The sequence below is a fragment of the Giraffa tippelskirchi genome, chromosome 12 (genome assembly GCF_054371585.1).
Source record: "Giraffa tippelskirchi isolate mGirTip1 chromosome 12, T2T-mGirTip1v1.2.pri, whole genome shotgun sequence".
In the NCBI taxonomy this organism is placed as follows: Eukaryota; Metazoa; Chordata; class Mammalia; order Artiodactyla; family Giraffidae; genus Giraffa; species Giraffa tippelskirchi.
The window spans coordinates 115,357,550-115,934,265 of NC_137286.1; the positions used below are offsets into that span (position 1 = coordinate 115,357,550).

The 576,716-nt window shown below is 38.4% G+C and overlaps 5 protein-coding genes, 4 non-coding genes and 1 pseudogene across 31 annotated transcripts; 7 read left to right on the plus strand and 3 right to left on the minus strand.

Moving 5' to 3' along the window:
- Positions 1–37,828: 37,828 nt before the first annotated feature.
- Positions 37,829–40,696, plus strand: LOC145530099 (small ribosomal subunit protein uS19 pseudogene; annotated as a pseudogene). Its single transcript, XR_014071446.1, has one exon. The product of XR_014071446.1 is annotated as a small ribosomal subunit protein uS19 pseudogene (transcript).
- Positions 40,697–78,224: 37,528 nt separating this feature from the next.
- Positions 78,225–92,839, minus strand: MZT1 (mitotic spindle organizing protein 1). The gene is made up of 3 exons (XM_081550936.1): positions 92,757–92,839; positions 87,179–87,324; positions 78,225–80,082 (listed from the first exon to the last, which is right to left on the minus strand). Exons 1-3 carry the CDS (start codon positions 92,827–92,829, stop codon positions 80,059–80,061), a joined length of 243 nt encoding a protein of 80 aa, XP_081407062.1. The 5' UTR covers positions 92,830–92,839; the 3' UTR covers positions 78,225–80,058.
- BORA (BORA aurora kinase A activator) lies at positions 92,563–118,685 on the plus strand. Of its 4 annotated transcripts, none has more exons than XM_081550934.1 (13): positions 92,563–93,240; positions 94,506–94,673; positions 96,786–96,892; positions 99,005–99,050; positions 102,289–102,370; positions 107,329–107,394; positions 107,948–108,004; positions 108,417–108,643; positions 109,201–109,257; positions 109,560–109,692; positions 112,239–112,849; positions 116,941–117,072; positions 118,377–118,685. In XM_081550934.1, exons 2-13 carry the CDS (start codon positions 94,521–94,523, stop codon positions 118,440–118,442), a joined length of 1,737 nt encoding a protein of 578 aa, XP_081407060.1. In that variant the 5' UTR covers positions 92,563–93,240; positions 94,506–94,520; the 3' UTR covers positions 118,443–118,685. The 4 variants fall into 4 exon arrangements, with proteins under 4 accessions (XP_081407060.1, XP_081407058.1, XP_081407061.1 ...); XM_081550932.1 differs by having other exon boundaries at positions 92,563–92,730; XM_081550935.1 differs by lacking the exon at positions 109,201–109,257.
- Positions 118,686–121,546: 2,861 nt separating this feature from the next.
- DIS3 (DIS3 exosome endoribonuclease and 3'-5' exoribonuclease) lies at positions 121,547–146,190 on the minus strand. Of its 7 annotated transcripts, none has more exons than XM_081550917.1 (22): positions 145,930–146,190; positions 145,590–145,656; positions 145,175–145,332; positions 142,750–142,943; positions 142,264–142,337; positions 138,541–138,708; positions 136,853–137,017; positions 135,586–135,699; positions 135,325–135,462; positions 134,610–134,756; positions 134,133–134,249; positions 133,772–133,873; positions 132,474–132,538; positions 132,301–132,385; positions 130,701–130,828; positions 128,121–128,207; positions 125,775–125,931; positions 123,903–124,117; positions 123,622–123,790; positions 123,328–123,486; positions 122,504–122,626; positions 121,547–121,840 (listed from the first exon to the last, which is right to left on the minus strand). In XM_081550917.1, the coding sequence occupies exons 3-22, from the start codon at positions 145,225–145,227 to the stop codon at positions 121,757–121,759; spliced, it is 2,544 nt and encodes an 847-aa protein (XP_081407043.1). In that variant the 5' UTR covers positions 145,228–145,332; positions 145,590–145,656; positions 145,930–146,190; the 3' UTR covers positions 121,547–121,756. The 7 variants fall into 7 exon arrangements, with proteins under 7 accessions (XP_081407043.1, XP_081407044.1, XP_081407039.1 ...); XM_081550918.1 differs by having other exon boundaries at positions 145,773–145,999; XM_081550913.1 differs by lacking the exon at positions 145,590–145,656.
- Positions 140,666–140,737, minus strand: TRNAY-AUA (transfer RNA tyrosine (anticodon AUA)). The gene has a single exon. It is a non-coding gene; the product is annotated as a tRNA-Tyr (tRNA).
- Positions 146,191–146,464: 274 nt separating the features above from the next.
- On the plus strand, positions 146,465–352,266 carry PIBF1 (progesterone immunomodulatory binding factor 1). 10 transcript variants are annotated; one of them, XM_081550927.1, is made up of 18 exons: positions 146,465–146,770; positions 147,756–148,055; positions 155,828–155,928; positions 160,417–160,615; positions 163,434–163,553; positions 186,489–186,622; positions 190,597–190,705; positions 191,178–191,359; positions 192,822–192,947; positions 217,959–218,057; positions 258,330–258,495; positions 264,031–264,181; positions 273,694–273,784; positions 287,295–287,397; positions 311,007–311,137; positions 317,532–317,616; positions 339,583–339,756; positions 352,003–352,266. In XM_081550927.1, exons 2-18 carry the CDS (start codon positions 147,804–147,806, stop codon positions 352,051–352,053), a joined length of 2,274 nt encoding a protein of 757 aa, XP_081407053.1. In that variant the 5' UTR covers positions 146,465–146,770; positions 147,756–147,803; the 3' UTR covers positions 352,054–352,266. The 10 variants fall into 10 exon arrangements, with proteins under 10 accessions (XP_081407053.1, XP_081407052.1, XP_081407054.1 ...); XM_081550926.1 differs by having other exon boundaries at positions 146,465–146,649; XM_081550928.1 differs by having other exon boundaries at positions 146,465–146,626.
- On the plus strand, positions 310,423–310,494 carry TRNAF-GAA (transfer RNA phenylalanine (anticodon GAA)). Its single transcript has one exon. It is a non-coding gene; the product is annotated as a tRNA-Phe (tRNA).
- Positions 352,267–382,300: 30,034 nt separating the features above from the next.
- KLF5 (KLF transcription factor 5) lies at positions 382,301–405,344 on the plus strand. 4 transcript variants are annotated; one of them, XM_081550938.1, is made up of 5 exons: positions 386,390–386,816; positions 386,898–386,951; positions 389,258–390,131; positions 391,141–391,200; positions 403,519–405,344. In XM_081550938.1, exons 1-5 carry the CDS (start codon positions 386,700–386,702, stop codon positions 403,695–403,697), a joined length of 1,284 nt encoding a protein of 427 aa, XP_081407064.1. In that variant the 5' UTR covers positions 386,390–386,699; the 3' UTR covers positions 403,698–405,344. The 4 variants fall into 4 exon arrangements, with proteins under 4 accessions (XP_081407065.1, XP_081407064.1, XP_081407063.1 ...); XM_081550939.1 differs by lacking the exons at positions 386,390–386,816; positions 386,898–386,951 and adding an exon at positions 382,301–382,467; XM_081550937.1 differs by having other exon boundaries at positions 386,390–386,951.
- Positions 405,345–416,660: 11,316 nt separating this feature from the next.
- On the plus strand, positions 416,661–416,733 carry TRNAG-CCC (transfer RNA glycine (anticodon CCC)). The gene has a single exon. It is a non-coding gene; the product is annotated as a tRNA-Gly (tRNA).
- A 145,747-nt stretch (positions 416,734–562,480) lies between these two features.
- On the plus strand, positions 562,481–562,552 carry TRNAC-ACA (transfer RNA cysteine (anticodon ACA)). The gene has a single exon. It is a non-coding gene; the product is annotated as a tRNA-Cys (tRNA).
- The last annotated feature ends 14,164 nt before the right edge of the window (positions 562,553–576,716 follow it).

The following is a 576,716-nucleotide window of genomic DNA, read 5'->3' on the forward strand; positions in this document are numbered from 1 at the left end:
GTCTTTCCTCAGCCTGTCTTAGTTGTTTCCATTGCACCACAGATTAGGGCAGACCAGGTCTGGAAACTAAAGCGATGTGCTTCCCCATTTCACAAAATGTCCACTTTGGACTCCCTGCCTTTTCTTCCCTAATTTAATTTCAACCATTAGGTGGTGAACTCACTCTCTCTTAAATGAACAGAAGCACCAGGCTTGGGGTTCAAACCTCAGTTCCTGGCATGAGCTTTGACTTTTTCCTCTCCATCCTGATATACATACACACCATGACTTGTTCATAAAAGATCTGCAGCAAAGTTGAATAATATGTAAATTTTATGTTGTAATGAATTAGGTCCTAAGATCTTTAAAGGTCAGACACCTGGTATAATACATCACATTCTTTAATATCAACTACAAAATAACTGTAATAAATTTTTCCAACACCACATCCTCACACGCTGCTACCCACAAGGAAGCACCAAAGGAAATGTGTCATTTGTCAAAACATGCAAAAAAACTGGCATGTGTACAAGTCACTTTAAAAATAATTCTCAGGTTAGAAATAGCTTTCCAAATGAATATTTTGTGGTTAAACAAAGAAAAACACATTAGTGCTTGACTGAAACCATCTCCTGATATGTTAAAAGAATGAGGAGAAAGAAACAACTAACATTCTAGGATATATGATCAAATCATTTTAATTAGTTACAGGATAAATGTACAATTTATAGGCAAAGAGCCTTATTTGATTATCTTTAAGGAAAAATTCAACAAGCATGGAAATTTAAGTATGGATGAGTGAGTGGTCTATTATAAAAATGTATAGCTTCTTGAGTTATTGAAATTTTATAGTTGCTATTAAAATTAAAATATTTATTTCTTTTATAATGCTATTTGCAAGCTTCAATTACAAGTCTCTATTATAGGAACATATCTCTTAGCAAGGGAAGGAAAAGAGATTTGCTCACAGGAAGGGCAGACTTTAGAGATTCTTTTTAAAGTGCAAACCCACATGAATACTTGCTCTCATTGCCACTCACTGCATGTCCCTATACTCAAATAGTGCATTTTATTGACTTAAGGTACAGTGAAATGCACATATAAGCAGAAATGTTCATCTTTAGAATTTCTAGTGTGATTCCAGGTAGGTGTCTGATATGTATTTGTAACACTGTTGAAGGTATGCCCTTAGAAATATACATTGGTGGGACTTTCCTGGTGGTCCAATGGTTAAGAATCCACCTTGCAATGCAGGGGACGTGGATTCCATCCCTGGTTGGGGAACTAAGATCCCACATGCCGAGGAATAACTAAGCACGTGGGCAGTGAAAGATCCTGAATGATGCAACAAAGATCCAGCATGCCATGACTAAGACCTGATGCAGCTAAATAAATAAGTTAAAAACTTTTGCAAAAAAAAAAATATATATATATATATGTAAATAAACATTATTTTAAAATACATACATATATATATATATACACACACATACACAAAGTGGTTATTTCATATACCTCACCACTACCACAAATTTGGTGAATTTTCAATAGGAATTGAAACTGTATTTGAGAAATAATTGAAGGGTTTATTAATTTAAATAGGATTCATGTTTTAAAACTGCATAGGCTTACCAAAACACTGTGGTCACCTGAAACACCATGTTATTTCTTTCAACCTATTCTAGAATGGTCCTGTTCACATGTATATATGGCATCAGCCAATAGTTAAAAAGTGAAGTGGAAATTTTGTCTAGATCATTAAGAAGTACCCTATAAAAAAGAATTGAACCCAGTGTAGTTTTAGTGTATGAAAGTTCTGGAAAACTGCCCAAATCCCACCCTTTTTAATATATATGCATAAAGTTAATCAAAATATTCATACCCTTTATAGCCAGATATAAAATGGATTTTCTAGGCTGGGAAGAATGAACTCCGCCCCCACAAGCAGCTGAACACCTGTGTTCTTGCTCCCTGTGAGTCAAACATAGAACTCCTTAGACAAACTGAAGGGACTAAGGAACTCTAGAATGAAACTTTCTGGGTTTTAATTAATTTGTTCAAAGTGGGAAGAGGATGTAAAGAAATAATTTAAAGAAAAAGAAACGCACAGTAATCAAAGAAAAGCAATTTACAGTAAATTGATTAAAATAAAATTTTAGGCCATTAACACATAACGGTCATGAGGCGTTATAAGAAATGCATGTTCATCCTCTGCTGGTGGAAGTGTAAATTTCCTTAGCTTTCTGAAAAATACTTCCAGAGAGTAAGAATTTGGTAAACAATTTGGCAGTATGACCTGTTCATTCAACAAATGTTTATTGAATGTTTAGTTTGTGGCTAACAGTAAGCAAACACAAAAATTTCTATGCTTTGTTAGAACTGATATTCTGGTGCAGGAGACAAACAATAAGCAAGCAAATGATTAAATAGTCAGCATGTCAGATGTTGGTAAGAGTGATGGAGAAATTGTTTTAATTGGCAGGGAAAGAAGCAGAGATGTGTGGCTATTTTAAGTAGATTGGTCAAGGGTAGCTTCCCTGAGAAGGTGGCATTTGAGCAAAGACCAGAAAGAAGAGAGGGTTATTGAGGGAGGAGTCCCAGGCATGGTTGACCTCTGAATCCTACCTAGACTCAGCTCCATGCCATCAGATTGGTTTATTGCCAGTCATGGGGTGGGGGACCACCCCTCTCAGCATGCTGTCTGCTGTGGTGACCCAGCGGCAGACCCACCACCTGAATATCCCTGTATTGGAGAACCCACCCATCTAAGCCAGTGAGATGCTGGCACCCTGCACACAGGATGCCCAGGCCCTCGGGAACCATCTTCAGAGTTCACAAGCAGCTGGGCCCTGGTGCTGCAATAGGCAGCAGGACAGAACTAGCCCCTTGTAAGCCTCTGAGCAGGTAGGGGGGTTGGGGGGGGCACTAAGCTCACTATGCTTATTCCCATAAGCACTCACCTTGGCTTTCCCCTTCCTGTCCTGGCTGTGAGTTTTCTCTGAAGGAACTCACATTGGTGTGTCTCATTTCTCCTAGGGAAATAAGCAGAAGTCAAAACTAAATATGGGCTTCCCTAGTGGCTCAGACGGTAAAGAATCTGCCTGCAAGGCAGGAAACCAGAGTTCAATCCCTGGGTTGGGAAGATTCTGTGGAGAAGGGAATGGCTACCTACTCCAGTATTCTTGCCTGGAGAATCCCATGGACAGAAGAGCCTGGCAGTCACAGAGTTGGACACGACTGAGCAACTGTCACTTTTCACAAAACCAAATCTCTACATAAATTCTTCATCAGTTATTTACAATAAAAATATTCAGACAATAGAAATATACAGTGAAAAGGAGCACTACAACTTATATTTACAATGATTTAAACATCGATATTCCTGGAGAAAGACAGAAAACAAGTTCACTAATGTGTCAGGTTATAATTTATAGCCTGTGATAAAGCAGGTTAGCAAACTATGGCCCAAGGTAGCAAATCTGACCCAAAGCTTGTTTTTTCTTTTCTTTTTTTTCCCAAGTTTTCTTAAATACATCCCTGCCCATTCATGTAGCTGCCTTTGTAATAAGACAATAAAGCTGAGTGGTCACCACAGAGACCACATAACCTACAACACTAAAATATTGACCATCTGACCCTGATGGTTTGCTAGTCCTTGATCTACAGAGTTCGGTCACAGATATTTTCATTTCTTCCTTGTGTCTCTGTATTTCTATATTCTTTACAGGTAAAAATATATGATATTTATAGTCAGAAAAGAAAGATAAAAAAACAGTCTTGTTCTTTTCTATTGTCTGGGAATATTTTCATACCATAAAATGATAGGCCCCTCTTTATCAGATCCAGCTTGGTCCTCAGCCATAGTTAAATAGTTTCTTGAAACTATTTGAAAGTAAATACTAAAACTTTCTTGAAAGTATTAGTCACTAAGATATGTCCGAGTCTTTGTGGCCTCAAGGACTGTAGCCCACCAGGCTCCTCTGTCCATGAAATTCTCCAGGGAAGAATACCGGAGTGGGTTGCCATTCCCTTCTCCAGGCATCTTCCTGACCCAGGGATCGAACCCAGGTCTCCTGCATTCCAGGTGGATTCTTTACTATCAGAGCCACCAAGGAAGCCCTTCAAACAGCTTTGTAATGAGGACTATAAAGTTACTATTTATATCCCAAAATCTGTAGCTCACAGTTACTACATTTCAGGCATTTAAGTGCTTTGCAACTATTAACTCTCTATGAGATAGAAATGATTATTATTTCCTTTTACAGATGAGGAAACTAAAAAACAAAGGAGTTAGATGATTCACCCCACATGTCACGTTCGTACACAGGAGCCAGGATTCAAATCCAAGCAGGCTGGAGCCAAGATATATACTCTAAATCCTGTACTGTGCTGCCTCCTTGTGACTCTTTAATTCTTGTACTGTCTTCTCACAGGAAACAAGTATTTTGTTCAGGGTAAAAATTAGTCATCTCAAGTTAATACTTGAGGTCCAAAAACTTCTGCAAAAGCTGAAAGGGGAAAAGAGATGGATGGGGAGAGAAGAAAGAGGGAATAGATGTGGAAGTTTGACTTTTCATAGTCCTGACTGTTTTATCAAAAGTAGGTCATGGAAAGTAGTTTGATGTATTTATTACTCAAGGTTTTCCAAAGAAACAGAACCAACAGAATGTGTGTGTATATATAGAGAGATTTAATTTTTAAAAATTGGCTCTCATAAGTGTGGGAACTGGCAAGTCTGAATTCTATGGGCTGGCCAGCAGGCTGGAGACCCAGGGAAGCTGTAATGTTGAGCTTGAGTCTAAAGGCCATCTGGAGGCAGAATTCCTTCTTTCTTGGAGAATCTCATTCTTTTTCTCTTAAGGTCTTCAACTGATTGGACAAGGACCACCCAACAAAATGAAGAGTAATCTTCATTACTCAAAGTCTACTGATTTAAATGTTAATCTCATGTAAAAAAAAAACAACATACCTTCACAGCAACATCTGCACTGACACTTGACCAAATATCTGGGTACAATGACTTAACCGAGTTGATACATAAAATTAACCATCATTTCTGAATTATGATACAGGAGAAGACTCTTAAGAGTCCCTTGGATTGCAAGGAAATCAAACCAGTCAATCTTAAAAGAAATCAACCCTGAATATTCATAGGAAGGACTGATGTTGAAGCTGAAGCTCCAATACTTTGGCCACCTGATGCAAAGAGCCAACTCATTGGAAGAGACCTTGATGCTGGAAAAGATTGAAGGCCAAAGGAGAAGAGGGTTGCAGAGGATGAGATGGTTAGATAGCATCACCGACTCAATGGACGTGAGTTTGAGCAAACTCCGAGAGACAGAGGAGGACAGAGGAGCCTGGCCTGCCGCAGTCCACGGGGTAGCAAAGAGTCGAACATGACTTAGCAACCAAACAGCAACAACTGAGTAAACAAATGAGAAGAAGGAAAAAAATAGAAAGGGAGAGAACGAAGGGCCACAGCTACAGTAGGATTTGGGGTTCTAGAAAGGACCACACATTTCTCTTCCCTCAAGAGTTTCCAATCTATCAAGAGAAACAGACAAGCCAATGGAAAAGTCACGGTGGTAGACAGGCTGGTGCCTTGACTCCAAACAAGGATTTTGACCCATCTAAGCAAAAGTGGTCAGTGGGGAGGACAAGCAGCCCAGGAAGCAGGCTGGACAATCAGCCTTAGGGTTTAGCTTGGAGGGGCAGGTAATCTTGGCCAAGGAGGATTGTGGGCGGGATAGGCATTAGAACGGACAGCCAGGAGTCTAATATCTTATCCTGTGTCCTATGCTGCAAGTAAAAGCAGAAAAACTTTTCTTCATAAGACAGTCTGTGATCCTCAGGAACACCAACCCTGCGGCCTTGGTCAATTGGAAAGCATATATTGAAAATGGAGCAATACCACCTGGCTTCAGCTTCCTTGTGATGAGGGCTTCAAGGACCCTCTTCACCACTTTTATCCTTCTAGGATTTACAGCTTGGGTAGGGTAGATGTCCTTTTCATCACAAGGGACTGAAACACAAAAGTAGGAAGTCAAAAGATGCCTGGAGTAACAGGCAAATTTGGCCTTGGAGTACAAAATGAAGTAGGTCAAAGAGTTTTGCCAAGAGAACGCACTGGTCATAGCAAACACCCTCTTCCAACAACACAGGGGAAGACCCTACACATGGACATCACCAAACGGTCAATACCAAAATCAGATTGATTATATTCTTTGTGGCTGAAGCTAGAGAAGTTTTATACAGTCAGCAAAAACAAGACCAGGAGCTGACTGTGGCTCAGATCATGAACTCCTTACTGCCAAATTCAGATTTAAACTGAAGAAAGTAGGGAAAACCAGTAGACCATTCAGGTATGGCCTAAATCAATTCCCTTATGATTATACAGTGGAAGTGACAAATAGATTCAACGGATTTGATCTGATAGACAGAGTGCCTGAAGAACCATGGATGGAGGTTCGTGACATTGTACAGCAAGCAGGGATCAAGACCATCCCCAAGAAAAAGAAATGTAAAAAAGGCAAAATGGTTATCTCAGGAGGCCTTGCAAATAGCTGACAAAAGAAGAGAAGCTAAAGGCAAAGGAGAAAAGGAAAAATATACCCATTTGAATGCAGAGTTCCAAAGAACAGCACAGAGAGATAAGAAAGCGTTCCTCAGTGATCAATGCAAAGAAATAGAGGAAAAAAATGGAATGGGAAAGACTAGAGGTCTCTTCAAGAAAATTAGAGATACCAATGGGACATTTCATGCAAAGATGGATACAGTAAAGGACAGAAATGGTATGGACCTAACAGAAGCAGGAAATATTAAGAAGAGATGGCAAGAATACACAGAAGAACTATACAAAAAATATCTTCATGACCCAGATAACCACGATGGTGTGATCACTCACCTAGAGCCAAACATTCTGGAATGTGAAGTCAAGTGGGTTTTAGGAAGCTTCACTATGAACAAAGCTAGTGGAGGTGAAGGAATTCCAGTTGAGCTATTTCAAACCCTAAAAGATGATGCGTTAAAGTGCTACACTCAATATGCCAGCAAATCTGGAAAACTCAGCAGTGGCCACAGGACTGGAAAAGGTCAGTTTTCATTCAAGTCCCAAAGAAGAGCAATGACAAAGAATGTTCAAACTACCACACAATTGCACTCATCTCACAGGCTAGTGAAAGTGAAAGTGTTAGTCGCTCAGTTGTGTCCAGCTCTTTGCAACCCCATGGACTACTGTAGCCTGCCAGGCTTCTCTGTCCATGGAATTCTCCAGGCAAGAATACTGGAGTGGGTTGCTGTTCCTTTCTCCAGGGCATCTTCCCAACCCAGGGATCAAGTCGGGTCTCCTGAATTACAGGCAGATTCTTTACTATCTGAACCACCAGGGAAGCCTGCTGAAAATTCTCTAAGCCAGTGTTCAACAGTATGTGAACTGTGAACTTCCAGATTCAGGCTGGATTTAGAAAAGGCAGAGGAACCAGAGATCAAATTGCCAACATCCACTGGCTCACAGAAAAAGCAAGAGAATTCCAGAAAAACATCTACTTCTGCTTCAAGAGATGGGAATAACAGAAAATTCTTACCTGTGTCCTGAGAAACCTGTATGCAGGTCAAGAAGCAACAGTTAGAACCAGACATGTAACAACGGTTTGGTTACAAATTGGGAAAGGAGTACTTCAAGGCTGTATATTGTAACCCTACTTATTTAATATATATGCAGCATACATCATGAGAAATGCTAGGCTGGGTGAAGCACAAGCTAGAATCAAGATTGCCAGGAGAAATATCAATAACCTCAGATACGCAGATAACACCATTCTTATGGCAGAAAGTGAAGAGGAACTGAAGAGCCTCTTGATGAAAATGAAAGAGGAGAGTGAAAAAGCTGGCTTAAAACTCAACATTGAAAAAACTAAGATCATGGCATCCAGTCCCATCACTTCATGGCAAATAGATGGGGAAACAATGGAAACAATGACAGACTTTATTTTCTTGGGCTCCAAAATCACTGCAGATGGTGACTGCAGCCATGAAATTGAAAGACTCTTGCCCCTTGGAAGAAAAGTTATGACCAACCTAGGCAGCATATTAAAAAGCAGAGACATTACTTTGCCAACAAAGGCGTGTCTAGTCAAGGCTATGGTTTTTCCAGTGGTCATGTATGGATATGAGAGTTGGACCATAAAGAAAGCTGAGCACCAAAGAATTGATGCTTTTGAACTGTAGTGCTGGAGAAAACTCTTGAGAGCCCCTTGGACTGCAAGATCAAACCAGTCAATCCTGAATGAAATCAGTCCTGAATATTCATTGGAAGGGTTGATGCTGAAGCTAAAGCTCCAATACTTTGGCCACCTGATGCAAAGAACTGACTGATTCTGGGAAAGATGGAAGGCAGGAGGATAAGGGGATGACAGGGAATGAGATGGTTGGATGGCATCACCGACTCGGTGGACATGAGTTTGAGCAAGCTCCGGAAGTTGGTGATGGACAGCGAAGCCTGGCGTGCTACAGTCCATGGGGTCTCAGAGAGTTGGACATGACTGGGCAGTTGAACTGACTGACTGAGGGTAGTGCTACCAGGGAGCAGTACTTTGCCTCTCCAAGGGGTGTGGTAGGACCACAGCCAAATATCAGAAGAGTTGCAGAGCCACAGACATTTGTGAGGCCAGATGGGAGATCACCATATGTAAGCAGATGTCAGACAGACTCAGAGACACTTCTGGATACTGGTGAGCCTGTGCTTGGGGTTACAAGGACTTAGGGTTGAATTAACACTACTCTTACCTAATGAGAGTTGTGCACATAGGCTGAGGAGCTTTGGATGACAGTAGTGTATGATGTTTGTTTTGATGGACAGAAGAACAGAGTGACACTGAGCAGGAAGGCTCAAGAGATCTGTGGAGTTCGAGCCGTTGTGCATAATTCCAAGTAAAGTGAACATGAAATATATGTGGGCCTGAAGGTCGAAGTGGGAATTACAGCTTCTTTGACTCCATAGACTTTTTCAGATTAAGGCTTTTCCAGATGGAAAGCTATGGAGTCATTCAACCACAATGATTCTTCTTTCCATTTCCCTCCACCCATTACCCTCCCCAGCCCCTACTCCCATCCCTTCACTGAAAATTCATTTTCTTTACTGTGCACTCTCCCTCAGAAGAAAAGCTTCATGTTCCTTTGCAGACCAAAGGAAATCCTAATTTGTTGGGCTGGGGGAAAAAAAGCAGAATGTAAACTCCATCAAGACAGGAGTTTTATTTTGGTTGTTCCCTATTTTATCCCTGGTGCTTGAAAGAGAGTTGACAGATAAGACATATTGCTAAGAAAAAAAGTCAACTCAGTTTCCTTTTATTTTGGAGATCATAACAACTTGTGATACTAAAGGGAAGCCCAGGAAGAGGTCAAATTGTTTAGCAGGGTACCAGCTATATAAGTTATTGTTGTTGCTTAGTCACTAACTCGTGTCCAGCACTTTTGTGACCCCCATGGACTATAGCCTTCAGGCTCCTCTGTGTTAGTGATCAGCAAATGTCAACTGCTATTATTTACATAATGAAAAACGAAAAGAACAAAAATTTCTTTTCCACTGAAATATTAAGTAGCTAGACATATAAGGGCCTGGTTGAGGTGCTCATATTGCCATGCCATATTGAGGTGCTCAAGTTTTATTTGAAAGCAAGGTTTTCAGAGAATTTTAAGCATAGCAGTAAATGGTAAGGGTTCCATTTTAGAAAGACTTCTTTTGTGGCAGTGTGAAGAATGAAATGGGATGGAATTTTGAAAAAGCAGAATGGAAAAGAGGTGAGAGATTGGAAAGGTATTTGGGAGGTAAACTTAGCAAGAATTGTTAAGTAGTTCAAGAAAAGGAACGGGAAAAGCTAAGAAAAAATGCAGTAAGAGTACTTTGGGCTCAAGAGAGCATATCTTACAAATATGTTTGTAAGTGGCTTACCAAGAAAGATCATACAATCTGCTTTTCTGGGGGTCTTTAAAAATGAGATTGAGCTATCTGTGTTTGGTAGCTGAAACCTTGGACTTGGTCAGAAGTTGGCCCAAGCTTTTGATGTTACAATTTCAACAGAGAGCCAAAAAACAGACATTTTGGTATATAGAAATAATATATATTTGAAAGGTTTGAATCATACACATATCTTATCTTCACATCTTCTTGTTTTTATTTACCTACAGAATTTTTTCCCATTCACTTTTAAATATGCTATCATTCTCTGCCCATGATTTTTTCCAATCATGTTCTCATTATGTCCCATCATTTTATGACAGTGACATTGCTGCCTAGTGACTTCATTACTGTAAAGAAACAATATGAGTTTATACCTGAAAAAAGCATAATTAAAAGTGTAAATTATGGCTGCTGTCAGGACAACAGACATTAACACTGAAACTCAGAACATAATGCTGAAATAGGTTACGCTTATGCTACCTGAAATCACTGTGAACCTTGAGTGTTTTCTCTACAAATAATCCACCCAAAAGTTATGACATTTTTTAAAACTAGGAAACTAGGTGAATCATCCTATATTGCCTCTTTTTCAGGTCTTTTTTTTCTTGATACATGCCATGCTGATATTAAAAGGTGTTATGAGACTATATTAAAGGCTGCTGAAAAAGATATTAGTATAAAGTGATGTCATAAAAAAAACCAACAAAGTTATGAATATAAGCACTAACAGAAATCTTTAATCTTGTACAAAGGTCCAGGAAACTTAGCCAACATCTAAGAAATGTGATGTTTCAACTACCATCTGCTAAGTAAAACCACAGCTGTGTCAATTTTCTCCTACTCTGAGATGGAGAGGTACCCCTGCTTTCACTTACACATCACCCTCTTGAATCATATTGAGGTTCAGAAGGCCACCCCTCACTGCCAGTATGCTTTCCGACTACAAAGTAGAGACCAAAATTTCAACATAGGCATTCAAGAACCCTGCTTAGAGAAGAGAAACATGGTAGAATTTTGGTCCTGGGAAACCTTGACAAACATGTTTTTGCCTGGAATGATAAGCCTCATAAACAGAGATCCACAACAAAGGCCTGTGTACACATAGAGGGTACTTGACTACTTTATTTGGGGTGTTGCAGTGGGAATCCATGATTATTTTGAGGGGCTAGAATGGCTGAGGTCTAGTGTCAACTAGACCTCAAGGGCTCCCCAGGCGCTAGTCGTAAAGAACCCACCTGCCAACGCAGAAGACATAAGAGATGCTGGTTCAATCCCTGGGTTGGGAAGATCCCCTGGAGAAGGGCATGGCAACTGACTCCAGTATTCTTGCCGGGAGAATCCCATGGACAGAGGAACCTGGTGGGCTGTGGTCCATGGGGTTGCACAGAGTTGGACATGACTAGAGCAACTTAGCGTGTAGTATCAACTACCACTGTGTCTTCAAATGTAAAGAAACACATACACACACGCTGAAAATTTTGGCACTTCAGAATAACAAACAACCTTTCTCTAAAAACTTCAGTGTTTTCCTTTGTGTATGTGTGAGTATCTTTATCTATTTATCCATATGAATATATAATAGATATAGGGGGTTTCCCAGGTGACCCAGTGGTAAAGAATCTGCCTGCCAGTGATGGAGCTGTGGGTTCAATCCCTGGGTCAAGAAGATCCTCTGGAGGAGGAAATGGCAACCCACTCCAGTATTCTTACCTGGAAAATCCCATGGACAGAGGAGCCTGGTGGGCTATAGTCCATGGGGTCACAAAGAGTCGAAAACTATTGAGCGACTAAGCACACACACACAAACACACAATAGGCAAAAGGAGAAGGCGGCAGCAGAGGATGAGATGATTAGGTAGCATCACCGACTCAACGGACATGAATTTGAGCAAACTCTGGGAGACAGCGAAGAACAAACAAACCTGGCCGGCAACAGTCCATGGGGTAACAAAGAGTCAAACACGACTTAGGAACTGAACAACAAAAATAGCCACAACATATATATAGATATATATATACATACATATATATATATCTTTATGATTTCTAGATTCTTGAGTATTTTATTTTATATATTTATATGTGGAAATAGACTTCCTGGTGGCTCAGATGGTAAAGAATCTACCTGCAATTCAGGAAACCTGGGTTCAATTCATGGGTCAGGAAGATCCCCTGGAGAACGGAATGGCTAGCCACTCCAGTATTCATATGTATAAATAGGTATATAGACACGTAAAATAAAAATATGCACCCTGATTCACCAGTGGATTTGAGCGTGTATATATATATGATCCTATAGAAATAATAAAATGGTGTATCTTATCACAAAGAAGAAGAAGAAGAATAGATAAGAAGATACGGAACTTTTGGATATGATGAATAAATATATGGCCTAGATAGTGGTGATGGCTTGATAAATATATGCTTATCCCCAAACTCAAGTGTATACACTAAACATGTATAGCTTTTTGTAGGTCAAAAAAAAATGCTTTTAAAGAAACAAAGTATTGTTTTACATGCTACATTTTACATGAAATCTCAGATGTTTACATGAAAATCTCTAATTTTGGTCAAAATATTTTTAAATTAGTATATGATACACTGAAGGGAGCAATTTAAATTTGTTCAAACCTTCTAAAAAGCAATTTGGCAATGTATTATATAAGATTTTTTAAAAGTTCATGCAATTTGATCCAATAAAGTTATTCATAATAATATTCTAAGGCAAAATAAATATAAGACAAACACATAGATATGAGTATTTTCTTTACAGTATTATTTACGAAATGGAAATGGAGGCAACGATAGAGCAGTATGAAATATTAGGCAGCCATTATAAAATTAATATAAAACCCAGAAAATAATATAAAGAAAATGTATCTAATAGTTTGAATTCCTAAATATATGAGAAAATTCTTGTCTTATCTACTCTCAGGCCTTGAGAACTGCAAATAGGAAAATGCCCCAGTGTGATTATAATATAAGGAAATACTAGGTTATATATTATGTATTTTCAGAAATATTTTCCATTGTTTTTATTTTTGTTTGTATATAGTAAAGTCCTGCATAGATCCTAACTATTGAAGATTTTTGCAGACAAGAAGCTAAAAGGATTATTCCGAGTGAAACAAAGACATATTTTCCCAATAGTGAATAGCAGATTATTTATTCCTGAAATTCACTATTTCCCCACTAAAGAATCTGTATTTGTGATAAACAAGTAGATTTCTTGAGGAGCGATTTGCCATGTTTACCAAAATGTGAGGTCTAGTTTCTGTTAAAATATTTTTCAGTATTTTTAATGAATTTTAATAAAGGTTTATCAGGCGTTTGTTATGGTGCAGAACTTTTATTAAATTCTGTGATCCATAAAATGTTTTTTTTTTTTGAATGACACATAGTTTAGTTTTTCATTTAGAGGCTATAAAAGTGTTCACAAAAGTTATGTTGAAAAAAAAGTGATTGAAAGTGCTAAAACACTGTACAGAATATAAAATTCTTTCATAGACTTTTTATGACACATGAAACATGAGTCTTAAAGGTTTAATGTTACTGACTTTTATACAAGGCTTTTTAATTCTTGATTCCAGTTATGGTTCTGCAAATGAACTGTGACATTAAAAGGAATCAGGCTGGAACTGCCGGGGCTCACTTTCTAGATGAGTTCCCACTGGCCAGAAGAGGTTCTTTCTAGGACCCACCCCACCCACAGCTGATTAACACACTCGCTTTCCAGGAACCAAGGAGGGAGTACGCTTGACAGTTCCCTCCTCCCTGAATTCAGTATGAATATTGGGGAGGGCACCAGACTACTTTTAGTAAACATGAAGTGTTAAGGGTGACTACGCATTCCTCCTTGCTTCCTTAATGTCCTACACCATTTACAGCTCTAATTGTGGTGTTGTCTTGGCCAATCTACAGAACCAACATTATTGTCTGTTCCATTAACATCATGGATAGAAATTCCCCGTGGCTTTACTTTTAGGGAATTTTGCATCAAGGTACAGGCTTGAATCCAGTAGAGAAGACAAATTCACTCTCCTTTTGCTAATTTCTAGTATTTAGGGTTAACCATACAAAGTTGCTATTTTGGTAACAAACACCGAAACCTTCAATTTTTTTATGGCTCATCTTAGCCTTCCAAGAATGTCCAAAAATTAGTGAAAGTCACTGTGGCTTTTAAAAGCCAGCCACAGTGGTGATTTAGGATAAAGAGGAGAACAGAGTAATATGGATGAGTTGGGTCAATGTAAGAAGCCAATTTGTGGCATCAGATTAGAGTTTGGAGTGACTTGTTTAGCTTAAATGATCTTGAGTAGTGCCTGAACATCACACAGTTATTTTGTAAGTGTAGACATTGTTCTTTTGTTGGTTAATTTCCTAGAGAACTCAAAGTTCCAGTTTCCATGTGTTGATACTGCACTTTGAAAACTGCACACAAAAATGCTTGTGTTTATAGAAGAGAATGGAAAAAGTGTGATATTAAATAGCTATTCCAGATATCCTCGTGCTGCTTTAGGAGTCATCAATGGTACACTTCAAAAGGCTGAAATAAAATACCTGTGCCATATACAATATTCATGATTCATCTGTTTGTTTTAATAAAAAGTATCTTTCTAATTTCAAAAGTATTTTAATATGAAAGGGACTAGACACTGGATTTCTCGAAATGAGTCATAACTTAATATCCTGAATGTAACCAAAAGAATGATCAAATATAATGAAAATGTCTGCTTCACTGTAATCTGTGATGTTTCTAATTCAAAGCATGTGAGTCTAATTCAGCGAAAATTATAAAATAGTTTCTTTCTTTATATTCTTCAGCACTACATATTTTAAACCAAAAGCTCACAAATTTTACAATAATTTTAGTGTACTTTAGAAATTATTGAAAGACATATTTTTGATATATTACTATATAGTGCTTTAAAGACTTTGCAAATTGTAATTTTTTCTCAAACCTCCATGATTCATGTATTATCCATTTGTAGCTTAGTTTATTGTAAGTACTGTGTCTGTAAGATATTAAAACTGCAGTTCAGCTAGAATATCCTGTGTGAAGACTATTCTTTAAGACAGATTTGCCTTTCTCTCACATATCCTAAATTAGTAAATTTTTACTGAATTGCCAAATGGTTTCTGCACTTTCTGACCTTTGAATATTATTTACCTATCTATTACTCTAGAGATGAGCAACACAAAATTCACAATACTTAATTCATTATAGTCAAGAGCTAATAAGCAAAAATTCTGCCTGAAACTCAAAAAAAAAACAATGAAAAATCTGTCTAAAGAGAGAAGTGTCTGAGGTACATGGATGGAAATCTGAGTGAGCAGAGAGAAGGAAAAGGCCATTGTCAGCTTTATGAATATTAAAGATACTTTTAGAACTATCAAACATTGCTAATTTTAAAAAGAGAGAGGCAGTAAGTTAAGAAAGTATAAGCAAATCTAACTTTTTGAAAAACAAACTTTCCCAAGAGGCAATATTCTCTAAAAATCATATTTTAATCCTTTTCAGGAGGTATTACATATAGATTTTTGTTTTTTAGGACATAGTTATATGTCTCCTGCTTGTTGTGTCAGTGGATTTTAAAATTATAAGCACGATAGAATGGAGACACCTGCATTACTTCCACTTGTAGGCAATATGATCAGGTGTGAGACCCCCAAGCTGTCATCCCCCCTCAGAAGTCACGGTTGACTTGGCAGAGCCACAGAATGGAAGAGCCCTGCATCCTGGGATCGCTGAGCAGAGAGGAGCTACTCTGGAGCATCACCTGACCTGCATCGTAACTTGCAAGAGGAAGAAATAAACCTTGTCGTGTTCAGTCACTAATATTTCAGGATTTATTTGTTACTGTAGCAAAGCCTAACCTATCTTTTATTTTAATGTTGTTTATTGTAGTGAAATCACATAATATAAATACTATATTAATCATATTTGACAGTACAGCTCAGCAGCACTAAGTACATTCACAATGTTGTACAACTCTCACCGTTATCCATTTCCAATTTTTCACCTTCCTAAACTGAAACTCTGTCCCCATTAAACACTAAATCCCCATTCCCCTCTCCACCCCACCCCTGGCCCCTGGCATCTACCAGTGTACATTCTGACTCTAGGAGTTTCAGTATTCTAGGTACCTCATATAAGTGGAATCAAACAGTATTTGTCTACACCTAATATATATTGTGGAGAAGGCACTGGCAACCCACTCCAGTACTCTTGCCTGGAGAATCCCATGGATGGAGGAACCTGGTAGGCTGCAGTCCGTGGGGTCGCTAAGAGTCAGACATGACTGAGCGACTTCGCCTTCACTTTTCCCTTTCATGCACTGGAGAAGGAAATGGCAACCCACTCCAGTGTTCTTGCCTGGAGAATCCCAGGGACAGGGGAGCCTGGTGGGCTGCTGTCTACAGGGTCGCACAGAGTCGGACACGACTGAAGCGACTTAGCAGCAATATATATTGGGGGTTTCCAGGTGGTGCTAGTGGTAAAAAACCCACCTGCCAATGCAGGTAGACGTAAGAGACCAGGGTTCAATCCCTGAGTCAGGAAGATTCCCTGGAGAAGGAAATGGCTACCCACTCCAGTATTCTTGCCTAGAGAATCCCACAGACAGAGGAGCCTGGCAGGCTGCAGCCCATAAGATTGCAGAGTTGAACATGACTAAAGTGACTTAGCACACAATATATATTAGACTGCATTTTTAGGGTTACCTTACTATATGTCCTACAAAAAGATTGTACCTTCTATTTTTCTCCCCTGCACTGTACAGTAGGTTCTCCTTGGTTATCTATTTTAAACATAGCAGTGTATATACTTCATATCCCAATCTCTGAGTCTTGAGAGCACTCTTTCTTGTAAGCTAGAAAATTCAAAGCCATCCTCAATCTCTGCCTCTTGTCTCCTTGCAACATCAAATCAGTTCACACATGAATTTAGCCTGTAACTACCATCTTATTACTATTCCACCAAATTCTACCTTGTTCTAAGCACCAAGAGGACAAAAATAAATAAGGTAGAAGCTTACATTTTTGTGGGTGAGACAAAAAATATGACAAACTATTTGAACCCAGTGAGACTATATGCAGTAACAGAAGTTGGTACAGTGGAGGCACGAAATGAGAGCTCTTACTTTCCAAAAATCAGGTGAGGCTTCCCAGAGCAGAAAACATTAAAGCACTGTCTGAAAGGATGAATAAAAACTCATCTTACCCCAAGTGCCTGCTTAGCCTGGCCTTCTCTTAATCTTAGACTATTAGCATAGCCTCCTCATAGGTCTCCCTGCCTTCAGACTTCTACTCTAAGCATCAGTTCTCCCAAATGCCAACTAGGTTATCTTTTCTGAAACTCAATGTTAAGCAGGCCATTCACCTGCAAGAAAGCACCCTACAGCTGACCTCTCCATCTCATTGGCTACCGCACCTTCCTTGTGCTCACTGCAGTGTGTATGGGCATGTGCTCAGTAGTGTCCAACTCTTTTGGATCCTATGGACTGGAGCCCACTAGGCTCCTCTGTCCATGGAATTTCTCAGGCAAGAATACTGAAGTGGGTGGCCATTCCCTTCTCCAAGGGATCTTCCCAGCCTAGGGATTGAACCCACATCTCCTGTGTCTCCTGCATTGGCAGGTGGATTCTTTACCAGCTGAGCCACTGGGGAAGCCTATGCTCACCACATATAACTCCTCATCTTTCTGTGAACACTCCCAGCTTTTCACACATCAGTGCTGTCTCTAGCTCCCTCTGACTTGATGGCCAGACCTCTCCTTCCCCTTCTCTGCTTTGGCAAATTCCTATAATAAAGCATCAGTAATTCATAGATCCCTTGCTCAGATGGTAAAGAGTCTGCTTGCAATGCAGGAGACCCGGGTTCAATCCTTGGGTTGGGCAGATTACCTGGAGAAGGAAATGGTAGCCCACTCCAGTATTCTTGCCTGGAGAATCCCATGGACGGAGGAGCCTGGGGGGCTACAATACATGGGGTTGCAAAAAGTTGGACACGACTGAGTGACTAACATACTTTGTAAGAAAGCACTTTCTAGCACAAATCTGGAGAATACATCCTACCTTTTGCTTGTGCTCTGCAAATCTACCCCTTGTAATAATAATAACTAATGTTTATTGAGAACTTCCTTTTTGTCAGGCACTTAAGCATTTTCTGCAGAGATTATTCCCTTCAGTTCTCACAAAAGACCTAGGTGGTAGCCATTATTATGTCCCTTTTACAAAGGAGGAAACTAAGGCTTGAATTAGGTAGCCAGCATACATTTATATACAGGCAGTAAGGGATAGAACTTCCCTGGTGGCTTAGATGGTAAAGAATCTTCTTGCAATGCAGAAGACCCTGGGTTGGGAGGATTTTCTGGAGAAGGGAATGGCCACACACAGAGAAGCCTGGTGGGCTACAGTCCATGGGATCACAAATAGTCGGACACAACTGAGTGACTAACACTTTCACTTTTCACTTTTAAGCGCTAGAACCAGCATGAGAACCTATCACAGTTGGACAGTTGGATTCCAGACTTGTACACTTTACCACTATGCCTCTCAGTCCCCATTCAAGTTAAAAATCCCCTGGTGTGCACTCTGCCTTGACCTCACTTCTTTTCCTGTTTTTCCCACATATACCCCAAAACATATACCCCACATATACCCCATATTTCCCTCATCTTGAAAGACATTTTCTCATTGTATTTGTCCAGTTTACTCCTGCCTCTTTCCATTCATCAGCCTTGGCATCCTCTCTTCTCACATCGCTATGTGAATGTCTACGTGGTGCCTTAACCATTGGTCTTTCTCTCAATTTCTCTCTCTCTCTTTGTTCCATTCCCAAAATGTGCTTGAGGGCCTCTTACTGCAGCACTTAGCTAAGTGTCTGGCATACAGTAAGTGCTCAACAAATGTTTTTCAGAGAATGAATGAATGATGTAGGTTTTCCTCTTTGCGTTTTACCACTATTAAAAATGTAGTCCTCAAATGATTAACCTTTTATTTTGGAATGAAGGACATTTTGTCCCTTCTTAATAACTTCCTAATGAAAGATTCAATTTGTGAATTATGCGACCCCATTCATATTCTATTTCTTAATTCATTATTTATTTCTCTCTTATATGTATGAGCAGATATATATTATAGAAAATTAAAGCTCCAAAGTGAAAGTGGTATTTTCTCCTAAACTTTTTATTTCAAAACTTAAATTTTCAAACTTAACCTTAAAATACATGTTTCCAGTCTTTCTTTTTTCTCTTGTAGTTTCCTAAAGGGTTCAAAAGTTACCTGAGCAAGCAATAATAATAATGGTTAAAAAGTATTAAACTCATTGTATGTGACAGTCTCTGTTTTATATAAAATAGCTCATACATTCCTCACATCAACTTTATGATATTAGTATTATCTCCAATTGACAGATGAGGAAACTGAGGCCCTTTGTGATTAAGGAACTTATTTAAAGTCACACAGCTAGTGAAAACAAAAGATGAAGACTGCTTTTAAACTCAGAGTCATCTGATAGCAGAGTATTTTGAAGGAGATGATGTTTTACATGTTGATACCTATATTTCTGAATAAACTAATAAGAATAAGAAGAATAAAAGTAACCTATGTTGGTAATAAAAGCCATATATGATAAACCCACAGCAAACATTATTCTCAATGGAGAAAAATTGGAAGCATTTCCCCTACAGTCAGGAACAAGACAAGGGTGCCCACTCTCACCACTACTATTCAACATAGTTTTGGAAGTTTTAGCCACAGCAATCAGAGAAGAAAAAGAAAAAAAGGAATCCAGATTAGAAAAGAAGAAGTAAAAACCTCATTGTTTGCAGATGACATGATCCTCTACATAGAAAACCCTAAAGACACCACCAGAAAATTAGTAGAGCCAATCAATGACTATAGTAAAGTTTCAGGATATAAAATTAATACACAGAAATCCCTTGCATTCCTATAGACTAACAATGAGAAAACAGAAAGAGAAATCAAGGAAACAATTCCATTCACCATTGCGACAAAAAGAATAAATACTTAGGAATAAATCTACCTAAAGAAACAAAAGACCTGTATATAGAAAACTATAAAACACTGATGAAAGAAATCAAAGATAACACAAATAGATGGAGAACTGTATACCACGTTCATGGATCGGAAGAATCAATATAGTGAAAATGAGTATACTACCCAAAGCAATCTATAGATTCAATGCAATCCCTATCAAGCTACCAATGGTATTTTTCACAGAACTGGAACAAATAATTTCACAATTTGTACGGAAATACAAAAAACCTCGAATAGCCAAAGCAATCTTGAGAAAGAAGAGTGGAACTGGAGGAATCAACTTGCCTGAATTCAGATTATACTACAAAGCTACAGTCATCAAGACAGTATGGTACTGGCACAAAGACAGAAATATAGATTAATGGAACAAAATAGAAAGCCCAGAGATAAATCCATGCACCTATGGACACCTTATCTTTGACAAAGGAGGCAAGAATATACACTGGGGGAAAGACATCCTCTTTAACAAGTGGTGCTGGGAAAACTGGTCAACCACCTGTAAAAGAATCAAACTAGAACACTTTCTAACACCATACACAAAAATAAACTCAAAATGCATTAAAGATCTAAATGTAAGACCAGAAACTATAAAACTCCTAGAGGAAAACATAGGCAAAACACTCTTTGACATAAATCACAGCAAGATCCTCTATGACCCACCTACCAGAGTAATGGAAATAAAAGCAAAAATAAACAAATGGGACCTAATTAAACTTAAAAGTTTTTGCACAACGAAGGAAACTATAAGCAAGGTGTAAAAACAGCCTTCAGAATGGGAGAAAATAATAACAAACAAAGCAACTGACAAAGAATTAATCTCAAAAATATACAAGCAGCTCATGCAGCTCAACACCAGAAAAATAAATGACCCAATAAAAAAATGGGCCAAAGACCTAAACAGACATTTCTCCAAAGAAGACATATAGATGGCTAACAAACACATGAAATGATGCTCAACGTCACTCATTATCAGAGAAATGCAAATCAAAACCACAATGAGGTACCATCTCACCCTGGTCAGAATGGCTGCTATCAAAAAGTCTACAAACAGTAAATGCTGGAGAGGGTGTGGAGAAAAGGGATCCCTCTTACACTGTTGGTGGGAATGCAAACTAGCACAGCCACTGTGGAGAACAGTGTGAAGATTCCTCAAAAACCTGGAAATAGAACTTCCATACAACCCAACAATCCCACTGCTGGGCATACACACTGAGGAAACCAGAATTGAAAGAGACACGTGTACTCCAGTGTTCATCACAGCACTGTTTACAATAGCCAGAACATGGAAGCAACCTAGATGTCCATCAGCAGACGAATGGATAAGAAAGCTGTGGTACATATATACAATGGACTATTACTCAGCTATTAAAAAGAACAGATTTGAATCAGTTCTAATGAGGTGGATGAAACTGGAGCCTGTTATATATTAACACATATATATGGAATTTAGAAAGATAGTAATGATGACCCTATATGTAAGAGAGCAAAAGAGACACAGATATAAAGAACAGACTTTTCGACTCTGTAGGAGAAGGTGAGGGTGGGATGATTTGAGAGAACAGCATTGAAACATGTATATCACCATATGTGAAATAGATTACCAGTCCAAGTTCGATGCATGAAACAGGGCACTCAAAGTCAGTGCACTGGGACAATCCTCAGGGATGGGATGGGGAAGGAGGTGGGAGGGGGGTTCAGGATGGGGGACACATGTACACCCACTACTTATTCATGTCAGTGTATGGCAAAAACCACCACAATATTGTAAAGTAATTAGCCTCCAATTAAAATAAATAAATTTTAAAAATTAAAATTAAAAAAAAAGTAACCTATGTTGGGGCCATGAGAATATTATGGGGAGATGAAAAGTTCTCACACATTGCACGAGACGCTGATTGTGGATCTCTACGATGCCTTGGCAAAGTGTAGTATTGTTAATCAACTACCCCATCCTCCAATCTGGGTGTGAAAAGCTAGGTTTGTAAAGTGATTTCTTTTTTACTCCTGCCTCAATATTGTTGTGTTTAAGCCTTTCACTAACTGACTTGATAGTTTGTATAGAGAGATTCAGGAGGACCAAGACCTCATGATCAAGTTCATTATTTTGTTGATCACTTATCTATGGCAATTCACTGATCATACACATAACCAGTACTGTCTCTGATCTTGTCCTCAAAGACAAGACCTTATAATCCAACAGGCGAAATAAATAACTGGAACGTAAGACAAGAAAATGGACATACGATAGAGATACAGACAATACCTAAACAGGCTTGCAAGGTGGCACTGCTGCTGCTGCTGCTGCTGCTGCTGCTGCTGCTGCTGCTGCTGCTAAGTCACTTCAGTCGTGTCCGACTCTGCGACCCCATAGGCGGCAGCCCACCAGGCTCCGCAGTCCCTAGGATTCTCCAGGCAAGAATACTGGAGCAGGTTGCCATTTCCTTCTCCAGTGCATGAAAGGGAAAAGTGAAAGTGAAGTCACTCAGTCATGTCCAACTCAGCGACCCCATGGACTGTAGCCTACCAGGCTCCTCTGTCCATGGGATTTTCCAGGCAAGAGCACTGGAGTGGGGTGCCATTGCCTTCTCCCCCACGTGGCACTAGTGGTAAAGAATTCAGGTGGCACTAGTGGTAAAGAATTCACCTGCCAATGCAGGAGACACAAGAAATGATCCCTGGGTTGGGAAGATCCCCGGAGTAGGAAGTAGAAACCACTCCAGTATTCTTGCCTGGAATATTCCATTGGCAAAGCAGCCTGGCAGGCTATAGTCCAGGGGGTCACAAAGTCAGATGCAACCAAGCACACACATAATAGCTAAATGCAACTGGGAGAGGGAGACAGGATTTCTACTCTGTGGAACACATAGAATTTGAGATGGAACTTGAAATTGGAGAAGAATTTCAGCAAGTGATAATAAAGGAAATGCAAATATAAACAAGGGCAAAGTATAGAGGAGAGAAGCATGAGGCCTACTGAAGAAACAGAAAGCAGTTCAGATGGCTGGTGAATGGAGTGTCTGCCGAGGAGGACTGGGAAGCAAGAGGAGATTTTCTTTGAAACCCATTCATGAGGTCTTGAGTAACAAGCTAAGATGTGGAATAAGATTCTTCAGGATTTGAGAAATCAATGAAGGTTTCAAGAAGATATTTTCTGGCAATGGTGTCTAACAGGGAGAAGGGAGAGGTCTAAGCTCAAACATTTTGAGGATACAGCAATACTTCTAGTTGACAGATAATAAGGATTTAAAAGGAACAAGATGAGAGACAAATTCAGGAGATCATATGAAAGTGGAAGCTACAGGACTTATAATTCTCACGATGTTGTCAGAGAACACTCACGGTTTCATCTCTTATTGATCTTGGGACTGTTGATGGCTTTAGGCATCAATAGTAGGAAACATAACAGCAGAATAAATAAATCTCAATGGGAATGATGGCTTTCACATCTGGACACGTTGCACTCTGTGAAGTAGGAACAGTCCAGGGGAGATGCCTAGCAGACAGGATTTCAGAAGAGTTGGCCCTTGGACATATGCATTTCTCAGTACTCAGAAAGGAGTGCCTTGAAACCACGAGATGTGGACAGATACCCAAAAGAGAAAAGATGACTGATAGAAGGTGGACATTAAGAAAGAGGCAAAAAAGGAAGAAGAAAGAAAAAGAGCAGGCAAAGAAGAGATGATCACCCTGGGGAGAGCAGAATTATGGAAAACAAGAAGATAGAAAGTATGGGCAGAGGTGTCAAATGTTGCAAAAACATCTCTGAGAATTACAATTAAGATGAGAGTGAGATGAGGCGCTGACTAATGGGACATGAGGAGAAGACAAAATCTGGGACTGTGGTCACCCTAGTAATAATTAAAGAAGTAATTGGTAAATTTCAAGAGATTTTCTGCTCAACTAAATCAAGTGAGGTATTTCATAGCAGAGCTTATTACCTAGACTCTATCACAGTGTTCTTTTCCATTACATGTCCCTGAAAGAAGACAAACATACAGAAACAGGAGAAAATGACTTAAGACTAAGAAATTGACATGAAGTACTTTTTTAAAAAAAGAAATGAAAAAAATTATTCTTCAGCAAGTATTTGTTGAGCAGTTAGTGCGGGAGAACTGGGTTTGATTCCTGGGTTGGGAAGATCCCCTGGAGGAGGAAAAAGCTACCCACTCCAGTATTCTGGCCTCAAGAATTCCATGGATTGTATAGTCTATGGGGTTGCAAAGAGTTAGACACAACTGAGTGACTTTCAGTTTCACTTTTAGTGTATGTGAGACTTAGATGATAGAAATTGATATAAAAATTTATTTCTAGGTATTTTATTTCTTTAAATACCATTGTAAATGGGATTTCTTGATTTTGATAGTTCATTTTTAATGTTTAGAGATGCAACTGAGTTTTGTATGTTGATCTTGTATCTTATAACTTTATCGAATTCCTTTATCTGTTCTAATTATCTTTCTGTGGAGTCTTTATGGTTTTCTACATAAAAGATCTTGCCATATCCAAAGAGAGATAATTTTACTTAGTCATTTCCAATTTGGCTTCCCTAGTGGCTCAGACAATAAAGAATTTGCCTGCAATGCAGGAGACCCAGGTTCAATCCCTGGTTTGGGAAGATGCCCTGGAGAAGGGAATGACTATCCACTCCAGTATTTTTGCCTGGAGAATTCCATAGACAGAGGAGCCTGGCAGGCTACAGTCCTTGGGGTCACAAAGAGTTGACATGACTGAGCAACTAACATATTTTTACTTCTTTTCCTTGCCTAACTTGCTCAAGAAGATTTCCAATACTATATTAAAGAGAAGTGGCAAGAGTAGGCATTCTTATCTTGTTTTAAATTTTACAGGAATGCTTTTAGTTTTCACTACTGAGTATGAAATTAGTTGTGAGCTTTTCATATTTACCTTTGCTATATTGAGGTAAGTTTCTTCAGGATCTAATTTGTTGAGAACTTTTATCATGAAAGGTTGTTGAAGTCTTTTAAATGCTTTTTCTACATCAATTGATCACATGATTTTTATATTTCATTTTATTAACATGGTGTATCACTTTGATTTTTTGTGTTGAACCATCCATGCATCCCAAGAATAAATCCTCTTGGTCATGGTTTATGATCCTTTAATGTGCTATTGAATTCTGTTTGCTAATATTTTGTTAAGGATTTTGGCATCTATGTTCATTAAGGATACTGGCCTATAATTTTTTTTTTCTGATGGTGCTTTTGTCTGGATTTTGCCAAAGATGTAAAAGCGTGTCCACTGAAAAATATAAAAGAGCATGAAAGAAATCTTAAAAGACACACCTAAATAGAAAAACATCTCATGTTCATGAATTAGAAGAATTAATAATTGTTCAAATGTTCGTATTACCCAAAGAAATCTACAGATTCAGTGCAATCTCTATCAAAATCCAATGTCATGTTTTATTGAAACAGAAAAAAACAATTCTAAAATTCATAGAGGACCACAAAAGATGCTGAATAGCCAAAGGAATTCTGAGCAAGAAGAACAAAGCAGAGGTATCAGATGTCCTGATTTCAAAATATGTTATAAAACTATAGTAATCAAAATAATATGGTACTAGTGTAAAAATACACACAGACCAATAGATCCAGAAATATACCCTCATGTATATGACCAACAGATTTTCAACAAGGGTGTCAAGAATAAACAATGAGAAAAAGATTCTCTCTTTAATAAATGGTGTTGCAAAAGAATGAAATCCCTTATTTTACACCATGCTCAAAAATCAATTCAAAATTGTTAAAATTGATAAAAGACTTAAATGCAAGATCTGAAATTATCAAACTCCTAGAAGAAAGCATAGAAAAACTTTTTGTTAGCTTGACATTGGCCTTGACAATGATTTATTGAAAAGCACAGACTGCAAGAGGAAAAATAGACAAATGGCACTTGTCCATTAAAAAGTTTCTGCACAGCAAAGAAATCAATCAACAAAATAAAAAGGCAACCTACAGAATGGGAGAAAATATTTGCAAACCATATATCTGATAAAGAGTTAATATCCAAAATATACAAGGAACTTCTGCAACTCAATGGCAAAATAATAATAATAACAAACCAACTAAAAAACATAGAACCTGAATAGATACATCTCCAAAGAAGACATATAAATGGCCAATAGGTACATGAAAAGGTGCTCAACATTAATAACTATCAGAGAAATCCAAATCAAAACCACAATAAGCTATCACTTCATACCTTTCAGAGTGCCTATTATCAAAAAGACAAGAAATTAACAGTGTTGGTGAGGATGTGGAGAAAAGGAGACCCTTATACACCTTATCACTGTATTAGCCTAAATATTACCATTAAATAAAAGCGATGCACGATATGGCAGAATACTACTTTTGTGGTTTGCACTAACATATAAATGTATTCTTTATGGCTTGACATAAGCTTGTAACGTTCATTGGAACATAGGGAAAGCAAAGGAAAACATCTACTTCTGCTTCATTGACTACACTAAAGCCTTTAACCATGTGGATCACAACAAACTGTGGAAAATTCTTAACGAGATGGGAATACCAGACTATCTCACCTGTCTCCTGAGAAACCTGTATGTGAGTCAAGATGCAACAGTTAGAACTGGACATGGAACAGCTGAATGGTTCAAAATTGGGAAAGAAGTATGTCAAGGCTGTATATTGTCACCTTGCTTATTTAACTTACATGCAAAGAGTGTGTGTGTGTGTGTGTATGTGTGTGTGTGTGCAGGCTGAGTTGTTCAGTCATGCCCCACTCTTTGTAACCCCACAGACTGTAGCTCACCAGGTTCTTCTGTCCATGGAGTTTTCCAGGCAAGAATACCGGAGTGGGTTGCCATTTTCTCTTCTAGGTGATCTTCCAAGACCAGGGATCAAACCCACATCTACTGCGGCTCTTGTATTGGCAGGTGAACTGTTTACCACTAAGCCAACTGGGAAACATGTGCAGAGTTCAGTTCAGTTCAGTCCAGTCTCTCAGTCGTCTCTGACTCTTTGTGACCCCATGAATCGCAGCACACCAGGCCTCCCTGTCCATCACCAACTCCCGGAGTTTACTCAAACTCATGTCCATTGCATCAGTGATGCCATCCAACCATCTCATCCTCTGTTGGCCCCTTCTCCTCCTGCCTTCAATCCTTCCCAGCATCAGGGTCTTTTCCAGTGAGTCAGCTCTTCACATCAGGTGGCCATAGTATTGGAGTTTCAGCTTCAACATCAGTCCTTCCAATGAATATTCAGGACTGATTTCCTTTAGGATGGACGGGTTGGATCTCCTTGCAGTCCAAGGGACTCCCAAGAGTCTTCTCCAACACCACAGTTCAAAAGCATCAATTCTTCAGTGCTCAGTTTTCTTTATAGTCTAACTCTCACATCCATACATAACCACAGGAAAAAACATAGCCTTGACTAGACACATCTTTGTTGACAAAGTAATGTTTCTGCTTTTTAATATGCTGTCTAGGTTGGTCATAACTTCTCTTCCAAAGAGTAAACGTCTTTTTATTTCATGGCTGCAGTCACCATCTGCAGTGATTTTGGAGCCCCCAAAAATAAAGTCTGTCACTGTTTCCACTGTTTCCCCATCTATTTCCCATGAAGTGATGGGACTGGATGCCATGATCTTTGTTTTCTGACTATTGAGCTTTAAGCCAACTTTTTCACTCTCCTCTTTCACTTTCATCAAGAGACTCTTTAGTTCTTCCCTTTCTGCCATAAAGGTGGTGTCATCTGCATATCTGAGGTTATTGATATTTCTCCCGGCAATCTTGATTCCAGCTTGTGCAGAGTACATCATGCTAAATGCTAGGCTGACTGAATCATAAGCTGGAATCAAGATTGCTGGGATTATCAACATATCAACAACCTCATATATGCAGATAATACCACTCTAATGGTAGAAAGCAAAGAGGAACTAAAGACTCTCCTGATGAGGGTGAAAGGTGTGAGTGAAAAACCTGGCTTGATACTCAGCATTAAAATCATCACATCCAGTCCCATTACCTAATGGCAGTTAGAAGGGGAAAAAGTGGAAGCAGTGACAGATTTTATTTTCTTGGACTCCAAAATCACTGCAGATGGTGATTGCAGCAAAGAAATTAAAAGATGCTTGCTGCTTGAAAGGAAAGCTATGACAAAATAGCAGAGATATCACTTTGTCGACAAAGGTCCATATAGTCAAAGGTATGATTTTTCCATAGTAATGCATGGATGTGAGATTTGAACTATACAGAAGGCTGAGTGCCAAAGAATTGATAATTTTGAACTGGGGTGCTGGAGAAGACTCTTGAGAGTCCCTTGGACAGCAAAAAGATCAAACCAGTCAAACCTAAAGGAAATCAACCCTGAATATTCATTGGAAGGACTGATGCTGAAGCTGAACTCCAATACTTTGGCCACCTGATGCAAAGAGCTGACTCACTGGAAAAGATCCTGATGCTGGGAAAGACTGAAGGCAAAAGAAGATGGGGGCAGCAGAGGATGAGATGCTTAGATAGCATCACTGATTCAATGGACATGAGTTTGACCTAACTTTGGGAGACAGTGAAGAACAGGGAAGCCTGGTGTGCTGCAGTCTGTGGGGTCACAAAGAGTCAGACAGAACTTAGTGACTGAACTACAACAAATACATTGTTAGTGGTAATGCAAAGTGATTTGGCTACTATGGTAAACATTATGAATATTCCTCAAAAAATTGAAAAAAGAACCACCATTTTGCAGTCCATGGGGTCACAAAGAGTTGGACTTGACTGAGCAACTGAACAACAGCAAGTTTATGATCCATTGATCTCACTTCTGGTTACATAGCCAAAGGAATTGAAATCAGGATCTTAAAGATACATATCATGAATATTGCCATGTTCATTGCACTATTCACAATAGCCAAGACACAGGGAAGCAACTCAAAGGTTCATTGAGAATGAATGGATAAAAAAACTATGTTATTTACATACAATGGAGTATTAACATGTACATATAATGAAACATAATATTATAATAAAGAAGAAAAGCTTGTCATTTGCAGAAACAGATGAATCTGGAGGACATAATGCTATGTGAATAAGCCAGACATAGGACAAATACTATGAGTCCACTTACATGAGGTATCTGAACTAGTCAAACTCATGAAAGAGAGTAGAATGGTGGTTACCAACAATTGGAGGCATGAAGAGGAATGGGGAGGTGTTGGTACAAAGGTACAAGCTTTGGAAGGTGAGGAAGTTCTAGAGGTCTATGTACATCACAGTGCCTAGAGTTAACAATACCATAGTGTATCCTTAAAACATTTGCTTAGAGGGTAGGTATTATGTTTAGTATTCATATTTTTACCACAAAAGTAAAGATGGTAGGAAGAAACTTTAGATGTGATGGATATGTTTATGGGGTTGATTGCTGTGATGGTTTCACACTTCTAAACTCAGCATCACCTTGAACTTCTAAACTCCTTCTTCTAAACTCAGCAACACTACCAATGAAGCTAGTGGAGGTGATGGAATTCCAGTTGAGCTATTTCAAATACTAAAAGATGATGCTGTGAAAGTGCTGCACTCAATATGCCAGCAAATCTGGAAAACTCAGCAGTGGCCACAGGACTGGAAAAGGTCAGTTTTCATTCCAATCCCAAAGAAAGGCCATGCCAAAGAATGTTCAAACTACCACACAATTGCACTCATCTCACAAGCTAGGAAAGTAATGCTCAAAATTCTCCAAGCCAGGCTTTAACAGAACATGGACCGTGACCTTTCAGATATTCAAGCCGGTTTTAGAAAAGGCAGAGGAACCAGAGTTCAAATTGCCAACATCCACTGGATGATCAAAAAAGCAAGAGAGTTCTAGTAAAATATTGACTTTTGCTTTATTGACTACGCTAAAGCCTTTGACTGTGCTGCTCACAACAAACTATGGAAAATTCTTAAAGAGTTGGGAATACCTGACCACCTTACCTGCCTCCTGAGAAATCTGTGTACAGGTCAAGAAGCAACAGATAGAACTGGACATGGAACAACAGACTGGTTCCAAATTGGGAAAGGAGGGCGTCAAGGCTGTATATTGTCACCTTGCTTATTTAACTTATATGCAGGGTACATCATGCAAAATGCTGGGCTGGATGAAGCACAAGCTGAAATCAAGATCGCCAGGAGAAATATCAATAGCCTTGGATGTGCAGATGACACCACCCTTATGGCAGAAAGTGAAGAGGAACTGAAGAGCCTCTTGATGAAAGTGAAAGAGGAGAGTGAAAAAGCTGGCTAACAACTCAACATTCAGAAAACTAAGATCATGGCATCCAGCCCCATCACTTCATGGCAAATACACGGGGAAACAATGGAAACAGTGACAGACTTTATTTTTTTGGGCTCCAAAATCACTGCAGATGGTGACTGCAGCCATGAAATTAAACGATGTTTGCTCCTTGGAAGAAAAGCTATGATCAACGTAGACAGCATATTAAAAGGCAGAGACATTACTTTAACAACAAAGGTCTGTCTAGTCAAAGCTATAGTTTTTCCAGTAGTCATGTATGGATGTGAGAGATGAACTATAAAGAAAGCTGAGTGCCAAAGAATCAATGCTTTTGAACTGCAGTGTTAGAGAAGACTCTTGAGAGTCCCTTGGACTGCAAGGAGATCCAACCACTCCATCCTAAAGGAAATCAGTCCTGAATATTCATTGGAAGGACTGATGCTGAAGCTGAAACTCCAATACTTTGGCCACCTGATGCAAAGAACTGACTCATTGGAAAAGACCCTGATGCTGGGAAAGATTGAAGGCAGGAGGAGAAGGGGATGACAGAAGATGAGATGGTTGGATGGCATCACCGATGCAATGGACATGAGTTTGAGTACACTCCAGGAGTTGGTGATGGCCAAGGAAGCCTGGTGTACTGCAGTCTATGGGGTCACAAAGAGTCGGACACGACTGAGTGACTAAACTGAACTGAAAACTCAGCAAGCTGTATACATTAAATATGTACAGTTTTCTGTATGTCAATCATACCTCAATAAAATTTTTTTAAGTAGAATAAAAAGTGGTCTCTACCCTTGGGGAACTTATTATGTAATTAGGAAAGAATGTGTTAAATCAAGCTCATAGATACAGAGAATAGATTAGTGGTTGTTAGAGGTGAGGAGGAAGTGGGTAAAATGGGTGGAAATGAGTCAAAACTGAAAACCTTCCAGTTATAGAATAAGTATATCATGGAGATATAATGTCACAGAATGGCGACTATAGTTAGTAAACTATATTGCATATTTGCAAGTTTCTAAGAGAGTAGTAATCGTAAAAGTTCTCTGTACCTATTCATGGTCACAAATGTTAACTACACTTATTGTGGAAATCATTTTATAATATATACAGTATCAAATCATTGTTGTATACCTGAAACTAACATTTGTTGTTGTTTAGTCGCTAAGTTGTGTCTCTGACTCTTTTGCAATACCATGGATTGTAGCCCACCAGACTCCTCTGTCCATGGGATTTCCCAGGCAAAAATACTAGAGTGGGTTGCCATTTCCTTCTCCAGGGGATCTTCTTGACTCAGGCATGTAACCCACATCTTCTGCGTTGGCAGGCAAATTCTTTACCACTGCCACCAGAGAAGCCCTAAACTAATATAATGTATGGCAATTATACTGAAGTAATTAAAAGTGTTTGTAATTAGAAATGTGAGAACCCTTTAAATAAGATTCAGAAACTTTGAATTGATAGAGGAAATGAGTCAAAAAAAAAAGAATATTTTTAAATATTATTATTCAAGCAGGATTAAAGAACACATCTGAGATAAAGATGAGAGTAGGCCCCTTAAAAGGGAAAATGGTTACTTAAGCAAGGTAAGACACACAAAGGAATTTTAAAGAATGTTTATGCTACATTAGCTTGAGTTAACATGTTCTCATATTTTCATCATTAACAGCAAAAACAATATCATGAGCACCTAGTCTCTTGAGAGCACTTGATATCTGTGACATAGGAACTAATTAATTAATTGACCACTGAGTTGCATAGCATTGTTAAACCTAAAATGTGATTTGCGAATGTTACGATCTCTATACTTAAAGTACAGTCTTCTGCCAATGATTTAAATACCCTAAGAGCTGGTAATGATTGTTCATATCACACAATTGACTAGCTTTTAGAATGTATCAACTGTCTCATACATCCATGGAAAGCAAAAAGTAACAACCCCTGAACTTCTAGGAATCTCTAGTGAAAAAAAAATGTAATGGTATTAAAATAAGTTAAGTAGCAAAAAAACACTTCAAATTCTCCAGACGTATTTTTGGAAAGGGTGAGCAAATGAATTAAATTGTAGGTAAATACATCTGAGATGCAAAGTAGTAATGCAGATAACAATCCATTTTTTATAATTAAAGCTTAGCTAAACTATCATTTGGCCACAATGATAATTTTGTATCAAACTATAAATAACAACAGGAGATCTGTAGAGAAAAATTGCCTTGCAGCATTTTTGGAAAAATTAATGTATATCCAATATTGATCTTGGTTTGTGCATGTTAAACTGTTCCTCGAGTAAAGTATTCTTGAAGTCAATACTATGCCATAATCTCATATGACACTAATAAAATAACGCAAATGACTATTCATTTTTGTTAACTTGTCTATGACTTAATGGATGGATAAATTTTGTTAAAAGAGGAAGCAAGAACTTAATGCATAGTAGGCATATCTGTAAAACAATTTTGAGTGATTATTTTTTTGGGGGGATCACTTTCCTAAGAGAGAAAGTGAAGCAATCAATCTCTTGAAATTTTTCCCAAAAAGTGTTTTTATAGCTGTTGATACGAACTTCAGAAAACCAAAGCCACGTACATTAGGTTGTTTGTTTTGTTCACTAAGAATGTAACAGAGTAATGGTGTTGCCAGTAAAGTCCAAGGAAGCTAAAAATATGCAAAACAGCAGCATTAGAATGATTTTATATATACTACTTCCTTAGTGGCTCAGTTGGTAAAGAATCTGCCTGCAATGCAGGAGACCCAAGTTCCATCCCTGGGTCAGGAAAATCCACGGGAGAAGAGAATGGCAATCCACTCCAGAATTCTTCCCTGGAGAATTCCATGGACAGAGGAGCCTGGCAGGCTACAGTCCATGGGGTCGCCAAGAGTAGGACACGACTGACGACTAACACACATACTAATTTTATTACTCAAAATTGTTGAAATTAGTAACACTAAAGTTGTTTTCTTGTACCCAAGGGACACTAGTAAGGGAAAAGAATAGCTGAGCAGTAAGAGGGCAAGGCAAAGTCTTAGATTCAAGGAAAAATACAGAGCAAGGAAGAATTACTTTCCATCCAATCCAGTTTTCCTGTGCATTCATTATGAGAAAGCAATGAACTAAAGACTTGTGTTTGCACAGTACACCAACTAAATTTGCAGGAGAAAATACAAACAGTGTAACTTAAGAAAATAAATTTACGTTTGAGTCTCCCTGGTTATTTCCTAGCCATCATTTAAACTCTTGAAAATGTACCTTAACTCTTTCAAGGCACTTACCATCCATTTAGGCAGAGGCAGATACTTTACAGGGAGAGCTAAGGTACCATTTAATCCAAACTTTATAACCCAGGAGTGCTATGGGCAATGACAATTCCTCTGAGGTATGCTTTCGTTGGAGAAAATACTGTTTGACCACAGTGTGAGTTTGGTCATGATGTATACAGAACTGGAATGTTAAACAGAATGATAACTTAGGTAAAAGGTCATTTATTGGAAAAAAAAAAATTTAGCTCAACTCTGTAACACTAGGGCTTAAAAATAAGAAGAATGTCCTGCCCTTTCTTGCCTTACTGGGTCTCACAGACAAAAGGGAAAATTCAAATTAGTAAATTAGTTATCCAAATTAGTAAATCTTTTTGCCGTATAAAATATGTTACTCAAAATGAATCATAGACCTAAATGTGAAAAATAAAACTATAAAATTTCCAAAGGAAAATTTAGGAGCAAAAATCTTTGTGACTTTGGGTTAGACAAAGATTTCTTAGATGTAACACCCAAAACATGATTTATAGAAGAAAAAAATGGACTTTATCAGAAGCAAAATCTGCTCTTTAAAAAGACAGTCTTAAGTGAAGGAAAAGACAAATCAGATCTGAACAAAAAGTTGCAAGATATATATTTGATGAAGAACTTGCATATCTATAATACATAAAGAACTCTTAAAACAATAATAAAACAACTTAATTTTTTAAATGGACAAAAGATTTGAACAGACACTTCACTAGAGGAGATTGCAATACTGATTGCAAATAAACTCGTCAAAAAGTGCTAAACATTAGCTGCAAACAAAAGCTGCAATGAGATACTACTACATACCTCTTAAAATGTGTAAATTTTTTAATTTTTAAAAGCTAACCTTGGCAAGCATTGACAAGAATATGGGGTAATTGGAATTTCATATACTGCTGATATTTTCTGTGTGCTTAGTTGCTCAGTCGTGTTTGACTCTGCAACCCCATGGACTATAGCCAGGCCCTTCTGTCAATGGGATTTTCCAGCAAGAATACTGGAGTAGGTTGCCATTTCCTCCTCCAATGGATTTTCCCAACACAGGATCGAATCTGCATCTCCTGCATTGGCAGGCATATTCTTTTACCACTGAGCCACCTGGGAAGCCCACAGTACTGGTGGGCATGTAAATTGGTATCGTTACTTTGGAAAACAGTTTGACAGTTTCTTAAAATGCCACATGATCCAGCCATCCTAATCCTAGATATTTACCCAAGAGAAATGGAAAGTACAAATCTATACAAAAACTTATACAGGCTACTAGGAATCACAGTCTGGGGAACAGGAAATGTCCATCAAGTATAATTAGGTGAAGAGGACTTAGTAGAGGTTTATGTAGAATGCTACTGGGTCCAGAAGAAAGCAAGTTACTCAGGAAAGGGGATAATGATCAAGGAAAGCCTCAGATCATTCTTAAAAGACAAAGTCTTGCAAGACAACAAAAATTAGAAAGAATGTTTCAGAGTGTGTAAAACTGAACTCAAACCCCCCCAAACTAAACCCCCATTTTTCCCAAAATCTGCTGTACCAGGAGCTGTCCCTGTGTCAAACAATAGCAACTCCATCTTTCCAGTTGCTCAGAAGAGAAAACTTTGAGTCATTCTTGAATCCTCTCTTTCTCTCGTATCTCTACCCAACCCATTAGGAAAGACTGCTGTCTCTGCTTTCAAAATATTAATATATCCACAGTCTGTCAACATTTCACCATCTTTGCTGTTCCCAGCTATCATCATCTCTCACCTGCCATGGACTCCTACCTAGTCTTGCTGCTTCTAAATTGGCCACCATCTATAGTCCGTTCTCAACACAGCATCCAGAATTATCATTTTAAAATGTAAATCAAATCATGAGAGTCCTCTGCAATGGCCTCCCAATCCATTCAAAGTAAAACTAAGGTCTTACAATGGTCTAAAAGGCCTTCACAAGTTAGCCCCTCAGTCTCTCTCACTCCCTTTCCCAGCACTATTCTCTCTGTGACTCCTTGCCTTTCCTCACTTTTCTATTCCTCGCCCCTTCCCAGCCTCACTGATTCTCTTGCTGCTTCTACAACAGGACAGGCAGATTTCTATGTTAGAGTTTTTGCACTGGCTGTTCCTTGTGCTGGAACTCTTTTCTTCCACATCTCCAGGTGGCTAATTCTCATACCTTCCGCAAGTCTTACTCAAATGTCACCTGCCTGAAATACTCTATATGAAATTGCATCTCGCCTTTCCTCCCAAACTACCACCTCACTTTCTCAGTTCCCCTGTTGAGTCGCTCAGTCATTTGTAACTCTTTGTGACCCCATGCTCTGCAGTGCCCCAGGCTTCCCTCTGTCCGTGGGGATGTCCCAGAGGAGCCTGGTGGGCTGCATTTCCCAGGCAAGATACTGAAGTGAGTTACCATTTCCTTTTCCAGGGGATCTTCCCAACCCATGGATCAAACCTGCATCTCTTGCACGTCTTCTGCACTGCAGGTGGATTCTTTACTGTTGAGCCACCAGGGAAGTCTTCAATTCCCCTTTCCTTGCCCTGACCTTTTCCCCATAAAACTTACCACCTGCTAACATACTGTACTTATTTATGATGCTCATTGCTAGTTGGTCTTTCTCCACTGGAATGCAAGCCCCATGTTCTCTTAATTGATGTATCCCTAGATACACTGCCTATTGCATAATAAATGTTTAATTTTTGTGTGTTCAGTAAATGTAAGGTTCATGAAAATGAGAAAAATAATCATTCCGATGACTGCAAATAGTCAGTGTCACTAGAGTGTTAAGAGCCCATGAGATAAATGCACATGAGAAGGTAAAATTGGAGTTGTAGAAGATCTTTCCATCCTCTGCAGAGTACCAGCAAGTGGGGAACCACTGACAAGATTTACACATGGAATTAACATGATTATATTTACATATTAGATCACTCTTGCAGCACTGTGAATCTGACATCTCCAACTTTTCAAGGTCACAAAATAAAATTTTAGAATAGCTCTTTTATGTTGTCATAAACTTGACCCTTCCTGAGTGCTATAGAATCATAATTTTTACAGAACAGATTCTGGAACAGACTGCCTGGATTTACATTCCTTTTCTACCAGTAGCCCTAGGATTTAGCAAGTTACTCAGCCTCTCTTTTCTTTATCTGTAAAATAAGTAATTATTTTTAAAATGTCGTTGTGGTCTTTTAAGAGTTATAATAAATAAGACAGTTCATGCTTGAACATGGTAAGCACTATAAACGTGTTTTATATTTTTAATACTAAAAGAAAAAAACACATTTCATAGACGCTTTATTTAATGGCAAACTATTGCTTCATCTCTCCTCCAATAGTTTTGCATTTTCTAAATTAAGCAAGCCTTTCATACATAAATATTGGCAGTATTTTCATATATTTTAAGTTAGTAAAACTTAGAGATGTGATCATTGAAACGAACTTCAAAGAATAAGCGTTCTGTTGTGTTTTGACTTTAAACGACTCCTGTCTCATATTTCCTCAAATTCCAATCTAGATGAGCAATATTCATTAAAATACCCACCGCTTGTTTTATTATTTATAGTTTATATGTCTTTCCATTGAAACAAAGAGACAGATTGTCTTCTAGCTGAGACACCTGGAAGGTGCTTGAAGTACAAAGGCCATGATTCAAAAGTCTGCAGTGCAGTCAACAAGCAATTACTTTTGCATGTGATAGGAGACTGTCAGCTTCAAACACAGGACATTCTTTGGGAAGATTAGTCCAAATTACATTTTATTACATTGGCCCACTTGAATGGCCTAAACTTCATATACTTCTTATTCTAATGGAATTCCAACTGAGGCATTAATATATTGTTTATGACATGTTTGGAGTTCTTGTGTTATCAGCATGCATTCATGAGAGAAGCTTCAAACAGTATCAGATAACAGTGAGCTGGATGTTGGCTGTTGTACAGCATAGGGGATTTTATCATCTTGTTGAACCAGTGGCAGTGATTAAATTAAACTGTCTGAACAAAGCTTTTGCATGTCAGACTGTTGAATGGCAAAATGAAAGAGTGACACACTTCAAAGATCAGAGGAAAGGAGACAGGGCTAGAAAAACACAGTTATATAACTGTTTATTTACAACATTCAGAGACAAAATCAACAGTTTAAAACTGTTGGTTTTCATTTTACTTCATCTTTAAACTTTTCAGTATCATTTTATACATTTTCTAGGCATATTTCCCCACATTCTTTTTCACGTTACTTACTTAATTTAACTTGGAATGTTGATTGAACGATTAGGTAGTTAGAGGAGGACTTTTTTGTTCTGTTTCTTTGTGCATGGATGATTTTTAATTTGGTTTAATTTCTAATTTTTCTCTTATTATTCCTAATGAGATATTTTAGACAAAAAAATGTCCAGTAAACTAAGATGGTTCCATAATTTTTATCTAGGGAGAGAAACACAGGGCTTTTATTTTTCCACTTCAAGAGACAAATCAAAATTTTAAAGGAGAAGTTTAATACAGTAGAACTAAACTGAAATTATTTTTATAAGCTGAAACATTATAATATATGAGTTCTCTGAAGGAGTTTATGAGTAAAAAAGTTTTACGAATGTAAATGTATCTGAGATACAAAGTTAGCTTCAGAGGAATCCACATGTTTTCTATCCAATGAGATTTGTAAAGCAACAGACTATTCTGACACTTATTTATAATATTATTTTTGTTAGCAAAAAAAAAAAAAAATAGTTTTGTTAGTCTTGAGAAAATGTTATTTCCTCTCGCACAAAATAAAACTGGGAAAAAATCCAGGAAAAGCAAATTGAGTTTTAGTGCTGTTTCCATTACAAAGTCTACATAGTTTTAGATCATTGTTTAGACTGGTGACTTCCTTTTTATTTAAAGACTCTAAGCCAACCATTTGGAAACATTTAAGAAACTTCACATGTCTCAAGTTAGTTAGAGAAGATAGGTATTCAGATGATACTAACCCTTGTACATTAGTTCCTTCAATTTTGATTTACACAATTTCCAGAGCTTTAAGATAATGCTCATTTTGAAATAAATGCTGGTTCTTAATAATGCATCTTCACATTTTGTTTTTCATTTTCATTTATCATCGAAGGTGATAGATTTTCAGAGAGATTCTAAGTACTCAGTGACATCCACTAACATTTTAAAGTACAAAACACTTTAAATCCAATTCCTCTTGAGACACTTAGTGATAAGGGGAGAAATCACAGAAAAAATGAAAACAAAGTCAACGTGTCCTTTTAGAATATTTCACCACAAATAACCACACCAGCATGCATCCTTTACAAACTTACTTCTTCAACCCACCAAATATTTAGGACATGCTGAGTGCACTGAAATACAAGGAAACCAACAGAGGACAATCAGGATTATCTACAGATACAAAAAAAGATGAATTTTTACTTAGTTATGTGGCATACTTTTGGAATTGGGTTAGAAACATTCTCAATTAGAAATGTGTAAAGACAGCAAAACAATTCCTAAATTCATAGATTTCAAAATCCTGAAATTTATATGAAATCTATATGATTATAAACTTATACAGAGTTTCATTTATAAATTGTATTTTCATAGTCTATATTTTTGATTAAAATATAATTAGGAAGAAGTTATTTTTGGCATTTTCTATTATACAGAATGATAATATTTATGTTTATTCAAAGTATTTTCGAAATTTTCTGTTCACTCAAAGTCTACTATGATCTAAAAAAATTGAGAATTTAAATATTGTAAGTAACGAATTGTTACTGAATCAATATAATACAGTGTCAATTATCTTCAACTAAAAAAAAATTATTATATAACATCAATATTTATACTCTAAAAACAAAAGTAAACTTTTCAATTTCTCACTGCACTTTATAAATATTATTCATGAATTAAACAATGAAGTAAACCTCTGTGAAGTCATAAAAACAGAAAAATGTTCATGGTTGAATGTTACATTACCTGGTAAAAATACAATAAAAAATTAGAAATGAATAGCAAAATTTACATAAACACTCAAGAGGTTGGAAATTTTAAAACACTCCCTAAGTAAATTTTGCCTCAAATAAGGTATTATGAGAACAACATGAGTCAAAACTCATGAGATATCTTCAAAGGTTTTTCAACAGAAAGTCATACTCCTGGATGTTTATATCATACAAGAAAGGAAAATGAGAACATATATTAAATGAGCATTCAGCTAAAGAATTTAAAAGAAAAGCAAAAATATCTTTTAAAATATAAAATGAAATTAAGGACTTAAGTTTAGAAATTAATAAACAAAAAAAAACTTTGGAATTGATAACTTCATCTATAAACTGATATTTCGAAAAGAAAGACAATTCCTTAACAAATCTATTCAAGAAAAATAAGGAAAAAGCAGATACAATGTTAAAAATCAAAATGGATCTATACCAATTAAATTTTCAAATTATAAGGGAGTATTATTAACACACAACTCAGAAGCCAAGAAAAGAGAGAGTATTGTTGATGTTACTACATCAAAACGTAAACATTTTGTTTGGCAAAAGACATCCTCAGCAAATGTATAAGACAAATTACAAAATTACAATCTGGGAGAAAAGTTTGCAACCTACGTGAAAGATGAAATAAGTGAAATAAGAATAAACACAACCTTTCTGAAGAACCGGCAAGATGGCGGAAGTGGAACAGAAGAAGAAGCCGACCTTCCGCAAGTTCACCTACCGCAGCGTAGACCTCGACCAGCTGCTGGACACGTCCTATGAGCAACTGACGCAGCGATCCAGTGCGCGCTGGCGACGGCGGCTGAACCGCGGCCTGCGAGGCAAGCAGCACTCGCTGCTGAAGCGGCTGAGCAAGGCCAAGAAAGACGTGCCGCCCATGGAGAAGCCCGAGGTGGTGAAGACGCACCTGCGCGACACGACCATTCTGCCTGAGATGGTGGGCAACATGGTGGGCGTCTACAACGGCAAGACCTTCAACAAGATGGAAATCAAGCCTGAGATGATCGGCCACTACCTAGGCGAGTTCTCCATCACCTACAAGCCCGTGAAGCATGGCCGGCCCGGTATCGGGGCCACCCATTCCTCCCGCTTCATCCCCCTCAAGTAACCTGCTGGCCAATAAAAGCAGAGACTTATCTAGTAAAAAAAAAAAAAAGAAAAAAAGAATAAACACAGTTCAGAAGAAATAAATGTGGCTACAAAGCTCTAAAAACATCACTCTTCTTTAATCTAGCAGTTCTATTTTTAGTAATTTATCCTGTAAAAAATGTTTCAGAAGATACAATCAGACATTGCATTTAATTTAAAATAAAGAAAAATGAGAAACAACTATATTGGTGAAAAAATCACAATACACACAAAGAAATAATATGCAGTCATTAAAGGAGTTCAGTTCAGTTCAGTTCAGTCACTTAGTCGTGTCTGACTCTTTGACACCCCATGGACTGCAGCACCCCAGGCCTCCCTGTCCATTGTCAACTTCCGGAGTTTACTCAAACTCATGTCCATTAAGTCGGTGAGGCCATCCAACCTTCTCATCCTCTGTTGTCCCCTTCTCCTCCTGCCTTCAATCTTTCCCAGCATCAGGGTCTTTTCCAAGGAGACAGTTCTTTGCATCTGGTAGCCAAAGTATTGGAGTTTCAGCTTCAACATCAATCCTTCCAATGAATATTCAGAACTGATTTCCTTTAGGATGGACTGGTTGGACCTCCTTGCAGTCCAAGGGACTCTCAAGAGTCTTTTTCAACATCACAGTTCAAAAGCATCAATTCTTTGGCACTCAGCTTTCTTTATAGTCCAGCTCTCACATCCATACGTGACCACTGGAAAAAACTATCTTTGACTAGAAGGAGCTTTGTTGGCAAAGTAATGTCTCTGCTTTTTAATATGCTGCCTAGATTGGTCGTGACTTTTCTTCCAAGGAGCAAGTATCTTTTAATTTCATGGCTGCAATCACCATCCACAGTGATTTTGGAGCCCAAAAAAATGGTTTGTCACTGTTTCCGCTGTCTCCCCATCTATTTGCCACGAAGTGATGGGACCAGATGCCATGATCTTAGTTTTCTGAATGTTGAGCCTCAGCCAACTTTTTCACTCTCCTCTTTCACTTTCATCAAGAGGCTCTTTAGTTCTTCCTCGCTTTCTGCCTTAAGTGTGGTGTCATCTGCATATCTGAGGTTATTGATATTTCTCCCAGCAATCTTGATTCCAGCTTGTGCTTTATCCAGCCCAGAGTTCAGAAACAGATAAATAAAAACATCTCCAAATCTATTGTTTAATGAGAACTAAGAGGGAGGCAGCTTACAGAACAGTATGCAGAGCATGATCAAAATTAGGATTTTATAAAAATGAGGTGGGAGAGGGGTTACAAATGCCTAAGCAGGCCTGGAAGACTACACACCAATCCAGTAACTATGATCTTCTCTGGGAACTGGCATTATGATTATGCAGGTTCAGTTTCCTTCCATCTAGAGCAGTCTCCCTTTGTTTCTATACACTGATTGAAGAGATCTGAGCCACTTAGGGCTGAGAATGTCCCACCTCAGGACTTCCCTGGCAGTCCAGTAGTCAAGACTCTGCATTTCCAATGCAGGGGGTGTGGGTTCAATCTCTGGTTAGTCAACTAAGATCCCACATGCCATGCAACATGGCCAAAAAGATTAAAAAAAAAAAAAAGAATATCCCTAGATCCAGGGTATACTTCTGATCAACTTGTTGTTATATGACTGTTCCATCTCTCCTCCCTGGTGTTTTCTGTAACTAGAAGCTAGGTCTGCAATCTTGATTAAACATTTAAATTAGACATTTTTGGCAAAATATAAGCAGTTTACTTTGGGGACTAGGATTACAGTGAAGGCACAGAGAATATGTTTACTTTCTACAATACATATTTCAACATTATCTCAATTTTTGCAATAAAGTACACGAGCAACTTTAAAAAATAGAGACATTTGCACTGACACAGGAGAAATCTAAATAGTATACCGATCAAATATTTAAAACGGAAAAGGAAGACACAAAATAAGATCTTTCTTTTTTTAAAAAAAAAAAAGGATTGTGTATGTGTGTGTGTGTTTCTGTATATACACACATGTATCCATTCAGGCATTTATCAAGAAAGAAGTAAAAAATGTGTCAAAGGTTACTTTTGAGGGTGGGGTTATTGATTTTCTATAGTGCCTTATTTTATGCTTTTGCTTAATTCTTTTTTCTTCCATAAGAACAAAATGAGGTTGTGAAGGGATGAAATTTGTAATTATTTAATGAAATTAATTATTTTAAATGTAAAAAATAACAACTTCTAACAATGAGGAGGAAGAAAGAACAAATGGAAGAAGTATATACAGGAACTCAAAAACAGCAATGTTTGAAGCAACGGCCTGATTTTCCAAGGAAATACCAAATTATATTCAACATAAGTGACTCTTATTTTCCAAAACTGTGCATTCCCAGAAAATGCATTCCTAAACATGTCTTCACTAAGCAGGTCATATTTCATAATATCTTCATTGCAATTGTATTTGGGAACAGGAAGCAGGGTAATATATTTATTCCATGGAACTTTGCTGACCAAGTTTCAATAGAATCATAGCAGTAATCATGAACTGTTAAAATAATTTAAAATATAAATTATATTCCAAATAGTAAAAAAAAAAAATGAATGTATTGCTTATCAGGTCACAAGAGTCATAGAAGAAGATAAATTAACACATAAATATGTTTTAAGTTATAAACAACCTTTTAACCTTTATTTTGTAATTTATCGTTACAAAAATTTTCATAAACATCTTTCTATACCAAGGAGTGGTGTTCAAATCATTCTGACTTAAGCTGGCATTGAGATCATTCTTGTAAGTATTGACTAGGCATTGCAATGGAATCTTTTAAGTGTTCTTTTAAAATTTGAAGATATGAAGTCTTGGGAAAAATGAATAGGTAAATCTTTTCTACTTGTTCTTCTTTTCTTGATCTTTCCTACCCTTAACAATGTATGTGTGCTCAGTTGCTGAGGCAAGCCAGATTCTTTGTGACCCTGTGGACTGTAACCCACTAGGCTCCTCTGTCCATGGAATTTCTCAAGCAAGAATACTGGAGAGGGTAGCAGTTCCCTTCGCCAGAGGATCTTCCCAACCCAGGGATTGAACTCAAGTCTCCTGCATTGCAGGCAGATTCTTTACCATCTGAGCCACCAGGGAAGCCCAAAAGTGAAAGTGAAAGTTGCTCAGTTGTGTCTGACTCTTTGCAGCCCATGGACTATATATACAGTCCATGGAATTCTTCAGGCAAGAATACTGGAGTGGGTAGCCTTTCCCTTCTCCAGGGGATCTTCCCAACCCAGGGATCAAACCCAGGTCTCCTGCAATGCAGGTGGATTCTTTACCAGCTGAGCCACCAGGGAAGCCCAAGGAAACCCAAATTATCCCCAAAACACTGGAGCTGAAAATAACAGACACCTATTGTCTCACAGTTTCTGCGGACTAGAAATCTTGGAGCATTTGATTTGGGTGATTCGAGCACAGAACAGGCTTCCCAGGTGGCACTAGTGGTAAAGAATCCACCTGCCAATGCAGAAGACTCAAAAGACATGGATTCAATCCCTGAGTTGGGAAGATCCCTTGTGGGAGGAAATGGCAACCCGTTTCAGTATTCTTGCTTGGAAAATTCCATGAATAAAGGAACCTGGTGGACTATAGTCCACTTTCACCTTCACTTATCAAGTTAAAGGGGGAGAGGGGTGATTTTTTTAAAACCCAGAATTAATGTAAGGATAACAGTCAATTTCTGCCTTTTAATTCTATTTCATAAGGTTTCCTATCTGCAAACCATTTTCTGCTTGTCCAGTGTTCTTGTTCTTCAGTTTTTTCTGGCAGCATTTTGAACCAATTTCCTAGAGACAATAAAAGCTTTTCAATTTAAAGTATTTTTTAAAAAGAACTACTTCCTGCTAAATGGCACTATGCCATGCTTTAGTTGACATCCCAATTTCAACTGATTCATCAGACCTGAACTTTTGTGCGTGTGGAAATTGCTCAGTCATCTCCAACTCTTTGCGACCCCATGGACTATATAGTCCATGGAATTCTCCAGGACAGAATACTGGAGTGGGTAACCGTTCCCTTCTCCAGGAGATCTTCCCAATCCAGGGATTCAAACCAGGTCTCCTGCATTGCAGGCAGATTCTTTATCATCTGAGTCACCAGGGAAGCCCAAGAATACTGGAGAAGGCTATCCCTTCTCCAGCAGAACTTCTTGATCCAGAACTGAACCTACTATTAAGTAATTCTTCATGACTCACTTACGTGTCCCCAAGGATCATTGGCTCAGCCTGTAGTTGCATCTTAGAACTTGCCACTTGTGTTGCAAAAACATAAGTGCTGAAGAACCAGTCCAGCACTGAAGAAGAGAGTTTTTGCTGTTGCTGTTGTTTTACTTTACACAAAAGTGACACTATCTTCTTCCAGTTGTGTCTGATCCTTTGCGACCCCGTGGACTGTAGCCTTCCAGACTCCTCTGTCCATGGAATTCTCCAGGCAGGAATACTGGAATGGGTTGCCATTTCCTCCTCAAGGGGATCTTCCCCACCCAGGGATTGAACCCTCATCTCCTGAGTCTCCTGCATTGGCAGGCAGATTCACTATCCTCTTCAGAGCCAAATATTTCACTAGTTACATGAGATAATTCTTGTGAAAAATGAATTAACTGGTACCACACTTATGATTTATTCAAGAAATAAATATGATACTAATAGTAACCCTTAAAGATTGGTACCCCAGGCAGCTACCCAACCAGCTGATCACTTGGCCCATTCTCAGTGTTTGAGAGAGGAAAGTGCAGAGACCAGAGAAAAGGCTGCAAGGAGAAGTCTGAGATAGTGCCCACTATGCATAAGAAACCATGAGATGGAGAAAAGAGCCAGCCAGTTGATTAATTAGTTGCTGCAAAAGTGAAGCAGAGTGTTGTTACCTCAACAAAATGATTAATACTAGAGGAGGAGGCAGAACGAATCCATTGCCCAGGGAACATCCACTAGGCCCATGGACTATCGAGTCACTGAGGCTGTGACTGGATGATCAAGACCAATGCTGAGTCCTGAATGACTTTGCAACATCCACAGAGTTGTTCTCCTTCTCCATGTAACTTTAAAACAAGAGCCTAAAACCTGGCAGAAGTTAAGCGTGTCTCTGTTACTTACACCTGTAATGAAATCAACCAATGCAAAAGCTTTAGATATTGTCAGATATTGAAAATTATGAATATATTTTCACTTCAGTTTGAGGAGAAGATTATTTTCAAATATCAAAAACAAAGACTATTTTCAAGCCTAGATAAGCCAGCGTTGACTAACGCTTTATGGTTTATAAACCACTTCCATGATCCTGCTGCCATGTAACCTTCAGAGAGTAATAATGTTGCCCTAATTATCTCTACTTTACAGATGCAGAAACAAGCACAGTGTATATTGGAGGGGGGAAGAAGCAAGGGATGGATGAGTATGGTACACTTTACACAGGATTTTTAGAAATTTCTATACCAGTTGAGAAAACTAAGATCATGGCATCCAGTCCCATCACTTCATGGCAGTGGCTGACTTTATTTTGGGGGGGCTCCAAAATCACTGCAGATGGTGATTACAGCCATGAAATAAAAAGACGCTTACTCCTTGGAAGGAAGGTTATGACCAACCTAGATAGCATATTAAAAAGCAGAGACATTACTTTGCCAACAAAGGTCCGTCTAGTCGAGGCTATGGTTTTTCCAGTGATCATGTATGGATGTGAGAGTTGGACTATGAAAAAAGCTGAGCACAGAAGAATTGATGCTTTTGAACTGTGGTGTTGGAGAAGACTCTTGAGAGTCCTTTGGACTGCAAGGAGATCCAACTAGTCCATCCTAAAGGAGATCAGTCCTGGGTTTTCATTGGAAGGACTGATGCTGAAGTTAAAACTCCAATACTTTGGCCATCGGATGTAAAGAACTGATTCATTAGAAAAGACCCTGATGCTTGGAAAGATTGAAGGCAGGAGGAGAAGGGGACGACAGAGGATGAGATGGTTGGATGACATCACCGACTCAATGGACATGGGTCTGGGTGGACTCCAGGAGTTGGTGATGGACAGGGAGGCCTGGCGTGCTGCAGTTCATGGGGTCACAAAGAGTCAGACATGACTGAGTGACTGAACTGAACTGAACTGAACTGATACCAGTTGAAATATATCTTATGCAAATATTTTTGTAAGAGTTTCGTAATAGCTAGATGTATAATATTTTTAGTAAGCAGTTTCCATTACTCCAGACCAAGTTGAGATAAATGAACATCTAGTAAGTTATGAGTGATACATATGCATAAACCATTCAGGAGAGATTTTTTAATCATTTTGACTACAGCAAGAAATTTACAATATTATTAGTGATTATTATTAGGGCCATAATAACAAATAAACAGAAGTTTTCATCTTTCCAAGGATTTTCAAAAACAGTTAATATATAATCCTCTCTGGGTCTATTGGAGGTTACTCTTTTTATTTGATGTTTTTATCAACATAATATTTTATCAAGATACTACTCTTTAAAATTGTCTTTAATGGCTTTTCTGGACAAGAGTTTCAGTGTGGTGCTTAAAAGCATAGATTTTGATTCAGAATGCTTGGGTTTCAATCCCAACACAAACAATTACCTTAGGCAAATCATTTTATTTCTCTGCGTCAACTTCCTCATTCATAATGTGGGAGGGATTATAATGGTATAAACCTAATAAGATTTTCATAAGGATTAAATGATTTGATACTCACAAACTCTTAAAATAATATTAATACCTTGCACAGAGTGGTCCCTCAGTATTTGTCAGACATTATTAGTATAGTTATTGTGTACTTATTTGACTTATGAGGAAGTTCAACATAAGCATGTTTAACTTGAGAGCAGAGCAGTTTTCCATAAGTTTGTGGACAAATTAGAAGGCATCGCCCCAAATAAATGGTATTGCCCGACGAGAATAGGAATCCAGGGAAACCTACAAATGTCCCTTTTGTCAATGATGAGGTTGAGATTGTAGGGTACTTTTGAGCTCTGCACTCCCTGAGCCCCTCTAAGTTCTAGGAGCAAGTTACAAAGTATGATGGGAAATGTGGGTGTCACCAGACACTTTGGGGACCACCAAGGGGTCATGGAGAAGATGGAGGTGGGGGCTGTGAGGGCAACAGGTCTCCAACAAAGGATATAGGAGAACTCTTCCTTCTGACGCTTGAAGAAGGCTAACGATCCAAGACTCCAAGGGCTTCAGTTGTAAGAAAAGACTCCAGATTGCCGGTAGAGTAGCATGCGTATGTGTGTGCGTGGGAAGTCGCTTCTGTCGTGTCAGACTCTTTGTGACCCTGTATATGGACTATAGCCTGCCAGGCTCCTCTGTCCGTGGGATTCTCCAGGCAAGAATACTGGAGTGGGTTGCCGTGCCCTCCTCTAGGGGATCTTCACCACCCAGGGATCAAAGCCACGTCTCTTATGTCTCCTGCATTGACAGACGGGTTCTTTACCACTAGCACCAACTGGGAGGCCCACAGTAGCATATTCAATGATTTTTAGAGGTAATTTACTGAACTATCTGCTGCTAGCATTATAATTTTCAAGATGTCAAAAGGAAATACCAAAAGGTCCCTGAAGAATTACTTTTGATTTTTATTAAAAGGTAGGTTTGCACAAGATGGGGGGGAGGAGCATGTTTTCTCTTGGCAACAACTCTTAAAACAGGGTTATGAATGGAAGAAAAAAGAGAGAAATTTCGATAAATTTCTGGATTTGGCACTTTGTCTCCTTACATCACGTCCCAGTTGGCCTAATGGTAAAGGATCTACCTGCCAATGCAGAAGACTCAGGAGACACAGTTTCAATCCCTGAGTGGGGAAGATCCCCTGGAGGAGGAAATGGCAACACACTCCAGTATCTTGCCTGGAAAATTCCATGGATAAAGGGAACTGGCGGGCTACAGTCCAAGGGGTCATGAAGAGTCGGACACAACTGAACACACACACTCCTTAATCACAAGTTGATATGTCCTGGGCATAGTACTGTTTGTCATGCTTTTGTCTCCTCCATTTTTCTCAGACCTTTTAGGAAAGAACCTTGACAGACCAGAAGGACATATAGTGCAGCATGGAAGTAATAAAGGGTCTGGGCTTTTGCACCTGCTGTCTCCTCTGCCTGGATACATTTTTCAAACCAAACCTCTCTCTCTCTCTCTCTCTACCTATCTATATATGTATATGTGTATATATATATATATGGGCTTTGGGTCTTATTTAGAAATCCCTGGTTCCAGAAAACAACTTTGCAGATCCCTCCAAACTAGCATGTGTTTCCTCCACTATGGCAGTTGTGCGCTGAGTTGGAATGTCTTGTTTGTTGGTCTTTTGTGAGCTCCTGCGAATAGAGACAATGTTCTACTCACCTTTCTGTCTGCAGTACCATGTGTCATGACTTTCATAGGAGGGACTCAATAAATCCTGGCTATCTCAGTGAAGGAAAGCGGGAATCTCAAGGAGGTGGAAAGATGGATTCCTCAGACCTTTCTTGTTCTCCTTCCTTTGTTTTGAGTTGGAACCGAGTGTACCCAGATCCTTTTCACCTATAAAGTGGAGCTAATAGACGGTCCAGAGAAAAAGGATGCAAGAAACGGGTGCTAAGGGCCAGTTCTGATCCAGGCTCTAAAGAGGAAGGATAAAGAGAGGATCATGGATTCTGCAATATCCAGACAAACTGACTAGAGTATGAAATTGGAATTGTCAGAGCAAAATCACTGCCTGGGAAAGAGCTGATACCCAGTTACAGTAACCTCTGCTTTCTGTGTCTTTAAGGAATGCCAGCTTAGAACCAGGCAGATGAACAGACATTGATCAAATGGAGGAATGAAAACCTCAACAGTGGACACTCAAAGCTCACTTCTGCAGAGGAGGGATCTGTCTTCCACTGACACGCCAGGAGGGAGAAACTTAGTTATAGAAAGAATGCTGGGTGTTCTGGGTAAGTCCTCTCCTCACCTGCAAGGTGGACCATCTGGGAGACCTGCTTGTGGAAATATGAAAGTTATTCTTCTTACTGCTGCTAAAACAGCTTTAGGTAGTTCAGCATATTAATGGAAGGAGCTGGTCTCAGAATTAGAAATAAGCAAACGCCGCTGTATTCCAATTATGGAAATCAGAGCTGTGAAGTTAAATGCCACTCAAAGAGATGATTTGCTAGCTCAATAGAACTAAGGAATTCTTAGCTTTTAAACTCGGTTGTATCAGATGGAAGGAAGTATTATTGGAGAAGTGGGAGATTCAATGTCAAGACTAAAGGCATATCTACATACAGCAAGCATATCAGCCAAAGTGAAGTGAATCCGGTATACTTCGTTGCCTCCATGATGAAGCTGGGCAGTGATCAACCATGTCAACTGTGCTGTGATCTAATTCAGACTGTTAGAAATAATCCTATCAGCTCTAAGCAAGCTAGTGACTTTGATTATGATTTTAAATTGAGAGTCTCTGGTATTCCTTTAAAATCTCAGAGAAACAATTTAGTCAAAATAGTCAAATCTTTCCTCAAATATTAAAAAAAAAAGTATTTAAAATGTAGGATTTCTGCAAACCACACATGCATTCTAGAAAAGATTGCTTAGCTAAACGTATTCATTATAGTTTATATTTTCATTTTAATCACTGTTATTTCCCCATGTTACACAGTTATTTCTTCAAGTATAAGTTTTATCACATTTGCCAAATTGCCTGATGAGCAAGATATTGGGTTTTGGCTACATTTTATCTATTATTTTACATAACATGATTTACATACTGTTCTCACACATAGCATAACAATAGAAGCAAATGTGTAACAACTAACAATAACATGGGTGACCATAACTGGGAACTGACTATTTAGATAAATACAAACAATCCACTCCTTATACCTTTCTTAAGAATTTAGAATTTAGATTAATCTTACTGCCTTTGATGTGAAGCCTTAATTTTCTCTCCAGTTCTCATCACTTAGCTCTTGCAACTTTCTTACTTCCCTGTACACATTCAAAAGAAGTTTAAATAGATGGGAAAAAAGTGGAAACAGTGTCAGATTTCATTTTCTTGGGCTCCAAAGTTAATGCAAATAGTGACTGCAGGCACAAAGTTAAAAAATGCTTGCACCTTGGAAGGAAAGTTATCACAAAGTTAGACAGCATATTAAAAATCAGAGACATCACTTTGCCAACAAAAGTCTGTATAGTCAGAGCTGTGGTTTTCCCAGTAGTCATGTATGGATGTGAGAGCTGGACCATAAAGGAGGCTGAGCACCAAAGAATTGTTGCTTTCAAACTGTGATGCTGGAGAAGACTCTTGAGAGTCCTTTGGACAGCAAGGAGATCAAATCAGTCAATCCTGAAGGAAATCAGTCCTGAATATTCATTGGAAGGACTGGTGTTGAAGCTCCAATATTTTGGCCACCTGATGTGAAAAGCTGACACATTGGAAAAGACCCTGATGCTGGGAAAGATTGAGGGCAAGAGAAGAAGGGGGTGACAGATGATGAGATGGTTGGATGGCATCACTGACTCAATGGTCATGAGTTTGAGCAAACTCAGGGAGATATGAAGGACAGATATGAAGCCTGATGTGCTGTAGTTCATGGGGTCACAAAGAGTTGAACAGCAACAGGAAGAAACACGAGCAAAATTACCTCTCTCCCTCTGCCGTGTGAGGATACAGTAAACAGGCATCAACTTACAAACCAGGAAAAGGGTCTTTACTAGGAGATGACTGATCTTGTAGTTCTCAGTCTCTAGAACTGTGAGCGATTTGTTCCATGCCAAGACATTTGTTGTGCAGCGTTATTGAGATAGTGTAGATGTTAAGTTGCAGCAGTAGGATTCACATCCATATCTGTAGGTACCAACACTGAAGCTCACTTCTTACTCAACATTGCCTATCTGTGAAGTGAGAGACTAGTAAATGGATCACAAGATATATGGCTCCAAAGTCTGAGGATTACAGACTGAAGAATTTAGAAAGGCAATGGGAAAGGAAGCTAAGATAATGAATAGGGAAGCTGTGGGCCTTAAAAGTACTTAAGGGGAGGAGATAATCTATGTGACCTAAGTCCTCTTCCTCCTTATGCTCAGTCCCCAAACCCACACCTCCTCTTTTACCCTCCTGCCCCAATTCTCACTTCTGGATACTGCAGAGAAGATAGAACCAATATATGTGCCAGTGCAAAGAAATCAAACTGCTCCAGAAAAATCCTGAAGTGTCTGTTTTATATATATCTCCTTCATCTTTCATTTTAAAAGATTAAAGAATACTTCTACCCATATTTCCACTGATTGCAAGGATCCAGAAAACCACTTATGAGTCAGTATTTCACAAATGTTCAAATATAAGTGGATTCTTTTTGATAGCAATATCACTTTCTGATGAGATGGAGACCCAGAAATTCACAATAGCGGTTTTCGTTAAAGAGCATCCTTGGCACTTTTTATGGCAAAAATTATTAGCAATTGTCTTTTGGCAAAATTCCAAGCCAAGAAATTATATTATACCTGTTCATACTCTTCCCATGATTTCAAATGTCATTCTTCTTGCTTTCTTCCTTGAAATGATGTGATGTTACTGTGAATGTCTAATTCAATTCCAGAAGTCAGTGAGCCATGGTTTCTCTTTTCTTAATACCAGGACTTTTAGAATTTAATTACCTAATTGTTATGAAATTATCATATGAAAGAAAATATGGTATTTATAACATTGATATCAACAATATTTGATATAAAATTTGATATAATATTCCTAATATTTAAAGCCAATAAGACAATACTGCTGCTGCTGCTAAGTTGCTTCAGTTGTGACCATAGAGAGAGATAAATTAGAAAACCTCCTAGATCTTTCACTCCTAATATCTATGATATTTGAGATCATTCTTGCCAGATTTGAGGTCTCTCTAGCAATACTTACCACTTAACCCATATTTCAGGTTCACTTGCTAAAAGGTAGACCACTTTAGGGTAAGTATAAGTGAGACTAGATTTTATTTTACTTTGGAATTCTAAATATATTATTATTCTTAACCTGGGATTTACTACAGTGCCTCATATCATGCCCTCCTACAGGTTGAAAATGCTTCTCTAACTCGTATTATTCAGGATTCTCCAGAGAAACACATCTATAGAATGTGTATGTATGTGTGTATGTGTTTACATTCTTTGTATTGATAACAGTTATTTTGTAGTCATTTTTAAAATTATTTCATCTTATATACATAGCAGACACATTATAGTCTTATAGGTTATAGACATAGATATCAGTTCACTCAATTCAGTTGCTCAGCCATGTCTGACTCTTTGCCACCCCACAGACTGCAGCACGCCAGGCTTCCCTAGTCCTTCACCATCTCCCAGAGTTTGATCAAACTAATGTCCATTGAGTCAGTGATGCCACCCAACCATCTTATCCTCTGTCGTTCCCTTCTCCTCCTGCCTTCAATCTTTCCCAGCATCAGGGTCTTTTCTAATGAATCAGTTCTTTGCATCAGGTGGCCAAAGTATTGGAGCTTCAGCTTCAGCATCACTCCTTCCAATGAATATTCAGGACTGATTTCCTTTAGAACTGACTGTTTGATCTCCTTCCTGTCCAAAGGACTCTCGAGAGTCTTCTCCAGCACCACAGTTCAAAAACGTCAATTCTTTGGCATTCAGCTTTCTTTATAGTCCAACTCTCACATCCATACATGACTACTGGAAAAACCATAGCCTTGACTAGACGGACCTTTGTTGGCAAAGTAATGTCTCTGCTTTTTAATATGCTATCTAGGTTGGTCATAACTTTTCTTCCAAGGAGTAAGCATCTTTTAATCTCATGGCTGCAGTCATCATCTGCAGTGATTTTGGAGCCCAAGAAAATAAAGTCTGTCATTGTTTCCATTGTTTCTCCATCTATATAAATATATCAATAGATAGAGGACATATTGATTGATTTTAAGGAATTGGCTCACATGATTGTGAGCCAATGTGGCTCACAATGTGGAAGCTGTGAAGTCTGAAACCCTAAGGGCAGGCCACCAGCCTGGAAATTTCAGCAGGAGTTGATGTTGAAGTCTTGAGTCAAGGACAGTCTGGAGATAGAATTCCTTCCTTTTCCAGGGACCTTAGTCTTTTCTCTTCAGGCCTTCAACCAATTGGATAAGACCCATTTACATGACAGAGGATAATCTGCCTTACTCAAAGTTCACTGGTTTAAATGTTAATCACGTTTAAAAAATACCTTATCAACAATATCTAGACTGACATTTGACCAGATAACCGGATACCATTAACCTGGCTAAGCGGACACATAAGGTTAACCATCATACTCACTGATCATTAAAGTGGGATGACTGTATTCCAGGAGCTGCTCTAGATGATCAAGTGGTATAAGGGAATAAAAAATAGAACTTCTTCTTATCTTTATTTTGATGAGGAAAAAATGTATCCTTATCAGTAGTTAATGCACAGATTGACAGCAGCACCATTCTCAGGCCATATAAGAGATGTTTTATGCCATGACTTTGGTTCAAGGTGTCCTGGGGGAAGGAGAGGGAGGTCTGGGGCACAGAGCACAGAACATTGACACAGGTCACTTGTAGCACAGGCTACATTCTCAGGTTTACCTGAGCCACTGTGGTAGATGGAATAGCCCTCTGGAATATATCCATGTCCTTATCCTGGGAACCTGTGAATATTCACTTTTCATGACAAAAAGAACTTTGCCTGTGTGAACAAGATAAGGATCTGAGATGGAGAGTTTATCCTGGCTTATTTCAGTGGGCCCAACATAATCACAATTCCTTATAAGAGAGACACAGGAAGAGCCAGAATCAGAAAAAAGGTGATGTGACAACAGAAACAGACACTGGAGTGATACCCTTTTAAGACAGAGGAAGAGGCTACAAGCGTAGGAATACAAGTGGCCTCTAGAAGCTTCAAAAGGCGGGGGAACAGATTCTCTCCTAGTTTCCAGAAGGGATGCAGCTGTGCCAGTCCCTTGATTTGGTCCAGTTGGCAAAAGCAATATACTAACAGCAGAAAAGGGAGAAATTTCTTGTTAATTTCAATGAAAACCTCTACATCCTTTTTGAATGGGATTTTAAAATGTACATCATGATTTTTAATTAGTACTGCACTTCTGCAAGTATAGCTAGTATCTTCATAAGTTATTTCACCTACAGTGTTTATTAAACTTTGTATCCAAAACCCTTAGAATCAGATCTTATTTAACTACAAAGGGGGTAAATCGAGATTTGAAAAGTAATGTTGCATATTCATCCGCATTGAGAGCCTAAGACACCACAAATCCATTGCTGATGACTGTAGCTTGACACCACCCCAGTAGCCAACTCCACTGGTCAGTATTTCACCTTTGAACTCATAGGCAAAATCAGCATTAGGGGGAGGTAGTCTCCTCAGCTAGAGCTCCAGCAGTTTTAGGATTGTGAAGGGGGAAGAATAGAGGATGAAAGCCCAAGAGCATCTGGTCAATGCACACCTGCAGATCACTGACCCTGGGCACCAGAGGTCCAGCCTGTGGCTGCGCATTTCTAGGGTGAATGAGCAAGTAGTGATTATATCAAGGCCACCTGAAAGAGAAAAAAGAGAAAAAGTAAACCAACACCCTCAGCATCCCTCCTAAAAGGCCACACATCTGTTAAGACCATTAAGACCATCCTCTACCACTGGTAAGAATGCCTCTAGTGATTTACCCCTTTTTAGGACCCTCATATTCCCACCTCTAAACTGTTTCCCAGTTTACTTCTATATCAAGGACATCAGCTTGAATTCTTCCAAGTTCTCTGTCTTCCATCCGGATATGTTTGCTTTCGTTTGAAACAAGAGGAAAGAAGGAAGTGTCCCTTCTCTTTTTGAAGGCTAGCCCTTCCTTCTTTTCCTGTGACCTTGCTGCACCCACAACTCCTTCTCTTTCTTCCAGATCCGCTCATTCCTTTCTACTGGGTCGTCTTCTTTCCCAAGCATAGAAAGGCACCACTCACTCTTAAATACAAGTCACATCCTTAATTTTGTTACAACCACAAGCCAACACGTTCCCTTATTCTTTCTTCTGATGTTGAATTTCAGAATAATGATGTCTTCAGTCAACTCCACTTCCTCTCCACCCCTTCACTCCTTCACCCTAGTGGAGAAGGAAGGTCTTTGACTGTTTCCTAATATACAAACCAAAGTATTTTCCCACTTTTTCTATGATCCAGTTAAAGATTTGAGACTCACTCCTTGTGAGTTCCTTCTTCCTTAATTATATCACCCAGACTTACTTGCTACCTTTTTGTCATCTTGATTTTTTTCTTATCATTCCTTACCCCCTGAAGCATGGGGTCTTAAATTTTAATGTTGGGACTTCCCTGCTGGTCCCGTGGTTAAGACTCCAAGCTTCCCAGCTTTATAGCAAAAGGAACTTAGCTTGGTTCTCTGGGATGACCTAGATGGGTGGGATGGAGGGTGCTGGGAGGAAGGCTCAAGAGGGAGGGGATATATATATATATATATATATATATATATATATATACACTTATAGCTGATTCATGTTGTTGTACAGCAGAAACTAGCATGACATTGTAGAGCAATTATCCTCCAATTAAAAATAAATGTTTTAAAAATATGTTACAAGAAAACAAAGACTCTGCGCTTCTAACATAGGGGGCACAGTTTCAACCCCTGGTCAGGGAACAAAGATCCCGCAATTTGGTGAAACAAAAACAAAAACAAAATTTAATGTTTGTTAGATAAATGTTGATAACTTGTTAAAAATATAGAGTCCTTAATGTTATCCTCACATTCCGATTGGGTAAGAATGAATGGAGTCTAGGAATCTGTATTCAATAAGCCTTTCCCATTGTGGTCCTAAGGCCTCCCTCCTACCCAAGTGAAATACTCTGTGATCCTGTCTATGCACCAGGCCTCAGCTAATTCTGTATCTCTTGGTTTTCATCCTCATTAGAGCTCTAAACTTGCATGCCCAACCAGATGTAAACCTCTCTTTCTCTAATTTTAATTTTAATTTTAACCTTACGTAACATTAGAAACAAACCCATCACCTTCCCCCCCAGCCCTGTTTCTGCTTCCATCTTCCTTGTCTTAACTAACCACCATTTTTCCAATTATGTGGGCTCTGAAACCTCAGGAAACCTCAGTCATCAGCAAGCACTTATTGTCCCATGAAAATGTTCATGATCATCCTCTCCTTGGAGTTCCCAGGGGATGATAATACCACCTTTCAGCTGATCTTGCCAGCATCCTAACTGGTCTTTATTCTCCAAATAACCCAACCTGCTGCTGCCATATTAATCTTCCTTAGGAACAGTTCTGTTTCTAGAAAACTTTAACGACACTTTCTTTTCAGTCAAATTTAATTCGAACACTTTAACTTGCAATCAGCATCTTCTTCCGAGGCTCTGAAATTCCTCTCCTAAAGGTGTCACATGTGTACATCCTCCTCCCGGTTGTCCTAGATGCAGGATATTAATCCTTTGTCAACTGAAGGTGTCACAAGTATTTTTTCACTTGTTTTGTTGCCTGTAGATTTTTATGGTATTTTTGTGTTTGTCTGAAAGTTTGAATTTCTATGTCACCAAACTTGTCTACCTTTACTGTTTCTTTTTTTAATTTATTTTTTAATTGAAGGATAATTGTTTTACAGAATTTTGTTGTTTTCTGTCAAACATCAACAAGAATCAGCCATAGATACACCCATGTCCCCTGCCTCCCAAGCCTCGCTCCCATCTCCCTCCCCATCCCACCCTTCTAGATTGTCACAGAGCCCCTGTTTGAGTTCCCTGAGTCATATAGCAAATCCCATTGGCTATCTACTTTACAAATGGTATTGTAAGTTTCCATGTTACTCTCTCCATACGTCTCACCCTCTCCCTCCTCGCCTCCCCCCATGTCCATAGGTCTGTTCTTGACGTCTGTTTCTTACTTTGCTTCAAGTGGCTTTTTTGTTCCAGGTTTTTGCAAGTCACTCTAAGATGAACTCTGCCTTGTTTCATGTTACTCTTGTACCTGTCTTCTCTTAGAACTTAAATTGTAAATTCCCTAAAGGTAATATGTTATCTTCTTTATAGAGGTAATGAGCATATTAATGAACACCTATTTTGAGCTATTATTATTATTTTTAGTCCCTGATAAGTATGAATAGATTTAATCCTCATTTCAACCCTATGAGGTAGGTACTACTATTGGGCCTTTTATATTGATGTGGAGCCTTAGGTAATTTGTCCTAGGTCAAATAACTATCACATAACAAGGTCACACAGCTAGTAATCATGGTGGAACCAGGTTTAGAATCTAAGTAGTTTGACTCTGAAAACTGATTGGAACTACTACTTTAAGCTGAGTTCCCATATGTGGAAATGTTAGTCCCTCAGTCACGTCCAACTTTTTGTGACCCTTTGAATTGTAGCCCACCAGGCTCCTCTGTCCATGGAACTCTCCAGACAAGAACACTGGAGTGGGTAGCCATTCCCTTCTCCAGGGGATCTACCTGATCCAGGGATTGAACCCAGGTCTTCTGCATTGCAGCCAGATTCTTTAACATTTGAGTCACCAGGGAAGCAGAAGATGGGGGTTCAATCCCTGGATCATGAAGATCCCCTGGAGAAGGAAATGACTACCCACTCCAGTATTCTTGCCTGGAGAATTCCATGGATAGAGGAGCCTGAGGGGGCTACAGTCCATGGGGTTGCAAAGGGTCGGACATGACTGAGTGACTAACACTTTCACTTTCACATGTGGAAAAAAATAATGGGTATTCTATGAGTACTTGCTGAATGAATAAAATTTAATATGTAGGCTGGGTGTGTATTTCTAGGCTATACATAGTTTCTTAGAAGACCTCATGAGAGCTTGAGAGGTCGTGAGAAATGGTTGAGCAGCCATAATGTGAAATGCCAAAGGACCCAGAATTGAAATTCCAAGTTATGAGGCTTTTAGAGCACCAGTCTGCACGCACCCGATGGCTAAGAGGGAAATCCGATGATGAATGGGAGGAGCAGAGAAAACGTGGAATCCAACGCAATGGGCAGTTTTCCACATCATTATAGCAGTATTTTGTAACAATTTCTTTGGCAACTGACAGCAGGCATTTAAATCAGCTATTTCCTCCTCAGAATTCCTCTCCAAAGAATAATAATAGCCTGTGTGACTCTGAAGGAAATGTAGCCCCTATTCGGATACAATCTTATCTGGGAAATTGCCATGGCATTCGTCACAGCTGTCACCGCGCTGAGCCCATTAGAGATGTGCTGAATGGAGATCTACAGGGTTGTGAGCTCTGAGTGCCCGCTCCACAATCTTCCTGGGTTTCAGCAGGAAAACAAACACCACCCAACCTTTTGGGGACAGAGTCTCCTCAGAGTGGGGTCAGCATGAGAGCCATTCATACAGTTCTAAGCCCATAGAAGTTACACTATGGCTTGGGTTGTAGATTTACAGGGACATTTGCAGTGATAGGGCTTCCCTGGTGAGCAGAACATGAGAAAGAGTTTATGGAGAAAGCCCAGATTTCTGCTTCTTTAATTGGAGAGCATGAGGGGAGCTAAAGAACTAAGAAGTTGGGGTATTTGGGGTCAGAGGTTGGCACTGGGACCTTGGACCCAGTTCTTTTTGGTTTGTTTCGGTGAAAAAGTAAGCTGTTTACAGTTCTTATTCTTCTCATGCAGAGAGTGTTAGAGCAGAAAGTATAACTCTGGATGATACATAACTTCAGAAACTCAGGCCCAGAGATGTCCAGTGACTGGGCAGGGTCCCATATGCAGCAGGTGGCAGGACCCACGATGCCTGGATTTGGGCCAGGTGGGACTTATTAAAATTTGGTTCTGTGAGGGGGATACTCCTAAAAACCTAACGTAAGTTTTCTTCATTAAGAAATAAGGACTAGGGACTTCCTAGTGGTTCAGTGGGTACAGCTTGGTGCTCCCAAGGAAGGGGGCCCAGGTTTAATCCTTGGCCAGGGAGCTAGATCTCACATGCTGCAACTAAGACCCAGTGCAGCCAAATTAAAAGAAATACATAATTAAAAAAAAAAAAATTAGGACTCCAAATTCAATTCTCTTTTTTTTTCAAATCAATTTTGTTTTTAACCCACAGTTGGCTTTACAAAGAAACAGACGTAAAAAGTCTTCTATTCAATAGACTGAGACAATTTACTCCAAAATTGCACTGTCTTAGAGACTAACTTACTGCACCATGGGATTTGCTTAGTCTCAGGAAGTTGTTTACCCATTTTGACTCAAAACAAGGTCTTTGCCATACACAGCACAGCCTGGGATTTTCTAAATTAGAGACTGGGTATCACTTACCTTGCAGAGAAGCAAGTTACTGGGGTGGGTGGATGGGGAGGAGACACTGCCTAATGGGCAGGAGGAGACACCTTGGCCCTCTCCTTCTACCTAAAGACCCCCCTGAGGTTCCTGAAGACCGTGGGCCTTACCAGCAGGCTCCACTTTCCTTTTGTTTTTATTTAGTAAAGACGTGAGTTTCCCCAGTGGCTCATCTGGTAAAGAATTCGTCTGCAGTACAGGAGACAAAGGAGACACCTGTTTGATCCCTGGGTCGGGAAGATCTCCCAGAGGAGGAAACGGCTACCCACTCCAGCATTCTTGCCTGAAAAATCCCATGGACAGAGGAACCTTGCAGGCTACAGTCCATGGGGTGGAAAAGAGTCAGACACCACTGAACAACTAAGCACAGCAAAGAGGCAGTCAGCAAAGGCAGAGAGAGGTGAGGTAGCTGAACGACACCATGGCAACTGTTCCATTATCTCATCAGTTCTCATATTTCTTCCCATTTGCTCACCTAACATCTCCCCTCTTCTAGTACTTGTTCTCATTTTGAGCAAAGAAGCCACATTTCCATCTCTACCCCACTGCTTGACGGAGAACAAGCACTCAGCCAACCGTTTGTGGATTACACCAGTGACCTGACTTCTTTCCATCACTTCCCATTTTCCATCCTTTCTTTTTTTCTCCCCTTTTGCTGATGGTCTCAGTCTTTAACTTTTTGAGAACCAGTTGTAAGGTAAACAATAGCAAAAACAATGACTGAAACATGGACAAAAGTTTCTTTGAACCAGTTTTTATTTTCTAATTTGCTGTTACATTTTCAAATGATGTCTGTGTTTCCCAATGCATTCTTTTGTAGAACTCACTTCTTAACCATTTTGCTCTTTGCACGTCGATAGAATAATTTTTTCTTTCATGGTAGATGAACTAGAGCAAGGGTACAACTGTTTGTGTAACTCTTCTCAAGTGCTTTGTAAAGTGTTCTGATGACAAATATCCCTGAAGTATTATTATTGATAAATGGTAACATGACACATGAAATCAGATTGAAAAAATAAGAGCCACACTGAAATTATTAACATAGAAAGAAAAAGATATACCATGCTTAACTTGTGTGCCACATTTACCTAGATCACATAGTTTTAATTCTCTTTCTTTATTAAAAAAGCATTTTGAGTTTATAACCATGAATGTATCATCAACATTTTTAATAATATTACTAAGATTATCTTCAATGTATCATAATTAAGTATAGTTCAATCGTACACCTAATTATATCCAAATACATTTTAAAAGTTTCTGTACAAGTTTAAAAGTATATATAAATACTATCTTTAATAAAATAAAAGTTAAAAAAAAAGTGAAAAAATAAAAATTTGTATTAAAAAAGCTTGGCAGTATTCTAAAGCCAGTGAAATTCCATCATGTATATCTTAATTGAGTTGTGTGGACATATATGTACATATATAACCACAAACTAATTTAAACTTTTCTCTTTAATTTTAAGCTTAATATGATTAAATTAGTTGTAAAATAATCAGTTGTCTTATAATCATATTCTACCATTCAAACTAAAATGAAATATATCTCCCTTTATTAAAAAAAAAAGTCTACAGAACTGATTAAAGAGATGACAATGTAATTTTCATTACAAGTGCTTTTTCTGCCATCTAGTGGAAAAATGAAATCTATGAAGGGTCACAATTACAGTTTTAATTCTATTGTCTCAAATTATTAAACAAGGGCTTATTTGAAATCTCAAGAAAAGAATAGAATGTGTTCTCTCCCTGGTTCTGGTTTGATCTGCAGGTGGACCAAATGTGGGTAATCCTGAACATTCTTCATATTGCCAAAGCGACTACAAACAAAAATGTAAGGGGTGCTTTGGACTTTCTATAAAAATCATGGAAGCCATGGATTCCGAACAAGGAACTAGCACCCACTATATTATGTAATTGGATCATTGTTCATTGTCAAGGTGATGAAAGATGCCTCTTATGTTTCCATCCCTTTCTGTTCATGTCTCACTGCTCTAGTCCTATAAACTGCAGGAGAAAGTTTAGAGTAGAGAGATGGTTTGTTGAGCACTGTCTAGATCAGCAGCTCTCAAGCATTTTTAAACTGCAATTCATACTAAAATGTGTATTTGACATTGCAACCCAGTGTGTGTACATAAAATAGAAGACAAATTTCAAAAAGTAATAACCTTTAAATGAGTGATCACTATGATATTTCACATTCTGCTCTGCCTTATTCTATTTCACTTTTTGGTATTTTTTTAAATAATATTTTTAATTGATTTCATGATCTCAATGGTTCCGAAGATTGAAAAATCACTGGTAAGAATTTCCTGAAAGTGAAAGTGGCTTAGTTGTGTCGGACTCTTGTAACCCCATGGACTATACAGTCTCCAGGCCAGAATACTGGAGTGGGTAGCCTTTCCCTTGTCCAGGGGATCTTCCCAATCCAGGGATTGAACTGAGGTCTTCCCACATTGCAGGTGGATTCTTTACCAGCGGAGCCACACCTGAGAAGTCCTAAATGTTTACTTCCCCTGCCTTAAAAATATATGATTGTACATCTGAAAAAAGTTGACAAAATAAAAAGTTAAATGAAAAAAAGATGACAGAGATTGGTTAGTTACTACAAAGACCTTTGAGTTATTCTCAAAGGTATCTTATTTGGTGAATGTTCTCTATTATACCACTAGCATCATCCTCTCTGTCACTCAGAATAGAAGGCTTGGCTTCATTTTCAGAGCCACCTCTCTCATTGAATAAACCTTCAAATTCTGTGTATTATATCATCACAATGTGTCTAATATCTTTGTTCCTCTTTTCATCTGGTTTAGAAGCCTTCCCATTTGCTGCTCGATGGTCACAGAAGCTTCCATACTGCTCTTCCTGACTCCATCACTCAACCCTCTGGACCATCCTTCACACAGCTGCCAAGACTGACCCTCCTCCTTACAGGTCAGATGACATCATTTGCTGAATTCTGTAACTAATGAAGGATGGCATTAAAAACCCTCCTTGCTTAGTGCTTTGTTGGAATTTAATATTTTAGATTAGATTATTGTTCTCTCCGTTGCATTCTGAACTAGGACTGTATCTGTATCTCTTTTTGAAAGCATTATATTTGCCCCAGCAGATACTTAATATGTATACATAAAAGGCACTGGACAAAACAAAACAAAAACCAGCAAAATAAAAAGAACAACAAAAACAAAAGAACATGATGAAACAGGACTGTTCAGTTTCCTTTATTAGTATATTAGGTTTTTTAAATTTTATTTTCTTTTTTAATTGAAGTATAGTTGATGTAAGGGTTTCCGTGGTGGCTCAGTGGTAAAGAATTTGCCTTCCAATGCAGGAAATGTGGGTTCAGTCCTTGGGTCAGGAAAATCCCCTGGAGAAGGAAATGACAACTCACTCCAATATTCTTGGCTAGGAAATCCCATGAACAAAGGAGCCTGCTGGGCTACAGTCCGTGGGATCACAAGAGAGTCAGACACAACTTAGTGACAAAAGAACAATAGTTGATGTATAATACTGTATGTCACATGTGTATACTATAGCAATTCACATCTTTTAAAGGTTATACTCCATTTATAGTTATTATAAAATATTGGCTATAGTCCCCATGTGGTACAATATATCTTGTAACTTATTTTACATATAACCTCTTAATTTCCTACCCCAGTATTGCCCCTCCCCACTTCCTCTTCCCGCTGGTAACCAGTAGTTTGAACTGTATATCTGTGAGTCTACTCTTTTGTTATCTTCACTAGTTTGTTGTAATTTTTACATTCCACAAAAAAAGTGATATCATAAAATATTTATCTTTCTCTGTCTGATTTCTTGCATTTAACATGATGTCCTCTAAGTCCATCCATGCTGCTGCAAATGGCAAGATTTTATTCCTTTTTGTGGCTGAGTAGTATTCCATTTTATATATACATTCCACATCTTTATCTATTCACCTGTGAACAGACATTTAGATTGCTTCCATGTATTGGCTACTGTAAATGGTGCTGCTATGAACATTAGGGTGAATGCATCTTCTTGAATTAGAGGTTTCATCTTTTCCAGATATATGCCCAGGAGTTGCTAGATCATTATATTGCTAGATCATATGGTAGTTCTATTTTTAGTTTTTTAAGGAATGTTCATACTCTTCTGCATAGTGGATGCACCAGTTTCCTTTCCCAGCAACAGTGTAGGAGGGTTTACTTTTCTCTACATCCTCTCCAGCATGTATTATTTGTAGACTTTCTGATGTTGCTTATTTTAAAGAATATGCATATGCTCAAGCTTTTTCTTGGACTGCCTTACTTTCTATGTTCTGCCTACAGAAAGCCTTGTCACCTTTTAAATACCAGTTCAAATATCATCCCTTGCAAGAAACTCTCTTGTTCCCCAGCAGACTGAACACCCACAGTCTAATAGTAACTTCAGTATGTATTCAATGCTTAACTTCATTGTGACGAATTTAAGATTTGTGTGTGTGTTTGTGTATGTATCTATCTCAAGTGACTGTGAACATCTTGAGGACATGGAGTATGCCTTGTGCATTTTTCTAGCCCTTAGGGCTATTCCATGTGTCGAATGTTTGTTCATTTACTTGAACACACTTGTTATGTGTATCTTTTTAAATAGGAACTGGAGACTGCTGATAATGATGTTTATGTAGGCCAGCCATGTCTCAGATGGGCTATTTTAAGTTTCAGAAAAGGGTTTGACCAACTTTTCAGTTTGAATTATTGGTCCACCCACCAATAGTCATTTTTTTTAGTATTTACTAAGCACTATATAGGGCTTCCCAGGTGGCTGTAGTGGTAAAGAACCCACCTGCTAATGCAGGAGACATAAGAGACACAGGTGTGATCCCTGAGTCAGGAAGATTGCCTGGAGGAGGGCAGGGCAACCCGCTCCAGTATTCTTGCCTGGAGAACCCCAAAGACAGAAGAGCCTGGTGGACTGCAGTCCATAGTGCTACAAAGAGCCAGACACACCTGAAGTGACTTAGCACACACACAAGCACTATATGCTTCTGAGAAAACAAACAAACAAACAGAAAATTGCAGAGCCATCTCCCAATGCCCCGTTGAATGGCTCTTCTCCGTGTTGCCAGAATAACCTATATTTTCTTCTGTCACTGAACTTCCTCCCTGCACTGTATAATGATCTGTTTCCATGAGATCCTTGACGGTAGGGAAGCTCTCATTCATTTGTATACTCAGAAACCAATGAACCACTTGGACCTAGCCGATGTGTGTTCATCGCTCGGTCATGTCCAACTCTTTGCAACCCCATGAACGGTAGCCTGCCAGGCTCCTCTGTCCATGGAATTCTCCAAGCAAGAATGCTGGAGTGAGTAGCCATTCCCTTCTCCAGGGGTTCTTCCCTAGCAGATGGTCAATCAATATTTGTTGAAGGACAGAACAAGAGACACAAAAAATTATAATGGATAAAAATAAAGTATTAGATATTATGTCCATCGTCAAGGAGCTGATGCACCACTTAGGGAAGTAACTGCCTAAATATTCTGACCATCATGTCCTACAGTTAATAGACATTTAATACATTTTAATGGATTACAATTAATAAAATGAGAGTCAATTTCTATGTGCAGGAAAAATGCGAAACACTCATTAAGAAGTACAAGTGCTGTCTGTGTCCTCTAGGAGAGCATAATCAAGTGTGAGGTAATAAAAATGTTCACAACACATTACTCAGGTTGGTTTCCTGCCAAATATATTTTGGAGATATCACTGTAAGCTGGAGTGGTTAGATAAGACTTCCCAAAGGAAGAAGGTCTTTGTCAAGAACTGTGGAAAGTTTGAGATGTTAGCCTATTTGCAAACTGAAAAGTTAGTCTGCCACATTTTTATAGATGCTGCCAGAGACCACAAAACTCCTGGGTCAGAGCAACGGCCTCTGTTTCTCTGAGTACAGCTGGCAGCAGGAGCTTTGTGTCTGCACTGGTTCTCTTTATCCTCCATGGCCCAAGGAGGTGTTAAAGGAGGATGCTGTACATGCCATGGATTTGCATCACAGCTGATGGACCCTGAGCTAAGGAAACCTCAATCTTCTATAAAGAGCCAGCTAGCAAACTTGTTCAATCTTTGTCCTGGAGGGACACATTATCCCTACCTTCCTGGTCGGAAAACAAATCTGTTTTCTTTCAGAGGGAGATTCTATCTTTGTGTCCCAAGGCTTTTTGCTATACAAACATCCTTGAAAAAAAATGGTCCAGAGCAAAAGCTGTCAATGCCTTTCCTCAGAAAATAGACAGAAACACAAGAGAACCATGGAGAATGTTTTTTCAACATTCTTAAATTGATTCTTGAAGGTCAGGTGTGATTTGATCAAGTAATAGGAAGAGAATAAATATTTTGGGAGAACAAAGAATTTCATGTGCACATATTTATTTGATGACAGACATCTCCAGGCCTTAGTTTCTCTACATCTATAATTGGAATAATACCTACTTCACAAGATTGTTGTAATGACACGAGGTTATGTGTGATTACATGTAACATCCAGCCTGGTAACTGACACATAACAGGTACCAAACTGTTAGTTCTTTTCCATTTTCTCCAAGAATATATAGGTTGAGACTCTGTACACTGCCATGACATTAAGAAAGGGAGAAAGAAAGGCTTTTAACCAGTAAATCTGCAGACTTTTCATTGCACATCTACTGTGTTTCAAGCACCTGGCTAGATACCATGCCTGTCCTCTTAAAGTTTACCTTCTACTTCGCGGAGGAACTAAAAGAGAATAGAATTATCTTGCTCCCATCAACTAAACTCCTTAAAGGTATACCTTCAAAGTTTTATGGCAATGTCATCTGACCAGGAAGCCAGGGAATTTGAGACAGAGTAGCAGCATTAACATAAAATAAGAACAGAGAAATGTCAAGAGTTCAATGAGAGCATACACCAGTCAACAGTGGCTTTTCCGGATGATGTTGAAAGAAGGATATTAACAATCACAGCAGGAAGATTTCATGTGAACATTATCAACACCTATGTATGATTGTTAAATCATTCATTTAACAAATGTTTATTGAACATTCACTACATGTTATGCTATGTTTAGTAACAGGTACTAGAATTCCAGGATCAAGTGCGTGGATCCCATTGAGGGTGAGATGACCTCCAGGAAACAAGGGATTAATTTTTCGTAAGTGGGGGTCAGTGTTCATCTATATATGGATGGAGAGAGAATTGTGAGAATCTTGGAGATACTATGAACAAGATGTTCAATGCAAGGATGATTAGATTATTGAATCATTGGACAATCTTGAATTAGGACTTGATTTAGGAGAAAAGGGAATTGTTAAAATTTCTGTCTTTATTGATGGAAAAGACAAACAATTATTTGTCATATCATAGACCATATAGAATTGGTATAGAGTTTAAAGACTCAAGAGACAGTTTTCTATAACAGTTTAACCTGGGGTATCCTCTAATGCACATTAATGAAGTCTCCTTTATGTGCAGTTGGGAAGGTCCCCTGGAGGAGGAAATGGCAACCCACTCCAGTATTTTTGCCTAGAGAATTCCATGGACAGAGGAGCCTGGCGGGCTACAGTCCATGGGGTCGCAAAAAGTCAGACACAACTGAGCGACTAATACTAATACTAGACCATATATGGGCTTCCCAGGTGGCTCAGTGATAAAGAATCTGCCTGCCAATGCAGGAGATGCAGGAGATGTGGGTTTGATCCCCAAGTTGGGAAGATTTCCTGGAGTAGGAAATGGAAATCAGCTCCAGGATTCTTGCCTGGAAAATCCCAAGGACAGAGGAGGCTGGCGGTCTACAAACCATGGGGTCACAAAGAATCGGACATGACTTAGCAACTGAGCATGCATGCACGCAGACCATATTTATGCCTGAACTATTTAATAGTAATAAAATAACAATTTTGAGATAAAAAAAAAGGGAGTTTTAAAGACCATCTCTATTTGGGAGTGGAATGGGTCTTGATAATGTAACCACAATGTTAAGCCTGCTTGATGTAGAATAGTATATGAAAAAGCATTTCCAGTTGACTTTTCTGGAAGAACAACTGTAACAGTAGTTTTTTTCCTATTTTGTTTCCAAAGTGAAGCAGACTAGATTTCAGTTATTTGTCAAGAAACTACCCAAGGGGCTAGATTGTGAGAGATGGCATGTGCTGTTTGACAGCTGAGTGATGGGGGCTAACCAAGAGGAGAAGTGAATTACGTTTGAAATGAGAAGCTAAGACAAGGGTATACAAGCCAAGCCAAAGGGAGCAGCATTCCATCTTCACTTTCTATTACTCGTGGATCATGAGATGAGCTTCAGCTGACACTGAGTTGGTCTTACATTAGATGGCTTCAGAGAGTTTTGGGTCTAGCTGTCAAGTGATTCAAAGGACCTTAAAACTCTCCATGAGCCAGTCTCATCGCCTCCCCTACTGCCTTGTACAGCTAGCTGGCTGCTAGCTGAGTGCTTCTGCTAGGACTTGGCCTTCCCCAGAGAGGGGAGATGCGTTATCAGTAACATCCTAGTTTGAATTCTTCTGCTCTGACCTGAGTTTGTGAGGGAAAACAAGAAATCTTGGCATAAAATCCTGAAAAGGAGAACAGAAAAGAGCTGAAAAATCCAGGGTGTGAAAGCATCTTCTCTTTTCCACACATTATTTTCCCTAGGGACTCCCTTGTTAACCAGATTTACTGCTAAATCCCAACACACATTCTAATACCTCTCCGAACTGATGAAAGTGACAGTGCAGAAGTCATAATAATCCATCACAACAGCTCGCTTCCTTTCTAAGTCATGCTTGTGGCTGCTACCTTGAAAGGTCAAGTCCACACCAGTTTTTCCTAAGGCTACGGAACCCCCAAGGTCTTTGTGCAATATCATTTGAAGGTAAGAACACTTCAGGTTACAGAGTGCCATTTTTGTGAAATGGAAGCACTTTTGTCTTTGTTCCACATAAAATGCTTTCCTCTCACTCTTTCTGAACGTGGCCCTTTCCATTTCTATCAGGTAAAGATAGGTAAAAGCAGGAACTGTTTATCCATGGCTGAAATGAAACCTTACAGACCTCCCTCTCCCCGACAATTTTCTGTTAGTAGACTTCCAAGGAAGCTTCTATCTAGCCAGCTGTTTGCTCCTGTTTTACATGATGATTGTCAGTGTTCACCAGGAACAAAGATCACTGATATTCCCACTGGGTTTTTCAGAAGCAACTGAACGGTGAGCTCTTTTTATGTTGAAAATAGAGATTTAAACATTATTCATAAACTTTCTCCTAACACATTCTCATCCTCATGGGCTTCTTTCACTAATTAGCTATGTAAGTCTTTGCACTAAAATTTAGGTACCTATTAGTCCTTGATTTTCCCTGCTATACAAACACAGTAAATGTTTACATATAAATATATTTTGTCTATGTTTCCAAAAAAAGAGTATATAGAAGCAGGAGTTTATAAAAACATTAGGTCTGACTTCACTGGTGAGAAAAAAAATGCACTTTGAATTTGTGTATTCAGAAACACTGAGCCATTCTGTAATACAGAGGAACAAATCTGACTCCATATAATATCTGTATAATATCTGTTTCTTTTACTGTAACCTTTGTGTTCTATTGATTTTGCTTCTAGTAAAGAATGTACAGTCCAAAGGGTTGCAAAGAGTCGGACATGACTAAGCGACTGAACACACACAGGGAAGAATGTTGCCTATGGCTTCAATGTTGCCTATACAGAATAGCCCATTCTCAAGGCTCTGACCTTTAAAGGTATAACACTTTCCCATTCCATACAGAGATAAAAAGTTGCAGGACAGAGCATAACACTTGTCTTGTTGGAGATTTACAGGAACATCATGACCTGAGATCAAGAAGTTTGCAACAACCAACCACACGCCCTACCCTTTTATTATGCTGTACTCAGTCCTGTCTGATTCTTGGCAGCCCCATGGATTTCACCCGGCTCCTCTGTCCATGGAATTCTCCAGGCAAGAATACTGGAGTGGGCTCCGTTTCCTACTCCAGGGAGCCTTCCCGACCCAGAGATTGAACCCACGTCTCTTGCATCTCCTGCATTGGCGGGTGGATTGTTTACCACTATTGCCACCTGGGAAACCACACTGTTAGTATGAAAGAAGCAAAATTCTGATTTCGATAAGATGGTTCTCTAGGATATTAGTCTACCATCTTCTTGGTCTGTTGACTTTTTGAATAAAGTTATTATTCCTGGTTCCAACACCTTGTCTCTCAACTTATTGGCCTGTCCTGCACCAGGTAGGACTCAGTAACAGCTCCTGAGATAAAAAGTTGCAGGACAGAGCATAGATAAGTCCAATTAATGTAAAATGTAACATGAAGATTAATTTTTATGAAACTCCTACTATGTGCCAGGTGGTATGCTATGGGTTTTATGTATGCCCATTTAATCTTCATAACACTGTGAACTGTATATTATTATCCTTATCCTATAGATAAGGAAACCGAAGGTTGAATAATGCATATGGAACTCATGCCTGTCTAACCCCAAAGCTTGAGCTTTCTGATAAACTATGATTAGAGCCAAAAGGAATCTTGGGGATTACCTAGGATAGTGGCTTTCCAAAATGTAGGATGGGTGTCAAAGGGGGTGGTACATGGGGGAGTACGTTTCAAATGCAATATGTGCCATAGTGAAGAACATTTTTTTCAACTCTTTTCATCTTTTTAATAACTCAGTTCTCTGTCTCTAAAACTTGTTTATCTTCTTTTCTTTCACAGAAAGATTAGGTCTCAGTACCACTGCTTTTAAGAATACCCAACTAAGATGTAAGTCTATGTTTATTTTTCATTATAGCTATTTTTATAGCTGCTTTCTAGCTAGGGCAAATGAGGCTGCTTTTCCTTTTTGTAGTCATGTAAATTTTTATTTTAAAAGTCAACATATGTAGATTATTTTAAGCTAGGCTACTTAAAGAAAAAAAGCTATAAATAATAGTTCAGTGGTGTATACTTGTGGTAAAAATCATGAAGATGCCCTAGGACAGCAATGCCCAACTTTTTGGTGCCGGGAATTGGTTTTCTCAGACAATTTTTCCAGACAGGGATGGTGCGTTATGTTTATTACATTGCTGCTGATCTGACAGGAGGCGGAGCTTAGGCAGTAATGTGAGCGATGGGGAGTGGCTGTAAATACAGATGAAGCTTCACTCAGTCACCTACCACTTACCTCCTGCTGTGTGACCCAGTTCCTAACAGGCTATGGATGGTACTGGTCTTGGGAATTCCTTCCCTAGGAAATCTAGACTTTGGGGGCATGGCTTTGGGGATTCTAGGCTAAAATTCATATGATACAATTGAAATTCATTTAGGCCCAGAGAGTCTTAATGACCCAGATAACCACAATGGTGTGGTCACTCACGGAGAGCCAGACATCTTAGAGTGTGAAGTCAAGTTGGCCATAGGAAGCACCACTACGAACAAAGCTAGTGGAGGTGATGGAATTCCAGCTGAGCTATTTAAATCCTAAAGATGAGGCTGTTAAGTGTTGCATTCAATATGTCAGCAAGTTTGGAAAACTCAGCAGCAGCCACAGGACTGGAAGAGGTCAGTTTTCATTCTGACTGCAAAAAAAAAAAGCAATGCCAAAGAATGTTCAAACTACCATACAGTTACACTCTTTTCTCATACTAGTAAGGTTATGCTCAAAATCCTTCAAGCTAGGTTTCAGTAGTACGTGAACCGAGAACTTCCAGATGTACAATCTAGATTTAGAAAAAGCAGAAGAACCAGAAATCAAATTGCCAATATTCGTTGGATCATAGGGAAAGCAAGGGAATTCCAAAAAAACATCTACTTCTGCTTCATTGACTACACTAAAGCCTTTGACGGTGTGGATCACAATAAAGTGTGGAAAATTCTTAAAGAGATGGGAATACCAGACCACCTGACCTGTCTCCTGATAAACCAATATGCAGGTCAAGAAGCAGCAGTTAGAGCCAGACGTGAAACAACAAACTGGTTCAAAATTTGGAAAGGAGTACAACAAAGCTGTATATTGTCACACTGCTTATTTAACTTATATGCAAAGTACATCATGCAAAATGCTGGACTGGATGAATCACAAGCTGGAATCCAGATTGCCGAGAGAAAGATCAGTAACCTCGGATATGCAGATGATACCACTCTAATGGCAGAAAATGAAGAGGAACTAAAGAGTCTCTTGATGAGGATGAAAGAGGAGAGTGAAAAACTGGCTTGAAACTCATCATTCAAAAAACTAAGATCATAGCATCTGGTCTCATTACTTCATGGCAAATAGAAGAGGAAAAAGTGGAAGCAGTGACAAATTTTATCTTCTTGGGTTCCAAAATTACTGCTGATGATGACTGCAGCCATGAAATTAAAAGATGCTTGCTCCATGGAAGGAAAGTTGTGACAAACCTAGACAGCATATTAAAAAGCAGAGGCATCACTTTGCCAACAAAGGTTCATTTAGTCAAAGCTATAATTTTTCCAGTAGTCATGTATTGATGTGACAGTTGGACCATAAAAAAAGCTGAGCACGGAAGAACTGATGCTTGTGAATTGTGGTGCTGGAGAAGGGCGTCTGTTAAGAGTCCTGAGTCCGTTGGACTGCAAGGAAATCAAACCTGTAAATTCTAAAGGAAATCAACCCTGAATATTTATTGGAAGGATGTATCCTGAAGCTCCAATATTTTGGCCACCTGATGCCAAGAGCCAACTCATTGGAAAAGACTCTGATGCTGGGAAAGATTGAAGGAAAAACGAGAAGAGGCAGAGGATGAGATGGCATTGCCAACTCAATGGACATGAATTTGAGCAAAATCTGGGAGATTGTGAAGGACAGGGAAGCCTGGTGTGCTACAGTCCATGGGCTCGCAAAGAGTCAGACATAACTTAGTGATTGAACAAAAACAATAACAGGCCAAAAGAGATGTAATTGTGTCTATAACTTACCAGTTTATTGAATTACTGAACATGATCATTTACCTTTTTTTAAAAAATTTTGGGTTTTTTGCTTACTCAAGTGTAGTTGATTTACATTGTTTCAGGTGTACGAAGTGGTTCAGTTTTATATATATATTTATATATATGTATTCTTTTTCAGATTCATTTCCATTATAGGTTATTACAACATATTGAATGTAGTTCCCTGTGCTATACCATTTATCCTTGTTGGATCATTTTAAAACATACAATGATCTCCCCACCAGCAGGTCAATTTCCGCTGTTGTTTTCCTGGTGGGGCTTCAGACATCTTTTGACTACACATACAAACTAGAATGAAAGAAAACAGAAATTGTTTCCTTCTGGAGCAGTCACATAATTTCAGTTTTCTTCTGGTGCTAAAAGGGTGTGAAATAGGAGTGCTGCTGCTGCTGCTGCTGCTAAGTCACTTCAGTCGTGTCCGACTCTGTGCGACCCCATAGACGGCAGCCCATCAGGCTCTGCCGTCCCTGGGATTCTCCAGGCAAGAACACTGGAGTGGGTTGTCATTTCCTTCTCGGAGTGAGTGGTATTTAAATTATTTGGACAACTGGGACTTTCAGCTTCAATGAGAATTAGATATTTCATATTTGTTTTTAAAAAATGTACATCAGTTTATTTAGGTATTTCAACATATATCGATAAGCGTATCCAAGTATAAGCTGTAGCTGTTACAACAAAAAGGACTTTTACTGGTAGGAGAGCAAGTAGATTGTCTAAAATATTTAACATGTGAAATAGTTTTCTAACATTTGCTCTTGAAAACAGAATTATCAGAACAATCTCTTCAGAGGGTTGGATGTAACTTTACAAGTGTGCATCTGGCGATCTATTGCTTTCAGTAGCTGGAGGTGATAATGTGACCACTTCTGATGTAACACACCTGAATTTCCACTCAGTTCCTGGGGACCCACAAGAGACCCCAGTTTTCTGCTCTACTCTAACAGACAAAGCATTATTAGATAAGAGGTAGACTTCCTGAGGCTTCTATTTAGGGCTGTCAAATGTACCTTTTCTTTTTTTTTTACACACTTAAAATACCTGTTGTATATAAGCTCAATAGTGAAATTCCTAAGAGATTTTTGTTGTTGTTACTGTTAAAAATGGGATTTCCAAGGACAGTATTTCTGAAAAAAGGAATGTTTTTAACCTGTTATTGAAAGGCAATAATGTAGATCTGGAGAGATGTCACAAAAGTTCACAAGCCCATTAGCATCATCCATAGCACGTTGCTTAGGAAAAGAACCCTGGAGAAGGTAAGCAACTATCATTAGTCTTTTGTTATATTCTCAGCATCTGCTTCGCGTTTCAGCTAATAGTCAGGCATCCATCCGATTTCCAGCCTCTTTCAGCTCCTCCCGTGTTGTCTCTTCACCCAAGATGGTGACGGACAGTGAGAGGCACACGGTGTGTGGGCTCTGTAGTCATTTCACCTGGCTTGTAATCCTGGCTCTGCCACTTTCCCGATTAAGCTATTTCTTTACCATCTGTGCCTCAGTTTCCTTACCTGCGATGATGTAGTGGTGGTGGTTTAGTTGCCAAGTCGTGTCCAACTTTTATGACTCCATGGACTGTAACCCACCAAGCTCCTCTGTCCTTGGTGATTCTGCAGACAAGAATACTGGAGTGGGTTGTCATTTCCTCCAGGGGATCTTCCCGACCCAGGGATTGAACCTGTGTCTATTAGGTCTCCTGCACTGGCAGGCGGGTTCTTTACAACTAGCGCCATCTGGAAAGCCCCTACCTGCAATGATGGGATGATGCAATCTCCTACAGTAACAATTTGAGACAAGTCAAGCATCAAACAATGTTTTACATGGAACAAGTTCTCCATGTGTGTTAGTCATTATTTTTCAAGTGGTTTCTTGGGTGCCGAGTCTACCAATGCTTTCGGCTAACACGTTTATTGAGCACTTACTATGTACCAGTTCAAGATGCTTGACATATATCACTGAACAGGACCTCCCAAATCCCTGCCCTTGTGGAGCTTCTTTAGGTAGAAGACAGAGTAGTCAGTAAATATTATAACTGAGTAAGTTGCATTAGAGTGATAAACGCTATAGGAAAAAAAAGGTATCAGTATGGGGATTGGGAGGTAGACAAGGATGAGATTTCATACTTATGTTCAATACGATATTCCTAAAATAAAACTCATTTTTCTGGAAAAATTAGATTCCTTCTCTGATTTTCATTTATTGACAAATCATTCTCTTTGCTGCTCAGGTTAAAAACTCAAGTCACTGGGAATTCCCTGGTGGTCCAGGGGTTAAAACTCTGCATTTCCACTGCAGTGGGCACGGGTTCGATCCCTGGGTGGGTGATAGGGGAGAATTCAGTCCCTTTAGTTTCTTTTCTATATTCCTCCTAATGTGCCACTAAATTTCATGTGTCTTTCTTTATTGTCTCTTCAATCTACTGATTTGAGCCTTAGGCCTGTGTTACTGTCTCCTGTCACAGCCTCCTAACCAGTGCCTGCTTCTGGTCTCATCCTGCACTTCACTTGCAAATTCCTTAACAGTTCACCCTGTCTCTTCCTTTCTCTGATGCCTATGGAATGAAGATGGAAGTTGTTCAGGGATGTAAATTCAGGGATGTTCATAATCTGGTTCATCCTGTCTTTCCAGTCCACTCCCACCCCGCCTAGATATAACTTTCCATTTCAGTAAGAATTATCTATTTCTATGGATTCACCCTCTGTGCCTACACACCACACTAGGTTCTTTTCTAACACTCTATTGTTGAGTGTTTGCTTTCTCTTTGAACAAGTATTAGGAATTTCATTAAATTTAAAATTCCATAGAAACTTCGTATAGTTTGACTTATCAACGTATCCCAAGACAGACATCCCCATGAGGGAAGTGGTGTGGACCTGACCTCAGCAAGGTGGATGTGCTGATGGAGGGGCTCACGGTTTTCTGGAAACTCCTCAAGCTTTTGATAGCTTTATACTCAGCTTACTCAAGATTACCAGCTAACTAGTTTACGCCAAAAATGTACAAATAAGATCTTTTTCTAGACTACCTGCATTCTCCCCTGGCTTACAGATCCTGTTCTCTATCTCAATGATTTCCTCATCTGAGCAATTTATGTAAAAATAGTATCTGCTTTTTGAAATGTGTTAGTCAGTGTGTCAGACTCTTTTTGATCCTCTGGACTGTAGCCTGGCAGACTCCTATGTCCGTGGAATTTTCTAGGCAAGAATATGGGAGTGGGTTGCTATTTCCTATTCCAGGGGATCTTCCAGACTCAGGGATTGAACGCAGATCTCCTGCACTGCAGGCAGACTGTTTACCATCTGAGCCACCAGGGAAATACATACAGAAATTACTTTACATTTTAAAATGTTTCAGGCTTCCCTGGTAGCTCAACTGGTAAAGAATCCACCTGCAATGCAAGAGACCCCAGTTCGATTCCTGGGTTGGTAAGATCCCTTGGAGAAGGGATAGGCTACCCACTCCAGTATTCTTGGGCTTCCCTGGTGGCTCAGACATTAAAGAATCCACTTGCAATGCGGTATGTAGACCTGGGTTCCATCCCCGGGTTGGGAAGATCCCCTGGAGCAAGGCACGGCAACCCACTGCAGTATTCTTGCCTGGAGAATCCCCATGGACAGAGGAGCCTGGCGGGCTCCCATCCATAGGGTCACAAAGAGTTGGACATGACTGAGTGACTAAGCACAGCAGTGATTCAAGTGATGAAGTCTTTAGAAAAGCAAATCCATCTTCTACTTTTGTTATGCAAATAGAATCCATTTGGATGGACCTTGTGTAAATATACACTTTCCACTGGTAAATATCAAAGCACTTTTATTACTCTATTTTCTTCTGCGAGGTCCTAATCCAGTGAGTTACCATCTTGGTTTCTCAGCAATACTGTCCACTTGAGACTTCAAGCTGCCTGCATGTAAATGGTTCAACAATTTCTATTCCTTTATATGGGTCTCAGTACTAGTGAAATACACATTTGTCTCATAAAGCCCTTTCCCAAAGATTCCTCTTAATTTAAATGATAATACTAAATTGTACCAGTCTTTAAAACCACAGGGACTATGTACCGGGAACTATCACCAACCAAAACTATTCTTTCAGATTCAGGTTTCTCAAATGGCTGGCTATTTTCAGCTGAGTTCCTAAGCAGGACTAAATACAGGGTTCCTCTTCACCAACATGGGATAAGGCAGCCATCAAGGCTTTGCTCTAAAAAAAAATAAAAAGCCTATTTCATCTTCCCAGTTTGTTTAGCTTTGCTTTAGATTGACTACAATGGTTTGTCGATAACAGGCACTTTATATTTGTTCATTAGTCTGTTACAGTTGCCATAAAAAAGTACTACCGATCGGGTGGCTTAAACAGACATTTTCTCACAGCTCTGAAGACTGCAAGTTCAAGTTGTCGGGTGGCTTGTTGTCTTAAGCCCCTTTCCTCGGCTGGTACACGGCTGCCTTCTTGATGTGTCCTCACAGGGTTTCTTCCGTGCACACGCAGCCCTGGTGTCAGTGTGTCCATACAGGAGAGCAGTCAGCTTGGGTTAGTTCTCACCCTAAAGACCCGTGTTTAACTTACTCACCTCTTTCAAGGCCCTACCCTAAATACAATCACACTCTAGAGTAGCCAGAGGTTACTGTTTCAACATAGGATTTAGGGAAACACAATTCAGCCCAAAGTTTCCTAACAGAGATCCCAACTGTCACTTAAACCATGACGAAAAAGATTTGGGCTCTATTGTTGAGGAAGGTGTTAAAAAGTGAATATTCTTAATGTCCCTGAACTGTACAAATGGTTAAAATGCGGTTTTATGTTGTGTACATTGTACTACAACAAAAAATGTGGCTAGTGTGAGACAGTAAACTTTTAATTAGTTTAAATATGTTTAAAAACATAGAGTATGTTTGAAACATGTAAGTTTCATATTGTGCACTACGGAAAGCTCTTATTTCAAATACAGAAAAACATAATCTCACTTTGTTGAAACGCCAGCTTTGTTTTCAAGCCTGGGTAAATGTTATAGCTATTGCCTTTTACTACCAGGGGACAAGTATTTCATTTTACTACCTCAAGCCTAATTTTAAACTGTAAATTATAAAGCCTACCTTTAAACAGTCTTCAACTACACATAACTAAAAAGCATCCTCTGTCCCTGGGATTCTCCAGGCAAGAATTCTGGAGTGGGTTGCCACTTCCTTCTCCAATGCATGCATGAATGCTAAGTCGCTTCAGTTGTGTCCGACTCTGTGTGACCCTATGGACAGCAGCCCACCAGGCTCCTCTGTCCACAGGATTCTCTAGACAAAAATATTGGAGTGGGTTGCCACGTCCTTCTCCAAAAAAGCATCTAAATATTTACCAGATACTTATAGAAACACAAGTTGAATTCGCAGAAACATACTTTAAATCAGAAGTACAAGCTGATGTCACCAAAATGGTTTTATTTCGGACACTGACAACATGCGCAACAATGCAACTGTATCATTACTTTGTTTGGTTTCCTTAAGTATTACTTAAGTATGCATTAAAAATACATGTTTACATTTAAGAAATGTAACACATTAAAGTCCTCTGTAAACAGAACTCCTTCTCAATATATTTTCCTGCTTTGTTTCATACATAAATAACATAATCTACAAAGTTATAAATAAAACTATTAACTCTTATGACCTAAAAGTATATACAAATTTTGGAGCTTGACAAGAGTGTTTTCTTTCTGATTTTATATAAGTAACAACATGCAGTATTTGCAATGTTTTTTAATCATATAGATAACTTATAATCAAAACCTTTATTGTCTCACAACCTGTTCTACCTATAACAGACGTTCAGCGTACTCGGTAAAGATGCCACCATTCAAAAGTCAACTTGGTCAAAAGACTAGATTTTTAAAATAGAACAGAAGGTTGCCATGAAATATTATTAAGCCTTATTAAAATCACTTTAGCTTGTTTGAAGAACAAAACATGCTACCAAAGAGTATATGCTTGTACTATCATTTAACTGGAAAGCTAATACAATCTTAAAAAATCAGATTAAATTTGTAGTAGTCTTGGGAAAAAACAGTTCATGGAGATTCTGTCAGAGGAACAGAAATCATATTATCCTAAGTTTTCTAAACTTTATTTTGAACCATCACTTCAATTAGTTAAAACTTACAGGGTAAAAATAATGACGCACAAAAATGATCTTAGAAAGGCATATTCAGAATTCCTGATGCAGAAAACGTGATTATTTAGTTTTTGTTTAATGACTGGAAATCTTTATTCCTTCAGAAAATAGTAACTTTATTTACTGAATGTCACCACCTGTTTGGTGATTTACTAGATAGCCACTCAAGGTATTTTATTAAGTAAGCACTCAAATTATTTTTATTTAACAAAAGTAAAAAGACTTTTCATGTTGGAATTGTTTCATTATGAATTAAAAACTTAGATAAACATTTTCAATTAATATCATCCCTAAATTTAAATGAATCAAATGACAAACAATACTAAGCTAAGCACTGTCATTACTTTTAAAATCTAAGTTTTCTAAAAGTTTTACTTTTCAATCAATATTAATATGATCTGGGTCACACTATTAACTGCCACTCAAACTTGTTTTTTTTTTTAGTTAGTTTATTTTCTATTTTTTAACTTTACAATATTGTATTTGTTTTGCAAGAAATATTCTTTGTTAAAGAGCAGATTAATAACACGTTTTCCATGTTCTTATAAAAAACAAGATCCTGATATGCATAATGAATCTAAATCAAAAATCCACACATGGTAGCGGAAATTCTGTCAACTTTCAGCCTAATACAACATAAATCCACAGTTATTTTGCATAAACAATTCAAAATTTAAGTTTATAATGGAAATGTCAACAAGTCTTAACTACAACATTACTGCTGATGGGCTCCACTATAGTTCACCCAGGCACAGCAGATGTGCACATCTGATAGACAGACTGCGTAGAAAATTAAAGCTATCAGAGCTACAAATTAGGAATACATAAATATGAACCCAGCAATGCCAAAGCATTAGAGCGGTTAAAGAAAAAAAAAAAAAAGATGTGATGTAAACACAGCTGATAGTTTTCTCTGTAAGCCACTTTCCACTGATTTATAAAGCTATGGTTTTATAATTCTTTTAAAAAGGACAATGCTTCCACATTGCTACATGCAGTGATTTCACTGTATGTTCTTGACTACAATGCAACATTCAATCTTCTTACACAGCTTCATATAGCCCATCAGGATTTCTTCAGAAAGTCAGCTTGTCATATTTTCAGTAGCCTAGAACAAGAAAGTATGATTCAGTATAACAAAATCATGGGGAAAAAAAAACACCATGGAAATAAATTTGTCAATATTGCACTGTCATTAACAAACAACTCTCCCCCCACATTTAGCAAAGCACTTTTATCGGATGACGCAGTAGTTTTCACTTTTTGCAGTACATTATTAGAACTACCATTTAGACTGACTGCTAGGCTAACAGTATTGTGTTTGTGCTCAGTCACTCAGTTGTGTCCAACTTTTTGTGACCCCATGGACTGCAGCCCACCAAGCTCCTCTGTCCATGGAAGTTTCCGGGCAAGAGCACTGGAGTGGGTTGCCATTTCCCACTCCAGGGGATCTCCTCAACCCAGGGATTGAACCCGCGTCTCCTGTGTCTCCTGCATTGGCAGGTGAAGTTTTTACCACTGCACCATGTGGGAAGTCCAAATTGCTATATAGTTTGGTAAATAACAGTTAATGTAAAAATATAGCAAGCGCTACTTGAAAAATTAACTTATAGAAGTCCTCATCCAGTCTTTATTAGTTTGTTTCTGTATGTTTCGTTACAGTGCGAAAAGGGAATTAAGAATGAAAAAGACCTTTCTGTTATGCTGTAACGCAAAGGAAAAAAAGGCAAAAGAGGAATAATGCTAATACAACTTTACCTAAACCACCATCTGTTACCCTTTCCCTGATTATTCTGTAGAAATTTCCAGACACCATTATCATTCATCAGAAAATTATTTTATATGCATTTCTAAAAGATAGGATTTAAACAAGCAATTTCTCAAGGCCAAATATAGAAATGTTGAATTTAAATAAGTTTAATCTTGGAAGTACATGGTAAACTCAATTCATTTACATTTCAAACTCCTAATTAAAACTTGTTTTTTAATATTCAGTCTAAGTACAGAGGTCCTTCAAGGAAATTCCTTAAGATACTGGGAAAGCTGTAGATAACTAAATATGCAATGTTCTTGTCAACAGAACCTCCCTTGTTTTTCTATATAGCTGGTTGTTCACCTTTCTCTTCTTGGGTTTACTATTCACAAGAATTAGAACCTAGTTTGAACAAAAACTGCCCCTTTTTCAAAAAGGTTTCTTACTTCTTTCCACCGTAATAGGTTCTTATGACCCTTTAAGCAGTCTTCTCCCTGATCCCATTTTCATACTAATTTTAGAGGTTCCCCTCCAAGATACAATGCAACATGTCTTTCCATTAGAATTAGGCAAGCTGTCAACCTTGTAGAACATTCATGTTAAAATGTGTGCAGAACTACTTTCCACTTGAAAGGAAGACAGCAATGGCATCCTAGAAACTCATAGTTTCCAGACAGCCATTAAAGACTCCAAAAGTGTATACACAGCGGTCCTGGGGAAAAGCCACATTAGAGGTCTTCTCTCCAAACTTTCCACTGCCCAAGTTTATTCCCTCCTTTGTGAGGATGGGTGGGGACACGGGACTTACTTCATCCCTCATTTCTCTGCCAACTACAGATTCTACAGCGCCAATGTCCTCATGCTGCAGTGAGGAGATACATCACATACTCTAAGATAACAGTGATAGTACAGGACAGCTTCAAAAGAAAGCACAAGGCTTAGTGTGTCTGAAGTCACCGATAGTGTATAATTTAAGGCACCATGGCAAGAAAGTAGAAAATATGGGAAAACGAGTTTTGCCCACAATTTCTGAAATCAGAATCTATAAATGACTGCCAACACATAAATACTAGCATTGAGGAGACAACACAAAAATTCAGTGTTGATAAAAGTAACATTCATAAAAACAAAGTCTATTTTTAAAAGAAATACACATGATTAACAATTCTATTTATGCTGTGGCAAATAAACATAAGGCAATCTATCTACCACTGTTAAGAAATTTATCTATCTGGGTGACACGCAACTAGCTGCTTTTACTATAATACACACACACACACACACATACAGACACATATAAAATACAACACCTATACACAAATCTAAAAGATTTGAAAGAGAAAAACAAAATAATTAATAAAATTGTTATAATTTTCTTCATATTTAAGAACAGAAGAAACTATGTTTCAGATCAACAATCCCTTGCAACATTTCATCACATCCTTGATTTATATTGTACATGGTCTAAAACAGAGATGAGTACCATACAATTAAATTATAATCACTAGGATTTCTAGGTAAAGATGATACAATGAAGCAAGAAGAGTTTCTCCTTACTTTATTTACCACACTAAGAGAAATAAACAAAAAATATGAGGAAAAAAATTCATGAGCAGCAACCACACAAAAGAGAGAACCTATGCATATTAAGGCAGCAAGGCTGGGGCACAGTAAGGCGGTCAAGAGAAGACAAGTGTGGCTAAGCGCAATTCTGAACCAACCAGCTCCCAACCCAGACCCAGCAGGAGCAGTTGGGAGAGAACAGACTTTGATCTGGAGAGAATCAACCTGAGGAAGTTTATTCATTTTTAATTCAATGAGATTAACTATAATATTTTTGTTTTCAAAGTAGCATGAGACCAGCTAGGATGATGTTAACCAAATATTATCAGTGGTTATCCACTGGTGATCTTGAATGATTTTTGTTTCCTTCTTTGTATTTTCTGATCTAAATATTTTAAAATTACCAACATGTATTACTTTTATATAACTTAAATAGATTTCAAACATTACTTTCAAGAAAAAGTTCTAATGAACATTTCTTCTTTACTGGAAACTTTTCACAATCTCTTCCCCTACCTAGTTTTAGAAAGATTCTGGTATACCAACTTTAGATTATGGGAGAAATGTGTTTTAAGAGGCTTTGTGTGTGTGAGAGACTGATTTTCCATTCAAATGGGCAACACTTTCTGATTTGTGTTCAACTTTATTATAGTAAGTCCCCTACATGCAAATGAGTTCTTTTCTGAGAGTGTCCATTTTGTTTATAAGTCCAACAAAGTGAGCCTAGGTACCCAACCAATACAATATAGTACTGTACTATAGGTTTATACTAGTATTATAACTGTATAACTGTATTTTAGGTTTATAATACTTTTCACACAAATAATACATAAAAAACAAACACAAAAAATAAAGAAACATTTTGAATCTAACAGTGCAGTACCTTGGAAATTACAGGACAATAGCTGGCATATAGGGAATGGCATCGAGTGAACAGGCAAGAAGAGTTACTGATGGAGGAGGGAGAGGATGTGGGAGATGGGAGAGCTGAAGGATGGTCAGCAATAGGAAGCAGAGGGCAAGCTGCAGTTTCACTCACATCTGATGTTCGCAACTTGAAAGTTTGCTATGTAGGGAAGTTACTGCATTGACTTTGCCTTCAGAGTTCATTATGATCCACTGGATGTGGAATAACCAGTACGTCAAAGCTGAAAAAATTATGTTAAACAGGCACTTCTGAATCTTGGTTTTTATTCTAAGAAGCTATGTTGTCTTCCCTCTACCTTTCCAGCCAAGTTACTTGTCTCCAGTTCCTTCACATCAGTCAATCTGCGTTAATACAAAAATCTCTTGCTATTCTGCCTCCCTATTCTCTTTCAAACTCCAGCAGAGCTGAATAAAAATTTTTGTGGTTGTGGAAGATGTATATTAAATAAATCCTCTTCCACTGAAATTTCAAAAATTTATTAATAAAAGGCTATGATATCTCTTATTTTTAAAAACAGGCTTATGAGACAGTATTAAGCCAGGGAAGGTACTTGGGCTCCAGTCCACTGGTTTGGTTCTAATCATTTCAGGCTTTTTTTAAATAGCAGGCTCAGATATTTTTTAGAACTTACTGTAGGCAGAAACTTAGCAGTTAACAACTTTGATGTCAGAGGGTCTGAGCTCAAATCCTAGCTCAACCACTTAACTGTAAGTCTTGGGAGAAGTAAGTTAGCCACCACAGCTTCAGTTTCCCTAGGGGTAAACTATTACTAGTAGTCGCAGTAAACATCCTTGCAGTGACTATAAAGGAAACAATGCAGGGAGAGTCCTTAGTGCAGAGTTCAGCAAAAGTACAGTAAATACTAGCTATTCTTACTGCATTATGTAGTTATTTTTCTTTCTCGCATATGGAAGCAACAGTTGTTGAGTTAAAAAAGAAACAGAAGTTGCTAGACAACATAGGGAGCTCAACTTGGTGCTCTGTGATGGGGTGGGAGGTGGGCGGGTGGTTCAAGAGGGAGGGACTTGTGTGTATTTGTGGCTGATTTGAGCTTTGTATGGCAGAGGCCAACACAACTGTAAACTGTGTTTACAACACAATTGTAAAGCACTTATCTTCCAATTAAAAATACATTTAAAAAAAGAAATAGAAAACTTGAATAGTTTTCATAATTACTTAAAAATTCTGATTAGAAGCCTTACATGTATATTTGACAAAAGTTCATTTCCAAAATATTTAAACAAAGACTACCTACAAAGAAGAAAAGGACAGATAACCCAGAAAAATGGGCAAACTAATGAAAAGATATTTCACAAAAGAAAATGGCCAAAAAAAAAAATTCATTTGATCTCACTGGTACTGATAGAAATGCTAATACACAAGGAGAAATCCAAACACACCTACCAGAATGACTAAAATTAAAGACACTCACAATAATAAGTACAGACAAAGATGGGAAGCAAGGGAAATTCATTTGCTGCTGGTGGCAATACAAATTCATATAACCACTGTAGTAAAGTCTGGCCTTAATTCTTCAAGTTGAAGATACACATAAGCTATGATTCAGCAATTCTAGTTCTAGATACACACTCAACAGAAAGGCCCATATACATGTATCAGAAGACACAGACAACTAAGCTCAGAGCAGCATGTTTATGACAGCTCTGGACAGAGAGCAACCTAATATCCATTCATAGTAGAAAGGATAAATAAATACTATATCTGTATAATGAAACATGATTATTACAGTGAAAAGGAATGCACTACAGCCACTATAACAGAAATGAACCTCACAAAAATAATGTCAAATGAAAAAACTCAGTGGAAAAAAAAACTGTGCTGTAAAATCTCACTTACAGCAAGTTAAAAATTTTTTTACAAAATTAAACTGGTATTTAGAGATCCATGCTTAGTCAGCGAAAATGTTAAAATCTCTATCATAAAAATTAGGACAGTAGTTATTGGAATGGGGAGCAGGAAAGAGAGGTTAGTGATAGGGGAGCATAAGGGAACTTCTAGGGTGCTGACAATGAGAATTGTACAGATACTGTATTTATGATACATTTTTGCTCTGTAAATGTGCCTTGTTCACCTTTTGGTGTTAGATTTAATAATAAAGAAAAAATTTTTTTAAGCACAAAACCAATGACCCAGATTATTGGAACTTATCAGAGAGTACCTTAAACTGAGATGAGTAAACTGCATGTCTCCTCAAAGGAAAGACAAAAGGGTAGAGGAAAAGTCACTTCATCCTTGGACAAGTTTCAAGAGGGACTAACTTCAGTGTTCATATGAGTGCTATATAAATATGGAAATAAAATCATGTGAGATTTTAAATCAGAGTGTGTGCAAGAAAGGGAACACAACACCTTTCCTGTTTGCAATCTCAGCAATTAAAAGGTGGTGAATGTGAATTTGAAAAAAGGTGGTCCTCTGGGTCCACACTGGCAACACAGCCCAACTGGCCTCAGTAGCTCCTGGCCTCTGGGCTACCCTTCCCTTTCCTTCAAGGATGTACACACATTAACAGCTCCATCAGCCGCCTACAGAAGCCCCGAAGTACGACAGCCTTTCTTCATCTCTTTAAGTTCAAGTTGGCCTAGTTTTGTACTGAGATGTTCATTGCATCTGAGTCACACAACCTAATCTCTTTACCAAAAGGTTATCTAGCTACACTCTCGGCCTTCTTTCCAGACATCTATTTGGGTAGGCTGAGAGATTCCCAAAATGAGTGCTGGTTTTTTACTTATTCCTTCCTCAATTTCCCATCCCCCCTTACATTTTACCATAAGCAGCAAGGAGAAATCAGGCCTCACTTTCCATGCTTTGGAAATTTCCTTAGCTAAATAGCCTAGTCACTGCTTACAAGTTTTATTTTCCTTCCAACAGTAGAATATAATTCAGCTGAGTGCTCTTTATACCGAGGATGGTGTTTCCTCCAGGGTCCATCACCTGAGGTTGTTCATTTCTGTCTGAGACCTCACAGAGGCATCTTTCACGTTCATATTTCTAACAACATTCTAATCATGATGATAGACGTATTCTCTGAGATGACTGATACTCTTTTCTCTTCTTTCTGAGCTCTTACTAGAATCACCTTTAATGTCTATCATTCTATCAAGTCTTTAAAGCCATCTAGGCTTTTACTATCAAGCATCCTAAAACTTTTCAGCCTCTATCTATTACCCAATTCCAAAGTAACATCCATATCTTTATGTATTTCTTACAGCAGCACTTCACTTTCCAGTAGTAAATCTAAATTAGATTTCTAGGGTTGCCATAACCAAGTACCATCAATTGGGTAGCTTACAACAAAAGAAAATTATTCTAATAATTCTGGAGGCAGAAGTCCAAAATCAAGGTGTCTGCAGGACCGTCCTTCCCTCTGAAGGCTCCAGTAGAGTATCCTTCCTTGCCTCTTACCTTCTGGTGGCTGCCAACAATCCTTGGCCTTCTTTGTCTTGTAAACACCATCACTCCAATCTCTGCCTCTGTCATCACACAGCGTCCCCCCTGCATCCTCACATGGTGTGTGCTTTGTGTATCTGTGTCCAAATTTCCCTTGTCTTTATAAGGACATTGGTCATTAACCCATTATGATCTCATGTCAATTTGATCATACCTACAGATACACTATTTCCAAACATGGTATATTCGCAGATACTGCACACTTAAGCATATCTTTTGTGGGGGGGTGGTGGTGGTGCAGAAACAATATCACCCACAACACAAGCAGAATTCTAAACATAATCAGAGACTTTTACAAAAAGACAACATGGCTCAGATAGGGAATTTTGTGACCTGAACATACACTACTGAGATCCTGGCCCTCAGAATCTCTCCTGATGATGACAGATGTCAGTTTAACCTTGTTTAGAATCATTCACACAAAATTTCAGCATTAATTGTTTTCTACAACAAGCATCTTCATTCAGAGTGAGTGAACATATGAATCTCTACCTTTAAGGCTTCTGTGGCCTTGCGAAGTTCCTTAATAACTGATGATAAAGCTTCTGGGTTAATTCCTTGTTCACAAAGCCGCACACATATAGACAGAGTTTCCATATCTAATCCAGTATTCAAAATTCTTGAAATCTCAAGTAGGACTGGAAAAAGACAAGAAAATTTTAAGAATAAAATCTTATAACATTTTAAAAATGCACATGAATACTTCTGTTTTTAATTCATATATTGCATAACACCAAAGAACAGCATAGCATTCCTAGATTTGGAAACTGGCATGTAATACTGGAAAACCGGCATGTAGTACTGCCCTTACTTAGCTCTAGAAACTTATAAATAAATTTACAACCCCCCTCCACATAACTTTTCTATATCTTGGTTTATATTCTACTACGCACTTATTATCTATCTAAAATTTACATATCATAGTCAAGATTATTCTGAACATTTTCCCACTTTTTAGCATTCTCTTACAATGTATTTTAATCATTCATGTAATATTTCATTTTAAGGAAATAACATACGTTACTTAACTGCTCTGCTATTTTATGTGGGTCTCATGTTTCCCTGATGAAAATAATACTGTGACAAATATCTGTACATAGGAACTTAATTTTATCAGAATAAATTCCTAGAAGTGGAACTGCTTAGTCAGTAATACACCACTTGGATTTTGATATGAACTGTATGAAAATGACACTTTATTTTGGGATGAACAAATGAACAATACTAAGCCATCCTTTAATTTTAGTCTAAGTCCTTCTGAAAACTTTCATAATATTCATGATTTTCGTGATATGGGCCTGTTCCATTTTTTCATACTTAATATTCACTTTCATCTTGGGAAGTTCAATTTGTTTTAAAAAACCTGTCTTCCATTCCGCTACTTAACCTTCTGAACACACGGAGTACTGTTCTAATGTTTTCATCTGCTAATCTTAACATCTGTATCAACTGTGGGTCAGTTCTAACAGATTAAAATTTATTATCATCGGTCACACTCTTCTGTTTTGCATACCTAACAACTTCTGACTGGATGTCAGATATTGTGAATTTTACTGTGCTGGGTGTTCGACAGTTTTGTATTTCTATACATATTCTCAAGCTTTGTAATGAGATAGTTACCTAGAAACAGTTTGACCCTTTGGTGTCTTTTGGGGGGCACTTTCCTTGCACGCTGATCAATGCCATGCTCAATATCTGAGGGAGAACCTTCCATGGACCTCCAGAATTCTCTCCAGGTGCAGCCTGTCTTAAAAACTCTGCCTGCCTTGGTTTCCCTGGACCCTCAACTCCTGCTCAACTCAAGGTGTCTGCTGGGTTTTGCCTGAGTTACTCCCATCCTGCCACTGCACTGCAGTGTTGAAGGCAAAATCTTAAAAAAAGAATATCTGATCTTGTCACATTCCTGTTTTAAATATAGTAGCTTCCCAGAGTTCTCAAATCTTCAATAGGGCCTTAGTATATGCTCATGTCTGCCTCACCTCATATTTCACAACCATTTATCCCCCTTAATTACACTGTCTTTACATAAGCCTTTCAGTCTCATTTACCAAGTTCTTCCCAGTGTTAAGACCTGGGGAGAAGGAGTCCAGATAAGTTATTGCAATTATGGAGAGACTGGTAGGTGCCATGGACAGGAGAGATTACTACAAATGGTCAAATCTGAGATGACTGAAGAAGTGAATCAGCTTAGTGAAGGAGAGGGGTAGAGGAGGCCTCACATGAGTGAGCAAAGGGATCGATGGTGGGAGCATGGGCTATATGTTTGCTTCACTGACACTGTCTTGCACACTGTGGATTCTCTTCACTCCTTTTGCTAGTTTACAACTCGATACAAGTCAACTGTGGATTGAAAATATTTGGGGAAAAAAAAAATTCCAGAAAGTTCGCAAAAGCAAAACTTGAGTTTGGCATGTATGCGCAGGCAACTATTAACACAGCATTCACATTTATTAGGAATTATAAATAACCAAAAGATGATTTAAAGTATACAAGAGGATGCTGCTGCTGTTGCTATTTAGTTGCTCAGTCGTCTCCAACTCTCTGCGACACCATGAACTGTAGCCTGCCAGGCTCCTGTTCATGGGATTTCCTAGGCAACAATACTGGAACAGGCTACCATTTCTTTCTCCAGGTGATCTTCCCGACCCAGGGATCGTACCCGAGTCTCCGGCTTGGCAGGCAGATTCTTTTACCACTGAGTGACCTGTGAAGCCCCCATACAAAGAGGATGAATGTAGGTTATACGCAAACACTTCGCCATTTTATATGACAGACTTGAGCACCCACAGATTGTGGAATGGGTGGGTGGGTGAGGGTGTCTTGGACCCAATTTCCCTGCAAATACTGATGAACAGCTCTATCACATTGAAGCCTCTAGTAGGGAAGAAGTACATTTTAATCACCATTGCCAAAAACGTAATTTGTTCTTACTATCGCTAAGGCTGTCATGTCTTACTCTTTTGCAACCCCATGGACTGTAGCCTGCCAGGCTCCTCTGTCCATGGGATTTCCCAGGCAAGAATACTGGAGTGGGTTGCCATTTCCTTCTCCAGGGATCCTCCTGACCCAGGGATCGAACCCATGTCTCCTGCATTGGCAGGTGGGTTCTTTACCACTGAGCCACCAGGGAAGCCCCTTAGGCAACAGACCCTATACTAAATCTGGCCAGGATCAATCAGGTTTCTTTCAGTGATCTGTGCAGATAAATAACAAAGTCCACCACCTCCTTCCCTGTCTAAAGTATCTTTATCAAAATGCTTTCATTTTCACAATAAAATTACAAACGTTCATAGCTCAATTTTATAATCCTTGCAAATCATCTGACATTAATTAAAAGATTAAATCAGTTAGCTGACTCTAATACTGATGGAAGGGAGGGAGGAAGAGGATGAGGAGAAATATACTAGATATTGAAGCAGTGTTGTCAGACTCAAAAGGTTTTGAACACTTCAGTTTGTGTCTCATGGATAGATTTAAATACAGGGAAACTCCACGTTAACAGAATTTCAAAAAATACCGGTGCTTGGGTATGTCGGCCCAGTCCCTTGGGCAAGTTAAAGTTCTATTTCTGGGAATGAGAGTGGAGGAAGGTGGGATTATTAAACGACTGCATTGTGGACTTTCTCAGTTAAGTATATGGTCAATTCTTAACATTGCAAGTGTCACTATGTTTCCCTTTGTGCCTCAATCATTATAGGCAGCCTGGAAAATATTTTCATTAACTTTGCAAAACTTCACATTTTGACTGACTGTTTCGGACTCAATTATAATTGATTCAGGAGATGCCAGGTTGATCCCTGGGTTGGGAAGATCCCCTGGAGGAGGAAATGGCAACCCACCTCATTATCCTTGCCTGGGAAATCCCACGGATAGAGAAGCCTGGAAGGCTACAGTCCATGGAATGGCCAAGAGTCGGACATGCCTAAGTGACTGAGCACGCATGCATGGCATGATAGCAGCGAGTTCCAATGGACACGACAGAACCTAACTGCCACATTTAACAGATGTTGATACACTGCCAACCTGGGGCCTTCCTTTTTACCTTCTGACTAGGGGACACACTGTGTACAGAGGAGCAGTGTTCTCTAATTCGCACTCTCTCTCCTCCAGTGTTGGTTGAGAAAAAATAATCCGGTCTTTCTTCACTTTTTCATATTCTAACACTATAATCTTCAGTTCTCTCATTGAAAACCTTGTGATGCAGCCAATAAGAACGATCAGTTCTCATTTCTGTATCAGTAGTTCTACCAGAGAGAAAATGTGGGCTTTCTATTCAAATGGAATCCTGTGCCCATATAATAAGGAACAGTTACTATAAGAAAATTGACTAGAAGTCAGGCCTCAAATACACTTGGTACTGTTCAGAAACCACATCGGCTTCCAAGCAAAGATGTAAGACAATAATGGTATACACTAGTTTCTATGTACACAAATCCACTTAGAAAATAAAACTAATAAGCTCTGCTATTTCAAGAAGGATGGGAAAATAGGCTGAATATGGTATAAACAAAATTCCATTTTTCAGAAAAAGAGAAAAGCAGATACTGAGTAAAAAATTAGATGCAAAGGCTCTATTAATAAGAAAAAATTCTTTGCAAAGCGGAGCAGCAGCGAGTGTAAAGAAAGTCATAAGCCTTATCACAAGTCCCCATGAAGAAGGGGCTCTAAAAGGAAGTGGAGCCTACAGTGAAGGAGCCAAAGATAGGACATGAAGGCTGACACTGCTTAATGAGAATTTCATGGTTTCAAAGAGACCTTTGGACCGTTATCCCTTGGAAAACAAAAAAAGCAAAATTTAACGTCTATCAAGCACACATATACAGATGTAGGCAAATAACATGGGGACAACAAAAGGGGTAGTGGGATGATGTTTACACACAAAAACAGTGGAGGAACTACCTGTTAATGGTCACCTTCGAGATGCCTTTATCAGGTTATCTTATTTAAATGTTTACAGTAATCCTAGTAGGTAGTATGGGGCTTCCCTGGCGGCTCAGACGGTAAAGAATCTGCCTGCAATGCAGGCGACCTGGGTCCTGGCAACCCAACCCACTCCAGTATCTCGAGCAAAGAATCCCCCGGGCAGATGAGCCTGGAGGGCTACGGTCCATGGTGTCGCAAAGAATCGGACATAACTGAAGCGACTTAGCACTCACGCAGCACGAGGTAGCAATCTTGTTTTATGGGGGTTAAAAAAAAAAAAAGCAGGCTCAAAGATGTTTAAATGACTTGTCCAAGCCTACACCAAGGCTATAAAGTGGCAGAGCTGGCAACAGAAAGGAGAGAGAGTATAACTCCAAGGCACTTTTTCCCTCTATTACTTGCGGGCACTTTTTTCCTGCGCGCTCCCCGCTGCAAAACAGGTAAATACGCCCACGGTCTCCGGACACCGGCATCACCGGCTCCAGAACTAAACCGGGGCACCTCTGATTAAAGCACACCTTGTTTCTTCACGGGGTAGGTATTTAACACGCTCCTGCTGCAGCACAAGGTACAAGGAGGGATGGAGCGGTGACCAAACACAGGAAGCCACTGTCTGCAAGAAGCTCACAGTCTGGGGCGCTTCGGAGGCGCTCCCCTCACTGGAAGCGGCGCGCGGGGTGGGCGGGGCGCGCGAGGCCGGCGCAGGAGAAGGGATGCGGGGAACCTGCGCGGAGGGGGCGTGGTGCGGGGCCAAGGCGTGGCATGAGCTCGCGCGAGGATGGTTGCGGGGACTGGGCGCGGGAGGGGGCGCGTGATGAGCACTCGGGAGAACGCACTCGAGGCGGGAGCGGGATGTGCGCGCGGGAAACGGGCGGCGCGCGGGGTCTGGTGCGGGAGGGACCAGGCGCGCGCCGGGCTGACGTGGGGCCGCAACGCCGTGCGCGCGACAAACTACGCAGGAACGGAGAGACGACTCTCAAAGGATGGGACCGTCAGCTCTGGGGCCCTGGAGGGTCCTTTGGGAGGATCTCCAACGATGCCGATCGGGGCTGGAAGTGGACCTGAAGTCCTCGTGGGCCCAGCCCCGCCCCAGGGCCTTGGCTCTGGGGAACAGAGGCAAGGTAAAGGGGGCGAAACGGGCACTCACTGTCCATGGTCTCCCTCACCGCATTCAGATTCGCCGCCGCTGCCGCCGACCCGGCGCCACTGCTGCTCGCCATGGCGGAGGCCGAGGGAGGCGGGCGAAGGGCCTGACCCGGAACTGGAGCGCCTTCCTTTCTCCTGGGCAATCACACCGCGCGTCCCCGGCTCACGCCGGGCAGGCTCCGCCCCTCGCGCTGGTCGCCAGCGTGAGGCTGCGTTGATTTGAATTTGGAGCCGCGATACTCTGGGCGGAACGCGAAGCTAGGAGTTGCCATTCGAATTTACTACGCGGCCTCGCTGCGATTGGCTGGTTCGCGGACAGCGGTACGACGCGATTGGCCAGTCGCGCACAAGTGTCCTGGTTGGCCTGAGACAGCGCGGAAGCGGGGAGTTAAAGAGTCTGTCCCTGTCGTGTGAGCTTGCCCGGCACCGTCGGGAGCGCCCTGGAGTCGCTTTGGGGGGGGCTTCCTTTTTATGCACACAACTAGGTATGTTCTTTGTGGTTCCTGGCCTTTCCTCCTGTCTCGAGTTGGAGAACTCCCTTTGTCTGGCTCTGGACCAGCTGCACGCTCGCCTTGGGATGAATGAGAGCTGCCGGGGAGTGGGTGCGGAAAAGGGAGGCCCAGAAAAGAGTGATTGAGTAGGGATGGGAATGACACCGGCGTCAGTGTCCTCCTTTGCCCGTCACCCGAGGAGGCTAGCTACACGTCAGCCTTCCTTGGAGTGGGTTCTTTTCTCTAGTTGTAGCCCCCCTCCCCTTAACGGGAAATAATGTTGTCTCGCTTCCATCGTGGGGGGCTGGGGGTCTTAGCCTTTGGCCAAGGGTGTTTGAGAGGAGGCAACCCAAAGCGGTTAATTTCGTAGCCCTAATCAGTCATTTCTTTTCGGATGGGGGCTAAAGTGCAAGACAGGCACCTATGCACAAAGAGACCAGAGATTTCCTGGTCTCTTATTTGCTGCTGTTGTTCAGTCGCTCAGGCTTGTCCGACCCTTTGGGACCCCCGTGGATTACAGCACGCCAGGCTTCCCTGTCTTTCATCATCTCCTGCAGTTTGCTCAAACTCATGTCATTGAGTTGGTGATGCTATAAATAATTGTTTAGTAACTGCAATTTGTTGGGTAATTGCTGGGCTATTATGTACAAAGCGTTTGTTTAGAGACTTGAGATAATGAATGAAAAGCTGTAGGTCTACTGTTCTTTAGCAGGAAAAGGTTTTGTGCCTATTAGGACGTTTAGTTGTCCCTAAGGGGTACCTCAACTCATTCACATTCGGTTGAGTGCTACTTACAAACCAGTTGACTTCTCAGAGCTTGTTAATTCTGCAAAATTCTGTCACTAATACTTTACCCTTCTAGCTTTCAAGGTTATTTAGACCATCACACTTGTGTAAACTACAAAAAAGCCCCAGGAGCTTAGGTTTTGAGTTAATTCTTTTTTGTGAAATGTGTGTTCGGTAATGGGGCTTCACTGGTGGGTCAGCAGTAAAGAATCCGCCTGCCAATGGCAAGAGTCGAGCGTTCGATCCCTAGATGGGGGAGATCCCCTGGAGAAGGAAATGGCAACCCACTCCAGCATTCTTGCCTGGGAAATCTAGTGGACAGAGGAGCCTGGTGGGCTCTACTCCATGGGGTCGCAAAAAAGTTGGACTCCACTTGGAGACTAAACAACCTTTGTTGAATACATTTTAGTTGTCAAAATGAATGTCTGTGGAACTTTGTACTTTTATTATGTATATTTATGATTTCTTTTTAGTTTTTCCTCTGTGCTATGGGAGATGTCAAAGAATCAAAAATGCAAATAACACCTGAAACTCCAGGAAGGATTCCTGTTTTAAATCCTTTCGAAAGTCCTGGTGATTATTCTAATCTCCATGAACAAACTGTCTCTAGTCCTTCTGTTTTTAAATCGACAAAATTACCAGTAAGTTAGTCTTGACTACTTTTTCCAAATAACTTTAAATGTCAGTCTTTCTTTACAAGTGGTAGACTGGAGTGCACTTTTTAATTCTAATGGTCATTGGTTATTATAACATAGTGATTGTAATATAGTTATTATCATATAGTGAATATAGTAAAAATGACTTAGCTAGTTATACAAATATATACTAGCTATACTAATATTATATATACTAGCTATACTAATATTACATTTACTAGCCATACTAATACTCTTTTGGATTTTTGCCACCCATTCTTAGCAACTTGCTTTTTTTTAGTTAGCATTTCTTTTTTATTCATTAGTTAACATGTTTCTCACAGCTGTGGGTACCGCTCTGGTTACTATGTTGATGGTCTAAGTACTAATACCATAATAGAGAAGAAACTATTACATCTAATTATTTTCAGGTATTCAGCAAATTTTATTTGAATGCTATGTGTCAGGTACAGTTCTTGACTACAGAGGTTACATCTTGAACAAGTCAGAGTCATAAAACACTAATTCTCAGAGAGCTTGTACTCTGTACCAGGGGTCAGCAAACTTTTTCTGTTAAGGGCCAGATAGTAAATATTTTAGGCTTTGCAGATCATCTGGTTGCTATTACAGTTACTCATCTCTGCCTTGTATTATAGAAGCAGCCATTGATAGTATGTTAACAGTAAATGTGGCTGTGTTGCAGTAAAGCTTTATTTATGGGCACTGAAATTTGAATTTCATTTAATCTTCACATGTCGTGAAATGCTAATATTCTTTTGGGGTTTTGTTACCCATTCTTAGCTTGCAGATTGTTTGAAAAGAAGTCAACCTCTACTCTGAGATAGACAAGGCTAAATTGGCAACCTCAAGAGAGTATGTTATGTGCTATAACAGAAGGCTGATATGGAGGGGAACAGTCTCTTTAACAGATTAGAGAAGGCTTCCTCTCTTTAGCTTCTTTTTACTGTTATTGACTACAATGGAGAAGTTCTTTTGAAGTCTGATTGTCTGACTTAGCAAATTATCTAGAAAACTGCAGACTGTGTGGCTTTTGATGCTAGCTACACGTGCATATCTATGTGAAGCTAGTTATGCGCTAGAGGAAAGTTTTACAGTTATACACTTTATATTGAGTCATGTGACCTCATGATTTTAAATTGAATGGTATTCAATTTTAGTTAATCTTAATAAAAATAACAAAATGACTGCAACTTAATCCTCAAAGCAAGAATGCATGACAGACATCTTGGATTTTTAAGCCTGATTTTTCAAAAATATATTCCGAATTTACAAATTAGAATTTGGTTTAATTAGAATTTGGTTTACAAATTCTAATTGTAGAATTAGAATTACAAAAATAAACTTTTGGTTTATTGGATAGTTGAATACAGAAAAGCAGCACTGGTTACCACTCATAATTATTTATTGTGTATTTTACGAGCTTTTGCAGATATTTTTGTAGTTCTGCTGCTGCTGCTAAGTCGCTTCAGTCGTGTCCGACTCTGTGCGACCCCATAGACGGCGGCCCACCAGGCTCCCCCGTCCCTGGGACTCTCCAGGCAAGAACACTGGAGTGGGTTACCAGTTCCTTCTCCAATGCATGAAAATGAAAAGTGAAAGTGAAGCCGCTCAGTTGTGTCAGACTCTTAGCGACCCTATGGACTGCAGCCTACTAGGCTCCTCCGTCCATGGGATTTTCCAGGCAAGAGTACTGGAGTGGGTTGCCATTGCCGTCTCCATTTTTGTAGTTAGGACTTTGTATAATTTCAATTCATTCCTGGTGAAAATAAAGGCTTTTGATAACTCTAAGAGATTTTTAGTTTTATTTGGGTGTGTTTCATCACTGATGAGAGTTATGTGTGCAATTTCTATACCTTTAATATGCTGCGATTTTTCTATTATTATGTAATTTCAGCAGTTACCCAGATGGAATGTCAAGTCAATTGATTTAGTGTGATCTGCTTACCATTTGCCTTTTAATTTAGTGGTAAAGTCAAATATCTGTAAGATATTTTTATATTATAGCTGTTCACATTATTTTTGAAGCTGACATTTGAAGTTAGCATTTTGAAGCACTGTTATACACTTTTGCTCATAAGATCACTTTCTTTTGTTAAGACTCCAGGGGAATTTAGATGGTCTATTGATCAACTAGCTGTAATAAATCCTGTAGAAATAGACCCAGAGGACATTCATCGTCAAGCTTTATACCTAAGTCGTTCTCGGTAAGTTTTCCTTTCTTGCTCTTAAGTGTAATAACATGTGTTATCAGTCCATGAATAATTCTTTTCCCTTTAATTTTAGAATTTAATCACACAAAGATGTACACGTGTTGAGATGCTCTTGCAAATATTTGTCTGGCTGTTGTACCCCTTCTTCTCTTGACTTGGTAGCTTGATGACCATCCCCTTGTAATTAATGCTCATCCAAAGTGCTAAAGACAGGGACTAGAATGGGGATAGAGTGTAAAAGGATTTTTACTTAACGCTAGATGATACCTTTGATAGGGAAAGTGAAAAGTATATCAAAAAGCAAATGTGTCACAAATGAGACAAATTTTTTGTGTTACACAAACCGTATGTCTTATTTTGCCTCCTCTCTTCAGTATATTGAAATGTGAACAGCTAAGAGAAGTTTATTGAGCACTGTAGGGGACCCTGATGCAGTACAGAAAGTTATTCCTGCCCTTTAGACTCAACAAATTGTGAAACAACATTTCTATACTAGTAAACCAGGTGTTATCTCAGCAGGTTTATGAAAAGACTCTTGGTGTATTTCAGTAAATAGACCTGTAACACAGAAGAGGGGAAGAGACCCTGATTTTAATTTAACTCATGTAATTCAGTAGATGGTTATGGTTTCTACCAAGGATAGTGAGTATACTCTTAAAACATGTTGATTCATTCTTAAAAATAAGCGCAGGCTTCCAGTGACTCTTCCTCACTAACCCAAGTTCCCTATTTCAGAGCTTCCCACTTTTTTCATGCCATGCTACATAGAAAAATGAGAACTGCAAGGTATCCTGGTGTAAACAAATGAGTCTGTCCATACTGGAGGTGAACAGTCCCCAAATCCCATCCCTGCCTTGCCTGCCAAGGGTCCATTTGGGGCACAGCCATCATACTGAACAGTGTATGCGTTATGCTGGTGTTCTGTGGTGTACTGGTCAGGACACCCTGCCCTGTATGACTTCTTAGACCCTTCGTCATCTAGCTCTTACAACATTTGGCCAAACTGATTTTCACTGCTTCCAGCCATCACCTGAATATCCCAGGTTGTTGAAGTCCTCTAATGAAGCAGGAGTAGGTTTCTGAATTAAATATTGCTAGAGCAGCAGCAGATCAGAGCTTACTAATATTGTACACTGTTTTTATGCACTGTGATCTCGATGATGTCCACGATAAGAGAAAGAGCACTGAGTTACAAGTCTCATAATGGCTGTTCAAGTGGAAATATGTGGATTCTAACTGTAGTCTATTTTCTCACAATTCCTTTATTTATAAATCCACTTGATTTTAATTTTTAATACATGTACATTATTATAAGCTTTGTTAAGCTACAAATTAGATTAAAAAAATTTGGAGAGAAAAAGGTGTCTTACGGAGTTATTCCTGGTAGCAAATACTCTCTCTGGGAAAAGATTAGGGAAGTGATCCTTCAAGGCTAACTGCTGAGTCCTTGGCAAGTATATGCCTTGTCCTTGAGACCTGACAATATTAAATCTTGTAAGTAATAAATTTGTGGTGCTATAATTGCATATTCCATCAAAGTGGGAAAAAAGAATTCGTTTGGACAAAGTTTTATATTTCAAATTTTATAGAGTTGATATTTAATTTCAGAATTAATAATTTTGCCTATTTAGAACTGTAAGGATGATAGTCTTTTTTTCATTTATGTCAAGAGTAAGAATTGATTCCAGAATTACAACTATGATAAACTTGCAATAATAGAAGAAAAAGAATTTGGACAGTTTTTAGATTTCTGTGGAATGACATACTTCTTAAATTATGATTAAAGGACACAGTTTATTCAAATTACTTTATTTCTGTTGTTAACAGTAATTTAAAAATTGTATCCAGGTAAGCCTTTTACTAGAAAATATTCCATTCAAACTGTGAATGGAAAAGGGGGGCAGATAAGCCTAATAGCACAAGGCTGACTCTCCAAATACTGTCATTTACGAAATGTGGTAAGATCCCAATTTTTCTTTTAAAATGAGTTTAACATTTGCCAGTTTCTAACGTGGAAGAAAACTATTTCTTTGAAAGGTTATTATTTTAAATGTTCAGTCTGCTGAAGTAATGGTATGGTTATTTTTCTTTTTTATCTCTGCATAGAATAGATAAAGATGTGGAAGACAAAAGACAAAAAGCCATTGAAGAGGTAACTTGAAACTGTTACTGATGGTGAAGCGAGTTAAGCATCAATTCTGCATGCCCAGCACCTCTAAGAGAGGCAGACTTCCTTCACATCCTTTCCTGTCCCGACTTCCCCAAGCCTGTCTGTGCCCAGTATCCTTCGGAGCTCCCCTAAGACTAGTGTTTTTAAGCTGATCCAATGCCTTTCATTGTAATAATCGGTTTAATGCTTTTCTCCCCCAAGACTGAATTCTTTTCTGGTCAAAATTCATCTTTTCCTTCTCAGGACCTAGCATAGTTTGTCTTTTGTGCCTTTGATGAACACGAACCATTGTCTCAAGTTGGAGTTTATGTAGAGAAAGCTGGATATTTTCAAGCCTTGAAAATCTAGCCTGGCCTCAGAAATGGTTTTATCTTTTGTTCTTGTTAATTCTTTGAATTTTTAAGACATTGAATATATTTCATGAAATACAGTACACTGCTAAATAGAAAAAGTATATCACAAAGGTAGGGTTTTTTGTTTTTTTATAAAGCTAATAAACTAAGTGTTTCACTTTTTGCTTTCCTTTTTTGCTAAAATCCTTTAGAGTGTAAAGGTTGTCTGTCTTAGTTATTTTTCAGAAAGTCTTCAGGCCATGGCAGCATTTTTTGTCCTTCCTTTTCCCCTTACTAGTCTTCCTCTGCTCTCTTCTATTCGTTAGCTATGCTTGGTTCTTCTGCCCAAAAGACTTGAGCTGTGGCATGTTCAGAGATTCAGTGAGCGCCCGCATTTCAGGTATAGCCTGTTTCTTAGGAAACAGTTTCATAAGCTTTACTCCTGCTAAATATTATCTACTTGTTAATCTATCTCATAACTTCAACATTTTCATTCTAATCCAGTCACCTGATTCCTCCCCAGTTGAATATTCTCAGACTCTTACCCATTTCCCAACATTTTGGGAAATATGCTTCCTCTTTCAAATTCTCAACTTAATTTTAAAGGGAAATTTAAGAAAAAACTTAAGAAAATGAATTCAGAGTGAAGACTATGGTTAATGTAGCAGAAGTTAATGTATCAGTAGCAAATTAAATTCATGTTTATAAATGTGAAATTCAGTAAGTACATGCACATAGTAAAAAGAGAAAAATCCAAACTGCAAAGAAAAAAACTTAAAATGAAAACAAAGAGCCTCTCATTCCCTGTCTTACTCCTTGAAAGTAATTGCTATAACATTTAAGTATACTCTCAGATTCATTTTGTGTGTGTAATAGCTCATGTCCTTCAAATATTTGCACCATAAATAGGATCCTCATTCTGATACTCTTTTGCCTCTTTCTTTTTCTGCTTAATAATCTCTTAGATTTTATTTTTGATTATCAGCACATAGCGATTTTTAGTAAATGGCATAGTATTCCATTGTATGAATGGATCATAATCAAATCCAGCCCCTGTTGACAGATGTGTAGGTTGTGTTCAGTGTTTTTCTGCAGTGAACACACTTGTACATATATCTTTATGGACTTGCTAAATCAGAGAGTTTGTGTTTTCAATTTTGGTATATTTTGCCATATTGCCTTCCCTAAAGGTTGTACCAATTTGTTCTCCAGGCCATTTTCCGATACTGCCTATATTCTCATATCTGCAATACTGGCTGTTAGCAAACTGCTTAAATAATGCTATTCTTACTACTTGAAAATTTTTATCTTGTTTTTGGATTTCCATCTCTTTCATTTTGAGTGAACTTATGCTTTGCTTCATGAGTTTGTGGGTCTTTTATATTCCTTTTTTTTCTGAGAACTCTCTGTATCTCTGCTCCCCACCTCCATTTTTTTAACGTCTTTTCTTTATGTATTCATAGGTAGTTTAGTCAGGAAGTTAGTTTTTTGTCATAAGTATAGTAAAACATAAAGAAAATGTGTGTTACCTTCAAAACATAGAGATGGGAGGGGCAAATACTGTATTACTTACTGTATTAGAGCATTTGTATAAAAGTCTTTCCTCTTTCATTCCGACATAAAGTGAATTAAGCCTAATACAGTAATACAGCTTTTATCCAAATGCTCTGTCTCCACTTTTTAGAATACACTGACCAGTGGTGTGCTGATAAATGTATAACAACTGGCCCTCTGACTGTGGGGGACATGTGAGTTTTAGTGATCTGCTGTCCATAGCACAAATACTCCAGCCATGGCCAGTTTCAATTTAGTGATTAAGACATTGCTGAATGGGGAAAGAAATGTATGTGGTCCACCATTATATGCAGGCATGCTGCCACACAAATACCAAAGACGTACAGTAAGTCCGCTACATTCGAACCTTCAAGATGCAAACCAGAACCCGTGCCATCAGCGTCAGGCGTGAGTGAAATTGCAGCTTGACCTCCGTCTCCTGTTGTTGACAGTCCTTCAGCTCTACCATCTCCCCCCTCCTCTCCCTCCTCCATCAGTAACTCTTCTTGCCTTTTCACTTGATGTCCGCTCCTGTATGGCAGCTCTTGTACTACTGTACTTTACAAGGTACTGTCCTGTAAGATTCAAAATATTTTAATTTTTTTATTTGCATTTTCTGTGTTATTTGTGTGAAAAGTATAAATCTATGGCAACACAGTATTATGTGTTAGTTGACTGTGTTAGTTGGGTACCTAGGCCAACTGTGTTGGACTTAGGAACAAATTGGATTTAGGAACTTGCTCTTGAAACAGAACTCATTCGTATGTAGGAGACTCTCTGTAAATAACCTCAGAAGCATAGATATTGTTACATGTAGTAAAGTAATTAGCAAGCAGTGATTTGGGTTTTTATTTTATTTTTTAATACAATTTATTTACGTTTACATAATTTTAATATTGGCTTTGTTTGACAACTGATCCACAGGATTCCTGAAAATTTAATAATCAGATTTTGAGAGTCAGCACAAGGTAGCTCCAGCACACCTCCTCTTGGTTTACACATATATGTCTGTCTTCCTTTATTCCTTACCTCTTCATCCTCCCTTTTGTGAACCTCATCCTTCCCTCCAAAAAATTGGGGGAGAAATGAAACATATTTTATGAATAATACCCTTAGCTTGATTTGCAAATTTCAAATGTAAGTGGTTGATTTGAAGCTTTAAACTTTCTCTTTATGTATACTTTAAATTTTTCCATTTCACCTTTGCTCACTTGGGCTTTAAGTATTAAATTTTTAAATATAATAAGTCAGTATGTAGCATGTTTGATGGCTATTTAGCACAACTACCTTTTCCTATTTCATATGCCTAATTGAAGGACTTTTAATTCTCCTAGTTTTTCACTAAGGATGTCATCGTACCCTCTCCTTGGACTGATCATGAAGGGAAGCAGCTTTCAGAGTATCATTCCAGTAAATGTGAGTGTATTAAAAATTGTATGAATAAAACTCATAAAAAAAAGCGGTGAATGTAAAACAACATATAGTGAAGTATCAGTTTATCTGCTTTGGTAGGAAGCTTGTTATAAAATTAAATTTCTGGGATACCAGGTTTAACTATTTGAAAGTTAGGATTCAAAATTTGACTAAAGTTTACAAAATTTTTTTTTTTAGCCATTTTCTTCTGAATTTAAGTTTTTCTTCATGATCATTGTGAATATCAAGTTATAATGATGGTTATAGAGACCCATAGACGCAGAAATAGTATTGGATATAGATCTGAGTTGTTAATGATTTTTGCAATGATTTTGAAGGTTAATTTTTTAAATGAAATCCTTAAATTGCTTTGTTTTTTGCTAGTTTGCTGGTTTCTTACAGTAGTAGAGAAGTGATGGGCATTTATATGACCTCTGGGGTGGTGTAATACAGCCAATTATCTGCCAAGTTAACAAGGAAATTGAAGGTCAAGCCAACAATCTTTCAAATATTTTCCTACCTCCAGGAAATAGTTAGCTTATTATTTGCTCTCACTGTCCTCTGAGTTGTGAGCAGTGTTCAAGTATTGCTTTTATATACACATCCCTCATTTCAGTGGAATTGCAACTCTTCAGAATAGCACACATTAATAGGACACAGTATAAGAGGGAATATTTGTCCTGTTCGTTATCAAAACACAACAGTATTGGAAAGATGGGTCGATCACTTTTTATGTGCCCAGTGTTCACTTTTCATGTGCCCAGTGTTCAGTGCTTTCAGTATTCTTGCAACAGCTTGTATGAAGTAGGTGCTGTTATTGACCTCATTTTATAAGTGAGAAAACCTAGTTTTCGAAAGGTTAGAGCACCTGTCCAGGGTTACAGAAATAAGGTGTCAGAACCTGGCTTTAAAGTGAAGCATTTCTCAGTTCAGATTCTGTACTCAGTTCAGATTCATTACAAACTAAAGGTGGCGTGCAATTGCCAGTGGAGACCTGGGTTGTAGACCTTCTGTATTATAAACCGGAAGGAGTGATCTTGATCAACTTTTTCAGTGCCTTTAGGCCTCAGTTTTTTATTTCTAAAATCAAGGGGTTAAACAAGATGGTTATATGTTAACATCCCTCCCAGCTCTGAAATTCTGTATCCAAGGTAACATCTTCATAGATACTAGGTTCCCCGCCCCCAATTTTTTAATATTGGATTTTCGAACAGGCGAATCAACCTTCTTATGTGATCTTATTTTTAAACATCATTTTATACTTAAAGCATCCTGTTTTAAAGTGATGTAAATCAGGAAGATGCTAGAAATACCACATATAGCCTCTTTGGTATGCTCATCAAGCCCATGATGATAGAGTGTTGTGGCTGATCAGGGGAGCTATGCTGTCCAAGATGGTGTTGGAAGACAGTTCAGTTCTCCGTGGGTCTCTCATTTCTATATGTCTCATGAAGGGTGGCATGGACAGGTTTTGTTCCAAACTATCTTTTCAAGGATGTTTGTATTGTGAACATCCTTGGAGAATAGAGATAGAGCATCCTTCTGGAGCAGAAGGTAGGTTTGTGTTGATGTCTAATATAATAGTGGTACTGTCTCCCTCTGGAGCAGGTTGGGTTGCAGCTTATAAGAATGGAATTTTCCTAAGCTCAGGGTTCCTTGGTGGGGACACGGACCCTCTGTGTGTGCTGCATCCGCCAGGGCTGTTTCATATCACTTCCTTAGGATTGATGGTCAAAGGGAACTGATGTGAACATGAAGCTCATGCTGCCTGCTATGCTGAGAATAATGAAGTCCTTTGTCTTTGACCTGAAGCCTTAGGTCTTCAGCCAGTGTTCATGGAACGTTGACATGCTAACTTGTCAGACCCTTCATAGTTCTTGACATATAGTAGCTATTAGCCACATGTGGCTATTTAAATTTGAATAAACTAAAATTTAAAGTTTGGTTTCCTGGTCATACATTCACATTTCAGGTGCCCAGTAGCCACACCTAGTGGCGACTGTGTTGGCCTCAGATACAGAACTTTCCCATCATCACAGAAAAAGCTCTCCTGGAAAATGTGACCTTAGAATAGAGGATGGCTACCTTTATCTGTAAAGGATCAATTATTAAATATTCTAGGCTTTTCAGACCATGCTGTTTCTATTGCAACCACTCAGCTCTACTGTACCGTGAGAGCAACACTGGTAATACATAATGAATGAGTGTGGATGTGTTCCAGTAAAACTTTATTTACAAAAAAAGGTAACAAGACAGATTTGGCCCATGGACAATCATTTGCTGACCCTTTCTTGAGAGTAATACTGTCTGAGTTTGAGCCGTGCTGTATAGCAGTATAGTTTAGAGGCTGTGTGACTTTACGTGAGTTACTTAGCTTTTCTGTGCCTCACTCTCCTTACCTATGAAATGATCGTTTTTGGGAAGATTAAATGAGATGATACCTCCAAGATTGCGTACTTAGCACGTGGTAAGTGCTCAGTGTTATTTACCTAAAGAATAATAAAGGAAATTGTGAGTCACGGGGCAAAATGACTTTGTTTGTACATGTGGGCTTTATGCTGTCAACTTTTACTATTACCAGTATTTATGTAGCAGGATGCTTCATGAGTGTACTCATTGTGTTTTATTTATGGACTTACATGAGAATTTTTTAGCAAAGTATACACAGGCTGAGAATTTCTGAGCTAAAGACAATGTGTTTATCTGACTTGATTGTGCAGAGCTAAAGTGCTCTCCAGAATGACCACACAGTTGGCGTGCCCACCCGCAATGGTTAGGGTTCCTGTGTCTCTACATCCCTGCCAACACTTGGCTTTCAGATTTGTGCCAATCTAATATGTTGGGGCTTACCTGGTGGCTCAGTGGTAAAGAAGCCACCTGCCAAAGCATGAGACCCAGGAGATGTGTTTGATCCCTGGGTTGCTGGAGAAGGAAATGGCAACCCACTCCAGGATTCTTGCCTGAAAATTGCATGGACAGAGGAGCCTGGCAGGCTACAGTCCACGGTGTTACAGAAGAGACATGACTTAACAACAACAACAGTGGTTTGTTTGACATTCTAAATGATTGTTTTAATTTTCATTTCTCATATGCTGGCAGCTTTTTTATTTCCTTTTGTAAGATCCCTATTTATAAATCATTCTTATTGGAGTTGTCTTTTTCTTTTTCCTTTTAATTGCTAAGATAATTTGTGTAGTTACGTTAGTTCTAAACATTTCACATGTCATTTCCTATCACATGTGTTACTTTTGTTTTGATGTCTTTGGTTGTGCAGGAATTCTTATTTTGTTGTAATCAAATCCATCTATGTTTCCTCATTTGATTGTGGTCTTAAAGTTATGAAGTCCTTTTGGAGGAAACAACTGAGGCGACGATTGCAATACAGTTGAACAGTGTTGCGATAATGCCAGACTCTGGGAATTGGGAAGAACAGTCAGGAAAGAGTTTTAGAAATACCTAGAGGTAAGAAAGAGAGCCTGTTTGTTTTTTAAGTTACTCAAATCATGTTTGGTTGGAGGAAAACTGCTAGGTTTGGAAGGGCTTTATTTACGCCATTTAAATATTTGGTGAAAAAGTGTGAAAGTGTCAGTCACTCAGTCATGTCTGACTCTTCTGTAAGAGCTGTGGATGGTAGCCTGCCAAGCTCCTCTGTCCATGGGATTTTCCAGGCAAGAATACAGGAGTAGGTAGCCATTCCCTCCTCCAGGAGATCTTCCTGAACCAAGGATTGCAGTTTCTTTACCGTCTGAGCTACCAGGGAAGCTCCTTAAGGTGTTTGAACTCCAGGCTAGAGACCAAGGATGTTATAGGGTTTTTGCAGCAAAGCGCCTTTATTACATTTGCCTTATAGAAGGTCACACTGCCTACAGCAAAGAAGGCATTTGAATCTTGTATTTTATTTATTTTATTTTTTACCCATTCTGATAGTAGACATTTAATAAGAGACTTTATCCACCCACTCACTCATTCACCCATTTATTTACTACCTGGTGATTTTTCAATTTAAGAAGCTTAATACTAGTCATTACCTTTATATTTTTAAAAAAATTATGTGCACCCATATCTTTGACTCTTGTCTTGAGGGGAGGAAAAAACTGAGTGCAGTTTTACTGATCAGATTGCAGTTTCTGTCAAAATGGCCTGGCATTTTAATTCCAATAATTTATACCCATTTAAAAAAATATTTATGGCTGCTCTTGGTCTTTGTTGCTGTGTGTGGACTTTCTCTGGTTGCAGCGAGTAGGGGCTATTCTCTAGTTGCAGTGTGAGGGCTTCTCATTGTGGTGGCTTCTCTAAGCACAGGCTGTAGGGCTTGTAGGCTCAAGTAGTTGTGGCTCGCAGGCTCAGTAGTTGTGGTGCACAGGCTTAGTTGCCCCACAGTTTGTGGAATCTTCCTGGACCAGAAATCGAACCGGTATTCCCTACCTTGGTAGGCAGATTCTTAACCACTGGCTCACCAGGGATGTCCTGTCCATACCTATTTTGAAAAAGCATCTAGCTGCTGAGGATCTGCTTGAGGACATTGACATTAGCTAACATGTGTCCCCAACCTTTTAAGGTTGACATAGAAACCAACCCTGCTCACCTTAAAAAGGATCTTTTGGTACCTCCTTACTTGCTATGGTAATCCTTGAGTTTTAGCCTTGTGGGGCTTCCCTGGTGGCTCAAATGGTAAAGAATCTGCCTGCAGTGCAGGAGACCTGGGTTCAGTCCCTGGGTTGGGAAGATTCCCTGGAGAATGGAATGGCAAACAACTCTAGTATTCTTATCCTAGCACTCCCTCAAATTGGAAAATAAATAAATTCAACAGAAGCTTGTCAAATTTTATATTTACATATGCAGCCATTTATTTTTTTAATGTAAAATAAAAGCTCCCACACTTTATTTTTTTGTTCTGGAAAAAGTAGCCCTAAAGTAAATGAATAGAAAATGTAAGATTTTTCACTTAGAATGTTTTATAGGTATCAACACAAATAATGAATCTCCAGTTGGAAGAAAGCTGACCATCCATTCTGAGAAAAGCAATGGTGAGTATGAATATAAACTGGAAAAGAAATATGTTCTATATTAATTCAACATTTAATATTAAATTCAGTTCATGTGATAATGTGTCACTCTGGAATTGAAATTGTTTGCTTTTTATAAGTGAGCTATGTGAAAACTGACCTTGAGAAACAGAATGTTAGTAGATCTATCCGTCCATGTTTGAGAAATGGCAATAGTGCGTCATGTTGTGGTGCAAAGCCTGTGAACTGATTTTTGGTTTTGGAAGGCATTCTTTTGAAACTTTGTTAATATTGGGAAATCTGTCCCCAAATTTAATCTGGCTTCTTTTTTGATTCATATGCCAATAGCACAACAAAGAGTTAACTTTTACCATTTATGGATTTACATCAGCGTTAGAAAGTAAGGGAACCTGTCTATGGGAAGATGGTATAGAATGGGATGCATAAAGGAAATGACCGAGTTTGGCTGGAGCTTCATGGGGAGACAGTTGATTGGGAAGCCCATACTGAACTGCATGCTAGGTGCTTGCCTTGATTTAACCATGTTTGTATTTATTTATCTGCTTGCTTTCAGCTGCTTGCCAGACATTGCTGTCTCTTCCTGTGGATTTTAATTTAGAAAAGATATTAGGTAAGTATTGTATTTGTTTAAACCTTTAATAATTTAAATAAAAGATTTTGTTTTAATGACTTTTGGTAAATGGGGCTCTGTGGCAATGCCTCTTTTTAAAGAGGTGGGGAAGCCATCCTGGAATTTCTTATTTTTCTTTAATAAGGCCTGAATTAGCCTTTTTGCCATAATGAACTTAACTATAGACATTAAACTATTCACAGACACATCTTATTGATACTACCCATACTAATAAGGAAACACTCAAAAAAGGATTTCAAACAGCCCCTATGCAGTTAAACTTTTGTCCTCTTTTTGAAAAAAAAAGTCAAATATATAATACAAACTTTAAAAAAAAAAAAAAAACAACTAAAATATAATTGCTCTTCCGAATGACTATCTCTGCCTTTTATTCTGTTAATATTGAATGTAGGTGACTATTTTAGAGCTGATGAATTTGCAGATCAGTCTCCTGGAAACCTCAGTTCTTCGTCCCTCAGAAGAAAGCTCTTTTTAGATGGCAACGGAAGTATCTCTGACTCCTTACCTCCAGCTTCTCCCAGAAGTCCTCGTAGTGGTGCCCAGGCGTCACTTGAGGTTTTTTACTCAATAGAGTTATCTCCTGTGCAGTGTAGGAGCCCTGTGCAGACCCCGAGTTCGGTAAGAAGTGGACTAACAGTGGCTGGTTGGTTGGCTGTAGGCATCTTGGACCTAGAAGTTCTTGTTGCTTTCAAGAGAAATGATTCATTGTCTGTTGGGTTTTCTATTTCATGCGGGTTAGTCCAGTTCACATTTTGTCATTAGGTACAGGAATGGTTTTGGTCACTCTCCAACTGTGTATTTAGAGGTAAATGAGTCTCGAGAAATTTCAGTGTAAGTTATTTATTGAATTATGGAAGATTTTTAGCATAACACAACTAGATTGGTAGTAGTGGAGTAACTTAAATTTTTTCATAAACTGCTACTTAGTATAATGGTTTGTGTAAATATGATGCATTTACATTTTATCTGTCTAGTATATTCTGTTTCAAAATTTTGAAACAGTCTTCTTAACTATCCTCCTCCTTACAAGATGCCTTGCCTTTTGGTGTCTTTTTTTTTTTTTTTTTTACCTTTTTTCTTCTTATTAAAGTATAGTTGAGTTACATTGTTGTGTTAGTTTCAAGTGTACAGCAAAGCGATTCAATTATACATACGTATCTATCTGTTTTTTTCAGATTCTTTTCCCATGTAAGTTATTAAGAAATATCAAGTATAGTTCCCTGTGCTATACAGTAGGTCCTTGTTGATTAACTATTTTATATACAGTAGTGTGTATGTGTTCATCCCAAACTCCTTGTTTGTCCCTCTCCGCCTTCCCCTTTGGTAACCATAAGCTTATTTTCTGTGTCTATGGGTCTGCCTTTTGGTGTCTTGCCTTTTGCCACAAAGCAAAGGTGGCGTCTTGCTTTCTGATGACTAACCAAAATTATACAACTCAGCTGATAAATGTGTTTCGAAAATAAAGATAAATAGCACTTGGTGTAACAGCTAAGGAGGAGAACCCTATAATTTTGTTTATTTAATTTTATCACAGGGGCAGTTTTCTTCTAGCCCTATTCAGGATAGTGCAAAAAGATACAGTTTGGGAAGCATCACCAATCCTTCACCAATTTCTTCACCAACTTTCTCACCAGTTGCATTTCAAATAGGAAAGACACCACTCTCAGGTATGTCTTATAATAAAACACCCAATTAAAATTGTTATTTTATCAGTATTTATTATTATAGAGGCTTTTTGTAGCTTGTTCTAACTATAGAGCTTCAGATGACTATTAACTCTTTTGAAATTTAGAAACCTGGACTTTTTTTTTTTTTAACAAAAGGAACAGTTTACTTTCAAAGACTGAAATTCTTAGCAAAGTTTTACTCTCATGTCAGATACAGGTAATTTGACTAGCACTATTTATGTCAAATATCTTACAAGCAGAATCAAAGAAAGATGGCAGTTGTATAGAGAGAAGTAGGTTTTGAAATGCCTTCCACTGTGTAATTCAGACTTTGGTAATCAGATATTCAGGCTTCTCAGGTAGCACTGGTGGTAAAGAACCCATCTGCCAATGCAGGAGACATAAGAGATTGAAGGACAGAGGAGCCTGGCGAGCTACAGTCCATAGGGTCACAAAGAGTCGGACACAACTCAAGTGACTTGTCACGCACACACAATCAGATATTTATATTTTGTAAAAGTGTATTTGTTTGCATAAGGTTTTTAGGTGAATATAGTGTGGGGCGATTTACATATTTCTCTTTACACTATGTCAGTTTCTTTTAAAAAAATTACAGCACTTGTTGAAAATCATTCACAATTTAAAAAAACCTATTCATGGTAAATACAGTTAGAAAACTGAAAACTATTTTTGTTAGTCTTCCCCTTATATATGTACATGTGTATATGTGTATATATATCTCCACTCATATATGAACACACACACACATAGTTCTATATCCTGCTTTTTTCACAAAGCATTTCATTATAAGTATTAGTAAGTCATCCAAGTCATTTATTATTGTTTGAAACCATGATTTTGAATCACTGTATGATATTCCATTTCATGGATGTACCTTTGTTTTTAATCATTGGTAAACATTTAGATCGGAGAAGGCAGTGGCACCCCACTCCAGTACTCTTGCCTAGAGAATCCCATGGACAGAGGAGCCTGGCAGGCTGCAGTCCATGGGGTTGCTAAGTGTCAGACACGACTGAGTGACTTCACTTTCACTTTTCACTTTCACGCATTGGAGAAGGAAATGGCAACCCATTCCAGTGTTCTTGCCTGGAGAATCCCAGGGACGGGGGAGCCTGGTGGGCTGCTGTCTATGGGGTCGCACAGAGTCGGACACGACTGAAGCGACTTAGCAGCAGCAGCAAACATTTAGATTATTTCTAATTTTTCCTTGTATATACATTGTATTGTACATATTTATTTCTTTAGATTAAAATCTCAAAGGTAGAATTATTTGGTGAGCAGCGATGACAGTTTTTAAGCTCTTGAGGAATTTTGTCAAATTTTCTTCCTAAGAAGTTGTACCAGTTGAAATTTTCATCAGTGGTGTGTGAGGAAGCTATTTTCCCCCATCTAGCAACACTGGTCTTCCCAGTGTTCTCTTTGATGTTTTTTGATTGTTTGATTGTTTATGATGTTTGTTGATTTGGTGCATTACAAAAAGGTCTCTTACTGCTTTAATTTCTGCATCTTTAATTTATTACAGTGTAGAATTCTTTCCAAATGTTTACTGGTCATTTGTTTGGGAAGGTGAAGGAATTATTAGTTCAGACATCAGTACTTTTGTTCAACAAATGCCCACTCATTGCTTTAATTTCCCTACTTTTTATTATTTGTGTGGCCAAATACTTCGTGAGTTCATTTACCATTGGGAGGATTGTTTATGTGCTTTTGCCCATTTTTTAAACTTTTGTTTTTATTAACCTAATGAAGTGTTGTAAAAAACTATTAACTTTTAAGGCATTTTTATCATTTAGTTTACCATCGTTAAGCTCCTTATTTTTGCAGACATTGTTTTGCAATCTTTTGTTTGCCTTTTAATGTTGCTTACAGTGCCTACCTGGGGCTTCCCAGGTGGTGCTAGTGGTAAAGAACCCATCTGCCAATGCAGGAGACATAAAAGACACAGGTTCAATCCCTGGGTTGGGAAGATCCCCTGGAGGAGGGCATGGCAACCCACTCCAGGATTCTTGCCTGGAGAATCCCCATGGACAGAGGAGCCTGGCAGGCTACCGTCCATAGAGTTGCACAGAGTCGACATGACTGAAGTGACTTAGCACTCAAGCAACTTAGCACGCAAGCATGGGTAGTATTTTACCTAAAGACAAACAGATTATTACGTATTTCATTTACCAGGTTATTTTGCAACTGTCAGCTGGTTTGTTCTATATCTTGGATTTGAACAGCATTGCTGTAACAATATGTTTGTGAGGAAATGATTTTCAGGGAATAAAATATTGTGTTTAACTACAAAAGGGAAAGCGCCAGAGGAATTATTTTTGAAGAGCCTCGCCCTGCCTATGGTTACACATTTGTTTGTGCTGTTATTTTTGACACCAAAATTTCACTTCAGGAAACACCACCACTGTTAGAGACATCCAGTTTTGCTGTCATGGACTGTGATGATGACCATTTAGTAATGGCTTTTCCATTTCTCATGAGGTGATTTTTCCTTCCCCATCTTTTTTTTTCCCCTGCCTATCTTTTAGAACAAAGGAAGTTTGCTTTTCATTCTCCTGATGCTTCATCTGGAACCAATTGTAATGGGATTACTAATCCATATATCAGAAGTCCTTACATAGATGGCTGCTCACCAATTAAAAATTGGTCTCCTATGAGACTGGAGGTGTGCAGAGGAGGTGCCCAGTATCGGACCTCACTGATTCGGGTCCCCTTTACTCTCGAGGCTCGCAGCGAAGATGAAGAAGACAAGGCAGCTGTTCCTTTCACAGACGCCTCCTCCCCAGCCCCGGGCACGGCTGGAGCCCACCTGCCGCAGTTGGACGGTGACGCTTCTCCGTGCGGCGCACGCTTGGTGGTGACCGCCATGTCTATTACCCAGAGCCAGTCCGGAGCTTCTGAGAAAGAGCTGGAACTGCTGCAGGATGTGGAGGGTGAGAAGGAAAATAACACTGTGGATATGGTCGATCCCATCGAGATAGCGGATGAGACCGCCTGGATTAAGGAGCCGGTTCATAATGGGAATTTCCCCGCGACGGATTCCGGGAGTGGGAGCGCTTTCAGTATCGAAACCTCTCGCATGTGCTTGTCACCCCTCGCGGAAAGCAGTGTCCTTCCCTGTGAAAGCAGTAACATTCAGGTGCGGTGTTTGAATGTCCTGGAGTCCTTTCCTTGCTCGCTTGGTGTTCTCGAGCCTTTCCTGTGTAAGATTATAGTAAGAAAGAAAATGGGTTTGGGACCTAGCCTTCCTGTGATTAAGACTCCCGGCTTCCACTGTAGTTGGTGTGGGTTTGATCCCTGGTCCAGCAACTAAGATCAGACATGTCCTGGGTCATGGCCAAAAGCGAGAGAGAGATAGGCTAAATGTGAAACCTACAGCATTATATATTATTTTCCTGAATCAGCACTAGAGGATATCAAGAGGGTTGGTTTCTTTGTCCTGGTGATGCATATTTGATAATCATATTCACTGATAATTCTTTGGAGTAGGAAAAGAGAGCAGAAAAGAAATCAAGCTGCTCTGTTTTTACAAACTGCTAGAGCCTGGCAACTTCTCAGGGTTCACCTTTCTTTCCTGTGGAGCTAGTTCCAAAGGAATTCAGATTGTGGTGTAGCTTTGTATTCTAAAAATACAATAGTTTTGGTTTTTCTTTTGTATGATTTAGGGAGAAGACACAGTTGAGAGTAATTTTATGTATATATTTTTTGTACTTTTAAAAACCATGATTTATAACCACCATTTTTCATTTAATCATACATTTCCAATTTTGCAGTATCAAATATCAGGAAGGCATGATTCATTTGACAAATACAGTTCACCGCTAGCAACTTCCTTTCAGAAAGACATTTGTTTCATTAATTGCCATATTCTTTGAGTTGGGAGTTTTGAAAGAACTTTAAAATAGTGAGAAAGGCAATTCTACCTCCCATTTCATAGTAACAATGTCTAACACTTATGTAGCTCTTAAAATATACCAGGCATTATTCCAGATACTTTACATGTGTTAGTATTATTCCAAATACTTTACATGTGTTAAACATATACTTTGTTTAACCTTCACAATAATCCTATGAAATAGATGTACAGATTTACATCTGTAATATGTACCCATTTTACAGATGAGAAAACTGAGGGTCAGAGAGGATCAGTAAATTGCCTTTGTAGCTAGTAAGTGGTCAAGCCAAGATTCAAATCCTGGCAGTCTGGCTTTAGAGTCCACATTCTTTAAGTTAATACTGATCCATAGTAATAGTTAATACTTACACAGTCTTCCACTGTGCCAGACACTCTTCCAACCTCTTTATACTAATCTATCTAATCCTCACAACTCTATAATGCTATAGTGTCAGTTTTGACATGATAAAGTTTAAAACTCATGGAGGGATTTTTAAATGACTCCAAATTACATATACTCCTTTGCTCATGTTTTATGCCTATATTGTCTATCCTAACTTCTAGGATCATTGCTCAGAAAAATACACTAGAATCACCTATACATATTCCAGCTTCTAAACTTGGTTCCTAAATAAAGAAGCACATCAGGTCAAACTTAGTCTTAAAAGTATCGTTAACTTTTTTGCTCTCTTTTTTTCTTCCTTCTTTCAGAACTCTTATAGAAGCACTAGAAAATACTTTCATGGACATACAAATTAATCATCCAGTCCAACCACCCATTGGGAGCCTGTCTTACTGCTAAATTGCCATCCACTCTCTCCCTGAGTACCTGCAGGGATGTCCCAGCCTATCTTAGAGGACTTCACTCCCATTTACAAGTCTCCTTCCTTAGCAAGCTAGAACATAGTTCTTTCTGTCTGTGGTATCTACCAGTCAGTTTCAGTTTTACCTTTTGGGCATTATCTGTTAGCAGAAAATTTTGTAGTTTAAAAATATTTTCATACATTCTTTACTTCCAACCACAGAGGTAGCTCCTGATATTCACAAATGGCCATGTTTTCTCAGGGCCTTTTGACTTACTTTATGTTAACAAGTTGGCCTCCAGGCATGGTACACAGCTGTATTCCTGGAGTATCCCTTCACCATCCTGAGAATTTTCTCAACCTCTCCTGTGTTCTGTGCCCCGTTCTTCTCTTTCCGGGCTTGCTTCTCACTTGACTGAACACATTTTCCAGTAGCTTTCTGAGGAAGAGTCCATTTTTCAAGATACTGCACTTCTGCTGATGTACTCTTTATTCTGTCACATTTGAGAGTTTGGAAATAATTGCTCTTCAGACTTTGACGGCGTTGTTTCGTTGATTCTATTTTCAATGTTGCTGGTGAAAGATCTGAAACCATTTTAATGTTTCATCTTTTTGCACTCGTCTCATTTTATCCCTTTCTGGAGTAAAGGGTCCTGAAATTTCAGTGATTCTTTGGTGTGGGTTCCTTTTCATCAGTTGTACTGGACACTCAGTTCTTTATGATCTGTAAACTCTTGCCCTTCACTTCTTGGATCTTTTCTTGAATATTATCTTCGATTTCTCCTCTATCATTTTCACTGTTCTCTTCAGAAGTCCTTTTGATTCCCTAATTTAAACAAATATTTTCACTGTTTTTTGTTTTTAACTCCCTTTTGTTCTAATTTTGGGGAAATTTGCTCAACTTTATATAATAACCCTTCTATTGAGTTTTTATTTCTGCATCTTGAATTTCTAAGCTTTTTTTGTTATTGTTGCTTGTTTTGCCCTTGGTATTGATTTAGAAATCTGTAGCATGGCTGGCAAAGCATTGCTTGGTCTGGCCTTGGCTTCACTCTCCAGCTTCATTTTGCTTCCTTTCCTTCTGTCTCAGTCACATTGGCTTTCCAGAGTTTGGAATACCGTGTTGCCTCCCCTGAGGCCTGTGGGGAGTGGTGAGATGACCTGTGTGGTCTAGTTGGCATACAGTACACACTGACACTAGCAGTGGTCTGGATGGGAGCCGGTGGGGGGCGAGGGAGGGGGCAAGCCACCATGTCACCCTTTGGGCGCCTGTGATCCTTTCCTTCCTAGAGAGTGGGGCAGACGCCTTGTTTACCATCCTCCCTACATCACAAGGGTTTCGTTCAGATGGAATGTGACTCCCAGGAGTGAACATGCATCCGTCCCTGAAAACTGGAGACATTTTTCTTAAGATGATGATAGAATGGACTTTCTAGGCTGTTCTGATGTTGGTGACGGGGGCAAATGTCGTTTCCCCTTAGCTGATCATAGTTGGCATAACAGGGGGTCAAGTGCAAGATGACTGCCTTGTGGGATGTGTTGTTCGGTGCTCAGCACTGTGCAGTTAATTGCAGTGTGTGCAATGAGTGGACAGAGGCAGGGGGGCCTCAACTCTTCCTCACCTCATTCCAACACTGTGAAAGTTATCCTTCCTGAGCCTCAGCCTCCTCATCTGTGCGGTTAATAGGGTATTGCAAGGAGAAAACGAGAATGATATGACACTGAGTACCATATGGGGCCTGGCACTTTTTTAGGCCCTCACAAAATAAATATTTGTCCTATTTGTACCAAAATTGAAGTTTGCTAGAGTCCCTTTTTCCTTTGCTCTTTTGGGCTGTAACAATGTGTTGTAGAATGCTACAATTTTAATTAAAATGAAAAGTTGAGCTAACATCTAGAGCTATTATATATACACGGTATTATTATGAAGGTAAGATTTTTTTATTTCAACAATAGGTTAGAATATAGGACATCTTTTAAAAAATGTGTGTTGTTTTGAATCCTCCTTAGGTAGCATGCCTTTTAGGTAAGTTTTATTTAGAGATGCAAGTAAACCTTTAGAGACAAGCTTGGTAAATAAATTGTAAGAAGTTGATTGTAATTTTATTCTCATACACTGGGTATGAGCACAAAGTAACAGAAAAGTATGTTCTTAGGGCCTTGTTCACTGATTTTAAAGAAAATTACAAGATGTATTTTATTAGAAGGATTGTAGTAACTACTTTGAGGAACAAGCAGTTCTATGTAGAACTACCTTTTATGTTTATATATTGCTTTTAAAATTCAATATAATCAATATTAAATATTACTTGTAGTGTTCAGTTGTGCATTATATAGTGATTTAATGTTTTTAAATGGTCTTTATATTTAAACTATATAAGCCATATCTTTTTTATATATATATAACATTTTATATAGATATTCTAAAATAAATTTACTTAAACATAAAAGTTTCTGAAAGTAAATTCTGTGGTTATGTGAATTAGTTTACAGTGTAATCTGTGGTGGTTTTTCTCTCCTCATTCCTGGCAGATGGATAGTGGCTATAATACACAGAATTGTGGAAGCAATATTATGGATACAGTTGGAGCAGAAAGTTACTGCAAAGAAAGTGACGCACAAACCTTGGAAGTCGAGAACAAATCTCGAGTTTTTAATACAAAGGTATGGAAAAAACATAGAGCAAGTTTGAAATGGTTGTAGTTTATAAGTATTTGACTAAATGTGACTATTGTCAGCCTGTTTCTTTTCCGCATTTTGCTTGAAACTCCACTATCATCTTTATGCCTCACCCCGTCTTCGTTTAACAGCAGGAGAAAGTGCTTCAGACCATTTCATTTTCCTAACTCTTCTGCTAAGAGGGAGCATAAGAAGAGGGGGTTGGCAGAGTGGGGGAGCTAATGCTACTTTGCAAATGGGGCTGGAATCAGTTCCTTTAAGCTACAGGGCAACAGGAGGAGAGGGTGTCAAGTAGGAGGGAGGCGGAGCTTTTTGCCTAATACTGTCTCAAAGCTAAACATAAAGAGTTTTGATTATTAGAGAGGGAAATAGTAAAATTGAGAGATTACGCATCAATTAAGAGCAGGCAAAGGTAAGGCCTCTTAAAACCCAAGCCTTCAGAAATAAGATGTATGTATCTAAAAAGCTGAGTATTTATACAAAAGTACACTGTTGACGTGGACACTCACTGAACCTCCAGCGAGGACAGCTATGACTATATACAGGAGACCCTCTGTATATCTGCCAGTTCCACATCTATTAATGCAGCCAACCTCAGATCAAAAATATTCAAGGGAAAAAAACTCCAGAAAGTTCCAAAAGCAAAACTTGAATTTGCCATGTGCCAACTATTTACATGGAACTTATATTGTGTTTGCCACTATTTACATAGTATTTATACTATATTAGGTATTATAAGTAGATTAGAGATGATGTAAAATATATGAGAGGATGTGCATATGTAAATATCAGTGCTATGCCATTTCATATAAGGAACTTGACTATCCACAGATTGGGGTATTCTTGGGGGAGGTCCTAGAACCAATTCCTTATCAATACTGAGGGACAACTGTATTCATATTTGAAGAATTTCATTGTAACTTTAGGCACTAATCAGGCGAATCTGATTTTTATATGCCAACTTCTTATTAAACAAATATCAAGTGTGCAACTGAACCTAATTCTCCAAATGAATATTAAGATTCAATATGCAGGCCACACTATTTTACCTTTTCTCCATTTTGTTATGAGGTGTGGGATAGTAGTTGTCCATTTAAAAGCAAGCAAGCATTAAGATACAGGAAGTACTTTTATGATACAGAACATTGATTTGTAACAAAATGTGTTTTCACTATCCCTCTAGAGTGCATAAGGAAATTTGCATCTAGGTTTTAAAGACAGTTCACATAATTGTTGTATCCTTGAATGGTCCTGTTTAAACTGAAAATAAGGTATTTCTTTTTTCACAGCAAGACCACTCAACCCAAAGGTGTTGGATGAAAACTTCAAACCCGCCTCAGTGCAGCAGTCCTTAGGATACCTCTCTCAGAACCAAAGACTATCACTGGACAGCTCCTCATATTTTTTATGCAAGGGATCATTAATGTGATCATGATTGGGGAAAAAGCTGCTTCAACTAACATATGCTGAGCTTTTTTCTTTCCCTCCTTAATGTGAAAAATCAAGGGCTTAATTCAGTGACACAAACGCTCCTGGAACTTTCAACAAGTTACTTCAGTACAAGTTCATTTTTTTATCAATAAATATTTTTATACTGATGTTGAGTGATGTGTTTCACAATAAAAACTTGAGTGATAACTTTGCTTCAGTCCTACAGGGTCAATGAACTGCTTCTTAGTGAGCCTTACTGACAGTACTGATTTAGCATTAGTCCGAGAAGATGTGGAACTGTGAAGGTGCTACATTTTACATAAAACTATGTGAATATACAGATGAATTCAAATTTGTAACCTTTGTGACAGGAGTAAATCTGATTAAGAAGGGAACTTACAAACTTTGTCATGTTCAGAGTAGAATGGGTATATAATTTTAGGGGGAAGTATTCTTCACCTTTGGAGAATGTATACTCAGATTTTACAAATCACTTTTTAAAAAATGTCTCATTTAAGGAATAATAATTCATATGTAGCTCTAGGAAATAAAGACATCCTCTCATTGTCACATCCTCCCTTCCTTTTATGCACCTTATAAACTTCCTGCCAGCCTGCAAGGCTTATTTCTTGCTGTGTACCTGGCTTATCCTCCCCTCAGTACACTAACCATTAAAGCCATCAGCCACTAGGTCCACTGCTGATTAGTGTGTTAGGAAGTCGAGTCCTTAATCACAGGCTTTAACATGTGTTGCTCAGTCCTGTCCGACTCTTTGCAACCACGTGGACTGTAGCCTGCCAGGCTCCTGTCAATGTGATTTCCCAGGCCAGAATACTGAAGTGGCTGCCATTCCCTTCTCCAGGGGGTCATGGAAACTTAAAACAATTGTACATAAGAGGAATTCTAGATCCCAGGAGTAGGAGCTTCCTTGGTTGTGGTTTTTTAATAGCACAAGGCAAGAAAAAATGTAGCTGTGATTATAACTTGAATTCAAGTCCCTCCTCTGTCACTTATTACCCAAAATAGGCCATAAACCTCTATCAGTCTCCCACCTGTTTGTTACATGGGGATAATAGTCTTTATCCAACAGGGCCTTTTAAATGAAATATTTCATTTAAGCTGCTTACCATAAGAAATGGCATTTGAAGCATCTTAGATTATCAAGGAAGAGGCTTCAAGGGTAAAAATAAGGTTTCTGGTCATTTTGAGCTACTCAATAGGGACTAGAGCCTGAATTAGGCCTTCCTTATCAAAGAGGCACTAGAGAAGAAATCTGGAAAGAGATATATGAAGTCAGTGTAGCCTTGTTTTAACCTGAAACCTCCCTTTTTCTCAACCGTAGGGAGACCACGGCCCATGGGCAAAGAATCTTTAAATGGTTGGGAGAGGTGCAGCATGGAAATCAGTTTTGTTAAACATGTGAAAATCATGAAATTTAAGTTTCCCCATGTGTAGATAAGGTTGGAAGGTAGCCATGGTCATTTGTTTACATAAACAGAAAGCAGTCCATGGCTGCTTTCTCTCTGCAAGAGCAGAAGGGTGCAGTGACACAAACCGCCCGGCTGGTGGAGGCTGACGCGACTTCATAGACAAGGCTTGCTGACCGCCACTCTAGGGGTTAAGTTCACTCATGGCTCTTTTCTTCTGACTGAAACAAGTTCTGCTGCACTGGATGGATGTTTCCCTCAGTCCCAGGAAATGGGAACAGTCATTTTATCAATATATTGACCAGAGATACATTAATACATCTTTTGTTACCTGGAATGTTTCAATATTCACTTACATAACAAACGGCTGGCCACAGGCGTTCATTTGTGCAGAAATCCCTGGGTCAGTAATGCACTTACAATCACTGAGGGCCTCTACATGTGGGAATTGCTCCCACTTCCTACACCTGCTGGTGTGCGCGCTAGTCTTCTCAGTGCCCTGCAAGCTCCTTCAAGGCAGAGACTGTTTGCTTGACTGGTGACAAGCCTGGTACGCTGTCAGTACTTTGGAAATTGAATGAGCAAAGTAAAATGTTTTAGGGTATCTCTATCCCAAAATATTTTTGAAAATACCGACTTTTATCATTAATAATCTATGTGGTTGACAAAGCAGTTGTCACTGGCACACCAAACAGCAACACTTCAGTCAACACCTCATACAACCTCTCATTCCCTACAAAATCTGATACATATATATGCAATTTAAAAGCCATTGATTACTCCCTTTTTATAAGTAACAAGCTGTGACATTTAAAGTGCCATCTCTAAGCTTTCTTTGAACCCTAATGTGTTATTTTCAGGGAGACAATCTGAGCTGAAGGTCAAGGATAATCACACTTATCTGGTATTTAAAAAAATAACTGTTTTCCCCGTCAGATCAAAATATTCTACTTCACCTTACTTCAAATTCCCAAGCAGTCACATCTGTTTAGGGACCACTAGTAAAATGCAGGTTTTTAATCGTAAAGGAACACAGTGTAAGTTATGGCCATGTGTGTGCAAGTTGCTCAGTCATGGGACCCCTGCCCCTCCACCCCCCGCCCCACTGACTGTAGCCCACCAGGTTCCTCTGTCCATGGGATTTTCCAGGCAAGAATACTGGCACGAGTTACCATTTCCTCCTTCAGGGGATCTTCCCAAGCCGGGGACTGAACCCACGTCTCTTGAGTCTCCTGCACTGGCAGGCAGATTCTTTACTACTATGCCACCTGGGACACCCTAATATAAGGTAAATTAAAGATGGCAGAGGAAATTAAATGCTGAATTCCCTGACAGCTCTTGACTTCATTGTCTTAAAATCTAAAAATTGCCTTCCCATACAGTGACAGCTTTCAAGACTTAGATTGTTCCTTGCTTCTAAAAATGTTATATTTTCTCCATAGGAAAATTAGTTTTTTTTCTGTCAACAGTAGATAATTAAATTATGCAAGACTCATCTCCTCTTCAGTGAGCAGGTGAGTGCTCCCTTTCAGTGATCTTCAGAGATCCCTCAGTTGCTGTCCTGTCACTATGTAAGTGATGGTTATTCAATTGAGTTCTTCTGCATAAATAGTTCTTTAATCCTGAAAGGAAGCATTATGATGGGACAGACACAGTCAACGGTTCAATAAAAATGCAAATTTTAAAAATTATTAAAATGTACTTAGAAGTAACAAACTATCACACACTTCTTAGGTTTACAAGTGTTCTCTCAAGATTCTTTTTGTTTTAGAGGAAACTAATCCTTGAAGTTTTTTTTGGTTGTTGACTAGCTATTTTTGAAGCTTCTTCTTCTTTCTCTCTGGTTCATAAATGTCCATGTTTGAAGTATCAGCAGAAACGCTTATTCCTGGTATCTAAAGTAATGCAAAATGGGAAAAACAGGTGAGTAAAAGCGTAACATAAGGAAGAAACCTCAATCTAATCTTCCTCTTCTTCACTGACACTTTGAGGTTCAAAAAGATGGAGGGATGGTGGGGGGAAGAGGAAACAGTAGATTTTCCACACAATGTACGTATGTATGTATATCACTCGCAAATGAATAGTGGTTCAGAATGTAACAGGCAGACATGATCTCAACAGACAGAAGCCTGTGATTTGGAAAGGGTGTGTTTAGCCATAACACATTCAGTTTCTGCTACTGAGATCCACTGTCAGCATTAGAGGCCTCAGGTGTGTTGGGGACAGAACCAAGGTTAAGATCCAATGTCTTAGGGTGAATCACACTTTAAACTGCTTTTCAAAAGTGCAGATTTCAGAACTGGTAAAAATGAAGAACTAGACAGATCTCAGGATTCCATTTGTGGAACCAAGGACCTCAGAAGCAACCCAGATGCCTGGGTTCCTGCGGCCTAGGGAAATCAGTGAGAAAATTGGATTTCCTCTGTAGGTACCTATCCTGCACACTACTTTGAAGATTCTATAACTAAACAGAAATAACTCAGGACTGTATCACTCTCTTTCACAAAATCTGTACTGTTTATTCCACCACAACATGAACAGTGTAAGTCTGGTCTTACCTGTGGTTCTACCAGGGACATTCGGATTTTCTGATGCTGAAGATTGGATGAGTCTAACATGATTTTCACTTTAACTTTATCAAATACATGAAATACTGTATCTTCTATTTTAAGTGACGGTATCTAAACAAAACACATTTTACTATTTTAATTGCTTTCTTCCACTTGAAGCTTGGTTCTAATTCTTTACAATTTATCTTCCAAATTAATTTAAAAGTTTAAAAATAACTTCAATATTTAATAAGCACCCAGGTGTTCAACATAACCAAAACCACTAATCTAACACCCTCACATACAAATGACCTATTTATGTGCAAACTTCTCCCTTTCACTCTGTGGTCCCAATATATTAATCATTAGTTGCAGGATTCTCAACCCTTTAATTAGCAAATTGTTGGTCTTGTACAGGAGCACACAGGTAACTGGGCAGAATTCATTTTGTACTTCTACTAAGGTCAGGGAAGTAGGGAGTGTGTCAGGTAAAACACACTGGGAACTGGATGAAAAAATTCCCTTCTTGGAGCTATAAACAACCATTTATTCCTTTACTTTAATCCATTTGTCCACTAGGAACAAAGCATAATTCAAGTTTTCCTTAGAAGGGAAAACTTTATAGAGTAGAAAGAAATTAATAACTTGTATATGAGAACATATACTGAGGTGAGAAATTGTGAGTAAAATGTTAAGCTTAGTAGGCATAAAATTCTGTACAAAAATAATTTTACCAGTTAGAGGTACCACTTGCAACCTACTGAAGACAAAGTGTTCCCCCTCCCACCAAAAAAAAAAAAAAACCCAAAATAAAACCATCAGAAATACTGTACCTCATCATCATATATAAGCCGTGGCTTTGGTTTATCCTTTTCTTCAAAAAACACTGTACCTTCTAAACCATACTTTGGAATTAACACCACAATAGCATTCTTTCTTACAAATAGAATATAAGCTTCTTCACTTACTATTCCTTTGCTTTTGAAAAATAACTGTAAAAGAGCAGACAATCTTATTAAGGATTACCTTAAAGTATTTTGAGTTAACAACAAAAAAAACCTTCTGCAATTAAATTAGAAGTGAACAAAACTTCATTCGTAGTAACATTAGTGACAGAAGGCAAATACCTGGGTATGAAAAGCCACGGATGCACGCTGAGCATACTGAGCCATTTTGTGCCGGAAATTGAGATTTTTACATAAATCTGCAAGCTTGTGTTTGTCGGTCAACTCTGGATAAGTACAGTCAGCTCCAACAGCCACGGCCAACAATCGATGAACAATGATGTCTGCATATCTAGACACATGAAGGAAAAAAATTAGAACTGTGCCATGTTAGCATTTAAATATCCTTCTACAATTCAAAATCAACTATTTTCTCTCTCTCATTTGTTAAGGAGAAAAAGTACCTTCGGATGGGTGAAGTAAAATGTGTGTATATTGGGGATGCTAAGCCATAGTGATGAAAATCATTGTCCATTCCAGAGCAGAAGTACACAGCTTGCATCATACATCGAGTTGCTAATATTCTTAACAGAGTGTTTAGATAAGGGAAAATAGGTGAATCCGCCCGGTCCAATGAATCAGCTAAAGCCTTGGCTGTATCAGTTTTAATTTCCAAATTCTGTGAATATAGAACAGAGAAAAGTGTCAGTCACTCAGTCATGTCCAAGTCTTTGGAACCCCATGGACTATAGCCCGCCAGGCTCCTCTGTCCATGGAATTCTCCAGCAAGAATACTGGAGTGGGTAGTCATTCCCTTCTCCACAGGATCTTTCTGACCCAGGGATCAAACCTGGTCTCCTGCATTGCAGGCAGATTCTTTACCATATGAGCCACCAGAGAAGCCCAAAGAATAGGGAAAAAGGATCAAATTAAACATTTTAAAATCATTACCAGTCATGTCTTCAAAATATAACTGATCGGGCTGAAAAAGTATGGTGTCTTTTGACCAGGTAATAGTGTTTATGCCTTTTATCCTTACCTAGGAGAACTGAAAATAAATTTGGTAAAAGTCATAGTAGTTTCATGAAATATAAAAACTTAAATTTTTCTGAATTCATTTGAAGGTACTGAAGTACCAACATTCTCAAGAAGTTTAAGGTGGAAAGAATAGTGGGAGCAGTAGTGCTACCTCTCAAAGTCCAACTATACTTGCCTAATCTTTGTTGGGGTGGAAAAACATCAAAGCAGATTTGGTTCCTTTTCCACATGTTTGAATTTTCCCTACAGATCCTTTGCCTCCATTCAATGTAGACGTTAAGGCCAGAGGTATTGGTGACTACAGCTCAACATGATGATACAGCAGTTAACTGCCTATTCTACTTTGCAAGATGAGGCAAAAATACATAAACCTTCCTTCCTCTACCCAGGTCACAGAAAGAAACAGGACAACAAGAGAAAATTCTCCAGTTTACAGAGTAAGCCTTGGAGGAGAGGAGAAGCTGATACTGTTCTGATGGCTATAATAGGAGCTGGCCCACCATAAAGGTCTGAAAAATCAGAAACCAGCATCCTCCTGTTAGAACAATGCTCTGAGATCCAATATCCTTTCTTCCCTCTCTTCTGGACAGCAAAGATGTGGCCTGAGCAAGTGATCCAAAGAAAACCAATGTAAGCCATAGTCACCCCAAAAGCAGGGGTGCTCAGTCACTTCAGTTGTGTCTCACTCTCTGCGACCCCATGGACCGTGGCCCGCCAGGCTCCTCAGTCCATGGGATTCTCCAGGCAAGAATACTGGAGTGGATTGCCAGTTCCTTCTCCAAAAGCAGGGGTAATCATGCCTAAATAAAAGTCTACTAACCAGAGGCAGGGGGTATAAGGAGCTGAGGAAATGGGTTCTCCTTTCTATGTTTTTCCTTTTTTTCCATGTTTGCAAAAATGGACTTCTTTCTTAGGGATGTGAAATAAAGAGGACTGAAGTGAGTTGAAGATAAAGAGGAAAAAGAACAACTAAGTCCTAAAAGGTCAGCAGTTCAGAGGAGACATGAAGTAACACAAGCATGAAGAAAATGTGTAAAAGCACAGAGATATTTAATATGTTCAGGATATTATAAATAATGTAGTTTGGAACATCTGGCTTTAGTATAAGGGCAAATGATTTCAATGTGTGAAGAGATGACCATATCCAAGTAGATAATATCTTTAATGAAAACAATTACTGGCACATTTTTGCATCAGGAAACAACAAAACTTTTATGGAAATGTGACTACAGATTATTCAGTGCAAACACTACATCACAACACGAATACAGATGATGTTTCTAGCTATGGAACCATACCTTGGATTTAGCTGCCTTAACAAGAATTTCGTAGTTTGATGGAGGAGGAGCAGGATGTTTTCGAAGCAGAGCATGCTCAGAAAATTCTTCATGAATTTTTTTTGCAACAGAGATATTGGCAAGTAACATAAATTCTTCCACCATGGAATTTGTTTCTCTGCCAATTGAAAAGTCATTAAATAAGGAAAAAGAATGAGACTTCTACATACTATTCACAAGTTACCTTTTCTGTGAATGACACAATGAAAATTCCTATGCATGTGTGTATACCCATGTGTATTTTTAAGAACTAAACATCCCTTTCATTTCTCAGTTACTATGCTAACAATCTCTTACAATTCACCTACTGCATGAGTAAATCTTATGCTAAAGGATATTTTACAAGCAGCATTAAAAAACAGAAGCTTTAGTAACTCTAGTAACATGTAAAATCTAAAATCATAAGCATTTTCACCTCTTTACACTGAGTCCAAAGAGATTTTTATTTAATTCTATATCTACAGAAATACAGTTCTCTTAAGAATTAAAAATTATTTAGGTGATATCAATATCGGCTTAAAAAAAATGGAAACTTTCACCAACAAATACTCCAAATGAAAAGATATTTAAAATAGTTATTTTGGGTGCTTATTATGTCCCAGGCATTGTGCTATAAGTGCTATTTACTTTGTGGTATGTGTCCTTGTATATACATACACATACATATATGTATATACATATGAATATAGATATTAGTCCTGTTTTGTAGATAAGAAAACTCTCTTGCTCAAGGTCAGAATTATTAAACAGGATCTGGGCCCATTATGACTTGACCTCAAAACTCTTAACCAATTTGATACTGTTTTTCAACAAACATAGTAAATGATTTGTGTATACAAAATATTAGTAAATGATCTGTATGTTTTCTTTTAATAATTTTATTTGTTTGGCTGCACTGGGTCTTCATTGCTGTGAGCAGGTTTTCTCTAGCTGCAATGAGCGGGGTTACTTTGCTGCAGTGCGCAAGCTTCTCATTGTGGTGTCTCCTCTTATTGCAGAGTATGGACTCCAGGGTGAGCAGGCTGCAGCAGCTGTGGCCTGCAGGCTCTAAAGCACAGGCTCAGCAGTTGTGGCCCACGGGCTTAGTTGCTCCAAGGCATGCGGAATCTTCTTCCCGGACCAGGGATCAAACCCGTGCCCCTGGAACTGGCAGGCAGATTCTTAACCACTAGATCACCAGGTAAGTCCCTGTGTTCTGTTTAATACTGCTTTCTCCCAAGTTACTGAACATGCATTATTAATCTGTTACTCTTTCCTTAACAACATAACTTCTTGACAAGATTCCTGAAGTATATTAATTTTTTTTTTTTTTTAACATTAGGAAGACCTCCAAACATGTCTTTAAAACTATGGGGACAATCTCTTAGGAATGTGGTTTTTATTCTTGGTAAGAAGAAATGGGTGATGTTCTACTTTGGTAAAACAAGATTCAAGATTTCCCTCAAAAGAGACCTTGGTAGTGGGTGTACTGTTCCTACTAACATTAGACTTATTTGGATAGTTCACCCAAAGGTATTTTTAAATTGTAGCTCTAATGCTGTAAAGCACACACTGGTCCTAACTAACAAACTTGAGTATAATCCCATTTTTAATCCTTGGTCATCTGCTAGAAAAATGTAAACGCATGCTTAGTTTCAGAATCACCTTATATAACAGGTATGGAAAGAGGCCTAACTCTGACTTAATCAAAATCAGCCTTGCCTCAGGGATGGAACCCAGGTCTCCTACATTACAGGCAGATTCTTTACCGTTTGAGCCACCAGGGAAGCCCCTGCCTCCTAAACCTTAACCCCAATCAATAAAACAATAACAAGGCTTACCTTCTGACTATTCACAACACCCTATGAGTGTGTACCACTACCAATTCTGTTTTACTTATAAATAAATCGAGGTGTAAAGAGGTCAAATAATTTGTCTGGAGTCATTGGCAGAAATGGGATCCAAATTGAGGCAGTGTGACTTCAAATTCCAGGGTATTGGCCTAGGTCTGTCCTATCAAAGTATATTCTCTATTAAATACTTAAGAAATTAATGAGGGCAATCCTCTTTTACTTACCATAACTATTACTAGTCAAGTTCTAATACACCACACATTAAGACAAATCAGGCTGGCTAGTTTTCTAACACAAATAAGGTAGTTGAGCTTTATATGAGACTAGAAAGTAAAATCATATTTTTTTTTTCTACAGAAATCATAACTCCACTAAAATAGATATTTGGGGGTACAAATATGTTTTATTAATATATACACTAGATATTATATTAAAATAAAAATCTTACCAACTACCTATCAAAAAAATTGCATACCTGAGTTCCTTGGTCTGCAGATCTATAGGATCATGAGTTTCACTGTCCATGTGGAATCGAACTTCTGGAGAAGAAAGAGTCAAAGCCCTAAATAAAATAAGGAGGTGAATCAGTTATGTGAGCAGTAACAGATATAATTCTGGAAGTGACTCTTTTAAAACAGAAATGATTAAAGCAAGTGTGTGAGTTTCTCTTTTGAAAGCTTTATGACCACATGGCTAACTTTTATGTTCTATTGTATTTTGACAGATAGCCTAATAGTTTACAGTTCTAAAACCATTTTAAAAGGCAGGACAACAGCAATGCAATGACATGAGTCCTTGTGTTTCTCAGGATAAAGAATGTCTTGTGTACCCAAAAAGAAAGGGTTTGATCAGTTTCCTAAGTAAAGAACACAATCAGTTGTATTTATTTACTACAGGAAACAATGTATTAGGGTGAGGGATGGTGGAAAGAGGCAAAAGGGAAGCTGCCCTGGGCAAATGAGTAACACCAGAAGATCCTCAGTTCAAAAGTATCTTCCACATACACTCAACCAGCCAACCAGGAGACTGATAAACCACAACTCACGTTACAGATACTGATGCCTATTAGTATCTGAGTACTACATGTCATATAATACACCAGGCACAGCTCATTTAAAGATTTGGCAAGTTCTCCTTTGAAAAGTAAATTCCCACAAGGCAAACATAATGTGGTTCTACACACCATGAACCTATCTGCATCCGGTCAGCTCTAAATCAACCAAAAACTAAGAATTTTATTGAGGCTGGGTAACTTCAGACAATCACAAAGAAGGGGAAAAGATGAGTTGGGGCAAGTGGGATTCCAGGTCCTTTTTTCCCTGACTCTTCACCTTTACTGCAAGAACTATGGAAGGAATACCAGAGAGGGAATCTGACAAATATGCCTTTCCATGACAAATAACTTGAGAAATACAACAAGGTTCTACACTACAATTAATGTGTTAATTAATACAGCCTGACCTAAAGAGCAAGGTATACTAATCATATTTTGATCATTATTTCTTCACAGAACATTTAAAACATAACTCTTATCCTTTAAGATAGACATATGATAGATATAATTTAAGATAAAACATATCCTTTAAGAAGGTGAAAGATAACCATTTTTTTTTTAACTGATTGATTTCTCTATTCACCCTAAGACTGAGAAGAATCAATGATACATTTTACCAGTAGATGAGTATCTACTTTCAAAACTAGAAGTACAGAGTGTTTTTCAAATTAAATAAGTATCTTTTCTGTCCTAATCACAACCTACATTATAGATACAAATCTATATCTCTTACTTTAAAACTGCCAAAATAAACAGTTTCAATTGGTTTTATTCACTTTGCTTTTACAACAAACCTTCTTCTGATACTTGGCATACTGTAAACCAACAAATGAACACAATGAAAAATGTGTTGTTTTGCATTACAAAAGAAATCTAATTATAGTCGTCTTATTTACATCTTAATGACGAATTTGGGCAATAAAGTTTTCATTGGGTTTGCAGCCAAATTATCCTTTCAATTTCTTTTCAAATCAGTTTCAAGTTTAGTATTTAGGATCATTAATAAAATTCCCAGAAAACTGAAATATGAGTAGAGTTAGGTAGGGGTGGCTCAGCATAAATACCTAGAACACCACTGTCCAACGGAACGTCCTGCAGGGATGAAAATGGTCTCAATCCACCCTGTCCAATATGGTAGCCACTAGTCTAAGTGGCTCCTGAGCACTTGGAATATGGCTAGTGTGACTCAGAAACTGAATTTTTAATCTTCTTTAATTTTAGCTTTACTTTAAATAGGCACATCTTATGAAAACAGCAGAGATCTAGAGCTTGCACTACCCAACAAAACCACTTTCAGTAACTACTTGTGACTCCACTTTGGATGGGCATGGGCATCCAGAGACCAACATATGAAAGGCTCAAGTACTTGCTTTACTCTGACACTTGACGAGTTTTTCAAGAATCAAATTTCTGACTACTTCAACAGATTTGGGGACATGGATATTCCTTAAAATTTCTTTGCAGTCAGGCAAATGCCATGATATAATAGCCAAAAGATGTGAATCTGCCACTAGCAATCAGATCTTTGGGAAGACTGCTTCTATGTAACCCCTAATCATTTAAAAACTGAAGGTGTTGGATTAAACATGCTCTAAAAATCTCTTCCAACTCTAAGTGCAAGAAGGACTTCATTTGTGTTTATTAAAACATCTGAAAATCAATGTTCAGTCCTGAAATTCATTTCTAATTAAAATCAGGAGCAAGCCATAGAAAAGTCTCAAGAAGATCTTCCCTTCCTACAATTTCTTCAAGATCTTTAACTCAGACATATCAAGGTCTTCAACATAACAGAACTCCTGAACAAACAACAGTCCAGAATCAAGTTGCTAATATTTAAAAAGGTAGCTAGAAGATATAGAATGTATCTACTTAAGAGTCCCTACACTCAGCCTATTAAATAATTCATCATTGTCCATGATAACCACTTTATAAAGAGTTCACAAGTTATCGTAACAGGAGGATAGGTGAATTAAAATAAATCTTAATATTTTTGAAATGTACCCTTTTTCAATTCTTCTTTTTTTCAAAATTTTAGCTAGTTTATTTAGTCCACGGAGACTAGTAGTAATATTATCGTTCATGGCTGCTGAATCAATTCTCATCTGAGCTTCAGCATATGTAAGGGAAGCCTAAAAAAAGAAACCATATATTAATACAAATGCTTATAGAATCTGGTTTACTTTTGAAAGTTTATGTTTCCACTATAAAATATCCATGATTTCAGAAAACCTAAAATCAGTAACAAAAGAGATTCCTAGCTATAATATTTATATTCCACACCAGTGATTTCTGGTTCATTAACTCTTATCTGATGCATTACACAACATAAGCAAACTTACATTAAAACAAAATAAAATGGTAGAACTGTAGTTTAAACTCTCATTTCTTTCATTGTTCTGTTAATGCATAAATACTTAGGAAAAGTTAAAATAAGATAAAAGGAAGGTTAGATTATTCTTTGATAACAACTGTAAAGTGAAATCCTTTCCAGATGACAAGTACTTCCTTACATATAGCAAATAATAAAACTCTAAGAATCCAGACATCATGTTTTGTAGGAGATCTACTGAATACCCCAAATTAAGTATTTAATCTAAGAACTGGAAAATCATAGTAAAAAGATTAATTTCCAGTTACAATCCAAATAAATAAACAGCTTTCCACTCTGCTCCTACATTTCCCTCCCCATGGAAAAATGCCATTTTTTAGCCTTTTTTTTTAAAATAGTTTTATGAGTAAAAATCAGGATTAGTACAAAAGAATTAGGTGATGCAGACTGGGCCAGATTCTTCGGAGAACCAACTTATCTACTAGGAGCTAAGAGTTCCTTGTCTAAAAATGTTTTATGTTACATGTTTACTAAGCTTTTTTCATATAAAACTTTGCTACACAGACCAAGTTTGAGAGAATTATAAACTCACCTTATTTAAAAATACAAATCTATGAAAATCTAAATCATTTACACATGACTCCTTGTCAGTTTCACACTAAGCTTTATTTCCAACCACTAGCTAGTCAGAAAAGAATGATGTTAAAGGGAGAGAAAAAGCAGGTAAACTTAGAAAATAGATCACTGGAAAAAGAGGGTTTGGCAAACATCAGAGGAAGATTCAGAGCAAAATGAGAATATAAGGAAATCGGATGAAACGCACAAAAGAAGGAAAAGGAGTAAGAAATGTAATCTGGCTCCATTCTGTTTGAACATCAATTTCAGGCTAGTTCTACTAGAATTCAACTGTGGCTTATATCATTTCAGTGAAAAAATGTGAGGAGCAAGAAGACGGTTTACACACCATCTTTTAAAATACTAACCAGTTATAAATTGGGACAACTTCAAATACTGGAGTTCCTACATTAGGGCTAAAACAATCTACATGGTTACCTAAGTACACAGGCTTTTTAAGTTTCTGAAGAGAGAAAAACTGCCACATAAACTCATTTCTAGATAACATCAAAAATTAAGCAGATAACTGAAAACAACAAGATTTTGTGGCAACACTGGGGAAAAACTTATTAATAAGCCTAACTTTTTCAAAACAATCTAGAACATTGTTAAAAGTAAAAATGATGTGCAACATGAAATATTAAACATGAAACCAACCTTAGAATTAATGACACTTTTGGTAAACCTTGTTTTTAAGATTTCAGCATTGTGATTCATTTCCCAAATACATGAAAATGCCAACCTATGGAGAAAAGTAAGACAGTATTTGTTAAAGGGAATCAGTTACAGTAGTAAATAGTATGGTTTTATGAAAAAGCGTGCATAAATACCTGTCAACATTAGATCTCAGGGAACATAAGTTAGAGCTAAGCAACTCTGGAACCATGTCAATCCTCTGAAACAGATAAAATAAGAGCAGCAGATTACTGACCCATATCCATACATTTATTTGAGGTTCTATTCTCAAATAACACTGATGTTCTAAGAGGGGGCGGAAGCCCTCTGAAATAGAATTGAGACGATGTGAATTAAAAAAAAGTTTATTTCGAGAGAAGTACACACAATTTTTACAAGAGGGAAGCAATGGGCTTCCCTGATAGCTCAGTTGGTAAAGAATCCGCCTGCAATGCAGGAGACCCTAGTTCGATTCCTGGGTCGGGATGATCCGCTGGAGAAACCATAGGCTACCCACTGCAGTATTCTTGGGCTTCCCTGGTGGCTCAGCTGGTAAAGAACCCTCCTGCAATACAGGAGACCTGGATTCAATCCCTGGGTTGGGAAGATCCCCTGGAGAAGGGAAAGGCTACCCACTCCAGTATTCTGGCCTAGATAATTCCATGGACTGTATAGTCCATGGGGTTACAAAGAGTTGGACACAACTGAGCAACTTAAAAAAAAAATAAAGCAATGAAAGAAAACTAGATTTCATGTCAGTGGTAAGTTCTCTACACTACCCACCTAGCTGTGCCCTGAAAGTTTGAAATCTCTGCTCTGTACAAAATGTTTGTACTAGATAACAGACACAAGCCCTAATAACTCTACATTGGGACCTTCTTCCTCCAATGCTTCACACAAACTGCATGGTGTTTTCAACATTCTTAAAAAAGAGAAACAGTGAATTCTTATGGAAAAAAAGTACACAGAACTCTGACAGTTAATTAAGCTTGACTTTCTCTTCTACTCTCACAATTTTTCTCTGTAAGTTTACAGGAGCACACTTAATGAAGAAGAAATAGTAATTGTGACAGAACAGACTCGTGACTTAACTATATATAAAGAAACAGAAAATATGTTAATTACTCAAAGACAAGTTAACACTTCACAACAATTTATATCAACTACATCTACTTGTTATTTGGCTAAGTAACAAAAAACACTGCAATATTTTCACTGATTTAAGGTCGCCTTATTCTATGTATGTTGTTTAGCTAATTCGTATACTATTCCAGGCTGTTTTGGAATCCAAAAGTGTCCATGATTATGACAAACTACACAATTAACAAAGTAGTTACTCATATTTCACTAAATACTAAGGCTCTCCTTTCCTCAGGAAACACCTCAGATGACTTTATTAAGAATAAAACAGATGATAGAAAGATGTATCAAAATTCCACTTTAACACATTTACCTTTTCACAAAGATATACAGTTGTTCCCCTTCTAGCTGACTCTTGATCCAAAGCATTTCCTGGCCTAATAAAATGGCTAACATCAGCAATATGAACACCAACCTTAAAAAGATAAAAAGGATGTCAACACGCTTAACTGGGTAAATGTACTAAAGGAATTCTAATGAGAAGAAATTCAGTTAAAAGGAAAAAAAGACATCAGTCACAGTTACCATTTCAGCTTTTTCATGCCCATGAGTCTCTGCAGCTACAACAGACTCTACTTGACATGAATAATTCACAAATTCTACAGTGGGTCAAAAGAAAATTAATTCAAGACCAGAACTATTTTTGAATAGAATGTCATCATAATTACAAATACCTCCAAATTTCCATTTTCAAGTTCTCTACAATGGAGAGCATCATCTATATCAGTACATCCTGGGGGGTCCACACTACAGACACACAGATGTCTCAGGTCTTCTCGGTTTTTCATGTCCTAAAAAATGCCATATTATTGAAAAATAAGAAACAATTTTGGTGGTACAGATGTAACACAGCTCTATAAAATCAACAGTAATTATAATCAGTGATAACAACACTTCATGATTCATAATTTGTGAATCCCTCGCTTTTGGAAAATGTGATATCAGCCAGTGTCTGTCCCCTAGAAAAGTCTGTCTTTTACTAAAGTAAATGATTTTCATGATAACCTAAGCATTCTGTAGCAAACTAAATGCAAGGGAGGAGGGGAATAAGGTTTCTACATAGTTTTTAAAAGACACATACAGAAATCAAAAAAAACTAGTAGCTCAGATACAGTAATTCATAAAGTCACTAAGAATTCTTTTCAACATACCTTCTCAGTGATGCTCCAGGGCATCTTGGGTAGGAAGCTAAGAACAGCCTGTGAAAAAGCCTGATGGGGAACATCATGCTCAAGTAACAAAACTTCTGTTTCAGTCTCTTTGTCTCCAACTTCACCTAAATTTTTCACGAAGTGTCCCTAAAACCAAAAAGTATTGTAAGAAAGGTGTATTTTACAGCTTTCTGTTTATTAACTTATATTTTATTATCACACTAAATGGTTGAACATATTCCATTACCACTTTAGTATTTCTAAATTTTCTCCACAATTCTTAAAAAATGACCACTAGGTAAATTAAAGCTAAAAATGACAAGAATTCTCAAGTGATTTATGGTGGAGACTTTCTGAGAGTTCAGTTCTCACATAACAAGATCTCTGTTTAGTTCCTATTATCTCTCAAGTTTAAAAGTTGCTTCAAATATCCTAGCTTCAAAATTTGTTTATTAGAATCTACATAGGTCTCAAATACTAATTTTGTAGTCACTGTCACCAAACATTACTTGTTAGGAAGTCTGAGTAAAATTAACCAAATGATTTACATTGTAATTTCCTAGGATTAATTTTCAGATTGGATGTACTACTTAATACTCCTAAATTTCACCATGTATTTTATATAAAGACAGATTCTATTTTCAGTAAAAGAAGCAATTTTATTCCTAAAGTTTTAGTTAAATATTCTGACATAAAATTATTAATTCAAGCTTACATTTGGATATCTGGAATTTCTCGGCCAACCATCAACAGCAACAATAATTCTCCGTCCTTCTAATGTAGAGGCCTGTCTGGTTTCTATCCGAATTCTAGGGATTCTCTTATCAGCAGGAGTAAAGAGATGTCTTCTTGACTAGACAACATTAGGAAAAAAGAATTTACACACGAAAGGCTGGGGATGGGGGCAAGGAGAAGGCTCTAAATTCTATTCAATGTACATCATTTACCATTACACAGCAACATGCTCTATACTCACCTCCTTAATATCAGACTTGGAAAGCATGCCACAATATGGTCTCCAGTTCCTTTTTATTATCCCAACAACTCTACCTGTAGGCTTTAACAGTTTTTCATTTACAGCAGTCTTAAGCTGAGATATAAAAATAAAAGTAAAAACCTTCAGTTATCTGTCCTGTAAGGGTAATGAGACAATTTCCCTTCAAAATTAGAATATAGATACTAATACTTTTTCAGGCAGAAAATTATGACATAAAACTATGGATTTTCATGCTTCAAGATTCTAGGCAAGAGCATGCCAAACAAAACCACAAAAGTAGTTCCACAATAAAGCACTACCAAAAAAAAAAATCAAAAAGAGAAAACTGAATAAATATGTGAGAACCCAACTCTTCAGTTTTAATGTGAGGATTTACTGACACATACAGACGCACATGCTCATGCACAGGTCTGGTAATTAATAGGATTTTAGTAGTAGTTTCCAGTAATTAGCAGAGTGGTACTTATTAGTTCATTTTTAAAAAAGAGGTGTATCTTTAAATGCTTGTCTTATTCAAAATATAAACCCAAATAAATAATAGTGCTTACTAGAAATAGCAAAAGAACCTTATGGTATTTCACCTCTAATACTCTCCTATAGCCTGGACCTTGTAAAGATGATGTTATAGTAAGACTCCAAAGTAGTAATTATAATTCATATATAGAGAAGAACTACTAATGTTCTGTGAATTCCAACTGCCTGTATCATTCTTATAATTCTAAAATGGAAAAATACCTATCAGGTAGACTTTAGGTCATAAAAAACAATGGAAAGCATTTTCTTCACAATAAATATGGTAACAGAGAAGGAATTATTAAACAGACCTATTTTTAAGGGCCTTGAGGTACATCTATTATGCTGAGGGGATTTTAAACATTGCATAAAAGCATTTTGGAAAATTTTAAATCTGTACAAGAAAAAAAAGAAAATTTTATTTACTTAAACCTAATTCAGCTAGATAATATACCTGAATGTCAGAGTTCAAGTTTCATACTCAAGTTAAGTCTTTTTGTATTTTGTATTTCAACCTGTTTATTTGAGCAAAGTAAGACATTAATTTAAAAGAAGACTAACTTAGAGAAAAAGAAATCAACTATGTATATGACATACATTAAACCTATAGAACTAGAATTTTATTCCATAAATCTTAAAGCAATGAAACTTGTTTAGTTTTATCCAAAGCTAATACATTAACAAATTATTCAAAGCTACACAGACAAAAAATAAAACCTGCTTGGTTTCATACAATGCGTTCTCTCTCCTCTTCTTTCTCTATATCATCTTCATTTTGACCTTCATCTTGTAAAACCACAGAAGATGGTGCTACCCACTGATTCTTGGGAAGAAGCTCCACAGCCACAATATCTTCATGAATAGCTCGGTTTAAATTTTTAAGTCCTTGTAAGAGTATCTGTGTGAATAGCAAAGAACACATGCCAGATATTTTCAAAGGCAGTATAATAATGGGAAGGTTGCTCTAAAGAAGTTGAGATATATTCTGATGTCTCTGTTTCAATTTCCCTTCATTTATATTTTTTCTTCCTTCATAGAGTCCCTTTCCTCTGCCCTCTAAATTTCTCAGTATCAAATAGAAAAGACAATGTCGGAAAATACGGGTTGTGTTCATGTGCTCCACATACCTCTTACATTAATACCAAAATTTTTAATCTCTCTAAAACTTCATGGCAAATAGATGGGGAAACAGTGGCTGACTTTATTTTTTGGGCTCCAAAATCACTTCAGATGGTGATTGCAGCCATGCAGTTAAAAGACGCTTACTCCTTGGAAGCAAAGTTATGACCAGCCTAGGCAGCATATTAAAAACCAGAGACATTATTTTGTCAACAAAGGTCCATCTAGTCAAGGCTATGGTTTTTCCAGTAGTCATGTATGGATGTGAGAGTTGGACTATAAAGAAAGCTGAGTGCAAAAGAATTGATGCTTTAGAACTGTGGTGTTGAAGACTCTTGAGAGTCCCTTGGACAGCAAGGAGATCCAACCAGTCCATCCTAAAGGAGATCAGTCCTGGGTGTTCATTGGAAGGACTGATGTTGAAGCTGAAATGCCAATACTTTGGCCACCTGATGCAAAGAGCTGACTCATTTGAAAAGACCCTGATGCTGGGAAAGATTGAGGGCAGGAGAAGGGGACGACAGAGGATGAGATGGGTGGATGGCATCACCAACTCAATGGACATAAGTTTGCGTAAACTCCGGGAGTTGGTGATGGACAGGGAGGCCTGGCGTGCTGCGGTTCATAGGGTCGCAAAGAGTTGGACACAACTGAGCAAGTGAACTGAACTGAAATCTCAGGGTCCTGACCGGTAAAACAAAAGAGTGCCTACTTTTATAGGCAGAGTTGAAAATTAAGTGAAATGCAGCATTCAAAGCACTAAGACAAGTACTTGGCAAATAGTGAGCACCCCAAAATGACTGCTGTTTGCTTTAAAGTGTGGGAAGCCCTCTGGAGCAATTATACATTAGGTAAATAGTATTTCCCATAATAGATCATAATCTAGAAAATAGATGGAGAAGGCAATGGCAACCCACTCCACTGTTCTTGCCTGGAGAATCTCAGGGACGGCGGAGCCAGGTGGGCTGCCGTCTACGGGGTCACATAGAGTCGGACACGATTGAAGCAACTTACCAGCAGCAGCAGCAGAAAATAGAGACACCATAGTGGGGTTTGTTTTTGATTGATTATATTTGTACTCTCTTAAAAGGGGTTAATAGAAAATTCTTTTCCTCAATAAGCAGTTTTCTGAAAAAGTGATTTAATTCTATCATCTATGACCTCTCACATAACTTACTTCAAGCTCACAAACTAGGAGGATAAAGCAAATTTAAATTCTTGTACAAAAATCTGAAACATTTATGAAAGAAGAAAATGAACAGAAAATATTTTAGTGTGAAACGAATTTATGTACACACTTGCCTCTTTATTGTCTTCGTCATCGCTATGGACCCATACTGTAGCTTCTAAGTAATTTTCCCTGCTGGCTCGAAATGTCCCTTGAAGGTATGTGCCAGATTTTATGCCCTGTTGTAGCTTACTTAACGGAAGATGCTCTGAAAATATTGTTTTTCCACTTTCTATTTCATTCTGTGAAATAAGCAAACCAAGAGATATAGTCAGTATGTGAGTCTTTGGTATGCTCCATATACAACTATTATCTCTATCAGGTACTATTTAAAACAACCATCCACGTTACAATATATACAACTCTTATGAATTTTAAAGAACAGCACAGTAAGAAAAAAAATGCTTTTTATTCTTAAGGCAACATACACAAACATTTCCATTTCATTACAGTTTGGTTATCAGCCACCAAAGAAACTCTGTGTACCCCTCTAACCCCATCCAGGCCTCCCTGAATGAAGGTGTGTAGCTATGTGATCAAGTGAGTGGGCAGGAGTATATAAGGGGTAATAGGAAACCTCAAATGTATAAGAAGACTGTGGTTCCTGAAAGCCCAAGAAAAGCTATTTTTACTTAGATTATTTTAAACAGCTAAGGCAGTTAGACAGAGGTAGGCTGGGACCTGCTGTAGATCCACCGCAATACCTTCCAGGATCCTCTCAAGACCTCCAACATCCAACAACCTACTGCTTGGCTCCTTTAGACTTCTACACTTCCTAAATTTCCCATCTTCTAAGGAGATCACTTTATACCTTCTTTTTTTGCTTAACTCTCCAAGTTCCTTGTCTTCCTTCCTCACTCTCAGATAACGGACCTCCACCTCCAAAATGAGAACCGGAAGTGATCAATCAAGACTCACTTCATCTCTCCATGCTGAATCTGCTCAGCTATGAGCATCTATCCACCACTTCTTCTCCTCTACTCAAGAACTTTGTTCTTCTCTCTCTGGAATCAAATTCCCCCCTGTACTATAACACCCTCACCATCATATAAACATGATCTATTAAAAATAAATATGGACCTATTAAACCTACCATGAACATGACCTTTTAAACAGATTAATGATATGGCCTATTAAAATAATTAACTGATTAACTAATTGTACCCTCACAGCCCCATCTATCACCAAATCCTAAAATCAACAAAATATTTACATCAACAAAATACACACAACATCTGACTTCTCACTACCTTAACTTCTGCTACCATGATCCAATTTTCTGTCTTGTCTCCCACGGATACTAAAATATCCACCTAAGTGGAGGCCTCTGCTTCTAACCTATTCTCCTTAGAACAGGGAAATAGGTATATTATTCTGCTCAATAGCTGTCCAGTGCTCACAGACTAAAATCCAATTTTTTTCCATGACTTACTACATCCTTATATGATCTGGTCCCTGCCTACATTTCTGACTTCATTCCTAACATTTTTCTCCCTTACTCACATCATCCCATCTACACTTTAAGGGGTTTCTCGATCTCGCCAACTTACTCTAACCTCAGAGCCTTTTAACTTGCTATTCCTTCCACATGAAATGCTCTTCCCCTAGTCATTAACTCCTTTAACATACAACACAGCTAAAATGTCTCTGTCTCAAAGCAATTTGCTTTAACATCCTTCCCATCTCAACTTAGATACAATTTTATGAGGAAGCCTTGACATTTCAAATCTGGGTTAGATGCCTTGGCTAAGTATGGTTAGCTCTCCTATCATGCTTGTTCTGAAAACACAAATGTGTTCCAATGCAATTGGTAAATTAGAAAACTACCAGGTGAGAGCAGAAAACTGCATCCAGCTGAACCAAGCTGAATCCACAAAACATCACACACACAAATACATGCCTCAGACACCTACTGGTTACTTCGGATCACCATGTTTTATTAGCCACACCATCTTCGTCTGGTGTAACAACTTTCTGTTCAAATCGAGATAACCCCTTTCCACTGTGTCACGAAGTTTCTGCGCGTGTCCCTAATCACATTTTCCCTTAAGCTCTGTGAAAGGGAAAGTGAAAATGAAGTTGCTCAGTCGTGTCCGACTCTTTGCGATCCCATGGACTGTAGCTCACCAGGCTCTCTGTCCATGGGATTTTCCAGGCAAGAGTACTGGGGTGGGTTGCCATTGCCTTCTCCAGGGGATCTTCCCAACCCAGGGATCGAACCTGGGTCTCCCGCATTATAGGCAGACGCTTTACCATCTGAGCCACCAGGGAAGCCCAAGCTCTGTAGTTTTCATTATATAAAATTTTACATGGCACAGAGACTTTGGGGAACACACACATGTACTATAATAGAACTGACTGCAGTTTCACTACATCCTACATTTACTCTACTCTATCAAAGTACATGGTCAAACACTGGGAATTACCAATGTTGGATTACTTCCTGTTTCTTCATTTAGACCAGTGCTATCCAAATCAACTCTGTGATAAAGGAAGTGTTCTTGTGACCTCCAATATGGTAGTCACTAGGCACAGGGACTCTTGGACACTTCAAAGGTGAACAGCACAACTGGGAAACTGAATCGTAAACTGAATTAAATTTAAACAGCTGCATGCAACTAGTGCATATATATTAGACAGGATAATCCCATTACCTGTGTTCTAAAAATAAAGTCCAGCTTGTATTTTTTCACTTCTATTTAGCTTTGTGAAGTAGCTGGTTGAAAACAGGCAGAGAAAAAAACGCTGTAAACACTGGACGCACATATAATATACTATTATATAAAACCTAATAGTATCTACCATTCACATTTACCATAACTATGTGCCAGGCACTGAGATAAGAATTTTATTAACGCTACTGTTAACACTACTGAGCAAACTCCGGGAGATAGTGAAGGACAGAGGAGCCTAAGGTGCTGTAGTCCATGGAGTGGCAAAGAGTTGGACACGACTTAGCGACTGAACATTATCATCATCCGACCCTAACAATGCTATGACATCGTTATTGCCAAATACAGTTCACCTTCAAGAAAACAAGGGCTCACAAAGTTAAGGATTCCCTCTCACATCCACTACTGCAGTGACCCTGTAGTCATGCCTCTGCCTCTAATCTTGCTGAGCTACAATGTATCATCTTATAAATGGAGATTAGAGTGGTTTTCCAAATAAGTAACATTTCTGATTGTTCTCCATTCCTCCTCACCACACTCTCATCAACCTTTAATGTTTTCAGCCTAAGAGTGTAAGGTAGGGAGCCCAGAATCCTATGTGCTAACTTCTCTTAGTAGCAGCCCTTTAGGGAGACCTTTATGTGATAGTTTAAAAATTACTAACAGAATAAATTGCTGAGTCCTCACTATCTGGCCCTTCCCTTCCTGTTCTACTTCTCATGAGCCCTCCCGCCTCCTATGGAATTAACACTACAGCTAGATGCTCTCTCTCCAGTGCCCACCACTTGTTTGTTTGTCAAATACCTACTCCTTATCACAAGCCAGCCATGACTTCCTTCACTGATTAATCGCACAAATAGTGCCACCTTGTGCCAGGCCCTACTTGGGTTGCTGAGGATGTATCAGTGAACAGTGGTAGTGTAGAAATCAAGACTTTAGGGATGGCATTTTGATCAGAAGCCTATTGCAGCCACTCGTGTTGTTTATCACCCAACTCCTATTTCAATTCCAGCTTGCCCACTGATATTCCAATTTCTAAATCTGGTAATTATAAGCTTAACATCCCAAAGTGGCTATGTTAATCTTTCACTTCTCAAAAACAGAATAAAGCAAATTCAAACATACCCCTTCTTCAGACAAACAAGCAAGACGATCTATGAGTTCGGGGTTAGCAGTTAGGCTTTTTATATATTCTTCACCTGAAAAATAAGTTTTTTGTTCTTGATAAATTTAAATGTGTTTTTTTTCCCCCTTAGATTCAGAAGAACATGAATCTTATTTGTGACAGTTACACATGTCAGTTTTTTAGCGGGGAGGGACCTCTCTGTTGAGGTGGTCAAGCCCAAGAGGCAGTGGATCAAGTGTGTCTATGAACTTTTATTGCTAAGCCCATTCCAAATGTTGACAGGGAAATTAACAGCCACTGGTGACACAACTCGCTTAGCTTAGCAATGTTGAAAAATCAAAAAAAACACACAAAAATATCACATTAAGCTATACAGGACCATGAAAATACCAAATAGTCAAATAAACATCTGACCATGGGCCTGATGGTAATTTTTGCATGCGTTTGCAAACATGAACTAACAGTCTGGTTACATGGAGACTTACAAGTGAACGCTGGTATCCCTTCTTCTATGGCTTTCTCTTTGTTTTTCCTGTCATTGGTTATGAAGATAACTTGGAGCTGATTCTCTATTGACATTTTCTTCAAATGTTCATTGTACCATTTTGCAGCTACTCGGATGGCTCTATCATTCCTGTCATTCGAATTTTCTCCCTGTAATTGTTCTACATAAGTTTCTCTAAGTGTAATGAAAAGGGGAAAAGAGAAAGATAAGAAATGGAAATCAACAGAATCAAGCACACGTAAAAAGTCTTTGGACATAAATGCTTAATGATCACTGAACTTAAAACTCAATAGTACATCTTTTCTCCTGAATGTATTCACATTTATACCTCACAGAAGAAACAAATAAGATCCCTCTAGTGATGTTTTTAAGACAACAATTTGCTTGGAAAGAAGAAAATCATATTATTAATGGAATAATAAAAAGGCTAAAATAAATTCATCTCACCAAAAGAAAAACTCAAGAGCAGAATTTGTACTATAGGTTGGGACATTAAAAAAAGTAACAGTTAGTTGAAAAAAAAAACTATACTAATATTTTACAGGGCTGATAATGAGATTTCATTCAAACTGTAGATTAACAGAAATTCCTAAAAGCTACCAATTATATGATAGATAACTTGTGATCATACGATTAATGTAGTTATTAAATACATGATGCCTGTAAATTATCCATGATAAACTCACAATACATGACAAGGGCCATGAAGAGAATGAAAGACAAGACCCAGATATGACTGCATATTCCTTCTAAGTCTACCAACTCTGAGCTATCAAATGTCAATATCCTTATTTCTTTAAATTTGTTCATCAAAGCCAAATTTAAGTACAATTACAAAATTCAGCACAATACTTCTACCTACTTCTTAAAGGTTAGAGATTCAATTTTAGAGTTTTATACTTAATATAAATAAACCTGCTTTAATATAAATTAAACACACCTGTTAATGCTTTTAGAATTATCAAAGACACAGTCATAAAGTTCTGAATTGGTTTTAGCATGCCTGAGTGTCCTAGTTCTTCCTGTCAACCCCAGTACTGCTAAGCTCTGTTCACTGCACTTAAGCCAACAAAAGGGTTAACTCTGGATTAAAAATCTGGTGGTCATGCTCCACAGAAACTAGGTCTCTGAGTGCTGAAAAACAGTGAAGTTCCTGTTTTTGGATTTTAAGGAGGAGATAGAAACAAGAAGTCTACAAGTACTTAACTGATGCTCTTTATATATATAATATTTAAGTGTGGGATATAAGAGTAAGAAAGAGAAATTTGAGATACTAAGTATTTTTAAAGTTGTATGTGCCCATGGGATTTTATTATCAGATCCACTGTCTAACCCAGCAGTTCTCAATATCTGGGGTGATAGTGCCCCTGATGTCCTCCCCTGTGGGGGACACTGCACAACACCTGAAGACATTCTGGGTTGTTACAGCTCAGGGGACTGGTGGGGGGCTGGGGGTTTGCTACTGGCATCTAGTGAGTATAGGCCAGGAATGCTGCTAATCACCCTACTGTGCCTCACATAGCCTTTCCATAACAAAGAATTACCCAGTCCAATATGTCAATAATGGCAACACTGAGAAATCCTGATTAATAAAAGTAAACTAGGATTCACTATAAATTATTTATGTAATACAAGAAATCCATGCTCAGTCTGTCAGTCGTGTCTGACTCTTTGCAACCCCATGGACTAGCCTGCCAGGTTCCTCTGTCCATGGGATTTTTCAGGCAAAATACTGGAGCAGGTTGTCATTTCCTCCTCCAAAGGGTCTTCCCAACCCACGGATGGAAGTCACATCTCCTGCACTGGCAGGCGGATTTTTGACCACTGAGCCACCCAGGAAGCCCAATGTAATAAACAGACAATACCATATTTTCTAAGATCACACATTAAGTTGAAACAAAGATCTTGAATCTGAAACGAATTGTATTTCTTAACCTTACTGTCTTCAATGTGATCAGTTATAAGGTATTAATGTAACTTTTAACAGCCCATTAAGAATATACCTGCTTTATATTTTTAAAGCTCTCCTTCACAAACTCCTACATTTAATTAACTTATGTTGGTTATTCATATAATATGGTATATCAGAAACCTAGGCAAATCTCATCTTCCAAAATCCTATTGCTCAACTCATGCTAAAACCAATTCAACATGAAAACATTTTGGAAATTAAAGGACCTACCACATTCTAGGAACCAGGAGACTTTGGTTCTGGGTTTGACCCAATCAATCCCTATGCGACCTTAGCAACGTCTGTAAACTGTGTAAGAATCAAACATTACTCCCAGAAGTATGAAACTTAACAGTGTATCTTCCAACAACGTCACAGATGACAGCCAGGAACTCTCATCCCCCCAGTTTAGCTAATTCTAGTTTCCTGATAACTGAGGTAATATCCCCCCTACCTATGGTGTTCATTAGTAAATGTGTAGAAATGCTTCTCCTGGTTATTAGTCATATCTCGGATTCGTTTGTATACCGGAGCACTCCTATTTCTCACTTCTTGGAGAACTGTTTGTAGCACGATGACATTCCTGATGGCAGGGTCCTCAAAGACATCAATCTTTTAAGTAAATAAATAAAGAGTTATTTTTTCCCGTGTTCATTCATAAATTGCTTCTGTTGAACCTGAAACTGTCGGGTTTTTTTTTTTTTTTAATACTACCTGTACATTCAACTAAGGAGCTATTTTGCAACAGAAAACCCTTAAGGTCGATTAAAGAAGAACACGTGTAAACAAACTAATTACAAAACTTTGTAGAATTAATCATTAATAAAGAAATACGTTGGCCCACATGGTTTTCGTTCGTAGGCACTTACAAGCTGCCTGGGGGTCGCAGGCAGGAGGCCACAGAAGCCCAGGTCCCCGGCCTCCAGACATTAAAATCTAAGGCAGAAGAGACAGCAGGAGTTAGAAAGTTGACGTATCTAAAATTCTTATAACTCCAAGAACTCAAAAAAGTAAAGATTAAAAAAAACAACAGCAGTTCAAGAAAAAAGAACCTCGGCCTGGGGGCAGGAGGCATGGGTCCCGGTGGGGTTGCCTCTCCCCGAGTACGTAATGCTGCCCAAGACGCTGCTCCTAGGGTCTCAGTCTCCCTGTCTCCCTTTCTCCTGGTGGGACAGCGGTGCCCGCGGCTCCGCCCGCCTACCGGCGCACCTGGTGAAGCAGCACGTTGGTGTCCGGCAGCAAGTAGTGTGGCTGCGGGCAGAGGCTGCTGGCCCGGTCCAGGGGTTGCAGCTCGAGGACAGGCCCCTCGTGCGCTGCGCCGCACGCCGCGCACCCCGACGCACCGCAGCCTATGTCATCCCGCAGGTAGTGCTCGCGCACAATCTTCATCACGCCACCCGCCCGCGTCTTTTTCAAGAAAGTCTTGGACTTGAGCATCTCGCCTCCCTGCTCGGAATTCCGACCCGCTATGGTGCTCTTCCGGCGGAAAGTGTCAAGCTCGGAGCCCTGTTGCACAACTACACTTTACCCAGAAGTTCGCTCCTTCCTCCTCCAGGATATTAGTGAACCCCTCTCGCGGAAAAACTTCGAGACTGTTGTTGGTTGGCCTTCTGAGGGCTGTGAGGATTGGGCTAAAGCGGGCAGATGGGCGGAGCCCAGAGGCATTTCCGCCCGTGCAATGGGCGAGGCCACCTCTGGACTCCAGCTCCCAGCATTCATTGCTTCCCGCGCCTGGGTGGACCCCGGAGAGTTGAGTTCCGGCAGCGTGGGCATCAGCCAGGAAGCTGTTTCCTCTGTCCGCCTGGCGCGGAAATGGTTGTCTTGGTTACCGGTGCTAACCGTCTCCCACCTGTGATTCCTTGTTGAGGGGCTGCAACCCGAGCCGGCGACTGCTCGAGTCTTCAAGGTGGAGTAATTGAAGCTTTCCAGGTAGCTCGAGGCTACTCCGTTTTCGCATTGGTGTAGGAATCCTTTGATGCTGCCAAATTCGGGTTTTACCCTTCACGCAACTCGTGTGGGCAGTGCCAGTCCCTCACCCTTTGTAATCCAGGTGATGTTACCTGTCTTTGATTCTCCTTTCCTTACCTACCCCTGTCCCTTTAAAAATGAGGGAAGCCGATCCAACCAGAGTTCTCAGGATTCCCCTACACACTTTTTTTTTCTAATCCTTCAGTTAAAAAAAAAAAACACTGGTATCTTCAATACCATAAGTAATTTATTATATTGTGCAGAATTAAAAGAAGGTAATTGCTGAAATTTGTGTGAAAGGGTAGAGATTTAGACTGAGGAATTTTTCTGTTACCATCTTGTTTAATTTTGCTATCTGCAAGTATGTAAAAATGTGTTTTATCTCAGTTTCCCGTTTTTAAAAAACTTCAGTGATGCAGCATTACCTGTAGAATAAATTTAGAACATATTGAAATATTCAAGGACCTCCACAGTCTTGATTATACATAAAGGACTACCCTTCTGGGTATTTCTGTTTGGGGTTGGGGGCTTGTGGGTGAAGAGTCACTACTCACTTTCACATAGGCTTGGCCCAGCCTGACTACCATTATCTCCTGAGGTTGTTTTATAGTTTCATCACCTTTATACATTCATACCTGCATGCTTTTCATTTTTGATTACTCCTCTCCAAATCCTTCAAGATAATAAATCCTCCTTCTGTATAACCTTCCCCCGACCAGCTCAGAAGTAACTTCTTTATCTTACAACATGTGTTGCTTTTATGAGTAGCATTCTTGGATACTAGCAATTTAAGGCTTTATCATTTGTCTCTTTCTTTACACCCAAGTAAGAGACCTGCCCCCAGGAACTGAGTTTTTACTTATCAAAAGTGTGGGTTCATAATAGGATTTAATGAGTTTGCTTTGATATGTTTGATTTGAGCAGTAATTTACCAATCTGTCTTAGATTTGGGGTCCTCCCATTTGCCTAATAATTTCTTAGGGAATCCTTAGTATCTCTTTGATAAACTTTCTACTTTCCACAAAGAACGTCTGAATATATTTATATGAATATTTTTTAATCTACAGAAAATTGAAATAGAATTGGAGACGAAAAGTGACCTGTAATAATTTAAAATGTCTCGAAAAGTTAGCAAGACATCAAAAATAATGAACATCTCTAGCTCCCTGGAATCTGAAGATATTAGTTTAGAAACAACAATTCCTACAGATGATATTTCCTCATCAGAAGAGCAGGATGGCAAGATCAAAATCACCAGGCAGCTAATTGAAAGGAAAGAACTGCTTCATAATATTCAGTTACTGAAAATAGAGCTATCACAGAAAAATATGATGATCGATAATTTGAAGGTTGATTATCTTACAAAGGTAAGATCATATATAAATTTTGTTATCTGTGTTGTCTTCAAACTGCAGATAAATAAGACTTAAACTTATGAGTATATAGTCTGAACTTGATACTTTTAACATTTTGCGAAAATAATTATCAGCGTTTTTTTTCTAGCCAAGTTGTTTTTCTGCTTCACTGAGAATTACCTCTGATATGACTAGTTGGGTAGGGAGAATCAAGATTATTATTACATTATTGAATCTTTTTAATCCTGTGCCATGGAGATTTGGTTTCTTTTATATCCTGCTATTTGATAGTTACTGTGTCGTAGTACCAAGTATAACAAATTCACTTACCATAGCTTTAATAAGTTATCTGCCAAATAAGAAGGAATGCCTCAGTCCTTGTTTTTCTGCCTTTTGTGGGTTTTTTTATGGTTACAGGTTTTTTTATGGTTACAGAGTATTTTATGTAAGACCTGGTAAAGTTGTCACTAGTGATAAAACAAATGTACAGTGATTTCAGAAAGACAGGAGACTTCTTAAGTCTTACTACTCTGTCTTTTGAGAAAGTCTTCTCTTTCCACAGAGAAGAGATGTGGAAGATGGTAAACCCTCCATCTTTGCTCTTGACCTCCACCTCTACCTATCTCCTCCCCTCCCATTTTGGTTCAGTTATGTCTTATCTTTTCTCTGTTAAGTCAGCCTTGGGTAGTTCTTGCCTATGTATAGGGATCATGCTGCTAGAAAGATATCTTGACCACACCTCTCTAGGAAAATGAAATGTCCTAAACCCCAAAGTCTTGATGATGTAAAGAAATCGTTTAGGTACATTTTTAAAAAACATAAATAGTTAATGTTTATTGAGTGCCTATTGTGTGCCAGACTGGTCTGTGAGCTTTTCATGTGTTATCTCATTTGACCCATACAACTCTTTGAGCTACAGGTACTTTTAGGGCATCTTCTCTGACCCATCAAATTAAATGAACTAATAGAATAAGTTAGACGGATATTTCATTAAGTATTAGTTATTATTGCAGTTATTAACTAAAACAATATTCTCGTTGTTTTCACCCTGTTTAATTTCTGTGCCTTTTACACACGTTCACAGGATTGATTACTTGCCTTGTTTGTTAGGTATTTGTCTCTCTTAATAGAGTGTGAGGTTCCTGAGAACAGGATCAGGGGACTTCTTTGTAGTCCCTTTTGTAGCTTCAGTGCGTAGAACTGTCTCTGGCACCTAGCATGTGCTTGACTCTTTCTTATATGAGTGACTGAACCCCATTCGCTCTTGAAAAAATGGAACCACAGCTGGTTAATAGCTTACCAAAGCCATTCACATAGAGGTGATGGAGCCAGGTGGGATTAACACCAAGAAGGCTAAAGCCTGTATTCCATCCAAGTAAGTCTCCTAAGACTTCCTTTTAGGTTCTTTATGGTGTCACCTACTGAGACTAGGTCACTTGATATTTTATCAGTGTATCCAGTGGTTTTCCATTTCTTTTCCTTGAGTCATATTTTTACTCCTCAAATGGATTCCCATGGTGATACTGGCTTGTGTGTCTCTACCCTTAAGATCTCCTTCACTGGAACTCACTGAAGAACCCAAGGTAGGTCTCCATTCTTTTACCCAGTCGGTCAACAAATACTCTGTTTTTTAAAATTATTTATTTATTTTTTGGTTGTGCTGGGTGTCTCTTGCTGTGTGTGACGAGTAGGGGGCCGCTCTCTAGTTGTGGTGTGAGGACTTCTTACTGCAGTAGCTTCTCTTGTAGCAGAGCACAAACTCTGGGGTGCGTAGGCTTCAGTAGTTGTGGCCGGTGGCTGGCTCACTGATTGTGGCACATGAGCTCAGCTGCCCCGTTGCATGTGGGATCTTCATAGACCAGGGATCAAACCGGTGTCCTTTGCTTTACAAAGAGGATTCTTAACCACTGGACCACCAGGGGGGCATCTCAGAATTTTTAAGGGTTGTACTCCAATTACAGTTATTATAAACATTTCTCTTGAAAATTAGTATTTTTCTTATTTTTTCCTTTACATAAATCTAAACTATATTTGTTTTAGATTTTGTTTCTTTTATAGTTTTTCCTTTTAACTCAGTGCTGTTTTTAAAATCCTCCATGTTACTACGTGTACATGCAGTCCTTTGCTGCCAGCAGCCACACAATTCTGGTGTCTACCCATCTGTTCACCCCCTCCCACAGGAATAGGCCCGCAGGTTGCCGCCAAACCCTTGCCACCACATGTGGTGTGGCCTTCTTTAGACATTTCTCTTCCAGACCTGATTTGAGCAATTCTTTGATATATATTGGAGAAGGAAATGGCAACCCACTCCAGTATTCTTGCCTGGAAAATTGCATGGGCAGAGGAGCCTGGCAGGCTATGGTCCATGGGGTTACAAAGAGTCGGCCTCGACTGAGTGACTGAGCACACTGACACATATACTCAGGAGTGGAATTTCTGGCTGCAGGGTATATGTCTACTTCATTTAAGTGTATTTCCAAATTCCTCTCCAGGGTAGCTGCCTACTCTACATTCCTGTGTTTTTTTTGTATACAAGCACTAGAGTTGTCCTGCTTGGAGACCCCTTAGGGGTAATGTATTTGCTGTCAAATATGGGAAGAAGTGAGAATCCTCATGGACAGGGGAGCCTGGTGGGTTATAGTCCATAGGGCTGCAAAGAGTCAGAAACGACTGAAGCGACTTAGCATGCATGCATGGGAAGAAGTGTTATATGGCAGAAGAATTAGTCTTTAATTCATCAAATCCAGGGCACTTGGATTATAAAACGGGCCATTACGTGTACCGCTAAGGTTAAACACTGCCAAATTAAACTGTTATGTGCTGTAGTTTGTAAGATGCATTCTGGCTTCAGAGATGAAAAGTGTGAAGATGTGTGAGTCTGGGATTGGTGAAGGAACAGTATTTTTAGCCACTCATTCATCCTCCAGAGCTTACCGATGATTGAACATCACGTATATGAAGGTGAAAATGTCACGTTCAGCATTGAAAAAAATGAATTTTCCTCCATGGACTGTAGCACCATGAAAATGGTTGGAAATCACAGGAAGGGTAGGTTTCTGCTGAATTTAACTTGTTGCTATTAACATTTAAATGGCCTGATTTTAAGTTATTGAGGTTCCTGTCATCAGAAGCTTTCAAGTAGTCCTGAATGATTGAGTGTCTTGAATATTACAGGTATTTCTTCTGTGGAAAAAGATTGAACCAGCTGTCCAGTGTTCAGCTGTTAGTATGAGAAACTTGAAAAACATTGGTTACCAGTCACAAAAGTGTGGAAACCACAGCTTAAGCAGGATAAGGATTTTGTTTCTCTGGTATAACAGAATTCTGAATATAGGCAATTTAGATCTGGTATTTACCGCTGATATCATTAGAAACCCAAGCTCCTTTTAATCTTCTGGGAGGCTGTAAAAATAGCATATGTTTTTCACCTCAAAATCACAGATGGCTGATCTGCCTCCACTGTTGTGTCCATGTGCTAGGCAGAAATAAGGAGAAGGGTGATGGGGAAATGTGGCATATGCCAAATGAACTTGTCCTTTAAAGAGCTTTCCCAGAGCTCAAGCTGATGACCTTGCTTGACTAGGACTATATAGTATATGACTATACCTAGGTACCAGGAGAGGGAGGCTGGGAAGTGTATATTTTTAACTGGACATATTGTTGCCGCTAAGTTACTTGAGAAAGAGGGAGACATGTTGGGAGACAAGTAACAGTTTTTTCCTCTCTTCAAAGTCTTTCTTAGTTCAGAAATATGTGAATCTGTATAATCTAATGTCTCTCCACACCAATATGGAAACAATATAGTGCTTATGTTTATTACAGCTTATTACTAGTGGTATGTTGTTGTTCAGTTGCCCAGTCGTGTCCGACTCTTTATGACCCCATGGACTGCAGCACACCAGGCTTCCCTGTCTTTTACTATCTTCCAGAGTTTGCTCAAACTCATGTCCATTGAGTCGGTGATGCCATCTAACCATCTCATCCCCTGTCAGCCCCTTTTCCTCCTGCCCTCAATCTTTCCCAGCATCAGGATCTTTTCCAATGAGTCGGCTTTTCACATCAGGTGGCCAAAATATTGGAGCTTCAGCATCAGTCCTTCCAATGAATATTCAGGGTTGATTTTCTTTAAGATTGACTGCTTTGATCTCCTTGCTGTCCAAGGCACTCTCAAGAGTCTTCTCCGACACCAAGTTCGAAAGCATCAATTCTTCGGTGCTCAGCCTTCTTTATGGTCCAACTGTCACATCCGTACATGAATACTGGAAAGACCATAGCTTTGACTAGATGGACCTTTGTCAGCAAAGTGCTGTCTCTGCTGTTTAATACTTTTCAAAACTAATGATATAGTTTATTACTAGGACTCATGTTGCTTTAATTTCTCCATCTTTAAAAACCCAAGCAGATTGTTCACAGGAAACTTCACAAGCATCGATTCCCACTCCCCACTCAGCTGCTTGCTGACTGAGAGCGCTGGGAGGGGAGTTGCTCAGGCCAGGCTTCCTGATCTTAGAGGACTGTTTGTTGCTCTTTCGTGCACACTTATTGCTGCCTTAATCTCCTTGCTTACTGTACTTCCTTATTCCTTTCCTCCTCACTCTTCTCGCCTGTCAGTTTTTAATGCTAATATCTCTTTTTGTTTATCTCTCGTTAATGGTCTCTGGGCTCCTTATTCTCTCGTTAATGGTCTCTGGGCTCCTTATTGCTTGGGAAGTGCTGGAGGGTATCTCCCTAGCCTGACTGTCTCTGAGTCGAGGGACTTAAATCTAGAAGTCAGTTGAAATTGTTAAAGTTCTTACCCTGAAAAAAGCAGAAGTTTCTCTCCTTGTGGTAACAGTCTTCTTGATTTGCAGAATGGTAATTATGAGGAATGTGGTCATCATTTGTTGATTTAAGACATTTTTTGAGACATGTGACCAGGAATACAACAATGAATATGACAGAGTCCCTTTTTTATGGAGATCACATTTAAGTGAGAGACATCATCAAACAACGATTAAATAAGCTGTCTTCAAAGTCATGTGATATAGCATTGCTTAGCAGTGGGAATTTTCTGCTTTAGATAGGAAGTCAGCAAACTTTCTCTGTAAAGGCCTGGGCAAGACAGTAAATATGCGTTTCAGCTCGCATATGGTCTAGTACATATTCTTCCTTCTTATTCTTTTTTTTTTCTTTTTCTTTGGCTTTAACAACTTTATAAATGTAAAACCTACTCCTAGCTTGTGTGCTATATAGGAACAGGACATGGGCAGGATTTGGCCCGTCAATTTGATATATTAACCCTTGCTTTCAATTGTGTGTTAGAGAAGCCATTTGAAGAGTTTAGGCAATTGAACTTACATGTCCTGATTTCTGTTTTCAAAATGTCACTGAAGCAATAGACTAAAAGCAGATAAGGTAGAAGAAGAAGACAGTACTAGATAATTGCCTTGTGTAAGACTCCAAGTTTTTGGCTTCATCTCCTCGAGCCATTTAAAGAGAAATAGAAGGCTGGAAGAAAACTGATGTAGAAGGTAAAATATAAGTTCTGTTTTGAACACATTAAACTTTAAATGCCAGTTAGACTCCCAGATGAAATTGTCACTTTGACTTTAGAGGAAAGTCCATGACCGGGGGTAGGTAGATGTGTGTGTGTGTGTGTGTGTGTGTGTGTGTGTGTGTGTGTGTGTGTGTGTGTGTGTGTGTTTGTATGTAATATACATCAGCATGTGAAAGTGTTAGTCGCTCAGTGACTCTTTGCGACCCCTCAGATTGCAGCTTCCAGGCTCCTCTGTCCATAGGATTCTCTAGGTAAGAATACTGGAGTGGGGTGCCATTCCCTTCTCTAGGAGATCTTCCTGACATAGGGATTGAACCCAGGTCTCCTGTGTTGTAGGCATGTAGGTACCACATGCTGCTGCTGCTGCTAAGTCGCTCCAGTTGTGTCTGACTCTGTGCGACCCCATAGATGGCAGCCCACCAGGCTCCACCGTCCCTGGGATTCTCCAGGCAAGAATACTGGAGTGGGTTGCCATTTCCTTCTCCAGTGCGTGAAAGTGAAGTCTCTCAGTCATGTCTGACTCCTAGCGACCCCATGGACTGCAGCCTACCAGGCTCCTCCATCCATGGGATTTTCCAGGCAAGAGTACTGGAGTGGGGTGCCATTGCCTTCTCCAAGGTACCACATAAAGCTTTGTTATTGGATGACATTACCTGGGGAGAGTAGAGGACCCCAAATCAAGTCAAGGGGTAGTCAAACATTAGAAATAGGGTAGAGGAAAAAAATCCATCATAGGAACCTGAGAAGCTTAAGAGGGTCCTGTGAGTTAAGGAAGAAAACCAAGAGGAGTATCACATAAAGTGAAAGAGGATGGAGTAGTCAACTCTGCCAAATCATGCTGTCATGTAAGATAAATATGCAGAAATAACCATTGGACTGGGCATTATGGAGGAGATTCATAACCTGAACAAGTATTGTTATTGGAATTGTGTGGGACAAAAACCATATGAAAGTTTTATTAAGGATTGACTTATGTTAATCTGCATATTTTAAAGGGTGAACAAGAATTGCCTGGGTTGAAAGGGAGAGGGTAAAGAATTTTTTAAATGGACTAAGAGTCAGCTCAGGTGTATGGAGACTTAAGAGAGAGCATAACATATTTGAGGAATGGCAAGCATTTATTTTGGCTAGAATAGAGTTTTCTTTTAAGCTAGTGACAACAGGCATGGTTGGCAAGGGCCAGATCAAGAAGGAGTGGTAGAGGAAGTTCCCTAGTGGTACGGTGGGTAAGAGTCCACCTGCCAATGAAGGAGATGTGGGTTCGATCCCTGGTCCAGGATCCCACATGCCATGGAGCAGCTAAGCCCCAAGAGCCAGGACTACTGAGCCCAAGTGCTGCAACTACTAAAGACCTTAACACCCCAGAGCCTGTGCTCTGCAACAAGGCACCACAGCCGGAAGCCCCCACACCACAGGGAAGAGTAGCCCCTGCTCTCCACAGCTAGAGAAAGCCCAAATGCAGCAATGAAGACCCAGAACAGCCAAAATTAAATAAATAATAAATAAGTTTAAAAAGAAAAAAAGAGTAGTGTAGAATGCCTTGAAGTTTGGAATTTATTCTGAAGACAGTGAGGATCCTCTGAAGGATTTAACACTGGGGACATACATTTTTGATAGCATTTTTAAAAGATAAGATAAAGGAAGATAGTTTTGAAGACTGGCAAAACTGAAGGCAGGGAAAGAGTTAGGAAACTGTTGTCATAATCTTGGTAAGATATGACAGGGATCCTAACTGAAGACTTGTCAGTGGATGTTAAAGAGGATGGTGTAGTTGTGACATCTTTTTATAGAATAAACTCAACAATAAAAAAACAGTGATTTCTGATCAAAATAAGCAGTGGGGGAGATGTATCAAATGTGACAGAGATTTTTTTGCTTTGGAGACCAAGGAGATGTAAAGAATATAAGATTAGGTGAGGTGGATGATTAGGTTCATTTTGGACATTTGTATCATCACCCATGTAGTAGTCAGCTGAAGATATGTAGCAGTCAGATATATGATCTACAGTATATGCAGAGTCTGGCCAGGAAAAAATTAACCTGGGCGAGGCACCAGCATATAAAGCCCAGCTGTCAAAGAGTTTTTCAGTGAGAATAGATTAAAGGGAAGAATAATCCTAATGAGAGCCTGGTAAAAAACGATTTATGAAGCAGCGGATTCAAAGCATAGTTTAAGAACTATTTGTATAAACAGGTTTTATTAAATTTGCAAATTGACCATGTTATTTACCTTTTTCTCTTGATTCAGATTGAAGAATTGGAGGAGAAACTTAATGATGCACTTCACCAAAAACAGCTACTAGCCCTGAGATTAGACAACCAATTGACTTTCCAACAAAAGGATGCCAGGTAAAAGTTTTAAAAAGCAACAATACCTATTTAGCAGTTAAAAATAATGTCATTACCTATTCATGCATGTGATTATAAGCTAAAATAGAGAAATCTTAAAGACAATAATCATTTTTACATCCAGACTAAGAAAAAACTACTTGATATAATACACAAAAATACAGAAAGCCAGAATTTGATATTCATTCAACAAATATTGCAGATATAAGTGAACCATACATGATAATGGAAGCACTCTAAACTTACCACCACTTAACTAGCTGTCTTCTTTCCTTAGCTATTTGTAAGGCCTCCTGAGGTAACTCTTTTGCCTTTTTGCATTTCCTTTTCCTGGGGATGGTCTTGATCACTGCCTCCTGTACAATGTCACAAACCTCTGTCCATAGTTTTTCAGGCACTCCGTCTATCAGATCTAATTCCTTGAATCTATTTGTCACTTCCACTGGATAATCATAAGGGATTTGATTTAGGTCATACCTGAATGGTCTAGTGGTTTTCCCTACTTTCTTCAATTTATGTCTGAATTTGGCAATAAGGAGTTCATGATCTGAGCCACAGTCAGCCCCTGGTCTTGTTTTTGCTGACTGTATAGAGCTTCTCCATCTTTGGCTGCAAAGAATATGATCAGTCTGATTTCGGTGTTGACCATCTGGTGATGTCCATGTGTAGAGTCTTCTCTTGTGTTGTTGGAAGAGGCTGTTTGCTATGACCAGTGCATTCTCTTGGAGAAGGAAATGGCAACCCACTCCAGTGCTGTTGCCTGGAAAATTCCATGGACTGAGGAGCCTGGTAGGCTACAGTCCATGGGGTCACAAAGAGTCGGGCCGACTGAGCAACTTTTTACTTTTACTTACTAATATACCATTATGGAGAAGGAACTGGCAACCCATTCCAGTATTCTTGCCTAGAGAATCCTGTGGACGGCGGAGCCTGGTGGGCTGCTGCTGTTCATGGGGTCGCGCAGAGTCGGACACGACTAAAGCGACTTAGCATGCGTGCATGCATTCTCTTGGCAAAACTCTATTAGCCTTTTCCCTGCTTCATTTTGTACTCCAAGGCCAAACTTGCCTGTTACTCCAGATAGCTCTTGACTTCCTACTTGTACATTCCAGTCCCCTATAATGAAAAGGACATCTTTTTTTGGTGTTAGTTCTAAAAGGTCTTGTAGGTCTTCACAGAACCATTGAACTTCAGCTTCTTCAGCATTACTGATTGGGGCATATACTTGGATTACCGTGATATTGAATGGTTTGCCTTGGAAACGAACAGAGATCACAGCAAACTGTGGAAAATTCTTAAAGAGACAGGAATACCAGACCACCTTACCTGCCTCCTGAGAAATCTGTATGCATGTCAAGAAGCAACAGTTAGCACTGGTTGTGGAACAACAGACTGGTTCCAAATCGGGAAAGGAGTATGTCAAGGCTGTATATTTTCACCCTGCATATTTAACTTATATGCAGAATACATCATGCGAAATGCCAGGCTGGATAAAGCACAAGCTGGAATCAAGATTGCTAGGAGAAATATCAATAACCTCAGATACACAGATGACACCACCCTTATGGCAGAAAGAGGAACTGAAGAGCCTGTTGATGAAAATGAAAGAGGAGAGTGAAAAAACTGGATTAAAACTCAACATTCAGGAAACAAAGATCATGGCATCCGGCCCTATCACTTCATGGCAAATAGATGGGGAAACAGTGGCAGATTTTATTTTTTTGGGCTCCAAAATCACGGCAGATGGTGATTGCAGCCATGCAGTTAAAAGAGGCTTACTCCTTGGAAGCAAAGTTATGACCAGCCTAGACAGCATATTAAAAAGCAGAGACATTACTTTGCCAACAAAGGTCCATCTAGTCAAAGCTGTGGTTTTTCCAGTGGTCATGTGTGGGTGTGAGAGCTGGACTATAAAGAAAGCTGAGAACCGAAGAATTGATGCTTTTGAACTGTGGTGTTGGAGAAGACTCTTGAGAGTCCTTTGGACTGCAAGGAGACCCAACCAGTCAATCCTAAAGGAGATAAGTCCTGAGTGTTCATTGGAAGGGCTGATGTTGAAGCTAAAACTCCAATACTTTGGCCACCTGATGTGAAGAACTGACTCATTTGAAAAGACCCTGATGCTGGGAAAGATTGAGGGCAGGAGGAGAAGGGGACGACAGAGGATGAGATGGTTGGGTGGCATCACCGACTCAACGGACATGAGTTTGAGCAAGCTCTGTGAGTTGGTGATGGACAGGGAAGCCTGGCATGCTGTAGTCCATGGGGCCGCAAAGAATTGAACACAACTGAGTGACTGAACAGAACTGAACCGGCTGTCTTAACCTTTCTTCATTTGCTTTGTAGAAAGTATTGATGTATCCTGTGGCCCATTGGATTCTTTTGGGCTAAATTACCTTCTGTTTGCCTGCTTATTTTCTCCAGCTCAGTTGTGTGCTTATCCAAAGTTCCTTGTATTTATTCTCAAACATACCTATGCCAATTGTGCTTACTATATTTCTATAACTTAATTAAAATTGTATTTGAAAATGAATACAAAGGTATATACATTTCTTTGCAAATTATAATGAATTCTTTGGAATGATTCAATAAAAGTGAGTAACTAAAACATAGTCAAATAAGTGTAAGCAAGAGATGTTTAGAGATTAGGGGCAGAAATCAAATCTATAAAAGATATGCTCAGATTTCTTCTCAAGTGTCTTTTTAAAAGGTCTCCTGACATTGTAAAGAATTTGAACTTGGAAATCACGAGAAATGATTTACAGAAAAACAAGGCACTTGGCCACATGACAAAAAAATCTAGACCCCGGGGGAAAAAATGTTTCAGATGAATGTTTATTTCTGTATTTTAATTAGAGATAAATGTAAAAGTAGGCATCTTGTCCGTTTATAAGATTTTACTATTTAGCTGATATATTAAAAAATTATGACCAGTTATCAGCCACTATCACATTAGATCAGTGTGGTTCTCAAATTTGACCATGCATCAGAGCCACCTGGAGGGTTTGTGGGAAAAGACTGTTGGGCACACTCTGGGATTCTGCCTTGGGTTGGGCCCTGAGAATTTGCATTTCTTCCAACACCTCAGATGATGTGAGTGCTGCTGCTGGCTTGTGGGTAACACTTTGAAAACCACAGCATTGGGTGATAGGGCTTCTATTCTAGTTCTTTAGACATTGATCAAATTCAATGAAGAGGAGAGGGCAGTTAGGAGGCTATTGCTGTAATCCTCTTGATAGTGGTAAAAAGAGGTTGGATTCTGAATATATTTTAAAGGTAAAGCCAGTAGGATGTCCTAATGGATTCAGTGTGGGGTTTAGGAGAGAAAGAGGAATCAAGGATTGTACCAATTCTTGGCCTAAATAAACCAAAGGATGGAGTTGCTGTCAACTAAGATGGTAAAACCATAATGGAATAGGTTTGTGAGTGAAAAGCAGGAGTTTAATTTGGAACACGTTAAGTTAGAGTTATTGTATTAGACATCCATGTGGATATATATGAGAAGTCTGATCTAGAGAGATAAATCTGGGAGCCAGTAGGATACAGACAGTATTTAATTCATGAGACTGGATGAATTCCCCAAGGGAGTGAACATAGACAAGAGGAGAGGACCAAGTAATCCCAACATTAAGATAAACAAGATAAAAACAACTGGGAAAGTGTCACCAATAAAACAGGAGAAAAATGAAGAGGAAAATAATATGGTATCTGGGAAGCCAGATGAAAGAAGGAGAGGGCAGATGTCTCTAGTGCTATTGATAGAGATAAAAAGAAATGAGAATTGATTATTGACAATCTGGATTTTTCAGTTACCTGGAGATTTTGGTGGAAGTGTGAAAACCTGATTAACCTTTGTTTAAGAGGAAAGGTGATGGAGAGAGTGCATGTAGAAAACTTTTGAGAACAAAATGGGCAGTGAAATGGGGTCAAAAATTGTGGGGGCTTTTTTGTTCATTTAAGATAGGACAAATAACCGTGTGTTTGTATGTTGATGGGATATAGTGGAGGGGGTGGGATTCATATGGTCCTGCTCAAAATTTTCTGGTAGGCAACTAACCATGTCTACTACATGTATTCCTTGAGAAAGGTGCCAATTATTGCTTTCATTACCTCATTGTCTGTATTGACATTATGGTGGTTCAGAGTTACCATCTTAAATTACCTGGATAAAGATAATGAAAATTACTTCAGTGAGTAGGGTCCAAAGCAGATATATCAGATTTACACCTTAAGCAGAGGAAATGTATAATTTTATAATTTGAATTTTAAAAGTTATTAACATTTTCTATTTAATAATTTTTGTGGCCCCACACTTAGTAATTAGTATAACTTTTCATTTCATGTTTAACTGGTTAAGTAAGCATTTAGCTGGAGCCAAAAATATTATTAAGTTTCTCATGTAATTTGATGTTACTGTAAAATAGAAACTTTGAGAAATTATGTCTCCATGATTTTTTTAACCTTACCATATATTCTCGGATACTGTAGAAAATATCAAGAACTGATGAAACAAGAAATGGAAACTATTTTACTGAGACAGAAACAGCTAGAAGAGACAAATCTTCAGCTAAGAGAGAAAGCTGGAGATATTCGTCGAAACCTGCGTGACTTTGAGTTGACAGAAGAGCAATATATGAAGCTCAAAAGTTTTCCTGAAGATCAGCTTTCTATTCCTGAATATGTGTCTGTGAGTGTCTTGTATCATTAAAAACAAAAAAACTATGTTTTCAGACTAAAATTTGCCATTTCCGTAGTAGCAATAACTTTTGAAGTACCCAAGTGAGAAATTAGTTTATAGCTCTGATCTGAAGGCAGTGAAATGGTGTTCAGGTGACCAAATTTTAAAGTGTGTTGACCATTGGGCTCTGAAGTCAGGCAAATAAATAGGGTTAATGGCTGTATGATCCATAGAAATGAATTATTTTATCATGAACTCTGACAGTTTGTAATGTTTATAGAGATAACAGTGGTTGCCAGGGGTTAGGGACAGCAGAGGAGAGGGGAGTGGTGTGATTATGAAGGGATCGCTTGAGGGAGATGGTTATGGATCTAGGTCAAGATCTCAACTGTGGTGTTGGTTACACGGATATGTACATAGGATTGATCTACGGCAGAGGTCTCAAATATTTTTGGTATCAGTATCATTTACACTCTAAAAATGATTGAGGACCTCGAAGAGCTTTTGTTTATGTGAACTGTATCTGTTAATATTTATCATATTTGAAATTAAAGCTGAGACATTTTTAAAACATAAGAGTACATAAGCACAAACTTCATTAGTCTTAAGAGTAATGATATCATCACACATCATGTAGCCACTGGCAGATGCCACTTAAGAATAAGAGTAAAACAGGCAGAACTAAACAAATGTAAAGCAGGCAAAAAATATTAGTCTTACTAGGAAAAAAGTTTTGATCTCGTGGGTTTCCTGAGAGTGTCTCAGAGTGGCAGCAGTGGGGTGCTGGTCCCAAGAGCACACATCCCACACGCTGCAAGTTTGTGATACACAGAAGTCATTTCACCCTAAGAGGCTTGAATTTTTTCATCTGTAAAAGGCTTAATAATAACAATATGTTTTATTCAATATCTTGTAATAATCTACGATGAAAAAGAATCTGAGAAAGAATGTATTTATATTTATGTGTAACTGAAGCATCTTGCTGTACACCTGAAACTAACAGAACGTTGTAAATCAACTACTTCACATAAAAAAATAATAATAAATTAACAGCACTTTTCTATTGAGGTAATTGTGAAGATTAACTGGGAGTATGTACGCAGAAAGCTTAACAGTGCTTAGAACTTAGTAAACACATAATAAATATTATCTATTATTTTTGCTGGAGTGGTGATTGCCTCTCTTGGTTCTCATTTGGATAAGGTTTCCAGATTAATAATTTCCTATAAAATGGAGTACTATTACGTTTGTCCAGCTTTTTATTTAAATAGCTCGAACATAAATTTTTCTGCCCCCAGTACTGGCCGAAACCAATGATATATCTCAAGTACTGTCATTGAGGCTCTTTATTCATCATGGCTGGAAAGTATTCCATTAGTGGCAGTCATACATGTTTTTGTTCTCTGGTTTGTTCTTTGTCTTATCTTTTGTTTTCAGAGAGTATGTCCTAATTAGTTAGTTATACACAGATTCATTGTGTTAAGTACTAGCTTTAGTACTGGCCTCTTACCAAATCTGGTACTCCTGCAATACAGCAATACATTAAGGAGTTTCAGATTGTATGACTATACAATAATTAGTCCCTACTTGCCCTCTCCTAACTTGCAGATAGCTTAGTTTTGTAGAAACTTGTCAGATGGAACACTTTACTAAATTAGGGCAGGCAAATTCCCCTGAGAGAATTGTGAGTGGAAAGAGAAATCTGAACTGAATGGGAATAGTGACCTGAAAGATACCTCCTGATTGTTTATCCCTTACACAGCAGTGGTAGTAAGTAGAGCTTCACCCAGAGCCTAGGATGGTGGTAGTAGTTTAGTTGCTAAGTTGTTTCTCACTCTCTGCGACACCGTGGACTATAGCCCACAGGGCTCCTCTGTCCATGGGATTCTCCAGGCAAGAATACAGGAGTGGGCTGCCATTTCCTTCTCCAGGGCTTTTCGTATGGGGACAGAGCAGTGCACAGACCAAATATTCCTTTCCTCACAGAGATTACACTCCTGTGGAGCAACACACACAGCAAACTAAAACATGTAGCATGTTTGTTATAAATGGTAGGGAGAAAAGAGCAGAGTGAAAAGTGGGAGCTGCTGTCAGTGAAAGTACTGTGTCAAATCAGGTTAGGCGCGGGAACTCCCTCCCGTCTAGTGTTAGGACTCCATGCTCTCACTGCCACAGGCCTGGATTCAATCCCTGATTGAGGAACTAAAATCCCTCAAGCAGCGTAGCCTCGCCGGAAAAAAAAAAAAAAAAAAAATCTATCTATCTATCTATCTATATATATGTATGTATGTATGTATCTATGTATATATATATCAGGGGAGTCAGGGAAAGTTTTACTGATAAGGTCATATCTGATCAGAAACCCAAAGGGAGTGAAAGCATGAGCCATACATTTACATGTGGGAAGAGCTTGCTTTCCTGTCAGAGGAAATAGCAAGAGCAAAACTTTTGAACACTTGATGTGTTCAGGAAATAAGCTTATAGTGTAGAATGAGCTGCAGTAGGAGGTGAGAAGTAAGGAGAAAGTGGAGTATTGATAGGAAAGAGAGACTGTTAGGGCTGGGAATTTGTAGATAATCTGGGCCTTAAAGGGACTAAATTGAACTCAAAGTATTAGTAGTCAGGGTCAATTAAAGACCACCTTGTTTTCGTTTTGAACAAACAAAATTTAGTGTATAGGCATATATAATCTGAAGCCCCTTAATACTTTCCTTTATTACCTTAATACTTTTGTTAATAAATATAATTGAGAGTGCTATTAATTAGCAAATTTTAATTATAATTTGCATTTCACGACTGCTTATTGAGTTTTTGTGTTTTTTTTAAGATTCGGTTCTATGAACTAGTGAATCCATTGAGAAAGGAAATCTCTGAACTACAAGTGAAAAAGAATGACCTGGCAGAAGAATTAAGTGCAAACAAAGGTCAACTGAAACAACTGACTGAGGTTTGTCTAATTTTCATCCCTGGTGGGAAGAGACTCCAAGGAGGTCTTAAGATTTGTGATAAGGAATATAAAAGTCAGTGATAGAAAAATGGGACTTGAGCATACTGACTGCTATGATTCTTCATAAGTAGTGGGAAGGAGATGAGACTGCAAATAGTCATCTTAAAGATTGATAGGGTACGTCCATGATACTGACCTGTAATCCCCGGCTGAGTATTTTGTTCTTGTAATTCATTTCATTCTCAGTTCTTCATTACAGATCCACCTTGTGGGTGATACGAAAGGGAGCCTGGTCCATTTATTAGTCGTTTAGTCTTTTCATCATATACAGTTACTTCCCCTAATACCTGTTCAGAGCACGTGCACTGATACTAGCATCCATCCCTGTGAGGCCTGGTGCCATGCCAGATGCTGACAGCGGTGAATACCCTTCCAGAGTTCAAATTCTAGTATGGTGGGGTTAGACCTTAGATGAGATCTTGACACTCATTTTTTGTGTGACCTGAACAAGTCATTCAGTGTTTCCTGCTCTGTCAAATGGAGAAAATAATCTTATTTTTCCATTCATTTCATTGAAGTGCCCACACTTCTGTTTCAAAGTAAAAATGTGATTTTTAGTAAAGTTGCATATAAATAGCTATTTTGTGTCCTACTTCAAGGGCAACTTTTACCAAATATCTACTTTTCAGAAATAAACTATTGTAATTTAATTTATATTTTGATGTTCTGGTTTGCTGCACTATTAGTGCTGGGTGGAATCTACTTCTGTCATTAGTATAGAGCCACTATTGCAGGCAAATGAAGGCTCATCTTCCTTCTTCTGGTCGGAGCACTGAAGTCATCAGGAGCGATGCCAGAGAGCCCTACAGGGGTCCACTGTGGTTTTTTTTTTCTGCTGCTAACCTGCCACATGTTTTGTTGTGCACATTTAGAAAGATAGCTCTTAATTTAAAAAAAGAATTTTGCTTCGAGTCGAAATAATAGAGGACAACGTTAGAAGGCCTCTGTTTGGCTTCTAACTAATTTTGCAGCCTTGGGCACGTCATTTGCTTTCTGTTGTCTCTGTTAAGTGGCCAGGGTAGTGGTGGCAGTGGCACAGGGTTTGTCAGGGACACAGCAGACAAGCTTTCAGACTTGGTTCTGCAGCACCTTATGGTACCTCAGCATCCATCAAGGGCTTCTTGTATTTTAGAGGGAGGCTGGAAGAGCTTTCTCTCCTCGTTTCTATCAAACCACCTCTTTTTAAAATCACTTGATGTTTGGGGATTCTGCAAGTGATTTCTCCTGAACAAAGGATTCTTTGACCCCCCCCCCAAAAAGTCTTGAAAAATTATCATATTTTTACTGTGTGGTAAAGCAACTCTCTCTACTCTCAAGGGTCAGTAATGGCATTATATCCCAGATTTTAGTTTGTTTCAACCTTACTAACATTTTAGTGTTTTGTTGACATGAAAGTGAAAGTGAAGTAGCTCAGTCGTGTCCGACTCTTAGCAACCACATAGACGGCAGCCCACCAGGCTACCCCGTCCCTGGGATTCTCCAGGCAAGAATACTGGAGTGGGTTGCCATTTTCTTCTCCAATGCACAAAAGTGAAAAGTGAAAGTGAAGTCGCTCAGTTGTGTCCGACTCTTAACAACCCCATGGACTGCAGCCTACCAGGCTCTGCTGTCCATGGGAGTTTCCAGGCAAGACTACTGGAGTGGGTTGCCATTAACTTCTCCTATTGACATGAAAACATAGATAATTAACGCTGGTTTCATTCATAGGGTCCCTGAGTGTTTTTAGTACACTAATAATTCTGAAACACAGAAGCAGTTTTATTTGTGAACATGTTCTGGATCTCCAGAAAAAACAAAACCAACAGGATATATAAATATATATGGATAGAGATATATTTTAAGAAATTTGCTCACATAGTTGTAGCAAACTATGTGCAAACTTATGTGCATGTGTGCTAAATCGCTTCAGTTGTGTCCGACTCTTTGCAACTGTATGGACTGCAGCCCACCAGGCTCCTCTGTCCATGGGATCCTCCAGGCAAGGATACTGGAGTGGATTGCCACACCCTCCTCCAGGGGATCTTCTAGACTCAGATGTCTTCTAGACGTCCCTTACATCTCCTGCATTGGCAGGTGGGTTCTTTACCACTAGCGTCACCTGGGAAGCCCCTGTAGAGGCTTGGCAAGTCCAAAATCTAACAGCATAAGCTGGCAGCCTGGAAATTCAAGAAAATGTTGCAGTTTGAGTCCAAAGACTGTCTGCTGACAAAATTCCTTCTTATTCAGTCTCAGTTTTACTAAGGCCTTAACTGATTGGATGAGGCCCACCACATAATGGGACATAAACTGCCATCCTCAAAGTCTACTGGTTTAAATGTTAATCTCAACTTAAAAAATGCCTTCACAGAAACCTCTAAAATAATGTTTGACTAATCATTTGGGTACCATGATCTAACCAAGTAATTTTTTTTGACATAAAAAATTAACCATCACAGAACCTTTCCAGCTACAAGTTTGCTTATTAAAGTTTTATCACCTTTCAGCTAAAAATATAATCCTATGTCTTAAAACTCTCCCTGAATTTCATGCTATAAAGAGAAAATTGAATCACATTCAGGAAAAAACAGTTAAGTAATGCCTTATCTCTATAATAAAAGGTCTTAGAAACTCAGACAATATGGTTTAAACATAATGGAATTACTTTTGTATTGAAACCACCCTTAAAGTTAGATTTTCTGCTCTGTCAAGGGCCTGGTACAGATCAACTTACCCAACAGAAAGAAAACATAGAATGAATATTTTTATTTTGTTTATATTTTTTATTTTTATTTTTTGGCTACGCCATGTGGGATCTTAGTGGGATTTAGTTCCATGACCAGGAATCAAACCTGTGCCCTCTGCAGTGGATGTGCAGAACCTTAACCACTGGACCACCAAGGAAGTCCCTAGACTGAACATTTTTAAATGAAAAGTCAAACCAGCAAGGACCTTTTTTTATAACTGTATAGTGAGTAAATGTTAATATTTAATGTTAAAAGAAATTTTGTTTGGCACTATATTGTGGAGGTTTATTTTTTGAAGTGGTTTGTTAAATTATTTACTGCTTTAATATTTGGGGAATTTAGAGATACTAGTTTAAGTTTTATCTCTGCAGTTTGATGATGGTGTGATCTTGGATAAAGAACTTAGTCTTCTCTACCCCTCCCTTCAGTCTCCACGATAAAACTATGAATGAGAATATGTCACACCTCCCTCACTTACATGGTCATTATTGTGAGAATAAAATTCAGTCAGTAAATATTCACTGTACATCTGTTATGTGCCAAGCATTGTTATAGGTACGTGGGGTACCTCGGTGAGGAAAACAAAGATCTCCGGCCTTGTGAAAATCATATTTTAACAGGAGTGCAGGGAAACCAGCAGTAAACATTATATTAGAAAGGAAGCACAAAGTAAACTCTCAAATTTACAGACAGCAAAGTTTTTGAGGGGTAGAATACTGTTACCAGTAAGGCAAATTGGAGAACCATCTCAGAAGATAAGTAAACTGATTATAACCTATGTGTTTTCTTTTATACATCTCATAGCTTATGATCCAAAAAGTAGCACATTCAAAATTGATTAGCAGCCCTAGAGAGTGTAATTTTTTATGTTTTATTATGAAAGTTTTCAAGCATAGATAACTAGAAAAAATTTTACAGGGAACACCTAATTACTGCCTAATAATTTATACTTACCTTAATCTGTCCATCCACCAGTAATATTTATTTTATGAGAAATTGCCGGATTTTTTTTTTTTATATATATCAGTAGTTCTTTTATATTGTTGGGGAATATTTAGTTGTATGGATATATTCATTCTCCCTTGATGGGTATCTGAGTTATTTCCACTTTGAACACATTATAAGTGAAGCTGCTCCAAACTTTTGAACATTGGCTTTGTGTGGACATACATTTTTGTTTTTTCTTAGGTAAAATTTAAGAGTGATATTTTTTACTTCTAGATTTCTATTTGTTGTTTATTATTATTTTTATTGCTCTGCTATTTGTTTTTTCATTATGAGCATATTTTCCTTTATACCACTGAGAATAGTTAAAACCTCTACTTGAAAATCTTTCTCTGCCAATTCCAAAATCTGGGTCACCTCAGAGTTGGTTTTTGTTGATTTTCTTTTGTTTTAAGAATGGGTCACATTTTCCTATTTCTTCAAAGGTCAAGTAACTTTTTAAATTGTTTGTTTAAATCATAGAGTAAATGTAGATCTTAAGAGTACAATTGCTATGTTGTATAGACTGCATTTTGACAGTTACTGATGTTTTTATGTAGCAGGAATTTAACTGATTTATACTCAAACTGTATACTCTGTCTCTTGGGCAGCAGATGAAATTTCAGTTGAGTTTTTTTTTTTGGCCTAAGTAGGACTGCTTGGATCTGTCCTACATATATGTTGTTCAGAGGTCAGCCAGATATTTGGCAGAGATTATCCACAGAATAGAGTTCCCCATCTCTGTCTCTAGAATTCCCTCCTTACTTTAGAGCATCTGAGTTGCCCATACTCTGTTTTCTGCTTCTTTAAGCTAGAAAGATGAAGGATTTTTTTCTTATACATTTGTCGTCTAAGGCTTTTTTTTTTTTTTGAAAGGATACACCAGGAAATTCACCCAGTGCCGTTCCATTTTCCTCTTGTAGATTATATTCCTCCAGAATCTACCTGATTTGGGTCACTTTCTTGTGCGTTCAGGTGGTGGTTTTATATTTTGCCAGAATTTGAGATTGTATTGCCAGTAGGGTTGGTCAGGTGGAACTTACAGATTCATCACCAGAAATGGAACCACCTTAGAACTTGGTCTGAAACACAAGTGAAGAAGAAGAAAATACATTCTGTGTATGTGAAATATTTGGCTTTGAAATCCACTGTTTTCTCTAAAAAGAACCTTGGCTTTGTTAGAGTCTTTCTCTCAACATTTTTAACTTTGTACTGCCATGGGTGATGACTCATGAGACATTATTTGTTGTTCAGTCGCTAAGTAGTGTCCAGCTCTTTGTGACCCCATGGACTGCAGCACGCCAGACTTCCGTGTCCTTCACTGTCTCCCGGAGTTTGCTCACATTCACGTCCGTTGAGTCTGTGATGCTGTCTAACCGTCTTATCATCTTCCACCCTCTTCTCCTTTAGCAATCTTTCCCAGCATCAGGTCTTTTCCAGTGAGACAGCACTTTGCATCAGGTGGTCGAAGTACTGAGCACTTTGCATCAGGTGGTCGAAGTACTGGAGCTTCAGCTTCAGCATCAGTCCTTTCAATGAACATTAAGGGTTGATCTCCTTTAGGATTGACTAGTTTGATTTCCTTGCAGTCCAAAGGACTCTCAAGCAGCGCAATTCGAAAGCATCAGTTCTTCCGCACTTAGCCTTCTTTGTGGTCCAACTCGCACATCTGTACATGACTACTGGAAAAACATAGCTTTGACTGTACAGACTTTTCTTGACAAAGTGATGTCTTTGCTTTTTAATATTCTGTCTAGGTTTCTCATAGGCATTATTCGGGAAAATATTGAAAGTAAAATGAAATACATCACTGGATGTTGAACAAAATGTACATTTTGGATGTTGTGACTTTGGTTGTTTGCACATCTTATTTATTAATAATTATTGAATTCCTTATATAGCTATAAAGTTCAGAGTTTAGAAACCAAAATCTGGTATTTGGGCAACTGAGTTTACTATCTGAGGACATACAGAGATTAAGATGGGTCAAATGAACCCCAACAGCTGGGGAAAATGTGATTGAAGTTCATAGAAATCACAAAATCATGAAATCACATAGGGTGAGGATTGACTTGCAAGAGGATAAACTCAGGACAAATACAAGAAGGTAGTATTATTTCATAGAACAGTTCAGTTCAGTCACTCAGTTGTGTCCGACTCTTTGTGACCCCATGGACTGCAGCACGCCAGGCTTCCCCGTCCATCACCAACTCCCGGAGCATACTCAAGCTCATGTCCACTGAGTTGGTGATGCCATCCAACCATCTCATCCTCTGTCATCCCATTCTCCTTCTGCCTTCAGTCTTTCCCACCATCAGGGTCTTTTCCAGTGAGTCAGTTCTTCACATCAGGTGGCCAAAGTGTTGGACTTTCAGCTTCAGCATCAGTCCTTCCAGTGAATATTCAGGACTGATCTCTTCTAAGATTCACTGGTTTGATCTCCTTGCAGTCCAAGGGACTCTGAAGAGTCTTCTCCAACACCACAGTTCAAAAGCATCAGTTCTTCAGCACTCAGCTTTCTATAAAGAAACTCTCACATCCATACATGACTGCTGGAAAAACCCACAGATATGAGGTGAAAAACTGATTTAGAAATGTAGTAGAATGTGATTTTTTGACCTTTAAAAAATAGAACATAGAACAAGTAGTAAATTAATAGAAACTTAAAAAAGGAGGCAACGGTTAACAAATATAAATGCCTCAAAAATGACAGGATCATGACAGTCCCATGTGTACTAAGAGAAACTAAGATATTTGTTAGTTATGTCTCTGAGTTTTGTAACTGGGAGTTAGGGAAACAAACTTTCCACTTCACTAAGACTGTTGGATAAAGTTTGTCTTATCCAAAATGGTCTTAATTTTTTTTGCCACATGGTGGCAGCATATATCCACTGATTTCTGTAATCAGTTTTGGGCTACTGAAAAAATACTGTCATTGCCAAAGCTCTACTGTGTTGCCTTATTTTCCTTTATATTCCTTATTTCATATCTGTTTCCTTAAACCAAATGTCTTCCTAATAAAATTCAGTTGATCTATAACTGGGAGATAGAATTTTAAGAAACAAACTTTTCTGGCATAATATGCCAGATCAAAGGTTATCTCAGTTATTAACCCTGATATCATAACTATACCTAACAGATACATTCAGAAATGTTAAAGCCCCACAAGTACACAGTTAGTTTGCTTTTATTCATATATTCTGCTAGTTCATGGCAGATAGGAGGTGAAAAACTGATATAGAAACGTAATAGAAGGTGATTTTTTGACCTTTAAAAAGGAAGTCACCAATTTTAGTAGATTTCTTGAATTTTCTTTCATTAATTTTTTCTACATCTTTAGTTATTTGGAAATAATATCTATTATAGATACTAACACTGGAAAATAAGGCTTATCTTTTACTTCAAGTTTAGAGTCTGTAAGTGTCAGTAACATAGTCTAATTATAGCATATTTTGATCTGTTACATACGTGAACTTTTGTATAGTACTTAGTGTTTTCATAAGTGCTGTACTTCTATTTTCTATTTATGAAATCTCTTTGTAACAGGTCAGAATTCTGGTCCAGTGCATGTAGTTAAGCTCTTTGTAGCTGTTATGCTATTGTAGAGTTATTTTTCAGCATGCTTCTTTCATTTCAAAAGAAATAAATGTTAATACTAATAGGGCATTAATGAGTCTGTACACAAAGACATTAAGTTTCATATTGTTGTTTAGTCCCAAAATTGTGTCTGAATCTCTAGCTACCCCATGCACCATAGCCCTCCAGGCTCCTCTGTCCATGGGATTTCCCAGGCAAGAATACTGGAGTGGGTTGCTATTTCCTTCTCCAGGGGGTCTTCCCAGACCAGGGTTCGAACCCACATCTCCTGCATTGGCAGGCAGAGTCTTTATCACTGAACCACCAGGAAAGCCAAAGTTTCATGAGGAAATGATGAAATATTTTTCTCTTATGAGAACTTTGGTAACTAGGAAGCAAAAGTTATTTGTTCAAGAGAACTTCCTTGTTTAGGAAACATAGTTACATTTGTTGAGAAAACTTCTGCAAGATTACCTTGAGGCTCATCTTAAGTATTCATATGTGAATAATCCTGTCTTTATTTGAATGAAAATGAAGTATTTCATTAATGATACGTACTTGTTATTCAGGTTTTTTTTCATTTCAGGGATTATTAACTATTTGTTTTCTGAAGTTTCTTTTTTATCCTGCCCAATGATGAATTTAAAGTTCCTTTGTTAGATACATGCTATGATGATCCTCATCAGTTATAATTATTTTAGAGTATCTGACAAATTCATTAGTAAACAGTAATAGTTTTGCCTCTCTATATTACATTTAAGTTGAATAATCACCGCTTAAAACTTAGATTCCTAGATTCTTTGATAAGTTCTGATTTTGGTTTGAGATGAAGCTAAGAATCTCAATTTTAATAAACAGCCTAGGATTCTATTGTGGCAGATTCATGGACTCTGAACACAAGTCTCTTTTGTTGTTGCTGTTTACTTATTGAGTTACAAAAACCCTTTATATTCTGAATTACATTTAACTTTTTTATGTATTATTACTGTCATTACCTTTCAACATAATTAATATTTTTAATGTATTTATAACACCCCAGAATCTAATTAGCTGTAGTATTACTACTTTGGAGTTTCTAAAGCTCATCTCTTACCTGTGCATTTAAAAGTTGTTGCTTGTTTATAAACCTGTTGTATTTTTTACAAGTAATATAAATGACTTACAGACAAAAGTTCACGAGAGGGGAAAAGTTCATGGAAAAGCTATTTGTGAATAGCTATTTAAAGCTATTGCTTTTTATGAAGGCAGTTTAAAATAGGATGTCATCAGGGAGAAGCCTCCTTCATATGATTGTTCTGTACATAGCTCTGAGAGGAAACAGATTTTTAAAGAGTTACATCTAGTTCTTTTTCATTGACTACATTAAAGCCTTTAACTGTGTAGATCACAACAAACTGTGGAAAATTCTTAAAGAGATGGAAATACCAGACCACCTTACCTGTCTTCTAAGAAACCTGTATGTAGATCAAGAAGCAACAATTAGAATAGAATATGGAACAACGGACTGGTTCACAATTGGGAAAGGAGTACGACAAGCCTGAATATTGTCACTCTGCTTGTTTAGCTTATATACAGGATATGTCATGAGAAATGCCAGGCTGGATGACTCACAAACTGGAATCAAGATTGCTGGGAGAAATATCAACAACTTCAAATATGCAGATAATACCACTTAATGGCAGAAAGTAAAGAACCTAAAGAGCCTCTTGATGAGGGTTGAAAGGGGAGAGTGAAAAAGCTGGCTTAAAACTCAGCGTTCAAAAAACTAAGATCATGGTATCCAGTCCCCTCACTTTATGGCAAATAGAAGGGGGAAAAGTGGAAGCAGTGACAGATTTTATTTTCTTGGGCTCCAAAATCACTGTGGACAGTGACTGCAGCCATGAAATTAAAAGATGCTTGCTCCTTGGAAGGAAAGCTATGGCAAACCTAGACAAGCTATTAAAGAGCAGAGACATCCCCTTGCCAACAGAGGTCTGTATAGTTAAAGCTATAGTTTTTCCAGTAGTCATGTATGGATGTGAGAGCTGGATCATAAAGAAGGTTAGCACCAAAGAATTGATGCTTTGAACTGGTTGCTGGAAAAGACTCTTAAGAGTCCGTTGGACAGCAAGCAGATCAAACTAGTCAATCCTGAAGGAAATAACAGGACTTAGCAACTAAACAACAACAACAATCAAGAAACATAATTAAAGAAAAGGGTTTTAGAAAAACAAGGAGAAATTAATAAAAGTGTAATAATGATCAGTTCAGTTCAGTCGCTCAGTCGTGTCCGACTCTTTGTGACCCCATGAATCGTAGCACGCCAGGCCTCCCTGTCCATCACCAACTCCTGGAGTTTACCCAGACCCATGTCCATCGAGTCAGTGATGCCATCCAACCATCTCATCCTCTGTCGTCCCCTTCTCCTCCTGCCCCTAATCCTTCCCAGCATTAGGGTCTTTCCCGTGAGGCAACTCTTCGCATGAGGTGGCCAAAATATTGGAGTTTCAGCTTCAACATCAGTCCTTCCAATGAACACCTGGGACTGATCTCCTTTAGGATGGACTGGTTGGATCCTCTTGCAGTCCAAGGGACTCTCAAGAGTCTTCTCCAACACCACAATTCAAAAGCATCAATTCTTCGGCGCTCAGCTTTCTTCACCGTCCAACTCTCACATCCATACGTGACCACTGGAAAAACCATAGCCTTGACTAGACGGACCTTTGTTGGCAGAGTAATGTCTCTGCTTTTAAATATGCTATCTAGGTTGGTCATAACCTTCCTTCCAAGGAGTAAGCATCTTTTAATTTCATGGCTGCAATCACCATCCGCAGTGATTTTGGAGCCCAAAAAAACAAAGTCTGACACTGTTTGCACTGTTTCCCCATCTATTTCCCATGAGGTGATGGGACCAGATGCTGTGATCTTAGTTTTCTGAACGTTGAGCTTTAAGCCAACTTTGTCACTCTCCTCTTTCACTTTCATCAAGAGGCTCTTTGGTTCTTCTTCGCTTTCTGCCGTAAGGGTGGTGTCATCTGCATATCTGAGGTTATTGATATTTCTCCCGGCAATTTTGATTCCAGCTTGTGTTTCTTCCAGCCCAGCGTTTCTCATGATGTACTCTGCATATAAGTTAAATAAGCAGGGTGACAATATACAGCCTTGACGTACTCCTTTTCCTATTTGGAACCAGTCTGTTGTTCCATGTCCAGTTCTAACTGTTGCTTCCTGACCTGCATACAGGTTTCTCAAGAGACAGGTCAGATGGTCTGGTATTCCCATCTCTTTCAGAATTTTCCACAGTTTATTGTGATCCACACAGTCAAAGGCTTTGGTATGCCAATGAGGCAGAAATAGATGTTTTTCTGGAACTCTTTTGCTTTTTCAATGATCCAGCAGATGTTGGCAATTTGATGTCTGGTTCCTCTGCCTTTTCAAAAACCAGCTTGAACATCTGGAAGTTCACAGTTCACGTATTGCTGAAGCCTGGCTTGGAGAATTTTGAGCATTACTTTACTAGCATGTGAGATGAGTGCAATTGTGCGGTAGTTTGAGCATTCTTTGGCATTGCCTTTCTTTGGGATTGGAGTGAAAACTGACCTTTTCCAGTCCTGTGGCCACTGCTGAGTTTTCCAGATTTGCTGGCATATTTAGTGCAGCACTTTCACAGCATCAGATAGGAAAGTTTATAATGTACTTCCTTCTGAATTGAATATATTTTATAGACATAAAAATGAGTCAGGGCTAGAAGATATGAGGCAATCAATAATTTTGATTTAGTTATTATAATAGAGTTTAAAATTCATTGGCCAGGGGATAACTTTTTTTTTTTAATGTCAGTGAAGGGAATTTCCTGGCTGTCCAGTCCTTAGGGCTTAATTCCTCCTAGAGGATCTAAGATCCCATAAGCTACACAGGGCGGCCAGTAAATTAATTAATTAATTAAATTCAATGAAAAGTTTACAAAACTATCATGTATATACTTGGCCACATAGTAAAAGAATAAATTTTAAGGACAGATTTAATAGTTCCTATTTTTATTTTAATTTAGTAGTGGTCATTTAAAGGGGACTGGACATAAATTTGGAAATTAAGAAACATTTTTTTTAGGTCAAAAGTAATAAACAAGAGAAACACTTTTTAGATGATAGAGTAAGTAAAAATAAGAAAACAATGAAAACAAGAACATTTTACATCACAATCTTTTAGACACATTTAAAGCTGTGCCAGAGAAAAATCTGTAGCCTTAAATTACCTTTATAATTAAAGAGAAAGATGAAAAATAAAAGCATATAGTAGTCAATTTTAGAAAGAAAAAAGAACAGTAAAAATAAGGAGTTTGGAATTATTGGGCATTAATTAACATTGCTTGTAGCTCTGTGGTGACAGTCTTAAAAACTGAAAGAAATGTCCCAACAAAATGTAGATTACCACAATAAGTAGAAGTGGAGAACTTGAATAGAAGAATTACCACAGAGGTATTACACAGTGAATTCTTCAGTCACTAGTCGTGTCTGACGCTTTGCGACCCCATGGATTGCAGCACACCAGGCTTCCCCTTCCTTCACCATCTCCCTGAGGTTGCTCAAACTCATGTCCATTGAGTCACTGATGCCATCCAGCCATCTCATCCTCTGTTGCCCACTTTTCCTCCTGCCCTCAGTCTTTCCCAGCATCAGGGACTTTTCCAATGAGTCGGCTCTTCACATCAGGCGCCAAAGTTGGAGCTTCAGCTTCAGCATCTGTCCTTCCAATGAATATTCAGGGTTGATTTCCTTTAGGATTGACTGGTTTGATCTCCTTACTGTCCAAGGGAAACAGTAAGTAGAGGTATATTATTGGTGAAGTTACCAGATTCACCAGACTTCCCAGGTGGCACTGGCAGTAAAGAACCTGCCTGTCAGTACAGGAGACATAAGAGACGCAGGTTCAATCCCTGGGTCAGGAAGAACCCCTGGAGAAGGGCTTGGCAACCCACTCCAGTATTCTTGCCTGAGAATCCTATGGACAGGGAAGCCTGGCAGGCTACAGTCTATAGGGTCATGAAGAGTTGGACACGACTGAAGTGACTTAGGGTGCACTTGCCAGGTTCACAAATATGTTGCCCTGATAGGGTCAGTTTATTTCTATAAGGATAGCTGATTCCAGTTGATTAAACAGTTGTTGTTTAGTCGCTAAGTTGTGTCTGACTGTTTGTAACCCCATGGACTAAAGCCTGCCGGGCTCCTCTGTCCACAGGATTTCCCAGGCAAGAGTACTGGAGTGGGTTGCCATTTCCTTCTCCAGGGGATCTTCCCTACCCAGGGATCAAACCCACATCTCCTGCACTGGCAGGTGGATTCTTTACCACTCTGTCAGCAAGGAGGCCCATAATTAAACTATACCAAACTAGTACTGAAAAAGATGGAAAGCTCTGAGAAAGAGGATACAAAACAAATCCATCAGCCACTTTTACTTACTACTAAAGTAGCAGAAATTCTAAATGTTCAAAAATGAATTCTAGCATTTTATCAAAAGAATAGTGCTTTATGTCTAATACAGTATATTTTAGGACAGAAAGGATAACCCATTGCATCAGCAAGTTAAAGATGAATAACCATTTAATTGTATCATTAAATGAGAAAAGATGATAAAATTCAGGGAACATTCCTAATAAGGAGACTAAGTATTTACTTTAAGAAAATGTTAGCAAAATACTTTATCCTAAATGGCAAAACAATAGAACTTTTTCTGTAAAAATCAGTAACTAGACACAGATTTGGGTTGCTTATTATTATCTAACGTGATCTTGGAGGGCCCTAGCAGATGCACTAAGAAGGAAAAATTTTGAAAGGAGATGAAAATTTTTTTCTATTAGAAACCACCTAAATTTAATGCATAAATGTATAAGTGATCAATAGCATTTCTTTAGGTTTGGAGAAAATACTGATAAAGATGGACTTGGGGGAAAATAATTAACTCATGACACAGGTAATAGGCTTATATGAAGAGGACTATTAAATTGTATTGTTGAACCTGGAAGTACCATGTCTTAGGGGAAATAGTCATAAAAGTAGCATTTTTTTCCATATTAATGCATTAATTAAATTCAGTTATTCTGTATCCCAAGAATTTTCTGATTTTCTGTGTTTTATTTTTTTGGTGGAAGACAGAAAATTCTGTCCAAGGATTGGGCTTGGATAAATGATTTTATTTTATATGAAAAAGTAAGTGTTCTGGAATTGCCAGGAAAAATGTGGTGGAAAAAATGTGAAAGGAAGGGGACGTTGCATCTCACTTTATACTTCAAAACTAAATGTAATATTGACATAGAAACAAACATCAGTAGAACAAAATATAGAAATAGATCTAATTATTTGCTACAATATTTGCCAACAAATGTCTGTCTAGTCAAAGCTATGGTTTTTCCAGTAGTCATGTATGAATGTGAGCGTTGTACTGTAAAGAAAGCTGAGTGCCAAAGAATTGATGCTTTTGAACTGTGGTGTTGGAGAAGACTCTTGGGAGTCCCTTGGACTGCAAGGAGATCCAACCACTCCATTATAAAGGAAATCATTCCTGAATATTCATTGGAAGGACTGATGTTGAAGCTGAAACTCCAATACTTTGGCCACCTGATGCAAAGGACTCATTGGAAAATACCCTGATGCTGGGAAAGATTGAAGGCAGAAGGAGAAGGGAATGACAGAGGATGAGATGGTTGGATAGCATCACCGACTCAATGAACATAAGTTTGAGTAAGCTCCAAGAGTTGGTGATGGACAGGGAAGCCTGATGTGCTGCAGTCCATGGGGTCACAAAGAGTCAGGCACGACTGAGTGACTGCACTGAACTGATTTACCACAATAGCCATAATTCAATTCAGTTGAGAAAGAATGTATTTTTAGTATAAGGGTCCTAGCACAAGTGGATGATACTCATCTGTTAAAAAAAAGTTAATCGTCACGTTTTATACCCTATACACATATTAATTCTAGTTGGATTAAAATTTTTAGAAGGAAACCTAGGCCGTTACTTCAACAATCATGCCAATTCTTAACTCAGGGTCCACGCGCCTCTAGGTGGAATGGGAAAAACATTATTTTCACTTCTCACCGAAATTTAGCACTTCAGTTATAAATATAAAAGCCACAGTAGATTTGTCACTGCCCAGAGCTCTGTCAGCATTAGAATTCAGGTATTTTCATATCACAGTGTAGTTACCACAAATATCTTTAGAGGTTAGGCTCATCACTATTCCAACACTAGTGTAGTTGTTAGACTCCTCACTAGATCTTATCTGTAATGTAGTAATGAAAAAACGGTCGTATGGCGGGCTTCCCCAGTGATCCAGTGGGTAAGAATCTGCCTTGCAATGCTAGGGACTGTGGTTTGATTACTGGTCCGGAAGATCCTAAGTGCCACAGAGCAGCTCAGCCTGGGAAGTACAACTGCTGACCCCACGCTCTAGAGGTTGTGAGCTGCAACAACTGAAGCCCTGGTCCTCTGCAACAAGAGAAGTCCATACACCACAGTGAACACTACCCCCCGCTCACTGCAGCTAGGGAAAGCCTGAGTGCACAACAAAGACCCAGCAGGGCCAAAAAATACATCTTTTTAAAAAAAGACAATAAAAAGACTCAATTTTTTCAAAGGACATGTATAACTTTAAAAAATATTTCAGTAGTTTTACTGCAGTATGCAACTAATACTTGAATGACGTGGCATGCTGACCCTCTGCACAGTTGAAAATCTGCATAGACCTTCTAGTCAGCCCTGCCTACCAGCAATTCTGTGTTTGTGGATTCAGCCAACCACAGATCGTGTAGTACTGTAGTATTGTAGTATTTATTATTGAAAAATACCATCATGTAAGTGGACCCGCACAGTTCAAACCTGTTAGTTATTCAAAGGTCAGCTATAATTTGTTTCCTTCGTAATTCTGCATTATTTTAATTTTTGATTTTAGAAACTTTAGTCTCCGAAGGGGTTCACAAGTCTCCCCAGATTGCCAGTGGGGTCCAGGGCACAAAAAAGTTCTGAAAATTCCTAATTTATATGATGATTAACAGTGCTTCTCAAACTCTAATGTAATTACAAGTCACTTGAGGATCCTGTTAAAATGAAAACTGACAAGAGTAGTTCTGGGTCGAAGCCTGAGACTGTTCATTGTTAGGATGCCTCCCAGCCTGTGCCCCTTCATGGACTAAACTATGGGTAGCTAAGTTTTGGACTGAGTTGTCCAACATAGTGGTCACGGCTGCTTGGGGCTATTTAATTAAAGTTCATGTTCTCAGTTTTACTAGCCACAGGTGGTTAGTCACTAGCCTATTGAATGGTACAGATATAGAACATTGTCATCATTGCAGAAGGTTCTATTGGACAGTGTTGTTCTAGAGGTTGGAGTAGTCTTAGCCATGACAGAGAAACAAAAAGCTTTAAAAGAAAAAAACAAAAAGGAAGCCACAGGCAAAGTTTAATATTTAAAGGACACATTCAGTACAAAAATTGGAATGTAGATGATCCAAAGTTAGTATCAGCACTGTTTAAAGCTCTTAGAAATTAACACGAAAAAGACAACCCAGTAGAAAAGTGGAGAAAGACTATAAATAGGCATTTCACAAAAAGTGCAGATCCAAATGTCCAGGTGCTCAAACTAACTAGCATTTTGGGAAATATTATACAATTAAAATAACAATGAGAGCTCAGGTTGGCAAAAATGGAAAAGGTCTAATATCTGTGTAGATATAAGGGAAAAGATACAGACATTGCTGGTGGAAAGTGAACTGCTGTAGTCTCTTGGAAAGACATCTGGCAACATCAGTTTAAATGAAAAAGAAGCATTCTTCAGCACAACAAACCCAGTGGTGCTCGAACCTTGTCCTATGGAGTAAAATACTAACATGTAAGACTATGTACACAAGGAGGTTTCCTGCAGCAGGTGCTGGAACGGTAAAGGAGGGACAGGAAACAATAAATTCTAGTCAATAAAACAAGAAAATGGTTACATAAACAATGTACAGTGTACACTGGAATAATCTGCAGTCATTGACAAGAAAGCATTAGAGAATATCAGTTATTTTAGGATTTACCCAAGATACCTATCTTCCCATTTGTGTTGTTTTCATGAGTATATGAATATGGAGAAGAATAGGGAAAGATGCATATTATTTAACGTGAGTTACCTGAGGATGCAGATGGTATGTCAAAGAGAAGAGAGGGAAGAAAGAGATCGGAAGTATGAAATTTCCTTCTCTTTAACTAGTATGTATGATAGTTCCACAATATATATCAGTCACTCAGTCATGTCTGAACAAGTAAGGATGTATGGTGCAACAACAGGTGACTTATTAATGGCAAAAGAAAGTCACCTTTGCTTTACTAGTAAATTGTCATAGTTATTTTAAATACTTCAACAGTTTAAATGTACACAAAAAAATTTATATAAATAATTCTTAGTGACTCCATGGACTGCAGCCTGCCAGGCTCCTCTGTTTATGGAATTTTCCAGGCAAAAATACTAGAGTGGTTTGCCATTTCCTACTACAGGATATCTTCCCAACCCAGGTATCAAACCCACATATCTTGGGTTTCCTGCATTGGCAGGCAGATTCTTTACCAGTGAACCCCCTTGGAAGTCCAAATTTTTCCCTTTAGAAAAGCTTAAACTTTTGTTTGAGCTTACATTTATTGAAAAGATTCTGAAAATTATGATGTAATATATTGAAAATTTCATGTTCTTTTTAACTTACTTTTAATACTTCAGCTTTATCTTTTTTTTTCCTAAGACTTTAAAGAAGAAGTCTAAATTTTTTTTTAAAAGATTGTATTTCTTGAGGATCTTAACAACAAGTTGTAGTCTCTAGCAGCAAACAGATGGTTGTTTCTTAAAGGAACAGTCTTTAACAATCAAAGATTAATTAGGTTTCTTGTTCTTTTCAATATTTACTTGCTGGGAGTAGGTTGTAGGCAATGTGAAACTTGTAAGTGTTATGAGGAGTGAATTCTCATGTTCTCAGAATAGCTATATTCCATTTCTACTTTTCTTAGCTGCTCTATCTCTCCCCAGGCAAGAGATCACTTCATTTATTAAAGATTTATTTTGACTTGTAGGTTACCATTCTTTTCTCAGTTTCTGTGGTGTGAGAGACAAAAGATTTAAATAATGCTTAGAAATTGTATCTAAAGTAATTGCCTTTGGGTTTATGCAGCTGCTAATTGTTTAAAATATGCCTATTTCATTGAATCTTTGAATAAATTTTTATTTTTGTAGAAAACATTTATTCAATGTTATCTTGTCATGATTTTTATAATATGTTTTAAGGAATAATTGTAGTAATTATTTTAAAGGAAGGGAGTCCAAAATTAATTCTGAATTATGCATATTCAGTGCCATATTTTAACCTGTAAAATTTGCAGTTAAAGCTTTTTTTTTTTTAACAGCCTGGATTTGGGCAGTAGATAATATTAACTTCCAGTCAATGGTTTTATAGGTTCCATGGATAGAATCTGTAAAAATCTGGAACTTGAAGTTAAGAAAGGAATGTACTATTTATGAATTCAAGAACCTGAATTCTAGCCCTATCTCTGCTCAGTCTGGAATCCAGGACAAAAACACTTAACCCCTCCAGGCCTTAGTGTTCTTATCTTGGAAATAAGAAGATGGTACCAGATTATCTCCAGTGTTTATCGTTCACCTCTGAAATTCTAAAATTGTGTCTTGCGCAGCTGCTGTTGTTTGGAAATAAAGAGTCTGGGTGGAGGAGAGACCTCATTTTAAATATGAAAGGTCTAATAGTTGATAACTTTGCCAAAACACTGTGTAACATAATTTTTTTTGTTTTTATATCAAACAGCAGAGAAACACATAGAGTGAAAAACTTCGAGTTTCTTCCATCGTGCTCTGCCCTCTTTCCTTCCGCTGTGACTCTCACGTGCCTGTCTCCCTTTCCACTCCTAAGACCAGCATCCCTGCAGAACTTCTCCCCAGTTAACGTTTTCTTGGTTGAATCCTCTTGCTTTACTTTTTTAAAGCTTTTTAAAATTTTTCTTTAATAAAGCAGTTAATAAAGAAATTGTGACTGACTTTTTACACAGAGTATACATGTTTAACCACCATCCAGACAAAGAAATGGAAGCTCCTTTCATGCAGCTTTTCTCAAAATCTTTGAGAAAATATGGGTACATATACATTGCATTGATATCATTGTTTCACCTGAGGGTTGTTTTTTTTTTTTGCAGATGATAAGAATCTCTCATTTCAGTTGGAAAACCAATTTATTAATCCTTAATTGTTAAAGTCACTTTTCTACATCTTGAGCTTGTTGTCTTAAATGCTAGTGCTGCATAGTCCCTTTATATATCAACATCAGTTGCCTCTGCAAGCATTTCCAATGTAACTACTATGTGAGATTCCTGGGTGTAACCAGAGATCGGAGAGGACTTCAAAGAGCTTCAGAGTGGGAGTGTAGAAAACCAAGGGTTATAGACAAGACAAGAAACATGCAGCTACAATAACAGACTTACTTTTTTCAGGCTAGCCAGTGCCTTGTATTATTTCCTGTTATGAATAATTTAGGAGATGGAAAAAATGACATTAAGCCCAGCAGTCAAAATCAGTTCCATTCTAGATACGGAGGAAACCTGCAACAGTGAAAACTTCTCAGTGACTTGGATTGTCCTTGATATCCCTGTGCAGTTTTGTTTTTTTTTTCTTTATTGAAAGAGGACACTGAGACTTGGTGTTAACCAAACCTGTTCACTTTTTATTTAGACATTTTCTGTTAGAAAGAGTTAGTGATTGGAAATTTTATGTTTTTTTACGTTTGAAAAAATTAAGTTTTTTACTTCTTTGAATTCAGTCGATTTATCATCCTGTTTTGCTCCTTCTTTTCCAATTTTTGTTGTTGTTGTTGTTCAGTTGCTCAGTAGTGTCCAACTCTTTGCGACCCCATGGACTGCAGCATGCCAGGCTTCCCTGTCCTTCACCATCTCCTGGAACTTGCTCAAACTCATGCCCATTGTGTTGGTGATGCCATCGAACCATCTTGTCTTCTGTCGTCCCCTCCTCCTCCTGCCTTCTATCTTTCCCAGCGTCAGGGTCTTTTCCCATGAGTCAGCTCTTTGCATCTGGTGGCCAAAGTGTTGAAGCCTCAGCATCGGTTCTTCCAATGAATATTCAGGACTGATTTCCTTTAGGATTGACTGATTTGATCTCCTTGTAGTCCAAGGGACTCTCAAAGGGACGCTCAAAAGTCTTCTCCAACACCACAATTCAAAAGCATCAATTCTTCGGTGTTCAACCTTCTTTATGGTCCAACTCTCACATCTGTACCTGACTACTGGAAAAATCACAGCTTTGACTATCTTTAGTCTTCGCCGTAAAGTTTTCTTTCTCTCGTCAGTGTTCTTTCTCTTGTCAGTGTTCTCTGCTTCCTCCCTGTTTACTGAACCTGCCTGACAGAATCTCAACTCCTGATTTTTCTTCCTGAGCGCTACTGAAGAAAATCACAGAGGCAGTAACACAGCTATAAGTTTATTGTTACCGACTTCAAATGGGCCCACACAATTGTGCTGTAATTCAGTTTTTCTTCTAGTTTTCTCCTTTCTCACAGCTGTTATTTTAGGCATTCAGCACTTCATATTTCCAGCTTTCCTTCTCTCTCTTTCTCAGCAAATGAGTTGGTGTTTCATTCCACAGAGAAAATGGAAATCTTCAGATGAGAACCGCCACAGTTTCTTGCCACAAACCTATTTACATCTGTACTGTTTCTGTTTTGTTTGTTCTTACTGTTTGTGGTAGCAAGAGGCTTGCTTTCAAAGAGTAGAAAATCAAATGCCTCCAGAAACCAAGAGATAATATAAAATCTGTGAAGCAGTAGGGTAAGAAGTGGTTCTGTGGCTTGCTGGGAATTGATAGGAGCTACCTGAAGACATCCAAATGCAAGTTTTTAATACTCGTGTCAGCTGGAGCAAAGCCTGCCTTGATGAGCATGCCTGCTGAGCTAAGACTAGTCTTCACAGAGAAGATGAAGCCTTCTCAGGGGCTTTACCCCCAACCCTCACCATGCCTATTTTCTCCGGTATCAGTACCTCTTTTTCTATTCTTTCGTATCCATATTTAGACATTCTCAAGCTTACCCCATCTTTTGAACCTTTCATTTATCCATATTTTCTTCTCTAACTACTCTACTTTCTCTACTTTTAAACTGAAGAGAGAATTGCCTTCTGCTCTGGTGTTTGACAGGAGAAGGCACTGGCGACCCACTCCAGTACTCTTGCCTGGAAAATCCCGTGGACAGAGAAGCCTGGTAGGCTGCAGTTCATGGGGTCGCTAAGAGTCAGACACGACTGATGCGACTTAGCAGCAGCAGCTGGTGTTTGACAGATTTCAGCTGGAGTCTTTACCATAATGTTCGTGAGCTCTGAGGTTCTTATACTCTCCAAGCCTACTCTCTTCAACCGTAAAAATGAAATGAGGATAATATTAATAATATGCCCATAGAGATAAGTATTAAATAGAAGAACGTAGGTATACTATTAATAGCACCAAAAAGGTCATACTGAGTCCTTTGCTTACATACATTTGCTTCAGCCCCTGGCAGTCTGCCTTCTGTTCCCATCCCTGAAGCCCTAATGTGTTGTTTGTGGGTTTTGTCCCCAGGAGTCATTGGTAACACTGACAGCCTTGCCTCCTCAAAGCAGTTCTTCTTTGGTTGTCCCTGCCATACACCCCAGGCTCACACTTTGCTTCTGTGAATACTCCCTCAGATTCCTTCGACTCTGTCCTTTCCTCACCCTTTAAATGTTTATCTTCCTCAGCATTCTGTCTCAGTCTTTGTGCAGTTAAGCTATCAATCTGGCTAGAATCTCTCTGGTAGCCAAAGCAAAGAAAGAGCATTGCGATATTAATGTATAGTTCGTGATCATTTACTATGTGTTAGGCATTTTTATAAGCGCTTTCCATGTGTCACTTGATATAATCTGCACAGCAACTCCATGGGGTTGATGAGGTAGATAAGAGCAATGAAGTGCTGAGAGGTAAACCTGTTCCGAGTACTGCTGCAGGTAATTCAGTTCTAGGCAGGTGAATTTTGGAGATCTCTGTCCTAACTATAACACTATACATTCTCCCCTAGACAGATGATTAGTAATGTTTAGAAAGGTAAAAACATTCTTCAGGAAACTACAGCATCTTCTGGGACATAGATCTGAAATGGCATGTGTGGTGATTCTTTGGGGGAGATGAGAACGTTTCCTCAGCTATGATCTGCTAATAAATACCTCTTAGTAACATTTCATTCTCATGGAGAATGTCAGTGCAGAATAGTGTAGTATATTACCAACGCAGAACACACCCAGTGTCATTTTTCCACGATTACATTTTTCAGATAGCCATCTGATAGAAATTTGGAGCTAACATTTCAAAGTCAGGCCTAATAGTTTAAAAGGGACATAAACACTGTCTTAGTCATCTTTGTATCTACAGTATCTAGCCCAGGACCAGTCACTTAGAAATAGTTGAGTCAGTCTGTGACCTGCATGTGACTGCACTGAGCTCGTCAGCTCCCTAAAAAAGAATGACTTGGGACAGGATGTATTTCACGTGACAGGTTCTGGGGGTAGAGCTGATGATCGCTTGCAAGATCTGCTGAGTTCAAAGGGTCAGAAGAAGTAGGAACTCCATCCCTGTGTCCTGCTTCTCCTCCCCATTTCCGTATTTATGTTTTTCTTCATTAATTTATTGTAAAGTATTTATTTCATTCTTACTGTATACCAAGTCCTGTATAAAGTAATGGAAATCCAATGGTGAACAAGATAAAGTCCCTGCCCTTAAGATGTTTACACTCTGGTGTGAAAAAACTAATTTGATGATACACTAAGATCAGTACTTTAAAGGGAGGGAGTATTGATAGTATTCGGCTCTTCAGGCAGTGAGAACAGGTTAGAGGAAGCAGTGTGTTCAGAGAACCTCAGATCTTTATTAGTATTAGAGGTGAAGTGTGAATGTGAGAAATGGTGAGAAATGAGGCTCGTAGGAAGCAGGGCCAGGTGTGCATTTAAGGTTTGTACTTCTACTCCTCTTCCACATCTCTGCAATCCCTTTCTACTAGTTTGATGAGCACGAGCAAGCTCAGTGTAGAAATGTGTTCCAGGCGCCACAAAACTCCTTTTTTGCTGAATATCACAACTGAAACTGCACGATTAATCTTTTCAGTAACTATTTTTCATGTGAATGTTTGATATTCATGTGGCTCTTTGCCTCTCATTGTGAACTCTTCAAGAACAGGGGCAGTGTTTCATTCATTTCTGTGTCTTTAGCACCTAACTAACTCAATAAATGTTGAAAATGTCATTAGCATTTGCAGTCATTTTATGTGTTATGCTATTCACCAAAGCATAGTTGACCTATTTTTCTATGAAAAACAGAGTTCAAGTTTTAAACAAATGAACTTATAGACTACTCAGTGAGTTTAAGATTACCTGTCTTTGAGTAAGGAAAAATTACTAAATAGAAAAATTGAGAACTTTTTAAATTACAAAGATACTCACAGTTCAGTGAAAGAATTCAATATGGAATTTGGTCAAGTATGTTTAGTTTGAATGGTGTGTTACTGTTTTTGATCTATAGACTTATGAGGAAGATCGCAGAAACTACTCTGAGCTTCAAATTAGATGTCAACGTTTGGCCTTAGAATTAGCAGACACAAAACAGTTAATTCAGCAAGGTGACTACCGTCAAGAGAACTATGATAAAGTTAAGAGGTAAGTAGTTAAGATGTCTACATTGCTTGTTCTCTTTTTTAGCACGCATCAGAGTCACTTGAATTCTTACAGTCAACATCATTAATGCTACTTTATATCTCTTTTTCTGGTTTGTTTCCATAGTTATTTCTTTTCTAAAATGTCATATAGTTGGAACCATACCACACAGAACCTTTTCAGATTGGCTTCTTTGACTTAGTTATATACATTTAAGTTTCCTCCATATCTCTTCATGGCTTGAAAGATCATTTGAATAATGAATAGTGTTCTGTTGAATAGTATTCACTGAATAATAATATTCCATTGAATGATGAATAATATTCCACTGTCAAAATGTACCACAGTTTACTTATCCATTCACCTGCTGAAGGACATCTTAGTTGCTTCCAAGTTTTGGCAGTTAGGAGTGTTAAGGCTGCTATAAAAATTCATGTGCTAATTTTTATATGGACATAAATTTTCAACTCCTCTGGGTAAATACCAAAGAGTGTGAACATACTCGTATGGTAAGAGTATGTTTAATTTTGTAAGAAACCAGCCAAGTGTCTGTCCCAAAGTATCTGTACCATTTTGCATTTTCACCAGCAATGAATGAGAGTTCCTGTTGCTCCACACACTTGCCAGTATTCGTTATCAATGTTCTGGATTTTACATTCTAATAGGTATGTAGTCATATTTCATTGCTTTAATTTGCATTTCTCTGATGACAGGTGATATGGAACATCTTTTCATGTACTTAGTCACCATCTGTATATCTACTTTGGTGAGGTGTCTGTTGAAGTCTTTGGCTCATATTTTAATTGGGTTGTTTGTTTTCTTACTGTGAGTTTTAAGAGTTCTTTGTGTATTTTAGAGAATAGTCCTTTATCAAATACATCTTTGGCAAATATTTTCTCCCAGTCTGTGCCATGTCTTCTTATTCTCTTGACATATACCTTATTCTTTATTGTATAAAAGCATGTAGTTTTGGCAGCTTGGTGAGTTTAGATTGTATTTTTATATCAGTTGTTTTTATTTTATTTAGAAGTTGCTTTTGCCTTTTTAAATTTGATAGGAACCCAGGAAAATCCTATGTGTATAAATATTTTTGAACTCTTACTTGATTATTTTTATTTTATGGAGTGAATTTAAGTACTTTGCAGTTTTATCTAAAGTTTTTTCAGCTATTTTTTTTTCAACAAAAGGCACATACACTTTCAAAAAAATGATACTTTCTGAGGATATGTTTCCCATTGTGTTGCTGCTAAATAGCTATAGCATATAATTTTCCTTTTGCTGGAATAGACTAATGAACCACTACTTAGCTATATGCCCTTAGGAAATCTCTAATTATTCTAAGCTGAAGTTTTGTCATTTGTGAGGTGGGCTAATACAATAACTACACTGTATAAATTTAGAAGATTGAATAATTTTTATGAAAGTATATATGTGTGCATATATACACATATATAGAGAGAGATTATTCTAATTGTTCGCTACTGTGTCTACTTGTACCTAAAATAATTCTTGAACCATCGTAATCACTCAGTGAGTGTTTGTTAAATGAATGCTGCTGCTGCTGCTAAGTCGTTCAGTCGTGTCTGACTCTGTGCGACCCCATAGACGGCAGCCGACCAGGCTCCCCCATCCCTGGGATTCTCCAGGCAAAAGTACTGGAGTGGGTTGCCATTTCCTTCTCCAATGCATGAAAGTGAAAAGTGAAAGTGAAGTCTGTAAAACATCGTAAGTAAATTTGCAAGGATTTGGGGATATAACGTTGGTACTCCTACTCCCAGCATGACTGACATGCAGTGTGTGTTACTGTGTATGTATTGTTATCTCAAAATGTAGTGATTATTAGAGCTTGAAATCCATGAAAGCTATATGATTGGGTTCTCAAATAAAGCTAGATTTCAAAAGAATCATTTCAAACTGAAGTAGATTGTGATGATAAGATGATACTTTGAGTTGGTGTTTTGATGATCTCTCAGGGCTTCCCTTGTGGCTCAGCTGGTGAAGAATCTGCCTGCAATGCGGGAGACCTGGGTTCAATCCATGGCTTGGGACGATCTCCTGGAGAAGGGAAAGGCTACCACTCCAGTATTCAGGCCTGGAGAATTCCATGGACTGTAATGTCTGTGGGGCCGCAAAGAGTAGGACACGACTGAGCAACTTTCACTTTCTGCCACTATAAATCTATAGCAACAATAGGTAAAGTATGAAAGGAGAAAACTAAAACACATAGTCATCAAAATAATCCAGAGTGGCCATGAAAGGATGGATAAATAAACCAAGATAAGCCATGAGTTGATAATTCTTTATGGTGAGGAATGAAATCAGGAAGTGGGGTGGGGAGATGTCTCATTTTATCATCTTTTTATGTATATATGTTTTCTATAATGAGAATCTAAGAAATAAAAATATAATAAACATCGTCATGTGCTGGAAATGGAACAGGAAAACAACCAAGCAAGGGTGGCTCAAGCTGAGAATCCTTTAGTTCACACAATAGAAAGAATGGATTTTTAAAAATTGGTCTGATCACAAAAATATAAACTGGGAGGAAAAATCACTTTAATGTCCTTGATAAATTCTTATAAATGTACAAAAGAGAACAGGTATATGGAGATTAGCTGCATTATTATTAGAAAGAATTCAAATGCTTTTTGACAGCAGCATGGAAAATAGATTGTAAAAAAAAAGAAAATATATTGTAATTTATTTCTATAATATAATTCTGTGTAACAATTAAAATAATTAAATTATATCTGAATGTATATATTTGCTCGCTCAATCACCTCAGTCATGTCCAACTCTCTGCAACCCCATGAACTGTAGCCCACCAGGCTCCTCTGTCCATGGGATTCTCCAGGCAAGAATACTGGAGTGGGTTGCCATTTCCTTCTCCAGGAGATCTCCCCAACCCAGGGATCGAACCCACGTCTCTTTACGTCTCCTGCATTGGCAGGGGGTTCTTTACCACGAGTGCCACCTGGGAAGCCCCTAATGTATATATGGATAAGTCAAACACATTTAATTTTAAGAAGCAAAATGCATATGCTCATCTTTCTTTTTTACACTAAAAAATCATAGCAAAAGTCATTACCTTGTGAGAATAAAAGCATTTGTATGTAAAGACATAAAATACTTAACATGAACCAGAATGTTAATACTGATAGTCATCTTTAGTAAGTGGTGATTGTTATTTTTTAATTTGTGCTTTGCTCAAGCATAAATACACTATTTTGTTAAGCAGAAAAAATCTTACAAGTCATCTTTCTAAATGAGTTATTGAAAAATCTAATGAAAAGAAAAACAATTTTTAATAGCTCTCCCCATGGAAACACCAGGAGAGTAGCTGAAATAAAGGGCAAAGGAACTGATTCTGACTATAGAGGACAAGTTAAGAAATGATAAATCTGTTTCTCTGCTCATTTTTTAAGATACCTGTTTGTAGGTTTGGTCCAATTCTTAGTTTTGCTGTGTTGGGGAAAGAGCTGATCTGAGAATGGAAATTAGAATCTCTAGATAATCATGAACAATTTGTGAATGAAGCAGTCATAAGAATGCCTGCCTGTGTATCAGCAACACAATCTGAGTAATGAGTGAAGGGCTTTTGAGCCTAACAACTGAGCCTAGAGCCACGTTTAAATTCTTTAAAAGTTTTGACTTCCAGATTAGATTGAAGATGATTAGTGAAAAGACACCAGAGTATACCTTTAAAAGTTTTATTTTTACTTTTGTCAGTGTAGCTTACATATTTATTCTTTACAGATAATAAATTTATATTTATCTGAGCAAGATCTCAAACAGAGAGTCTCCTAAATTTGAAAAGCAGATACTTTATTGTTCACAGAATGACACCGAACTATCTCTGTTCAGTTTCCTGAAATATAACCAACCCTTTTTAAATGCTTGTTATAAAAAGAGATGTAGAATTTACATATGTACTTGAGTTCTAGTTTAATAAAAATAAATGTATTTGAATTTTATAGTGAGCGTGATGCACTTGAACAGGAAGCAAGTGACTTAAGGAGAAAATATGAAATACTTGAAGCCTCTCACATAGCTCAGGCTAAAGAAAGAAGTGAATTATCAAAAGAGGTAAGCTCATAGAGTCACTTGTTTGCTTGTTTGTTTTTAATATTTATTTATTTGGCTGCACTGAGTCTTCCTTGAGGCACGCAGGATCTTGATTGTGTCATGGTCATGCGGGGTCTCTGCTCCGTCCATGTGGAGTCGTAGTTCCCTGACCAGGGATTGACCCTATCTCCCTGCATTGCGGGGTGGATCCTTGAACCACTGGACCACCAGGGAAGTCCCGAGTCACTTGTGGTTTATTATACAGTGATTGTGGACATAGCCCAGAGCAAGAATTGTGAGAGGGAAATTGTTTCTTTTTTGATGTAGTTGCTGGAAAGAAGGGACTTTTTAGTAGCTCCGTTCAGATGGAAAATTTCATGGTAAGAATTAGCCTCTTTATGTGTTGAGCACAAGCGCAAATGAAAAATAATTCAGTAAACCTTGAAAAGTAAGATGACATTGCTCTGGATACTCTGTCTCTGCCTGTGTATAGGTAGCCACCTTACAGCAGACTGTTACTTTACTGCAAAAGGATAAAGAATATCTCAACCGCCAAAACATGGAGCTTAGTGTTCGCTGTGCCCATGAGGAGGATCGTCTTGAAAGACTTCAAGCTCAACTTGAAGAAACCAAAAAGGCTAGAGAAGAGATGTATGAAAAATACGTAACATCCAGGCAAGATTTACATTATTTTCCATATAAATAGATAGAAATCAAACCATCTTCTTTGAGGGAACTCCTGGCTTTAGGGACAAATAGTGATTTGTTGGTAAGGTTTATAGGATAATGTTAACATAATTGTTTTTGTTTCTTCACAAGATACTCTAACTGATTTTTTTCTTAAGACATTTTGTTTTTTTCCAAAAGCCTGTTTCTTTTAGGTAGGTATATATATACTGTTTGGAGAAGGCAATGGCACCCCACTCCAGTACTCTTGCCTGGAAAATCCCATGGACAGAGGAGCCTGGTGGGCTGCAGTCCATGGGGTCGCAAAGAGTCGGACATGACTGAGCGACTTCCCTTTCACTTTTCTCTTTTATTCATTGGAGAAGGAAATGGCAACCCACTCCAGTGTTCTTGCCTGGAGAATCCCAGGGACAGGGGAGCCTGGTGGGCTTCCATCTATGGGGTCGCACAGAGTCGGACAACTTAGCAGCAGCAGCATATATACTGTTACTGTTTTTGTTTATTTTTTCTTATGATATAATCTTTTTAGCTCCCAGTGACTAAGATCTCTATTTAAGTGTTTTAAGAAAGTATTTATATACTTTCATATATTTAGTGTTAGTCGCTCAGTCATGTCCAACTCTTTGCAACCCCATGGACTGTAGCCTGCCAGTCTCCTCTGTCCATGGAATTTCCAAGCAAGAATCCTGGAGTAGGTTGTCATTTCCTACTCCAGGGGATCTTCCTGACCCAGAGATAGAACCCAGGACTCCTGCACTGCAGACAGATTCTTTACCATCTGAGGAACCATATATTTATATGTCTCATCTCTTCAGAAGGTATTTATTTTATTAGCATTTTTGTGAGCATTTCAAAAACTAAAATTCTAAATTTTATCCTTTAAGACTTCATATATTCATAACGTTTTTCTCAGCTTGTTGTATTTTTCATCAGTTTGTGCTTCTGCTAATACCCTATGTAATGCTTTGTGACTTTGCTAAGATATCACAGTGGCTGTGGTTGTTGTGCTTGGAAGGAAAGTTTTTGTAAAGAGTCCACGAGGGTCATTTTTTTTTTTAAGATTGTCCCCTAATATACAACATACCAGATTATTATTTCTAGATGAAGTACATTCCACAATGCATTGGTTTTAAAGTCTTTGGCCATATGCTTTAAAAACTATTAGTAAAATATTTTTGAAGATGAATAATCATCCAACATGAACTAACATTTTTTATAGTAATTAAGCCCTTGTGGCAACATGTTTAAAAGGAAATCTTAGATGGAACTACTTTGAAACAGTATTTTTAGGAATTATAAAACTATATCTAATACTGTTTTTTTAAGGAATGTTGTATGTAGAGCATATTTGATGTAAGGTATTAAAATCTTACATGAAGGGCAAAAACCTATTTCTTTTACAAAAAAAAAAAATAAATAAATAATGGATATTCCTTTTGACTCCTTTCAGAGACCATTATAAAACAGAATATGAAAACAAACTACGTGATGAACTGGAACAGATCAAATTGAAAACTAATCAAGAAATTGATCAACTCCGAAGTGCCTCTAGGGAAATGTATGAACGGGAAAACAGGTAAAGAAAAAAGAAAAGTAGGACATTTCTGTGATATTTTATTGGTGTTTGAAGCTTATAGTTTTATTGAAATTAAACTTTAGTTCATGATGTAATGTCTTTTATAATATGTTAAATAAAGTTTGTCATAAATCTAAATCTAAGTATAATGGAATATTACAGTTCTAAGACCTTTGATAACTAGCTTACAACAGGGTTCCTCAGACATTAGGCCTGTTTATTCTATTATTCCTATTATCTTTTTATTACCCTGTTAACTTGTCCTTTTGCCTTTATATTAGTTCCAGATTAAGGACAGAAATGAAAAGGAAATTAGAACTAAGAGATACTAGTTCTTCCTATAACATGCCAGTGATTTCTCCAGGAAATTTCAAAGACTGGAATAATAAAAAATATTGCTTATGCCTGGTTTCACTGCTGGACCTAAAAGAAATCATATTTTTAGATAATCTTAAAGAGGGATAGGTTTTATTCATGTAGTTACTTTTAGATCAGCATATATCAGGTTTCCTTAGTGATTAGCAGTATTAAGGGAAAATAAATGCTACTTATTTCAATAGCAGTTATTTTTATATACCATCATTATGATTCATATGGCTTTTCAAAGTTGACATTTAGAGGGAAATTTATTTGGAAATTAACTTAATTGTCATACTAGTTTATTAACACTGACTGGAGTGTGTTTAATCTTTGCCAGTAAGCAAGACTTTAAATCAGACTGTGGTTGGTATTAGAGAACTTTACACTTGAACTCTCAGAACAATAAATTTATATATTTAGCAAATATTTACTAACCATGTACTGATACATGTCATGTGCCATAGATACAGTGGTGACCTCTGCCTTCACAAGGCTGGCAGTCTAATGGAGAAATAAAGGAATAATGAGCAAAAGTATGATAATAATAGAGCAAACGGCAGGATACTCAGAATGAGACCACATAGGCTCAAGGTGTATCTAAGTGAGCCCTGGAAGGAACTGGGGAAGGTTACGTGGAGGGAGAAATGCGTATGCTGACATTTGCATGGTGACTAAGAGTAAGACTGTCAGTTATGGAAGGGAAGGAAATTAGGGGCACTAATGCATACCCTGGAGACAAGTCAAAATGAAGTTTTTTGAACAAACTGCAAATAATTCAGTATGGTTAGCCCATAGACTGAGAGACAGTGAGTTGTAAGAAATGAAGCAGAAGAGAGAAATGGGTCCTAACTATGCATTTGAGCCATTGTCTAACATCGTAAACGGTTAAAAGATTTTGAGACTATGCATGATATGATCTGACTTTTTATATAAAGCCCATTCTGTGATGTGGAGGAAGATTGAGGGTGTATAAAGCTGTAGACAAGGAGGCCTCTTTTAGAGATTGCTTCCCTTACCAAGGTGGGAAGTAATGAGGGAACTACAATAGTAGCAGCAGAGATGGGGAGGATGGGGCCAGACTGGGAAAAATGCTCAGGAGATAGAACTAAGCTAACTGGATAGTTAGGAGGATTCGGTGACTAGATTGGACTGGGGAGTGAGAAGGATGTCACTAGGTTCTTGATTGGGCAGCCGTGAGGACAGTGATGCAGTCTTTAAAGCATCAGAAAAATACATGGCTTTACCTGAGAAACATGACAAATTTAGTTTAGTTTCATTAAGTGTCTGTGACATATGTAAATAGAAAAATTGACTATATATGGTCTGAATCTTAGAAGAAAGATACAGACATGTGCTAAACCTGTGGCATAGGTAATGCTACTGTTCTCTTTTACAAATAAGTACTTTTAGTTCTGTGACTCAGTTCTCTTATGGATTTTGTAATAAAGGCTTTTATTGGTCAGTCTTAAAATTTATGGGATTGTTTCTATGATAAACATGCATGATTACTTCCATATAGTGCACATAGCCACATAAACCTTAGTATGTAGTCATTTTGAGAATGTACTGATTTTTTAGTTTTTGTTATTGTTGGTGGTGGTGGTGATTTTTGTGTTTTCTAAAGTCCTTTAAAATACATCTCATGTATTTCCAATTTGTATTTATAAATTACAAATGCAATTTACAAATTGTATTTACAAATTACAAATGCAATTTATAAATTGTATTTACAAATTTACATGTATTTACAAATTGATGTAAACTAGCCCCTCTTCTCTAAAATGATTGGTAGCGGTAAGTTGGGAAGCAGATGATGGAACCATTTCTGGAAGCAGTGAAACTGAGCAGGTTCTCTTTTCCCCTGTGCTCTGACTCCATAGCCACGTCAAAGTGGATGCCACCTGGTCAGGGAGTTCCTGGGATTGGCGCTACTGCCCTAGAAACCCCAGCCAGCCACCAGGATGACTGCAGGATAGTGAATCTAGGGTGGATGGTTGCCACCAGGTGGAGCCAGACTGCAGCCTGGGCCCCCAGCCAGCTGTGATACAGGCTCACCTGTATCATTTCATCAACCTCACAATAATCTAATCCTATGTTTTATGTGGCTGAATTCTTTTGAATCCCAGTTTCCTCATTCTGGCAGGATTTAACTGTAGTTACAGCTTACATCCCACTTGTCTTTCACAAGGTAAAAATAAATTGTAGATTATTTCCTTTGAAACTTACAACAAAATAATTAAGGAAATGGTTTTAGTTTTCCTTGTTATGAAACATGAGATCCAGAAAACACAAGAATACTCATTTAGGTGTTTTTGTGTCTGAGCAAATTGATCACTTGCTTTGGACTTAGATGTTTATGTTGATTACTTTTACTTTATCAAAGTGTGCTGTTGCAATATGATTTAAAATGGGAGAAGTACTTACACTTGCATATATGTACTTAGTCTACTTGCCTCTTGGGAAATAAGCATTTTTAGGAGAAAGTTAAATAAGGTTAGAGAAATATGTTTTGCTTTTGGTTTGTTTTCTATGCACTGGGGGATATTATAAGAGAATGTCTTTTTAAAGACTTAAATATGGGTCATGACACCATAAAACCCCTAGAAGAGAAACATGCAAAATATTCTCTAACATAAGTCGTAGCAATCAGTCTCTCAAGTCAATAGACATAAAAGCAAAAATAAGCAAATGGACCTAATCAAACATATAAACTTTCGCATAACAAAGGAAACCATAAACAAAATGAAAAAAATGGCATATAGAATGGGAGAAAATATTTGCATACAATACAACAAAGGATTCATTTCCAAAATATACAAATAGTTCATATAACCCAATAACAAAAAAGCAAACAACCCAATCAAATAATGAGCAGAAGACCCAAATAGACATTTATCCAAAGAAGACACACAGATGGCCAATAGACACATGAAAAGATGCCGACATGTCTAATTATTAGAGAAATGCAAATCAAAACTACAGTGAAGTCTCACTTCACACCAGTCAGAATGACCATCATTAAAAAGTCTAAAAATAACAAAAATGATGGAGAGGGTATGGAGAAAAGGGAACCTCCTGCATTGTTGGTGGGAATGTAAATTGGTGCACACACTATGGAAAACAGAATAGAGATTCCTTTAAAATCTAAAAATAGTTGTTATATGACTCAGCATTCCTACTCCTGGGCATATATCTGGAGAAAACTCTATAATTGAAAAAGAAATATGTACCCACGTGTTCATAGCAGCTCTACAAAGAAATAGTACTCAGCCATAAAAAAGAACAAGACAATGCCCCCGTATGCAGCATCATGAAGTAAGGCAGACAGACAAAGATGAATACTGCGTGACATCAGGTATATGTAGAATCTAAAATATAATACAAATGAACTTATTTACAGTACAGAAACATTCTCACAGACATAGAAAATAAACTTAGGGTTACCAAAGGGGGGCAGGGATAAATTAGGAATTTAGAATTAACAGATACAAACTACTCTATAAAAGAAGCAAAATCCTACTGTATATTACAGGGTACTATATTCAGTATTCTGTAATAACCCATAATGGGCTTCCCTGATGGTTCACTGGTAAAGAATCAACCTGCCAATGCAGGAACTGTGAGTTTGATTCCTGAGTTGGGAAGGTTGCCTGGAGAAGGAAATGGCAACCCACTCCAGTATTCTTGCCTGAAAAATCCCATGGACAGAGGAGCCTGGCAGGCTATACAGTCCATGGAGTCACGAAAGTTGGAAACAACTGGGTGACTAAACAGCAACAACAATGAACCATAAGGGGGAAAAAAATAGGTACTGAAGGGTTGAGATTTAATGAAGTAATTCTGCTACTTTAATAAAGAGAAAGAGTGCCTTTTATTTTCTCTTCTTAGATGTAAAAGAAAGATGGAACTCATTCCATCCAATCTGGATCTGCCTCTACAGTCAGTCATACCAGTAGTTTGTGAAGTTAAGGGGTTGAGAGGCAAGGGGAAGAGAAAATAAGAGATAAAGACTTAAGAAATGGCTGAGATAAGCAAAAAGAGAACTTATGTATTTGGGTACATCTAAAATACTTTATTTGAAATTATAATGTGTATGCATGCTTTGGCTCAGTCTAGGAGGTAGGTTTCTTGCCTTCTTCTGGACTTTATTCTTCTTTAAAATGATATTTGGGAGCTGTGTGAAATAATGAGTGAAACTCACTCTGAGGGTGAGATTTATTATATAAAAGACTTCTTACTTAGTAGGACCCTCTTGTACATTTGGAAGAAAACCATTATTCCCTGAACAGGGAGTCTAGTGTGAGAGAGATTTGGAATGAGATAAATTCTGGCTGTACGACTTTATTAGCTGAGTGAATATGTCACTTAATATCACTGAAGTTTAATTTTTTGTTTTATAAAATGAGCTAGTATATTTCACAGGGTGATCTGTAAGTTCTCAATGAGATAAAATATATAAAAAGTACATTATAAATTATAAAGCTGTATATAAATGGTAGTTATTTAGGTAACTTTTATTTATTAGAAATGCTTAAAAATTTTCTTTTATCCATTATGTTGACAATTTAAGTAAAATGAACATTATATAAAAGAAAACTGGTAACATTATGGAATTGTTTGCATACCTGTGTGCTCAGTTGCCAAGTCGTGTTCGACTGTTTGCAACTCCATGGTCTGTAGCCCACCAGACACCTCTGTCCATGAGATTCTCTAGGCAAGAATACTGGAGTAGGTAGCCATTCCCTTCTCCAGGGGATCTTCACGACCCAGGGATCAAACACAGGTCTCCTGCATTGCTGGCGAGTTCTTCACCATCTGAGCCACCAGGGAAGCCCTGGAATTATCATCACTAAAAGGCAGTATTATAAAATATATAATTATTCTTAAATATTGATTTCCATGGCATTTAACCGTTTTCATTAAATAAGACAATGTAAGCATAGAGGGTCTGCATGCCATTTGTTTCAGTCTAAATTTCTGCATTAAATGCCTGACTTATTATTGATTAATATTTTGAGATGGTGAAATAAGAGGAAATAAATTCAGCTGATTAAGTTTTTCTGTAACATAAAACTGGTTCATTATTATAACCACAGAAAGAGCTATATGCATAGTAATACTGTAAAAAGAGTTGAGTAAGGAAGAGTTTGTGAGAGATGCTCATTATACTCTTTTTTCTACACAGAAAAATATGAAAATGCAAATTGCTCTACAGTTATTTAAAAGAGGGAAGGCAGTAGGGAAAAGGAGATCAAAAATATGCTTTTAAGTGTAACAATTAGTATTGCTTTCGTGATTTTATTTTCCCACCATATCACTGAAAACCATCTTGACCACAATTTATCATCTTCCAAAGTACTCAAGAAGAAATTTAAAGAAATAAAAAACTTAAGTTTTGCAAAGAATCTCAGAGTGATATTAAGCACCTTTGAATCTTGAATCTGTTTATTTACAAAATTTAGTTGAATATACATAACACATTACAATAGGTGAATTGCAATTAGTGTACAGGGACTTCATTCATGATTTGAGAAGTGTATGCCCTCATTAGCGCTTAAACAAACATACTTCTTTCACTCATATCTTAACACATATCTGTATATGGGGTGGCGGGGGAGAGGAGCATGCCACGTGACAGGGGGATCTTCCCACCAGGGATTGAACTCATGCTCCCTGCAATGGGAACGTGGAGTCTTGAGCACGGAGTCTTAAACCACTGGACTGCCAGGAATGCCCTGTATATTTTTAAAGGTCTCTTATGAAAAAACTTAACCATATTCATACTGTCTTTGCAGTTAGACTATTCTGAAAGTATGTGGCTTTACAGAACAGATAACTTCTCAAATAATTGTAAATGAAGTTTTATTATTAGCTGTTTTTTATTGTAAATTATTTTCTTTATGCCCTGTAGGTGATTACCACAGGCGTTCACTACTTAATTGATAATATTTAAGAATTTTCAAGGTGTTTAGGGTGTTCCAGGTATGAAGCAGTGAGAGTTTGGGTTATGCAAAAACTTAGATTTGCCTGCACTGTTTAGTTCATAGGATGGTAAGGGAGGCTGGTTGACGAGTAGGATCAGATTTTTAAATATTCTGTTGTCAGGTTATTTTAGGAGATTTTGTAGTAAAAGAATGACATGATATATTCATTTTTTGTAACCACGGTTGCAGTGTGAGGTGGATTATGATTGTAAAGGACATGAAGGCAGGAAAACTGGTTAGGAGACAGTTGCAAAATTTAAGTGAATATGAAAAATGGAAAGAGAAAATAAAAGCTGAAAGAATATTTATAGTAGAATTGACAAGACCTGGTGATTGGCAGGAAGTGAACAAGAATGACTCAGCTCTTCTGCTTGCCTAGTCTCAGAGAGATGAATAGTTAGACATGGCCATTGCTGCTGCTAAGTCGCTTCAGTCGTATCTGACTCTGTGTGACCCCATAGATGGCAGCCCACCAGCCTCCGCCGTCCCTGGGATTCTCCAGGCAAGAACACTAGAGTGGGTTGCCATTTCCTTCTCCAATGCATGAAAGTGAAAAGTGAAAGTGAAGTCACTCAGTCGTGTCTGACTCTTCACAACCCCATGGACTGCAGCCCACAAGGCTCCTCCGTCCATGGGATTTTCCAGGCAAGACTACTGGAGTGGGTTGCCATTGCCTTCTCCCAACATGGCCATTAACTCAAGGTTATAGACAAAACTGAGAAAGGAAGATAACAATTAATTCCTGATGTTTTACAGATATGACAGCTCTGATCAAGCTCCAAAGTACCTTCTCTTAAATCATATTGTCTGTTGTTCATTAAGACAATTTTAATTTTATTATTTATTTTATTATTATTGAGGTAGCATTGATTTATGACATTATATAAAGTTTCATGTATACAGTAGTGTATATCTACTTGTGTACAGCAGTGTATACAGATACCCTGCAACATGCTTACCACCAAAACTTTGTTTTCCATCTGTCATCATACAGTTGGTCACTTGTACCCATTTTGCCCTTCCCTTCCCTTTCTCCTCTAGTAACCACCACACTGTTCTCTGTATATATGTGTTTGTTTCTGTTTGGTTTGGTTTGTTCATTTACTTTGTTTTTATTTATTTACTGGTTTTTTATAGTCCACCTATGTGTTAGCTCATACAATATTTGTCTTTCTCCATCTGACATACTTCATTTGGCATAATAACTTCAAGGTCCATCTATGTTATTGCAAATGGCAAGATTTCATCTCTTTTTTATTGCTGAGTACTATTCCACTGTGTGTGTGTGTGTGTGTGTGTGTGTGTTCAAATTAGTGTTTTCTTGTTCTTAGACTATATATCCAAAAGTGAAATAACTGGATCATATGGGAGTTCTATCCTTAATTTTTTGAGGAATCTTCATACTGTCTTCCATAGTGGCCACACCAATTTACATTCCTACCAACAGTGATTAAGGGGTCCCTTTTCTTCACATCCTCTTCAACACTTGTTATTTCTTGTCTTTTTGATAATAGTTGTTCTTGTCAGGTGTATGGTAATAGCTCATTGTGGTTTTGATTTGCATTTCTCTAATAATTGGTGATTTTGAACATCTTTTCATGTACCTATTGAGCACCTGTATGTCTTCCTTTGAAAAATGTCTGTTAAGCTCTTCTGCCCATTTCTAATTGGGTTGTTTTTTGTTGTTGAGTTGTATGAGTTCTTTATATATTTTGTATATTAATCCCTTATTGTGTGTGTCATTTACAAACACCTTCTCCCATTCAGTAGGATCATTTTTGTGTTATTGATGATTTTCTTCACTGTGCAAGTTATTAATTTAATGTTATCTATTTGTTTATTTTTGCCTTTGTTTCCCTTGCCTGAAAAGACATATCTAGAAAAATATTGCTAAGATTGATGTCAAAGAGCATACTGCTTATGTTTCCTTTGAAGAGTTTTATGGTTTCAGGTCTTACATTCAGATTTTTAATCCATTTTGAGTAAATTTTGTGTATGATGTGAAATAGTTTTTTTGCATGTGGTTGTCCAGTTTTCACACCACCATTTATTGAGGAGGCAATCCTTTCTCTGCTGTATATTCTTTGTTCCTTTGTCATTCCACATGGGCTCTCTATATTGTCACATTGACCCATGTATCTGTTTTTCTGCCAGTACCATTCTGGTTTGATTACTGTGGCTTTGTAGTATAGGTTGAAGGCAGGATGTGGATGTGTGATGCCAACAGTTTTGTTCCTTTTTCTCAGGATTGCTTTGGCTATTTGAGATCTTTTGTGGGTCTATGTGATTTTTAGAAAGTTTTGTTCTGTTTCTGTGAAAAAATATCCTTGGGGTTTTGATAGGGATTACCTTGAACTTTAGACTGCTTTAGGTAATAAGGACATTTTGACAATGTTAATTCTTCCAATCCATGAGCACAGAACATCTCTCCACTTGTTTGTGTCTTTTTCAATGTCTTTCAACAATAAGATCACGTAGTTTATAACTAGAAATTTTCTCTGCTGTGCCCCAGATAAAATTCCCCTCAGCCCTCAGGAAAGACCCTGAGACAAGAAGGAATCTTAAGCTACTGAAGCTTCTCTAGCAGTTTTCTGTTTTCCCCAGGGTACACTTACAAATATTATCGTTTTATTTTTGTGCAATAAAAAAATCTTGGGAAGCATTGCCCTAATTGTCATTCCTTCATATTTTCAAAAATTTTTATTAAGTATAACTGACTTGTAGTATTATATTAGCTTCTGGTGTACAGCATAGTAACTCAGCCTTTTTAATAGATCATACTCCATGCAAAGTAATTACAAAATCGTAGCTATAGTTCCCTGTGCTGTACAATACATTCTTATTGCTTATTTATTTTATATATAGTAGTTTGTGTCTTCTAATCTCATACACCTATCTCTCCCCTCCCCTAGATTTTCATATTTAGATTACATACTAAGTATAGCTAGTGTTTATTGAGTATGCATAAACAGATGTATCGCATACATGGTAGAGAGAATTAAATGGGGCATTTTATGAGGTTGTAGGTTTTAGTATCTCCATTTTGCAAATGTAGAAACTGAGACACTGAGAGGTTGTGATTTTTCTGTAATTGTAGACGTTTTAACTGGTGAAACTAGATACCTCTTGACTCTATAATGTAATGAAGATTCCCATCTTACTGGCCAAGGCTATGAAAATTGACAGAAAATTTCTTACTGAAACTAATTTTAGTGGTAATATTTTTGGAAAAGAATCTCAGCCTTTTCAGAGAATTTGCAAATCTCGAAGGCTTCGCAGGTGGTGCTAGTGATAAAGAATCTGCCTGCCAATGCAGGAGACTTAAGAGATGGGGGTTTGATCCATAGTTCAGGAAGATCCCCTGGAGGAGGGCATGGCAATTCGCTCCAGTATTCTTGCCTAGAGAATTCCCATGGACAGAGGAGCCTGGTGGGCTACAGTCTACAGGGTCTCAAAGGGTTGGACATGGCTAAAGCTACTTAGCATGCACATATGCACACAAACCCTGCTTCACACTTGAAGGCTGAGTGTGAATTATGCGAACTGTATAAAAGCATTTGTAATTTTGAAAATTAGAGAAGAGACCTTTATTTTTCTATAAAATGGTATTTTTTGACAGGGCCTGCCTCTTTGAGACTCCTCTCCTGAGTCCCAGGCTCTGCACCTGTAACTAGAGCCTGTCCCCTCTCTGCTGCACAAGGGCACACTCCAGTAGTTCTCCCTTCTGTCTCCGATACTGGCAGTTTGCCCCCTTTTTCCCATGTATAAGCATATTGTTTCTCCTATCTTTAAAAAACCTCTGTATCTCCACTTCCCATTCTAACCCCCCGTTTCTGACCACTACCCCCATTTCGTTGCTCTGCTTTGTGGCCAGATTCCTGCAAAGAGTTTATCTGCTCATTCTCTGTTGTTATTGTTGTCAGTCAGTCGTGTCCAACTCTTTGCGACCCCATGGACTGCAGTATGCCAGGCTTCCCTGTCCTTCACCATCTCCCAGAGTTTGTTCAAATTCATGTCAGTGATACCAACCATCTCATCCTCTGTCATCCCCTTCTCCTCCTGCCTTCAATCTTTCCCAGCATCAGGGTCTTTTCCAGTGAGTTGGCTCTTTGCCTCAGGTGGTCAAGGTATTAGAGCTTCAGCTTAAGCATCAGTACTTCCAGTGAATATTCAGGGTTGATTTCCTTTAGGATTGACTGGTTTGATCTCCTTGCTGTCCAAGGAACTCTCAGGAGTCTTCCCTAGCACCACAGTTTGAAAGCATCAATTCTTCGACACTCAGCCTTTTTCATTGTTCAACTCTCACATCTGTACATGACTACTCATTCTTTACCCCATTTTAAAAGTCCATTACCAAGCTTTGCCCCCTCCCCCGTACCAATCTAACAAACCTATTCTTACCAAAGCCCCCAGAGACCATGTTGCCCAAAGTGTAGTGGTCAGGTTCTTAGTTCTCATCTTACTTGATCACAGCAATACTGAATACAGTTGATCACTCCCTCTTCCTGGAAACATAGTCTAACTGCCTTCCAGGATCCTGCACCGTGACTTTTGCCCTTCCTTACTGGCTGTCCCTCCTCATTCTCTTTACTGGTCCTCCCTGTCTCCTAGACATCTTTTGCAGCTGCCTCCATGGGGTTTCCACTTGGTTATCTAATAAGCTTCTTTAATTTAACGTTTCTAGAATCAAACTTCTGTCCCTCCAACCTTGCTCTGCCTCAATCTGACCCAGTGCAATTAAAGACAACTCTAGTCTTTTTGCTCAGACCAAAAACCTTGAGGTCCTTTTCAAAATCTCTTTCTTATTTTCCATGTTTTATTCATTCGAAGATCCTTTTGATTGTGTCTTCAGAATTTATTGATCTTTTATCATCTCACAGATACAGTCTCGGTTCAAGCCACCATTATCTCTTGCTATGATTACTGCAGGAGCCTCTTAAGTGGTCCCCCTCTTCCTTCTCTGTTCCTGTTAAACAGTAGGTCAAATTGGATCACTCCTCTGCTCAGGTAAAAAGGCATTCCATCTTACTCCATCAAAGTTTAAATGATTAAAAACGAAATTGTAAGTGATTAATATGGCCTGTGATAACTACATGATCTATGCCTAGTATCCCCACCTTTCTTTCACAGCCTCTGTTCTAGGCACTTGCTTAATCACCTTACCTCCTCTTCCTCTGACTGGTAGGCATGTTTCCCACCTCCTTTATATTTACAGTTCCCACTGCTTAACCACCACTTCTGGATGTCCTGGAGCCCTGTCTCCTCACTTTCTCCACACCTTCAGATGTCACTTGCTCTCTCCTGATGAGTCTGTTTAAAACTATGAAAGCCCCCTCTTCTCCTGTACCTGCTCACCCACACTTGTTAGCCCCTTCTCTACTTTATTTTTCTCCAAGAACTTAGGACCTACTGGCATATGTTTGGTTTCTTTCCTACTAGAATGTAATCTCCATATGAGTAGGGACTTTCATCTTGTTCAGTGTTACACTCCCCTGTGCCAATGTCTGATTTATAGTAAGTGCTCAATAAATATTTGTTTAGCGAAAGAATGATTTATTTCTACTTCAGAGAAATCAGACTATGGGTTTAGATGAAATGAAAACCTGTACAAGATTTATAATAAGATGGATTTAATCAGGACCAAGCTTGGTAACTGACATTTATAGTCACTCAGTTAACCATCCACCAGAGTAACCTAGTTTCACTTTAATATATTCCATTTTATTCCATCAGCTACTTGTTAAACCTCAGCACGTTAATGGAACAAGTGTTTTGCATTTTGGTACTTACCTTTTTTTATAATTTTAAAAGATAATTTATTTACTTTTGGCTGAAGTTTTCACAAGTAAAAATGAAAAAAATCTACTTGGGCACCAACTAACATAAAGGGATAGAAAAGTCTAGCTTGTTCATTTGACAGTAATCTTGGTAAGTTTCCACTCTTAGAATGCCTAGCTTCCCCAAGAAAGAATGTTATACAAAATTTCTACTTTGCTCTTTTTTTTCATGTCCTGTTCATTCACTTGTCAACTATCTATGTTAATTAAAGGACAGGTTATCAGTCATTGATTGTATACTAGCGGATAATCCACTTAGAATTCTTTTATTTCATGCCATCTTAAAAACAAATACAAATGAGCAGTTGTATGTTTTATCCTGGAGGAAGAATCTGAAGGTAGAGGAGATTAATTCAGATGATTTTCTACTAAGTAAACTTGTCTTATAAACAGCCAGCTTCAGTCCCTTTTTTGTTCCAACTAGAAAAAATATGTTCGTTTTTATTAAACAAAAATATTTGTATATGGAATCAGAAGGAGGAGGATGGGCTGCTTAGTCGTGCTTGCTGAACTCTTCTGATGATCATATTTCTTTTGCTATGTGTCCTTGGTCAGTTTCAAGTTCTGAGGCATTTGTGATGTTTATTCAGACTCACACATGCTCTTGGCATTGTCAAATTCTAATTTTTTCCTATTAGAATTTTAAAAGTTCCTAAAGTTTTTCTCTTTCTTGTCACATTCTTCTTACCACTTTCCAAGTATGTATTTCAGTTTGACATATTGATGCCATGAAATTGTATCAAATGTATCTTACTGCTAAAAAAAGTAAGAAAATACATTCCTTCCTGTACAGAATCTAATATTATTGTATGTTTTGTACTGAGGTTTGCAGGTTTCAGTTGTGAGATTATTATTGCTGTTGTTCAGTCATTTACTCATGTCCAACTCTTTTCCAACCTCATGGTTTGTAGCCCGCCAGGCTCCTTTGTCCATGGGGTTTCCCAGGCAAGACTTCTGGAGTGCTCCCCAAGTGACTACCTACAAGGGTAGGATGGGGTGGGGACTGGGAGAGAGATTCAAGAGGGAGGGGGCATATCTATGCCTATGGCTGACTCATGGTGATGGATGGCAGAAACCAACACAGTATTGTAACGCAATTATCTTCCAATAAAAAATAATAATTAAAAAAAAAAGAACCCTGAAGTGGGTTGCCATTTCCTTCTCCAGGAAATCTTCCCAGGCCAGAGATCAAACCCATGTTTCTTGCATTGGCAGGAGGGTTCTTTACCACTAAGCCATAGAAGCCACAAAAGCCCATACTTTTGGATAAACTTACATGTTCAAAGTCATCTCTGCACAAATACAGTAGGTTGCATATGAAACGTATCTGTTTTGTTGTAACAGTTAAATTCTTTTGTTGGAGAAATAGTTAAGAACTTAACTCTTAAAGTTTATTGTTTGAATGTTAAAATTTAAGTGCTGTCTTCCAGTTGTTTTTCCACAGAAGTCCTGGTTTATGCCTATTTCTCTGCCATAATCATATTTTTTTTGTTTTTAGCTATGCTGGGTCTTCACTGTGGTGCCCAGGCTTCTCTTGTTGTGGCGCTCAGACTCTAGAGCATGCAGACACAGTTGTTGCGGCACATGGACTTAGTTGCTCTGTGGCATATGGGATCTTAGTTCCTCAACCAGGGATCAAACCCACATCCCATGCACTGGCAGGCAGATTCTTAACCACTGGACCATCAGGGAAGTCCCTGGCATAATTATTAACAGCATCCTCTTTCCCTCAAAAAGCACCTAAGTTGAAATGTATATTATTTGGACACTAATGATAATACTAGGATACTCACTATTTTTTTGCATTTTACATGGAATTGATAAGATTTCTTTTTACTTTTCTACTACCTTTCCTCTCAATCGACCTCCCACACACAAATATAGAATGATGGGAAGAGTTAAGCGTATGTATATGGAAGATGGAGTTAGTAGGAAGTAACATGAAAGAATTATGAAAAACAGTTTAGAAATCAAATGCTAGCTTTCTAAAAAGCATTTCTAAGGATGAAATATTTGAATTTGTATAATTTAAAACATTTGCTATAATGTTGGCTGCCTTCCAACATCTTTCTCTGTTATTATATTTGATTATATATACTCAGTTTGAACTTTGAAAATTTTAACTCCATTAGCTTGTTCATGCTCTTAATTTTTCAAGTTTGTCTTTTGAAGAACATTTGAGTTCCTGCTATTTGTTGTGTAATTGTATTTCTTGTACATATTCTAATACATTTAACATTTTCAAGTGGATAGTTTATTAGTTACATGCCAGTTTTGGTCTTAGCTGTGATAGGAATCAATCCATCTGGTGTTTTATCAGAGCAGCTTGAATTTGAAAGAACATGGACCATAAACACAAATGTATAGTATAGTCACAATTCTTCTAAGAATTGTGTTTGATTTAACATCTATTTGCATTAGGAGATAACCATATAATATAAATCTCACAATGACAAAATTTCCCAAAGAGAAGATCTCTGTGAGACAAGGGTACCCTTCAGAGAGGCAGCCTAGTGTGATGAAGAGCATGGACCCGAGCACCATATGGTTTGGGTTTGAATTTGGGCTCCCAAGTTTATTTACCATTTGACTGTTGTAGGCAAATACTTAACTTCTCTGTGTTTCAGTCTTGTCCTTTGTATTATGGAGATAATGATACAACCTGTACTTTGTGGGGTTGTTGTGAAGGTTAGATGAGTTACTATTAATATATGAACACTGCCTGACAAAGTTCCTAGCACAGCATGAGCACTCTGTGTTTACTGTTATTGTCAGTGGAAGAATTGCACAGCTTCTCTCTCGGACTGAAATATTAAATGTCAATTCATAATACTAGGAAGTATCTCTAATCTTTATGCTAAAAGGAGCTGTGCTATTTCTTACTGAAGTATGCAGGTTGTGGCAGGATATGGAAGGCGTGGTCCCTGATAAGACCGGTTTACACAGAAATCTTACCAGCAGACACACCTGTGGGAAGACTTGTTGGTAGAAACTTGAGTTTCCAGCACTTTCTCCTATTCATTTCATTTTTCTCTTTCTGAATTAACTTTATTTATTGGTCCTTCAAGGGCCAACGTACATGTCTTTCATTCACTCATCTGTTCCTCTGGTTAAAAATAAACAACTCCTCTTCTTTGTGGCCACAGTACTTGTTTATGCATTACTGTAGCACTAATGATAGTTAGTTTCCCTGGTGACTCAGCTGGTGAAGAATCCTTCTGCAATGAAAGAGAGCTAGGTTCAGTCCCCGGGTTGGGAAGATCCCCTGGAGAAGGGAACAGCTACCCACTCCATTATTCTGGCCTGGAGAATGCCATGGACCATATAGTCCATGGGGTCACAAAGAGTCACCCATAACTGAGCAACTTTCACTTCACTTCAATGATAGTTAGCTGGATGATACAGACTGTGACATAGTGAATGCACTGATACCTTCTAATCACACTTACTCTCATAAGCCCTAATATTAGTTTATTCTGGGTTTTATTTCTTTCTCTTTCTTTCTTACTCCCTTCTCTCCCTCCCTCCCTCCTTTCTCTCTTTCTTTCTTTTCCAGTTTTATTGAGATATAATTGACACAGCACTGTATAAGGTTAAGGTATACAGCATAATGATTTGACTTTTATACATCATGAAGAGATGACCACATAAGGTTAAGTGAACATCCATCATTTCACACAAATACAAAATTAAAGAACTGGCATCACTGACTCAATGGACATGAGTTTGAGTAAGCTCTGGGAGTTGGTAATGGACAGGGAAGCCTGGTGTACTGCAGTCCGTGGGGTCGCAAAGAGTCAGACACAACTGAGCAACTGAACTGATGAGAACTCTTAGGATTTATTCTCTTAGCTTTCATATATAACGTACAACAGTGCTAATTATATTTATCATGTTGTACATTACAGAGACGCAAGTTTGATTCCTGGGTTGGGAAGATCCCCTGGAGAAGGGCATGGCAGCCCACTCCAGTGTTCTTGCCTGGAGAATCCCATGGACAGAGGAGCCTGTTAGGTTACATCCATGGGATCTCGTTTTTGTTTTTTTTTTTTTTTTTTACATGTGTTCCCCTTCCCGGACCCCCCACCCACCTCCCTCCCCATCCCATCCCTCCGGATCATCCCATTGCCCCGGCCCTGAGCCCTTGTCACATGCATCGAACATGGAATGGTGCTCCGTTTCACATATGACAATACACATGTCTCAATGCCATTCTCCCAGAACGTCCCACCCTCACCTTCTCCCTCAGAGTCCATAAAAATTGTTCCATGCATCTGTGTCTCTTATTCTGTCTCGCACACAGGGTTATCGTTACCATCTTTCAAATTCCATATATATGCATTAGTATACTGCATTGTTGTTTTTCTTTCTGGCTTACTTCACTCTGTATAATGGGCTCCAGTTTCATCCATCTCAGTAGAACCGATTCAAATGTATTTTTTTTAATGGCTGAGCAATATTCCATTGTGTATATGTACCACAGCTTCCCTATCCATTCGTCTGCTGATGGACATCTAGGTTGCTTCCATGTCCTGGCTATTGTAAACAGTGCTGCGACGAACATTGGGGTACACGCGTCTCTTTCAATTCTGGTTTCCTCGGTGTATATGCCCAGCAGTGGGATTGCTGGGTCATATGGCAGTTCTATTCCCAGTTTTTTAAGGAATCTCCACACTGTTCTCCATAGTGGCTGTACTAGTTTGCATTCCCACCAACAGTGTAAGAGGGTTCCCTTTTCTCCACACCCTCTCCAGCATTTATTGCTTGTAGACTTTTGGATAGCAGCCATTCTGACTGGTGTGAAATGATACCTCATTGTGGTTTTGATTTGCATTTCTCTAATAATGAGTGATGTTGAGCATCTTTTCCTGTGTTTGTTAGCCATCTGTATGTCTTCTTTGGAGAAATGTCTGTTTAGTTCTTTGGCCCATTTTTTGATTGGGTCGTTTATTTTTCTGGAATTCAGCTGCAGAAGTTGCTTGTATATTTTTGAGATTAATTGTTTGTCTGTTGCTTCATTTGCTATTATTTTCTCCCATTCTGAAGGCTGTCTTTTCACCTTGTTTATAGTTTCCTTTGTTGTGCAAAAGCTTTTAATTTTAATTAGGTCCCATTTATTTATTTTTGCTTTTATTTCCAATATTCTGGGAGGTGGGTCATGGAGGATCCTGCTGTGATTTATGTCGGAGAGTGTTTTGCCTATGTTTTCCTCTAGAAGTTTTATTGTTTCTGGTCTTACGTTTAGATCTTTAATCCATTTTGAGTTTATTTTTGTGTACGGTGTTAGGAAGTGTTCTAGTTTCATTCTTTTACAAGTGGTTGACCAGTTTTCCCAGCACCACTTGTTAAAGAGATTGTCTTTTCTCCATTGTATATTCTTGCCTCCTTTGTCGAAGATAAGGTGTCCATATGTGCGTGGGTTTATCTCTGGGCTTTCTATTTTGTTCCATTGATCTATATTTCTATCTTTGTGCCAATACCATACTGTCTTGATGACTGTGGCTTTGTAGTAGAGCCTGAAGTCAGGCAGGTTGATTCCTCCAGTTCCATGGGATCTCAAAGAGTCGGACGTGACTGAAGCGACTTAGCATGCAGGCACATTACTAGTACTTGTTTACCTTATAACTGGAAGTTTGTATCTTTTGGCCACTTTCATCCAATTCCCCCTCCTCCTACCACTCCCCTCGCCCCAACTCATGTAGCCTGATCTTTTTTTTCCCTATAAGTTGGTTTGCTTGTTTGTTTCTGCGGTGTAATGGCCTACAGTACTGTATTAGTTCCTGTTACACAGCATAGGGATTCCATGCATGCATGTGTGCTTAGCTGCTCAGCTGTATCCGACTCTTTGTGACCCTGTGTACTAGAGCTCGCCAGGCTCCTCTGTCCATGGGATTCTCCAGGCAAGAATACTGAAGTGGATTGCCATTCCCTTCTCCATGAGATCTTCCCGACCCAGGGATCAAACCTTAGTCTCCTGCGTTGCATGTGAATTTTTTACGGTCTAAGCCACCTGGGAAGCCCATAGTGATTCCATATTTCTATATATTTCAGGTGATCACTATGGTAAATCTAATTATTATGTTTGCTTTTATTTCTAATGCCCATTTCTTCAGTAAAGGAAATGTAGTTAGATACTGGAGCTTTTCCACCTACCAACTAAGCTTTCATGATTAATTAGTACTGTAAATGTATCTACTTGGAATTTTGCAACTGAAATAACTTCTAGGATAAAAAGACTACAGTATTTGAGAAATGAAAATTGCAACCAGTTTTGGATTACAGTTCAGCTGTGGCAGGAATCAATCCTTCTGGTGTTTTGTCAAACCAGCCGGAGTTTGAAAGAGCATGCATCATGAAAACAAGTGTATAATATGTTCACAATTTTTCTAGGAATTGTTTTTGATTTAACATCTATTTGCACTGAGATATTCATATAATATAAATCTCATAATGACAGAATAACTGAAATATGTAGATCATTTAGTGATGAAAAATATGTGTGTTTAATATATTTTGAGGATATCATTCTCGCTATGAAATTAAAAATTTCATATCTCAGTTCATTTGATAATCATAGAATATTTTTGAAGGTCTTTGCAATCAGGATGATACCAGAAAATAATGACATGCCATTTTGTGATTTATATTTTAAAAGGTACCTCCACTTAGATAATAGTATGCAGAAGTTATTTTCTATTTAGTAAGAGTTGTTTATACTCCAGTGTTTTTTTAAATTATTTTACTTCTGGCTCATAAGCTATTTTACTGATAAATCTCTATTGGTTGATACTTTCTAAATTTTGACTCTGTTGTTAGCATTACTGTGCAAAAGATGACATCAAGCCACTGGCACAACAAGTATGACCACTAAACATTTCTGTCTAATAGTTATTAGATAGATTTATTCAAATTGTGTGGGTTTTCATGGCTCCCTACTGACATTGTCCATCAGTAATAAAAACCAAATTCTAATATCCAGTCCTGTTCTTTATGGGAGACAGGTTAATATAATGTAAAAATACTCACTTTGGAGTAAAACACAGCTGAGCTTAAATTATGGCTTTAACACTAAAACTCCGTTACTTGGGCCCAGGGATTTAAGCCGTCTAAACTTCAATTTACTCATCTGTAAAGTAGATTAGAAAATATAACGCCAAGGATTTGTAGGGATTAAGTGAACACAATCATTTACATTATACTCCAAATTTATTAATGTTATGGCTCTGTTAGAGAAGAGGATTTAAAAAAAAAAATTGAATGACTCTGAAAGAAACTTACTGTTGATATTTTTCTTGATCCAAACTTCTACTATGATAATAAACCAAATAGGATTTGATTTTTGAAGACCCTTATCTGGCTGTATACTGTTCATAATGTTCATGAACAGTATGAAAAGGCAAAAAGATACGACACTGAAAGACGAACTCCCCAGGTCGGGAGGTGCTCCATATGCTACTGGAAATCAGTGAAGAAAGAACTCCAGAAAGAATGGACAGAGCCAAAGCAAAAACAACACCTGGTTGTGGATGTGACTGGTGATGGAAGCAAGGTCTGATGCTGTAAAGAGCAATATGGCATAGTAACCTTGAATGTTAGGTTCATGAATCAAAGCAAATTGGAAGTGGTCAACAGGAGATGGCAAGAGTTAGCATCAACATTTTAGGAATCAGTCAACTAAAATGGAGTGGAATGGGTGAATTTAACTCAGATGACCATTATATCTACTACTGTGGGCAAGAATCCCTTAGAAGAAACGGAATAGCCATCATAGTCAACAAGAGAGTCCGAAATGCAGTACTTTGGATGCAGTCTCAAAAACGACAGAATGATCTCTTTTCATTTCCAAGGCAAACCATTCAATATCACAGTAATCCAAGTCTATGCCCTGACCAGTAATACTGAAGAAGCTGAAGTTGAACAGTTCTGTGAAGACCTACAAGACCTTCTAGAACTAATACCCAAAAAAGATGTCCTTTTCATCATAGGGACTGGAATGCAAAAGTAGGAAGTCGAGAAACACCTGGAATAACAGGCAAATTTGGCCTCGGAGTACAGAATGAAGCAGGGCAAAGGCTAATAGTTTTGCCAAGAGAACGCACTGGTCATAGCAAACACCCTCTTCCAATAACACAAAAGAAGACTCTACACATGGATATCACTATATGGTTAATACTGAAATCAGAATGATTGTATTCTCTGCAGCCAAAGATGGAGAAGCTCTATACAGTCAGCAAAAACAAGAACCGGAGCTGACTGTGGCTCAGATCATGAACTCCTTATTGCCAAATTCAGACTTAAATTGAAGAAAGTAGGGAAAATCACTAGACCATTCAGGTATGATTGAAATCAAATCCCTAACGATTATACAGTGGAAGTGAGGAAAAGATTTAAGGGACTAGATCTGATAGACAAAGTGCCTGATGAACTATGGATGGAGGTTTGTGACATTTTACAGGAGACAGGGATCAAGACCATCCCCAAGAAAAAGAAATATAGAAAAGCGAAATGGCTATCTGAGGAGGCCTTACAAATAGCTGTGAAAAGAAGAGAAGCAAAAAACAAAGGAAAAAAAAAAGATATACCCATTTCAATGCAGAGTTCCAAAAATAGCAAGGAGAGATAAGAAAGCCTTCCTCAGTGATCAGTGCAAAGAAATCGAGGAAAACAATAGAATGGGAAAGACTAGAGATCTCTTCAAGAAAATTAGAGATACCAAGGGAACATTTCATGCAAAGATGGGCTCAATAAAGGACAGAAAAGGTATGGACCTAACAGAAGCAGAAGCTATTAAGAAGTAGTGGTAAAGCAGGATCCTCCATGACCCACCTCCCAGAATATTGGAAATAAAAGCAAAAATAAACAAATGGGACCTAATTAAAATTAAAAGGTTTTGCACAACAAAGGAAACTATAAGCAAGGTGAAAAGACAGCCTTCAGAATGGGAGAAAATAATAGCAAACGAAGCAACAGACAAACAATTAATCTCAAAAATATACAAGCAACTTCTGCAGCTGAATTCCAGAAAAATAAACGACCCAATCAAAAAATGGGCCAAAGAACTAAACAGACATTTCTCCAAAGAAGACATACAGATGGCTAACAAACACAGGAAAAGATGCTCAACATCACTCATTATTAGAGAAATGCAAATCAAAACCACAATGAGGTATCATTTCACACCAGTCAGAATGGCTGCTATCCAAAAGTCTACAAGCAATAAATGCTGGAGAGGGTGTGGAGAAAAGGGAACCCTCTTACACTGTTGGTGGGAATGCAAACTAGTACAGCCACTATGGAGAACAGTGTGGAGATTCCTTAAAAAACTGGGAATAGAACTGCCATATGACCCAGCAATCCCACTGCTGGGCATATACACCGAGGAAACCAGAATTGAAAGAGACGCGTGTACCCCAATGTTCATCGCAGCACTGTTTACAATAGCCAGGACATGGAAGCAACCTAGATGTCCATCAGCAGACGAATGGATAAGGAAGCTGTGGTACATATACACAATGGAATATTACTCAGCCATTAAAAAAATATATATATTTGAATCGGTTCTACTGAGATGGATGAAACTGGAGCCCATTATACAGAGTGAAGTAAGCCAGAAAGAAAAAGAACAATACAGTATACTAATGCATATATATGGAATTTGAAAGATGGTAACGATAACCGTATATGCGAGACAGAATAAGAGACACAGATGCATAGAACAATTTTATGGACTCTGAGGGAGAAGGTGAGGGTGGGACGTTCTGGAAGAATAGCATTGAAACATGTATATTATCATATGTGAAACAGAACACCATTCCATGTTCGATGCATGAGACAAGGGCTCAGGGCTGGGGCAATGGGATGACCCAGAGGGATGGGATGGGGAGGGAGGTGGGTGGGGGGTCCAGGAAGGGGAACACATGTAAACCCATGGCTGATTCATGTCAATGTATGGCAAAAACTATTTACAATATTGTAAAGTAATTAGCCCCCAACTAAAATAAATAAATTTATAAAAAAAAAAAAAGTGGTAAGAATACACAGAAGAACTGTACAAAAAAGATCTTCATGACCCAGATACTCACCTAGAGCCAGACATCCTGGAATGCGAAGTCAAGTGAGCTTTAGGAAGTATCACTACGAACAAAGCTAGTGGAGGTGATGGAATTCCAGTTGAACTATTTTAAATCCTAAAAGATGATGCTGTGAACGTGTTGCACTCAATATGCCAGCAAATTTGGAAAACTCAGCAGTGGCCACAGGACTGGAAAAGGTCAGTTTTCATTTTAATCCCAAAGAAAGGCAATAGCAAAGAATGCTCAAACTACCGCACAATTGCACTCATCTCACATGCTAGTAAAGTAATGCTCAAAATTCTCCAAGCCAGGCTTCAGCAATACGTGAACCGTGAACTTCCAGATGTTCAAGCTGGTTTTAGAAAAGGCAGTGGAACCAGAGATCAGATGCCAACATCCGTTTGATCATCGAAAAAGCAAGAGAGTTCCAGAAAAACATCTATTTCTGCTTTATTGTCTATGCCAAAGCCTTTGACTGTGTGGATCACCATAAACTGTGGAAAATTCTGAAAGAGATGGGAATACCAGACCACCTTACCTGCCTCCTTAGAAATCTGTATGCAGATCAGGAAGCAACAGTTAGAACTGGACATGGAACAACAGACTGGTTCCAAATAGGAAAAGGAGTACGTCAAGGCTGTATATTGTCACCCTGCTTATTTAACTTATATGCAGAGTACATCATGAGAAACACTAGACTGGTTGAAGCACAAGCTGGAATCAAGATTGCCAGGAGAAATATCAATAACCTCAGATATGCAGATGACACCACCCTTATGGCAGAAAGTGAAGACGAACTAAAGAGCCTCTTGATGAAGGTGAAGGAGGAGAGTGAAAAAGTTGGCTTAAAACTGAACATTCAGAAAACAAAGATCATGACATCCAGTCCCATCACTTCATGGCAAATAGATGGCAAAACAGTGGAAACAGTGGCAGACTTTTTTTGGGGGGGCTCCAAAATCACTGCAGATGATGACTGCTGCCATGGAATTAAATGACGCCCTTACTCCTTGGAAGAAAAGTTATGACCAACCTAGGCAGCATATTAAAAAGCAGAGACATTACTTTGCCAACAAAGGTCCGTCTAGTCAAGGCTTTGATTTTTCCAGTAGTCACATATGGATGTGAGAGTTGGACTATCAAGAAAGCTGAGCACTGAAGAATTGATGCTTTTGAACTGTGGTGTTGGAGAAGACTCTTGAGAGTCCCTTGGACTGCAAGGCGATCCAACTAGTCCATCCTGAAGAAATCAGTCCTGAATGTTCATTTGAAGGACTGATGTTGAAGCTGAAACTCCAGTACTTTGGCTACCTGATGCAAAGAGCTGACTCATTTGAAAAGACCCTGATGCTGGGAAAAATTGAAGGTGAGAGGAGAAGGGGATGACAGAGGATGAGATGGTTGGATGGCATCACTGACTCAGTGGACATGAGTTTTAGTAAACTCTGGGAGTTGTGATGGACAGGGAAGCCTCACGTGTTGCAGTTCATGGGGTTCCAAAGAGTCGGACACGACTGAGCTGCTGAAGTGACTGAACTGATCTGGCTGTATCACTCCTAATTATTCGCTGTTGTTATCTTTCACCTTTTGGACATTCCCCTTAACTGTCACTCAGTGTATCTTTCTGTCAATTTCAGTTCCTGCTGTCGTCAGCTCTGTAAGTGAATGACTAATACTGTGGCCTCATACTTCCTTGAGTCCTGTGTGAATATTGACCTTCATCTCAGCTCTGCTTCATTTAGCTATTCTCATTTCACACCTGTGTTCCTTGGAAGGACTGATGTTGAAGCTGAAACTCCAATACTTTGGCCACCTCATGCGAAGAGTTGACTCACTGGAAAAGACCCTAATGCTGGGTAGGATTGGGGGCAGGAAGAGAAGGGGACGACAGAGGATGAGATGGTTGGATGGCATCACCAACTCGATGGACATGGGTTTGAGTAGACTCCTGGAGTTGGTGATGGACAGAGAGGCCTGGCGTGCTGCAATTCCTGGGGTCGCAAAGAGTTGAACACAACTGAGCGACTGAACTGAACTGAACTGATTTCACACCCTCCGTTTTATGAACTAAAATTCCAAGGCTGAAAGCACTTCTCTACCTCTGAATCACCATTCTTTGACAGCAGTCTCTGGTCTTCCATCCTGCCTGCACTTCCATGTAATCTGTGGGTTATCTTATCAAGACTTCAAGTCCTTTGTCCCTTGCCTTCTAGTCTCTGTCCTTCTGTGTTCCCTTCCTTTCCTCTCCAAGTGAGACCCAGGATCCATCAGTTCAGCAGTTCTCTTGCTCATATTCCAAACTTCGTTTCCATTTGGATTTTTGAGATCTCGATATCATATCTCTATATCTCTATCTCTCACTATGAAATTGTATTTTATATTTTTTAACTTCTCAAAACCTCAGCTTTCTTGTGGATAATATCTTGGTAGTGATACCTGCCTCATTACATTATGGTAGGGTTAAATGAGTAGATATATATACAAACCAGCCAGCCTACCTTCAGCCATTTGAGAAAAATTATGGCGAAAGGTAGCATGACACTTACAGATAACAGCATGTTTGTGCCTATGCTGCTGTGTGCTGCTAGAGAAACTCACCAAGCCAGGCATATTCATATTACATGCACTGTGCCTCACCCAACCCCTAGAGCATCCCTAAGATTATCAGTTAGTCGACTCCAAGCAAACTCATGTATGAGTCTTTAAAAGATGAATACTGTGTGTTTGAAATAACTGAAATATATATTTAAATTTTAGAAACCTCCGAGAAGCAAGGGATAATGCTGTGGCTGAAAAGGACCGAGCAGTGATGGCTGAGAAGAATGCTCTAGAAAAGCATGATCAGCTCTTAGACAGGTAAGCATCCTGTAAACAGAGACGTTGAACTTTTTTTGTTCCTATTACTCTTTTAGAATGTATCTTTTTAGTAGAAGTTTAATTTTCATTTAAGTATTATGTACATGTAATAATTTACATATGTGATAATTGTATATATTGAAACAAGACAGAGAAAAGTATAGTCACCCTAAGGAGTTTCCTTATGTCCCTTTGGTCAGTTGCAGCCGCCACCCATCAAGAGGTGAACACTTTGTGATTGCTCTCACCATAATTTAGTTTTGTTCTTCATGGACTAAAAAGAAATGGAATTGTGCAGTGTGTACCCTTTTGTGTCTAAGTTCTTTCACTCAACATTGTATGTTTTCATCCATTTTATGTTATACCAGTAGTTCATTTCTTAACTTCCTGGGCAGGAATATACACAGTTTGTTTATTCATTCACCTCTCAGTGGACGTTTGTTTTTTTTCCAGTTTGGTTCTACTATGAGTAAAGCTGCTATGAATGTTTGTATACAAGTCTTTTTGTGGGTATATGTTTCTGTTTCTCTCGTATAAATACCTAAAAGTGAAATTGCTAATCATCAAGTAGATGATTGTTTTACCTTGAAAGACTTGAAAGTTGAAATAACTCCCTCACCCATGGACTACAGAATCAGTTATGTTATGTGTTAGCAGACATGAAAACAGCTTTCATGTCATTGTGCATCCATCCTTAGAACTGTTGGTTAACTAAGTGCATTGTCATTGAGCAGTAATATTTTGAAAAAAAAAAATTTTTTTTTTTTTGAGCAGTCAGTCTCAGCAGTGGGCTTAAAATATTCAGTGAGCCATGTTATAAACAGATCAGGGTCATCCAGACTCTGTTGTTCCACTTATAGAGCAAAAGTAGAGTAGATTTAGCACAATTCTTAGGCCACCTAGGATTTTCAGAACAGTAAATGAGCATTGGCATCACCTTAAAGTTGCCAGCTTCATTAGCCCCTAACAAGAGCGTCAGATTGTTCTTTGAAACTTTGAAACAAGGCATTGACTTCTCCTCTGTAGCTATGAAAGTCATAGGTAGCGTCTTCTTCCAATAGAAGCTATTCCATCTACATTGATAATCTGTTTAGTGTAGCCACTTTCATTAATTATCTTAGCTGGATAATCTGGATAACTTGCTACAGCTTTTACATCATCACTTGCTGCTTTGCCTTGTACTTTTATGTTATGGAGATGACTTCTTTCCTTAAATTTCATGATCCCATGAACCAACCTCTTCAAGCTTCATACTTTTCTTCTGCAGCTTCCTTACCTCTCTTAGCTTTCCAAAAATCGAAGAGACTTAAGGTCTTGCTCTGTATTAGGCTTTGGCTTAAGGGAACATGGTGGCTGGTTTGATCATCTGTCTAGACCACTAAAACTTGCTTCATATCAACAGTAAGGCTGTTTTACTTTCTTATCATTTTTGTGTTCACTGGAGACACACTTTTAATTAGAACTTTTCCTTTATATCCACAACTTGGCTAACTCTTCAGCACAAGAGGCCTAGCTTTCAGCCTATATCAACTTTCAACCTATATCAACTTCCAATGTGCCTCTAAGCTTAATCATTTCTAGCTTTTGATTTAAAATGAGAAATGTGTGCCTCTTCCTTTCACTTGAACACTTTCGAGGGCATTGTAGGGGTAATTGCAGTACCATTGTGTCTCAGAGAATAGGGAGGCCCAAGGAGAGGGAGAGAGCCTGAGAAGATAGGCAGAGAGTCTGTGAATGACTTTAAGTACTAAGTTGTGCAGTCTGTATGCCATTCTGTTGAATAACATGATCAGAGTTCCCAGCTCTAGAATAATTACCCTGGAAGAATGAGTGATGAAAGTAGTACTAAGCTAATAACAGGAATATAGTTCAGAGAATATTATAATAGTTTGTTTTCTTATATAGACAAGATTTCTGGAGCCCGCAAACAATTACAGTAGTAACATCAAAAATCACTGATCCCAGATCACTATAATAAATATAATAATAATAAGTCTAAAATATTGTGAGAAATTTCCAAAATGTGACACCGATATGAAAGTGAGCAGATACTGGTAAAATAGCACTGGTGAACTTGCTTGGTGCCACAAACCTTCAGTTTGTAAGAGGAAAAGTTCATCATGTGCAAAGCTCAATAAAATGAAAGCGCATTAAAAGGAGATATTAAATAATGGGACTGTATGTAACCATGTTCTGTATGAACTGTATGAACTTTGTTCTTAATTTTCCAGGTCTCCTGTAAATGTGTTATCATACTTTCATAATTTAAAAAATAAAAACTTAAAATACAAAAAAGATGTTAATATGCCTGTATCGGCTTAGAATTAAAATACAAAGACAACTTGGAAGATTTTCATATGGAGATACTATTCTGTGGTAATAGAAGTTATATCTAGGATGTGATCAGAAATTATCTTGTTTATAAACTCACGCTGGGTCTGGGCACCCAAGCTCTAAACCAAGGGTCTTCAGAGGAAATTGGCCAAACCTGCTCAAAAGATTAGAAAACATCCTATTAGTGCCCAGATTATAACTGTCTACAAATATTTGAAGGGTACTTTTCTCACTTGGTAAGGTCTAAAGTAGTACAATTGGAACAACTGAGTAGACATTACAAAAAAGAGTAAAGATAAGCTTTCTGATGAAAGTGAAAGTGAAAGTCTTTCAGTCATGTCCGACTCTTTGCTACCCCATGAACTATACAGTCCTGGAATTCTTCAGGCCAGAATACTGGAGTGGGTAGCCTTTCTCTTCTCCAGGGGACCTTCCCAACCCTGGAATCGAACCAGGGTCTCCTGCATTGCAGGCGGATTCTTTACCAACTGAGCTACCAGGAAAGCCCAAGCTTTCTGATAGGGCTTTTCAAAATGCCTTGGCATCGAGTGTGTTCACCATCAGCAGAAATGTGCAGGCACCAGATGGCTAAGCATTCTGTAGGATTGTGTTTACAAGGATCGAAGTATCAGGTGGGTAGCTTGATGAGTTTAAAGTCTCTCTCTCTCTCTCTCTCCCCTTTATTAAGTGTTTATTTATTTATTTGGCTGCATCAGGTCTTAGTGTTGGCACATGAGATCTTAGCTGTATCATGCAGGATTTTTCATTGAGGCAGATGGATTCTGTAGTTGCAGCGTGCAGGCTTAGTTGCTCAACAGCATGTGGGATCTCAGTTTATCGACCACAGATCAAACCCATGTCCCCTGCTTTGCAAGTGGATTCTTAACCAGTGGACACGACTGAGGTGACTTACCAGTCTTAACCAGTGGACCACCAGGAAAGTCCCTGAAGTCCATTTTATCCTGAAATTATCTGTAACAACAGTTCAAAAGAGTTAATACACTGATTAAGTTACCATGTAAAAGGAATGGTGAACCCAAGCTATTTTTGTATCTTAAAATCTCTGTAGTTCACTTTTCCTGTTTTTTTTTAAATAAAAACATAGTGTTTAACCCAATGTTTGAAAAAGATACTCCCTATATATATATATTTAAATATCCACTGAAATTCTTTTGAGTATAGTTTGCCTAGGAATATTTTTGGACTATCATGTATATTTTTTGTATATATTGAAACTCCAGGAAAAATATTTGTTTTATTTTTCAGAGGTTGAGATTTTACTCTGGCTTCCTTTGTGTCAAAATCAGAATAAACAAATGTGTTTCATTCTTTACATGCACTGTGATTTCCCTGAATCGTGCTTAAGTAAAGCCTGAGACATGTCTATACACAATTTTCTAGTCAAGTATAACTAATCACAACTTTTTCATTTTGTTGAAAGTTTTACTTTATCAAATGCTTCATTTAATAATTAAACAATCTGTGTTATTATAAAGAGAAATGTAAGGAAGTGGTATGCCACTTTCAAACATGAATGAAAAACGCTTTTTGCTCAAGACTTTAATTTTCTACAAAAACAAATCAGACTTTTCTCAGGCATAGGAAAGACCTGTATATGTCCCAATTCAACTTCAATAATTTGTTTAATAATAAGTAACAAATGCCCAGCTTTCATGAGCAAGAATAGTTATTACCTCTCATTCTGTTGCTTTGAATCTCTGTAAGCAATCTGAGGACTCTTTCTGACTCAAGGAGAAATTTTTAAACTCAATCAGTGTGAACAGAATAAATTTGAATACACTGTTACATCTGTGGGATCCTACAGGAGAGGCCTGTGTTTGAATCTTAGCTAAGTTTATAATCCCGAGTTAATTTTAATAGTCTTTTTTTTTTTCAGTTATAGTTATTTTAATTTTTTTTTTATCTATGGTTCGATGTATTTGGAATGGTTTTTTTAAGTTTGTAGGTATTGTTAAATGAATATTACTTGACATTATGCTTTCAATCCCTACAACTTCTCTGGTGATAGTAGAATTTTGTCCTCATTTTTTACTTACAGAAGACAGAAGATAAGAGGGAATAGGAGATCTAGTGAGTAGATCAAGAGAGTCATATGTTATACTGGGCTAGTTTAAAGCTTGATATAGCAGCCAGCTGTCCTAAATTTCCATTTAATGCTTTATCCCCAAGAGTAGAACAGTTTTGACATGCCTTTATTTTACCTTTTGTCATATTCTTATATTGTTTTATCTTTGTCTATTTGTTTTTTAATCTTGCCTTGCTCCTTCAGCAGGCACATAAATATTTGTGTCATTTGAGATGGGATAAAGGATGTTGAAATTTGAAGTAAAAATTATTAGTACTGTATTTAAACTTTGTTTACTTAATAAATTCTGTGGTAATTTTATTCATATTATCCTTTAGTTTTCATGATTGCATAACATAATTCACATCATAATTGTTATTTGAATGCAGAAATTCTTGATTCTCAATCCCATATTAAGTTACTCTTTTGACATACTTCTCTATGAAAGAAAGAATATACAATAAATTTATGCTTCTTAAATAATTTTTAGTATTTTATTTTTTCTTTGAAAATTTGCAAAGTGCTCTCTTTAATTGTAAGCTACTCTGGTGATTTTTCAGAGTTTATAAAATTATGTTTTATTACTTGATTTCTCTTATTTTTTGAAATGTTCTGTTTGCCCATTGGTTTGTTTCATTTATATTGAAACAGTCAAGCTCCATGTTCTCAAATTTTCTTTCAGCTTTTAAGCTGCTGTCCCATCTGATATATATTTGGCCACTTGTATAAGATATTCTAAAGTGGTTTCATTACATCCTAAGTTACAACAAGTGACTATTCCTTTCCTAGTAAAGACTTTGGAGTTGGTAGTACATAATGTCATGTACATGAAAGCATTAAGAAATTTATTGCTGAGATGAAAATTATTTGTTCCTTCTCAGTCTAGACACAAGGCTTTGAAAGGAACTGATAAGAAACACCCATATTTGGATCACAGTGTATGGATTTTGTTTTATCCACCTCTCATCTGTCTTTCTTTTTCTTTATAAGGTATTGGTCTGATCTGAAATTCCTTGTCCCACCAGAAACAATGGCCCCAGGGGGTCCTGTAGCCACTCATGGATAGTTTGTTGCTTATAATTGGGCTTAAAGGGTACTACAGGTTCTAAAGTGATATACCTATTCTCCTTCTCAAAAAAATACATCTTGAGTATTTTCGTGCAGCGAGTCAAAATACACACACATACACAAAACAATTAGATATTGTTTTCTGTCAGTCTGTTTTTTCTCACAGAAGGACTAGGTGGCTTCTGTAGCCAAGAAAAAAAAACTACAGCAGGAAAATTAATAATGGATGCCAGTATTGTTAGTCCGTGGGACAGAACATCTTTATACAGTAACAGACTAGAGTTAATCAGTATATCTTGTTGTGTAAATGGAACAATTGATATAGAGAAAGCTGTTTCCATTCCTGCCAGCATAAACCTCCTCTCTCCTCAAGCCAGAATAACTTTCAGTGGATATCACTCTCAGAGGATCAATTCACTGTTGATCTTATCAAATCAAAACTGCACTTTAGCATTCTATCTTAGTCCTTATTCTTTTTTAACTTATTATTTCAAATTTCATTTGTGCACAAAAGCTACAAGAATGATGCAAAGAACTCCTTTAGGTCTTTTATCTAGATCCGCCCCTTTCTAGCATTTAACTACATTTGTTCTATTATTCTTATTCTCTCTCTCTTTCTCTCCCCTCTTACTCTCCCTTCTTCCCTCACACATTATTTTTGTTTCTGCATAGTTTAATGCATCATATACTTTTACATCTTCATGGTTTATTTTCTAGGAATAAGACTATTCTCTTATACAACCACAGGACACTTGTCAAATTCAGGATAACATTGATAATAACACTTTTATCCATTTTTGTCATTGTCCCAGTAATGTCCTTTTATAACAGTTTTTTTTCTGGCCCAACATCCCGTCCAAAATTATGCTCTACTTTTAGTTATCATGCCTCTTCAGTCTCCTTTAATCTGAAACAGCTCATTTTTTTTTCTTTTCCATTTTGTTTTCATGACTTTTGGTTATTTTTATTGATATGTTGGATCATATACATATATATGTCTCTTCTTTCTGGAATCTCGTCTGCTCAGCTTTTAACTGTTACTTTAGGGAATGACCAAAAGTGCTTTTAAACTCAAACTGTATCTTTTCTTACATTTTGTAAACTATATTTCCAGCTACGTGATTGACATTTTTACCTCGATGTTTTTCTGGGACTTTAAACTCAGTATTTCTGAAACAAACTCAGCTTCCACCCACATTCACCCCTCCCAAAACAAGAAGTGGCTTTAGCTGACCTCACGTCAATAAACTATACCACCATTCTTTGGCCATTTATTTCTGTTTGACCTTCCAGAATAGTAATCCTTTCCCCTAGTTCCTCTGTGTAATCTTGCTAAATTTCATAGCTTCTAGAACCCCTGTCGTATCTGTATAATCCTCTGCATTCCTGCTGCCGTCATCCTGGGTCAGCTTCTCGTTACTTCTTCGCTGGTGTCATGCTGTAATTGTGTACAGTAGCCTCTTAGTTGATTGCTCCATCTTTCCCCCTCAGTCAGTCCTCTTGCCCAGACCTGTTTCTCCTCCCATAGTTCTGCATTCTGACTAATGTCATTATTTGCCCAGGCACTTGAACAAGAGAGCTGGTGGTTCACATCTACTTTTTTTTTTCCTCACTCTTCTTCCCTTTATTCAACCAAGTGTTTATTGACAACTACCAGGTGCCATTTGCTGTGCTAGGTGTTGATGTACATAAATAAATCAGTAAAAGGAGATTGCCCCTACTGAGAGTCAATTGAGGGAGATGGAAAATAATCAAACATTCATAATTATTATATGTTTTGATGATTGCTCTGAACTACATTGGAGGAGGAATAATGGCTCACGCAGGGTGTATTGTGATAGGATAGTCCAGAAGGGCCTCTCTGAACACTTAAACTAGACAAATGTCATGTTATTTCTAATTTCTAAATATATCTAATCATGTCCCTCCTCTTAAACCCAGGTGCTGCTGCTTTAGTCAAGTCTTTCTTTTCTCTTGCCCGAACTATTTATAATAGCCTCTGAACCATCTTGCTGCTTTCAGTTTAGTCCTATTTTCATCACTCATTCTTCGAGAATAATATTCTAAAACTGAGAGCTCTAAGCATGTCATTCAGAAGAATGGCATCCAGACTGCACACAACTTAGTATTTAAAGTCATTCACAGACTTCCTGCCTGTCTTCCCAGTTGCAGATATTTCTTTTGATTCTCCCCTTATGCTCAGGACTAGTTGATCTTTTCAAGTTCTGTAAGAGTGTGGTGCTTCCTCGCTCACCCTTTTTTTATGTATTCTTTGCTAAGAATGACCTTTTCTTTCCCCTTTCTCGTGTATCTTACCCTTCACCTGTCAGGTAGATGCACATTCATGAGGTGAGACTGAAATCACTGATCTTGTCTTCCGTGCACGCCTTAACTTCCTGTCAGAAATATTGACATCTCTTCTCTCTATTTCCTAGCACTATAATTGTGTGTAATTTACAAATCTTTGCCTCTGAAGTGTTGGGGTTTTTTTTGAAGTTAGAGGTTTTTCTCATTTGTATCTTTGCCTCTCTAGTAAGATAAGGCCTCTATTCACTGTCTTTAATATAAGTAATCCTCAGCAAATATTTATCAATTTCAATTGATCAGAACTTACCATGTTCATTTTGACTCTTTCCATCATGAAAAGGAATATGTCAAAGCTGTATATTATCACCCTGCTTATTTAACTTATATGCAGAGTACAGCATGAGAAATGCTGGGGTGGATGAAGCACAAGCTGGAATCAAGATTGCCAGGAGAAATATTAATAACCTCAGATACACAGATGAAACCACCCTTATGGCAGAAAATGAAGAGGAGCTAAAGAGCCTCTTGATGAAAGTGAAAGAGGAGAGTGAAAAAAGTTGACTTAAACTCAACATTCAGAAAACTAAGAACATAGCATCCAGTCCTATCACTTCATGGCAAATAGATGGGGAAATAATGGAAACAGTGAGAGACTTTAATCCCTGCAGATGGTGACTACAACCATGAGATTAAAAGACGCTTACTCCTTGGAAGAAAAGTTATGACCAATGTAGACAGCATATTAAAAAGCAGAGACATTACTTTGCCTTCAAAGGTCTGTCTAGTTAAAGCTATGGTTTTTCCAGTAGTCATGTAAGGATGTGAGAGTTGGACTATAAAGAAAGCTGAGCACTAAAGAATTGATGCTTTTGAACTGTGGTGTTGGAGAAGACTCTCTGAGAGTCCCTTAGACTCAAGGAGATCTAAGCAGTCCATCCTAAGGGAAATCAGTCCTGAATATTCATTGGAAGGACTGATGCTGAAGCTGAAACTCCAACACTTTGGCCACCTGATGCAAAGAAGTGACTCATTGGAAAAGACCTTCATGCTGGGAAAGATTGAAAGCAGAAGGAGAAGGGGATGACAGAGGATGAGATGGTTGGATGGCATCACCGAGTCAATGGACATGAGTTTTAGCAAGCTCTGGGAGTTGGTAATTGGCAGGGAAGCTTGGTGTGCTGCAGTCCATGGGGTCACAAAGAGTTGGACACAACTGAGCAACTGAACTCTACTGAACTGATGATGCACAAAACTTAAAAAGGAATTAAAGAAAAAAGTGAGGAGAGTAAAAGGAGGGAGGGTGATCCAGAACATTGAATTGATAATTTGAAAGGGGAGGTTTTTAAAACAGAAACAGACTGAAACAAAACCAGAAAGACGAAGAAGTCATGCAAACATTTAGTGAAGTGATATTAGACATAGAGAACAGACGAAATGTATCCACGTTCAGGGAATTAGTGTATCAAGAAGAATAAGAAAGAAAAAAAAGAAGAAGAAAGTTAGTGTGTCAGGAAAAGAAAGCAAAATGAAAGAGGAAAAAATATTTAGAGATACAGTAAAAGAAAATTCTTTCTGAGATAAGGATCTGCAGTTTACCAGAACTCACCACATTCTGGGTGATGTGGAGAGAACAGGAACAACAATGCAGTAAATCCAAGTGAAGTTTTTAAATATAACTTAAAGGAACATTATTAGAAATATCTGGATTGGATAAGTAAGTCATTTGCTAAGGAAACAAGGTACTTTTTGAGTGGGTACAGTTGAGCTTAAGTTTCTCTTTCCATAATTTTATACTTTTATTTGTTTAACAGTATTATTTTTAAAAAATAATTGATTGATTAATTGATTGCTTTGGCATCCCAGGTCTTAGTTGCAGTATGTGGGATTCTTAGTTGCAGCATGCAGACTCCTAGTGGTGGCATGTTGGATCCAGTTCCCTTACCAGGGATCAAACCCCAGTCCCCTGCTTTGGAGGTCAGAGTCTTAGCCACTGGACCACAAGGGAAGTCCCTGACAATATTTATTAACCATCTGTTTTAAGCAAGCACTTCTTGACAGTGGAACTGAAGATTTAACAAAAGGTCTCCATCTCGGAATTTACGTTCTTATAGTGTAAATCAGAATGCATGTAAATAAGCAATACAGAGAGTAATTTTTAGAAAGTAGCAATTATTTGAGAGAGAGAAAATGAGAGTGTGATTCAAGGAATGGAACTATGTGAGGGGTGACGTTTTTGCATCCTGCGTGATGAAAAGTCACTAGTCCTATGAGGATTCAGGAAACCTGTTATCCATGTGGCCTTCCTACTTAAAATTGTAACCTGGGCTTCCCCAGTGGTTCAGCGGGTAAAGGATCTGCCTGCAGTACAGGAGACATGGGAGACTCAGGTTCGATTCCTGAGTCAGGAAGATCTCCTGGAGAAGGAAATGGCAACCCACTCCAGTATTCTTGTCTGGAAAATTCCATGGACAGAGAAACCTGGTGGGCTGCAGTCCATGGGGTCACAATAGAGTCGGACATGACTAAAGCCACTTCAAAGCATGTCACCACAGCCAAAGAATCAAAGAAGTCATGAGTTGAGATGTTAAGATGTAAAAGAACTGGCAGTGAACACTTAATGTAAAATTAAATCGTAATGACTGTTGTCATTCTGGTTTCAAAACACATTGTAATCATAATAGTTAAGGGGAACTACAGCACAAAAATAATAATTTAACATAAGTAAAGGCAAAAATAGTGACTTGCAACTAAAATTAGAGAATTGATGGTGAGAGGAAAATAGTGTGTATATAATATATATAATATTGTATAATTACAATTTCCTCAAACTTCATAGGAATCAATAGCTTTATCAACAAATATATATTTAAGCATATTAGTTATGAAAGAAAACATTAATTAAACTGAAAACAGACAATATACTTGCATATTGCCAGGGGAGAAGGGAAAAGAAAAAGAAAGCACAGACTTTATAACGAAAGGTAGATAACAAAGCAAACGTTAAAGAAGTACAGAATGGAAAATATAAATTCTTAAGATGACAGACAACTGAATGTGTCTTTTCTGGCAGTTTTAAGTGTGATGGACCCCCTATTGTATAGGAAAGGAATACAGTTTGGGTCAAAAATTAAACTGTATTCTTTTCACAATAAGTAACTCCAGATATTTAAAAAGGAAAAAGAGAGACTGTGATGGTGATCCAGTGGTTAAGAATCCACCTTGCAAGGCAGGGGACACAGATTCATTCCCTGGTCAGGGAACTAAGATCCCATATGCTGTGGGGCAGCTAAGCCTGAGAGCTCTAGAGCCTGTGTGCCCAGCTACTGTCTGCAGGCTGTAGAGTCCATGTGCTGCAACAGGAGAGACCTATGCACTGCAATTCAAGAAAGCCCTCATGCCATCATGAGGATCCAGCACAGCCAAAACGAAAGAGATGCAAAAGACTTTTTTTTTTTTAAGTGAAAAATAACACAAGATCTAAAACTATTCTGGAATAATTCATTTATTAAAATTGTTTTGAAATAATAATTCAGAACCTTGAGAATCCCTCTGTCATGACGACATACACACAATGAAGAGATGCTCTGGAACGTTTAGGCATCACATTTGCCACAGGGAAAGTGCGCACTTTTTCACTGAATCCAGCTTAAGGCCACATTAAGTTATGATCAAAGATATAGTTCAGTATGTAGCTCATTAATTAGCTTAGTGAGAATATGGTGATAGTGAGATCAAGGTTTCAGGTTCATTCATCTTGCAGACCTTTTATTTTATTTTTTTGTGGAGGTGAGTGGAGGGGGATGAGAGGGTTCTATCATCTTTTCTAAATCTAACCAGCTGCCTCACAAATTGTAATTTTTGGTCCCAAGTGGAGAGAGTAGATAAAATCAGTACAAATATATAAGTGTTACTAGAAAAAGAAATCAAGCACATGCTCTTCTGGTGACTTATCAATAACGTGTGTTTGTAAATGAAAGAAAACACATCATCATATATCTGCACATTTTTCAAGATGCTTTCTTAGAAATCCAGAGTTGTAGTTGGTCAGTCATTGTGTATATGAATTGAATCAGAGAGAGGGGTATGTGTGGGTGGGGGTGTGAGGGGGTGTGTGCACACGCGTGCTTTTATATAGCTTTCTTTATAGGCTGCTGCTCTGTTGCTTAGGGGGAAATTTTCATAGATTTACATTTGGTAAATATATCCATGTCCAAAAAAAGATACGTGTAAAAAGTTGGAATGCCAGCTGACTAAATCAACTCATAAAAACTTCAGTTAAAAGTAAGATATTTTCCACGATTATTTTAAAATATGTTTACTGGAAGGAAAGTCCAGAGAATTACCACAGATGAAGTGTGAGTGTATTTCTCCCACTTGTAAATGAGCTCTTATTTCCTACAGTGTATATTCTGGTCCACAATGAGTCATTTTCAACATGTTTCAATTTAACTCCTAATACATTTTTAAACTTGGCAGGCATATTTAGATGAACGTTACTTCTAGTTTTAGAGACTGCTTCTAAATTATACTTCAGTACTGCAGTCATTATGAAAAGTTCTTTCAGTAAAAAGGAAACAGAATTGATTGGAAGTGTTATGTTTTGAAGGAATAAAAAATGGTTGCCATGAATAAAAATCAGATAGTTAAGCTTTTAAAAATTTTGTTACTGCATAACCCTCCTAATATTATCTTAAAGCTCTATAAGGTTCTTCTTATTGATAGAAGGCACTCAAGAAAAAATGAGATTTATTCTAGGTAATAAAGTTAATATTTATTGATCTCTTACTATGCCTAGCACTGTTTAAGGGTTTTAAGTGTATTAACTTTTTTAATGGCCGTATAATAGGTAGTAGTTCCGTTTCTATAAACCATTCAGACTTTTTTTCTATTATATTACATGGAGCCTGACACATTTCTAGACATATAACTGGTGCTACATGAATGTTTGTAAAAGTTAATATTTTATGGAGAATTTTACATATGATGAGTATTTCATAATTCCTGTTTATAAATTTGTGCAATCCTGTGAATCTTACAGTCTTCTGGCAGATTTCGGTTGACCAAACTGTCCATTGTTACAATTTTAGTATCTTTATCATAAAAATGTTTACACTGTGCTTTTATTCCTTTTGGGAACTTTAAAGGTTCCCTAAAGTTTAGAGCTGGGAAAAACTTAGTTATTGAAAACATTCTACCCGTTTAGCAGATGAGGAAAGAAGTCTAAATAGGTCATATGACTTGTGCTGAGTTATGCTGTTGTAGGAGCAGCATTAGAAGTAGATGTGTGTTCTCTTTGTTCCTGTCGTGGTGTTTGTTCTGCCACAGAATTGCGTCATCCCATCAGTGAGCAGAATATGAAGCACAGCATGTGTGATGTTAAACAGCATCAATATGTACATTTTGCTCTCCAATATGCATATTAAAAACAATAACAAAATTCACAATGATACTGTATTAATTTCTTGTGGTTGCCATAATAAATTATCCTAAACTTTGTGACTTAAACAGCAGAAATTTATTCTCTCAGTCTGGAGGCTTGAAGTCTGAAACCAAGGTGTCTGTAAGGCCATGCTCCCTCCACAAGCTCCAGGGGCACTCCAGTCCTTGCTTCTTCCATCTTCTGGGGCTCCAGGCATTCCTTGCTTTCCTTGGCTTATGGCCACATCTTCTCTAGTCTCTGCCAGTCTTCCTATCACCTTTTCTTCTGTATGTGTTTTATAAGGATATGTGTGATTGCATTTAGGGCCCACCCAAATAATCCAAGACAGGCTTTTCCTCTCAGGATATCTGCTTAATCACATGTGCAAAAACCCTTTTTCCATGTAAGGTAATATTCACAGGTCCTAGGAATTAGAACATGAACATACATTTTGGGGACAGCCTGCCATTCAACCCATTCCATATGCCTTTTAAGTCATTTGAATTAGTATAAAGTTGGATTATCTTTTCAACCTACTAATGTGACATTTAGCAAATTACTCAATCTTAAACAAATGACACCTTAAAGATTCTAGCCTCTGTACTGTATGATGTATGACATATATTTATTCTGAATTAAAAGACATCCTACTTTAAATAATATTTTTTTAAGAACATCATGGCAGGTACATTGTGAGTTAAAGAAACAGAATTGGATGTTTTTAACAGAGTGTAAAAATACAGCTTTAAGCTAAGCTATATGAATTTCATTTAGACCATATAATTGCTTTCTTCTATATAGCGAGTACTTTTTGCTTTACTATACTTAAGATTCAATAAGTAAGATCTTTTAATAATATAATGACTTCCATGTTTTATTTTTGTTATACTCATTTTTTTCATTCAGCAAACTCGTAGCCCTTCCTGGTTTTAATAAATGTATGTATAACCTGTTTATTTCTATGGCATATGCTGGATACGTGATCATTTAGTTTCTCCTTCTGTAGAAATCATTGTTACCAGTATGAAGAAATTCCAGAAATCATTGTTACCAGATGTGAAGATATTCTCAATTCCTTTTATCCATTAAAGGGTTTTACTGTAAATGAAGGAAGAAACATAAATATGCATTATATAATTCTGTGCATCATAGAATTAAATGATATTTATTTTATAGTTTAAATTCTCAATAAATGTTAACTATTATTATTTAGTCTCATCATCCAGTTAGTTAACTTTTAAACTTAATTGTGTGTTCTCTGTTCAGCACAATAAAGACAAAGGGTCGGAGCAGTCTCTGACTAGATCTGGTAAAACTATTTCATGCAGATGGATAACCTTGACTGTTACAAAACTCTTGGATGAAGAAGGTCCCTTTCCTCAACTTACCATTTATTTTAATCATTAGTAATTCATACTATTGGGATTTCCCTTGCGTTATTTGAGAGTTTTAGAACATTGTGTTGGTCAAAATGTTTGTTTGGGTTTTGCCATAACATCTTACAGAAAAACTTTTTAGCCAGCCCAGTAAAATATCCATGTGTTTTTTTAATGGATTTTTTTTAACTTAAAGGCAGTATGTTTTTATTTTACAAGTTAGAAGTCTAATCTGTACATTAGTCAAAAGTAGGAAATGAGTTAATAGATCTTTAAACAGCAAAACTTAACTGATATCCACATATCTATTATTAGAATTCAGATGTTTTCCTTTAATTCACTGGAACCCCAAATATGAATTTCTGTTAGTGAGAATATTCATAGATACCACAAATGTAATGATGCCTATCATTTCTAACATACTTTTTGCCCAAATTCACAGAGATGGAAAATGACCAAAAGAATACATTCCAGGGCAAGGGTGCACCCAGATCATTCAGGTCAGATAGACTGTCCACATGTAAACCTGTAGAGGAACTCATATTCCTGTAAACAACAATGAAATGTTAGCTTTGAAATAGTTTTTTAAAGTAGTTTAGAGGAAAATCAACTATGGTTAATAGCCTGTCATTTATGAGAATGGAATGTTCTGTATGTTGGTACCACAAGACATGTCTATTCTTATTCATTTCTCATCTTTTGCCATTAGTTAAACTGTTCATTTGATCCAAAAATAAGTCAACAGATGTTTAAATGGAAGATGTGTTATGAAATCAATCATTTGTGTATAGTAAACAGATTTTTTTTTTTTTTTTTTTTTTGGACCTCAAAGTAATACCACTTGTAAAATATAACAAGTTCTTTAACTAAAATGCTGGTCTCTGATTTTTGAAAATTAAAACCTTGAACTGAATGCTTCTAAAGGTTAACAGTTTTTTAGCCAGTTTTCCATGTTACTAGCTACTGTACAATTATGTGTTATCCAATAGCAAATGATGCCTCTTATCATGATAGAAACCACCTCTTGTTCAGCTCTGTCATCTCCCTTAAATATTAAGCATTACACTTATAAGAAATTGTAAGCTCTAATAGCCTTTCTGCAGGCTTATGAATCAGTTTTCGTCCCACAAATTTTAAGTAGAACTACCTTTACAAATTAAAGTATACACAACAAACTTTGGAAAATTCTTAAATAGATGGGCGTACCAGACCACTTTACCTGCCTCCTGCGAAACCTGTATGCAGGTCAAGAAGCAACAGTTAGAACCGGACATAGAACAACGGACTGGTTCAAAATTGGGAAAGGAGTACGTCAAGGCTGTATATAGTCACCCTGTGACACATTTAATTTATATGTAGAGTACATCATGCAAAATGCTGGGCTGGATGAATCACAAGCTGGAATCAAGATTTCTGGGAGAAATGTTAATAACCTCAGATATGCAGATGATACCACTCTAGTGGCAGAAAGAAAAGAGGAACTAAAGAACCTCTTGATGAAGGTGAAAGAGGAGAGTGAAAAAACTGGCTTAAAACTCAACATTCAAAAAACAAAGATCATGGCATCTGGTCCCATCACTTCATGGCAAATAGATGGGGAAAAAATGGAAACAGTGACAGACTTTATTTTCTTGGGCTCCAAAATCACTGCATCAGTGACTGCAGCCATGAAATTAAAGTATGCTTGCTCCTTGGAGGAAAACCTATGACCAACCTAGACAATGTATTAAAAAACAAAGACATCACTTTGCCAACAAAGGTCCATATAGTCAAAGCTATGGTTTTTCCAGTAGCCATGTACGGATGTGAGAGTTGGACCATAAAGAAAGCTGAGCACTGAAGAATTGATGCTTTTGAACTGTGGTGTTGGAGAAGACTCTTGAGAGTCCCTTGGACAGCAGGGAGATCCAACCAGTCAATTCTAATGGAAATCAACCCTGAATATTTATTGGAAGAACTAATGCTGAAGTTGAAACTCCAGTACTTTGACTACCTGATGCGAAGAGCTGACTCGTTGGAAAAGACATGAAGCTGAGAAAGATTGAGAGCAAGAGAACAAGGGTGCAACAGAGGATGAGATGATTGGATGGCATCACTGACTCAATGGACATGAGTTTGAACACACTCTGGGAGATAGTGAAGGACAGGGAAGCCTGTCATGCTGCCATCCATAGGGTCACAAAGAATCGAACATGGCTGAGAGACTGAACAACAACAAGGCACAGCTGAAGTTTATGCCTTCTTAAACTATTCATATGTCTTTGATGGTGGAGAGCACTAGAGCACTATTGAATTACTGGCTCACACTTTTTATAAGCTCTCAATAAAAAGTTTAGCAATTGTAATTCTTGGGGTTCATTTGAATAGAACTATGAAAAAGGTGTCGTTTTCCTTTTTATGAATTTTATTTATAAAAATGATACAATTTATAAACACTTCTAAGACTTTTTAATTGCTGATACTATCTGATAGATGTTATAAATTTGTACACACATAATTGTGTACCCAAAGTAAAATTCCATACAGCTAAACTCATTTTCCTGTTTCATTTGTATAATGGAATATTGTTGTTTAGTCACTAAGTTGGGTCTGACTCTTTGCGACCTCTTGGACTATAGCCTGACAGGCTCCTCTGTCCATGGGATTCTCCAGGCAAGAATACTCGAGTCAGCTGCCATTTCCTCCTTCAGGGGATGTTCCCGATCCAGGGATGGAACCTGCGTCTCCTACACTGGCAGGCGGATTCTTTACCACTGAGCCACCAGGGGAGAATATACTGGATATTATCATGACTGCCTCTTCTCTGTGAGAATTGAGTATCCAATGCACAATTTTATGAAATGTTCTCTGCTTCCCTCAATTCTTTAATAACTGGATGAATCTAAGGCTTCCTTCCTGTCAATTTCAAATGTGTAACATTGCTTACCTTATTTCGTTTTATTTTAAATGTGAGCCAACATTATGAACCCTGTACTTTTCTGTGAACCTCAGGAAGCAGAAGAGAAATATCTCTCTCCCTATGCTTTCAGAGGAGAATGTAGAGAAAAATATGTGTGTTGTACTCAGATTTCTCTTTGGTGAAGTGTGGACTATGACAAGAGTAATAGATCAAATCTCTCTCTAAATTTTTGTTACAATGGACTAGAAAGTGTTCAACTCAATAGTCATTGAACCTTTGTGCATAACACTGTAGATGAAAAAATTTCTTAAGATATGATTTCTGTTTCCAAAGAGCTAAAAGAATAACTGTATATACATATTTATATTTTAAAACAAAATGTTCTGTATCTCAAGGATCTATACTGGTCTATGAATGTCCCTGTTTATTTTAAAGTAGTATAGGGAATGACCTTTTAGAGGAGGAGGTATGTGAAACAAGCATCTGAAGTTTGAATTGTGATATGCATATCTGAGAGAAGAGCATTCCCAGAACTTTATAAACCTTCCTAAATGTAGAAGGAAAACAATGAAAGGATTATCAGGAAATAACAGATAATTCAGTCAACTGATTTGGCATATGTACAATTAGGCAAAGGAGATAGATAGTTTCATATTTTCATAGGCCTGAAATAAAAAACAAAGAGCTTATATTCATTTCAGTGAGCTGTGAGGGGTAATGTGATGAGAATCATTTTAGATAATTAACTTGGTACTAATATATATTCAGAGAAATATATGTATTTTCAGAGTAATTCAAGATACCATGAATGGGAGCACCTGACACTCAGGTGACAGGTAACCATGGCCTCAATTGGTGTGATAGCCCAGGGAACAGATGGGAAAAGGGTCTTAATAAAAGACAGCATTTTTTGGAACACTCAGTATAGAAAATAGAATAGTCTAATAGATATGAATAAGTTTATTCCAAGCATCAGTAAGAGTTAGGTCATAAACGTGGTTAGCATGTTGTCACTAGTGTTCCAGAGCTACTCTTAATTCAAATCAGAGCCAAAGCAAATCTAGCCTGCCATCTGTTTTAGTACAACCTGCAAGCTAAATGTGGATTTTTATATTCTTTAATTATTAGAAAAAAAGTCAGAAGAATGTGTCATGACATATGAAATTCAAATGTTAGTGTCCATAAATAAAGTGTTATTGGAACACAGCTACAGTCATTTGCTTATGGATCACCTATGCCTTCTTTCAAGCTACAGCTGCACAAAGCTCAGGTTTTTTGCTTTTAGACCTTTACAGAAGAAGTTTGCTGATTCCTCATCTAAAGCATTTATGCCAGCTTTTCAGTAGCTCCCACAAGTAGCAGTGGTCATTATCCATCTTCTCTGCAGCCATTCCCACTTCTGAGTAGGCGGTTTACCATTTGTAGATTTCTTCATGGATATCAGGGTGCTCTTCCCATTGCATCTCTTTAGCGGGGCAAATGAAAAATTATTTGACTTTGAAGACATAGTTCTGTGTCTTGATAAAGATAAGATATTCACATTCTACTAACTGGAAACAAACAAAAAAACAAGTTCTATGCTTGCAAAATTTCGGTATTTCAAGTAATTAGAATATTTTATGGTTCATGTGAAACATAGTGCAACATGTAGGCCAGATTGAAAACTGAAATTTGTTAGCCAGGAAAGCATGTAATGTCACCTATCATTTTCTCCATGACAGGGCTTTTTTTGTTTGTTTTAGAAAAAGTTTTGGTGATCTTGAGTATTTAATTTCATTAAACAAATACTTAGTGTTTACTATACCACCACAATTTTAAGCATTTTACTGGTATGAGCTCACTTAATCCTCGTAACATGATGAAATAGCTATAATTATTCACATTTTATAACTATGGAAACTGAAACACAGGTAGTAAGGGGCAGTTGTGGATCCATTGCAGTCTAGCTTTAGAATTGTTGCTTAATTTAATTATATGTAAATATTTAAAATTGCAGTTTATAAAAGAGTACTTTAGTCTCATCACATGAACCTTCAGTATCACTTGAGACACTTTGTGAATCAATTAAAATGGTTTTCCAAAACGTCATCTTCACTGCTTTTTGTATTTTTCATTTTTGGAATCCTTAGATGGTACTGTTGCCAAATTTTCATCTTTTACCACAGTACCCTTTCCAAAAAGTTTTTTTTCCATTTGTTGTTTTGGTGTGTTTGTGATCTTCACCACGTGACTCATTGTTTCATTTTTAAGATAAGCTTTGACATCTGCTTTGGTTGTAAGGCGGCATCCAGAAATAATTATTAAACCTGTTAAATGTCTTTCCCTCCATATTTATTGATTCCTCCAAGAGGACAGTATCAGCATCAAAATTTGCATTGATTATGGTCTTTACAAGCCACTGTGTCCTTCCTACACAGTGTTTTACATTTCAAAGTAAAGTTATTGAGAGAATTCTCAATGGAAAGGATATTATAAAAACTCAAAAGAAAAAGTGACACCAGTTTGGCCTTCAGGATGATTTTTGAGGGAAAGGCCTCATCTTACATTCATAGCCGTACTATAGGCGTTGGTGGGCAGAGAGCCAACTTTGTCCAAAGCAAGAGAAGTAACTTTTCTCTCTAGACTTCCTTCTAGGACATCCATAATACCTTTAATGACCTGAGCCTCCTTAAACTCCACACCTAAACCCAGGTTTACTCTGCCCATGGGGAACCATTGTGTGTTTGATTCTTTTCATGGACAGCCCTAGCCTGTTTCACCTTCTCTTTCACCCCTGTCTCTGCGGTCTTCCTTCTATAGTCGTGTCTGTCCACACTTACCTGCCAACAGGATGTTGCTGGAGATTGAGTGTGTCTTTTTGGTACATACTTAACTTTCATTTGGATTTTTTTCTCTATTGGGCACAGGATGTTCTAGGAGAAGAGCCCAGAAATTCAAGGCAGTTCAGTTCAGATCTGGGTGCAAATTCCAGCTTTGTTACTTACTTGGGCAAGTTATTAACTTTTTCAAGTCTCAGTTTATCTCTGACAAGAGAGTAATCCACAACTCTGTGTTAGTTTTAGAGATGATTAAGTGAAAAAAATATGTATACATGGATAGCAAATACAAACATAAGGCACTAAATTATTGAGCTTCTGTCCTTTGTAGTGGTCTGTACACATGCTGACAGGAGTCTTGCCAGTTCAAGTTTTCTTACAGTAAAATCCTTTAGAGTTCATCTCTGACTGATTTGTTAAGTCTATATTTATTTGGCTGGGTCAGGTCTTAGTTGTGGCATGTGGGCTCTTTTTAGTTGCGGCATGCAAACTCAGTTGTGGCATGCAAACTCAGTTGTGGCATGTGAACTCTTAGTTGTGGTGTGCAGGGTCTAGTTCCCTGATCAGGGATTGAACCCGGGCCCCCTGCATTGGGGGTGCAGAGTCTTAGGCACTGGACCACCAGGGAAGTCCCTCATCTCTGACTTTTGATCGCAAGCCTCCCTCTAGCTTAATATTAGAAAGTGGAGGCCTTGGGTCTTCGTTAGAATAACAAGTAAGAAAAAAGGAAGAGGCAACAGACCCTAATAGAAGTGCCAACCTTCTCCCAGCCTGGGACTTTCCTGGTGGCTCAGACAGTAAAGAATCTGCCTGCGATATAGGAGACCTGGGTTCGATCCCTGGGTTGGGAAGATACCCTGGAGAAGGAAATGGTTGCCCACTCCAGTATTCCTGCCTGGAGAATTCCGTAGACAGAGGAGCCTGGTGGGCTATAGTCCATGGGATCACAAAGAGTTGGACACGACTGAGCAGCTAACTTTTTGACACTTTTCCCCCAGCCTAGTGAGAAGGAGCTTAAGGAGCAACAAACACTTCCTGGGCTAGAAGGGTACAGAAAAAGTGTGAGGAGAGAGTTGGGGCTCCAGAAAATAGTTAAGGAGAGAAAGCATTTCTTCACAGTACTAATGTGAGATTTTAAAATGTTTATTTTTTTTTCATTCAATGAATACTTATTTTCTTTGATTATATTAAATACTTTATTGTTGCACTTTCATCCTGATGTGTTTATTAGCCATAAGTAGACACTTAAATAGATACCTCAGTATGCAGAGATTTTCTGAAATTTTATAAGCTTTCTCATTTGACAGATAGCCATAGAAAAATAAAAAGTATGATCATAGCATGATGTGTTAACTGTGCTAACTGGCATGATATTTTATTGTATATCCACTTGTTTGAAAATCCTGAGGTAGTATTGTACAGGAAAACTGGTAAGCAATTATCTAGTCCATTAAGTCTAAGGAGAGAACTTTAGAGAGGACAAAGTAGACATAACAGAGATTTAGTTCTTCTCAATATTGTGTTTTGTTTTTCTTCTTCATGTCTGTTTTATATGCCCTCATGATAGACATTCTTGCGGGTAGGCTAGTGAGTTGCACTTATATTTTTTAAACCTTCTGTACATTTTGCAACAATTTTAATTCATTACAGAACCTAGATGTATCATGCTATATGCTATCATATCACACAAACTTTGCTCTGCTTGCGATTCTGTTTTAAAATATATTTTGAATGTTGTCCTGTCTCCATCTACCACCTTAGTCATTAGGTAAACTACATTTTTAGAAACTTTAATCTTTCTTGTAGGTCATTCATACCTATCCTATCATTTTGGTTTTTTTCTTCCCTTCACTTCCTGTTATTTGTTTTTATCTTAAACTGACACCCAAACCTGGAAATAGTCATCTTAATTCACTGGTTTTGTCATATTTCAGAAAGACTGTCACTCATCAGATTAGTTTATGATACTTTTGTGTTTTCTATCCTGGCTTGGACCTACTTAGTAATTTCAGTTTTGTAACACCTAAAATGGCTAATATGAGTCTGTTTATTCAGTAAAGAGTCATTAAGAGCTTATTACATACCAGCTGATACACTAGATCCTAAGAATCCAGAGATACATTAAACTTGAGTAACTAGAATAACTTGTATTTTAATTGTACAAGGCACTGTTGTATGCTTCTCACATATATTTGCTTGTTTCGTCAGCTTCAACTCAACAGTCCCAAGTCTGTCCTCAGAGATGGAGCCATGGCATGTAGAATTCTTACAGGTTCCAGAGGCAATGCTGATGGTCATCTCTGGTTGGACAGATAGAATCAAGCTCACCCTTAGAACAGAAAAATGTCTTCCTAGTGATACAGCTGTACTATCAATCTATATGATTTTGAAGACCCAGAACTCTTGTTTCTAGATGTCTATTCAGGAATTTTTCTCGAGTTCTCATGGAATTCTTTAGCCTATTTTCAAAACACTTTTATATAAGTTAAGCTGTAGATTTTGCCTGTTAATAGGAAGTTTGTCTAAATAAATGACCTTTATATTCCATTTTGCCTTAAACAGTACTTTGTGTGTTAGCTCTAATAAGTTGATTTCCGTTCTTTGCCCTATATCTGGGGGGAAAATGGGCAAAACCATGATTAGCCTGCATTCTGCAACTGTTCATACCTGACACTGTTCTTCATAAAAGCTCACCCCAAAAGTGTTTTTTCTTAAGACTTTTTTTTAAGACTTCATTTTTTTACAGCAGTTTTAGGCTCACAACAAAATTGAGAGGAAAATACATAAAGCAAACTATATAACTATTTTTAGATTTGACTTTTTAATGCTCTGATTATTTTTCTTTAATGTAGCTTAACACTTACATTAAAAAGTCTATATTGAAAACAGCATGAAATAGTTTTGAGTGCTCTGATGCACTGATGTAATAAATACTCTTAGTTCAGAGGAGATTGAAGTTGAATTTTAAGTGTTGTCATGTTGCCACAAAAGAGAAAACAGCTACGCATTCAAATACTGTTATAAAATATTTTACTCTAATTTTATCTCATGCATGCTTTGATTTATTTTAAGGCAGCATTCCTTTCATTTTATTTGTTTCACTTAAGTACTTACTTTTATCTTCACATACCTGGTACCAATTTTTTGCCTTTATAGATGGCCAAATATTACTACATATTGTTTATTAAAGACATTACATATTTTATTTGATCATGATATGATAGATGCATTGAATTACTCTTAATGCATGCTTGAAATTCTTATAAATCCATGGTACAGTTGTTAAACATACTCAGCGTTTTTAACTCAGCAAAAGAAGCTCTCTCACATTCATTGAAGAATTAGCTTGTAAGCCAAAAATGACAGATGTAGTATTACAGCTGAGACGTGGACTTGTTGAAAAAAATCATCTTAATGGCAGAAACATTTGGACAAATACCCAAACGCCTTTTAAATTCCTTTCTCATGTCCTGTAGTAATCATTGTTGTAATACTGATGGTTGTTTTGTTAAGTTTTTACTACCTGTGTTTTTTTTTTTTGTCTTTTTTTTTCAGTTTAGAAAATTTCACACTTGAAATGACCAGAGTTACTAGAATTATGTTTCTCTGTAACATAATAATGTGTATCTTTAAACTACTCTGCTAATATTCACTGAAAATAATTTGGATTCAGTATCTAGGTATATATTTTAAAATTTTATAATACTGAGAACACAAAAAAATGAGAGAACAGTTAGTAGAACAATAGGTAGCAATAATGTATAAAAGTAAAATCTTTAAAATTACATTTTTCATTTTAATGTCAATGAAAAGAAAGCAATTTCAAATATATTCTCTAATATATATTCATTGTTCTAAACATGTTTTTGACCTTTAGAACTTTCACATGGGCAACATGGTCCTATCAGTAAATTTCTTTCCTTACAAACAGTGATTCTCAATTAGAAAACAAACACTTCCCTCTAGGGGGGCATATTACAGGATAGCAAGTTGGTATGTGATGTGAATAACACGAGATTTTGGTATACTCACCTTTCCAACTGATATATATATTGATATAATTGAAGAGTATAACTATATATTTAAATATTAAAGAAGTAGTGATATGATGTTATTTATAAAGAAAAACCTGTAGATATTTTGACAAATCCTCCTTTGAAAATTCACTTGTAAGCTGTGATATCAATATGTATAAATATAAATGTGTACATAAACGTGCATTAATTTGAAATGTATAAAACTACATAAAATTTTGGGTTTTGTTTTGTTTGCTTTTTAAATTTATTTATTTATTTTTGGTTGCACTGGGGTGTGCAAGGCACACAGGCTTCAGTAATTGCCACACACAGGCTCAGTAGTTGCAGCTCGCAGGCTCTAGAATGTGAGCTCAGTAGTCGTGGCGCATGGGCTGAGTTGCTCAATGGCATGTGGAATCTTCCCAGACCAGGATCGAACCCATGTCCCCTGCATTGGCAGGTGGATTCTTACCCACTGTACCACCAGGGAAGTCCTGTTTGCTTTTTTTTTTTTTCAATACTTTTATTCATTTATTTATTTTTGGCTAGGCTGGGTCTTTGTTGCTACCTGGGCTTTTCTCTAGTTGCGGCGAGTAGGGGCTGCTCTTTGTTGCAGTGTGCAGGCTTCTCATTACGGTGGCTTCTCTTGTTGCAGAGCACAGACTCTAGAGCTTTGGTAATTGCAGCATGTGGCCTCAATAGTTGTGGTTCCCAGGTTCTAGAGCACAGGCTCAGTAGTTGTGGCACACAGACTTAGTTGCTCCATGGCATGTGGGATCTTCCCAGACCAGGGATCAAACCTTTGTCTCCAGCATTGGCAGGTGAATTCTTTAACACTGAGCAGCCAGGGAAGCCTTTGTTTGCTTTTTTAAAGTAACAAATTAGAAATTGGAGATTGGGTCTGATAGAGCAGGAGTGCTTATTTCTGGCTTCAGAGATCTTTCAAGTGTTTTCAGGATATTAAAAAACTAAACCAACCAAAGACTTAACTTTACTACACATTGCTGATATAATGATAAGTACTTCATCTCTTATTTGGCTAATAAATAAACACTTCAATTTTGAGAAGTTAAATAGAGTGAAAAAGTTGGCTTAAAGCTCAACATTCGGAAAACTAAGATCATGGCATCCAGTCCCCTCAGTTCATGGCAGATAGATGGGGAAACAGTGAAAACAGTGGCTGACTTTACTTTTTTGGGCTCCAAAATCACTGCAGATGGTGATTGCAGCCATGAAATTAAAAGATGTTTACTCCTTGGAAGGAAAGTTATAACCAACCTAGGCAGCATATTAAAAAGCAGAGACATTACTTTGTCAACAAAGGTCCGTCTAGCCAAGGCTATGGTTTTTCCAGTAGTCATGTATGGATGTGAGAGTTGGACTATTAAGAAAGCTGAGTGCCGCAGAATTGATGCTTTTGAACTGTGGTGTTGGAGAAGACTCTTGAGAGTCCCTTGGACTGCAAGGAGATCCAACCAGTCCATTCTAAAGGAGATCAGTCCTAGGTGTTCATTGGAAGGACTGATGCTGAAGCTGAAGCTCCAATACTTTGGCCACCTGATACGAAGAGCTGACTCATTTGAAAAGACCCTGATGCTGGGAAAGATTGAGGGCAGGAGGAGAAGGGGACGACAGAAGATGAGATGGTTGGATGGCATCACCAACTCAATGGACATAGGTTTGGGTAGACTCCGGGAGTTGGTGATGGACAGGGAGGCCTGGCATGCCATAGTTCATGGGGTCGCAAAGAGTCGGACATGACTGAGCGATTGAACTGAACTGAACTGAAAATAGATGTCAGCCATAATTATTTAAATGGAAGGTGCTTAAGTTTACATTTTTTAAATTGTTCATATCAAATATTTTTAAGTTACCTTTAAAAATTACTTTTAAGTCAAACCACATAATATAAAAACAACTTTCTTTCCAACCTCCCACATCTACCAGATACCATTACCTACAGTAATATTTCGCCAGGATGCACATTTTTCTTGTTCTTACATGATTTTGTATATATCTATAATACATGTCTACATATGTATGTAAGTAATGAATCAAGCTTATATTTTTTAAACAAACACTTCAGAATATATGGTTCAGCATGATAATATCCTCCACAAAGTAAGCACTTTTTGGGCTCATACAGTGCTTGTCCCAACTGTTCAGTCATTGCTCAGTATAGTTACTTTTTAGCACAATCCTTAGAGTAGCCTTTAATTATAAGATCTTTCTTCCTTCAAAGATGTATTTGTTTTTGGAAAATCATACTTAGAGTAAAACTCATTGCTTTGGGTGGGTGAATAAACTGGGCACTACTATTAGTATAAAAAAATGAAGTGAGAAACTGGGGAAGGGCTAAATATCTTGACAATCGAGGAATAATTACGAATGGAAAATTATGGGGCCAATAAAAATAACACTTAAAAAGGGGGTTTAGTAGCATAGAAAGATTTTTACATTCTACTGAGGGGGAAAAGGATAGCAAATTCTATATGAAGGTGTGGTTTACATATAGAATGTACATAGCAAGCATGTTTATATATGATAAGATCAAAAATTGGTGAGAAACCATATTTCATACACCTGTGGGACCATTTTTAATTGATTACTGCCACTTGGGAGGGCAGTATCTCTTAAAATTTAAAATCCTTTGATTCAGCAGTTCCACTTCATGATCTTTCTTAGAGAAACATTCACTCATGAGCTGGAGGCATTATTTAAGATCATCTTTGAAACACTCTGTGTAATAAAAAAAAAAAAATAGAAATAATCTAAATGGTCATCAGTTTAGTACAAAATAAATGAATTTGGGAATTAGTTAAATGATTATGTCCACATTGTGATCAGCTACCTAGAAAACGGAAAGAATGAGGTAGAGACATAGAAAGATTCCCTGTATTCTTAGATGAAAAATAGTTTGCAGAGTGTATTTGACATGCTGCCATTTAAAAAACAAACAAACAAAAGGAGATTGGTATATCCTTCTGTGTAGGTGTATTGTTTAAAAAAAAAAGAAAAGAAAACCTCAATGAAGATGCACAGAAAAGTGGTAAATAGGAGGTCATTAATCTTTACTTGGGGTTTCCCAAGTGGCATTAGTGGTAAAGAACCCGCCTACCAATGCCGGAGACATAAAGAGATGTAGATTCGATCCCTGGATCAGTAAGATCCCTTGGAGAAGGAAATGGCAACCCACTCCAGTATTCTTGCCTGGAAAATCTCATGGACAGAGGAGCCTGTTGGGCTATAATCCATGGGGTCACAGAGAATTGGACATGATTGAAGCAACTGAGCAAGCAAATGTTTACTTGTAATATTTGAAGTTTTTCCCTAGGCATGGATATGATACAGAATTAAAATTAAAATCTTCCAGTTTGTGCTTTAGTTAGTTTTGTTCTTAACTGGTAAATATAATTCTTTATTTCCTTTGTTCACCAGATCAATCTACTGTAATTTGTTTTTGTTGAACTCTTTTGACTTTGCTTATGGGTGTATATGTATATGTGTATATTCCATTATTTTAATTGTCATTTGCCTGATTTTGTAACTGCCATTTGTCTGCGGTTCATCTTTGGTTTCTCATTTTTGGATATTTGTTTTAATCTCACTTAATGCCATAACAAGCCACTTGTGGAATCTTCGTTCCTGGCCAGAGATGAAGCCCTGAGTCTTTGGAGTGGGAGCACTGACTCCAAGACCCTAGACTACCATAGAACTAACCCTAGGGAGTATCAAGTAGTGAGAACTCACATAACGGAAACCACCTGAATACAAAATCTGGCATCACCCAACCACCAGTAGCACCCTGTGCAGGACACCTCATCTAAACAACAAACAAACACAAACACAAACCCAATCAACAGCAGACAGTATTACCACTTCACTCAGCCTTGCCCATCAGAGGAAAAACAAACAAACAAAAAAGAACAAATCTCACCCTGTACGAACCTTACATAAACCACTGGACCAACCTTAGGAGGGCAGAAACCAAAATGAAGAAAGCATTCAACCTTGAAGCCTGGGAAAAGGAGACCTCAAACACAATAAGTTAAAAAAATAATGAAAAGGCAGAGAAATACCACACAAATGAAGAAACAAACTAGAAACACAGAAGTCCAAATAAATGAAGAGGAATACATTTGAATCGGTTCTACTGAGATGGATGAAACTGGAGCCCATTATACAGAGTGAAGTAAGCCAGAAAGAAAAACAACAATACAGTATACTAATGCATATATATGGAATTTGAAAGATGGTAACGATAACCCTATATGCGAGTCAGAATAAGAGACACAGATGCATGGAACAATTTTATGGACTCCGAGGGAGAAGGTGAGGGTGGGACGTTCTGGGAGAATAGCATTGAAACATGTATATTATCGTATGTGAAACAGAACACCATTCCATGTTCGATGCATGAGACAAGGGCTCAGGGCCGGGGCAATGGGATGACCCAGAGGGATGGGATGGGGAGGGAGGTGGGTGGGGGGTCCAGGAAGGGGAACACATGTAAACCCATGGCTGATTCATGTCAATGTATGGCAAAAACTATTACAATATTGTAAAGTAATTAGCCTCCAACTAAAATAAATAAATTTATTAAAAAATAAAATAAAATAAAATAAATGAAGAGGAAATAGGCAAACCACCTGAAAAAGAATTCAGAGTAATGATAGTAAAGATGATCAAAAACCTTGAAAACAAAATGGAGAAAATTCAAGAATCAATTAACAAAGACCTAGAAGAATTAAAGAATAAACATACAGAGATAAACAACACAATTACTGAAATTAAAAATACTCTAGAAGGAATCAATAGCAGAATATCTGAAGCAGAAGAATGAATCAGTGAGCAGGAAGATAAAAGGATGGAAATAGCTTATGAAGAGCAGAATAAAGTAAAAAGAATGAAAAGAACTGAGGATAGTCTCAGAGACCTCTGGGACAATATCAGATGCACCAACATTTGAATTATAGATCCAAAGAAGTCCCAGAAGAAGAAGAGAAAAAGAAAGGGTATGAGAAAGTTTTTGAAGAGATTATAGCTGAAAATTTCCCCAACATGGAAAAGGAAATTGTCAATCAAGTCCAAGAGGCACAAAGAGTCCCATACAGGATAAACCCAAGGAAAAACACACCAAGACACACAGTAATCAAACTAACAGACTAAACACAAAGAAAGACTTAAAAGCAGCAAGGGAAAAGCAGCAAGTAACATACTTGGGAAACCCCATACACTTAACAGCTGATCTCTCAGCAGAAACACTGCAGGCCAGAAGGGAATGACAGGATATATTTAAAGTACTGAAAGGGAAAAATCTACAACCAAGATTACTGTACCCAGCCAGGATCTCATTCAGAATTGATGGAGAAATAGAAAGCTTTTAAGACAAGCAAAAGTTAAGAGAATTCAGTACCCCTAAACCAGCTTTACAACAAATGTTAAAGGGACTTATGTAGTCAAGAAATACAAGAGAAGAAAAAAGATCTACAAAATCAACCCCAAACAATTAAAATGGCAATAGGAACATATATATCAATAATTACTTTCAATGTAAATGGATTAAATGCTTCAACCAAAAGACAGACTGGCTAAATGGATACAAAAACAAGACCCATATATATGCTGTCTATGAGAAACCCACTTCAGACCTCGAGACACATATAGACTGAAAGTGAGAGGATGGAAAAATATATTCCATGCAAATGGGAAGCAAAAGAAAGCTGGAGTAGCAATCCTCATATCAGACAAAATAGACCTTAAAATAAAGAAGATTACAAGCGATAAGGAAGGACACTACATAATGATCAAGGGATCAATTCAAGAGGAAGACATAATGATTGTAAATATCTATGCACCCAACATAGGAGCACCTCAATACATAAGACAGACACTAAGAGACATAAAAGGAGAAACTGACAGTAGCACAGTCATAGTAGGAGACTTTAACACCCCACTCACACCAATGGACAGATCATCAAAACAGAAAATTAATAAGGAAACACAAGTCTTAAATGATACATTAGATGAGATGGATCGCATCGTTATCTTCAGGACATTCCATCCAAATGCAGAAGAATACACCTTCTTCTCAAGTGCACATGGTACATTCTCCAGAATAGACCACATCATGGGTCATATATCAAACCTCAGTAAATTTAATAAAATTGAAATCGTATCAAGCATCTTCTCCAACCACAATACCATGAAACTAGATATCAGTTGCAAGAAAAAAACTGTAAGAAACACAAACACATGGAAGTTAAACAACACGTTTCTAAATAACCAACCAGTTACTAAAGAAATCAAAAGGGAAATCAAAAAATTTTTAGAAACAAATGACAATGAAAACACAACAACTCAAAACCTATGGGATGCAGCAAAAGCAGTTCTAAGAGGGAGGTTTATAATAATACAATCCTACATCAAGAAACAAGAAAAACATCAAATAGACAACCCAAGTTTGCACCTAAAACAACTGGAAAAAGACCAAAAAAAAAACAAAACCCCGAAAATTAGTAGAAGGAAAGAAATCATAAAGATCCAAACAGAAATAAATGAAAAAGAAATGAAGGAAACAATAGTAAAGATTAATAAAACTAAAAGCTGGTTCTTTGAGAAGATAAACAAAATTGACAAACCTTTAGCCAGACTCATTAAGGAAAAAAGAGAGAAGAATCAAATCAACAAAATTAGAAATGAAAAAGGAGAGGTTACAAAAGACAATGCAGAAGTGCAAAGGATTGTAAGAGATTTTTATGAACAACTATATAGAAATAAAGTGGATAACCTGGAAGAAATGGACAGATTCTTAGAAAAGTTCAATCTTCCAAGACTGAACCAGGAAGAAATAGAAATTATGAACAACCCAATTACAAGCACTGAAATTGAAGCTGTGATAAAAAGTCTCCCAAAAAACATAAGCCCAGTACCAGATGACTTCACAGGAGAATTTTATCAAACATTTAGAGAAGAGCTAATGCCTATCCTTCTAAAACTCTTTCAAAAAATTGCAGAGGAAAGAACACTTCCAAACTCATTCTACAAGGCCACCATCACCCTAATACCAAAACCAGACAAAGACAACACAAAAAAAGAAAACTACAGGCCAATATCACTTATGAACATAGATGCAAAAATCCTTAACAAAATTTTAGCAAACAGAATTCAGGAACACATCAACAAGCTCATACACCATGATCAGGTTGGGTTTATTCCAGGGATGCAAGAATTCTTCAATAAACACATATCAATCAATGTGATACACCATATTAACAAATTGAGAGACAAAAACCATATGATAATCTCAATAGATGCAGAGAAAGCCTTTGACAAAATTCAGCACCCATTTATGATGAAAACTTCAAAAACTGGGCATAGCCTACCTCAACATAGTAAGAGCCATATATGATAAGACTACAGCAAACATTATTCCCAGTGGTGAAAAACTGAAAGCATTTCCCGTAAGATCAGGAGCAAGACAAGGATATCCAGTTTCACCACTATTATTCAACATAGTTTTGGAAGTCCTAGCTACAGCAATCAGAGAAGAAAAATAAAAGGAATCCAGATCAGAAGAGAAGAAGTACAGCTCTTACTGTTTGTAGATGACATGATATTGTACATAGAAAGCCCTAGAGATAGTATCAGAAAATTGCTAGAGCTAATTAGTGAATTTAGCAATGTTGCAGGATACAAAATCAATACACAGAAATCAGTTGCATTTCTATATACTAACAGTGAAAAATCAGAAAGAGAAATTAAGGAATCAATCCCATTGCCCATTGCAGCAAAAAGAATTAAATATCTAGGAATAAACTTACCTAAGGAGACAAAAGAACTGTACACAGAAAATTATAAGACACTAATGAAAGAAATAAAAAATGACATAAACAGATGGGTAGGAACAATGGAGAAATGTCTGTTTAGGTCTTTTCCCCACTTTTTGATTGGGTTATTTGTTTTTCTGGCATTTTCACAACAATATTGTGAAAATGACTATACTACCAAACACAATATTCAGATTCAGTTCAATCCCTATCAAATTACCAATGGCATTTTTCACAGAACTAGAACAAAAAATTTCACAGTTCATATGGAAACACAAAAGACCCCAAATAGCCAAAGTACTCTTGAGAAAGAAGAATGGAGCCAGAAGAATCAACCTTCCTGATTTCAGATTTTACTACAAAGCTACAGTCATCAAGACAGTATGGTCCTGGCACCAAAACCGAAATATAGACCAATGGAACAAGATAGAAAGCCCAGAAATAAACCCATGCACTTATGGATACCTTATTTTTGACAAAGGAGGCAAGAATATACAATGGGGCAAAAATAGCCTCTTCAATAAAAGGTGCTAGGAAAACTGGACAGCTACATGCAAAAGAATGAAATTAGAACACTTCCTAACACCATACACAAAGATAAACTCAAGATGGATTAAAGACCTAAATGTAAGACCAGAAACTATAAAACTCTTAGAGGAAAACATAGGCAGAACACTCTGACATAAATCAAAGCAAGATTCTCTATGACCCACCTCCTAGAGTAACAGAAATAAAAACAAAAGTAAGCAAGTGGGACCTGATTAAACTTAAAAGCTTGTGCACAGCAAAGGAAACTATAAGCAAGGTGAAAAGACAACCCTCAGAATGGGAGAAATAATAGCAAATGGAACAACTGACAAAGGATTAATTTTTCAAAATATATAAGCAACATACAACTTGATGCCAGAAAAACCAACAGCCCATTCAAAAAGTGAGAAAAATCCCTAAACAGACATTTCTCCAAAGAAGACATATAGATGGCTAACAAACACATGGAAAGATGCTCAACGTCGCTCATTATTAGAGAATGCAAATCAAAAGTACAATGAGATATCACCTCACACCGGTCAGAATGGCCATCACCAAAAAGTCTACAAACGATAAATGCTGGAGACGGTGTGGAGAAAAGAGAACGCTCTTGCACTGTTGGTGGGAATGTAAACTGAGATAGCCACTATGGAAGACAGTACGGAGATTCTTTAAAAAAAAAACTAGGAGTAAAACCAACATATCACCCAGCAATCCCACTCCTAGGTGTATACCCTGTGGAAACCAAAATTGAAAAAGACACATGTATCCCATTGTTTGTTCCAGCACTATTTACAATAGCTAGAACATGGAAGCAAACCTAGATATCCATCAGCAGATGAATGGGTAAAGAAGTAGTGGTACATATACACAATGGAATATTACTCAGCCATAAAAAGGAATGCATTTGAGTCAGTTCTAATGAGGTGGATGAACCTAGAGCCTATTATACAGAGTGACATGAGTCAGAAAGAGAAAGAGAAATATCGTATTTTAACACAAAAATACGGAATCTAGATGAATGGTACTGAAGAACTCATTTACCGGGCAGCCATGGAGAAACAGACATAGAGAATAGACTTATGGACATGGGGAGATGGGAGGAGAGTGTGAGATGTTTGGAGAGAGTAACATGGAAACTTACATTACCATATGTAAAATACATGGCCAATGGGAATTTGCTGTATGGATCAGGAAACTCAAACAGGGGCTCTGTATCAACCTGGAGGGGTGGGATGGGGAGGGAGGTTCAAAAGGTAGAGGATATATGTTGTACCAATGGCTGATTCATGTTGAGGTTTGACAGCAAACAGCAAAATTTTGTAAAGCAATTATCCTTCAATAAAAAAACAAATTAAAAAAAACCTTGAAAATATTTACTTGTGCAGAGAAGGAGATATATGAAAATATAAACAGTAGTTATCATTATAAGCTTACAATTTACATTTTTTTCTGTTTTCCATATTTGCTAAAATTCTATAATAAATTTATTATTTGTATAATCAACACAAAAATTATAAAGCCATGTTGGATAAATGATGAAAAGACATTTCTCAAGTGGCTTATAGATTACCTCAGAATAAAAGTAAATCCAAAGTATTTTAAACAGTGATCGAATTTTTCGTTCACGTAAGTGTCTATTCCCTGCCCTATGAAGTAGTAGCACTTATCCTGATGTCACCGGTGCATTTGTTAAAAATTTAGTTCTCTTTGTTTTATTTATAATTTGTATAGCTGAGACTGTCTAGTAAATCCATTAGTATGGTTTGAGTAGGTAATTTTAACTGCTGATTTAAGATACCAAGTTTCAAATCAGTGTGAAGGACTTCTATTGTCTTCATATGTTTGACATTGTATCTCTTCTTTAAAAAGAAAAGGTCTTTTTTCTTTTAAAGTCTTGAATATGATGCATGGCCAGTAAATATTTTTTTTATTAATCACTTACTTAAGTTCTGAAATACAAGTTTTGGTAAACTCTGGTACACATGTCTTTGCTCAAATACCACCTTAACAGAGGGATGCCTTCCCTGCCCAACCCCTTTAAAATAACACTATCGCTGACATCTCCATCATTCCCTTACTCTATTATTATTTATTACCATATCACTTTACATTTGTTTGCCTTCCTCACATCATTATAATGTGAGTTCCTTAGAGTAGTAATGCAATTTGTGCTTCTCTGGTATCTAATAGAACCTGGCACACTTCGGTACACAATAAATATTTTTAAATGAGTTATATGTTATGGAATGAAATATTCTGGTTGAGACTTCCCTGGTGGTCCAGTGGTTAGGACTCCACGCTTCCATTGCAGGGGCACAGGTTCAATCCCTGGTCAGGGAAATAAGATCCTGCATACCATGTGGCATGCCCACACCCACACCCACACACACAAAAGGAAATATTCTTGTTAATAGAAAGTTAACCCTATATAAAACAGCTGATTTGAAAGAGAAAGTAAAGAGCATACTCCATACTCATGTTTTAAATATGTAATTGATATAATACTACATATTTAAAAATACATATCATTGGAAGGGCTGATGCTGAAGCTCCAATACTTTGGTCACCTGATGTGAAGAGCCAACTCATTGGAAAAGACCCTGATGCTGGGAAGGATTGAGGGCAGGAGGAGAAGGGGAAGACAGAGGGTGAGCTGGTTGGATGGCATCAGTGACTCAATGGACATGAGTTTGCACAGACTCTGGGAGATAGTGAAATACAGGGAAGCTTGGTGTGCTGCAGTCCACAGGGTGACAAAGAGTCTGAGGATACTTAGTGACTGAACACCAACAACAAATAATACTAGTTAATACAAGATTAGATACAGATCTATAAATATAGATATGCAGATAGATACTATTGAAAGCAAGAAAACCTTTAGGAATAATTGAAAAATCAGTGGTTTAGTATCTTTAACCTAAGATAATTAGCTTTTTCTCAGTTCACAGAAGCAGAAAATCCAAATGAATAGGTTTGTGTGTGTGTGTTTTTCCTCAATTTTTAATCAGTAGAAGTGATTCAGAGGGTTTGGTTAACTGTCAGTGACTCATCCAGAAGCATTTTCAGCATGTGGTTCAGGGCTAGTAATACAAGTGGAACAGGTCTAGAAGCACAACCAAAATTCTCTCTAAACAGAATGGAAATGAGTTTTATCCCCATAGCAGGCACAGAGAGTAGTTAAGGTGCAGATTAGTTATCAGCTCAACCAAAATGAATACTTCAAAGGAAAGTGAACGTCAACTCAGTGAAGCCTGTTGAAAGAATAAGGAGAAGGAGGAGCCTGAAACACCAGAGTAAAATGGGATTGGTGTCCCACTCTTGTAAACAAAATTGATTCTTAGTTGATCAGAGATGACAGCTTCTGTCCTTGTCTAATCCAGTTTCCCACAGCGTAATCCCTATCTGAAGTTTCAGGCCCATCTGTTTCTGAGCACTTTTTTTTTGTTTGTTTTATTTTTGTTTTTTCACATGTAGAAAGTTCATCAGCAGCCTGTGCTCCATTTGCTTGTGGAGTTTAGAATTCATTTCTCCTGCCCACACAGAGGATTTAGTGGTCCAACCATGACTTCCTGCTCCCATGTAGTCTTATAAACCCCACAAGTATTTTCTCTGTATTGACCCAGAGTTCCTCTCAAAACTTAATCTAACTGACACCCAACTACTAAAAATCCCTCCCTGAACACTTACCTATAACTGGAAATCCTGTGACTTCGCTTAGCTTCTTTTACCAGTCTTCCTTGTGTGTGCCTTGCCTCAGCTGCTTCACTGCCTTACTTCTAAACTGGACCAGCTCTCAGGGTTTCTTAATGGAAGGACCACCTATCGGTCCTGGTAACTACAGGAACCTTACCACTGGATATGTGAGATCTTAGGTCCCTGACCAGGGATCAAACCGATGCCCCCGCATTAGAAGCATGACGTCTTAACCGCTGACTGCCAGAGAAGTCCCACATCCACTTTTAATATTTGCGAAGCCATGAACATTTTGTGGATAAAAATTCAAAGATCAGCTGCTGTTACTCATTGGAGCAAAAACTAAAATAAATAATTATAGCAGTCTTTGAGTTTCTTGGGCCTCCCTGGTGGCTCAGACGGTAAAGAATCTGCCTGCCATGTGGAAGACCGGGTTTGATCCCTGGATCAGGAAGATCCCCTGGAGAAGGGAATGGCCACCCACTCCGGTATTCTTGCCTGGAGAATTCCATGGACAGAGGGCAGAGTTGGACACGACTAACACTTTCACCTTTGACCTTCTTACCCGTGATAACCTTGTTGATAGAGATGGGAGTAAACATACATTGCTTGGCTTAATACATCAGAGTATAATGAGTAAACTTTCACCATAATATATATGTAAAGACTGCTAATGTAAATATTGTTATGCAGATACTGTTGTTACTTAGTGTTTTATCTAGGGCTTTTGTTCAAATGAGCTCTCCTGTTTCTGAGAACAGAATTCTATGTTGATGTCTCTCCTGCAGTTATTTTCAGCATTGCAGAATATGCCATGCTGCTTGGAGTTTAATTCACTGTAGCTGAGAGCATTTCTTATGGGTTAACTCTGTTGTTCCCTGTCTAATTGCTCATTTTCACCTTTTCACAGGTGAGATTCTCCTTGTTTGTCCAGCTTAAAGTCTGTTGCAGTGAATATTCCTTAAGAGCAAACAGTTCATTCTAGGTCTTTATAATACTATTTTTAGAGTAGTGTGTGATTTATGGGTAAGTCTTATGCAAACTAAAAACCAGCTAATGTAAAGACTAGTCAAACTAGGGACCTGGGGTGACTGTAGCTCGAGATGCTGATAAACTTTGTAAGAAATGTGACTTCTTAAGGTTACTATGCTGAATTAGAATGTCAAACATAAACTTGTGAATATGTGAATACTATTGCCTTCATTCAAATAAAAGTTTCACATTAAGAGGAGAAGAAGAGAAATCTGAGTCAACAGCGTAAAATGTGACAGGTTATATTATATTAGCAAAACAAATAGGAGGAAGTTACCTGAATTGTCAGCCTGTACCCTGGTCGCCATCTCTTCCTCACACTGAAACTGCCTTTGCAGCGCTAATGTTTCTAAAGCGTTTTCACAGTTCAACTTAAGTTAAAATAATAACTATTATTACAAAGGCATAATGATTTGAGGCAGATTTTCCTTTACTGTGTAAATGACATGAGAGTAGATGAATCCTTTAGAATTATCATTTGGTTCATGTAAGTGTTATTTATTAAACTTAATATCCTCAAATTTTTCGGTAATCACTATTGTACTTAACTGTGTATTAAAATGAGAAGAATAATAGTGCTAAAAGAAACTTTCAAGTGCCACATAATGAATAAGAAGAGCAGGTGTAATCTAAAAGCTTAGTCTTTCATTTCCTGTTTGAAGTTGGCATTGACCTCAGAATTACTCACAATGTCCTGGATCGTAAAAAGGCAAACTTTGCAGTTTAATTTTTTCAGAACAAACTCTTTTAAAGATAAATATCACATTCCAAATGACTTAGTATTTATTTCAATAATAAGGTCTAGTGTGCCCCATAGTTTAGCATACAGATAGGTATAGATTTCATATGTTTTATACATTTATACTTTATAAGACAATTTACCCCAGGGAGTTAAAGGGCATTTTCATGTCAGTAAATTGTTGAATTAATAAATTTTTGACTAAGGTAATTTTTTTACTGCTTCACTTCCATGATGATGGCTATAATCAAAGAGACAATGATACATTTTGATAAGGATATGGAGGACTTACCACCCTCATAATTGCTGGTGAGAATGTGCAACCACACTGAAAAGCAGTTTGGCAGTTCCTCAAAAAGCTTAAAACCTGAGTGACCATATGACCTAGCTGTTCTTTTATATATATATAATTAATGCCTGGACTTCCTAAAAAGTTAAACACACAAGCTGACGTTCACCTTAAAGCCTTGGTGTGTATTAAGTGATGTGTACCAATAGGCCTGAATGGAGCTTCTACCACTCTGAATGTGACATACTTGTCAATAAAGATTCAAGAGTACCAAGAGTGAAGTAGCCTGTAGCAAGAATCTAATGCCTGTCTTCTCTGATTATATTTTAAATGTTCTTGTCACAAGAGTGAAGCGACCGCCTTTAAAACATGTTTGAAAGTTTATCTGACTTCAGAAATATCAGCTAAGATTCGTATGTAATAGTGGAAAGATCATTCCTGTGGCGTCACACATAGCTGGATTTGAGACTCCATCTGAAATCTGCAAGGAACTTCTTCCTCTGAAGAAATGAATTAATCTCTGAACCTCTGGTTTATCATCTGCAAAATACCTAATAGAGTTGTGGGATTAAATGAGATGCCATGGATAAAACAGACTATACTTTCTGTTTCTCTGGCCTGCATGTACTCTTGCTTCTCTTTCTAGAGCACTTCCGCCTTGGACTTCTTCCTGCTGTGTACTCAAACACACCTCTGCACAAACTGAGTTAATTCTTCTTCCTGTATGTTCCCATCAAACCTAGGGTTTACCTTATTGAAGCACTTATCTTGTTCTGTTGAATTTTCATATTCATTTGCATCTCTTCCCCAGAAAACTAAGTTCTTTTTTTGTTTGCTTTGGCATACCACGCAGCTTGTGGGATCTCAGTTCCCCAACCAGGGTCTCAGTTTCTGGACCAGGGACCGAAGACCAGCCCCCGCAGTGAAAATGCCGAATCCTAACCACTAGAACACAAGGGAACTCCAAAAAATAAGTGCTTTAAAGGGGAAAAACAATTGTCTTCCACTGTATACATATTTGCCTGGCATGGTGACTAGCTCAATAAATATTTGAAAAAAATAAATTTTAGGAACATCTAGCATTATACTGGGTTCATAATAACTCCCTGAAAAGGCATACTATCTATCTTTGTTTTGCTTTCTGTTAGAACAGAGTCAACTTGAAGCATTTTCAAATCTACAATATGCAGTGATTTATATGTTAAATAGAAATGTTTTTATTACTAGTTATACCTATGGAATGAAGAGAATGTTTCTTATCTGTGTTGTAATACACTGCTTATTGTTATATATTTATCTTTGTAATTTGTACATTATGTTTTCTTATAAAAATCAAATATATATTTACTAGCTTAAAAATTTATTTTATATATGTCTCAGGAGTTGCAAGTTAATGCATATATTTCATGCCATTCTTCTCCATTTAATATTATTTAGACTTAGAATGAAATAGCAAGGTTGGAAACAATGCTATAGATTTAAGAAAGCCTGTGAAATATATGGAAATTAAGTCATTTTAAGTAATAACTGAACCTTGTTCTTACCATTTTTATTTTAAATGTCTTATCTTGAAAAATAATAATAATAGGTAATAACTATTTTGAAATGGGAAGAATGAAAATAAGGGAAGTAGAGGAAGTTTAATCGGTATGTTTTGTCTCCCGGACTTAGCATATTTCCATACACACGACCACCTAAATTATTTACAAAAGCTTTGCTGAATAAATAAAAGTTATTTACTGAATAATAATATAGGGATATTGAACAAGTAGAAGTACTGCTTATGTTTCTGTAAATTGAGATTTCTTTATTGTTTCATAATTGTTTTCTTTTTTCAGGTACAGAGAACTACAACTTAGTACAGAAAGCAAAGTAACAGAATTTCTCCATCAAAGTAAAATAAAATCTTTTGAAAGTGAGCGTGCTCAACTTCTACAAGAGGAGACTACAAGAAATCTCACACAGTGTCAGTTGGAATGTGAAAAATACCAGAAAAAATTGGAGGTACATATATAAGCTTTTGTTTTAAAACTAACACAGAATGTAAGCTCTGTAAGCATAAGGTCTGTATTATACTGAGCTTTTTTAAAAAGTAATTTTATTTTTCATTTAATTTTGGCTGTGCTTGGTCTCTGTTGCTGCACGCTGGCTTTCTTCTAGTTGGGGCGAACTGAGGCCACTGTGGCACTTGGGCTCAGTAGTTGTGGCACACAGTTGCCCCACGGCATGTGGAATCTTCCCAGACCAGGGATTGAACTCGTGTCCCCTCCATTGGCAGGCAGATTGTTAACCACTGGACCACCAGGGAAGTCCATATATCATATTGAGCTTTATAAATAATATTTGTGTTATGTATGAGAAGGAGCCGTGTCTTTAATTTTTAAAGATCTCTTATCAAGAGAGTGTATCTTCCTCTTTTAGATAAAAAGGTGGAAAGAAGTAATGGACAGCCTCTAAGAAAAGAAATGCAAATTGCCATAGGTCTGTTTGTTGTTTTTAAAGTGTTGGCAGAAGTACCCTTAAATGGGAAATCTCATTTAAGTAGAAAATGGGCCATCCCTTTTAGAGAATGATATGGTAATTTGTGTTAAAGTCCTTAAAAAAATTGATCCAGTAATTTTAGTTAAAGAAATAATGAGGTGCTTGTTGAGAACAAGTAAGGTTTTGCATTCTTTGTGTCCATCACAGCATTATTTATTATCGTAAAAACTGGAAGTGTCTTAAATGTCCAACAATAGATAATTAAACAGTTTTTGATTAGTATGTTAAAATTATAAATTTTGCTGTATTCATACACTGTATGATTATGTGGAATCATGTTCTTCAATATTTTAGAATCAAGGAAGTGCTTATTTAAAATGTTGAATGAAAGATGCAGTAATATCATTAGTGTGATTAATTAATGATGTAAGTATTCATTACAATGGAGAAGGGCATGGCAAACCACTTCAGTATTCTTGCCTTGAGAACCCCATGAACAGTATGAAAAGGCAAAAGGATAGGACACTGAAAGATGAACTCCCCAGGTCAGTAGGTGCCCAATATGCTAATGGAGATCAGTGGATGAACATGGGTTTGGGTAGACTCTGGGAGTTGGTGATGGACAGAGAGGCCTGGCATGCTGCAATTCATGAGGTCGCAGAGAGTCAGACACGACTGAGCGACTGAACTGAACTGAACTGATTCATTGCAATAAACTTTCAGAGACTACATTTCGGAAAAGTACGCTGATAAGTAAAACTAAGATTAACAAAACGAAGAGAACTTCCCTGGTAGTCCAGTGGTTAAGAATCCACCTCAAAGTTCAAGGGGGACACGTGTCAGACCCCTGGTTGGAGAACTAAGGTGCCACATACCACAAAGCAACTAAGCCCACACACCGCAGCTACCTAGTCCTTGCACACTGGAGCCCATGCACCGCAACTACTGAGCCCATGCAACACAACTAGAGAGTCTGTGCAACACAACTAGAGAATCCGTGTACCACAACGAAAGATCTGCATGGTGCAACAAAGATCCCACGTGCCCCAACTAAGACCCAGTGCAACCAAAATAAATAAATAAATGTTTTTTTAAAAAACAAAAAGAAGAGAATAAAGAGTCTTACAGAAAATAAAGCCTTAGGGAAAAACATAAAAACAATGTTAATTAAATAGCGCATATTTAAAGAAACATGAGTAAAAATTGTAGATGATACCTACTTCTAAATAAACCAGTGTTCTGCAATTAAACTTTTTCAGGTACCTTCTTTGGGAAACTGCTACAGTCACAATCTGCTACAGGCGACTCTCCCACACATTTTAGATTAGATTAGCTCTGCTTTGGTGTTTGTCATCTGCACATTTTTTATGGCTTAAATTTTGTAATTCCTAGCAATTTCTTTTTCTTTCCACATCAGATGGCTGTGCTTACGGATGTGTTTGGGGTGAGTGAGGGGTTATATTTAGGAAAGTAGAAAACCACTTGCCCTCTCTGTGTACTGAAACAAACATTTCGTTAACCAATACTTTACAACACACAGTGCTGGTGTTTTAACCGTTCTATTTTATTGTGTTTAGCTGGTTGTAGTCAAAACTGATTTCATGACCTCCTAAAGGTTGCAACTTGCAATATGAAAACCACTTTTCCATAGAGCTATTCACTTAGTCTGTGGATGCAGGTGACTAGTAATTATTGAGCTCTCTTGTGTAAAGGCCTTATGTGGAGAAACACCTTTGTGAAAAATACTATGATTGTAAAAACTTGGGTTGATAAAACTGAGGCGTTAGGGGAATTTCTTTACAGTTTCTCCTCTGTTAAACTAGGATCTTTGAGAGGACAGGGACTATTTACTTACTATTGTCATCAATGCCTAACATAGCACCTCACTCATAGTGGATGCTCAATAAATATTTAATGAGTGAATGAATGGTTTGATGCTGTGCTGTGCTTAGTCAATCAGTTGTTTCTGACTCTTTGCAACCCCATGGGCCGTAGCCCACCAGGCTCCTCTGTCAATGGGGATTCTCCAGGCAAGAATACTTGAGTGGATTGCCATGCCCTCAGGGGATCCCAACCCAGGGATGGAACCCAGGTCTCCCACATTGCAGGTGGATTCTTTACCATCTGAGCCACCAGGGAAGCCCAAGAATACTAGAGTGGGTAGCCTATATCTTCTCCAGGGGATCTTCCCGATCCAGGCAGTGAACTGCGTCTCCTGCATTGCAGGCAAATTCTTTACCAGCTGAGCTACTAGGCAAGCCCCATTTATAATGAATTCAGAGAGAAATAATTTTGTGAAGGGTAAAGACTACTATAATTATGTACTTTTTGATGGCTTTTACCCAATATTCTCATTGATTTATACCTTAGGGACAGTCTGTTTTATTTTTTTCTTAATTATCAGTTTCCAAAAGCTTTCAAAAAACTGGCTTTAGGACTTTCTTGGTGGTTCAAGTGGTTAAGAATCCACCTCCCAGTGCAGAGAACACAAGTTTGCTCCCTGGTTCGGACAGATCCCACATTCTGTGGGGCAGCTAAGGCCGTTACCACAGGTACTGAGCTGTGGCTACTGAGCCCACGTGCACCCAGAGCCTGTGCTCTGCAACAAAGGAAACCACCACGGTAAGAAGCCCCCACCCAGCACCTAGAGCGTAGCCCCCATTCTCCACAACTAGAGAAAGGCCTCATGTGGCAACAAGACCTAGCACACACAGCCAAAAGTAAATAAATGGCAAAATTTACTTTAAAAAGAAAACAAAAAACACTGGCTTTATATTTTTGTCTCTTTTTAAAGCACTTATTGGCCTATAATTTTGTGTTTTCATTCATTTTATACATGTTATCTGTATAATTTTATATAACTTTGTATTATCATTTTGTTATTTAAAGGAAGGAAATATCCACTGTGAGAGCTTGATATTTAATGGATTCTTAAGAGCGATTGACCTATTTTTTACATTCATGATTAAACTCACATGTTCATAGATTGGTTTTTCCCTAAAGAATCTTTAATGTAATAGCCTTCCACAGGTCCAGTAATCATGTTCTTCAGTGGCTTTTCAGAAACTGAAATAAATTTATTCATATCAGCCACTCAGACAAATCCATGACAAATCCATGAGAAAAGAGAATTCGCTACCAAGGTGCACCAGAGGTATTGAAAGGTACCCCAAGTCAAAAGTTTCTGGCCATCTCTTCTCTCTGTCATGAATGAGAATTTTAAATTGTACCTCTCAATTTAATACTACCTTTCAGTCTCTTCTTAAAATAGTATTTTATGAAATATGTCGTCTCCGGCATTTTAGTTCTTTGTCTCTTCAGATATCCATTTCTGCAGTTTTTCTTTCATAGTTTTGCTGGGGAAGTGAGGTACAGATGAAAGGTTATCAGCCCTGCTGTGAGAACCACCATCTAACAGTGTCCTTACTGAGCCTCTCTACTGACAAAGGCATTAATGTGTCATCAGCAACTGGATTCTTAATAAATTACATCCCAACTTAGTGAACTCTGTGAAACCCCAGATTGTTTCACTGTGCAGTGATTTTGTTATAATAAATTCTCTAGAAAGCATTTCCAACCAGCAAGAATTAATGCTATAACAGGAAATTTCTTTTTCTGATCCAATCAAGGACACTAGAAATCATCCTACAAATATTACTCCCGTGTTACTCTTTCTCCATTTTCCAAAGGAATGTATTTAGAGGGTAGGGGGTAATTATTAGTTTATATGGAGTTGGGAGGGAGTTTTGATGGAAATAATTTAAGAAAATGAGATGAAATAGATTAAATTAAATCAAAATTTCTGCTTGTTAAAAACTGTAAATTGATCTTCCATATCTTCTTTCTCCCTATCGCAGGAAGCAATCACATACATTTGTTAAGGTAAACTTTATGTCATTAGAGAAAATAAGTTTTCTTCAAAATTGCTTAATAATAGAGGATTCAGGGTAATTAAAGCAGTACATCTCATCTTTATGAGCCATTTAATACAGAGTACTCATACTTGTATTTCCTGCAGTGGTTAATAGTATTTTTCAGCACTTTTACTATATGCTAGTCACTCTGCTATACACTTGTGAATTTATCCTCTCATTTAATGCTTCCAACAACACACTGAGGTAGGCCTAGAAAGAATAATTACCTAAGATCACAATGAGTAAGTGTCAAAGCCAGGACTGAAATCCAAGTCTTTCTGGCTCCAAACCATATTCTTACCATAATATTCAATTGCTTCTCAGGAAATACTGCATTTCTTATGCTGTGTTAAGAAGTAAGTATAATACCACCCCATAATTTAGTCTGTACTAGTAAGTAAACTTTCTAGATAGTTGCAATTTAATGTAAGCATTAAAGCATTCCTTTGTCACTAGAAATGTCTCCTTCTTGGTGAATTCATTATTGTCACCCTAGTGATTTCTTTAGTAAGTTACCATAGGAAAATATAGGCTTTTTTCTTCTACTTAAAATAACTCCAATTTCCATGTCTTTTATATCTCTTTTTAATAAATTTTTTATGCTTTCTTTCTATACAAAGGCATTTTCTGGTACTGTTCCAAGTAGCACTTCACATTTACATTTTGATTTGCTGCTTTGAATTTATGATTGTTCAGCAAACCAAAAATCTTACTAAAACCATGGTCTGGGTAAATGAAATAGTCAGTGGTAGAAAACTGAAGGACTCATTACGAGTATGTAATTTTTACACACAGCTTTGCAAGTCTCTCAAATATCTGTGATCACTAGATAAATAACCTCCACCTAGGTGAGGAGTATAGCATTATTGCATTTTTTGAATTCTAACAAGCAAATGCCAATGTTACTCCTACAACTATTCCCTAAGTTTTAAATTTTTTTCAATTTATATAAAAAGGTGCTTCATAATTTTCAGTTCAAAACAAATTATTTTCCCCAGGAACAAATGTATTTTACCTCTTCAGTTATCTTCATTGAGCTTTCTCTTCGTATCTAAATCATTAAAAAATATTTTTTGCTTCATGTTTTCGTCTTAACTGCCAACCTATTTAATTTTGCCTTTGCCATTTTTTTTTCCACTCCTAGGTTTTAACTAAAGAATTTTATAGTCTCCAAGCCTCTTCTGAAAAACGCATTACTGAACTTCAAGCACAGAACTCTGAACATAAGGCAAGGCTAGACACTTATGAGAAACTGGAAAAAGAGCTTGATGAAATAATAATGCAAACTGCAGAAAGTAAGTCTCCCCCCCACCACACACAGCTTTTTCTTCTGACAGCACAAGGAACCTGATACTCTTTCTAAAACTGCTTTGCTATATTTCTTTAAAATATTACTTGTGACTTTCTTTGAAAGAATACTTTGTATTTTAAAAATTAGTTAACCTTAATTCTAGTAGTTTGAGAGCAAAAAATATATATTTGTCTAACTATGATAGATTTTATCTTTTCATTTATTTATTTGTTTTACTATTTCATTTCACTCATTCAGCAATAAAGTGATTACATATGCCAGGATCTGGGGTGTAGAGTTCATGCAATAATTCTTGCTTATAGGTATTCCCAGTGTATTCTGCTGGGAGAGACAAACATGTGAACAGATAATTAAAGTGCTATTAGCAAAAGAGAGACAGATCTCGCTAAGTATAGAAGAGATCGTGAGTTAATTCCTTGTTGGAGGTGAGGAATCCCTAAGAGGGGAGATAACATTTGAATGAGTCTTGAAGGACAGATAGAAATTCATTGCACACCCTGTGTTACAGACTTTGACCTTTAATTTCTACTTCTTTTTCCCCCTCTTATTTGCCATCTTCCTGTGTTGTCCTTGACTCCAAGAGAATATTTCAAATTAACATTTCACCATTGCCGGAGATGTTTACTACAGTACATTATTTCCATTCAAAAGTCAGAAATGATAGTGGCATTCTTATAAAAGTGGGTTTAATCTTCAGCTGAAGTTGAGGTTGACTCTATCTTTTCTGATGAAGACTGTATTATGTTGGTAGCCCATTTTAAGAAAACTTTTTTTCATTTCTGTCATTGCCTTTTTTTAATTTCCAAGGTCAGTGTCTGATAACTGCAGTAGTTTCCAAATTTATCCTCAGTTTCTTCATGGAATCTGCGTAACCTCTATAAAATATAGATTTGATCATACCATACACCTGCTTTAATGCCCCTATAAACATAAATCAGCCTAAGGTCAAATTCCTTAGCATGTTTTTTTATGATTAGACTATCTTTGAACTTTTTCTTGCCTTGCCATTCTTATCATATCACCTTATTTTGAAAGTTCTATACTCTTTTTTATCTCTGTAACTTTGCAGATGTCTCTCTGTTTAAATAAATTAGTAACAAAAGAAAACTTCCTCAATCTGATAAGAGATACCTATAAAAGATATACAGCTAATGTAACTAATGATGAAATATCAATTGCTTTCCCTTTAAGGGAGAGAACCAGGCAAGGATTTCTAGAAGGATTGCCTTCTAAAACCAGGCAAGAAGTTTTCATAACTTCTATCAAACGTTGTATTTGAGCTCCTAGCCAGTGTACTAATGCAGGATAGGAAAACATTTACAAAGATCAGCAAAGAAAAGAAAGACTATATTTTCAGATTACAAAGTGATCACTGACAGGATAAGTAAATTTAACAGGCTATGATATTTACATGAAAATATACTAGAAGCAAACAATGGAAAAAGAAATTTAAAAAGTAATTTCCTTTACAATGGTATCAAAAACACAAAATATATAGGAATAAATTTAACAGTACAAAATACAGATCATTACTAGAAAAAATTAAAGACTCACTAAAATATCCAAAGATAAAATCATGAATTGTATTAATTCAGTGTTGTTCCAATCACAGTTCCTTTTTTAACATTTTAGTATTCCATTTATTTGAAAATTCAAAGTCTACTTTTAATAATAGCATGACACACCTACCAGAATTTGCTAATTTCAGAATGCCTGAAATTAGCAAGACTGACTATTCTCAATGTTTGTGAGGAAGACTTTCTTATAAAACCAAACAACCCATCCAGTTATCCAGCAATTTCATTCCTAGTTACTTTCCCAAAGACAAAGAGCATATGCACACTAGAACAACCAAAATAATTTGAGCGGGTCGGTAGGGAGGAACACAATTGGAAGCCCTCTACAGACTGACTTCAAGACTTAATATAAAGCTATATTGTCAAGCTAGTATACTACTGGCGTAAAGAAAGACAGATACAGCAACAAAATAAAATAGAGAACTAACAAATAGACCCACACTTGTCTAATTATTTGATTTTTAATAAAGACAGCAAGCCATTCAACTGGAGAAAGGAAAGTTCCATACATGGTGCTAAAAAAATTGGACATATTTTTGAAAGTGAACCTCAACCTTATTTCATACCATACACTAATACTAAATTAAGATGAGACTTGCAAGTAATAACTAAAACTATAGATCTTTAGTGGAAAACATGATTGTTTTTGCAACTTGATGCAGCTCAAAATTTCCTGGATAGGTTCCTGAAAGGAACCATAATAAAATAAAGCTTTACTAAGTTGATTTCATCAAAATTAAAAACCTCTGCTCTTTTAGAAGACATTTTTTTTTAAATGAACTAAGTTGCAGAGTAGGAGAAGTAATCACAGTCTTATATCTGACAAAGCAATGGTATCCATATTAAGAAAATGACTCGGAGAAAATATTCACAAAAGTCTTGACATAAGATTATCCAGATGGGCCTATCTCAAGGGTCCTTGTAAGAAGGTCATGTGATGATGAAAACAGAAGTTGGAGAGAGGATTTGAAGATGCATAGAAAATGTTAAGAAAATCATAAGAAGAAATATATTTACAGTACTTCACTGTATCTATTAATACTGTAGGTTTACATTATCTTCCCATATGGCTCTAGCAGTAAAGAGCCTACCTGCCAATGCAATGAAACATAAGAGACACGGGTTCCATCCCTGTGTTGGGAAGATCCCCTGGAGAAGGGAATGGTAACCTACTCCAGTATTCTTGCCTGATGAATTCCATGAACAGAGGAGCCTGGCAGGCTACAGTTAGGGGGTCGCAAAGAGTTGGACACAACTGAAGCAACTTAGCATGCATGCACCTACATCAATATTGTTTTGAATGATACAAAGCACTGTAGATGTTATATGTATTGCTAACACTAGATATCCAAAGTGAAAAGATAGATGGACCTAGAGGTTATCATACTAAGTGAAGTAAGTCAGAAAGAGAAAGACAAATATCATAATAATATCATTTATATGTAGAATCTAAAATATGGTACAAATGAACTTAGTTACAAAACAGAAATAAACTCACAGACATAGCAAACAAACTTATGGTTACCAAAGGAGAAGAAGAAGCAGGTAGGAGAAGGATTAATTAGAGGAGTTTGAGATTAGGAAATAGAAACTACTATATGAAAAGTAGATAAACAAAATAGATAAACCTACTTTCTAGCACAGGGAACTGTATTTAGTATCTTGCAATAACCCATAATGAAAAAGAATATGAAAAGGAATATATATATTCACTTTGCTATACATCAGAAACACAACATTGTAAATCAACTGTATGTCAGTAAAAATTCATATTATAAAAAAATGAAAAGATAATGTGAAGAAAAAAATTTACATTTATTTACAGGTATAAAAATTCATGCACGGATAAAGAAAAAACAGCAATATTGCTTTATCACAGCCCAGTGTAACTGATATGATTGTTTCAGGGTAGCCTAGCCTATACACTAATGAATGAATCACTGTAAATCATATTTACATTACAGTATTGGAAACATTGTTACACCTTTTAGAAAACTACTTACCTGTGATGATACACTAATATGCAGTTTCTTCAGTTATAAGAGAGAGACATACAGTACAGTAATGTAATTGTTTGACAGCAAGGTTATAAAACAGTAAGAAAAATAACACATTATTAATTTTGTTAAATATTACCTCTTCTTGTATAAGGATAGACTAGCATATGCATATACTTTATGCATTCATGCCTTACCTTATTCTTAGCTTTTTTTGATATCTTAAGTCTACATGGTTCACCTGCAAGTTTTTTCAAATTGTTTCAAATCTCCAAAAAATTTTTCCAATGTATTTATTGAAAAATATTCATATACGAGTGTGACCCAAGCAGTTCAAACCCTTGTGCAAGGGTCAACTGTATATATTTCTCAAAATGCATTGAATGGTAGACTTAAGATTTGTACCTTTCACCATGTGTAAATTTTATTTTTAAAAAAGAACTGTAAATAATATTGAACTATAGTTGATAATTTACACATTGAACTGTTTGGAGTGAAGGCTCAGGACTGCAGCTTCTTTTGAAATGCATCAACAAATAAGATAGTTTCACGAATGTGCAGCATTGGTAGCTCAGATGGTTAAGAATCGGCCTGCAATGCAGCAGACCTAGGTTTGATCCCTGCATTGGGAAGATCCTCTGGAGAAAGGAATGGCAACCCACTCCAGTATCCTTGCCTGGAGAATTTCATGGACAGAGGAGCCTGGCAGGCTAGAGTCCGTGGGGTCACAAAGAGTTGAACACGACTGAGCGACTAAGCAACAACAACAACATGGGTGAATACAGTGACAGACAGATGTGTGAGAAATAAAGATAGTACAATGTATAATTTAGATTCCAGATGTTGGATATATGTGTACATTTCTTTCAGGTTTTTCATATATGTAAAATATTTTCTTAATAAAATCTTTAGAAAAGATATAGAAATTAATTTTTTTTGCTATGACATTGTATAAACCATATCTTTGTTAAACTAAATTTATTTGTACTTGGAAGACCAGTAAACTAGGTTCTTTTCTATCCATTTACACTGGAAATTAGAATATTCCTATGCTTGTTTAATGAATACTTACTGAAAAATGAAATTTGTGAGCTGTAAGGGCAAAACATTCTTTTTTAGTACCGTAGTGTGTACAGTACTCAAAGGATTGTCATCTAATTCATCTCATTTCAGCTGACACAAAGATGCTTAGACTTTATTTATTAAGGTGTAACCATGACAAGAAAGTCTCAGTGACCTAGATAACCATGATGGTGTGGTCACAAACTTAGAGCCAGACATCCTGGAGTGTGAAGTCAAGTGGGCCTTAGGAAGCATCACTACAAACAGCTCGTGGAGGTGATGGAATTCCATCTGAGCTGTTTCAAATCCTAAAAGACGATGCTTTTAAAGTGCGGCACTCAATATGCCAGGAAATTTGGAAAACTCAGTGCTGGCCACAGGACTGAAAAAGGTCAGTTTTCATTCCAATCCCAAACAAAGGCAATGCCAAAGAATGCTCAAACTACTGTGCAGTTGTGCTCATTTGACATGCTAGCAAGGTAATGCTCAAAATCCTTAAAGCTAGGCTTCAGTAGTACATGAACCAAGAACTTCCAGATGTTCAAGCTGGATTTAGAAAAAGCAGAGGAACCATAGATCAAATTGCCAGCATACTCTGGATCATAGAAAAAGCAGGAGAATTCCAGAAAAACATTTACTTCTGCTTCATTGACTACATTAAAGCCTTTGACTGTGGATCACAAGTAAATATGGAAAATTCTTAAAGAGATGGGGATCCAGACCACCTGAGAAACCTGTATGCAGGTCAAGAAGCAACACTTAGAACCAGACATGGAACAATGGACTGGTTCAAAATTGAGAAAGGAGTATATCAAGGTTGTATATCTTCAGCCTGCTTATTTAACTTATATGTAGAATGTACATCATGCAAAATGCTGGGCTGGATGAAGCACAAGCTGGAATCAAGATTGCCAGGAGAAATATCAACAACCTCAGATATGTAGATCATACCACCCTCATGGCAGAAGTGAAGAGGAACTAAAGAGCCTCCTTAATCAAGGTACAAGACGAGAGTGAAAAAGCTGGCTTAAAACTCAACATTCAAAAAAGTAAGATTGTGGCATACATTCCCATCACTTCATGGCAAATAGGTGGGGGAAAAAATGGAAACACTGACAGTTTATTTTCTTTGGCTCCAAAATCACTGCAGACGGTGACTGCGGCTATGAGGCTAAAAGACGTGTGATCCTTGGAAGAAAAGCTATGACAAACCTAGTTGCTGTTGTTGTTCAGTTGCCAAGTCATGTCCAACTCTTTGTGACCCCATGGACTGCAACATGCCAGGTTTTGCTGCCCTTCCCATCTCCCAAGATTTGCCCAAGTTTGTGTCCGTTGAATTGGTGATGCCATCCAACCATCCCATCCTCTGTTGCCCTCTTCTCCTTTTGCCTTCAGTCTTTCCCAGCATCAGGATCTTTTCCAATGAGTTAGCTGTTCACATCAGGTGGCCAAACGTATTGGAGCTTCAGACAGTGTATTAAAAAGCAGAAACATCACGTTGCTGGCAAAAGTCCATATAGTCATATGTATGGTTTTTCCAGTAGTCGTGTTTGAATGTTAGAGTTGGACCATAAAGAAGGCTGAGCACTGAAAAATTGAAGCTTCTGAACTGTGGTGCTAGAGAAGACTCTTGAGAGTCCCTTGGACAGCAAAGAGATCAAACCAGTCAGTCCTAAAGGAAATCAGCCCTGAATATTCATTGGAAGGACTGATGTTGAAGCTGAAACTCCAATACTTTGGCCACCTGATGCAAAGAGCTGACTCACTGGAAAAGACTGATGCTGGGAAAGATTGATGGCAGGAGGAGAAGGGGACAACAGAGGATGAAATGGTTGGATGGCATCATTGACTCAACGCACATGAGTTTGAGCAAACTCCAGGAGATGGTGAAGGACCAAGAAGCCTGATGTGCTTCAGTCCATGGGATCACAGAGTCAGACATGACTGAGTGACTGAACAGTAACAAACCATGACAAATTGCAGTATCCTGTTTACACTTGAATTGCTTTTTGTAATTAAGTGTAATATTACGTTGGAGAAGGAAATGGCAACCCACTCCAATATTCTTGCCGGGAGAATCCCATGGACAGAGGAGCCTGGCAGACCATGGTCCATAGGGTCACAGAGAGTCAGACACAACTGAAGCGACTAAGCTCGCACATAATAAGTATTTGAGGAGTTTTGTTTTCAAAGATCTCATCAAGTTGTTGAAAGTACAGGTATTGTCCAGAAAGTAAATAATTTTTTGTAAATATCAGATTTATAATTGTCAATTGAGGGACCTCTTCTCCATCCTCCTTCTGCTTGTAACCTCTGCTCAGCATTTGTCACATTTTTCAAAACTCTTCTCTTGCTTCTTAAATCACCACTTTTGATTGTTTCTTCTCCATCATTTTTATTATCTCTTCTTCCATCTAACTGTTTCTGGTTCCCGGGGATTTTTCCCCTCATCCTCTTTAACTCTTACTTACCTATTTTCTGGATAATCTTATCCCTTTCCACAATTTCAGTTAGTGTCTGTAGGCTAGTCATTCCACAGGTCTGTATGGAATTCTGTTTTTCATTCCTTCCCTAAATCCAGTTAATAATAGTAACTGTAACTTGTGAGGAGTTCTCTTTTCTCATTACTGGAATTTTTTTCCTATATAAAATCAGAGTTAACAACAAAAATCTATTGGTCATATCACTTACCTGTTTTAATCACTTTTAACTTCTTGTTATCTTGTTGTCTATAGAATAAAATCCAGACTCCTTAAGCCTAGCAAACAAGACTACTACCATTGTTCTTCAAACTGTAGCCACTTTCCTCACAATTATTAATACTAACACTTCTCAGCTCTGTGCCTTTACGCGTTACAGTTCCTTCCTGCAACTTCTCTGTAAATGTCATCCTCCCCATACCTTCTTTATGCCTCTAGCATGGGAAAAATGGTAGTACTCAGATATTAGTTGTGCTTCTAAGACACATTTGTATGTCTTTAGTACCATTTACCATGTTGTATAGTACATTGCTTCTTTAATTAACTCATCACTAGAATAATTATACCATAAGTTACTAATCAAATAAGTATTAAACTCGAATTTAAGTTGTCCATCACTATCTGATGAGTTTTTGAGATGTTAGCTAAATTTACTCCTCTCTCTTCTGAACTTAGAACTGTCTAAGACAGACAAGAGTCAGATGGGTATCTAATGCCAGCTCTAGCTCTGATAGAGATGAAGTGAAGTCAACTTGGATCTGAGCAGTGATAGCTGATAACACGACTGGCCATGGCACCGAGCATCTCTCGCTTCCACATGTCCCTCATAATTAACAATCCAACCTCTGAAAACTGATATTGGTTCAGTATGAAAAATAGAGTCAAAATTGAAGAAAAACGCTTGCAAATATTCCTAAAATGTTTACTGTACCACAGCAGTATCAAACAACAAAAAAGGGCATATTACAGTGATAGGCCTGCAAATAGCTTCCTTACTAATGTAAAATATGTGGCTTTGTTTTAAACTTGAAACACTTCTGAAAGTAGGTTTCTCTTTTTGACATTAAAATAATGATGATCAATGAATAATGTTATAAAAATTGTTTTATGTCATTGACCGCTTTAAATTGAGCTATAAACCTTTAGTTTTTATGGCCTTTGATTAAATGTTTTTTCATCTCAACTTCCAGTAAAATTGTCATTGCACTTAAACTTTTTACCCATAAAATGTTAACCTATTGGTTAAAATTTCTCTTGGGGAGTGTGTGACAATAACAAAATTTAGAAGTAAATGTTGTTGCTAAATTTTTTGTAATAAAGAAAAAATCGTCAATAGGTTCTTAGACCATACATTTTCTTTACAGAGTAGCCTACTTAAATGCATAATTTCATTATTGCAAGTTAGGATAAAAACTTGATAACAAGTTAGATAACTTTATCTTCTGATAAAATAATGAACATCTTTCCTAATTAAAAATAGTCATTTCTTTTATCAAGAAGAGAAGTGATGAAATTGAGGTTATATTTACTTTTTTTTATATATAAATTTATTTATTTTAGTTGGGGGCTAATTACTTTACAATATTGTAATAGTTTTTGCCATACATTGACATGAATCAGCCATGGGTTTACATGTGTTCCCCCTCCTGGACCCCCCACCCACCTCCCTCCGCATCCCATCCCTCTGGGTCATCCCATTGCCCCGGCCCTGAGCCCTTGTCTCATGCATCGAACATGGAATGGTGTTCTGTTTCACATACGATAATATACATGTTTCAATGCTATTCTCCCAGAACGTCCCACCCTCACCTTCTCCCTCAGAGTCCATAAAATTGTTCCATGCATCTGTGTCTCTTATTCTGACTCGCATATAGGGTTATCGTTACCATCTTTCAAATTCCATATATATGCATTAGTATACTGTATTGTTGTTTTTCTTTCTGGCTTACTTCACTCTGTATAATGGGCTCCAGTTTCATCCATCTCAGTAGAACCGATTCAAATGTATTTTTTTTAATGGCTGAGTAATATTCCATTGTGTATATTTACTTTTTCATAATTATGTAACAAACATTTCATGCAAAAAGCCTTTGCATCTCAGAATAAACAGTCTGTATTATTATGTTTTATAACAAGACAACTTAATGTGTCATATGATGCAGTCCCTTACACTTTGAAGCAATAGATGGGACAACTCCAAGCAAGCATACACTTTATGAAATATGCTGCTACTTACAAATGGCCTGTTTGAGATTATGCATCATCCCTTTCAAGTGTTCTTATGTTCACTAATTCATTATTATGACCTTTTATTTTCGCTTCTGCCATGCTTTTTAAGAAGAAAAAATTTCACAGTGTACACTTATTATTATTTTCCAGTTGAAGATGAAGTTGAAGCCGAAAGGGTTCTTTTTTCCTATGGCTATGGTGCTAATGTTCCCACAACCGCCAAAAGACGACTAAAGCAAAGGTAAGATCAATATATATTTGTTTACTTATCTAGTCAAGCTAAATGTAATTACGTTCTGCTTTTTGATAATGTACTAAGTGGAGTGACAAAATAAAGTTACTGTATTTCTTCTTATGCATAAATATTACATTGCTCATGAAACATAACACACTAAGTAATAATCATGCCTTTCATATATTTTTAAGTAGACTGTAAGTGTACATTAGAATTTTCCTCGAATTGGATTCAATGATAATGGCAGCATTTAAATTTTTTCAGGTTAAAATTAATGAATTGTGTTTCCTTTTCTCCCTTGTTTCATATTCGCCTGAGTACATTCCTTGACTTATACTTGAGAGAGAGCAAAAGATTGAGAGAGAGATAGAGAGCTAGCATATATGCACTAGTCACTCAGTCGAGTCTGACTCTCTGCAACCCCATGGACTACAGTCCGCCAGGATCCTCTATCCATGGGATTTTCCAGGCAGGAAAACTGGAGTGAGTTGCCATTTCCTCCTCCAGGGGATCTTCCCGACCCAGGGATCAAAACCGTGGCTCCTATGACTCCTACATTGCAGGAAGATTCTTTTACTGCTGAGCCATCAGGAAAGCCCAGCAGATATATTGTGACTGAAAATATAAAAGACTTTTTGAAGACCAAGAAAATTTTTAAAAGATCCACTAGTTATTTTGTGAAATACTATTTATTTAAAGTATACCAAGAGAAAATTGTACCTATATTAATTGGTTTTCTAGTTGACCTAACTCCTTTCTCCCACCTAAATTCATTCTGCTTTGCAAAAAGAGTGCCATTTGCTACCATAACAAATCTAAATGTTTCTATCAGACTTCTGAGCCCTTCCATGTAGCTCTGCATCTCCAGCCTTATTTGTCTCTACCCAAAATGATGGTAGTATATCTCCCTGCCTATAAACATCTATTTTCCATGTAACCACACAACAAGCATTTGTCTTTATCTCGCTAGCTCTCATTTCCATATTGCTTCCCCAGCCAGATGGAAAGATCCTCAAGGTCAGCAAGTACATCTTATTCTTGTTTATTCTCCATTGTCTCTACCCAGCATGGTGTGAGATAGCTAGCAGAATTCTCTTCATCTGAGTATTTGAGGATTCAAAGCTGCTTGTTTATCTGTTATTTTTATATGAATTGATTTAAACATTTAGAGACATTACATACTAAGTAAGAAAAGCAATTAATCTTAACTCTTAACACTTTTATAGAAGCTTTGGCTCAGAAGATAACATGTCTCTATGGCTATCAAAAGTGATGTAAGATATAGGTCATTTTATGAGAGGTAACAAAAAGATGCTTAGAACTTGTGTTTCCTACTAGTTACACTAAATAGATCAAGGATAGTTGACTACTAGATAACAAATTGTAGCTGGAATGGTTAATTCTGTTTAGTGAAGATGCAAGTATTTCTAAATTATGTATTATTTGAAAAATTGGGTGTAATCCCATTCCATTCACATTCTTCCCCGAATCCCTCCAAGTTCACTAAGGGTGACCTAGGATAATTTGTCGTTTTCAGGGTATCTCTGTATTTGAGGATTATATTGCCAAGGGAAAAATAGAAAAGTAATTTTATGGGCAAGCAGCATTTTTTTTATCAGTGGCAAATGATTGGTAAATTGCTAAGAATTGAAATTTGAAGGAAAAAGTCCATAATCTTCTCTGTTTTAGCATCCAATTCCTTAAAATGCATCTTGTTCACAAGAAAAAAGAAATTTTCTCTTGTAAGTTTTCTTTCAGTAGCCCCAAATGCTGAGTTATTCTAAAACTGAAAGCAATTATTACTATTACATTAGTATTTTTTCAGAAATTTCCAAAACAGATGTTGATTTCTTAATATTTAGACTGCAACTATAAGGAACCACAACTGATTCATGTTCTGCATAATCTTAACTGTCTGTCCAAATATTTCTAAAGATTTTATCACTGAGCTATCTGTGTGCCTTGAACAAGTGCCTAATGGGCATGCTATTAATACCTCCTACCAGCTGGTGCCAGGCATTCTTCTCATGATGAACCAGAGGGTTATTTTGAGGAAGTGCTTCTCAGGTCATCTAAACAGAGTGAAGGGAAAGTAAGTCTGGATAGCCAAAGAGGACATTTATGCATTCCTTTTCCCATTCATTCAACAACTTTTATTGAGTACCTACTATACTCACAAAGTTGACCCGTAGCAAAGAAAAATCCCTTTTGAGGATCTGATGCATTTCTGAAGTTTGCAAAGTCCTTATTTGATTTCCTAATGGATATTTGTAAAGAACTAAACGGCTTTGCGCTTTAGGTTTAATTTATTTAAGATTGTTGTATGGCAGAGACAATACAACATTGTAAGGCAATTATCCTCCAATCCAAAAAAAATAAAAGATGAAAGCAATATAATCTTCTAGAAAATTTATATTTAATTCATCACATTTGAAATTAAAACAATGGAAGCTTAAGCTTATAAAATAACAGAATTGCCAATGAAATATTTGCATAACAAAGTTTTCATTATACATCAGCCCATAACAAAGTGTATTGAAATTTCAAAGGAGCTTGTTTCACATCTGCTATACAATATACCCCATTCATACAGTGTTTGATTTGAAATCTCATATATTCAACAACAATTCCCTGGTGGTTCAGTGGTAAAGAATCCTTCTAACAAAGCAGGAGACGCAAGTTCGATCCCTGGGTAGGGAAGACCCTCTGGAGAAGGAAGTGGCAACCCTCTCCAGTGTTCTTGCCGGGGAAATCCCATGTACAGAGGAGCCTGGCAAGCCACATTCCAAGGGATTGCAAGAGAGACACAACTTAGGGACTTAACAACAAACATTCAACCGCCAATTCAGGTATTTCAGGGTAGCACTTAATTGGAGGGGGTTTCTGATTATAAAAATAATACATATGTATTTTAAAAAATTAGTAAAATTACCAATAATCCTGCTATCCAAAGATCACCATTCAAAAATGTATACAGATAGACTTAGAAGTTTTTGTCTTGTAGTTTTACCCTGAGCATTTTCTTATATCATTGGATATTCTTCAAAAAGATAAATTTTAATGATTGTTCAAAACTTTAGTTTGTAGGCCTTCTATTTTTGAGTGCCATAGTGCTGTTAGTAAATTGACAGTCACTGAAAATTTTCACTAGTTGCCTATTGCCACTTAAGGCATATTATGAATTTAAAATGAGAAAATGGATGTGAAGTTCATCACAGTGAATGCCTGGCATTCAGTAGGTGTTCAAGTGAAGTTTGTTATGTTAGTTAATGTTTCTTAAATTGATCAAACCATTGATTTTAGAAATAAAGCTGGTGTTCCAAAAATACTGGTTAGGCATAATTTGAATTTTCATTTAAAACAATTTTGTTTTATTGTAATGAGACCCTTTTGCAGTAATTAGTAGAAACAACCCCTGGACATGAAACTAGTTTTGATATTCACGTTTTTTGATGTAAGTCAGTTTCTTAAGACATAGACAATAATGCTAGTTTCCCATAAAGAAGTAACAAAACTAACTTCTCAAAATTAGTTTGAAAAATAAATGCCAGAAGTGTATCCTAAACACATTATAATTGTTAAATAAGGTTGCTCCCAGTTTGAATTTTCAAGAAAGATATGAGCAATAACTAAATATTGTATTAAGCTTTCTGGGCCAAAGTCATGGAAAGTTAAAAGGGCTTAGACAATTAAAGCAGATTAAAATAAAATAAGCTCTTCTTGACTTGACTAAACTTGAAAATCTGAAGTAATGTTTTTGTTTCGGTCATGATTGTTTTGAAAATAGCAAACAAGATTTTCTGGTTACATGTTTTGGTTATGCTCTTTAACTTGTAACACTAAATGGGCAACACCCAGGCACTAACGTGGTCCTAGTATGTGCATCTCTGTTTGTTTTGGCAGACCTGAATGTGGAGACTTTTCTGAGGGTTTTTAAACCTTTCAAATTGCCAGATTTATTGCATACTATTGACCTTTGTTTTAGTTTCTGTCTAGTTTTATAAAGAGCTTTAAGTTGAAACTTTCACAGTAGACTAATCTTTATAATAAAAGAAAAAATAACACAGAGGGAGCTTTTCTTTTCTCTAGCAGACTTTTGAGCATAAAGTAATTTTTGTTTTCCTCTCCTTTATTCTCACATATGTGAGTTCTCATTTTTGTCCTTAGAGAAAAGTTGTGCTTATTTCATTTGGGTTGGTTTTAGGAATAGCCCTTTAAAAAGCTACTGCTCATCAACTTGAAAGTTTAACCCTACAGAAAAACTAGAAAAAGACATACAACTATACCTAATCAGAATATACCACTATTTATTTAGTCCCTGTAACTGCTAAGAAAATGGGCAGTGCAGGGAGCAACCTGATGCTTTCTGAAGCTGAAATCATTCTGGCCTGTGTGCCCTTTTTTTGAAACATTTCTTCATGCCTTGCTAATAGAGACAGAACTCTCACCTTCTAAAACTGAAAAAGATCAAAAAGCCAAATGTTATTTCAGACTATGTAACAAATTAGCAGGTACCTCAGTATATACAGTTAGTTATGTAAGTTTTGGTAATACTGTGAAGTATCCGGTATTGAAGGACTCAAGACAGAGCGTCAGTCCCCCACTGTCCTTTGATAACTCAGATATGAGTGAAGGTCGACCATGTTCACTTTGGCTGGGCTATGCTTCTATGAAATTGTGTGTGATAATCAGAAGTACTGATTTCCATTGACAAATCCAAAATGGTAACTTTTATTTGGAGTCAAGAGGTGCTGAGGAAAGCCAAGAGATAACCCATGGGGAATTAATTTTACCATATAACAGGTAAAAATTTAGTTTAAAATTTAAATACAAAACTATACCCTGGTGGCATTAGTTTCTAGTTCATGTCAAATTTAATCTTGGTGCAGGTAAAAAAAAGTCACATGGCAATTATGTAATTACAAAGAAGAATTGAATGCTGTACCTACTGTAGTATCCCAACAAAGAGCCCATAAAAGCAATGCTTTATTGAGGAGTTCAGTTCTAAATAAATAAATAGCCTACCAACCAAACTTTAGCAGGAGTCATTTTTCCTGACTGTATCCCTGGTTACTCATTATAAAGAACTCACTATAAAGACTTGTTTTCATTGTATGTGCATTGTAGTTAAGGAGACATAAACTCGGCATAGTTGAGCAATTCTTCATTTGTCTTGCCTTGAATTTCAGTTAAGCTAAAATTGCTTCCTTTCTTCTGACTTTTAATATCCAAGATTTCTAAAAGAATCCACCTGTAACATCAAACTACTCAGCACAGCAATATGCCACATTTAAATATTTAGGAGGTTGAAATATAGAAGCAATCACAGGTGAATTCGGGCAAAAGTTTAGGGAAGAGCTAACACTTATCCTCAAAGTCTTCCAGAAAATTTCAGAGGAAAGAGAACTCCCAAACTCATTTTGCGAGGCCACCATCACCCTGATACCAAAATCAGATGAAGATACCACAAAAAAGACAGTTACAGGCCAATATCACTGGTGAACATAGATGCAAAAATCCTCAACGAAGTTCTAGCAAACAGAATCTAACAACACATTAAAAAGGTCATATGTCATGATCAAGTCGACTTTATCCCAGGGATGCAAGGACTCTTTAATATATACAAATTAATCAATGTGATGCACAATATTAACAATTTAAAAGATAAAACCATGTGATCATCTCAATTGATGCAGAGAAAGCTTTCAACAAAATTCAACACCCATTTATAATAATAATAATAATAATAAAACCTCTGCAGAAAGTAGGCATAGAAGGGACAGAACTCAACATAATATAGGTAAGGGACAAACTCTTTACAACAGACTACAGGGCACCAGGCTTCCCTGTCCATCACCAAGTCCTGGAGCCTGCTCAAACTCATGTCCATCAAGTCAGTGATGCCATCCAACCATCTCATTCTCTGTCATCACCTTCCCCCCCTGCCTTCATCAGGGTCTTTTCCAATGACTCATCTCTTCGCATCAGGTGGCCAAAGTATCAGAGCTTCAGCTTCAGCACCAGTCCTTCCAATGAATATTCAGGACTGATTTCCTTTATCATTGACTGGTCTGGTCCTTGCTGTCCAAGGGAGTCTCAGGAGTCTACTCCAACACCAGAATTCAAAAGCATCAATTCTTTGGCGTTCAGCTTTCTTTATGGTCCAACTCTCACATCCATACATGACTACTGGAAAAACCATAGCTTTGGCTAGACGGACCTTTGTCAGCAAAGTAGTCTCTGCTTTTTAATATGTTATCTAGGTTGGTCATAGCTTTTCATCCAAGGAAAAAGCATCTTTTAATTTCATGGCTTGAGTCACCATCTGCAGTGATTTTGGAGCTCAAGAAAATAAAGTCTCTCACTGTTTCCATTGTTTCCCCATATATTGGCCATGAAGTGATGGGGCCAAATGCCATGATCTTAATTTTTTGAATGTTGAGTTTTAAGCCAGCTTTTTCACTCTCCTCTTTCACTTTCATCAAGAAGCTCTTTAGTTCCTCTTCACTTTCTGCCATAAGAGTGGTGTCATCTGCGTACCTGAGGTTATTGATATTTCTCCCTGCAATCTTAATTCCAGCTTGTACTTCTTCCAGCCTGACATTTCACATGATGTACTCTGCATATAAGTTAAATAAGCAGGGTGACAATATACAGCCTTGATGTACTCCTTTCCCAGTTTGAAGTCAGTCTATTGTCCGTGTCTGGTTCTAACTGTTGCTTCTTGACTTGCATACAGGTTTCTCAGGAGGAAGGTAAGGTGGTCTGGTATTCCCATCTTTTTAAGAATTTTCCACAGTTTGTTGTGATCCATACAGTCAAAGGCTTTAGCATAGTCAATGAGGTAGAAGTAGAGGTTTTTCTGGAATTCTCTTCCTTTTTCGATGATCCAGCGGATGTTGGCAATTTGATCTCTGATTCCTCTGACTTTTCTGGGGCTTCCCTGGTGGCTCAGAGGGTAAAGCATCTGCCTGCAATGCAGGAGACCTGGGTTCGATCCCTGGGTGGGGAAGATCCCCTGGAGAAGGAAATGGCAACCTACTCCAGTATTCTTGCCTGGTGGGCTACAGTCCATGGGCTCGCATTCGCAAAGAATTGGACACAACTGAGCGACTTCACTTTCTTTCTCCCTCCCTCCCTTCCTCCCTCTCTCCTTCCTTCCCTCCCTCTCTCCTTCTCTTCTTCCCTCCTTCCCTCCCTCCCTCCCTTTTCTAAATCCAGCTTGAATATCTGGAGTTTCTTGGTTCACATACTATTGAAGCCTAGCTTGGAGAATTTTGAGCATTCCTTTGCTTGCATGTGAGATGAGTGCAATTGTGTGGTAGTTTGAACATTCTTTGGCATTGCCTTTCTTTTGGGATTGAAATGAAAGCTGACCTTTCCAGTCCTGTGGCCACTGCTGAGTTTTCCAAATTTGCTGGCATATTGAGTGCAGCACTTTCACAGCATCATCTTTTAGGATTTGAAATAGCTCAACTGAAATTCCATCACCTCCACTAGCTTTGTTCAGAGTGATGCTTGACTTCACATTCCAGGATGTCTGGCTCTAGGTGAGTGATCACACCATCGTGGTTATCTGGGTCATGAAGATCTTTTTTGTATAGTTCTTCTGTGTATTCTTGCCACCTCTTCTTAATATCTTCTGCTTCTGTTAGGTCTATATCATTTCTGCCCTTTATTGTGCCCACCTTTGCATGAAATGTTCCCTTGGTATGTCAAAGTCCCTTACCAGATATGTATTTTGAAATTTTTTTGCCAATTCTGTGAGTTACCTTTTCACTTACTCTCTTTGTTTTTTTAATTTATTCATTTTTGGCTGCGCAGGCTCTTTGTTGCTATACATGGACTTTCTCTAGTTGCAGTGAATGGTGACTACTCTTCATTGTGGTGCACGGGCTTCTCATTGCGGTGGCTTCTGTGTTGTGCAACACAGGCCCTAGAGCTCGCAGGCTTCAGTAGTAGTAGCATGTGGGCTTATTTGCTCCATGACATGTGGGATCTTCTTGGGCCAAGGATTGAACCCATGTCATCTGCATTGGCGGGCAGATTCTTAACCACTGGACCACCAAGGAAGTCCCTCTTTTCACTTTCTTGATGGTGTCTTTTGAAGTACAAAACTTTTTAATTTTGATTCAGTCCAGTTTGCTTCTTCTTTTGTCATTTGTACTTTTGGTGCCAAGGATCTTTTTCCAGATCCAAGTTCATGAAGATTTTCTCTGTGTTTTCTCCTAAGAATTTATACTTTTAACTCTTTCATATAAGTCTTTGATCCACTTTGAGATAATTTTTGATATCATGAAGTAAGGGCTTTGTACCTTTGTAATGTGGCTAATAGAAAATTTAAATTGCATGTATAGCTTGTATTCTGTTGGACAAAACTGGCCTAGAACAGTGGTCTCCAAACTTTTTGATATGAATCCCTATTAGGGGGAAAAAACTAAGCATGTACTCAGGAATATTATATGTCTGTGTATGTGTGTGTGTGTGTTTAGTTGCTCAGTCGTGTCCAACTCTTTACCACTCACATATATTTATATATGTTATATGTACACACTGTCACATGAAAAGTGTCTTACATGCATGCTCACTTGCTTCAGTCAGTCCAACTCTTTGTGACCTCATGGACTGTAGCCCACCAAGCTCCTCTATGATATTTTTCTGGCAAGAATACTGGAGTGGGTTGCCATGGGAGCTTCCCAACCTGGGGATCAAACTTGCTTCTCTTGCCTCTCATGTATTTCGACAAATTCTTTACTGCTGAGCTACTTGGGAAGCTCCAGTCCATGCCATACTGCTTTCAGTTTTCTCCAGCAGATCATTCTTCACTTCTGCTTTTCCCTCTATCCAGAATGCAGTTTCTCTGCTTTGTCACTGCATTAGTTAGTTTTCATTCCTCAATGTGGCCTTTTATATTATTTAATGTACTACTATAATTTTTTTTACTTGCCCATCTTCCTCAGTAGACAGTTAGCTCCTCCAGGAAGAAACTGTGAAATCCTAGTACCTATGTAGATGATAGGTTTTTAATAAATGTTTGTTAAAAGAGAATGTTCATGATTATTTTATTGAATTAATTAATGAATATGTTTCTTCCAACTCAGCTTGCTTTTCTGCAGTCATTGATATTCATGATCCAGAGAAAAAATTGCTAATTTTCTTTTTATCATTTTTAAAAAGTTTAACTGCAAGTATTATAATGATGTAAATTTTTATTTATTGTTTCTCCTGAGTGTTCTGTGTGCTTAAATATTTTATTTTTTGAAGAAAAAGTATCTCACAGTATTTTTTTATTCTTGATACTATGTTCTTTTACTTTTTTTCCTAGAACAAGGGTTGTTAAGGGCAATTTGAGGACTTTAACGTGATTTCTAATAACATGTGAGAAGAAGTATTCTGCTGTCCTTACTACTGACTTAGAAGTGAATTTTTAAAACATGACCAGTGGGTCAGTTGTGGACCAGTTGTACCACAGTGTCTTTTGTTTTCTAAACATTGGTCATAAACAACAATATTAGCATTCATAGTAATAGTCACAGTTGTTCCCATCAGCATCAGTTCTTAGAACGGTTTTCTCAATAAAATAGTACTGTGAACTACCCATTGAAACACTGTAGAACACATTTCTGGGTGATTTCAAGAAATTGTAAGATACCTTCCTTCTATTTAGAGTAGATTTTTCTCCCTCAGAATCCTCCAACCAAAAGCAGGGAAATTCAAAGTAGTGATAGCTTTAGTGTTAGGGCTTAAGCACCAGCATACCAAGAATTTCTTGAATTCACTGGTTTGTGTTATGTGGTATTTTACGTTGATAAGTGGTATCACAACATATCTTCATAAGAGCATTAGGCAATTCTGAAACAAAACAAACAGAACCCAAACGAAATGTTTAGTATTATTAAACTTGATGTCTTCTAACTGCTTGAAAATGTTAGTAATGGGTGACCTTTGCATCTCATTATTTTTGTGCATCCTTTAGTCCATTTAATCTCATCAATAACTATTTCTGTGTAATACTGTTTGATTGTATTCTTTATCATATACTGAGCACTACACAAATACGATCCGTACTACCAACATACATTTATTAAGAAATTGCCATGTCAATAAAGACCCTAATAGTGAGTTCTGTTGGAGACAGAAAGATAAAAGAGTTCATTTTAACATGTATGGAGGATGATAAAAAGAGAATGAAAGTATGAATGAAGATAACTGCAAAGTCTTTAAATTAACCTAATAAAAAGACACAGGTAATGATATGTAATGAAATTAAAAGACGCTTACTCCTTGGAAGGAAGGTTATGACCAACCTAGATAGCATATTTAAAAGCAGAGACATTACTTTGCCAACAAAGGTCCGTCTAGTCAAGGCTATGGTTTTTCCAGTGGTCATGTATGGATGTGAGAGTTGGACGATGAAGAAAGCTGAGCGCCGAAGAATTGATGCTTTTGAACTGTGGTGTTGGAGAAGACTCTTGAGAGTCCCTTGGACTGCAAGTAGATCCAACCAGTCCATCCTAAAGGAGATCAGTCCTGGGTGTTCATTGGAAGGACTGATGTTGAAGCTGAAACTCCAATACTTTGGCCACCTCATGCGAAGAGTTGACTAATTGGAAAAGACCCTAATGCTGGGAAGGATTGTGGGCAGGAGGAGAAGGGGATGACAGAGGATGAGATGGTTGGATGCCATCACTAACTCAATGGACATGGGTTTGGGTAAACTCCGGGAGTTGGTGATGGACAGGGAGGCCTGGCATGCTGTGATTCATGGGGTCGCAAAGAGTCATACACGACTGAGCTACTGAACTGAACTGAATGGTATGTAATACTGATGTTTGCAAAGATGAGTCAACAGATTTAAAATGTAAACATAACATAAAATTAGCGTTAAGACTTATTTTATTTGAAGAAGATCTCTATCTTATTTTAAAGTCAGATTTTAGAGAACTTGATATATTTTACATTGGGGATTGAGTATATGGTAGCCATAAACAACAAACTGTGGAAAGTTCTTAAAGAGTAGGGAATACCAGACCACCTTACCTGCCTCCTGAGAAATATGTATGCAGGTCAAGAAGCAACAGTTAGAACTAGACATGGGACAACAGACTGGTTCCAAATCAGGAAATAAATATGTCAAGGCTGTATATTGTCACCCTGGTTATTTAACTTATATGCAGAGTATATCATGTGAAATACCGGGCTGGAAGAAGCACAAGCTGGGATCAAGATTGCAGGGAGAAATATCAATAACATGATACCACCCTTATGACAGAAAGTGAAGAAGAACTAAAGAGCCTCTTGATGAAAGTGAAAGAGGAGAGTGAAAAAGCTGGCTTAAAAACTCAATATTCAGAAAACTAAGATGATGGCATCCAGTCCCATCACTTCATGGCAAATAGATGGGTAAACAGTGGAAACAGTGAGAGACTTTGTTTTGGGGAGCTCCAAAATCACTGTAGTTGGTGACTCAAGCCATGAAATTAAAAGATGCTTGCTCCTTAGAAGAAAAGCTATGACCAACCTAGACAGCATATTTAAAAGCAGAGACATTACTTTGCCAACAAAGGTGTGTCTAGTCAAGGCTATGGTTTTTCCAGTGGTCATGTATGGACGTGAGAGCTGGACTATAAAGAAAGCTGAGCACTGAAGATACTTTTGTACTATGTTTGTTGGAGAAGACTCTTGAGAGTCCCTTGGACTGCAAGGGGATCCAACCAGTCAATTCTAAAGGAAATCAATCCTGAATATTCATTGGAAGGACTGATGCTGAAGCTGAAACTCCAATACTTTGGCCGCTTGATGTGAAGAACTGATTCTTTGGAAAAGACCCTGATGCTGGGAAAGATTGAAGGCAGGAGGAGAAGGGGACAACAGAAGATGAGATGGTTGGGTGGCATCACTGACTCGATGGACATGAGTTTGAGTAAGCTCCAAGAGTTGGTGATGGACAAGGAAGCCTGGCATGCTGCAGTGCATAGGATTGCAAAGAGTCGGACACGACTGAGCGACTGAGCTTAACTAAACTGCAAATATCTTAAAAAATCAATAAAGGAAGGAAGTAAATAAGTGATTCCCTCAGACTGAACAGGGAGGAAAGGGAGTAATGCTAATGGGTACAAATTTTTTTTGAGAGGGAGGAGTAATGAAAATATTCTAAAACTAAATTATAGTGATAGTTGTACAACTCTAAATATACTAAAAACTATTGAATTGTAAAGTTTAAATCAATGGGATTCATGGTATTGTAAATTACATATCAAGAAAATTTTATGTTGGTAAAGGTGTTTTTTTTTTGTAAAAAATGATTGTCAGGCACAGAAAGACTGTGTGTTTTCCATCTCTAACTTCAATTGGTTATTAAGGCAAAATCTTAGGCATTGAAAGGATAGAAACTCAGATATGAGCATACCTAATTGAGCTACCCAGGTCACTGTATGACAAAAGAACTCATCATTTGGAATAACAGATTCTTAGAAGTAGGTATATAGGGTGATATTTAGCATTTTTTCCAGAGTTTTGTATGAATTCCTTTATGTGATGTTAGGAAGTATTTAAAATACGATGGAATTATTTCTGTCCTATAATTTGAGTTAGAACGAAAATATTTTTCTTCTTGTCATTGTAGAACATCCTGTCTTCTCAATTTCTGCAGATCTTGAGATTCTGGGATTAATGGACTAAGCTCATGGACTATGAAAATGTAGTAAATATTAAATTTTTAAGTTTCTGGAATTACAGAACAAGTCTTTTCAGCATTTTTAGCAGTTTTTTAAAGCATTGTGCCCCAGTGGTTAGGAGGAACAATTTTATAGCTGAGCCTTTTTTTTTTGTTTTCCATTGTGTCTTAAAAGTGGAATTGGGACATTCTTCATTTAATGTGATTTTAAATACTGAAGATTACACTCAGTAAATAAGTTGTGATGTGGTGATCACAGTGTGATCTTCTAGTGATTTCTTTTAGTACAGAATCTTTACTTTTACTATTAGACATCTGTCTCTACTTTTCCTACATGTTTTCCATCTCTATTTTCAATAGAAAATCTTTTCAGTTGTGTTTTTTGTTATGAAATGCATTATGTTGTCTGAGGAAAACACTGATGCTTTCAAAGTGCAAGGTTATTATTGTTTCAACTAATTGCCTTATTTGTTTGTAAAAGGGATTTTTATAAAAAATGGAGAAAAGCTGTAAATTGCTTTCTTGTGGTCTTTTCAAGCAGATATCACAATGTAACTCTCCACTTTTATAGGAAGGGCTAGAAACTATTATTGTGATAATCAACATATCAGAGTTGCATTATCATGAAGATTTTTAGTGTTACTTTCAAAATTCTGAGCTGTTGGGGTGTTGGTCTTCTACTGTTGACACCTGAGAATATTATTTGACTCTATATTTTTTCCTGTTAATATTTAAGTATTATTAAGAGATGGTCAGTTTTGAAGCACACAGACACATTTTTAATGTTTGAGGTAGTAGTCCTCTTTTGTACGCATTGATTTTCTTCTTCCATTCTCCTAGTGTCCACTTGGCAAGAAGAGTGCTTCAGTTAGAAAAACAAAATTCGTTGGTTTTAAAAGACCTGGACCATCAAAAGAACCAAGTAACACAGCTTTCACAAGAGGTAAATAACCTAAACAAATGAAACACATATAAAGAATCACAGTGTTGATTGTAATTCCCTGTTACTCCTTTGTGTATTTTCTGAGCAGTTTCAAAATAAGCTGTTTGCTAGTACAAAATGATTTTACAGTCTATGAAAACTAACTGAATAAAGCAACTTAAAGTGTAGGGTAAAACCTAAGATCAAAAAAAGAGATTAAATACCCAGACTAAATATAAATGCAGGCTAGACAGACAAAGCTTTGATTTCTGAAAATATGCACTGGCAAAGCAAGTTTAGCAAATTTTGGTGGCATTTTAAGTTTTAAACTAAAGCTTCATTTTTAAAATAAATTTGCTTTTTGACTTCCCTGATGAAAAATCACTTATCTATTAAGCGCACTTGACTGGTATACACTTAAGCTTTCACAGTCTTTGATATGTGATAGTTCCCAAATTATACTTACTTTTTAAAAATTCAAATTTATATTTCTTTTGCTTAGAATTTTACTGTATCATTTAAAGACAATATATACATTTTATGTAGTACTTCCAATCTTCTTATTTAATCAATATCTAATTCCAGTTTTCTATGCTTCTGAAATTCAAGTAATAAAACAATTCAAACCAAAGATACCACCTTCGTAGCATTCCCTTTGTTTCCTGAGTTTCAGCATAATGAATTTTTCTATGTTAGTATTTTAGCTCTTATAATAAAGGGACTTTTAAATGAGTATATTAAAAACTATTAATATGTACCATATATTCTGCATTTGTTTGCCTACAGACCTGCTCATATTTGTCTACATAGTGCCTTCTATGTAATGTGCTTTTAATACTACAACATTAGGAGGATCTTTATGCTCAAATTTCAGAAGACAAGACAGACTTCATGTGACTGTAATAACTGATTCATGGTTAATGTTCAGGGCAGAAGCAGTGTTGTGCTGGCCACTGGTCACATTGGCAGGGGTTTGAGGGATGGCTCTGATGTGTAGCCTTCGCTTATGTCTATGGCATAAATATTCCTCCCATGGCTAACTTCAGGTTTCCAAAATAGCATTACTGAGCACAAAGTAGAGAAGAGATGCTTAGTAGCACATATGATGCTTGTAACCACACAGATACAACAGAAATGTAAACTAAAGAGCATAGATAATAGTAAAATTAAAATTGTTGAGTATTTGAATTTTTTTATTAAAGTTTGCTTTATTATGAATCTACATAATATTTAATAATAGTGATGTTTAACAACCTCCTCACAAAATTATGAAAACGTTACCAGCCATCTCTCACAAACCTACAAGCCCACTCCACCACATCACCAGGTGGAACCATGGGAAGATATATAAATAACAGAATTACTAAAGAAGCAAATGAACCTCTTTTTGTTAGTGTATTCCAGATCCCCATGTTTGTTTTAATTTCAGAATAACCTATCAAAAATATTTCTTTTAGAAGCACTGAAATTCATATAAACTTGTACATATGTCTTTATATTGCTTTTTAAAAAAAATCTTCCTGAATACTTAATTGAAATAAAAATTTCTAAATGGGTTCACACATATAAAATTGTAGGGAAGAAGTATAAGAAATTAAGTACTCTTGTAATGAAGTACAATTTACTTTGTGTGAAGCAATTTTTTAAAACACTGTTGGCTTATATTAGAAAAATGCAAAAATATTAAAATATTTGTGATATGATATGATATGATGCCTGGAATTCATATTCCATAAAAATGTGGGGAAGGAGCTCAGTAGATAATATAAGAATCTCAAAATGTTGATAATGATTGAAGCTTGGTGACAGGTACATATAGATTCAATATTCAGTTCTGTACTTTTGTGTATGTTTGAAATTCTTTCATAAGACTTATAGAGAATCAGTAACCCTAAAAAGGTTTCTACTGACTGTAGTATATACTTTTTCCCTTGCAATTGAAAAAAAATATTAGAATTTGATATATTCCATGGATTTTACTTTTTCCTGCCTCACAAAATTTTTCTTAAATTGAAAAAGAATTCCATAAACTAATTAGCTGAAAGGAGATAATATTAGATTGCTTCTATACCAATAGACTATTCATGATAGATGTTGAAAAAACAGGAAGGAAAGGATCTGTATTCTTTTGAGTAAGTTACATATTTAAACCACATTGGAGTTTCTGAGAATTAATACAGAGATGCAAATCCACTGACTAATATTTAAAATTAACATTAATTTCTATGTTATTCAAATTATATCTGAGATTATACATAAATGAATCATCTAAACCAAAGTGCTAAAAAATATTCAAAATGAAAACAGATATTCCTTTTATAACAGCTTTATTAAGTCATAATTGATGTAAACTAATCTGCATAGATTTAATCTGTGAAATATAACTGACGTGAATAACCATAAAACCATCACCAAAACAAAGACAGTGAACAGATGTGTCGCTGCCGATGTTTCCTTGTGTACCTCGGGAGTCCCTGTCCCAGCACCCCCCCCATCCTTGTCCCTAAGCAACCACTGATTTGCATTATGTCACTGTAGATTAGTTTGCATTTCCTAGACTTTTATGTAAATTGAATATATATATGCATGAACAACTGGGGAAGCCTTATAAATATAATATGCACACACTATTTTTTTTGTCTGTTCATTCATTCTGCATAATTATTTCAAAATTTGTCCATAGTCCATTCCTTTTACATGATGAGGAACATTCCATTGTATGAATTTACCACAGTTGTTCATCCATTCACTTCTTGATAGATATTTAGGTTATTTCTAGTTTTTACCTATTATAAATAAAGCTGATATGAACATCCATGTACAAGTCTTTATATAAACATATATTTCTGTTTCTCTGGGGTAAATGCCTGGGAGTGGAATAGCTGGATTGTGTGGTAGGTGTCTAATGTTTTAAGAAACTGCCAAACTGTTTTCCAGATGTTCATACTATCTACTTTTTCCACTAACAGCATATGAAAGTTCTAGTTCCTCTACATCCTTGCAGTGGTTTGATATGATCAGTCTTTTTAAGTTTACCTTTCTCATAGTGGTTTTAATTTGCATTTGCATAATGATACATCTTTGCTCTTTGTTTCTCTTACTGGGAGAAGTGTCTGTTCAAATTTTTTGCCCATTATATCAGATTGTTTTCTTATTAGTGAATTTTGAGAATTATTTGTGTATTCTAGATACAAGTCTCTTATCAGCTATATGGTTTCCACATATTCTCTCCCACTCCATGGCCTGTCTTTCCATTCTCTTAATGTTGTTTTTCAAAGAGCAGAAGTTTTTGTCTTGTCCATCTTTTCAGTTCACTCTTGTTTAGACTTGTCTTGCATGTTATATCTAAAATATCTTTGCCTAATTCATGGTTAGAGTGTTTTTGTCTGTGTGGTCCTGTAGATCTTTCATAGGTTTAAATTTGTGATCCATTTTTAATGTTTGTGTGGAAAGAACACAGAAGAGCCAAAAAGCTTTGAACCTGAACAGAAGTGGAGGACCAGTACCGTCTACTTTCAAGATATAAAGCTGCGGTGATGAAGATGATGTGGTAGTGACATAAAGACAAAGATGATTGGAACAGAGAGTCCAGAGACAGACTCACACATAGATTTTTAACTGATTTTCAACAAAAGTGTTCTTTATTCCTTTGTGTAAACCCAAATTTCCATCTGGCATCATATTGCTTTTGGTGGATATACTTCTTTTAACAATATTTATAAAGCTGGAGATAAATTCTTTTCACTTCTGTATGTTACAAAATGTTATTTTACCTTTTTGTTGTTTGGGTTTTTTGGTCTTTTTTTTTTTTTTTTTAACATTTCTGACTATCTATTCCTAATGAGAGTTAAGACTGAAACATATTTCTCTACTATGCTACTATAGCCAAATAAACTGGAAGGATTCACTGGGTAGCCTTTCCCTTCTCCAGGGGACCTTCCCAACTCAGGGGTCGAATCCAGGTCTCCCACATTGCAGGCGGATTCTTTACCAGCTGAACCACAAGGGAAGCCCAAGAATACTGGAGTATAGAGCCTTATCCCTTTTCCAGCGGATCTCCCCAACCCAGGAATAGAACTGGGGTGTCCTGTACTGCAGGCAGATTCTTTACCAGCTGAGCTATCAGGGAAGCCCTTTTCTTTTTTATTGGAGTAGAATTCACATAACATAAAATTCACCATTTTAAACATTTTAAATTGTACAGTTCAATAGTTTTTGTTATGTTTGTAACGTACAATCATCACCACTATTTACTTACAGAACATTCACATCACCCAGAGAGAAACGCTGTACACACTAAGCACTCACTCCTCAGTCTCCCTTCCCTCCAGCACCTGGAAACCACTAATGTGCTTTCTGTCTCTATGGATTTGCCTGTTCTACATACTTCATATAAATGGAATCATGCAAAATGTGACTTTGTATGTCTGACTTCTCTCAGCACAATGTTTTCAAGGTTCATATATTAATATGTTGCACTATCTATCAGTACTTAATATTTTATGACTGAGTAATATTCCATTGTACGAATATTTCACATTTTGTTTGTCTGTTCACCAGTGATAGACATTTATCATTTCCATCATTTGCCTATTGTAAATAGCACTAAGCATTCATGTACATATTTGTTTGTTTGAACACATGTTTTCAGTTATGAGTGCATACCTAAGAATAGAATTACTGGGTCACATGGTAATTCTGTTAACTTTTTGAGGAATCATAGAACTGTTTTTCACAGCAACTGCACCATTTACATTCCCATCAGTAATGTTCAGGGTTCCAGTTTCTCACATTCTCGCCAATGCATATTTTCTGTTTTCTGGGTTTTTCAAAACTAGCCATCTTAGTGGGTGTGAAATGGTGTCTCGTTGAGATTTCAATTTGCATTAACCTTGTAATTAATGATGCTAAGCATTATTTTGTGTGTTTATTGGCCATTAGTTTATCTTTTTTGGAGAAATAGAAGATATACCCATTTGAATGTAGAGTTCCAAAGAATAGCAAGGAGAGATAAGAAAGCCTTTCCCAGTATTCAGTGCACAGAAATAGAGGAAAACAATAGAATAGGAAAGACTAGAGATCTCTTCAAGAAAATTAGAGATACCAAGGGAACATTTCATGCAAAGATGGGCTCAATAAAGGACAAAAATGCTATGGACCTAACTGAAGCAGAAAATATTAAGAAGAGGTGACAAGAATACACAAAAGAACTGTACAGAAAAGATCTTCATGACCCAGATAATCACGATGGTGTGATCACTCACTTAGAGCCAGACATCCTGGAACACGAAGTCAAGTGGGCCTAAGGAAGCATCATTACGAACAAAGCTAGTGGAGGTGATGGAATTTCAGTTGAGCTATTTCAAATCCTCAAAGGTGATGCTGTTAAAGTGCTGCACTCAATATGCCAGCAAATTTGGAAAACTCAGTAGTGGCCACAGGACTAGAAAAGGTCAGTTTTCATTCCAATCCCAAAAGAAAGGCAATGCCAAAGAATGTTCAAACTACCGCACAATTGCCCTCAGCTCACATGCAAGCAAAGTAATGCTCAAAATTCTCCAAGCCAGGCTTCAACAGCTTGTGAACCATGAATTTTCAGATATTCAAGCTGGATTTAGAAAAGGCAGAGGAACCAGAGATCAAATTGCCAACATCTGTTGGATCATCAAAAAAGCAAGAGAGTTCCAGAAAAACCTCTACTTCTGCTTTATTGACTATGTGAAAGCCTTTGACTGTGTGGATCACAACAAACTGTGGAAAATTCTGAAAGAGATGGGAATACTAGACCACCTTACCTGCCTCCTGAGAAACCTGTATGCTGGTCAAGAAGCAACAGTTAGAACTGGACATGGAACAACAGACTGGTTCCAAATAGGAAAAGGAGTACATCAAGGCTGTATATTGTCACCCTGCTTATTTAACTTATATGCAGAGTACATCATGAGAAACGATGGGCTAGAAGAAGCACAAGCTGGAATGAAGATTGCTGGGAGAAATATCAATAACCTCAGATATGCAGATGGCACCACCCTTATGGCAAAAGGTGAAGTAGAACTAAAAAGCCTCTTGATGACAGTGAAAGAGGAGAGTGAAAATGTTAAAACTCAACATTCAGAAAATGAAGATCATGGCATCTGGTCCCATCACTTCATGGCAAATAGATGGGGAAACAGTGGAAACAATGAGAGACTATGTTGGGGGCCTCCAAAACCACTGCAGATAGTGACTCAAGCCATGAAATTAAAAGACGCTTGCTCCTTGGAAGACAAACTATGACCAACCTAGACAGCACATTAAAAAGCAGAGACATTACTTTGCCAACAAAGGTCTGTATAATCAAGGCTATGGTTTTTCCAGTGGTCATGTATGGATGTGAGAGCTAGACTATAAAGAAAGCTGAGCACCGAAGAATTGATGCTTTTGAACTGTGGTGTTGGAGAAGACTCTTGAGAGTCCCTTGGAGTGCAAGTAGATCCAACCAGTCAATCCTAAAGGAGATCAGTCCTGGGTGTTCATTGGAAGGACAGATGTTGAAGCTGAAACTCCAATACTTTGGCCACCTGATGCGAAGAGCTGACTCATTTGAAAAGACCCTGATGCTGGGAAAGATTGAAGGCAGGAGGAGAAGGGGACGACAGAGGATGAGATGGGTGGATGGCATCACCAACTCAATGGACATGGGTTTGGGTAAACTCTGGGAGTTAGTGATGGACAGGGACACCTGAGGTGCTGCGGTTCATGGAGTCGCAAATAGTTGGGCACGACTGAGCAACTGAACTGAACTGAAAATCACAGAGTTAACAGAGCGTATACCATAATCCAAGTTCTCTTCCCACAGATAAGTGAGGTTAAACCTAGCATAGAAGGTCTGGATGTACCACAGATAGGCCTCTAATAGAGATCCTAAACACTGTGCACACTGAAAGTGAAAGAGGATAATAGGAAGGACTTTCCTTAAAGTCCAGTGGCTAAGACTCCCAATGCAGCGGGCCTGAGGTTCAATCCCTGGTAGGGGAACTAGATCCCATGTGTCACAACTAAGAGTTCACATGCTGCAACTAAAGACCCTGCATGCTGCAGCTGAGACGTGGTGCAGCCAAATAATAAATTAAAACAAAAAAAGAGGGTAGGGAACATCTCAGTGACTGTGTCCCAGTAGAAGAGGGAGAGTTACTGCTCCTATCAGCCTGTTCTAGTGGAAGAGGACGTGAGCCCCCAGGACCACCCATGTTTGTCTCTCTAACATCAAGCAGTGCATACCACTGGGACTGGGAGTAGAAGTGAGGAACAACTAATTATTACTACATGCATTTTTTAATTGTTTGGATTCATTTCAACTCATGTAAGATTTTTTAATGGCATAGATTTGGTGATCAATATATTTTCTAACTCATAATAAGTATGAAGAAAATGTTGACCCATTAGATAGATCTTTGACCTAACCCATCCACCAAACGTAGGTAGCTTTATAAAGATTATAAAGATAAGTAGCAAAATCCTATCTTTTAAATATATCTATAAACAAAGATTACATTCCATCAATATTGTTTGCACCCAAAATTTCATTGCCTAGTGTGTACATACATATGCATGAAGACCCATACATACACGCTTCAGTATGCTCATGATATATGCATGGAGACATTTGGAATGATGCACATCAAAAGATGTCATTGATGTTGGTTATTATTGTGGAAAAGGCACTGAGGTTCCAGAATGGATGGAAGAGAGTCTTTCAGTTAATATTCCCTCTCTGAATTTGAATTACTTACTGTGTATATGTAATACTCCCTCTCTCTCTCCCTTTCTTCCTCACTGCCTCCATTTCTTTACCAAGAACAAGTATATTAAAGAAATACGGAAGTGTTACAGAATATCAGGAAAGAGATTTGCTATAGGAAAAATTCAGAACATCTGCAAATATAATGTGGGATTTTGAAACATTAATACTGAGAAAAGGAAATAGGAAAGGTGTCTAATGTCTGCCCAGATGAGGAAAAATTATGTGGCAGAAGGAGTTTTTACTTGATGAAGTCTTTGTAATACTTGCCAGTATGTTTTAGTTGCTACCAGTGACCTTAGGAAACAGGATTTCCACAAACATAATAAATGTATGTATCTATATGAGAAGAACATTTGCCTCTGTCCTCTGAGTACCTGACTTGAGAAATTGGGAGGAGTGTTCCACCAGCATTCTGGTTGAGCCCGGGCTCTGGGAAGGAGTCTATAGTACACACGACTTGTAGAGCCCCTCCTCAGCATTTTAAAAGAGGAGAGTCACATGCCAACTCCAGCCCTGAAACTACACAACCTTTCCCACCATATTTCTAAGACTCCACTAATATGAAAGGAAAAAAAAAGTTCCACTTTTTTTTGTATCACTGAAGAGTCAAAGGGCTTCCCAGGTGGCTCAATGGTAAAGAATCTGCCTGCAATGCAGGAGAAATGGGTTTGATCCCTGGGTCAGGAATATCCCCCGGAGAGGAAATGGCAACCCACTCCAGTATTCTTGCCTGAAAACTTCCATGGACAGAGGAGCCTGGAGGACTGCAGTCCATGGAGTTGCAAACAGTCCATGGGGGACCAACTGAGCATGCATGCAAAAAGGCAAAAGTAGATGATACTGCCAGTTAAACTGTGATACAGTGCTTTATTATCACTTCAATTTTTCTTCAAATTTTAGACAAACATTCTTTTAGACTTTAGGCGATGATTTTTATCATATATTATACAATTCTATTTCTGTGCTTTTCTTCTACACAAGCTTTGTTTTAGCGGTGAATCACATTATCATCTTTCTGAAGACATTTTTATGGTAGTTAAAACTCAACCAATGAAGGGTTAGCCAGAACTCAATTAAAACTACAGTGTAAACAGCTAAGACCAGATTTGTTGATGTGCAAGCAGGGCCAATAGTGATTCTAAGATGTATCCCAGTTTCATAGAAAAGATGAAGACTAGTGTGATTTATTGAGTCCCTTTGCTTCCCAAGGTGTTTCCCTGAAAGTTTGTTGATACTTAAAATTCCTTTCATAAAGACTAGTGCTTTTATTTCACCAGTAGAAATGCAAAGCTTAGAAAGTAAACATTTGGATGAAGTACTATGTTGCTTAGAATTTTTTCACAGTTTTTAAAGGTGTATTCCACTTATAGCTAATAATATATTGGCTATATTCCCTGTATTTTACAGTAGTATCTCCTTGTAGCTTATTTATTTTTTATGTAATAGTTTGTACCTGCTAATCCCTACTCTCCCTTTCCCTCTCCCTGCTGGTAACCACTACTTTGTTCTCTGTATCTATGAGTCTGTTTTCTTTTTGTTATATTCATTAGTTTGTTTTTTGGATTCCACATACAAGTGATGACATAGAGAATTTGTCTCTCTCTGACTTATTTCACTTAGCATAAATAGCCTCTAAATCCATCCATGTTGTTGCATGTGGCAAAATGTTCTTTTTTATGGTTGAGTAGTATTCCATTGTATATATATACCACTTCTTTTTTTCTCTCTCTCTCTCCTATTTTTTAATTGGAAGATAGTTGCTTTACAATATTATGTTGGCCTCTGCCATACGTCAACATGAATCAGCCACAGGTATACATATGTTCTCTCAAATACAGTTTAATTCATCAGTCCATCAGAAGTCTTTCTTCCACCCAGAACTCTCCTCCAGGCTGTAGATCATTATTTCCTGTTTTAAAATGTCCACCTCCTCCCAGAAAATGTCCAGGTTCTTTAGCATGGCCAATTCTTTAGCATGGCCATAGAAGCCCAATTCGATCCTAACCTATTCGTCATCCTTATCTTGTGTTATCTTTCTCTCCTCACATCCTTGCTTACATCCACCTCTCCCACCAAGCAATGTGTCCTTTGCTCCCACTGCACCCACTTTGTTACCCTCCTACTTTGAAGTCTCCTCCATTTCCTTTTGTTTCTCTGTTCCATCAATGTCAACAAACCCCAGAGTTCTACCTTGGCACTTTTCTTCTTACTAAGATGTGCATCTTACCTCATCTTGTTTTATGGCTTCAGCATGAAGTAGCCCTTTTTGTGTAGGCCTTTTTTACTAAGCCAGTTGTATATGTGGAAGTATGTATAATCATAATTCAAACAGTACAGAAGAGGAATTCAGCAAATACCAAGTCCTCCCTACTCAGTTCACCCCATTTCTGAACATCTCTCTACTAAATGTCCTGCTTCAAGTGGCACTGACTTGGTACAGTCTCTTATCTCTCACCTGAATTATTTTAGTAGCCATTTGCTTCACCTTCCTGTCTATTCTTTAAGCCCCCCCCCCTTGTTGCCAGAGTGCTGTTTCTAAATATAAATCTGTGTTTCTTTCTTCCACAATCAGAGTTGTCTGTTTCCTAAGAATAATAATATATACAAGTGTCCATTATCCAAGCCTTGCCTGCCTACCCAGTTTCCTCTTACATTACAACACACACACACACACACACACACACACACACACACACACACCCCACCATACTGCCCCCCCATACATAACTACTTGTGCTTTACTTGTAATTCTCCAAGCTATTTTATGTCACCATGCTTTTGCACATTCTGGTCTCTGCCCAGCATACCCTTGTCTACATCACAGATACCTGTCTTTCAAGATCAATTTCAAGTATCACCTATTCTTTTAAGCCTCTTCTGAACCCCAGGTAAAAGTGACTTACATATCCCCATCATGCCATATATACCTCTCTCTCTCTCCCTCTGTCTCCCTCCCTCTCTCTCTCTCTCTCTATATATATATATATATACATACATACACCTGTATATGTGCACACACCCACACGTTCATATAATTAGTGACCTGGCTGTCTGTAAGCTTTATATATATGTTTTTATTGGTCTGCCTATTTCCACCATTTAGTACAGTTCTTATTTCTAGTAGGTAGGAAATAGATATTTGTTGAAGGATTAGTTTCCAGTTTTGATGGGACAAAGTATGCTTTTTGTTATATACTGAACCAGAGCTGAGTATATATATCAATCATCTCTACCCACCACCACCATGAAAAAAAATGCTCTAGTTACATGGAATCAGTAGAATCATCAACCTTTATTAAAAACACTGTAGAGTTTTTTCTTTTGCCTTGTTTTGTTTTAGGGTGAAATGGCTATAAAACTAAAAGCTGAGTAATAAAAAGGTATAATAAAAGTAAGAACATCTTACATGTCTGTAGCATTTAAATCATATGTTGCTATATTCATTTGCCATTAGATTATGAAAACCATGGGCTTTCAGGTGGGACAGACTGGCTTAATCTGTCTCTAGGCAAGTTATTTAAACCTCAATTTTTTGACATGTAAGGTAGGAGTTAATAATACTATATCCATGTTTGCCCTAAGAATTAGAGATAACCCAGTCTAAGATAAGCACCTAGCACACTGACGTGTTAAATCACTCAGTAAATGCTGACAGTTTGTTTGTTTGGTTTCTATCCTTCATATCATTTATTTTTCTCCTGGCCATAGTATTGATGAAATAGATATTTTATTAATAAAGATAGCATGTTTTAAAAGAAATAGTAGTTCCATCATTGGAGGACATTATGCTTATTTTGCCTGTATGAAAATATTCAGAATGAACTATCTGAACTAATTTTAACACAATATAATAAGACTTTTTAATGATAATGTAAGTAATTTCTATGAAGAGATGCATGGTACTAAAACTGGAATTCTAAAGAGTAGTAAGTTGCTCTTAATTGAAAAAGTATATTTAATTGCATACAGACATAGCATTTTAGGAGCAGTATGCAAAACCGCATATTTTAAAACTAATAAAAACTTCAGAATAACCAGAATTTTTATGTTTAGAGAACATGAATTACTGATAAAAATTCAACTAATTTGTTGCATTATTGTATAGAAAAGCAAGAGTTAAACAGTAATAAAATATAATAATTAAATATCATTTAACAGCACCAATAACATAGTCTTTAGTAGAAATTTTAAGTAGATACTTTAATAAAATCAAAATTATTTTGTGAATAAATAATAATAATGGCTAGCAATATCAGAGAAGAATGAAAGAATCAGAAAAATGACTCAGATGCAAAGTCTGTCCACTTCCCTCAGGTTCCTGGTGAATATGGTATTTGTCTTAATAACATACTGCAAACTGTAACATATGATCCCTCCGCTCCTCATATCTAAAAGATCTGATCTAAAAAGATCACTTTTCACCAAGTGATCAAACTCTCAGTAAACTGGCTCCAAAGTTGACCTGCAACTGATTTGGGTTTGGACTGATTTGAATAGAAACCTGATCCTTTTTAATTAAAGATATAACTCCCACATGGACAAATAACTTTTATCTTTTTTGACCATGACCTATAGTAAGAAGTACATGTTAATATCATCCCAGTATGTAAATATGTATGTGTATTTGCTTGTGTGTGTGTGAATAGATAGGTGTGTGAGTGTATCTGAAATGATTTTCCCAGTACAGCGAATACTCTTACCACATTCTATTAGTTGCTATTCTGTTCTGTTTCTTTTTTCTTTTAATACTGCTTGCAACCCACAGTGTGAAAACACTCATCTGGACAGGCATGTAACACATTTTTTCTCCGTAAGTCAGCCTTCTTGAGAAATCAGTTTAGGAGTTGAAAAGAGAGGAAAGGTTGAAGAAGTAAAAATTAGTAAAGCATGTTAGAGAAATAGGGACTCATCTGGTATGACTGTAATATAAAAACTTGGAAGCTTCCCAGTTGTATGTATCTACCATCTTCAGGAGCAATGCTAATCTAATCTCTCTATTATTTTGAATTAATAGTGTAATGGTGAAGCAGTTGTTATACTTTTCTATATTTTTGTTCTGCCCCTTTTCGGTCCGTTTTTTCCATTTTTTCAGCATTTGAACAGTCTTGAACAGATTCACTGTGGTTTCTTCCATTGGTTAGAATTAGTACCATTTACAGATGTGAGTAATTTCAGTCTGTAACTTTTTCCAAATTATTTAGAATACATATGTTTGACTGTGAATCAGAGAACCCCATTATTTACCTTCTTTATCAAGCCTTTGTCTTCCCAAAAAGGCAGCCCTCTAATTCCAGGGTGATTCCTTTCTTAAAATAAATCTTGTTTTAAACTTTATTGAGTTTTTCAAAGGCCTCATATCCATGTTTTAACATTTTTATCACTAAATTGAAGATATTATTCCTGACAAACTCCCAATAAATAGCAGGATTTTCCATTATAGAAACTATGTTACTTTTCCCCAAAAAAAAATTTGTTTCCTTATGGCTCTTCACAATGGAAAGGACTATGTTAGAAAAATCTATAAAGGTAATGTTATTATAAAATGTGTTAATCTGTTCCATGCTATTCAACCAAGCATAAGAAATAAACTGTTTTAGTAAATGACTTTGTCAGGTGTTAGATAGTATTGATATGAAATTGTCTGCCAGCAAATATGTATTGAACGCCAACTGTGTGCTGGGCATTGTTCTAAGCCCTGGGAATAATCAGTGGAGAAGACAGACAAAAATTCCTGCCCTTGCCCTTTGGAGCTTTCGTTCTACTGAGGAGAGAAACAAGAATTTTTTCCAAGTAAAAGATATAGTCATGTTATGTAATGGAAGTTAGAACTCAAGTTGTATAATGGAAAGTAAAGCAGGGAAGAGGATAGTGACTATGACTGCCTGTAGTTGCAGCCAGATGGGCACACAGAAGACATAAAATGAGTGCATAGTTCTCTTGTATCTTCTGAAAGTGGCCAAAGCAGCAGGGAGACCATCACAGAGCCTGTAAGTCCCACGTCAACATAGGTACCCAGGTAGAAGCAATCTGATGTTTTTAGCATGGGAGAAGGGCTGTGAAGCAGATTTCTTTGTGGTAAATTGGTCATGTTTCTTTACTGCTTGTATGTGTGCCTATGCATGCATACTTCTAGGCCACATTCTTTATTTGGGGGAAAGTAAGGAAAAGGAATTCTTATCTGTCCACATTCTGGGCTGGTCTGACATTATATTGCTTTCTTTTTGTTATTGAGAGGTAATAACGAATACTGGCAAAACACGTGATACCAGAGCCAGACTCACTGGGTTAAACCTCACTTTTGGTAATTTACTAGCTGTATAAAGTTGGATCAATTGTTTAACCCTTCTGTGTCTTCAGTGTCCTCATTTGTAAAATACGAAGTTCCAAGTAAACTGTTTCATTGAAATTTGATCAGAGTGGATTACTTTTAGTTTTTAAGACAGATTATGTTTTGTAACATTTAATACAGGGGGAAAAAAACAGAAAAGCAAGGGAGAAGAAAAAATAACTTTTAAAGCAAAGACAGTCTGAAAAGATTACATACTGTGTTTCCAAATGTATGACACTTTGGAAAGGGGGAAATTTATGAAGACAGTAAAAAGATCAGTGGCTGCCAGGGATTAGAAGGGATGAACAGACAGAACTGCAGGGGGTTTTAGGGCAGTGAAACTATTCTTTATGATGTAAACAGTGGATACATGGGATTACAGTCAGTGCTCCATATCCACAGATTCCACATTCATGGATTGGATTCAACCAACTGTGCATCAAAAATACTTGGAAAAATAAAATTCAGAAAGTTCTGAAGAGCAGAACTTGAATTTGCTGACACTAGCAACTATTTCCATAATATAATTGCATATATAATTACATAATATAATTGTATTAGGTATTATAAGTAATCTAGATATGTTTTGAAGTATACAAGAGATTATGTGTAGGTTATGTGCAAAGACTACGCCATCATATTTTCTGTAAGCATCTTGAGCCTCCTTTGACATGAGCATCCATGGGGGATCCTGGAGAGAGTCCCCTGTGAATTCCAAGGGACGAATGTACATTTGTCAAAACCTGTAGAATACACATCACCAAGAGTGAACCCTTGGTAATTTAAGCTGTGGACTTTGAGTGATAATGATGTGTCAGTGTAGGTTCCTTAATTGTAACAAATGGTGATGGCTGTGGGGCTGGGGGCAGGCAAAGAGTATCTGGGACTCTCTGTACTTTTGCTTAATTTTGGTGTGAACCTCAAACTGCTTTAACAAAATCTTTAAAAAGTAAAAAGGAAGAAAGAAAACAAACATGAAAGAGAATGAAATCTGAGAACCACAGAGAAAAGATAGAAGAGGAAAGGAAGGAGTGGGGAAGATGTCAGTGACTCACTTCCTGTGAAGGTATCACGGCCACCTTTTGTCACTTGTGCAATCTGGCAGTCCTTCAAGCTGTTTCTGTTGATAGCAGAAAAATACCCCCTGGAAAGTAACATTGTCTGGAGAAAAATTAACAGAACTTACTTTTTGGTAATGTTAAAGAATTTGGGAGAGACTGAGTTTTCTGTGGGTCTGTGTGCATTTCATGTTGCTGTGTCACTCCTTGTGAAGTTAATGTTACATATTTTATGGATACACAATATGTAGTGTAACTGAACATGAGGGGTAATTGTTGATGGGTGATAGTTTCATAAAGGCTTAAAGTTGTTGGAACAACAAGCAGTGTTCATAGGTATTATGTGACAGAGTCAAAACAATACCAGAAATTGCCTTTAACATATATAAATTATTATTATTGTCATTATCTTATTTTTTGAGATTTCAATGCAGAATTTATATAAATTAACATTTTATTTTAATACTAATAAACATATTTACCCTATGAAGGGCTGATTCACTACCTGAACAAAACATTAACTTTAATTGTAGTACATCTCTGTGTCTAAATTTGCCAAGGGCTTAAACCAAGATGTCTTTGTTATAGTTCATTCTGGAAAAAAAATTCATTCACATGGATCCAGGACAGTATACTAGAATTTATTCTTTAATCCATCTTTTTAAAGGCTCACAATACCAGATCATGTGAGTATGTGTATGAGTGTGTGTGTGTGTATGTGTGTGTATGTGCGTGCACATGCCAAATGCCAACCACCACTGAAGTAAGGAAAAACAATGACTTATTTATAAATTATATCCTGTTTGTAAACAGGATACAATATCAAACAGATATTGTAACTATTTAAACTCTTTCCCTTACTAGTGTGCCTTATAACTCATAAATGGCTATCATTTTTTCTTTCAAGAGCTATTACAAATCACATTGTAAATCCCTCCCCACCCCCCCGTCAGCATTGTTGTACAAGTGAACCACATTAAAATGAATTTCTCAGGGGTAGCTTTGAGGGGGAAAGAAATTTAAAGCACTTGAACTTGAAAATTCCGTTCTCTGATGCTAATCACCGGCCCTTCCAGCTCTCCCAGTTCTTCCCACCCTCCCAGTCTTTTCATTTCCACTACATCTATGCTTTATTTGTGCTCATAAACTCTTTGCATTTCCAATCTGTCAAGCCCCTTGGCTCCACGTGGCCTCCTAACACAGCCTGGGACCTTATCAGTCATCTGAACACTACATTCACTGAGCACTCTCCAAGGCTTTGTTGCCAGATTCATCCATCATGCTTTCCTTGACATTCCCACCTTTAGCCTAATGTCTTATACTCAGGTAGTTACTCCATCAGTATATAATGGAAGGGAGGAGAGGAGAGAAAATTCTTCGATACAGTGTTAATGTACTGAAAATTTCTTGTGGAAATGTGTTACTTTTTGCTGCTTGCAAGTGTAACAAATACATGTTGTTGTATATCAACAGCGTTCGCATACCTGTGGCCCAGTATTTTTTTTTTCTATATCTATCCTGTTTCCCTTTATCTTTATTGAAGGCCACTTCCACTCCCGCAAACCATCCATTCCATCATATAGCTTTCCTTATTACAGTTAGATCATCTAAATTTATTTTCCTTGAGTCTTTTTCACCCAGGGATTTTTTAATATCTTCACTTACTCTTTTCTTCTGTGATCTCTCTTCAAAAATAATGAGCTCTGTGTGTGTCCGTGTGTGTGTGCGCTCAGGCACAATTTATATGTGTTAATGTAAATAACTTTCAAAACTTAACCCCTCTCTCTCTTCTTCATTCCTTCTGCTCTCTCTTAACCTTCCTTCAGTTATGCCCTTCCTCAGTGATCACCAATGACTTCCTGATTGTCAATATTTTCTTCTCAGTCCCTTACTCTACCAGTGGCATGACATTATAGTTATTATAGACACTATTGAAATTCTGTCCTCACTTTGCTTTCCAGCACCATTTTCCCTCATACAGCTCTTTAGTCTTCTTAACTGATATTGTCTTCTGCTTCCAGACCAGAAATGTAGGTGTCCCTTTCATGTTCTTACACCTCAGTAGTATTTCTCAAATTTTAGTGAGCGTAAAAATCACCAAAGATTTTTGTTGAAAATGTAGGTTTCTAGATCCTACCCTCAAAGATTATGATTAGGTAGGTGTAGAATGAGGCCCAGGGGTCTGCATTTTTAACAGTCTGCATTCTTATGACTCTAATAAAAGTGATTCAGGGCCACACTTTGAAAAAAATAATCCTCTGCAGCCCTATCTACTCCTGTGACCTCAGTCATCGCTTCCAGGCTGATTAATTCCAAATATTTTAACATCCTAGTCTCATGAATTTCTCCTTATTCTGTGGACCATACTCAGGACCAGAGCAGGGCTGATAATCACACTTACTTTTGGTTATTAAAATAATAAAATGTTTGGAGGAACACTTGTCAGCAGCTGCTGCCCTCAGCCCACAAGTGTCATTCTGCCACTATGGTCCTGTCTATCTTAGTCCCTCTTCTCAGATCTTCTGGACCTCCCCACTTTTCAGCAACAAAAAAGTAACACCTGGAACCACAGAGTTTCTCCAGGATCCTGCCCCAGTGCAAAGGCTAGCATCCTAATAGGTTGTATTGTATCCATTAAATATTAATATTACCCCTGTTGTAGATGATGATGTCATTAACTATATAGGGCACAGGAGAAGAAGCTAGTTTTAGTGGGGAGGATAGTAAATTCAGCATATAAGATAGTTTATGTGCAGTACCCTTAAACCTACTAAAATAGTTGGATGGAGTGGCCTGTAAAAAGTTCAAAAATCACAAGAGCTGTGCTTTCCAAATTTGACTAATCATCAAAATCTAAGGCCGAACCCTGAGAAATTTTGATTCATTAGAATTGGGGCAGGACCCAGAAATCAGTTTTTTAACATTTCCCACAATGGTTCTGAGGATTAGGTGGATATGAGAACCACTGCTTTGGACTGAGGACACAGAGAAGTAGAACCAAAGTATTGCCCCTTGTTGGACCTCAAATAGGCATTTCCATTCCATGGCATAGTCAGAAAGATAGGCAACAGGATATGTGGGTTTTTCAGCACAACTAATTACCACGACCAGAAGGTATTACATGTATGTATTTTATACACAGAAAGCAACTCAATGTTGCATTCCATTCAACAGAATGCATTTTGTCCCTGGTAAGAAAGAGTTCCATTTCTAGGAGTTTCTTTGAAACTAAATTCCACAAGGAAATCAATCCCTGTTTAGGAAAAACATAGCAAAGTGTAGTCACCTCTTGTGTCTTTTAAATATAAGAGAACATATATAATTATCTTATAATCAAGTGTTGCTTTTCTCTGAATCATATGTACAGTTTATTGAAACAAAAGAGAAATAACAATTCTATAAAATGTTGTATCATGAGTTTAGTCCTGAGTCATTCGTTACATATGTGATTCCTGAGTCACTAATTACTAAGGCTTTCCTATAAGGAAAAGATTACTAACAATAGGCAAAGTGAGTGATTGTGAAACTTTTTGAATACAAATGATTATAGTTACAAAAAGATTGTTTTAAAACTGTATTGGAGAAATGAAATTCTGTTGTTAACATTAATTTCAAAAATAGATACTAACATCAGTTTTCATTGAAAAACATGTACTTTAATTCCCTGAGGAATTAAATCTGGGGGATTTAAAAGCTTATAAAGAAACATTCTTAAAATTTACAACATTATAGAAGTTCTATTATCTAGAGAGGAGGAAGTTTGTTGATTGCCTAGTAGAGATACATTTTGGAAGTAAGGTTTTTGGTCCTCAATTTTGTTTGTAATACTAAAACCTAATATATGTAATTACTGTAATGAGAAAAAACAAAGTAAAATAATTAAGGTTAATGACTGCTGTTACATTTTTTTCTGTAAATGCCTTTAGTTCTCCCATGTCCTGCCCACCCCTACTCCCCACCCCCAACTATTCTGCACTTGGAAACACAAAACAACTTGTCAGTTCAGTTTATTCAGTTAGGGTCAGTTCTGTGAAAACAAAGTCAAGGCAATTGTTTGATTTAATTGACTAGGGAAACTGGTTATACAGGTAAGTAGAAGTTAGTTTTATTTTTGTCCAACTGCATATTTGAATGTTCATAAAATAACTTAGCAGAATAATAAGATTCCAGTGACACTGTAATAGATTTTAAAGAATGATTACCAAAGCAAGGGAAAAGGGCTCTAAAACCCAAACTATAGAAAATATTCATGGTATTTTTTTTCTTTATGGCTCTACTTTCACTGTAATGAATTGTGTCCAAAAAAAAAAGAAATCTTCTTTTCTTTCACTATTCCTATCCTGTTCTTTGAGGAATTTTTGTCCTAGGTGATACTTAATATAACCTTAACAAAAATGTCCAGTATAATTTAGGTGAATTATTTACATAACTTTTATAAAGTGGTCCTCAAACTGTATGCTGATAGCCTCTAAGAGTTAGTCACCCACCTCTTGGCTTCACTTTCTTCCTCACCTCTCTGAACCTCATAGTTGATCATTTTCACAATGAATGTTTCTGCCCTTGATTCTTTGTGCCTTCCTCTCTACCTTCCACTGTCCACACCCTGCTGTTCTCTATACCTTCAACTTTGAGGCTGCTAGTCACTCATTTTTTTTTTCCCCCTGTGAGAGGAGAACCCAAAAAAATTGCAGTGCTAAAATAAATGATATGTTTAGATCTTAATTAAAAAAAAAATGTGTAGATCTTGTAGTTTATTTGGGAAGGAAATATAAATCATTTCTTGTCCTAGAAAAGCAGCAAATCTTCAGCCTCAATTAAACTTGCTGGATTTATAAAGGAAAGAAGAAAAACTTTTTTTCATATAAAAAGCTAGAATTTTATTGTCAAGGAACATTTAAGGTCATAAAGTAGGAATTTTATAATTTTTTTGTTCTGCATACTAAAATACTCCCTTCCTGACCCCCTCATCCTTATAATAATAGATATCTACTACTTTTGTTCTAATTGTTCAGTTTTTACATATCCAGCTTTTAGAATTCCTTTTTCGAGAACTTATTATGTACCAAAGTAGTGGCCTCCTGATACTGACAGTGCTGTTTAGTCCTGTTCTAGCATACATTTTATATTTGCTTAGGAGAAGAAGAGTAAACACAAAGAAAAACTAAGTTTGGTTGATCACATAAATGATAAAATCCTTTAGGAAGATCTTTGGTCTTATATATCAAGCACATTACATAGTTGTACCCCTTTAATATTGGTGCTTCTGTTATGGAAAAAAATTTTTAAAGAAAATATTAAGGAAAAATTTTATCTACAGTACAAATCATTTGTTTAGCATTATTTATACTAGTCAAAAATTGATGACAGCCTAAATGTTTGCTTGTATAAACAATGTAATTAAATTATGACTCATTGGCTTACTAGACAGTTTTATAACCATTGAAAATATAAATTAAGGTCTTCCAACAGCCTGGAAGAATGATTATGATATAAGATAAAGTGAAAAAGGATGATACAAAATTGTACACAGTACACTAACTTTGAACAATCTGAAAAGTAACTAAAATATTTTATTTATAAAATAAAATACTTAAGAATAAATTTGATCAAAGGGGAGAAAGACATGTACACTGGAAACTACAAAACATTCCTGAAAAAGTTAAAGAAGACATCCCTGGCTGATAAGATGATTTAAGATTGTTTTTTGTGTGTTTGGTTGGTTGGCTTGGTTGTTTTTTCTTTTCATTTTTTAAATTGAGGTATTGTTGATTTACAACATTGTATAAGTTTGAGATATAGAACATAGTGATTCACAGTTTTTACAGATTATACTCCATCTATAGTTACTGTACAATATTGACTATATTCCCTGTGCTTTACAATTTATCCTTGTAGCTTTTTTTTTTTCTTTTTCTTTTTGGCCATGCTGCATGGCTTGTGAGATCTTAGTTCCCTGACCAGGGATTGAACCTGGGCCCTTGGCAATAAGAGTGCAGAGTCATAACCACTGGACTGCCAGGGAATTCCCACTTATTTCTTTTATACATACTAGTTTGTACCTTCCCTACCCCTATCCTCCCCCACCCTCTCTCCCCTCTCCCCACAGGTAAACCACTAGTTTGTTTTCTATATCTGTGAGGCTGTTTCTTTTTTTGTTATATTTTCTAGTTTGTTGTATTCTTTAGATTCCACAGATAAGTGATAACATTACAGTATTTGTCTTTCTGTCTGACTTACTTCATTTAGCATAATACCCTCCAAGTCCATCAATGTTAAGATAACAGTACTACTCAAAATGACTGACATATTCAAAGCAGTCCCTATCAAAATCCCAACGTTTTGCAAAAACAGAAAATCCCATTTAAAAATTCATGTGGAGTTTCAAGTGACCTCCAATAGCCAAAACAGTCTTGAAAATGAAAAACAAAGGTAGAAAGACTCATACTTTAGATTTTAAAACTTACTGTGAAGTTACAGTAATCAAAAGACTGTTATGCTGGCATAAGGACAGACATATAAGACTGATGGAATAGAGCTGAGAGCCCAGAAGTAAATCTCACATATATGGTTTTTTAGTAAGGATGCCAGGACCACTCAATGGAGAAAATACAGTCTTTTCAACAAACAGTACTGGTAAAATTGGATATCTACATGTAAAAGATTGAAATTGGACCCATGTCTTAACACTGCATATAAAAATTAATTCAAAATGAATCAAATATGTTAAATTTCAAAAATAAAGGTATAAAACTCATAGAAGAAACGTAGGAGAAAATCTATGACCTTGGAATCTGCAGTGGTTCCTTTAAAATGACACCAAAAGAATGAGCAGCAACAACAACAAAAATAGGTATGGTTGGACGTCATCAAAATTAAAAACTTTTGTGATCAAAGATCAGTATCAAGATGGTGAAAAGACAACCTACAGAATAGGAGAAAATATTTGCAATTCGTGTAGCTAATTAAGGATTTAACACCCAGAATATATAAAGAACTCATATGACTCAACAGCAAAAAAAAAAGGCCTAACTAAAATATGGGCAAAAGATGTGAATAGACATTTCTCCAAAGAGGATATACAAATGGTCAATACATACATAAAATAACTGTGTTGGAGAAGATGTGGAGAAATTGGAACCAAGTGCATTGCTGGTAGGAAGGTAAAATGATGCAGTCACTTTGAAAAACAGTTGGCAGCTCCTCAAAAAGTTAAATATAGAATTACCATATGACCTAGCAGTTCCACTCCACTCCTAGGTAGGTAACCAAAGGAATTGAAAACAGGGACTCAAACAGATAGTTGTACATCACGACGTTAGTCACAGTAGCCAAAAAGTGGAAACAATGCAAGTATCTACCGGCAGATGAATGAATAAACAAAATATGCTATAAATATACATTGGAATATTATTTAGCCATAAAAAGGAATATGGTGCAACATAGGTAAACCTTGAATGCATTAGAATTAAATGAATTAAACAGATGCAACATGACAAATATGATTCCACTTATATGAGGTATCTCGAATGGGCAAATTCATAGAGAAAGAATAGGGTTTTTGGGAACTAGAGAGTTAAGGGGAGTGTTTTTACTTAATCTGCACAGAGTTTCTGTTTGGGTTGATGAAAACGTTCTAGAAATAGATACTAGTGATGCTTAACCTGTTGTGAATGTACTTAATGCCATTGAATTGTACACTGTAAAATGCACAAAATCATAAATTTTATGTTTATATTTTAAACATGACTGTTTAAAATATATATAGTTATTTAGGTGCATAAATTATACATAGTGGTTTAGGTACGTAAGTAAAGATGAGAAGGAATATGAAAGCATGAAAAGTTACTGAATTATAAGTGATTATGTTATTTTGGGGCTTCCGGCTGGCTCAGATGGTAAAGAACCTGCCTGAAATGCAGGAGACCCAGGTTCGATCCCTGGGTTGGGAAGATCCCCTGCAGAAGAGAATGATAGCCCACTCCCGTAGTCTTTCCTGGAGAATTCCATTGACAGAGGAACCTGGCAGGCTATAGTCAATGCAGTCGCAAAGAGTTGGACACGACTGAGTGACTAACACTTTCACTATGTTATTTTGAGTAGAAATAAAGTTCAAATAAATAATTTTCATTTTAGCTAATGGATATTCATTAAAAGATAAATTTTATATCACATGTTGTCTCAGACCAACAAACAGTAAGAAAATTTAGGTGACTCATTCCCCAAATTGATAAGACTTTAATATTTTATTTAAGAAGTTTCTTTCCTATTTACATGGTCTTTATTTTTATTTTAAAGAATAGTTATGTTGGTTAGTAATTTTTAAAACCTTCAAATTTACACAGGAAGAGCTTTTCAGAGTAATTCATGTGAGGGAGAGCTGGTATCTGTGCTAGGGCATTTTGAACAGTTTCAGTTTCTTATAAAATTGTCTAGATTTTAATGAAACCTTTTTTTTCTTTAGCTTGACAGGGCCAATTCTCTGTTAAACCAGACTCAACAACCTTACAGGTATCTCATTGAATCAGTGCGTCAGAGAGATTCTAAGATTGATTCCCTGAAGACGTGTATTATCGAACTCGAAAAAGATGTCAGGTAACCATCTATAAATCTTTTATTTGAGTAATAAAATATTATTATGATTTATTTAGATAATAAAGGCATTGTGAGCATAATACTGCTGTAGTTGAGTTGAGGTTGGAAACTGGAAGAAAAAAAAATGTACATGACGAAAGTGATCTTAAATGTGATGTGTTCGATTTCTCTTAGAAAACCTAAGTCACATCCCATTAAGGTACTCACATTCCACCCAATAAATCAGAAGTCTTACCCTGGAAGTAGCAATGCTGCACTGATTAACAAAGCACTCCCCGCACCCCAGGGCACACAACAGCCAACCTATGCTGTCCTTGTCCCCTAGAATCCTTTAGTGGGATGGGCCACTTGTGGAGTCAGAACGACTTTTTAAACAGATAAAATGTACACATTTACTTAGATTCCTGTTGACTTTGCCAAGGAATTTAGGCTTTTCTGCCTCTGACCTTTTACATGAAGTAAACCATAAATTACCTCAATGTAAATAAATTCTTTTCACGTCCTTAGTTGAAATTGTTTTCTTACATGACACCTTATCAAAAGACTTGCTCCACTGAATAATTATTCAGATTCTTTCCCTGTTCATCTAATGAGCTCATTTTAGTCTTTTTAAATTACAGTAGAAGAATGATGCTATGTAAAGAAAGATGTTTTAACTCATAGATGCTTGGTTAGTTGGCTTAATTATCATTAGATTTTAAAATTATTTAGAATAAATAATTAGATAAATTATTAACCAATTTATAAAACTATAAGCAAAGAATTAGATGAGAAAGAAAATTCTTAAATTTAAGTAATTAGAAAAGGTAGTTTATTTAAAAATATAGTTATTAGAGAAGATAGCTATTAAATTTAGGTTTCCTAAGATATATAACCAAAAATATAAAACTACTGATAATTAACTCCATATAAGGACCACATGCTAACTGTTTGCACCATTGGAGCTCTCTATAACTAACTCAAAAGTGTGAATGTTGTTTTGATGAATCAGAATAATTATCTTTTCCTCTCTTTTCTACCCCACCAAAAAATTGGCCCAGAATTTTATTCTTGATCATAATTTTTCAGTAATATAATAAAGTAATTTTAAATCACATTGCTGTTTTAAATGTCAACATAGATAACAGTTTATTTCTAGATTAATTTTAAAGTTAAATATTTAAAATATTCATAACCAGCATTATTAAATTAATTCAATGAATTAACTAAACCATTCTACAAATAGCTATTGGGAGCAATAGAAATTAGGTCTTATCATTCACTTGACACTTGGTTATCCTAGGGAAATTGAGGAAAGAGCCCCAAAGAGAATTTTTTCTTTACATATTATAGAAATTTGTTATATTTGAAATTTTGTATCGAGTTTTGTTTTACCTTTGTAATCTTGGATCAGGGATATATAAAAAGCCTGGTGGGAAATTTGCCTCTTTCAGAATTACCTTCAAGTAAATTTGTTTGAATATTTATTTTACTAAGAATTAGGATAGGTAAAAATGTTTATTATAGAGAAAAATATAACCACCTATAAGAGAAAATAATAATGATGAACAAATTCAGCCCTGGAGAAATTTAGCCATTTGTCATCTAAGAACATATTAGTTTTGTGATAGGGCCAAAATTTGAATCCAGATCTGTCTGCTTTCTAATTCCATAACTTTCACCTTTATGTTATACTGCCTCCCTATGTTCTAATTGAATAAGAGCTAATTTTTCATTAACTAATATAATTAAGCAAAAAAACAAAAAATAGTGTAGAATAGTAGTTAAAAGGAGAGCTTGTCATGAGTTGATAATCATTGAAACTGGGTGACAGATACACGGGGGCCTATTCAATTTTCTCTCTTGAAATATTTCATAATAAAGCTACTGTACAAAAAACAGATTTTAAAAGGAAGGACAAGGATAAATCCAGCTCCGTCCTCAGTTTTGAATTAGAGCAAATCAGTTAAAGTCTCTGAACTTCATCCAGTACAACTTCCTGTCATGATAAAAATATTACCTCTCTGTGGTGTCCAAAATGGTAGCCACCAGCTACATGTGGCAATTGAGCATATGGTCAGTGTTACTGAGGAACTAAATTTTTAATTTTATTTGAATTAAATTAATTGAATTTTCATTGCCAATTTTGGCTAGCTAATGGCTGTAGTGTTGGACACTATAGCCAACTTTCTCATCTGCGAAATGAGAGTGGCACCAACAGCACCTAATTCACATGGTTATTCTGCACACTAAATGATATAGCCTTTGTACCATGCATAGCACTGTTCCTACGCTTAAAAATGCTCAATAAATGTTTGATATATTAGTTTTGTCTTATTTTTAACATATTTTTATGTTGAAAATTATCTTTAAAATGAGAAATAACAATTCTCAAAATATACTGAATCTTGACAAAAATTTGTTTGGTTGCTAAGTCATGTCCGACTGTTTTGCCACCCTATGGACTGTAGCCCTCCAGCCTCCTCTGTCCATGAGATTTCCCAGGCAAGAATACTGGAATGGGTTGCCATTTCTTTCTCCATAACAAAAATTAGGACTCCCTTAATAATAGCAACAGTAAGTAATCATAAGAACTATGCCAATTATGGAATTAAACAAAAAAAAAATTTTATGTGCTAAACATCTGAGACCTTTCTGTGTTCTGTAAATTTATTGTATACTATTTTAGTAGACTCTGAACTAATATTTCACATGATATGAAGTCTTGCTCTTCATTGAAGCAACTATCTTCTAATGTGAAGAGTTATGGTGCTTTCAGCATTTTAATTATGGCTTTCAAGATGCTGTAGATGTACCCTGATGTCATGGATGAAAAGATGCCATACAATACACAGCCCAATCAACAAGTCAGACACAGCAGGTTAGGTCACATTCTGTCTGCCATCACCCTGACTCTGAGCCAGTGGCATTTCAAATAGAGTACATATCAGCCTGGTTTTTTTTCTCATGGTAAATGTATCTATAAAAATGCAGATATTAATGTGAACATCAAAGGGTAATTGTGAAAATTAAATGAAGTAACATATAAAAAGCAAAAGCTTCCGGCACACAGGAGAAACTCAGTAAATGTTACCTCCCTTCCTCTTGTCCTTCATTAATTCGAACTTTAAACATTTGATGACCCATCCAAAAAGATGACTAAGTGATTATGTTCCTTGAAAATTCCTGTTTGTTTTTGCTGGGTGTGGATTTTAATTGTAAAGAATATTTACATAAACTGATTAATTTGTAAATATTTCTCTAGCTTATACAATATAACCTTCTTTAAAGAACTAAATATAATTTTATCATTTTTCTACAAAATAAGACAGTATCACTATATCACACCCACAACTTGCCAGTTTAGCTATTGATACAATTTATTCAGTGCCTAGAAAGGTTAGAGTAAATATGTACTAAAATGAGATTGTGATAAACATGTTAATACCTAACACTTGAGATATCACTATTCACTATCATTAAAGAAATACTCCGTTCTAAAAGTAGTACTTTTAACAATCCTCCACCAATCCACAAGAAAGTCTGAGTTATATAGATTTGATCTATAGGTCAGGACTGAAGGAAGCTTGGAAAGAGAATAATTAGCATAAATTTTCTTTTTCTGTTGTCAGTTCTCCGTTTTTTGTTAACTAGTCATTTAGGAGGAGAAAACTACTTAGGCTTATAAGACTAAGCCAGAGTATATTGATCCAGGAAGTTAAGGAACAGTATATCAGGAATATGTTTTCATACAGCAGGTGAAACAGAGCCATAAACATGAATTTCTGAGTAATAATTAACAGTGAATTGAACAATTATGGGTGTAATATACCATTCACCATAGATGTGCTTATAAGGAGATTTGTTTTGTAGTTGCTTTATGAGTCACGCATAGAAGCTTTGTATTTTTAAGGGTAAGTTTCCACTGTTATGAAATGTCCTATGGAGATTAAACTTCCATTGAGTAATTACTGTGTGTGGAAGAACACAGAATATAGTAATCATCATATTCACTTTTCGAGACCCACGTGTTGAAGGTGGTCTCCCTTGTGATTTAAGAAAGACAAGGCTAAGACTGAAAATATATACCCAAGGGGCTTCACTGATGACTCAGGGGTAAAGAATCCACCTGCCAAGGCAGGAGACCCAGGTTCAGTCCCTGGGTCAAGAAGATCCCCTGGAGAAGGAAATAGCAACCCACTCCAGCATTCTTGGCTGGAAAATCCCATGGACAGAGGAGCCTGGCAGAGTGCAGTCGCAAAAGAGGCAGACACGGCTGAGCAACTACATGTTGTCTGTGGAGCCAACGTGTTGCAAAGTTGCTTTGTAAGCCAGTTTATCCACTTGCCTTTTACTCCATATTATATGGTTATTTTTGTTACTTAAATATGAAATATTTACTTTATTCTGAAAAAATTAGGCACTACATATGAAGCATTTCTAATGAATTATTTGGTCCAAATCCTTTGATTACATCAACGTTCCATTACTGTTACACTGTACTTTACTTAATGGGTCTGTTGGTATTTGAGAGCCTGTGTCTTTGTGTCTTTGTATGCACACCCATGTGTGTACTGCATGGAGTACATGTTTACATTCTGTGTGGGGGGGGTACATGTAATGAATATGTAAATGTATATGAGTATGTATATGAACACATATCTGTTCTTTGAAAATTCCTCTTCCTATTTACTGGACATTTATTTTCATTTTGAAAAATATTTTGTCTTCTTAGCTAAAGATAGAATTTTAAAGTTACAGAAACACCCAATCCTTTACCATTTTGGGGGGGGACTGAAGCAGAACATGGAGAAGGAAATGGCAACCCACTCCAGTGTTCTTGCCTGGAGAATCCCAGGGACAGGGGAGCCTGGTGGGCTGCCGTCTATGGGGTCGCACAGATTCGGACACAACTGAAGTGACTTAGCAGCAGCAGCAGCAGCAGCAAGCGGAACACGGCACTCAATTTCCTTTATATCATCTAGGTTTTTCCAACTCGTCGGCTCAGTAGGATCTCTGGTGCCTAAATACAAAAGTCAGTTTGTTTTCCTGCTGAGCTGCTTACCTTTATTGACATTTAATTACCATTTTCCTCTGATGACTTCCTTATCTAAATTAGTAACACAGTATAGCATTTACATAGAGGTTTGTGTTCAGTGTTTTATATAATCATTCATTAGATAATTCACATGTCCCTTTGACATACATGAGCATTATTTCCACTTTAGTAGATGTGAATACTGAGGTTCAGTGGGGTGGTATTTGTGGTGCATTACACTAAACAGTTGAGTCAGTGGCACAGTTGGAAACGGAAGTCAGAATTGCATCTAGTCTCTTTATTCTCAGAGGACAGACTGTGATGCTTCCTTGGAGAAGTTCTGTTACTAGGAAGGAAGAAAATTTGAATTTCTCTATTCTCAAGTCCTTGGAATTACCAATTCTCCTAGAACACCTACTGCTATTCCTTGAGTTTAAAAAAACTTTCCCCTAATATTTTAAAAATTGGTGGCATTCTATTTTCTTAAAGTATAACTTAAAACATCCTACCTGTTCAGCAGACAATTCTCGTTAACTTCACTGTCTCAGATTCTGTTTTGACATTCAAGGAATTGTGTTTCTTTGATTCATTGTTGCTTTTCTTAATCCTGGTTGCAGTACTGTCTGAGTAGACTCATCGCAATGGCTTTCAAAGAATATTTAATGGTTCTAATTAATTTTTATATGTTGAATAATAAAACTCCAGACAGTATAAGATAAGCCTCAGATATTTATCTTTTTAAATAATAATATGTCCTTACAATTAGACTTGTCACTCTTTCCTATCAGAAAATAGGTGATTTCAAAAAGAAATCCACAATGCAGACTTAGAAATTAAATACTGAACTAAGAATATGGAGGCCAAAATTGTTTTCCTGAGTTTACCATAGACCAAATATCTAATTAATTTATCTCAGTTATATACCTGGTAATTTAGTATGTGGTAAATTATAAAATATACTTTCAGTTTTAAGAATAAGTGTTATCATTTGACTTTCAGAGTCTCAAATTTTAATATGGTACCATATGTACTTTCTTTTTACCTTTTATATAAGTCCCACTTCATCTTTTTACATTTCAGGAGTAACCAGTCATCTTTAAGAAAACACTAATTGTATGCCCCTACTAGGCAGGAAAGTATTCTATGAAAACGTGTCAGTCACATTGTCAGATTGAAAAAATATTCTTATAAAACAGATAGGCCAATGACTGAATCAAACATTGTAGTCACTCATCTGATATCTTTATGAACTATAAATTTAATTTTTCTTTAATTCAAACCATCAAATTTGTCTTTAGTCTTTTACAATTTCTTATTTGTTAAATTTGTACTAGTATGACAATTTTTTTTAACTTGGTATATTTCTTTTTCCCCTAGCAATTTAAGTAAAGAAAAGTCAGCTTTGCAGCAAATGAAGGATCAAATGGCATTAGATTTGGAACAACTTCTAAATCATCGTGAGGTACTTTTTCCATCTTGTCTTACTTTTTACCACTTTAGGCTTTTTCGGAATCAAATTGGGTTGAGATTATTGGATCCCAGTTGCCCATATTCATTATGAGTTAATTCTTATTCCTGGGATTCCTAATTCTTGATGGCCTCTTATTGCCTTATTCATATCTCTGTCATTGAATTTCCATGTTATTTAATAATCATCTGTGTTACACCTTTCTCCCTCTAGACAGTAAATTTCTTTAGTGTACCTCTTATCTTGTTTATCATTCTGTAGCCAAGACTAGTGTACAGTATTTGTGTTGAACTTTAAAATCCATAAGTTTTCCTTAATTTCTTCCTCATGAAAGACTCATTTTAGGCTTAATACAATCCCTACTTTATAAAAGAAGAAAATGAGTTTCAGGGGGTTTGCCTAGAGCCAAATGGTCACTGGGATAATCTCAGTTTTCTTTCTCATTTGTAAAGCCAGATTTATTGAGATATAATATACAATAAAATTCACCCTTTCTAGCATACATTTCTGTGATTTTTGGCTAATGCACACAGTTCTGTAACCATCACCACAATCAATATGTAAGATAGTTTCATCATCACAGAAAATTCCTTCTTGAACCCTTTCCCCAACTCCAGTCTGAACAACCACTGATCTGTTTTCTATCCCTGTAGTTTTGCCTTTTCCAACAAAAGGTATTATCCTTTCACAGAATGTCAAATAAATAAAATTGGGAATTCCCTACAGTCCAGTGGTTAGGACTCTGTGCTTTCACTGACAAAGGGACAGGTTCCGTTCCTGGTCAGGGAACTAAGATCCCAACAAGCCAAGTAGTCAGCCGAAAAAGGAAATAATAACAATAGTAATAAAATTATTGGTCTTTTCAATCTGGGTTTTGTTTAGTTGCCATAAAAAAGATTCATTCGTGTTGTTATACATATTAGTAATTTGTCCTTTTTATTGCTGAGTAGTATTCCATTGTATGGATATACTGCAGCTTGTTAATCCATTCGCAGTTAAGGGTCATTTGAGTTGTTTCCATTTGGGAACACTTAAAAATAAAGCTGCTGTACACTGTTGTGTATGTTTTTATGTAAAAAAAAATTTTCCTTTTCTCTTGGTAAATACCAGGAGCAGGATTACTAGATCATGTGGAAAATGTATGTTTAACATTGTAAGAAACTGCCAGATTATTTTCCAAAGTGACTATGTCTTTTGTATTCCCACCAGCAACAAGTGAGAGTTCCAGTTGCTCTGCATTCTCACCAACAGTTGGTATCGTTCAGTTCAGTTCAGTCGCTCAGTCATGTCCCACTCTTTGCGACCCCATGAACCGCAGCACGCCAGGCCTCCCTGTCCCATCACCAGCTCCCGGAACCTACCCAAACTCATGTCCATTGAGTCGCTGATGCCATCCAACCATCTCATCCTCTGTTGTCCTCTTCTCCTCCTGCCCTCAATCTTTCCCAGCCATCAGGGTCTTTTCAAATGAGTCAGCTCTTTACATCAGGTGGCCAAAGTATTGGAGTTTCAGCTTCAGCATCAGTCCTTCTGATGAACACCCAGGACTGATCTCCTTTAGGATGGACTGGTTGGATCTCCTTGCAGTCCAAGGGATTCTCAAGAGTCTTCTCCAACACCTCAGTTCAAAAGCATCAATTCTTCAGCACTCAGCTTTCTTTATAGTCCAACGCTCACATCTGTACATGACTACTGGAAAAACCATAGCCTTGACTAGATGGACCTTTGTTGGCACAGTAATGTCTCTGCTTTTTAATATGCTCTCTAGGTTGGTCATAACTTTCCTTCCAAGGAGTAAGCATCTTTTAATTTCATGGCTGCAGTCACCATCTGCAGTGATTTTGGAGCCCAAAAAAATAAAGTCAGCCACTGTTTCCACTGTTTCCCCATCTATTTGCCATGAAGTAATGGGACCGGATGCCATGATCTTAGTTTTCTGAATGTTGAGCTTTAAGCCAACTTTTTCACTCTCCTCTTTCACTTTCATCAAGAGACTCTTTAGTTCTTCTTCACTTTCTGCCATAAGGCTGGTGTCATCTGCATATCATTAAGCTTAGTTTTTTAATCCATGAATTTTTTCCACTGTACTATCACTGCCTTGTCTTAGCCATGTTTTTACCATTTTGCAGTCCTAACAGAGAAAGAAATGCTCAAAGCATATCATTGGTTTATAAGTATCCTGAAGACATTGCTTCCTAGTCTGGAAAAGATATATCAGGTGTTGGGAAAAAATTATTGGAAGGAAATTATTGAGAGAGAAGAAGCAAGGAATATTCCTAGAAACAACTTAAAGATACATATCCTAGAAATAATGTCAAGGGAATTGGGAGACTGTCTTTATCTTAGAAGTGGCCTTTGGAGTGAGTTCTCTTAAAGGTGTATTTTATGTGATGGATGAAAAGGATAAGACAGTGTCCCTGGGCTAGATTTTAGAGATGATTTTTAGGTAGATAAGTAGACCTGACAACAAGTTACAAAGTAGAGAAATTTCTGAAGATATTTATTCTTTTTTCCGACTTTCAACATTCCAGGCCTTATCTACTGTCGCTTGTGTCCTAGGATTCTGATTTCAAATAGTTGTTGCCTCACTGTGGAAGCCAGATTTATTCAGTATGTGGATCTTAACAAAAGTTTTTAAAACTGAATATTTAAGAAATAGTAGCTACAGAGGTCCATTCAGTCATACCAAAAAGCTTTTTTTCCCCAAAAAAGCTGCATAATAGATAATGTATTTAGAATGGCAAGTCTCACTTGAATTTAGAGAATTATGCTCAACTCTGAAAAATATATGAAAGCCTTCATTTATATATTTTGTATGTCATACTTGGAATCACATTATTCATGAATCCAAATAAAAACTAAAAGTTTTAATAGTGGGTTGAGACTTAAATAGTTTTAAAGGAAAATATGTCTTAACATAAAAATTAAATACTAGCAAGGTGAATTAAGTTGACAGTTACTGCATGGCATCAATGAAGTTTGCAAAGATACACATCTAATTAAATAATTATCAGTTAATTTGCATGCATTTGAGATTTCTTCATTTTGGTATATAAATAATCCAACATTATGACTTTTCTTTATGCCAAATGGTCAAAGAAAAGTAGCTTTTTTTTTCCCCAAAGCAAAACTTCAAGTTTAATGGAACAAATCTAATATAAGCTTATAATCTTTTCTAAGAAATGGTTTAAGAAATTGCCTGATGGTCTAGTGTTTTGGACTCCGCACTTTCATTGCCAAGGGCCTGAGTTCGATCCACAGTCTAGGAACAAAAATCCCACAAGCCTCCTGGCCAAAAAAAAAGTAGAAGAAAGAAACAGTTTAGCACCAACTTGCATCACGTATACAGCATGTGTGCTCAGTCACGTGTGACTCTTTGCAACCTATGGACTGTGTCTCCCCAGGCTCCTCTGTCCATGGGATTTTCCAGGCAAGAATACTGGAATGGGTTGGCATTTCCTACTCCAGGGAGCCTTTCCCACCCAGGGTTCAAACCCACATCTCTTGCATCTCCCCAGTTGGCAAGCAGATTCTCTACCACTGCACTTCCTGGGAAGCACTTATGATGTATGCAGACACAAATGCAAATCTAGAAGGCTTCTGTGGAAAGAAAATAGCCTGTAACCCAGGAACATGCTTGAACATTCCTTTGAACATTTACCTGATGAAACAGAATCTGCAAGATTGATTTATTCATTTTATGACTCTTGAGGGTGACGTGCCCAGAACAGCCAGTAGATAACAGTTGAATAAGAATAACTCTGATAAATAAGTCAAATTTATTGAAAGTGAAAATCAGGTCTGAGACTAAGGGGAGGGCAAGCAGTCAGCAAGGGCAGAAAATAGTGGAGGTGCCCCCTCTCAGGGGCGTGCCCAGTGCAGGGCTGGCAGCTGAGACCTTGCCTCACCCTTGTCAGGACCCTGCGAAAATGATCTAGCATGAGTCATTGATTCAATCAGCAAAATTTTCTGTTTAAATAAGTGATTCATAAAGAGATCAAATGAACATTTAAAGTGTTTCATATTCATTTTGCATTGGACAGATCTTGCTTTAATTTTGTAAGTGGTGTTACTTAGTTCTGGTAAGACTGTGTGTGTATGGTAATAATACGAAATGAGATCCCCACCTCATTTACATAGTTATCAAATATGTGTTACATGAAAAAAAGAAAATAAGTGGGATAGTCCTGGGTTGACAATGCTAGGATAGGTGAGGCATGGCCACAGGGTTTTTCTTTTCTGTATTGGTCTTAGCTCAAAATGTTAGCTTAAAACCTCACTCACATTAGTAGTTCAGTTGTGGTCTTAATTTCCAGGAACAATAAAATCGATAGTGGCTTCTTATTCTATAAATTTTTAGAATTGATACATTCAAAAACCATTGTGTGTATTTAGAAAGTATATTGGGTGATTTTTATTCTCATCTTTTCTTTAGAGAAAGTGTATTAACCTAATAAAAAAATGTTAAGGAAGGATTGTTGTTTAGTCACTCAGTTGTGTCTAACACTGTGACCCCAGGGACTGTAGCCCACCAGGCTCCTTTGTTCATGGGATTTCCCAGGGAAGAATGCTGGAGTGGGTTGCCATTTCCTCCTCCAGGGGATCTTCCTGACTTGGGGATCAAACCTGCTTCTCCTGCTTTGCTGGCAAATTCTTTTCCACTGAGCCACCAGGGAATCCCTACTGAGCCTGCGCTCTAGAGCCCGTGAACCACAACTATTGAGCCCATGTGCTGCAACTACAAAAGCCTCTGCACCCTAGAGTCAGTGCTCTGCAGCAAGAGAAGCCTGAGCAACACAATGAAGAGTAGCCCCCACTCCCCACAACTGGAGAAAACGAATCCACAGCAGTGATGACCCAGAACAGCCAAAAATCAGTCAATCTTATTTAAAAAAAAAAAAAGACACAATTTAATGTCACGATCCCTGCCTTTATAGAAGATCAGAACAAAATCTGGTGCCATTTCTCTTTGTTTTGTGAAACTTTAAGGACCTACTAAGTGCTTCCATTTATATTACATAATTTAGTGTTTGCTGCTGTCCCCTGAGATAAGTATCATTGTGCCTACTTTTACAGATGAAAGTGATGCTGAGTAACTCATGGTTAAGTAACTCAACTATGATTACATACTTACTGTTAAAACTTTTTTTTTTTTTCTGAAACAGAAGCTTATGATCCTTCTTAGTCTCATTTAGACAAAAATCTCATGATGAATTATTGTTTGCGTGAGTTCCAGGAAAATTTTTGCCTCTATAGATGAAACTTTTTTTTTTTCCAAAAAATGAGAACTGTGTAATTTAACGTGTTTCCTTTTTGTCTTAGTTGACAGAAAACTCAGAGCTAAATATCTTATCCAGGTGTTGTAATCTTTTTCTTTTCTTTCACTTTTGATGCTTCAAAGTAGCTCTTTCTTTATCTTTCAAGTGGAATGAAATCTGTTTTACCCTTCAACGGCTGCATTTATGCTAAGACCTTTTATGTATAAAAATATAACATATAAATCTTAAATAATTAGGTTTTTAAAAATATAAAGGAAAAGACCAACTAACATGATCTCACTTTTAGTTAACAGTATCAGGGCTTCAAATTCAACATTCAGTTTTGAGTATAAGAAATATGATTCCTTAGAGTGACTTTTCTTATTTCATCATATGTCCTTAGAATCTAAGCTTTCAAGAGCAAGAAAAATATCTTTTAATCAGCTAAGTATCTAGTAAAATACTGAGTATAATTTTAAGAAATGGATGCAAAAGCTCTTTTTAAAATCCTTTTGTAGCTGTGTTAGGGGCAGTGGTAAGAGCTCCTCTTAGGAAGCTTTTCAGTGTTTTATTGAGCAATAGTTGGTATCATGAGCTTAAACTGATGTTGTTGGTGTTCAAGAAAAATGGACCAATTTGAAAATTATTTAGAATGCAGAATCCCGAGGCTTAGTGATTGATTGGATTTAGGGAATGAGGAGAGAAGGGAGTTTAAAATGCAGGTTTTGGAGTCCAAAGAAGAGAATTTATCTAGAGCTAGAGATTTGAGAGTCAAAGCATACACGCGGTTGTACCTGGAAGCAGATAGAATGAACTAGTGAAGGTGTATAGAGTGAGAACAGAGAGGGGCCTAGGACAGAGTCTTGATAGGTACTAATAGTTTAGTAATAGGCACAGCAAAAAAAGCTCACACTAGAGTGAGGAGTGACCAGAGAAATGCAGGCACATCAGGAAGAGTGGATCCCTAAAGCCAGAACCTTTCAGAAGGGAGGAGGGTGGCAGCAGTGGCTTCAGCTGCCAAAGAGCCAGGTCAAACAAAGATAAAAAAGAAAGTGTCATTTAGATTTTTAAAAATGATGAAACAAACAAACAAAAAAGCAGTTTCAGTGGTGCTAAAAGGCAGATTGCAGTGAACTGGTAAATGCATAGAAGTTGAAAAATAATAATAGAAAAAATAGACAACCCTCTGAATAAGGGTTCTGGCCATGAAATTAAAAGATGCTTGCTCTTTGGAAGAAAAGCTATGACAAACCTAGACAGCATATTCAAAAGCAGAGACATCATTTTGCCAACAAAGGTTTGTATAGTCAAAGCTGTGGCTTTTACAGTAATCATGTACAGATATGAGTTTTGGACCATAAAGAAGGCCAAGTGCCAAAGAATTGATGCTTTCGAATTATGCTACTGGAAAGGACTCTTGTAAGTCCCTTCAACTACTGGAGCAATTTGGCCACATGATGCAGAGAGCCGACTCATTGGAAAAGACCCCAATGCTGGGAAAGCTTGAAAGCAAAAGGACAAGGCAATGGCAAAGAATGAGATGGTTAGATAGCATCACCGACTCAGTGGACATGAATTTGAGCAAATTCCAGGAGATAGAACAAACTCAAGGAGCCTGGCATGCTGCAGTCTATGGGGTTGCAAAGAGTTGGACACAATTTAATGACTGAAAAACAACTGTTTAAGAGAATATAAGGTGATCAGGGAGGGAGCATGAGATCAAGGGCTTTTACCTTCCTGAGTTGGAGAGTATCCAGCCTAAGTGATGATAGGAAGGAGCCAAGCAGAGGGAGACACTGAAAGTTCAAAGAGAGGATGATCAATTGAGCAAAAGTGCCGGGAAAGGAAGAGATCCAGGATGAAATGATGGGATTTAACTTTAGATAGGAGGAGGCACCTTTTCCATTTTGAAGAGGAAAAATAAAAATTATGTTAAAAGTAACTTAGTAGGTTTAGTGGCAAGAATTTAGGAAGTTCCCATCTTATGGCTGTTTTCTAATGACAAGATAAGTGATAGGATCAGAATTTGGTTTTTTATTTTATTTATTTTTGACGGTGCTGGGTCTTCTTTGCTCCATGCAGACTTTCTCTAGTTGCAGTGAGCAGGGGCCGCTATTCATTGTGGTATGCAAGCTTCTCATTGCGGTGGCTTCTGTTGTTGCAGAGCACAGGCTCTGAGTAAACGGGCTTCAGTAGTTGCAGCTCGGAGACTCACTAGTTGTGGCGCATGAGCTTTAGTTGTTCCATGGCATGTGGAATCTTCCCAGGCCAGGGGTCAGACCTGTGTCCCCTGCATTAGCAGGCAGATTCCTATCCACTGTACCACCAGGGAAGTCCTTGTTGATTTTTTTAACCATACCGAACAGCAGTATGTGGGATCTTAGTTCCCCAAACAGGGATCGAACCCTTTCCCCCTGTAGTACAAGCACGGAGTCTTAATCACCAGACCACTATGGAAGTCCCAGGATCAGAATTTTAAGAAAAATACAAGTTTGAAATAGCTGTATAATAAATGAGTGATGTGCATTACAGACATAACAAATAATTGCCAAGGTGAGATGTCATATGTTCATTGTAGTACCACTCTGTGTAATTTTTCTCTAGCAGCTTACACTCAGCATGCTAGGTGCAGACATGGAGAAGGTAAACAGTTGGTCTGATCCAGAATTACAAATGTATATGTTCAGCTCTCATTAAATTGTAAGGCTGGAATTACCTTTATATTCTTTACATCACATATTTTGAAATACTGTGGAAAAATATAGCAATCGAACAGAAAAGAGAGCTCTGCTACTTAGTAACTATGGATTCTTAAGACAATAATTTAACCCCTCTAAACTCAGGATTGTATGAGAATTAAACAATGTAGTACTTTTCTGACATATGACAATAAGTCAGTAAATGTAAGTCCCTTCCCTCTTTTCCTTCCTTTTCAAGAATCAATTCAAATGTTATCTATTCTTTGAAGCCCTTCATAACTCAGTAAAGAAAAACTTAAGCTTATTTAAATTTCTTTCCCACAACTCTAAAAATACTTGTATTAATATTCCTACCATTATATATCATAATTATGCATGTGTCTTGCCAATGAAGTGCCTAGTTTTTCTTTGTGCATTAGCCTTTAGCACAGTATTTAGCACATAGTAAGTATTCATTTGGGCTTCCCAGATTCAGTGGCTCAGTGATAAAGAATCCTCCTGCCAATGCAGAAGATACAGGTTCAGTCCCTGGGTGGAGAAGATCCCCTGGAGGAGGAAATGGCACCCCACCCCGATATTCTTGCCTGGAGAATTCCATGGACAGGGGAGCCTGGTGGGCTGTAGTGCATGGGGTTGCAAAGAGTCAGGCACAACTGCGCAACTGAGCATACACGCACACACCCACACATATGCAAGTATTCAATTAAATGTTTGTTAAACTGTGATCTTTTTCAGTCTTCAGTAATAATTTCAGTCAGTGAGTGTGAGTGAAAGTCGCTCAGTCATGTCCGACTCTTTGCGACCCCGTGGACTATACAGTCCATGGAATTCTCCAGGCCAGAATGCTGAAGTGGGTAGTCTTTCCCTTCTCCAGGAATAATTTCACTAGAAGCTGTCAAATAGAGGGCTTTAGAAACCACCCTTTAATATATTCACGTTCTCCCCCCTCAAACATATATATTTGTGGAATATAATACATCTGTTTCTAAAACCTTAACTTCGGACTTCCCTGGTGGCCCAGTGGTTAGGAATATGGCCATTAGGACAGAGGATATGGGTTCGATGCATAGTGTGTTAAGATTCCATATACCATGGGGCAGCTGGGCCCTTGCACCACAACTGCTGAGCCCAAATGCCCTAGAGTTTGTGCTCCACAACATGAGAAGCCCATGCACCACCACTAGAGAGTAGCCCCCATGAGCCACAGCTAAAGAAAGCCCACTAGCAGCAATGAAGACCAAGCACAGCCAAAAATAAAATAAATAAAATTTAAAAGAAAATAAAACTTGAGCTTCTTCTACCCTTTCACCCAGTGCTTCTGTCAATAATCTCTCTCAAGGTCCACAAGCATTTCAGTTAGTATTTAACCAGAACTTAACCAACCACTTCTTAGTAAGTGCCTAGAATGTGCAAGGTCTCACACTTGCCTGAATGTTGGCCTAACTCCCACGGTTCCAGATAACTTGCCTCTTACTGCGGTGTGTGTCACTTAAAAAAAAAAAAAAAAACCCTGCAGTTAGCCAGGTTTCTGCAAAATGAAGTCACAGTATAATTATCATTCTTTTATGGTATGTTTATGTTCCAGGACTAACTCCTATGTTCTTTGTGATTTCTCGGAAAGTTTCAGGGACGTTTCGGCATCACAAGTGCCCCTGAGGCAATCCACTTCATAAAGGGCTCAAACAAATTACATATTTCTATATGTGTGTCATTCTTTTGGGTTCATACTTAACTATTTTGAAATTTCCTTAAGAATACCTTTTTATATGTTTTTCTTAGACACCTATGTAGTTAAATTTTATAGTCAGAACAGTCATCATGACTTAAAAAAAAATACTGTGTGGGTAAGTTAATTTTTCTTTAAGTGAAGATGTAATTATTTCTCAGATTGATACATTTCTCATTGTAGTGTGCTTTTCAAGTTCAAATTTGTTTTTGATTTCCTAGATGTAAAAGAGTGTTTTAAAGGTAATTATTATAGTGGAAAGCTAAAACATATATAGTATAAGTCATATTTTCCCTATAAAATTTGAGAATGCTTATTTTTTCCACATAAGGGGATGTGAATTTAGGTCTGAGGAAATTCAGGGTAAAGTATTGCAAAAAATACTCATTGCAAGTGTTGGATTTAAATATACTTGAAGTATGACAAAACTAAACCTACTAAGTAAAAGTGATAATAATATAACTTCTTCCTACCAAAATATTTTAAATGTTTTCAGCCCAATTATGTTATAACTAAAATATCCAAAGAGCTTTGTGATGGCCTTATACCCACTTGACAGAAGCAGCAACTGAATGTTTCCTCTCCTCAATTTTGAATTGCCTAAAGACACACATTTTTTGTTTTAGATTATACTCTGTAGACCTCTATGTTTATGTGGACTTGCACTAAACTTAACAGAACTAGGTCAGATTATTTTGATTTTCATAAGTACCTTGGCTTCTTTTTTAATCTTTTCATCATCAGGCTTAAAATTACAAATACCCCTGTTACGTCCTGCAGGTAAAATTCTGTCTTGGGTGAAACATTCTATCTTATCATAGAAATACCTTATTTGTGTACATATGCCCTTTTAACATTTTTCACATCACACTTTCACATCTATTATGTATCACATAGACCTTTCATTTTCTAGTTTTAGGTTTGTTTTGTTTTGTTTTTTTTAAAGAATGAAATGTGTATTTTTCCCACTACATTTTAGAAGTTTGGTATGTTTCCTTTTAAATAGTAAGTACACTTCTCTGACCTTTTTTTATCAGTAAGAAACAAGTAAATGACCTCTTGCTATCATTTCTAACCCTGTGTTTTTATGACTCTTAGGATAGCAGCGGTTTATAACAAACTAAACAATTCTCGGGTATAAGGACACGCACAAAACAAACTGCAAAGCTATTAAAATAAGTCTCTGGAAATATGTGTTGGCCAGGAGAGAATATTAACAGTGAAATGAGATGATTATGTTCTTCTTTGGCAGTATTTTAATTTAAACTTAGGACATCTATATCCTGTATCAAGTTGCTGACACTGAGAGAAGACTGGGACTATAACATGGAGAAGCTCGGGCACTAGAATGAGTCACACTCCGGACACCAGTGCTCAGAGAGTCTCAAAGAGCCTGGAGTCTGAAATTAATGATGGAAATCAACAAGAATTTGCATCAAAACCTACCAGATTATACTGAAATAATAAAAGGCAGAAAGCAGACAGCAGCTAGATGAATACCGGTACAAAAGGAAAAGCCAGATACAAGACGACATGTATACCAGAGGCAAGGCCATTAGAAGTCCAAGGTGAAATTCAGTAATCAGATGAATGAAGGGGTCTGCACAAACCAATCAGAACAGAATGGAGGTGCCCACACTTCTGTTTTCAGTCATCAGTGGCAGTAGATTCATTCCTCAGGAGCCTACTTCAGTGTGTAATAATGCTAGCTTCCTCTTCCTGCCTCACTGTTGAGGATGACCTTATGATTATATCCAAGTTCAGGAAAGAATGTTGTAAGTGATTAGTTATGTCCCCTAGGCTATGACAGCACAATTGTGTCTCATTTACCAAACCCTTGAGCTCTCACTAAGCTTTCCCTGGTAGATAGGGTATGACTCCAAAAATGTTTATCATCTGAAATACATTACAATAAGGAGTAGATAAGCCTTATTCTTCTCTGCTCTGGCCAGGACTTCATTCTGTTCTAGACTCAAAACTTTGAATACTTACTAGGAGGTAATCAGAGGAAAATAATCAAGATGATAAAAGAATTCTGTTTAGCCAAGAGAGATTAATGGATTTTGGGGGTGTTTAAAGAAGAAAGCTGAAGCTCCAATACTTGGGCCACCTGATGTGAAGAGCCACCTCATTGGAAAAGACCCTGATGCTGGGAAAGTTTGAGGGCAGGAGAAGGGGATGACAGATGGGCAGATGGACAGATGGTTGGATGGGCATCATTGACTCAATGGACATGAGTGTGAGCAAACTCTGGGAGATAGTGAAGGACGGGGAAGCCTGGCTTGCTGCAGTCCATGGGAACACAAAAAGTCGGTCACTACTGAGCAACTAAACAACAACAGGGTAGAAAAGATTTAGAGAGATACAAGAAATTCAAAGTAGGCATGTGAAAGAGGCAGAAACAGACTTGGCGATACATCTCTCCAAAGGCTAGTTAAAACTGAAGGGTAGACATTATATGGAGACATGTTTGGTTTGCTTTGTGTGGTTATTATTGTTGCTTTACTTTGTTTCACATAGAGGTTAAATAACTTGAAGGTCCCTTCCAAACCTGAAATTGTGACTGTCAAAGGCCTTGATAGAGAGCAACTGCATTATTGTGTAAATAATGAATTCATTTGAATTCTAATTTGAATTGCTTTGAATTCATTTGAATCCTGATTTCATTTCTTAACAGCTAATGAATTTTGCTGTATTTCTTAAAATCTTCTAAACCTCAGTTTGTCTTGAGAATTGAAGTAATATCTACCTCTTGGTATTTAACAGAGGATTAAATTTTTTTTTTTTTCAATTTATTTGGCATGTGCTGGGTCTTAGTTGCAGCACATGGGTTCTTTGATCTTTGTTTGGTATGCAGGATTTTTACTGACAGCAGTGAACTTTAGTTGCAGCATGCGGGATCTAGTTCCCTGACCAGGGATCGAACCCAGGCCCCCTGAATTGGGAACACAGAGTCTTAACCACTGGACTACCAGGGAAATCCTGAAGATTAAAATTTTGTGTAAAATACATAGTACAAAGCCTGGAACATAGTAAATACTACGTGAATATTAATTTGCCAGACAAAAATCTGTTTTGTCTATTGTTTAGAGTGTAGTGGCATTGGCATTCAAGGTATATTTTACCTTCTTCAAAAATTATATATTGAGTGAATTGAGAGAGCAGCATTGACATATACACAGCACTACGTGTAGGATAGATAGCGTGTGGGAAGCTGCTGTGTAACACAGGGAGCTCAGCTTGGTGCTCTGTGAAGACCGAGAGGAGTGGGATGGGGGGGCAGGGTGGGAGGGAGGCTCAAGAGGGAGGGGATATGTATGTCTACTTACATACACACTGATCCACGTTATACAGCAGAAGCTAACACAACACTGTAAAACAGTTTTACTCCAGTAATAATAAACTTTTTAAATCATACATTGAGATGTGCCAAAAATTTGCTTTGATAATGATTTAAAATGGTCTTTGGGCACTTAGAGTATCAATAGATAACTTTGAAATAATTTTGCATTTTCATCTATTTTGTTAGATGAGATAATGATAGTTTGTTTTTTTTTTTTTTTAATCCTTATCTGTTAAAAATCTCTACTGAAATTTTTACAAGTGAAATGATCTGAGGTCTGAAATCTGCTTTCAAATATTTCAAAATAACTGGAAAGGAAGTAGATAAAAACAATGTTGACAGAACATTATGGCAGTTCCTCAGATGATTAAACATGGAGTTACCATATGGCCCAGCAATTCCAGAACTAGGTTTATACTCAAGAAATGAAAATATGTCTACACAAAAACCTGTACATGAATGTTAGATGTTAACAGCATTATTCACAGCAACCAAAAGGTGTAAACAATGCAAATGTCCACCAGCTGATGAATGGATTAAGAAAATGTGGGATAGCTATACAATGGAATATTATTCAGTCATAAAAGAGATGAATTACTAGTAGATATATAACATCATGCACCTTGAAAACACCATGCTAAGTGAAAGAAGCTGGTCACAATGGACACACATGATTCTATTCATTTGAAATCCCTTGAACAAAGAAATCCACAGAAACAGAAAGTCGATTACTGGTTGCTTACGGCTGGTAAACTGAGGACAGGATGAGATAGTGGAGTGATTCCTGAAGGACTTAGGGTTTCTTTCTGAGGTGATGGAAAAAAATTTTTTTCATCTTATACTTAAAATGGATGACTATATTGGCAAGTGAATTATATCTCAATAAAGCTGTTTTTAAGAAAGAACAATATATTAGCAAAATATTGATAATGGTTAAAGTCAAGCAATAGAAACTGGGGGCTAGAAGTTTCCATAATCAAATGTTTAAATGCTCTTTCAGATGTAGTTTAAACCTCCAATATAGGTATGTACTTGGTTTAAAACAGTTCAGTTCAGTTCAGTCCCTCAGTCGTATCTGACTCTTTGCAACCCCATGGACTGCAGCACGCCAGGCCTCCCACTCCATCACCAACACCTGGAGTTTACTCAAACTCATGTCCATTGAGTCGGTGATGTCATCCAACCATCTCATCCTCTGTCGTCCCCTTCTGCTCCCACCTTCATTCTTTCCCAGCATCAGGGTCTTTTCCAGTGAGTCAGTTCTTCACATCAGGTGGCCAAAGTATAGGCATTTCAGCTTAAACATCAAACTTTACAATGAATATTCAGGACTGATTTCCTTTAGGATAGACTGGTTGGATCTCCTTGCACTCCAAGGGACTCTCAAAAGTCTTGTGCAACACCACAGTTCTAAAGGATTAATTCTTCGGCGCTCAGCTTTCTTTATAGTCCAACTCTCACATCCATACATGATTACTGGAAAAACCATAGCCTTGACTAGATGGACCTTTGTTGGCACAGTAATGTCCCTGCTTTTTAATATGTGTCTAGATTGGTCATAAGTTTTCTTCTAAGGAGCAAGCATCTTTTAATCTCATGGCTGCAGTCACCATCTGCAGTGACTTTGGAGCCCAAAAAAATAAAGTCTGTCACTGTTTCCCCATTTATTTGCCATGAAGTGATGGGACCAAATGCCATGATCTTAGTCTTCTGAAAGTTGAATTTTAAGCCAACTTTTTCACTCTCCTCTTTCACTTTCATCAAGAGGCTCTTTAGTCCTTCTTCACTTTCTACCATAAGGATGGTGTCATCTGCATATCTGAGGTTATTGATATTTCTGCCAGCAGTCCTGATTTCAGCTTGTGCTTCATTCAGCCCAGCATTTCTCATGATGTACTCTGCATAGAAGTTAAATAAGCAGGGTGACAACATACAGCCTTGACGTACTCCTTTCTGTATTTGGAATCAGTCTGTTGTTCTATGTCCAGTTCTAACTGTTGCTTCCTGACCTGCATACAGATTTCTCAAGAGGCAGGTCAGATGGTCTGGTATTCCCATCTCTTTCAGAATTTTCAACAGTTCGTTGTGATCCACACAAAGTTTTGGCATAGTCAATAAAGCAGAAATAAATGTTTTTCGGGAACTCTGTTGCTTTTTTCGATGATCCAGCAGATGTTGGCAATTTGATCTCTGGTTCCTCTGCCTTTTCTAAAACCAGCTTGAACATCTGGAAGTTCATGGTTCATGTATTGCTGAAGCCTGGCTTGGAGAATTTTGAGCATTACTTTACTAGCGTGTGAGATGAGTGCAATTGTGCGGTAGTTTGAGCATTCTTTGGCATTGCCTTTCTTTGGGATTGGAATGAAAACTGACCTTTTCCAGTCTTGTGGCCAGTGCCAAGTTTTCCAAATTTGCTGGCATATTGAGTGCAGCGCTTTCACAGCATCATCTTTTAGGATTTGAAATACGTCAACTGGAATTCCATCACCTCCACTAGCTTTGTTCGTAGTGATGCTTCCTAAGGCCCACTTGACTTCGCATTCCAGAATATCTGGCTCTAGGTGAGTGATCACACCATCGTGATTATCTGGGTCATGAAGATCTTTTTTGTACAGTTCTTCTGTGTATTCTTGCCACCTCTTCTTAATATCTTCTGCTTCTGTTAGCTTCATACCATTTCTGTCCTTTATCTAGCCCATCTTTGCAGGAAATGTTCCCTCGGTATCTCTAATTTTCTTGAAGAGATCTCTAGTCTTTCCAATTCTTTTGTTTTCCTCTATTTCTTTGCACTGATCACGGAGGAAGACTTTCTTATCTCTCCTTGCTCTTCTTTGGAACTCTGCATTCAAATGGGAATATCTTTCCTTTTCTCCTTTGCTTTTCACTTCTCTCCTTTTCACAGCTATTTGTAAGGCCTCCTCAGACAGTCATTTTGATTTTTTGCATTTCTTTTTCTTGGGGATGGTCTTGACCCCTGTCTCCTGTACAGTTTCAGGAACCTCTCTCCATAGTTCATCAGGCCCTCTGTCTATCAGATCTAATCCCTTGAATCTTTTTCTCACTTCCACTGTATAATCATAAGGGATTTGATTTAAGTCATAACTGAATGGTCTAGTGCTTTTCTCTACTTTCTTCAATTTCAGTCTGAATTTGGCAATAAGGAGTTTATAATCTGAGCCACAGTCAGCTACCGGTCTTGTTTTTGCTGACTGTATAGAGCTTCTCCATCTTTGGCTGCAAAGAATATAATCAATCTGATTTCGGTGTTGACCATCTGGTGATGTCCATGTGTAGAGTCTTCTCTTGTGTTGTTGGAAGAGGGTGTTTGCTATGACCAGTGCGTTCTTTTGGCAAAACTCTGTTAGCCTTTGCCCTGCTTCATTCTATACTCCAAGGCCAAATTTGCCTGTTATTCCAGATGTTTCTTGACTTCCTAGTTTTGCATTCCAATCCTCTGTAATGAAATGGACATCTTTTTTGGGTGTTAGTTCTAGAAGGTCTTGTAGGTCTTCATAGAACTCTTCAACTTCAGCTTCTTCAGCCTTACTGATCGGGGCATAGACTTGGATTACTATGATATTGAATGGTTTGCCTTGGAAACTAACAGAGATCATTCTGTCGTTTTTGAGATTGCATCCAAGTACTGCATTTTGGGCTCTTTTGTTTTGGTTTGAAACAAGGTTGAATTTTACCTCAGGTCAGCTCAGGTAAGAAAGATGCTCAGAATGCTGACTTGACTGCCAGATACATTGTTATTCCTCTAAAGAGCACTTCAGTGTAACCTCCAGTGGAGCACATAGTTTGCATTATACTTCTTAGAGCTATTTTCATCAAGAAATGCCATCTATGTGTCCCCTTGCCAACATCTTTGCAGAGTTTACAACTTTCAGCATTTATTGGCATCAACCATGCAGTACTCTTAAGCAGCTGCTCTGCAGTGGAGCTCTTTTAATATGCCATCCTCTATACAAATAGTTTATACTAAATGACAAGATATGTGCTTTCACATTCAAGATAGTAGTTTATCTCTTTTATGGAGAGTGTTTGTACACCCATCATCTTCAACATCTTCATCATCTGGAGGTTTCATAAGAATGTCCTTAACTCTTCCACTTTGAAGAGTAGAGTACTGCAATGTGGTTTTTATTGTCTTGTTTTATTTTTATTTTATCTTAAGTTACAATCATATAGTCGGTTGCAGTTCTGTATTTGTTCATTTTAATGAATGGTTCCTTCATTCCTGAAGTTGCGGCAATTTTCTTCTGTATTTGATATACTAGAATTATAAGATATATCCTATTAGGTTTTTGTAAATCACTAGAAAAGCATATCAGAACTAATGAATATTATTATACATCAGTCTGTTATAGAAGAATGTTTAAAGGTCTCAAACAAGTGGTATAAGGAAAAGAGAATTAAGGCATGGCACTTTTGCGGTACTTGAATTTTATAATGAATGAATAATGCTTCTATGATTTTTAAAAAGCAGAAATTAAAAGAAATATTTTGACAAACGACTTTCTAAATTAATGAAGCATTTGCCAGGAATTGACTAGCACTGCCAAAAAGAAGGGTCCCTGAATAAGATACTCCACATTTTGTAATTTTGGATAAGAGAGCCTACTTTCCATCTGAGGACCCTAGAGTGAAACCTGCTTGACAGATTTTCTTGTTCACATATCCAGCTGTCTCATTCAGATGAATGGCCCATAGCAGCAAAAATCATAAATTGGGACACACAACCAAAGACTGTCAGAAACTGGAAGAAAATTAATAGCACAAAAGGAAAAAAAAATCACAATAAACAGAGGGACTGACTCTTCTCCAGAGAAAACAAAAAATTTCTGTGCCAGAAAAGAACTTGCAAGGTTTTATAATTAGTTTATTCAAAAAGATTTGAGAAATTAGTATTTGTAGAAAATAAGCAGTGTATGGAAAAAGTTTCTGGTGTTTTCAAAAATTGCTGAAATCAAAATCATGAAGTTGCTATAAATAAGTTAAAATACCAGTAGAAGGATGTCAGGAAAAGTGAACAAACGCTCCTAAAACTTTGAAAAAGGTAAAAAGACAAATTTACAAGGAAAAGGTAAACAATATTGACAGTTCCGAGAGAGAGAAAATTCTTAACAAAGAAATAAAGATTAGCTTGGCATCATAGTTCCCAGAAATTTGACTTTAGAAAGCAGAGCAGTAATACCAGCAGAGTTCTGAGGACAAGTATAGTACTTTAGCACAGTACCCCCTCATGAAATTACTAGTTTGTTTGCCATCAAATGACAAAAAGAGAGAAAGAGAGACAAGAAATAATGGAACGTGCCAAGATGTGCAATAAAAGGAAATTTCAGAGTAACAACTTTGCATCAGTCTTAAAATCAGTCAGTACAAATTTGATCTCAGCAAACAGTATGATTAAGAAGCTAGATTATCTTAGGTAATGTGGGAAAAAAGATATTTCCATCAATGAGGAGAAAAAAGGCAGAACCTCTTTAAGAAGAAGGAGAAAGATCTCTGTAAGAAAGTCAAGGTTGCTATATTAAAATGGATAACCAACAAAGACCTATTGTATAGCACATGGAACTCTGCTCAGTGTTGTGTGGCAGCCTGGATGGGAGGGGTGTTTGAGGGGAGGTGGATGCATGTATATGTATGGCTGAGTCCCTTCGCTGTTCACCTGAAACTATCACAACATTGTTTGTTAATCACCTATGTGTGTGTGCTAAGTCGCCTCAGTCGTGTCGGACTCTTTGCGACTCTATGGGCTGCAGCCTGCCAGGCTTCCTTGTCCTTCACCATCTCCCAGAGTTGGCTCAAACTCATATCCGTTGAGTTGGTGATACCCTTAGACTCAGGAAAACTGCCCACCCTTACAATAGAAGAAATGCAAAATAAACATACCCAAACACCTATGAGACTGGCAAAGATCCAAAAAGGTAAGCCAAGCATACATTTTATCAATGTGGAAACTGAAGCTTATTGAATCAAGAGTAGATTTCCTAAGTTTACACAGTTAATAATCGTGTCCGGAATAGGTGAGTCTTTGACTTCTAACCGAATACTGAAATATTTCCACTACCTGTGCTTGGCTTTCTGTGTACTCAGTCTCCAGTGGTGGTGTCGATACTGTTTGATGTTAAGTGGAATTTTCTTTGTTCAGATTTACCATTGATATAAAAGAGATCATCTGTATGAAAACATAGTAAAACTGCATCTTATTTTGTGTCCATTGTAGCTGTGTATTATCCTAATAGGAATTTTGCAGAATTCTGTTGCTTTTTCAGTATTCTTTACTTAGATTTCAGAAGCTGTGCTAACATTTAATACTGTCATATGAACAGGAGTAGTACTATGACAACACCCTTGGTTGGGGTCATCCTAGTCTAAAAGTAAAAACCTGTGAATTTCCCTTCTGTGTCCTGACCAGCATCAGAAATGATCTGTTACCTGTAACTGTTCCTATAAGAGCAGCAGGTGAGGCCAAAGAGAAACAAAAGCATGACTTCCTCTTGGACTCTCAGGAGCCAAAGCCCTCTGCCTGGTACCCCCACATCCCCTTTGTTTTCTCCCTCCTCATCCTTACCGTCTCCCCCTTCCCTCCCCTCAGAAGATATGATTCCCTGGACCTTATTTACCTGTAGAATAGTGTTAGGTTGTACTGGAGGAAATTTTTTTCTTAATATTTTATCTTCATGCCAAGGTACAAAAGTTATGGCTAGTAAAAAGAGGTTCTTTCAGATAAAAAATGTTCCTTTGATAGGTTGAGAGACCATTATCTCCCCTGTCACTTCTACTTACCGTGTGGTAACTAGAACAGGAGCTGAAATCTACCATAACACCAGACATGTTTTACATTAAATCAGTGGTACACACTCTACTATAGGGAAGCACATAAATGAAGTAACAGAATCTAAAAAGCATTGAGTCCTCAAAAGGCTCAAATATCAAAAAACCGCTTCCCTGATGGTTCAGTGGTTAAGAATCCACCTTGCAATGCAAGGGATCAGTCCCTGGTCAGGGAACTAAGATCTCACATGCTGCAGAGCATCTAAGACAGGACACAGCCAAATAAATAATTTTTTAAATAGTATACCAGACTGGCAATTTCTGAAGGTAGACACATCCTCATGTGTGTTGGCCAAGCCAGCCCCATTCCTGCAGGAAAGAGAGGATTCTGGCATCGTTTCTTCTAGCTCCTCTCTTGGCCTTGCGAGTTATTAAGGCTTTGTGGCTTAAACTGAACAGCACTGTTTTAAAATACCCACTCAAGCTAGATGGTTCTAAATAGAACTAATGACAGCCAGAAAAAAAAGGCCTGTAGGAACTTGCTCTGACACAGAGCTGATGTCTATAAACAGATCAGTAGAAGGAAGCAGAACATTTTCTATCGCTGTAACTTTTGTGTCTTGGCACGAAGATGAAATAAAATCATAGGAGAAAATTACCTCCAACAAAGCCTACCACTGTTCTACAGAGAATAAGGTAAAGAAGAGTTTAGTCTGCCCTCTCTCCATATACTTGTGTTTGATCAGATCAATTTAGTAATTAAGCATAAATATCCACTAGTTAGTGTGCGGTGCTAAAGGTTTGACTACGGTGAAAAGAAACAAAAAAATAGATGTAGAAGGGAGAATGAGGGAAATTTTTCACCTGGGTTTTTCAAGAAGTTCAGCATAACTAATCCTTAGTTCAAACAGTGACTGATAGAGCTAACTCAGGTTTTCATCTGTAGAAGAAGAGGGAGTAATATGTTTTGTTGTGTCTTTACTGAAGTATAGTCGATTTATGATGTTTCAGGTGTAGAGCAGAGTGATTCTGACTCCCTGTGCTCTACAGTTGGTCCTTGATGTTGATCTGTTTTATATATAGCAGTCTGTATCTGTTAATCCCAAATTCCTGATTTATCCCTCCCCCCACTTTCCCTTTTGGTAACCATAAATTTGTTTTCTATGTCTTTTAGTCCAGGAATAACATGGTTAAAGAAACCCTGAAGCTGTATTAAACTTATTGTTTGAACTGCTGATTAATAGATAAGAAAAAAAAATTTCAGACTTCTTCCCTTGCATCTTTATGCAAGATTTCAAAAAAGGCTAGTAGGATAGTTTAAGAGGTAGAAGAGAAAAAGTTAAGTGCCTAAATAATCTGTTTATCAAGTAATGTGTAGAAAAGCTACCACGGGACGTAGCTATGCCCACGACTCCCAAATTTGTTAAAATCACCTGGGGATCTTTTAAAAATTTCAGAGCTAAGGCTACACCCTGGTTCAATTATCTCTCGATCTCTGAGAGTGGAACACAGGCATCAGTTTTTGTTTGTTTGTTTTGTTTTTTAAATTAGTTTATTCATCTATTTTTTAACTTTACAATATTGTATTTGTTTGCCATACCTTGAGTTTTTTTTTTTAAGCTCCACAGGTTATTCCAATGTGCCGAAAAATTTGGGAAACACTAGACTGTGGAATAATTTTTTTTTGAAGTACACTTGATTTATAATACTGTGTTTGTTTCAGGTGTACAGCAAAGTGATTCAGTTATACGTGTATATTTTTTCAGATTATTTTCCATCATAGATTATTATAAAATATTGAATACAGTTCTTTGTGCTATACAATAAATCCTTGTTGCTGATCTCCTTTATGTATAACAAGATAATACTATTGTATATGTCTCTTAACCCCATATTCCTATTTATCCTATTTCTCCATCCCCCTCTTTCCCCTTTGGAATGATATATTTATCTTTTAACAGTATTAACAACTATGAGATTTTTGTGCATGATTATTGAACATTAATATGTAGTGATTGTCACAACTTTCCTCATTTATGTAATGTAATTGTTTCAACTGTTTTTTCTATTTCAGGAATGAAAATGTTTTAACATCAACATCATGAGTTTTGCTTGCTAAAATCATAGTTGCCTTCCTCTTCTATATATTAACAGGAATTGGCAGCAATGAAACAGATTATCACTCACATGCGTAGTAAGCGTTCCGAGGACAACTTACTTTTCACTAAAATGGAATCCAAAAATGTGACAGAAAATCAGAAATCAAAGACTTTGAATGCACCTAAAGAACCTGAAGACAATGTATTTATACCCAAACCAACACTGTTTGTAAGTACAACAAAAAATAATTTAGAATGTTAGTCTTTGGTTTTCACTAAATATATTTGACTTAAATATCCTTCCTCTCACTCATATTGGTTTCAGACTAACTATAGTCATTTTACGAAAGGGCCTTGAAAGATCTGTATTAGTCCCTTTTCTAGTTAGCATGTTGAACTTGCTCAGTAATTAGCATTAATATAGCATCTTCCATTCTCCAGGGACAAATTTAAAACCAATCAAAAACTCTTGATTTGACTGGTTTACAGCATGATCTATTAGTTTTCATTAGGATGTAGCTGAGATCATACCTCTTTTGAAAGATTTTCTCTTGTATATAAAAGAAAGTTTATTATAGAAAAAAGAGAAAATGCAGATAAGCAAAAGGAAGTTTGTTTTGGGGTTTTTTTTGTTTGTTTGTTTGTTTGTTGTTTTGGCCATGCCTCACAGCTTACAGGATCTTAGTTCCCTGACCAGGGATTGAATTCCAGCCCTCTGTAGTGAAAGCGCTGAGTCCTAACCACTGGACAGCCAGGGAATTCCCTGTTTGCATCATTTATAAATTTACATAAGAATAAAAGGGATGTAAAATATCACCTATCCCCTCTTATTTGTAAAATAATATATTTTGCTGTAAGGAGTTTTCTTGTAAAGTATAAAACCAATCATATTAACATAAACCAAAAAACTGAAATGCCTTATTAGGTAAAAATGTACGTGCACAGAAAGTAGTCAAAAAAACAAGAAATTGGAAAAATTTTGATTAAAAGTAGAGAAAATAAATTAAGAAATATTGAAAATGATGTTTTAATAAGTAACAAGAATTTAACAGAATCAAACTAGGAGTAACCTTATTAAACAGTTCACTTTACTTCAACATGGTTACCCCTCCATGCCTTAATTTCTCAGAAGAGGCATGATTTTTACCATCTGAGCATAGAGACACAAAGCCAGAAAGATTTTCTGTACGATATTCTGAGTCAGTGAGTCCCCAGAATCTTAAACTTTTTTCAACTCCCTAGATGATTATAATAATCGGTCAAGTATGGGAACTTCTGATCTAGCTGTTTCATTATACATTCAGAACATGCTACTCAAGATCAATGAGATGTGAGAGATTGCTTGGTGATTACATAGTTCAACCTCCTTTTTCAAAAAAATGACAGAGTTACAATCTAAATGAAACAAGGGATAATTATCATAAGGATCTATGTGGCAATAGACTGAGCTAACAGAATGGAGAAAACAGGAAATGTAGATGGGCCAGCCTGGGAACAAGGCAGCTCTGTGGATTTCCAGGGCCGAGTCCGTGGATCTTTTCCTCTAGTGGTGCTTTGGCTTCTCGCCATTTCTCTCCTAGTGTCTGCTCACTCATGGTTTCCGCTTCCTTATCCGCTTGCTCACAGTTCCTTGTCTTGAGACATGTTTCTCTGCATCCTTTCCCTAATCTGCTTTCTTCTAACTGGTTCTGTCTGTATTTTCCAAAAGCAAGAATTGAATCGGCACAGTTCCTCCTTATTGGGGGATGGATACCTCTTGTGGCAAGACATGTTAAGGTTATTAGCCAGCTACTGAATGGCTGCCCTTACTAATGACCAGGGATCATCTGGTACCAAAGAAAGCTGCCTATGGCCGTTCATTCAGAAGGGCTACGGCTAGGCAGGTTCTCCTCAGAAAGTCAGCCAAGATTATGGCAGACACTACGATGTGTCTGTGATTATAGTCTACAAGGAGAGAGCAGACTGAATACATAGATGCTAATGGGAAATGGAGGGTCGGATGAAAACCACATGGTACAGCCAAATACCTTAAGCCTACTCTTTCCGACCCTGACCTCCTACATGTCTGACTTTAGGTGGGTAACCTGATTCTGATATCCTGAAATCCTGTCACCAATACAAAAGTAACAGATTTCTCCAGGATGTCAAGATAAGGTTTTGCAAAGAGAAGACAGTTGAGAAGATTTGAAATATAAAGTCTTAACTGAGTAGTTTTTATTTCCTCCTTTATGCTTATCTGTATTTTCTTTTTTTCTACAATAATCTTTTTCTTATATACTAGAGAAAATGTTTCAAAAGAGGCGTAATCTCAGCTACATCCTAATGAAAACTGAGAGATCATGCTATAAACCAGTCAAATCAAAACTACCTGCTAATAATGTATAATTTGGAATGGGAACTGACCAGGTCCCCTGGGGCGAGTCACTGAAATGCCCTGAACTGGCTCTTATCTATAAAATTAGGAGCAAGATTACATGAAATAAGGCCTGGACTTGTTTTATATTAGCATCCATGATTATCTTAAAGCATCATAATTTCTACAGTGATTATTTTGAGTATTTTCAATTTTCCATAGCAATGCTTTTCTTATGTTTTCTCTCATCTTGTTAGTAAGGAATTTATGGTGCTAATATTTGAAAGTAAGATCTAATCATTACATAATTTTATGGTTCTATAGCTAAAATGGAACATTTCTAATTTACTTCCAGATCCTTTGGCTGAAATTATTTGCTGTTGGTATTTTTCCCTAATAGTAAATTCAATAATGAAGGGATGGATAGGTGCGTGTTTATATATGCACTGAAAATATGAAGCGAAAACACAAAGCCCCTGTTAAATGGGCAGAAGGGTGAAGGTGGATTCCCTGGTGGCTCAAACGGTAAAGAATCGCCTGCAATGCAGGAGACCCTGGTTCGATCCCTAGGTTGGGAAGATCCCCTGGAGGAGGAAATGGCAACCCACTCCAGTATCCTTGCCTGGGAAATCCCAGGAACAAAGGAGCTTGGTGGGCTGCAGTCCGTGGGGCCGCATAGTCAGACATGACTGAGCAACAGACACTTGGACTTGCCAGAAGAAGGTAGAGCTGAGTTAGAGAAGAGCAAGGGGAGGAATAAGAGCTTAAGACATTTGTCTTCCCATAAGTTTATAATCATATAAATGGTCTGCAGTGCTCATGTGATATTTACATATGAAGACAACCCCACAAGGTATCTTTTTTTTAATTTCTTTCTTTTTTTTTGGTTGGCTGTGTCAGGTCTTAGTTTCAGCACTCAGGATCTTTCCTGGCAGCAATAGGCTTCTCTCTAGTTGTGCTCGTAGGCTACAGCGTAGGTGGGCTCTGTAGTTTGTGGCTCTCAGAGTCTCCAGTGAGGCACCCAGGCTCTAGTTGGAGGACATAGGCTTAGTTGCTCTGCTACACGTCGGATCTTTGTTTCCCCGACCAGGGATGGAACTCACATCCTCTGCATTGGAAGGAGGTTCTTTACCTCTGGACCACCAGGGAAGTGTCTCCCACAAGCTGTATTCCGTAGGAAAACTCTTGACTGTTGAAATCACACATGTTGGCAAGGTTATTTTTCAGGCATTTTTGGTGTACCAACAAAGACCAAATTGAACCATAGAATGTAAGTGCTTTGAGGATAGAAGCTGTGTTCCCATTGCCTTACACAGCACATGATCAAAGCAGATAATAAATATTTGGTAACATAGGACTTAAAAAAAAGAAACAGTTATTTGCCTCCCCGATTTAGTTATTGTCTTAGCTGTTAAAACTCTAAACTCTGTGGGGAACTTTAGTGTTGAACTAAATAGACTACATGGGGTCACAAAGAGTCGGACACGACTGAGCAACTGAACAACAACAAATAAACTACAAGGAAAGTGAAAGCAGCAACTTCTAAGTCCATGTGCTGCTTCTGAGTCAGGCAACACCACTCAGTCTCTTTCATCTGAAATTCACAGTTTGTTCCCACCGATAATCTGCTTTCTCTTTCAAGGTGGTTTTTAGCTGTCCTAGCCATTTTTTTTCTGAGCCTTACCTACCCCCTTCCTAGAAGAGAACAAGAGCTATTTGAATCCTCTTTGTAGCAACTCCTCTCCTTTCAGAGCAGCATGGAACTGTCTTTTCCTAGTTTTCTGTTCCTTTCCCAAAATACCTTTATACTCAGGATTCATATCATTGTCACTATTTTGTCAATACTTTCTATAAATACATATTAGCAACCCCACTGTCAGTCTTGTCTCCAGGTAGATTGTGGTGGTTTGGTTGCTAAGTCATGTCCAACTCTTTGCAACCCCATGGACTGTAGCCCACCAGGCTCCTCTATCCAGGGAATTCTCTTGGCAAGAATACTGAAGTGGTAGCCATTTCCTTCTCCAGGGGAATCTTCCAGACTGAAGGATCGAACCCATGTCTCCTGCATTGCATGCAGATTCTTTTACCCTTGAGCCACCAGGGATTGTAGGCATTAAGAAAAGAAAGAACCTGAATCTCCAAATAGAATAGGGAACATAGTAAGAATATGCGGCACAAGTATACGTAATTGAAGGGTCTGAATTACAGGGAGTTCATGTTAGCGTCCAGGTCTTGGCTTATACTGGTTACCTCATTGGCTAGTGTATGTTGGATGGGTAAATTACATTTATGTAATTTTTACAAAAATGATTATATAAACCACTTGATTCTCAAGAAGTGATTTAGAAGGCTATGTGTAGTCACGTGAAGGCAAAACATGTTCAAGTAAGTTAAGTTGAGCGCGTGTGTGCTGACTCTATGGAGGACCTAAGCATTATAGAGCATCTGATCGTGAAGAGACAGAGTCAACTTTGGACTTCTCGGGCTAGCACAGGGGGTGCAAGTTCAATCCCTGGTTGGGGAACTAAGATCCCACATGCCTCTTGTGTAGCTAAAAAATAAGAATAATTTTAAAGATAAAATAAAAATAAATACATTAAAAAGTTTGAAGTAAGTGTCAAAAAAAAAAAAGAGTCAGCTTTAAAGATGCTTGTCCTCTAAGATAAAGGATAAGAAAACAAATGAAAATAGTAAAAGGTGAAATTGGGTGGACTCTTTTAAAGGAAATACAAGTTACTATGAAAATTCAATAAAAAAAAAAAGAGATAATGTGATGTTGATGGGCTCCAGGAAAGAAAGCACTGAGGTTGATCTTGAAGAATGTCTAGGATTTGACAAGGACAATAAGGGTTAATGAGTAAGAAATTCCAAGGGCAGAGAGTGTAATATTCATAAAACGTTTTCTAATTTGCTCCTTTTCGTTATTCACAATGAGAATGTTTAATAATCTGACTTTATACCTCTCCTACTACATTCTTATGCCTGACTTTAGACATTTCACCACTTAACGCTTTTCCTTAGGACAAAAGAAAAATGCACGTCAATAAGGTATACATAGAGTAGTGTTCAAAGAGGCAGGAATTATTAGAATGGTGGTTACCAGAGAGCAGGGGGAATGGGGAGTTATTGTGTCTAATTGTGCAGAATAAGCATAATATTTTATGGCCCACCAGGGTAAATGAACTTTGCTGGTAGACTGAAGCAGCTCCAGCCATGTCTGAAGGCTCAGGGGCCAGTTGCTCATCATACCTCTAATGCTTTCTTGTCACCTTTGTTTGGAAGCTCTGGTTTCACTATTTCATGTTGAATCTAGATTTATCTCATCAGAACATGCGCAGACCTCAAGATATCTAGCTATGTCTATTTACATTTTTAAAAATAATTTTGTAATTTCAGCTCTCAAGAATAGTAATAGCAACCTCTTTCTGATATAATGTAGCTGTGAGCTAAATTAGAAATAAGGAGTCTTTTTAGTAAGCGTGGAAGTAGGGCTGTGAGGACTGCATGATTTGGGGCAGTTTCTCATTTAGTCACTTCCTTGGTACGAAAGCTGGTCGACTCTCCTAGACTCATTTAAGTTGAGCCCTGCCTTTGAGGACTTGTAAATATTTGTTTCTTTGATTCCTAGTTTGTATCTTTGTTTTTGAAAACACAGTGATTATATCTACTAAACATAGTATTTCTTTACTTCAGAAAAGTAGTGCTGGCTGAACATTAATAGATTCTTAATTTCTAGCTCTCTTTTTAGATTCCAGGAGTAATCCACCAGGCATATTGTATCTACATTTATCAGTCAGCATTCTTCTCAATGTTATAATCCCCAAGTTATATATTAATGTTTTAGTTGTCTGTTTATGGATGATACAAAAGTAGCTATCTTATCAGTTATTATCTCCCAAATCGAATTGTAACAGTAAATTACTTCTGGTTGGTTTCCAGTTAATCCCATCATTTGTTTTTAACCACAGCCCCCTGAGCTCTTTCCTAGATCTGGAATACAGTTTACTTCAGGACCTGCTAACACTACTAATAATGGGAGGTTTTCACTAATTTGTACTGTTTCTTTATAAAGTTACAAATATAATTAACCTAAACCAGCAAGTAAAATTAAAGCAATGTTTTGGCTCAGATGGTAAAGAAAAACCCAGGAGACCTGGGTTCAAGCCCTGAGTCAAGAAGATCCCCTGGAAAAGGGAATGGCCTCCCACTCCAGTTTTCTTGCCTGGAGAATTCCATGGACAGAGGAACCTGGCAGGCTACAGCCCATGGGGTCACAAAGAGTCGGACACGACTGAGCAATTAAAACTTATCTGCCCAATACAAAAGTTCACTCCAAGTAGTGTGTATGTCCAGGACCTCACCGGTGGTCCAGTGAGAATCTGCCTGCTAATGCAGGGGAGACAGGTTCCATCCCTGGTCCAGGAAGATTCCACATACCACAGAGTAGCTAAAACTGTGTGTCACAACTACTGAGTCCGTAGTCTGTAGATCCCATGCTCCACAACAAGGGAAGCCCATTCACTGCAACTAGAAAAAACCCGTGAGTGATAACCAAGACCCAGTGCAGCCAAAAATTAATTAATTAATTCAGGAGTTTGTGTATCTAATATATGTCTAATGTGTTTGTATATAAAATATATTATGAAAAGGGTTTCATATCACGGAACCTCTGAGAATCTTAATTTTCTTTTAACTGTGAATTAGAAACTAAAGATGCTCCTCAGTTAGAAGATTAACTCTGTTAATGACTGAAGAGGCATAGCAAAATTTGTTACCTAAGATACCATCTTAGGGTGGAAAAGCTAAACAACTATAAGATAGTGACATAAAAGAAACACTACTGTTTAAATAGGTAGAAGAGTGGAATGAGCAGTTCTGTGTCTGAATTTTTGTGCCCACTTTATTTAACAGTCATCTATCAGGGGTTGGCAAATTTTTCCTTAAAATGCAAGACAGTAAATATTCTAGGCCTTAAGAGGCACATGCCATCTCTAGTGCATATTGTTTGTTTGTTTACCTTTCTTTAAAAATGTTAAATCCATTCTTAGCAGGCAGTCCATACAAAAACAGATCATGGACCATAGTTTGCCAGTCAGTGATCTTTCTTAATGGAGTTTGCTCAGTACTAATAATCAGGAGTTAGTAAAGGCTTAGAAACTCCCAGTGTCTGGAACTTGGGGCCCTCACTAATGGATAGTACCTTACTGACAAAATATCTAAAAACAGAGAATGCATGTGTCGTAAGGATCTGAAATCAGCTTTCCAGAATCACTATTATCTCCAAGGAATTTGTTTGAATTTTGCTAGTGTTTAGATATAGATACTGATGTAGATGAGAAGTTGACCTATTCTATCCTAGTGTGACTCACCGGTAACCTGAGTTTCAGACAATGACTGAGAGCAGAAGTTTACCAGTAGAAAGACTGACCATGCCTTGAGTTCATACTGCAGAATATGCTATTTCCATATCTTACTGGTTATTATCATTCCCATTCAATAATGAGAGTATTACTTAGAATCATTAATACTGCCCACCTTGCTTGTAAATGATGATGTTACCTGATTAGTTGGAGCCATATTATGGCATTACTGTGGTGGCATTTTCTTTCACATTGCATAGGGGCAGCTCTTGAATATAAACTCTCATGAGAGTTCATAGCCAGACTTAAATAGAACTGAGAGGTGTCTATCATAGCTAACCCTAACATCATTCATTCATTTTAAAAAATGTTTATTGAGCCCCTACCTTATGCCAAGCACTGTTAGAGGTAATAAGGATATAAAAATTCCTCCTTCCATGAGCTTACATTCTTTCATGGAAATTAAACTATAAATCAACAAGCAAACCAAAAAAAAAAATTGTGCAGAAGTTGGAAAATTGACAAATGCTATAGGGAAAAATAAAACAAGAAGGGGAGTGAGGAATAGAGAGGGGTGGCCTCCTCAAGAAGATGACACTTAAGACTTGAAAGAAGTAAAACCAAATGCTCAAGAGTTTTGAGCAGCTGGGTTTTGCTAAATCTCATCATTATCTTAATATTAAGTCAGTATATCCAGGTAAAAATAGATTCCAATGGAAACATGCTTTGCTATTAAACGTAGGAAATGAGTTCCTATTACTTTTTTTTTGTTTTTTCTATTTTAGAATACAAAATATCTAATAAAATATGTGACTTTCTGTAACAGCAAAGTCCAGGTAGCTCACACTGGAAACTATACCCTTTTTCGGTGTTTCTACTTTTTTTCAAAACATTTTTATTTATTATTTTTTTTGACATGTACATACTGCTTTATTTGTCTGTTTGTTTTTCGCTGTGCTGGGTCTTCTTTGCTGCAGTGCCTGGGCTTCTCCTTGTGGTAGCTTCTCTTGTTTTGGAGCACGGGCTCTAGGCGTGCAGGCTTCAGTAGTTGTGGTGCACAGGTTCAGTTGCTCCTCGGCATATGGAATGTTCCCAGACCAGGGACTGAACCCGTGTCCCCTGCAATGGTGGATTCTTATCTGCGCCACCTGGGAAGCCGGGAGGCGGATAAATGAAGTTTTTCATTACTCTCATAATAAAATCAGAGTTCTGTGTTTCAGAAGAGGAAAATAGATGTAACCCAGGCAACCAGCAGGCCATGTCACAGGGTATTATTACTATTTTGGCTGCGCAGTTGGTGGAATCTCAGTTCCCCAACCAGGGATCAAACTGGGGTCCTCTGCATTGAAAACACAGAGCCTTAACCACGGGACTTCCCAGGAATCCCTTATTCATTTTTATATCTGTACAACCTGACACAGGGACCTGGTATATAAATAGGTATTCAATAAGTTATTTAAAAAATAATCCCAACTACAAACAATTTAGTTCATGTGGTAAAGTGTTAAGAGTTAGGATTAGAGAAGTAGTCTGGGCAAGATCCTAAAGGGTTCTGTCTTATAAGTTCAGTGTAGTTTGAACATGACAGTGATAGTGAAGTTCTCCCCAAAAACTTATGAATAGGAAACCAATGTTAGTCCTATGGGAGCAAGCTGTGAAACCAATTTTAAATGGTTATGACAAAAGAATTGAGAAGTTCATTTATGAAGTGGAAAAGCAGTTAATCTCCAAGACAGAGGCCCACTTGACTGTGGCAAAGCTACTTCATTAACACATCTGAAGAAAGAAGGTATTGGGAGGAGGGGATGGAGAGAGGATGATCTGCAATGGAACAGATACAGATTAAAGTCATCAGGAAGGACAGTCTGCCATTGAAATGTTTGTTCTGTCCTTTATGAGTCTTAAGATTCCTTTTTAATATCAAAAGTTTTATTTACCAATGGCAGAAAATGAAGAGGAACTAAAGAACCTCTTAATAAGGGTGAAAGAGCAGAGTGAAAAAGCTGGTTTGAAACTCAGCATTCAAAACACCAAGATTGTGGGTGGGGGGTCCAGGAAGGGAAACACATGTAAACCCATGGCTGATTCATGTCAATGTACGGCAAAAACTATTACAATATTGTAAAGTAATTAGCCCCCAACTAAAATAAATAAATTTATTTTAAAAAAAAATAAAGTATAGTTGATAAACAAACAAACAAAAAAAAACAAAACACCAAGATCATGGCATCTGGTCCTATTACTTCATGACAAATAGAAGGGAAAAAAATGGAAGCAGTGGCAGATTTTCTTTGCTTGGGGTCTAAAATCTCTGCGGATGGAGACTGGCGCTATGATATTAAAAGACATTTGCTCCTTGGAAGAAAAGCTGTGACAAACCTAGACAGCATATTCAAAAGCAGAGACATCACTTTACAACAAATGTTTGTATAGTCAAAGCTACCAGTAGTTGTGTATAGCTGTGAGCCATAAAGAAGGCTGGGCACCGAAGAATTAATGCTTTCGAATTGTGGTGCTTGAGAAGATTCTTGAGAGTCCCTGGGACAGCAAGGAGATGAAACCAGTCAATCCTAAAGGAAATCGACCCTGAATATATATTGGAAGGACTGTTGTTGAAACTCCAATACTTGGGCCACCTGATGTGAAGAGCTGACTCTGGAAAAGACCCTGATGCTGGGAAAGATTGAAAGCAAAAGGAGAAAAGGGCAGCAAAGGATAAGATGGTTAGTTAGTATCGCTTACTCAATGGGCATGAATCTGAGGACAGTGGAAGACACAGGAGCGTGACATGAGGTTGCAAAGAGTCAGACACGACTTAGCGACTGAACAACCACAACCATACATACATAACGGGCTTCCCTGATGGCTCAGTGGTAAAGAGCCCACCTGCAAATGCAGGAGACGTGGGTTTGATCCCTGGTTCAGTAAGATCCCCTGGAGAAGGAAATGGCAACCCACTCCAGTTTTCTTGCCTGGGAAATCCCATGGGCAGAGGAGCCTGGCAGGCTACAGTCCATAGGGTCGCAAAAGGGTCGGACATACACACACATACATATATAATACTGAAAGAACTTTAACTTGATTGAGAAGATGTAGATGTATAAATTCTGTGCCTTTTTCTTGGCCCATACAGTCTGTTTTCAAATTTTTTATCCTGGAGCCACAGTTAAGAAAACCAGTTTATATCATGACTTACTGAAGATCATAGTTTCTCAGAATGGAACCTACTCCTCTGGCAGATCAGCTAGCATTCTGGTTTGTACTTTGGTTTCTTTTAGATTTGGTTAGCCCCTGTCACCTTTGAATTCTCTTGGAAGATAAAGCCTGGCTTTTCCCTGTTTCACCCTGAAGGCTTCTTTCACCTTTAATACTAAGGACTTTGGACTTTCTATTAAAGAAAAACTACTAAAGTGTTTTAATGCAGGTTTGCATTTTAGAAAGATAAGCTTGGAAGGATTGTGGGTGATGAACAGAAGAGATAGTCAAATCAGAATTAGGAAATTCTTGCAGGAATGAAACCAGAAATAAAGGCCTAAGGTAAGCCTTTTGGAGTCAAGATAGAGAATAAGGAATGTAAAAGGTATTTCTATAAATGTTAAGGACTGTTTAGAATGAAGACAGCAAGCAGGAAAAAAAAAAAAAGCTAAGATGAAGAGGAATCAAACATTTTTGGTTTAGATGACTGCACAAAATATGGTGCCATTCACCAAGACAAAATATGGAGGATTGGGGGAGCTCCTTTTGACATACTGAATTTTAGTTGCCTTTAGGCATTATGTAAAAGTATCTGTAGCTCAAGTTAGGGCTATGGTAATACAGATGGGGTCTGAGGAAGGAGATGGAAGGACTACTGGTGTATCTGGTGGTAACCGAAGGCGGCCAAGGGCATGGCTAAGGTCAAGAGGAGCTGACCATTGATGTCACTTCTAATATTTTGTGCATTCAGCTATGGCATATGAGAAAGATAAAACTATAAGTTGTCATACTTACCTATATGCCAGTGTACATATATTTTTATGTATTTAGGAATGTGGTTCTTCATAATTTTAAGGAGATATAAGTGGGAAAGGAGTAACTGCCTATGTGATTTATTATGTAAAATAAGATGTTTTGATTGGAATCAGTACCTTATATAGATTTCTGAGTTTTATCACAGCCCACCTTCCCTGCTCCTTTGTTACCACTCTGTATAGCCAGGCTCTTTTGGACTGAAATGATTGAGCAGTAAACCCAAGAAGTGCTCTGGTAAGTATTGAGTTGGTTAACATAACATCATACAGTCAAAACGAACAAACTTTTTGGCCAACCCTATACTTAACAGTTCAAAATACCCAAAGCACGATGATTTAGATCTAGAAATTCTTCACTGAGTAACTACTGAGTGAATGAGTATCTATACAGATAGATAAGACAACTAAAAAGAAACTGTGGCCTTGGGGTTTTTTTTTATAATTTTCTTTGAAAAATAGAATCAATTCATAAAATGCTCACCTCTGTAGAATATGTTAAATGCAGACTTTAAGCCAGAAAACACAGCTGTGTATTTTTTAATAAACATTCCAGTGGGAGATTATTTCTGACAAAAGACAAAATCTTTGCCTGTAAGTATCCTTCTGAATTATAGAAAGAAATTATTTACTATAATTTTACAGAAAAATTCCCAGTGTATATAGATGCTTAGTTCTTTGAATTGCTTCTCTTGCACTCTTCTCCTTCTTATAAGCATTTGACTTAATTTTCTTTTCTTTTATTTTTTTCACAGACCAAAAAAGAAGCACCTGAGTGGTCTAAGATACAAAAAATGAAGACCTAGTGTTTTGGAGAGATTCCCGAAGTTCTTTCTCTGATGAGCAAAAAGTTTATCTTAATCATGTACTTGACATTTTTTAAATAGCTAATTTAAAATTTATTTTAATTGAACATTAAATTAACAAATTTTATCATAATAATCAAAATACATAAAATGTAAATATTTGGTTTATCTATTTTGTTAAAAAATAAATATTGTGTACTCTTTTGATTTAAATTTTGGAACTTTCATAATTCTTTGAGTCATTTTAAACATGTAGCTTTTAAATATTTTGGTTAGCTGTTATATTGGTGAATATTTTCCTAACTACATAAATTTTGAATTTAAATGTCATAACACAAATACAAAGACACTTTACAATTTTTAAATTAATAATCATTTGTGAAGAATACTAGAAAGCATTTCAAATGCCCAATAATGGTAGTCAGATATCATGTTAATGTATATGAATTGCTGATTCTTTCTTAGTCTGTTTTTTTCTTACATTTCATATTGTCGCTCACCAATACAATCCTTTATAAAGTCTGTATTTCCATTGGTCAAGTAAAAATTTGGTGAAGAGTGTCTTGTTACTTTGGTTGAAACAGTGCTGATTCAGATGCAGTATGAACCAAATACCTAGTCAGTGAGAAAAAATCAGTAGCATTTTCTATTTTTCTTGTCATAAAATATGCTCCATTTCTTATTCAAGAGTTACAATTTAGAAGAAGAGGAGTGAAAGAGAAAGAAAACGAAATATATTTTTATGTATCAGATTTTCTTAACCACTGTTGGCATAAAGTGTAAAAGTGAAGTGAAGTTGCTCAGTTGTGTCTGACTCTTTGCGACCCTATGGATTGTAGCCTGCCAGGCTCCTCTATCCATGGGGTTTTCCAGGCAATACTGGAGTGGGTTGCCATTTCCTTCTCCAACTGTTGACATAGAGGCTGGATAATTTTTGTTCAGGATGGGAGTGGGGAGGCAGTTCTTTGCTTTGTGGAATGTTTCATCGACACCTCTGGCCTCTACCACTACATGAAAGTGGCATTCCCACCCCCCCCAACCCCAGTTATGACAATCAAAACCCTCTCTGTCCCCTTTAACTCCTAGTGAAGAACCACTGATACACATTTTATCAGTGATTATCCTTGTAGATATGAGAAAAGAATTTATCTGATCACTGTGTTCTTTGAAAGTTTACAAATGTTATAAGCTATTAGTTAAGTGTGAGAGAACAGAAAAAGCTTTGATAATAATATACACTTGTAAATCTACTGTTGGCCTAAAAACCCTAATCTGCTGCTTACCTTTTATTTCATTTGGATACATCTAAAATATGATTTTCTGCAACAAAGTTTTGTTTGTTTAGCCTCTCTCAGGCACACATTCTAATTCCAGATACCTTTAAAATTCATTAAAACTAAACATGTAGACATAATTTGTTTCCTTCCAAAATGCTAGAAGAGAATGTCTATTTTATTTTCAATTCTAGTTATTTATCTGAAAGCATTTTATAATTTAATTCAGTCCAACTCCATTTGTTACATGTACATATTTAATATAAAGGAATACTGATTGATAGTCCAAGTTAAAGTAATGGTATGGGCAAAAACACAGAAGCAGGAAAATTTGGAGCTAATTTTAAAAATAGAAAATACAATGATGTAGACATTTAAAAAGTCTTTCTTCCTTCAACTCCCTGTTTTTTCCACTTTTCTCTTCCTTTCATTTCTAGATATGAATTACTCCTTTAAAAAATACAGTTCTTTCTGTCATTTCCTACCACTAATAAATCCAGAATTAGATTGCGGTATGAAATCTTTTTGCATGACATTTGTGAACTTTCTATTTCAAGTGCCACTTCTTCCAGAAAGTTCTATGTGTTCTACCGTAATAATCTGTATTGTGTACTCTGCACTCTATATCTCTAATTCTGCTTGCCATATTTTATGATTGTTTACTTGTTCATTTCCTTGAAGGCAAAAACTGTTTCTTAAGCTTTTTTGGTTCGCAGTATTTAGCACTGTTCCTTGAATTCAGGCTATAAATGTTAATTTGATAAGTTGGGCACAGATGAGATACAATGATGTAACTTTTTTTAATATATTAAGAATTAGAGGTTTTTTTTTTTTTTTTAGTGTCATAGACTCTGTTCTAGCTCATTTCTTAACAACTCTTGCCTTTTCTTTCAATTTCCAGACCTTCATTTTGTCTTTCTCCTTTTTTTAAATTTCAGTAAAAAACATAAAATTTACATAAAATAACATAAAATTTACCATTTACCCAGTTTTAGTTGTAGGGTTCAATATGTTGAATATATTCACACTGTCCAATAGGTCTCTCAAACTTTTCCCTCTTTCAAATCTGAAACTCTGTACCCATTAACCCTTTCTCTCACCAGATCACACAGTGTCCCAGGGTCACTGCATTGTACAGGCAGGGTTGGATAATCAGCAGGGGTTTAAATCCAGATTCCCGCCTTTAGGGGAGATTGAACTTGTTAATGAGTCAGATTCCCTTTCATTTTAAGATCCTGAGAAGCAGCATGCATGCGTGCTAAGTCACTGCAGTCATGTCCGACTCTTTGTGACCCTGTGGGCTGTAGCATGCCAAACTCCTCTGCCCATTGGATTTCCCAGGCAAGGATACTGGAGTGGGTTGCCATGCCCTCCTCCAGGGGATCTTTCCAACCCAGGAATCGAACCCACATCTCTTATGTCTCTTGCATTGGCAGCCGGGTTCTCTACCACTAGTGCCACCTTGGAAACCCACCTGAGAAGCTGATGATAGGCAAAACGAAAGAGTTTAAAAAGTAATTAGTACTGTAAATGCTGCAAACAAAGACTTTCTGCAGCTTGGAGGTGGTCACCAGGCAAAGCTCACCAGCCAGACTGCTATCGGGAATCCTCCAAGGTATGATTTGTTTTGGTTAATTTACTGAGTCCATGGTCCAGGCCTCAGCCTTACAGGCTCAGAAACTTAATTCTGTTAATGAACTAAAGATGACATATCTTTCCAGAGTTGCCCACACTTACACTGGTTACAAATCATAATGTGTCAGTTGTAAGTGAAAAGTAAAACTATTTTTTTTTTTTTTAAAGTAAAACTATTATATAGAATTTGACTTACTGGAATAAGCACCAATGATGTGTTCTTGCCCTGTTTTCTCTTGGCTTCTGCAATACTGTACACTCATCATTTTCCTTCTTGTACCTAATCATAAAACATTAGAGTTGCTCAGAATGTCTTTTCCCCCTTAAGTCTTTTTTCTGTTCTGTACTTATTCTCTTGATAAGCCAACTCTCTGGCTTCAGGCCAACTCTATGCCAGTTTCCCGAAGTTTACATCTCTCACCCAAGCTGTTACCTTTTAGAATAAGACCTGCCTATTCGACATCTCCACTTGAATGTCTCATTGTAACCTCAAACTTAACATGTACAAAACTAAATTCAACAAGTTTCTTCTCCAGTGTTGCGTTTCAATAAATGGCTCCCATTGGTGGCTCTTCAGTGGCTTGTATTACCATCCTAGAGTCATTCCAGATCCTTTTCTCATGAGTCCTCAAGCTTCAAGCACCACACCCAGATGATCTGCTTCCTCGTTTCTTTTTTAAAGAACTTTTGATTATGAAAACTTCCAAATATTTAAAAGGACAAAATAAATCTTTGGGTGATGGAAATGTTCACTGTCTTGATTGTGGTGGTGGTTTCATGGTTATATACATATAAAAATGTTTATCAAATTCTATTTTTCTAAATGTACATTTTATGGTATGTCAGTTATACCTCAATAAAGATGTTCAAAAAGAAAGAGTTAGGAAATCACCACTTAGTAACCCCTGATGAAGTGATTCAGGCATCAATCACCAATGAATGCTAAAGCAATTAAAGGATATTGGAGAACTTTATAAAAGGACATAACCACCTAAATGCTCCAGTCAACCTTGGATTATGTCGACTTACGTGACTCTTGATATCATGTAACATGAAGTATTAAACAACACCAATGCAGGATCCTTGCAGAAAAACAAATTTAACCTGAGTCAAATCAAGGCTATAGAACTAACTTCCAGTCTACAGGCAAAACAAGAAGTAGACCAGGCTTAGTGACACCAAGAAGAAGGGATCGTTCTGCGCACTGGGGATGTTCACTGCTTCTAGGCCCTCAGTATTTCTAGGCTTTTTCATTGGAGCTATGAAATTAGTGTTTTTTAACAGAGAAGGGGAAAGTATGAGTTCCTAACAGTGTAACAAATTGTAATTTAATATTTTTTTTTAAGATTTCAATTTCTTTGATTTTATACTTTCTGTCTCTTTTCCTGTTTGTGAATTTCTATTACCACTTGAGTTCAAACCCTCATATCCTCTTCCCTAGATTACGTCAGTGTCCTGACCAGTCTCCTTAAATCTATTCATTTCTCTCTCCAAACCACTCTCCACAGGGAATGATGATCTTTTTTTTAATACTATAATTTTTTATTTAATCTACAGTCTATATAAGGTATTATAAGATATGAACTTAGAAAATGGAACTAATTGCAGTTGAGGTATAAGCTGAGAACATAGTATGTGTTAGTTGCTCAGTCGTGTCTGACTCGGCAATCCCATGAACTTGTAGCCTACGAGGCTCTTTTGTCCATGGAATTCTCCAGGCAAGAATACTGGAGTGAGTAGACAGTCCCTTCTTCAAGGTATCTTCCCAACCCAGGAATCAAACCCAGGTCTCTTGCATTACATGCAGATTTTTTTACCATCTGAGTCACCAGGAGAGCACAGTATAACATGTTTCAATAAATGTAAATCAAAATTTTTAAATGATCAGCTAGATAAGCCTTACTTTTTACTAAACCTGTGTAAAAATATTTTTTCTTTCATGTGAGGTAGAGAATAGTTTTATTTTTCATTCAATGCAGTCTTGGCTATTTTAATTATGAAATGGTTCACCATTGGCAAATTTAAAATTTTCTTACTGTATTGATCGTAACTCTAAAACTTTTCACCATAATTGCGGAAAGGTATTTCATTTGCTGTTTTCTTAGACTAGAAGTTCAGAATTACCTTAACTATAAGACTTCTTTGCTAGAATTATCAGGATAAATGCTTCTAAATAGATTAAAGTGTATTTTATTGCTCCCAGTCTTCAAAGCCAATTCTTTCAGTTCTTTTACTAGAAGTATTCTGTTTCCTTTATATTCAGAGTACCTACAGTTTAGAAAAATATTAATGAATTTATTTTAAATTAACTTTTGATACATTTCTACTTTTATTTTATAATTGAACACTTTCTAACTCAAAAACCTAACACTACCTAATACATTTAATTCTATGACTCTCAGCTGTATTTAGCAGTTTAGAATCTAACATATTAACTCCAAATAGAGTGGGATGGAATAGAACAAAGATGGCTGTCCTGATAACCACATGCAATATAAAATAGTTCTTCTCGTCTAATAATAGAAATACTTATGTATTACTGGGGGAAAAAGTTTTAAGCTTTAATATTTAAGCTATTCAGTTCCACAGTATATAATACAGCAGTTATGTCCTTTATTGCTGACAGCTTCATAAAACTAATAGTTTCAAACAGAAAAAACTGTAATACAAGTACAACTTTTTCTTTAATTTTCTTGAATTCTCTAGCATGTGGAATAAGTGGATTAAGAATAGAGAAAAAAAATTTAATTGCAATTTCTTCCTTTAAATAATCAACACATAAGCCCAGTAAATCAGAAGAAATGTTAGAAGCTGATCCAAAAATTTGAGTAACAGCTTTGCCATTTTAGGGAAATGCATTGAATACCCTCTAGTTAATTTATCCTTATACTTTCCTTCCAAGTAAAGCCAAGTATGAAGGGCAGTGGCAGGGGTTGGGGGGGAGTGGACTGTCGTGAATTCTAAATATTTGTGAAACCTTTAAATTGTATTTTTACATTCAGTTCAGTTCAGTCGCTCAGTCATATCAGACTCTTTGTGACCCCATTTTAATTTCATGTCTGCAGTCACCATCTACAGGGATTCTGGCTGCTGCTGCTGCTGCTACTGCTGCTAAGTCGCTTCAATCGTGTCCAACTCTGTGCAACCCCATAGATGGCAGCCCATCAGGATCCTCCATCCATGGGATTTTCCAGGCAAGAGTACTGGAGTGGGTTGCCATTGCCTTCTCTGCAGGGATTCTGGAGCCCCCAAAATCTCACTGTTTCCATTGTTTCCCCATTTGTTTGCCATGAAGTGATGGGATGTCACGATCTTAGTTTTTTGAATGTTGAGTTTTAAGCCAACTTTTTTACTCTCCTCTTTCACTGTTACCAAGAGGCTCTTTCGTTCTTCAGTTTCTGCCATAAGGGTGGTGTTATCTGCATATCTGAGGTTATTGATATTTCTCCCGGCAATCTTGATTCCAGCTTGTGCTTCATCCAGCCCAGCATTTCTCATGATGTACTCTGCATATAAGTTAAATAAGCAAGGTGACAATATACAGCCTTGATGCAGTCCTTTCCCTATTTGGAACCAGTCTGTTGTTCCATGTCCAGTTGTAACTGTTGCTTCCTGACCTGCATACAGGTTTCTCAAGAGGCAGGTCAGGTGGTCTGGTATTTCCATCTCTTTAAGAATTTTCCACAGTTTGTTGTGGGCCACACAGTCAAAGGCTTTGGCATAGTCAATAAAGCAGAAGTAAATGTTTTTCTGGAACTCTTGCTTTTTCGATGATCCATCAGATGTTGGCAATTTGATCTCTGGTTCCTCTGCCTTTTTGAAAACCAGCTTGAACATGCTGAACATGGTTCACGTACTGTTGAAGCCTGGCTTGCAGAATTTTGAACAATTACTTTACTAGTGTGTGAGATGAGTGCAATTGTGCAGTAGTTTGAGCATTCTTTGGCATATTGAGTGCAGCACTTACACAGCATCATCTTTCAGGTTTTGAAATAGCTCAACTGGAATTCCATCACCTCCACTAGCTTTGTTCGTAGTGATGCTTCCTAAGGACCACTTGACAAACACATTTGTTTAATAATGTATTCCAAGATCACATGGCAAAGTCCAACAATGCAAAAACTGCAATTACTTTTGCTCCAACCTAATAAACGGAAATCAATTTTTAAGTGCCCATTACAGTAGTGAGGGGTGTGCTCATAATTATTTAGCAACCAGCTCCCAGAAAGGACCCAGATTTTGTGGAACCCATATTTTTGCAGTGAAATGGAATGAAGACCCCCCACCGTGGCTGACATCAAACCACCAGAGTGGCACTGTCAGGGGTGAGCTCCACTGAGGTGCCAGCTGGCTCTGCAGAGACAGCCCTGGCCCACGAGGGTGCAAGGCGGGGTGTGCAACCATGCCTGCTTTCCAAGCTCCTTCTGAGCAAATATCAATCATTCATTTGTGTACAGCTCTTTACAACCCCATGGACTATAGCCCGCCAGACTCCTCTGTCCATGGAATTCTCCAGGCAAGAATACTGGAGTGAGTTGCCATTGTCTTCTCCAAGGGACACTCCCAACCCAGGGATGGAACTCCAATCTCCCGCATTGCAGGCAGATTCCTTACTGTCTGAGCCACCTGTCTACATTATTCAGTGGCCTTTTTGCATTTCCTTAAACTGTCCCAGCCCCTTTTTCCTTAGGATCTTCACTATGGTGGTTTCCTACATCCTTCCTTCTGTGGGGACTACACCTCAGCCTTTAGATGTAGGTCTTCTGCTCCACTCCACACCGTGGGAGGACTCAGATCATGATATAAAATGCAGTTCTTAAAAAAAAACTTGAAAACCACTACCCTAGACAAAACTAGAATAGGCAGTCATCCAGACTCTGATTTTATAGATTTTAGATTAACAGTCCTGGGGCTTCCCTGGTGGCTCAGCTGGTAAAGAATCCACCTGCAATGCAGGAGACCCGGGTTCGATCCCTAGGTTGGGAGGATCCCTGGAGAAGGGAATGGCTACCCACTCCAGTATTCTGGCCTGGAGAATTCCATGGACTGTATAATCTGTGGAGTCGCAAGGAGTCGGACACGACTGAGTGACTTTCACTTTCAGTTTAACAGCCCTGACCCCACCCTACCTTTACCACATTGCCTATACTGCTGTAATTTACATTCTGTTAACAATTACTAAAGAAGTAGTGGTACATATACACAATGGAATATTACTCAGCTATAAAAAGGAATGCATTTGAGTCAGTTCTAATGAGGTGGATGAACCTAGAGCCTATTATACAGAGTGAAGTAAGCCAGAAAGAGAAAGATAAATATCATATTCTAATGCATATATATGGAATCTAGAAAAATCATACTGAAGAATTTATTTACAGGGCAGCATTTTTTGGAGCTCCAAAATCACTGCTGATGGTGATTGCAGCCATGAAATTAAAAGACGCTTACTCCTTGGAAGGAAAGTTATGACCAACCTAGACAGCATATTAAAAAGCAGAGACATTACTTTGCCAACAAAGGTCCGTCTAGTCAAAGCTATGGTTTTTCCAGTGGTTGGTCATGTATGGATGTGAGAGTTGGACAAGAAAGCTGAGTGCTGAAGAATTGATGCTTTTGAACTGTGGTGTTGGAGAAGACTCTTGAGAGTCCCTTGGACTGCAAGGAGATCCAACCAGTCCATCCTAAAGGAGATCAGTCGTGGGTGTTCATTGGAAGGACTTATGTTGAAGCTGAAACTCCAATACTTTGGCCACCTCATGAGAAGAGTTGACTCATTGGAAAAGACCCTAATGCTGGGAAGGATTGGGGGCAGGAGGAGAAGGGGACGACAGAGGATGAGATGGTTGGATGGCATCACTAACTCGATGGACATGGGTTTGGGTAAACTCCAAGAGTTGGTGATGGACAGGGAGGCCTGGCGTGCTGCAGTTCATGGGGTCGTGAAGAGTCGGACACAACTGAGCAGCTGAACTGAACTGAATAGAGAAACAGACATAGAGAACAGACTTATGGACATAGGGAGAGGGGAGGAGAGGGTGAGATGTATGGAGAGAGTAACATGGAAACTTATATTACCATATGTAAAATAGATAGCCAATGGGAGTTTGCTCAGGAAACTCAAACAGAGGCTCCATCAACCTAGAGGGGTTGAGGGAGGGGAGGGGAGGGAGATGGGAGGGAGGTTCAAAAGGGAGGGGATATATGTATACCTATGGCTGATTCATGTTGAGGTTTGACAGAAAACAACAAAATTCTGTAAAGCAATTATCCTTCAATTAAACAATTAATTTAAAAAAATAGTTACTTTCTAGTCCTTTCTGGAAGCCTGTGAACCTGCCTTCTAGGTGACTGTTCACATGTCTGCTCTAATTCAGATTTTACTTTCACTCCAGAGGACTGTTTTATCCTTACGTGACACAATACCTTTGTGCCCCACCCCAGCTATACAAGTTATATTTCCTATATTTCCAGCATTGCTACTGTCATGTGAGTTTCTAAAAAACTTTATTGGAGTATAGCTGGTTTACAAAGTTATGTTAATTTCTACTGTACAATAAAGTGAATCAGCAGTCCATGTACATATATCCCCTCTTTTTGGATTTCCTTTCCATTTAGGTCACCACAGAGCATGGAGTAGAATTCCTTGTGCTAAACAGTAGGTTCTCCAGGGCCATATACTTATTATTTATTTTATTTTACTGATTTATTTGACTGTATCAGAGAAGGCAATGGCACCCCACTCCAGTACTCTTGCCTGGAAAATCCCATGGATGGAGGAGCCTGGTAGGTTGCAGTCCATGGGGTCGCTAAGAGTCGGACACGACTGAGCGACTTCACTTTCACTTTTCCCTTTCATGTACTGGAGAAGGAAATGACAACCCACTCCAGTATTCTTGCCTGGAGAATCCCAGGGACAGCAGAGCCTGGTGGGCTGCCATCTGTGGGGTCCCACAGAGTCGGACACGACTGAAGCGACTTAGCAGCAGCAGCAGCAGCATTTGACTATATCCAGTCTTAGTGTGGTACATGGGTTGCCCTGAGGCACGTGGAATCTTCCCAGACCAGGGATCCCTTGCAAGGTGGATTCTTAACCACTGAACCATCAGGGAAGTCCCCTATACTTAAGTCTTCCTTTCTCTCCCCTTTCCCCCCTCACTCCCTCTCCCTCTTTGTCTTTCTTTCTTTCCCTTCATTAGTACATTGGTACTTGAATCAGAATAATGAACTTGTTTTTGTATCTTCTTTGATTTGATACTTTGTATCAGGTATTTATTGAATATGTATTTTCTATATCTAATGATGTTTTATCCTCTCTTTAGTAACAGTAGAACAATTAAAACTTTTACTGAGAATCTAAAATTAATTCCTATTCCCTAAACCTTCATAGTTCATAAAGTGAAGTCACTCAGTCGTTTTCGACTCTTTGTGACCCCATGGACTGTAGCCTACCAGGATCTTACGTCCATGGCATTTTCCAGGCAAGAATACTGGAGTGGGTTGCCATTTCCTTCTCCAGGAGATCTTCCCTGACCCAGGGATTGAACCCGGGTCTCCCGCATTGTAGGCAGATGCTTTACCATCTGAGCCACCAGGTAAGTCATAGTTCATAGCGTATGTTAATTCCCTAAATCCATCTATAAGTGCTTTATTAAGCAAGTTGTTAATGTTATATAGCAAAAATGTCACTAACATTCAAAACTGTTCTCTAAAACATGTGTAGACTTTCTAAGCTGCTGATGACTTCTCGCTCATTACTCTGCTCACTTATTTGTAATACTGCAATCAGACTCATAAATCTGCCTCTTTTACTTTCACTTCCTTCCATTTATTTTTGGTATGATCATCTTGATTTACTATTATTAGCAAGACTAGATCATTATCATTACTGGGTACTAAGACAGTTCCAGGGACATACTACCTATTCTATAAAATGTTACCTCACTTTTATTTTCTTCTAGTGTAGTCTAACATTATCTATTTAAAATACTTTCACCAGGAGCTAGAACAAAGCTATGACCCTAGGGACCTAGAACAAATAAAGAAAACATTTCTCTAATTCCTATTACCTTTGGTGACTAAAGGATAAAACATAATGGCCACTGGAGAAGGAAATGGCAACCCACTCCAGTATTCTTGCCTGGAAAATTCCATGGACAGAGGAGCCTGGTGGGCTATAGTCCATGAGGTCACAAAGAGTCAGACAGGACTGAGCGACTGAGCACTAAGGCAAACTTTAGGAGGACAAAGAACTTTAGGAGGGTATATCCTCTGCTGAGGGCTTCCCTTGTGGCTCAGCTGGTAAAGAGTCCATCTGCAGTGCGGAAGACCTGGGTTTGATCCCTGAGGTGGGAAAATCCCCTGGAGAAGGGAAAGGCTGCCCACTCCAGTATTCTGGCCTGGAGAATTACGTGGACTGTATAGTCCATGGGGTCGCAAAGAGTTGGACACGACTAAGCAACTTTCACTTTCACTATCCTCTGCTGATGTGCTCAGAGCTTAGAATAATGCCTTGCACATGATGAATACTCAATAGAGGATGGTTCAATCAATGAATTTTTGGACAAGCAGAGACAGCTGTGCCTAAGTGGCATTGAATGCCCACAAATATGTATAGATATTCATTAACAGTAGAATTCACATATGTGTCCATCCACTTAATCAAAATAAATTATATGGCCAAATATATCACAACTTATTTGTCAATGTGTGATGTTCGGTCACAGGTTCTTTAGGTACCTCTTGTCTCAATAAAGGTGAAATAAAATTTAGCATGTGATTGTTCCAGCAAATATTCATACATACAGGTGAACTGGTTTCTGTTTGTCTTTTTGTTTTTTTCTTTTAGAACTGTTTTAGATTTTTAGTTTGGAATTTTCCAAGACAAAACTCAAGTGGCATTTGAACTTAGAATCCTAGTTTGTTCATACATATTTCAAATAACCATTGTTTCTATGACTAAAAAGTTGTTTTTTGTTTTTTAATACCCTGTATTCAATTTTTTCTATTTAAATATACATTTTCTTAAACTTTTACAATGTTGTGTTGGTTTCTGCCATACAACAATGCAAATCAGCCATAATTATACATATGCCCCCTCATTCTCTAACCTCCCTCCCCTTCTCCATCCCATCTCTTCAGCTCATCACAGAGTGCCAGACTGGGTTCCCTGTGCTACACAGCAACTTCTCACCAGCTATCCATCTTACATCTGATAGTGTATATATGTTGATGCTACTTTCTCCATTCGTCCCACTCTCTCTCTCCACCACTGTGTCCAAAAGTCCATTTTCTATATCTGGACCTAATTAAAGTTAAAAGCTTTTGCACAGCAAAGGAAACAATCAGTTCAGTTCAGTTCCTCAATCGTGTCCAACTCTTTGCAACCCCATGGACTGCAGCATGCCAGGCTTCCCTGTCCATCACCAACTCCCAGAGCTTGCTCAAACTCATGTCCATCAAGTCGGTGATGCCATCCAACCATCTTATCCTCTGTCGTCCTCTTCTCTTCCTGCCTTCAATCTTTCCCAGCATCAGGATCTTTTCCTGAAGGAAACAATAAACAAGATTAAAAGACAACCCTCAGGATGGGGGAAAATGCTTGCAAATGAAACAACTGACAAAAGATTAATCTCCAGAATATAGAGCAGCTCACATAGCTCAATATTAGGAAAACAAACAGCCCAATCAAAAAATGAGCAGAAGACCTAAACAGACATTTCTCTAAAGAAGACACACAGATGGCCAATAAACTCATAGTGCTTATTGTGTTGCACCATAAATTATGTACCACATCACTAATTATTGGGCTTCCCTGATGGCTCAGACAGTAAAGAATCTGCCCGCAATGCAGGAGACCCAGGTTCAATCCCCGGGTCGGGAAGATGCCCTAGAGAAAGGAATGGCAACGCACTCCAGTATTCTTGCCTGGAAAATCCCGTGGACAGAGGAGCCTGGTGGGCTACACTCCATGGGATTGCAAAGAGAGAAATGCAAATCAAAACTACAATGAGATATCACCTCACACCACTCAGAATGAGTGAGTGAGTGAAAGTCGCTCAGTTGCGTCCGACTCTTTGCGACCCCCGTGAACTATACAGTCCATGGAATTCTCCAGGCCAGAATACTGGATTGGGTAGCCTTTCCCTTCTCCAGAGGATCTTCCCAACTCAGGGATCAAACCCAGGTCTCCCACATTGCAGGCGGATTCTTTACCAGCTGAGCCACAAGAGAAGCCCAAGAATATCAGAGTGGGTAGCCTATCTCTTCCCCCAGTGGATCTTCCCAACCCAGGAATCGGACCAGGGTCTCTTGAATTGCAGATGTGTTTTTTACCAACTGAGCTATCAAGGAAGCCCCCAGCCAGAATGGCCATCATCAAAAAATTTTACAAATAATAAATGCTGGAGGGGATGTGGAGAAAAGGGAATCCCTCTATGCTGTTGTGTGAATGTAAACTGATACAGCCATTATGGAAAACAGTTTGGACATTCCTTTAAAAAATGGGAATAAATCTATTTATTCCCAGCAACCCCACCACTCAGCATATACCCCTAGAAAACCATAATTGAAAAAGACACATGTACCCCAGGGTTCATAGCAGCACTGTTTATAATAACCAGGACATGGAAGCAACCTAAATATCCATTGCCAGATGAATGGATAAAGAAGATGTGGTACATATATACAATGAAATATTACTCACCCATAAAAAAGGATGAATTTGTGTCAGTTCTAGTGAGGTGGATGAACCTAGAGCCTGTTATACAGAGTGAATTAAGTCAGAAAGAGAAAAACAAATATATTAATGTATATATATGGAATCTAGAAAAATGATTTTGATGAATCTGTTTTTGTTTTTAAATAATAATTATTTATTTTTGCTTTCTAGAATCAGGAATATATGGTTTTGGCAGATTTATACAGATATTGATACGATTTTCTTTGGCTTCATAGTTTTGAATTTATTTTTTAAATACTTGGATTTTACAACTTACTCAATATATAAATACATAATTCCTTAAATTCCTATTTTGAGGTTTAAGGATTAGCCCCGTCTCACATATACAACCTCACCACACACCTGCCATTCTGCTTTCCATTTGCTTTATTTTCTTTAGTGTAATATCTGAAATTCTTATTTTCTTGTTTGTTCATTGCCTGTCCCTCCTAAACAGAGTATATTCCAAGAAAGCAGACAATCTTACCTGACACTACTGTGTCCCCAGCACCTAGCACAGAAAAATTGCCCCTCAAAATTTTGTTGAAAGGTAGGAATAAAGGAAGGAAAAAAGAAATGATACTTGCCTCCTGATTTTTTTTTTTTATATTGAATGTTTGCTGGAAATTTTCTTAGTCCACTTGGGCTACTAATAGGAAATGCCACCCTACTCCAGTATTCTTGCCTGGAAAATTCCATGGACAGGGGAGCCTGGAGGGCTATACCATCCATGGGGCCACAAAAAGTCAGACACTACTGAGTGCCTGAGCAGATCAGAGAGAGCAAAATATAGACTGAATGGTTTATAAACACCCGGAATGTATTTCTCAGTTCTGGAGGCTATGAGGTCCTAGATCAAGGTGCCAGCAGACTGATGTCTGATGAGGGCCCACTTTCTGCTCATGTGTCTTACTGCTGTGCCCTCACCTGGCTGGAGGGATTTGGGAGCTCTTGGGGTCTCTTTTATAAAGGCACTAATTCCATTAATGAGAGCTCCACCCTCATGACCAAATCACCTCCCAAGGACCCCCCACCTCCAAATACGAGCACATTGGGTAAATTATTTCAACAAATCAATGTGGGTGAAAACAAGCATTCAGTGTAGAGCAGGGAAAAAATAAAACTAATTCGATAACCCTTTCTCCCACGTTACCCAGAAAACAAGGTCATTTTCCATCTCTGTATCTTAGGATCTTTTTTCCTCTCTTCTTGAAAGAAGAGATGTTTCCATTATACTTGTATTCTTCACCATCCATGGGTGAGCAGATGATCCAGGAAGAGTAAGGAGTGAAAAATGCAGAGGGTCCAAAACAAATACTAACATTTGAGGAAAAGACAAAGTTAAAAAATGAAAAGGAGAGCATCCTTCACTCTCATTCACCTCCTGCAATCTAGTTTCTTCCCCGAACCACCAAATTGAAACCATTGGCCCTAAAGGCACTGCTACAACTCCTGTTACTGAATTTCTAAGTCTGTGTCTCTCACCATTGTCCTGCCTAAATGTCTTTCTCTCTCTAACCCCTTGGATAAAGTCAAACCTCAGTGTTCAGGTGTGAGGCCCATTTTTGTCTTGTTTCCCTCCACCCTCCTTTGATCAGGAAATAAATATATCTGCCATCACCTCCGTCCCACCCATATTCCATGTTTTCCATAAGGAAGAATTTTCCCAAACATTCCTGCCTCTTTGCTTCACCTCCTGACTATCTGACTGGTAGATTTTGTTTAAGGAAGTTTGCTTGTATAGTTTTTGTCTACTTTTTCTTTTTTCCTGTGGAGGAACCATCTTTTCTATCCCGGGGACAGTTACCTGCCTTTCTTGTTCTAAGTCACAATCATCACCTTGTGACTAAGAGGTTATGTCTAAGGCACAGCGGAGCCAGCAGGGGGTGGGGGTGGGGAGAAGATTAAGGCTCCTTTGGCCTTCACATTCAACTGTGTCCTCCAATATAACAGTTATTAAAAAAACTGCAGTGCAGTGCTCAGCTGTGCCCAACTCTTTGTGACCCCATGGACTTTGGCCTCACCGGGCTCCTCTGTCCATGGGATTTTCCCAGCAAGAATACCGGAGTGGTTTGCCATTTATAATCTCTATCCACTGCTTTTGCCTTCCTAATCTAGACCCTGCCTGGCAAGAAAGATGCTATTTATTAAATTCCTCAAGTCTCCACACAGTAAAGATTTTTTTTTTTTTAATGAGGTTTCTATACTCATCTTGAATACATATAAAAAGTCTCTTTAACCCTTTCCCTGAGATACCTTTCTGGTGTCCAAACACAGAGAACTTGTTCCTCTCAAAAGAGTGAAGACTAATCTATTTGAACATTTATTTTTTCATCACCTTGGAAATAAAGGTGTCAGTAGCTCTAATAGTTAATACAACTGTATTTGTTTTTATGTCCTAAATGATGAAAAATGTCTTTCTGAGTGAGTGAAAGGAAGGAATCGGCCACTCTCATCTGTTCTTACATATGACTTTCAAATCTTCCTGTGCACCCCTTATAATCCCTGGACTCTTTTCTACTTTCAGTCCTATGTTACCAATTCTCTACAGAATATTTCCTCTTAGATTTGAATTTTTTCCAGTGCCCTATATATTTTTCAGTTCTTTCAAATTTTTTATTTTGACATAATTGCAGGCTTACAGAGAAGTTGCAAGAATATTGCAAATAATTTGATCCTTTACCCAAATTATTCAAATGTTAACATTTTATCACATTTGCTTTGTCCTTTTCTCTAGGCTCTCGATTTTTTTGTTGCTGTTCTGGACCTTACCATAATACTTTGAAGATATGATTTCCCTTTACTGCCAAATGTCTCAGTGAGCATTTCCTAAGAACAAGGACATTCTTTTACATAAGCAGAGGACAATGATCAAAATCAGAAAATTAACATTGATATAGCACTGTTATCTAATCTAAAGACCTTATTCAGATTTCACCAATTGTCCTAAGAGTGCCTTTTATGCCAAGGAAAATCTCCAATCATTCATTGCATTCAGTTGCTGTATCTCCTAAATCTTCTCCAATCTAGAGTAGTTCCTCAATCTTTCTTTATCTTTTAGGACATGGACATTTTTGAAGTGTACATGTCAGTAATTTTGTTGACTGTCCATCAATTAAATATTCTTTTGACCCCATTCATCCACATTAATTTGCTCACGGAGCAACAGTGAATAAAAACAATCCATTTTCTACATCCCTAATCTAGTTTCATATTTTATCGCCTCTCATTAGATATGTGATCGCTTATCCTCTCTTAGTTCCTCATCCTTAAAACTGGAATAATTACACCTACCTAATGAGTTATAGAGAGGCTTAAAGGAATCGATATATTTAAAAGGAATTTACCCTCCAAACTCATCAAGCTGTATACATTATATATACACGGCTTTTTGTATGTTAATCATACCTCAATAAAGTAGTTTTGTTTTGTTGTTTTTTAAAAGAATTTACCCAATGCATGTCACAAAGGCCATTTGCTTTTCATGTAATTTGGTTTCTCAGCTCTCCCCCATTTTGCTACCCTTACGTAAATGCATTCTAGTTTCTCCATGTGTCTCTAAAAAGGCAATTCTTGAACTACTTACAGCTCACCAAAATAATTGTCAGTCTCATCAGACTATTAATATCGAACCTATAGTCAGGTAAAACCCCTAAAGCTTTTTCTGCATAGTTTCTTTTGCTATTTGTATCATTACTACAACTCGTACCAGCAACAGTACTTGACAGGATCTGCATAGAACATCTCTTTGGATGGCCCTTTACGTTATATACTTCTCCCAGTTCCATGCGGTAGTTATTATCTGCATTTTTGAGATGAGGAAACAGATTCTGAGCAGTTGTCACAAGACTTTTATAAGTGAGAGAGGTGGAATTAATCCCAAGTGTTTCAGAATGTAAGTCTTTATTTCTCTATTAAGTATCGCCTTTTTAATTTCCACTCATCCTTCTGGCTTATTGGAACAGTTAAGATTCCTGATTTTGCCATCCAACATAATAGTGTTTTTCCCCCAATGTGCATCTTGTATGGCTCTCATGTCTTCCTCCAGAGCATTGATGAAAATCTTATTCAAGATCCCTGTGATAAATGGTAAACATTTTCTTCTATGTTGAAATCAATCACTTTCTGGGAACAGTTTTTTCAAATATCTATAAATAAAGCTTACTAGATGTTAGGCTGATTCACCTATAAACATCTTATCCACAAGAACAACTTAAGAGATTTTTTTCCATGCCTATGGCATCCCCCCTGGCTACAAATCTAATTGCACCACTGGGGGAAAATATTTGTCTTAGTTTAGCTGGAATTGTTTGTATTGGAATAATATTGGTCTTAGTGATTATTCCTTTACTTCTTACAAATCTTTTCTTTAATAATCTCTTCCAGAGTTTTGGTAGGGGTGAATTCAAATAGTTTCCAAAATTCTGGTTCCTTTCTAACAATGTTTCCTGGGTTGCTCTGTGACCTGAAAAAGGTCACTCTTCTGACCTAGTCATTTCTGAACAAATGAGAAAATTAAATCCACCATTTATTAAACTCACTGCACTAATTATGTTTTTTTATTTTGGCCACAACTTACCCAGGAAATATCCTCTCTTTTTTCACAGATGAGAATGCTGAGAGTTGGACAAATGTTAAAACTTATTTAAAGTCACTGAAGTTGGAAGTGATGAAGCTGTTAGATATATTGACTCAAAAAAATAAAAATAAGTGGCACATTTTTGCAAACTCTTTATGCTGTAAATCATGTCAGGACATTCTGCTGCCATTAGTTGTTCATTTGTATGAAATGGTATAGACCAAAAATTAGATTTACTTGAGCATCTGTATGTTCCCTACCCAACCAAATCAGTAATGTATCAGAAAGCAACAATTCTCAAAGTGTTTTCAAAGGAGCAATACAGTAGCCTCAGGCTAATGCAGTTCTTCTGTCACTGTCAAATGTTGGACATAAGTTTCATACTAATGATATTCTCTTTGAGATCCAAAGGCTTCTGAGGAGCCCTTTAGAAAAGAAACCCATTTAACATTCATGAACCACAGGGCTAGTTTCCTGAAGCACATTTGACAGAAGCTGTTATAAGTGTTAACATAAGTATTTCTTTTCTTTTTTACTCCTTGTGACTCTAAGGATGTTTCTCCAGAGATATAATGGGTTTAAAAACATATTTTTACTTATATGAACATACCTCTTACTTGGCCAATGTGCCCTCCTGTCCTAAGGTTGAACTTGGTCTTCACCAACCTTCTAGTTTAGAGATGGTGCTGTTATTTTATATATATACATGGGCTTCCCTGGAGGCTCAGATGGTATAGAATCTGCCTGCAATGCAGGAAACCTGGGTTCAGTCCCTAGATTGGGAAGATACCCTGGAGAAAGGAATGGCTACCCACTTGTATTCTTGCCTGGAGAATTCCGTGGGCAGAGGAGCCTGGTGGGCTACAGTCTATGGGGAAACAAAGAGTTGGCTATGACTGAGCAACTAACATATATATATATATATATTTGGGCTGTGCCCACTTGGCTTGCAAGATCTTAGTTCCCCAACCAGGGATTGAACCTAAGCCGCTGCAGTGCAAGTGCCAAGTCCTAACCACTAGACCACTACTAGACCACTAGGGAATTCCCAGCTGTTATCCTGATTTTACATTTGCAGAAAAAGGTCTAGAGTTTCTAGGAAATTTGCTCAGGCCTGACAGCAAGAGAAGGTCCAAACCGAGACTCAGATTCAGATTTATATCAAATCCAATTCGGCGCTCTTTCACTTGCTTCATGTCTTTGTTTTTCTGCCTTTGATCATTTAAAAAGCTCGTTGACATTTCCAAAAACAAGCAACTTTGGAAAATGGACAAAGTTATATTAAAAATGGATGATGAACTTTACATTACAACTGTTTAAATACTAAATGTCATACTTGGAATTTTTTTCCCTTTTGAACAGGTCTTCCTCCATCAGCATCAGCCAGTTGAGGTTGGGGATGGAAACAGGAGACCTCAGTAAGTCTGAGCCCTGTGGGAAAACTAAGGGATCTTGAAAACAGCAAATTAGCCCACAGCTATACCTGTTTACATAGTCAAAGTATGTTTGTTCTGTTTGAAGATACTTCAAAAATAACAATTGTAAAAGAGATTACTGCTTTGATCAGAGAATCTGAATCTCCTTTGTTTGACCATGAATAATTGGTCTTTGTAATGTTAATGCTTCTTTTAAGGAATATCAGATCTGTAAATTCACCTTAATTACAGGCAAGCCGAGTTGTAGAGGGAATTCGCAACAGCATTTCATTGAAGGTCTTTTCTAGTTCCCCTTCAAATCTAATTACAGCAGAAAGATTATTTTTACACCAAGCAGCAGAAAGCTATAATTATTCGTATTTTCATTCACGTTCACATAGGACAAAAGCATTATCTTATTGAAGAATAAGATTGAAATCTTAAAAATGTCCTTGTTTTTCCACAAAGTGTAGAAGGAGGTAGAACCTTAACTGAGTTGTTCTTGCTAACCTGTTAACCTTCATCCAGCCGGCAGCTCAGAAGTCTGTTTTCCCCAGACTTTACACTTGGAAACAACACTCTGGAATCCACAACCTAAACAATGATTAATACTAAATCTTGTTTAAAAATTTGAAACCAACTAAACAATTCAGTTGGAGGATGTGAGTACAGTAGGGAGACAAGAAGAAGAAGAAAAAAATTTAAGCCTTCCTATTGTAATTTTGTGGTATTCAGCTTAGTTATTTTTGTTGTAAGAACACAGATGTCAATACAGAGAGTTAGATGTTGCTGAAGATGTGAGGAAATGGGATTGCTAAACTGTAGATTGGGTGATTTAGTTAGATATGGGGAAGAATGTCTCAACAGCAGGGTGAAATCTCCTTTTGTGGAGGTAGCTTGAAAGTTGCGTATTTTATGAAATGGTGTGGGGCAAAGCTTGTGAGCCAAGCAGGCCCGCTTGAAGATGGGGAAGCTTTCCATTGATTGTATTCGTTATCTCACATTCTATTCAATCCCCAAACGGGATTTTCTCCTCTGGCCAGAAGGCTAAGGAGCACTTATACTTAGCACCCACCAGATTGCCACCTTCCAACCTGAGAGCATTTTGGGTAGTATTGTGCTAACATTTAAACTTATCATTATAAAAACTATGAAGAGAGCCCATCACACCCATACTGGAGGGGAAATATCTCTGAGGTTTAAACCACAGTTAACATATTCCCACTCATTTGAGTGTGGGGTTGTTTTTTTTTTTTTCCTTAATTATGGCAGCAATTAGCTTTGCAGCATGGCATTCATTCCAAACAGCAGGGATGGAGAACAATAATCTTGTTTACCTGAAGCTGGAGAGAGTGTACCTAGCTTTGTTCGCTCCAGAGCCTAATCTAAACTCTTCCAGAGGTGCCATTCGGCACAATAGAGTGTGACTGCCCCCCACCCCCCACCAGAGATCCCCCCTCCCCTGGTTAATTCATTTGTCACTGAAAACCTCCACAAGGTCAAGAAAACACAGGTACCAGACCGTTTCAAACTTTTACTTCCATTCATTTCAAAGACAGAATCCTGAGATATGGGAATACCTTTTTTTATTTTTAAATTGCTTTAATCTGTCCAAATTATCCCAGGGAAAACAATGGAGCTCCTTTAGACTGTTCTTGACAAAGAATAGAAATAGGAAGATGACCGTTGTCAGAGGCTGTCTTGCAGTCCTGGGGAGAAGCAAATTATTAAATGGACGAGTTATTTACATGAAAATGAACTGCCTCTCCCATGGGGAAATTAGGTGACAGGCAATTCTGCATTACAAGAGGAACCTGTCACTGGTTTTCATTTTCCACAACAAAGATTTTAGGGTAATTTCCTTTCAGGAGAATGTAGTAGTTTCTCTTCTACATGCATCACCATTCAAAACCATTGTTGTCACCGTTTGAGAGCTTTTGGTTTGGATTTTGGTTTTTTTTCCCCTCCAGTAAGAACTGAAATGGCAGGTGGGCACAGTACAAATGGGTCGTAACCCTTGTACAGTGCCAAACAACAATACTCTGAAGTTATACTACAGTGTTGGACATGTTTTAGTGTTTTACAGTGTCCACAGTTTATTTCTCTACTGTAAAATGTAGTTTACTACAGAGGAAGAACAATAATCAGTTATACATTAACTATGAAAGGTCATTGCTTGTGGCAAATGCAAGGTCTATTGATCAAGTAATATTTGTCGGCAGAAATGAGTCTCATTACTGAACGAAGCTCGTGAAGGAAACCATTGTCTAAAGGAACATCATGATATGTGCAAATCATCCATTTGCTCAAGGTGGTTTGAATATCATCAAATGTTTATCAGCGCTTTTGTAATTTACTGACTTTTCAGCTAATCAATCCCCAAAACTGCCTTCTTTTGTCAACTTACTATGCTGCACATTCAAACAATGATTAATTGCCTTATGTTAACTATGAGATAAGGAAAAAAATGAAAAGAAAATGAATGACGTATTCACTTGTGTTACAAAATGGGCTATAAACCAGTTTCCCAGCATGAGCTGTGGTTTACTTTCAAACTTAAATAACTTGTCTATGTAACCTTATCTTCCAGGCACTTCCTGCAAGCTTCATATATTATGCAATCAAGCCCATAAATATAGGTAAAGTTAACTTGAATGGCTGAAACAGAGTTAACCACACACATGTAGTTAAAGCTTTATCGCCATTTCTGTCATAAACCTCTCCCTTTTCTTTAAGAGATTTACCAAGCTGTCATAAAAAAAAAAGTATTATGGCTGTATCTTTGCAAAAAAAAAAAACTCTTGAGAAGTGCCTTGTCTCCTTAAACATACTGAACTTTGGCTTACGGTCCCATAGTCATACACCACGAGTGCTGCCACATATCAGGAAGGCCAGTATGTTTGCATGTCGAATGTCTCAGGGTTGAGGTGGCACCAGCATTTATTATTTCCATCTTATTTTTCACAAATTCCTAAAAAAATTAACACTATATAACTCCAATGATGACATATTACTGGAGGTATACATTTAAGCACATTTAGCCAAGTCATCAAATAAATAAGGAAAAGTGTAAAGTAGAATGCTTTACCGGAAAATAAGTGATTATACATAATCAAATATCTGTAATGAGAGGGATAGGATAGAAATTTTCCAGGCATATAATCAGCCTAAAATAACTGGGCAGGAAAATTAAAAGGATCAGATTCCCTACATTGACTTAGCAAAAGGCTCTAGCAAGCATTCTGCTGATGACTCTGCTGATTTCTTTCAAGAGCGAACACCAATGGCTCTCCACCTTGCAGTACATAGGCAGTATCTTAAGAAACTAAACTCAGTCATTTAAAATTCTTTTAAATTATTATTATAATATTGCTTCTGTTTTATATTTCGGTTTCTGGCCAGGCGAAAGGTGGGATCTTTGGCTCCATGACCAGGGACTGAACCTGCACCCCCTGTGCTGAAAGATGAAGTTTTAACCATTGAACCAGAAGGGAAGTCCCACAAGTTTCATGTATATATATTTTAACGGGTAGACACAAGGCCTCTCTTTCTAGAAATGACTTCTCTCCAGAAACATGAGATTATTTTTACTTCTTACTTTCCTATCATAGATGTCTGAAGGTCCTGGAGTAGAGATTACTGGACTTGAGTCAAAAAACTGAGTTCAAATTCTTCGATGCTCTTCTCAGAGATCTCTTCTTCCAGGAAGCCTTCCTTGACTATCTGGCACAGATAATGCTTTATCTTTTAGGTTTTCAAGATATTTGATGCTTAACCTTTAATAACACTTTTGGTCCCTTTGAATCACTAGTGCTCTTTAGTGCAGGTCATGTCCCATAGTAGGTACTCTGTAAATGTTGAATTCTAAAATTGAGAGGGTTCTATTAGGAGAAATGAATTTTTTGGTTCTTTTCAGATGGATACATTCCATGAATCCCAGCTCATCTCTCTAGTAATAGGCATTTATGGAAATAAACTATGTTTTGCATGGAACTGTCAATGCTTAATTATTCTTGGGACTTAGGTAGCAATCTCCCTTCCTGCCTACCATCCACAACCCCCAGTCTCTCTTCTCTCTCTAGAGATAAACTGTTAATTACCATGTGTTAGCGATTTTAAAGTGTGAAAGTGTTAGTCACTCTGTCCTGTCATAGGCAATGTATGCTGCTGCTGCTAAGTCACCTCAGTCGTGTCCAACTCTGTGCGACCCCATAGATGTCAGCCCACCAGGCTCCGCCATCCCTGGGATTCTCCAGGCAAGAACACTGGAGTGGGATGCCATTTCCTTCTCCAATGCATGAAAGTGAAAAGTGAAAGTGAAGTCGCTCAGTTGTGTCTGACTCTTAGCGACCCCATGGACTGCAGCCTACCAGGCTCCTCCATCCATGGGATTTTCCAGGCAAGAGTACTGGAGTGGGGTGCCATTGCCTTCTCCGTGAGCAATGTATATTTCATATAAATTAACTACATAAATGGTACCATGAAATATGTATTAACCAGTGACATTTTTTTTTCATTTATCATGACTTTAGGGTCATTCATGTCAAAATTTCTGGATAGTATGTTGATAAAGTAGAATTGACTCAATTATTTGTTGTTGTTGGTTAGTCCCTAAGATTCTTTGCAACCCATTGGACTGTAGGCTGCCAGACCCCTCTGTCCATGGGATTTCCCAGGCAAGAATACTGGAATGGGTTGCCATTTCCTTCTCCAGGTCATCTTCGTGACCCAGGGATTGAACCCATGTCTCCTGCTTGGCAGGTGGATTCTTTACCACTGAGCTACCTGGGACGTCTTCTCAATAAATTTACTTGACCATAAATTACTTATTGTTGGATATTTAGGTGATTGCCAATTTTTCATTATTACGAACAATACTGCAATACATTCTGGTACATCTGTCTGCTTTTGTGCACACATAAGGGATTTTGAGGAATGAATTTCTAAAAGTAGAATTTCAACCTGTATGAGAATTTTATCTTTTGATAGATACTCTAGAGTGCCCTGTATAGATAGACTTTTTACCAAGTCAATACAAAGTTATTTTTGCTAACATTATGAGCCTTCCAGTTTTCTCATACCTTCTCTGACTTTCTTTTTTTTTTTTACTTTCATTTTTGTACATTAATTGAGTAAAGATGGTTTTCCCATTGCTGTCTGATTTGCATTTCCCTGAGAGTGGTGGGGTTGAGAAACTTTTCATACATTTATTGGCCTCTTGTACATCTTCTTTTGTGAATTGCCTATTTACCACCATTGCCTAATTTTCCCTGAGTTCTCTCTGTCTTATAGTTTTTTTTTAAAGATCTCTTTTATGATTGTGAATATGAATCCTCTTTGCATCTGTTTTCTCCCAGATGGTCACTTACCATAGGGGGCTGAGGTAGAGGGGTCATTTGTCTTTTACCTTTGTGGTCACATTGACACACAAGACTCTTCGTTAGGTTAGACTTCCTTTTGGACTTTATTATGTCAATTCTTTATATATCACGTAGAAATTGGTTTTGATGAATCCATGGGCTAACTGTTCTCACCGATTCACCCAGTTTGTGACTTATCCTGAATGTTATGTCTGTTCTTAACTGAAACTCCCTCCTCTCTCCTACTATCTGCTGTTTTGCAGGAACTTGTCTTTTCCTGAGGGTCAATCAACAATCAAAGCCCACAGCAATCTCTGTCTCTTCCTTGTTCACTCTTCGCTGGCACAGGTAAAGTTATTTTGTTATTTTATGTATACATATATTGTAACTTCAGTGAGATGGGAAAATACCCAAATGACGGTCCCTTGCTTTTGCCATAACTCCCAGTGTCTAACACATAGTGGGAGTCTAACAAATATTTGTTGGTTGTTTCAACAATTCTATTTTATAGAAAAATATTTAATCTATCCCCTCTCCCCAAGACATGTACACTATGGGCAATTTTCCTGTGCATTTATTTAATCATCATTTTTGTGTAATTTGTCTTTTGTTCCATTTGTCATTAGGTCACACCTATTTATAGTGTCTGAGGTTCTAAATCTCAACAATAAATTGAGAACAATGTTAAGGACCTGATTTTCTCAAAATTCTCTGCTGACACAAAAAATAATCTAGCATTTTTCAAATTGAAAAATGCATCTAAAAGTCTAACTTATTCCCTAGGACAGGCCTTATTTCACACAAACTGAGACCTGTCGTCTCAGACACTAAAGAGAGACCATGACTTTATAGTAGTGTTTTGGATTTATTTGTTTTTTAAAATTAAATTCAAAAACCAAATCTATACTACATTAAAATACCAAATCTACACTACATAACAATACAATCTAGTTCACTGATTGGTCAAATTGTGCTTCTTATTACTACTGGTTCTACCGTATTTTCTTAAAAAAAATTTTTTTTAATCATAGAACATTTCCAAAAGACACAAAACTAGTGAGAGTGAAACCTTCATGTACTTATCACTCAGCTATGACCATTATTAATTCACGGCCAATCTTTTGCATTCATACCTTCATACAACGTTTATCCTCTCTGAGTTACTTTGAAGCAAACCCCCAGTGTCACATCATTTTACACTAAAATATAAAATTTAAGTTCAAAAATTTAGTTCAAAGCTCTGGAGGCCCTTGCGTTGTGTGTGTGTGTGTGTGTATTCTTCATTCAGACACGCATTTTCATATAATAGTCAACTTGGAGTTGAAGAAACAAACATGAATGGAACATGAAATTTGAGGCTTCTCAGGCGGCTCAGTGGTAAAGAGTCCACCTGCCAATACAGGAGATGCAAGAGACACAGGTTCAATCCCTGGGTTGGAAAGATCCCCTGGAGAAGGGAATGCCTACCTGCTCCAGTATTCTTGCCTGGAAAATTCCCCAGAGGAGCCAGGAGGGCTATAGTCCATGGGGTCTCAAAGAGTTGGACATGACTGAGCGACTGAGCACACACAATTCAACCATTAGTTGCAAACATCATGTCCCTTTATATATATATATTAGTATTTAGGGTATTACTTTGTGTATTCTAAGAATAAGGACGTTCCATTACATAACCACAGTTACACTATCAAGTTCATCCATACTCAAACATACCCTAATAATGTTTATTACAAACAATACTGCAGTAAACATTCTGGTAAGTCTGTCTATCTTTGTGAACATTTAAGTGATGCTGAGAAATGAATAACGAAAAGTAGAATTTCAAAGTATATGAAAGTTTTATGTCCAGTTCATACTCAAATTTTGTCAATTATCCCAATAAGGTTTATTGTGACAATTCCCTCCCAACCCCCCATGTAGATCAAATCAGGATTATTTATTCTGTAATAAATAAACAATAGCTGAGTTTTTGTCTTTCATGATTCTTTCATCATACTTACATTTTTCAAGAGTGTAGCCAGTGGTTTGTAGAATGTTCTTCAATTTGAGTTTGTCTGACTTTCCTCAAGGTTAGATTCAGGTGATCTATTTTTCTGTACAATAAAAACAAGTCAAACAATGGTGCATACTTCTCAGTTTATCACATAAAAAAAACAAAAAAACAAAAACAAAAGCTCACGATATCAGTTTGTCCCATTAATAAAGATGTGAATTTTGATCATCTGCTTAAGGTAGTGTCTGCCAATTTTTTCCATTGTCAAGTTGCCAGTTTTCCCATTGTAATTAATACCTTATTTGTGGGGAGATACTTTGAGGCTATATAAAATATCCTGTTCCTTATAAGAATTTCACCCAATCATTTTAGCTTCCTTTAATTCTTGCCCGAATCAATTAAAGCTAAGACAGTTGTAAGATGGTGATTTTTCTAATGCATTTCTTCTACATTCTTAGATGGCATTCTATCAACCTTTTATTCTTTCTGTTGTTGATTATTTGCTTGGTTTTGACTGGACGGGGTCTTCATTGTTGCGCACAGGCTTTGTCTAGTTGTGGCAAGTGGGGGCTACTCTCTGGTTGCGGTATGTGGGCTTCTCTTTGCCATGGCTTCTCTTGTTGGGGAGCACAAGCTCTAGGCGTGCAGGCTCAGTAGCTGTGATGCACGGGCTAGTTGTGCAGTGGCATATGTAATCTCCCTGGAACAAGGATCAAACCCATGTCCCCTGCACTAGCAGGTGGATTCTTAACCCCTGGACCACTGGGGAAGTCCCAAACTTTTATTTTTGATTTTACCTTTTATGTTTATAAGAATAAAATTGAAAAAAAAATGAAAAAAAAAAAAAAAAGAATAAAATTGAGTTCACCAAACACTGGTGGTCTGCTTGATGTGGAATTCTGTGCTCAGAGACATCATATGGGGCACAAAGACAAGACCATTTTTGTCCTACAGGGGCATGCAACTTGAGAGGAGAGATGGATTCAAGTCATACAGTAAGAGGTGTTTTACTGGAGGCACGAACCTAATGAGAAAGAGAAGAAATCCAGGAGAGGGTAGTTTTTACTGGAGCACGTGGAGTAACCTTGGACGAGAGGTGGGGTTTTAGCTGAGCTTCTGATTTGTGGTACATGTGGTTTCAAAGACAAGCATCACAGTTGGACGGAACAGCAGTGGGCATTTGGGAAATGACAAAGAATCCCTATGGTTAGAGCCTAAGTTTCCTGGGAGAAGAGGCAGGGAAGCAAAGTGAAATTTCAGGCTGGGAAGATCGGCTGGGGTTACCTCAAAGTCCCACACTGAAGAGTTTAGACTTCAATTTACTCAGTGAGAGAAGCAGTGAAACATATTTGAGGATGGTGGGGGTGGGGTGGGGTGGTGGTTACCTATGGATGATGCTTAGGGATACCTATGAATGATGCCAAGATCATGTCTTACCCATGTTTGTATTTCCAAGGCCTACAACAGTGCTCAATGGACATGGGTTTGGGTGGATTCCGGGAGTTGGTGATGGACAGGGAGGCCTGGCGTGCTGCAGTTCATGGGGTCGCAAAGAGTTGGACACGACTGAGCGACTGAACTGAACTGAACAACAGTGCTCAGCACACAAAGGGTGTTCAGTAACTGTTTTCAGGCACCAATGATATGCTGGATGATTTAAAATAGGATTGTGCGTGTGTTCGTTTTACTTGTGAGTCTAGGTCATGATGGCAGGATGGAGCAGGGGGTGGTGGGCCCTTCAGATCTCTATTGAATTGTTCATAGAAAATGTTTAAAATATCAAGTTCTGAGACCACCACCATGCCCCCTGTGACTTTAATTTTCAGTTCCCAGAAAGCATGTTTGGGAATTACTTTTGAACAACTTTAAGTGCCAGTAAAGAAAACAAGACTCTTAGATAGTAAAACCATCCCATTGGAAACTATTTCATTCTATATCATCTTTATATTTTGAAATTAAAAAACAAAAACAAAAAATGGGAATTCCCTGACAATCCAGTGTTTAGAACTCATGGCTTTCAATGTGGTGTCCCTGGGTTCAATTCCTGGTCCAGGAATTAAGATGCCACAAACCCCGAGGCACAACCAACCAACCAAACAAACAAAGCAAAACACAAAAATATCTCTTCAAAGATACATATGAACTTTGAGAGACTAAGCATTTTGTCAAAACACTGTAAATAACGTAGTTAATTTAATAAGGGAAAACAAAGGAAGAAAGTAAAATGAGATACCAAAAATGACTGAGTGTAAATCATTGTAGAAGTCTTATTGATCTCTTAGGAAGTGAATTAATTTATAATTATATTTAAAACATCCCCAGGTTGTCCCTTTCCAACTTCAAATCTTGTAATCTCTCTTCAACTTCTTTATTCTGCAGTGAGTCCTGAAAATCTACTGGGTTGATTAAGAAAGTTTACATATTTTCCCAGCACAGGGTGTGGACAAGTGTGGCAGTATCTGGTGGTATCAAATGGAGAATCATTTGATCTTCACCTCCAGTTGCAATAAACACTTAATGGTATAGAGGTAATATTTATGTATATTTTTATTAAAAACATTTATTCAGGTTACAAATGGAATACATGGCAAGTGTGAAAAATCTAGAAAATATTCAAAAGTATAAAGCAATGTTCAACTACCCATCATTTCACCATCCAATGAGAGCCACCAAAATGCATACATGTTTTGTATTTTCCTTTCATCTTTGGGTGTGTGTTTATAAAAACCTCTTAATGTTTTTTTTACTTAACATATCATGAGCATTTTTTCATGTGACTAAATATCCTTTAATAATATGATTTTGGGAGCAGAACAGTAGCCACTATATGGATTTACAATTGAACTGCTCTCCTATAGTTGGGCAACCTGAGGTCTTTCCAGTGTATGATGTATTTCCTAGAGGGGGAATTATCTATTGTTTCACAGGTTGTTTACATTTTAGCCTTCTTCAACTTATTGTCCAGCTGTGCTCTACAGAAGTTACACTAATTTACCTAACCATCACCAGTGGATAGACATGAAGCCATAAAGAGTCTGCACTGGTTTTAGCACCATCGTTTTACACATTTCATTTATAAATGAACCTCCAAAGGGGTATTTCCTTATGCCCCGTGCACAGTTCACTTGAGCATGCATTACGAGTGCCTCACAGCCTAGGACCATTTAGGGCTTTGTCATCACATGAACAGCAATTGGCTCAAAACACCGCTCATTGTGATGCTGGTGATGTGGCCTCTTTAATGTTCTAAAAGATTGTTTGGCGTAACTACTTCAGTTCAGGACTTTTCTCTTGACCTTTCCTATCAAGTTTAGAGTCAGAATTCAAATACTGTACAGTTTAAGCTACAGTATGCCTGGCCTGTAACTTGGTTCAAGGCGTTTACATTTGTCTGATTATTATACTCACAAGGTGGAAAAAGCATCCCAGTGCCCCCAAAAGGTAAATATTGTTGTTGTTTTTTTCTATTACTAGAGTTTGAAAAATAGGATAAATTATAGTACATTTAGGAATAAGTGCACATTGAGAGTTTTATGAAATATTTCAGGAAGAACACATTTAAATCCAAATTTAAATATAAAATTTAATTTCTTAAGAACTGGGATTGAGATAGTAAAAAAAATAGAATATGAAGTGTTTTTCTTAAGACTACTCTAATTTATACAGAAAGAAGTATATAATCTTATTTCAATTACATATTGTTTCATCACAAAAGGAATGGACATCTTTTCTCAGGTGTCTTAGTTTTTTTGAGTAAAAAAGGTTTGAATTTTGACGAATCTCATTTGAATCTTCTGTTTATTGTGTTCTTTTCTCAGTGACATTTTTTTTAAACTTTTATGTGTGGCTTCAAGCAGTTGCCATTAATGAAAAGATTAAAAATGTGAAATATAGGACAATAATTATGTCCTAGTTTCTACTGATACAGATTCTAATACTTGGTGGACAGTCAATGATTATCAAGAAAAGTCACTTTAAATTGAATATTCCTACCCTAGAGGAAAATTTACTCCCTTATCAAAAAAAAAAAAAAAGATTTTTATTCATTGTCATGCTTTTTCTGTATCATGCTCAGTACCAGTGTCATGCTCAGTAACACTCAGAAATTTCACTCATTTTACCGAAATGCAATATTTTATCAATAGTTTCCAAAGTGAATAAAGTGTTGTCAAAAATAAGATCCTTTAATTTCAAGTTCTCCCTGAGGTTTTGGCCAAACAACTGAATACAGATATTTCTTTTGCCGTGTCTTCCTGTGAACACTACCCTAGTGATAGTTTCATATTTCTTTCATCTCATCATTCAGAAGCTATTTATCCATTTTTTTTCCCACTGCCTCCTTCAAATCTCCCCCTCCCCCACGGCTGACTGCCTGCTCAGCCCCCACACATTCAGGCATATTTATTCCCGTAAAGATAGTGACACTTAGGGTTTATTCTAAGACTAAATCTGTGTTGCCCAGTGACTAAGGACTTAAGCATGCACACTGCTTCTATGCTTACCCTCCTACCTAACTTGACTACTCAACTTTTTCTCTTTCTTTCCCTCTGAATTCTCTGTTTTGGAACAGTTCAGTTAACCACCGCTGCCAGGCCACTAATTGATTTTTGAAACCTGACATTTGTTTTTTGTTTTCTCCTATCTTCCCTAATGGTACAGCACTACTAAGCAGGAAAGAATGCAAAGAACTAGAAAGTTCAAAGTAATTGAGGATCTGTCCATTCACACTGTCTGGCTTCACGCCAATGTAGAACCTGAAACATTTGAAAAATATTTATCAAGTTTTAACCCTTTTGGTTAAGTCGAAGAAGCAGGTTTGCTGCTAGATCATTTGTGTTCACAGCAACAGCAAGTAAGCTTGGTTGAACATGTCTTTTATACGTTCAGAACCGCATAGCAAATGTCTCTGAAAAGACTACTTTCCAATTTCCGTACTATTGTACAGTGCTAAGCTAGTTATTTTCTGTGAGCTTGCAGAGCTGGGTATTTCAGAGAAACCATTACTTTAAAGTGGCAGTCCCATTTCATGAATCCTTCTGTCAGAGATGAAATTTAAATAAATGCTACTGTGTTTGAGCAAAAAAGATTGTATTCCGCTTTTCTGCTATAAATATGTTTTGAGCCCAACCATAGCTAGGTTCATATCTATATTCATTAAGAAAATTGGAAATAAGAAAAAAAATTTAAAGGACTATAAATACATTGTATTAAAAAGTTTACCAAATAGGCTTTTTTTTTTTTTTGCATTGGAAACACTTTTGTAAATGAAAACATGTCAAAAAATGGTGTGAAATATAGAAACATTTCCAGTAAAATAACTGGATTTTATTGCAGTGAAAGCTGAGGTTGAAATAACAGGCCCCTGACACTCCGGTGAAAAACAACAACAACAACAAAAGAGAGAGAGAAAAGGAAAGGTCTAGATAGGCTTAAAAGCAAATTAAAATATAAATAGATGCCACCTTGTATTAAATGTAAGTTAGATTTAGATCTAAAGTTAAAAAGAATATAAGAGTTCTATTAAGAGTTATCTATATGACACTGATTTGATCATGCTAGTAGCATTAACCACTAAAAATCTTTCAAGGTTCAATTTTTTTCTGAAATTATATTAAATCCCATAACAATTCTAGAATCTGTTTCTAAATTATTTAATTACCTAATCGGATTCAGTATTAGAGAAAATCAGAGCAAGTTTTTTTTTTTTCCAGGGCAACTTTTTAAAGATGAAGGTGGATAGTGTGGGATTGTTTGCTTGGAAAAAATTTGCCAAAACACATTAAATAATCCTTTGGTAGCATGAAAGTAGTCATCAACCATTCTCTGAAAACAGTGATCACAGCCATAAAAATGAATCATTAATAAGAACAGAATGAAAAGGAGAAAAGATATTTTACAGCCTAATTTTCTGTTTTCTAATAATAAACACCTATAACACTTTATGTGTGTATTAATTTTTTAATTCTACACACTGAAAAGAGATTCATATCTTTTGATAGGTTCACTCTTTGAGGAGAACATTTTTCTAAGAACACTTTTTTTGTAAAAGCTGCTTTACGGTGAAGTGATGATGTAGATGTAAAAATGTCTAATGGTATATAGTATGCTGTCAACATATGTACATATGTAGTAATATTCCAGGCATTTTTATTGCAGTGTAGTGTTATGGCTTCCCAATAAGCCAGATAAAAATCATGTATAAGAACATTAAGGATTAAGGAAAGTGGTTTCCTTAAGTCATTGCTGGCAAAATTCACCTTCCCACTATAACACAGTAAATGGACAGTGATATATTTTCGCTTACTTTCCGATAAGTTTGGATTCCCAGTTTTCAGAGCTGCTGCGTGTCGTTAGACACGTTTGTGACTTTTTTTGGTTGTCTTTTCGTAGGAGTAGGTGCCACAGTGTAAGGTAAATGGTGCTACGTTTCTGTTTTGCAAACATTAAACTCCACTTTTTGAACACACAGTGGTAGCAAAAATAAGTCAAAGATGTAATGTCTATTTAAATACATTTCATTTAGTCGTTGGTGCTTAAATTAGATTGCATGCTTTGGCTAGAATCAACAGTGTAAATATTAAAAACTTCAAAATTCATGTGCCCTATCTCCCTCTTCTCCATATCCAGATACGAAGTTGAAATGTGTGTGAAAACCTCTACCCACTTAAATACTGCAAGGGAAAAAAACAAGCTTTTATGCAAGGACTTAAAAAAAAAACAAAACCTGCCATTAAACCTTTTATTCAGGACATTCCAAATCTGCTTTGCTAAAGGGATTTATTCATTGCTAAAGATATATAGAGACAAGAGCTGTTTTTAAATGTTTATCACACCGCCCCTAGTTTTGCGCTAAAGAAAAGTACATTTTGTATATTTAAAAATACACACTCATTAAACGAAACTCTCCAAAACCTTAGCGCCCCCACCTAGCTGCCTTCTAGGTTTCAACTTGCGAGTTTCAGGTCCTTGCACAACACCTAAGGCGTGCAAAACACTTTTTCTCGCAAATCCTGGCAGAGAACAGTCCGAAGAGATCTCCCTCCACGTCTCCACCCGAATTCCCTCTCTTCCCCAGATTCCACTCGCTTCTTTTTCCCTCCGCCCCCGTCTCCGCCAGCCCAATCTGTCAGAGAGGTTGTGTACAAACTGCGCGGCCGCCCTGCGCGCGAAGCTCGTGGCCCGAAAGGGGTGCGGTCCGCCTGGCGGAGGCGGGGCTCTGAGCGAGCTTCTCCCTTTTCATAGGCTAGCCGCTCCGGCCCGGCCAGCTTCGGGGCCCCGGGATTCGTCGGAGCGCTGCCAGTCTGGCCGGCTGGCCCCGCCTCCCCGGAGTTGGGTAAAATAGAGGCGGGCGTCAAGTGTCAGTAGTCGCGGGGCAGGTACGCGCGCTAGCAGCTCGCTCTCGGAGACAGGCAGTGGCGGGAGCGGACTCCGGGGAGCTAGGGAGCGCGGTGGGGCGGGACGGGAGAAAGTGGTCGCCGGGTGGACGTCGGCGTTTACGCGTGGCAGAGCGGAAGAGTTTGGTTTTTCGTGCGCGCCTTTGAAAACCGCGCCTGCTTGTGAGCTGAGGGGTCCGTCCGGAGCCAAGCTCGCCGACCCGAGCAGCGTGGGCGACGTGGGAAGCGCGCTCGACTCGCGCCCCTCGCCCGGAACCGCCCCCCCACCCCCGAGTGCCCATGGCTACGCGGGTGCTGACCATGAGCGCCCGCCTGGGACCCGTGCCCCAGCCGCCGGCCCCGCAGGATGAGCCCGTGTTCGCGCAGCTCAAGCCCGTGCTGGGCGCCGCGAACCCGGCCCGCGACGCGGCGCTCTTCGCCGGCGACGAGCTGAAGCACCCGCACCACCACCCGCAGGCGCAGCCCGCGCCGCCGCAGCCCGCGCCGCCGCCCGCCGCGGGCCCGCGGCTGCCCGCCGAGGAGCTGGTCCAGGTAGGAAGAGCCGCTCCCCTCCCTCCGCCTCCCTCCCGGGCCTCGGGCGTGTCCCGCCGCTGCGGCGCGCGGGCGACAGGGGCCGCTCCAGGCTGGGGCGCGCGTCGGGGCGCCCCGCGGCCCAGGCTGGGGGGCAGCCCCGCCCTGCTCTCCTGGCCTGGTGGGGGGACCCGAAGGAGGGGGCGTCTATGGGGAGTCTGCCCTAGCAGCTCTGCCCGGGAGAGGTTCAGGAGGGAACTGGTGCTCACGCGCACCTTAGTTGTTTTTCTACCATTTGGGGGATGAAAGCTCGTTCCTCACGCCGGTCCTCAATTCCATGTGTCCCCTAAATCCGCCGCCTCCCGCTGCCCTGGCCTTGGAGGTCACCCGCTGTCCCGACCCACGGCGTCCCGGGTTCAGTGGAAACGCAAATCGGGGGGAGCGCTGGAAGGAGGCCCCTCGGGGTGCTAGTTTTGTATTGCTTGGTGCAACCTGCTTTAGACCCGATCGTAGGGCTCCTTTGAGAAACGAGAGTTAGAAAAGCTAAGGTGGTGTAGGAGCGCTTATCTTTTCTTAGAAAAGAGAGAAAAAAAAGAAGGACAGGGAGGTGTTGTTTTCTTCATGTGCGCGTAAATTTCCTCCCGGAGCCGCGTTGAAAGCTGGCAGTTGGCTTTTACACTTGCCCGGCAGCCGAATTAGAGCAACCGCCTGTTTCTTTCGCCCACGCAGGGAGTCATATAGCCCAGAAAAAACTTCCCGGGACTTTTAGCCTGTCCCAGGGAAAAAAAAAATTGGAAACATACCCACATGCAAACAGCTGGAAGAGCTAAAATCAGAAACCACTAACCACCATGGGAGCAAAGCGCACGAAAGGGTTTAGTTCGGTTTATTTCAAGACGCCTCATTTAATAGCTCCTTGGTATACTGTGTATTTGCTCTACACCCAGCTCCTGCTCCGGGGGTCTGCGAGTGTCGCCGTGCTGTGCAAGGGCAGTGGCATTTGTCCGAGATGTGACTCACAAGACCAGCGCGTTTTTATTTTTAAATTGTGTCTTTGCGGGAAACCCGAATCTATATCCACACAAAATGATTCGGAGTCTGATAGCTGAAATTAAGTAGTAGCAAAAAAAAAAAGAAAAGAAAAGACTTATTCACTTGTTAAAATGCCATGCTTAATAGTTCTGTGAGCATCTAGTTGGGGTGTTGTTTCCTATGTGTGTGTTTCTGTTGAAATTTCCTTTCAGTGCTAAAAATTTTAGAAGTTTGTGTTGTACTAGGAAAGATGATAGCTGCAAAAGATTGAGGAGACCAGTTACAAGCTGGATTGTGTCCTCAAGAAAAATCACCATTTTAAAACCATGTGGGTATTTGTCAGTTTGCTGCTTGGAAGACACAGGAGGATAAGGGATGACTGAGCTTTTTACAGGGTGAGGGGGAATGTAGCATTGGCCCACTGAGAAGGACAGATAAATGTTTGGCTGATGACTGTGCTGGCTACTAGCAGACTCTCTCCACCCACGGCCCCTTAGCACCACTCTACCAAAGGAATGGTTTTCCCCTAGGTAATTAAAGATCTGTTTTAGATAGGGATATGAATAGGAACATTTCATTATCATATTAACCAATTACAGAATCTGCTGATTAAAATCAACATTTAGATCAAACTGGTGAAGGAGAAGTTAGTTTGTTCTCTCAGTGGATACTATGTTTTGCTCAAAACATTGAATTTAAGTTTCCACTGAACTGTAAACTGGAAAAGGCACTTAAATAGCCAAAGAATATGTTTTTTATTAGCTATTTCAGCAATATGTACCCAAGCAAAAAAGAAATTTTGCAATATTAACCTTAACCGTAAAGGTTTACTGAAGTTTTTTTTTTTTCCCTTTTCTTTTTTAACTACTGGATTTACCTATATGACATGAAGAGAGATAATTTGGCCTTATTACAGTACTGTATCTTCTGTTGTAATGAAGCAGAGAATCCTTGTATATGAGTGATGATCAAGTATACTTTATTATTGCATCAGAAAGGAATATTTTTTTCTCTTTGCTTCCTTTTTCTTCTTGATTTGTCTCTTTCACTTTTTGTCTCAGGTTAACGGGGGGCGATTTTACCAAACACTTGTTATACACAGTTTCGTAAGGTTTTTGGTGAACCATTTGTTAAACAGTTGACAAATAAACCTGATATGTTTACAAGCAACACTTAGGAGTTTGCCTTGGTACTTTTCATAGAGATTGTTGGGGGAATTTTTAGTAAGCACAATTTGTTCTTCCCGAGATGATGAATTGGGTGGATTATGCATGTTTCTATCTCTTCTTTTTTAGACAAGATGTGAAATGGAGAAGTACCTGACACCTCAGCTTCCTCCAGTTTCTATAATTCCAGAACATAAAAAGTATAGACGAGACAGTGCCTCAGTCGTAGACCAGTTCTTCACTGACAGTGAAGGGTTACCTTACAGTATCAACATGAACGTCTTCCTCCCTGACATCACTCACCTGAGAACTGGCCTCTACAAATCCCAGAGACCGTGCGTAACACACATCAAGACAGAACCTGTTACCATTTTCAGCCACCAGAGTGAGACGACAGCCCCTCCTCCGGCCCCAACCCAGGCCCTCCCCGAGTTCACCAGCATATTCAGCTCCCACCAGACCGCAGCTCCAGAGGTGAACAATATTTTCATCAAACAAGAACTTCCTACACCAGACCTTCATCTTTCTGTCCCTCCCCAGCAGGGCCATCTGTACCAGCTCCTGAATACACCGGATCTAGATATGCCCAGTTCTACCAACCAGACAGCAGTAATGGACACTCTTAACGTCTCAATGTCGGCCGCCATGGCAGGCCTTAACACTCACGCGTCCGCTGTCCCGCCGACCGCCATGAAGCAGTTCCAGAGCATGCCCCCTTGCACATACACCATGCCAAGTCAGTTTCTTCCCCAGCAGGCCACTTACTTCCCCCCGTCACCACCAAGCTCAGAACCTGGAAGTCCAGATAGACAAGCAGAGATGCTCCAGAATTTAACCCCACCTCCATCCTATGCTGCTACTATTGCTTCTAAACTGGCAATTCATAATCCAAATTTACCTGCCACCCTGCCAGTTACTTCGCAAAACATCCAGCCTGTCAGATACAATAGAAGGAGTAACCCCGATTTGGAGAAACGGCGCATCCACTACTGCGATTACCCGGGTATGTGATACTACCTGGTTAAAGAATCAGTGTGTGTGTTCGTGTGTGCCATTTTCCACCTTCCATTCCAACTTTACATGGGAGAGCAATGGTTGACAGTTAAAAAAGATTGACCTTCTCTGCTCTTGTCCCATCCCAGTCTCCAGTGCCTTACCCAAGTAACCGTTTAGTTACTTTGTGCTTATTTGATGTAGTAAAAAAAAAAATTTGGAATATTACCGGGAAAAAAGTTACTGGGCTCTTCTTTTTAATGTTAAACACATGAGAATCTTGCTACACTTGCCTTGTTTACCGTAGCAATCTAAATTGGAGTTCTTAATTCTAAATTAAGCACCCTGGAAAGGGATTACTTAAGTAACATAGGGGGAAAGAAAGGGGGTGGTAATGAAGAGTGGGTCGGTGCAAGACAAGACCATCTACAGAATAGATTTCAAGGTTGGTTCTGATAGCATGTGAGCGTATGCTGTTTCTTGAATGAGATATGTGGCCCAAAATATAAATTGATGACGGTAATGAATATATCTACAAGTTGCTGGCATAAGCTAGTTTATGATTAATACAGGGTATAATTTATTGACTGTGGTACATGATATGACATGACATACTAAATGAAAAAACAAGAAATGTGGGAGTACAGAAAATTGCAGTCATCTTGGATAATGGTTTAATGTTGTCAGCTCTAGAGCCATTAAAATTTTTTAAATCACTGAGGTATGTGTTACCTAGTATAAAGCACCTACTGGTATAAACATAGATTTCCCATTTGTAGTTTGGCTTGATTGTCTGCTCTCTTTCTGCTAAAGTGAAACATAAAGCAAATCACTTTATACCTTTAATCAGGTAATAGGGGAGTATGCTTTAAAACATCTCTTAAAACTGAAGCTTCAAATATCTCCTTGCATGAGAGATTTCATCTTTAAAACCTGATTTTAAACACTGAATCATCAGATGTAAAGATTTCAAAAGGATCTCCAGAATGACACGCTGTTCTTCTTCTCCTTTATTTCAGGCTGCACAAAAGTTTATACAAAGTCTTCTCATTTAAAAGCTCACCTGAGGACTCATACTGGTATGTAATTTTCTTGTTAATTCTGTGAGTTGTGTAAATAGTATAAGTGGTATTCATCCTTTTAAAAGCCAGCACGTGTTTGATCTCTTCTTTCTTCTGTCAACTTTTATTTTTTAATGGCTTACCTTTTTCAGCACTGGCTTGGCTCAAAATTCAATTCAGTGAAAAAAGTTTGGTTCCAGGAAGGCTGATGTTCCCTCATTAAGGCCTTGCCCTGTCACCTCACATAGAATTAATTGCTCCCAAACATAAACAACGATGTTTACTAATGGATTTTAAAACTTTAATGGCACTGCTATTCCTATCTTGAAGGAAAAAAATGTAACTCATTTTCTCCCTCTGTAACAAATCAGTTGGCTTCTATAAAACTACATCAAACACTAAAGCCTTTTCCATTTAGCAGGTAAAGCGTAATTGCTTAATAAAATATCTTAATTTCACCTTGAGCCTAAAATATCTGTGTTTAGCATGTTTTCCCTGCTGGTAAAAGGTGGGGTGGAAATTGAAAAATACTAAAATCAGGCAAAACTAGGGTCGTGGTTTAAAAGTTATTTAGAGTTGTTGGAGAGACTTTATTCCAGCTAATATCTCATCCGTGTTTGAAATGTTTAGCCCCTATAATTTTATAAAAACTTTTGTCAGATCTATACACTCATTTTAAAATGCTTTTTAATTTCAAAACTTTATACTTATTTGAGGACAAAATTAGGTGGTGGCAAGCTGTAAAAACCTCCAAATACCCAAAGTATTTTTAAAACTATGGGTGGTTACCATTAGTGATTTTCTTAAAAGGATAGGCTTAAAGGAAAGAACCTATACAAAGTGATTGTGTTTTTTTTCCTCTCCGTAAATGCAGCTTTAACCTAAAGTTCAGAGAATAAGTTTGCTAATAAAAGCAATGACCTAGCAAAATGTTTTATTCCATCATTGCTATGGAAACCAAAGTATTCAACAGTTCCTTTGAATGGGCTGCTGGATTAGTGTGAGGACTTGAATCTCCCCAGGCTAGATGTTACTATGGAAATTGAGTTTTGATAAATGAAGTAGTTATCTCTAACTGCTGCATTAAAAAGTAAAAGCCTTTGAACAAAGGTCAGTGCTGAGATAGAGCTCAAAGAGGAACATGGCTGCATACATTTCATATGCGCATTAGGAAGTATTGCTTGATATTCCAGTGATAAATACTACTTAAAATCTAAATAAGTGTTGGCGACAATATGGTGGATTCCAGGGCTTTCTGAGAAATTGCTTTTAAAGAAAAGACATCTCTGAAACCAGTGAGTTGTTTCAACCTGAAGTTTTTAGGTGGAGACAAAAGGCTATCTCCCAATCCCGAAGTAGAAGTTATATTTATACTTAAATCAACACCCATTAAGCATGTAAACTCAATCTGAAGTTTTCAGCATACAAATGAAAAGACCATGAAAACAGTCTCTATAGAAATGCTAAACTATCTTTTTATAGAATATACGTTATATATTTAGGAAGAAAGGTTGAAAATGGGTTTTTACCTGAATTATGATTAAGGAGAAGAGGAAATAACTTCAGAACTTGTGAGCTCTTGTCCTTTGTCCTTTGAAAGTCCTTGAAATGGGAGATAGGAAGGAGGAAACAATGGTTCTCCTGAGGTTAAAGTCTCCTAATAAAGGAGGAGCGTGATTCCATATATCGATGCAATCAACTGCTTATTGCTGGGATGTAGTCAGGGCATATCTAAATGGCCTTGCAACCCCTGGCAGGGTTTAGTACTCTGAATGCTTATACCTGGGATTCTGGAACTTGACCTGCTGGCAGGGAAATTTAATAGTGGGTTGTCTTAACGATGCTTATACTGAAAAAGATAAAAACCAACTAAAAAGAAGATCTAGGCCTAATCTGAATCCCATGCATCGACTTCCACACGATCGTAAATGTGTGTCCATCGACATCTGATGAGTGAGAGAAACCCCGTAATCCAGTTTAATAAAGTTTTGTTTGATAGCCTTTCAGATGCCTCGAGGAGGGTTTGTGGCAGACTTGTTCATCTGGCTAAACCCGTTCTTGGGTAATCATAGAGCATTGAGGTTGTTTTCTCCTCATTTTTAGTTTCTACACAATGCCTTTGAAAATTACCTGTGCGCTCTCATTGCATCCTCCCCACCCTGTCGTTTTTTAATGAATTTATCTGAAGCTAGCGAAGTTTTTTTTTTCCTTCTTCCTTTAAAGGCCCAGGTATTTCTAAATAACTTCTCTCATGTAATTAGCTTTTTTTGTTACAGGACTTTAAACATTTATATGGGAATGTTGATATTGTATTTTTGATGTAAAAATTTTTTAATGATTGCCACTTGAGGCAGAATGTGCACGACCCTCGGATTTCTTTAGAAAATAATTGTAATTGCTTTAAAATGTCAAGTTACCTTATGTTTTTAAAATGTTTTAAGCAATTAAAACCACCTACGCCTGAGTTCTGTTTAATTGCTTATTCTGGATTTTTAGATTGCAAATGCTTCTTGACTTATGAACCGAACATAAGGACATAGTCTTTCCCAAACAAGACTTTTTTTTACAAAATTCGAGATGAGAGAGTAGAAAATACCAGTTAGAAGTCTCATAGCATTCAAGTTTTTCTAAGTTTATACATTTTGATTTCTTTATTCAGAAAGAATATACAAAAATAATACAAAACACTATATGGTTAGACAAAATAACTGAAATTGGTATTGCTTCTATTCTAGGGGAAAAATTGTAAAAAGCATGCTGTGTCTTTATATGTATGTGATAGCATACTTATCGGCCTTTAGGGTTATCCTTATTACCTGTGTGGAAGTGTTTGTATGTTACTTCTAGCGTGTGTGTGTGTGTGTATATATATGTATATCTCATGCCTCTGATTAGAAATAAGTGTGGCTACTTAGGCAACAGTGTCAAGAAGTGTATGTGTATATTTCCAAATAAAAATATTTGTCCTTTTAACAGCATTTTAAAAAACACATTGGCAAGAAATTGAAAACATTTATCACCTGATGCTAGTTTCTTGGTATGCCTGAGTCCCATAAGTTGAAACGCTGCTTTTACATTGAGTGTGGAAATTTCTTTGAAAATTGTGTTTACACTTTAGTAAAAGTACTTACTTTCTAAAGAAAGAGTTCTGAAAAAGGAAGCAGTGCACTCTGAATACAGATGTTGAAATCTGAGTAGTTTTAGTCACATGTGTGGCTGTGCACTTAACCCTGGAGTATATGGTAAAGCAGTTGGGAAAAGAGGGTATGGTAAGGTTTTATGGTCATGTGTCAGCTACCTGGAGCAGGGCAGGAAGCGAGCAGCTCACACACTGGGCGTCGGACTCAGTCGCCCTCCGATCAGACTCTGTGCCCAGGCTGCTACATGCGGACTGCATGATCCCAGAATGACTGCCACTGGTTGACAAGAGAAGGACAATTGGAAACACCCTGAAAAAAGAAAATGGAAACATACAAATAACAAACAACACGAAGTGGACTGTGAGTGAAGCGCTGTCCTGTTAGAATCTCACAGCTGTATTCGGGATTCCTTATTTAAGAAAGAATTTCACAGTAAGCCTTGGAAAGATTTCTAGCCCAAGACTACTTGTAAAGGGGCTAAATTTCCACCTGCTGCCTCACTTCCTGTGTAGAACACTTTTCTAATGACATTTATATTAAGATGGTACTGTGTGTACTTCAAAATACATAATCTCTGCTAGAGATTTATTGCTCAGTTGATTTTAGTTTCAGTTTGGGTACTAAAAAATCCCTAGGTATAAATTCCTATCTAGTTCCTTGCTCTACACTTACTATCCATTGAATGTTTTAGGTACAGATTTTTGTTTTAAAATACTGGCCATGTTGATAATAAAGGTATTTTCATTTGCAGCACTTCCCCACAAATAGAAAACATTCAAAATGTTTTGAACATGAATTATTCCTTTTTTTGTGGAACTGTGGGAAGTGGTAAAACATTTTAAAAAATATAGAAAGGAATTCATTTCCTTAAAAATGATTGAGTTAAAATCAGAATAAGATTTTATATATGTATGTGTATACACACATATGTCTCCATATATATGTATATAACCTTAGTGGAGATCATGCAGTTTGGAGCTACAGATCAGTGTTGGTAGAGGTGAAAAAATTTTGCAGGATGAAATTAGTACTGATTTTTTTGAGTTTATATTTGAAAACTGCAGGAAAAAGTATCCTATTTAGCCTGTTATGTATTACCAGTTAAACATTCTTATTTTTGTTTGCAGCTTTGAAATTTATTTTTCTATATTGACAAGTGCAAGTAAACATAAAAGAAAAACCCCTTGGCTCTAAGAGAGTCACTGGTTTAGATGCCTGGAAAGGTATTTATGAGCATAGAAGCTTAGAAACAATTTCTTTTTAATGACTCATGGAAAGGTTTAACTTTGCTTCTGGGACTTGCTCTTTCATCTGAAAAACATTTACATTTACATAGGAAATTGACATTGTTTTGAGATGATAAAGCATATGGAAGGTTAAGAGGTATAATTTGATTAAGCAAACGTTTTTGACTGATTTTTCGAGAATCCAAAGAGAATCTCTTCTTCCCTTTTGTTTTTATAGATTGGTGGGAGAAGATAGTTTGTAAATGGACTAAATAGAATTGCTGAAGTTGAGATAGAAACAATTAGCTGTGAAGATAGTGAGGACAGTAGTGTTTTTAAAAGTAAAATATTTTAATCACCAAAGGTTTTTACTTTGGCAGATATTTTTAGTTTTATAGAATGTAGTAGCTGTTTACTTGATGACCTACATCTTTTCAGGTGAAAGATTAGAAACAAAGTAATGTCCTAGTTTAGCAAGTATCTCTGTAGCAGCATTCCTGTTCTGTCAGCCTGTATTATTTATATCCAAGAATCTCTTACAACTCTGATTAAGGTGAGTTGCTGTTTTAGAAGTGCCCCATAGGTAACTTTCATTAAAAAACATCCAGACAGAAGAATATACCTGTGACTACTTTATAAATGCACACCTTTTAGAGCTGGGAAGAATCTCCAGGTCAAGATAACCACATTAAGTGCAAATTTAAGGAAAGGATAATTAATTAGGACTCATTCAGTACTAGAAAAATGAAAATACAGAATTTCTCTATTTTGGTTAAGAAAGGTAAAATATTTCACTGAGACTTTACTGTTTAAAAATTTTACTTGGGGTTCTTATTACAAGAAAGTGAATCTGAATGTCATATTTCTGTCAGGAGACTCAGGAGCTGGTATTTCATTAACACTATCAATGATAGAGGATGTTTTTGTCCAGAACCCTTGGGGCTCAGATGGTAAAGAATCTGACTGCAATGTGGGAAACCCTGGTTGGGTCCCTGGGTTGAGAAGATCCCCTGGAGAAGGGAGTGGCTACCCACTCCAGGATTCTTGCCTGGAGAATTCTGTGGACAGAGGAGCCTGGTGGGCTCCAGTCCAGGGGGTCGCGAAGAGTCTGACACAACTGAGCAACTGACAGTTAGGAGAAGTAGCGGGGGTGCTTAGGTGCCTCAGGATCGGTCCTGCTGGGGTAGAGACTGCCGCCTCGGGTGGCATGCCCACCCCTGTTCTGTCTGTCTTTGACCAGCATGAGGGGCTCCACAGTTCTTGGTTTTCCTCAAATCCAGTCCAATTCTGGAAAAGAAAACTCGTTTACGTAGAGTTGATTTACCCTTGTACAACTTCAGGAGGGATAATAAACTGATTCGGAACAGGTCCTTCTGAAGAGGCTAAAAGTACGGTTCTCGCCTAAATGCACGTTTAGTCAGATAACACTCAGTGGTCCTCGGCAGAAGGAGCCAGGCAAAACCCTGCTGCAGGTGAGGCCGTGGTAAAAAAAAGACACTGTATGGTAGCCTTACACTAGATGCTTTCCCGTCTCTTTTACCTTCCCGCCTTTTCATGAATGAAAATTCCCAAGTTGGTCAGCCTTAGGACACACACTGATTAACCAAAGGTGCATAAGGAGGTATGGCAATAGAAGACAGTCTCTGTGTGTGAGGAACTTTCATGGCTAGTTAAGGAGGCAGAATACAGTTGTTTGAAGCCTTCATTCAGCAGTATCTGTGCCAGTACAGATCAATCATTTAGATCAAATTTAAGTGATGATGGGGATACAGAGAAGTGGAATGATTTCTCTTGGAGTCTTCATAGGTTTTTTGGAAGGAATCAGGTGAGTCAGCGTTTTAAAGACAAGCACACAAGAAGAAGGGAATTTCTTAATATAGCCTTTTAATTAGTTTCCTTAAACTGAGCACAGTATTGACAGGGATACTCTATCAAGTAAACATTAGGTGAAGTGAAGTGAAAGTCACTCAGTCATGTCCGCCTCTTTGCGACCCCATGGACTCTAGTCTGCCAGGCTTCTCTGTCCATGAAATTCTCCAGGCAAGAATACTGGAGTGGGTTGCCATTCCCTTCTCCAGGGGATCTTCCCAACCCAGGAATCGAATCCAGATCTCCTGCATTGCAGGCGGGTTCTTTACCATCTCAGCCACCAGGGAAGCCCAGGATGTACACTAGGTACATTTTGCAAATACTAGTGATAAAAATCTTTGAAATGAACTGCCTGCCCTTCTGTTGCCAAGTATAGGATATGTACTGCAGTGACCTTTAGTAAAAAAAAAATTGTAATAGAAAATTACTGATAGATATATAAAAATATGAATTAATGAGCCCAAATCACCTTACTTTATGTGCTCACTTTAAAGATATCTAATATTTCCCTATGAGTTTCTTTAATCTTGGGATTAATGCTTCTCTTTTTTTTAAACCTTTTATTAGAATGTATACTATTTTAGAATCTAAATTCCTTAAGTCTCTAGTGATAGGAACTAGTGATGATTACTGAATTGCATGAAAATATTTTCCTCCTGAAATAAGCTCATTTTGTACATCAAGGGCTCAAATTCTAAGAAATAAGCTTAAGGGGGGCTTCCCTGGTGGCTCAGATGGTAAAGAATCTGCCTGCAATGCAGGAGACCCAGGTTCCATCCCTGGGTTGGGAAGATCCCCTGGAGAAGGGAATGGCAACCCACTCCAGTATTCTTGCCTGGAGAATTCCCTGAACAGAGGAGCCATGGGGTCACAAAAGAGTTAGACACGACTGAGTGACTAACACACTATTGACTATTGAAATAATTTGTTCCACTTTAACAGTCAGAATAGAATATGGACGTTAAGCTATTTGAGGCCAGAGACCAAGCCTTATTTGTTGCGTTTTGCAAGTCACCTAGTACAGGTTATGATTGTTATTACATATTACTCTCCTTTACTAAACGTTGACTTTAATTCTGATTTTTGACCTCTATCAAATATAATTGATTGGATTTAGTTTTAGCATCAGGAAGGAAACCAGATATACAAACTTTCTGTAACGGAAAGGTTACCTAAAATAAATAAGATAAATATTTCCATCAATGATACTTTTCTTTTGTTAGAAGAATATATGTAGAACATTCTAGGGAAAGGCCTTAGTGTGAATCTATTGAACATGTTCAGCCAAGCAGAGAAACTTCCCATTCTAGTGTGGTAGATTCATAAGTCATATTTTAGTCTATTCAACAGAAAAAAAAAAAATAGCTGATTTTTAAGTTCATCACTAAAGACTTTTCAGATACTTAGCAAACATGTACTGCTAACTCATTGATGTTCCTTTCAGTTCAGTTCAGTTGCTCAGTCATGTCCGACTCTTTGCGACCCCATGGACTGCAGCATGCCAGACTTCCCAGTCCATCCCCAGCTCCCAGAGTCGACTCAAACTTGTGTCCATTGGGTCGGTGATGCCATTCAACCATCTCATCCTCTGTTGTCCCCTTCTCCTTTTGCTAAGGTTCCTTTACCCTAGGGTAAAGGAGAGCCATCATTAGGTGATATTTGGGGGTTGTCCGTCCCAGCGTAGGACAACTCTCAGAACTCCACACCTTCTGAAAGGTGGGTCTCCTTGGGGGCTGGCTCAGCCAGGGTGTGTCCTGTGCTTCAGGCAGTCTGGGATTTAAGGCCTGCTTTGAGTCCATTAGGCTAGTCGTTAACTGACTTGCACAAATGGCTTTAGAATCTTTAAATAAATGTGAACAATATCTGTGTATTCCTTACATCATTCATATAGAGCCTGTATCAGTGTTTGCTAATGGAGGATATAACTGGGACATGGAGGAAAAGGGGCAGGCCAGGCTTCTCAACATGACCTCATTGTTGTGCTTCTAACTGTTGGAGTTGTTGTTGAGGATGAATGAAATACGAGTATGTTCAGTGTGTGTTTCCGCCTGCTCCCTCCTTCTCCTGGTAATGGTTTTGCTTAACATTAGTTGACTTCATCAGTATGGACAATATGTATATTTAACCTTTTTTTTTTAAAAAAAAAAAAAGGATTAAGGATTTCTAGTAAAAGAGTCCTGGTAATTTTATAAGACAATGAGAAAGTATATACTTTATTTGAGATAACGCTGAAGCTTGTTTTTTGTGCTGTACATATTGGTCACTTTTTTTTCTTCTTGCCTTTGGAAAGTTTCACATTAACAGCATGACAACTTAAAAATACAGTTGATGTTGAAAGAGCTTAACTAACTAAATATTTTAAATTGGTGGTATTGGAAGGAGATTCTGTAAAAATCCAATTAAACTTTTGAAAGCTCTACCCTGTTGAAATAACTTAAAGGAAGTTAGTTTGGTTTCCCAGAAGTACTATGCATAGTGTTTCTGGCTGAGGAAGAAAGACCTGAATCTGCTATTTATTTGGCCAGAAATTGGGTACTAGCTTCCTCTACAATGTTTTACTTGAGCGGTGTTGACACTTGAACAAATCCCATACAAACGGCCCCAAGTGGGGAACAGTTGTCCTTGCTTCTGTGGTAACACTCCGGCCCTATAACTAACATCCAGAAACTGGTAGTAGTCTTGGCTGAATACTCTATAGATGTGTATAAATTGAGAGCAAAACCCCAACTGTTTTAGGAACTTCCATGGCTACCGTTTTTCAACCAATCAGTAAAGTAAACTTTTAAAAATACTGATGCAGTTTATTGCTTCCTAGCCAATAAAAATAGTGAACAAAAAGAGTCTAGTGTCCCTTGTTTCTTAAATAAACTTTGAAAATTCAGTTCTCTTGCCATTTAATTATTCAATTCAAAAGACTAGAATGACTCCTTTTTAAATCAGGGCACTTTGAGGAATTTTTTTTCCCTTGCCTCAGACATCAGAAATAGCTTTCTCTTCGCGTTAAATGACAGTGAAGTATTTAGCCAACCTGTTTGTTTTGGTGATTTATTTTTCACAGGGAACAAGAACAAACACTTGTGTACAAAAAAACTTTTTCTGTTTGATTTACATCGACAGGAGTGATAGCTACATGTACTACTGGCATTGAGACATTTCTGTGTATTAAACATACATGAATATAAGCAAAAGAAAAGTGGTTTATTTCTGGTTACTTAAAAGGTTTAAGTGTATTAGCTTAAATTCTTTGAATTTACTCTAAGAGGGAGGAAAAAAAAACACTTCAGGAAGTTGAGGTGTGCATTTTTAAAATGGACCAATAGGAACCAAAAAGGGAATTAAAAACATAAAAAGTATTTGTGTGTTGGTTTGGAGCCAGAGGAGAGGGAGAAGGGAAGGGTGGCTCAAGGATACGCCAGGAGTTGAAAGAGAAACCCCCTGGGAAATAATTGGTACAAAATTCCGAGGGCTGCTCTGGGCCTTCTGTCTTTGTCCTTATGGGGTTTTGTTGTGGGGTCATGTTATGAATTATGTGACCCTTATGCAGTCACACTGGTTATCAGGACAGCAAAAATACATTAACCACAAACTGTGGAAATCTCGGTTGATGTGGACAACGTCTTTTAAAATTTGGCCTCAGTTGAATAATCTTACAACTTCCTGAATATGATCCTGTTATATCAGGCAGAGAAAGGTAGTTGAATTTCACTGTGGTACTAAGTAACCAGTGTTCAAAGCAACGCGGGCTTTTCTCTAGCAGAAGAAAACATTTTAAAGAATTTAAAAGTTTGGCTATTCAGAGTTTTCAAAAGCTATTTATATAAAACTCAGCGGTTATACAGAGTGGAGTCAGGAAGAGAAAGATAAATACCGTATTCTAACGCATAGATACGGAATCTAGAAAAATGGTCCTGAAGAATTTATTTACAGGGGAACAATGGAGAAACATATATAGAGAATAGACTTGTGGACATAGGGAGAGGGGAGGAGAGGGTGAGATGTGTGGAAAGAGTAACATGGAAACTTAACACTACCATATGTAAAATAGAGAGCCAAGGGGAATTTGCTGTATGGCTCAGGAAACTGAAACAGGGGCTCGGTGTCAGCCCGAAGGGGTGGAATGGGGAGGGAGATGGGAGGGAGGTTCAGAAGGCAGGGGATATATGTATACCTATGACTGATTCATGTTGAGGTTTGACAGAAAACAGCAAAATTCTGTAAAGCTGTTATCCTTCCATTAAAAAAAAAAACTCAGCAGTAAGCCAGCAGTACTTTAAGATGCAAATTTACCTCACAAATTCTCATCTTAAATTCATAGAAAATTATAACCAAGTTAAGCATCAATAGAGGAACTACTAGTGATTGCTTAGTGAGAGATTCTTTGGTCTTGGGGTTTATTTAGAGGAATACACTATCTTAAATAGGATTAATTCTAAAACTGAGAATCAAGGCTGCCTTATAAATAGTATGGGCTTTCCTGGTGGCTCAGATGGTAAAGAGTCTCCTTGCAGTGCAGCAGACCTGGGTTGGGAAGATTCCCTGGAGAAGGGATCATATGTCATGTTTTTTTTTAAAGGTGACATTAATTTTATTTGTATGAGGAACAGCACAGGCCTTTGACAAACCTGGGAGTTTCTTTGCGTGTCATTGTGGGCAGAATCCTTTTGGGCTGTCAATATTGAGTAGTTTTGAAAGGTTACCAGCAACTAGCAACCTTAGACAACATTAAGAAGAATACAGATTGCAGAGGGGTAGGGAAGTGGCTCAGATAGAGGGGTAGGGTGGTGGCTCAGATGTCAATTCACTGTTGAAGTGAAGAGAGATAGGAAGATTGAATTAGAGGCTTTTATATATTACATGTATAAGTTCCATGAGTTCAGGCATTTTTGTTTTCTCCTAAGCATTCAGGATAGTGCCTGGCATATAATATGCTTTTGACAAGTCATCGATGGAATGAATTTTGATAGTCTTTCTGCTGCAGTGCATTGCAAAGGGAAATTAAATGTACATATCAGCAAATGTTAAAGAGTCATGACACCACAGTTAAGTTATTGGTACCAGACTTCCTGATCTGGTTGAGAAATTGTTAAATATCAAATGCATAAAGCTTTAACACCATTCAACTTTAATCTTTATCCTAGTTGTTTTGCTTCAGTCTGAAAAATGGGAACACGTGAATGTATGTGTACCAGAGTGAACTTCAAAGAGCCTGTGCCCTCTAGTCCATTTTGGAAAGCCGTGTGTTAAGTGAACTGGCTTATGTGCTGGCGTTTCACAGTGGCTAATGTAGAAACTTTTAGGACCACTTTGTTGCAGTAAAGGATCGCAGTTGTGGTCCATTAAGTTGGTGATGTGAGCAACTCCTTCTTGTAACTCCTGAATTTGTTCCTCCCTTGGCCACCTTAGAGCCATTAGTCCTGCACTGATTCAGTTGGGGTTGGTTGGTATAGAAATTATATTGGCACAGTAGTAATAAAGCTGCTCAAGCTCATCTAGTCATCTCATGGATTTACATGTGCAAGGGAGCAGTTCAGTGCTCATAAAAATATGAGCGCTGATTCATCCTGCACATTTATTTTTAAAAATTGTTTAAAGAGAATTTTTAGACGATTTTAAAAAATTGAAGTACAGTTGATTTGCAGTATTTTGTTTTAGCAAATGTTTTAGGTGTACAGCAAAATGATTCACTTATACGTGTATCTATTCTTTTTCAGCTTCTTGTCCCATATAGGTTATTGCAGAATATTGAGTACAATTCCCTGTGCTATACAGCAGATCCTTGTTCGTTACCTGTTTTATATATAGTTCCGTGTATATGGGTTAAACCCAAACTCCTAATTTATCACCCCCCTCCCAACCCTGTACATTTACAATTTCCATTTTCCCTTCTTCAAAAGTACACAGAATACTTAATTAAGGACTGTTCTGCAAAACAGTGAATCTCTGCGCTAGATGCCCTGAGCGGTTTCTAGTTCATCAGGCATCCACATACCTTCCTCCGTAGAGCCTGAGTTTGAAAGAAACCCCTTGGCAGACAACACTAACCTGCCTTGTCCGGGGTTGCCAGCCGCCCGCTCACCTTCCCCTCTCGGTCTGTTGCACAGGTGAGAAGCCTTACAAGTGCACCTGGGAAGGCTGCGACTGGAGGTTCGCGCGCTCGGACGAGCTGACCCGCCACTACCGCAAGCACACCGGGGCCAAGCCCTTCCAGTGCGGCGTGTGCAACCGCAGCTTCTCGCGCTCCGACCACCTGGCGCTGCACATGAAGAGGCACCAGAACTGAGCTGCCAGCGCCGCCGCCCGTGCATCCTCCGCCGCCTGCCCCACACAGCTCACTTGGCAAAATTTTAAACTACACAATTAATTCTATATATATATAAAAGAAAATGAAAACACAAAACTGGAAATGTATATTTTGTATATTTGAGAAAACAGGGAATACATTGTGTTAATACCAAAGTGTTTGGTCCTTGTCCGAATCTGGAATGCTTGCTATATGCTGGCCTGACCCAGGCAGATGCCGTCATCTCAGACAGGTAGCCCCATCTCAGCGCGGGCTGGGCGTGTAGGGTGTGTTTGCAGTGTTCTTCCCAAAGCACCACCATTTAATGTGACAGTGTTTAGCAACCGAGTCCATTGGGCACAAGAAGACAGCTGGATTGTGTGTCAAGATTTTGCTTGACATCAGAGGAGTTTTTTTTAAATACTAAGATAATTCTCTAGAGGTACGCAGCATACCTGGCAATTCACAAATAGCCATTGAACAAATGTGTTGTTTTGTTTTGTTTTTTATATGAGTTGCCTATATTTGCTATTCAAAATTTTGTAAATATGCAAATCAGCTTTATAGTTTATTACACGTTTTCTAAGATTCTTTTGGGGAAAAAATCATAAATAATTCTTTTGAAAATAACCATGAATACATTTACAGTTAGAACTTGTGGTAAGATACCTCGTAAAACCTTACCAAATTCATTTCTGTGGTAGGTAGAAATAAATGACTCAAATGAACTTCAAAAGCAGATTTCATGCACTGATTAAAATCGGATTGTTTATTTTAAATACAAGCTACATTTTATATAAATTGTGAACTCAAGAGCTTAAAGATAGAATATTCAAAAGTTAAAACATCTTACAATAAGCTAAACAGTATCATTTTTGAAAAAGAAGGACATATGTAGTTTTCACTTGGGAATGTTGAATTTATGATGCAGTTTTCATATACGGAAACGTTGAATTTATGATGCAGTTTTCATATACTGAGATGTTTGCTTGTGCAGTACAATTGGTTTAAATGCCAATTTATGTGGACTTTGCATGTAATATACAGTGAGACACAGTAATTTTACCTAAATTACAGTGCAGTTTAGTTAATCTATTGTTAACACTGACTCAGTGTCTGCCTTTAATTATAAATGACATGTTGAAAACTTAAGGAAGTAAGTGCTACATATATGCAATATAAAATAGTAATGTGACACTGATGCTGTTAACCAAAGGGCAGAATAAATAAGCAAAATGCCAAAAGGGGTCTTAATTGAAATGAAAATTTAATTTTGTTTTTAAAATATTGTTTATCTTTATTTATTTTGTGGTAATATAGTAAATTTTTTTAGAAAATTTTCATAACTTGATAAATTATAGTTTTGTTTGTTAGAAAAGTTTCTCTTAAAAACGTGTACATAGATGACAAATGGTGTAAATATTTTGTAAGAGGCTTCAAAATGTTTATACGTGGAAACATACTTACAGGAAAAGCATAAATTGGTTGCTGTTTTGCTTCTTTTTCCCTCTTATTTTTGTATTGTGGTCATTTCCTATGCAAATAATGGAGCAAACAGCTGTATAGTTGTAGAATTTTTTGAGAGAATGAAATTGTTTATATATATAAACGACAATTTTTTTTTTTGAAAATAAAAAGTGCCTAAAAGATTCATGTTGTGCCTTCTTCCCCTACCATAGCAAAAACAATGAGCAAATTCCTCTCTCGTGACTATTTAAAAGGGTCTGTTTAATGCAGACAGTTAATAAAAAAGTAATTCCCACTTTGAACCATCTACCTTTGTTTAACATGGAAGAGAGGAATTTGTTTTAAAATATCAAAAGTATAAAGGGAGGCATACTTCATGAATGTTGATTTCTCCTATTCTGGTCAGTACACAGATACATTACTGATTTTATGTTTTCAAGATCATTACTTGTAGACACTGGAGGTAACTTGTATATCCTAGTTTAAAAAAGTTTTTTTGGTCACACCTCTTGGCTTGTGGGAGCTTAGTTGCTTGACCGGGGATTGAACCCAGGCCCCAGCAATTGAAGAGCTGAGTTCTAACCACTGGAATGTCAGAGAATTCCTTGTATATCCTAGTTGTATTGTCAGAGGTAAAACAAGAATAGGCGTTTTAACTTTTTTCCTTTTTAAGAGAACAAAGCTGATTGTAACCACTAGTAACAGGACACCTGGGAGCCTACCTCTTGGCTTCTAGTGCCACCTCCAGTGAAAAGAACTGGGGCTCCTTGGAGACATGGCTGATTCTGGGAGCGGACATACAAAACAAGCCTGGAGTATCTTACAGCATCAGACTGGAAGCAATCATAAGTCCCACAGTGATGCAGGAATGTCAGAGCAACAATATAAAATGTGATTGAATTGTAACCAATCCTGTTCCTTTATTAGCATGGACCCGTGAGTTCTGATGGAAAAAATCAGAAAGAGATCTGCAGAAGATCTCCAGTTTTTGTCGATCCAGTCTCCGGTAGAATTGAACTCCCTACTCTTTTAAGTTCAGGCTGCATAAAGTGACTTTATTCCAAAGAGTACGATATAGCCAAGAGGGAAGGGAGGGTCACTTTACAGTTACAAAAACCTGCCAGACACTCAGCTGGTGATCAAGGTCCTTGTCAACAGATAAGTCATGTTCTTATAGTATATACTCTTGGTTTGATGTGATGAAAATGGGACTTTGCCTCTGTGGTCTTCCTCTTAAAACACGTAAAACACGTAAGTCTTGTGTAAGCATGAGAAAGACGTTGGGCATCCCAATTGAGGGACATTCTGCAAACTATCCAACCAGTAGTCAAAACTTAAGGTCTTGAAAACAGGAAAACTGAGAAACTGTCAGCCAAGAGAAACCTAAGTGAAACAAAAACAAAATGGGATTCTGGAACAGAGTAAGGACATGGGGGAAAACTGAGGCAATTTGAATCAAGTATGAAATAGAGGAAGCTAAGGATGGGGTATATAGGAATTCTGTATTATCTTTGCAATAAGTCAAACTTTTAGAATAAAGTTTCGAGCAGAAGTTAAGAGTGAAAGTTTAGGATAAAGTTTGGAGTGAAGGAAAAGAATTCAGTATCACTATCATATATTTTCAAGAAGTGGAAAAATCCCTGATGGGAAAATAAGGTGAAATTGCAGTTACATAATTTGGCATTGTGAGTTTATTCAGCCTTTCTCATTATTGGACCTCTCATTCTCCCTGTCACTCAACACAGCTAGCTCAGGAAGAGAGCATGTTCATTCTCCAGCCGGAACCTCATTCTTTCATGGGTAAAAAACATAATTTCTTTGGCTTAAATTTATTTCTAGAAATTGAGATAGAAAGTGAGGCTACCAGGTTTCTGAAGCAAAGACAGAGATGTCTAATGATGCATCAGAGATGGATAAGTATTCAGTAGGTAATTGTAAGAATTAAGTTTTCTTGTGCGTGGAAATGTCCTGCTTGCTTTGGTGCCAGCACTTAACTGTATTTGGCTTCATCACACTTCAGCACCAATTTACTCCAGGTTACAGATCACAACTGTTTCTAGTCTCGCTCTCTCTTTTTTTTTGGACCGGGCAGCATCTGGGATCTTAGTTCTCTGCCCCATTCATTGGAAGCACGCAGTTTTAACCACTGGACCACTGGGGAAGTCCCTCTCCCTTTCCTTAGTCTCCTTTTCTCCCTTTTGTAGAAAGCTGCCCTTTCTCTTCTCTTCCCAGCTACCTGTTCACATCCTTGTGTGCCAGAGCTCAGTTCAGATGCTGTCTTTCTTGGTCACACTCAGTGGAACCTCTTTTTCATTTGGAGACATGATGACACTTCAGCATTTTCCAACTTTCATGTATGTTTTTCCTCCTCAGATTGTCAACTCCTTGGTAGAAACACCACTTCTCAGATTGCTTTTGTATTCCTGCTCTTAATTAATTGATAAAGCACATGTCAAAAATAGTTTTACAGTGCTGTGTGAACTGGTTTAAGCCCTGAAAGGGTTGAATCTGTCCGATGTTCAACAGATTTCCTCTTCACGTTGCCCTGTTGATGCAACGTTGGTGCTGGATTCTTGATGAGGTGTGTGACTGAAACTGATTACAAGGTGAGCAAACAGGTCATGCCTTGTGAATTTTCAAACGTCGTGAGTGAATTTTCAAAGGGAGAATTATTTTAAACAATTGTGCCTAACATACTTTCAAAGCAGCAATTTAATTTCTGATCATTAGCATATCCATTAAATAAATAGCTGCATCCAAATATACTCTGACCAGTCTCTTGATAAACAAGCTACCCCAACAAGGTGAAAATTGATTAAGACACAAGATTCCAATTAGCCAGAACATAATAATGTGATTTGACATCGTTAGTAATGCTCTGAGTTTTAACCATCTTCAGTTAGTTGTTCTCTCTTCTACCCCCTGCCCAAGTTATCTCATTTTCTGTTTTGCTTCATTATGTTATTTCATTCTTACGTTGCAGCTTGTGTTAAGTGCATCACTTCATGGCATCCAATTAGAGAATCCTTAGATAAGCATGAGTTGGCCTGCCTACATAAAAATTTCTTCAAAATCTAGCTAGATTCCTTTTCCTATCTGCAACTAAGCCCACCAGAGCTCTTTGGATTAACTCGTGGACTGTAACATAACAAAACAGAGCTTTATTCTCCATTACTAAATCTGGTCTCTACTTTGAAGTTAACCAAATTCCATCTTTGGTTAGACTCTTTACTGAAGTCTCAAAGTAATCAATAGGAGACACTCCCCACCCTCCCCACCTCCCTTTTTACTCATACCAGAGTTATCAGTGACAAAACCTGGCAATTATTTATATTTAGTATTTATATAAAAATGATTATTAAGGCAAAAAGAAGCATAATAAATCACATGAGAGCTATGTATAATTAGAGGAGTTTGCTACAGGAGAACTCAGAATGTCTTTTTTTCTTTGTAAACCAGCAATCTTTATTTTACTTATCACTCTTAGTGATTACCACCCCATGAAAGCATTTGGGGTGATAGAAATGGTAATATTCTTGAACATAAATGTAAAAGCTTAATGCTATTTGGCATCCAAAGACATTTGAATGATGATATATATGAAAGCATTTGAACAGGAAACTAAGACACTATACAGACTTCTAGGAAAAACAAATGGTAGATTACACACATCAAATTTTGCAACTTCCTTAAAAAACCCACTAAAGTGAAGAGTTTTTTTCCTTTAAGGCATAACGCTATGAGTAAAAAAGGCAAACAGAAATACCAACAGGCTTGTGATTGCTGGGAAGAGCTAGATAGATGAGGCAACAAGCTGAGCAGAACCGAAAAAGCTAAATCCTAAAGTAGTGGTGGAGAAAACTAGGAACAAACCTAATTCTAATCCCCACAAAAATCCCAAAAGATCTCAGGAATTTGTAGTCTCAAGTACTTCTAAAGTAGAGCGAATATGCACTTGCTAAAAGTTTGTCTAAGAAGTTGTTAATTACCTAGTTCACTTCCTCCCCTCCCCCAACTCCCACTATAGCATCAACACTGTGAACAGGAAATAACCAGCTAGTCCCCACTGAAGGGTGGAGATTTATCTGCTTATTTTCTGGAGAATTCTCTGGAGAGGGTAAAGACAGAGGGTCTCTAAATCAGTAGACTACAGGTCCAGGTGAGGGGAGAAGTGCCAAATAGAAAGTAGGAGAATTAAATAAGCATGCCTGTTTGTTGCTGGAACCCATTCCTTATTTGAGTTCTAGAATACTGGAGTCAAGCGTTTATCCTCCAGGCAGGAGGCTGGAAAAGTCTTCCAGCCCAGGAAGAATGATTTAGATGTACTGAAATTCCCAAGTTCTCCAATAATATGGCCCAACCAGATCATTTGCTCCCTCACTATTAATAAACAACCGAGAATTACCAGATATCTGAGGAAACCATTTAACGTGAAAGAGATAAAGCAGAGAAGAGCAACTTGAAGGAAAAATAAAACACTGTGTAAGATACTTGAGGTACTTGATGTACACTCAGTCCTGTCCGACAGTTTGCGACCCCACAAACCACACCTGCCAGCCTCGTCTGTCCTTGGGATTCTCTAGACAGGAATACTGGAGTGGGTTACCATTTCCTTTCCACCATGTAAGATAGGCAAAAAAGATGACCCATTATAGGGGACTGGAATGCAAAAGTAGGAAGTCAAGAAACACCTGGAATAACAGGCAAATTTGGCCTTGGAGTACAGAATGAAGCAGGGCAAAGGGTAATAGAGTTTTGCCAAGAGAATACACTGGTCATAGCAAACACCCTCTTCCAACAACACAAGAGAAGGCTCTACACATGGACATCACCAGATGGTCAACACCGAAATCAGATTGGTTATATTCTTTGCAGCCAAAGGTGGAGAAGCTCTATATAGTCAGAAAAAACAAGACCGGGAGCTGACTGTGGCTCAGATCATGAATTCCTTATTGCCAAATTCAGACGCAAACTGAAGAAAGTAGGGAAAACCACTAGACCATTCAGGTATGACCTAAATCAAATCCCTTTTGATTATACAGTGGAAGTGAGAAATAGATTTAAGGGACTAGATCTGATAGAGTGCCTGATGAATTATGGACAGAGGTTCATGATGCTGTACAGGAGACAGAGATCAAGACCATCCCCAAGAAAAAGAAATGCAAAAAAGCAAAATGACTGTCTGAGGAGGCCTTACAAATAGCTGTGAAAAGGAGAGAAGTGAAAAGCAAAGGAGAAAAGGAAAGATATGCCCATTTGAATGCAGAGTTTCAAAGAATAGCAAGGAGAGATAAGAAAGCCTTCCTCAGTGATCAGTGCAAAGAATCGAGGAAAACAATAGAATGGGAAAGACTAGAGATCTCTTCAAGCAAATTAGAGATACCAAGGGAATATTTCATGCAAAGATGGGCTCAATAAAGGACAGAAATGGTATGAACCTAACAGAAGCAGAAGATATTAAGAAGCCCCTGATGCTGATTGAAGGCAGGAGGAGAAGGAGACGACAGAGGATGAGATGGTTGGATGGCATCACCAACTCAATGGACATGAGTTTGAGTAAACTCTGGGAGTTGGCGATGGACAGGGAGGCCTGGCATGCTGCAGTCCATGGGGTTGCAAAGAGTCAGACATGACTGAGTGACTGAACTGAACTGAAGATAGGCAAAATATAAAAACAAAGCCATTAATAGCTATTACTATATCTCATATCTCAGAGATATAAGAAAGACACTACAAGTATGAAGCAAACAGGAATTTTCTAAACATGTAGAGCAAAAGATTAAAATTAGAAATGTGAGAGCAGCAATGAAAGAATCAAAAGTAAACAGAAAAATACAAAAGAAGGTAGAGCCAAACTAAAAAAGATAATTAGAGTTCGATCGTCTAAATATAAGTTCGAGAAAGAATAGAAAAAATGAGGGCAAGGAGCGATATTAAGAAAATAATTTGAGAAAATTCCTTAAAATCAAAGGACATGAATTTCAAGAGTATAAGGTTTTGATGTCTTAACACACCAGTGTGAATAATCTATACCTGTATGTACCTTCAAACCCTGAGGCCAAAAATAATTTCCTAAAATTCCCAGAGAGAAAATAAGTCATGTATAAAGCTTCAAATTTTGCAACAGTGACACTGGAATCTAGCAGATAGGTGAGAAATGCCTTTAGAATTCTGAAGAAAAATGAGTTCTAATCTAGAACTTTATACCCAGCCATACTACCAGTCAGGTGTGAGCAAAGAATAAGATATTTTTAGACATGTAAGGTCTCAAAGTTTTTAGTCTTTTACCTTTCATAAAGTTGCTTAAGTCTACACTTCGCTAAAATGAGGGAGTAAACCAAGAAAGAGAAAGACATGGCATACTGAAGATTATCTGTGCATGGGACCCTGTGCAGATGCGAAGTGAAGGGGATCCTCAGGATAATGTGAGAGAACAGACAACAAGGCCAGATCAGAACCAATTAAAAACCTCTAGGAAAATCTTATCCAAGATTATGAAATGAATAGAATGTTGCATACATCTGAATGTCTTTCAAAGAGATTTAGGCTGGAGGTTAACAAATTGTAGCCTGAAGTCCAAATCCAACCTAAGGCATGAGATTGGAGGGAAAAAAAAAGAAGAGAGAGGAAAAAAGAAAAAAAAAGGATTGGATGAAAAAGTGCAGCAAACTGTATGTGAACCAGAAGGGCCTAAAATATTTAACACTGGAAATTAAAACGATTTAAATCTGTGTTAAAAATATAGAGAGTGGTCATGAAATCTCATCAGAAATTATTAAAAAGCTATTGTTTCATGTTCTAGTAGCAACTGTCTTGAAAAATCCTTTTACTACATAATAAGATATTAAGGCCACCTTTGAAGTCTTCGGAACGTAAGTGAACTTTCTTTGCTGAGTACACTAATTTCTTCTTTTGTAAAGTACTGAACTACAGTGGGTTTGGTTTTGTTTTGTTTTTTGTTTTTGGCCATGCAGCACGACCTGCAGGTTCTTAGTTCCCCAACCAGGGATTCAACTTGGGCCCCAGCCAACAAAGTGCCAAGTTCTAACTACTAGACTGCCAGGGAATTCCAAAACTATAGTTGATTCACAGTGTTTCAGGTATACAGCAAAGTGATTCAGTTTTACACACACACACACACATACACACCACAAATATATATACACATGTTGTTGTTTAATCACTAAGTCATGTCTGACTCTTTTGTAACCCCGTGGACTGTAGCCTGCCAGACTCCTCTGTTCATGGGATTTCCCAGGCAAGAATATTAGAATGGGTTGCCATTTCTTTCCTCAGGGGATCTTCCCCACCCAGGGTTAGAACCCACATCTCCTACATTGGCAGATGGATTCTTTACCACTGAGCCACCTTGGAAGCCCCATGAATTTTAATAGGATTCTCTATACTGGCTTGATCCCTGGTTGGGGAACTAAGATCCTGCATGCCTTGTGTCCAGAAAACAGCAACAGCAACAACAACTACAAAATGAAAAACAAAACACTGTTTGAACCCTAAAGGTATAAAATAAAGAGATGACTTTCATAAACATAAGACCATAATAATTAATACTCTAAATTTTTAGAGGGATAGCCTGTTTTTGTTTTATTTTCTAAGACTGAGTAGGGAGTGAAGGAGGCAGGGCCATCTAGTCTCAACCTTAGGATACTTGTTTGATGATGACGACTAGGGTCCATGTGCATTTATTTGCCAGAGGATAATAATTTCTTTATTTCTCCAGTGATATTTGTCTTAGAAATGGTACAAAAACATAACATATACACACTATTACATATTAAATGCATAAACAACAAGGACCTACTGTATAGCACAAGGAACTATACTCAATATTTTGTAATAACCTATAATAGAAAAAAATCTGAAAACATATATATGTGTGTGTGTGTGAGAATCACTTTGCTGTATACCTGAAACTAACACAACATTGTAAACCAACTATACTTTAATAAAAAATAAATTAATTAAAAAATGGTACAAACAAAAGCAGTCATTTTCTGTCAAAAGAGAAAAAGCTGTGCAAACATAAGTTTTGGTGAAAATGTTACTGATTCCTCTTTGAATTTTAATTGCTTCTGGGTTTTGAATTCACTCCCACTTAGACTACTCCAGGTGAATTAGCCAGAAGTTTGGAGCCGCTTTTCCTGTTTCACCTTTTATCAGGCAGAGAAAAGATGGTGGAAAACCAGAGGTTTTATGGTATTGCAGAACCAAATTAAGCTTGTCATTGTAATAGCTCCCCGCGATACTTCATATATTTTGTAGAAATATAAATGGAAGTTTTAATTGGCTACATTTATAGCTGTAGGGTCTTCAAAGATACATTCTGAGTGTCTTGAATGCTGTTTCAGTTATTGTAAAAATATCTGCCAAAAAAGGAGATTATTAAAAAATAGAAATGGCCAGTAGAACTTCAGGGATGATCTTTTCATCTTAAGCCTTCCCCATCAGAATGTGAGATATTTGTTTGTTGAAAGATGTGTTGTTTCTTCCCTTGACAATGTGATTGTTATGCAATTACCAGCAATGCTAATGTTTTGGCCGAAAGTGAAACAGGTAGAAATACTTTGTTTAATGTTTTGCCTTGTTTGTTTTCTTTAAACTGCTTATAATCTTGGAATGACATCAGATAAACTGTCTAAAAAACTAAAAATAAAGCCAGTTACTTGGGGCTAATGAGAAGAGCTCATATATTAGATACAAAGTGCTTAGATCTTCCAGGCAACTTACTAAGACAATTTTCCTTCAAGAAAATTAGAGATATTGAGTGGGGCAGGGTGGGGGGAGGGGGGCAGAAATTGGATAAAGGTGATCAAAAGTTATCTTATAACTTCTAGTTATAAGATAAATAAGTACTAAGAGTGTCAGCACGATAAATGACACTGCTGTACATTATATATATGAAAGCTGTTAGAGAGTAAATCTTGAATTCTTATCATAGGGAAAAATATTTTTAAAATTTCTTTAATGTGTCTATACTCTTCATGGATCACAGCTTTGTCATGGCAAAGGGGCTTGCATCACTCAATGAAGCTATTAAGTCATGCCATATGGGACCACCCAACACGGATGGGTCATAGTGAAGAATTCTGACGAAATGTGGTCTACAGGAGAAGAAAATGACAACCCACTCCAGTATTCTTTCCTTGAGAACCCTATGAACAGTATGAAAAGGAAAAAATATATGACATTGGAGGATGAGCCCCAAGGTCAGAAGGTATCCAGTGTGTTACTGAAGAAGAGTGGAGGGCAATTACTAATAGCTCCAGAAAGAATGAAGAGACTGGGCCAAAGCGGAAATGTTGATCAGTTGTGGATGTGTCTGGTGGTGAAACTAAAGTTCAATGCTGTAAATAACAATATTGCGTAGGAAGCTGGAATGTTAGGTCCTTGAATCAAGGTAGTTTGGATGTGGTCAAGCAGGGAATGGAAATACTGAGTATCAACATATTAGGAATCAGTGAACCAAGGTGGTTGGGAATGGGTAAATTTAGTACAAATGACCATTATATTGACTACTGTTGGCAAGAATCCCTTAGAAGAAAAGAGCCTGAAATGCAGTACTTGGATGCAACCTCAAAAATGGTAGAATGATCTTGGTTCATTTTGAAGGCAACCATTCAACATCACAGTAATCCAAGTCTATGCCTCAACCATTGATACTGAAGAAGCTGAAGAGTCAATGAAGAAATTCATCAGTTCTACGAAGACCTACAAGGCCTTCTAGAACTAACACCAAAAAAAGATGTCCTTTTCGCCATAGGGGGTTGGGATGCAAAAGTAGGAAGTCAAGAGATCAGAATAACAGGCAAGTTTGGCCTTGGAGTACAAAGTGAAGTAGGTCAAAGGCTAACGAGTTTTGTCAAACACCCTCTTCCAACAACCCAAGAGATAACTCTACACATAGGCATCACAAGATGGTCAATACCAAAATCATATTGATTATGTTTCTTTGCTGCTGAAGATAGAGAAGCTCTATACAGTCAGCAAAAACAAGAACTGAAGCTGACTGTGGCTAAGGTCATGAAATCCTTGTTGCAAAATTCAAGCTTAAGTTGAAAAAAGTAGAGAAAACCATGGTGGATGGTGACTGTAGCCATGCAATTAAAAGAGACCTGCTCCTTAGAAGGAAAGCTATGACAAACCTAGAAAGCATATTCAAAAGCAGAGACGTCACTTTGCTGACAAATGTCCGTATAGTCAAAGCTGTGGTTTTTCCAGTAGTCATGTATAGATGTGATAGTTGGACCATAAAGAAGGCTGATCACTGAAGAATTGATGTTTTCTAATTGTGGTGCTGGAGAAGACTCTTGAGAATCCCCTGGAGTGCAAGGAGATCAAACCACTCAATCTTAAAGGAAATAATCTGGAATATTCATTGGAAGGACTGATGCTGAAGCTGGAGCTCCAATAGTTTGGCCACCTGATGCGAAGAGCAAACTCATTGGAAAAGACTCTGATGCTGGGAAAGATTGAAGGCAGGAGGAGAAGGGGATGACAGAGAATGATATGGTTGGATGGCATCACTAACTCAATGGCCATGAGTTTGAGTAAGCTCCAGGAGGTAAAGGACAGGGGAGACTGGTATGGTGCAGTCCACGGAATAGTAAAGAGTTGGACATGACTTAGGGACTGAACAACAACAACAAAGTGTCTATATGATATGATATATGTTCACTAATCTTATTATGATCATCATTTCATGATGTATGGAAGTCAAATCATTATCTGTACCCTTTAAACTTGTACAGTGCTGTATGTCAATTGTACAGCAATAAAGCAGGAAGGAAAATACAAAAGAGACTCAAAACAACAAAAATATTTAGAGCTTTTAACAAATATTATTTTTTTCTTGCTAATTTCTTTACGTGTTACAAATATTTAAGGCAAAAATGATCACATGGTCTTGTGTGGCTAGATGTAATATATGTGAACATAGATATAATATATTTGACAGCTATAGGAAAAGCAGGGAGGTGGTAAATGGACTTAACATGGTTGCAAGGTTTCTGCATTTTATATGAACTAGTACAATATTAACTCCAGATTGCGAAAAGTTAAAGATGTATACTATAATTGTTGAGTAATCAGTAAGAAAATACAAAGAGATATAACTGAAAAGCCAATTTAAGAGCTTCCCTGATGGTCTAGTGGTTGAGAATCTGTCTGCTGATGCAGGTGTCATAAGTCTGATCCCTGGTCTGGGAAATTCCCACATGTTGCAGAGGAACTAAGCCGCATGTGCCACAATGACTGAACCAGTGCTCTAGAGTCCATGAGCCACAATGATTGAGCGTCCAAGCTGCAACTACTGAAGCCTATGAGCCTACAGCCTGTGTTCTGTAACAAGAGAACCCACTGCAATAAGAAGTCCATGCACTGCAAGGAAGAGTAACCCTTCCCACCACCCCATCCACTAGCCACAAAGTCTGTGTGCAGCAATGAGGACCCAGGAGAACCAAAAAAAGAAAAGCCGGGACTTCCCTGGTAGTCCAGTGGTTAAGACTCTGCACTCCCAATGCAGTGGGCCCAAGTTCGATTCCTGGTCAGGGAACTAGATCCCACATGCCTCAACTAAGAGTTTGCCTGCCACAACTAAGACCTGGTTCAGCCAATTAAAGAAATACATAAATAAATACTCTTAAAAAAAGTCAGTTTTTTGTTCAGTTGCTAAGTCATGTCCATCTCTGCTACCCCATGGATTGCAGCATACCAGGCTCCCTTGTCCTTCACTATCTCCTGGAGTTTGCTCAAACTCATTCCCATTGAGTTAGTGATGCTATCCAACCATCTCATCTTCTGCCACCCCCTATTCCTCCTGCCTTCAATCTTCCCCAGCATCAGAGTCTTTTCCAATGAGTCGGCTCTTCACATCAGGTGGCCAAATTATTGGAGCTCCAGCTTCAGCACCAGTCCTTACAAAGAATATTCAGGATTGATTTCCTTTAGGATTGAGTGGTTTGATCTCCTTGCAGTCCAGGGGAGTCTCAAGAGTTCTTGGCCATCACATTTCAAAAGCATCAATTCTTCAGCCTTCTTTATGGTCCAACTTTCACATCTGTACATGACTACTGGAAAAACCATAGTTTTGATTATACAGACCTTTGTCGGCAAAGTGATGTCTCTGCTTTTGAATATGTTGTCTAGGTTTGTCATAGCTTTCCTTCCAAGGAACAAGTGTCTTTTAATTTCAAGGCTGTAGTCAACATCTGCAGTGATTTCAAAGCCAAGGGGAGGAAAAAAGCCAAGAGATAAATTAAAATAGAGTTCTAAAAAAAATTTTTTTTTGCAAATAACTAAAAAGAAGGCAGGAAAGTAGAAACAGAAGGACAAAAAACAGAACAAAACAAAACAAGCCCAGCAAAAAACCCAGCAGGGACAAATAAAAAATCAGTAGTAAAATGGTGGACCTAAATCCTACTGTTCAACTATTACATCAAATATTAGTGAACTAACATGCTATAAACATACCTCCCCCCCCACCCCACCCCCCACCCCCACTTAAGAGTTAAAGGTGTAAGTTCATTTTTGGAGTTGTTTGATTCATAGTTTTGGAAAAAACTTCTTTGAATGGCTCCTTTAGTACACAGATATAGAGTAAGGGAGGATCTACCCATTGTGCCATTATTAACGCTCTGATCCCAGCCTAATAATAACTAGACTTCAGTCACAGGCTTACTTCCTGGGTAAACTTATGTGGTCAGCAACCAGCAAGAGCTAGGCCAAGACCACATGGGCAGCCAGGATCTTGGTCTCAGGTCTCCCTGGACAGAGTACTAACCAAGAGGAAAGTGACATTGCCTTCCATTTTTGAAAAAGTGCCAATTTGTTTTCTATAAATCCATCTCTATAAGTACTTTATATGGTATACCCATCATGCCATGATTATAGGCAAGAGAGAATCAAAGAGACACACTAAACAGTGAACAGGAAAACAGAATTGTTGAAACAGAGAGGGGTAGATTTTTGAAATGGGGTAGTTCAAATTAACCTGGGGTCAGGTAGTCAGGCTTAATCTTATAAATTGGGTGGTCACAACCAAAGAGTCTGTTGAAAACCAGGGAGTGTGTCAGACATAACCGACACATACTATGTGCCATGGTACTGTCTTGGGTCTTTTTTTATACACATTACCTCCCTTACTATTGGAGAAGGAGGTGGCAACTCACTCCAGTATTCTTGCCTAGAAAATTCCATGGATAGAGTAGCCTGGTGGGTACAGTCCATGGGATCGCAGAGAGTCGGACACCATTGAGCAACTGAGCACCTTACTATAATCCTATAATAAACTTATTATTACACCAATCTAATAGATGAGGAAAATAATGTTCAGGAAGAGGAAGCGATTTGCTTTTCTTCATGGAAACATAGCTGCTAAGAGACTGAGCTGGGTGTTCTGACTTCAACTCCTTCACTCTTTATGAAATAACATACCTGTCTCAAGTGTCAGGAGACTTAAGTTTAGGGCAGCTCGTCAGAGTCAAGGGATTAGGGAAACTGGACTTGAGGTAACTCCAGTTCATCTAGAGGGCTTCCCAGTCTTCCTTTGGGGCAAGAGTTGGTTCTGGGGTTCGGCATGCCTGGCCTATGAAGAATAGTAGGTGAGTCCTGATAAGAGGAAGCAAGTAGATTCATCTGCTTGGAGATACTGGCTGTGCCTTGAGGTGGAATCGTGGTGGCCCAGAACTGCTGTGTACAGAAACAGACCCCAGAGCTTGGATGGACCTTTAGGGAGTGTTTTGTCCACTGACTTGAACAAACTATCCAAGCCAAAGAACACAAGCCACTGTTGAAACAGAAGGACAAGTACATTCCTTGAGATTATACCTAAAGGGAAGACAAGAAGAAAGGAAAGTGGGGATGTTCCCAGGCCTTTGATCTTGTCTACCTGCCACAGGCCTCTCCTCCCCCTCCAAGAGACTTCCTGAGGCAGGAAGTGGTGACATCACCCTGGTTTGTCAGCAGTCTCCTGCTCTGAGTCATCAGGATTGCTGGCATAGTTCTCCAGGAGATCTCCAAGCAGATAACTCGTTCCCCTTGCAGGGCCTTGGCAATGTGCTGAGCAACAGATCGTTCTGTGAGCTGCCAGGCTTTCATTCCGAGTGGGGCTTCCTCCTCGGAAGGTCACTCAGGGTCATTACAAACAGCACCTCCAAACTTTTCCTTCATATCATCCCATCCTAGCTAACTGGACGTGGAGGATGTTGGTCATCAAAATAGACAGTGGAAAGAATTACAGTGAACTTTAGCCATTTCCCCATGTGGAACATGAACACGCGTTCCAATAATTTATTATTTTAAACAATGTGTAGGGAAATATCTTTCTACATAAATGGGTGCCCCGGATGATTGTTTCTGTAGGATAGATCTCTAGATGTGGAATGGAGGGATCATTTAATTTAAATAGGGCAAATAAAAACAACACAAATGTGAGCATTTGTGTTGTTTTAATTTATCCCATTTAAAGCCTTTTGTCAAGGAGATTTGCAAATAAATATAAAAGTAGAGAGAAAAGTATAATGAACACCCACTCCTATTTATCTAGGTTTCACAATTATCAATTCATAAACCCTCAATTTACCTTTTCCCTTGCCTTCTCTCCCCTTGATTATTATCATTATTTTTTGGCCATACTCCAGGCTCGTGGGATATTAGTTCCCTGCCCAGGAATGGAACCCACGCCCTTGGCGGTGAAAGTGCAGGGTCCTAAACACTGGACTGCCAGGGAATTCTCGCCTCTTGATTATTTTAAAGCAAATTTCAGACATTGTATCATTTCATTTGTAACTATTTCAGTATGCCTCACTTCAAGTTGATTGTTTTTTGTGTTTTTTCTTAATATGTATATTATATAGAAGTATAGTTGATTTACAGTGTTTCAGGTGTACAGCAGGATGATTCAGTTATACATATATTATTTTTGAGATTATTTTCCGTTATAGCTTATTACAAGATGTGGGCTATAGATCCCTGTGCTATGCAGTAAACCTTTGTTGCTTGTTGCCTAATTTTTTTTTTAAGTTAGAAATCTAGCATTCTATTCATACTAAGTCAAAAAAGTGGAATCAAAAGCTGATTATTATTAAAAAAAAAAATAACCACAACATGATCTTAGCATCTCAAAAATGAATAATTCCTTAATATCATCCAGATACGTCATTTTAAATCTGAATAGGTTCTCAAAAATTGTCCTTCAAAAAAAAAAAAATTCCTCATTGACCCTTCCACCAGCAGTGCTGCATAATTCTGGGAGGACAGGCAGCGTACAAGGAAGGAACTTGCATTACCCAATGTTGAAATGTGAAGAGCGACACCAAGAAATGGCACTGTGGTAAGAGCGGAAGTTGAACCCAGCAGTGGTCTCTGAGCTCTCTTCATACATTTCACTGCCTTAAAGAACGGTCTTGAATAGCAGACAACATCAAAAGGCAGCTGTGCTTTTCTCAGAATAAAACAGCTGAACTAAACAACCAAAACCAAACAGCTGTACTGCCTTTGGATTTAGTGTTACATTAAAATTAGATGTTTTCTTTTCTCTGCCCTTTTTTTTTCTAGAAAGAAACAATTGAAGGGTTGTATTTCAGACATAAATGTTATGTTCAAATCATGTGTGCACACAGTCTACAGTAAAATGTTACTTATTATCGAAATTTGACTGATAACATTGTCACACAATAAGCCTAGACCCTCTCTGTTGTTTTCATTATTCCATACTACTTAATTATTTAGAATTTGCCTGTGTGCAGTGACCACTATTTATGATCCAGAAGTGGAAGCTCAAATGCAAATTTTTCAGTTATTTTATTTGTAAAAAATATGAAAAAGTTCCATGGAATTAAGACAATTTAAACTTCATTTTAAAAAAGGGATTATTTCTTTCCTTGATAGAAAAGTTAATTATTATCTTACAGTCTAACCTAAATGGAACAATACAGGCAAAGAACAAAACACCGTCTCAATTCTTCCTAACAATAAGCCTGAAAAAGTGAAAGTGTTAGTTGGTCAGTCGTGTCTGACTCTTTTCGACTCCATGGGCTGTAGCCTGCCAGAATAAGCCTATAACCATTCCCCACCCTTCCCCACCCCCAAAAATAGGTGATACTATTCATTAAATTTTACATTACAAAATATGACATGCTGATTGTAGAAATATGGTCAAGCTGAAAGAACAAAATAAAGATTTCTATGGTTGCACCGTTTATTTTTCAGATATAACGTGGTATCCATGCTAGGCATGGTCACATCCTGCTATTCATAAACCCATTTCCAAACTTAAAGGGTTATATCATCCATTTTTGTCGGTAATCTGCTTTGTTTTCTACTTATGTCATGGCAATTTTTCCATGTCATTAAGTATTTTCATGATGTAATTTCCATAGTTCTACAAAAGTGTTTTTAATCTTTTTCTCCCCATGAGTATATTTTGGGTGTGAGATTCTTTAGAAGCAGAAAAGAGGAAACTGATTGAAGACCAATGCTTTACAAATTATGTGTGATAAAGGACAGTTTTTCAAACTTCCAATCTATTGTGGGATTGATACTTTAAAAAATATGGTAAAAAAATAAATAAATAAATAAAAATAAAAATAAAAAATACGGTAAAAGTAAGAGAAATGAAATATGAATTTAAAAAACCATTTTCAAGAAAATATTAAATATTTAAAAGAAAAATAAAATCAAAGTATACAAAGTTGCAGTTCAAATTTTTTAATATTAGATGTGACAGATATTACTTCGTGAAATGGTCATACAAATTTCAGAGTGTTTATTCTCAACATTTTTGTTGATATTATCACAGACTAGTGGCAGTTGCATTGTCTCTACTTTGATTACATTGCTCTAGACCTTCCCAAGAACATTACCACACCACCATGGTTATCCTGGTTATTAAGATCAACCCTGAATATTCATTGCAAGGACTGATGCTGAAAATGAAGCTACAATACTTTGGCCACCTGATGCAAAGAGCTGACTCATTGGAAAAGCTCCTGATGCTGGGAAAAATTGAGGGTAGGATGAGAAGGGGGCAACAGAGGATGAGATGATTGGATGGCATCACTGATTCAATGGACATGAGTTTGAGCAAACTATGGGAGATAGTGAAGGACAGGAAAGCCTGGCGTGCTGCAGTCCATAGGGTCACAAAGAGTTGGACACGACTGAGGGACTGAACAATAACAAAAACATTAAGTAAATGGTTCTCTTCATAAACAGTCAAGGGTGGAAAAGTTATATAATCATTTTAATTTGCTATTTGAGAGTAGAGCCAACGATCTTCAACTCTCTCCCATATTCCACACACAGGAACGCCAGAAGGGACCTTGGGGTGTTTTAGTGGATGGTCACGGGAATGTCATTCCTTGGGCTTCCCTTACCGATAGTCTTGGCCCCACACCCATGAAACTCAGAGTGAGCAAGAAACCTATCTTTCCTCTACCACACTACCCTTTGAGAATGACTCCAGACTGCTCTCTGGATGAGCCAACCAATGAAATGGCCCACGTAGCTCTTGCTTTGAATATGATTGATTCTTTTAAGCAGCTTTACTGAGGTATACTTGATAGACAATAAACTGCACATACTTAAAGAATAAAATTTGATGTGTTGACATACATATATATGCATGTAGCCTTAATATAGCCTAATGCAAGTCCTTTCTCAAATTTATGCTTTGCAAATATATATATATATATATATATATGTATATACACACACACATCTTTGAAACCATCTCCAAATCAAAGTAGTGAAGATATCCATCACCCAGTCTTTTCATGCCCCATTAAAGTTCTTTTCTCTGCCCCTCCTGCCTCCTTCCCTCTCCCAGGCAATCACAGATCTGCTTTCTGTCAGTACATTCTTCTTTGCATTAAAATGTATATATATATTTACTTATTTTTATTTATTTATTTGACTGTACTGGGATCTTACTTGTGGCATGTGGGATCTAGTTCCCTGACCAGGGATCGAACCCAGACCCCTTGCATTGGGAGCCCAGACTCTTAGCCACTGGACCACCAGGGAAGTCCCTCTTTGCATTTTTAAGAGTTTTATATAAACAAAACCATACTGTACATACTCATTTTTGTCCAGTTTCTTTTAAGTATTTTGAATATGTATCTTATATAATTATTTTGAAATATATTCAAGTTGAATAGAAGTGACTGCTTCACTCCTCTTATTGCCAAGCAGTAGACCACCTTGTGGATCGAGCATGGTTTGTCCACTCACTTGTTGAAAGGCATTTGGTGGTTACAGTGCTGTATGTCAATTATAGCTCAAGAAAACTGAAAGAAAAAAAAAATACTGCTTTCTTATTGTGTTGAGGTCTTAATACAGCCTAATGCAAATCCTTTCTCAGATTTATGCTTTACAAATTTTTCTGTCATTCAGTGTCTGCCCTGGTCACATGGTGTGTGTATGTTTGTGTCTGAATCTTACAAGAACATGAATCATGTTGGATTAGGGGGTCACTTGAATGACTTCAGCTAACCTTAATTACATCTTTTTAGACTCTGTCTCCAAATACAGTCATGGTCTGAGGTACTGGGAGTTAGGACGTCAGCATATGAATTTTGGAGGGACACAGTTTATCTCCAACAACCACCTAATTGAACGGTGAAACTATTTAGAATTCAGGACTATATTTTGAATCCATTCAACACTGGTAACTCAATGGAAGATTCTTCAAGTGAATTTCAAGTGCTGATATATTATTTACGGAACATGGATTGTCTCTAGCAGTTCCAATTGCATGAGGTTGGTCACAACTACTTCACGAATGAGTGAGATTTCCCTGAAACACCTCTCTGAATCATAAGTCATTCTCTCCTCTTTTTAGCTGCTGAGCTCTGAAAGAGGTGAAGCAACACCTTTTCAAGTGTAAAATAGAGATAATAGCAGTATTTGCCTTATAAGGTTATTGTGAGGATTCAAAGAGACAATTCACATAAAGCCATTAGAATAGTGCCTAGCACTTAGGGTTTAAAATGTTAGCTGCTATTATTTGTTCATCAAATACATGCTAAATTCTGGCTTTACATTAAGCATCAGGCATGGTAATGCGGCAGCTGCTAAGTCACTTCAGTCGTGTCTACCTCTGTGCTACCCCAGAGACAGTAGCCCACTAGGCTCCCCCGTCCCTGGGATTCTCCAGGCAAGAACAGTGGCGTGGGTTGCCATTTCCTTCTCCAATACATGAAAGTGAAAAGTGAAAGTGAAGTCGCTCAGTCGTGTCCGACTCTTTGCGACCCCATGGACTGCAGCCTACCAGGCTCCTCCGTCCATGGGATTTTCCAGGCAAGAGTATTGGAGTGGGGTGCCATTGCCAGAGGCAAAGATAAATCAGTCACAGGTACAGTACCAAGTAAATGATGAACCTATTTGTGGTATTAATAACTACCAGTTACTGGACTTCTCTGGTGGTGCAGTGGGTAAGATTCTGTGCTCCCAATGCAGGGGGCCAGGGTTTGATCCCTGGTTGGGGAACCTGATCCCACATACTGGGACTAAATATTCCACAAGCCACAACTAAAATCCAGTGCAAAAAAAAAATAAAAAAATAAAAAAAAAATAAAATAAAATCCAGTGCAGTCAAAATAAATAAATAAATAAATATTAACTTTCAGTTATTGAGGGCCTTCTGAGGATCAACTCCTATGCTAGGTGATATACATTGATTATTTCATTTATTCTCCAAAAATATCTTGCAAAATAAGTCATGCTTGTCCCACTTTATAGGTAAGGAAACTGAAACTCCTTGAGGTAACTAAAGTCCCATAGGTCAGCTATTTAGTTTTGGATGTGAGTTTTACCCCAGCCTGTCTGATGTCCAAGTTCTGTTCCCTTTTCTGTGAGTTTGTGGTCCCCAGAGACACATTGCACATGCATCAGGAAATATATATACCACGGGGGAAAAATGCCATGAGCCTTAGGAGAGATATTGATTGTTGTAGGCATTCGAACAGCAGGAGAGACTTCCCTTCCGGGTTTTAGGGAAAACCCACAGGAGAGATATCATATGGGCTGAATCGGCACGGGTGGAATTGGCAGGGCTGGGGTGTGGCAACATTCTTGGATATAAGAACTAAACCATACAACAGGAAAGTGTGGTTTTTAAAGAGGAACAAGAGGGTGTCTGGTTTGACTAGAATGATATGGGAAGACCTCATCAGCTCCAGCTTGAACTACTGCCCCTTTGTTCTCCCCCTAACTTGCCGTCTGCCTCATCTTTTGGTGGATTTGGTTCCCCTGATCTTGTCCACATTACTGGGTGATAGATGATATTTCTAATTCTGATCATGTGGCTCCCCTGCATGAAATTTTCTAATGTCTCCCTATCACCAACAGGAGAGATAGCTGTGTCTCCTACCTACTGCCTAGTCATGTGTGCATGCATGCCAAGTCACTTCAGTCCTATTCAACTCTTTGCCCGCCAGGCTCCTCCGTCCATGGGATTCTCCAGGCAAGAATACTGGAGTGGGTTGCCATGCCCTCCTCCAGGGGATCTTTCCAACCTAGGGATTGAACCTGTGTCTCCTGTGGCTCCTGCATTGCAGGCAGATTCCCTATCGCTGTGCCACCTGGGAAGCCCACTGCCAGTCATACCGGTTTATATTTCCCCACATTGCAGGATGACCTGCAATACTGAATCCCAACTGGTAGAAACTGCTACATTCCCTAACACCATCCTGGTCTTCACATATGCAGTTTTTCTTTTCCTTTCTTATCCACCTGGAAAATTTTACTTTCATTCTTTGGTTTCAGCTCTTAAAATGCCTCCCCTGAAGTCTTTCCAGATTATCCTCCATCCCCTCCACCAGGCAGACCTGGCCCATCTTTTTAAGCACCCACTGCATTGGGTGTTCTTGCCTGGAGAATCCCAGGGACGGCAGAGCCTGGTGGGCTGCCATCTGTGGGGTCGCACAGAGTCGGACACGACTGAAGCGACTTAGCAGCAGCATTGGGTGTGTGATCATCAAATGATTATTTTATTATGGGGATTATGTTACTTAGATTTTTTTTTTCTGTTTTTTACTTTTTAAAGACACAGCAAAATCTGTGTCTTATTTTCTCTTTCGCATTCTCAAAGTTCAGTAAGTAGCAAGAATTCACATTTATTTTATACCCCTTAAATAAATGAATGAATGAATGAATGCATGAATGAATACCAGGACTACATTAACAAGGAATACTGAGGCTAGATCTTTAGGGATCTAGATGGCAAGTTTAGGGATCTAGATGGGGGGTCGCAAAGGGTCGGACATAACTGAGTGCCTTTCACTTTCTTTCATGTGTTCCATTGCTCATGTTCTTCTGAGAAATGAGATTTCAACGGACGAGTGTTAAATCCCGTGGCTGATATTAGAGGTTTTCACTTTGTTGTGCTCCTTCAGGACAGGGACTAGAGCACACAGAGAGATCCTTGAAACTCTGGCATCTTGCACAGAACTTGGCAGATGGGTGTTCAATGACTGTTTGTTGAAAAAAAAAAGAGAAAAAGCCTCCCAGCGATGTCACGTTCAGGCTAATGACTCTGTCGCTGTTTCCATGTTCTTAAAACTTCTCTGGTTTTCTCCATTCAGACAAACAAAACCTCTCTTTCTGATCCTTATACTTTGATAGTGCCATTTCTCCAGCCTCTTTAGGCCTGTTTGTCTCACCAATGTCTGTTCTTGCTCGGTCGTGTTTGACTGTTTGAGACCCCATGGGCTATAGCTCGCCAAGCTGCTCTATCCATGAAATTTTCCTAGCAAGAATACTGGAGTGGGTTTCCATTTCCTCCTCCAGGAGCTCTTCCTGACTCAGGGATGGAACCCGCGTCTCCTGCTTCTCCTGCATTGGCAGGTGTATTCTTTACCACTGAGGCATTTGGGAAACTCATACCAAAAATTGTATTTATTTCTTTAAACCAAGAAAGCCCATTTGCTTTTCCAGCTGAGTTCAGCTCCTTGTCTTTTTCTGTCTACTTTCAACTGCCCAGCTGAGAACCGCTTTGATTCAGTGGCCAAGAGTTAAATGAGTTGCTTGAAAACCATTCCTGGCAGGTTGTGGGTCGAGGAGGTAAAGTCTTGACTTGCTTAGTAAATCTCACTCTAGGTCCCTGGTTCTTCTATCTGGAAGAATGTCATGATCTGGGAAACCAGTTAAATGTCAACATTCCTGATGCCATTTCAATGTCACTGACTCAGAATTTGAAGCGGCAGGTGGCTGAGGACAACAGAGACGGAGGGATCTGAATCTGAAGTGTCCAGGTGATTGTGATATTCAGATAGGCAGTGGAAACCCTCGGTGTAACTCTTTTCAGGTAAGCGAAGGGGCAGGGGAAAGGGACATGGTGGGGACTGGGGGAGGGGAGGAATGACCCACAGTCTAGGTTTGACTCTGCTCTCAGAGGTTTGCATTTCTGGTTTTGTATCTATAGTCTGTTTTCTTTCATGTTTTTCAAGATTAACAGGTAGACGGAATCTGGACCTTCCAGGACTCACTACTATATTTCTATTACAAGCAGGAATTTCCATGAAGACTAACAGACAGTAATTCTTCTATCTCACAATCCCAGAATTGCTAGGAATCTGAAAGGTCATTGAGTGGGACATGCACATTTTGAAGAGGGCCTTAGATATCCAAAGGACAGGCAATGACATCAAGATTAGCGATGCACATACTGGCGAGTGGCCCTGGTCAAGCCTTACCAGAGGCTTCCTGCCCCCAGCATTGCCAGTGGAGAGATCAGGTGTCTGTCCAGAGGAAAGGCTCAAGGGGGAGAGACCTGGAGGGCTGCATACTGGAAAATGAAGTGAGATAGGATTGTATAGGAGTGGAGTGGGCGGAGCGGTCTGCACAGGAGCAACTTGTCAGTGCCTTCCAACAGAAAGGAATTTATTTACTCACTCCCCAAACATTTATTAGTTATCTACTAGGAGGCTGATCTGATACTAGCCAGAGTTCCTGCCCTCAAAGGGCTCTCAATCTAGTGGGACAAACAGATACATATTACAATGGAGGGTGATAAATCCGACAATGGAGGCAGATGCTACGGGTGATGTAAGAATATGCTAATATACTACAGCCCACATTCCTATTTCCTGCTCTTTTTTAAACTGCCAACTTTTTTTTCTTTTTTAATACATATTTTTCTCTAGAGATGTGACACATGAATATATTTCATCTCATCTCTCCCTTCTCCTGTAATTACAAAGCTTTTGCTGTGCTACAGACCAAAGGTAATTTACTGCTGTGATATAAAATAGCCACTGGGTACATGGCAGTCTAGATGGGAGTGGGGTTTGGAGGAGGATGGATACATGTAGATATATGGCTGAGTCCCTTCGCTGTTCACCTGAAGCTATCACAGCTTTGTTAATCAGCTATACCCCAAGACAAAGTAAAAAGTTAAAAAAAAAAATTTAATAAAATGGCAACTGTGTGAGTGTAGATTTTAAGATGTTTCAGGGGCAGATTAGATAGGTTCAGAAAAATGAAGAAACAGATAGAAGGTACCCCAGATTAATGTGGAGTTTGGGAGGTGTAGGCAAAGGAAGAGGAATTAAATTGGAGTCTGAATAAGAAAAAAATATTTCGAACATAGAAATGGCTGTAATTAGAAAATATCAGGCTGTATAATTTTGACCTGTATAGTGAACAATAACCATTCAAAGTGTATTATTTTCAGTTCAGTTCAGCCGCTCAGTCGTGTCCAACTCTTTGCGACCGCATGGCCTGCAGCACACCAGGCTTCCCTGTCCATCACCAACTCCCAGAGCTTACTCAAACTCATGTCCATTGAGTCGGTGATGCCATCCAACCATCTCAACCTCTATCGTCCCCCTCTCCTCCCGCCTTCAATCTTTCCCAGCATCAGGGTCTTTTCAAATGAGTCAGTTCTTTGCATTAGGTGGCCAAAGTATTGGAGTTTCAGTTTCAGCATCAGTCCTTCCGATGTATATTCAGGACCGATTTTAGTATTATTTTACTGATTAGCAAAGGGGGAAATGTATCCTAAACTTTTAATAAAGAACCTCATGAATCAGAAGTGCTGCAGGAAATTTCAGATATACCAGGGAAGATGTTTTACTCTTATAATCCACTGTTACAATTGTTAGCTTAATTGAAAATTAATCATCAAATCAGTATAGTTTGTAGTAAAGTTACTCTGAATGACATCTGATCTTAAAATTACTGTATTACTATAATTGAGTTAGTTAATACTAACTTCAAATACAACTTGAATAATAAAGAAAATTTAAATAATAAAGAAAATTTAAAAGATGGTGCTAGATTATTAATAAGGTTCTTGTTGAAATGGAATCCTAAGTTGTTTTATGTAGGTTTTCATTTTTAACAGTTAGGCTGAATCTGTGCTACACAGATTTAGTTATTAATAGATATCTTATAATTCAGGCCTCACAACTGAAGTTAGTGTTTCCTTTTTATTGCTTTATGCTCCTAATGCAAGACAAGCACCCACTAGACATTCAAAAAATAGTTGTTGACAGGTGAAAACCTTGAGTAGATATCCACAGATTTGGAGTTCATAATTTTGTTCTGTTATGAAATAAACAAAACATGGACTCCATAATCCATAGTCATTTAAACCCATAATATCTTTTTCTTAAGAATCAGGAAAGCATTTGTACTTTCTGGACAGATTTCTTTCAATAAAATTTGTGATCTAAATTCACTCTGCTTATTCAGCATTCAGACCCAATACTTCGATGATTGGTGTGTCGGTCTAGAATTCAGAATTCACTCCAAGTGGACTTTCAGCCTGAGTTGCTGAATAATGGCGTCAGTTCTTGCACTCCTTTCTGTGCTTCGGGAATCTGTCACCTGGACTCAATGGTGTGGCCTCGTTGCCATGGGCAGACTTGTGAGCTGGGACTCTTTTGCATGCAAAGAAGAGCACCTGTGACGGTACATACTGAAAATTCAGTTGCAGGTGTATTTGCAAATTGGATTTTGAGGGGGAAGTTTAAGCAAATCCTTTTGAAGGTGAATCCCTCCAAGGGTGTGAGTAATAAAGAAATAAAAGTGACAGTAAAAAACCTATTAAAATCTAATTTCCAGAGAAGACTTTGTCTAATGACATTTATGCTTTCATAGTTAGGCATTTAACAGTCATTTTTGTGTCAGTTGCTTCCTTTATAAATGCCATGTGACAAAATTTTCCAGTTCTCTGTTTCTAAGACTCTAATCCCAATGACTCTTAACATGGTGGAAGTGAGCTGATCACCCTGAGATGAGGTTCTCTGTGCTTCTGGATTTCTCTACAGGAACCAATAAGGAACCCTTAAACACCAGTATATGAAATCCATCACTCATCCAATCTGCTCATTCCAATCACTTTTTTCTTTTCATTCAGTCCTCAAAATCTAGGTTAAATTATTATGGCCAAAAAAAAAAAAAAGGCTAGCCAGCTGTTTAAAGACCTTAGATTTTAGAATCATGTGTCTAAACTAAGGACTTCCCTGGTGGCTCAGACAGAAAAGAATCCACTTGCAATTCGGGAGACCTGGGTTTGATCCTTGGGTTGAGAAGTTCCCCTGGAGAAGGGCATGGTGATCCACTCCAGTATTCTTGCCTGAAGAATCGCTGTGGACAGAGGAATCCCAGTCCATGGAGTCACAGAGAGTCAGACACAACTTAACAACTAAGCACAGTCCAAAGAAAAAAATTATTCTCACTTGATGATACCTTTTGTTTGCATTGGAGATACATTTGGTTTGCATTCTTGTTTGCCTCCTCAGTGTTTTGTTTTGTTAAAAAGTCACCGCACTCTCCCACTTCCAAGATTTTTAGCCTAACAGTTCAATTGTTTAAAAAATATTTATTTATGTATTCATTTGGCTATGCTGGATCTTTGTTGTGGCATACAGGAACTTTAGCTGTGCTCTGTGGGGCCTAGTTCGCTTACCAGGGATTGAACTGAGGCCTCCTGCATTGGGAGGACAGGGTCTCAGCCACTGGACCATCAGGGAAGTACCTTAACAGTTGAATTTAGCACCTGAGTTCTACTTACTACTGCTGCCATCCCTCTCAAAATGGTGAGAAGAGGAACAAGAAGCAATAGAGACCTAGATAGGACAGTTTGGTCATATTATAAGTTGTGATAAGGGCAATGGATGACAAGATTTTCACTGTGACCCCTTCACTCTGTAGCTGACATTGGCTATTTGGGAGAGTGGTTGCAGGAATGGCTGAGTCAGGATCCAACTTTCTGTCTTTTCCTCCATGGAAAATATCATTGTAATTGGGAAAAGAAGAGGAAATTATTGAGTTTCATTACCTGAACTGCTTTATAAGATAATCTTGGATGGGTCAAGTATCAATGTATCAATCAAGTATTTAAAATAAAGTGGAAATGAGATTTTATTTGCTCTCTTGTTACATTCCTTGAATTGTGGCCCGGGAACCTGTTTAACATAAATTTCATATAAAGCATTGTTTTCTGAAAGCAAAACTCGATGTTTGCAAAACATATAGACTCTTGTGTTTCTGATGGGGAACGTGCACACATACCCCTCCAAAGTAAATACATACATTCTAAATTTACCCCAGCGCTTTGAGCAGCTCTTAACATCATATGACAAGGAGAACATTTGTTAATCAGAAAAATTACAACCTATTCATACTAACTGTTTGATTATTTCTTTGCTGACCTCTGAGGTCCCATTGTTGATTGAATTAGGTATAGTAACTCATATTTATTTTAGCAACTAGCTATTATGAATGCAAACTCTTCTTATCATCAGATGATTGATAGACACATTAAGAAGTTGTTCAACAGGTTGCTTGGTTTGAAGAAATGCTTAAATCCTGATAAGTTTTTTTTTTTTTTAATCAGGGAAGAGTAGGAATTAGCACAGATCGGCCCATGGTAACAACACTTTTGTTTTCCAAGTGGAATGTTATCATTTTAAAAATTTGATTCTTTTAAGGAGTAGTTGCTGTCAGTCCCTTTTGTAGATTTAAATGTATAAAATGTAGGTAGGTTGAAAACATTCAGAAATAAGTAGTTTTTTTCGTGTTGGCTGGAGAATGTGTGCTATGAGGAAAATTGTCAAGCAATGAATTGTCAAGCAATGATAAAGGATCTGTTGATACTAATCATCTGAATATTTTTCTGTTTTTAAAAAAGGATTATTCTGTTTTGTTTAGTCATTCCATAAAGCCTTCATTTTGTGGAGACTTTTAGGCACTTAAAATAAGTGAGGATCACAAATGCCTAACATTTTTTTGCTGTTGGTGAAAGTATTGTTCTGATTCTTTTTAAAATGGAAACATAAGCGTGACAGTTAGGTCAATTGCCCTTGGCTATCTGATAGGTGAGCAATGAGGTTCAAGTTTGTAGATATTCATCTTTAGTCTTTGGTGAACAGTATGGCTTCTCGATCATACTGGCCATCATTTTGTCTCCTCATAATATCTCTTCTTAAGCACTCAGGCATTGAGTGATAAGCACCAGAGAAAGGTCTAAATATGGGCATAATGGGTAAATCAAAATAAAAGACCAAATGTTTCTTCTTGAATGGAAGATGAATGAACGATGTTGCAAGAACATTCTGTTGTATAATGCTTCAGCTTCAAAAAAGTGACCTCAATTTCTCATGGTGGCTTTGGATATAGAATTAGTTAGATTACTGTACCATTTTATACCAATTTTATGAGGGCAGCTACTAAGAAATATGATACTATGTACAATTATATACAGGGCAATTTTGAAATAAAAAATTACCAAAGGAATATGCAGATGGATGACATGGAGTTTCTGAAATGGAAACTGTCCTGGAGTCATCTGGTCAGGATTTGCCTGGTGGGGATCTGGTGGGGGTCCCTGCTGTAGGACTGGAGAGTGTTTTATCTATTGGTGTATTCACAGATGATGTGGAAAGGGTCTAATTATTAAACAAATCACAGGTTCATATCTCCCTCCCTCTCTTCCACTCGTTTCCTTGGAGACACTGTTCCTTGTCAATTTTCTGAATTGCATTAATATTAAACTACGACTTTGAATCAGGAAGAATATGAGGTATCTGAACAGCAGTATTTATATCTTCCATGTGACATTTGCATCACATGGATAAACGCTGAAAATGTTCTTGAGAACACTGAAAAAATAAGGAAATAGAGTTCAAAAATAAAGTATAGAACTTGTTAGACTAGTTTCTGTTTAAAACTTGGTGGATTATACCTCTTTGTTTTAGACCATTACAACAGCAATGATTAAATATCAGATTCCTTAAAGAGTCACTCGCTCCTTTTGGAAAGTTTTGATGAAAGCATTGTATTTATTAAACTCTTCTACCCACACATCTTTCCTTCAAGATGTTGTTTTTCCCACGTCTGCTGTTTTATTATATGACAGTTATTGAAAGGTTAGATGTCGTTTACTTTCCCAAGGTTTATTTTCACATCATAAATCATACTTTAAAAAATTTTTTTAATACATCACAAGAAGCAGTGTGGTCTCTTCAAACTGGGCGTCAGGAGACCTGGGTTCTATTTCCAGCTCTCCATATGACTTTGGGTAAATGAATGAATTTAGACATGTTTCAGTCTCTCTGTCTGTGTAATGGGGATAATAATATCTCCTTTCCACTCATTTCATAGGGTGGTTTCTTTTTTTTTGAGGATTAATTAGTTAATGTTTGCAAACCACTCTGAGCTCCTTTGATAAAATACAAAGCTCCATTATTTTATGACAATAATAATAGTGTCTTGGACCTGTAGGCTTTCTTTCATCCAAGGATCCCAGGATACTTTACCGCTGGGATTGTAACTTTGCAGAAGGTTACTGTGTGGTTTCTGGCTCTCCTTGAAGAGACAGATGGTAACAAGCAGTCTGGGTTTTCACTGGAGAGTAATTAAGTCTCCCACCAACTCCTGCGTCATTTGCATAAACTTCTCAAGACAGAAAAGCAGCTCCCTAAAGACAGCAAAGTCCGACGCCTCATCCCTCATCACTTTTTATAAACAAGTAACAAGGGATTTGGAATTTGGAATCCCAATGTTTTCAACTCCTGCATCTATACATTGAGAATTTGGTGAAGCATGGGAATATTTAGACAGCAGGTAAATTCAGTTTAACGAAAATAGAAATGTGGCACGTGTGGGTTACCTGAAGGTCTTTCCAGTTGTGTGTGCCAATTATGGACGAGTCCTGTGATCTCTCCTGGACTGTCTGGTTAGGCTGACTTCAGGTACTTGACAAAGAAGAATGATGTGCCTAACTCAAGTGCATCTGGGGTTACTAAGAAGGAAAGTGTATGGTGTGGTCCCTGCCCTCAAGTTGTTTACACCTTGTTTGAGAAGATGAAATGAAGATACAGGAAACAATTAGTAGACCATGAAAAACAGCATATAATTAAAGGTCAAATTGTGTGGAACAGACTACAGGAAGTAGAGAGAAGGGAGTCACCAATATGGACCAGCATAATTCAGGGAAAATTTACCAAGAGGGGAATTTAAAGGAGTTTTCCCCAGGACCAGAATCACAGAAGCAGTGTATGTAGTGTGTGTATGGACTGCAGATGCCTGTGTTAGGACATGGGGTTGATGGGGAGATTCTTTGCTCCTCCCAGGAAACCTGGGGCTTTGGTGGCAAGCGGGGATGGGATGGGGTGGGGGTGCGTGGGGCGGGCTGTGGGGGTAGGGGAAGCTCCCAGGGTATGAGGAACTTTCACAGGCAGGCAGAGGAGTTTGGACTTAATTTAATTCACCCTAAAGGAAAAAAAAAAAAAAAAGACTTCAGAACTCAGGAAACTGAAAAAAGCAGTACTTTAGAATAATTCTTTGGCAACAATCTGCAGGAATCACTGGAGCAGGAAAGAGACTTAAAGCTGGGAGGCTGGCTGAAATCAGATACAGTAATCCTGCGCGGGGAGGTAGGCATTATTTAAGAAGAATTAATTAAAAATAGAGCTTTTAATGAGAGCTTAGCATGTGCTGGGAATGTGGCTCAGTCTTACAAAAACTCAAGGTGATACTAATATTAACTCATGTTAGCATTGATTTCCTGATACGGAAACTGTGGTTGAGAGAAGCAAAAGAACTTGTCCAGAATCACAGACTTAGAATGAGTTGGAGCCAGCGTGTGAGCCCAGTATGAATCCTAAACCACTATTTAGGTTTAGGAAATTAAAATGGGACAGGTAGGCATTTTGATGAAAAAATAGTCATCCAATCTAGATAGGAAGATTCTGGGTTAAACAAAGTTAACCTCCCACCCCTCTTTATTTCTGCAGGACGTCTTAGAACCTCTATTGTGCTACTTATTGCACATTGTGAATCTGCAGGAGAATTTAGTCTAAGGAGCACGTCCCCACCTTGGCACAATGGAGAAAACACTTGGAAAATGCTAACTTGGTACCTTCCTTCATAGCCACAGCAAGCTCCAGGATCAGAAGGTGTAGGGGGCCATTGAAATGGGAGTGTGGGGTGGATTGCAATCATTAACAAAGAGAGCCTCAAGTTAGGATGTGGGTTAAGAAAAGCAGGAAGTAAGAAGAGAGGCAGACAGGGGAGGCTGCCTTCAGGATTCCAAGCTAGGTTTAGGGACACAAGAATTCAAAGAGGGAAGGTTTAGCTCACAGGCAAATTAGTTACAAAGAGAACCGAGCCCTGGGAGGGAGTTCAGTGACCACTGTGCCTGATGCCAGCTCCCTCCTTGCCTCTCCAGGGCATATTCTGCCTGTCTACCCTGATTCCATATTGCCATTTCTGGGCAGCTGGTGCTCTCAGTGTGGTAAAGAGAGGTAAGTGGATTTTCCTGGTAGGAAAAACGTTCAACAGTTTGGTTTCAGGCAGAAGATTTGGTTGATAACTTGGAAGCTGAGGATTATAAAATTTGATTTTGACTCCAGATGAAACTAAGAATAATTCTAATGAGAAAAGATGGTTCTTGGCAAAGAGGATTTTTCCTGATCTTTTCGAGGCGTTGAAAGGGGAAAAGGTTAAAACAAAGCTACAGCTGAGTCTGAAGCCCCAAGAACCCTTAAACATTGGCTGGCTTTAAAATACTACTGCCAATGATCAGAGCATTAGCCATTATTTCTAAAGCTTGCAATTTGACTTACGAATCTACTGATTACATTTTGGGTACATTTGGCAGCCAGGGTAGAGCAGGAAATCATTATTGGATAAAAAAGGGCCACACAAGAGGAAATTTTTATTGGCAAACACCAGCTTATGTATTTACAGAATCCTATCATCTTAGTCCGAGAAGAGACTACTCCTGGTTTCAAAATAGGTCCAAAGAGATAACAAATCTTTTCTCTTTTTATGGACTCCCGTCTCCCTGCCAATAGCCCCCACTGGCTTCCAACTCTCTGAAATGGATTCCAGTTTCCAATACTGCCATTGTCAGATATAGCCACAATCAGTTTAAATTCTTTTTTGGGGGGATAGGGTGGGGGTGGGGGTGATCTCTTCTGTGAACATTGAAAACAGTTATCATCTTTTCTTTCAAAACCCTTCATATTTTGGAAGGCTATAATTACATTTCCCTCAATTTTCTCAGCTTTACGTGGAATAATAGACATATGTACGTCTGACATTTGTTGACTCCTCCTTGAGATGTGCAGGGCAAAGAGCAAGTCACTTAAAGGCTCTCATTTACTTCCGACAAAATCCTGTGAATCAGACATTTTTATTCCCATTTAAAAGATGAAGAAATTGACACTTGAGGTCCAGAGTACAGTAAATAATACCTTTCAAACAGGTGGCTCAGATGGTAAAGCGTCTGCCCACAATGCCGAAGATCTGGGTTCAATCCCTGGGTCAGGAAGATCCCCTGGAGAAGGAAATGGCAACCCACTCCAGTACTCTTGCCTGGAAAATTCCATGGACTGAGGAGCCTGGTAGGCTACAGTCCATGGGGTCGCAAAGAGTCAGACACGACTGAGCGACTTCACTTTCACTTTAAACAGTTGGACAATAGAACAGCCGGGATTGAAAAACTGCCACTCTTATGAAAAGTCATGGACTGAATTTTCCAACCCTTTGAGTCAACTCCCCTGTGATGATCTTCCTTTTTTTCCCTTTGATTTCTATTCTTTAAGGCCTGGTTCTTCCAACTCCTTTCCTCTTCTCCATGCTTTTTTTCTATTTGAGGCCTCACTATTCCTCTTTTCACTTGTCATTTAAAATATATATTACACATATAAATATTTATATATTTTATAATATTTATACATTATTTAGTTTTTTCCTCTCATTCTATCTACCTGAAATTCCTTGCAAGTTGGAATCATACCTTGCAATTCACTGACTTCAGAGTCAAAAATTGTTCTTTGAGTGGTAATTGTCTTATTGTGGAATGGAAAAAACTAAGATCAAATTGAGGGGAAGATAAACTTTTATGAGGCTAGACCATTCCTCCTTCCTCTGAAAGCGTTTTGTATCAGTACAAGTCAAGTGTACAAAAAAAGAAGGTGGATGCTGGGGGTCAGAGAACTTGGGTTAAAATTCTAACTCTAAAATCTTCTACCTGTTTGACTTTGAGAAAGTTACTACAACTTTCCAAGGATCCATTTCTACTAATAAAATGGGGGTGATGATGAAGCTGACACTCCAATACTTTGGCCACCTTATGTGAAGAGCAGACTCCTTGGAAAAGACCCTAATGCTGAGAAAGATTGAAGGCGGGAGAAAAAGGGGACAATAGAGGTTGAGATGGTTGGATGGCATCACCGATGCGATGGACTTGAGTTTGAATAGGCTCCAGGAGGTGGTGATGGACAGGGAAGCCTGGCATGCTGCAGTCCATGGGGTAACAAAGAGTCGGACATGACTGAGCCACTGAACTGAACTGATGATGATAACGTTAATCTTATTTGGTTGCTGTGAAGATTAGAGAATGCAATTAAGTGAGTGTTTTGTAAAGCTGAGTACATGGTACCTGTTACAACCACAGCTTTTATAATTTAGACAATATTCTATTCTTGTATCTCTCTCATAGAAATCACTCTCTACTGGATTATAAATTCCTCAAGGGCAAATACTGCTCTTCAATTTTATTATCTGCCCTACCAATCTCAGTGCTGTCATATCAGTTCAGTTCAGTTCAGTTCAGTTGCTCAGTTGTATCCGACTCTTCGCGACCCTATGAATCACAGCACGCCAGGCCTCCCTGTCCACCACCAACTCTTGGAGTCTACCCAAACCCATGTCCATCGAGTTAGTGATGCCATCCAACCATCTCATCCTCTGTCGTTCCCTTCTCCTCCTGCCCCCAATCCTTCCCAGCATTAGGGTCTTTTCCAATGAGTCAACTCTTTGCATGAGGTGGCCAAAGTATTGGAGCTTCAGCTTCAACATCAGTCCTTCCAATGAACACCTAGGACTGATCTCCTTTAGGATGGACTGGTTGGATCTCCTTGCAGTCCAAGGGACTCTCAAGAGTCTTCTCCAACACCACAGTTCAAAAGCATCAATTCTTCTGTGCTCAGCTTTCTTCATTGTCCAACTCTCACATCCATATATGACCACTGGAAAAACCATAGTCTTGACTAGACGGACCTTTGTTGGCAAAGTAATGTCTCTGCTTTTAAATATGCTATCTAGGTTGGTCATAACCTTCCTTCCAAGGAGTAAGTGTCTTTTAATTTCATGGCTGCAATCACCATCAACAGTGATTTTGGAGCCCCCAAAAATAAAGTCTGACACTGTTTCCACTGTTTCCCCATCTATTTCCCATGAAGTGATGGGGCCAGATGCCACGATCTTAGTTTTCTGAATATTGAGCTTTAAGCCAAATTTTTCACTCTCCTCTTTCACTTTCATCAAGAGGCTCTTTACTTCTTCACTTTCTGCCATAAGTGTGGTGTCATCTGCATATCTGAGGTTATTGATATTTCTGCTGGCAATCTTGATTCCAGCTTGTGTTTCTTCCAGCCCAGCGTTTCTCATGATGTACTCTGCATAGAAGTTAAATAAGCAGGGTGACAATATACAGCCTTGACGGACTCCTTTTCCTATTTGGAACCAGTCTGTTGTTCCACGTCAAGTTCTAACTGTTGCTTCCTGACCTGCATACAGGTTTCTCAAGAGACAGGTCAGATGGTCTGGTATTCCCATCTCTTTCAGAATTTTCTACAGTTTGCTGTGATCCACACAGTCAAAGGCTTTGGCATAGTCAATAAAGCAGAAATATATAGTAGGAGCATTCAACAAATTTTTTTTAATGAGACTGTATGAGAAAGAGCTCTACTGAAGAGTCCAGGTTGGAAGATTCTGCAAAAGAGTCTTTAAAGCTTAACACAAGTTCTGTCAACTGAACTTTGTACCTCATTGCAGCATGAGACCCTATACACAAAAATGGTGCTCAATTAAGTACTTGACTTACTTGAATTTATCCCAGTGACCATGTTTTCTTTTTCTTAAAATTTATTTTATTTTTTTGGCTGTGGAGGGTCTTCATTGCTGTCACGGGGTTTCTCTAGTTGCCATTAGCGAGAGTTGTTCTTTGTTGCAGTGACTTCTCTCATTGCAGAGCACAGGCTCTAGGCATGCAAGCTTCAGAAGTTGCAGCGTTGACTCAGTAGTTGTGGCACATAGGCTATTGCTCCCCAGCATGTGGGATCTTCCCAGACCAGGGAAGGAACTGGTGTACTTTGCATCGCAAGGTGGATTCTTAACCACTGGACCACCAGGGAAGCCATATGTTTTCTAGTATATCTTGTAACTCATTTTCAAATATGGATTTTTTTTTTTTATAATGTCCTGTCCTTGTTTTATGGAATCTATTTTTCCTTCAGCTCTTTACACATTTGAAACAGATTCAAAGTTCCTTTCAGATTTTCCTATTGCTCCTACTTCTGTACTGTAATTTTTTAAATTGAAATATAGTTAATTTAGAATGTTTCAGTTGTACAGCAAAGTGATTCAGTTAAGTACATACACACACATATATATTCTTTTTCAGATTCTTTTCCGTTATAGGTTATTACAAGATACTGAATATAGTTCCCTGTGCTACACAATAGGTCCTTATTGTTTATCTATTTTATTTTATTTATTTATTTTTCGGCTACATCTTGCAGCTTTTAGGATCTTAGCTCTCCAACCAGGGATGGAACACAGGCCTCGGCAGTGAAAGCACCTTGTCCTAACCACCTAATCACCTGGGAACCCTTTCCATTTTAAATATAGTAACTGTAATTCTTTCTTTCATGGTACATCTCTTTCACGGTAGTTTCATGACTTTCTTTTTTTCACAAAAATTTTAAAATTTTATTCATTAAAATTTTTTTTCATATTCTATCATTACTGTTTTATTATTTTAAAACAGTTTAATTGAGATATAGTTTACATACCATCCATTTTAAGTGTACAATTCAATGTTTTTTTCTATATTCATAGATATGTGCAGCCATTACCACAGTCAATTTTAGAATATTTCTTTTTTTAACTTTTTATTTTATATTGGAGTATAGTCGATTAGCAATGTTTTGATAGCTTCAGGCGTACAGCAAGGGGACCCAGCCATACCTATACAGGAGTTGTAATTTTTGACCATGAACTCATCTTCACTGTGAGCTGTCTGAAGGGTCCAACTGGGCCCTCGATTGCGGCAATATCCGGTGAGATGGTTTCCTATTTGTCTCTTTTATGATTCAAGAAGGGGTAAACAGGTCTAGTGCAGCTTCTGTCGCTCACAAGGCTTAGCGTGGAGGCCCAGGGGAGAGCCCTATGGATCCCTTCTTTTGTGCCTTCCCACTGGACTTTGACAACCAGCATGTACCCATACTTTCCAAGATATTGATAAAGACCTTGTAAAAGTCCATCTTCCTCCTATTGTTCAGAAACGTCGCTCTGATGCGGCAACTAGATGATCCTGACAGGATTCTGGTTATTATTATTAAAGTACCAAATTTTCTTAACATGTTCACTAGGTTGATTGAGCGATGTTTTTTTACCCCTCTTGTACAAAAGTGAAACTGATGGGTGAATATATTTCTACAGTCTTTTTTGGGGGTCAAGGGTGATTACAGACACTTTATTATTTTCTTTATACATTTTATATTTTTCAAATTTTCTACAATAAATGCTTTCAATAAAAAAGTGATTTTAAACACATCTCTTCAGTTTCAGTGTTCTTAGATTTCTCAAATAATCAGTCTACTTTTCAACTTCCTCAAGATTTCCCAAACACAGTTACTAGGGTTTTTTCTTCATGGGTCATAATATCTGTCTAATATCCCACTGAGATTTCATAGAATTAGGGAATGATACATGTCAAATGGGGCTTCGTAGGTGGCACATGGTAAGAATTTGCTTGTCAATGCAGGATGCAGATTTGATCCCTGTGTTGGGAAGGTCTCCTGGAGTAGGAAATGGCAACCTGTTCCAGTATCCTTGCCTGGAAAATTCCATGGACACAGGAGCCTGGAGGGCTACAGTACATGGAGTAGCAAAGAGTCAGCACAACTGAGCACACACACACGTGTCAAATATTCTAGGAGAATCTGGTTTCACTCTTATACTTGTAAAATCAATAAATAATTCAGAAAGTCTGGTTGTTGATTGTGCATATAAGGTTTTTCAGCTTCTCCAATGGCCACCCTCTCTGTCAATTTTCTCTGGATTTTCTTTCCAGAGTTTTATTATTTAATAGCTTGAAGCAAGTTTTATAATCTTTATTGGACAGAAATAATAAATATGTTTAGAGTTATATTCATACACATGGTATACTGTTGCTCTTTTTTTCCAACACATAAACACCTCTTCAAACTTTGTGGAGCTACTACAAGATGATGGTGAGTAGTCCCTTGATAGTGACAGTGGGTTCTTACACTAGATGTAGATCCAAGAAATGGAAGTTATTGGCATTTCAAGGATGAATATGTCATTGATTTTCCCATCCAGGAGTCTGTAATCTAGAAAGGATATATACACTAAGGCAATGGCAAGAGTACCATAGAACAAAGTGTGTCTTGGAGGTAAATATAAAGAGCTATGGGAATAAAAATGCAAGAGTAATTAGTTCTGCCCAATGGAATCGAATAAGAGAAAACTAGAGAAAGAGGATGACCCGGTTGCGCTTAGAGGAGGATTTCACTAGGAAGGTGAGGTTTGAAGGCATCTGTGGCAGAAGAAATTGCTTGAACAAAGACAGCTGTGGCTATCACGATGTTTGTTTACAAGAAATAATATATTTATTTTTTTCTAAATAAAACAAAATCTGGTTCAGGATCCCCACACCTCCTTTGTCAAGAAGTTCAGTATGTCATGTTTTGGGGGATGCAGACACCAGTGGGTAGTGTGCACAGTTATAAACACTTTGGACTTGGGCCTCTAGTGTTGGGGTATCACAATGACCTCTGAAATGTTCATGGTTCAAGCTCCCTGAGTCTATATGAAGGGAACTCACACTACCAGCTGTCCCCCAGAGCTTACCTCCAAGAGAGTAAGGGTTTTCATAGGGGTTTGCAGTTTTTCTGGGATCACATGGCTCTGTATGCAGTTTTATTTAATGCCCTTTTTTCCATTTGGCATCTTATCTCTTCCCTGTGCATGCATGCATGCACAGTCGCTTCTGTTGTGACGGACTCTTTGCGACTCTATGGACTGTAGCCCACCAGACTCCTCTGTTCATGGGATTCTCCAGCCAAGAATACTAGAGTGGATTGCCATGCTCTCCCCCAGGAGATCTTCCTGACCCAGGGATCGAACCCACGTTTCCTGAATTGCAGGTAGATTCTTTACCCACTGAGCCACCTTGGAAACCCACCTATCTCTGCCCTACACCATGGCTACTGCTTAAAGAGCATGCATTGAAAGCCTGGTTTGGTGGCAGAAAGTAAAGCTTTCACATCTTTTGAGGGTTGAGAGGCGTAGCTCTCTGATGGTACAGAGTAGGATAGGGGTCTGGAGTCCAAATGCTCTTTGTGCAGACTTTCAGTCAAGCCCTCTCTTTTCTTAACTCCCCACTTTCTCCATCTTCAGTACGTGATGCTTCCAGCATGTGAGCCTGAGGGCCAGAGCAGCTGAGTTCTGGTCAGTAGCCCCCCTGAATGTTCTTAGGTTTCACCTTCCCCTACCTGGCCAAACTAGTTACTGCCTGTCCATCCACTTTCTGTCTTCATGTTTCACTCTTTGGGGCAATGGGTATGTATTAGCGCCACTGATGAAAAGTTTCTTTTGCCCCTTGTTCTTTTTGTTGGTTTTAGATGACACCTGAGGAGAAGACCGCTCCACCATCTTTGAAGTATGCCTTCTTCAAAACAAAAAAAAATGCCCCCTTATTGGCTAACTTTCTGACACTTTACAATTTAAATATTTTTTCCCTCTTACGCCATTAGACTTTCATTTCCTCTTCCTTGTATCGATGAGAATTCACCCTGACATTCTCTCGTTTAAGATGTTGAATCTTTGTTTTATCAGAGTGCATATCATTTAAAGATGAGATAGTCCCATAAGTCTCATCATGAAAATCGCTCTACCTACTCACCTCTGCCCTCTGCCTTCCATTTTCCAACTCTCTCGAAGCCTCCTCCATCAAACTTGATTCTATTACTTTTGATACTTACATCCATATCACTAAACAACTTGCTAACAGTGCTACATCTTGATTTTTCAGTATTGCCTATTCACTTCCTGCTGTGGAAGATGAGAATTTAGCAGTCATACCACTATTCTCAAATATGCACACCGCTTCCACACTTACCCTGTATAAATATGTCATAATTTTGTTTAATCTTCAGTTTTTGTAAGATTTGTAACTACTCGTAAGGTTACAACTTTAGGACTATGTGACAGGCTATGTGACTATTATGTGAGCTATGTGATATTCTATGATTATTTTTCCTTTCTTGTACCATTTTGAAAAAATTTCACTGAAGTATAAAACTGTCCTGTTCTTTAGTTTGCTTTTATTTCTGTTTCTTCCCCCCTCCATCATTTTTAAACTCCCTTTTGATTGTATCAAGCCCAACAGATGTTTTATCAGTTTTATCCTCTTGGATCCACCTTCCTTAAAAATCTTTGACTTCCAGTCTAAACCGTGTCCTTTATCTCTGCTGTACACCTGCCACCTTGAATTTCTCCTTCACCAGTGTTTTGGGACCCCCTTTGCCTCACTCTTGGCTTGATTCCCCTGGTTTTTGGATCCTGTGTCTCTCTCTTTCTTGGTTTTCCCCTTGTTACTATAGAGCACTTCTTCCACTAGTTTCCTGAGAACAGTACATAGAAGAGACAGTTGATAAGCTTACTTGGAAATACTTAAGTGCCCTCACACTGAATTCATATTTTGGCTAAGTGAATAGTCAAAGTTGGAAATAATGTCCCTCAGACTTTTGAAGGAGTTTATGATTATTTTCTAATTCTAATCTTGTAGGTTGACAAATCTGAAAATATTCTGATGCTTGTCTCACTAATAGAGTTTTGCCACGAGAACGCACTGGTCACAGCAAACACCCTCTTCCAACAACACAAGAGAAGACTCTACACGTGGACATCACCAGATGGTCAACACCGAAATCAGATTGATTATATTCTTTGCAGCCAAAGGTGGAAAAGCTCTATACAGTCAGCAAAAACAAGACTGGGATCTGACTGTGGCTCAGATCATGAACTCCTTATTGCCAAATTCAGACTTAAATTGAGGAAAGCAGGGAAAACCACTAGACAACTCAGGAAAGACCTAAATCAAATTCCTTATGATTATACAGTGGAAGTGAGAAATAGATTTAAGGGACTAGATCTGATTGACAGAGGGCCTGATGACAATGGATGGAGGTTTGTGATATTGTACAGGAAACAGGGATCAAGACCATCCCCAAGAAAAAGAAATGCAAAAAAGCAAAATGGCTGTCTGAGGAGGCCTTACAAATAGCTGTGAAAAGAAGGGAAGTGAAAAGCAAAGGAGAAAAGGAAAGATACACCCATTTGAATGCAGAGTTCCAAAGAATAGCAAGGAGAGATAAGAAAGCCTTCCTCGGTGATCAGTGCAAAGAATCGAGGAAAACAATAGAATGGGAAAGACTAGAGATCTCTTCAAGCAAATTAGAGATACCAAGGGAATATTTCATGCAAAGATGGGCTCAATAAAGGACAGAAATTGTATGAACCTAACAGAAGCAGAAGATATTAAGAAGAGGTGGCAAGAGTACACAGAAGAACTGCACAAAAAAGATCTTCACGACCCGGATAATCACGATGGTATGATCACTCACCTAGAGCCAGATATCCTGGAATGCGAAGTCAAGTGGGCCTTAGGAAGCATCACTACAAACAAAGCTAGTGGAGATGATGGAATTCAGTTGAGCTATTTCAAATCCTAAAAGATGATGCTGTGAAAGCGCTGCACTCAATATGCCAGCAAATTTGGAATACACGGCACTGGCCACAGGACTGGAAAAAGTCAGTTTTCATTCCAATCCCAAAGAAAGGCAATGCCAAAGAATGCTCAGTTGCACTCATTTCACACACTAGTAAAGTAATGCTCAAAATTCTCCAAGCCAGGCTTCAGCAATACGTGAACCATGAACTTCCAGATGTTCAAGCTGGTTTTAGAAAAGGCAGAGGAACAAGACATCAAATTGCCAACATCCTCTGGATCATTGAAAAAGCAAGTGAGTTCCAGAAAAACACCTACTTCTGCTTTATTGTTTATGCCAAAGCCTTTGACTATGTGGATCACAATAAACTGTGGAAAATTCTGAAAGAGATGGGAATACCAGTCCACCTGACCTGTCTCTTGAGAAATCTGTAGACCAGGAAGCAACAGTTAGAACTGGACATGGAACAACACACTGGTTCCAAATAAGGAAAAAAGTACATCAAAGCTGTATATTGTCATCCTGTTTGTTTTACTTATATGCAGAATACATCATGAGAAACGCTGGGCTGGAAGAAACACAAGCTGGAATCAAGATTGCTGGGAGAAATATCAATAACTTCAGATACGCAGATGACACCACCCTTATGGCAGAAAGTGAAGAACTAAAGAGCCTCTTGACGACAGTGAAAGAGAAGAGTGAAAAAGTTGGCTTAAAGATCAACATTCAGAAAACTAAGATCATGGCATTTGGTCCCATCACTTCATGGCAAATAGATGGGGAAACAGTGGCAGACATTATTTTTTTGAGCTCCAAAATCACTGCAGATGGTGATTGCAGCCATGGAATTAAAGATGCTTACTCCTTGGAAGGAAAGTTATGACCAACCTGGACAGCATATTAAAAAGCAGAGACATTACTTTGCCAACCCAGGGCCGTCTAGTCAAGGCTATGGTTTTTCCAGTAGTCATGTACGGATGTGAGAGTTGGACTATAAAGAAAGCTGAGTGCCGAACAATTGATGCTTTTGAACTGTGGTGTTGGAGAAGACTCTTGAGAGTCCCTTGGACTGCAAGGAGATCCAACCAGTCCATCGTCAAGCAAATCAGTCCTGAATAGTCACTGGAAGGACTGATGTTGAAGCTGAAATCCAATACTTTGGCCACCTGATGCAAAGACCTGACTCATTTGAAAAGACCCTGATGCTGGGAAAGATTGAAAGCTGGAGGAGAAGGGGACGACAGAGGATGAGATGGTTGGATGGTAACACTGACTCAATGGACATGAATTTGAGTAAACTCTGGGAGTTGGTGATGGACAGGGAGGCCTGGCGTGCTGCAGTCATGGGGTCACAAGAGTTGGACATGACTGAGTGACTGAACTGAACTGTCTCATTATATATATTTTTTCTCCCAAAGTTTCCAGAATTTTCTCTTTATACCACTTTTCTGAAATTTCATGAGGATATCTCTTGCAATACCTCTGTTTTTATGTATTATGTTATGTGCTCTTTTTTTTTTTTCATTTGGAAACACAATTTTCCAGGAATTTTATGAATTACTATTTGATTTCTTTCCCTCCATTTGTTTTATTCTCTCTTTCGAGAATGCCTATTATTTGGATGTAGTACAATGTGTATTGATGTCCTACTTTTATAATTGAAAAAATTTTCTATTTTCCATCCTTTAGTCTTTTGCTCTACTTCTTTGGGGGATCTTTTTGCAACTGTATTTTCTAACCCTTCTTGATTTTTTCAGGTTTTGCTGTTATATTTAATTTCTATAGACTCTTTTTGTTTTGTTTATCTTTTTAAAAATAAGTTATTCTACTCTTGTTTCATGAATGTAGTATATTCTCCTATTTCTCTGAGGAGATTGATAATAGTTTTTCTTTGGTTTTGTTTTGTTTTTTCTGCACAGTCTTTGTTTTCTGATTATTTATTCTTTCTCACAGTAGAGATTTTCCTCACACCTTGATGATCAATTTAACACTGGACACTAAAAAACAGGACTGGAAACACTACACATGTGGGTGAGCTTTTTGACTGTGGGCTTCATCACAAAGTGGTCTGCTTGGATTTTGTTTTTTTGGGAGGAGTAACATCCCTGATGTCTGTTTCCTTAGATTTTTCCTTGAAAGTTTCCAAAACGAAGAAATCGATCTCCTGTCAGACCAGTGTCACTCAAACTTCAATTTGTATACAGGTCACCCAAGGAATTGTTGAAATGCAGATTCTGATTCAGGAGATCTTGGATAGGGCTGAGATGCGGTGTCTAGCTTCCAACTGTTGCCATGTTCTATGCACACATCTTTTTTAAAATTTCATAGTTTATGAATTTATTTTTGGCTGCACTGGGTCTTTGCTGCTGTGTGTGGGCTTCCTCTAGTTGTAGTGAACGGGGGTTGCTCTTCCTTGCTGTGCACAGGTTTCTCATTGTGGTGGCTTCTCTGTTTGCTGAGTACGGGCTCTAGGGTGCCTGGGCTTGGGTAGTTGCACCCGCAGGCTTAGTCGCTCTGTGGTATGTGGAATCTTCTTGGACTAGGGATCGAACCTGTGTCCTCCGCACTGGCAGGTGAATTCTTAACCACTGGACCATCAGAGAAGTCCTATGGATGCATCTTTTCCTTTTTTTAAAAAATATTTATTTATTAATTTGGCTGCACCGGATCTTAGTATGGCATGTGAGATCTTCAGTCTTCATTTCAGCATGTGGTATCTAGTTCCCTGACCAGGGATTGAACCCAGGCCCCCCCGTATTAGGAGTGCAGAGTCTTAACCACTGGACCACCAGGGAAGTCCTATGGATGCATCTTGATTAACATGGAAAAAGGATTATGATCCTTCTGGCTGCTAATTCTGGGAGTTATTTTGGAGAAAAGACCTGGGAGGTTGCAACATTCTGTATGTGATATTTACCTGCTTAGCACAGAGACTCAATCCCCTTGCTTTCAGCACAATGGTGGCCCAGCTCACATACTCTGGGCTTCACCCTGTGCAGAACAGTCTCCTCCCTTGCTCTGCTGGGGAATGGGAAGGGGGAGGAGGCAGTTGTTTGGTTAAAGGGATAAAGAGGCGAGGCAGCAGGGAGTCTGCTTGCCTTGAAACAGACTTTTTACCAATTCTGTTTTGCCTTTATCTTTGCCCCTGCTTCCAGAGGTTGGTGTTGTCAATTTTTGAAGATTGGTTCTGCCAATTTTTGAAGATTAAAAGAAGCAGTGTGCAAAGCAAATCAGGCTGATGCTAGGCTTCTTCAGCTGTGACTTTAGGATTCTGCTTTCCTGGATTCCTTATATTATTTTAATTGAATTTGTTCTTTCTCTTTCCAATCTCTACTTTGAAAGTTAATTTTTTTTTTTTTTTGCTATTTTATCTCCCCTTCTCTTTGTCCTTGGTACTGGTGCGCCTGACAAAAGTCTCTCTACTGTAGTTTTAGGGAGTTTCAGGAGAGACAGAAAACAGTGTTTAGTCCACCATCTTTAACTACAAACCCTCCCTAATTGATTTTTTGACTAGATGCTTCTGACTGTTATCCCCAGAGTCCTTGAAAATATAGTTCACAGTACACAATTGATGGGATTTTGTTTCCCAGCTGAAACTGACTTGCTTGCCTTTCCAAGTTTGAGTAACCTGGGCTCATACATTTCAATCTTCAAGTCTCCCTATGCAAATCAAACAAGTGTCACTATTTTATTGACAAATTTACAGCATTTCCTCTAGTCTGGGGCTCGTTAGGACCATTATTATTATTATTTTTTTCCACATCTGGGAGCAACTATAAGGGAATCATTTTAATAGGAGGCTTCCACTTGTCTTAGAACTGATTTGTTTATAGCTGAAGAGAAAGCTGATTTTTTGTTACCCTCTGGAACTCTAATTTGGTACTGCTTGTTTGTTTCCACTCTCTTTCCAGATAAGTATACAGATAAAGAGGGTATCACAAAGAGGTCTTCTGTGATAATCTGCATGACTTTTCTCCTTTTTCTTTTTCTCCCCTGCTACACTCCCCAACAGGGAGCTGAGCTTAGACACTTACTAGAAATAACATTTGGCATGTTGAGGAAGTTGAATTATGGAATAAGGGTGATGGCTCCAGAGATTCCATGACGCTATGGGAAACTGCATATCTGAAGGTGCATCCTTTAGCGAAGGTTTCTCTTTTGCTGCACCTGATGGTATGAGGAAGTATTTGGCCAAGAACATACACATAGCTTTTGAAGTCACATGGACTTGGGTTCACTCCACTTACTGTTGGGACTGACTTGCACGAGATGCCTAATCTTTATAAGTTCCTGTTACCTCCCCCTTAGGGGAGGAAAGCTAATACCTGCCCTACGGGTTATTGTAAAAATTAAATGTGATAATGGATGTCTGTGTGTGTTAGTTGCTCAGCCGTGTCTGACTCTTTGTGAGCCCATGGACTGTAGCCCACTAGCCTCCTCTGTTCGTGGAATTCTCCAGGCAAGAATACTGGAGTGGGTTGCTATTCCCTTCTCCAGGGGATCTTCCTGACCCAGGGATTGAACCCAGGTCTCCTGCATTGCAGGCAGACTCTTTATCTTATGAGTCACCAGGGTAGGTAAAACACTTAAGACAGTGATTGCCCTTTAGGGTGCCCTTACAGTTATGAGTTATTTCGGGGGTGTTACAGATGTCTCTTTTCCTCTCTTCCAACGGAGAGTCTAGCATCATCTGCAATTCCAAGTGTTTAAGTCTTCTGCACCTGGTTATATTAGATAACAGAAGACCTTTTAGTCACCCCCATAATGATATATTTGGCAGTCCTTTTAAAGTTATTTATGACACAGACTTAAAAAAGTCTCCCAAAAGAAGAAAAAAGATTTTTTTTCAGAATAGCTGATCCTTTAAAAAAAAAAAAATCAAACAGTTAAAAAAAATTCTAGCTACTTTGGTTCTATGAAACCCATTAAGATAAAAGCATAGAATTAGGGGATTTTTGAATAAAAAATCTTAGTGCAGAGTGCCAGGCTAATTCTGAAGGGTATAGAGCTATGCTGTAGCTGCTTAGATGACTTTTAGTATTCAAATTAGTATCTGATATATTTATTTTTTATGAAATACTACCTGATAAAACATTGAACAAGTGTCAGATGGATGTATAGATACAAGCTGACTTTTCCCTCCTTCAGACAGAAAAATGATTAGTATGATTCCATTATTTTGTTTCTCCTTTCAATGTTTTTCCTTTCTTTCTTTCTTCCAAGGTGGGACATGATGGAAGGCTGTAAGGGCTAAATTAGACTAGACAGAAATACACGGCTGGCCTAGTTTGCTATAACTTCCCTCTATGACTGTGCAGCTAGGGCGTAGAAATACCTGTCTTGTTACTAACCTGTCATTTAAGACAGCCCCAAATGGTTTAGTGTGATTTAATCACACATTATCTCTCTTTCTCTCTCAACAGCTTAGTCTACAGTCCCTATCATGGCTTCTTATCAATATGGGACACCAATGAATGCTTTTGAATTCTTAGTGTGTCTCGAAACTCTTGGCGTTGTGTCCAATTGGGGCCTGAATGCCCAGCCTGTGTTCTTTTTACGCATTTCCTTCAGGTAACGCTGCTTCAGTGGTATAGCCTGACTCCAACTTGCAAGTGATGTTTCCACCATCAGTCTTTGGTTGTATGAAGCTTGGGCTCCAGCAGATACAGTCATCTGGGCAGGAGAAGGGGCTTCCCTAGTGGCTCAGATGGTAAAAATCTGCCTGCACTGCAGGAGACCCGAGTTTGATCCTTGGGGTCAGGAAGATCTCCTGGAGAAGGGAATGGCTAGTCACTCCAGTATTCTTGCCTGGAGAACTCCATGGACAGAGGAACCTGATAGGTTACAGTCCCTGGACTCTCAAGGTTAGACAGGGAAAGAGATGCAATGAAGATGAGGTGGTGGTGGTTTAGTTGCTAAGTCCTGTCCAACTCTTGTGGCCCCGTGGACTGTAGCCCACCAGGTTCCTTGGTCCTCTGTCCATGGGGTGGGTTGCCATTTCCTTCTCCAGGGGATCTTCCCAAACCAAGGATTAAACTTGGGTCTCCTGCATCGCAAACAGATTCTTTACTGACTGAGCCACCAAGATGAGACCATCCTCACAAAAACAGAAATATAGGCCAATGGAGCAAGATAGGAAACCCAGAGATAAACCGACACACCTATGGACATCTTATCTTTGACAAAGGAGGCAAGAATATACAATGAAGAAAAGACCGCCTCTTCAATAAATGGTGCTGGGAAAATTGGATAGCTATGTGTAAAAGAATGAAATTAGAACACTTCCTAACACCATACACAAAAATAAACTCAAAATGGATTAAACACTTAAATATAAGGCTAGAAACTATAAAGCTCTTAAAGGAAAATATAGGTAGTACACTGTTTGATATATACCACAGTAAGATCCTGTCTGACCCACCTCCTAGATTAATGGAAATAAAAACAAAAGTAAACAATGAGACCTAAGTAAACTTAAAAGCTTTTGCACAGCAAAGGAAATGATAAACAAAATGAAAAGACAACTTTTGGAATGGAAGAAAATAATTGCAAACCAAGCCAGTGACAAAGGGTTAATCTCCAAAATATATAAGCTGCTCATACAGTTCAATATCAGAAAAACAAACAACCCAGTCAAAAAATTGGCAGAAGACCCAAACAGACATTTCTCCAAAGGAGACATAGATATGGTCAATAAACACATGAAAAGCTGCTCAACCTCGCTCGTTTTTTTAGAGAAATGCAAATCAAAAGTACAGTGAGGTATCACCTCACACCAGTCAAAACGGCCATCATCAGAAAATTTACACACAGTGAATGCTGGGGAGGATGTGGAGAAAAGGGAACCAGATTGCACTGTTGGTAGGAATGTCACCTGATATAGCCACTGTAGGAAAACAGTATGGAAATTCCTTTAAAAACTAGGACTAAATCTACCATATGACCCAGCAATCCCACTACTGGGCAGGTACCCTGAGAAAACCACAATTTCAAAAGACACACGTACCCTACTGTTCATTGCAGCGATATTGGCAATAGCCGGGACATGGAAGCAACCTAGACATCCAGGATTTGTGTACATTTATACAGTGGAATTTTACTCAGCCATAAAAAAGAACGAATTTGAGTCAGTTGTAGTGAAATAAATCGAAAGAGAAAAACAAGTGTCATATATTAAGGCATATGTATGAAATCTAGAAAAATGGTACTGATGGACCTAGTAGAACATGGACTTGTGGACACAGCAGGGGAAGGTGAGGGTGGGACGAATTGAGAAAGTGGCATTGACATATATACACTATCATGTGTAAAATAGATCGTGGAAAGTTGCTAAATAACACACGGAACCCAGCCTGGTGCTCTTTGATGACCTGGAGGGGAGGGAGGCTCAGGAGGGAAGGGGTATGCGTATAATTATGACTGATTCGAGTTGTTGTATGGCAGAAACCAGGGCTTCTCTGATGGCTCAACAGTAAAAAATCCACCTGCCAATGCAGGAGACATGTGTTCATTCCTTGGGTTAGGAAGATCCCCTGGAGAAGGAAATGGCAACCCACTCTAGTATTCTTGCCTGGGAAACCCCATGGACAGAGGAGCCTGGTGAGCTACAGTCCATGGGGTCACAAAGAGTTGGAACCAACTTAGTGACTAAACAACAACAATAGCAGAAACCAACACAAAGTTGTAAAGGAATTTTTCACAAATTAAAAAACAAAACAAACAAAAAAAAATAAAATAAGGGTGACAAAATTAAGAGATTAATTTAAAAGGAAATATTAGGCAATTAAAGAAAAAGATGAGACCATCCTTACAACATCCCAGGGCTCTACCTGGTAGGAACAATTTGAGAGTAAAATTTGCCTCCATCCTACCAGGTTCTCTCCTGGCACCGTAGAGGAACCATAGAGAGGAACCATAGCAAAGAAAGAGATGGGGCCTGACTTTGATCTTGAACTGGCTATGTCAGATGTGTCCCATGATATTAATTTTTGGATCAACCTGAGACAAATTGTACGATTTCCTAAAAGCTTAAAAATTAGAAAAAAAAAAGGCCAAGAATATGTTTCTATCTTTTGTCCTCGATTGAGAGAGGAGAAAACACTAGTATTTAGTATTGTGTATATTCATGGCTTATAAAAAAATCTGATTTTGAAGCCAAAAAATTTTATGTTCGAAAAGCCTCTTTTCATTTTTTCAAACATTTGTATCATCACAGTATTCTATCTTCCTAATTGTAATGTTTTCCTGAAGTGCTGTTTTTGTAGAAAGTTGTTTCTCACATTAAAAATAAATCACTTGATTCAACATTTCAACATTTCTTGTTTTGATCACCTTAAAATCTTTCTCCTGATTATCAATGAAAGACCTCAGGAGTCTGGGGACTTAGCCTTTTTCCTTTCAAGTTTGCTCAGAATCAGCAGGCTGGTACATTTCAGAATATGATTTCAGGGCTGTAAGGACAATTCAGCATCCCGGTTTTGAAATTTGATGCCAGCTTCCAGTCACTGTTCATCTTCTCTCCTTTTCTTCCTCACTCCTGCATCCCCATGCGCTGAACTCTCCCAGGACATCAAAAGGAGCCCTGCTTTGAGGGGGCAAAAATCACACTCACAGGGCATTCCGATTTAGTGTTTAAAATTTAAATTGTGATTCTGATTTAAAAGGACCATGTTTTCTTTTCTGCTTCTTAGAACCCAACCCATTATGGAATTATAACAAATGGGAAAAAAATGCTGAGAAGAAATTATTTACAGGTTGTATTGGAAAATACTCAGGAAAGACTGAAAGATTACTATGATTATGGTCCCTGCTTTCTTTAAAACTGCTGTAATGTTTTTAACAGCATTACTTAGTTTTAATAAAACTTTTTAAATAGAACTTAACTGGAATACAAACAATCAACCCTAAATCATTGGGGTCCATTTAAGAATTAATGTTACCTTTTTAGAGAACAGACTCGAAGTTGCCGAGGAGAGGAGAGGAATGGATTGGGAGTTTAGACTTGACAGATGCAAACTATTATATATAAAATGGTTAAACAACAAGGTCCAGTGTGTAGCACAGGGAACTATATTCAATATCCTGTGATAAACCACAATGGAAAAGAATATGAAAAAGAATATATGTATATATATATGTAACTGAATCAATTTTCTGTGCAGCAGAAATTAACACAATATCATAAATCAATCATACTTGAATAAAATCAATTAAAAAAGAATTAATGTTACTGTTTACCTCTATATTATAAAGCAGGTCTTAGAGTCTTAATTAAAAAAACAAACAAACATCAAATCGAAGTTTAGAGATATACATCTTGCCTAACCTAATAGACAGATACTAGAAAGAGAAGAAATGTACAATAGTCACTTTTGATACAAGCAGTGGGGAAGGCACCACAATTTGGACAATGGAGAAGAATCATGGAAGATTCGGTGGATGTGAGAGTGTGTAGGTGGTGGGCGGTGATGGTGACTGAGCCATTCTCTATTTTTTACTCCTTCCCTTCATCTTGACGTGGCCGCTACTCATGTTCCCAACAAGTTACGTATCTCTGGTCAGGAGACTATTTTGTGCGGTACTCCTCGTATTTTTCATCCCTTAAATAAGAGGTGAGTTCCCTGCCCATCCGTCTCTTCTTGGGTCACTTGTTCATGTTAATCTTTGGAAGTATTACAAAGAAAGTATCTTAGCATTAATTTTTGACCCATGTTTTTTTGTTCCTGTTCTTGGATCATTGCTTGGTTTCTTTGGAGACAGTTTCTGACAGTTATGCCAATTGTTATACAGTTGTGAATATCAAATTACAACCTATAGTCAATGTTCTGCAGAATACTTTAAAGCAAAATCCACAAAATACAGAGCTTGTAGAAAGAATAGATGACATAGCTTTTCTTTCTATAGTTCTTCAACAAAATATGGTTTTTTATGGAGTTAAATTTGAAGTGTTCATAATCAGGGATGCCATTTGTATCACAGTAATTGCTACAAGGAGAGTTTCCCAGTATTAAAAATTGAGAAGAATTTAAACTTGAATGATTAGCGAATAAATATAATATACTTCAAAAGTAACAAAGAAATGTATACAAATGCCATCCAGCAGCAATGTAAGACTCACAGAGTCACTTTATAAAGAACTTTTGTAAACTGAGTGGGATTATCACTTGAATTTTATATTTGAAAAATTGAGCTTGGTTCTATCTGATCTTATGGAACAAGCATATTCTATATTTTCCTTTAAATACAATGCTATAGTACTATCAGAAAGCTGTTTGCTTATATCTTACTAAACTTTTTTGTGTGTATATAGAGAATTTATTGGGAAAAAATGTTTAAAGTGAAAAAAAAATCTTCTACTTAGTTTCTAAGAAAAATAAAACAAATAATTGATTTATTTCTTCGTAGAAGCAAGTAAAAATGGAAAATGAAGACTATCCAGAGGCTTCCTTGGTGGTCTAATGGTTAAGAACACCCCTGCCTATGCAGGGGACATTGGTTTGATTCCTGGTCCGGGAAGATCCCACATACCATTACGCAAAGGAGCCCATGTGCCACAACTACTGAGCCCTTCTTCTGGAACTGGTGTGCTGCAACAAGGGAAGCAACTAGAATGAGAAGCCTGTGCGCCACAATAAAGAGCTGAAACTAGAGAAAGCCTGAGTGAAGCAATGAAGATTCAGTGCAACCAAAACTAACTAAATAAACAAAAAACGCAATTAAATAAATCTTTAATAAAAGCTATTCTGTTTTAAAATAGGAAACTTGATTTTCTTGGATAATATTTGTCAGTTTTCAAAGTCTGGAATTTCTTTAAGGACAGAGGTCTTATCTGTTCTGTTTACTTCTGTGTGGCCAGTTTGTATGTGGCATGTGCTTTATACATGTTCAATTGTTGACTAGGGACATATTTTTCCCCTGAAACTATTTCTTTATATTCATTGGTACAATGATTGTGGATCATTATATACCATAATTATTTGATTCACATCTTCTGGGCTTTATGCCTTATTTTGACTAAGATTTTATTCCCAAACCTGACCTGACTATAGTTAAATAATTCTTACCTAGTTTTTAACTCTCTTGTCCATTTTTCTTCTTTTTCTCTTTGATTAAAAAATATCAAAAAAAATAAATAAATAAAAAATAAAAATAAAAAATATCACCAAATTGAGTAAAGACTGCCTGCCTGCGCTCTGCCATACATGGTGGGATGTTGCTGCAGGACCTTGCTTCGTACATGTAAGATTTTCTATCCAATAAACTGTTGATGTCTCAAAAAGAATCTCTCCAAATTTAGGGCCAGATTAGATGCACCTTTTATTCTCTTCCAGACTCAAAATAATTTAGACCTATATTCACATTTGGGCACATCTTAAATTGTCTGCCTCAAGCAGTGGGGGAGGTTTCTCCTCTGAGAAGTTGGCATCTGATAGCTTGTTAAATTCACAAGAAACCATATAACACTGGCCTTTGGAACTAGGAACTGATAACTAATCAATGTGCAAGGGTTGATTGTTTGGTAAACCATTGATAACTTATGACTAAAGGGCATTATTGGGTTAATTGAATTTTATGTGTTTTTAGATATGTTAGATTTGAAATCATAACTATAGTTGCAGAGAAATCAAAATGTTTCTTTTTTAAAAAAATAATTTTCTTTCTTTCTGAATATGCTGGGTCTTCCTTGCTGCTTAGGTTTTTTCTCTATTTGTGGAGAGTGGGGGCTACTCTCTAGTTTCAGTGTGCAGCCTTCTTAATGCCATGGCTTCTCTTGTTGCAGAACATGGGCTCTAAGTGGGTGGACTTCAGTAGTTTAGGCACATGGCCTCAGTATTTGCAGCTCCTGGGCGCTAGAACACAGGCTTAGTAGTAGCGGTATAAGAAGGGCTTAGTTGTTCCGAGGCCTGTGGGATCTTCTTGGACCAGGAATTAAACCAGTGTCTCCTGCATTGGCAGGTGAATTCTTTATCACTGACCCAACAGGGAAAACCTCAAAAGGTTTTTTGGACAATATATTTATAAAATGGTTGCATGTTTACATGGAAGGTATACGAAGTCTCTGAGCACCGGATTCTCAGTGTTTCATTTCCAGAGCCTCTTGGTATTCTCAGTGAGCCTCACAATGTATATTTCACACATGCAAATGTGCTCATATGGGGATCTTCATGAAACTGCAGCCAGCTTTATTTGAGTAGCCTACAATTTGAAAGTGGTGCCAAATTTAACCAGATGGTGAGTATAGAGTTACTTATAGATAACTTTAACTTGATGCCAATGGTTTTACACACATCCAACAACTAATTAATTAAAAAACACTCCCCCAAAATAGTGTACAAAACTGTATCCATTTGGCGTTAATAATGTGAGTTAAAGACATTAAAATTGATCAGTTTTGTGGTCTTCCCTTTCCCCTGTTTGAGGGAGAATAATATCCCGGTGGGTGCAAACTGAGTTCCTGCTTTGCAACTGCCTCACTTTTCTTCAAGTACTCATTTTTTCATTGAACATGCAAAAAACATTATCCTTGTAAGAATTCAACTGACATAAAAGTATATAACATGTATGAATTGCACTTTCATAAAATGCCCTTCCCTGCCCTCAATACCATATCCCACTTCAATCCCAGAAATAACTACTGTTGAGACTTTGTTAAATGTTCTTCTTGACTTTTCTTCTCTGCACAAATATAAGCAATCTTGTCAGTTTCAAATTTCACATATGAGATCCTATCACATATATTATTCCATAATTTACTGTTTTCACTTTGATTTTTCCATATCAGTGCAGAGAAGCAGCTCATTCTTTCTAAATGCTGTAAATATTAAATGTTAATATAATACTATTCAATGCTTCCTTTTTTTGGTTTTACTGTTTCTGTGTTAGTAAATCATTTATGTTTTCTCCCAATATTTCAGTTACAAAAAACATTGCCATGAACTTTCTTATACATGTTTTTTTTCAAATGCTTCCTTCTTCTTCTTTTCTTATGAACTGTTTGGTAGACTCATTCTACATTTTGGGTGTCCTATGTGTCTAATGTAGAAGCTGGAATGTGAAATGCTGAGGTGCTACCTTTGTTGTTTTTAATTCTTAATTGAAGAATAGTTGATTTACAACATTGTGTTGGTTTCATGTGTACAGCAATGTGATTAAGTTAAATATATATGTGTGTATGTGCTCAGTTGCTCAGTCATGTCTGACTCTTTGCAATCCCATGGTCTGTAGGCTGCTAGGCTCCTCTGTCCATGGAATTCTCCAGACAAGAATACTGAAGCGAGTTGCCATTCCTCCTCCAGGGAATCTTCCCTACCCAGGGATTGAACCGCATCTCCTGTGTCTCCTGCGTTGGCAGGCGGATTCTTTACCTCTGCACCTCCACTCTATTTCAGATTCTTTTCCCTTAGAAGTTATTACAAAATATTGAAAATAATTTCCTAAGGTTCTACTTTTAACTTTTCTGGAGTTTTACAGATGACTTTGGGGGAGGGGAGAATACGGCACGCCAAGAAACTTAGAGAATCACATGTTGACTCATTTGCTAAGTAGCTCCCATCTTCAAAGTACACAAACATACTTTCCTCAACACTACGTTCCTCTATAGTTATGGCATCTCACTGCAGTTAAACTTCACTACAGAAGAATCTTTGCTTGTTTTCTCTGAGTGCTCACTTCCCATTCAGTTCTCCCTTGACAGCAATCTGGGCTCTGCCCCATTGCAGCTACTACTATTGAAACTGCTCCTTTCAAGACCTTCTGGTTACTAAATTCTTTGGATGCATTTTAATCCCTTCATCACCGGCCTCTAGGTACCACTCAATATCCTTGCCTTTTAAAAAAATTTATTTATTTGGCCACGCCTTGCAGTATGTGGGAACTTAGTTCCCTGGCCAGAGATCAAATTCATGCCCCCTGCATTGCCAGTGTGGAATCTTAACCACTGGACCATCAGGGATGTTCCACCACTCCATACTTTCTTTTTTAAAAAAAATTATTTATTTTTTATTGAAGGATAATTGCTTTATAGAATTTTACTGCTTTCTGTCAAACCTCAACATGAATCAGCTATATATCCCCTCCCTTTTGAAACTCCCTCCCATCTCCCTCCTCATCCCATCCCTCTAGGTAAATACAGAGCCCCTGTTTGAGTTTTCTGAGCCATACAGCAAACTCCCGTTGGCTATCTATTTCACACATGGTAATAGAAGTTTCCATGTTACTCTTTCCATACATCTCACCCTCTCTTCCCCTCTCCCCATGCCTATAAAATAGTCTACTCTCTATGTCTGTTTCTCCACTGTTGCCCTGTAAATGCTCTTGATCACTTCTGGCTGAAGGTCTCACCTCCTTTGGTTTCTGTAACACAATTGTATCTATTGGTTCTGTTTCAGAAGAAAGTAACAGAAAACTCAACCCAAACTGGTTTAAGCTATAAGAAACTTCATAGGTCTCAGGAATATAAGTCTAGAGGGAGAGCAAAGGTCAGGATTGGCTGCAGCTCCATATCTCTGTGATTCTCCTGGCTGGTTGGCTTCCTTCAGTTGGTTTCCTTCTCAGGTTGGCATGGAGAGGGGCTGGAGCAAGCCTCAAAGCCCATATGGAAGAAGAGAGGGCGTTACTTCAGAAAGTTCTTCAAAGAGGCTAATGAAAAGTATGTCTAGCATTCCATTAAACTTTCTTTTAAAATGTATTTTTCCTTGTTATTGTTACTGTTTAGTCGCTAACTCACCTCAGACTCTTTTGTGACACCAGGGACTGTAGCCTGCCAGGCTCCTTTGTCCATGGGATTTCCCAGGCAAGAATATTGGAGTGGGCTGCCATTTCCTTTTCCAGGGGATCTTCCCGACCCAGGGATCAAATCCAGTCTCCTGCATCCAAGGTGGATTCTTTACCACTGAACCACTGGGGAAGTGCTTTTTTTTTTCTAGTTTTGTGGTGGTTTAATCTCTCATTCATGTCCGACTCTTGCAGCCCCATGGACTGTAGCCCCCCAGGCTCCTCTGTCCCTAGGATTTCCCAGGCAAGAATACTGGGGTGGGTTGCCATTTCCTTCTTCAGGGGATCTTCCTGACCCAGTGATTGAACCCGTGTCTCTTGTGTTGCAGGTGGTCTCCCTCATTGCAGGTGGATTCTTTACCAACTAAGCCACCAGGGAAGCCCTTCCTAGTTTTATTAAAATACAGTTGGCATATAACATTGTGTAAGTTTAATGTGTATAAGATAATAATTTCATATATGTATATACTGCAAAATAATTATCACAATAAGTTTACTTAATACCCATCACTTCACATAGTTAATTTTTTTCTTGGGATAAGAAACTTTTGATATCTACTCTCTTAGCAACTTTCTAATATACAGCAGAGTATTGTTGACTATGGAACTTCCCAGTCCACGGAGTTGCAAAAAGTCAGACATGACTTAGCAACTAAAACAACAACATTGTTGACTATAGTCACCATCCTGTAAATTACATCCCTGTGTGTGCTGCATGCTAAGTCATGTTAGTCATGTCTGACTCTTTGTGACCCTATGGATTGTAGGCTCCTCTGTCCTTGGGATTCTCCAGGCAAGAATACTGGGGTGGGTTGCCATGTCCTTCCAGGGACCCAAGAATTGAACCCTTGTCTCTTATGTCTCCTGCATTGGCAGGAGAGTCTTCTTTTTTTTTTTTTTTTTTACCTCTAGTGCCATCTGGGAAGCCCACCTTATATACCTGGGACTTATTTATCTTATAATTAAAAATTTGTATCTTTTGACCACCTTCATCTACCTCATCAAACTTTTCCTGAATCTCACTGGGTTACTTGCCCCTCACAGTCCCCAGCAAAGTCGGTGGGATATCTTTATACTGGTTGTGTCAACCCTTAGCCTCCCTAGAGGCCCAGAGACTTCACGGGGGAGGAGTTATGTAAAGACCGAGAGCGGGCAATTGATACTTGTTAGAAAACCAGCAATGTACACCACAACTACCCTCCCAGGGTTTTTCTGTTTGTTTTTTTTAATTGCAGGTTGCTCTTCTGCATTCCCTAATGATTTCTTCTTCCTCTGCCCAGCCCTTCTATGTGGACAGTCCCCAGAGTCTCACTCTTGCTTTCTTCTCACCATTCTGTTATCCCCCAAGAAAATTTGTTCACTTAAAAAAAAAAAAAAAAACAAAAAACTTTTCATTTTGTTATGGAGTATAGCTGATTAACAATGTTGTGATAGTTTCAGGTGAACAGCAAAGAAGCTCGGCTATACACATACATGTATCCATTCTCCCCCAAACTCCCCTCCCATTCAGGCTGGCACATAACACAGAGCAGAGTTCCAATTGGGTTACTTTTGAGGCTGTATAAACCAACTTCCAAATCTACAACTCCAGTTCTCTGAGTTTTCTAAACTGTAGATTTGCATACAGTTGTGTATTGGACGTAGATCCAGGTGTGTCTCAAATTCAACATGCCCCAAAATGAGTTAGTCAGCGTGGCCCAAAGATCAGCACATCCTTCTGTATTCCTTATCTCAGTGAGTGACTTCATCAAACACTATTCCCTAAGTCCTTGTAGACCCCTTTCACTTCCCAACATTGAAGTAATCACAAAACCCTGTTGATCTAGCCACCAAAAGTGAACAGGGCCATGTGCTCTGAGAAATCTTTTCTATATTACCCTTTATTTCCAATCTGTGATGTGCTCTTGTCATATGTGATCCATGGCACTGCATATAAAACTGCATAAGAGAACCTCCATTCACTATCTTCTTGACTGCAGTTGCCACATCTTACGAGTTTTTAATATCCCTGTTCTCAGCAAACAACTTGAACACTGTCGGTGTTCAGGAAATGTTAGAGGATTGTAGAATGACTTTAGTCTTTAAACACTTACTGGGTCACTGTGATTTCTAGACATTCTCCCAAGCTCTGAAGGTTTGACGTTCTTCCTTGACAGACTTGGTCCTGCCTTCGAGTGGGTGGAGTAATGGGAAAATGCCAGAAGCTGTGTCCCAAGGCTGTGAGTGTCAGGTCATGACCAGTGTAAACAATTTGAAACCAGGTCAGAGATCCAAATTGGGCTGCTGAATCTAGGAAGCTAAAGCATGAAACCAGTTGCATTGGTGTCTGGGTTTTTGAAGAGGCTGGCAGAAGGAAAATCCCAGGTCCATGTGAGAGAGCTATGGCAGCTTTTCATGAAGTTTGAGATGCTCAGAGTGTCATGGTCCCTGTAATACAAAGATGAGTAGGGGATGATCCCTAATCTAGTAGGAACTCAGGGTGATGTGGGAAAATAGATATGCAACAAAAACTTACACTTCACTGTAAGAAGTGATGTAGTGAAACATGTCTACAGCATTAAGGGATCCAGACATGGAAGCTGATGCCTGTGTTTAGGAGAAATTGTGATGACCTTGAGAGGATGCTTGTTAAAAAAAGTTTCTCTGTTTCTTTTTTTTAAGATTATATCTCAGATTTGGCATTTAACTCCATAGACGTCCTCAGGACAAACCACTTTCTTTAATACATGGGCAAAAGTTGGTTTGTTCCACTGAATCTATGTCACAATTTTTTTTCCAGGGCTCATAGGGACTGTTCCCTGGTAGAAATATTTTCAGTAGCTTGATATTCAAGTTATAAATATGAGAGCATTTTTAAGGGTAGTTTTTATGCAGAAAAAATGATTATTCAGAGTTTAGTATATAAAAATTAATGTCAGTATATTAAAATTGAATATATTATACATTTAAGTGATAAATATTTGGTTCTTAAGTTCAGCTTGTAAATATTATCCTAATTAAGGTCTAGCAAATTTTAACATTACTTTTATGGAAATTTAAAAACGTTTGTAAAATAAACACCCTTTAAGCCTTTAAAAGACATTTATACATTTAACACGTGATTTTCCTATTAAATGCTGTATCAAACAGTTATATGATTTAATTAAGGAAATTCTTCCCAGATTCCTAACTGTTCTAAATCTAATGGAATGTAAATGTGAATAAACTTAAATACTCTTATATTATATATAAAGTTAGATTTCAGCTAGTCTAAGTGTCTTATATAATTATACATTTTAAATTTATGAGGTCGACTTTTTACTCCGGTAGGTCAAACTTTCTTTCACATTATGAACACTTAAAGTAACCAAGTAAGTTCAGGCTTTTAAAAGTAGAAATATTAATTATAGCAACTGACATTGCTAGAACACCATTTTCTAGACTTACAGACCTTGTGGGAATTTCACTAGTTTACATATACTTGTGTGTATATATATGTGTGTGTGAGTGTGTGGGTGTATGTGCACATGTGTGGTTCTATGAAATTTTATCCCATGTATAAATTCATGTAACTACCACAGTCAGGATACAGAATGGTTCCATCACTACAAAGACACAGTCTCTTGCTATCCTTTTAGGAGGAAACCTATTTTATTTACTTTTGTCCTGCCAAAGCACTGCACAATGTCAGGTACATGACAGACATCCAATAAAATATTTGCTAAATATACCAGTACATGACTAAATAGGACTAGGAGAATATACCCAATTTGTTTGGATAAAGAAACAATCTGTTTACCAGACTTCAGTTTCTCTAACAAATTCCATCTCATGATGACTGACTTGCAAAGAACACAAAATTCTCAGTTACCAAATCTCATAGAAACGTTGCATCACTAATTAATCTGAATCTTGTAATCAAGACTTTGCCGACTATTCCTTGGTGGTCCACTGGTTAGAATTCTGCACTGCCACTGCAGGCGGCACAGGTTCGATCTATGGTCAGGGAACTAACAAAAAAGCAAAAAAAACCCTTTGCCAACCTGTAAAGCTTACAACTCTTGAGGTCTCAATACACCTCAATAAACAATGTGTCCATATAGCTACAAGTTTTCAATAAATGACATGAAATCCATATGGATAAGTTATGTGAAATGTCTTTTGGACACCCTCTGGGATCCAGACCAGAGAATGGAAGCAGCCTGACCGGAAAGTCAGAGCTCCAGGGCTGTGAGGCTTGACTTCCTCTTGGTTCCGGTTACTAATACTGTCCCAGAGCAAACAGAAATATGACCCTCCATTAACTTGCTTTAGACTGACAACAATAAAATTTCCCCTAATGGTACTAGGGGGAAATCGACTACTCCTGCAAGATATTTGCACATTGTTGGCTGTTTCTTGACCTCAAGATATCTTTTTGGAAGCATTTAAAGAACTAAGGAAAGAAATTGCCCTTTAAGTCGACCTTATGACAGAAGGAGGTGGGAAAATAATTACACCGCATACCAGGCCTTACCTTTGCACAGAATAACTACATGACAAATACTAAAGCAAACACACTGGAAGAATACCATAATATTCATTCGCCTCGTTTCTGATAAGAAAGGTTTATGCATTTTTATATCTTTAAAACCTTTGTTTTGCAGGGTTTGCTCTAGCCGGTTGCCTCTTACTCACCGTGTGTGGAGACTGAATCACTTTGGAATCCATTTTTTCTTGAGTTACTTGAGGTGTAGCACGCAGTGCATTTTGCGTTAGGAACCCCAGGTACAACCTGTTTCTGTAAATGATTGATTTCCATGGATCTGTTCCTTTAATTGATTTGATATTTACTTAAGAAAGTTCTTTCTTTGCTTGCCCTGTCAGCCCTCTCTGAGAGCTTTTGTAAAGTATGTCGCTATCATAAATAGGCAGGTTCCTTCCCAGATCAGTTGTTTCTCTGGTTGTGCTGGGTCTTCGTTGCTGTGTGGGCTTCGTCGTTTTTTCTCTAGTTGTGGTGAGCAGGGGTTTCACATGGTGGCTTCTCTTGTTGCAGAGCATGGGCTCAGTAGTTGCAGGTCAGTCTCTAGAGGACAGGCCCAGTAGCTGTGGTGCATGGGGTTTTGTCGCTCTGCAGCATGTGGCAACTTCCTGGACCAGGGATCAAACCTGTGTCCCCTGCATTGGCAGGCAGATTGTTATCCACTGTACTACCAGGGAAGTCTACATGGATTTTAAATAAACGCATCTTTAGAAAGTCTTTTGCTAGTTTTATTGATTCTAAAATTCAATCTAAATAAAAGCATGGTGATTGCTATGAAAACAGTTGTGGCAAGCTCTGTGCCAGCCCTCCCAACCATGTTGCTAGCCTGAAGCCATTCTGGAGGGGCTACTAGATATGGAAATTGTGAGGCAAAGTCCTCTAACTGGGAGGCCGGTAAGTCTAGAGTGCCGTAGTGTCCCCACCCCTCTGGGTAACAGTGATTCTAAGGTCTTAAAGTAATTTGTGTATATTCAGTCTTCGTTCCAGGTCACTCTGGTAGTGAGGCTTGTATGGAGCATGCTCTTTGAGTTGAATGTTTCAGTTTCATGGAGCTGGTTGAAAAGTCCAGGCCCCGAAGATAGGGCTTGGAGAAGAGACCTCCCCATTCTGTACCTGCTTCTCTTTTTCAGCAGCAACCAGAAGCTGTTCAGTCCCTTTTCACTACCTTTTCTCTCTGGGTTAAAAGTGCTGCAAAATAATATTCCAAGAAGCACCTATGCTGTTTGTCTTAAGCTCACTTAAAAGGAGAGTGGTTTTTATATGGAGTTACCAAGACCAAGATCATCAGACCAAAAAAGAGCTGAGAAAGAAAATTGCCTTCCAAAGCTGCTAGCCATTTGCAGCCACTGGATCTTGCTGGTATCCGTAGCTTACGTCTGCAAATGACTCCAACCCAGAGCCCCTGGCTGCAGTCTTCTAGTTGGCACTGAGAACTGAAGGGAGTCACTGAACGTCAACTTTTCTTCGAGAAGGTCACGATGCAGGGGAAATCCTCTTCAGCCTTCCAGGGAACTTCCAGAGCTGTGGACTGGCGGCCTCATTACTTAGGCAATTAGACGTGCTTTCCAAATGTCTGTGCTTCCTTTTGCCCTTATCGACACGAGTGTTTGCCTAAAGGTAGCTCTCTGCTTTATCCTTGCTTTTGAGGAGGAAAGCATTGTTAGTGGAGAGGGCAGACTGAGGGCAGAGAATTGCTCATTTTTCTACATCATGGAAAATAGAGGATATGCTGGAAACGTATCCTTTCAACTGGCTTAATCCTTTCAGTCAGGCTGGTTTCAATGAGCTCCATTGTGTTCAGTCCTTACTTGAGAACATGATAAAAATAGAAAAAAATAGAACACTTAGAGGACTATGTCTCTAGAACCAGAGTGAAAAGCAGAGTTGAGGTAATTGTCTAGATAATCCAAGAAAAACCAAAGAGAAACAAAATAAAACCCACTGCTGTTGAGGAGAGGGGAAAAAAAAGAGAGAAAAGCAACATTAGGAACCTGCACGATCCAGTCTGTTTCTCTGCATTGTTCAAATTCACCAGCTCTGCATCTATATTTACTTTTTCTACACAGACTGAGCCTAAGTTATGTTGAAGAGTTTTTTCCCCCAATATTATCTCAAGTACTACCTCAGAGGCATTATCTCAAATGCCTCTGCTTCAAAGTATTCCTCTTTGCTCTATTTCCCAGTAAGAAAGAAAATAGATCTCACCATAGATTTATACGTATTTTTCTATAAGACAACAGTATAAAAAATAGATGGCTCTGGGGGTCAGAGAGATTTCTTTTTCATTTGTTTCTGTGACTTCCCCTTAGCAGGTTGCTAAAGGCTGGAGATGGTTTATCTCCACCCTCTCATGTTTTAAACCTGTTGCTTTATGCTTGGCTAAGTGCCTGTCATGTGTGTTGGTTGCCAGCACAACAGCTTGGCTCATTTGGAAAATCAAGAAATCCAATTTCCTCCAAGATTTCAGCTGGTAATATTCCACTGGATGCAAGTGAGACACTGCCTGACTTGGAGATGCCGTCCTGGCCAGAGTTCTTAGACTGGCTTCCCACGTTGGGATCACTACTGGTCTCTCAGATTACACTCCCTGACCATGTTGTTTTAAAGGCACTGTTTCTCTCATCACCCCTCCCCCATGAACTCAAACCTTTCATTCATTCATCTTATTTTTCCTTCTGCCTCTTTCTTAGCATGTCCAGTCACTGAGTCCCGTGGATTCTTTTTCCTGCAAAGTTTCCCTTGCACTAATCTTTTATTTTATTCCCATTCCCTGAGTTTGGGTTCCTATTTTCTTATCCCTCTTAATGATCCTCTGCTTTCTTCAGTCTCATCCATTTGGCTTTTTCTCCACAAATTGATTTTATTTTGTATTGGTTGTGCTGTTTTCTGGTGCACAACGAAGTGAATCAGCTATATGTATACATACGTCCCCTCACTCTTGGACCTCCCTCCCACCCCTTCCATCCCAACCCTCTAGGTCATCACAGAGCACCGAACTGAGCTCCCTGAGCTATACAGCGAGTTCCTACCTGCTGTCTATTTTACACATGCTAATGTATAAAATCTCAATCTCTCAGTTCATCCCACTCCCTTTCCCCCCTCCACTGTGTCCATACATTCATTTTCTACATCTGCACCTCTATTCCTGCCCTGCAAATAGGTTCATCTGTATCATTTTTTAGATTCCACATTATGTGTCAATACATGATATTTGTTTTTCTCTTTCTGACTTACTTCATTTGGTATGACAGATTCTAGGTCCATGTCTCTATAAATGACCCTATCTCATTCATTTTAATGGCTCAGTAATATTCCAATATATATATGCATCATATCTTCTTTATCCATTCATTTGTCGATGGACATTTAGGTTGCTTCCATGTCCTAGTCACAAATCAAGAGTCACCCATTCCTAATCTGTCCAAAGCAAATGCCGGAACAACCTTCCTTGATGCTTTTCTTAATTGAATTGTATTTTATTTTTTGCACAAACATCTTTTACAGCTTCTTGCTGCCAAAAAGATTTGCCCAGATCCCTTAGCCTGGTGTTGAAAGCTTTTGTCAGCTTGGTTCTGATGACTTTGGAGCCTCAAGTGAAGAGTCAGCTCCAAGAAGCTGGGTGTCTTGTTTTTCTGCGTGAAATGCTTTTCCTCCTCTTGCTCATCCATCAAAGCCCTAACCATCTCTCAAGGCCAGATCAGACATCCCAATTCTCAGGAAGGTTTTTCTGGTTACCTTGGAAGGAAGTGACCACCTTTGATCTGGAGTCACAGAATCTTAGAGTTTGAAGGCATCTGGAGGATGTTGAGTCCTACTTTTTACCCTGAAGCACATACTTTGACCTTTGCTTGAGCATGTCCAAGATGGAAACCACACATAGCAGCTCTTTGCATTTGGGGGACAATGTTATTAATGGGGGGTTCCCAGATGCCACTGTGGTAAAGAATCCACCTGCCAATGCAAGAGATGCAGGAAACGTGGGTTCAGTCCCTGGGTTGGGAAGACGCCCTGGGAGATAAAATGACAACCTACTCCAGTATTCTTGCCTGGAAATTCCCATGGACAGAGGAGCCAGGAAGGCTACAGTCCACAGGGTTATGAAGAGTTGGACATGACTGAGTGACTGAGCATATTATTAATGGGAATTTCTTTATCTTACTCTCTCTCTCTGGGATAATTTCTGTCTCCTTGTATCTTACTCATTTGTGTTCGGTCCTTGGGAGCAATACAAAAATACCATCCTTTTCCTATATCAAAGCCTTTCAAATATTTGTTGAAAGCTGTCATAGCTATTTTGATTAATCCAAATACAATCTCATTTCTTTAATTATTTCTTTTTTAAATGCTATTTTGATACAATTTTAAAGGTTACTTTCCATTTATAGCTATTACAAAATATTGGCTATATTCCTTGTGTTACACAATACATCTTTGAGCCTATTTTACATCCAATGGTTTGTACCTTCCAGTCCCCCACCCCAGTTCTTTCTTTTTTTTCTTACAATAAATCAACTTTATTTATTTTTATTTTTGGCCGCACTGGGTCTTCACTGCTGTACATAAGCTTTCTCTACTTGAGGTAAGTCAGGGCTACTCTCTAGTTACAGTGTGTAGGGGCTTCTCACTGTTGTAGTTTCTCCTGTTGTAAAGTGTGGGCTCTAGGGTGCACGGGCTTCAGTAGTTGTGGCACATGGTCTTAGTTGCCCCGGAGTATGTGAAATCTTCCCAGACCTGGGATCAAACCCATGTCCCCTGCATTGACAGGCAGAGTCTTAACCAGTGGACCACAAAGGAAGTCCCACCCTAGTTATTTCTGTATTAACATGGTTTTGAAATCACCCTCCATCTTGGCTTTTTTTTTTTTTTTTTTTTTTGCCATTCCATATGGCTTGTGGGATCTTAGTTCCCCTACCAGGGATTGAGTCTTAACCACTAGAAAGCCAGGGAATTCCCCATCTTGACTCTTTCATCTGGAGGTGTACCAGGAGTATTGACAATAATCTCTTAAATATAGAGTCCAGGAAAAACACAACTTCCTTGATCCACAGTATTCATTCCAGAGAGCTTGATATGCTTGTGCCGCTCATTTGGCTCATTACACATTGTAGCATATACAGAGTTTTTTAGCCACAGAGGAAGGAGGGACTATGCCTTTGCATTTGCTTGTCAACTGGATGATCAGCTCTGGAGAAAGCAACAACTTGGACCTGAAGGTCCAGAATCGAGTAGGCTTCCAATAGTTGATTGTGAGAAGCTTAACCCAAGTGATTAACATTGCTAAATCTAGTGCTCACTTCTCAGCTCTTAGACTGTTTGATCTCTTGGCAGCGTCAGCACTGTTTTTACTTTTTAATGTTTTTTGACTGCTGCATGCAGGATCTTAGTCTCCTGCAATGAAAGCACGAAGTCCTAGCCACTGTACCACCAGAAAATTTCCAGCATTGACACTATTAACCACCTTCTCTTTCTGGACACTCTTCCTTTCGTTTTCATGACAGTCTACTCTGTGGGTTTTCTCCCTAACTTTCTCACTTTTTAGTCAGCTTTGTAATTTTTCTTTGTTGTTGATTTTCCTTGGGGCTCGTCTAATATCCTTTTCCCTGTTACTTCTTTATCCTCACTGTCCCTTCTCTTTGGTGGTGTCCATCTTCTCAGGCACAGATCACTGTCATTATCTCCTACAGTCAGATTTTGGAAGCTTGGAATGCATAAAAATGGTTCAACTTTAAAGTCTTCTCCTAGGGGGTGCAAAACAGTGGAAGAAAGACAAAGGAAGAGATTTTAGAGATATTTGGAAGGTGGAATTGAGTGGCTCAGTGGTAAAGAATCTACCTGCCAATGCAGAAGATACAGGTTCAATCCCTTGATCGAGAAGATTCCCTGGAGAAGGAAATAGCAACCCACTCTAGCATTCTTGCCTGGGAAATCCCATGGACAGAAAAACCTGGTGGGCTACCATCCATGGGGTCGCAAAGAATCCGATCGGCATAGCCACTGAGCATGCGTGAAGAAAATTGGTGAACTTAACGCTTTACTGGATTCTAGGATGAGAACAGTGAAAGCAAGCATGAGGAGTGATGGGTAATGCTAACATTCTTAGCTCCAGGTGGTATGTGTGTGTGTGAACTTGGGGGGGGGGTGTTGGGATATCACATTGCACACATCACAGTCCCCATCAGAGTGCTCGCTGCACTGTATTGTTCAGTTCAGTTCAGTCGCTCAGTCGTGTCCGACTCTCTGCGACCCCATGAATTGCAGCAGGCCAGGCCTCTCTGTCTGCACTGTATTGTAGTCACATGTTTACCTGTGTAACACGTACAGCAGACACGGCAGATTCTGGGAGGGCGAGGACTGAGCACATGTCTCTGGTGTTCATGGTTGGATACCCTTTTCCTTGCACAGGGCTTGGGATACTCCAAGTGCCTAATATAAAACTGCTCTAAAATAGATAAACAACAAGATCTTACTATGTAGCACAGGGAACTACAGTCAATATCTTGTAATAAGCTGTAATAGAAAAGAACCTGAAAAAGAATCTATACATTCTGATATGTATATATATTCAAATATATATTTCTGAATCACCTTGCTTTACAACAGAAGCACAACATTGTAAATCAACTATACTTCGACACAAAAAATAAAGAATATGTTATTGTTGAATGAGTGAATGAGTTCTTGTAGTTTAATATCACAGATTGTGATGTTTAAAAATATCTCTTTAGAAAAAGGCTTGGTGGGGGCAGTTTAAGATGAATCAGGAAAGAACCTGCTGTCATATCTTGCTGCATATAACTGAAGTTACAAAATAGAAGGAAAAAAAGACAAAAGATGGAACTTTAAAATGTATGGCATTAGCTGAACATCAAGAAATGATGTAACACATTGGAGCCAATCAGTAAAGTGCTGAGTGTCTATTATGGGCCAGATTCTGTGTTAGGGTCAGTGAGTAGTAATCAAACATCTGTGTTTGCTCAGGAAAGGCCTTGTTTATGACCATTGTGCCAAATGAATTATTAAAAATACTCTCATACTCTAAAGTGTTTTTATCAGGACAATATGTTAACTGATCACACTAACCTTGGGGAATGCAAGTAATTTCAATTCAAATTAAGAAAGACGGTTGTAATTAATATTGGGCTAGATGGGATTGTGCTTCCCAGGTGGTGCTAATGGTAAAGATCCTGTCTGCCAATTTGGGAGACCACCCCTGGGTCGGGAAGATCCCCTGTAGGAGGGCATGGCAATCCACGCCAGCATTCTTGCCTGGAGAATCTCATGAAAAGAGGAGCCTGGTGGGCTATAGTCCATGGTGTTGCACAGAGTTGAACACAACTGAAGCAACTTCACACACAAGCACATAGATGGGATTCAGAGCATCAGCAGAAAGGCTCACAGGGATTTAGGGCTGTCATGAGGAAATTCACCCCAGAAAAGTGCTGGGAGAAAAAAAACAAACCTCAAACTCCAAAAAGAGTCAAGAAATCTCTAAAAGGAAGATCAAGCGGTTGATCTAGACAAGAGCCGAAGATGGGGTCATCTTCAAGAGGTTGCCATCTCTTCTTTCCTTGGTTTGAAATTCCCACTGAAAGAGTCATCCCTTGGGTTTCTACAAAAAAGATGTGGGGAAAAGAGAGAGTCTTGTTTTCAGAATGCTTCTATTTTTCCCCTATTAAATGATAGTCTTAGTGATATAGAATTCTATTATTTTCTGTTGACCAGTCATGAGACAATGGTATTAAGTGAATAGTTACATAATCACAATAGTAAAAGTTGTTCATCAGTTCAGAATGTTACTATTTAAAAACAAATTATTTTATGGATGTACAATTGATTTATCATGTGTTAATTATTGCTGTATAACAAAGTGATTCAGTTATACATATATACATTCTTTTTTATATTCATCCCTATTATGGTTTATTATAAGATATATAAGATATTGAATATAGTTTCCTGTATTATACAGTATGACCTTGTTGTTTACCCAGTCTATGTATAATAGTTTGCATCTGCTAATCCCAAACTCCCAATCCACTCCTCCTCTACTCCCTCTCCTGGCTTGGCGACCACAAGTCTGTTCTCTATGTCTGTGAGTTTGTTTCCATTTTGTAGATTCATTTGTGTCACATTTTAGATTCTACATATAAGCAGTGTCATATGGTATTTGTCTTTCTCTTTCTGACTTACTTCACTTAGGATGATAATCTCTAGTTCCATCCATGTGGCTGCAAATGGCATTATTTCATTCCTTTTTATGTCTGAGTAATATTCCATTGTATACATATACACACCACATCTTCTTCCCCTCAGAATGCTACTGTTACAGAGCAGTGTGGCCAGAGAAGGACTGAGACCACCACTTCTATTCTTGTAAAGCTTTTTCTCATTGACTGATGATCAGCGATAGCAAGTTTGAAGTCTGCTTGGTTTTCACCTTGGCAGGGAACAGAGTAGATGAGAAGGTACAGACCCTGGGGAAGCTTGATAAAAACTGACAATAGCCTGGGCCCAATATGAGCCTTGAAAGCGCCGATGAGTCCTACAGTCCTGAGAGAGCTGAAAAAATTGTAACTGGAGGGAGGTGGCCATGAGAGAGGCGCCCACATGAAATCAGGTGTGATGATGTGGAGGATTTTTTTCATGAGAATTCTAAAGGGGCTGTCTCTCTTGATAAAGACAGAGACACACACTGATGAACAGGGAGCTGAGTATCCCAGCAGCAGATGGCCCCAGAGGAGTGCTGGAAGAGTGTGCAGAGAGGGAGAGAGTTTCTCAAGTGCTTTGAAAGGGAAACCAGGGGAGAAGGAGTGAAGGGTCTAAAGAGGATTTTTAGGAAATTTTAGGAATTCTGGGAGAGGCATAGGTTTTACCAACTTCACCCAATAGCATGGATGCTGGCAAGGATCTAGGGATCTCTGTGTGTGCCAAGCACATAATTTGTGTTGTTTTTTTTCAACAGAATAAAGATTATGGATATAATCCATCAGATATAATCCATATTAATCTATAATCCATATCAAGACATAGTCCTGAATAAAATAAAAAGCATTACTGAAGTCATGTGGCCCAGTCGTCTCAGCAACACCATGGACTGTAGCCCATCAGGCTCCTTTGTCTGTGAAATTCTCCAGGCAAGAATACTGAAGTGGATTGCCATTTCCTTCTCCAAGAGATCTTCTCATCCCAGGGATTGAACCTGCATCTCTTTCATCTGCATCGGCAGGAACAATCTTATCATTGTGCCACCCGGGAAGCCCAAAGTCACGTGACTTCTTGTTGCCTATCTATCTCTTCATTAATAAATAATAAAATAGATATTTTTGTGTGTGAGTGTGAAGAGGACTCCGTAAAAATTTCAGAAGCAGAAAGGTGATGAACTCAGGTTGGGGGCAGCCTCAATTCCTTATTCCTGGAGAAGGGAAAGGCTACCTGCTCTAGTACTCTGGCCGAGAGAATTCCTTGGACTGCACAGTCCATGGGGTCGCAAAGAGTTGGACACACTGAGTGACTTTCACTTTCACTTTCACTTCCTTATTGATTTCTCTGTGTCTTTCTACTTCATATATCATTGTAATCATTGTACAGTGTTGAAATTTCCTGTAGAAACGGCACACAGATTTTGCTTTTAATAAAAAACCCAGAAGCTCTTTCTGACATAAGAATTTGATGTCTTCTTTGCATTTTCTCTGGGAAGATGAGAAAAATAAAGGGGCTGATGCATGCTTAGGGAATGTCTTGGAGGCTTTTGTTGACTATGACAATGTTAAAAATATAGATAAGCAAAAGAAAACTGACTTACTTCTTGATGTACCCTGGGTTTATATCTGTTCAGTTCAGTTCAGTTCAGTCACTCAGTCGTGTCCGACTCTTTGTGACCCTATGGACTGCAGCACACCAGGCTTTCCTGTCCATCATCAACTCCCAGAGCTTACTCAAACTCACGTCCATCGAGTCAGTGATGCCATCCAACCACCTCATCTCATTCTCTGTTGTCCCCTTCTCCTCCTGCCTTCAATCTTTCCCAGCATCAGGGTTTTTTCCAGTGAGAAAGTTCTTTGCAAGGGTCAAAGTATTGGAGCTTCAGCTTCAACATCAGTCCTTCCAATGAATACTCAGGATTGATCTCCTGTAGGATGGACTGGTTTGATCTCCTTGAAGTCCAAGGGACTCTCAAGAGTCTTCTCCAACACCACAGTTCAAAAGCATCAATTCTTCTGCACTCAGCTTTCTTTATAGTTCAACTTTCACATCCCTACATGACTACTGGAAAAACCATAGCTTTGACTAGACGGACCTTTGTTGGCAAAGTAATGTCTCTGCTTTTTAATATGCTGTCTAGGTTGGTCATAGCTTTTCTCCCAAGAAGCAAGCATCTTTTAATTTCATGGCGGCAGTTACCATCTGCAGTGATTTTGGAGCCCCCCAAAATAAAGTCTGTCACTGTTTCCATTGTTTCCCCATCTATTTGCCATGAAGTGATGGGACCAGATGCTATGATCTTAGTTTTTTGAATGTTGAGCTTTAAGCCAACTTTTTCACTCTCCTCTTTCACTTTCATCAAGAGGCTCTTTAGTTCTTCTTCACTTTCTGCCATAAGGGTGGTGTCATCTCCGCATCTGAGTTTATTGATATTTCTCCCGGCAATATTGATTCCAGCTTGTGCTTCATCCAGCCTGGTATTTCTCATGATGTACTCTGCACATAAGTACAGATGATGTACTCCTTTTCCTATTTGGAACCAGTCTGTTGTTCCATGTCCAGTTCTAACTGTTGCCTCTTGACCTGCATAGAGATATCTGTGGCAATTAGCTAATCATGTTGTGTTTTTTCTTTGTAATGCTGATGTCCCTCTCATAGCATCCTTCTTTCCTCTGCTCTCCGGTTCAGTTGGGTTAGAAGCTTTACTCTTGCAATGCTTTCTGTTTCCTGTTAACATTTAAGGACTGTGATGTGGCTGTGTGCATGAGTATTGACGTTCTGGCTTCTTTCACCAAACATATTGTCAATTTCCCCACATCATTCAAATTTTCATTTAAAATGACTGTTTCCCTAGAGTCCCATATGTATATCTGATCATTCATTGAACTCTTCCACGGAGCCTGGCGGGCTCCAGTCCATGGGACTCATGTACATGACTGAGCAGAGCATAGCAGCAAATTCTTTTGTGGGTAATTTCTTAAGATTTTGCCATTAGAAACAATGCTGTGGTCTACAGGGTTGTGGGATCAGGTTGTCCGCCTCCACCCCAGATTATTCTTCTGGTTGTAGTAGTCTGACATGCTCAGGGCACCACTTCCTCACCCTCTGCCCATGTGCTCAGAATGGGACTCAGGAGTTGAGCCTATGGTCTGCTCACCGGCTTCCCCTGCCTACATTAGTTGATGGCCCAGCAACGGGCTTGTGAGCCAGTCAGAGCCAACTACATGCACTGATTCCTTGGCTGAGACTTCTGAGAGACTCACACTCTCTCCTCCAGGATTTACAACGAGAGGCCAGGAAAGTGATACCGCTGACATCGTCTCGCCACCGCAGGGAGCCTCAGAATGATACCCATGAGGAAAGTAGAGCAGAACCCAAAGACAGAAGCCACAGAAAACAACAACAACAACAAAAAACAGACAAAACCTGCATCTAGACAAAGTCATTTGACTTCTGGCTTCAGTCCTGTTAGGCACCTTGACTTTTCATATATTGAACCACTAAATCCTACACCTAGTCCCCTGCCCCCTAGTACACATCTGTCTGCCTTGAGAGCCCTGTTGTAACCTTTTTGTTCACAAATCGTGTTTTGAGTTTTCGTTGATTTTTTTCCCTTTATTTTTTAATTGAAACATCAAAGTTGTGTTATTTTCAGGTGTACAGCAAAGTGATTCAGTTATACACACACATATATATGTATATAAATCTATTCTTTTTCAGATTGTTCACAGATCTTTGACCTCCCAGCAAATAGCAGCTGATACGTGCTGAGTGCTTTCCTTCTGAGCAGCGTCATGTAAAAGGCTTTCCATTTGTGATCACATTTAGCCCTTCTAATAATCATCACAAATGGCTACTATTACCATCTTCACTTTACACATAAGAAAACTAAGGCTCAGAGAAAAGAGGAGAATAAAACACAAGTGCAAAGTCACAAGCTAGCAAACAGCAGAGCCAGGATTCAATCCTCAGTTTATTCCAGGGCCAGAGATACATCACATCTACTTTTCTGCTACTCCTAACTTCCTTTATTCACTCCCTATGAACAAAATGAACTTTTATATGGAATCAGAAGGACTCAAGCACGTAAAGCCTCTATGAAGAGCAGTGTAAAGAGTTAAAGGTTTTGATCCTGGAGCAGGATACAAGAAAATAAAAGGCTAGATTTTAGAAAGAGCAAAACAAGAAGGGTCTGAGAAAAGTCCAGAGATAAAGTTTAGTCTGCTCAGAGCTGAGAGTTCATGTGGAAACATGAGTGATGAGATTGAATCAGATTTTGAATTCTACTTAAAAAAGTCTAATTGTGGTATTAGTAGCAATGGGGAGCCCTTGATTACTTCAGAAAGTGTGAAAGACTCTTGATTAGGTGGCTCCATGAACCATGCATGTTCATGTACTTGTGGCTTCCCTCCACACTGATTTCAGGGGGCTATTTAGCTTATGTTATGTCAGTTATGTCTGACTGTTTGTGATCCCATGGATTGAAGCATGCCAGGCTTCCCTGTCCTTCACCATCTCCCAGAATTTGCTCAAACTCATGTCCGTTGAATTGGTGATGTCATCCAACCATCTCATCCTCTATTATCCCCTTCTCCTTCTGCCTTCAGTCTTTCCCAGCATCAGGGTCTTTTCCAGTGAGTTGACTCTTCTCATCAGGTGGCCAAAGTGTTGGGGCTTCAGCTTCAGCATCAGTCCTTTCAATGCATATTAAGGGTTAATTTCCCTTAGGATTGCCTGGTTGGATCTCCTTGCTGTCCAAGGGACTCTCAAGAGTCTTCTCCAATACCACAGTTCTTTAGCAGACATCATGTAAATGGAAGCCTGTTGAGCACTGGCACATTTGGGTTTATCCTCCTGGAAGTCTCTTTCTTAGAACCCAACTGTCAACTGTGAAGAAGCCCAAACAGCCACAGAGAAATGTCCATGGAGAGAAGAGGTCGCCTGGCTGACAGCCTCAGCTGTGCTCCTGCTGGCATCTACCAGCTCTTGACAGCCACGTGAAATGAGGTCATTTTGGATGTTCCAGCCATCCTAGTCATTCCAACAGGGAGCCAAAGAATCACCCAGCCAGCCCTTAACATGGTGAAAAAAATTAATTGCCTTTGCTCTAGGCCACAAATTTTGAGTGGTTTGTGATATAATAGATCAGTAACACAGTTCAAGCTGGTTTTAGAAAAGGCAGAGGAACCAGAGATCAAATTGCCAACTTCCACTGGATCATCGAAAAAGCAAGAGAGTTCCAGAAAAACATCTATTTCTGCTTTATTGACTATGCCAAAGACTTTGACTGTGTGGATCACAATAAACTGTGGAAAATTCTGAAAGAGATGGGCATACCAGACCACCTGACCTACCTCTTGAGAAACCTGTATGCAGGTCAGGAAGAAACAGTTAGAACCAGACATGGAACAACAGACTGGTTCCAAATAGGAAAAGGAGTATGTCAAGGCTATTGTCAAGTATATTGTCATCCTGCTTATTTAACTTATATGCAGAGTACATCATGAGAAACGCTGAGCTGGAGGAAGCACAAGCTGGAATCAAGATTGCTGGGAAAAATATCAATAACATCAGATATGCAGATGACACCACCCTTATGGCAGAAAGTGAAGAAGAACTAAAGAGCCTCTTGATGAAAGTGAAAGAGGAGAGTGAAAAAGTTGGCTTAAAATGCAACATTCAGAAAACTAAGATCATGGCATCTGGTCCCATCACTTCATGGCAAATAGATGGGGGAACAGTGGAAACAGTGGCTGACTTAATTTTTCTGGGCTCCAAAATTTCTGTGGATAGTGATTGCAGCCATGAAATTAAAAGACGCTTGCTACTTGGAAGGAAAGTTATGACCAACCTGGATAGCATATTAAAAAGCAGAGACATTACTTTGCCAACAAAGGTCCATCTAGTCAAGGCTGTGGTTTTTCCAGTGGTCATGTCTGGATGTGAGAGTTGGACTATAAAGAAAGCTGAGTGCCAAAGAACTGATGCTTTTGAACTGTGGTGTTGGAGAAGACTCTTGAGAGTCCCTTGGACTGCAAGGAGATCCAACCAGTCCATCCTGAAGGAGATCAGTCCTGGGTGTTCATGGTAGGCACTGATGTTGAAGCTGAAACTCCAATACTTTGGCCACCTGATGTGGAGAGCTGACTCATTTGAAAAGACCCTGATGCTGGGAAAGATTGAGGGCAGGAAGAGAAGGGGACGACAGAGGATGAAATGGTTGGATGGCATCACCGACACAATGGACATGAGTTTGTGTGGACTCCGGGAGTTAGTGATGGACAGGGAGGCCTGGTGTGCTGCGGTTCATGGGGCTGCAAAGAGTTGGACACGACTGAGCGACTGAACTGAACTGAACTGGGTCAAGGCTATGGTTTTTCCAGTGGTCATATATGGATGTGAGAGTTGAACAGTAAAGAAAGCTGAACGCTGAAGAATTGATGCTTTAGAATTGTAGTGTCGGAGAAGTCTCTTGAGAGTCCCTTGGCCTGCAAGCAGATCCAACCAGTCCATCCTAAAGGAGATCGGTCCTTGGTGTTCATTGGAAGGACTGATGTTGAAGCTGAAGCTCCAATACTTTGGCCACCTGATGTGAAGAGCTGACTCATTGGAAAAGACCCTGATGCTGGGAAAGATTGAGGGCAGGAGGAGAAGGGGGTGACAGAGGATGTGATGGTTGGATGGCATCACCGACTCAATGGACATGGGTTTGGGTAAACTCCGGGAGTTGGTGATGGGCAAGGAGGCCTGACGTGCTGCGGTTCATGGGTTCGCAAAGAGTCAGACACGACTTAACGACTGAACTGAACTGAACACAGTTGAGAGCTGTCTTCTTGCTTACCATCCCCCATCCCTTCTTCCTTCCAGCAAACATGAAGGGCTCTGCGGACAATGCAAAGATCAAGAGAAGGAAGCCTCAGGATAGCTGTCCTAAAGGAGCATGATGACCCTTGCCCCTCTGGCTCTGCCTTGCCTCTTTCTGAGCTTCAGACTTTCATTTACAGTGGGTTATCAGTATTTCCAAAGCAGAATTCGGTTTCTTCCACTTGAAACTCCCCTTTCTCCTCCACCTCCAGTCTTGGCAGGATGAAGACTCAGCTGCAGTCAAGGCAGGGTAGACACAAAGGAGACTGCACTCCTTGTAGGCTTAGAAGTTTATCCTCCTTTGTGCAGGACCTACACCAAGGGCTTCCCAGGTGGCACTAGTGGTAAAGAATCCACCACCCAATGCAGGAGACATGAGACCCAGGTTTGATCCCTGGGTTGGGAAGATCCCTCAGAGGAGGGGATGGCAATCCACTCCAGTATTCTTGCCTGGAGAATCCCATGGATGGAGAAGCCTGGCGGGCTTTGGTCCACAGGATCACAAAGAGTCAACTGAAATGACTTGGCATGCAGACTAAAGGCACACATTTTCCAAAGAATGTTTTGAAAAGTCCAAAGTGTATTTAATTAATATAGAATTGAATCTTTTGTGCTACATTTAGAGTGTGTTAGATTATGAGCAGGATGCAGTATCCTGGCACTTTGTTAGACAGGTGATCTGATTTCATTGCTTTCTTCTGGACCCACAATAATGCCATACGAATGAGAAGCCAGGTATCATTCTTAGGTGATTTTTTTTTTCCTCCATAGGCTAGAGATGACTTATCTTTCCTGTTCAGTGCTAGAAGAGGGAGTCAAGAGAGCCACGCTGGGAGCAGCTGCTTGTCTCTGTGGCATCTCAGTGTGTCTGAGATATAGGTGTCTCCCTAGGGTGGTAACAGGTGACACCCCTTCTTCTGGGTAGATGCTGCTCCCCTCCTAGGGCAGACTACTTGGCCACGTTGCCTCCTCACCTTTTATACGGAGCAGAAAATGACCGTGTGTTCTTCTATCTCTCCTGGGGTTCTAATGCACCGCAGCCATCAGCAAGTTGTGTGACTTCACATCTCTGCATCTGGGTTTCTTGTGTCTGGCGTCAGAAGACCTAGAGAGGGAGCAGTAGGGGGTAGTCTTACCTCCTCCTCTTGGTCACAGCATGACCTTGAATAAGTCCTTGATTTCAGAAAGCACTCATTTTCTGGTTTGGAAAATGGAGGCAGGTAAATCAGCGAATCTGTAAGAATCTCCTTCCAGATTCAAAAAGCTTGTATATGCTGTGGAAAACTAGGCACATATTCAGACACTTCCAGTTTCCTTACAGGACTTGGTTTTAATAGTCTCCTGCCATCTTCCTCCCCTTATTGTGACTCAGTCAATTAGACTGTGTTTTAGTTTTGTTCTGTTCATCAAATGAGGATAATAAGGAATGCCTTCGAGGGAGTCAGGGAGGATAAACTAATTAAGGGTCGGAAAGTCCTAGTGGCCGCGTGCCTGTTAAGTGGTCATGATTCTAAACAGATCCTTCTGGCTCCTCAGCCGCTCACTGCCTGAGTGTCAGATGGTCCCATTTATAACATGATGTCCTCTTTTATCAAAACAGACACACGGAGGCACTGAGAGGGTGGATCTCAGAAGCAAAGGCCAGGATGCTGGCTGGGGGGCAGATGGAGGAGGGTAGGAGTCAAGAGCTGAGGGAGGAAGGAATCTGAGTGGAAGCAACTGCTGGCATGGTTGAGACTTGGGGACCCCAGTTTGCCGTCTATCATTGGTAGGATTAGGGAGAGGCAGAAAGGATGATGTGGAGATGGGCAGAAGCGAATTCTGGCTCTGTGTCTGCTGTTGGTGCTCCTGGCTTGGGGTTCCGATCTTTTCTCCTTACTGACCTTGATTGTGTGGGGGTGGGGTGGGTGGGAGGGGGAGGGAAGCCTCGAGAGGGCAGCGATAAGGAAGGCAGAATCTGCTTCCGTAAGAGAACATTGCCCTAGCCAGCTCATTCAACACACCGCTAGAGCGTATTGCTTGTTGATTTAAGTTATGTTCTTGATGGTTTGATAGTTCAGAAACTAGAAAGTGTATATTTCAGAACAGAACATAAACACGAGCCATCGTGTAGGTCAAGTTTTAAATTTTTCTTTGATGACTTTTCGGTTGAAATTAATTCCTTCTTCCTAACATTTCCCTATTGCTTTTGGGACTGCCATATATTTGAGGTATTGATGTAACTACCATGATAAATTGTAAGCTCCTTGAGAGCAGAGAACGTGTTATTCATTTGTGAGCTTCTTACACTTTTGCAAACTGCTTTCAACATAAATCGTCTTTGATAACCACTGATTAAGTTGAATTGTGTTATGTTATGCAAAGAGTCGGACACAAGTGAGCGACTGAACTGAACTGAACTGATATGAAGAAAGAATTTAGAGAATTGAATAATAGGATTTTAGAATTTTAGAATTTTTTATTTTATTGGATTTATCACTCAGGTAAATGCTATCATTTTTTTTTTTTGCCATTGATTTAACTTCCTTTTAAAAAATGTATTTATTTATTTATTTGCCTACACGGAGGAGAGGGGGCGACAGAGGATGAGATGGTTGGATGGCATCATTGACTTAATGGACATGAGTTGGAGCAAACTCCCAGAGACAGTGAAAGACAGGGAAGCCTGGCTTGCTGCAGTCTATGAGATCTCAAAGAGTTGGACACGACTGAGTCACTGAACAACAACACGGGTCTTAGTTTTGGTATTTGGGATCTTTGATCTTCACTGAGGCATTCAGGATCTTTAGTTGCAGCAAGTGGGATCTATTTCCCTGATCAAGGATTGAACCTGGGCCCCCTGCCTTGGGAGCTTGGAGTCTTAGCCACTGGACCACCAGGGAAGTCCTGATTTAACTTTGTTTGTGAGGCTAGAACTCTCCTTTTGATGTAATAACACAAAGTTAGTTTATTTGGTGATCTAATCACATTGTCTCAGAAAGCAGAGGGCAGTGACCTAAGGGAAAAAAGTGAGATGAACTTAATTTTGTTTGGGGGCAAAGAATGAAAGGATGGGAGAGGATGGATAACAGGGCAAAAGTGGCAAAGGAAAAGTTTCACTCACTTTATGAGCTGGCCTTTGGGCAGATTTGATTTTAGTTATGTAACCTCTCACTCAAGTGGCTCACCTCTGCACACACCTTGATATGGAACAACTGAAGTCATTGGTTGCCCTATGTCACCAAACACATTAAATGAAGTACACACTCATTCTGTCTACTGATTGGGTTGAACTTTGGATAATGATGTATATTGTCAGCAGATCCTCCTGCTACCATTCTTACCACATAATTTACTAAGGAATATTTACCTTTGTACTCAGAGTATCTAGAAGGTAGAGGTATGAGGTTGTAATTTCATGCTCCTGGTAGGCAGAAGGAAAATTTATTGACCCTTAAGTCATAGGCTTTCACCTTGAGTGGGAAGATATATAGCATCGAAGAAATGAAGTGTTCTAGACTTGCCTTGGCCTGAAGAATAAACTTATTTCTTATTTCATAAATGAGGCTACTGAGATCCTAAGAGCTTAAATGATATGCCCAAGAGTGGAATCAGAATCCAGGCTTAGGGTTCTATGTGCTGGATAGTACTGCTACTTTTCCCTACTGTCTGGCTTGAATTCATAGAAGTGACCATTTTCTTCTATTTTGCTTTATTTTGGGTTGCTGTTGTTTTTCAGTCACTGTGTCTGACTCCTTGAGACCCCATGAACTGCAGCATGCCGGGCTTCCTTGTCCTTCATTATCTCCTGGAGTTTGTTCAAACTCATGTCCATTGAGTCGTGATGCTATCTAACCATCTCATCCTCTGCTGCCCCCTCCTCCTTTTGGCTTCACTCTTTCCCAGCATCAGAGTCTTTTCCAACGGGTTAGTTCTTTGTATCAGGTGGTCAGATTGGTCCAGTAGCTGAAGCTATTGGAGCTTCAAGTTTAGCATCAGTCCTTCTGGTGAATATTCAGAGTTGATTTCCTTTAGGATTGACTGGTTTGACCTCCTTACAGTTCAAGGGACTCTCAAGAATCTTCTCCAGCACCACAGATGGAAAGCATCAATTCTTTGGTGCTCAGCATTACTTTATGGCCCAACTCTCACTTCCGTACATGACTACTGGAAAAACCATAGCTTTGACTATATGGACCTTTGTCGGCAAGTGATGTCTCTGCTTTTGAATATTCTGTCTAGGTTTGTCATAGCTTTTATTCCAAGGAGCAAGTGTCTTTTAGTTTCTTGGCTTCAGTCACTGTCTGCAGTGATTTTGGAGTCCAGGAAAATAAAATCTGTCACTATTTCCACTTTTTCCCTATCTATTTGCCATGTAGTGATGGGACCGGATGCCATATTCTGGGTATCATATATCATATACAATTCAGCAGATTGCCTTCTCTGTGGGTTGATTACCAGGATTTGTCTTCTCATGACTACTGGAATCTTTATGGTAAGAATGTAGGCTTCTCCTAGCCCATTTTTAGAGGGTTTAATTTAACTTAGTGTATGTATGTATATGTGTGAAAGTGAAAGTCGCTCAGTCACATCCGACTCTTCGCAACCCCATGGACTACACAGTCCATGGAATTCTCCATGCCAGAATACTGTAGTGGGTAGCCATTCCCTTCTCCAGAGGATCTTCCCAACCCAGGGATCAAACCCAGGTCTCCTGCATTGCAGGCAGATTCTTTACCAGTTGAGCCACCAGGGAAGTCCAAGAATACTGGAGTGGGTAGCCCCTTCTCCGGTGGATCTTTCTGACCCAGGAATCAAACCGGTGTCTCCAGCTGAGCTCCCAGGAAAGCCCCTATGTATATATGTGTGTATATACATAAATATATTTTGATTGTGCTGGGTTTTTTGTTGCTGCACACAGGCTTTTTCTAGGTGCAGTGAGCAGAGGCTCCTCTTTGTTGCAATGCTTCTCATTGTGGTGGCTTTTCTTGTTGCGGAGCACAGGCTTTAAGGGCACGAGTTTCAATAGATGCAGCATATGGGCTCTAGAGCATGGGCCCAGTAGTTGTGGCACACAGGCTTAGTTGCTCTGCATCATGTGGAATCTTCCTAGACCAGGGATCGAACCGGTGTCGCCTGCATTGGCAGGCGGATTCTTATGCACTCTACCACCAGGGAAGTCCTAACTTGGTATGTTTAGAAGTGAGCAAAGGATTTATAAGAAATGACTGAATCCATATATGTAATTAATTTATTGTTACTGTTGTATCAGTAAGGAATGCTTTATGCTACAAATATGCTGTTTTATAGGCTTAAGCAATAAAGATGCTTAACAAGTGGGTGAGCAGAAATTCAACGGCATCTTCAAAATCCAAGTATTTCTAACCTTCTGCTCTACCATTCTCTGTATTATCCTGCTTAATCATTGTTTCAAGATAGCTGCCTTGTTTCTAGGCAGCAAGAGGGGAATGGATCAGTACTGGTGATCTTATTTCCTTCTTTTGAAGAAAATGTTTTTTAGAAGCTTGTCCACCCCCCAACCTGTAAATTTCTTAATTCTCATTGGTCAGAGCTGTGTCAAATGTTAACTGTTATTTGAAAAGGGACTGAAAAGGAGTTATATAGCTTTTTTTTTTCTTTTTTTAACCTGTATAGTGGATGTGGGCAAGAGAAATATACTCAACATGTGTTGAGTTGGCCAAGCTTCAATGTAATGTAGCCCAGAAGTAAATATACACATAATTGTAAGTAATATTCCACACCAACTTCTAATTCTGTTTACTTTCTAGTCCATCTTCTCTGATGGAGAAGTCAGAATTCTCACTTCTTTGTTTGGTTTGATCCAAGAGAATTTACTGGATGTGCCAAATGTGCCCAAACTGAGAGGTGTGCAAAATTAAAGGGTCAGTAGGCATGCTGAGAGGGCTTCTCAGGTGGCTCATTGGTAAAGAATCCACCTCCCAATGCAGGAGACAGCAGAGATATGGATTGGATCCCTGAGTCGGGAAGATCTCCCGGAGAAAGAAATGGCAACCCACTCCAGCATTCTTGCCTGAGTAATCCCATGGATAGAGGAGCCTGGTGGGATACAGTCCATGGGGTCACAAAGAGTCAGACATGACTGAGCCACTCATTGCATGCGTGCACGGGTGCACACACACACACACACACACACACACACACACGCAGACTGGGATCAAGATATGAGTACAAAGGGGTCATCCAAAGGTGAGAAAGTAGATCAAAGTGGTTAAATTTATGGGCTCTGGAGCTAGATTGTTCTAGACTTATGCTCTGTCTCTTCCACTTCCTAACTATGTGACTTTACCATGTTACATAACCTCTCTAAAGCCTCAGTTTTTGCATGACATTAACGAAGATAATAATAATACCTTATTCATTGGGTTATTGTGAGGAGGTATATTTATAGGGCCCTGAGCACAGTCTCTGGCTCATAGTAAGTATTCAATATCATCACCATCATCATCGTCATCAAACACAAGAGGTTTGAAGTATAGATGTTAGGAACTGGTGTCTAGACTGAAGAACTCTCATAGCCTGAGGTATGAGAGGAGGTTAAGTGGAAAAGCAAGAGAATGAAGTCAGATAATACATATTCCCTGCAGTGAGGTGTGCTGCCTCCTTTAAAAGGATTCCCTGTTGCAAGATAGTATGAGTGACTCATTCATGGGGGTGTATCTCTTGTGGCTTAAACATACCTCCTGACAGGTGGTATACTGTGTAGGATTCCAGAGTATGGAAAAGGACTGGCTGAGGGGAGAAATGCTGGCAATAGAGTTCTTGTAAGAGTAGGGTGGGAACCTTCTGATCATGGGTCTTCAGCCAAGGGTGCCACAGCCTATGAGAACCTTCATGATAAAAGCCATAGAGAATTAGTTTCTCCCTTTGATCTCTCTTGCTCTGCTTTGATTGATTGATTAATTGTGTGTGTTTTATGAGTCATTGGGAATGCCCATTAGCAGTGCCCACTTATACAGCAGTAGTTCTAGGTAGGGTGGACATTTGGGCTCATTGAAATATAACTTGGTTCACAGACCAATGTGATGTATTTAAGTCCATTACTGCCTAGGATCTAAAATGAGGTGGACCTGCAAACACAGTTCACGTGTTTTCCACTCTTTTCTTGGCTGGACAACATCTGACTACCAAATAGAAGGCTATTCATCTTTATCAGGGCTTCCCTGCTGGCTCAGTGGTGAAAGAATCCACCTGTCAATGCAGGAGGTGCAAGTTTGATCCATGGGTTGTGAAGATCCCCTGGAGAATGAAATGGCAACCCAGTCCAGTATTCTTGCTTGGGAAATCCCATGGACAGAGGAGCCTGATGGGCTAAAGTCCATGGGGTCTCAAAGAGTCAGACACAACTTAGTGACTAAAACAACAAAACAACAAATATCTTTATCAACAGCTATGAGTTGTCAGGTCCATGGCTCCCTCCCCTTTCAGAAAAGAGCTGATATAGATGATAGTGTTAAACACATATGCTAGACACTATTATCTATGTTAACTAATTTAATCCATGAAACAACTCTGTCAGATAGGTATAATGATTACCCAGATTTTTACAGATGAGAAAACTGAGGTCAAGTAACTTACAAAGACCATAAAGAAGTCTGTTGTGTTGAAAAAGCAATGTGGGTAGGTCTAAGCCTGCGTCAAACTTAGGCTAAGACCCATGACTTCAGAAAGGCTAAGAAAATTGGTCTGCGATTATTCCTGTAGATTGTTTTATCCTAACTTTTACATGAAGAGTGGAGTTTAACAAAGCATTGATCTAAACCCTTTGTGTTAAGACAGAGATAGTAAAAGAAGAAAAGCTCATGTCTTGGCTTTTCTCAACATACATTAGCCAATGACGTGTGCAAGGCTCTTCTTTGCCCATATCGTGAATTCATTGACAGATGAGATTTGCCTTGCAATTTCTTGTGGGGCAGTTTTTAGGAATCCACCCTCATGGAAAGGTTTGAAGTGAGGAGAGTTTGCCAAGGAAAAAGTAATGAAGATTGAGGTGGATCTTGTAAAGGATGAATAGAAGGAGGTTGGGCAGGAAATTCCCAACAAGAAAAATGCAGGACCTACACATGAGCAATTCATTTTCAGTGGAATATAAGGGATATGAAAGGGAGTATTTGAAGTAAGAAGAACGGAAGATGGATCATGGAGGACTTGAAATGCTAGACCAAGGAGTTTAAAAATTCTATTCAGTAGGTAATGGAAGACCTAATAAATACAATTCAAGTAAAAATAGGGGCCCTGGGGAATTCCCTGGCAGTCCAGTGGCTAGGACTCTGTGCTTCCTTTGCAGGAAGCATGGGTTCAATCTCTGTTCAGGGAACTAAGATCCTGCAAGCTGTATGATGTGGTTAAAAAAAAAAATGGGGTTTTGGGAGGAAGGACAACTTTTATTTCACTTGCATTTATATATAAGCCCAACCTGGGCTATTATAGTCACTGCCTGACTGTGACTCCAGATTGGAGGCTGTGATAGGGTATTTATTTACTTATTTTTCAAGTGTACACCAAAGTGATTTAGTTTTATACATATAAATGTTATATTCAAACACATATTCCTTTTCAGATTCTTTTCCATTACAGGTTATAACAAGATATTGAATATAGTTCCCTGTTACACAGTAGGTTCTTGTTGTTTATCTACATTATGTATAGTAGTGTGTATCTGTTAATCCAAGACTCCTAATTTATCCCTCTTCTCCATCCCCTTTGGCACCTCTAAGCTTGTTTTCTATGTCTGTGAGTCTATCTCTGTTTTGTAAGTTCGTTTATGTCATTTTTTAAAAAGTTCCACATATAAGTGACATCATAGGATATTTGTATTTCTCCATCTGCCTTATTTCACTTAATATGATAATCTCTAGGTCCATCCATGTTTCCGTGAATAGCTTTGTTTCATTCTTCTTTATGACTGAGTATTGAAGGCAATGGCAACCCACTCCAGTACTTTTGCCTGGAAAATTCCATGGCCGGAGAAGCCCGGTTGGCTGCAGTCCATGGGGTCGCTAAGAGTCGGACACGACTGAGTGGCTTCACTTTCACTTTTCCCTTTCATGTATTGGAGAAGGAAATGGAAACCCACTCCAGTACTCTTGCCTGGAGAATCCCAGGGACGGGGGAGCCTGGTGGGCTGCTATCTATAGGGTCACACAGAGTTGGACATGACTGAAGTGACTTAGCAGCAGCAGCAGCACTGTGGCTCAGACGGTAAAGAATCTGCCTGTAACACAGGAGACAGCATTCAATCCCTGGGTCAGGAAGATCCCCTGGAGAAGGGAATGACTTCTCACTCTGATATTCTTGCCTGGAGAATTCCATGGACAGAGGAGCCTGGCAGGCTACAGTCCATGGAGTTGCAAAGAGTTGGACATGACTAAGCAACTAACACTTTCAATATTCCATTGTACATATGTCCTGCATCTTCTTTATCCATTCATCTGTTGATGGACACTTGGATCGCTTCCTTGCCTTGGTTGTTGTAAACACTGCAGCTTGTGGTAGGGTGTTTCAACGCCCATTATTGTCTCTTTGACCACCACAGGTGTCTGAAAGTAAGACTGGGGCAAAGAACGATTACCAAATAAATGGTAAATGAGTGGAACTAGGATTTATGTTTTCTGACTCTTAGATCACTTTGTTCATTTGACAGATATTTTTGAGTATCATTTTAGGTACAGTAGATACAACCATTAATGAACAAGGTTTTAGGGAAAATGATCATCCCCAGACTTAATCCACTGCCTGTCTTACTGGTTCCATATTCACATTTTTGGGTTTGGGCCCTTTCTATTGCTCCTGTAAAACACCCAGTTCTGAGCTGTCATTATCTCTTGTCCAGTTCCTTTCATAGCCTCTTAACTGGGCTCGTGGCTTTTATTCTTGAGCTTCTATACACACACAGAAACTAGAGCAATATCATAAAAGCAGAAGTCAGATCTTGCCACTCAGCTTCATAATACACTTCAGTGGCTCCTGTGATTAAAATAGAAACATCTCTCCACATCCTCCAAGTCCTTGTATGGATACCCTTTCCTGCCCAAGACCTCTGACCTTCCCCTTGTCTCTCTCCATTGTTCACTATGCTCCATTCCCATTTACCTCGCGCTCTTTCTTGAACGATCTGGTCGTAGTGTACTCCTTTACTCCTGCTGTTTCCTCTGCTTGGAATGTTCTTCTTCTAGATTCCAGCGTGGCCACACATCCCCTCCCTTGAATGCTATTCAGATTTCTATTTAAATGTCATCTCCTCTGAAAGCCATTCTCTGACTAACTAGCTAGCTATCTTCATGCACTTTGCATGACATGATATTATGCTTTTAATTCTTTGTCTGTTTATTTATTGTGGGTATTGCTCATTAGGATGTAAGCTCTGTGTAGAGAGGACTTTGCTTACTGGCTCATTATGGTGTCCCCAGTACCTATAACAGGACCTGGCCTGTGAACACACAAAAGTATCACTGAGTGAAGATTAGTATTGGGTACTTCTTTCACAGCTTAGAGTAAAAGTTGTTTCATGCTTCAAAAAACTCAGCATCTATTTGTATACCTTTTTCTCACTTATCGCAGCTTCAGATTTGCCCTTCTTGACTTTTGCAACTCCTGAATAAACGACATCCATTTTAGGCATATTACTGGCAGGCTGCAAATAGTAGAGTGCATTTCTGATTCAAATTCTTTTGGCTGCTGTGAATAGTTTTTCTCTGGTTGTTAGTAATTAAAACAAACAAGTCGAAAGACTCATATTATTCTATTTCATTGCCAAATTGGATATTGCTCAACTCAAAATTAAATGTACACACACCCATAAAACTAGCCAAACTGGCTATTACAATTACATAAAGTTCCTTGTGTTCATTAGTAGTGTTGCCTTTCATGGTTTATCCTGTTTGGCATATACATCAAAGTAACAGTCATAAAGACTTCTATAAAATTTAGAGCATGTAGATGTGGAAAAATTTTTAAGATTTTTTTTTTGTTTCCAGCTAAATTTCAACAGAAGCACAACCTTCTTGCTGTACTATAAAGCTTAAGGCACGGAATAGGGAAACTCAGTATTTTGTCAAAACATGGTACTTTCAGCTCAACTGTCAGAGTCACCTAAAAATGGCAGACATGATTCAGCTTTGTACTCTGCATCTTGGGAATTAGTGTCAGAATACCAGCCCTGATCTCTTTAGTGAATGATTCATTTGCTAACATGATTAACAATTCTGGGAGCCAGAAATGTTGGCCATTAATATCGGATTTTAAGAAGCTGCCTGTTTCAATGGCATTGCAAATGTATTTGTTTGTACTTGGGGAGAGGGAGGTCTTGAATCTGCTCTTGTGATTTTTAATGTTTTTATTTGAACCAGGAGAATGAGCTTCTTAGGATTTCTAGAGCTTTCCATCTTTTTTTTGGGTAGTACCCATCCATGAGATAAACAAAGCAATTAACCGTTTAGGGGAATTAAGAGTAAAACGGTGACAAAGCATCACCAAGAAAACCTTGTACATCAAGTTCGTAGAGGTTTGACGAGTGTGTTGAATAAAAACTATTTAACTTCAGTTCATTGTTTGATTCAACCTTTTTGAACACAAAGAATTCAGGAAAATCAGAGCAGATGGTCAGATTGAGATTTGGTTATATGATTATTAGTTCACGTATCTGTCTCTCAGGGTGGTCTGTGAGCTCCTTGAAGTTAAAACCTTATTCATCATTATTTCCCTTGTTTGGCATGGCAAGTTGTGTAGCTTAATTACAAGGATGATTGAGATGATGCTGGTCATGGCTAACACTGCTCAGCTCACCACCAGCCAGGCACTATGCTAATTGCTTGGTATACATTGCCACATTGAATTCTTTTTCTTGAAAATTTTTATTTTTTAAAATGATTTTTAAAATTTTTATTGAAATGTAGTTGATTTACAATGTATTAGTTTCAGGTGTATAGCAAAATTCAGATGTATAGCAAAATATATTATATATATATATATATATATATTCTTTTTCAGATTATTTTCCATTATAAGTTTTTACAGGATATTGACTGTGGTTCCCTGTGCTATATAGTAGGTCACTGTTGGCTAGCTATTTTATATATAATCGTGTACATATTTTAATCCCAAACTCCTAATTTATCTCCTCCCCTTTCCCCTTTGGTAAAAATAAATTTGTTTTCTGTGTCTGTGAGTCTATTTCTGTTTTGTGAATAAGTTCATTTGTATCATTTTTTTAGATTTTACATATAAGCCATGTTGTATAACATTTGTCTTTCTCTGTCTGGCTTGCTTCACTTCGTACGATAATCTTTAGGTCCATGTCATCTTTAATTCTTGCAACAATATATTCTATCCATGTTTGAGGAGGAAACTGAAGTTTGGAGATGTTCATTAACTTGTCCACAGTCACACACAGCTAATGAAGTGTTGGACCTGGGATTCCAAACCATTTCTCTTCTTTATTCTAAGTCCATATTGTTAACTATGACACTTTATGCTTGTTGCCTGAATGAGTGAGTGTAGGACCCCTCCTCCACCTAAGTGGAGTTAAAATGTGACAAACAGAGCTAGACGATGATCGTGTCCTAGAACAAACCTCACCAACCAGAAAGAGATGAGAAACCTTCAGTGTGGGTAGCAAGAGATGAAAGAATTGCCTATGTCACTGATTAGCTTAAAAAAAAAAAAGGAGAGAGAAGAAAGTGCCAAAAAAAGAGAAACCTAAACAGAGACGAAAGTAGCAATTTTTAAAAAAAGAAGGTAAGTTTTTGTCCCTGGAAGCTTCTGAAGTGATATGTTTAAACTCTCATCCTGGTCAAATTCCTGTGGGTATGTGTGGAGCAGGAGAGGAGACAGTCCGTGGGAAGGTTTGAGCGCGGCTCTGCACACCGAACTGCCCTCCCTCCTTCCCCAGAGTCGTATGTGCTTTGGAGGCACATGGGTGGAAAGTTTTGCCCACTCTGGCTGCCTTCCCTAATGCGCGTGGGTGGAAGTTTGCACGCCCAGCACTTCCATGGGGAGTTCAGGTTGCTTTACCTGCTCTTGGGTCTAACAGGGTGAGACATGTACCTGTGTTTGCAGGCTTGTCCCAGGAAAACTTGTCATACTGGATATGGAAATCGTTAAAGCAAAGTGGGAGGCCAGGTTGTCTTATTTTCATGTCGATACTGGGGTTGCTTTCCTCCTGTCCGGCCAGAGCACAGTCCTGATAAAGTGAAGGGGGACCAAAAGGAAATCGTTTGCATGAAGTGCTCACCTCGAAATTCTGGGGACATCATCTAAGTGACGTTTTCACAGACAATACGCATCCAAAAGGAATGTCCCCTTCAAAACACAAAAGAAAAGAAATCACTGGTTTCTTTTCCAGTCATTGTCATCTTCCTTTGCTCTGGGTCTTACAACCTTGATGGCTCTCAAGCTTGTCAGATTCTGATTCTTCCTTTCTTTGGTCCTCAAGTCTTGGTCAGGACTGTCCTCTGGCCTCTTTTTGATCAGTAGTTTTCCAAGAACCAATTTAAGTCTCAGCGTACCACAGACCTGCTATAGGAAAAATATTTCACTTTTCTAAAGCCAGCATCATCAGCCATTGATGGAAGGTGTTCCTCCCCCAATGTGATTACGTGAGAATTAGTGATGGGTAAACATCCATGTGAGGAGATTTAATTTGGATAAATATAAAGCTTGTCTGCTCAATTGGAATTTATCTGATCTTTTCTGTTTTTTCTTTCTTTTCTTTGTTCTGCAAATTTTCCAAAACAAGCGCCGATTTGCTATTCTTCCTATTTCCTGGTCCAGGGCAGAGAGGAACTTTGTGAGACTAGACATTCTTTTGATACTTTGATAATTTCCACTTCAAGGGAAACAAAGGAGGGTAGAGATGCAAGCACATGCAAAACCAAACAAGATACCCGCAGAACTGACTCAACCATTCCCTTCCTTCATCCTGGAAAGGTTCTAATGTGAAGAAGCCATGCTTTTGAGAGGTTAAGGTTTTTTTCTTCATCTTGGTTTATTCTTTCCAAGCAGGTAACAGTAGATCTGGGAGAGCTTTTTGCTTTTGAGGGCTCCTACCCAGAGGGTGGACACTCCCCAACCCCTCCTCCCAACTCTCAGGTCTCACTGAATCCATCTTTGATTTCCTGAAATGTACAAGGGCCCCAAATAGTCCCTACCTGATGCAGAGCTAATTTATATGCATCTTTTTCAAAGAGGATGAAATAGTCACTGTTTCTAGTCTCCCAATGTAATTTTAAAAATTTTTTAACAGAACCTAATTTCTTGAATCTTTTCGTGTTTATTGATTGGCAGTTTTCTCCACTCTGTTTGTGCCTGGTATTCTTCTATGAAAAGATTCATCAAGTCAAACCATAAGCAGACAGAGCAAATGGGACTTTTGGAGGAAAGGACATTTTTGATGGAAGCTCTTATTTTTTGACAACTGGAGAAAATACTTTTTAAGGACTATTTTCCCTGTTGGGACATTTGAAAGAACAGTTACATTCATTTTATAGTTTCTGCTTATTGGGTATTTATTTTATCCAAAAAAGAAAGAAAGAAAATTCCACGCTCTATGAATCCATCTGTTGTTACATTTCATGAGAACAAAATGCACAGAAAAATATGGCTAAACACACTGTATTCACGTTTTCTCCACCTTTGGACTGTTACCAGCCATAAAACTCCATCTTGTATAGACAATCTGTTAAAATAAGTTACTAAGAAACCCAAACAGGTATAAAGGTCATTCTCAGTATGAGTGGGCTTTCTTTTTGCTGTGGTTATAGCCAAACCAAAACTCACTTCGAGATGGTGTTTTATAGTTGATATTTTACACTGTAAACCACATTATATGATTGTAGAACCGCACCCAGCAGAGTCAATTTTCCTGTTTCGGAACTCTTGTGCGATTCAGCGCATAATTCATGTTCCTTCGTCACGTTCTCACTTTGTTCAGACCTCAGAGTTTACGAGCAGGTTGCTTCACTGCATTTTAAACATTGTCTCTCCCGAGGTATATTTTAAGAAAGATATGGGCAATGAAAAGGAAGCCAAATGGATCCTTCACAGGAGAGACAGAGGATGTTTAACAAACTAGGAGGAATTATATTTCTGGAGATCTCGAGAAAATTTATCAAATTATGGGAAAGGCATATAGATTTGAGGGCAAGTGCATTTAAAGTAAAGAGAGACTCCTCTCTGCCATTTTCTGAGCACCTGTGAGATACCAGGCATTTTGTTAAGCACTTTACCTGCATTATCTCACTAAATCTTTGATGAGCGTCTGAGAAATATTAAGACTGTAGGTTAAGAAAGATGAATGACTTGCTCAGGTTCAATTAGCTGATGTAGAGTTAGCTGGAATTGTAACTTAGGTGGATGTCTAGTTCTGGCCTAGTGTGGTTTTGCACCAACTCAGTCTGCATCCCAAAGCCATCTCCTTGATGTAACCTGTGGTGGTCTCCGACAATCCCGCCCCCATGAGTTTTAACCTTGCAAGGGCAGAAGAATAGAAGTGTTTTGTGGATTTGGCCTGGCTTTTCAATGATAAGATAGTGAATGGCTGGTCATGCTGAAAATTTAGATATTCTTGGTTGGCTAAGCCAAATGGAAGAGCTTCTCTGCATCTGGATAAAGAAAATAATGTGGGGCAAACAGACTTATCTTGCTTTTCTCTAAGTGTGAGCAATGGTGAGCCATTATTTTTAATAAAGTCACAGCAGATTTTTTCCTCCTCTTGTGCAGAAAAATTTATTGTTTTCCACAACCCACACTTACCTTAAATAAATCTGTTAAAATGTACATTTTAAATAAAACTTTTCAAATTTCTTCACCTAGCAGCTTAGAAGCAGGAATGTTTCTTTTCTCCTTCCGTCTAGCCTAAAGATAAAGGACTCTTTCAGAACTTGATATATGAAGTTTCCTTGACTGACTTTGGAGCTTCCTAAATCAGTGTTCTTTATTCTCCAAAGATAGCATATTTATGGCGACTATTATTCTGAAACGTAGTATCACTTTGCTCCATTCATCTGTGCTATAAGATTGTATAACTTTCAGCCAAGTGAGATTTTAAAAAACCCTCATACTCTTCCTAATTGGAAACTGGATCTCAAGGGACTTATAATTAGTTGGGCATCCTTAACTGTTCAGTCGTGTCCATCTCTTTGCTACCCCATGGACTGTAGCCCTCCAGGCTCCTCTGTCCATGGGATTTTTCAGGTGAGACTACTGAAGTTAGTTGCCATCTCTTCCTTCAGGAGATCTTCCTGACCCAGGGAACTTCCTGACCCAGGGATCGAACCCACGTCCCCTGTGTCTCCAGCATTGCAGGTGGATTCTTTACCCACTGAGTCATTAGTTGGGGAGTTACAAAAAACAGTAACACTTTGGTTACCATGAGATGGATGGAATATGTTTTGGTGGGAGTAGGCTGGTTGATCACTGCTGCCTGGAGCAGTTGAATGAAGAGAATGAATAAACATTTGAGTTAAGCCTTTAGGGAGCAGTTGAACTTGGTGAGGTGAAGAAGAACAGGAAGGAGAAATTGCCAAGCAATAGGTGGAACATGAGAGAAAACTCAAAGAAGGGTTGAATACTGAATATGGGTGGGGGGCTGACAGAGAATATTGGGAAAGATGAAAAATGATAGTTGCTATACAATTATTGGACCAGATTCTTTGTTTTCTTTTGAAGGAGTTTTCTAGATCTGGTTAGAGAAGAAAGCAAACTCTTGCAAGAACTCCAGCTGGCTAAAGCAAGACATGGGAGAAAACTATATCCTTTCTTTCTTTTTTTAAAAATTAATTTATTTGTTTTAATTGGAGGCTAATTACTTTACAATATTGTAGTGGTTTTTGCCATACATTGACATGAATCAGCCATGGCTGTACATGTGTCCCCCATCCTGAACGCCCTCCCGCCTCCCTCCCCATCCCATTCCTCAGCATACCCTTTCTTTCACACACATTACACATCTTAATGACAGGCACAAACCTTTCCTAGTGTTGTTGCTAAGATAATAAATGGATCAATAAAGGAGATATAAGACCAAAATGGTCCAAATGAAGACCATCTATAGTAGGTTTATCAATCTCAGAACTATTGACATTGAGAGTTGGATACTTTTTTGCTTTGGGAAATAGGCACCATCCCATGTAACAAAGAATGTTTAGCAGCATTCCTGACTCTACTTACCAGATGTCAACAGCACCTCACCCCTCCAACTGACTGCCCCATTTGGGAAAACCAAAAGTGTTTCCTAACATTGCCAAATGTTATAGGGGAAGAACAAAATCATCTCCAGTAGAGACTTATGCTTTATGAATAGAATGACCTAGTGGGGTTCCGTGGTAGCTCAGTGGTAAAGAATCCACCTGCTAATGCAGGAGACATGGGTTTGATCCTTGATTTGGGAGGATCCTGCATGCCTCAGAGCATCTAAGCCTATGTTCCACAATTACTGAGTCTGTGCTGTAGACCCCGGAAACTGCAACTACTGAGCCCATGAGCTGAAACTACTGAAGCCCATGTGCCCTAAAGTCCATGCTCCACAACAAGAGAAGCCACCACAGTGTGAAGCCCATGCAATGCAACTAGAGAGTATTAAATAAATGGAGTGTTTGCCTAGAGCCTCAGAGAAGAGATCATAGGGGCAAATAGCTATTTACATGAAGCTGTACCCACTTTTTGCCTTGTTGTGTTCTATTTGAGAGGGCTTCCCGGGTGGCTCAGTGGTAAAGAATCTGCCTGCGTTGCAGGAGAAGCAGGAGATGCAGGTTCAATCCCTTGGTTGTGAAGATCCCCTGAAAGAGGGCAGGCATGGGAACCCACTCCAGTATTCTTGCCTAGAGAATTCTATGGACAGAGGAGCCTGATGGGTTACAGTCCATAGGATCGCAAAAAGTCAGACATGACTGAGCACGCATGCATGTTCTGTTTGAGAGTGTCTTGAATATTGTGAAAGTAACCAAAAATGTCAGTATGATCATGTCCAGCAAACATATGGGAGAATGAATAGAATGACAAATGTGACAAGGCCTGATCGTCAGATCCTTTATCAGAAAGTGTAGGTTTGAGGGAGAATGTATAGAAGAAGCCAGGCGAGAGACTCCCTTATATTGGAGATTATTTACAGGTCTCACTGGAGCAAATTATTAGTTTGATATCTCTTGTCTTTGGACTCCGCATCTTATCTTAACCAGGGATTTATGTATCTTCCTCCCAAGGGAGCAGGTCATAGTTCCTGAGTCCTGAATTGCGGAATCTCAGCTTCTTCAGTGAAAGATTTGGCTGGTGAAGAATGAAGAGAGATGTGGGGGGAGTTCAGGGATGGGAGATGAGTTCTACGTGGCAAAGTTGTGTGTGTCCATCCTCCTTCTGACAAAGTGATGACAAAGTAAAGGATGAAGTCAGCCAGCTCACTTGTCCACCTCTCAGGACTCTTCTTGCCCCCGGTTCACTAACATCTTTCATTTCTGAGTAACACATTATTTTGTATTCGACATATTAACCCATTACTAATGACTAATCTCAACAATTCCCAGGGTTAGGATTTGAGGGAACACCTCTTTGGAAGTTCAGATTGGCCGGTCTTTATTTGGAAAATCTTTATGTGAAAATTTCAGGTTGAGTGTCCTCTAATGCAAGCAGCTTTTCATCTCTCCAGATACTCCATCAGTAGGGGCATTTTTTGAATTCCAGACTCATGGACTCAAGGATCTAGTTGCTATCTCCACTTGGATAGCTTGTAGACGTCTCCAACATTACACATTTCAAAATGAAACATTTCTCTCCTCCCCACCCAAGCTTCTTCTATATCTTTACCCATCTTATTCAAAGGTCGCTCCATCCTTCCAGAGGTTTAGGTCAAAACTCTTGAAGTCAGCCTCCACTCCCCACTTTGTCTCACACCCAATCATCGCACACCAACAAAGCTTTCTTTGCTTCAAAGTGTATCTAAGATCTGAACATTTCTCACCATCTGCATTGCTGCCATTCAGATCTGGGCTACCCCAAACTTAAGACAGAGGCCAAGATGACATTTTAAAATTGTAAATCAGATCTTGTCACTCCTTTGCTCAAAACCTTTCAATGTCTCTGTATCTCAGAGTAAAAATTACATTTTTGTGTGTGTGTGTGGTTCTACAATTTCTCCCTAACCCTTTATCCCTCACACTTTGTCTCCTGCTACTCTCTGCTCACTCACTCAATAGCTTACCTCCCACTTGCTGTTTCTTAAGCTTAGAAGACACACCTATGTGTTCCTTCAACCCAGAACTCACTTCTCCCAGGTATCCACGTGGTTACATCTGGCCCTTTCAAATCTTTGCATAAATACACCTTGCAACGAGACTTACCCTGATTTTGCAACTTAAAACCATGAGCTGTTTTGTACTGCCTGCCAACATTTGACCCTCTTATCTTTCAGTCCTTTTTTTCCTTGGTATTTCTTTAAAAAATATTTTTTATTGAAGTATATGTTGATTCATAATGTTGTTCCTTCCTCTCCCTCCTTTTTTTATTTTTGGTATAAAATAATGCTTATCGTGGAGAAGACAATGGCAACCCACTCCAGTACTCTTGCGTGGAAAATCCCATGGACGGAGGTGCCTGGTAGGCTGCAGTCCGTGGGGTCACTGAGAGTCAAACAGACTGAGCAGCTTCACTTTCACTTTTCACTTTCATGCATTGGAGAAGGAAATGGCAACTCACTCCAGTGTTCTTGCCTGGAGAATCCCAGGCACGGTGGAGCCTGCTGGGCTGCTATCTATGGGGTCACACAGAGTTGGACACGACTGAAGTGACTTAGCAGCAGCAGCAGCTTATCGACTTCTAATATAGTCTATAAGTTATTTATTCATTATATTTATTTTTTGTCTTCCATGTGAGAATGGAAACCTCTCAAGGGCAAGGATCTTTGTTTAACCCTATGACCTAGAGCACTGTCTTGCACATAGTGGATGCTAATATGTGCAAGCAGCCACTTTCTTCCGTTACCTCTCCCCACCGGTAACCACTAGTTTGTCCTCTGCGAGTGTGTTTCTTTCTTGTTATATTTACTAGTATGTTTTATTCTTTAGATTCCACACAGAAGTGATATCATACACTATTTATTTTTCAATCTGACTTACTTCACTAAAAGCATAATACCTTCCAAGTCTATCCATGTTGTTGCAAATGGCAATATTTCATTCTTTTTTATGGCTGAATAGTATTCCATCATATTATATTTACCACATCTTCTTATCCATTCATCAGTTGATGGGCACTTAGGTTGCTTCCATTTCTTGGCTATTATAAATAATGCTGCTATGAACACTGGAGCACATGTATCTTTTTGAATTATTGTTTTCATTTTCTTCTGATATCAGACTTTGAACTCTTTTGGGGAAAATGATCCGTTGAACACACTAATAGCAGTGATTGATTGTATTCTTTTTCTTAAAGTGTGTTCCTCAAATTGTGTGAGCTTCAGGGGCAATTAAACCTAGCCTGCTCCTGTGCCAACTTCATAGGGTTTGTTGAGAATTAAAGAGCTAATATATGTAGAGAACTTTAAAAAGTGCCTGGCACCTTGAGGTTAAAGACTGTGTTATGTTTTGCACTGTCCCCACCTCCACTGTGATTAGTTCAGTGGATGGAACAGAATAGACGGTAGAAGAACATCTTTGCTAATAAACAAGTCAGCCGAACAAATGGATGTATTTTGATATGACAGTTCAACCATCTTTTTAGGTTTTTACTTCTAAGTGCTACCCTCCTCTTTTTTGTTTTTTAAGATTTTTCTTTTGAGCAGTTTTAGGTTCACGGTAAAGTTGAGAGGAAGGACAAAGATTCCCCATAGATCTCTTGCCCTCATAAGTGCATAGCCTCCTCCATTATCAACATCCCCTGCCAGTGTGACGTGGACCCACACTGACACATCATAATTACCCAGAACCCATAGTTTTCACTTGGGTTCCTTCTTGATGTTATATATTCTGTGTTTGGACAAGCGTGTAACAGCATGTATCTGCCATCATAGCATCATCCAAAGTACTTTCATTGCCCTACAAAATTCTGTGCTCCACCTCCTCATCCCTCCTTCCACTAACTCCTGGTGACCATTGTTTCATTTTTTCCATAACTCTTTCCCAAATGTCGTACGGTTGGAATCATACAGTATGTAGCCATTTCAGATAGGCTTCTTTGACTTAGTAATGTCCATTTAAGATTCCTTGATGACTTCCCAGGCTTCCCTGGTAGCTCAGCTGTTAAAGATTACCCACCTTCAATGCAGAAGACCCTGGTTTGATTCCTGGGTTGGGAAGATCTGCTGGAGAGGGGATAGGCTACCCACTCCAGTATTCTTGAGCTTCGTTGGTAGCTCAGCTGTCTTCCCATGGCTTTAAAGCTCATCTCTTTTCATCGAGGAATGTTATTCTATTCTCTGCCTGCACCACAGTTTTGTTTTTTAAAAATTTTATTCTTCCCTCCTTCCTTTTTAAAGTTAGGCTCTGCGCTCAGTAATTTGTCAAAAGATTAATAGAAAAATGTTCATGGGTATTGCTAATCGGCTCTATCTCAATACAAAAGAAAAAGTTCAAAGAACATAAAAAAATATTCATCTGTAGATTTGCTTGTATCTTATTATGTACCTAACAAGGCAGCATCTGAATGGCATGGACTTCCATGATAATTCTAATCTTGTGAATGAGACTGAAGGTCAGAATCATTTATTTTTTCAGCACAATGTGGTTCCAAATCATATAGTTGAGTGTAAACCCGTGATAAATGGCAATGAAGTTAAAATGCCATTTTTTAACAGCCCTTTTCTTATTTATATGCTTATGCTAGCATTATTTCAGTTTTCCTAAGGTTCCTACCCTCAGTCTTGTTTTTTCCATCATATTGATTTCCTGTACCTGCCATATTTTTATGTAACCCATTAGCTAGATATATGTATTTTAAACATCAGCCTATAATGACTATTTCTATAGTGTAAGGCAAACTTACTGATATAAATCTCATAGGAAAAAAAAAACAGCTGAGACAAAGGTCTAGACGTCACTATGGAATTGTTTTTACTTTCTTACTCACATTTACCTCTCAATGAGGTATAATCAGGCTTTATTATACCATCTACCAAAACTACTTTATCATCTTCTGAAATTGCTGTTTGGTAGTCAAAAGTGAGCTCTTAACTGCCAAAAAGGCTTCTCATGAGTGCTGCTTCTCCCTGGTGTTTGCAGCATTCTGTGGGGTTGAATTTCTTCTTGAAACAGCCTCTAAACTTGGATTCTGTGGCAAGTGTTTTTCCTTTTCCCTTCTCTGGCTATTCTTAGTATCCTGCCTGGGCTCTTCATTGTTCTCTAAAGAGCTGTCTTTTGACACCTTTTTGCCAAAGGCTAAGTTTGTACTTGGATTTCCTTAGTCGTAAAGAATCGGCTGCAATGCAGGAGGCCTGGGTTCGATCTTTGGCTTCTGAAGATCTCCTGGGGAAGGAAATGGCAATTCACTCCAGTATTCTTGCCTGGGAAATCTCATGGACAGAGGAGCCTGGCAGACTACATGGGGTCGCAAGAGTCAGACACGACTTAGTGACTAAAACCATCATCACCACCAAGCTCATACTTAACCTATATTTGGGTGGTTCCAAAATCTGTATGTCCAGATTTATACAATGAATTTTATATTTATTATATAAATATATACAATGAATTATATTAAAAAATTTATATAATTTATATAATGAGCTCCAGACCTGAATTTTCATCAGCCTCCTAGAAATGTCTACAAGAATATCTTTTAGGTGTCTCGAACTCAACATATCCCAAAGTATAACATGTGGTTTTCTACCATCAGTACTAATTTCCCTCCCTCCGTGTTCTCTGTCTCGCCTCATGGCAATACTGTGCATGAACCAGGTTGGCTAAACTAGAAACACTGGAATCATCTTTAAGTCTCTTTTCTTCTGACTTATCTCTTTTCCAACACATCCCCTCCACAGTTGCTGTCTACCCTTCTAAAATATTACCTTTAATGCATAGAACAGTCTAATGGACTCTGAGGGAGAAGGTGAGGGTGGGACGTTCTGGGAGAATAGCATTGAAACATGTATATTATCATATGTGAAACAGAACACCATTCCATGTTCGATGCATGAGACAAATGCTCAGGGCTGGGGCAATGGGATGACCCAGAGGGATGGGATGGGGAGGGAGGTGGGAGGGGGGTCCAGGAAGGGGAACACATGTAAACCCATGGCTGATTCATGTCAATGTATGGCAAAAACTACTACAATATTGTAAAGTAATTAGCCCCCAATTAAAATAAATAAATTTATTAAAAAATATATATTACCTTTAAAACATGAAAATGGTCTGTTAAAACAAAAAACAACTTCATTTTCTTTCCATTGAAAAGGACATTTTAAACACTTTGGAAGGGTTTGGTGGTGAAAAAGTTCTGTCAGAAAAATAACTGACGGGAAGGCACCATGTCACTACAAAACATTTCCAAAGGTAGCAAAATAAGAGCTTCTGAATGTGAAGCCATGAGATAAAGAAAAATATCACTAGCATCTTGTGTTTATTCTCTGAGAATCAACATAGCTCTCTTTAGATTTTGACCTTATAGCCTACAGTTTTTTTTTATTTTTAGCGTCTTCCTCATATTTTCTCAATCATGTGCAGGAAGATTTGAAGCAAGGAATGCTTCTTAAAAATGTGGGTTTGTGTGTGTGTTATTTTCTTCCGTCAGCTGTATCTAGCTCAATATTTGCCAAATAAAATTGGTCTGCAGTTCAGTGAACATTTCAATTCTTCACTTCAGAGCTCAGGAGGGAGGAAGAGGAGAGGGGTGAGATCTGGACAGGCGTCACCCCACTGAGGAAGGGGCTGCGGAGAACTAGGAGAAGGGTGGTACAGTGCAACTTGGCTGGTCCACACGGAGTGAAAGATGAGAAATCCAGTCAGTCACTGGAGTAATAGTGAGTTTCCATTTCTTTGGTAACTTCTGACTCTGTGTGAAGCAAACCTCAGAATTTTCCTGCATGACAGATATTGTGTAGAAATGACTTCATTCCTTGTAATATGGTTCTAGGTCATTTCACACAGAATGACTTAGTGTAGACAGAATGCAGTCTCTTCCAAAATTCATGCATCTATAAAGAAAGAATCTTCCATATCAACCAGTAATTCAGTGATTTGTGGGTTTTCTCATTCACATCTTGACAAGTGCGAAACTAAAAAAAAGGTTTCTTTTTCTCCATATGGGCTTAGCATCATTCTATAGAAAGGCGGTTCTATCATTCAGGAATTTATGGCTTCTTAATGACATTCTCGATTCATGCTCTGCTACCAAATGGCAATAGTTATTCCACTCATCCTGTTCTTAAGTATTAAATATCTCCACTCTCTATTCTTCACAAATCTTAGGCCTCTAAAAAGGAAAAATATATGCATTTCTTCTAAATTTGCTTAAAGTTTGTATTTGGTATTGGGACATAACTGATTAACAATGTTGTTATTGTTTCAAGTGAACAGCAAAGAGACTCAGCCATACATATACATGTATTTATTCTCCCCCAAACTCCCCTCCCATCCAGACTGCCACATAACATTGAGCAGAGTTCCATGTGCTGCTATAGAGTAGGTTCTTGTTGGTTATTAATTTTAAATATAATAGTGTTTACATGTCCATCCTAACTGTCCCTTTCCCCAGACAACTGTAAGTTCGTTTTCTAAGTCTGTGAGTCTCTTTCTGTTTTGTAAATTCATTTGTATCATTTCTTTTTAGATTTCACATACAAGGGATGTTGTATGATAGTTCTCCTTCTCTGTCTGACTTCACTCAATATGACAATCTCTAGGTCCATTCATGCTGTTGCAAATGACATTATTTCATTCTTTTTAACGGCTGAGTAATATCCATTGTATATATGTAACACATCTTTATCCATTCCTCTGTCGATAGAGGTAAGATATGCCCAAGTAATCTCTAGGTAAGGTAAGATATGCACAAGTTTTACATCTCCTTAAGAAGTAGGAGAATGTCTCTACATCATTTAAGAGTGTTTATTAGAACTGAAAGTCAGAGGCACGTTGACTGGCATGTGTTTATGAAGTTGTCTGAAATCTTTTCCAAAGAAATGTAGTCATACACACATAAGTAGGCATAAGAGAAGAAAATATGACAATCCCTGACATAGAGTCTTAGTCATACATCTACTGTGATGGATAACAATGTGTTAGGTTATGATCTTGTACCCAAGAATTAGTGAAAACCAAGGTACTTCTGTGATGGGGAAGGTTGAATATTTTATGTATTTATGCTCTTGGAACATTAGTATCCAGTGTAAAGTGCTAGTAAATTTAATAAAGATCAAATATCCATTAAGTTTCAAAAAACAAATTGAAGCATGCTTATTGTGTACAAGACAATATTCTCCATGCTCCCTACAGAGCTGGGAACAAAACAGAAAAGTTCTGCTTTTACTGGGGGTGGCTAATACATAGATTGTTTACTATTTCTCAGGCACTGACTTGAGCCTTTTATATATATGAACTTTAAAAAAAATGTTAGTTTTTTTGGCTGCACATGGTCTTAGCTGTGGCCCTCAGGATCTTTGATCTTTTTTGCGGCCTGTGGAATTGTTAATTGGAACATGTGAACTCTTAGTTGTCACATGTGGGATCTACTTACCAGACTAGACATTGAACCCAGGGCCCCTGCATTGGGAGCTCCGAGCTTTAGCCATTGGACTACCAGGGACGTCCCCTCTATGAACTTTTAAAATCTTCAATTAGCCCTCTGAAATGCTATTGTTATCTCATTTCACAGATGAGAAAACTGAGACTCAGAGATACTAAGAACATCAGCCAGGGTCCATCTGGGTAGTTAGTGGGAGAGTCAGGTTTCATATGTAAGTGGTTTGTTCCAGAGATAAAGTCATGACATGAAAATATAAACAATGGGGACAAAATCAATGGTTCACTTAACTAGTGACTTTGAGAAGTATTTTTCCTAGAAGATCATTCATGGGTAGTTTCCAGCTGTAACCTGTATCCCAAGTTGCCATTGTCTTTGAAGAAAACTGAAATCCTGGGCATTACAATGAGCACTGATATTAGTTTATAGTACTTGTTGATCAGCTTTGCTGCAAATATCAAAATAATGAATGGAGTCTATCAGATACTCTTAATCTTAGAAACACCTCTTATTTTAGATTCAGTTCAGTTCAGTTCAGTCGCTCAGTCGTGTCCGACTCTCTGTGACCCCATGGATGGCAGCACGCCAGGCTTCCCTGTCCATCACCAACTCCCAGAGCCTACTCAAACTCAGGAAAATAGAATAAAATCTCTAGAAATCACCACGGGGAATGATAGTGTTTACATCCAGCCTATAACAAGCATGTTATTTTGTCACCATTATCATGTAGAATGCCCGTGCTCTCTGGATAAGTTTTATCAAAGTAAAGCAAGACATGTCAAGGCTTGACTGAACTTGACTTATCAGAATGTAGAAATCTAGCAACTGACTTATCACTAGAGAATGCTTCAAATAATACCTCTTGATAATAATATTTACACTGATGTGCTTTGAAAGAAATATGTCACCTGTTCTATACACCCAAAGTGCTTTCAAATGAGAATGAGTTTCACATGTTAGCTTAAGAAGACTAAAACTTAATCCAGGCCTGAATAACTCGGGCATTGAGAGCAGGGAATAGCTGAGGTCACCCACAAGACAGTCAGCTCGACCTTAGACTTGAGACCACACCCCTGAGCAGCCAACCAGGACAGGCCTCAGAGGACCTGTGGAAATCCAGCACACTACTAGGAGATAGCTCAAGTCCAAGTCATAGCTATAAGCCAAACTTCATCTTTGTACAGGAAGTCCTCTACAGAGAATGGGTTCTGTTCTGAGAGAGCATTCGTAAGTCCAATTTGTTCATAAGACCAACAAAGTTAACTTAGGTACCCAACGAACACAATCAGCTATAGAGTACTGTACTGAAATAGGTTTATAATATTTTTCACACAAATAATGTATAAAAAACAAACACAAAAAATTCGGTGCATGATACAGGGTGCTCGGGGCTCGTGCACCAGCATGACCCAGAGGGATGGAATGGGGAGGGATGTGGAAGGGGGGTTCTGGAAGCAGAACACATGTACGCCCATGGCAGATTCATGTCAATGTATGGCAAAACCTATACAATATTGTAAAGTAAAAAACAGATAAATAAATTAATTAAAAAAAACATTTTAAATCTTACTGTATGGTACCTTGAAAAGTACAGTACTACAGTACAACAGCTGGCATACAGGGCTGGCACTGAGGGAAAAGGCAAGAAGAGTTACTGACTAGAGGAAGGAGAGGAGGTGAGAGATGGTAGAGCTGAAGGATCATCAGTAACAGGAGATGGAGGTAGGTTTAGTCACTCAGTTGTGTCTGACTCTGTGACCCCATGCACTGTAGCCCACCAGGCTCCTCTGTCCATGGGATTTTCCAGGCAAGAATACTGGAGTGGGTTGCCATTTCCTTCTCCAGGGAATCTTTCTGACCCAGGGATCCAACCCAGATCTCCTGCATTGCAGACAGACTCTTCACTGACTGAGCTACCAGGAGAAGGAGGGCAAGCTGCAATTTCACTCACAGCAGATGCTGATGGCACAGGTTCTGTTTTCTTGTGAATTCAATTCTATCTACCCTCTTTAAAAAATGATCCAGTGATGTTTAAGTGGTAGCTCTTGTTTTTCTCATCATAGATAACACTGTAGTGCTGGATCGGATTCTGAATGGCTGCTGCAACCTTTGTGTACCATTTTGTGTTTGGTTCTTGGGCCTCAAACACTAACAATGTTTCCCCAGATGAAGGCAATCCCTTTGCTGCTTCCTGTGTTGTGAATCTCTTCAGTTCTTCAATTACTTCTTCCTCTTGTCTCTCTCTGTCCTTTCTCTGTGCCTCCAATTCCATCAAGACTTCATTAGTTAGCTTCTCGTGTTGCACATCAAGGAGTTCAGTGAAGCTGTCCTCTTGCAGTTCTAACTCCAACATATCGCTGAGGGCCACTAAGTTGCTGAAGACCTCTTTAGATTCCTCATCCATCTTCTCAAATCCATGAAAATTGTGAATAAGATTCAGGCAAAGTTTCTTCCAAACCCCATTCATGGTGATGGCATAACCTCATGCACATTTGTTTTGTATCTTTGAATGTTCACAACTTGAAGGTTTGTATGTAGGGGGCTTATTGTATATGGAAGATTGTTCCAGAAAGCTTATAAATTTTTAATGCAAATGTGGTTTGTAAAAAAAGAAAAAAAAAGCCTTTTAATATATTTCAAATAGATTCCTTGGCTTAGGTATACCAAGGTCAGGCAGGTAGATTTAATGAATTGTAACTAGAGGCATCAAGAATTTCCATAAAATGTCATGGTGTGATTCTTAAACTTCAGATGGTTATAGCTACATGGTTATTAATATTGATGAACTATGGTTACAATATTTCTAAACTTAGCTCTTCCCTCATTCTAGGCCTAACTGGTCAGTCTTTCAGGTAGCGGCCAAAATGTTTGTGTATGTGTATGCATGTACATGCATGTGTATTGTATAATTATGTATATGTATATGTATGGTATATGTGTGTGTATGTATGTATATATGTGTATATCTATATGTATGTGTATGTGTGTGTGTGTGTATGAGTGTTTCCTATAGTCTCTCATCAACAGTATTAGCAAACAGAGAATATGTGAATTGTATCCAATAAAGAACGTTAGGTTTTGCTGATGTAGTATTCTTATGAGTTGAATTGTGTTTCCCCCAAAGATATGTTCAAGTTCTAACTCCTGGTGTGTGTGAGTGCTCAGTCACTAAGTCGTGTCCAATTCTTTGCAGCCCCATGGACTGTAGCCCAGGCTGTTTTATAAATGGGATTTTCTAGGCAAGAATACTGGAGAGGGTTGCCATTTCCTCCTTCAGGGGATCTTCCCAACCCAGGGACCAAACCCGCATCTCCTGCATTTCAGGTGGATTCTTTATAGCTGAGCCACCTGGGAAGCCCAACCCCTGGTACCTGTGAATATGGTCTTGTTTGGAAATAAGTTTTTTTGCAGATGTAATCAAGTTGAGATGAGGTCATACTGGACTAAGGTGGGGCCTTGCTTCAATATGACTGGTGTCCTTATAAGAAGAGGGAAAGATACATAGAGAAGAGAATGGCACATAAAGACACACACACACACATGCACAAGGAAGAAGGTCATATGGCAGTGGAGACAGAGATGGCAGTGATGCAGCTGCAAGCCCAGAAACACCGAGGACAGCTGGCAGCCACCAAAAGCTAAAAAGATGCAAGTAAGTCATGTATCCTAGAGCCTTCAGGGAAGCACAGCCCTGCTGACACCTTGATTTTGGACCTTCAGCCTGAAGAACTGTGACAGAATACATTTCTGTTGTTTTCAGCCACCCAGTTCATGATACTTTGTGAATGGCAGCCTTAAGACACAAATAAAAGTCTTGTGTTCCAGGTTGGTGTTGTGGGTCAAAATAGGAAAACAGGAAAATGAGAAGCTCTCTGAATGAATCCTAAAATGTTAATTCATGTCAGTATTTTAAGCACTCAGATTGTTGGGATAGGGTGGGTCTGTTCCGTGTGACCTTTCTAGCTCCTTGCCTATGTGGAACCAGCTTTGAATTCTCTGTGTTTGCATGACAGACGTGACTAACACACTCTTATACACATTCTGAAGGGGAAAGTCGATCACCCTGACCACTGTGCTGGCCTATCACTCTCCCAGGGGACCAATTTTCATTTCATGCTATAAGGTCGGTGGTGGAGGTGAGAGTACTTGGGGATGGGGTGGGGAATTGTTGCAAAGGTCTTGGCTACAAGATGGTGTTGGGAGTGATAAAACTGCGTATTATGCTGAGAACTGACTGAAGAGAGAAGATTCACTGGTTGATCATCACTGTCACCTGAAGAGATCCTTTCATTTTGGACAAGCATGAGCAGTGTGTATATATTAGAAAGAGAGCCAAGTGGTCTTTTTCATTTAGACGAATGCTTTTTCTCCCCCTGGACCCTAGAACCAACTGCCATGCTCATTATGCATAATGGTGCATTTTGATGAGATGGTGTTGCATATTGGGGTTTCCAGAAACAGACTCTGGTGTGTAGGTTAGAGTGTGAGATGTTTATTAGGAATTAATGCTTGAGAAAAGGAAGTAGGGAAAAGCAGCAATGGGCAGAGGAGGAGATCAAGTTGTAATAGAGACCCAGTTAAGCCTCGGCTAACCCAGCAGGGGGCTCTAGAATAAAACTGAGTTGTTCCATCATGGGTACAAATGACTGCATCCTATAATCCCCATCTTTTTTAGCCTGTGGCCAAGTCCTGACCTCAGTCAAGGGCATCCTCTGTGGGAGACGTTTACGGCTGTAGTCTGTATGCTGGTTATACCCCTAGAGCTGGGCAGCAAATCCTTCCTTGAAAGGAGACTGGGTGGCGCAGCGTTGTGTTACCACAGGTGCTAGGAGATTGACTCGATTGACCTGGATTTCTAAGATCCTGGAAGGATGTTGAGGTGTTGGTGGTGCTGGTAACTGGGAAAGTTATAAGGGAGTATACTGAGTGGGTAATACAGTTGATTGGTAGGTAGACTGGCTAAGCTGTATCTAGGAGATGTAAATACAGAGTTTTTCTTCTAGAGTTTTTGATGTGCACCGTCTGATTATCTTGGACTGTAGGTAGTGGACAGATGGAGAAAGCCCTGAGCAGCCCCTTCAGCAGCCAGCATATACACTGGGGGATCCGATTAGTAACCAGAGAGACAGAGGATCTCTTTGCAAAACGGTAATAGAGAGGTGTGGATGGGCAAAACTATCTAGATGAAGAAATGTCCATTGTAGGGTGGTGTTATGGTCAAAAGGGAAGAGAATGTCCTTCATTCATTTATTCAAAAGATGAGCCTTGAAGGGTGACTGAGGATTAGGTAGGTAAAGAGGAAAAAGAGGAGAATTCTATACAGAGGGCTGGGTGGCACAGGACTCTGGATCTCTGTCATGGCCCTTGGTGATCCAGATCTTCCATTTTTGTTCCCTTTGCCGAAGAGAATAATAAAAAAACTCCCTAGAGGGTGAGACAGCACAGCTGAGTACAGAGGCCATGATGTGATGGAAGCACTACGAAAAGTTGGTGCATGAAGCCTGAGGGCACATGTGGGTGAGGGGAGGCCTAGGGCTCAGGCAGGGTCTAGCTGGCAGAGGGTCTTACCCACCATTTCAAGGGGGAGTAGATGCCTCCTAAAGGTGAAGGTATGTCTTTGAAGGGCTTAGCAGGAGAGTAACATGAGCAAATTCATGCTTTAGAAAGGTCTCTGATGGAGAGAAGAATGAATTGGAAGGAGGCCAACCTTGAGGTGGGGAGACCAACTAAGAAGAGTTAAGTAGGCAGGACTAAAGATTGAATAAGCAACAGTAGATGATAGATTAAAATTAGAGGGTTAAGAAGAGAGAGGGGTCAAGGATGGACATGATGTCTGGTAGGAGAACCAGGATGAAGTAAGCTTATCGAGCACTTGCAGACTTTACACTTGGTTCCACTCTCTTCATCCATGGCTGTAGGGTTCTAAAAGGGATGATGATAACCATAATTATAGAAAAGAGACTTACATTATTCCTTCTGAGCAAAAACAAATGTAGAAGCAGGGATATGAAGTCAGCAGATCTAGATGACCTGGGCAAGTTGATTGCCTTTGAGTCTCAGTTTCCTCTTTGGTAAAATGGGTATAAGACTACCTACAACTCTGTGAGCATAAGTGGAAAAAAATGATTAACGTGTTAATGTATATGAAAGCTTTTAGCCAGTGCCTAATATAGAGCTGACCCTTAGCTCTCCAGTCATTCATTTAAGGACATGGTGTTTTAAAATATATTGTTAATGTTAACATATCACAAGCTGACCTTGAAAACCTACAATCTACAAGGCATCAAGGAGGATAAATAAATGTAACACATTGTTTCTGTTCTCAAGAATTTTGTAGCTTGTTTAGGAAAACAAAATTTATATATGTGAAAAACATAAAACCAGTAAAGTATTTAAATCTTTTTGAAGACTCAGGCAACAAGAGGGAACATGAGGCAAGATATTGATAATAACAGTTGTCAGTTGTTTAATTAGGTGTACTTAGAGGAAGAAGATGTCCCTTTAATCTGAGGTTCTTAAAGAAGGCTCTGAGGAAGAGGTTGGCTCTGAGTTACATTTTAAAGTAAGATTGGGGGAATGAAGGCAGGGACAAATCAGGAAACTGGAATGAACAGATACACACTATTATATAAATAAAGTAGGTAACCACCAAGAATCTACTATATAGCAAAGGGAACTATAGTCAATATTTTGTAGCAACCTATAAGGGAAGAGAATCTGGAAAAGAACATATATGCGTGTGTGTGTGTGTGTATGTGTGTGTTATATCTGAATCACTTTGCTGTACACCTGAAACTAACAAAACGTTGTAAATCAACTATGCTCCCATAAAAAACTAAAATCCAATAAAATAGATCGGATTTTGTAGTGTGGCTCAAGGGTTGGTAATTGTCTGCCCTGCCCACTGCCTGTTTTAGCAAGGACCTATGACTAAGAAGGGTGTTTAAATGGCTGAAAAAAATGGAAAAAGAATAGCATGTTGTGACACATTAAATTATATGAAATTTAAATTTTAATATTCATAAATGTTTTATTGGAGCACAGTCACACTTGCTCCTTTACACCCCGTCTGCACTGCTTTCGAGATACCATGAAGTTGAATACTCTGTCCAAAACCCTATGGTTCACAAAATCTAGAGTATTTACTCTCTGGCCCTTTACAGAAAGTTTGCTGAGCCCTGGTGTGGAGGATGGAGGGAGACATTCTGAGTACGTGGGATGCCAAGAGTGCAAATGACTGTGTTGAAAAAAAACAGAAAATGAGTCGTGAGAGGAGTGGGAATACACAGGAGCCTCACGGAAGCCAAAGGAGGGCAAGAGGGGCTGTCTTGAGAAGCAGGGAGTGTCAACACTGCCAAGTGGTACCAAGAGCAGACAGATAAGCCACTGAGCAGAGGACATGGGCTTTGCAGTTTCGCATCACTTGTTAGTTTGAATCCTAATGGAAGGTGAGGAGTAGAAGGAGAGCTGGAGGTGAGGGAGCAGAGGTAGAGCCTAAGAAATTGGGTGGATGCAGTAAGATTTAGTAGAGAAATACCTGTGTAGTTTACCAAAGAATAGAGGAGACCTTCCCATATTTGTGGGTGGGGATGGGGGATGGGAGGGCTGGGGGAGGCAATTCCAGAAGGACCTTTTGAAGAGGCTCCCTAGAGAAGGACTGTTTGAAACAGTGAGGTTGGGGAAACATCAATCCAACATTTGTTTAGACAGATTGCTTTTTTATGTTCTTAAATTCATTTTATTGACAGTAAAACAAAAACAAAACAATTCATTCATTTCTTCTACCCTCTAACCCTACTTCTGACAGTCTCCAGTCTTTCTTGCAGTATCTGTGACCTAGTTCTTTAAAAATTTTTATCAGCGTATAGTAGTTTTACAATGCTGTGTTAGTGTCTACTGTACACAAAGTGAATCAGCTAAACGTATACATATATCCCCTCATTTTTGGATTTCCTTCCTATTTAGGTCACCATGGAGCATTGAATAGAGTTCCCTGTGCTATATAGTAGGGTGCCATTAGTTATCTATTTTATACATAGTATCAATAGTTAGATAAACCTTGAAGCCATCTCATACAGATGAGTACCATTGAATCAGCTCCTTCAGAGTCCTTTCAGCTACATGTTCCTGAACTCTGAGTTAAGTGATGCACGAAGAACTGGGAGTCAACAGACCAGGGTTTGCATCTGTCCCAATTTATGAGCTGTTGGCCTTGGGAAAGTTGCTTAAGCTCTTTGCCCCCTTTGCTTATCTGGGAACAGTGGATGCTAATATATTCATCAGAGGATTATTGTGAAAAACAGTGAGATGATTCTGTTTGGAAAATGTCAAAAGCATGGGTTCTGGTAATTAGCAAATTCTCAATAGCAAGTCAATGTTAATGCCATCTCAGTTAAACAATAATAGCTAATCAGGAAAGTGTCACTATGTTAGGGGACATTTGCTTTTCTTACCAGAGATGGAACCACTCCCCATTCCTATGACTGGGGTACTTTGTCAGTTGATCGCAGAACTCTAGCACTGAAACCAGATGTGGCCTCAGAATTTTCTCAACCCAGTGTTCTAGAAACACTAGCAATTAGAGTTGGCACAAAACTTGAAACATTTTATATTCTGACCTAATGCCTATTTAGCTCTCTATAACATATGCATGGAATTCTTCCTGGAATTTTGCCGTTGGGATCAATAGATCTGAACTCATAGTTTGGAAGCAAAAATGTCAATCTTCCATGTACTCTTCTACTGGCCAGTAATGTCCTTTATTTTACAAAATAAGGTCCACATTGTCATACTTGCCCTTGAGGTAAATTTTTAAAAAAGTATTATCTTCTGAAAGTATCAGTGACTTTGAAATTTCAGAATGAAATTATAATAAAAGTAGTCTAAAATGTTACTTCTCTGTTTCCTCCAAACCTCAGGGAACATTTAAACCTCATTGGTCAAGACTTTAATCTAAACTTTGGTTACAGGTATTGACCAAGGTTTCCTCTCCGTTGAATATATGTAACATTTATTGAAATCAAATAAATGCATCTGACTGAGGGGAGACATTTATATTCTCTAGAGCTCTTGATAAAAGATTTACTCACAAAGCAGGCTGCAATTCCTGCCTTTTCAAATTTCTGTGTCTGTTATGAAAGAATTTTTCTTGTATTGTGTATGAGGAAAATATATGCTACATTGGAGTGCGCTGATAAGATCGTGTTTCTATGGTACCATTTTTTTCTGAGTATTTTGGTATTTTAAGATGTTATCTTTTTCATTTTCACAGCACGCTAGGAAGAGGGAAGGACATGTTGTTCTCACCTCACAGTGAAATTGAGGTAAGCAGTTACTCACTCTCTTGCATAAGTCACTGATTGAGCTGGGGATGTGATAGCAAACAGCCTTCTTCTATTCACCCGTCCACCCTGACCCTGTAGCATTTCTGGTCAATCCATTAATCCCATTTTCTTGTTCTTAGTTAATGACTACAGAGTTGACTCTGCTTATCGGCACTGAGGGACAAGAGAACAGGACATAATCTCAAATGGTAGATGATATAAAAGTAATTTGGATTTGGCGATAAAATATGTTTTTGTACTTGCATTGGAACTCGGGCGTGTCTGGTGTTCTGGAAATTTACAGCATTCCAGTCCAAGTGGAGAAACTCTGCAAGGGAGACTCAGGGCACCTCGTTTGTCTCTCTTGATTCTCAGCCCACCTGCTCTACCCACCTTGCCCTGCTGAGATCAGAGCCTCACCTCTTGACTGATTCACTGAACCAGCCTACGTAAATCTGTCTTGTCTAAGTTCCATTATAGACATTCGTCTCTTCTTTCTCATGGATATGGGAGAAACCAGTATCTTGGATTAGAAATTGCTAATAATTTCTTGAAGTTTTATTTTTAATGCAAGGCACTAAAATGTACCAAGGAAATTTAAAGTCAGATTTCTTGACTATGTAATTATAAGAAGAAAGAAACAGAAAGCAACACGGGTGCCAGGTAATGACTCTGAATGACAGACCTCTATTATAGGAAAGTGAAAGTATCTTCTTACTAGAAGTTTTGTCAGTGATGAGAATAAATTCTTTTACAACATTTATGCATCACATGTTTAATTAAAAAAAAAACCCCGCAAACATTGCTTAATATCTACTCTATGCCAGCAATGATTAGTGACTGAATTGATGATAGGAATTTGCACAGAAACAAATAAAAGAAGTTGAAAGTTAAAAGAGCTTGGAGGTAACATTTGAAAAAATTTTTAAATAATTTTGTTCATTTATTTTTGGCTGTGCTGGATCTTCATTGCTGTATGGGCTTTTCTGTAGTTGTGGAGAGCAGAGGCTACTCTGTAGCTGTGGTGTGTGGGCTTCTCATTGTGATGGCTTCTCTTGTGGCAAAGCATGGGCTCTAGGGCATGTGGGCTCAGTAGTTGTGGCTCCTGGGCTCTAGAGCACAGACTCAATTGTCGTGGTGCAGGGGTTTATTTGTTCTGCAGCATGTGATGTGGGATCTTCCTGGACCAGGTTTGAACCCATGTCTCCTGCATTGGCAGGTGGCTTATTTACCACTGCACTATCAAGGAAGCCCTTGTAACATTTGATTTTTGATTCATTATTTATTTATGTGTAAATTTAATCAGTTCATTTATTGATTAAATTTTAATGCATTCACTTATATTTAATATTAATAGTTATCTTTAATTGATTTATCTATAAAAAATCTAAGTACCTACTTAAATATATACTGAGTGTTAATTTTTCTCTCCATTTATTCTGTCATTAACTAGGAGCAGTTTAAGATAACATTGCTTAATCATCAAAAAGAATGAAATAATGTCATTTGCAGAAACATGGATGGACGGAAAGATTATTATACTAAGCAAAGTAAGTTAGAGAAAGACAAATATCATATATCACTTATATGTGGAGCATAAAATAAAATACAAATCAATGTATCTATAAAACAAAAGCAGGCTCACAGATTAGAGAACAGATTTGTAGTTGACAAGAGGAAGAGGAGGTAGGGGAAGGAAGGAATAGAAGTTTGGGATTAGCAGAGGCAAACTAGGATGGATAAGCAAGATCATATGGTAGAGAACAGGGACCTATATTCAATACCCTATGATAAGCCACAATGGAAAATAAAAAAATGACATTGTTCAAAATTATTTTTAATTTAGTTTTTACATTTACCATTATAGATGTATATAACTCAAAAGAGTCAAATTGTGTTACAAGATTTGTTTGAAAATCTTCATTCTTCTGTTTTCATCCCCTCCTTCTCTACCTTTCCACACTCATCCTCCTCCAATATATTTCCTTTCCCTATCTTCACAGACAACTATCCTTAATTATACTAAATGATTTGAGGGGCATGGTATTTACTTCCTTGTCTCTAAATAACAGCTTATATTCTTCTCTTTCTCTCTCTTCTTTCTTCTCAGTTTTAGGAATCATGTTTTGATTTTGACTACGGAAAATGAGAACTTAGTTTTTCACACACACTCTCCATCCCCTTCTATATTCATCCTTATTTCCCATCTTTCTCTCTTTACTTAAGGTAATTACATAATATATAACATACTGTGCATAACATAATACATTCCATACAAGTATATAGAATAAACCAGATAGTATATTATTAGTACAGCTCCTTTACTATGTAAGTTTTGCTTTCCTTTGTCATCCTTTTTGGATTTTTTGTCTTTTCTTTTGTTTGTAAACACTAGTTTTTATTGTTATTTGATGTTTCCTCATTTTGACAAAGCATTTCTTCTACTTGCTTTCTGTACACTGATGCAAGGCAGACAAATAGTCTGACCCTTTGAATGTCTGAATACATGTTTATCCTAACCCCAAGTGTGGTTAATGGTTTTCTTATGAATGGAGTTCCACATTGGGAATCATTTTTTTTCCTTCATAATTTTGAATATACTGCTTTATTACTTTCTCCAATGTTTTTGCTGGAAAGTCTAGTGTCATTCTCATCTTTGATCCTTGATATGAAACCTGTTCTTTCCTCTCCAGAAAGTTGTACTATAATCTTTTTTTTCTGGCCCCAGTTTTCTGTAATTTCACCATGAGGTATATGATTGCACATCTGTTTTTGCCCACTGGATTGGACAATTAGGAAAACTCATGCCTTTTAGTTCTGGATAATTTTCTTTAATTATTTTATTGATGATTTCATTTCATCCATTTTCTCTGTTCTTTCATTATGAGATTTTATTATTTGCAAAACAAACATGCTGAATGAATTCTCTAATTTGGACCTAACCTCCCAATTTTCCATTACTGTCTTTTGCTTGTCTTTCAGGGATATTTTCTCAACATGATCTTTCCATCTTCTACTGAGTTTTTTTTTTTTTTTCTGATATACAAAAGTATCATATATATTTTAAAATTTCCAAAGCCACTTTGTTATCTGAGTTTATGTTGCTGTTACTTTGCCTGTGAAGATGTTAGAGATACTCTTTGATAAGGCTTCTTCTCATTGCATTGCCTCTGTTTCCTTTGCATTGTTTCTTTCCACACAATGTCTTTTACACTAAATGCCTGTTAATTGTTTGGTGATCCTTGGTTGTCTGTAGTTAAGAGTGGGCCCTAAAAGCTGTTTGAAATCTCTTGGCATGAGGTTTGTGTTGCCAACTGTCTGCTTCATCAGAAGTTTTATTGGTGAATCCATTGTGTTAGCATCTTTAATTCTTTTACCTAAGCCTGGCTATATTCACCCAAAGAAGTCACCACAAAGCTCTTTTCTGAGGAGTATAATTCTGGCTGTCAGTGCTTTCGGAGCTGGAGAAGAATGTTCAAGGTCTGAACATTTATTTTGTACACTTTCTTATAATCCTTTTCTCTTCAGAATGGTCCCGATGCCTTTGACTTAGCTTGGTGTCCTCTGATCCATGGTGGGGTGGTGTAGTTGCTAAGTTGTGTACGACTCTTTGCGATCCCATTGACTGCAGTCCTCCAGACTCCTCTGTCCATGGGATTTCCCAGGCAAGAATACTGAGATTTCCTTCTCCAGGGGATCTTCATGACCCAGGGATCAAATCCAAGTCTCCCAGATTGCAGGCAGATTATTTACCCATGGAGCTGAACTCTTAGTTGTGGCTTGTGAAATCTAGTTTCCTGACTAGGGATTGAACCCAGGACCCCTGTATTGGGAGAACAGAGTCTTATCCACTGAGCCACCAGGGAAGCCCTGCTTTGATCCACAGACCTTATCTTTATCTTGTCCAGAGAGGAAGTCTTCAGTTTTCTCCTAGAGTATGCTGAGATATGTAAATTTTAATTGTTTCTTCTTTTTAAAAAATTATTTTTAAATATTTATTGATTTATTTGGCTGTGCTCGGTCTTAGTTGTGGCATGTGGGATCTTTAGTTGTAGCTTGCAAACTCTTAATTGTGGCATTTGGGATCTAGTCTCCTGACCAGGGATTGAACACAGGCCCCCTGCAGCAGGAGAGAAGAGTCTTAGCCACTGGGCCACGAGGGAAGTCCCTTAATTGCTTAATCACACTTCTAATCAGTCCTCTTAGTTTTTAGCTCTACTTTCATCTCTGGCTTAAGATTACTCAATATTGCCAATTTCCAAGGTTTGGGGAGTTCTCTGGTACAATCTGATTAATTCTTGGCTTTCTCTATTCTTCGCTTTCTGAAATATGTAAGTCATTAACCATTAATCTTCTGCTCTTCAGTTTCTAAAATTCAATAGCTCTGTTCATATTTCCTACTTTCTTTGTCTTTTTGGGTTTATGACTTACCAAGTCCCTTTACTGTTATTTTGGTGGACTTTGCAGGGTAGTGGAGGCTTATCTCTACCTCTAAATAGATACTTGAAATTATTAACAACTTTTATTAGTTAAATACCTAGTCCTTCTTTAGACACTCTATAAAGAAAATTTTACATAGAGAATCTCAAAGGAATACACACTGACCCTAACAGTAGAAGAAAGAAGTACCCTAAGAGTAGGAAGAAGATGTAGCAGTGAAGTTATTAACTGAGGTTATTCACATTCAGGGTATCCTAGTCAAATTGATACCTGTGGGCTAAGCATAGTAGGTATTATGTAAGCTATGTAGCACTGAACATTGTTTAAAAGAGCCTTATTCTATAAGAGACACAGATGCATGGAACAATTTTATGGACTCTGAGGGAGAAGGTGAGGGTGGGACGTTCTGGGAGAATAGCATTGAAACATGTATATTATCATATGTGAAACAGAACACCATTCCATGTTCGATGCATGAGACAAGGGCTCAGGGCCGGGGCAATGGGATGATCCAGAAGGATGGGATGGGGAGGGAGGTGGGTGGGGGGTCCAGGAGGGGGAACACATGTAAACCCATGGCTGATTCATGTCAATGTATGGCAAAAACTATTGCAATGTTGTGAAGTGATTGGCCCCCAACTAAAATAAATAAATTTATTAAAAAAAAAAAAAAAGAGCCTTATTCTATAAATACTTTTTCATCTTTATGTATTTTATAAACTTATACTTCCAGCCTATACTTTTCAGAATCAGGTGATTTATCAATATTGGTCTACATTTCCATACGCAAAATGAGAAGATGTGGTGTGCCTTTCATATTTCAACAAGTCTCCTCCACTCCTTTCTCCCACCCAGCCTCCTTCTTATTTATATCACCTGCTTGGCTCTTGTAGGCAATCCAGCCTTAGAGAATCCGAAACACTGGACTTCATCTTCCTTGAGGCAAGCAGTCAAAGGAATAGGACAACACTCAAAACCAGCTGCTAAGGCAGCCCCAGAATGGGTCCCAGCCTTGTCAGCCTCCACTTAATCTCTTCTAGTGGAGTTTTCCAGTGGACCATATCAAGAGGCATTTTGGTGAACATGGACTCACAGCAAGGGAGTAGTTCATATACACCAAAAGAAGAAGGCACTCCTTGAAAGCAGTTCAGATGTGTTTATCTTCCAAGAGGACTCCGTATTTATGTTGTCTTGCCAGGGACCAGCCAAAGTATAGCTCTCATTCTGAAATTCCTGCTGATGAATACAGTATTTCTTTAGTTATATTAATACTTCAGCTTATGTTCAAGTCTTGTTCCTGAGAGTAGTTTTATTCTGGTAGATCATGACACTAATGATTAACAATAATAACAATTGCAATAACAAATCTTTACTGAACATTTATTCATGCCATCACAGGCACATACATTATATCAAGGAGTTCCCACAAAATATGCAAAATAAGTATTACTTCTAATGTAAAACTTATGTAAAATGAGGGTTAAGCGATTTATTCCAGGTCACATGATAATGACTGAACTAGTCAGAATGTGAATCCAGTCTGTCTGATTTTAGAGCCAGTGATTATTTCTAGGATTCTGAATTGGTATATCCTTGTTTCGTCTTGAGTTGCCAAGACTCTTGGCCACACTGGTAGAAGCCCACTTCAATTTAAACAACAAAAGGAAAAGTACTGAAAAATATAACCAAATTGAAAGAGCAAGGGTTTGCTGATCTTAAGCAGTGAGTAAGACTGGAGACCTAGATGGCTCACTATTTATCTGCTTTGTCTCTGCTTCCCTCTGAGTGAGTGAGTGAAAGTTGCTCAGTTGTGTCTGACTCTTTGTGACTCCGTGGAATAGTCCATGGAATTCTCCAGGCCAAAATACTGGAGTGGGTAGCCGTTCCCTTCTCCAGGAGATCTTCCCAACCCAGGGATCAAACCCAGGTCTCCCGCATTGCAGACGTACCTCTGGAGAAAGCTCCATTTCCTTGCATGGGAGCCTGGCTTGCTCCGTGATGGAGGGGCTTGGGGAGAGATTGACCTGACTGTAAGCAATCTTTGATTCAGTGATTTGAGAAACAAGTGGTTCTTCATTTGGCATTCCCAGCAAAGAAATCCTGGGAAAACTCTCAGCAGTTCTGTATGGCTTATGTGTCCATCCCTGGACCAATTGCTATGTCCAGGAGGACTGCAAACTGAGTTTCGCAAAACCCCTCAGTAAAGTTGATAGAGTCTATTAATATAAGGAGAAGGGAGAAAGAGAGATGGATAGATAAGAGCTACTGTGCCTCTATTTGTGTTGATTCTTAAATACAGAATTCTGTTTTACAAAAAATTTATTACTTTTATCAATAAAAAGTAAAAAAAAAAATTACAAGACAAAAATTACCTAATATTCACAGGATAATCTTAATGTTCTTGTTCAAAATTTGTGGAGAACACTTCACTGCTGCGTTCATTTTAGAGCCTATAAAGAGGCTAGGTCACAAATTAGCAACATCAGTTACATAACTTGCATCTGAACAAGAAGTAATCTTGATTTAGATATTTCTAAGTAAGTCAAGTCTCACACAGGTAAAGGATGTGTGGACTTACTGGACTGATGAATAAAGAGGGAACTATTGTGGAGGAACAATTACCAGGGAAATCCTGTCTTTTTGCTGGGTGGCAGGAAGACTCCCAGAAGTTTTAAGACTGATAGTGCTGTTGAAAATTTGAGACAGAAAGAGTCCGTGAGTTAGAACCAAACGTCAGGGAAGTTTGAGCTACTTGAAAGCAACTTTAAAAAAAGAAGAAATGGATGTGCTCTCAATTGGCAAGGTTAAGTCCTTCTCACTCTGTTCTACTACTCTGAGGACCCATGAAGAAAATGTAAGAAAATAAAGAATATTTCATGTAAAGATGGGGACAATAAGGACAGAAATGGCATGGACCTAATAGAAGCAGAAGATATTAAGAAGAGGTGGCAAGAATACATGAAAGAACTATACAAAAAAGGTCTTAATGACTTGAATAACCATGATGATCACTCATGTAGAGCCAGACATCCTGGACTGTGAAGTCAAGTGGGTCTTAGGAAGCATTACTACAAACAAAGCTAGTGGAGGTGATGACATTCTAGCTGAGCTATTTCAAGTCCTAAAAGATGATGCTGTTAAAGTGCAGCACTCAATATGGCAGCAAATTTGGAAAACAGCAGTGGCCACAGGACTAGAAAAGGTCAGTTTTCATTTCAATCCCAAAGAAAGGCAATGCCAAAGAATGTTCAAACTACTGCACAATTGCATGCATTTCACATGCTAGCAAGGTTATGCTCAAAATCCTTCAAGCTAGGCTGCAGCAGTACGTGAATAGAGAACTTCCAGATGTACAAACTGGTTTTAGAAAAGGCCAAGGAATCAGAGATCAAATTTCTAGCATCTGTTGGATCATAGAAAAAGCAGGAGAATTCCAAAAAATATCTGCTTCTTCTTCATTGACTACACTAAAGCCTTTGACTGTGTGGATCACAACAAACAGTGGAAAATTATTAAAGAGATGGGAATATCAGACCACCTTATCTGCCTCCTGAGTAACCTGTATGCAGGTCAGAAAGCAACAGTTAGAACCAGACATGGAACAACAGATTGGTTCCAAATTGGGAAAGAAGTATGTCAAGGCTGTATATTGTCACTCTGCTTATTTAACCTATATGCAGAGTACATCATGCGAAATGCCGGGCTGGATGAAGCTCAAGCTGGAATCAAGATTGCTGGCAAAAATATCAGTGACGTCAGATATGCAGATGACATCACCCGTATGGCAGAAAGTGAAGAGGAAGTAAAAAGCCTCTTGATGAAGGTGAAAGAGGAGAGTGAAGAAGCTGGCTTAAAACTCAACCTCCAAAAAATGACCAAGGCACCTGGTCCCAATCATGTCATGGCAAATAGATGGGGAAAAAATGGAAACGTGACAGACTTTATTTTCTTGGGTTTCAAAATCACTGTGGACAGCGACTACAGCCATTCAATGAAAAGATGCTTGTTCCTTGGAAGAAAAGCTATGATAAACCTAAACAGTGTATTAGAAAACAGATATCATGTTACTGACAAAGATTTGTCTAGTCAAAATTATGGTTTTTCCAGTAGTCATGTATGGATGTGAGAGTTGGGCCATAAAGAAGCCTGAGCACTGAAGAATTGAATGCTTTTGAACAGTGGTGCTGGAGAAGACTCCGGGAGAGTCCCTTGAACTGCAAGGAGATCAAATCTGTCAATCTCAAAGGAAATCAACCCTGAATATTCATTGGAAGGACTGATGCTGAAGCTCCAATACTTTGGTCACCTGATGTGAAGAGCCAACTCATTGGAAAAGACCCTGATGCTGGGAAAGATTGAGGGCAGGAGGAGAAGGGGGTGACAGAGAATGAGAAGGTTGGATGGCATCACCAATTCGATAAACGTGAGTTTGAGCAAACTCCAGGAAATTGTGAAGGACATGGAAGCCTGGTGTGCTGCAGTCCATGGGGTCACAAAATTGGACACGACTGAGTGACTGAACAACAACATTTTGTTTGCGTGTGTGAGTGCATTAAATTGCAATATTCTACCATCAGATCAGATTTACTTTTAAAAAGATCATTCAAATTGTGGTTTTAAGAATGTGTTGGGGAGCAGTGGGATGAATGGCAGGAAGATATGTTAGGAGTCATGTGATGACCCAGACAAGAGCTGATGGCCTGAACCAGGGAAAAGTAGAAAGTAGGAGAGAAATGGGTAGATGTGAGAAATAGTAGAGGAATATTAGGTGATTGATTGGAGACGGAAGTGAGAAAACAGAAGAGTGAAGGACTGGCACGATTCTCCATCTAGCTTTCTGGTTTGGGTATCTGGTTGGATGAAGATACCATTTACTGAGGGAATAAAACCAGAAGGAAGATCAGTTTTGGGTGCACAGAGATTCTGAGCTTAGTTTTAAACATGTTGAGATTGAAAGTGTTTATAATTATATTCATATACATACCTACGAACTGTCTCAAATTAGTCAACAAATCCTGTTGATGCATTGTTTTTTTTCCATATCTGCTCTTTCTTTTTTGTCTTTTTCCTCTACCACCATAATTGGGGTTACAATCACCTCATATCTAGAAAGTTAAATAGTTTTCTATCTGCTGTTTCTCCTACTACTCGTAGAGGGTTGCAGTATTAATCTACTCAAAAGCTGTGTCATCCTCTATCTCACAGCATCTCAATGCTTTCCTATTGCCAACAGGATACTTCCAAAATTGCTTACAGTTTGATTCCAAACTACTCCAACCTTATCCTACTCTTCCTTTACTGAGAATTTGCCTCATTTTGGCCAAACTCGAACTTCAAATGCAATATACTCCTTTCTCTCTTTGCAACTATGCTCATGTCATAGCCTTTTGCACGGCCTGAGCTTGCTTCTTCTCTCTACCCATCTGACCCTTTAAACTCAGCACTAAAAGCTCACATCTTCCTTAGAGACCATCAGCTAACTCCATTACAGTTCCATCTGTGTCCCTCATTCTCCAAAACTCTACCAGTTGCTGCCCGTGCCCCTTACTCCCATTGGCATTTATTCCCATATTGCATTGTTTTGCAATTTCACTGTGTTCATTTAATCTCCTGATATAAGATTGAGAAAAGAGATCAGTCATACTACTTTGATATTCTTCAGAGCACCTAGCATACTTCTATGTACAAAATAGGCACTCAGTAAGTATCTGTCAACTTAAAAAACTGAAGTCCATTTTTTTCCTTCCTGCTAGTCTTATCTCTGCCTGAGTAAATAAAGTTGATATGTGAAAGCAGTTGAGATTAAGCATGTAAAGTGGAAGAGTAAACAGGAGACAAAGGAGATTTTAATGAAACTTCATGATGTTAAAAACAATCAGTAACTATCAAATCTACTTTTAAAGTTTTAAAACTATTTAGATTCCCTGTCTCATCCTCATAGCAATTTGGTGTGTATTTTAAGTAGTGAAAGGCACAGAGGTGCTAAAAATTACAACAAGAATTTTTTTTTAATTGACAACAAAAATAAACTTGTTTTAATCAAAAAGTTTTTTGATTATTCATATGATTTCATAGCAAAAGTCAATAAATCTTAGTGTGAATCACTTATTCTGCCTCCAAATTGGCTTTGAAAAAAATCTCATTTCTTTAAACAAAAGTCAATGAAAAATAAATAAAATATTTAGAGCAAGTTTTTTGGTGTAGATAATAATGATTTAGTTCTGAATCTAGTCTTCAATAAATATCTAAGTTTGGATACCAAAATAAGCACTAATAAAAAATAAAAAAGGAAAAAGCACTCAAACTATGGTTCAGTGCAAACATTTTCCATGAAATAAGCGCTGCTATTCTTATTACAGAATTAGAGAAGTCAACTTAATGCATATTTAAGTCAACAGAAACTGTTCTAGGTAAATGAACTTAATCTTTATGGTCACTGACACACAATATAATCTCGTTTCTCTCAGGATTTTCGTCTTTAAGTAACTAAGTGACTCATAAGCTCAGAAAATATTTTCTGGTACAGGTAAGTCAGAGCTTAGCATGAAATATTCTGAATATTTCTTCTCCTCTTCAGATGAGTATTTCAAAAATAACAGCTCCTTCCTGGAAGGTGTAATTGGCTTTTGGTTAGGAATGTCTAAAAATGATTGTCCTTTTGTGGAATGCATTTTAGGACAGACTAGAATATACTTTTTCCTTTCTCCATCCATCAAAATCCTACCAATACCTTAGGGTGTAGCTCAAATGTCGCCTCTTTTACACAACTTTTCTTTATCTGAAGGCAGAATTAATCACCTTTTGCACCTTTTTTTGTGGGACAGGGGTAACATTTCTTACAATATTCATTTGAATTTATGAAGACGTTCCATAGTTAGTGTGTGTATTTGGTTTTACCTCATGGAAATTATAAATTAGTCAGTTTTATATCTCCCTTTATACCTTAACATACTACTTTACATGTGGTAAGTGATAAGTGAATATATTTTATTTTTAAATATTAGAGCAGTTTAATCAAAATAATACATAATTATGGTTAAAAATACTATAGAAGGGTTTATAAGGAGAAAACAATAGTCCCCTTTCCTCACTTTGTCGCTACCACACAAATCTTGATTATCAGTGTGGTGGTGGTTTAGTCACTAAGTCTGTCTGATTCTTGTGACCCCATGAACTATAACCCTCCAGGCTCCTCTGTCCATGGGATTCTCCAGGCAAGAATACTGGAGTGAGTTGCCATTTCCTTCTCCAGGGGATCTTGCCGACCCAGGGATTGAACCCAGGTCTCCTGCATTGCATGCGTATTCTTTACCATCTGAGCCACCAGGGAAGCCCTGATTATCAGAGGGAACTACATTTAATTTTTAATCTTTTTTTTGATTTAAGTTCTTCTCATGGTTACCGTCATTTCACTAAATAATATACTTAGTTCTCTATTTTTTGTTTTTTAGGTTTTCTATTGACTTGCTGTTAAGGAAATGACTATTGTTGGAGATGAGGACTTTTTAAGCTTACATTTTTATCCATCTTTCTCTCATGTTTAAGTTGCTTTTCTTTCTCAAAGGTGGTATCCAGTCCCCCAAATAAAGGGAATATTCTTAGATACCTTCTAGGGGCCTCTGTCCTCTCACTGCAATCGGCATGGTTGCTCCTCACAACGCTGGTTCACGGCTGCCGTTTGAGGATTTCTTTCTTTTCACTCTATCTTGGTTGAATTTTCTGGTTTCTAAATCTCATATTTTCTTTCTCATTGGTTTCCCATCTTGGTTTTCCATCCACATTTTGTGGACGTGCATCCTTAGCAAACCTTAATGAGGGACGTTTAGGAGGGAAATTTTTTTAGTTCTCCTTGAGTTTTATTCAATTTAGAGCTTGATTGTATAAAAGATTCTGTATTGAAAATACTGTCTTCTGGTGTCCACTGCTGCCAGTGAGATATCTAATACCCAATGGAGTGTCACTCGTTTGTAGATGAAAATCTCTAAGATTTGAGAGTCTTCTCTTTCTCTTTGGGTTTTGGAAATTTCCCAATGACTTGTTTAAGTGAGGACATTTTTTGACTCTTCAGCTCTGGGATAGTCTCGATTATTTGCTTGATGATTTTATATCTATCTATGTCTTTATTGAGGTATAATTCACATACCATACTATTCATCCATTAAAATTGATGGTACGATGGCTTTTGGTACCTTCACAGGATTGAGCAACTATCATAATTCTGGACTTTGAAACTTTAGAATATTTACATCACCACAAAAAGAAACTTTATACTCCCTGACAGTCACTCTCCTTTTCCCTGTTCCCCAGCTCCTGGTATACACTTGCTGTTGTTCCATCTCTCAGTCGTGTCTGACTCTTAGTGACCTCATGAACTGCAGCACACCAGATTCCCTGTCCATCACTATCTCCCTAAGTTTGCTCAGACTCATGTCCATTGAGTCAGTGATGCCATCTAACCATCTCATCCCCTGTCGCCCCCTTCTCCTCCTGCCCTCAATCTTTCCCAGCATCAAGGTCTTTTTCAATGAGTTGCCTCTTCACATCAGGTGACCAAAGTATTGGAGCTTCAGCTTCAGCATCAGTCATTGGAAGGACTGATGTTGGCACACACTAGTCTGCTTTTTCTCTATGGATTTACCTACTCTGGATATTTCATATAAATGGAATTATATGATATGAGGCCTTTTGCATCTGGTTTCTTTCACCTAGCATAATGTTTTCAAGGCTCAACTGTGTTTTAGCCTATGTCAGTATTTCATTTCTGTTTATGCTATGTCACTTCAATTGTGTCCAACTCTTTGCGACCCCATGGACTGTAACCTGCCAGGCTCCTCTGTCCATGGAATTCTCCAGGCAAGAACACTGGCGTGGGTTGCCATTTCCTCCTCCAATTTCTGTTTATGGTTGCATAATATTCTATTACATGGACATAAAACATTTTGTTTATTTGTTTATCAGATGATGGACATTTGTTTTTTTTTCCACTATTTTTTTTAATGAAAATAGTAACACTGTGAACTTTCAAGTGCAAATTTTAGTGTGACCCTGCTTTCATTATTATTGGATATATATTTATAAGTGGGATTACAGGGTCATGTGTTCAATAATTATACTTTAATTGCTTAGATATTATCATATTTTCTTAGTTTTCATTTTCCATGGTATTCTGTTCTTTATGATTTTAATATATTTTGAGCCTCTTTGAGAAAAACCAGTTGGTTTCATTAGTTACCATTGTGTGCTCCAGAACTTATCTCCTATTCACTGATATTTTTCCCATTCTTAGCCCTCCCAATCTCTGTTATTTTGGGCTAAAATCTGTACTTGTGTTTAGCAACAGTTTAATGGAGTGTTATCAATCCAGCATCTTGAATTCAAATCCAGTAAATTATATTTATTGGAGTATTAATTTGTTTAATGATTATCCAACTGTCCCACTAAGTGCCTATATAGTGGAGGCAAGTAGATTCTTTACATATTGTCTATCTGCTTACCTTCGTGTGATAGTCATGCTGTACTTTACAAAAATCTGAACTATGGAAAACCGACCATACAGAGAAACAACCATTACAGCAATATGTTTAATCCTAATGTGCAAGAGATTATGAACATGCTTTGAGTTTCTCTTACACTGAAAAGAGAAGAATGAAAACCTTATTGATACTTTTTAAATTTGCATAGAGTTTGCTTTTGATTCACATTATGACCAAAGACAAATCATTTCTTTTTTTCCCCCCCTCATCTGCTAAGTAGAATTTATGATCTCTCCAGAGTGTTATCCCTGGAGAAGGAAATGGCAACCCACTCCAGTATTCTTGCCTAAAAAATCCCATGGATAGAGGAGCCTGGTGGGCTACAGTTCATAGGGTCACAAGAGTCAGAAACAACTGAGCAAATGAGCACAGAGTGTTCTGGCATGAACTTGCTGACTACTGAGAAGGGTTACATAAAACAAATTCTCTATGCTCGAACAAATCTAAAATAGTATCAGGTAGACATCATCTTCATGTAGAGTAGGATGCCAGTCTGTTTCCCCTTCCTTTCCTGGAAGGACATGTAACTCTGAGAAGCAATGATCATTGATACTGGTTGCCACGAAGGGAGTGAACAGTGTTACTCTCAGATATTCCCATTAATTCTTTTACAAGGGGTTTCATGGCTGCCGCCGCCAGTCAGGAGCGCTGATATTGTGTGCTCAGTAACTCCTTAACTCTTCAACTCTTCCATTTCTGGAGACAGGTTTCCTTATGAGTAGGTAGAGCCAGGTTAATTAATGACTATGTGACCAATATTTGTTTGCTACTCTATTTGGTGGGATGTGAGTACTATTTTGTAATAAATGGGTAAATGGATCTGATGAATGCAGGTGACTTCCTTTCCAAAACTGAGCTCACTTTCTGCAGGGAAACTACATGTTTCTATGTATGGTCTTGAGAAAGTTTTCATTATTCATCGAGATTTCCTCATTGGCAAAGAGGGATACCTATAATAGCTCAGTCAAATAGCCACTGTGGCATGATCAAACAAGGAACCTCAGAAATGAATGCTCCGTATGGCCCCATATGTCAATACCTTTATATACATGGTTGGGACAAACACACCACACATGCACACACACACACACACACACAGAATTACTAGTGTGAGTCTTCATTCCTTTGCCAGCGTTAGCATCTCTCATTGCATTCCAGAGCCTATATGATTTAAATTGATAATGAGTTACAGGCTTAAAATTATATGCTCTAGGATGACTCATTATGCATAGGCATACTTCTATCCTCCAAATGTGCTTCTTTAATTAAAGGACTGGGAAGCTTTTAGAGTGTGGATCTGTTCATCTAAATCATGGAGAATAATCCTTTTCTTGGTGAGCCTTGAGCTGCGTTAGCCCTTAGTGTTGCTTGTGATTTTCTCCAATAAACCTCATTTCCTTTTTTCTAGTTTCTAATTGGTATCGGTTTGATGTTGCTAGTATTTAAAACTTAAACAATCTTAAGTTTTAAGCTACACTGACTTTCCAGGAGGACACATATGAGCCAGGATTTCCACAAGTGCAATTCCATCTAGGAGTTTGGAGAGAAATCAAACTTGGGTGTGCTATATCAAGCCTCAGGTGTGTCCTAGAGACTGAATTCCTTGGCATTCCTTCTTTGATTTTTTTACCTTCTATTTCTTGCACAGTCTTCTTTTTTCCCTTTCAAACCACTGCCATGGTGGCTTTTAAATGAATCTAAACCTCAAGAAATAAAGGCACTTTTTAGTTCCTAGGGTTAATATCTTGTCATTGAATTGAGACCAGGTCATCTCTGCTTTCACACCTGTCTGGTTTTCCATGGCAAAAGTATTCTGTGTTGAATAAAGGCCCCACTGCAGGATACCTAAGAACCATTGAATCCTGGGCTTGTGAAAAATGAAGTGATTGATCTTATGAACCGGCCAGGAAAAAAGACAGCAAGAGTCTTAAATTATGTATTTGTTCATGAAAAGGCTTAAGGGCTCTGAGCCACATACAGCCCTTAATTCCACACAAACGCCTTTCATTGAAGCTAACAGCTACCATGGTATCTTGATTGAAGTCTTTGGAGAACATACAGAATGTGTTGATAATTCATATTATATCACACTGTAACTTAGGTGTTTGCCAGGGAAGCATACTTCTTTCTTCAGAAAAAAAATTAATATTTGCTTCATTCCCTGATAAAAGGAATACTACAAAAGAATATTGCAAAACCTTGAAGGCTTGGCAGGGTTTCCCATGTGGGTGGAAAAATGTTGTTCTGAAGCCAGAGTGGAATTGCTCATGAAAATATAACATAAAAAATACGTTAAAAAAGAACCTCAGTCATGGGAGAAAAAATACGTATATAAATGTACAAAACGAGAAACTTATGGACTTTACCATCATGTATTAAATAAACATGATGATATAATCATAATGTTCTGAAAATGGCAACTCTTTGATATTAGAAATAATCAGAATCTCTTTCTTATGCTGATTTTAACCCTTATCAGATTCTCACTGTGTTTGGATCTATGTCTAGATATGTTGATCTATGTCTATATGTTGATATATTTATATCTTGCTCCTACCCCAAATCTACCTTTACCTTTGTCACAGAGTGTAGCACTCTTGCTTCTCAGAAAGGAAGCTACGTAAAACTGGAAGACCTTTTAGGCTTGTCTTTATTCTTAGTTGAGGTTATAAAAAATTTAAGTGTTGGAATGTCCCGAGTCTAGAGGTAAAATCTCTCCCCTTATTCCAGCTTCACTCTCTGAACTCTTACTTCAACTGATTTCCATACGTTCCCCCTCTTACCCAACCATAACCTCTTATCGAAGCTTCGGCACAGTAATGATTTCCACCTTATGCCACATAATAAATATGTGGGACAAAGGAGGGTGAACAGAGCTGTAAAAGACTAGTTGCCTGGACAAAACATTTAGTGTTTTCAATTAATGATTTAATTCTGATTTTGTTTGTTTGTTTGTTTGTTTGTTTCAGTTGAGGGGGCATATATTTTGAAGTGTTTTTCCTAAACCTTATTCTATAGATATGGATCAATCTTCCCCTGTATGAATATCTATTCTTTCCATACAGGTCAGCAAATGTAAGGAATGTGACTTCAGAAATTCCCTATAAAAGAAAGATGGTTAAAGTAAATTGGCATTTTTATCCTACCTCATAGAGCCTGGGCCTGTGTCTTAATTGTACTTCTTTGTTAGAGACATGTAGTCAATTTTCGCTAAATTGGAGAAGCTATTCCTTGCTAAAAAAGGAATGGAAAGAGAAGACTTCACAGAGCAGATTGGGGGTGATTCTAAACAAAAAATATGCTATAGCTTAGCAGAAGGAGTGGGAGAAATGGATGATTAACTTTCCTGAGCAGTAGTTAATGAGTAATCAATGAAGCTTTCTTCAGTACTTCCTCGATTCCCAAAAGTGAAGTAGGCAGCATGAGAATCAATGAAGTCTCTGACATGATATTTAGCCCTAAAGGGAACTTAGCCTCTAGTTAGGTAATACGTATTTTACATATCAAGTGAAAGCACTGCATTCTATAGAACTTTCTGAATGCATAAGGAGTTCAGAGAAGGGAGATGTGAGTGATCCATTGAGAAGCTGGGGTAAGATAAAGGAAGCTTAAAGATGGTCAGTGGAGAATTTAGGTGGACATTGAGACTACTAGTCTGAGAAATGAGTGGTTGCACTTGAAACCTGTTGAGGAGACATGCGTGGTGTGTAGTGATGTTTATGGAAAATTAGTTTGGGGACCCTGATCATTGAAAGCAGATGAGTTTATACCCTTGATGGAAAGGGAAACCTAGTGGGTTCCTAATGAAAGTGCTGTTCCAGGAAAATGAAACAGTCAGCAGGGGATCAGAACAGAATGGAATAGTGAGGGATACTGGAGGCTGATGATTTCCTAGAAATCTATCAAAAAAAAAAAACTTATCCAGGTGAATGTCACATAGCATAACATTAACCATTTTAAAATGAATAATTCAGTGGCATTCAGTGCATTCACAATGTTGTACAACTATCACCTCTATCTAGCTCCAAAACATTTCCATTTTTCTTTATTTTTTGGCCACTCTAAGTGGCTCAAGGGATCCTAGTTCCCTGAACAGGGATCAAACCTGCACCGCTGGCAGTGAAAACAGAGTCCTAACCACTGGACAGGCATGGAATTTCCAAAACGTTTCCCTTATTTCTAAGTGAAAGTCCTTACCTTTTAGAAGAAGTTTCCCCCCATTTTCCAGCCTTTGACTACCATCAGGCTGTATTTTGTTTCTACAGATTCGTCAATTCTGAATAGTTCATAAAATAGAATCATGTGCTGCTGCTGCTGCTGCTAAGTCGCTTCAGTCATGTCCGACTCTGTGCGACCCCATAGACGGCAGCCCACCAGGCCCCGCCGTCCCTGGGATTCTCCAGGCAAGAATACTGGAGTGGGTTGCCATTTCCTTCTCCAGTGCATGAAAGGGAAAAGTGAAAGTGAAGTCGTTCAGTCGTATCCGACTCTTAGTGACCCCGTGGGCTGTAGCCTACCAGGCTCCTCCGTCCATGGGATTTTCCAGGCAAGAGTACTGGAGTGGGGTGCCATTGCCTTCTCCAATAGAATCACGTAATTTGTAACATTTTGTGTCTGGCTTGTTTCATTTAGCAGAATGTTTACAAGGTGCATCTACCTTGTTGCCTGTGTCAGTACTTCATTCCTTTTCATGGCTAAGCAATATTCTGAAAGTGTATTTCCGACTAATGTGGAGTAGAGTGGCATAAAGGGTTAATCTAAAATGTGTTTTGAAGCGAGGAGTGACGGTTAAACTCTATAACTTCATTTTGTTTACATAAGAGAAGAATCTAAGATGGTTATTCTGGGTGAATGGAGATAGTACCTCACTGATAGAAATAGAATAATTGAAGGAAGAATAATTTTAGGAAATAAGACTTGAAGTTTAGATTAAGAGTGAAATTAGTAAGTAGAGATATCTACTTAATTAATAATTCAGGAAAAAAATCAAAGGTTGAAGTCTAGAGTAAAACATTTGATAATTATTCCTTAAGTTTAAACTGATAGTGATAAGTTAGAAAATAGCCTGGAGTAGGAATGGAACACTTCACAGAATATCAAAGGAAAATTTTATTCAGCAGAGTGTTTTGCTCTGCCTATAATGGGACAAAGTTGAAAACTGAAGACAGAGGATTTCTGAAGACCAGGAGATATGTTGAAGAAGTATTGCCCGGGATGATAGCAGCTGGTGTGGCAGTGGGCATCCAGGATGACATGAAGCTCAACAGTGCTGCAATTCTGCTAGATGCCAAATCCACAGAGATAACAAAGGTGGCGAAAATGGTGGAAATTCCATACAATTTTGCATCAGATAGATTAGGGTTCAAACCAAGCTATGAATAACTACTTCAATGTAATTAAGTGAATTATTTAACTTTTCTGAGCAGATTAAATGAGATAACATTTGTGAAGGTGAAAGGTACGTTGTACTCAGACAGGGAATTACATATATATGTAAGTACATATGTATAAATGTAATGTATATATATATGTAAGGCTTCCCAGGTGGCTCAGTGGTAAATAATTTGCCTGCCAATGCAGGAGATGCAGGAGCTGTGGGCTTGATCCTTGGGTGGGGAAGATTGCCTGGAGCAGGAAATGGCAACCCACTCTAGTATTCTTGCTTGGGAAATCCCATGGACAGAGGAGCCTGGTGGGCTACAGTCCATAGGGTCACAAAGAGTCTAATACGACTTAGTGACTGAGCACACACACACAAATATGTACATATATTAACACATATGCACACATACATATATGCATACACACATACATTATATACATATATATGTATGTATTTGGTATGTGTATGTATTTGGAGGGGTGGGGAAGACACAGAAGTATGCTGAAAACTCTATGTAGGGTTCACGCTTTGGGAAAGGTGAACTTTTTTTTTGGCTGCGCCACTTGACTTGTGAGAATCTTGGTTCCTTGACCAAGACTGAACCCAGTGAACTCTGCAGTGAAAGTGCAGCAGAGTCTAACCACTGGACCACAGGGGAATTCTCTGGGAAAGATGAATTTTTAAAAAGAAAAGTGAACATAAAGACAGATTTATTCATTTATTTGCTTTTAATCATTTATTTATTTTATTTTGTCTGTTCTTAAAAGGCTGTATGAAGATAGTTTGCAAAGATGCATATCATAAAGGAGTACTTTCTAAGGATAGTTTGTGAAGGCACATATAGTATAAGATCAAAATAAGTAAAAATTAGGTTTAAGAAAAATGAAACAAAGGGAAAAATATGCCAGAGAAGAAGCCAATAAGCCAGAGAAGAAGCCTCAGGTTGGTTTAGAATAGAAGTCTATTGCTGTAAGTTTCATACCTTTGCTTGAGACAGGCTGTAAGTTCAGCTTGAAATCTTGGATATTTTTCTGTTTGATATAGAGTCATCTAAGAGGAACTATCCTGCTGATCAAAGGCTGAGAGAGGGAAGTGGGTGAGGAGGCTGACATGATGGTTAACTGCAGATATTAAATGGTTTTCTTCTGATGGATATTCACTTTATTGCTGCAAGCACATTCTGCTGTCCATCTGTTAGAAGCTTATGTAAAACTTGGCTTAATTTTGTTTTCAGGAGCAAGTTTAAACAGGTAAAGATTTTACCTGTGAACTTCCATGTAGTTCCTCTATTATTTTGCACCTCACTGAGTGTTTTATTTTTTTTTTGAAACTCATATATTGAAGCCATTAGAGGGAGTATGAAAGAAAAGGTAAGTGTCCTTGGTGGCAAAGGACTATGGCGATTGGGTTGTTTGTTTCCAGGATTGACTGGTTTACAGAGGGAAGCTGAGCAGGGGTCAGAAAGAGGAGGCTGGCCACCTTAGCACCTCTGGATCTTCAGTTGGGCAACATTATTTTGTTTGAACTAAATTGCCAGAATATCAGACACATCCAAATTTTAAATATAAACATGCTTCAATAATACATTTCTAAGGTAAGTATACATAATGTTTTGATTATCTGATCTTGTCAGTCACCCACATATTGGTTCTATTCCTATTAGCGGTGAATGAGAGCCAGTGTTAACTTGAAAGATCATATGTCCATGTCTGTGCAGCTTTAAACATTTTAAAGAATTTCAGGTTACCTGCAATGGCCTGAATGTGTCTGCCCCAAATCTATGTGCTGAAATCTAACCCCTAAGGTGATGGTACACAGACGTGGGGCCTTTGGGAAATTATTAGGTCATAAGGACAGAGCCCCCTTCATGGATCCCTGCCTTGTTGTGGCAAAGGGGCTTGCCATAGCTATAAGTTATGCCTTGCAGGGCCACCCAAGACAGATGGGTCAAAGCAGAGGTTTCTGACAAAACATGATCCACTGGAAGAGGGAATGGTAAACCACCCCAGTATACTTGCTGTGAGATCCTCATGAACTATATAAAAGGCCAAAAAGATATGACAACTGACAATGAGTTCCTCAGGTCTAAAGGTGTCCGATATGCTACTGGGGAAGAGCAGAGGAGAATTACCAATAGCCCCAGAATGAATGAAGTGGCTGGGCCAAAGCGGATATGACACTCTCATTGGTGTGTCTGGTGAGGAAAGTAAAATCTGATGCTGCAAAGAACAGTATTTCTTAGGAACCTGGGATGTTAGGCCCACGAATAAAGGAAAATTGGAAGTGGTCAAGCAGGAGATGGTAAGAATGAACATCGACATCCTAGGAAGCAACTAATTAAATAGATCTACATAACAGTGTGCCTGGGTTGCCATTTCCTTCTCCAGAGGATCTTCCTGACCCAGGGATTGAACCCAGGTCTCCCACATTGTAGGCAGATGCTTTACCATCTGAGCCACCAGGGAAGTCCTACCATGTGCCAATGGCGTCCAATGTGCACCATTGGACAATTGCACTCATTTCCCATGCTAGTAAGGTCATGCTTAAAATCTTGCATGTCAGGCTTCAGCATTATGTCAACCAAGAACTTCCAGATGTCCAAACTGGGTTTAGAAAAGGAAGAGGAACTAGAGATCAAATTGCCAACATTTGCTGGATTATAGAGAAAGCAAAGAAATTTCAGAAAAACATCTATCTCTGTTTCATTGACTATACTAAAGCCTTTGACTGTGTAGATCATGACAAACTGTGGAAAGCTCTTAGAGTGGTGAGAATACCAGATCATCTTGTCTGTCTCCCGAGAAACCTGTATATGGGTCAAGAAGCAACAGTTAGAATGCTGTATAGAACAACTGATTGGTTCAAGATCAAGAAAGGAGTACAACAGGGATGTCTGCTGTCATCCTGTTTGTTTAACCTATACACATCACAAGAAATGCCGGGCTGGATGAATTACAAGCTGGAGTCAAGATAGGCTGGAGAAACATCAACAACCCGAGATATGCAGATGATATCACTCTAATGGCAGAGAGCAAAGAGGAACTAAATCTCAATGAGGGTGAAGGAGGAGAGTGAAAGAGCCAGTTTAAGACTAAATATTAAAAAAAACTAAGATCATGGCATCCAACCCCATTACTATATGGCAAATAGAAGGGGAAAAGGTGGAAGTAGTTACAGATTTCCTCTTCTTGGGCTCCAAAATCACTGCAGACAGTAACTGCAGCCATGAAATCAGAAGATGAGTGCTTCTTGGCAGGAAAGTGATGACAAACCTAGGCAATGTGTTGAAAAGCAGAGACATTACTCTGTCGACAAAGGTTTGTATAGTCAAGGCTATGGTCTTTCTAGTGGTCATGTATAGTTGTGAGACCTGGACTGTAAAGAAGGCAGAATGCCAAAGAATTGATGCCTTTGAACCGTGGTGCTGGAGAAGACTCCTGAAAGTCCCTTGGACAGCAAGGAGATCAAACCAGTCAATCTTAAGGGAGATCAACCCTGAATATGCGTGGGAAGGACTGATGCTGAAGCTGAAGCTCCAGTATTTTGGTCATCTGATGCAAACAGATTACTCATTGGAAAAGTCTTTAATGCTGGGAAAGATTGAAGGCAGGAAGAGAACGGGATGACAGAGGATGAGATGGTTGGATGGCATCACCAGTGCAATGAAGATGAACTTAGGCAAACTCCAGATGGTGAGGGACAGGGAGGCCTGGCATGATGCAGTCCATGGGGTTGCAAAGAGTCAGACATGACTGGGCAAATGAACAACAGCAACAACAAGGATGGAACCCTTACCAATGGAGTTAGTGCCCTTATAAGGAGTTCCAAGAGAACTCCCTCACCCCTTGCTGCCCTCCTGAGGGATACAGTGAGAAGTCTGACCTGGAAGAGGGTCCTCACCTGACCATGTGGGCACCCAGATCTTGGATTTTCAGTCTCCCAAATCGTGAGAAAGAAATATCTATTACTTATCAGTCATTTAATGTGGTATTTTGTTTTAGTAGCTCAAACAGACTAAGAGCCCACACTCCACTTTTGTGATTCTCACAAAAACACTCTGAATAAGGCAGAGCTGGTGTTATCATTCTCATTTCATGAAGAAACATCTTCAAAGTGTTAATTTAGTCCTAAGCTCATATTTCTGAGAAGTGGCGAAGAATGAAATCTTTGCATTCTGCTTTTTTCCATGAGAAAAAGAGAAAACTACAGGATCCTGGAATAGAAAAAAGTATGATGTTCATTTAAAAATTGGGAAAATCGGAATAAAATCCGTAGTTTAGTTAATGGTAATGTACCTCTCTTAGTTCTTAGTTTTAACAATCTAAAATTGTTAAATGAGTCTAGGATTAACAATCATGAATCTGGAAACAGAAGGGGGCAATCTGAACAATGACTATTTTAGGATTACCTGGGCTTCCCAGGTGTCGCTAGTGGTAAAGAACCTGCCTGCCAATGCAAGAAATGTAAGAGACATGAGTTGGGAAGATTCCCTGGAGGAGGGCATGGCAACTCACTTCCAAGATTCTCACCTGGAGAATCCCTTCGACACAGGAGCCTGGCAGACGATGGTCCATAGGGTTGCAAAGAGGTGGACACAACTGAAGCAACTTAGCATGCACGCACAGGTTCTCAAGAGGCATAAATGAGAATTTTAGAAAAAGATACTGAATAAGTATCTGATGGGGGGAAAATATAAAGAATGTCTTCTAAAAACATAGAGTCAGAAAGACATGAAGAGAAGTCAACAGTGTCAGATGCGACATTCTACTGCCTGCATGTCTAAAACGAAAGTCACTCCTTGCTCACTAAACCAGCTATTCCTTTAAAGTTCCCTGGCTCTGTGAATGGCATTACCACCATGAATTGGTAGGCCAGAAACCAGAGATTCTTCTCTCTTCCTGAGCCCCCTATCCAATCAGTCACATGCCTCTGGACTCCATTTACTATCTCTTCCATCTTTTTACTACCGAATTCAGGCCTCCAGCATCTCTGTTACTTGAACTGTTTCTTGCCATAGTCTCTTATCTGGTCCTCTACTCCCCATCTTCTCCACTTCTTCCTCATTTTCAAAGATCATCTTTTTCTTTCCTTTTTCTTTTTGTAACTTTTGGCATTTTTAAAGATAGAGAAAAATCCAAGAGAAGAGAATAACCATCATCCATATTCTAATCACTCAGAATTAATCACTGTTGACATATTATTTATTTGCTGCCAGTTTTTCTTTTGAAAGAAAAATCACTCTTTTGTTTTTCAAAAATAAAATGACCTACATTCCATATAAAGGATTGAAACAAGATGAAAGAATTACAGAGATGAAAGTTCAGAAATCACCTCAAGTCTCATGTTGCAGAAATCATCATCACTGAATTAGAAACCAACATTCTAGTTCTCTCTCAATATCCAGAGTGAACTTCCTAAACGAAAACGAAATCAGCTGCATTCCCATTCTTAAAATCTTGTAACATCTTAATCTAATCATGAGGAAAATTTCAGGCACACCAAATTGAGATACAGTGTACAAAACATCAGACCAGTCCTCCTCAAAACTGTCAAGACCATGCAAAACAAGAAAGATGGGGAAAGTGCTTCAGCCAAGGAGACTGATGATGAAAATATAATGTGCTATCCTGGGTGAGATTATAGGACAGGAAAAGGACATTAGTGTAGAAAGAGGTGAAATCTGAATAAACTCTGAAGTTTAGTAGATGTTGAGTGTTAGTTTCTCAGTCGTGTCCAACTCTCTGTGATGCTATGGACCATATAGCTCACCAAGCACCTCTGTCCATGGAATTCTCCAGGCAAGAATACTGGAGTGGGTAGCATTTCCTTTCTCCAGGGGATCTTCCTGACCCAGGGGTTGAACCTGAGTCTTCTGCATTGCAGGTGATTTCTTTACCGTATGAACCACTAGGGAAGCCTGGAGTTTAGTGGGTAGTCATGTGTAAATGTTGGTTTCTTAGTTTAGACCCAGGTGCCATGATTGTGTAAGATGTTAATATTAGGGGAAACTGGATGAGAGATATATAATGACTCTGTGTCCCACCTTTGTAACTTTTCTATAAATCTGAAATTATTTTAAAGTTTTAAAAAATTAACCAAAAATACAAGTTATACAAAGAGAAAACCTTTAGTATCATCTCAGCTTTCAGAGGGACTTTATACTTTTTATCTTGACAGATAAGTCCTTTCATGGATTGGGACCCGCCTTTTTCTCACTAGTCTCATCCCCCATAAACGTACCTACACATCATACCCCCTTTACTGTAGCTGAACGGAACCACGGAAAACCTGATGCTGAGAAAAATTGAAGGCAAGAGGAGAAGGGGACAACAGAGGACGAGATGGCTGGATGACATCACCAACTCAATGGACATGAGTTTGAACAAGCTCTGGGAGTTAGTGAAGGACAGGGAGCCTGGTGTGCTGCAGTCCATGGGGCTGAAAAGAGTCGGCCACGACTGAGTGGCTGAACAACAAAGTGGAACCACGTGATCATGACATGCTGTCTTTGAAAACCTGCTTCTGTTCCTATGCTTCCTTTATCAGAGTGACCTCCTAGGTTTTCTGTTTTGTTATTGTTGCTACCGTTCAATTGTTCAATTGTGTCTGACTCTTTGTGATTCTATGGACTATACAGTCCGTGGAATTCTCCAGGCCAGAATACTGGAGTGGATAGACTTTCCCTTCTCCAGGGGATCTTTCCAACCCAGGGATCGAACCCAGGTCTCCTGCATTGCAGGCAGATTCTTTATGAGCTGAGCCACCAGGGAAGCCCATAGATATAGATACAGATACAGAGTAACTGCATGTGTGGAGAGATAAGTGTAAGTTATATAGGAAACTTCTACTGTGCACCCTTAATACCATGTTGTTCAAAAGTCAGCTGTAGTTTTCTCGTACCCACTCTTGTATCCATCAAGGGTATCCTCAATTCAACAGCTATAATAATCTCTTAAAGGTACAAATTTAATTCTGTTTTCTTAAAACTTTCCTTTGGACTGTCTTTCTTCTTAGAACGAGAGTCAAAATGTTCTACAGCCTCATTTCTATAAGAGTTCAGGGTTGCACTTTTATAATAGACTTGGTGGTGTGTGCAGTGGTCTGAGAAGCTGTTATTTTCCTTGGCACACATTTGCCTCCTCTCCTTTTCTGGTTAAATCTTACTAATTATTTAATAAAAACTTTCCTTCATCTATCCACTCCCTCCCTGTCACCTTGAGCACACAACCCTGGTTTCTGTCTGGTTTGAGGGGAGAGCCTACTACTATCTTTTTATGGTTAAGAGTTGGTCTGAATTGGAAGTGGCTCTATTCTTTTTTTCCAGAATTTTATTGTTTTAGCTATTACATTTAGGTTATATTCTTGAGTTAATTTTGGTATATAGTATGAGATAGGGGTCCAACTTCATTTTCTGCATGTTGGTGTCCATTTTTCCCAGTGCCATTTGTTGAAAAGACACCTTATCCTGTATTGAGTTGTCTTAGCACCCTTGTTGGCAAATTAGGTTTTAAATAAACCTATCAAATATGAGAAAAGATAGTATCAAAAAATTAAACACACGTGGGACTTAATGCTCAGGTCACTGATCAGATCCTTTTTTTTTTTCAGTTTTTGTTTTTTAAACATTTTTTTTTTGAAATGGTTCTGTTCTTTAACTGGTACGTGGTCACAGCAAGCAACTTGTCCTCTCTGTTTCCTCATCTTTGTTCTGAAAATTAAGTAATACAATAAGTGTTTAGAACATCACCTGGCACAGAATGGTGTTCAGAAGTAGCTGTTGCTATGCTATATCTGTTCTTTGCCTTTGTAGTCCTGGACACCAGCATCATTAATGCATTATATTGGCACCACTGGATTTCTGGTGTCTAACACAAATATTTGTTGAGTAACTATTGTTTCCTTTGTCTGGATAGCACTTTCACTCTTTCTCCTCCCCCTTCTCCACGGAGTCAGTCAGCACATGCTTCTGTTCCCACCTCAGCTGGGGCCAGTGTCACCCAAAGCCTCCCTGGTCATGACACCTTTCCCTGAAATAGAGATGCCCTCTCTGGTTCTTAAAGCTCCTGTTGTTCCCACTTTGTTAGAACTGCCAGTCTCTCATTAGACTCTCAGCCCTGTAAGCACTATAAGCTCAGAAGAAAAAGCTCCTAAAGATGAATAAATAATTGGATTAGTGTCTCTAGGCTCACCATACTGTGGTGAGGATCAAATGGTAAGATCTCAATAATTTTCCTATCTAAAAAATCAACCTGAAATGTCTCAAGAATAGTGAAAAAGTTGAGTCTCTTATATCATACTGGCAGTTAGTAAGGACATGGGACTCAGTGATATCAGGGCTTTGGGGCAAAAGAAAAAAGAAAGGTGTTTGACAACTTTTAGGTGAAACATGGGCAGATGATAAGGCTGGGAAATTTAAGAAGCATGCACTCACACTGTGTGTACATGAGTAAAATTGTCCCCAAAACAGGTAGAATAAGTTTCTCAAAGATCTTCTCTTTTTAAATACCTCAAGACATCTTGTATGTTGTTTGCGAACAATAAATGCTTAGCAAATGCCTAGTGGGTGACACAAACTCACATCATAGATGAACAGATAAATGAAGGAAGAGTCTTAGAGGCATCTGGTCTACCTTCAAGATGAACAAAATAATTCTTAGAAATCTTCCAAATGAAAGATGAAAATTTGCATGTTTCAAGGATAATTATTAAAAAACGAACTAGGACTTCTCTAGCTCATGAGAAGGAGAAGGAAATGGCAACCCACTACAGTATTCTTGCCTAGAGAATCCTGTGGACAGAGGAGCCTGGTGGGCTGCTGTCCATAGGGTCGCATAGAGTCGGACATGATTGAAGTAACTTAGCATGCATGCATGCATTGGAGAAGGAAATGGCAGCCCACTCCAGTATTCTTGCCTGAAGAATCCCATGGACAGAGGAGCCTAGTGGGCTGCCATCTATGGGGTCGCACAGAATTGGACACGACTGAAGGGACTTAACAGCAGCAACAGCAGCTCATGAGAAGGATCATTTTCTCATATCCGTCAGAACTTTAATACCAGAGAAAAATTCAATTTCTGGGCTTTTCTCATAAATGGAGGATGGTATTTTTATATTCAAAGGAACTCATTCTTTGATTTTTTTGTATTTCTATGGAATAAACAGCTAGTCTTAATCACAATGGGAAATTCAGCTCACATCTTTCCCAGTTGTGGCAAATTCTCAACATCCTACAGTAGGGAAGTCTTTAAACACAAGATAGTTTTGGAATGTTGGGATTTCTCCAGTGTGACCCTTCCTGCCAGTGGGGCAGTTTTGGGGTGACTTGTGATTTACTTGCATTTTTGCTTTCACTGAACAGTAGAGAATAAAATTTAAGACATATGGCCATGTAAGGCCCAACCAATTTTGAACTGTTTAATTTGGTGATGACTGCTAGCACAGAATATATACATTTAGAAAAACAACAAATAAACAACTAACCACATTTTTGGCTCAGGTAGAGCAAAGAAAGATTAAAGAATAATTAGACTATTTATTTATTAGGAATATGAATTTACAACTAAGTCACTTGTGAGTAAAATTTTTTTGAGAAATTTTTAAAATTTCAATATTAAAAAAATTATGTCTCACATAGGAATCAAATATTCAGCACTGAAACCTTTGTCTTTATTTCTATCTTCTTTAGAAAGGAGCAAACAGTTAATCAGAATTTTGGTTAACTTCAAGTTTGTGGTGTGAGCAATATGTTTATATCACAAATGCCAACTCAGAATAGTGTTGCTCACCCATTTGTGTGCCAAACACATGATCACAAGGGGACACATTAAGGTGAAGAAGAGTTAAGATGTTGTGATTGTTGTTTTGGCTCCAACAGGCAACCTCAGTCAAGTTACAGAGAACTTTCTTCCAAAGTGAGATCAATCTAGTTGCAAAAAGATTCCACTACTCAGATTTAAAAACATTTCTCATGAAAAGAGATAGAGAAATTGAAATCTGAGCAAGTCAGCTCTCCCAGCAGGACAAGCAGAAGCCATATGGAAGCTTAATTTTCTTTTGATTACTTTAAATGAGAGTCCGGATTTACCTGAGAGATTCAAAACTGATTGACAAGGCCCTTGAGGTGATCTCCTCAGCTGCAGAAACAAGAAGAGTTAATTGGGCAAGATAATGGAGTCAGTTTTGTTAATTCTTCAAGTAGTTCAGTTTCTTTTCTTCTTCAGTCAGCTTTGGGGGGGCAGGTAATTATAAAAGCAAGAAAAATCAGATTTACAGCTCCAAGTCTTTCCAAGGGTTTAAATATGTACTGTTAAGTGTTGACTGGGCAGCTTAATGAAGCCCAAGATGTAGAGCCACAGCAGACTTGATAAATGCCTAAATTTTCTTACAGATTTCTCATTAAAAAAAGTGTTTATAAGTTAAGTTTTGCACAGTATTTAATAAGTATATGCTATCCTTGAGCATGATATAGAATCATGTTGAAAAATTCTCAATTGTCACTGTGGAATTTTGGACACAAGATGAAATAAAAAGTTGATGTATCTTTCATTTTGATAGAACCCTATTTCGTTCACTGTAGGTATTAACAGGAGATTTTATAAAAAGGAAGATAGTGGGGGAAATGACAAATCTAGAAAAAACAACAACAAAAAAACCCTCCAGATGACTGGCCCTGATATACTGAAGAAAGATTAAAAGAATAACTCTATTACTAACTTGGTAGCTATTGAAATTCAAAATCTGCATCCCTCTTTGTGCATGCTAAGTCACTTCAGTCATGTCCAACTCTTTGTGATGCTATGGACTGTAGACCACCAGGCTCCTCTGTCCATGGGATTCTCCAGGCAAGAATACTGGAGTGGGTTGCCATGCCCTCCTCCAGGGCATCTTCCTGACCCAGGAATGGAACCTCTGTCTCCTGTGACTCCTGTATTACAGGCGGATTCTTTACCTCTGAGCCACTGGAGAAGCCCCACTTGATCTTACAGAAACATTTGCACAAATACACAAGGGTATGAGAACAAGGTTGTTTGCTTCTGTGTGGTTTATAACAACACAAAATGGCACCCCCATTTGTTCATTGCTGCTGCTACTGCTGCTGCTAAGTCGCTTCAGTCGTATCCAACTCTGTGCGACCCCACAGACGGCAGCCCACCAGGCTCCGCTGTCCCTGGGATTCTCCAGGCAAGAATACTGGAGTGGGTTGCCATTTCCTTCTCCAGTGCATGAAAGGGAAAAGTGAAAGTGAAGTCGCTCAGTCGTGTCTGACCCTTAGCGACCCCATGGACTGCAGCCTACCAGGCTCCTCTGTCCATGGGATTCTCCAGGCAAGAGTACTGGAGTGGGGTGCCATTGCCTTCTCCATTTGTTCATTAGTAGCAAGTTAATAAGCTACATTATTTCTATCCATACTATTAACTAGCTAGATCTATAGCATAGACATAAAGAGTGCCTATCACGTATTTATTAGTTCAGTCAAAATATTTTCTTGAGAGTTAATTGAATACTAGTCAAGATGTTGGGGATAAAGAATGGGAGGATGAGGAGAGTCAAGGCCACAGCTCTCCTCAAGCCAGCATGTGGAGAGAGAAAAGAGAGGAGAAACCAGTCAGATGATTTCAAATAGTTAAGCTATCAAAAAATAGAGGCAGATGATACGGTAATAGGGAGTGATTGGAGAGGCTATTTATTTGTTTGTTTTTGAGGCAGCTTTGAGTCTACAACTACCTAGCCTTTAAAAATTAATTTAGTTTTAATTGGAGGATGATTGTTTTACTATGCTGTGTTGGTTTCTGCCATACTCAACATGAATCAGCCATAGGTACACACGTGTCTCCTCCTTCTTGAACCTCCCTTCCACCTTCCACTCCATACCACCCTAGGTTGTCACAGAGCACCGGGTTGAGATCCCTACATCATATAGCAAATTCCCACTGGCTCTCTGTTTTACTTATGGTAATGTATATGCTTCAATGCTACCCTCTCCATTCATCCCATCCTCTCCTTCCCCTGCTGTGTTCACAAGTCTGTTCTCTATGTCTGCACCTGGAGAGGCTATTTTGATTAAGGAACACCCAGAAAGTGCCATGTGGCCTGGACCTGGAGACCAACGGTCTAGGAAAACAGAAGAGCAGGTGCAAAGGCTCTCAGGTGGGATGAGCTTGGTGTCTCCTGAACAGACAGGACCCACACAGCTGGCACCACCTGCAGTTAAAGAGATCTTAGGGAGATGGATCTCGGAGGGCTTTGGCAGCCACAGTGAGGAATTTAGATCAATCCTATGTGCAGTAAGAAGAAGCTAGTGAAAGATTCCAAGTAGGGAAGTGACACGATCTGATAAATGATGTAAAAAGATCACAGTGGCAGTATCTGCTGAAAGGGAAGAGAGAGGCAGGGAGAAACATCCAGCCAGAATTGCAGAGTCTAAGTAAAAGATGATAATGATTTGGCCATAACTTGGGCCAAAGTGAAGTGTTAGTAGCTCAGTCACGTTCAACTCTTTGTGACCCCATGGACTGTGGCTCCCTCAAGGCTCCTCTGTCCATGGAATTCTCCAGGTAAGAACACCGGAGTTGGTAGCCATTCGTTTTCTCCAAGGGATCTTCCCAACCCAGGGATCGAACCCAAGTCTCCTGCATTGCAGGCGGGTTCTTTACCATCTGAGCCACCAGGGAAGCCCAAGGTTATGTCAATCAGCGAATGAATTTGAATTCTCTTTTGGAGGGTGGTATTGTTGAGACCACCTGCTATAGAAATCACTGCTTCACGTCTCTCGAAACTAGATCTGGGTTCTTACAAGACTTCTCCTTAATGTCTCATTTTCCTCCTCCAAATCTGTGAGGAATGAAAGAATGATGGAAAGAATGAATATTGCCAGGTCTGCGGTATCTCTTTCAGAAGACCACTGGTAAGATTAAATAAGACAAAACTCGTGAAAACATTTGGTAAACTGTCAAAGCGTTATGTTAGTATCAGTTATTAGTATTGTTGATTCAGAGAGGTTCCAGATGGAGAGCTGCACTGCAGCTGGAGTCCTGGCTGACATCTCCCCAGTGTCAGAGGGATTGTTGTTGTTGTTGTTGTTTTAGTCACTGAGTCGTGTCTGACTCCTTGCAACCCCATGAGTCGTAGCCCACCAGGCTCTTCTGTCCATGCAATTCTCCAGGTAAGAATACTGAAGTGGGTAGCCATTTCCTTCTCCAGGGGATCTTCCCCAACCAGGAATCGAACCTGCATCTCCTGAATTAACAGATGGATTCTTTATCTCTGAGCCACCAGGAAACCCCTAAGGTGTCTTAATTTGTAAAAATTAGCCCGTTGTCACAGAGATAAGTGAGTACTTCTACAAAATCTTCTAGAAGGTGGTTTCTCTATGGAAAGTGGATAAAATGCGTCTCATCAATCAAGGCAGAGCAGGGAGATGAAGCTGAGGGAGAACGAACTAATTAGTAATTACAAAATAATTGGCTGCTATGCAAGCAATAAAAATAATAAAATATTTTCCAAAGCATTTCTGGCATGCTGGAGTGATTTCATTAAGTCACATTTCTACCAGGGCTTTAACTCTTCCTGCTTGTGAATTAGTCCCTTTGGGGGCTATTCTTTCTGTCAGATATAAGGGGGAAGTTCAGGAAGTTCTGAAGGCCCAGAATTTTAGTAACTTCTAAGTCTTTTAATTGATATACAGAAAATGGGTAGAACTTTCAAGGAATGTAATTCCTTCCCCTTACACTTTAAGAATTACAACTTCAGGGAAGGAAGGAGAGCTTTAATCTCAGGTGAAATTGCTTGTGATCGTACACATATAATATGATATATGGGCATAAATGGAGACAATCTGTCAATTCACTTACTATGTGTTTTTGACTGCCTTCAAGCAGTAGATACTGAAGGACATTCAGTTCATGTTTTATAACCAATGTGGAGAACACTGTATCTGAAAGCCTTTCTCCCCCTGCCCGTCATTTTTGGAGAGGAGAGCTCCAGGTTACCCGTGCAGCTCAGTCGCTCAGTCGTGTCTGACTTTTTGCAACCCCAAGGACTATAGCCCACCAGGCTCCTCTGTCCATGAGATTTTTCAGGCAAGAAAACTGGAATCAGGTTACCCAGGGGAGGTTACCTTTCATAGGAAGAGTCAGACAGAGAGAAGGAGAAGGAAGACCTGTAGGATCCATAATGATTTATTAATCCTGAAGCCACAAGGAACAGTCATTTCTTCTGTAAAATCTAATTGACGTCAGTGACTTTGAACATTCATGCTCATTGCCTTTGAGTTCAATCTTATCTTGATTTCATCATACCACCCACTACCTCCCTCTACCTTCAAACAATGGACCCATCAAGCCAGTTCTGAGCATGCCCCAGGCTCCCTTTCCTAGGGGAAAATTGAGCATTACCTCATTTCCTGAAAATGTGTCCAACAGATACAAAACACTTCTCTCTATGAAAAGCAGACAGCAATATTAACGTTTGCCAATTTGGTTGGTGATTTGCTCACTTTAAGGACCACAGAATTTTTGTAGTAGGGTTAAATGTGTGCCAGTATAGCCTTTGGGAAGCTTTTCTTTTTTGCTATTGAATATATATTTTTAGCAAGTGAGAAATAATGATCTTCCATTACAAAATAGATATGTGGTTTGCACAAAATTAACATTATTTGACATTCACCAAGGGAAATGAAAGTTGTGATGCAATATTTCAAGTCAAAAGTATTTTATGGAACATTAACATATCAAGTGAGAAGAATGTTCTTTGTAATTCAAAATATTGATTCATTAAAAAAAAACTTCATGGACTAGAATTGTTCATAAGTTATTATTGCTGTTCCCATAAAAATATTTTCTGTTTAAATTCATAACAAATGTTCTGAGGAGGAGAAATGTCTTTTCTATGTTCCATTTAACAACACAATAACTTTGTTTTCAGAATCTCATTTTATTCCAGCTGGAAGATATATGATCTTGTTATACAAAAACAACCACTTCTTCTCTACAGAAACTTATTATAGGAATTTATGATTATCATGTTCTATGGAGGGTGTAAAGCACAACCTTTATCAAGTTTAAACTACATGCTGTGCAGCTGAAACCTCATCTTTGGGTGGATTAGATCGAAATTACTTCAATAAAGTTCTAAACACAGTTGAATGTTAAGACATTTACAGCTATTTGATAGAAATGTGATCATATGTATTGTCTTATAATAAGACTATTAAATAATGTTATCAATAATTATGATCCATCCTCCTTGCATCTGTTTAATAAAGAAATGGCAGAAGATAGATTGTAGGATAAAATTGTGAGGGAAGGGGCACTGAAGTGTGAATGCTGAAGCTTGGATGTGTGACCTTGATAGGTCATGTGACAGGCGATTCCATGAAGATATTTCCAAGACTGCTGATATTATTACACAAGAACATTTCTGACATAAGATATTCCTGGCTCTAGGTCTTTGAGACTCATTTCTCTCTAAGATTCCTTTTCCTCTGACGTAATCCTAGTCATAGTCCAGGTCTGGCCTTATACAGCTCTTGCTCTGAGAGTTGCCCTGTATACCCCATGTTATTTCACCCCTTGTGACCAGGTTGGAGTCTCTGCTTTGAACTTGCGTTTTACCCTGAGCTTCTCCATTTGTACTACCTCACATAAAATTTATTACTGTTCATATTCCCCAAACAAAGACAAGGACCTGGCTATCATGCCAACATTCTATACTCACCTCCTGGCACAGAACCTGGGGTATAGTGTATGCTCAGTCAATATTTTATTAATTAAATGAACAGATCTTCATTCTGTATAGAGTTACTCACAGTTCATTATCACCAGGCCATTAGATATGAACTCAACACTTGTTCAATTGGAAGATGGAGAGTTTAAAGAAGAAACAAATTTCCCTCACGGTTTTCTAATTATACCTCCTAAACTTTTGTCTGATGGATATACTAATATAGACTCGAAGGAAGTTGTTCTTTTCCTCAGTTGTGTCCTATTGTTTGTGACCCCAATGACTGCAGCATGCCAGGCTTCTCTGCCCTTCACCAACTCCCAGAACTTGCTCAAACTCATGTCCATTGAGTAAGGGATGCCATCCAACCATCTCACCCTCTGTCTTCCCCTTCTCCTCCTGCCTTCAATCTTTCCCAGCATCAGGGTCTTTTCTAATGAAACAGCTCTTTGCATCAGGTGGCCAAAGTATTGGAGCTTCAGCTTCAGGAAGTTGTAGGTAACAACAAAATACCTTAAAATTAAGACTTTTTTTTGGATCCCACTTAACTGGGAGGTTCAAAGAGTATACTTGGCTTTGGGAATGAATGGATCTAGGAGTTCTATCATGCAATTGTAAAGCCACTTTTCTTTCTCCTCTTTTATCACTGCCTTCTCTGTGTAGACTTATTCTTAGGGCTTCTGGGGTGGCTCAGTGGTAAAGAATTCACCTGCCAAGGAGGAGACATGGGTTCAATCCCTGGGTTGGGAAGATCCCCTGGAGAAGGAACTGGCAACCCATTCCAGTATTTTTGCCTGGGAAATCCTACAGACAGAGGAGCCTGGCAAGTTATCTATGGAGTCACAAAAGAGTTGGACATGACTTAGAGACTAAATAATAATAATCTCTGCTTAGACTTATTCTGAGGCAGGATCTTACTACTTGAGGGTAAAGTTGGCCCCATCTTACATTGTTGGTATAGCTCAACAACCCAAAACAGCCCAGAAGGGTACCTCTTAGGTCAAATCTCCATCCCAGGGTCTGTTGTGCAGCCACAGCAGGTGTGGAAATTTGTTTCCCCTGGGGAGGTGCTCACAGGGTGTGGGAGAGGAAATATCTAAAAGGCACTTTAGATATTTGCTTCCTTTCATGTATTGACTCATTACATAAAATATGTGTACCAAGGTCTAGGGATATAAGAATGAACAGGACAGACAATGGTCTTTGCCCTGATGGGACAAAGCAAGGAAGCAAATATGATAAAAATTGTAATAAAAGCTATAAAGAAAACAAATTTTAAAGTCTCCATGGGTTAACTCTCATTTTCTTCATCTTTTCTCAGTATCATCTAATTAATGAGGTCCCATCTTGACTCTCTTTTAAAAACTTACAACCCACTCCATTCTGCCCTGTTCACTTCTCATTCCTCTTCCTTTTTCTTTGTATAGCTTCTTTGACCTTCTAACATAATCGCTGACCTTCTGACGTACTCTGTATTCACTTATGACTTACATATTGCATGCGTGCTCAGTCACTAAGTTGTGCCTGACTCTTTGCAACCCTGTAAACTATAGCCTGCCAAGCCCCTCTGTCCATGGAATTTTCCAGGCAAAAATATTGGAGTGTCTCCTGCATTGGCAGGCAGATTTTTTTATTTTCTTTTTTTAAACACTGAACCATTGGGAAGTCCACGATTTACATACTGAATTTGCATATTTTGTTTTCATCTGCCATTCCCCTCCACTGGAATCCCCGCTAAAGGCAGGGATTTTCTTTTTTCTGTTTTGTTCACTGATGTATCTTCCAGTACTTCATACATAGAGGATGCTTGAAAAATATTTTTGAATGAGTGAAGGAAATAGAAAATAGTGGAGATGATTTGTTGTTGTTCAGTCACTGAGTCGTGTCTGACCCTTGGCGACCCCATGGACATCAGCATGTCAGGTTTCCCTGTTCTCACTCTCTCCTGCAGTTTGCTCAAACTCTTGTCCATTGAGTCAATGATGCCATCCAACCATCTCATTCTCTGTCGCCCCCTTCTCCTCAAGAAATGATTAGGATAAATTTTAGACAAGGGACACAGAGATAATTTTGTAAACAGAGATGTAAGCTGAGATGTGAATAGTGAGGAACTAGTCTTAAGGATATATGGGGGGAAAGGGATGTTTTAGTTAAAGCAGCAGATAAAAAGGAAAGAACTTGGAAAGTTTAAGAAAATAAACATATTGGTGGGCTACAGCATGGTGAGCCGAGGGGTGAGTAGCCATGGTAAAGTTGGAGAGATGTAGAGGCCAGATCATTTGAGGTCCTGTAGCCCATGGTAAGGAGTTTCGATTTTTATTCTAGTGTGATGGAAAACCACTGAAAGGTTTTAAAGTAAGGGAGCACATGATTGGAATTACATTTTTATCTACTGCTTCTTGAACTGGTTCAGAGTTATTTTCCCTGTCCAAGTAAACTTAACCTCTCCCCTGAATTTCGTTTAATGGGTTTTCCCCATCTCCCGGTGTCCCTCTCAATCTTTTCCTCACACAGCAGCTCTGCTGCTCATATCTGAAGTCATTCTTCCTGCTGAAACCTGGAATGCCTTCCCAATATCTCCAAGGCAAAACCCCAGGTCTCCTTGAATCCTACAGGCCCTGACCATCTGCCTCTCCTGCTCTTTTTGCTCCCAAACGCTTCTCTCTTGCTCACTCTTTCACAGCTGCTTGGACCTTGATGTAATTTCTAGAACACACCAAGCTGCTTCTTCTTAGAGCCTGTCCGCGGATCCCTCCCCCGCCCCCTCCATACCTGATTACTGCCTCTTCACGTTTCTGGTTTGTCTAAATGTCACTTCCTCAGGGAGCTCTTCCCTGCTCACCCTCAATCCATTACTCCGCTATGAGCTCTCATTGCATCTTGTACTGTTCTTCAATAACATTAGATGCACACTTGGACGTTTATTTTCTAATGTGCTTTTCTCTCGAAACTATAAGCCCCACGAGGGCCTGGTCTGTGTCTGTCTTACACACTATCTCTCACAGAACCTGATTGTAGTAGCTTAATACATATTTATTGACTGATGTAATGAATTAAATAAATAGCTTAATCAAAACACAATTAGACTTGCTTTTTTAGTTAACTCATTATTCATTGATAGACCTTTTGTAAACACACCCATTCAACCTCATTCTTTCTGCTCTTTTCCTTTAACGGCTTTATTTTTAATTTACTATACTTTTTCTTCTTTGGCCTTGTCCAGAAGTTTTCCTCCATCCATTTTCTTCCACAATGATAGTGTCCTGTGTTGGGGTTGGTTCTCAGGGCCAACTCTGTCTATGAGAGGCGGCAGCTCTGTCATTTCTGTCTCCTCCCTGCTTTGGGAGCAGGGTCAGCCACTGAGTCTGAGCCACTTCTCTATGTACAACCACATAGTGCTCATTTCAGAACAGGCTGTTGACTTTTCAATCCTTCTGGAATTCTTCTTGGGTTTTTTGGTTTTTATTTTTATTATCTTTTATCTTTTTAGTGAAGTATAGTTGCTGTACAATACTATATAACTTATGGATGTACAATATAGTTATTCATAATTTTAAAGGTTATATTACATTTACAGTTATTATAAAGTATTGGCTGTGTTCCTTCTGTTGCCTGATACATCCTCATAGCTTATTTAAAATTTTTAAAAAATTATTTTTATTTTAATTTAATTTTTTATTGAAGTATAGTTAATTTAAACTATTTCAGGTGTATAGCAAAGTGTTTTATATATATATATATACACACACACACACATACATATATGTATGTATATGTACATATGCTGTGTTGCTCAGTGATGTCTGACTCTTTGGGACCCTGTGGACTGTAGCCAGCCATCCTCTATCCATCTATCTATCCTCTGTTGTGGTCATCTTCTATCCTATATTGTAGCCAACGAATCTCTTCTATCCATGGGGATTCTCCAGGTAAGAATACTGAAGTGGGTTGCTATGCCTCCTTCCAGGGGATCTTTCCAACCAGGGATCAAACCCAGGTCTTCTGCATTACAGGTGAAGAGCAATATATATACTCTTTTTTCAGATTCCTTTCCATTATAGGTTATTTCAAGATATTAATATAGTTCCCTGTACTATACAGTAGGGCATTGTTGTTTATCTATTTTATATATAGAGCCATTCATACTGGAATGTGAAGTCAAGTGGGCCTTAGGAAGCATCACTACAAACAAAGCTAGTGGAGGTAATGGAATTCCAGTTGAGCTATTTCAAATCTTGAAAGATGATGCTGTGAATGTGCTGCACTCAATATGTCAGCAAATTTGGAAAACTCAGCAGTGGCCACAGAAATGGAAAAGGTCAGTTTTCATTCCAATGCCAAAGAAAGGCATGTCAAAGAATGCTCAAACTACCACATAATTGCACTTATCTCATACACTAGCAAAGTAATGCTCAAAATTCTCCAAGCCAGGCTTCAACAGTACGTGAACCATGAACTTCCAGATGTTCAAGCTGGACTTAGGAAAGGCAGAGGAACCAGAGATTAAATTGCCAACATCCGCTGGATCATAGAAAAAGCAAGAGTTCCAGAAAAACATCTACTCCTGCTTTATTGATAACACCAAACCCTTTGACTGGGGAGATCACAACAAACTGTGGAAAATTCTGAAAGAGATGGGAATACCAGACCACCTGACCTGCCTCTTGAGAAACCTGCATGCAAGTCAGGAAGCAACAGTTAGAACTGGACATGGAACAACAGACTGGTTCCAAACAGAAAAAGGAGTACATCAAGGCAGTACATTGTCACCCTGCTTATTTAACTTATATGCAGAGTACATCATCAGAAACGTTGGGCTGGAGGAAGCACAAGCTGGAATCAAGACTGCCGGGAGAAATATCAATAACCTCAGATATGCAGATAACACCACCCTTATGGCAGAAAGTGAAGGAGAACTAAAGAGCCTCTTGATGAAAGTTGAAGAGGAGAGTGAAAAAGTTGGCTTAAAGCTCAACATTCAGAAAACTAAGATCATGGCATCTGGTCCCATCACTTCATGACAAATAGATGGGGAAACAGTGGCTGACTTTTTTTTTTTGAGGCTCCCAAATCACTGCAGATGGTGATTGCAGCCATGAAATTAAAAGACGCTTACTCCTTGGAAAGAAAGTTATGACCAACCTAGACAGCATATTGAAAAGCAGAGACATTACTTTGTCAACAAAGGTCCATCTAGCCAAGGCTATGGTTTTTCCAGTGGTCATGTATGGATGTGAGAGTTGGACTATAAAGAAAGCTGAGTGCAGAAGAATTGATGCTTTTGAACTGTGGTGTTGGAGAAGACTCTTGAGAGTCCCTTGGACTGCAGGGATATCCAACCGGTCCATCCTAAAGGAGATCAGTCCTGGGTGTTCATTGGAAAGACTGATGTTGAAACTGAAACTCCAATACTTTGGCCACCTCATGTGAAGAGTTGACTCATTGGAAAAGACCCTAATGCTGGGTAGGATTGGGGGCAGGAGGAGAAGGGGATGACAGAGGATGAGATGGTTGGATGGCATTACCGACTCGATGGACATGGGTTTGGATGGACTCCGGGAGTTGGTGATGGACTGAGAGTCCTGGCATGCTGTGGTTCATGGAGTTGCAAAGAGTCAGACACGAGTGAGCAACTCAACTGAACTGAACTGAACGTTTATCTGTTAACCCTAAATCCCTAATTTATCCCTCTAAGTCCATAATTTATCTCTCTCCCTCTGGAATTCTTGGTTTTTGTCTAGTATCTCCCCAAGTCTGCAATTAAGGGAGACACTTGACAGTGGAAAGACACTGTGTGACCACTAGGATGGCTCAGACAGAACTGCAGTCTTGAGAAGCTGTGAGACCCTCTTTAGTGAAAAAACCAGGCCAGGAAAAAAGTGAGGGCAGTGTAGTATGATAATGCCATGGATTCATTTCTCAAGGAGATAAGTCAAAGCCATTTTTTAGCAGGCAAAATAAGTGTTCATCAAGGAAACAAGATTGGAAGTGACTTCGGCTTTAGCCATCCTGGTGTACAGGTGTACACCTTTGGTGGGACCTGGACCTACTGGTTTCCTCAGAAGAATCAGTCAGAAGTCCACTGGCGCCTGGCTGAGCTGAAAGAATGGGCTGAAGGAAAGGGGACCAGGACTGTGGGGGAGTGACATGCCCTTCAGGAAGGACTGGGAAGGCTGGTAGAGAGGGCTGTAGGGGGCACAGAGGTTGGAGAAGGAGTCAGCCTTGTGTGGCTTAGTCGACTTAGTTACATGAGGCTCAGCCATTAGTTGAGAGACTTGGTTTCACAACCACCCCACCCAGTGTGGGATGGAGCCCCATAATAGAGTTTTATGTGATTCTCCCTTTACCTGCAGAGCATGGTTAGACATGAACTTGTGTGACAGAAAGGACCAGCCCTGGTTTTCAGCAAAGAGCTTTTTAATAAAGCCATAATAGAATGAGTCATAGCCTTCCTCAGCCTCTATTTTCTTCTCTTTATGTAATTTTAATTCTCTTGTTTGTTTCTGAGCTAATGTCATCAGTTTTATCTACTTGTCCAAATTAACTCAAACCTCTTAATAACATCAAGTTAGTTTTTGTTACTATTTAATATTTCCTGTCAGGTTTCTGTATTAGATGCATGCATGTCGCAAATAACAGCAACAACAGGGCTGCTGTTGTAAAGTTTGTGGGTAGTGTTTCCTGGATATCAGTGGGTGATTCTTCTCTCCTAGCGGTTCCATGGTCACATTGGAATTTTTGAATAGAAAAATTGTCTGCAAGAAGGTAGTTATAAAAGGAAACCCTTAAATGATTAAATGCTTCAACTAAAATATTTTTACTGTAAGAGCTGAAAAACTGAAGTAAGGACTGCTAACTGGAATTCATGGTTTAGGAGAAAAAAATAAGATAGAACTATAACCAGTAAAATGTCCTAATCCACTTACTTGTTTTTTAACTTATTTACTTACTTATTGCCATATGGGTCAATTAAACCAGTCAATCCTAAGGGAAATTAACCCTGCATATTCATTGGAAGGACTGATGCTGAAGCTTTAGCGCCAATACTTCGGCCACCTGATGCGAAGAGCCGACTCATTGGAAAAGACCTTGATGCTGGGAAAGACTGAAGGCAAAAGGAGAGGAGGGTGGCAGAGGATGAGATGGTTAGAGGGCATCACTGACTGAATGGACACGAATTTGAGCAGACTGACTGAGAGATGGTGGAGGACAGAGAGGCCTGGCGTGCTGCAGTCCATGGGGTTGCAAAGAGTCAGACATGACTTAGTGACTGAACAGCAACAAACAGCCATGTGGGGAGTAAATGATTATTTTGTTTCTTTAATTTTTGTTAAACAATGATTTTAAAACATTTTCAATATAAATGACTTCCTTTTACTTAAGAGTATTGCATACCTTATTTCTATATTTGAGCACATATTTAAAACTTGGTTTGTGGTAAAAAGGAGCATTTCTCCTTTGTGTTATTTGACAGGGTGGCAGTTGGACAGAAGAGTGAAATTGTGTGTTTTATTCCATTAGAAGGCCAAGAAACTCGACTAACTCTCCTTATTTGGAGAAGAGGAAGTAGTTTAGGATTGAGATCCAAAAACATCAAATTTGTTTGATGTTACCAGTAGAGACCTGCCTTGATGTGGCTTCTTCAGATGTAACTGGAACTGAAAATTGTGACATCCAAATATGGTGGGAGAGTTTGAGGAACATTTGTCAGAACCTGTTACCTGAAATTGCAGCCGCTGAAGTCACTATTCCCAGGGTAAATGTCTGATCTTACAGACTCTCTGCAATTATGATTATCTGAGAAAATGTTTGTTTGAGAAGACCAAGAATTAATTAAAATAACATTTTGAGGATTCCTTCTAAGCCATTCACATTTCTCTGATCTCTTCTAGCCACCTCAACTCATTTCTAGTCTTTCTACTTCTTGACTGAATAAAAGAAACACAATTGGTGGTTTCTTGATGCTTGTATCAATTACCTGATGTTCCTTAAGATAAAGTTCTAAATTCCACACTGACTAGAAGAATCCAAGTTTTGGAAGCAGTGTTTTTGTTAAGCTCCCTGTTTCTTTGGCATTCTAAAATTTGGAAACCACTGGTCTCTAGTATAGAAACCAATAACCACACATATAATGAATACTTGAGTTGCTACTGATATTACTAGCTGAATTAGTTTTAATGAAAACTAAGGCTGAGTATTTGACATTGTTACTACCTGTTTTTGCTTATTTAAATAATTCTTTCTTTTTAAAAGCTGAATTATAGCTGATTTACAATATTGTATTATTTTCAGGTACACAGAAAAGTGTATGTGTGTGCTAGATGCTCAGTCCTGTCTAATTCTTTGTGACCCCATGGACTGTAGTCCGACAGGCCTCAGTCTCCTCTGTCCTTGGAATTCTCCAGGCAAGAATATTGGAGTGGGTTGCCATTCCCTTCTCCAGGGGTCTTCCTCTCTCTCTCTCTCCATATACATATATATATAATTTTTCATATTGTTTTCCATTCAGTTCAGTTTAGTTGCTCAGTCATGTCTGACTCTTTGCAACCCCATGAATCGAAGCACGCCAGGCCTCCCTGTCCATCACCAACTCCCAGAGTTTACTCAAACTCATGTCCATCGAGTCGGTGATGCCATCCAGCCATCTCATCCTCTGTCGTCCCTTTCTCCTCCTGCCCCCAATCCTTTCCAGCATCAAGGTCTTTTCCAATGAGTCAACTCTTCTCATGAGGTGGCCAAAGTATTGGAGTTTCAGCTTCAACATCAGTCCTTCCAACGAACACCCAGGACTGATCTCCTTTAGGATGGACTGGTTGAATCTCCTTGCAGTGCAAGGGACTCTCAAGAGTCTTCTCCAACACCACAGTTCAAAAGCATCAATTCTTCGGCGCTCAGCTTTCTTCACAGACCAACTCTCACATCCATACATGACCACCGGAAAAACCATAGCCTTGACTACACAGACCTGTGTTGACAAAGTAATGTCTCTGCTTTTTAATATGCTGTCTAGGTTGGTCATAACTTTCCTTCCAAAGAGTAAGCGTCTTTTAATTTCATGGCTGCAATCACCATCTTGTAATAAGATATTGAATATAGTTCCCTGTGCTATACAGTAAGACCGTGTTTATCTGTTTTACATATAGTAGTGTGTAACTGTTAATCCCAAGCTCTTAATTTATCTCTCCCCTCTTTTCCCCTTTGATAACCCTTAGTACATTTTCAGTCTGTGAATCTGTTTCTGTTTTGTAGATCAGTTCATTTGTATCATTGTTTTTTAGATTACATAAATAAGTGATGTCATATGATATTTATCTTTCTGTCTGACTTACTTCCCTTGGTATGATAATCTCTAGTTCCAAATAATTCTTTATAAAGAATGTGATACCTCAGAATGAAAGAGAAAAATATCGTTTATTTTAGCCTCCTCTCTTCTTGAGCTTAGAATATTCTAGACCAATGGTTCTCAAGCTTAGTTGTGCATCAGAATCACCTGGAGATTCTGAATCTGTTAGAACACAGATTGCCAGCCCTCATCCCCAGTGTTTCTGGTTCTGCAGGTCTAGGGTGGACCTTGCTGCTGCTGCTGCTGCTAAGTCGCTTCAGTCGTGTCCGACTCTGTGCGACCCCATAGACGGCAGCCCACCGGGCTCCGCAGTCCCTGGGATTCTCCAGGCAAGAACACTGGAGTGGGTTGCCATTTCCTTCTCCAGTGCATGAAAGGGAAAAGTGAAAGTGAAGTCGTTCAGTCGTGTCCAACTGTTAGCGACCCCATGGACTGTAGCCTACCAGGCTCCTCCATCCATGGGATTCTCCAGGCAAGAGTACTGGAGTGGGGTGCCATTGCCTTCTCCGAGGGTGGACCTTAAGAGCTTTCTTTTCTTATAAGTTTCCAAATGTATTTGTCTTCTAGTGTTGCTGTCACAAGATATAACAGACTGGGTACCCTGAACAAAAGAAACTTATTTTGTTCACAGTCCTGGGAGCTAGAAGTTGAAGACCAAGGGTTGAGTTCTCAGTGACCTCTTGTTGGCTTGCAGATAGCTGCCCCCTTGCTGCCTCTTCTCATGATCTTTCCTCTATGCCTGTGCAGCCTTGGTGTCTCCTTGTGTTCAAATTTCCTTTTCTTCTAAGGAACGAGTCAGACTGAATTAGGGCCTACCTTAACAGCCTCATTTTTAATTAATCAAAATCTTTCTTTTTCATTTTTTAAATTATGAAAATATGATAACACACATATAGAAGACTTGGAAAATACAGAACAAGGATACATATGGCTCCACTATATATTGCAATTGTTTGTTTTAAGTAGATAAATTAAGATTTTTTGTTGGAGCTTTAATGTCGAACTCTCAGAAATGAATAGAATGAATGTATAGAGAAGTAGAAGAAGATAGTAGACCTGAAAAGCATTATGAACCAATTCATCATAATGAAGATTTATATAATTTTCACACAACAGTAGGATACAAATTCTATTCAAATGACTTTTGAAAAGCCATTTTCCAATCAGGTAAGACAATTCTTGGTTTCCTACTCTTTCTACCAACCAGCTTTCTCCCAGTGATCTTTCCTTCTTCTCTGCTTCATTTATTATCCTTGGCAGAGGATTTTCCACTTTGTAGTTTACCTCTCTCCATCCTCACTGACTTCAAATCTGATGCTCCAAGTGTCAGATACTCTTACCTCTGCCATGCAGCCCAGACCCAGGCACAGAAACTGTCATTAACCATACAAGCCAGTTGTGTTTTATCAACAGGATGCCACAAAGCCAAAACTAGACTGAACCGGCTAGATTCAAGATGGCCAGCAAAGTAGGCTGAAGTGTTAGTCTCTCAGTCGTGCCCAACTCTTTGCGACCCCATGGACTGTGGCCCGCCAGGTTTCTCTGTCCATGGGATTCTCCAAGCATGAATGCTAGAGTGGGTTGCCATTTCCTTCTCCAGGGGATTTTCTTGACCCAAGGATCCAAAGGGGGAAAGAACTCCCTGACCAAGTGGGGGTATTTGGTTCAGCTAGGACCCCAAAGGGGGGGCTTCACATCTAATTTGGTAATGATACCAATGTGAGTATCTTGCCAGCAATGCACATTTATGTATTCAGATCAGAGCTTATCTTGTTTGTTACAGATCTGCTCTTCCTCCTGCCTTCTGTGTTTCTGTTCCTGGTATGACCATTTCCTTGACACTAAAATGGGACTGTGAAGCCATATCTAACATTTGACCTTGCTCTGCTCCCCGTGTCTCATCACTGAGTTGAACAATATCTACATTTGTATTTCTTTGCCCCCTTCTGTTCTATTTCCCTTGCATCCAGCTTTATGTAGGTTTCATTAATTCTTCTTTGAATATTGCAACAGCCTTCCAGCCAAAATCCATTCTTTCAGTCTTTCTCTCCTTTAGTGAATGCTATCTCCTGTTGCTAGATAAATCTTCCCAAAGCATAATTTTAATCAAAAACTTTGAGTGTTTTCCCACAGTCTGTTCAATACACAACATGTCTACCTAAATAGAGCCCAGGGTTCTGTTACAAGAAGAGGGGTGAGTAGGAAACTGTCAGTGTCTGCCAATCTACCCCACTGACTCCTGAGTATGTATCACTCCTTTCCTTTCTTCCTCAAGGGAGATACTCTGAAATGCAACGCAGTTAGAGCCTCCAGTTCAAGGTTAAGGATTTCTGCCTGTGTAGTCAGCTCCCTTAGATATCAGAGGGGATCATCATGGTCTGACAAAAAGTTACTACCCATCTGCCATGCCCAATATTCAACAGTAGATTAGAAATATAAAGACTGCAGTATAACTTACATGCAGAAAATCAAAGACTCTGGGCTATAGCAATTGCTTTTCCTTTTTTTTTTGGCCACATGTGTGACTTGTGGGGTCTTAGTTACCTAGACCAGGATTGAATCTGGGCACCCTGCACTGGACCACCAGGGAATTCCCCATAGCAATTTCTAAATCACGTTGGTTGAGAATAGTGAAGACCCTAGCCCAGGCAGTTGAGTGATTTCCATGGTCATTGTCCTCGATGCCGCGGGCTTTCTCTCTGGGAAGCTCTTCCTGGTCGACTCTTCTATATGGTCTTTCTAAGGTGGGCATTTGAGAGTGGGCTTTTCTTAGGGGCTGCATTCCTATTTCACCTCTTTTTGGGGATAAGCTTTGAGGACTCAGGGATTATTTAAGAGATTAATACCATGATGCTGCTGGCTAGCCTAGGGTTTTATGGGCAACACAAATTCTATAAACCCAAGGGGCTTCCAATTTACTTGCTGCTATTCTGTTCTGTGTATGGGTAACCCAGAATCAGATACCTTGTCTTAATAAGGTTTCTGAGCCTGAAGACTCTCTTTTATTACATACAGCCCTCTGTTCTTTGTCAACTCCTCCTCTCCCAAACTGAGACTATTTGGAAAAAAAGGTATGAAGGGTCTTGCTAATTAACTGCTTCCACATTTGACAGAAAACTCCTAAAGGAAGTACACTGTACCTGAGAAAGGCAAAAGGCCATGGGTTTATCTCCCCTGAAGGCTACTTTTGCTTCTGCCTCTGGCCATAGCTTATAATAGCTTCACTTTGAAGTAAGAAGTACACAGGTTACTTCTGAGCTTCCCTGGTGGCTCAGACGGTAAAGCGTCTGCTTACAATGCAGGAGACCCAGGTTCAATCCCTGGGTTGGGAAGATCTCCTGCAGAAGGAAATGGCAACCCACTCCAGTATTCTTGCCTGGAAAATCCCATGGATGGAGGAACCTGGTAGGCTACAGTCCATGGGGTCACAAAGAGTCAGACAACGATTGAGCGACTTCACTTTCTGGCCATGGCTTATAATAGCTTCACTTTGAAGTAAGAAGTACACAGCTTCTTCAGCCTGAAAAGGCTCCAACTAAGACTTAGTCTGCTGGCTATAGGCTCTTAACAAAGCTGTCTTCCTTCCCACCCTGACGGCAGATTGGCTAGCTCTAATCTGGGTTCATCCTTTTTGTAGAATATTACTGGCAGTGTTTAGAATTAGCCAACACACACTAACACTCTAAAAATGTCCTATTATTCTCATGAACGTCACAACCCTTTGTTTGTCCCTTCCTGGGTTCTGCTGGCTACTGTTTTACCAGGATTGCCAACTTTCCAGTCTGCAATAGTTTTGTCATTGCTGATGCCATCCAACCATGTCCTTTAAATGAATCTTACAGTTTAGCTAAAGCAGCAGTCCCCTTTTGGTATAAAAATCTATGTTAGTTAAAATTAAGTTTGGTGCATGTGTCAGTGGCTTAAATGATGTGTAAGTTTATTTCTCTTCCTTGTAAAAAAAGGTTTGAGGGAGGCAGTCTAGAGCTGATATACAGATTCCACAGTATACTGGTATTTTAGGATCTTCTAACTTTCCTCGTCAACTGCCTAGAATGAGACCATTGACCATGTGGTTCAAGTTGGCTGCTGGAATTCCAGACATCACATTTGTTTTCTATACACAAAGATATAGGAAGAAGGAGAAGAGTGTAGCCATTCTCTTTCCTTGAGATTTTTCTGGGCATTCTATACTACATTATATACTCTGTACTACATTATATACTCTATACTACATGATAACTGATGGTTATAATGAGCTTCAAATAAAGTTCACAAGCTTCAAGAGAGGCTGGGAAAGTCTTTTAGCTGGATTGATGTATCCAGCTGTTCATCAAGGTTCTGCTACTAAGTGAAGGGAATGTGGATATAGGGGTTGGATATTAACAGCTTCTGTCACAACTAACTTTATTGTTTAAGTAATAATAAATCAAGGTAAACAGTTTTATGTGCCTTAAGTGATCTTCAAGTAGATTTTAGTGGGAATTTGGGGAGACAGAGGTAGGGGTGGGGTAGATTAGAGGTAGCCTCCAACTAGATGGATCATGGAAGACTATTTTTTTTAACTTTAAAAAATTGTATTTATTTTTTAATTGGTAGACAATTGCTTTACAATTTTGTGTTGGCTTCTGCTCTACAATAATGCAAATCAGTCACACTTAGACACCTGTCCCTTCCCTCCCTTCCTGCCCCCCATCCCACCCCTCTAGGTCATCACTGAGCACTAGCCTGGGCTCCGTGTGTTATTTTAGCAGCTTCCTACTATCTATTTCACATATGACACGGAAGACTTTCAAAAGGAGGTAGCACATGAATTCATTCTTTGAGTGAGAGGGAACTAGGGCATTCAAGCTGGAGAGCCTGAGATATGAGTGCAGAAATTTTGTGCCCTAGGTGTCTTGCTGCCCTAACCCTAGTCCAGTTCTGGGCTAGAATAGAATGTACATTAAGGAGGCAGGCAGCAAGAAAGGGTGGGATGTGGGCTTTACCCAAGTCAGGTGAAGAAACAGAAGAGTGCTCCTACAGATGTCAAGAAGAAAGCCTAGCATCTCAGGCCAGTTCCACATTGCAGCCTGGCAATCCTTCAACCAAAGGAAGAATTCTGCTGTTAACCAGCAGAGGAATTTCTTGTAGACCATACACCAAAGACAAGTTACGTTCATTTTGCCATCTATATTCTGAGCTTCTGAGTAGCGTTTTACTCTTTTTATGATTAGACCTATATCAGATCTTGAGTAAGGAAATATTCAGGACATCTGCTAGGATGTTAACATAGCTGACAGCTGCTGTAAACCTACACAAAACCAGGGTAGAGTGGGGGAGGGGCAACAGGACAGCATTCTCCCTGTGTGGGCTGCAGGGCGCATGCTCACATGAGTCAGCTGGGGGAACACTCCCTGGTTTGCAGTGCAATATTAGGGGGGTTATAATGTTACCCTGGGGATGCAGGGGACATGTCCTGTTCTCAGTTACTCTAGTCTGAGAGTAGCTTGGTCACTTGCAACGATGAAGATAAATGGTTACAAAGGCCTTTAATAAAAACATTAAACTGGGAAATGGGAGAAGTTGGTTATACTGCATGGTTGCAATATCGTGAAAGCAGAAATGCCACGTCACCTCTTTCCTAACCTCTGCAATTAAGAAACTGGAGTTCTAGGTTTATAATTTCTATAACCACATGTTTTAGATCCTGTCTCTTTCCAGTGATAGTTAAAGATAGTGTGCTGGGTACTCCATTCATTAGCTGGTCTGTCTGCTGCTCTCAGAGAGATGGGGGCGGGGAGTTGATTGTCCAAACAAATGAAAAGCAATAGATGCAATTTATTGAGGTACTTTCTAGATGTAAATCTCTTGCCATTCATTATCTCATAAAATTCTTTGTTCTTGCCTCTAATTATAGACAGATAATGGAGGTTTATAGAGATACTAACTTTTGTGTTTAGTGGTCATCTTGCTTATGTTGGCCAACGTTCTCAGGTGGTAACCCACTTCCTCTTGAGAAAACATCTTCGGGCAACCTCAAGCATAGGAAAGTTATTTTTTATATTTGATCCAAAATTTAATTCCTTATAACTTCTGCCTACTGATTCTAATTCTGTCCCTAAATATGCAAAAATAGCTATCATGTTTGCAGGTTTATCTTGTCTCCTGATTAAAAATTCAAATTCCTCATGTGGTCTGATTTCATGCTTCTTCCATACTGGGCTTTCTATTCTTTGAATATGTTCCAGTTTGTCTATGAGCTTTAAAGAGGTGAACACAGTAATCCACGTGTGGTTTCTAAATGCATATTCAAAAGGGGACTGTCACCTCTCTCATTCTAGATATTATACTTCTGTTAATGAAAACTAGAATTTCATTACTTTTTTTTGTGTGTGTGTGTGTCAGGAAGGAGGCATTAATATTTTATAGTTGACTTTCATTGAAGATACTGCTGACAAAATCTGTAATCCTTTTTCTTTTTTACATTTGTTTTGCTACACTTTGTTACCTCCATACTCTATTTCTGCAGTCAGTTTTTTTTGGATGCAAGCATGAATCTTACATTTGGCACAGTTGAATAACATTTTATGAAATTCAACCCATTGCTTCAGGTGCTGCAGATCTTTTTGAAGATTGATCTTGCCATCCACTGTACTGACAACTACTTCTAGGTTCCTTTCATCAGCCAATTTGAAAGCCTGCCCGCTATATCTTCTAAGCAAGTACAGCTAATAAGATGGGGCAGAGATCTGACCAGTGTTTGACACTCCCCTTCCATTTGACATTGATCCAGCACAAGGAGACCAGTCCCTAGCACCTGTCAGACGGCAGTCTGTCTTTCTTGTTCTCCTTTTGGCATTCAGATCCTTGTTTATAATCTTTTCCCTTCAGCTATGGCCTAAAGTCTTTCATCATTTAATGTTTCAAGGTCTGCACATTTTCAAGTCTAACTCATAGCCTACACTGTGCGTGAAGTTTGCTCTGAACAACTGGGATTTCCCATCTCAGAATTCCCTTTGCATAGACTCTTTTTATTACTATTATCTTATTTGTTGAAGTATAGGTGATTTATAATATTATATTAGTTTGAGCTGTACAGCATAGTAATTCAGCATTTTTGCAGATTATACTCTATTATAGGTTGTTTTAAGTTAATGGCTATAATTCCTGTGCTGTGCAGTATATCCTCATTGCCTATCTATTTCACACATAGTAGTTTGCACCTGTCCCTCCCACCTTCCCTCCTTTGCATAGACTCTCAATTCTCAACCTCCAGTATACTGGAGGTATGCTCTGTCTTTACCTCCAGTCTCATGAAAACAAGAACATGTTATTTATTAGCCTCCAGCATCTGGTTACTATAATGTCAGGCTGAGGGTAGTACTCCATTGTTACTTGCTTTTGGTTGATTAAGGGAGCATTTCTCAGTGGTAGATGGTTTTGTCTCCACTTCTTCCCTCCCGAAGGAACGTTAGAGCATGTCTGGGGATATTTTCAGTTGTCTCAAGTGGGGAAGATGCTACCAGCTTCTAGTAGGTGGAGCCAGAGATGCTGCTCAACATCTAAAATGCACTGGACAACCCCCCACATCAAAAGATTATCAAAAGTGTCCGTATTGGGGTTTCCTTGGCTGTGTTCCATGCATCCAATACAGGGGGTGTGGATTCTATCCCTGGTGGGGGAACTAAGATTCCACATGCTAAGCGGCCAAAAGAAAAATACCTGTAGTGCTGTTAATTAACCCTGTATTAGACAATTCAGATGTGTTCTGATTGACTTTTTTAAAGGGGCACACCACCTGCCTATTAATAGGTACTTTTTGGTGGCAGGTAACCATGCATGGATGATGTTAGCACGTTCTTAGCATGGATGATGTTCCTATTCAATCACGTCTGTGGTTCAGGCCCGGGTAGTTAGTCTTGGGTAATGATCGAAAATATGATGGTGAGGGAGGTAGCAGGTATCACTACAGACATAATGAAGCTGATTTCACAAGTGTCACCTAAAAATTAGTTTTATTAGTTTCTGGCCATGCTCTATTTAAATATCTAGGTTTTTTGCCTCTTCAGTCAAATAAATTTTGTTAGAATGAGATAATAATAGCTTTCCTCCAGTTATTTCATAAAGGTATTTTGAAGAAAAAGGAGATAATGTACTAAAGAATTTTGAATTCTTTGCTGGGGAAATTGCTATTAAAACATTATAATGATAATTAGCAGTGGCAATCTGGGGTATAGAAGAACAGAGTAGTTGACATACAGTGTATCACATTTCAAAGAAAAGAACTAATTAAGGCAAACATGTCCTTCTGGTTCTACACCTATTTCTGCGGCCAGGGCTGAACCCCTAAACAGAAATACGCCTTCTGCCTATGACCTGAGGAGAACCTACTAGATACTCCCTCCCTGACTCGTGGAATGGGGCCGGGGCAGCAATACTGGGTTGCCAATTTTAGTGTGCAAAATGCTTTAACTATTTCTAAAAATCGAAGACTTACTAGATGAAGAAAGTCACCTCTTGATGAACTCAGCTTGTTTTCATGTTTTCTTCCAGATCTCAGGGGATTTTTTTTTTTAATTGAGGTATAGTTGATTTACTACATTGTGTTAATTTCAAGTGTATGTCAAAGTAATTCAATTATACATATATATATACACATATTCTTTTTCAGATTTTTTCCTTTGTATGTTGTTACAAGATATTGCATGTAGTTCCCTGTGCTACACAGTAGGTCCTTGTTGGTTATCTCTTTTATGTAATACGTAGTAGTGTGAATCTGTTAATATCCAACTCCTAATTTTTCCCATCTTCGTGGTTTCCTTTTGGTAGCTCTGTTTTCTATGTCTGTGAGTCTGTTTCTATTTTGTAAATAAGTTTATTTGTATCATTTTTTTGTGTGTCTTCCACATATTGTTGTTGTTCGGTAGCTCAGTCATGTCCGACTGTCTTGGGACTCCACGGACTGCAGCCCCCCAGGCTCCTCTGCCCGTAGAATTTTCCAAGCAAGCATACTGGAGTGGGTTGCCATTTCCTGCAAGATTCCATATGTAAGTGATATTATATGATGTGTGTCTTTCTCTGTCTGACTTACTTCAGTTAGTATGGCAATCTCTAGGTCTATCCATGCTGCTGCATAAGGCCAGGGGGATCTTTCAACAGCCACAAGGAGTTAAAGGACTTCTAAGTGGTGACGGTATGACTGCCCCCAAGCGTGCGTCCCTTTGCCATTCAGTGCCTAGCCTCCATGACGCCTGCCTGCCTCACCTACTGTTTGTCTGTGCCTCTGTGGCTGCTGTGTGGTTGGCATCCACCCCCACGCTGGCGTGCCAAAGGAGTGAATGAACAATGGTATAACCTGGCACTGACGGGTGTTTTAATAACTGTGGAAAATGAGGAATTTACAGATGCATGAGTCAAGCACCCACTTCAAAGGTCCTCACCCGAAATCCTCCTGAAATGAGAAGCAATACTACTGAACACAATGCAACCTTTTGCATGGCTGCCCAATGTTACTATAAATCTGTGTGTGCAGCGTTTGGGAAAGTTACATTACTGGGAAACCGGTGCACTGCTTTCATCTGGGATTTATGTGCAGTGTTCAGTAGGTAGGCCCCTCTTGGGAAATAGGAGGTATGTCATGGGAAGCAATTTGCTTTTCACCCTCAGCCAAGACTCAAATCAGGCCCAGGCTATTTGACCAGTTACTTCACCAGCGACCCTACGTGGTTAGATTTTCCTAGGACTAAACTGCCTTTACTTTGAATAAAGAACATTATCTCTCTCTTAGGCCTAGTCTGAGACTCCACCCACAAAAATGAGAAACAAGTCCTCTGTGTCCCACTTCTTTGTCCATGTACCCCACTTCCTCATGACTTCTCAGTAGAGATTTGAATGCTTATGGTGTTTTTAGTAGACACTGTCTCCCCTGCAATGGGTCTCTGTTCAGGTCTGTCCTCTTCAGTCAGAAAGCTGAGGAAAAAGCCAGACCTACTTTTTCCTCTCATGAATAATTGCTACCACTCATCCAATGCTCAAGTACTCATGAAACCTCATCTTACCCTGTGAGGTAGATATTTCTCACCTCTATTTTGTACACAAGGGAATAGCCTCAAGAAAGCATAAATACCTTGTCTAAGGTCACACAACTAGACGTGGAAATTCTAACCCAGGTCTGAAGTCCAAGCTCATACACTGGATGACATTTTTCCTGTTCTCCACAGGAGCTTAATTGTGGAATTCCCTTTTTTTTTGATTAGCAGCAACACAGCTATTTACCTCATAGGATTTATGTTCTCTTATGATTTCTATCTCAGCAGGGTCTTCTAGGACAAATGGCAAGATTGTTACTGTTAGATTTCCCCAGACTTTGAAGTGTTGAAGGGTGGGTGGAGACTCTCAACTCTCTGTCAAAAATACTGCCCAGATGGAAAGGCCTGTGGTTGGCTGGCCTGGTTTGCCCAGTCCATGCTGGACTTTTGTAGCTATTGTTAATGGACAAGACAGATCCTGGATGGTGCTCTTCTGGGCACTGTTGATGTTTGCCTTGGTGACTCTCATATCTTCCCTTCAGTTTCAATACTGACCAATATTTTGCCCCATTTTCTCTTCTGACATGCTAAGACCTTCAATTCAGGTTGATGTCAAATGTATTTTAGCTATTTCCTTGATCAGATGTCTTTCTGAGGCAGACAAAAACTATGAAATAATAACTATTGGAATTAGCCACAAGACCCTGTGCTGTATTATTTTTATCATCTCATCCTCACCAGGAATCATCTGAGAAAAGTATCATAGTTTTCTTTAATAGGCAATATTTATTATGAACATTAATATTAATATCTTATCAAAGCATTAGTCAATTGAATTCACAATATATAAATAGATAATATATTACAACCAAGTGGGGTGTATACCCAGTACACAACTTTGGTTTAAAACTCTTTTTTTCAATTATATATGAAAGCAAAAGTCTCTCAGTTGTGACATACTCTTTACGACCCCATGGGTGTAGTCCATGGAATTCTCTAGGCCAGAATACTGCAGTGGTTAGCCTTTCCCTTCTCCAGGGGATCTTCCCAACCCAGGAATCGAACTGGCGTTTCCTGCATTGCAGGCGAATTCTTTACCAACTGAGCTATCAGGGAAGCCCACATACATATATACACACATATTTTCTGTTTCCACATTCTTTTCTCTTATAGATTACTACAAGATATTGAGCTTAGTTCCCTGTGTTATATAGTAGGTCAGTTATATAGTAGGTTGGTTATTTATTTTCTATATAGTAGTGTGTATATTTTAAGAGAAACATGTCATAGTTTTAACCTTGAGGAAATTAAATGAGGAAAGGGGATAATTTAAGTGATTTTTCCAAAGACACACTTAGCGAATCCAAACTTTAAATCAATAAAGGTGATAGTAGGAGTTTAGCTGTGGCCAGTGTGACATACAATTCATTACATTTTTTTCTACTAGCTTCCAAATTACAAACTGGATGGTTATGCATGGTTGACTGTGGTGGAGATGGATGATACTTCAGTTAGGGATCAAAGGAAAATAATTTTCCCAATTCTTGACCTATTCACATTGTTAAAAAAAAAAAAAATCCTTCCAGTGTTCCTTCTTTTTTCTTATTTCCTAGAGTCAGTGCAGGCCAGGAAAGCTCTGGAGTGTGACTTCAGGGCCAGGTTGTGTTTCACTGCCACGTGACCCTGTATATCATCAATTGCTACTGCTGAGCCTCCTTGGGTGACAGAGCACTCATCCTAGAAGTCCGGGTCAAGGGAAGGGAGGCTAGAGCATTGATGAAGCTAGTAGTATTCTATAAGATTGGTGCAAAACTTCTTATGTTAGTCGCTCAGTTGTGTCCAACTCTTTGCAACACCATGGGCTGTAGCCCACCAGCTTCCTCTGTCCATGGGATTTTCCAGATAAGAATACTGGAGTAGGTTGTCATTCCCTTCTCCAGGGCATATTCCCAACCGGGGGACCTAACCAGGGTCTTTTGCGTTGCAGGCAGATTCTTTACCATCTGAGTATTATATCAAGTTGGTGCAAAACTTCTTGAACTTCACTTCTTTTCTGCCTTTCTTCCTGTATATTGAAAGGATTTTAAGGCTAAGCATTTCTCCCTCCGTTTTTGCTTTGATAAGTGTTTTTGTTCTTCATTCTAAGTATTTGAAAATTTTTCAATATAATTTCTTTTGCATCCCATGAATTATTTGGGGGCATGTTTCTGAATTTCTAGTTGCATGGATTTTTAACTTGTTTATTTTTCTTATTTTAAAAATTTATTATATTAATTAAAAATTTTAAATTAGAACATAGTTGATTTACAATGTTGTATTAGTTTCTGCTACATAGCAGAGTGAGTCAGTTATACATACATATATATCCACTCTTTTTAGAGTCTTTTCCCATATAGGTCATTACAGACTACTGAATAGAGTTCCCTGTGCTCTTCAGTAGGTTCTTATTAGTTATTTATTCTATATATATTAATAGCAGTGTGTATATGTCAATCCCAGTCTCCCCAGTCTCTCCTTTCTCCCCTGGTAACCACAGGTTTGGTTTCTATATATGTGAATCAACTTCTATTTTGTAAAGAGTTTCACTTTTTGCCACTTCTTTCAGTCAGTTCAGTTGCTCAGTCATGTCTTGACTCTTTGCAACCCCATGGACTACAGCACACCAGCCTTCCCTGTCCATCACCAACTCCTGGAGCTTGCTCAAATTCATGTCCGCTGAGCCGGTGATGCCATCCAATCATTTCATCCTCAGTCATCCTCTTCTCCTCCTGCCTTCAATCTTGCCCAGGATCAGGATCTTCTCCAAGGAGTCAGTTCTTCGCATCAGGTGGCCAAAGTATTGGAGTTTCAGTTTCAGCGTCAGTCCTTCCAATGAATATTCATGACTGATCTTCTTTAGGATGGACTGGTTGGATCTCCTTGCAGTCCAAGGGACTTTCAAGAGTCTTCTCCAACACCACAGGGCAAAAGCATCAATTCTTTGGCACTCAGCTTTCTTTATAGTCCAACTCTCATATGCATGCATGATTTCTTTAGCCACTTCTTTAGATTCCACTTATAAGCAATATCATATGATATTTTTCTTTCTCTGTCTGATGTACTTCACTCAGTTTTATGATCTCTAGGTCTACTCACGTCTCTGCAAATGGCATTATTTTGTTCATTTTTATGGAAGAATAATATTCCATTATATATATGTACCTCATCTTATTTATCCATTCCTCTATTGATGAACATTTAGGTTGTTTCCATGTCTTGATTATTGTAATTAGCGCTTCAGTGAACATTGGGGTGCCCGTATCCTTTTGAATTACTCTTTCCAAATATATGTCCAGGAGTGGAATTCTAGATCATATGGTAGTTCTATTTTTAGATTTTTGAATGAAACTCCATATTTTGCTCTCCTTAGTGGTTGTACCAATTTATATTCCCACCAATAGTGAAGGAGGGTTCCCTTCTCTTCATACCCTCTCTAGCATTTATTGTTTGTAGATTTTTTGATGATGGCCATTCTAACCATTGTGAGGTGATATTTCATTATAGCTTTGATTTACATTTTTTTATTGAATGAAAGAGATTGTTTAAATTCTGTAGTGTTTGCAACTTTCAAAAGTTTCACACACAAGATTTTATATAATTCCATAATAAGTCTTTTTTAAAAAAAAATCACCTACCCCTCTAACTGCCCCTCCCTGCTTCCCTCTCCCCACTGATAACCACTAGTTTGTTCTCTACATGTGTGAGTCTACTTCTTTTTGTTTTATTCACTAGTTTGTTGCATTTTTTAGATTCACATATAAGTAACATCATACTGTATTTGGCTTTTTTCTTCTGACAGCGTAATATCCTCTAAGTCCATCCATCTTGCTGCAAATGGCAAAGTTTATTTTTGTATGGCTGAGTATTATTCGATTTTATATATATATATATATATATATATATATATAAATATACACAGCACATCTTCTTTATCCAGTTATCTTTAATTTGTTTATTTTTATGTGAAAACATGGCCTGTATATACCGATTTCCTGAAATATGCTGAAACTGATTATATGACATAGTTTTGGTCAGTTTTTGTAAATGTCTCATGTATGTTTCAGAAAAATATTTATTCTCTAATGGCTAGGTCCAGAGTTCTGTGTTGTTGTTTAGTCATTAAATCATGTCTGACTCTGAGATTCCATGGACTGTAGCAGGCCAGGCTCCTCTATCCTCCACTATCTCCCGGAGTTTGCTCAATTTCATGTCCATTGAGTTGGTGATACTATCGAACCATCTCATCCTCTGCCCCTCCCCCTTCTCCTTTGTCCTTCAATCTTTCCCAGCATCAGAGTCTTTTCCAATGAGCCGGCTCTTCACATTAGGTGGCCAGAGTGGAGCTTCAGCTTCAGCACCAGTCCTTCCAATGAATATTCAGGGTTGATTTCCTTTAGGATTGACTGATTTGATCTACTTGCAATCCAACAGTCTTCTCCAGCACCACAAATAAAAAGCATTAATTCTTTGGCGCTCAGCCTTCTTTGTGGTCCAATTCTCATATAAATACATGACTACTGAAAAAACTATGGCTTTGACTACACAGATGTTTGTCAGCAAAGTGATGTCTCTGCTTTTTAATATGCTGTCTAGATTTGTCATAACTTTCCTTCCAAGAAGCAAATGCCTTTTAATTTAGTGGCTGCAGCCACCGTCCACGGTGATTTTGGAGCCCCCCAAAATAAAAGCTGTCACTACTTCCACTTTTCCTCCTTCCACTTGCTGTGAAGTGATGGGGCTGGATGCCATTATCTTTGTTTTTTAAATGGCAAGCTTCAAGCCAGCTTTTTTCACTCTCTTTTTTCACCCTTATCAAGAGGCTCTTTAGTTTCTCTTAACTTTCTGCCATTACAGTGGGGTCATCTGCATATCTGTTGACATTTTTCCCAGCAATCTTGATTCCAGCTTGTGATTCATCCGGCTGGCATTTTGTATGATGTACTCTGTATATGAGTTAAATAAGCAGGGTGACAATATATAGCCTTGTTGTACTCCTTTCCTAATTTGGAACCAGTCGGTTGTTTCAAGTCTGGTTCTAACTATTGCTTCCCGACCTGCACACAGGTTTTTCAAGACACAGGTAAGGTAGTCTGCTCCTTCCATCTCTATAAGAATTTTCCACAGTTTGTTGTGATTCACACAGTCAAAGGATTTAGTTTAGTCAGTGAAGCGGAAGTAGACGTGTTTCTGGAATTCTCTTTCTTTCTCCGTGTTCCAACAAATGTTAGCAATTTGATCTCTGGTTCCTCTGTCTCTTTAAAACCCAGCTTGTACATGTGGAAGTTCTTGGTTCATATACTGCTGCAGCCTAGCTTGCAGGATTTTGAGCATAACCTTGCTAGCATGTGAAATGAACACAGTTGTACAGTAGTTTGAGCATTGTTTGACACTGCCCTTCTTTGGAATTGGAATGAAAATTGACCTTTTCCGGTCCTGTGGCCGCTGCTTGAGTTTTCCTAATTTGCTGACATATTGAGAGCAGCACTTTAACAGCATCATCTTTAGGATTTTAAAATAGCTCAGATGGAATTCAATTACCTTCACTAGCTTTGTTCATAGTAATGCTTTGTAATGCCCACTTGACTTCACACTCAAGGATGTCTGGCTTTAGGTGAGAGATCTCACATTATGGTTATCCAGGTCATTAAGACCTTCTTTACCTACCTCCTCTCTGTATTCTTGACACCTCTTCTTAATCTCCTCTGCTTCTGTTAGTTACTTATCATTTCTGTCCTTTATCTTGCCCATCCTTGCATGAAATGTTTCCTTGATTTCTCCAATTTTCTTGAAGTGATCTCTAGTATTTTCCATTCTATTGTTTCCCTCTATTTCTTTGCATTGTTTGTTTAAGAAGGCCTTCTTTTCTCTCCTTTCTATTCTTTGGAATTCTGCCTATTAATTCAAGCACATCGATTTTCAAATAGCTGTTGAAATCTATTTCTTTACAAGTTTTTGTCTGCTTGATCTGTCAGTAAATGAGATAGATATGTTGAAAGATCTTACTATTAACATGATGATGGGTAGATCAATTTTTGCAATTTATTAATTTTACTTTAAAAGTTTATAAGTTGTTAAGTATACACAAATATAGACTTATGTGATACTGACTCGGTATTTTAAAAAATCTTTATGTAGTAAAGATCCTCTTTATCTTTGATAATGCTTTCTGATTTAAAGTCTCTTTTGTCTTATGTTAATTTCATGGCCCTCATTGTTGTTATTATTTTATGCCGGTATTTGTCTATGTAGTTTCTCTTCTTTTTATCTTTTCTCATGTGTTTATCTTATTGATGTATTTCTGGTGAAGAATATATATGTTTTAAAAAAAGAAGCAAACAGTTTTGCAATTTTTGTGTTTCTATTGGCTAGTTCATTTCATTTACAATTATTGTGATTTCGAATATATTCTGACTTGTTTTACCATCTTACTTTAACTTACATTTTGTCTTGCTTGTCTCACTCTATTTCTGTTCCCAAATGATAAAGCTAGCACTTGAAAATTTTCTACCTTTTCAGAAGATATGATCTTCACATTTTAATAAGGTGCCATTCTGCTTATGAAGACAAAGCATAGTTGCAATTTAACAACAAAAAAGCTATGCGGAAGTTAATGGCCTGATTCCTAGCACTGCCAAAATACGTCAATCATTTGTTGATAAAAACTGTCTAATAGTTGAAAGAAATCTTGCACTTTAGCTTTTTTTTTTTTTATGATTTTTGTCTTGCAATATGCCTGTTAAGCTGTGAAAACACCATAACTTTTTTTTTTTTTATCACAAACCGATTTAATGAGGGTTCCCCTCTCTTCTTATTTTTTTTCCCTATGTCTGGATATGTCTCTGGCTGCCTGGTTTCTAGAGATTCTGGAACTTATGCACAAGCCTGCAGCCTTCTCTCTCTTCCTTAACCATTAGCTGTCCTCCACCAGCAGCCATGCAGTTGCCCGCAGCCACTCACACCCTGCAGGCTCTAGCGACTAACACAAAGAAGCAATTATACTTTTATGTTGGAGATATTTAATAAACAAAGAAAAGCAAAGCTCAGAGGCTTGGATGGAGATAGAGTGTAAGAGACATAGTGAGATTTTTAAAGTTCATGGAACTTTTCTTAAACAATCAAAGAAACCAACACCACTACTGCTTTGTTTGCTTTGCCAGTCTCTCTGTGCTGTTTTATTTCCTGTTTATTGATCTGGTTTTCACATCCCATCCCTTAGTCCTGGTCTAAAGAATTTTATGTTGCAGCTTATTCAAGAGGCTATTCTGTTCAGTGACATTATAAAATAGCTCCAATTTCCATTGCTTAATGAGAAACATTTTTTTAAAAAATCATTGGGAACTAAAAATTGAAGTTGTGGATATGTTGGAGCCATGGGAAAAGAGACTTCTTTTTAAATATTCTCTATAGTGTTCAAAGGTTAAAAGAATCAACACTTAAAAGTAATGTCAAA

Bases quoted from the DNA above. Each gene is read 5' to 3' on its own strand.
- BORA (XM_081550932.1), top strand. From the start codon at position 92,593: ATGGGACCGTCAGCTCTGGGGCCCTGGAGGGTCCTTTGGGAGGATCTC. The intron at 92,731-94,505 runs GTAAAGGGGGCG...ATTTCTTTTTAG, and splicing joins CTCTGGGGAACAGAGGCAAG to TTTTTCCTCTGTGCTATGGG. The intron at 107,395-107,947 runs GTGAGTATGAAT...GCTTGCTTTCAG, and splicing joins CCATTCTGAGAAAAGCAATG to CTGCTTGCCAGACATTGCTG.
- MZT1 (XM_081550936.1), bottom strand. From the start codon at position 92,829: ATGGCGAGCAGCAGTGGCGCCGGGTCGGCGGCAGCGGCGGCGAATCTG. The intron at 87,325-92,756 runs GTGAGTGCCCGT...GTCTTTTTCCAG, and splicing joins GGTGAGGGAGACCATGGACA to TCCTACTTGAGATTTCAAGA. The intron at 80,083-87,178 runs GTAGAGATTCAT...TTCTTGTTCTAG, and splicing joins AGGCCACAGAAGCCTTAAAG to GCTACTGAAAATATGACAAG.
- DIS3 (XM_081550913.1), bottom strand. From the start codon at position 146,157: ATGCTCAAGTCCAAGACTTTCTTGAAAAAGACGCGGGCGGGTGGCGTG. The intron at 138,709-142,263 runs GTATGTTTGAAT...CTTATTTCACAG, and splicing joins CTTGTTTGTCTGAAGAAGGG to AATGAAATAGAAAGTGGAAA. The intron at 122,627-123,327 runs GTACAGTATTTC...TGTTTTGTTTAG, and splicing joins GGCTTATATATGATGATGAG to ATACCGTCACTTAAAATAGA.
- PIBF1 (XM_081550922.1), top strand. From the start codon at position 147,804: ATGTCTCGAAAAGTTAGCAAGACATCAAAAATAATGAACATCTCTAGC. The intron at 258,496-264,030 runs GTACATATATAA...TTCCACTCCTAG, and splicing joins AATACCAGAAAAAATTGGAG to GTTTTAACTAAAGAATTTTA. The intron at 273,785-287,294 runs GTAAGATCAATA...CCATTCTCCTAG, and splicing joins AAAAGACGACTAAAGCAAAG to TGTCCACTTGGCAAGAAGAG.
- KLF5 (XM_081550937.1), top strand. From the start codon at position 386,700: ATGGCTACGCGGGTGCTGACCATGAGCGCCCGCCTGGGACCCGTGCCC. The intron at 390,132-391,140 runs GTATGTGATACT...CCTTTATTTCAG, and splicing joins CCACTACTGCGATTACCCGG to GCTGCACAAAAGTTTATACA. The intron at 391,201-403,518 runs GTATGTAATTTT...TCTGTTGCACAG, and splicing joins TCACCTGAGGACTCATACTG to GTGAGAAGCCTTACAAGTGC.